General features: G+C 40.2%; 3 protein-coding genes and 3 long non-coding RNA genes across 18 annotated transcripts; 3 read left to right on the plus strand and 3 right to left on the minus strand.

The window, feature by feature from the left end:
• Positions 1–19,206: 19,206 nt before the first annotated feature.
• Positions 19,207–432,470, plus strand: LOC139591619 (uncharacterized). Of its 11 annotated transcripts, XR_011679702.1 has the most exons (9): positions 19,207–19,550; positions 45,727–45,806; positions 118,205–118,272; positions 180,394–180,497; positions 181,758–181,937; positions 196,011–196,167; positions 214,197–214,276; positions 393,463–393,601; positions 417,430–432,470. It is a non-coding gene; the product is annotated as an uncharacterized lncRNA (long non-coding RNA). The 11 variants fall into 11 exon arrangements; XR_011679695.1 differs by lacking the exons at positions 45,727–45,806; positions 180,394–180,497; positions 181,758–181,937; positions 196,011–196,167 and adding exons at positions 165,219–165,342; positions 382,153–382,184; XR_011679698.1 differs by lacking the exons at positions 45,727–45,806; positions 180,394–180,497; positions 181,758–181,937; positions 417,430–432,470 and adding exons at positions 165,219–165,342; positions 395,992–399,851.
• LOC139591616 (uncharacterized) lies at positions 312,264–322,479 on the plus strand. Its single transcript, XR_011679691.1, has 2 exons — positions 312,264–319,941; positions 319,972–322,479. It is a non-coding gene; the product is annotated as an uncharacterized lncRNA (long non-coding RNA).
• PHEX (phosphate regulating endopeptidase X-linked) lies at positions 328,346–423,847 on the minus strand. The gene is made up of 22 exons (XM_071430398.1): positions 423,726–423,847; positions 419,576–419,644; positions 418,245–418,406; positions 402,513–402,599; positions 401,272–401,498; positions 397,987–398,055; positions 397,320–397,436; positions 394,210–394,293; positions 393,758–393,903; positions 387,466–387,559; positions 382,372–382,500; positions 378,788–378,889; positions 362,784–362,861; positions 361,068–361,171; positions 353,039–353,097; positions 341,757–341,811; positions 338,618–338,685; positions 337,106–337,236; positions 334,114–334,179; positions 333,897–334,001; positions 332,121–332,197; positions 328,346–328,918 (listed from the first exon to the last, which is right to left on the minus strand). Exons 1-22 carry the CDS (start codon positions 423,835–423,837, stop codon positions 328,816–328,818), a joined length of 2,244 nt encoding a protein of 747 aa, XP_071286499.1. The 5' UTR covers positions 423,838–423,847; the 3' UTR covers positions 328,346–328,815.
• A 5,831-nt stretch (positions 432,471–438,301) lies between the features above and the next one.
• On the minus strand, positions 438,302–482,194 carry SMS (spermine synthase). The gene is made up of 11 exons (XM_071430396.1): positions 481,843–482,194; positions 468,099–468,219; positions 460,607–460,700; positions 459,817–459,881; positions 457,158–457,333; positions 455,214–455,370; positions 454,198–454,285; positions 453,109–453,223; positions 452,572–452,651; positions 442,351–442,466; positions 438,302–441,037 (listed from the first exon to the last, which is right to left on the minus strand). The coding sequence occupies exons 1-11, from the start codon at positions 482,177–482,179 to the stop codon at positions 440,995–440,997; spliced, it is 1,392 nt and encodes a 463-aa protein (XP_071286497.1). The 5' UTR covers positions 482,180–482,194; the 3' UTR covers positions 438,302–440,994.
• A 21,000-nt stretch (positions 482,195–503,194) lies between these two features.
• Positions 503,195–545,724, minus strand: MBTPS2 (membrane bound transcription factor peptidase, site 2). Of its 3 annotated transcripts, none has more exons than XM_071430400.1 (11): positions 545,284–545,724; positions 539,840–539,988; positions 537,345–537,483; positions 533,439–533,542; positions 530,871–530,998; positions 526,988–527,106; positions 525,984–526,164; positions 523,448–523,542; positions 521,009–521,204; positions 510,397–510,472; positions 503,195–509,091 (listed from the first exon to the last, which is right to left on the minus strand). In XM_071430400.1, exons 3-11 carry the CDS (start codon positions 537,468–537,470, stop codon positions 508,869–508,871), a joined length of 1,248 nt encoding a protein of 415 aa, XP_071286501.1. In that variant the 5' UTR covers positions 537,471–537,483; positions 539,840–539,988; positions 545,284–545,724; the 3' UTR covers positions 503,195–508,868. The 3 variants fall into 3 exon arrangements, with proteins under 3 accessions (XP_071286501.1, XP_071286500.1, XP_071286502.1); XM_071430399.1 differs by lacking the exon at positions 545,284–545,724 and adding an exon at positions 544,946–545,138; XM_071430401.1 differs by lacking the exons at positions 503,195–509,091; positions 510,397–510,472; positions 545,284–545,724 and adding exons at positions 520,118–520,877; positions 544,946–545,138.
• On the plus strand, positions 545,002–546,545 carry LOC139591622 (uncharacterized). The gene is made up of 2 exons (XR_011679704.1): positions 545,002–545,138; positions 546,020–546,545. It is a non-coding gene; the product is annotated as an uncharacterized lncRNA (long non-coding RNA).
• Positions 546,546–556,048: the final 9,503 nt, after the last annotated feature.

Below are 556,048 nucleotides of genomic sequence, written 5' to 3' on the forward strand. Positions count from 1 at the left end.
AGTTCAGCAATTCCCTTTGTGGGCACCAGATTTAGAAGCTTAATGTGAAATATTCCTGGCTACATTTAAACCAATAATTGAGATAGAAGATGGAGGGCTGTTGCACAAAACTCCTCTCGATTGAGGTCTGCTAAAGGTGTTTTGTGCCTCTGTTTCTTGAATCTAAAGCTTTTGAAAGATGCTCGTTAGAAGATTGCTAGAAAATAAGGGGTGCCTTAGGGGTGCTTCCCCTGTGTCACCTGTGCCAGTGCACTGCTTGCAGATGGCACTGCCAGCAGTCCAGAGGGCTGCTCAGAAGAGTCTGATGTGAGAGGGAGTGCACTGGAGTTTGTCTCATCTCAGGGTGGGTTGTGGAAGCCTTACAGGAGTGGAAAAGGGCAATGCCAGGGTGGAAAGGTGGCTTAGGCAACACTGCTGTGGGGTGAGAGAGGGCAGATGTGCTTCCACTGGCTGCACAGCAACAACCTGGCAGAGCAGGATCAAAATCTTTGTTAATACATAGCTCTAAGGCTCTAATAAGGGATTGTTGAATGCATGTATAGGATGAGTAAAGGCATACCAAGAATGGCAGAAACACGAAGTGTGTGTGGGTTAGGAGCCAAAACGAACAAAATATGACATCTTTCCACAAAATGCCATCACTCATGAACAGGGATATGAAGTCATTCAAGAAGCCTCTTCTCAAGGAGAAAGATGTTTAAAATTTATTTCTGCTTGAGGCATCATGTTATGGTTTTCATAGCATTTGTGAATACAAATATCAGATGAAGGACATTTATGGTCATTCTTATCATTCTCACACTCAATACTCTAGAAGGATGGGGGTTGCCTAATTTCATATTTGTATTCTCCATCCATCCATCCATCCATCCATCCATCCATCCATCCATCCATCCATCCATGTTTTGTCCCACCCTCAAGTGGTTTGTTGCTTGCTGTATGTCCAGTCACTTACACTGGTGTTAATAGCAGCCTTTCTCCCAGATGTGTTTCTTTAATCATCAGAGTGTGTTTCTTCCCAGAGCAATGAGTTACCACTTCCTATATTTGCTACTACATGGAATATTAATATGGTAATCGTGCCTGTCTCCTTAGGGGACTTGTATTTTATGGCAGCAATTCAATACTGTTCACTATTCAGAGTTAAAAGAAATACAATAGTTGAAGATGCTAAAGGCCTTTTCTACAAAACAGGCAAAAAGCATACCAGAAATCTCATTTTTAGTTGAAAAAAACCCAACAGCCACAAAAAAACAAAAAGAAAAATATAACTCATGATCACCAAAAACATGAACTATTGTTCATGATCACTCTTGGGTATTTTTTACACAGAGAAGAAAAAGTGTCTTCTAAAAGATTTAAAGTGCTTCTAAAAGATTATGGAGTCCTGAAGAAATGCAGAGCCCCAAAGTGTTTTGAGAAGTGTGCCCAGGGCCAGTGCTGCAGGTGCAGTGGAGCTGCAATATGTGAGCTCAGGGACAGAGCTGTGTGAGAGAGGCTGCAGGAAACCTTCGTGGGGCCAGGATGCCTCCAGGACCTTTAGCTGCATTTCAGCTTCAGCCCTCACCCCTGCTCACTGCCTGAGCTTTCTGCAGCTCTGCCCACTCCTGCCCATACCTTTCACTGATTTTGAACTCCTGATGGCCTTGGAACTGCTCCATTCCCATGTCTGGGGCCACAGTCCCCAGTCCAGCTCCTCTTGCCACCTCTGGGCAGCAGGATGGGGCTGTGGCTCCCTGCTCTGACTTGCCCTCCTGCCCCCTGCCCTGGCAGTGCTGTGGCCAGAGCCTTTCTTCAGCTAAGGCATTGCTACTTTCTTCAGTAGCTAAGGCATTGCTACTGTGAAAAGGGAGCCATGACAGCTGTATAAAAAAACCTCACAACTGATTTTATTCCCTTTTTCACTAATTCTCAGTCAAAACTGAGAGAAAAACCATATTTTTAACCATTAGTTTAGCCTAATGGCAAAGCAGCAGCTCTCTGTGTCTGTGGTACCTTTGAGCCTTGATTCTGTAAATATTTACACATCTGGGTATCATACAAGGGATCTGAATTCATGGATGCAAGAGTATGTGTGTGTGTGTACATACATATATATATATATATATGTTCATGCTTATCTTTGCAGGAACTGGACCCTTTTCCATGGAGAATATATTGCCTGAATGCTCCTAGGCTAATCACTGCCAATATTTTAAGCCCATTTTGCTTGATGGCAGATGGAGACAAAGAGCTTATAACATCAATTTTCTTATTGGATCTCATCTGACAAAACCCCAGTTGCTTTCATCTTGCATGAACCATTATTCTTTTGTAGATATGGGCCTAATAAGCTTAAATTCTGAAAATGAACATTTACACTTACTAATGGCAGGGGAAAGTTAAAATCAAACATGCTGCATGGTCTTCTGGGAAAGTCAGCATTAAAGCACTGCTTTCAATAATCAATAAGTCAACCAAGCAAATCTCTAGACTGTTGTTACAAGGGAATCTGTCATCATGCAAAGGGAAGATTTGTCTGAGAAACTGCTAAGTAAATGTTTCTGCCACTTAGTAGTGGTTAGGCAGTTTGTATTTGCTGCAGATTAGAGTGCAGCCATGCACAGGTTTGTTTTGCATTCCAAACAGAAGTAGTGTCTGGATCAAAGCACCTGTAAGTGGTCCTCACTCACTCAGATCAATTTAAGGATGGGAAGATACCCTCTGTATTCCCTGTACTCTTCCTGTACTGCTTCCTCTCCCTTTTCCTTGTGTCTTCTCCATTTTATATCTCTCAGCATTAAAATACTGGGATAAATTTACCTGACATTTTTACAGACTATCAAACAAATAAATGGTCTTATACCTCACTGATCTGTATCCACCTATGACAATTAATACCCCCCAAAAGAGACTTCACTCCCTAATAAATGTCCAAATTCAAGGCAAGAACTTGAGCTATCTATCACAATTTTCTTACGAAGTGTATCAGAAAATGCTTACCAGAAAATAATAAAAGTCTCAGTATAATATGAAACTGAGCTTCATTTCTACAAATAATGCATTGTGGGCTGCAATTTTTCTAGCTTTTACCACAGTGCTGGCTCCTAACTTTGTTGGAATATGAGCTTGAGGATTGGGACCTAAAATCCATGGTATACAGGTAACTGCCCCAAAGGGTCATGTTCAGAGGCTCAAACATTGCACATTATGGCTCCCTTCAAACCCTCTCCATCGGCATTTATGTTCCTTTCTGCAGCTGCTGAGATTTGCCTCTGTCTCAGAGGGAATATGAATGACTCATTGTTTATAAATCCTTTTCCATTCTGTAAATCATCTCTCTCTATTTGGACATCCTTCCCAGCAAACGTGGCAGGTGCTGCGGTGAGAGAATGGAGATGCAGATAGGATGTCAACCAACATAGGATGTCAAGGGTCCTGCTTCCAGCTCTTGGACACATCTGTAAAATGTAAATGGGAAACAGGGTGCGCCCCAGTGGCAAACACAAACTCTAGCATGAAAATTGTGTTTTATGTGGCCAGGTTGGTCCTGTGAGTAGTAGAAAATGGAGCTTCTTGTAACTGTGACAAGTACTGTACATAGGGCAGTATTAAAAGCACATAGATGCTGTGGATATTGTGGCACAAACCCAACAGACGCAAAGATGTAGGCAGTCTTTCCCCTCTCAGGAGACAGAGAGGATTTGAGTTGGGGCAGCAGAACCCCCATCCACACCAGAGCCCATTGATATGTATCAGTGTAATGTCTCCTGTGATGGCACTGGCCTGAATTTTTTTTTTTTTTCTTCTTGATCTGGGACCCTATCCTTTTCCCCCTCAACATCTAGCCTTGCATGATGGCTTTGTAGGGTTGGCATTTTTCAGTGTCTACTTTTTCTCCCCTTCTGTTCTGCCTCATCTAATCTGTGTACAGGAGAAACAAGTCCTCCTGTCAATGACCTTTGCTTTTCCTTTGTCTTATCCCATTAACACCCAACTACCCTCATCAGAAAAGGATAATTCCTTTAGATAGGCAAGGCCAAAGCTCTGTGAAATCAAAGGTGAAACTCCCACTGACTTCAGCTGGAGCAAAAAGTGGAACAGATAAATCAAACAACTTGAGGAGAAAAGCAAAACAGAAGGCAGAGACAGTAAGTTCAGCCTAAAAGGAGTTCCAAAATGATTAAAAGCTTCCAAAGATCTTACACCTTCCTAGATATTCAGGTGACATTTAAGATGACATATCTATCCTTAGGACTGAAGCCTGATACAGATACCACCCACCTCAATAAATGCTGTTCTTCTAATGACAAGGCTTCCTTCAAAGCTGGAGTGTGTGAGCACTGGTTGTAATACAATTTTATTTCCAGGGACTGGTATCCATTGGTTGCTGTACGAATTTCCTGTTAAAGTTACAATTTCTGAGCCGTGTCCCTTTTCAGGGAGAGGACAAATGCTGGCATTTGGAGGGATGTGGTATTGATCACATCCAGCTCTGCTCTGATGGCTGGCAGCAGCAGCAGAGCAGCGCAGGAGCCAGCCGCGCTCGCTGGACCCCACGGCTTCCCCAGGGTTCCTTCTCATCCTGCAGCACAGTTCTGACTTAGAGTGAATAAAATCACTGAAAAGGTAACACTGCTGAATTATCTATCAAGTGGAATGTTCAAAGCAGAGATAGGGCCAACTGAGAGAAGTTAGAAGCACACTGCCCTGATGGCTGGGCTAATTCTCCACCTGTGAGAGTTTTATTGCCTACTGCTGCACGAGAGGGTTCAGGCACCGAGCAGTTTCCACTGGATGAATGAAAGAGTTTGGGGATCTTTTAGCAGGAAACATCACATTTTACAGTGCCAACATTTTTTTCTTGCTGTGAACGTGGACATTATTTTTTATTTTCTCATAATTCTTTCAAACATGCCATAATATCAGACCCTGATGAGTAATCAAAATAGCCAGTAATCTTCTGGTATATCCCTTCCTGCAAAAACTCTGTGGTAAACTATTTTATGGAGGAAATGAGAGATGACCTTTTATGCCTTAAGACATTTTATATCATGAAAAACATGAACAATTAAACTGCCATCTGCTCAGAACTGCTAAAATGGTCAAGAAGAGAAATAGTTCTGGTGCCTCATACAAGGCCAGTTCTTTCCCATATGAGTCAATTTCTTTCCTTGCCTGACTGTTCTTCATCCAACTTATATATATGACCATATATATGCTCAGGCTGTAGAGGAAATTGCACAAACTAGGTCCTTTTTAGGGAGATGTGTCACCTTCTGCATTGAAATTCTAAATGGTATTTTTAATAAAATAGAAAATAAGTGGACTTTGTCTTTACGAGAGTGAGAGTGATCTCCCATACAAAGATCCTTGAGGTCTGTTTATGAAGAGTGCCACATAAGAAAGTGATCTTGATTCTTATTTATTAAATTTATGTATTTCTGGCAGTTCCATATTTTGTTACCTTTAGATTGAATGACTAGGCCTCTTAATATCATGGAATCATAGAATGGTTTGGAATAAAAGGGACCTTGACAATCATCTAGTTTCAATCTCCCTGCCAGAGACACCTTCCACTAGACCAGGTTGCTCATAGCTCCATCCAACCCAGCCTTAAACATTTCCAGGGATGGGGCATCCACAACTTCTCTGAACAACCTGTTCCAGTGTCTCACCACCCCACCAGTAAAGAATTTCTTGCTAGTATCTAACCTAAACCTACCCTCTCTCATCTTAAAGCCATTCCCACTTGTTCTCTCCCTACACATGCTGGGAAAAGTTCCTCTCCAGCTTTCCTGTAGCCCCTTAGGTACTGGAAAGTGTCGTAGACATCTTTTTGTGAAAATCCTTTCTTAGGATTTTTTTCCCTTCTGAGAAGCTGAGGCCTCAGAAACAAAATGCAAACAATGGTTATCTGCTGCTTTGGAATGCATCAGGTGGATTTTTGATTGGCCCATCTTGGATGTTTATAATTAATGGCCAATCAAGGCCGAGCTATCTCGGACAGAGTCCAAGAGAGCTGCCTTTTGTTATCATTCTTTTCTATTCTTAGCTTAGCTAGCCTTCTGAGACAAAACCTTTCCTTTTATTCTTTTTAGTATAGTTATAATGTAATATATATATAATAAAATAATCCTTCTGAAACATGGAGTCAACAATTTCGTCTCTTCCCTCATCCTGAAAACCCCTGTGACCACTGTCACAGGAAAGCTGCTAGAGGTTCTCTCGAGAGCCTTTTCTTCTCCAGGATGAACAAGCCCAATGCTCTCAGCCTGTCTTTGTAGAAGAGGTGTTCCAGCTCTCTGATCATCTTTGTAGACTCCTCTGGATTCACTCCAGCAGGTCTGCATCCTTCCTGTTCTGGGGAGCCTGGAGATGGATGCAGCACTACAAGTGGTGTTTATTGAGAGCAGAGTAGTGCAGAGGGGCAGAATCCCCTCCCTGGCCCTGCTGCCCACACTACTTTGGAAGCAGGATGTGGTTGGTTTCTGGGCTGCAAGGGCACATTGCCGGGTCATGTCGAGCTTTTCATCAATCAGCATCCCTAAATCCTCCTCCCCAGGGCTGTTCTCAATCCATTCTCTGCCCTGCCTGTGTTTGTGCTTGGGATTGTCCTGACCCAGGTGCAGGACCCTGCACTTGGCCTTGTTGAAGTTCATGAGGTTTGCACAGATCCACCTCTGAAGCCTGTCAGGTCCCTATGGACGACATCTTTTCCCTGAAGCATGTTGACCACAACAGAGCTTGGCATTGTCAGTGAACTTGCTGTCAATGTCCTTGTTACTGACAAAGATGTTAAACAATGCTGATCCCAATACCAGCTTCTGAGGAACACCACTCGTCACTGGCCTCCACTTGGACATTGAAACATTGACAAAGCTCTTTGAGTGTGACCATCCAGTCAATTTTTTATTCATCAAGTGGTCAGTCTGTCAAATCCATTTCTCTCCAGTTTATAGACAAAGATGCCACGTGTGAGTGTCAAGTGCTTTGCATGATATGTTGTGATAGGACTTGTTTTCCAAACATTACTTAATTTTGTTTATGTTTTCTCATTTTTTAAATTTTCTTCCTCTTTTTCTTTATTTTATTTTTAAAGCATGCAGACCTCTGAGATTTAAAAAGGACTTCTGTACAATAATTATCTTGTCTAGAAGGAGATCAACACAAAGTTGAGAATGAAAAAAAATGTGAAGGTGACACAATTCCTACCTCTGAAACTGTGAAACTTTCTTTACCAAACATTTAACTAACTCTTGTTGATGAAGATTTACTTCCCTGTAATTTCCACTTCTGTTGTCTCTAATTAAATAGTATCAGGGGGGCTTGTGGAGGTAAATGCAAATGTTTTAAGCATCATAAACTACACTAAGAAAGGAAGAAGAGAGCAATGTTTCTCAGTGAAAGAGCCCCTATGGTGTGTATGGTGCTGTCCCAGCATAGCCAATAACTTTGTTTGGCTGTTTATCCTTTCTCTGAGGGGGATGAGCTGTGACTGAGGCTGTGGCCATCCATGAAAGTTATGTGACACCCTGGGGAGTCCAGAGCTCTGGCACCTTTGCTGACAGGAGCAGCACCCACACTGGGTGGCAGAAGGGAACCAGCTTTGCACTCTTCTGCTCTTTGTTGCAGCTGGAAACACTCCAAAGTGTGGAGTGAACTAGGGAAGCAAACCAAACTCAGGAGAAAAAGCCCCTTCCAAAACACAGTTTCTAAGTTGTGACAACACTCAGAAATGCTGTGTTGCTCCATGTCATTCATGGATGAAAAAAGAAAGGGGAGGGAAATTTGCTGGTGATATGTATTTATTGAAAATTTTGAAACCAGCAAGACTTCTTTTAACACTCTGAAATGGAAAACCTTTATAAATATTTTATGGATCCAGAGGCCATTACTTGTTTAGAAAACAAACCGGTGAATTCAGCAACTGGGGATACCCATATGAAAATCTGACCACGTTGACTTTTGTGGTGCATACCAGTCAGTAAACAGGTATTATAGTGTCCGTGATTTTCAAGAACAAGTCACCATTCCTTCTTTGAGCAGTGATGCCCATGATTAATTTCAGGATGATCCTGGAGACTTGACTACCAAGCCAAAGTGAGAGTGCCGTGCAAGTACAACAGTTTTCCATTGAAATAGGTCACTTCTCCAACATGATCAGCAGCCTGCTTAATTCCCGGACATTAAGCTAATTGGATTGTCCAGATACAAGATACAACAATCTTTTGTATTCTTAGAAATAACTGTGGAATTACAACTTCCCCATAGGTTTAGCAGTTCTCTCCCCCGTCTCTTTCCATTAAAAGAATTCAATCCTATTTCAGAAGATAACCTTAAGAGAATGAGGAAGGTACAGGCTTTGCCTCTATCTTAATAAAAGTCTGATATGAAGGTTTAATTAAGAGAGAGAAAATACCCAGGAATGAACACAGGATTTAAAGCAAAATAGACCTCAAATAAGTGAAGCAAGAATCACAAATGTAATTCAAAAGGTCCCCCTGCTGAGACAGACCAGAGTTTCTCACTGAAACTTGAGATCTGTCATAGCTGTTTTCCATTTTCCATCAGTTCTTATCCTTGCTTTTTCCTTGCTCTGTCTTGGTTTAAAAGGCTGTTTTTTCCCAGCTTGTTTCTTTTTTTTGAGCTTGGTGCCACTTTTCTTGTGGCATTGTGGTACTAAGGCTTTGCTCTTGGGTATTTTTGTAAGAGTTTTAAACACCTGATATTCCCACTAGTCCATCTCGTAGGCCTTTCATTGCATTAGAATGAGCAAAGGAGAAGCTGCTACATCTGCTGTGTTACCCTTCTGTACTCTATTAGGGACACACAATGTTTGCTGTAAACTGTCCTACCAAAGAAAAAAGTAGAGGGATGCAAAGAATGGAGAAACTTAAGTTGCCAGATCTGATGTCTTCTCTGATGATCTTGGAGTGGGCTTGTTTTGTTATGCATGAATATGTTAACCTCTCCCACCTTGTAATTTTAACTGTACAAATCTCTGAGAAAAAAAAAAAAAGTATATTGCACTCAAGGGTTTTCAGAGCTCGGAAAGTGAAATTCAGCCATCTTGTTTATTCATAGATGCATCCTTCCTTTGAGCTTTTAAGGTTTTGGCAATAGGGCTCAGTGAAGGAGTCCTAGGAAAAATTCTGCCTCACTTCACGTGGCAGGTGTGACACTCAAGACACACTACATTTCATGGAGATGGTCTTGAAGGTGTGCATATAAAATTGTATGCTTAGTCCACAATTAGTCCTTCTTTCCAGAATTTTAGATTTGGTCTTATAAAATCTCATGGTGTTAAAATAAATTTACACTTTCATTTGAGTCTAACAGCATTATAGTCACATCTTTGTCTGTACTGAACTGAAGATAATGAGAAGCATTGCTGGGATTCCTACATGATCCTACTATGATGCAAATGTATTGCTTGAATTCCTAGATGATGCTACAGTAGATATAAATGCTAGGAAACATTTTAAATTTATCTTTGGCTGACAGACTCATTTGAATATGTGGTTGGCCACTAAAGGGGATGTTTTTCCCAAGCTAGATTTATTTGTTCTAAGAAAGAAGTTCTAAAAGCCAGTGAAATATTCCCAGGATAATTCATACACAGCTGACTGAATAATTCATCATGAATAATGTATTTAGATTTTGCCTCTCTCTTCATAAGGAGATTAGGATATTCTCAGATACATTAATTATTCAAACTAATACTGAGTTTTCTCATCCTCCCCCTCCAAGGGTTCGATTCTGTCACCTTTACTCAAGCTGAGTAGCATTTTCTGTTGGGAATTGTGCTGATTTTAGTGGCAGCTCCTGCACAGCATGGTACAGGGGAGATCATCTGGACGCAAGTGGAAAGGTTACAAGCACTTGTGAATATTTGATAGTTGTACTTGGAAGCTCTTCCTGTATAGGATTGCTATGCAAATCCTAAGAGATACTTTTGTTAGCTCTTGTAACTAACCATCACAACCTCAATTTATTAAACATACAATTCAAATTTTGATTGCAGCTGAGAGGTGAGCTAACATCTTGCTTTCCATGAGCAGTGGAGCTTAGCTTTGAACACTTTGCTGTTGACAGAAAGTGGAAAAAAAAAGATCAAAAATGAAGGCTAAAAGAAATGTGCTTTAGTGTGCAGTCACTCAGAATTTCTCTTGTTACCAGTATTGCTTCTGGGAACTGCCCATAGACATTTTTTTTTCAGCATTGAAAAAAATGAATTAATCACCTTTGTGTCTTCCTGTTCCCTGTGACTGCAGTTCTTTCTGGCAAATATTTTTAATATATATCTGGCCTTTGACTGGGCAGATGAGGCTTCCTCCTGCTGGCTCCTTCCAGCAGCAGTGGCTAAAGGAAGAGCTGGAAGTAGCAGCAGATTGAGGTACACCAGCACTGCAGTGCACCCTCACAGATGCTCTGAAGCTGTTAGTGCCACCCCACTTTGCTGAGGAAACTCCACCCTGGTGGCTCTGTGGGATGGTGTTTTCAGCTCCCTGGCTAGCTGAGCTCCCAGGTCACCTGCTGTCCCTCCCACCCATCTAAGGCTTGAAAACCCCTCTCAGCAAACATGTTTTGGTCAACAGTTTTTGTGGTTTATAGTTAACTGTGGTGGGCTGAACTGAATATTCAGTCTTTTTGAAAGAGAAGTATAACTTTTATCTAAAAAATCATACCATCTCTTCCAGTGACTAGGTCAGAAAATCTCTCTTTCAACACTCTGCCAAGATTTCTCCTTCTTCTTGGGTTAAACCCAAAAGTTACCTCAGAGGGGAAGACTTTGGACTAAATATAGACTGAATTCTTACATAAAAATGTAAGATATTTTATGTAAGAAGATTATCCAATATTTTATACACCTACATTTTCTCCATGTGGGGAAAATGAAAAGTTCTGCCAATGTGAAGTATAAAACCTGTAATAAAACCTTTGGAGCAAAGTTCTGAGCCTCCAACATGGGGATTGCAGCCTTCTCTATGATGGAGCAAGGGCACCTTATTAATACATGTATTTGCAACTGATATGCTTGCAGTGTCTGCACCAGAAAATGGTTGCCTGGTTCTACTGAAGTTCAAGCCAGACTGGAGTTGGCAGGTTTAGAGTGCTTTGAACCTGGTCCAACACTAATTTGATGGACAGGGTTGGAATAAGGCAGTTTAGTCTGTGACAGTAAAACAAATACAAATAGTCTCCTGGCTCCCTGATGGTGTTTACAAGAGTATTAAAATGATTTCCCACTAATGATACACAGTTGTAGGGATTGCAGCACTATATCATGAGGGTAATGCTTCTGCTGCTGTGGTGTGGATTTAGAGAGATCCAAAACAAAATGCCAGCACAGGCACTGGACAACACACAATGCCAGAAATTACATTCTAGCAAAATAGAGTCAGTGTTGCTGCTGTACTTTGTAAAAAGAGGAGATAAATGCAGGAAGAGTGCCTTCACACCGGCTTTGCCTGATTCTCCAGTGATGTATTTGTTATTATTTACCTGGTATACACAGACCTGGTTTTAAATTTCTCCTCTTCATGGCTTAAGTACCTTACTCCATATCAGATTCCTTGCATTTTGTGTTAATTCATGGCATGCTTTCTATATAAAAGACCTCTTATAACACACATTTAGGTTCAGGAGGATATTAGAACAGTTGCAGATTTGATAATTTAGGCTTGATAATATAATTTATTTTTAAAGAAAATTTGATGCTTGCTTTTCTGTAACCACCACATTTTTCTCTAAATGAAAGCCAATAAAACAATGTTTAGAAGTATTTACGCATACATAAATTTTGCACAAATGCTGCCTCAGAAAGCAGAGAATTTTATATTTACCTTTTGAGCTTTTTCTCTGCCATAATGAAGGTTCTTCTGTGACAGCAGTGTCCTTATTCCTTGCAACCACCAGCTTTCATCTGGTTCAGGGGGAATGCCCCTGATTTCTTTTTGTTCAGGACAGAAGTTGTGTTAACCTTGCAAATGCAGTGAATGTCAAATCAGTAAACTGCTGACTTGCCTAGCATCTGTCTTTTCAGCCTATTCATGCCATAGCTGTATGTTAAAGAGCACCATAAACCACTTATGATCTGACCCATTCTGTGCAAACAAAGCAAAATCTGCAGATAACACAAACCATAATTCCAGATGTCAGTAGGCTGCAGATTGCTCACTTAGTATTTTTAATGAAAGATGAACAATAAACACTCTTTTATCTCATTAATAATCTGCATATTATTCATGTTAATAGAACTAGGACCTGCAAACTCATAAATATCAGTAGATACTGTGATACTGGCCTTGCTGTGAGTGTTTTATGGGTTATAAATTACTTTAAATTATCATTAGACCCAGGTTTCAGTAGAGCTACACTGAAAAGCCCTCCCTCCCTCCTAGTTTTAAAGGCATCACAAGGCTATAATGATGCTGAAAACTGGCACTGATGGAATAGAAAACTGTAAAATTGGACTTGATGTGTGACTTGGAGGTTCAGATTTTGTGATGTTTCCCTCTTGTGCTTTGTGCAATAATTCTCTGGTTTTCCTGCTTAGATTTTTAATGTGATTTTAGGGGTTTACTTTCCTCTGGAGACTGAATTTTTGAGAATCTTTGCAAAGATTCTCAAAAACATGGTTGCTATGGAGGCTGTGGAGAGGAGGTATGGAGTGGGGGAGACATTTAAATTGCTGTTACTAGAGCTCATTTGTCTACCTGATCCATTCTCTTCCCACACCATCTGATTGGATCACTGATGTCCCTATGATGAACCAGCAAGGAAAGGATTAAACTAGCACATCATTAAAAAGAATTTAAAAGTTAAGGCATTCATAGGGTTTGGAAGATGACAAATGTTTAATTGGACAGGAACAGGAAATTTCAGAATTTAGGATTCCCTTCCTTATCTTTTCTTTCAGTGCTTTTGGGTTTGAGTGTTCTGAATGTAACTTAGGTTCATCACGGGGGGGGGAATACTAAAAGGCATGATTAGTCATACAGCCAGTGGAGTTTCAGCAAATTTGGCAGCTCAGCAAACAGGAAAAAAAGTAAGGTTTGAACTGGATTTTTCTGGGCTAACATAAGGCTTATTTACAGCGACATCAGCCATCAAGAGTCTACTTCCCCCAATGCTTTTCTGTTAGGCACACTGCCCTGTGCCAGCTCTGGTGGCTTCACTGGGCTTCTCATGCTGTTCTAATCACTGTACCCTGTGCACAGGAGGAGGCAGCCAACAGCCCATGACGACACCTGCTTTTCTGGGGCCAGCAGCAGAAACGAGAATTAACTCTGCATCAACTTGTATTTTGTTGTTTCAAAACCCCTACCTGGGATGCATTAATAAAATTTCCACTTGGAGAGAAACAAAAAAAGTCTGCTATTACCCAGAAGTGTTATTTTGGGTCCTGTGCATTCTCATTGCTTGTAATTGTCAGGATTAAGAACAGTTCCCAGATTCCATCTCTATCCAGTTTAGGTTGTTCCCAGGATTTACACTGCACTGGGTTGCTGCAGTTTGTAGTCCCCTTGCTCTGTTCCCTCCCCACACATTAAGCAATCACCAGGATTAATGCATTCCTGAAAGAAAGGTAAGGAGCAGAAGCCTGTCTCCTTGACAGCAGGGGACAAACACATAATAAATACATAAAAATAAACATAAATAGTTAGAGCCAGCAGCAGATTGTGTTGGCAGTAAAGTAGGGTTTGCTTAATGCTTTATGGAAATGAAAGCTCTATCTTCTGCCTTCACTGCCATCATTATGAGAACCCTTTTAATCTGCTCTCTGAACATGATTATCATTTCTATAAACATAAAATATGCTGCTTTAACTCTAAGTTCCCTCCCCCAGATTAATGTCATTGAAAGTAATAGCAATTAAAATAAGAGGCTGTCCAGGCAGGCACTGCAAGTGCAGATTCAGATAACAAAAGAGCAGAAGTTCAGCAGCTGGTATGACATAGGCAGCAATACCATTTCCAACAGCCTTTCTCAACATGAGTTGCTCTTGCCCTGGCACCCGGCTGGTGATGAAAGTTAGATCATGTGTGGCCATCCAGGGTAAAAATCTTACTTTGAATAGGTCTTACAGGCCCTCTAATCCTATGGGACTTGACAGAGGTGAGTGATCTGAAACTGGCAGAAGCTCAGTGCAGCAATATAACATGGTACATGAGTTATTGCAATATGGATTAATTGCTATATACAGATATAAAATGACTGAATGCCTGAAATTGTTGAGCTAGGAATAAAGCAAGTAGAATTCTGTGTGCTAAGTTTCATCTCACTGTCTAAAATTATGCATCCATGTAGTAGAGAAGAAAACCGAACATAATGGTGTTATTGTCCAATGATTTACCAACCTGGGAGTGTGCAAACCTGATCACAGGAACATCCAGCTGTCTTCTATGCTAGATAAAATTATTTTCTGATCCCAGGTAGGCTCCTGAGGGACCAGTGGGAGCTTCTGACTTCTGTGAAGCAGAACATTTGGAAGCTGTGAATGAAAGTTCTATGCTTGTAGACATTGCAGCTATCCTTGCTCTTAGTTTATAAATGTCAGACCCAGTGCTCAGCTTCCCTGTGAGCTCTTCATGCTTCTCTGACAGCAGGGAATGGGGACATTGCTGGTGGAACTGGCTGCTCCCAGGTTTCTGTGCCATGGCAAAGTGGAATCCTGCTGATCTGGGTGGGTCTGCAGGAGCAGTTCTCTATGCCCCCATGAAAGCTAGGGAGTGTCATGGACATGTTGGAGAGGAAGGGGCCTCTCTGGAATAAGCTATCTGTCTATGCCTTTTAGGGCAGCTTCTTAACATGGTAAGAAACTGAACAGCTTCTGGGGCCTGACCACTTCTGGAGTGAAAGCAGCTGAGAGCCAGGAGGCAAAGTGAGGAATTAAATGACCTTTTCTTGACTTTTCCTACACCTTCATTTCCACTGACAACAGCTAACAATTCGCAGCAGTTTTAGTTACACTTTAAGGTTTTTATATGTTTACTTAGCAGCTCTATGGATGGTTTCAGATCAGGTGTTGTTATTTTACACCTGTGGGATAAGATAGAGCTTATGGTAGAGATTATACTGAGTAACTAAACAGCCTTTCCCTTTTGCAGTCTTAGGGGCTTGCTCTGTGAACTGCTCTTTGGAGAAAGATCATTCATTCCAGAAAATAGGCTGCAGAAGTTTCCTCTTTTTTGATGGTCCAATCCAAATAACTCTTGGTTAAGTGGCCAAATAATTTTTACAAAAGCCTTTGTTTATGTAAAGAATAGGTGTTCAGACTACTTTTTCCATAATTCACGTCTGACATTTATCCTAAGTACTCTGTTACTTGAAGGAACTGTGTCATGGTAAACAGTAAAAAATAGGGGTGGCCTGTGAATGTCCTCAGAAGATGTAGGCTAGGACAAAGCCATAGGTGTAAGAGGAGAAGTATATTCTCATCCTACCTTCTCTTTTTCCTGTTTCAGGGTAGCACATTTTTAGTCCTGTTTTGTTGTTGTTGTTTCTCTCCTCCACACTCCAAAATCTGTGGACTTGCAGTAAAGAAACTTTGACACAGTAACACAGGGACAAAAAACTTTGCCTTGTGCCTTTGCTAAAGCCACTGGCAGCATGAACAAGCCAGTGCAGGAACAAACCTCTTGAGGCTGGCTGTAGCAACTTTCTGCAGAGAGCAAGGAAGACTTGGTAACTACCTGGTCCTTTCTTTGCTCCAGGAATAGTGCAACTACATGCTGTCCCTTTCCTTGGGCAGATGGCGATTTGGATGGTAATCTTGCAGTGAGTCCCTCCTGCTCAGCTTGTTCATGCTGTAACTGGAAAGTATTTTCCATGTGCATGCACTGCACTGACTCCCAAATGTGTGGAAAGAAGGGCTGCATCGAGATCAGATTTAATCTAGAAACTTAAAAATAGCACTGGGAAGATAAACCTGGAATAGCTCCCTCCGTCTACTGTGTACTCTGCTTAGCACTTCCTTTCACCCTGCAGCCCAGCCCATCACTCCCATGTGGTGTCACCGTTGCCATAGCATATGTTAGTTACTGGACTGGTGCCATTGGTTTCCAGTGAGGTAGCACATAGTTTTTGCATATAACCCTTCTGATAAATTTCTGCATGTTTTTTTTGCTGTGACTTAGTTAATTGAATCCTTCTTGTACAAGGAAAATGAAAGAATGCATGTGACAAAAGACCAAAATATCTAAATCTTGTGATGTCCTGCTGGTTAAAAATGATTAAAAATACTTAATCATTAATACCCTGATTAAAAATACTTCAGAGTTGGTGCTGTTGTTGTATGATTAAAAATACTTCAGAGTTGGTGCTGTTGTTTTATGCGAGACAAAATGGTGGATAAAAATCTTTATTATTGTTAGATTTCATAAGGTCAGCTGTCATCTGAACACCACTACAAAGAATCAGCATATTAAAAAACTACTATTAGTTCTTTTCATACCCCTTTTAATCTTCAATTTTCTCCTGACCTTATTCATGTCATGAACTGTGAGTTCATGCAAGGTGACAAACTGGGACCTTAAAAACATACCATTTCTCTGGCGTTACACATACACAAGTTTCATTAACTTTACAATAGTCATAGCCAAAAAGCATCAGAAAAAAAATCTCTAAAGTTAGTCTTGTTTTTTGTATTCTTCAGAATTAAGCTATGCCAGGTATTTCTGCAAATGAACAGCATCCATTGGAGTTTCACTGAACTGAGAGAAAACTTTGAGTTTGTTTTTTTTTTTCCCTCTGTGTGCATTTTTTAAAAGTCTGTCAAGAAATAACAAGAGACAGAAGAGAGGCAATCTTATATACAGGAAAGGTTATTGCCACAACAGTAAATAAAGCTCCTCCTTTTAAGCTCAGTAACTTGAATGACCTGAAAAGGATGGGTTGTAACTGCCCCCAGGCTCACTGAAAGGCACTTAATGTTCTTGGGGGTATTTAATAAATTGAAGATTCATCTCTCAATGTACATGTGTGTCTTGGTTTGAAAGACAGGTGTCTGCTAAGGAAGGCAGGACTCTTCCTTGAAATGGAAAATGTAAACCCCCTCCTTCTGAATTATTATAATTTTTAAATTAAGGGGCTCTCAGGCAAAGATACAGGAATAGGAATAGAAGGTCTTTACTAGGAAAATCAAAAATACAAATGCAATAGTAAAAAAAAAAGAAAACAAAGCACTGACAGAGTCAGAATATGACCTGACACACTGTTGGTCAGGGGGTTGGCAGCAGTCCAATTGGAATGGTGGCTGCAGCCCTCCTGCAGGGACAGGTGTGGCTCTGTTGGAGCAGTGATCCTGTAGAAGGGTGGAGTTTTCCTCTGAAGGTCTGGTGGTGGTGTAGATAGGCCGGGTCTTTGTCTGGGAATCCAGTGGAGAAGAAAGCTGCTTCTCTGGGAATCCAATGGGAAAAGGCTGCTCTGAGGATCCAAATCGCAGATTATATCCAGGTAGGAATGCTTGGCCCCTCCCTCTGGGCAGACCTCACAATGGATGATGCAATTTTATCAGTCATGCAGTGAGGCTCAGTGGCACAGTAACAGAAGATATTTCCCAGAGGGAGGATTGGTTTGTGGAAGAGATAAAGAAAACTGCACAATTAACAGATGGCAAATAGAACACACACCCCCAGCTAAATCTTTCAACCTAAGACAGTAAGAAAGGTGAAATAATTATGCATAAAACTGAGGAAGAAGTAATTACTGATCATTTATTAGTGCACATGCTAGACATAGCATGTGTTCTTCTAATCCACAAGAGAGCTTTTAGTCTTGCTCAAACAAGGGAAAAGTAGAGGACCTTGCCTTGTGGGTCAGTGTGCAGGGGGTCTGAAGATCTGATAGGCTCTGAAAACTGCTACCTGTGGCCTATCTTGACACAGAAATTGAAACAAGCACACAGCACAGGTACTGAGTTGCCTCTTGTTCAGCTGATTCCTTTGATGTTTTATGACAGTTTTTAGTGCTGATGTGGCAAAACAACTTCAGAATGTATAAAACCATAGCAACTGCTGCAGGAGGATGTATCTGGAAACAAAATATCCTTCTCTCTCCAATTTGACCGCATTTCTTCCCTTACAAGACAACAGCAGCACTGCCTCCATGAGCAGTTTTTTGTTATGATAGAATTGGTTTGGAGTTTCAGAAGAGACTCTAGCCCAGCCATGTGGGAGAGAGGGCATACATGCTGAAACCAGATGTGACTTTCCTGGGATAAGGGAAAACCAGCCACAGCCTGGTGATTTTTTATGGGATTAAAAGTTCTATGGGGCAGAAACGCCTATTGCCCAGTATCAGGTTCTCCCCAGTACTATTGGCAGAAGAATATGGGATCGTAACACCGACTGCTGGGCGCCCAGTGCCTGTGCAGAGGCTATCCATCTGTCTGTCAGGTCTTGATATATTAAATTGAATAAAATCCTATACATTTCTTGCTTATTAACATATTAAAAATACATACAGTCATGCTTCATTTTTGGTTTTTGAAGCAGAAAATACATAAAACAACTTCAAACTTCTCCTTGGGTAGGAAGAGTTAATTTCAAGTGCTTATAAGAAAATTAATTGTAATGAACATACAATCAGAAATTGCCAAATTAATTTTTACTTTTATTATAAGACAGTATTTTAGTTTATGGGCAGACTACTACAGGATGTTGGAAATAAAGAACAAGGATCCAAATGGAGACACCCTCCCTTTATGTTGCAGAAGAAAGATGCAAAGGGCAAGTTTTCAGTCAGAGAGAGCCAGGAGTGGCACAAAGGGTCAGCCCTAAGGGTGAGTGGGGGCTGGCAAGCCCAGCTAGCTGCAGAGGTACCTTAATACACAGCCTCCCTCAAATTCCTGGAACTGATTAGTTGTCAACTGCAAGGAAGGGAATGGAGGCAATTTTTGAGTGGCATAATTTCTGTGATCTTTTCCTCCAGACTGGCATGCCCTTATGCTACAGATAACTGCTGCTGAACCAGTCAATGACATCGCTCTCCACTGTCAGAAAGCCAAAGGAAATCTGCTCATGATTTGTCCACCTGTTCCACAGAGTCCTGCATAACAAGGCCAGGAGACAGGAGCCTATCTGGGCTCGCAGGGACTGGCAATTCCTGCCCAAATCACAATTACTCTTTCTGAAACAGGCCCTAGCTTAACAGACGAGCGGGTTTACCGTGCCCAAAACTGGGAGAAACCCGCCCAAAGACACGCTCCCAGCAGAAAAAGCTGCTTGTTAAATTTCCGCCGCCTCCCCCGCACCGCAAGCGCCGCCGCCCCCGCGCCCCTCGCCCCCTCCGCTGCGCCGGGGATGGCCGCGGATGAGGAGACACCTGGGTTTCCCTGGCAACAGGTGCCAGGCGGCCGGGGGAGCCGGGAGAGCCCGGGTTTCCCCGCTCGGCTCCGCGCCGCCGCCGGCCCCGGGCGCGCCTCGCCGCTGGGCCGGGCCGGGCCGGGCTAGGCTGGGCTGGGCCGGCCGCCCCTGCCCCGCGGGGTCCCCGGGCCGGCCCCGCCGCCCCTGGCAGGAGCAGCCGGGGGAGCGGGCGAGCAGCGGCCCCGCCCGCAGCGGAAGGTAAGGGGGGGGTGCTGCCCGTGGCGGGGTCGGGGCGATGCAGGGCGCCCGGAGCAGCTCCCGGGGTCAGGCAGTGGGGCTTGTCCCGGGCCGTGCATGGCGCACCTGCCTCGGGGAGGGTGCAGCTCCTCAGCTCAGAGCTGAGCCCTGCTTCCCTGGGGCCGGGGCTCGCAGGCTTCCCCCTCACTGCCCTCCGCCATCCTGCTTGCCCGGCGCATCTCCCTTCCCAGCCTCTGCCACCGCGCTTGGCTTCGCCGACGGCCTCCGCTTGGCTTGGCTTGGTTTGGCTGGGCTGGACGTCTGCACACCCTGTCCCAGACAGCCGCCCCTGCGCGTGCCCTCGGGGCCGCTTGGCTCTAGCCTGGGCCCGGGCCCGGGCCCACACAGGTGCCATCTGCCCTTTCATGCGCTTCAACCAGCCAAGGCTTCCCCGCTTCCCCCTTTATTTCTTCTTGTTTACATTTGCCCTTAGCGAGGGCTGGGCCTCGCTGGTGCCGTGTCCCCTCGGGCCAGCGGGGCAGTGGCGGTGCCGGGCCCGTGCGCTCCGTCCCGGCGCTCTGTGCAGGATCCCGGTACGTCGGGGCTGATCCTGCCGCCTGAGCTCGGCTGCCCGAGCTGGGCACAGACGCACCAGGCTGGGCACGGGTTTCTGTGCCGGTCCCGAGCACAGCTGGCTCTTGCGTGGGCAGTGAGCTCATGTCTGTCTGTCTGTCTGTCTGCACCCGGAGGCAGACAGGCCCGCGGGCCAAGGCTCTGCTCCCTCGGCGGGCTGCGGTCCCCTACCCGAGGGGCATCCCCCGATTTGCGCTGCTGGGTGAGGTCACGCAGCCATGGGATGGACTGTAAGGCTTGCCACGTTGCGGCCAAGTAACTCCCTTCCTACTGCTTTATTTTCTTTCCTTGAAACTCCAACCTAAGGCACAGTGTTCTCTCAAAAGAGAACAGTGAATATCCTGGTACATATTCTTTTAAAAAAATCCCAAACAAGACCTTTACAAATGCAAAAAACATTAAAAATAATCTTTAGTAAAAGTTCTTTAAAAAATTATCCCCAGTTAACATTTGCCTATTTGTTTTGTAATAGTAATGCTTCAGAGGTGCTTGCTACTAAGGTTAGATGTCAAATACTCTTCCCATAAAATTTATCAAGAAAATGGTGCTGATAGGTGATCTCAGGCACTGATACAACAACAGTATCACAAGCAAAGGTACAAATTGACCTTGAATGTGAATTAACAGAAGGCTTTATCCACAATTTTTTATTGCACACATGATTTCTGGGCCCCTGTGTCCCTGTGTTTCCTTTGTGTTGTGTTTGCAGAAAAAGAAAAGAAGCACAAAGCTCTTTTTACTTTACTAAAACCAAAAGTTGTTTATAGTTTTGTGGCCGGTGTGATATTTCCTGATAATGTAAAAATTCAATTGAAAAAGGAAATAATGTGTTGCCTTGCATTGTTCCTTCAAATAACTTAGATGGAGATAACTTGATAAAAACATTTCTATCACACCCTCTGGTTAGTTAAGTGCAGCTATTATGGTTCCGAAAATAGATAGTCCCTGAAAGTGCCTGAAATCTGCAACATGGAGGTAATTTCTGCACAGAGCCTTTTCTGCCACAGCCATTCTGCCTTAAAATTGTCATGGACTTCTCCTCCATTTCTTTAATTCACTCATAGTTTTTCATTGTTCTATAAAATAGATGCATATATGAAATCAAAAAGAGACAAGATTGTAGTCAGAAAGTAGCCAACAATAATTGTTTGATGCAATAAAAATAAAAGCATTTAGTGGTTTAAAATAAGGAAAATTATCACTTTGAAAATGGCTTTTGGCAAAGCTCCATGACTAACTTTCTTTAAGAAATGTATCTACTAAATAGTGAATAGCGAACCAATATCTCTATAAACTATCCACAGAATTGCTTCTTTGTCTTATTTTTCAATGACTTATAATGTTTTGGCTTTCCAGCATTATTGATACTAAATCAGCTGGCTGACTGTGGGTATGTCTGTACAAAGGGAGTTGCCAAGAGTTGCACAAAGGCCAGGAGGAGTGTGCTGGGGTGGGGCTTGGGAGACCAGGGCCATTTCCAGAAGGAGCAGGATGCTTTTCCTTGTGCTTAGCCTCGGGCATGGACATGGCTTACTCCTTCCCTCACTCAAAAAAGGAACTTCAGAGGCTTAAGCACACGCCTGGATGGCTGCTAATGAGACTGTTCTGTCTCTTCATATATTTCAAAATCTACATGCCATATTTCAGTCTCTGGCCTTCTGGGCATTTGTGTCTAATTAGGCTGGAGGGCCTCCAGTTGAAGATTACCTATGCTGCTTGGTGCTCAATTTCTTTATATGACTTTGGCAATAAAGCAGATTACTGTGGGTTTATGTGCAAGCAAATTAGGGACAGATGTAAGCATTCTTGTAAGTCCTATTCCTGTTTTCTTAGCACGAACTGAATTCCACCATCATCTGCTTCTTTCTGCATAAAATTTGTAGAGTGCTGATTGTAGCATATTTATAACTGGGTGTTATGTACTCTGTAAGATGTGAGACTTTTAAATACTTCATTTTCTCTTGCCTTCTTTTTTTTTCCCAAATGAAAAACAATACTGCTTCAAGAAAAGTTTCCCTGTTCCAGATAGAAGTAATGAACAAGGGAAAAAGACTCTGGGCTGAGTAGAGCTATACATAGCACAAATAGCAACAAATGTTTTAAGTTTGTTTATGTTTTCATAACAGCCTAGAGTAGAATGGAGAAAACAAAACACATAGTACCTGAACTGGTGTTTAACAGTATGAAGTAATACTGCATTGTTTAGGACTGCTATTTACTTGTACTTAAAAAAAAAATCCCAAACAAAGTCCATGTGCATTATAGGAGAAATATGCAAAAACCTGCTAAGGCTGTCTCCTTGGTCTCACTGAATAAATCAACCATATTGTAAAGTTTCAGAATCATAGAATGGTTTGGTTTGGAAGGGACCGTAAAGATCATCTCATTTCAAGCCCTTGTCAAGCAGGGAACCTTTCACTAGACTGGGCTGCTCAGAGCCCCATTGAACCTGGCCTTGAACAGTTCCAGGGCTGGGCCATCCAAAGCTTCTCTGGGCAACCTGTGCCCGTGCCTCACCACCCTCACAGTAAAGAATTTTTTCTTAAGAACTGATCTAAATCTGCCCTCTTTAAAAAGTCATTCCTGCTTGTCCTATCACTACAAGCCTGTGTAAAAATTCCCTCTCCAGCTCTGCTGTAGCCCCTTTAGTTACTGGAACTCCAACTCTCTCAGCCTGTCTTCATAGGAGAAATGTTCCAGGCTTCTTTGTGGCCTTCCTCTGGACTTGCTCCAAAAGGTCCCTGTTCTTCCTGTGCTGGATGCAGTGCTCCAGGTGGGTTCACATGAGAGCAAAGTAGAGGGGCAGAAAAGTCCTCTTTCTAGGTGCTGGATCCACTCTTAGGATGCTATCCCTGATTTTGTTAAGTCAAAACCTGGAGTGAAATCCCAATTCCAGTGAGCTAAAAGACACGATTTTCTGAACAATTGTCTCATCTTACATGTTAGGAGAGCTGGGTACATGTTCAAAGGTAGTTGCTACCTTAAAAGAACCTTAAAACATCTAGAAATACATGTTAAAATGAAGTCTAAAACCCATCAGATTCTTTAAAAGTTAAGTTTTGGAGTCAGAAATACTGTGTTTGAAAACAAAATTCTTCATGACCTCATTAGGAGGACTTAAGAATAACTGTCACCTGATACCCTAACTCTTGCCTAATATGAATCTTAGGGATTTTACCTCAATTCCCCTGTGACAGCTCTGCAGAAATGTTTTGGCACTGAGATGGTGAGGAATAGTGCACCATGAAAAGTGAATGGCTTCTGCCTGTCAGGCTCCCAGATTTTTCCTTGTGATTGTGCAGTTTGATAAAGTAAATTTTTATTTCTTTGAAGAAAAAGAATTACAGAAGAAACACTGATACATAATCCTTGGATTAAAATTCTATTGTTGAAGTAGTTCTGCATTTGAGAATGCTCTAAAAAAAATCAACACTTTGTGTTTATAGGACTTGGAGCCTTGGTAAACTCATTATTCCTAATATTGCATATGTTATGAAAAAGAAAAAAGGCTGCCTGAATGTCATATAATGACAGATGTTTTCATCCACCAGAAATACTGAGCAGCCACCCTTTTGTGGTCAACTTTTATAATAAAGGAATTTCTTTCCTTTATGAAGGGTTGAAACAACTGGGACAGGCAATCACATCTGAAATGTCTCTGCTTTCATTTCTGGAATACAGAGGAGTCAGAGGTGAGGAGGCATTGCCTGGTGGCAGGAGCTGAATGCTTGGGAATAGGCGCAGTGGAATCTGCTGTGTTCTGTTGAAGGTCCTGCCCCAAACCATGGTGAGGGACAGCCTTGCAATGCCTTTGGAGTCTGTTTCTGGACCTTGTGCTGGGATCCTCTTCTATTAAGGAATACAACAGCACATTTCTGTTTATCATGGTCATTCATTTTCATAGAGAGCAAGGTGACTGATCAATAGCAGAATGTGCCTTCAGAAGAAGCTGAGCTATTTTTCATGGGCAAACTATCATTTTACAACCCCTCTTTTCATCCTGTAACACTCCAGAGATGAACAAAAATCTGCAAACACTAACCTTGAAAAGGAAACATGTTTGGCCCTGATGGAGGAAATGCAGGCAATCTTGTTAGAGAGCAATTTTAAAAGATATCGGAAACTGCAAACCTAAGTTTAGCTGGTGTTGACCAAAATAGTTTTCTAGTGAAGGGCTTCATAATTATTTTGTATATCAGATATGTGTTTCAAATGTAAAGGAGAAGTTAAATCCCTTAATGACTTAGGAAGGCAATAGCCTCATTTATCAAAAAGATAAGAGAAACCCAGATGACAGAATTATCAATATTCTGCAGGGAAAGAAAGCATATGGTAGAATTAAGAAATGTAATGCAGTTAGTTAGGGGCTTTGCCTTTTGGTGTCAGGACACCAACCTGAACTCTGAAAAAGCATTTGGGGAAAACATATTCTTACAGACCCTGTCTGGACTTTATGTGATGGTGCACATAAAATGTGGGTGGCGTTTTGGGCCTTTTTTTTTTTTTTTTTTTGTATGTGTGTGTGTGTGTGTGTAAATAAAATTTGGGTAGGACTTTGTGTATTGGATCATTTTACTTTTTATTTTTTCAACAATTTCTGAAGTCATTGTAGCTGCAGCTTGGCTATAATGTTCTTCCTTGATTGGAAACTGGCCAAGGGGATGGTTGGCAAGCCTGTTTTTTGGAAGTCTGGACATCTTGCTGCATTGGGCCCTCTGCAGTATTAATAAACCATGAATAAACTTCCTGGCATTTCTTTAACAACATTATGGTTAAAGAGCAATCCGTTTAAGCCTTCAGAGAATAGCTATTGCAGAAGAACAGAAAACACAGTCCATTGACATCTAGCAAATTACTTTTTTCTTTCTAAAGTAAAAAGGCTTTTTTTGATCCTTGCACAGCAGAAAAAATAGTCCTGGGGCATGGTATAAATACTAAACTACCATTAATAAATATAGTCTTTCTACCATAAAGCCTTACACACACTGATTAAGAATCTTTTCCTCACTTGATCTGCATATAATATTCATTGAATTTTGTGTCCTGTTCTTGAATTTGTGTTTTGGTATCTGATCTTGGAAATGCTGTTCAAGTTGCTATCTAGTTTGTATCTCAGCTGGCCAGAGCCAAGTAAATATCCCTAAATCCACTGGAGATGTCCTTAACTTTCCCTGGATGGGGGGCTGCAGGCAGAATTGCTCTGCTGTGTATCAGAGGGACATTATAAAGCCAGTTCTGAGGGAACTTGTGGTTCAGGGTGCTGCAGGGTGAGCCAGGGGCCATCTGGTCTGTGCTGCTGCTGCTCCTCGAGGAGCTGAGTGGTGGGGCCTGTTAGGAGGCCCATCTGGGCCATGAGCCTGTGACCAGCAGCCTCTCTTGGGTGATTTTTTCTGCAGCAGAGAACAGAACTCTGGGGGACTCACACAAGGATTTTCCATGACAGAGAGGTTCTGTACTGAGTGTCATGGTAGCTGTAGTCAGCAGTGCTACAGCTTTTCCTCTCCTACAATGCTTCTCTACATGGCATGCAAATCACTAATGATAGCTAATTAGGCATAAGTGATCATGATTTTATTCAATTTTCCTATAATAAATATATTTAAGTCCCTGTTCTTACTGGTTTATGAAAATGACCAGTTTCATAGTTCTGAAAATAAGTTTCAAGACAAATAAAAATGATAAAACATCTTTTTTTCTGTCTAAGAATGTTAGACTTGATGACCAAAAAGACAAAGGAAACCCAACAAAGAAAAATTTTTGCTATGGAAATCCCCAAGTGAGAAGGTAGGAGTATGAAGGTTCTATAAAATAAAAGTTAAGTACTTTAAGAAATTGATAAAGGCACACAGAAATCTCAATGGTGAATGGAATAATGGATGAAATAACTTTTTCTTGTCTTTTTTTTTTTTTTTTTACTTTAAAGAAGCCTAGTAAGAACAAAAAGAGTCTGAAAAAAGAGTGGGCTGTTGTTGGTTGAAAAATGTCTATTAGAATTAGGGAAAAGTATTCATTGAATCACCTTTTCTTCAGGTGTCAGTAGAGGATAAAGTACTGAGACTGTATCTCAGCTGGTGGTGATGGTAAAGCACAAAACAGCCTCCTCCACCTCTGCTGTGTGAGCTGCTCTTGTGCTACTGTTTGGCTTATTTAAACATCTAGACCTGACAACTAATACCCAGAAGTTTTTACAGAATTCACTATAGAGTTCTTTGGGTTATGAAGCTTGAATTTTTCAGTATGCTTTGAAACATGGAGAAATTACAGTGAACTTGGAAATTTGTCACCAATGCTTTCAAGAGGAATCTTCTGGATAATTGGAAGCCTATCAATTTGGCTCTGGTCCTGGAAAAAATGGAAGAAATTCTCTCACTGGGCTACATTTAAGCTTCCTATCATTCTTTAAGTCTAGTCACCCGTGATTTTTGGAAAATAGATTTTATCAACCTGCCTTTTTATTCCTTTCTTTATTCTCTTTTTTGAGAGATAACAAAAACAGTTTGATCAATGCCATTGCGTTGAAGTAATATATAATATGCTTCTGTGAGGCATGATTTTTTGATCAAGTGACTAGACTGAAATGAAATCAATTTGATGCTTCTTAAATGGACTAAAAGCTGGCAGACAGGCTATGAAACATGACTGTAAATGGGTAATCCTCACTGAGTGTGTAGCTTTCTGTAGGATCCTCTAAGAACTGGTTATTAGCAGTGACTATTTAGCACTTTATTGATGACCTAGATGGTAACAATATCAGTTTTCCACAGTAAATCTAAGAAAGAGGAAAGCTATCTGATGCAAAGGGATCTAATGGTGTTAGTAAAGTGGGTGCAAGCTGTAGTGTACCCTGAGTGAGGTTTTAGTGAGCTGCTGTGGCTCTTAGAGATGTAATGACAGTACTAAGGATAGAGAAGTACTTTGCACATGTACATTGTATTGCTGTTAAGAGGGAGAAAAGGGGTTAGATAATGTCATGACAATAAAGGATTTAAAAAAATGACAGATACTGTCATGACAGTAAAGAATTAAAAAAAATGGACCCCCAAGTTCACTATCTGCTTGATTCACCAAAGAGGGCTGACCCAGTTTTGCTTGCTCTGTTTTAGTACCTGTTCTGGTTCATCATAGGGGAAGGAATTCTTCAGTGTAGCTAATGCCAGCCTGATGAAATGCACTGTCTAGAAGGTGAAACCGAGCAAGCAAGGTTTGTCTTTGTAACAGTGAGGTAAACTCACCACTGGAATATTAGTAACAGTACAAATATTATGTAAAAATAAATTCCAGTTAACAAGGTCTGTGATTTTTGAAGACTTGTATTTTTCAGATCTGAACTCTCAGAGACTCCTGTCATATAAAAAAAACATTACTTCAGTTCAGGGTGGTTTTTTGTGCAATTTATGGCCATTTCCAAGAGGACCTCTATTTGTTGAGAGAACTTGGGAGCTTTATTCAGGCCTCTGAATATTGATAAAACAATGTAGTTTCTTGCTCTACTCAGATATTATATCAAAGAATTGGTTTTATATTCAAGTTTTTACTGGCAGGAATGAAAGGAGGGAAGGTCGTGTGCTTTAGAACTTAAGGGATGTCTGTACTCCCCTCTCCTCTTGCTCTCTTACCATGTTTCTTGAGCCTTCCTAAAGACCCAGGACAAAGAGACCAGGAATTTGACTTATTATTATTTCTGTTCTCTGTTTTTTGGCCTGTAACCAGAGCAGATGAATGTAGTGCCCAGCTGAGGCAAGGTTTCTGAATTGACTAAATGCAGTAAGGGACAAAGATGAAATTTTTATGTTGGGTTAGAAGAGATTCTGCACTGTGCTTGACAGAGGTTGTATGAAAACCTTAGTAGAGAGTTTTCCTGTGACTGTGTTTATATTGCTTACCTGTGAAGGAATTTTGTGGCTCTCTTCAGAGCTGTGAGTGTTTAAGATTATATTGAAATGTCTAAATGTTGAAATGTTTGGTGACAGAAAGAAAAACCAATTTCAGAGTTACAACTTGGATATCATGATGAGCCCAAGGGATCTTAATGAGGTTCTGCTCCCATCCTCAAGAACTAGAAGTTTGATCTTTAGAAAGTCCATTGCATTTAACTACAGCTTTGACTATCTGTTCAGTTTTTCTTAATGCTATTCACTACTGACAGGGCTGAGAGTAATGCATGAAAATGTTTTGCATTTAGAACAGTTAATGTTCACCTGCATGTTTTTCACCTTTTTGCTAAAGCAATGGAAAATGCTCCTTAGTTGAATCCAGGTATTTCATATACAATTAGTACAGTTAGTAATTGTACATGCCATTTCTCTCCTACTTTTGCCCACTGGAACAATTTATCCTTCCATCCTACTAAAATTGAAAATAATGAAGCTGGCTTGCTTTGCAGAGGACTTTGAAATTACATGCCCAGATCACCTAGAAACAGAGCCAGGGGTAGTATCAATGAGTCTCAAGCTGCTCTTTTATCCACTGGACCGTGCTGATGACACCACTAAATACAAAATTTGATAAGTACCCAAGAGCAAATGCATAACCAAATTTCAGATGTTGCTTTCAGTGCGAATATTTTTTAAACTGCGATGATAAATTCTTTTTCAAATAGTTGGGGTTTTTTAATTTATAAAAATCTGAACAAGAAAGTGTGTGCCTCCATGTTTGTCCTCAAGAAAATATTTACACTTTTTTCCCTGTGACATAAAAATACGTCCTTCCCCACCCTATCCCTGTTCCAGTTACTTCATTGAAAGCCTACTCTGTGTTTATATTCAATTCCTGTTCCAGTTTACCAGTGGTAGCAGCCTACAACATGCACAGTGTATATTCTCCAGCAGTTGCAGCAACACTTACACATTGGAACTGTTTGTAACATTGGTAGAACTCTCTCTTCTGTGAAGTCATGCCTTAAAATGATCCTTTCTCCCCAGTTTTTGCCACAAATTGAATTTCTTATGAGAACTGATAATTTGCCATCAGGCTCAAAAAGAAGATCCAGTTGCCTTCTTTGGCTCCCCCCAGTTTGTGCTGAGCTGTGCTCTACTGTTTTACAGCTGGACTGGAGGTGTCTGATGAAGGACTGTGCTGTTCAACTGGAGCTTAGTGTAATGTTCTCTTCGTCTTGTGTCTTGGTCTTTTAGTGTTATCTTTTAGTGTTACAGTCTACAACTTACTATCCTTATCTCTGTCTTACTATCCTTCTGTATCTTGCCAGAAGAATGAACTTGGCTGTGGCTGTCTCATGTGTAGGCAGGACTATCAGTGTCCTTACTGAGAAGACAGGAGTGCTGCTGCTGTATGTGTCTATATTCCAGTGACCTGCCCACCAGCAGGCATTGCACACTTACCTGGGAGAACTTCTGTTCACCTGTCTTGACACCTCTGTTCAGAACATTTTGATTATTAAATCATCTGTATGAAAGATACAAACTTGATGGAAGAGAAATACATACTAATGTCATAGTCATACAGGCCAAGAGCAATACTGATTAGGAGTTTTCTGGTTGCAATCTAGCACCCAGCCTTAGGGGCACAAGTATTTTCTATGAGCAGTAGCTATTTATGGATGATTCCTAAGCACGAGAACTTAATGGATTAGCAAGATGTATGGCATGTGATTCTTTGCTCTTTCCACAGACATCAGGGTCACAGCTAGGAAGAACTGCAATGAGGTCATAAAAATATTATTTTTTTTCCCAAGCTTTAAAGATCAGCACTGTTTGTCATGGAGCAAAATGGCATGGAAGTTGAACTTCTGTTCCCACAATTGTATTTAAGAAGTGCTCATGAATCTTGACAGACTTATGAGTGATTGTAAGCAGCTGACTGAAAACAATAGGCCTGTGCATGCCACGGGACGTGGGTGGGCCCAGGCACCGTCAGTGCATCTGTGCTGGGCAAGTCTTGTGGGTCAGGTACAGAATGCCAGGGCAGAGCCCTGGGAGCTGGGGCACTCTGCAGCATGCTGGAGCTTCAGTCCCAGCTCTTCCTCAGCTGCTCAAACACTCTATTTGAAGAAATGGATCAAATAAAGTGCATTTTGTATGCCTTTTTTTTGAAGAGGCTGAACTGTGTCTTCCCTTATTGCAAATTCACATGTGAAAACACGTTGTCATAGCTTTAACCCCAACCCACTCAGTTTGGAGAGGCACATGTGGCCAGCTGAAGGCTACTTTACAGAGAGTGGGTCCATGTGTGCTCATGTCTTTGTTTATAGCTAAATGTTGTGTTAACATGAACACAATTAACTAAGGAAAAGATAAATTCCTGGAGAGGTTGTCTCGGACTGAAGGTCTTCCATGGGCAAGGGCAGAAAAGCATTACAAAGTCAAAGAATTACAAAGAATTTTCCTGCTGCCAAAACCTTATTTCTTAAAATATGAAGGGAAGGTACAGAGAGGAAGAAGAAGAACATAAAAAAGTGCAATGGTGACATTGTTGATGGTGGTATTTGAGGATAGACCACCTCAGGATAAGGGGAATAATGATATGACAGAAACTTCTCCATCTGTAACTAAAAATCTACTGCTGTTTTGTGGTTCCATGTAACTGAATCAAAATCAGTAAAACATTTTGCTGCTTTTTTTTTTTTTTAATGCAATTGCCTCTGGGTGGAAAATGTTTCCTAATGTCTCCTAAATTCTTTAAGTGGTGTTTCTGTGAGTATATGAAGATGTATTCTGCACCAAGGAATACTGTAGTCTCAAATCTGTTTTGGAATCATGTTCTCTGATAAATATAGGACATAAGAATCTAAATAGTTACTTTGAAAAGGCATTACATTTGAAGGTTATTATGATATTAAATTACATATGGATGATTTTAAGGAAATACTGTGTTGATCTGAAGATAATTAGGAAGATATTGGTTTAGTAAAAAAACGCTTACTGGAAATATATTACTTAGGGCTAAGAAGCTGTTTATATACAAAACCTTTCATATCCCACATATATTAAATGCAGTGTACTCTGTCTATAAAGATCTTCTGTGGTTTACTATTTGATCTGAGCACCATGTAATAAAAAGTTCTGCTGAGATGAAATTCTGTATAATTGAGAGCCCAAATGAAGAAGATGCCTAGTAGGAAAGGAATAAAATGCACAAGCTATAAATAAGTGGACATGCTGAAGTTAGTATGTGAGGTCCTTTTTATTTCTATAACCTGGAATGCTAATTCCAAAGGAAAAACTACAAAAAAAAAGGGAAGGAATTACAACCACTGTCATGCTCAAAGGGTCTGTGTGACAAAAGGCAGATGAAAGAAGAAATGAGATCACAAAAGTGGCATGTTTGCAAGAAAAAAGAGAGGCCTTTACCAGACTACAAATAAAACCAAAATGTGTTGAAGAGTTACGGGCCTTTATAAACCAGGTACTTTAAACAGTGAAGGGAATTCCATAGTTCAGCAGTCCTGCACAGGTGGGAAAGGTTGTATCCTATTTATTGCATTTTAATTTCTGTATCAGTTGAGGTATGTAATTTTCAGAAAAAGCCATTTAATGTGATTATCTGGTAATTCAGAGATCCCATTATGATGTTTAATTTGCAAATGTTCATGACCTAGAACATGTCACTAGGCAGCTGATGGTGTGAGGAAGAGCCAGAGCTGTGGCTGCAGCCTCCTGCTGTGCAGGGAGCGTGTTGGTAGATTCAGCTGCAAAGGAGTAAGGCAGACCTGGAAGTTGGGCTCCTGCTACATCAGATGGAGTGAAATCAATGTGTGGGATTGTCATCGTCCCTGTTCTTCCCGGAGATACACATGGCAAGGATGTGATGAGTGAATTGGTAGCTGTAGCTGCACAGTGCTACCCAGGGACATAATTCTTTGTATCCTCAAGTCTCCAGGGGGAACTACAAGACAGCAGGATTAACTACCAGAGTGGATTTGCTCTGTAGACAGAAACTCTTTTCTACATGATTGGAATAGATAATTGATGGAGGACCAGATCATGCAGACTTCTGAAGCAGATTAGTTTTTCACTTTTCTTTTTCTCATTACAGCCTTTGTCATTAAAATTGATATACTTTATGTCATTTTCTGGTCTCCTTACAGTCATTACACTGGAAATGTTACCACTTTTGGTTTTTTTTTGATTTTTACATTCCTGAGGACCAATATAATTATTTTCTCATAATATATTCTGTTTCTGTGTCCTTACAAAAAAGAAGCAGCATAGGTGGATTTTATAAAAAAATCAAATTCTTTCCTGACACACTAAATATATGATTGTTTAAATAAGTAATTAATTGTCTTAGGATGATATTTTCATTAGGACCTAGATTAAATACCTGGTTAAACATAAGAAAAGGTGGTGATCATGACTTTCATGTCATAGACAGTAAGAAGGAAAAGAGCTGTGTTCCTCTAGTCTGACTTTTAGCATGAAAGAGATCCAGGGATTCTTGCATCTGACTCTGTATTGCTAGAAAGTCATCTAGCTTTGATCTGCCAGGGGCAAATGATGGAGGATCTAATACAAGCTTTTGCAGAGCAATTTTGGAGGACTACTTATTCGAGAGAAAAGCAATGAAATTGAAAATAACTGAAATAACTTTCTATTTGTGACATGAATTGCCTGTCACATACATGCAACCTTAAAAAAAAGTCTTAAAAATTTAAAGTCTTGAGAAAGAGATAGTAGCTTCAAAGAAGAATTAGTACACAGATGTTGTTTGCCTCCTGCTGTATGGGAATTCTCATTTCATAAACTCTCATTGTTCAAAACATTTGCCTTATTTCTAGACTAAAACTATTTAGTTTTAATTTCTGTACTCTTCTTTTTTTACAATAGTTTTGTCTTTTATATTAGTTGCTCAACATCAAAATAATGAGTAAGGATGTCTAATTTTGATGTATGTGTGGCTTATAGGAGGTGCAGATTTTGGTTCACTTATGTCATTCAGCACTTTCAGTTCGTACCCCAGGCAGGGTCAGGGGATCAAAACCCACACAGAATTCTTAATTGTCTGTACTTGCTAAAGAATATTAATAGGATAAACTTGTCCACCAAAGATCAGCAACACTTCCTTCTCTTCTATACCCCAGATTCCTGATGTGAGCAAATGCCCTTGAAACAAAGTGAGACTGAGAAATACAGCAGTAGGTATTGTGTGTTGGTACGTGTGCTCCTGGAGCTTACTGGTATCCTGTTAATCAGATGTTGCTGAGTTATATAGTATCTATATATAATACATCTTCCATTTTTTTTCTAATAATATTTTCTGGACACCTATGGTGATGTTACTTTTTGACATCAGTCATGTAACAAACTGGCTTGTGCTTTCAATTTCATGTCCATTAAAAGTGGCTTAAAATGGGCTGCCCCCTTTTGGGGATAATCAGACTTTGGTTCAGTGATTTCAAAAAGCAATCCCACAGAGAAATACCAATAAACTAGAGAATCCTGAGCAGAGCAAGCCACTGCAGTGCAGAACATAATTCATAGAAAGCATTTGACAATAGCATTTTTGATGATTCATTCTCCTGACTCAGATGGAAGAAAGAACCAGGCATGGAAACAGTGTGCATTTGCAGTAAAAGAATGAAGGATTGCGGGGGCACGCTTGTTGTGATGACCCTGGAAACGATAGCAGGTTATTCTGGTGTCCATTCTGGGCCAGGCTGAGATGGGTCAGGGAGAGAGAGAGAGACAGCACAGTCAGTGAATTTATGAATGCAATATAAATTATTGAAGGATATGGGGAAAATGTCTAGCCAAGTAAAGCTGATGACTTTTCTTATAAGTTTGTCTGGTAAAGATAATTTCACATGCTGTAGGGCATGCAGCATTGTGTGACATCCTAATTTTTTCATAAATTGTTCTGTGAGATGGGGACAGCTCTGCACAAGATTGTTTTTATAGTGTTGTGTCTTGTATTTGCATTACCCTGTGACTAACTAGCAATGAGGTCTGCTTGAAGCTTTACGCACTGCTGAGCTGCAATAAAATCTCTCCACCCCATGAACACTCTAGTATCTGGCATTGTGGTTGTTTTAATGGGATAATTTTTTCTTGTACAGGGACTCCAGTTTGGGCTTCCCTTGTCTGGCTGCATCTGTCATGAATCTTGTTGGATTTGAGTAGGTTGGTGATGCCTCCCCTTTGTTGTATTTAGCAGGGAACAGCCTGCACATTTAAAAGCATGGGAACAAAAGTTTCAGTGTGCAGAAAATCTTGATTTTCAAGGAATTTATCTTAAAATGTAAACCGCAGAATTAGTGTAGCTCTTGGTAACTGGGTTAAAACTAACTACCTTCAGAAGAATTGCTGTGCAATGCAGTCTTCCCAAGGAGGCCCCTAGTTTGAATTTTTTTTATTTGAATTGGGCCGAGAGGGAAAAAAGTGCATTGTGCCTGGGTTTGGAAATCTCACATCATGTGGAGTCCAGTGAAGTGTGCCTGACAGCCCCCTCTAGTGATAAGCAGAGTTGGAGGCTCTAAGTACCCCAGAAAGAGAAGGATGCCTTTTCAGTTCAGTCAGAAGTGTTTTTGCTGTTTTTTGCTTGCTGCTGAGAAGACCTTCAGTAAGAGGGTAACCAGGAGTGGGATGCACAAGTGTCTCAAGGCTTGGGCGCAACACAGGAGGGGCTGTGTGAGACATTTTCCTCTGAGCCCCAGCTTTGCCACACTCCTGGCCCTGCTGAGGATGTGGTTCCAGGTGGTTCCTGTGTGTGCCTCGGCTGCAGGTTGGGGCCACCTGTAGCTTGACTGTGCTGTGGGTGCACACCAGCTCTGGCCAGGTGACCTGGTGACACGATGGCAGGTGTCCAGCCCTGCCCCTGGAAGGAGGTGGGGGTTTGCTTGGCCTGGTACCACCAGCAGCAGTGCTGTGGGCAGACTCTTCAGGTGGAGTGCAAGGTACTGATGCTTTTTTCTGGCTGATGCCTCTTTGCACTGGCCTTCAGAGGATGGTTCAGGTTTATTTTTGACCAATGAAGCAGAGAAACCCAGGGAGAGGGAAGGAAGATGGGCTGATGCAGATGCCTTCCCATTTTCAATTTTGTTGTTTTCACTGCCGCCTCCATGCATTTATGCCTACTAACTTCACAGATGCCTGGCAGTCTGTAAGCTTTACATCGCCTTTCTTTCAAACTTGGCTTAACCTGTCTGGGGAGTCTTCCGCAGGACTATATGAGTCACAAAAAGTAGCAATATGCTAAGTTAAATACAGTAAATGATTTATCTCCTCTCCCCCTGGTTTGTGTTTTGAAATGTACGCTGCGCGGTTTGATAGCTTCCTACCACTGCTGCCAGGCCACCTGTCCTGCACCGTGTCCAAGTCTTTGTCTCCAAAAATACCACTGCAGTCAGACAAACAGCCTGGCAGCCATGCCAGGGAAGACCTTTAAAATGATGAGCTCGTATCGCCACAGTGGGAGAGAAAGGTACATTACACATCTGACCCAACACTCAGAACTGCAGAGCCGTGTCTAAAATGCATGTGGAGAGTTGGCCAGCCTCTGGAAACTGGCATTGTATGGCATCACAATGGTTAGCATAGTGCTGCTGCTGTCTGTGATATAGGCTGATTTTTTGTCTGATTTTTGTTTTGTTTTATTTAATTTGCTCCTTTTTTTTTTTATTAGTGACTCACATGATTAGAATCGGTGAATTCGGCCTGCATCCCTTGCCACAAACCCTGGAGTGAGTCCAGAGGAGGGCAGCAAAGCTGGTGAAAGGGCAGGAGTGCAAGTGCTATGAGGAGCTGCAGGGGTAGCTGGGGTTGTTTGGCCTGGAGAAAAGGAGGCTCAGAGGAGACCTTATTGCTCTCAGAAGGAGGGTATAGGCAGCTGGGGCTTGTTCTCTTCTAGTAACAAGTGACAGGATGAGACAAAGAGGCTTTAAGTTGCTTTAAGGGGTGGTTTAGCTTAGATATTAGGAAAAGTTTGTTCAGAGACAGGATTGTAAAATATTGAAAAAGGCAGCCCAGAGAGGTGGGTGAGTCACCATCCCTGGAAGTGCTCAAATAACATGAAGCTATGTCACATGAGGACATGGTTTAATGGTGAAGATGGTGGTGGTGCTAGATTGATGGTTGGAGTTGATCTTAAAGGTCTTTCCCAACCATTCTATGATTCTGTGCAAGCCAGTGCTTTTTCTGTGTGTACCTTTTATTTTTCCAGTTAGGGAAGATACTGGGAATAGGTAATGCCATGTGGTGGCTGTGGGCAGACACTTGAGTTTTCAAATAAGTGAGTTAAATGTAAACAGATGATGGATGTCCCACTGAGATTTAGGTCTCTCAAAAGCAGTAGGGTTGCCTCTATGCTCATGTTTGGTTTTTGTAGCCTTGACCCATGTGTTTCCATGCCCAGGGTAGCTGGCAGCAGCTGAGAGAATGGCAGCACATGCACAGGAGTCAGTGCTGAGCCCTGGGGTGCCATGATGGCCCATGTGAGCTGACACAGCAGCCCCTGGGTCCATGGACACTCAGCTTGGGCTGGGCATCAAATGAATGGAGTTGCAGCCACTTAGGCTTTATTCACTGTATAGATGGATGTAACTGAACTTTTTCTGCAGATCAGTGGGGTGAAAAACCCAAGTGGGAGGCAGCTCCTGCCAAGCACTTTTGTCCTTGGCAGCAGCATCTTCTGGTGTGCAATGGAGGGACTTCAAGTATGGTTCCTCCTCACTGCTGAGCTCTGCAGCAGGCACTACTTTGCACACCTTCATGATGGGCTGTCCAACATGCTCTGGGTCAAGGCCAGTACTGATTGTGAGAGAGATGTGGTGGAGCTGGTAAGAGCACAGCGTTCAGGGGACACGAGGGAGGCAAAGGACCTCAAGTGTCTGCCTACGTGCAGATAGAACAGGGAAGCACGTCTGTTAAAACAAAAGGTCTGGGTTGCTTGTTTGGTTTTGAGAAACTTTCCATCCTCCCATTGAAAGAAGCCCTTGGGGTGAAAGGAGTGCAGTTGTGAGCTTAATATTGTTGGCATCTGTTTTACCAAGGTTACATAATTGCTGTTTTCCTGGGGAATGAAATCATGGAAGTGAAAAAACTAAATTCACCAGAGCATAAGCAGGCACAACTTTGATTTCAGGCACCTGTCTGTGCCAGTATTTAATTTGGCACAGGAAACGTAGCATCAAAATGAATATGAACAAGTAGCACAGAAATAATGGCACAACTGGCATTCAGACACTGAGATGTGAGAACAAACACATCCCTCCCCAGCATGGGAAACTTTACAGGACATAGTGTGTGTGTGGGATGAGGCCAATGACAGAAGCAGGCAAGGAGACTCCTGTGCAGCAGGAATGGTGAGGAGGTTGGAAAATACACTTACAGAATTCCAATGAACCCCATCTTAAATGAATTGGATGGAGAAAAGGGCACGCTGCAGCCAAAGAAGAGAAGCTGAAAGGCTATAAGGCCTTTCCTCCGTCTCGCCCTAGTAATTATCTCTTGTTTGCAGAGCTTCCATTAATTGGAATGCATTTCCTAATGAAATTAGGCTGGCAGCCAGTATTCAAGTCTTTTTACTGCTAGGGAAAATTTGTTCTTTGAACAACTCAGCCATTGATTTTTATTTGTGTTTTCATTAATCATGAGACTGTTATGTGCCAAAAATTCCACGCTCCATCATATTGCCTTGGACAGTCTGAGTTATGTGATTTATTCCCTTGCTCCTGTGTCTCAAAAGTGGAGTTCTACAACAGTGCCCCATTTGTAGCTACTTTGTTGTATGGTTTCCACACATCCCTCTTTTAATTTTTAAACAGTTTGCCTTCTTGCCTACCTGTCTGTTGGGACAGCAAAGGCATCAAGCATCCTAAATTAAAAAAAAATAAGAAAAGGGCTTAAAAAATTGGTTTCAGTGACTTTTGTATTGTGGCATTTCTGAATTTAAAAGGAATTTCAAACTTTACTTGTTTATGGGTAGCACAGTAACTATATCAGTTCAGAAGAGCATATTTTGACGAGAGACCTTTGACAAAGTGAGACTGGCAACAATTTTGCTGGAAGGAGCGAAAACCCTTTTCAAACCTGGTCTTTGAACTGTACTTTGCTTCTCTCTTTGAAGAAAGGTGGGACTGACAACAAGAATTACAGCATTATTTGGATGCAGTGCCTTCACTCTTGCAGCCAGGTCAGGCCTAGGTATTGCTGCTGTGTGTGAACAGCCTTGTCAGTCTTCCTGGGTAGGATGTGGTTTGATATATGGACAGTATCTGCATAGTGCCTTATTTGTCAGGCTGAATTTCTTCCAAGAATTAATCTTTCTGCTACATCTTCACTACACGATAAATATCTGTACTGATCATCCTCCACAGCAAATATGAATCTTATAAAATGCATGCAGCCATTTTACAACAGGCTTTAAGTAATTGATCTGCTGATCTCTTTTTTCATTCAGCACATGGGAAGAACAGTGAGCAATACTGAAGGTTAGATGGAAAGAAAATGATCTGAGTTACCCAGCTCAGAATGATCAAAAACATGAGACTGGCTTTAAAATTAATTTTTGAAAAGCAATCTGCTTAAGGTTCATCTTAGTTTCTTTGATGTCTGAGACTTAAATGAATGCACGCAATTTACCTTTACAGATTTGTCTCAAGACATGCTAGCATAAATGGTTGTGAATTAAATCATCTCCAGCAGCTGGAAGTAGGGACAAAATTGGTAGTGTAGGACCTATGACTGAAAAAAGGAGAGAAAAGACCCAGTAGAACTCTTCACTTTTTAGGACTTTTTAGGATTGCCATTTATTCAGCAGTGACATTTTTTTCTTTAACTTACTACAGCTTCAAACTGTGTGTGTGTGTGTGTATTAGACTGTATGCATGCAAAAAACCTCACACAATTGGTGTTACTTTAATAAAAAAAAATTCCTTAGGTTTAGTTAAATCTTTCTCCTTGTGATTCAAGTAGTTTTATTTCCTATCCAGACAGTAAATAGTGCAGTAGTAGTAATCTTCAAGAGACTGGCTGTTACTGTGAGAAGTCACACTGAGAAATTATGCTGAGAACACCTTAATATCTTGTGTATTATGGATGGTGTGAACAGTTTAGTGGAGTTACAACACATACCTATGGTGAGAAGGTCAGCCAGAGTCCCTCAGCTGCTGAGCGGAGGCCGTAGGCTCTGTGCAACTATGACAAAGTTGTGCATACAGGGGGATGTTCTTCAAGAAGGACTAATGGACTGGTTTAGTGGGATGTTCAGTTAGAACAGTTCACAGAGAGAGGCAGCCCTAAGATCAAAAGAAAGATGTTTCTGCAAGTATTGGAACAAACAAAAGAGGCTTTAGGTGAAACTTTCACTGGAAAATGATAAGGGAAAAGATGGACTACTATGGTCTTGTAAAGGGAGAGAAATAAAAGCACTTAGATTTGCATCAGGTTGTTGTAACTGTTCTCTGAAGATATGCAATAGAAATTTTCCCTCATTAGCTGTATGGATACCTCCTGGTAATCACTTTGAAACAATGTTATTATCAGATACCATGAGTACAGTATCAGAACTGCACCAGTTATTACAACATCTTGAGTGGGCTTTCTGGTCATTCATTTATACAAACATGGGTGGCATTTTCCACTAGCTCTGGAGCTGATCAAACTCTCCACTGCAATGCTCTTTAACAAATCCTGGCACTTCTGTGAGTTTTTCAAATAAGTGTCTTAGTCAGCCAGTTCTTTAGGTTATTGATTACTGACAGCTAACGGTCCTTAGCACACTTCCTATCTATAATGAAGAAGATATTCTGTGTATTTCTTTGCATTATTAATTTCTTTCTGGTCTTGGGATGTTATAGAAAATCTAGCAGGCTGTAGCTCATAGTTTGAGTCTTTTCCTGCAGGTTATAAAGCAAACAAACTGGCTGCCTCCATTCCTGAAATTGCAGCAACAAGATCTGAGAGTGACACAAGGTTTTCAAGGATTGTGTCCCTCCATCTACGGCTGTTACCTGACTTCTCTCCATTCACAATGAAATGACTACAGAAAACAAGGTGTTACAGATGCAGAAGGAAATAACTGTGGGAAGAACATGTAGTTCCTAGTGATGCTAGAAATATATTGCCACTGGGAAATGTGGTGGTTTGTGGTATTGAAATGATCAACTCTCTCTTTAGGCTCTGAAATTCCATGACTGCTGATGTGTTTGTGAGAGCAGTTTCTGCTCTCTCTTCTGACAGCATTGTACCTATCTTCAATATGTTTTGCATAAATATGGGAGAGAAATACAGATGCACACAGCATGCAGGTGTCTGAAACTGCATTGTGAGATTCAACTAGCATATGAACACAGTACCAGAACGAGATCATATGTAGCTGCTGGAACATTTACTTTTCCCAGCAAAACATTTATTTGCTTTTCACAATTCTTAATAAATGGAGAAAGGATGTAGATTTGTGTTTTGCCAGCCTGTCTTTCCCGTGAGGTGTTTATCTTTTATAAATAAAACAAAATAAACCAAAAGACATTGTTTTGACACAATGCCTGATTGTAAGAACATGAAGTTGCAGCTAAGAGGATTCAAGACCAGGCTGTCCTGGGGAGGAGCAGCTGCCACTTTCTGTTGCAGAGCAGAGTACAAGAAAGCCCCAAGGCATTTTAGGGAATGGTGGGGGTCCTGTGGGATCATCTGCAGCAAAGGATCAGGCACACAGGGCTTGGCATCAAACTCAGCTTTCCTTTCTGGGGACTCTGCTGATGCTGTTATGGAAAGTGCCTCATCTCCTGGTTCTCCCAGCCTGAGAGATGTGCAGTTAATCTTTAAATAGTTGATAGTTCCTGCACCTCTTTCTTCTTGTATGTGGTAAAGCTACTGTCTCTACTTGCATTTCTTTCCCACTGACAGTGGTTAAAGGGGGGTGATGGCAGTGTGTTAGTCTATATTTTGGTAAGAATGTTAGTACAGACCCATCAGGGGAGCAGCAGCCTCATCTGTGCTGGGGGAGAAAGTGTGACAACAGTGCTGGAAGAGTTCTGGGTTGAGCCTTGATGAATGGAAAATGGAGACTTGAGAGCTGCCCCAGGACACCTACAAAGCATTATCTGTTACCTGGCTGGGCTGTTGGTATTGATTGGTGTCACAGGCAGTGGTTGCAAGCTATTTGTCATTCATGTGATCTCTCTAGGCTGACCAAAAATTGTACACTGCACCACGACCATATATTTTCTTCAATTCTTACCATGGTGTCCAGAACTGATGTGACTGGTGCCAAAGAGCTTGGGCATCTTCTAGGAACCAGGAGAAATATTTGAGAAACCAATTTGTCAATAGTTAAGCCTGGTCACACCTATCTTGTAAACCTAAAATATTTCATACTATGGGAATTCTTTTCAAATCCTTCCATGCTAATGATGCTTTAATGGTGTTTCCACTGGAGACAAGACATGAAATGGAAATTCTCTTCCTTGAAGACAGTGGTTGGCTTCAGACTTCTCCAAGTGGTGCTCTCTGGAGAAAACAGCAGCTCTTTAGGTATTACTGAGAACTGTAAGGTCTCTGCTGAACTGTTTCATGCTGCAGCTCTGTGATGCCTGTCCATGTTACTCCTATTCCCTGTGATTGCAGTCTCCCATATTGCATTGTGTTGTCCCACACACATATGTGTGTGTCTGAGCAGCCACTGTGGCTCACAGACAGTGCAGCTTTTTGAAACTTTACTGATCATCAAGCAGCAAAGGTTTTCAATGAAGTAAAGATGAGGTGAGGGCTGAATTTAATTTTGCACTGGAGAGCCCCCTTCCATTCCTGGAACCTTTGCATGCATGGGTTTCAGGCTATCCAGGCAGTTGGTCCCTTTTCATTTTTTTGCTCCAATGTTTCAAGTTGTAATCATTTCAGAAGATGTGTTTTAATGCTTGCTCAGAGAGTGCTTTGCAGGCCTCCAGAGAGTGTGTGTATGGACTCACAGATCTGGGGTAGGCTCAGGAAGAATTCTGAGCAGCACAGAGATGTGGGAAGCCAGAAATGAGTTCAGACACACTTTTATAGTTTGTCTGAGTGTCCCCTGTGGGACAGGAGCCGAGGGTTTTCTAGGCTTATGCAAACATTGTTTTGATGCTACAGCACAGAAGGGCTGAGTCTGCTGCCTGTGCTTGTGTGTGTGACATATACTAGCTGTGCCAGAGCCAATAGACACTGTCTTTTAAACCCTGCCATGAATAAAGAAATACTCTCTGAGGTTTTTCTGCAGTCCTGCAGCAGGGAACTCCTACTCCTGTAACCTTTACTTCTTTTCTTGGAAGGAATTGGGTTAATGTGTGATGCTCTGTCATCAGGATTACATGCTGATACTACCTTGATAGCTTTCTCTTTTTCTTTTCCTGTGTTAGCATATGGAAGCTTTGAGTGGTTGATGTGTCCATCTTGTCCACTCATTTACTGCTTTATATCCTCTCCCCTCACCACTCATTTTCTGCAGTTTAGGAAGGCTAAGCTGTTCCAGGGCAGAGAGGACATGATGAAAGCAGCAGGAAGCAGGTTGTAACTGGATTCTAGATGTTTTCTGCTGGTATTTTTGAAAATGTTTCCTCTGGACTTCATGGAATGCTGGATGATGGGAAAAACCACTGCCAAGGTTTTTCCCAGAGAGGAATGCTAAACTTCATTTCTCCTTCCAGGCCAGGCAGCAAGGATTTAGTACATGTGGAGTAGAACAAGGCTGAGCAGTGTATAATTTTTCCTGTAATTCATTCATATGCAGGCCATTGAGAGGCAGAGTTATGTCTCTCAGGGATGTGGTATGAACAGGCTATGGTAGGAGCTATGCAGTTTCACTGATAATGATCCATGTCAGAAGTGTCCCTGTATTTCCCCTGGCTCAGATAAGTCATGGGGTAATAAAGCTTTTTCCTCTTGACCCTTTTCCCCAGACAGCACACAACCAGGGGCAGTGATTGCTTTGTGTCCTGCGCCTCTCATCCTAAATACTTTATAATTTCACGGATTTAATTGTACCTGAGCCTTTTTCTTCAGTGATCCTCCATGAAATTCAAAGTCCTGCTGGTTTTTCTGGGTGGGAAGGAAAGCACTGCTATTCCACAGACCTACCTGCTCATGGCTTTGACAGGCTGTGTGCAGAGGAACAGGATGGAGCTGCTCTCATTCCCACTTTATCATCCTTTGTCATCTCATGGGAAAAAGCTCTGTGCTCCTACCTGGGAGAATCATGCAGGCACTTGAGCAGGGTCCACAATCCACACTATAGATCTCAGCCTGGCACTGTGTCTGCTGCTGGCAGGAGACCTCCCTGTTCAGTGGTGGGCAGTGGAAATAACATAAATCCATCTGCAGCAATGCATGGCTAAGCACCATGGCACCTCTCTCTGTAGGGAAACTGCTTATTTGTGAATTATGTCAAGGAATGGTGAGCTGGAGCGGTGGTCCTGACACCAAAGTGTATCTTTTTTGGTGTCTGGGTAGTCTGAATGATACAGGGGACTGAATGAGGAAGAGACAAGTGGTTTCCTTCTGGGGAGAGGTGAGCACATTTAAGGAGATCTTGGCAATCTCTCTGCTGGTTCTTCTGAGTTCTCTTTTAATGCCAGCACACCCACTAACCACACTCTCATTGACTCAAGCTTTTCATTAATTTTTTGTTAGACTAAATGTTCTTGGGATCTTATTTTAGAAAATACAGAGTGCTCATGGCCATAACTGCAGTCCATAAAGTTTTTGCTGTCAGCGTAATAGCAGAGAGAATGCTAAGTAGTCTCAAAAAATGAGGTGGGTGGTATCTCAACTGGGATATCCATAATCAAGGAAAACTTTTGACCTTACATGTCCTGTGCTGTGGATGTAAGCTATGATAATCCTATTTTGCCTGAAGTATTTTTACTGCTGCAATGTGCTCTATTGGAAGGGATAAGAACACTATTAATACTGCATTCACTGTAAAAGGATGTGGAAATGGAAAACCAGTGCATACATGAGATGGCACACACTAGATACTGATTTCTGCAGGATCAGGAAAGAAACTGGAAAATGCAGCATATACTTACACAGAAATTGAATTTTCACAGATGTGCTATTATTCCCTGTTATGACCCTAATATGTCTTTTACCTTTACACTTTTATAAAACGTGTGTGAAAGTATGTTTCGGGAAGAATTTTCATGTGGGGAAAAAAGGAAATACTAGAATTTAGTTGGCCATCCCTTTTATGTTGCAGTAGCCTTTGATTCTGACCTTCCCATTGATTAGGGCAAAGAAGAATCTTGTCTTGGAGCTTGTGGTCCCACCTGCCTAGAACACTTCCTAGTTTGGCCTTAGCATGAAAGACTTGAACAGAAAAGGATTGTTTACCTTCAATTATTGCAAGAAACAAACCTGTAGTTGTTAAACTCATTGTGTCTTGGTTTGCTTGGCAGACTTAAAGTGCAAACAATTGTAAATATAAAGATACATTTTCATACAAGCAAGGGCTTTTCCTTGTAATTAGTGTGACCTTAATGGCAGTTGAGATGTGTTGAAGAGCAAACTACTGAATGATTTAGTGTGGCATGAAAATCTCACAGATTTTGCTGGAGTAGGGAAGAGCAAAGGACTTCTCCTCCCCTCATATATGGAGTACAAAATCTGCCTGAGCACTGCTAATGTCCAGTGTGATTTTATGGTGTATTGTCTGCTTTCTCTTCAGGTGTATTGCTCTGATTTAAGCCACCACTTGAGATTGTGCCATTTCCTGCAGCAGGGTTTATTGTTGTCCAGGAGCAGTGTAATGTTTCTGTTCCCCTTGCAGTCACTCATCTCTTGGGTTCACTGGAGGGTGATGGATGTGTTCCTGCTGGACAGGCTGTTGGGGATTTGTGCCTCAGGGCTCTGTCACTGCGTAGGTGCAGACAGGGATGGGATGATTTCAGCCACCATAATGCTGTCCCTCAGTGTGTTGTGCCACTTCCTCTGTGTACTGGGCAGGGAACACCAGCACCCCTTGCTGCTTGGCTCAGAGGGAATCCCCAGGGCCTGGGACAGATCCCCACCTCTCTGATGGGCCTGGGGACCCTTGGCTGGCTCTTGTTGGTAGCACCAACACAGTAGCCAAGCCAGATGATGTCCCATCTCTGTGTGTCAGGCCCCCTTCCCTGGAACAGTTTTGTTTTCTTCCTGAACCCCATAAGCCAACCAGCTCTCACAGACTTCTGTAAAAGACCACAAATCTTGGTCTTTGTTCAAAACTCCATCTAACTCAATAACTGAATGTCTTTGAAAAGTCTTGAAACTGAGAGCAGTATGCATCAGCACTCCTCTTAGGACTTGTTTTATGAGAAACTCCTTTGTTCCTTAAATGCAAGGTAAGGAAATGAAACCCAAAGTTTGATTTACTTATCAGTACACTAATACCTGTATTTTTTGACTGATGCAATTGGCTACTGTATTTTGCACAGTGGCCAAGATAGAAACAAAATCAGCAGCACACCTGATTTCTGTGTATTTTTTCTTGGGTTTACAAAAGGCTATGACATCAAAAAATCAAATGGCTCTCTAATGGCTGCAATCAGTCTTGCTTGAATGTCACATTGACCTTACTGCTGGTGATAATATTGAATCCTGTGAAGTTTTGGTCAGAATTTGGCAAAGACTGTACTGATCAGTCTTTTCTCTTCTACAAATAGGTCTCCACTGTTGTAACTGGAGGAACAGAGAATGTTGTCTTCACTTATAATAATTTGTCTATGGGAGAAGTACTTTTTCTGTAAGTTCAGACTTTTTACTTTATTGGTAATAAAAATGCAATTTTTGCCTACTGATGCTGTGTGTGCAATATATTTTTCCAGTGCTTCGGCCATCCTGGTCTGAATACTCTGGGGAAATTGTGACATACTTGTTCAAAAGCATGTGGGACTTGGAAATTTGTTTTCTGTTTTGTTATGTTTTGCTTGTGTGTTTCCTTTTTTTATGAATATATGCTGAAGGTAGGCTGCAAACCAAATCTCTGTTCTAACCAGCTACAAAGCAGGAAATTCTCTTTTCTAGTCAAAGCCCCCTCATCAAATATGTATCTGAGATTTTTGGTCAACTCTAATCCAGACACCTTTGAAGCAGGGGTTAAAAGCCTGCATTGTGGCATTGTGGTATTACTGTGCCATTTGAAACATTAAAGCATAATTTTCAAGGTAATCTAGATGTATGGAATTTCTTATTTCTTATTGTCCCCTTGGCATTGCAGAACAGCCTTTTCTCTATATCCCCAAGTACATAGTTTATTAGTATTTTCTGTTCTAGTTATGCAGGCATGTATCTAATTTGTCTTAGTTGGGTCCAAATTGTTTGCTTCCTGGGTTGTTTCCCTTTTTTCTTTCCTCCCAGGGGTTCATAGCTGCATTTCCTACAGAAGCAGAAGACTGGAAAACCCTCTAATCCAGAAAAGCTGTGTTCTTTTTTCTTGTTGAAGTAGGCTTCAACACAATGAGCTTTTGGGCCCCTTTCCAACAACATGAAAGGAAATTTCTACTTTCATATAGTCTCCTATTTACCCTTTGGCTACTTTCCCTCACTTCTCCCCTGAAAAGCTGGGTTAAATTGTGTTCCAATGCTTTTGAGTGAATTTCCAAATCACAAAAAGATAAATTCTTGCTGAAATAATCTATTTTTTAAGTTTTAAATCCTTTGCTTGGCATTGCCAGATTACCATATGGAACAAGTTCTAATAACCAGCCAAGCTATAAATAAATTCAGCAAGAACATTAAGAGCAAAAAACAAAGAAATCCCTAATCTTCCAAACAGCCTTTCAGGCACCACTTCCATTCCACTTGGGAAAAGAAGAGTAGCTAGGAAGAACAAATGTAACAAACATCTGCAATTGAAAGGACAGCTTTCAAAGTAACATATGTGAGATGGACATATTTCCCCACCATGTCTCTGAAATCCTTGGGCTGTCCCACTGTTCATAGAAGGGCCCATACTAGAATTTCAGAAGCACTTTGAAAATCCAGATACTTGTTGCTTGGCCTTGCTTGTGTTTTCTGTGCACTGACCATGATTCCTCATTTTCTATATCACTAATTGCAGAGGCTCCAGAAAGCCACATCATATCACACCTCAGCAATGCGTGCATATGGTGACAAATTTTTCCAGTGATGTTCAAGTCTTGGAAATGTGGGGTTCTTTTGCTGATACACACAGGCATTTGCTTATTTTTAACTACCTCTCTGGAGCTCAAGAGTAAATGAGATGATATTCCAGTGACTATATAATATATGTATAATATGCAAGGATTCTTTTCAAAGATAGCAGAATTAGAGCTGGAAATTGATCTTTGATTTAGAATCAAAACTTTTCAGACTTCTGCTACATCTTGACCCAATTCTAGCTGCATTGTTTGAAGGTCTGTGTGAGCTGGCTCTATCTGTGCTGCAGCAGTAACATGCTGAAAGGTTTTTCTTGTGCTCTTTGAGTGGAAAGAGAATCTGTATGTGTGAGATTTCATGGCAGAGTTACGCCATCCTAAACCAGCTCTGAATAATCTGCTAGGATGCAGCTGAAAACCTGTTTGTGAGTAATAGCAATAGATAAGTTGCAGGGTCAGAATTACCTGCTCTCTAGTGAGGCTGCTGCCAGTGATTCTGTGGAAATGGTGAAGGCTGCCAAAAAATAATGCATGAATGAACAGTTCAGAGGCCCAGCAGTTCACAGCAAAGCATCGCTTTCTGTCCAGACGGCAGCAAGTTTAAAATAGCCAGTTCCCTTTTCCGCACATCATGGCACAATTCCAGAGGTTTTCAGGACTCTGTTGCTTCCAACAGGGTTTTTGTTAGAGTAAGTGTTTGTCATTTTCATCATTTTTGGAAAAAATGTCCATATTGCTCGAAAGGAATTTAGCTGAATGCAGGGCCTTGTGCTTTTTTTCCCCCCACTAGGCTAATACAAAGCAGCTGCTGCTGCATCTTCCTCTGAGCAGCCTCAGCACAACACCCTTGGAAATAAGAATGACTCATCTTGATGGGGGTCTTCCTGTTGGGATGTTGGAAATAACCACAGTTACTGCAGGGGACTTAAAGTACAGTAATTTGGATGATGGAACTTGAGGCAATGCTGGGCGAGGAAAGGCTGCAATCAGAAAGCTGTCAGAGGCAGCAGAAAGGCCCTGGGGGAAAAGACAAGCAGAGTAATAAGATATGACCAGAATTTTTTGCTGTTAACTTAAAATATTGTGGAAATAGAATATTGGCTCCCAGTTAAATCATGCAGAGATTTGGAAAAGGGCTTTGAGAAGCACACAGGCATCGTGCAGGATTGCTGCAGTGACTGTGCCAAATACTGCAGCTAAGTGAAGGTTTCGGGCAGCCCTACAGCAGTGAGCACCCTGCAAAGCTCTCTTTGCCTGGTGTGTACAAAAGCCCTGTGCTTTGGGTGTGCTTGAGAGCCAGGTACATAACAGGGCTGCTCTAGACAGTCAGCCTTCACTTCTTGCATTAAACCATCACCTCTTCCCTTCCTTTGCCTTGTCCCTATTGGGACAGAAGTGAATCCTTATGAATTTTTAAAAGGAAATATATTCATATATACCCTGTAGCACATGAGAGGCAGATCTGTGCTCATGTTATGGTCATTGATTTATTGTTTAGGGTATTCATTCAGTCCATTTAAAGCTGCAATTGAGTATTCAGGACTATACATATACATTTTGCTGTTTAGTTTATTTTTGATTGTTTGGTTTAATGTTGTTTTTTGTTTGGTTTTTTTTCCTTACACAGAAAGCTGTTGGTAGCTGGGGGAAGCTATGACTACAAAGAAATATTTTTGAGTAGAGACCATTACATGAGCTCTCTCCTGCTTGTCTTGATGCCTTGTACTACTGGATTGTTATTCTTTCAACTTTTGCAGCAATTCCTGTTCTCCAGTTGCCTCCCTGTCCCTCTTTGTGGACTGTGAGCTGCAGAAATATGCCTGGTGAGAGATGGAGCGTGTGTGACAGCACACAGGGCTGGAGACTATTAGGGAAAACCAGAACAAGCTCTCAAACTTGATCTTGTGGTGAAAATCTTTGCAGAAGATACAAATATTCAACTGTTTGGTAATTTTCCAGGATAGAAACACAAAATTTTCCCAAGGTGGAAACATAAAATCCTGGGTTTTTTTTTTTTTTTGGCTTCTTGGTTGATCCATAAAAGAATCCACACCCTGGGAAAATGTTTTCTGTGTACATTGTAAAAGCACACTCCTGAATCATGGCACCAGGCCTGCTGAATGAATAGAATAGGTGGAATATTGTTGTGTGAAATCAAATTAGACTTCCAAAACAATCGTGGTCTATGATCTCAGTGATGAGCTAGAAGAAACTTGTGTCAGATGTGTGTTGGGGGTGCTGCTGTCTCCCAGCAGGATGCCTCTGTTCTGGCTGTTGTTCTGTCTCCTTGTCAGGCAGTGCTTTGAAGAGTTGACCAGTGTCAAGGGGTGAGGAAATCTGCAAGTGGAGAGAAAATGCTTAAGTTTCAAAGTATATAAAATGAATGTACAAGATTCTGAAACAAACTTGTGCTGTAACACAAGGACCTTGTCTGTCTAGGGGCAAAAGCAGTTTTGCTATGCAGTAAGAGTCACAAAAATAAAGCTGAATTTCCAGTGTGCTGTACACCAGGAACCAAGTGCTGCTTGTGCTGTTAATATATGCACAACATAATGGGTATTACTACTATAATTAGTACTTTTCATTATAATTAATGTAGTTACAGTGTGAGTCTATTGAAAAAAAAAAGAGTTAAATAATGAAAAGGGATGACACAAACAAAGCCCAGTGCAATGTAATTTGTCCTGTCCACAACAGAAATAATCAAGTCAGCCAACAAGTGCATTTACATGCTCAAAAAGTTAAAAACTGCTTTATGCTTGTATACCAATCACAGAATGACTGAGGAAACTCAGACATCACTCCTAAAAAGTTTGACAACTTGGCAAGTAAAAGATGTAAGAGATGCTTCATAGTCAAACAATAGTTACTTTAGATAAGACTTTATGTCATTTTTAACTCATGTAAATACATGAGGATACATGTCTCATTCAAAGAACTATTTGATTTCTGTCTAAAAATGGTGTTATTGCTCTTTAATCTGTAAATGATCCTGCATCATGTTGCTATTAAATAAAAATGGACTCTAGCACACAAGTTAGATGCTTATAATATGGCACTGTTTATGTAATCTTGTTTCTTAAATACTTCAAAGATTCTTCCATTTGAAATCTATCTTGCCATAATTTATCTTTTGGGCATTCAGCATTATCTTGCAGTGTGGAATTCAAATTTAAACTAATCTTAAATTCTGAGGAGAAAACCTTTGTAGCAATGCATTTTCAAATGTCTGTATTGATTGTTGGTCTGAATGCTTTTCATGGAGAAATCTTTGAGAGTTTGTATAACATAAGTTTGCTTTCTCTCTGGCATAATTAATTTCATGGTATGATGTAAAAGGTGCATTTCATTTATTGTACTCAGAAATACTAAACTTTTAAGCTTTTGCATGCTAACCCTTTTCATTGCTGAAACTTGAAAAAGCTGCTGAGAAAGACCAAAAGAACACCTAAACTTCAAGTTTAAATATACCACGAAGTAAATGAAAATTTGACTCATAATATTCTATCCCAGTTCAAAGGCAAAAATTTAATTTAACTTACTTTAGAGCAATATTGAGAATTTCTTGTATTTCCAGTCATCATTTAAAATAGGAACATCTATGGTTTTCTTCAAACAAGGAAAAAGAGAAATAATGCTGTAGTACAGAAAAAGTATTACTTCTTTCAAATATATGTGCTTGATGGGCCAGTAAGAGAAAACTTTGCACATGGAAGATGAAAGCATTGGAATAACCAAGGAGAGGACAACATCATCATTGTATCTGTGAGTCTCTTCCAGCTCATTCACCCAGCACAACTTTTAAGGTCAGTAGCACATTGGGTAATTGATACTGGTAAATGAATGGCATTTCTGTGGCCACATCTTCCTGATTCTCTTCCTGATTCTCTTAAACTATTGAATCTCAGGAGAATAGCATAGCAAAGGGGTTAAAATAACCATTTTTAATATAAAATACTAGTTTTTGCTAGCTAAAGGAAGAAAAAATAAAAATGAGGACTTTTTTCAGCTAAAAATAATTTCTTCTGTTTTTACTGAAGCAATCTGTAGCAGAGGACCTCCTTTAAAATCTCTTGAACTAAATCTTGAAATACTTTATCTCCAGCACCATGGGCTCAACCAGCCCAATCACTTTGTTCTTACAACATAAATCAAAGAAATGAAGAAGGTGCATGGACCCTTTGGAATCTGAAGTTGTGAGCATGACTTAAACACTACTCCCATTTTTGCTCAGTATGAAACTGGATAGTTGTAAGCAGAAAGAAATCTTTTGTTATCTGGATTTGTGTGTTTTTAGTTTTTGGGATTTTTTTCTCAAATCCTAATGAAAATGTGTACTCTAAATATTAATGTCTGCAGAGAAATGAAGGTCAGCAGCAGTAATAATTATTGAGTTCATGCATTATCTAGTATGTAGTTCCTAAGCAACACGTTGCACATAACTATTATTGCTTGCCAAAAGCAAATGAGAAACAGAAAAGTCTCCAAAATAACCAAGCTGCAGTTGGTGCAGTACCCTGATACACATTAGTGTCATAATGCAAACACTGAAGTGTTCACTCACCCTTTTCCAGACCTGTATGAAATCATCCAGAAAAAAGGTAAAAAACTACTATGTTGAAATGAAAAAAGGTTGCTAGTTTTAAACAAGGTGGAAAGTTATATGGAAAAGTGTAGCTTTCTACTAGAGATTCTTTAAATAAAATTAATTTGAAATTCTTAATACATGTAGGTTTGAAGCGAAGCAGTACTAATAGTATCATACAGTACTTGGAAAGATTAATTTTGAATGAAGAAGTTTGACAAAACTCTTTTCAATTTTCCCACAAACACTCCGTGTTTTCATACCAAGCCTGGTGGAAAGGGGAAGAAGAAAAAGGGAAAACCAGGACTTCTGAAATTTTCTAATGTGTTTTTTCAAGTCTATCCTCTCTCCTTGGAGGGGGTGGGATTCAATTTGGCAAACTTTACTACAGCCTGGAGGTGCCTACTTCTGAGCTATTCTAGGTTCCCTGTGTGATCTGTGGAGAAAAGTAGGCTCTTTTAAGGGGTGACTCATGTAATCTATTTCAAACACCTACTCTCAGAGAAGATGTCCATGTAGGAGCCAAGGGTGTCTGGCTCAGATGTGTATGTCTGCACTTGGCCAGATGAATCCTACCCAGTATGCCTATGCTGTAGACTGCCAAGAAACAAGATAAATTTAGCTGTATAGAGCTCCGTGTTGTCACAGTGAAGTTTTTAAAAGCTAGCTCAGGTATTTCTGACTCCACTGTTGCCTAGAATCAAGACAAAAACTTTCCAAACAATATTAAGAGGGGTAAGATAGAAAGCAGTTCTTTAATGGAATCCTTTGGATGTACAAATATGGCTGTGTGCATATAGCCATAGGATTTCTGCAATTTTAAAAAGGTTAATTAATTACTATATCTAGCAGGTACATCCAAGAAGAGATCAGTTGCCCCAGTAACCCACCCTCATGTCTGCTCCTTGGAGTTAGTTGGTCCAGGGGTTTCTTTGCCCTTTATCTTGTTATGTCCCTCAAATTCTGGTGAAAAACAAGATGTCCTTGTCAGAAATTCTCTTCTTGAGAATAAGACTCAACAGAATTTCAAGGATGTGTTAGAAAGGGCTAGCTTAATATTCTAAAATGTGAGAAAGGGCAGGAAAAGTACTAGAGACTATACAACTATATATTAAAAATCTACAAAGCTAAAAATATATGAAAAAGCCAGAAGTTTTTAGGCATCACCACAACATAGTCTTCTGTAAGACAGCATTCACTCAGGTGTTTCAGGCTCTTGTTTTCCACAGCTGCCACCTCTGACTGGTGGTACAAAGCCATTGTGCTGTCAGGGAACTCTGGAGCCACCCCGTGTACAGGGTGGCACTAAGGAAACCAGGGCTACCTGAATATGTCTGGTGAAGAGCAATCCTGTAGGAGTTAAGGTATGATGTCACTTCTGTCCTGGTGAAACTGCTGCTGAGGTCTGAGTCCAGTTGTGGTGCTGATGTTTTAAATGCCTCTGAAATCCTTCCAGCGCAGTCAGAGGTCTGGACATGCTGCCTGTGAGAAGTGAAAAAGCACAATCTTTTTATTTTGACAAAGAGAAGGTTGGCATGCTATTTTATCGTGGTTTAAGAGTTGTGCTACACAGTGACATTTTTTGATACAGGATGACAATTTAATCTAGTGAATGAAAGCATGATGCTACTCAATCTCTAAAACCTGATTATTTCAGGTGACAAAAAAGAAGACTTTTACAGCAAGGCTAAATAACTGCTGGAATAACTTTATCTAGGAGTTTTATAGATTATTCTTTTCCTTGAAAATCCTTTTAAATCTAGATATGATACAGGACAATGAACTCTTACTGCTTTAATGAAGGAATTAAACAGTGAAATGTTGTGGTCTGTGAAGTGAGACTCTAAAGATATCCCTTCTGGCCTAAAAAGCTGTTTAATGGGCCCAGTGCAGCATTGGATCTCAACCTCTCACAGTCCTGCAAAATCTGCATTTCAAAAAGGGCTATGCAGCCTTTCCCATTTCCAATACAATTACTGTCAATCACTTGGTCCTATCTTCCTCACATTATGTTCCTTTAATAAGGTTTTTGATCTGAAAATGTGCTCAGTGAACGCACTTTCTGTGAGCTGGACTCCTTATATAGAAAGGTAGATAAGGGAGTTGGAGAAGCAGAACCTGCTGGAGCTGAAGGTCATGCCTGCAAGGTATGGCACAGAGCTTAACTCTGAGCTATTTTGCTTTTGTTACCAATTCTCTGCTGGATTTTTTTTTTACCATGATTTTTTTTCACCATGATTGTTTTTTTTTTGCACAAACTTTTAGTAAGTCAAATATAAATCTACTTAATTTTGACAGAAGAAAATTAGTACTTCTCTTTAAATCCAGTCAACAAATACAGATGCTTTAGTTAGCAATCTAGTTTGTCTTTGCTTCTCAGACTGGAAGGAATTTGAATTTGTGCTTTGCACCACTCTCTGGAGGATGCTCTCTTGATAGCTAAAATTATAGGATGTGAGTCTTTGCCAAAACTATGGTATTAAATGTCCATCTCTCCCTGATCCTTCCCCCACCTCTGGATCTTCAGTGCCAGTGCTTATGTGAATTTGTCTCTCTTTCATTCTCTTTCTTGGTCAGACTTCATCAAGGCTGAATAAGATCTTTGCCACACTGAATTTCTCGTCCCATCAGTTAAATATGTTTATCCTTTGAAGAACTGTGGCTTAGGCAGAACTACAGTGTTTCTGTTAAAAACCACAGAATTACAATTATATAATGTCTGCTTTGTTTCACAGGTGTTTCCATATCTAAATGCATTTAAAATAAGATTTTATAGAACAGGAAAACCTGTAGTAGTTAAGACTTAAGTTTTTTCACTGGTCCCAGTGATTTCCCTTTGGCAGAATGGCAGTATCAGTCATCCAACACCGATCTGCACAATTGAATGGCTTTGAAAAACACCTTGTCTGGAAATAATTTTCCATGATGACTTTCATGCATCATGTCTTCAGGAAGGGCTGCTTCTACATGGGAGTGAAGGGAGCCCTGTTCATCTTTCCCTCCTGGCCCACTTGCTGGGTGTGCTCCTGGCTGTCCTGCTCTAGTCCAGTCCATCACACCTCCTGGCTGCTTGAGGCCAGGCTTTCAGTTCACTTCCTCACTGCTTCTACTCCGGAGTGAGGAGGCAGATAAATTGCTAACTAAGGTACTTTTCTTACATTTCTGTTCCTGGGGGTCCTCTTTTTGCCTTGCCAAAATGCCTTTTGATCTACCTCTCCCAGCCAAAACATTTGTGAAATGTGATGACCCCTCACAATGCTCTTCTTGCTCCTTGCTGTCAGCTTTGAAACAGACAGTGGTGCTGATAAATTAAATCTGCCATGATGTTGCAGGGATATGAATAACACTAGAACTTAGGCTTTGGAGTGATTTTGTAGTAAAGAAGGGCTTATGTTTCTACCCTTCATGACTGTAATATTGACAAATCATATAAAAGAACATTGTGCAAATTAGGAGATGTCATGTGTTCCTTTTATAATAATGTAAAAGAATTTCGTAGAGGAGACAAATGAAGTAAGAAAATAGAGTTAAGGTGTCCACTGTGGTAAGAAAGCAGTGAAACTTCCCAGAGTCTGCAAACTCTTGAATTAAATATCTACTGTACATTCTACACTGTACTAAAAGAAAGTGTAATGGCTGCACATTAGCTGTGGAGAGTGATGCAAATTGCACCATTAATGCCATCTTTGCATTTAGATTTGTAACTGCTTCTTGTTCTATCAAAATATAACTACATTTTTACTCCTGCTTGCTTTATCAAACCAGCTTGAATTTAGGAGAGGAACTTAGATTGTCTGTTTAGCTTGCATATTATTAGCAAACATTGCTAGGAACATGGGAGTCATCTACACTAAGTGTGATGTCTGAGCCTAAGTCTATCACCCTCCATTTGTAAGCAATGAAGTGAACAGACAACTCCAGAAGGTGATGCCTCTTATGATAAGTCAGCTCAGACCAGGAAGATTAATTGCTCTTTTCAGGTGCTTTTTCCAATTATCAGCTAGGAAAAAAAAATAGCCTAGGCTTAAATCTTTCTTTGTTTTCTTCTCTTTGTTAGGCACCTCAAGTAAAGAAGATAACCCCATATTTTGTCATGGATCAATGGAACAGCTTTTGGGTCATGTTAATTTTTATCAGATAAGGTTAATTTGTATCATTGCAACCATTTGTGGTAATGTGTTTGTTTTGCAAAAGAAGTTCAAAGAAGGGAAAGAATAAGAGAAAAAAATGTTGAAGTAACCTAATGTCATGTTTCCTGATTTGTTTGGGTATCCCTCAGAGGAGCAGTAGCAGCCCTTTTTCATACAGACGAGGGTTCAGTGGGTCAACACTGAGAGACTGAGGGAATCAGTGGAGAACTGGAAGGGCAAGTGTAGCATAGAGGAGTGTACAGCTGTTTAAAGAGCAGGGATACAGATGACAGAGCCAAAGTCTTCCTGGTGGAGTCAAAACATATGGCAAGGGATAAATGGCTGCACTGAAGCTCGCAGGGCTCAGATTAGATGTGAGGAGAAGCCTTACCTCTGGGTGGGTGGTGCCCTCTTTGCCTGTCAGAGTATTCAAGACTGAGCAAGACAAAGCTGTGGCAGAGCTGAGCTGTTGCTGGCAGCACTCCTGCTTTGGGCAGGGGGCTGCTCTGGGTGACCAGTGGAGGCATCTTCCAACCAGCATCCTTGTGACTTTCTTCTCTTCACTCTAGGGAAAGCAATCTCTTCCTATGGAGTTCAATCCTCAAAATCTGGAGCCTGATCCCAGTGTCCTGTTCCCAGCCCTGCTGTGCTTCTCACCCCGGGAACTCCCGAGGCATCTGTGCAATATGTGGATGTGCTCTGGCTGTTCCCAGCTCATGGACCATTTGTAAAATGCTCCTAATAGCACTGTATGATTCCACTTAGGACACTGCCCTGGGACACCTGTGTTCCAGTCCCTGCAGTGATCAATACCAATGAAACTCCTGGAATTGGATTTTCCATATGTAATGTGAATGTGCTTTACAGACTAGCCCATCATTTTTTTCTGGGGGAAAAAAACAGAAACAAAAAGATCTTCTTAGGGTCTCATTTTTCCCTAACTGAGGAGCTAGTTTATAGGATAGGGAAAATTTATGTTTTCTTATCTCTAAATACAAACTGTATTTAGATTGCAGAATCTTAATTTCCTGTTGGAATTCTGAAACTGGGCAGTATCCCAATTATAAAATGCGTGGCAAGTCTGATCACTTTAAAACAGTAACCACTTACAAATGTGGAGAATCTTGGAGAAAAAATAGGGAGAACACAGATACATGGAACTGGAAAGTGCCATTTTAGCATTGATTTTCAGCATGAAAGGCCATCTTAAAATCTTCCATAGCTTGCATTGTCATCTTGATATTCTCTTCTGTGTCATTATTCTCCACCTATTTTAGATTAAATGAACAAATGCACTTTTGTTGAATGCTATCACTTTAATCCCTCTTCACCTTGAGTTCATTGCAGGAAATTATATTTTTTTCTTATTGAAGAAAATGCAAAATTATCACAGTGTTTTGATCGTACAATCAATGTATTTATTTAGTTAGTTATATTAGTGGTGTGGTCTCTTGATTTCCAGGCTAAGAATAGTACAATGTATATTTTTAAATACCAGTTTATTACACCTTGACATATTGAATAACTTTACTGAAAGAACTCTTGAATCTTTTTCTTCAATGGTCCATCAACCTTGTAGACTGTTCTGGCTCTTTGCCTTCAGAGAAGTTATTTTATATTTGGTCAATTTGAAACTGCATTTTGATTTTATTGATCTAGCCAGCGACTATACAACTTATAGACCCCTATCACTGTGCTGTGATACTGAACATTATTCTTTGTTTCCAGAAAATAAAGCCAGTAAAACTTTATGTACCTTTAAGGCAAATAGAAATCTTACATTATCTGTGTGCACTTAAAATACAAGAATAGTGAAAGTTTTCCCATTCAGTTTCTTTTCCTGAGCTTTGTTAGTACAGTCTCATGTAATCTGACTCTGTCACACACAGGTTCTTATTTCACTTTGTAATGATCCCCCTTGTGTGGGGGGATTCAGAAAGAGGCAAAAGAAAACAGAGGTGGGATGTTTTTACCTTTTGAAATGCCTGGAAGAATGTATTGGAGGATGGTAAAGGGAAGCAGTGTCCTCCCTGTATGACACCAGGTTGACAGGCTGGAGGACAGGGCTGCTGTTCAGAAGCATCCTGGCAGTCTGGCCAAAACAACCTACAGCTGAGGCAGGGTAACCCCAAATACCAGTGTGGGCTGGGGCAGCCTTTTGGAAGAGGAGTGTGGGTCCTGCTGGTCAGCAGAGCAGTGTCCCTGGGGCCCATGGGGGCCACCAGGAGCTGGCAGCTGTTAAACAAGGCTCATGAGGCTTCATTGGAGTCCTGTGGGTGCTCAGAATCAGCTGGAGATGTGTTCCATGGCTGTGTAAGCTCTGTGCTCTAACACACCAGCGTGGATGTGAGCAATGCCTGCTGTGTGTGCAGAGTGGCACCTGCTGGGGTGTGCCCCGAGCCACAGGAATCCTCATTCCTGGAGAGTGACGGAGCAAGCGAGACAGCAAGCTAGGAAAGTTGGGTAGAGAGGGGAAGTTCTAGATGTTCTGGTGTCTGAAGCAGATTTTTATGAACAGCCTGATTCCTACAGCTCACAGATGCAAGGGGTGATGCAATCAGGAGACTTCTTTTAAAAGGGAAGGGAATATTGCTAACAGGCTGTTAAAATCTGGATTTCAGATCAGGCTGATTTCCCCCAGAGGTCTTGATTTTTCTCCATAAACTACAGATGGTGTGTAGGACAACAGTTTCTAAATGGGGTGTCAAATCTATGTTTATAAAGCTAGGCAAGATGAATCTGGGTCAGTTCTGGGCTGAGTTTTGTCAGTAATATTGCAATCAAGATTAAAGCTCTGGAGAGTTTACATTCACTTTCCACTCTGTTCTCAATTGCACCCTTTTGGCACAGTCTGACTCACCACTAAACTTTTAAATGTCAGTCCCCAACTTGCTAAATCACATCTCTAACTCTTAAGCAGGGAAACTAATTTATTTTAAATAATTAAGCTTCAAATTTAGTCTTTTCCTCCTCCAAAAACTGGAATGCAGCAGACCGAGAAAGACTCGGTTTGTAACAGTTGATTGTGGCAAGTGCACAGCCTATCTGTGCTGAAGAGGACATCAGTAGCAGTAGTAAAGGTTATTCATCAAATGTGCAAGATGAGGCCCTATTTGCATATGAAAATTAGCTAAAGATGTGAGGACAGCTACCTCAGCTATGAGCTACACCAGAGGTTTAAGATCACTACTTCAGGGGCTGTCTGGCACACTGATGGAGCTGAAGTGAGGTCCTGTCTTGTCTAGCTGCTTTTTACTTTCTTCTGGGGTCATCTGTCCTGTCTGCCCTGACACAAACTGTCCCTTAGTGCCAGCTAGGTGGCACAGGGGGGTGGAAGGTTATCCTGAAGGGCTCAAGCCCACCAACACAGGGCTCCTGCTCTGCCAGCAGATCAGGGGAGATTTGGTGCCTCTTCTAAGTGTGTTTGGTCTGTGGCTGAGCTGACAGCTGTCCTGGATACTGTCTGGGAGATGTTTGGCCCTACAGATCTCACATCTCCTCATGGCTTTTGAAGAACCATATTTTTGGTGCACTAGGAGCTGTATAATCACCACTGCAAGCTGGAGTTTGGCTGCAGACAGAGCTAAACAAAGTCAGACCAGCACCCCAGGTGTGTCCTGACTGGGCTGTGCTGTTCTTCCAGCCTCCATAATGGAGCTGTCCTTTCCTCTCCCATTTCTCTTTTAGTGTCAGCAGGGTCCAGATCTAAAAGAAATAGAGGAGCACCCCAGGGTGCTTGTTTTTAACTGTACCCAGACTTGAGCAGGCTTTGGCTGGACTGCAAATTCTTGTGACCTTCACTGAAGTCTTTCAGAATTATCTGGATCTGTGTTTTTCTACCCCCTGCAGTTCTGGTATGTTTTCAGTGTCTACAAATTCTAGTTTTCATTAGGAAATGCTTAATACCACCGAACTGTGATGAAACTCTAGAAACTATGACCCAGCTACAAACTAATGATAATTCGTGAAAGGTTTCTCTCAATATTTAAAAATAAAATTCAGACAATTCTGCATTGAGCATCTGATACAAGAAACAACTTAAGTGCTGAAACACATGTTGATATTCTCAAAGCAACAAGTCTGTCCAGATCCTCTGCCTTAGAGTATAAAGAATTGTACTGGGCATATGAACCAAGGGCAGGCTCAGCTTTTCTAGCTCTGTTGTGCATGTCAGAGCCAATCCCATAGGAAAACATGGCACAGTGTCTCTGTGACTCCCTGCTTCTCCATGGGGAAGACTTTCACATAACTGGTAGGAGCAGAGTTGACAGGGATGGTGGTAAAACACACATATGCCAGAAAGATTTGGAGCAGAACATCCCCCCATGGAACAGGGGTCTTCAAGGAGTCCAGCCTAGTGAAGGCCAAGAATTGCAGGGGTTGTCCTTGGGGCATACTGGCAAGAATGGATTCTGAATGGATAAGTGTGGAAAGCAAAGCTGTCCTGGTGTGGAGTGGCTTTTCTCCCTCTTTTCCTGCAATATGTTTTTACTGGAAGGCTGTGTACCTGATGAAAATGGACAGGGGATGCTGAGGACTGCCTAGGAAAGACCCTCTGGTCTTACCTGGACACTGGGATAACTGCTGTCTAGCCAGCATTCTGGGCTTGTGCATGGCACACACAGAGAATCTGGGTGAGATCTAAGGGAGGGTGCAGTTGGTGGCTGCATGGTTGGCCCCTGGTGGCCTGTGCTGACTCAGTGCCTGAAGCTGTGCAGGACTTGGATAAGGTGCTCCTGCCTGGGATGCTTTGCAAGGGAAGTCTTTGGGTCATGCACTCCTGGTCAGGGAGCAGCATTGACTGATGCAGGGCTTGGTGTGATGCTGTGGTGGGTTTCAGTATCTTTTGCAAGACCCAGTAAATGGAAGAGTTTTCCACATTGTGGACTTCAGCCTGGAGAACAGAAAACACCTGTCAAACTCCATTTTCTGTTACATATTCATAACTTGTTAGAGCAGGTCCCACTCCATCACAGAAATGACCTTTGTGTGTTATACATCTATTGTTCTTTGCTGCACAAAGTCAGTACTGCCAGCTGCTGCAGTCCCTAATGGAGCTGTAGCTGTAGCAGGTTTTGTTTTAGCCCCAAAAGTAAAGACCTGACTGTTAAGCATAAAATGTGTGTTTATTGCTGGCCTTGCTGTGTAGCCTGAATAGCCATGGAAAAGCACCACAGGATGAGTTCTGCCAGGAAGAGTTGCCACAAAGGTTACATTTTCCCAAGAAGTGGAAGATGGTTGAACTCACTTCTGTTTACTGAGGAAAGCCTTGTGCAAACAGCTGCCACATTCTAGCAAAATTTACAGCCTCTGAAAGATCTGGCTCTCTGGAGCCTCAGAGGCTTACAGTGCTAAACTCATTGAAACAACTGCTAATGAGTTAATTGCAGTGGATTCTTTGGTTAAAATTGCTGCCAGAGACTTGAATGTTTCAGATAACTCTGCTGGCAAGTGGATTACTCTGCTGGGCAGATCTTTGCCTGATTTATGACCCTTCCAAAATCACATGGAACTACTGCCTGATTGTCCCAGAATTCAGTTCTGGTTTTATCTGTTTTAAAAAAAATCATCTTTGGTTCTGAAGGGATTTCCTACGTGCTGCAAGTGCACCCTAAACCATCATCACAAACAGCTGTTCTGTGATTCTTGTCTGAAAGGTGGCTTCCTGCATGGCAGCTCTTCCTGTAGAGAGCTATCCATCACCCATGAAATATGAGGCATTGAGAGGCTTCCAAAAAAAAAAAAAGAAGCTAGTTCATATCCTCTGAGGGTCATTTGGTGCAAAATAACAAGGATTTTGTCCTTTTGCCCAGAAAAAAAAATTGTGGTGTAAATCAATAGTTGAACTCCTTTCTTGTGGGACTACCCACTATCAAGTGTCTTCTTGATACTTAAAATGCATATTTAGAAATTATTTGTCTTGGCTTTTTATAATTACAGAGATTTTAGTCCAGAAATGTGTTGACTCTGGCTTCTTTCTTATAAATAGCAAACATATGACCAAACCTCTTGAAGCTGCAAAAATCAATTCAAAAGCCAGGTTTCAGCCTTTCTTTGGATGTTTTTCCCCAGTAAAAATTGCAGCTGTGGGTGTTGAGCCCTTTGGAGACATTCTCAGACTTCCCAGACTCCTGCAGTAAAGCTCCAAGCTCTTCTGCCAGGTTTGTCTAAATATTTTCAGTTAACTTTTTGATTAAGGTCAATGAATATCTTCTTTCCACCTTGGCTCAGCAAGAATAGCATCTCAATTTCTCTCCTGTCCAGTTAGATGTACCTTTGACCTGATGATTCAATCTTTAGTCAGGGTCTTAGAAGCTTTTTCATTCAAAAAAGGACTTGATACAGAGTCTGCATTTTTTTTCCACTACAAATCTGTTATTTCAAACACCTACAAAATTCCACTTCTTTGAATAGAGTAGGAGTCTTGTTTTGGCCATAGTTCCACAGCCCGTTCCAGGCTGCAGTACTTCTGTAAAAGTTTCTCTCATCTTATATCAATTTTTATGGGCTTTCATTGCCTTTCTCCCATGTGTGTGTGTTCAGGGCACATCTGCAGCCAGCACTATTGAGTTGCTTATAGTGTCCAATCCCTGAGCAAACCTGTCTATCTCATCTTCCTTATGACAGCTTCAGCTGGCTGTGTCTCAGCAGAAGTCTGTTATTCACATGCTGAACTGTTCAAATTCTTCTTGCCTTTGACACTTTGCTGCTGCTTAGAGAAATACCTCAGGTGATTGTGAATCAGGAAGAAGTAAATACTTGTCTACAGAGGACATTGAATTGTCCCAGTCCCAATGAATCACGTCTTCCTTGTGTGTTTAGTTATGCTTTTTCTACAATAGGCCTTCTATTATCATTTCTGTAGCAGGCTTCAGAAAGCCGTGTGATACTTTTTTGAAGTGCATGAAGTGTTTCAATAGAAAAGCTGAACCGAAAAGACTTGTGAAGATAAACTACATAGACTTCTGATATTGTCCTATAAATTTATTGTCTCTTAAACAGGCAAAAAAAAAAGTGTCAACATTTGACAGCTGTAGTCTCTGCACAATGAGAAGTGCTAGAGAATGACTTCCACATGGCTTCCAGCAGAATATTGGAACAGGTTTCCTATGTAAAAGTTTGCTAGTGTTATCTGAAAATGGCAAAAGTTTAGGTAGATTAGGTATAGGAGAAAAAGGAATCCCTCAGCAGAATGTCCCAGAATATTTCACAAAGTTCCCTCCCAACCAGCTTCCTGATGTTGCCTTCACATTTCTAGCTGGTTGGCTGAGTAGTTTGCAACTTCTACAAATGCTTGGACGTTAGGGAAGAAAAACTTTCTTTCCTGCACACGGTGCCGAAGAACAAACGAAAGACAAGTGAATATGACCTCAAGTTGCACTAGGGGAAGTTTAGATTTGACATTAGGAAAGATTTCTTCACAGAAGAGGTTGTCAGACATTGGAATAAGGTTCCCAGGGATGTGGTAGAGTCACCATCCCTGGAGCTATGTACAAGATGTGTAGATGTGACACTTGGGGACTTTTGTGGTGGACTTGGCACTGCAAGATTAACAGTTGGACTCAGTCATCCTACAGGTCATTTCCAATATAAATGTTTCTATGATTCTATGGCAAGTTTTGTATTGTCTTTTGGCACCTCGGACCAGATTGGCTGTGGCCATGTACTGCAGCAGGCAGGGTGTCACCAGACTGAGGGTGGTCATCCTCCCCATCCACTCAGCACTTGTGAGACACATCTGAGTTCTGGCTTCAGTGCTGGGCTGCCCAGCACAAGAGAGACATGAATGTACTGCAGCAAGTCCAGTGAAAGGGCCACAAAGAAGATTAAAGCACAGGAGCATTTGTCATAAAAGGTGGGCCTGAGAGAACTGGGACTCAGCTCTGGAGAAGAGTCAGGGTATCTTACCTGTCACAGACATATTTTGTGAAAGATCTTTTCTCCTGAGAAGCTGAGAAGCTTCAGCTTCTCCATGTTTTGCTGCTTTGGAATGTGATTTGGAGAATTGTTTACCCAGCATGTGAAATTGTTTTTACTTGATGACCAATGACAGCCACCTGTGTCGAGGCTGTGAGCAGTCACAAGATTTTATTATCATTCCTTTCTATTCCTTGCTAGCCTTCAGATGAAATCCTTTCTTCTATTCTTTTAATATAGTTTTAATATATAATTTTCTTTTAATATAATATATATCATAAAATAATAAATAAACCTTTTGAAACATGAAGTCAAGATTCACATCTCTTCCCTCATGGTGGGACCCCTGCAAACACCGCCACATTCGGTGACCCCGAGTGAGGGACACTGCCACACTTACCCACTGGCATAAATACCTGCTTGGGTTGGGATGAGTGAAGTAAAGATGACAGAGCCAGACTCTAATGCCCAGTGACAGGACAAGAGGCAATTGTCACAATTTGAAACACAGGAAGTTCCACTTAAACCTTTTCTTAAAGGCTGATCAAACACTGACACAGGTTACCCAGAGAGGTTGTGAAATCTCTGTCTTGGGAGTAGATGTTCTCCTGTGCTGCCTTCCCACCTCAGCAGGTATAGTAAGCTCTGTTTTGTTTTGTTACTTTTGCAAAAATGACACTGCAACCCTTGTGTCAGTACCAGAGAGGATTCACAAACACCAGTTGGTGTTTCTGACATTTGGTAGTTCAGTCTAGCAGCTGAAATAGCCATGCTCATGTTGAGCTGACAAGATTGAAAGGTATTTGTCTAGTGAAAAGGTCGGTTTTGATATCTTTTCGCTTATGCCATAAAAATAAAGCCAGTCCCTAACTCGGATCTCTTAGCTCCACCTTTGTGTGTTTTCTTCCCATTTTTCTGTCTGTATTTTTCTGTCAAAAGTCAGTTCATGAACTCAAGAGAAAGGTACATCATTGGCTTAGCTGAACTGTTCTAATTAATGATTTTGGAAAAACTGGTGGAGCTGCCTAAAACTGTCTCATTACCAATGTATTACAATATCCTGACAATTATGAAGCAAAATCCTTATTCACATTCTCTAATAGTTCTTCCACAGCCACTGCTGCTACTTGCTTGACAAACCCCAATAAATTAGCAATTTGGCAGCTGCTCTGTCACCTACGTGCAGTTGATCAGTGGTCTCTTATACAATGCTTTGGTGGAAGCAGCAAGGAAGTGGCATATTGTTTATCACAGGAACCACAGTCCCCAATGCTTCATTACTGTAGCTGTGGCTGCCTCTCCACAGTCAGTGATGCACTGTTCATCATCAGCCCAGTGCCTAAGTTGCACTCACTGCTGATTCAACTCCACCATCATCACAAATATTATTTTTTGTGATAATATTATGAGGCAGTGTCTGTAGCAGGGGCTATAAAAGTGTTAAGATGGGAACAAGGAAGCTGATTTATTGCCTTGAGCTCAGGGTTGTACAACAGGACTACAAAGCAAGCCTGTGCTGGTCCAGCTTGGATTCCTGCTAGGGCTGGCTGGCATCTCCCTGTGTCAGGTTTTTAATGTAAGCTCAAGCACTGGGGCTTGTTCCCAGTCTTCCCTTCTCATAAAAAGAAAGATGGAAGTGTGGCAGCCCAAGGTGTCACAGTCTTCTCCAGGACATGTTGCACACCTTCCAGAAAGTGCATAGGTGATACCTGGCTGGTGGCCTCATGTGCCTGAAACCTGCAGCTGAGGCCAGCAGGAGGCAGCTGGCATGGACTCTGGCTCCCATTGCAGGTGCAGCTCCCATTGCAGCTGAAGCTCCCATCACCAGCTACAGCTCCCATTGCAGATGCAGCTCCCATTGCAGATGCAGCTCCCATCACCAGCTGCAGCTCCCATTGCCAGGTGCAGCTGCCATCACCAGGTGCAGCTCCCACTGCAGGTGCAGCTGCCATCACCAGCTGCAGCTCCCATTGCCAGGTGCAGCTGCCATCACCAGCTGCAGCTCCCATTGCCAGGTGCAGCTGCCATCACCAGCTGCAGCTCCCATTGCAGATGCAGCTCCCATTGCAGGTGCAGCTCCCACTGCAGGTGCAGCTGCCATCACCAGCTGCAGCTCCCATTGCAGGTGCAGCTCCCATCACCAGCTGCAGCTCCCATTGCAGATGCAGCTCCCATCACCATGTGCAGCTGCCATCACCAGGTGCAGCTCCCATCACCAGCTGCAGCTCCCACTGCAGGTGCAGCTGCCATCACCAGGTGCAGCTGCCACTGCAGGTGCAGCTCCCACTGCAGGTGCAGCTCCCACTGCAGGTGCAGCTCCCACTGCAGGTGCAGCTCTGCACTTTGTGCCCCAGTGCAGGGAGAGGGTTGAACTTTTGCAATTGGCCCACTTGCATTTGTGTAATACCCCTTCAAATATGCAAGCTTTTAGTCCTAGTGTAATGTTCAGGCATTTCCATCCTGCCCCTGGGAAAGGCTCTGTGCCTGCCTTTTCCTGCAGAACCTATAGGTCCAGAAGGGATACAGCACTTGTGGAAGCTGGAATGTGTGGGAACAGTTGGCCTTGCACTCCCAGCACCCTATTTTAGTATATTGTTCAGTAAATAATCACTGTGAACATAAAAGGCTGCCCCAATGCTATGTGAGGAGATTTTCAAAGGTGAAAGTGCTGCCAATTGAAATAAAGTGAGCTTCAGCTATGTAGAACTGAATCTGCAACAGGGTTTTTCTTACAGAAAATTATTTTTTCCCATCAGTCTGGTAGTTTGAAATGTTCCAGATTTCATTTCAGGGAAACATTCATTAAGCAGTCATAGCTGGGTATCTGTTAGGTTGTTGGTGAAACAAAGTTTATTAACTGATCCATATCCAGAAATTTTATTAAAATCCAAGAATTTTATGTAATACTGTATTTCTAAGATACCAGATAATTCTAAGCCCAAACATTTTAATACAGGGCAAGTCTTCAAAAATCATGGCTATTCTTTTTAAGTGGAAATTTCCGTAAGCATATTCAGCAGCTGCTATTAAAATAATGTGAAAATAGTAATTTGTGATTTTTGGTTAGGAAAAAGAAAGAAAAGTTGATCCAACCTCTATAATTTCAGGAATTAGTTATTTCCCAAAAGTTATTTTTGCCGTTTTCAATCTTCTTATACTGTCTTCCTATGGTACAATGAATTATTAGCTTGAGGATATTAGAGGAAGCTGGTGATAACCTGTGCTGCTGCTACAAATCAAAGGTTCACAAGCAACAGCAAAAATCCCCACTGAAGTGCAGGAGGACAAGGAAACTTGCTGGAATGTTGCTTTGCAGTTTTTGTGACCACCAGCTCCTGTACAAAGCTGAGTACTGAATATTAGCCAACAGTCCTTTGTGAAAGTCACTTAAAAGAAATTGCAGAAAGTGCAGAATAAAGCATCAACATTTAGTATTTTGAAAACTGTTAGTAAAGGGAATAAGAATGGATCTCTCTGCTGGATCAGAGCCTTTGCTTCTAAATGGATCCATTCAGCTGTTTGCATGGATCCAGAAATGGATCTCAGTTCAAGGATTTCTTATGAACCCTTTATTAGATTTAAGAAGGGCTTTGAAAACTTATTTTTAGACAGTAAAGGACAGAAGTGATCAGCAGAATGATGGAGTCTGACCTCCTGCATAATCCTGCATCTCCTCCACAGCAGGACATGAGCTGCTTTTTGTAATGAGATGAAGTGAAGCCAAAATTTGGAGCAGTGGTTGTTGCGTCTGTTTGAATGGCTGTGTTGGGTACGTGCCTCTCTGGATTTGGAAACCGACCCCGAAAAACTTAAGGGTAGCTAGACACATTAAATTTCTCTTCTAGGATTGTGTAACAAACATTTCTAAGCCTGACACACTCTGTGTGACACAGGAAAAACCCCACATTTTGTTTTATTGCAGACATTACTTACTGTGGGTCTCAGAACAGTTGTGGTGGGTGAGGGGGCACCTTTGGTCAGGACTGTACAAACAGAGCAGGCCCTGAGAAGCCTATGGTCTAAAGGCAGGCAGAGGCACAATGTGGAGATCCACAGTCTAACTTCAGAATAGCTGGATCAGGCACTGGAAGGAATAGAAATACTGCTAAAGCACTGAACTGAACTGCTGCTATTTTATATTACTGCTAAATGTGAAAGAGCACTAAAACATTTCAGGAGCTGGTATAGAAACAGAAATATATATATACAGCATGTTGTTAAGTAAAAGGGGAAAGCAGAAAGTAAAATGATTTCCCCTTTTGTCACAACTTAGTCACAAACCTACACTTAAGGAAAGTGACCTTAGTGTGATGTCAGGTTCCAGAAGGACCTGGACTGCAGCCAACAGCCAGAGAGAGATCACAGGAAGATTTGGAAATAGTTCTGGAGGGAGTGACTGGAATTTGCTGAGGAAAGGAAATCAATCCAAACTGGCACTTACAGGGAGATAAACAAAGGTCCTGTATGGGAACATCACTCAGGACCCCAAACCCAAGGGAGAAAGACACAAGAGGCAGATAACTTTCATCTCTAGAAAGGAAGGTAGTTCATAAAAATTGCACATGTGCACATACCTGCTGTGAAACAACAATGACAGGTAAGTGCATTGTGTTGACACCCCACAACCATGGCAATCAACAGAGGTGGATATACATTATGGAGGAATTATACCTTATACCTTTGGATATACCTTATGGAAGAATTCATTGTCTTCCCTCCAGATTTCAGGCTGCTGGAGGCTGGGTTAGTCACTGGCAGTAATATGTCTGGATTCTCCATTCTAGGCCTGGTGGACATTCAGTCACAATCACAGGAAGGGAAGGAGACTGCTGCTCCCTGATGCTGCCACAGAGTACAGGAGTGGGTGTAGCTGCAGCAGTGGAGGCAGAGCCATGCTTGGCAGCTTCTCTCCTGAGGTGTCAGGGAAGAGAGCTTGTGCTTCCAGATATGCTGAGAAAAGGGCAGAGTATACAGATAATTGGTTAAAAGCTTCTGTAGTCTATTTCTCAGTAGGTTAAAAAAATGGACTTCTTGCCTCCATAGATTTTACAAGTTCATTATTTTGTGGCTCATTCATATTCTGTTTTTGTACTGTATGTATTATTATAGTGGAATGAAGAGATCTAATGGGGACTATTTCCTTAATATCATACAGCTGTAGAAAGCAGGGGAAAAAACAAAATATAAAAGTATTACAATGAACCAATTAATGCAAACTTTGGTTTTGCACTAAAACTGAAGCAAGCTCTGTGTCACAGTCTGTTGTTCTATTAAAAACATTCCCAAGGCCTCCTTATGCACCTAAGCTCAAAATTGGCATCTGGCTTCCAATTACATGACAGGGAGGTTTCCTTCAGCACTGTGAGAAAAGAAAGGATCTGCCTGACTCCTCTGCTTTCAGCTGTGACTGTGGTACTGCTTCTCTTCTTCACTCTGTGATTAATTGCTTCTTCAGTGCACCCCTCAGAGAAATCGGTTTTCCTTCTCTCTCCCTTTCCATTCCCTGCTAGTTTTCCAAGAGATGTCCTGGAAGTTTTTCCTCTATCCCTTTGTTTTTCCTTGCACAATGTTACTGAGCTGGTAGCTCAACAGTGATCCTTACCTTGACAACTTGCAGGTGTCTCTATTACTGTCTTGTCTCCTTCTTTCCAGGATAATATTTTCTCCCAGCTCTGATTCTTTCTTTGTCAAGCTCAAGACAGTTCACTTGCTTGTCTGCAAACTTTTCTACTGCTTTCTGAAATGATCAAACACTACCACCATACCATCCACATCAATCAAAGTGAAAAACTGATCCAGAGCCAATTCCAATCCCTCTTAAATTTGTATGCAAGACTGCCAACAAAAAAACCATCATGAAGCTGACCTCCCTATATCAGATCCAGAGTTTGTTAAATCCCTCTCCACTTTCACAGATGGCATCTCAAATTCTTCCAAAGCAACAGACAACTTTGGAAGGACAATAGCTTAAACAGTCAGTATTCTTCCCAGCTCCATTTTCAGGCAGAATGAATTTAAAGCACTGGAGGAGAACCTAGTAAATATTCTCTATCAACTTTATTTTTTAATGATGTCTCCACAGTTTTACACCTTTAATATTAAAGTTGTGCTAGTAATTAAGGAACAGTGATTGTGCAAATCATTTAAGTAATTGAGTTAGTGAACTGAGGTTACTCTGCAGTTAATGAGGTTAAAATTGCTGGCTCCTGTATACAGTATTTAATCCTGTGAGTAGTCATTTTGAGGTCATTATTGCCTGTACCAGTTCCTTAAGGTAGCTTTGATGCACATATTTTGGCTTTAAATTACCTGCCCTTGACTTACAAAGTACTAAGTGATGAGAAGTGCTGAGGTATTTGTGCAACTTTCAGTTAGGTTTTGAATTATTGCAGCACTTGAACAGGGGAATTTTTCATTGGTTAAAATGTCACTGAAAACACACTTGTACCATCAATGGGATACTTAAGAAGACGTTATACTTTTGACCTGATGTCAGCTCTAGAGGGTTGAAGCTTTTCTTTAATAGGAATTTTGAGAGGATGGGATATAAATCCATATTGAAGATGAAATTGGTGGCTCAGCTATGGCCTTCCAACAGTGATTTCCTCTACCTGACCTGCTTTTAAAATCTTGTTATTTCAAATAATCTAAATTGAAATTCACTCAACAGCTTTTTTAAAGAGTAAATAAAGGGCCACATCTGAGAGGAGAGACTTAAGCAAGGAAGTCATGTCAGTCATCCAGCCTGTAAAGCATTTTCCACAGAAGCAACTGCAATGTATTGAGCAATGCAAACAGCAGGGAAAGCCCCCCTTGCATCTGGAATAGCAGTGGCAGAGCCTGGAACATGATTCCACACCCCTCCCATGAGTCTGGCCCTCTGCACTCAAGGCCAGCTCTCTGGTCAGAAAGAGATATTTGAAAAGCCTTTTTTGCATTGGGGCATTTTTTACCAAAAGCTGGAAGAAGGCTTCCCATGGCAGAGGTTCCAACAGCTGCTTGGGAATGGGATTGGTTGCTGCTGGGGACACTCTGCAGTGGGTGTTGCAGCCTGTCACTTGTGCCTGTTCACACACGAGATCCTGGCCCTGACTCGAGGACTGAGTTCTTGACATCAGGCCTGAGGCCTTATTATTTATTTAGGATTGTTCAGCCTGGAGGATACAGGGGGACCTTGTGGCAGCCTTCCAGTACCTGAAGGAAACTTATAAGAAAAGAGGGAGAGACATGTTTTACATGGGCAGGTGTTGATAGGATAAGGGGTAATAGTTTTAAAATGAAGGATGATCAATTTAAATTAAATATAAGGAAGACGTGTTTTGTAATGGGAGTGACAAAACACTGAAAAAGATTGCCCAGAGATTCTCCATCCATGGAAATATTCATGATCAGTTTGCAGGTGGGTTGGACTTGATGATTTTTAAAAGTTCCATTCCAACTCAAAGTACTATATGATTCTATGATTATGGACTTGCCTGCTCTGGGATCCTACCTCACACAGTGTGGTGAGATGGCTCTTGCTGCTGATACCTTGCCTTTGCCGGCTTTGTCACCATGCTTGGCTTGCAGCTTCCTCTTCCTCATGGGACACCTCCCTCTTGCTCCTTCCTGACATAGCAGGACTAGAGAGCATCATAGTACATCCAGATAGGATGCAATTATAGCAGCACTTCCCTCCAAATCCCTGTGAGTGAGGCTGACAGATACCACAATTTGCATCCTCTGAGGGCAACTCATTGAAAATGCTACTTTTAAGTCTGAAAAGTAGAGGAAGAAAATCAGAGACCCTGTCCTTTGAGAAACTTTGCAAAGACCAAAGAAAAAACTACTTGTGGCTTGCTCAGGCATTCCTTGGTTTTTGCTTGCTACCTTCAATTAGTGGATGATCTGTCAGTGACTTTTCAAAACTGAATTTGGAAGTCTTTGTCAGGATGTTCTGTAAACCATAAACCTAAGTGGCTTAAAAAAACTTACAAAAATAAAAGAAATATTCATGGGCCCACCTTAGAAAATCACAGAGTCCCCAGTGTTAGAGGAGGGAAGGATAATTCTGCACTTGTGTGGCTTCTTAAATGCTTTGCCTGCTGAGTCATCAGAAGTTTCTTGCTGCTTTAGGTATGCAGGCAATATGTAAAACTTTGGTACCTTCTTGTCCACAGAATGTTTGGACGACAGTGTGGCCCACTTCACCCTGGTGAGAAACCTGTAACTTGTGGTCACAAGAGCTCTGTGTGTTCAATCTTTCCCTCCATATGGTGAGAAGAGGGACTAGAGAATAGCGGGGATCAGAAATTAAAGGGGGCTGTCTGTGGGAGGATGGGTTGTAGCAGAACAGAGACAGTACTGAAGGCAATCTCACCCCTGAGGGGTTGCAGCTGTACTGATTACCAAAGAGTAGGAACAGCCCTGCCCTTAATAGGCCACAGCTATGTCCAAGAAGGATGGGTGCTATAAAAGAGTGGGTTAGCACCTCAAGAGGAGAGCTGGAGTTTGTTGGATGTTCTCTGAGGAGGAAGGGTCAGGCAATTGTGTAAGGGATGGGAAGGAGTCAGCTGGCTGTGCAGAAGAAAGAGAAAAGGAGTCAGTGTTATGAGGAGCTGCCCCTGGGAACTCACAGGGAGGAGGTATGAAAGTTATACAGTAAGATAATGAACTGGTGATGACAGTCAGTTTCCATCCACTGTAGATTGGTGCCAAGCACCAATGCCAGCAATTGGTGGCCCATAGAGGGATGAGTCCCCACAGCCATGTTTTACACTTCTTTGTATATTTACAACAGAATATGAAGATGTCATGCTGGCAGAACCAGCTAAATTTCAGGCGTGGCCCTGAAGTACCATGAGTGCTAAAAGAAAACTGACAGTCAAGCACTAGTGAAGTGTGTTGTAAGTGGATGTCATGGCTCAGTCATCATGTGTATCATGGGTCATGTACCCCTCATTCATACTCCCCAGTTACTGCAAAAATTACTAGTACCCTCTCTTGCATTTTTAAACTATTTTTTTTGTATTCTAGAAATTGTTCATGGGAGATACTGCCATGGCTCAGTGCCTTAAATAGTAGCCATAAAAAAAGGACATGCAAAGATCGAATCCTTGCTGGGAGATAAAAATCATGATCCATCAAATTAGAAATGTGCTGGCAAAACATCTTGTTTTCTTGGTGTATGTGATAAGGTCATAGGCAGTTGCTTAATAATAACAACATAAGAGCATGAAAACTGTTGAAGATGTACCCTAGTGTTGTTTTGGCTGAGAAATATGACTCCTGCTTTCAAGTGTATCCTTCTCTCATTAGAGATAAATCTTTTTTCACCAGAGAGAGAAATGTACATGCATCTTTGCATGTACTTTCGCATGACATACAGCATCTCTGCTGTAAAAAGTTAGGTTTTCTTTGCAATGTAGTACAACATTTATTGCAGCATGTCCTTTTCTGACATGTTTTTCATTGATTATTGTAAGAGTTTTGTTAAATGGCACATCAAATGGAAGCCATGTTGCCTGTGCTGTCCCTCTCCCTGCAAGCTAATCAACGTAGGTTGGAAAAAGTCAAAGGCCTCAAACAATCAAAATGTAAATAATGGAGGCTGTCCAGAGTAGTTATTGTACATGCTAAGCACCAGGAGCAGGTATTGCTGTTTGAATATCTAAGTTACCTTAGCAGGCATTTAAAGGCCATTAAAGGCACTCCATCAACCCTTGGAATGTTTGTAGGTTGGTTTTATGGTTTGTTTTTTTAAAATTTTTTTGTAATTAATGGTTTTCTATCTTCTTAATATGTATTAGAATTAAAATGTGTGTGTGTATATATATAGCTTAAAAACACAGGTTATTTTACATTATTATCATCTGGTGAATTTTACTGAAGTGAATGTGGCTATGTTCTACCACAGGCAAGAAGCTGGAGAAAGCAGCTTGATCTTGAAAAATCAAATTTTTTTTCCTATGTAAAAATATGAACATTAGAAGATAACATTTCTTTCCAACTTTTGTTAGATGACCTTTCATGTTCAGACTTAATCTATTGGCTGCTATGCTTAAAAGAAATAGTACTAAAATACACATGAAGCTGGTTGCATAAGCCAGTTCTGCTTTCATGCTACAGACTTTAGTCTTTCCTGTGGATTGCTCAATTCTCTTCATGGATTTATAAAGATCTATGGAGATAATTTTTTCACAGTGTGGGGATATTGATGAGTACAGTCAGCTTTATTCTTTAAGTCACAGGGGGCAAGAGTAGCAGTGCAGTACTGATCAGTAGCTCTTAATCTTCATCCACAAATGGCAGTGTTCTGCTCACCAATACATGGTCAGGAATCTTGTTGCCAATAAAAGTTCCCATTAAAAGTACCCTACTTCAGACAGCATGTGGAACCACAGGAAATAAGTTTTTCGCCATGAGGGTGACCAAGCACTGGCACAGATTGCTCAGAAGGTTGTTGAGTCTCTATCCGTGTATCCTTGGGCATAATCTAAAGTCATCTGGATAAATTCCTTGGCAGCCAGCCCTGGGTGGCCCTGCTTGAGCAGAGAAGATTGGACAAGATAACCCCAAGAGGTCCCTTCCTACCTCAGCAATTTTGTGGTTCTATAACACTGAAAAAAAAAAAGGCTTTTAATTTGTTTTTATTTCACTTCAAACTGAAATTTGTTAATGTGTGAGCGTGTGTGTCGAAGTGGAATGTCAGCATCATTGTTTGCTGGGTTTTAGAAAGGAAGGCAGAAAATTTGCTTGGCCATGTATGGTGAGATTTAATTTTCAGATTATGAAGGAAAATATTTAAATTCTGGTTGGCATGGCCAGCATAAAGGCAACAGGGTGGATTGGTAGGCCAGGAGTGCTTCAGGCCTCTGCAGAGTAGAAGCCCAAGGGGCAGTGAGCTGAGTCCCTCTGAAGAGGTCACTGAGTGCAGCAGGAGCAGAGGTCCCTGCCACACCCACAGTCCTGTGATTCAATTGCCGGCTGAGTTCCAAGGAAAGCGTCTCATTAAACCTAGAGGGCATGCAGACTCGAAAATGTATCTACTCAAAGTGGAAGTTGGCTAAAATAGGGAGGGTAATGGGAAGGATCTTCTTGTAAAAATTTATAAATACCCAAAATCTTTGAGTAAGGACTGGTTTTTTTACCTTTTCAGACATCAACTTTTGCAGCAAACTGTAGTCTGTGGACAAAGATGGGCAAAGATTTGATCAAACAGATGGATTTGCTTGCTACTGATGTGAACAACAAATGAAAATGTCTCTTCTTGTGATAAGCTTGCAATCTTTTGTTGTGCATTTTGATAGAAATCCATAATTATTAATGTGTTGGATAACTTGTGTTTATCCAGAATCCTGTACCTCCTGGTTCTGTCTATTTATCAGCCTCACTTCCTTACATGTATCCAGCATGAAAAACGGACATTTGCAAGTATGCAACACAGTTACCTGCAAGCCTTAAAAATTAGGAGAAAATACCTTCCATTCCATATAACTCCAAAGAATTCTACCATATATTAAATACTCAAAATTGAACTCACTAGACCATGGACTTCAGAAATATATATGATGGCCTACTAGTAAATCTGACTTGTGCATGCACAAAATGCGGGGAAAAGACTTCCCTGTAAATTCAGGGAGAGGATTACTTTTGGGATGACTGAAAGTTCAAATTCAGTGCCATGTACTAGACACAGTGTGGTGAATTCTGCATATATTTCTTTTATGTATGTTCTGACTGAGAGGATTGTGGCTTGCACTGCCATTTTTCTATTGGAGCAGGAGTTAGTGAGCAATAAATGTGCATTTCAATATTCATCACCGAACAAGCTACCAGTCTGATGGTTTGCCTTTACAGAAGTGTACAGGTTTTAGGTTTTACTTTTTTGTCTCTTTTTTGGATGGTACTGACTTTGCTTTTAAGAGTTACCTTCAGCTGCATGAGGAATAAACTTCAGTTCTTTAATATTGCAGCAGAAGAGAAAACTGTTAATATTTCCCTCCACAATCAAGGAGGTGATTTCCTCATTAAAACTCTTATCTATTATGCTGTGCTAATTATAAGATCTTGAGTGGTACTCTTTTTTTTTTTGTCTTCCATTGACAAGTAATCTTAGTGCTAAAAGCCCTATCATAATGCCATGTTTCTTCAGTGACAGCATGCTGACATTGAGTGCCAGCAATGCAAACAATTAATGTGAGACTGGGCACCTGAGCTTTAGGATATGTAAAAAAGCTCTTTGTGAGTCATATGTGAAGCTTTTCCATAGACTGACTACAGTTACCCTGTGGAGTAGTCTATGTATGAAGGGAACACATCCTCTGAGTCTGATTTAATATCAGACCCTTGTTGTGAGTGGATATTAGATTGGACCTTACCCATCTAAATGCAGTGTGTGGCATGAAAAGTCTCACTTCTACAGTCCTTGAAGAAGGCAGGTGTGAAATCAAGAACTCAAGCATGGAGAAGTATTTACTTGCAGAGGAGAGGAAGCACATTTGTTGACTGAGATTTACCCTGAAAATGTAAAAGGACTTGAACTTAGAACAAGCTGATTGGCAGCAGGGTGATGGTTCCCTGTTATGAAGATGTAAATATGTGTGGAAGTTACCTCAGTTTCCCATCTGCTTTAAGTGAGGAAAGCAAGATGTGGGATGTATGCATTTGTCTCTCTAGTGAGAGATATGAGCAAATGAACTGTAGGGATCTAAGACAAGACTGAGGAGAGCTCGAGGTCAGATGTTAACTATTATGAGAATTTTACACAGCACCAGAGTAAAGAGCCTTTGCTAGGCTGGTCACCAAATCCCAACTGGTTTGTTGTCTGTTCCAAGCATCTCAGAGAGACAGCTGTCCTCATATGTGCTGTTAGTCTTCTCCAGCTCAGAGATTATTTTTGTGGGGGGTGGCTTAGAAAACAAAACAGTTTAAGTGTATATTCCATCTGGTCAGACAGGCTTCTTGATGACAAAAATCATATGCTTATCAGTAATCTGTGTTGGTAAAAAGGATCTGTGTCACTTAGTCCTTCATTGGGGAAGTGTCTTGCATTCTTGTACTTTTCTTTTGCAAGACTGGGTTGGGGGCAGAAAGGAAGGAAGAAGAGATGGCTCTAGAAAGCACTCAAGGATGATTCCAGGAAATTGGTAGGCTGGACTAGTTGATGCTTGTGAAATAATTTCTGACTCAGGCTTTCAAATGAAAAAAATGAGATATTAGAAAGACGATAGTCTTTTATCTGCTGAGGAAGATGGATTGGTATGACTTAAGATGTCATGTATATGAATGGGTGCTATAAAGGGATCATTCTAATGAGATGCTGTAAAAGACAACTGTCAGGAATAAATTATTCTTCTCTTCTGATGATATTGATGACAATGCACTCAAATTCCCCATGACACATTTCCTCACCTAAAGTTAAAAGCTTTTCCTAAAATGTTTAATGGGCACAAAGGTCTTTGTTGTGCATTTCCAACTCCATGAAAAACATCAGGTAGTGGCTTACATAAGAGCAATTTTGCCTGCAATTAGTACGTTTGCATACAAGTACACAGGCTTTGATTAAGCAGAGGAAAGTACTTGTGCAGATGTAAGTTCCTTTCAGCAGTGGAGCAAAGAAACTGAAATATGAAGAAAGCCTGACTTCTGAAGTAATGGGGCTGATAAGAGGAGCAGTTCTGAGCAGCTGAGCAGATCAGGGCTCCATCAGGGATGGAGATGAGCTGGATGTAGCCACCCCCAGGGACACCTGTGCCAAAGTCACATCCTGCCCATGCAGCCGGAGTCCAGAACCACACTGTACTTGTTTGAGGGGCAGCACTGGGAGCAGAGGGAATGAAAGCCTTGAGATGAGGACCCTCAGGCTGGAGGAAGCTGCTCACCACTGCACTGCTGCCTGCCCCTCCTCCCTGACCTGCCCATGACTCACATGCAGAGCCGTGGGCACCAGTCTGCCTGGAGAAGTCATCAAACCTGCACGCTTGAACATGCTTGGGGAAAGGACACAACAGGGGGACTGTGGCCATGGTTGACTAATGGGACATTGCTGAAGGACTGGGGTTCATGGGCAACCCACATTGGGGAAGGAAAATAAGGAACATAGCAGGAAACCTTAACCATTGAGGGTTAGAACGAGTTGCACTGCTTCAGCCTCTCAAGCAACCATGCCTCACTGGAGGAATTTTGGTGCACTGAGATAAAAAAAAGGCAAAAGTAAGAGTACTTGAGAGCAGGAAGGGGAAGGTCAGGAATTTAAGTAGATTTTTGCACAGTGATTTCTGTTTGGGTTTTTTTTTTTTTCCCCATCAATGTGAACCAGTGATTGTGTATTTGTGTTGGTTGGCAGTAAATTAAGTCAAGTAAAACTCTCTGACTTGATGCAGTTGTAACTTTGACAGACTGGTACAAGAAGTGATGGGCTAAATTACAGTAAAGGAAATGTACCTTGAGCATTTGGAGTTTTCTAATGGTAGAGGAGGCTGATCACAGCCTAGATTGCTGAGGGAGGCTGCAGAGCCACTGGAGGATTTAAGAGCAGATTAAATGAACTTCTGTCAAGAACAATTTAGAAGAAGTTGATCCTGCCTTTGGGGCGAAAGGCGAATTAGGTGACCCTCTTGAGGTGCTGCTGAGCCCTGTTGCATTTGATTTCTATGACATGGACATGGCCTTGTGTACCCCTGGGAGAAAAGAGGATACTGAGCTTAATTATTGGCAGGCAGTTTCAGTCAGCAGGAGGTGTTTCCTGAGGAGAGATGGGTTGAGACAGAAGGCTGAGGATGTTAAAGAGGTGAAGAGTGCAATTAAATGAGATTATATAATGCTGTATTTGTAACTAAATGACAGAAAAGTGAATCCTTTTTCATTTAACCTAGTACTGACCATGTGCCTCAGAACAGTCTTCTTTAATTCAATGTATATTAAAAAATTGGGTCCTCAAGTGCTCTTTAGATCACTTCGTGGACAGGGGAATGCTGGCCTAGATGCTGCTCACAAATTAGGGAACCACCAAGGATGCACTCACAGGCTCCTCAGGCTGCTTTAGCCAAAGTGATTACCAACTCCAGCTTCAGCTTGACTGTACACACTCTGTCTCAAGCACCTTGCAGCACTCCTGGCAAGGACAAGCACGATTTCATCCTTCTGCCTACCACATTAATGCAGATGGCTATTTTGAGGTTAAGGCCATGTTGGCTTTGAACTGCAGCCTGCAACGAACACCTGGATGGAGTTCTGCTTTATTTGCAGGTGACTGAGGTACTATTATTAATTATTAAGCCATTTTTTGTGATATTTAATTTTTTCTCCCCATTTTTTGATGAGCAAGCGGTGCCTTTATTGCCTGTAACCAAATAATCATCCTCATTTATCATACTAATTGTGGCTTAATGAGGAAGGACCTGGGACTGGGGGAGTTGTCTACCCTAAACAACTTTGGAAAGTAGTTTCCTGTGGTAATGAGCACAGGCTGTAATCATTAGGTATGCTAGGTGCTATATTTACCATGAAGCTTAAATGCAAGAAGAATTCATCATCTGGTGGTAGGCTTACAGAACACAATGAATTGTCTTAGTAAACATGGAAATATGAAAATAGAGTATTGATAGATAAAAGATTACTTCCTCTTGTATGGTTTTGCCACCCAAGGAATAATTCCTTTTTGCTCTAGTGTAGATGGGACTGGAAGAAAATCACAGCAAAGATGCTGTTCTGAACTACATATAGCTTTGGGAGGAAGACTGGGTTTTGCTTACTTTTGCTGCCCTCCTGCTTCCCTGCCTGACCCAGCAATATTTCACTGGAAGCCCTTTTGTAGAGCCCTTGGCTATGCACTGTCCCCTTGAATAACCTCTGGGATTTTTCAGGAGGGAGCAGAATACTGGACCTGAGATCTGACCTATGGATTAAAATGAAAAGTATGGTCTGCTAAAAACTGTCTATCTGCAGAAAACTACCTTAGAGTTAAACAGATCATTCCTTTTTCTTTTGCTTTTATGTTTTACCATGAAATTAATTCACCAAGGTTTTAACACAATAATGTCTGTGCAACACAGAAACCCCATCTGAATATTCTGGAGACAATATCTTTAATGCAGTGGATAATTCACTCAATGTTTTGTAGAGTAAGAAAATATACATACAACTGCAAGTTGTTTTTGAAGTCCTCCAATGAGACAATAGGAACTAATAATATCTGCAATCAGAAACAGTGAGAAGTTGGTTTTTTTTTTCTCTAGGAACTATTGTGGAAATCACATAGCATAAAGTGATGTAGTATTAACTATTCAGTATTAATCAGTATTGACAGGAGTATTTATTGGAAAAATAAAGTGTAAACTACTGTAGTTTTTCAAAGCTGTTGTTATGCTCTTGATTGTTTGGAAGATGCAAAGGGAACACTTTGTGAGAAAAACATCCCCACTACTCAGAACAAGCACTAATGATGATAATTGCAGGTTCAAATCTGGTTTAATCTTATGGACACTAGTTGTACACATCTGCAAGTTCATTCAGTCCAGTGTTAAGGTGTTGGGAAGAAAAAGTAGGAAACAAGTGTGTAGCATGAAAACTGTAAGGGTGATATTGAGGAATGTGAGCTAAGACTAGTTTTCTGTTATTCCTCCCTTATAATGGTACCTTCACTGAACTTTGGAAGCTGTCCATCACCTTTTTCATTTGCAGATCAGTCACCCACAAGGTAGAATAACTAACTAGAATCTTGCCTATCCCTCCTTGTCTTGACTGCAGGTTTACAGTTCTGCCTTCTCTGTCACCTTCTTGCAGTTCTGCTGTAGATGTTGGTGTGGGACTGATCCAAAACACACTCACAGACTCTTGAACCACCCCTGCCTTGGTTTTGAAGGCAGAGGTTACATGTGATGTAAAACAGGATGTCATTCCTGGGAACACTGCTCTCCTCAGTGCCAGCTGACCAGGAGGAGAAGGAATTATTTTGGTAAATGCACACCTATCTCCAGTGTGTCAGGTTGCTATTCCATTGTAGTTCTGTTCTGGGCTGCAGGCTGTTCTTTTTCCTTGTAGCAGTTGAAATAAGGCATCATTGTAAAGGAGAACAACAGAAAAAGTGTCAAGACTGATTCTTGTGAAAAGGTGACATCAGTATCTGTACAGAACATGTTTGACTTTGCTTTGTTCAGCTCAGGATTTCATGGCTGATGAGACAAGCCAGGACTCCCCTGGGTGCTCATGCAGGTTGCCATGCAAAATTCTTTTGGAGGCTTGAACTGGGTAAAAAGTGGTGTATTAGTCAGTGTTTTTCTATTTCCAGCAGAGACAATAATTCTTGTTTTGGGATACAAAGACCATTTAGGTGATCCTTAAATCAAGTGAAGCCTGTTTGTTTTCAGGGAACACTGAGAGGAACACTGCTTAGGTGGCAGAATTAGGTTCTTAGCAAAGCAGGAAGACATTTTTTATCTTCAGGTCTCTCTCAATAGATTAATCCCCCAGTGTTCTTGTTCACACCTTCAGCCTCACTGTTCTGTCTTGATGGTGAGAGGCATGTGGGTGAAGCCACACATTGACAATGGTAAAGGTCCTGTTGGGTGCATAACTGACTATGTGTGAAGTTTGGAAACACCAGACTGATTGTGAGGACATGAAGAGAATCACAGAATCATAGAATGGTTTGGGTTGTTAGGGTAATATCTGATTCCAACCTTGGTGCTCTGGACAGGGAGACTTTTTTTCTGGACCAATTTGCTCAGAGCTCCATCCAGTCTGGCCTTGAACACCTCCAGAGGTGGGACATCCACAGCTTCTTTGGACAAGCTGTGCCAGTCCCTTGTGAAAAGTTCCTCTCCATCTTTCTTGTAGGCTCCCTTCAGGTACTGGACGGCTGCAATTAGGTCACACCAAAGCCTTCTCTTCTCCAGGTTGACCAATCCCAATTCTCTCAGCCCTTCTTCATAGGAGAGGTGTTCAATCCCTCCAATCCTCTTGGTGGTCCTTCTTGGCCTCAAGAGGGAGCTCTCTTTCTCTTGTGTTGCCAGAGCAGTCTGGGCCATTATTTGATAGGAGCTGGGACTGGCTCCTCAGCTAAGAACATTTATTTACATTCATTTTCCACATGACTGTGGAAGTGACTCAAAACCCATGGGACACTAGGAACATGTTTGTGCCCCCAGACCTTGGAAGAAGTGGGGTGATCAGTAATAAGTTACCTGAATGTGAGTCTGTAGTGGCATTTAAATATTTTGGGCATGGATAGTTATTTTATTGCTACCTTGAGGTCTGGCAAATGTAGGACTCTGCTTTAATCTGAATAAAGGTCTGATAATATTCTGGATATTGAAGCTGTGTGGTCCTAGCCTTTTCAAGGCAGCAGTCAGATGAAAGCATGTGATACCTGTGATAGGCTGCTGGTTTCTGCTCTGGAACACCTCAGACTTAGCCACAGCCTTCTGGCAAAATGGGCTTTGTGTTTCTGTCTGTACATCGAAAGCTATGGTGATCTCTCTGTCTGTGCACTTTGACATGAATTTTAGAAAATACATGCTTTTAGATCACAGGGATGTAATGGCTGTGTACTATGATTCAGTTTTAGACTTTAGATTTGACCATTATCTCAATATTTTTTGGTTGGAGTATTTTGAAACCTTCTTCTAAAATTTATGTTAGGATTCTCAGGTGTTAGTTATTATTGTCTCTCAATCTGGAGAGATAGTTATCAGTCCAGCTCCTTAAAATGGTGTGCTATAACAGCACACTGAGAACCTAAGTTTCTATTGTTCAGTAAAGATACTCTGGGCATTTATTTGCTTATTTCTTGCTAGACTTTTGGTTTCTTTGACCTTTGCTGGTGAATTTATGTGATGTCCACTCCTCTCATGTCCTTCTTATACTGTAAAATACATGTCTTTAATTGGTGCTGATAGGAACTCCAGTTCTTGGCTGGGTTCCACAATCCCAAGTTTAGAGAAGGCACATTTAATATATTTAGTCTTCAGTGTGATTTTTGTGCTCATAGGAGTAAGTGTGTGCTTGCTGTCATCCTTGGAAAGTTTTTAGACAAGTGTTACATTCCTCTGTGAGGGTGAAATATGGAGCTGTATAGAGCTGCTGGAAAGCACTAACAGAGCAATCAGAAAGGTTTCAGGCTGGCAGCACAGCAAAGGCTTCTGTTTCCCAGAGGATGCCCTGCCTTGCTGTGTGCCTCAGCCCTGGCTGGGAGGTCAGTAGCTGTGATTCAATCACAGGATTTCCCGGGGACTGCCCAGCTGCTCTTTGTTACCGGCCTCTCTCCTCCTGTGCTACTTGCTCTCTCCTCTTCTGTTTGCCCTCTTGGGTTTGGGTTTCTTGCATTTTTGTTGGGTTTGTTTGTTCGTTGTTTGTTTTCTCTTTTCAGAGCTACTCAATACTCCTAGTATTTTCAAGAAAAGAAAGACAATGTTCATTGATTTAAATTTTGGGAGTTGGGTTCCACTGGAAAAATTTGAAATATGTTGTCTTTTATTTTGCTCAGAAGAACAGAAGTGTTGTGCTGCTGTTTCATTCCTTCACCTAGTCAGCAAATGCATACATTCAAATGTCAGTACCCAGAGGGAAGAGCAAGTGCCTGGAAATATGGTGGTGTATGTGAGCAGCATTGCTGGTGAGCAGCCACTGATCCCACTGAACACAGCAGTCTTGCAATGCAGCCAGGAGTGCTGAAAGAACTGGCTGAGGAGTTCCCCAAGCCAGTTCAGCATCTCTGGGAGTGTTACAGAAGATATGGGGGACACAATAAAAACTAATGCTCTGTCTGTATGTTTACAAATTAACTGGCTGTGCTAGGTAGCTTTAAATTGCCCAGCCTTTTATCAGTTCTCAACAAATCATGAAAAGAATGATAATAATCAATGTAAGCTATAATCCCTTAATTCTAATGAGTGTTATTCAACATGGTTTTATAATAAACAGTTCATTTATTTCTTTGGTATTAGTTTTAATTAAACTACAAATCTGTGAGATAAAGGCAACGCTGTTGTCACAGACTCCAGTAAAACAACTGACTTTTTGGCAGAGAAACATTATGATTAGAAAAATCATTACTGCCAAGTGAAACCAATATAGCATGTATTAAATGAACTAAAATGTAATAATTAAGGTGTTTCAATGAGCAAGTTCAGGTGTTCTGTTTGAAATGGCTATGCTTGTCTTTAGCAGGAGTGGGAGATTAAGAAGGTAGGGTGAAAAAGCCCATACCCTTCTCTAAAAGTCTCCAGCTGTGTCAGGGGAAATATAGGTTGGATATTAGGAAGAAGTTTTTCACTGAAAGAGTGATAAAATATTGGAATGGCCTGCCTGGGAGGTGGTGGAGTCACCATCTCTGGATGTGTTCACAAAATGACTGGATGTGGCACTTGGTGCCATGGTTTAGTTAAGGTGTTTAGGACATGGGTTGGACTTGATGATCTTGAAGGTCTCTTCCAACCTAGTCATTCTGTGATTCTGTAAAAATGTTGGGATTTTTAAAGTTTTTGCCAGTGTTGAACAAAATAATTGCTGATGAAGTTTCAGAGAACAAGAGGTTTATGAAGTGTTATGTAAAGGCAGAAGAGTCATTTAGAAATATCAGGGCTATCATGGGAGAAGATGGGCTTTCCAGAATGACACATGAACCACAGCCAGAGAGGGGGGCAGCCTGCAGTGAGCAGCACCTGCTTGCCTGGACTGTCTGGGCAGATGCTGGGCAATGGCTCAGGGCCCAAGGAGGTGCAGTGACTGAACTGGGCTCCCATTACAGCCTGGTGCCAGAAATGATGAGTGAGGTCCTAGCAAATGTCATTGGGCTGCCTATTGAGTGAAAATATAGCCATGAAAATATGGCTATGAAAATATGGCCATGTTTTGGCAATACTGAAAGTAGTGCCAGGTTACTCAGTGCAATAATACTTACATACAAGTATCTTGACTATCTGGGAAGACTTCAGAAGGCAAATACAAGGCTATTTTCTGACACTTCATCGTAGTCTTTCTTGCAAGAGAGGGGAAAAAGAAATCCACTTTACTGCAGAGGACATTTAAAAGTAGACATAGTGTCTGTGTAGCAAGGAGCTGTCTCACTGCAAAAGTCTGATGAATTTAAGTGTGAGCTGCTTTTGGCTGGGACAGAGTTAATTTTCTTCACAGTGTCTGGTGTGGGGCTGTGTATTGGATTAGTGCTGAACACTGGGTTGATCATACAGAGATGTTTTTGTTACTGATGAACAGGGCTTACACAAAGCCAAGGCCTTTTCTGCTTTTCCTACTGCCATGCTGGTGAGGAAACTGGTGTGCATGGGAGGAGACAGTGCTGAGACAGGTGACCCAGGCTGACCAGAGGGATACTCCAGACCATGTGTCATCATCCTCAGTATAAGGGGAAGTAGAAGAAGGGGGAATGTTTGGAGTGATGGTGTTTGTCTTCCCAAGTCACTGTTAGTGCAATGAGGCTCTGCCCTCCTGGAGATGGCTGAACACCTGCCCAACCATGGGATGCAGTGAATTAATTCCTGGTTTTGCTTTGCTTGTGTGCATGGATTTTGCTTTCTCTATTAAACTTTTGTTATATCAACCCATGAGTTTTCTCACTTTCAGCCTTCCAGCTGTCTGCCCAAACCTGCTGGTGGGGGAGTGAGCCAGTGGCTGTGAGGGGCTTGGCTGTTGGCTGGGGTTAAACTGTGGCAAGTGGGTACACTGGGAATGGACAACTGGAAGCTGAATGCTGGGAATTGCAGACTGAAGTGCAAGCTTCTAGCAGTGATGGTTGGAGAAACAACTTAATGAGTCTTTAAAAATATCATGCATTTTAAAGACTTTAGTACTCTAGCTTTAATTATGAAATCCTCCAACAGTTTTTGTCCTAACATTGTTTCTTTCCCCCAAGTTTCTAAGAGGAAAGCCTACAGTTCCTATTTTCCTGCCCATTACCTTGAAATGATGCAAAAAATTCATGCACTCTTCTTGATTAGTGATAAATTCACAAACTTAAGAAAAAAAACAAATTAATTTTTCAAGTATCTTGTACTAGCACATATATCATCTGTCCAAAACCAGAATTAATTTGAAGCTAACACAGTTATGTAATTTCTTTTTCTCTGTTGATTACAAATATAAACTTCTCATTTGTTTTCAATGTAGTGACTCTGTGCAGAAAATTGCAATAATTTTGTTTACCAAAGTGATTTAATTGCCACAGTTTTCACTGTAAATATAATTGACATCACCTTTCTATTTTCAAACCATTCAGATGCACTAAAACTTTCCCATTAGTTCCTTACCATTCTGCTCTGGTTTTCCAACCAGGTGGTGGGCATATTCTTTTAAAAGTAAATAATTGGGAAAAGTTCCTGTATGTGCAACAGCTTCTCCTCTCTACTGATTCAGGGTGTATGTATGTTCAACATGATGGCACTTGTTTATGTATGAACAGGATAGGAGGGAATTCCATGAAGGATTTGTTGGCTGCTGCTGGTGGTGGGAATGGTACTGTACTTGTGCAATTTACAGCTTGGGAGAAGAAGGTCTCACATTCAAGTAGGCAGTGATTCACACCCAAATGAGAACAGATTTCTCAGGGAAGAAAGTGATACCCTCTTCCATTATTTCATGGCAGTTTTGCAGTATTTTTTACCATCTTTAAAGCAGTTCTGGCACAAAGCTCATCTGCCAGGAATTTTCAGTCCCTGACCCTGTTGTTTATCTTTCAGATTTACAGCAAGTTTTCTGTGATTAGTATTCCCAGCCTTTGCCTGCTAATACAGCATCCAGAGTTCAACAAGCTCCAGCTTTAGCATTTTTTATAAAACTGTGTGACTCTGCAATAGACTTGTCCCCCCTGTCTTATCGCAAATATTTATCCCAATTCTCTTCATAAAAATTCTGAGTCATCTTTAGTTCTGTGCTTATAAAAATTCCACCGGAAAAACACATACACACAAATCAACCAAACAAAAATCCCAATCTTCCAAAGGCATATAGAAAAGATGTTTATTCCTAACTAAAAATCAATTCTTTTATGTATAATCAATTCTTTATGTATTTATAATATGGTCGTTTAATAAAATTATTAATAATGGTAATTGTGTACTTGAGAGCAAAAACAACTATATAATGTAGCAATTTTGCAATGATTGCTGTTACTGGGCTTTGCTGGTGTCTCTGTGATTTATTGGAAGGAAGCAATATACTTGTGCCATCTCTGGCTTATGCTAATTACCCTGTTTGTTTTTGTTTTGGTTGGTTAGTTATTTTTGTTTGAATTTTTTTTCTCTCCCAAAAAAATGATCCAGCTTCTTTTTAGTAACTTGGACTTTTTTCTAAATCAGGCATAAAACCAGGCATTTTTCTCTTGCCTTCCTTGATTTGCAACACATGGAAGTCTGCAGTGAGAAGTTGTGTAGATCCTGCTGATTCACTCTGGCAGATTCTAATAGTTAACTGCATCCTGCCTGCAAGAGTGTGGGATGATCTCAGCAGGATACAAACAAAACTGAATTAGGCATCACCTAGACTGTATAAAGTGACTCTTTGCTTCTGTCTTAAACACCAAAACAAGTGCAACAACTATGAGACTTTCTTAAATTGAATATTATAAGGACAGGTTCACTGCAACACACATTTATGGTGCTCTTCATGTTTAAGTTTAAAAAAAATAATTCTGAAAAGATATCCTGATCCCATTGAAGACAAGGCTACTGCATCCATTAAAGCCAGTGTTTGAGCCTTTTGCTCTATAGGGGTACAAATGCAGTGTTATACATATTCTGGTACTGATCACCAGAGAGAACATTATCTGCTAATTCAGTAACTGGGAATATCAGTGCAGTTGGCTGCAACTGCCATGGGATTATTCAAGACTAAATAGGAAAACAGGTCAGAACATCAGATCTCTGTCTTCTTTGCCATTGGAGCTGATGGAGGAGCTTTTAAATATTTATTAATCTTAATAGACACAAAAGTCTGCAGATAAACTAGGTATTGGCCCAGATACCAGATCACTGCAAAGCAGACCCTGCCCAGCTCCTTTGCATCATAGTTCAGTGCTGCACAGGCAGGAATTTTTAAATCTGACATCTGCAATTCAGCATTGAGGCCCTGCCATGCTGCCAATCTATTAAAAATGAAATGGTAAGAAAGCAAAATTTCCTGTGACTTCTTGTGAATTCTGGGGCTTAAATCACTTTACATTTCTGATCATGAACTCTGATGATGAAGTGCTTGACTTATTGATCAGCATGAAAGGAAAAAGATATATGCCCCTCAAAATATCCTTTCCATGCACTGAGTTTAAAATTCAGTGTGTTGTTGCCGAGTGATGATTTCATCTTTATTGCAGGGAAACTAACTGAAGGTGTCTTACTCAGTTTAGCTATGGCCTTTTTTTCCCAGGTGGGTCATGAAAACAAGTCTACAGTGGCAGCCTTTTGAAAATATTCTCTCTTTTCCCTACCCCAGAATGTTACAGAGGATTTACTGGATAGTTTTATTTGCTTCAGAAAATACCTGCTGCACTTAAGTCATAAGACACTGAAGAAATACTGCGGTAGAGTTCTTTTTATATCACCAACAATGTAACTGCATTGTCAATTAGTCCTGAAACTGTGCTGAGGAGTTTATGGGAGGGCTGTGAATTGTACTGGAGTCACTGTTTTGGGACTAATTTCTCTTTTAAATCCCAACAGGGAAAGATATTCATACACTGAAAATGATTAAAGAGTGTTGTGCTCTTTTGTGGTACAAAGAGAGAAGAATTAATTTCCAAAGGGGTTACTGCTTATTTTCTAGAGAATGTCCATGCAAGTGTTGCAAATATATGATGTGAAGCTATATAGCCAACAGTGGACTCTGGAATAGCTTTGATCCTTTAACTGTATCTCTGGGACTGAGATTAGGCTTTACTAGATGATAGCTCTTGTTATTTGAAATAGCCTAAATTTTTGTAATGGTTCAGAATGAATTTTCTTCCCAGCATGGATCAGAAGTGAATTGCCATAAACTCAGTGGCTAGCACATTTGGGAGTGTTTGGAGAGATCTGTGTTCCAGCCCCTGTTCTGAATCATGTCCCTGTGCAGCTGGCTACTGTGAAATCTTTTTCCTTCTTCCTTTAGGTTCACAAGAAAAGAATGTATTATTTGAGGAGAAAACACTTCATTGAATCTGATGTTTCCCTGTTGGAGGTGAGGCTTTCTAAGCAGTTGCTGTTTTTTCATAGAAGAAATTCCAGGAATTTAAGGCTCTGCAAGTCATTTTCATAGAGGCTCATTATTTGCTGACCCTTGAAACCCTGTCTCCTCAATTCATGTGAATATGTACAGAAGGGCAACCTCATTCAGAAACAAAATTCTGTTATAAAGGCATGTGTGGGAGGAAGCAGATAATTTTCACTGATCTTTTTGTTTCTCTTTATTTTGTTTTCACCCTTTCTTTTGCTATAGCAACAGTGCGGAGTGTTGACGCCATAACACGTTGAAGAGATGATCTGGACATTAAATTAAGCTTAATCTGTCCTTATTTCCAATAGAGAATGGATTGTCACCTGTGAATATTTTTGTAACCTACTCTTTGTATATCTCCTTGTATATATATTCCCACCTCCTCAGTATGTCCTTCCCTATATCTCACCCATAGGTGGCATATTTATCATAATATTTTCACCTATGTGCAGCCAGTCTCATTTTCTGTTTTCAAATGCCTCTCAGTAATATTTCAGGTGTAAAATGTCCCTTCAGATTGGAATACATCACACCTGGCTGAGGAAAAGTGATGTTGCATCTTTCATAAAAGTCTATCAGCTATTCTTTTCTGGGATAGCTCACCTAGTCACAAGTGGTGGACTCTGCTGTTTCAATCTGTCATTTCTTTTGTTTCTTTACTAAACAGCCTGTCTTTCCCAAATAAATTGCAACATATCTAAATTTCCATCATGGATAATAGCCCTGATGTGGTTTATGTCACTGAAACCTGGCAGAGTGAAATATTGCCCTCCTCCCAGTTTTGGCTCTATCATCAGGTTTGCATTATATCAGGTCATCTAGGAGCTGCTGCAGTAATTCTTCATTCTTATTCTAGCTGTCCACTAGTGGCCTCTTATGTTTCATCAGGTGAAACATTGAAATAACAAGGTGTGCATATTTATAGCCTCATTGTTGATTAAGTATAGTAGCTAGCTTGTGAAGTAGATGTTGGGAAATAGGATCTTAAATCAGAGCTCATTTTCCCCCTTCAGCTCAGATGACAAAGGAAATGAGATATTCCTAGAAGTGTTGTCCACAACAAGATATAATAAGGAACAGAAGGTACAGCTATTTGACTATATTAATTAACTCTTTTCCAGAGTTACACATCTGTCAACTGAGAACTGCAGCAGCCTCTCAACTTCATTACTTTAAGAAGGTATCTTTAAGTAGCATTTTTTTTGTTGGCTTCATTTTTGTACAGATCTTTTACTTGTAGTGATACATAGCAAAATGACTTCTTACCAGACTATGAAATTGCAATTTACCATTCCCCAAAACAAGCAAATAAGATAAATAACAGAAAACCCCTCAGAGCCTCTGCTACCAGTAAAGATAGAATGTACTGTAAAAGGAGATTTTTACAATGTAGCACTCATCAGACTGGACAAGACATCAGTCTCCTTCATTTGGAGGTATATCTATGTAGCTCACAAATTGTCCTTTGGCCTCTTTTTCTGTGTTCTTTAGCCAAAAGAGCAGGTGAGATGAATGGATGTTGCAGATGCAATGAATCCTTTGACAGGCACTTGAGCTTACAGCTGGCATTGAAGTTCAATGGCATGGAAGTTCCTCATGGCCCAGAGCCTGCCCTGAGCTGTGCCCTTCTGATATTGGGGTGTGTGGTAACTGCAGGGAGGGCTGTCTAGTGACTACCTCCCAGTGTGAGGGTTTGGGGTGAATTGCCCAATACTTTCCCTTTTCTCTGGGAAGCTGGTGGGATGATGGCCCCAGGGTGCTCCTCAAGGGGATTATTGGACCATCTCTTCACCCCTTCTCAAGAAGGTGTGAGTTCAATTTTGTTGTTGTTGCTTGCTGACATTAATTTTACATCTCCTGATTCTGATGAAAATTCAGGTTTCCCAAAAGCTGCTTTTTTTTTTTTATGCCTTCAGACATTTGCACCTTGCTGAGAAAAGTGCCTGACCATGGAAAGCCATTTCACAGCAAAGACTCTGCAGTCTCAGGCCTCAGTAGAGCATTATTTGTTCTTGTTTGTTCTACTCCAAGTAAGCATTTTTTATCACTCTTCCTACTATCATGATGCTCATGGTAATCCTGAGCCTAAGGCAGGAGTGGGTGGCTTTCCACTTTTCATCTCTGAAGAAAAGCTCAGCGTTTTTGGTGGGTGGTCCTACACCCCCTCCAAGGGTCTGTCTTGGTTTAGGTCTCACCTACCTCAAATGACAGTTTTTCTCTCTATATCTCCTCAAGAGATTTTGAGGGAAGACATCTAATGTGGCTTTAGTTCTTTGCATTTTTTTTGTTTGTGACCAGAAATAAGAAATGATCTCATTACAAGAAAATAGGAAATCCTGATTTAATCTGTTTGGCACATATTGTTCATTTAATTATTGTGTGATTGATGTGTGACAGCAGAGCAGGAGTAATATGGCCACACATTGTTTCAGGGGGTGTTTTTTTATGGTCTCCCACAAGCAGATCACCAGTCCATTTCTGCAGCCTGCCTTCCTTCCTGCTCAGAACCTGCCCTGCCCAAAAATGTGTAGCACAACCATGCACTGCAGGTGTAAGAGTGCTTGCTTCAGTTCACAGAGCACTAGTAATAAACAGGCATCCTCTTGAGTTCTCAAGGCTTGAAACTTTTGTTTACTCTCCAGGAAACTTCATTTAATATTCTTGTTAAATAAAAAATAAACCTGAGACTTGCTTGAACCCCTTTTTTGACAGTGTTGTTTCAAGTATTAGTTACCTTGGCTTGCCTAACCTTTTACTACAGTTGAATCACTTCTACTCTCTTACTGTTTTACAACTTGATGTTATGTTATAAATATAGAGGATGTAACACCTCCTGATGTGGCATGAATATTTTTCAAGGCCAGGCTTTTCTGTTGTTGGGAAGTCTTTTTCTGATCAACATATTCTCCTTATTTCAAGTTGAAGCTCATTAACCTGAAGATTCAAAAGGCTGGAATTAAGTTTCTATTTCTGAGACCTGATTAAGAATTATAACAAATGCAAATGAAATTTCTGCCATAAAACATCACTTAAATTACTGTAAATCCTCATTTGATTACTGCTGTGCTACAGGTACATACTTTTCTATGTAAGTCAACCCAAATCTATTAGAAATTTTGCTTTCTCAAATCAGTTGCTTATATGTAATACCTGTTTTTTAATGGAAGTAAAATTAGATTATTATCTCCAGTAATGAATCAGAGAAACCAGGGAAAATGCTGCCATAGTTGTTCCCATGTTCAGTCAGGTTGTGTAAATATTTCATAGGAAAAGAGTAGCCTAGGAGGTTGTAGGAGAAACATGCTGTGAATCAGAAACTCTTAAAGGTATGGCATGAGAAGAACAAAAGGAGCTTAGTGCAATCTGAAGGGACAAAAGAAGGTGAGAAGTTTACATCAGCACTGGACATTGAATTGCAAGTAAATATAAAGGACTGAAGTGAATGCTCACATCAGCAAAAAGTGACAAAATATCAAGTGAAGCTGAAAATGAAGCAATATTCAGTTTGTCTTGGGGTCATGTGTTATTGATGAACTGAGCACAGAATCTTCTTTCTCACAAGTACGACCTGAAAGATGGTGTTTCTTGTCCTCTCTTCCTAAACAGTAATATGCTAATACTGAGTTTCTTGTAGGACATTTTTTTTTACTGTTATCTCTCAGTAATAGCAATTGCTGTCCCTCTGTGTTTTCAGTATACACTGAGACTGAGTCGTGCCAATGTATGTGGCCTTTGACTTCTCTTGCCTTCAGCAGAATAGTCCTGTTCAACCAAGATCAGACAAAAACTGTCTAAGGAAGAGCACAAAAAGTGTAGAGGAGAAAGAAGAAACACCTCTGTGCTAAGAGGATTTTTAAATGGCATCTGAGGAAGCTGCTGACACAGGGACAGAGGTTGTGGTCTCAGCAGGGAGGACAAAATGAATGTGCTGTAGTGAGGTTCCTGATTTTTATTGTCGCATTTGAATCAGTCATAAGCTAACTCACTATGTATAGGGCAAAATCAGAAAGGAAGTAAAGGCCTATCAAGAGTCCAAAACGTGGCACTCAGTTGATAAAATTGTATCTTGTTTTGGAACAACTCCTCTAATTGTCTTCTGTCTCATCATGGTAAAAAAAGATCTCTTGCTTTTTCTTCATTTCAACAAGTTAGTATATATATAGACTTTCTATTAAAATTCACTAACTGTGCTATTGCCATTCCTTTTATCTTCTCAGCCAGGTTAATAAGATTCTGTGTATACTGCAGAACAATAACACTCTTGTCTGGTCAAAAACACATTTTACATCTTCTGGGAGGAAGTAATCCTTACATAAATATGCTGGTTGCTCTGTTCTGTCATTGGGAATTTGCTTGTGTGCTGAAGAAGAAAGGTTTAGCTGATTGTTTAGAATTAATTAAAGCTTCCAGAATTGTTTTTTGTGCTACACCAGTGTAAGAATACTGATATACTGTAGCTGCAATGCTCCCAATTCGGATTCAGTAGCAAAACTATACTGTAAATAAGTATAATAGAGCAAGGATAATTTATGTTGGTAAAATAATTGTCATATATATTCCAGATGTTTCTACTGCTGCAGTATTTGTCAGGTGACACATCTTTTCAGTGCCTGGCTCACAAAGAAATGACAGTTGTATGTCATTTCTATACCTCACAAAAGGCATAGTACTTATCAGCATTTTAGTTCATTAGAAAAATGCCTAATAAAGAACTTTCTGGAGCTCAGCTCTCATTAATCTCATTATCTAAATGTGGAATAGTGAGGCTTGCAAAGTCACTATTGACTTTGTGTCAATAGTGACTTTTGACACAAGAAGTGTCCAAAATGTGGACTAGTGACACTTGCAAAGTTTTCTGATGCAGTACAGAGGAGCTAAAGAAGTGGTAAGAGCTTCCAGTACCCCCTGTTTCAGCTTGAAATGGTCAAGCTAGGAGGATCCTTTATGACCTCTGCAGCCACTAAGGCAGAAAATGTTGACTTATCACTCCTTCAGGCAGGACTTGTGGAACAGTTTGATGGAGCTAACAAAGATCTGCTGGACGTGTGAACTGTAATTAACAGTTCCAGCCATGGCAGCAGGAGTCATGTTGCCATGCACAGGACATTTGTCCTGCTGAACCTGTGTGGCCCGCTATCAAGAAAGAGGCCATGTCCAAGAGAAGGACTGGTGCCCCCTCCTCACTCCACATCTGCATTGGTCCAGCTTAGAAATGCTCGAAGCTTGACTCATGTGATCAGAATGACTTACTTGTTCACTCTGCATATTTAGATAAACTTGAGCTAGAGTAGGAGTTACTGCAACTAAGGAAAAAAACATTTTATATGGAGGTTGGACATTGCTTGGATGGCAAGTCAGAAGAAATGACCTTGACTTGTGTTTCTAACATGGATTTTTGGGATCAACTTAGATAATTAAACTATGCCTCTATTCTCATCTGCTAATGGGAATACACCTTACCTTGTCCTCCTGCTGTTTTTTCTAATCAGATGATAATCTCTGGGGACAAGATTGTTACTTAAAATAGTGTGTTCAAAACCCAGTTTGTAGGTGGAGCCATTAAGCCTTGGGAGCCACAGTCACAAGGATTTATATGCCTTTGCCCACTTATTTCTATGGGAAGTACATTTGTGGGTCTTTGTTGTAGACAATACAGATACACAGCAAATATCAGGAAAAAACTTGCTAGACTATTTAAAAGATTATGTTGGAAAGGAAAATAAGCAGAAAGAAAGACAGCAAAAAAACCAAAAGGCAACCCTGAAAGAACAATGTTTAAAATAAATAAAACAAAAAAATTAACATATGTAAAATTTAAAGTTTTATATGTTAAAAATCAAACAGACTAGGTAGTAACTTGCAAAGCAGGCAGTGCTTGAGCTGCACTGAAGGTTAAGAAGCTAATAGAACTGTTTCATTCATTTCTTTCCTTTGTTTTGTGATGAAGAACACTACATCTATGTTATTCCAGGATAAGAAGATTCAGACCATGGAATATAAGAGTAGCAGTAGTATGAGGAGGCTTTCTGCTGCTGCTGTTCTAGTTTTGAGGTGGAACCTAAGTCCAGATCTTAATCACGTGTAGTGATCAAGATCTTGCTAACAGGTGGATTGATTGTATGGAAAACCTCAAGCTTGAGCATGACATTGAATGTACAGAAGATATTAGAGAATGGAGTCTTTTTCTTTTAAAGGACTCTCTCACTGATGTGACTGAGGCAGCAAATCCCCTCTGATAAAGCAAAATTCTTCATAGCCAGAAAGGATTGGACTGAATTTCCCCCTGTGAATGAGGAAGAAGGGGAGAGTGAACATAATGGCAATACAACATTCTGCTGCTCTCGTGCCCTGCTGAGCTGGAGGAATGACTCAAAGCTATGACAGTACTTATCTCTCGTGTCTTGCTTCCTCTCCAGCTCTCACCTGCCCCCAAATGAATCATGTGGAGGGGGAAACAGAGGCACAGAGTCCCAGGGCATGGCCCTTGTCTGCCCCACGGGTAAAACTCATGACCAGAGAGGAAGGAAGAGAACTGTTGCATGCCTGTGGGTATAGACTCCAGTGGTATAGACTGACATGTGAGGCCTTCTGAATGTGAGGACAGCCATGAATTGCTTGTGGGGTTTGGTCCTTAGTGCATAGGGAGGCAGGCTAGTGAAGTCAGCTGCTGCAGGACTTTGTGTGTGATACAATGACAGAGAATTTAAACTAGAAACCTCAGGAGAGACATACAGTTATTTTGCTGTTGGCCAAGATTCTCCAAATTGATTTCTGGCTCTGTTTGTTTGATTCTCTCTAGCTGGATATTATTTGTTTTTACTTACTGCCACTGACCTCACCTTTTGTTAATGGGTAGGAATTTAAAAGGGTGTTCTGATGGTGAGAAGACATAAATTTAGCACTCTTGTGGGGAAGTAGGAATATAAATCTTCCTGTCTTCCATGAGAATTTTTTGTTTCTATTTGAATCCTAAAAGCCCCTTCTCCTCCCATCTCAGCAAGGTTAGGTCTGAATTTTTGTTTGAATAAAGCTGCCAAACCAGGTGTTCAAAACCTGTGTAAAACCACACAAAGAAGCTGCTATGCTGTGGTAATATTGGAAACAAAAGCCATTCTCTCATTTCATTTTACACTGTGCATCAGCAAAGAGGGAATTAAAGGTATTCTGATTGCTATTTGATTTTGTATCTCCCAAGAAAATTAATTAAATTAGTGTTTTATTTAATAATGCTTAATGAAAAAACCCCAAACTCAAGGGATATTTTTTAATTGTTTAACCATCTAGATCTGGAAATCCTAGTGAATCACCTCTGAAGCCAAAATGAGGTGTTTCAGAGGCAGACTTTATGCAGAATGGAAGAAAGGCTGTTCTTCATTTTCTTGGGTGATAATTCATCATTGAAACATTGCTTTATGCTAAAAATCCAAGTAGTAGATTTGCTATTGTGATCTTTTCAGTATCTCCATCCCTTTCTATGGTGATGGCAGTTACCTCTTTAGGTCTCTTTCTGAGCTGTCTGGTAATTATTGCTGTATTGTACTGCTGTAGTTCAACAAAGCTGTGACTGATGCACGGGGTCCCTTGCTTAGTTATGTTCACATAACACATCATGCTTATGGAAATCTGACACTGCTGAAGAATCTTTATTTCAAAATGGATAGTAAAAAATGTCACATTTGCAGATAAAGAGTGAACATTCCTATCTATGCAGGCAGAGCCGACTTTCTCCCTCCACATAAATATCACGATTCCTTGGGAAACTGTACTTATTGATGGATCCAAAAATAGCATCCCTAAACCTTTCAGTCAGACCTAAATCTTTCAGTCAGAATGGTCTGATGTCAGATCTACAAAAGTTATGTTGCCTAAATTATAAGCTTGGTTTACTTTTTGGATGTAAGAATTCAAATGTGTTCTTTGCAAATCCTAGAAATTTTGGTGTAATCAGAAGAGATTACATGTAATTTCATTGTCACTGAAAAGAACATCCACAGGAGTGCAAAGCACAGACAAGACAGTGTTCTGTTTTGTAGGAATAATAGCCTACCTTCTGAAATAGATGTAAGATTTCTGTGATATATGGGGCTGTCCAGTGGTGCCTCAGGTAACATCAGTTTTATGTGTGTAACCAAGGTTCCAAATCTTCCTTGCTCTGTTTCTTTCTGTTTGTGATTTTTCCTCCCTTAGCTAATCCCTTTCTGGTTATGTTTTTGACTTTGTGGGGAATCCAGTCAAGGATCAGTTCAGATCCTGTCCTTCTAGGAGTTTAAAAAAAGAAAAACAAACTACAGTAGTGATGAAATATGATTAAATATTAAAATATTTTTTTTTAATGATGCAATTTTATAAACTTATTTTGCAGTAATTCCTAGATTATTTTTCTCTCAGTGTAACAGAGCCCAAAGTGCCAAAAAAGGGTGACAGCAGATTTTTCACACAAAATATTGTTGTGACCTATAAAATGCAAGTTTGGGTGTTCTGGTTTACTTAAGCATTCTTATTATTTTCTTGCACAGGAATCTTTGTAAAGTGATTGTTCACCTTTTTATGTGTGTGTAATGGAATGTGCAAAAATGTCTGAAAGCAATGCTGGTAATAAGTATTCCAATGGGATGGTGCTGGAGTTTTTTTCCACTTGAGTGGAAGCATTTCTTTGGTGATGGAGGGATCTGGTTTTGTTGTAATTCTCTCTCAGTGCAAATGAGCTACTAGTTCAAGAATGGAAGATAAAATGACTTCACCTTACCCACAACTCAGGCTTCCTGGTTTCCAGAAATCTTCCCAGACAAATGTGGTAGGGCAGGGATTTCTGTTAATGACTTCAGAGCAAATGCTATTGGATTCCTTTAGAGTATTTATACCCTGGGTCTGGGATTGTGCCTCACTGGATCCCCCACAGGGTGAATGCCATATTAATACCAGTTCAGTGCTTTGCTGCATTTCTGGATGCAGGTGTGCTTTCAGTGCTATTTGGTCCCCACAAATAAAGCCTGAACTTTCCTGTGTCTGTCCTTAGAAATATACACTTGTATGAAATACTGCAGTCCTTATAAATGTGTGGGAAAACTGACATTACTGTCCTTGGAAACACAAATTATTCCGTTTTCTAAGAGTTTCATACTGTCATATCTGTGTATCTTTTGCAAGACTTTTTTAGAGCAAATTCTCAAATGGATACCACACAAGTAAAATCCACTTGAAAAAATCCACTTGATTGTTCTTACTGAAGAAATCACTGTCTGCGGTAGTTATAGTTTCTTACTTCCCTTTAAATGTTTGAAAGATACTATCAACTGAACTCTAATAGTTTTATCTTTATTAAATTTTGTAACAATATGCAAAAAATTGAGTAATTCAAACAATTTCCAATGAGTCTGTAGTTTATGATAAAATCTATAATAATGTAATTTGAGTTTCACCCATCTTCTAAATGCTGTGAGCAAATTCTTTCCCATATTGAAAAACCTGCTGTCAAGATTGAAGAGGCTGCAGTGAAGAATTGTATGAGTGCTTAGGACTGTGAGGATATGAGTTATGAAGACAGATTAGACAGACCTAGCTACAGGCTGTAGTATATTAGACAGCATAGATAAATTGAGGCTAGGAGGGCATCTCGCAGTGGGATGAAATATACTGAAGGAATGCTATAGATTGATACCTCTCCGTGGTTTAAGACTAGTTGCTTCAAAAATGTGAGGTCACATACTATGAAGATGACAAGTGGACTTGGAAACTTGCAGACAAGGCATTGAAGTGAAGCATTTTAGTTCACATAAGGGAATACTGTAGCAAACTGTATGTATTAGCAATAAATAGACATTATTTCAAGAGGAAATTTGATTAAGCAACCTTAAAAAGAGAAATAACATGATTTTAGGTGGAGAAGAATGCAAGTACTGTGAAAAAACAACCAAGATATAAACAGAGCCTCTACTGAAGAAAATACATTTTCCCCCTACTAATTGAGAAATCTACCTTCCACCTTGCCTTGCTGACCTTGCACTGTTTCTGCTCATGTTTCAATGAATTTGGATGTCCTTCTGCTGTTAAAGCTTAGGGCTCCCCCAAGGTATGTAAAGTAGCTCAAAAGGATTGTGGGTTGCAAAAGTTTTTGAAGCACTTTTAGTTTTAATTTGCTACTATGTAGTAGTAGCACATACACATATCTTAGACCCAAATGAAATTGTACCCTTTTGTCTATTTACTAAGGTTAGCACACATGCCTGGAAGTAGAAGGCTTTGTGTTCCCTATTTAGTGCTTTATAGAATTTAAAATAATACTTATTTGTAGAAAAGGCTGCTTATATTGTATCATAGTAGTGATTTTTTTCTGTATCTCACTAACTTTGTAAAACAAGCATTGAATTTTAACTTCTGTTGTATTGACCTCTGTGTGGTTTAAAATAGTTCATCTTATCAGTGGTTCTCATGGTGCAGAAATACAAACTAGCTGTTTCTTGATAATAATGTGGAATTTACTTTCCTTGGAGGTGTCTGGCCATAGGACTGGTTTGTGCTGCTTGTTGTGACCTCGGCCTGCACCAGCAGGATAAGACACACCTGTGGTGTGGTGTGATAGGATGGGAGCTGGGAGGTGACAGCAGGAGGTGTTTGGTTTCTCCACCCAGAGTGTGGTGGGTCCCAATGCCTTGGCCAGCACCTGGATGCCCACCCAGCCACTCCCTCCTTCTCTTGCTCAACAGGACAGGGGTAGGAAATTAGATGAAAAAGCTTCTGGGTGGATATAAAGACAGGAAGATCTCTCCAGTTATCATCACAACCAAAACTGACTTGACTGCAGGGAAATGAATTTGATTTATCGACAATTAAAGCAGATTTGGGTAATGAGAAACAAATACAAAATTAAAACACTTGCTCTCTCCCCAGCATTTTCCAGGCTCGAATTCAGTCCTTCATTCCTGCCTGGAAGCTGCTGTATCTGACAGCCAGGGAAAGGCCTGGATGCTCCTCAGAGACATTGCCCCTGACAGTTCCTGGGCACCTGCACCCCATACCCCGAGATATATTAGTCTTTCTTTTTTTTTTAAGAAAGCGTAAAAAGTATTTTCAACAATTTAGATTTTTCTTCAGAGTATTTGAGGAGACATTCCTTTATTTTCTTTATAACAAACAATAGTTGCAATCTTGAAATAAATTAGCCCAAAAGAAAATACTTTTTTCTGTCAAAACATTCTTTTAAAGCAAAGTGATGCTTAAAGACTTTAGTTTTGAATATGTATTAAGGAAAAGATTGCACTTATTTCACTGGAGAGGTGACCCTAGTTGATCTGGCTTTTTTTTTTTTTTTTTAGATAAATTAGTTGCTTAAGCACTGCCAGATATCTATTAAGTTCCCAATTATTATGAATATTCTATTCTCTGATGTCTTATATTAGTAAATAGTTCTCACAAGGTTATTGTTTCAACCTGGCATATAAAACTTTTCCCTGTTTTTTTAAGGAATAGTAGAAACAATTTGGCATCTTACATTGCCTTCTTGCACTTAGATTTTAAAAAAAATCTATATAAGAAACTTAAATAAAACCATAGTGGTCACACTGTCCTTATGTTCATGTGAAACATATGATCACACTGGAGAATAATCCTGCTGACAATTCATCTATGAAAAACTTTACAGCTGGCCCAAAATCATGCCTAGAAGGGAATCTGTAAGTTTCCCTCCTTCAAGAATACCAACCTAAGAATACAGTAAGAACAAACTAGAAGTTTTCATATTGAACTTATAAAGCCAAAGTTTGTGACTGGTCATATAACACAATCTTCTCACCCTGGTGTGTTCTGTTAAGAGGCTGTACCTGCTTTTTTTCCCAGAAAGAAGCATTTCATTTCTTTTTTTTCAGCTAAGCCTGGAGTGCAAAGCACAGCAGCTGCGGTCCAAAGATAGTAGACTTACAGATGTGTGTTTTGCAAATGTGGAAAATGAAGTTCAGCCAGAGATGTTTCTTTCCATTAGCTCAGAACTTGCTACTCTAGTAACAGGAACAACCTCCAAATTTCTCTTCTCTATTTTTTTCTGTCTTTCCTTCTTTTTTTTTTTTTTCCTTGTTTTAGCTATGTTATGTAAATATTGAACAAAATATAAAGGCTCCCTCCATACATCCATTCCAGGCATTCTCCTGATATAAGATCCTCTAATATAAAAATCAGTTTATTTGTTTATCTCTTGGCAGAATATTAACTTTAACACTTACATTTTCACTTGCATTTTCAACACCTGCATCTCAATGGACAACCAGATCATCAGAGTAGCCTTTATCCTCCCACCAATCTGAATGAAGTAATCTCTGTTTCAAAAAATTAATGTTTTTTTTTCTGTTGTCTTCAAGTGTATTCTAACCTTACTTGTATATAGGATGTAATTAAAAAAAAATAAATGTAAGGAACATAGGGCTAGGAAAAAAACCTTAGAGCATTTGGGCAAATATGGAAGATATAGAGCAGATTTGAAAGATACTAGAAGTTTGTTTAGGAAAAATACTGCTAAGACAGATTTGCAAATTTGTTTTGCGTGACTGTGACAAATTACAGCCTTTTGCTGTAATGCAATATGGAAATTTGCAACTGCGTCAACATCGGATCTAGAAAAATGTACATCCCCTGCCATCCACACATGTCCACTACCCGTCCCTCAGAGTGGTTGATATTTAGAGTTTTATGTGACTCAAACACGTGGCTTATACACGAAGTGAAAATCTCAAATTGTTATTTGTCAAACATGTACATTTAGTATAAAAGTCAGAAGTCAAGGTTTTCCGGCTTGGCTGCCTAACAACATGCTCTGCCTTTCAAAACTGTCTAATCTCAGGCAAGTTTTTTATTGTTTGCCCTGAGACTAAAGCATTGGGATTTCATTCCTGTGCTGCTTTTACACTGCAGTGCTTCTCAAATGAATACACTTTGTGTGAGTGGGGAGAAGAAGAGGTCCTGTAACCCCCTGGGTGGCATTGCCTCCTAAGGGTAGAGACTGAAATCACCAAGGGCTGGATGCCTCTGTGGCACTGGAAGGGAGGCCCTGCTTGGGCAACATTAATGTGAGAGAGGATCTGTGTGAGTCTGTTAACTCAGAAAAATCCTCCTGCTCCCCATCTGGGATGAGAAGGCTCCTTCCTTTCTGTAAAACATCAGCTTTCCCCATAACTGGCATTTATTTACACTCAAGCAAATCTCCCACCTCTAGGCTCTTTGCAAGACTGCCTTGAGAGAAGAGTCATGCAGACCTCCCACATTAGAGTGACAATGAGTGAGTCTTGTCTCTGGCTTGACTTGCATTTTGGGTGCTTGGTGCCCAAGAAGAGAGCTTGTGAGGATGGAGCCCAGGCTAGGGGTACATTCTTTAGTGGAGTAGTCTGTGGACCTAAGTCAAGCTTCTATGAGAAAATCAATGATTTCTTTCCCAAAGTGAGAAGCTTAGGCAGAATACATCTGAGCAATGCCAAGAGCTGAGACTGGTAATGCTGCTCAGCAGCTCAAAGGTCTTCTGTACAACAGGTTCTGTGTTGCATGTATTGTTTCATTTTCTATGAATTATGCAGTTACATGCCTATTGAAGCTCTTCTTGTTTCCTTTTCTGTAATTCAGACTTTTTTTTCCCAGTTAGGAGGCCAAGTCTCCTTTGAGTCAGAATAATGTGTTCATATGGAAAAAACCCCTCCATTTATTTTGAATATGAGCATGATTTTGATTGTACCCTGGAAAATGCTATCATAAAAAAACCCACAAACAAAAACAAATTAAACAGCAAAGCACCTACATGATAATGTCCTTTCCCAGGCCTAAACAGCCCCTGGCTGGAAGGCAGAATTTAGGTTCTTTGTTTATAAATTGCTACAGCTAAGACAATAATACATCATTTTCTGCAATCACGTAGCAGAGACAAATCAGATAATGTAGATAAAATCTCCTTTCTGCAGCTTAAAGTGAGTGAAAAGCAGAGATAAATTGCCATTCCAAAATCAGTGGCAGTAGAAACAAGAGAGGAACCTCCTACTAAGATGAATATAATTGCATCTTGTTTTCTAAGGCTTCTAGATTTGGAAAAATTTTTCCTAGAAAAATTGAACAGGCTTCACCTAAAGCTATTTTTAGCATGTACAGGTATATTTTGGTTATGGTAGGAACTGTTGATATGTCAAAGGTAGTTTTGGATGGCAAGACATTGAAGGAGAACACCAAATTGTATATATTATCACACTTGATGATGAGCAGCTGTAAGCCCAAACTAACATAAATTAAATGTGTATCACATTTTTCTGCACCCTGGGGAAGTGCAGAACAAAGTCATGCAGTGATTACACTTCCACCAGCATGCCATTAACAACTCCAGATGGCAGCACTTTAGCTGCAAACATCTCCAGGTGTAATGGGAAGGCTAAAAATAACTAAACAGCAAGGCATGACCTAGTGACAGCCTAATTTGCAAAAGGAATGAAGAGACAACAGGACTGTTTAACTGAAGACATCTGAAAGAAATGGCTTAAGCCATGAACAGATTCATGTAAATATAAAATTTTATTAAGGAAAGACATATGCACAATCTGTCTTTTCTTTCTGCATAACTCATCATGAAGATGAAAAATGTATGTTCAGTCAAGTGCAAGCTTATATGTATTACTTGGTAGAAAAACACTAAATTCTTCTCAAAAAGAGTTGAACCTTCTTCATTTAAGGCTTACTGTCATCCTGATAGGAAGGCAGAGGAATTCCTATTTGCCTTTCAGCACATTTCTTCTCTGGTTGGTTGCTTGGTTAGTTTATTTGTTTTAAGACAAGATACTGGAATTTAAATATATGCCTTGGGAAGCAATGATATTTTCATTATTTGCTTATTGCCCACAAAGTGCCCTGGGACATCTTAAATAATTACCATCCATTTAAGACTGAATTTTATAGGATAATTTTATTTGCTCTGTCACTTGTGTGCTAACAATCCTTGTATGTTTGGGCATGAAATGGATGGACTGCTGCTGGCTTTAAATAGAAGTAGTGGTTACTGTCAAATACATTTTACATCATTTTCAAAAAAGTTACCAAGCCTAGAACAGAGGTGAGGTTGCTACCAGGGCAGAAGTGAATGACAGGTGCAAAGCTCATTCTGTGAGAAACTGTTATTACTCATATAAATTCAGGTAAATCTATCAAAAGTAACTGCTTCCAGTTGTCCTTTGCCAGTAGATGTGTTTGTATGGTGAAGAGGATGTTCTTTCCTTCTGAGGAAAAAAAAGTATCTTGAAGACAAACCAGTTTTTTTTAATAGTCTGTAAGTTTGCAATCTATTTTAGCACTAACATAACCTTACAGACTTAGATGGACATATTTCTTTTTACTGCTGCTGATAAAACTTGAGTGTCTTTAAATTGTCAGTGGTAATTTTATTAGTGTATTTCAGTTCAGAGCTGTTCATGGTCTGAAGGGATCATACACAATATAACAGAAACAGTCTTGAACGTCTTGGAAACAAACACAGAGGGAAGTTCCTATGATTGCTGGAACACTGAGGGGGATCAGATGAGTCTGGTTTCACAGTCTGAAAGTAGAGCCAGTTCCAGAGCTGTGTCTTGCCTGCTGCCCCCAATGTGCTGTAGCTGCAGTCCTGTCTCTTGTGAATTTTGCATTCGTCATTTTGCCTCCTGCTATTGCCATCATCCATCCCTCTAGCACATGTCCCAAAAGGAGGGTCTTCCTTCTTCCCTCTCTCAGGATCAGAGCTAAAAGTAATCTTTCCCCTCCCCAAACTGAAGGGATTGATTCCTGCAGTGTCTTGCCAACTATCTTTTGAACCCCTCACACTAGATGAAAGCAAGGATGACATACTCACATTAGAATTACCAATATGTCTCATGGTTAACATGCCTGTGCAGGTGCTCAGAAGGAGGAGAAACTTATGTCTGTCAATAGCCTGAGGTGTGTAAGATTAACTTTTTGAGAGAATGGGGAACAGTCATTATATAACACACAAAAATGAGGCTACCAGCTCTTCCTCGTCTATCTTTTGATTGTGGCTTTCAAAATAGGCAAAAGAGATATCATTCATGATACCACCATTCTAAAAATTAAGAAAAGGTTCACTAAAAATGTGATTTTCTGTCCTGAACACTGGCAAGGCAGAAAAGTGACTTCTGCTGATAAAAAACATCTTTTACAAAAAAATCCAAACTTTCAAGACCTGTACATCCCCTACCCGAGGCACAAGAATGCCATGAACTCCCATTTATTTCGGCCTGAGCTAAAAAATCAAGAAAACCTTGCTAAATTAAGTAGAGTTTCAGGCTTATGAGGTTTATGGTTCAGACTCAAGAGATAAATCAGGCAAACATCAACACTTTGTCTGCTTATCCAAATTAACCCTCATAACTTCTGAAATTTGTTCATGGCTCATTTTCCCAGTGCAGGAAGGGAAGTTAATGAGACGCTTGCTTATATTAATCTCACTTCCAGTTTGACATATGTGGATAGCTAATACAATTTTAAAGATGCAATAGTTCAAGCACACTGTTGTGATAGGCAAATATTTATACATAATGATCTTGTTATAGTAAGGAGTTTATTATTCAAATATTTTCTGCCTTTTGGGATATAATAACTTTTCAGCTATCCAGAAGCAAAATCAAATGTGATGACTTTTAAAAGATCTTTCTGTGAATGAATGTTCTGGTACCAGAAAAAATTGTTGTTTGGGATTTATTTGTTGTAAAGGACTTGTGTATTTACTGGATGTTGAATGCTTTCATCTCTGCAGAGGCATTTCTATTTGGAGTTCCATCCATGCCTGCCTTCTCTGCCATACCCACAAGCCTAAATAGAGGAAGATGTTTATCAATTTCCATTTAGAAATTAGTATTCTGGTCCCTCTGCAGTGCATATAAAATGCTCGTTATGCTGGAGTTTCACTGAAGTAGAAGTGATTGTACCAAGGGAAAAATTTCTCTCAATCAGGTTTGAAGTGCAAGCCTCAGGGACGGGGGCATCGTCTTCCTTTCTTACACACAGTCACTCTTCTTATATCAACACCAATTACAAGGTAAGGTTCAAAGCTTGCCTGTGAGTTTGTTCATATTCAAGCCTGCTGAGAACAACCTGTCCCTTCCTCTCAGCAGACTCTCTTCTTACATTAGAATTCCCTTTCCTTTTTGTATCTATATAAAATATACAGAAACTGTCTCTTTCAGCCAAGGACTTTGAAAAACCATGAGTTCTGGTTAGTTCTTTATATTTTGAAGTGTTCTTCTGAAAATAATCTTCTCTGTCTTTTTGATTAGACTGTAGACTTTTTAGCGTTTGTGTTCTACTCTGCAAAATTTTAAAATGGGGAACATTGGCTGTTACTTAATGTGCATAGAAGTTTGGGAAAAAGTTCTTGCATGCAGTAACCTATTTCTCTTTAGGAAAAGTGGGAGCAGATTAAAAATTTGCTCTGAGTATCTGGATGAAAACTAAGGTTGCCAGAACTATTTTAACCTCTAAGCTGTTCTCTCTGATAAAAGCATTCAGGAGGGTGCCTGCATTTGGGGCCTCTTTGGTTCAGGTAATTTTAAGCTGAAAATGATAATGTGCAAAAGGTTACACTGAGGAAAACTAAGGCAGATTGTCAATGCAGTCTTGTGTTTTGTGGCTGAATGATGGGAATCTTATTTCTGCAGGAAACAAAACAAGTTTGTCTCTGTTGCAGCATGAGCAGTCTCAATCATCATATTTCTTTCTTGATATTCTTAAACTCAGTTATTTCTTTGTGCTGTTTTGCTTTCAATTTATCTTGTTAGGAAATTTCTGGTAACTTTCTGTGATAAAAGCAACCGCACATTAATTAACAGATGCCTAATTTTGTGCATAAAGTCATGCACCATTATGGAGCTGTGCCTGGGAATCTTCCTAGAAACCTCAGGAGGAGAGATGTCTCTGAAAACTACCATGGTACACTGCTGTAGTTCAGCAAAAGTATATAAAAATTCGGGTGCTTATCTGCGGAAAACTTTTTTGTCTTTGTAAAATTCATCCAGGTCTGTAGGAATTTGAAAAGGTTCTTTAAATAGCTACTTGCTTATTTTCTATTTCAGTGGCTTTTATATAAAATGACTGTAACAAACCAAACCGAACTGTAAAATGCTGTCCTCCACTTCTGATTTCTGCACTGTTATTGATGTACATTACTCTATAGTTCTGGTGTCTGACAGAACCACAAGGTGACACACCTATCTGACAAAATATGCCCACAGCTTAACACTTTCATTTATTTTAGCAAAAAAACCAACCCTGAGTGCTCTGAAATTCCATCAGGCTTAATAGGAAAGCATGTTATTTAGTATAAAGTTGAGAGGAAGAGTGAATTGAAGTGAGCTCAACTGTTTTTAAAAGTTGGCTAGACTTCTTGAACTTTTAACACCAGAATAAAAATTTAATTGAACAATGGGAGAATATCTTCCCTCTTTAAGCTGCATGTAAATTATCATATGGCACATAAGGAGACACTGCTTTCTTTACTTGGCACCATTACTATATTAAATTTCATGCTTGCAAACATAATTTCAAAAGATGTGAGGATAGAGGATATGTACAAGACCCTTAGGAGTCTTGCTGAAAATGAATGCAAAATTAGCATTAAAGATTCTTGACATATCAGTGTTTCTTTGTTTTTCCTGTATATTTTCTTCTAACTCCTTCTATAAAAGTACAAACTCAGTAGTTTATTCAGAATCTATCCAGTTGGATAGTTTTCTGTCTCATGGTGGTGCCAACTTGTTTCTCTTTGTAGATCCACTGTTGTTGCATCTCGCTTCTTACTAGTGGCCATTTTAATGATCTGTAGGAGAACATAAGTTTGGAGCAATTCCAATAGCTTCACACTTCACCAGGAAGTTGAGTTAATAAGTAAACTTTGCAGTCAAGAACAGACCAACCCAGAGCCAGAACTGAATCCGTGCCAGGCAGCATTACTGCTTACAGGGACGCAGCACTGGTGGTGCTCAAGGCCAGGTTGGATGGGGCTTTGAGCGGCCTCATCTAATGGTACATGTCCCTGGCCATGGTAGGGGAGCTGGACTATAGGATCTTCAAAGATGCCTTCCAACCCAATCCATCTGGTGAATCTTGGATTCTATGATCTTGGTTGGGGAGCAAGGAGGAAAAGCACTAAGAAGCTGGGCTTTGCTTATGTGCTGTCAGGGAAAAGGTATTCCTGGAGGTCTTAGGACTGCTGCTCTTAGGAAGATTTCCTCTGCCTTTGTGCCCACTTTTCCTCAGCAATACCTGCTTTCCTGCATGTATCTTTCTCAGACTCACCAGCCATCCTACAAGCCATGTGTTTTGCTGGCTGGAGCAATCTGCTCCCTCAGATACTCTGGAACAGCAGAAACACTGTTCTCATGCCTAGAGCTGGCTGATCAGTGCAGTCATCAGTGCAGCAGTGAGGAAAGAAGGCTGTGCAAAACAGAAAACATCAAATCAGCCTTACTCAGTAACAGCCCTCTGGAAACGGCCCTAACATTCATCAGCAAATCTAATTTGGACACACTTCTTCCCATCAGTCACCAAACACCCAACTAAGGAGAGACTATGCCTCACTATCTAATCCTTGGCCTAAAGCTACATCAATAATACCCTGTGCTGCCAGGCCCTGAGGACACCCCCAGTCTTGCCTGTGCCAACTCAGCCCCCTCAGGGCTCCCTGTCCCCTGCTGGGCTCCTTGTCCCCAGGCCAGCCCCTGCCCCAGGGCTGTTGCAGCAGGGCCGTCCTTCCTCCAGCTCCCCACAGCCCTGCCCGGCCATGAGCTCTGAGCCGGGCACAGCTGCAGCTGCACGTCCCAGCCCAGCCCCAGCCCATTCCTGTCCCCAGCCCCAGCCCATTCCCGTCCCCAGCCCCAGCCCATTCCCGTCCCCAGCCCCAGCCCATTCCCGTCCCCAGCCCCAGCCCATTCCTGTCCCCAGCCCCAGCCCATTCCCGTCCCCAGCCCCAGCCTATTCCTGTCCCCAGTCCCAGAGAAGTGCCTGTGCTGGGGCTGCCCCGTTATCCTGTGGCTGCCCCGCTCCTGGCTAGGCTGGGCCGGGCTGCAGGCCCTGTCCTGCTGTCCCCAGCATGGGGAGCCCTCCATGGCCCTGGATTTCTGGCAGCCTGTGCTGCTCTGACAGATGCATTGACAGCTCTCCCACGAGTGATTATTGAGATCCTGTGAGTTTTGAATACATTTCTTCACAGAGTGAGAGAACTATTGGGGTTGGCAGGGACCTCTGGAGATAATACTGGCCAAATCTCTGCCAAGGCAGGGTCACCAAGAGCAGGTGACAACAGGAATGTGTCGGGTGGGTTTTGAATAAGTCCAGAGAGGGAAACTCCACAACATCCTTGGGTAGCCTGTTCTAGTGCTCTGCCACCCTCAATGCAAACAAATTCTTCCTCATGTTGAGGTGGAACTTCCTGAGTTTTAGTTTCTGGCCACTGCTCCTCATCCTGTTACTGGGCACTACTGAAAAGAGTCTGGCACCATTCTCTTGGCATCCAGCTTTGAGATATTTATAGGCATTAATGAGATCCCTTCTCAGTCTTCTCCAGATTAAACAAACCCAGCTCCCTCAGTCTCTCCTAGTAAGAGGTATGCCCCAGACTCCTAATCATCTTGGTAATTCTTCTAGATTTTCAAGACTTTGGTGAATTATATTCCCCAGTTCTGCAGCAAGAATCTCATAGGAGAGAGTGTCTCCCCTGACCACATCTAGACCTCAAGGGGACATTCACCAGGGCTGACCAGTGCCAGGCTGCAGGAAGGCTCTACAATTCATCTTAGGAAGAACAGGAACTGAGGAACAGTAACAATGCCAAAAGAGCAGAAATGCCTGCAAAATGCAGATTTGAATACATAAATGTTGAGCTTATCTTTGGCTGCCTAGCTCTATTCTTGTACAATAAAAAATAGCCTAGATGACAAAATCATTTTGAAATCAGAATTTTAAGAGGGGAGGAAAAGAGATGAAGTCTGTATAGGGGAGAAAGAAAAGTGTGGTGTCCACTGGGTAGCCTGAAATATACATTCTAAGTATTTAATTTTTTTTCTTTAATATTTTAAAATAAATAAACAAATACAAAATGTTGCTACTGATTGATATGCTCTTGACACTTTCTTGTTTTACTTTGTAATGACTCCCCTAGTGCTTACATAAACAGCCTGAAGGTTTGCTTTTGGTATTTTACCTTGTGGTCATGTTTAGAAGCTGGTCCATCAAAACAAGATTTTATTATTTTCAGAAGTTTATGAAGCAAAGAATTGTAATAGCTGGAAACAAACAAAACAGTCTAATGCCACTCAGTAGTTCAGTTATAAACCTGAAATATGTAAAGTAATAATAGAACATCGACATTTACCACTTGAAATATCCTATCAGATTTTCTACAGGAGAGAAAAATTTGAAACCAAATAAAATTACCTCCTGGGACCTCCCCAAGCAAAACTCAAACAGCCTCTGAGAACATCATTGTAGGGGAAGGCACTGAACATCAGGCAGTTGGTGATAATCTCTGGCAGTCTTAAAAATGCACCATTTACAGCAAACGATTGATGAAATGTCAGTGTATAACTTTGCAATTTTGTTCCCATATGTGTATAACTATATGTATTGCTTCTGTTTATTTCTTGTTGCTGTTTGAAAGAATTTCTGCAGCCAAACATCAAATTTTTTTGCTGTTAGCATTTAAGAGGCTGCCTAATGTGAACAATTTATGTCCAGCTGAGCTCCATTTTATATTTTCTCAATGATATAAAGATTGATTAATTGGAAATTAATTTAAATAATTCTTAGTATTTCTATTGATCAGAAGGCACCTTCCTTAGAAGCTTCATATGCATAAATATGGAATTCCATATAAATATATATATATGTATTCATATATAGTATTTTAAGTATATAACATTCATAGCTACTTACAGCTGTTTTGTCCTAGTTTGGTAAGATTTGATCTTAAATTTGGCTTTGATTCTGGTGTAATATAACTACATGACAAGATAACTCTTCCCAGTTGATCAAGGGAAGTAGTTGATGTAATCATTTTGGATTTCAGTAAAACTTTCAATACTGTCTCTCCCAGGATCCTTCTGGACAAAATGTCCAGCACACAGCTGGATAAGCACATCATGTGGTGGATGAGCAGCTGGCTCATGGGTCAGGCACAGAGGGTTACAGTGAAGGGTGACATCAGACTGGGGACCTGTCACTAGTGCAGTTCCACAGGGCTTCATCCTCAGCCCTATGCTCTTCAACATCTCCATAAATGACTTGGATACAGGACTGGACGGGATACTGAGCAACTCTACAAAACTGGGAGAAGGTGTTGACTCCTTGGAAGGCAGGGAGGCCCTGCAGAGAGAGCTTGATAAATAGAGGACTGGGCAATCACCAACCATGTTAAATTCAACAAGGAAAAGTGCTGGATTCTGCACATGGGACAGGGCAACCCTGGATGTATGGACAGACTGGGGAATGAGATGTTGGAAAGCAGTGCTGCAGAAAGGGACCTGGGGGTCCTGGTTGATGGAAAGCTGCACATGAGCCAGCAGTGCCCTGGCAGCCATGAGGGCCATGAGGGATCATGAGAGATCATCAGGCCCAGCATCACCAGCCAGGCAATGGAAGGGATTGCCCAGCTATGCTCTTCTCTGTTCTGCTCTGTGGCAGCCTCATCTTGAGTTCTGGGGGCAGTTTTGGGTGCCACAATATAAGAAAGGGATTAATCTCTTAGAGAAAGTCCAAAGGAGGCCATGAGGATGGTGAAGGGCCTTGAGGGGAAGACATAGGAGGAACGGCTGAGGTCACTTGGTCTGTTCAGCCTGGAGAAGAGGAGACTGAGGGGAGACCTCACTGCAGTGACAACTTCCTCATGAGGGAAAGAGGAAGGGCAGACCCTGATTTCTTCTCAGTGACAGGACCCAAAGGAATTGCCTTAAGTTGTGTTAGAGGAGGTTTAGGTTGGGTATTAGAAAAGTTCTTCACCCAGAGAGTGGTTGGGCAGTGGGACAGGTTGCCCAGGGAAATGATCACAGCACCAAGCCTGACAGAGTTCAAGAAGCATTTATACTATGCTCTCAGGCATGTGGTGGGATTCCTGGGGTGGTTCTGTGAGGGATCAGGACTCGATCACCCTTGTGGGTCTGTTCCAACTTGCCATTTTCTGTGATTCTGTGAGGCCTGTGTACAGGACAATGGTGACATCAGCATGGCTTGAGCGCTGATCATGTCAAATTTGCAGTGGGTGAGGGCATGGGATTCTTCTTGCTCATCAAGCCTATTTTAAGGGATAGGCGCCTCACCAGAGTTGAATTTCAGCTTATGATGTGGTGCTGACTGACTTTCCTGGTTAGCCCCCAGGAGATTACAGTGGAGTTAATGAGCTTCCACACCATACAAAGTGTGCAGGTGATGGAATCTTTGCCTCCCCACAACACTTTAGGGTTTCACTATAAGTCCCTTGAACACCTCCACACAAGTGTAGATGGTTTGTCATATGTGATGATTTTGCTGGGAGCCAAACTGAGACTGGCTTTAAGATTTAACAGTTTTGGATGACTCACACTTTCAGAGAAGCAGCTGCAGGGTATTCAGGAATAGGCAAAAATGGCAATCCAGTGATGAATGTCGTGAAGGAGCTGACAGGAATTGCTAAATATGGTGCAGCACCTGACAGGTGAATAGATATGGCGCACTGATAACGTTAAAACACATGGACATGTTCCCACAACTCCTAGTATTGCTAGTAAAAGAAAAAAAAAATCTAACCTTAGGACTTCATAGGCAAATAATTACGCTGTTGTATTTGGAATTAAGTTTAAATATGTATGTTGTTGTCATTACCTAAAGTATTTTAATCTTTAATTCTTGAGCTTTGGGTCCTTGTATCCTTAATATTAAAATATTGTTTAGAGGTAGCACTCTGGACTTAGTAGAGATGTGCCAGCTGCTGGAGTGGCCTGTCAGTACATAAATTGCTGAAAGAAATTTTGCTATTTCTTTAGAATGTGAACTAATGTAGCCAATTTATCTGCCTTCCTGCCACCCTGTCATTTCTGTTACTTCTACTAAGCTGCAGAGGAATGGAACTAAAAACAGGCCCTGAGCTTCTTCAGCCAGATTAAAATAAAATAAAAAGGTAAAATTCAAAAGCCTTGTTTTTCTCATTGTTAAGGTTCTGCCATCCTAAAAGACCTCTTTCTTAGGAGTATCTGTGGTGCAGTGTGAAGATTTCTGGTCTGAATACATGAGAAGACATTAAATCTTCCATTTGGCTGGTGCCACCAGGTTATGCAGGCTCCATTGGAATAAATCTGACTTGTAGCCTGTTTACCATGTTTAGTGAGTAGCCCCAAGGTCCCAGTGGACTGTCTTTTTACAATAATCTCTAGTTTAGTTGTGAAATTTTCTTTCCTTAACAGACCTATGCTACAAAAAGTAAAAATTTTGCAAAGTCATGCCTTCCTGAGAGATAAAGGTCATGTTTTGATATATTGCAATAGAGGCTCCAGCTGGAATCCTGGGCAAAAATTTACACCATCTTGTTTTACACAGACTTTAAATAACATAGATGATGGTGTCCAGGTAAGTACACATAGAGAAGAGTGGAAAAATTTTCTGATATGATCAGAAAGCCTCTGTGATTTGAAGCCCATTGAGACAGAGATTTGATCTCCTTCAGTCCTCTCCTCCTTCTTTCCCTTTCTCCCTTAACTGCTTCTCACACATCTGGAGATAAGGGATACCCCATGAAAGCTGTTTAAACCACACCAAGAATTCATCCAGAAACCAAAGCCTGAGTTTGTCAGTGTGCAAAATAGAACTGGGTTAAAAGCAGGCCAGGGCATTAATGGGAAGAAGATGGCTGGCAGCCTGTTAAGCCCCATATTGTGGCTGTAACCTCCTTGTTGGGAGTTCTCCAAACTCCCAGAAGTGAGGAAGGCATATGAGAACAAAGTATGTTCATATAAGAACAAAGTATGATTGTGTGCCTTCTCTCTCCTTCCACTCCCACCCAATATCTGCTAGTGGCTGTTCTCAGAAAAATGATATTGTTTTGGAAAGTCCTATTGATATGACCTGGTATGTATAAAATTTTTGGCAGTCCTAAGCAGAGGACTAAAGATTGCAGGCAGCACTGAAAGTAAACAGTGTTTTCTCCCTCAGAAACAGTCTCTAAGGTTTGTGGAAAAAATGTTGGGTTTTCTTTGCTATACTATTCCTTTTTTGTGGAGAGTATCCTTCCAGTAGCAGCTCAGCCTCTTTACTAGACACAGATGGAATTTTTCTTTGATTCAGTGCCCACTGCATGACACAAAGGACTGCAGCTAATCTAAGGCAGGTAGCAAAAACATCCATTTAAGATTCCTGTATTTTAGGACTTGGTATTTAAGACACTCGTGTAGACATATGGATTGAGACTTACTTGTAAAGAGAATAATTTAGTCTAAACCTGTTTAGAAAGAAAGATTTAGATTGATATTTTCATCTAATATGAACATAAATCTCAATGATCTACTAAACTATATACCTGAGAGTATTTCTAAAGCTTTCTGAGACTGAACCTTTTACAGACTGTGTGAAATTCTATTACTATAGCTGGGTTGAATCACTGGGTTTTAGACTCTTTCCCTTTCTTCTTTCTAATTGCATAACATCATCTCTTGAAATGGTGTTTTAAACAAAAGGCAGACTTTAAAGCAATGTGGGCTTTTCCCCAACACCTACACTAATATCTAAAAATACTCTTAAAATTATTCAAGAAGGAAACTTTTTAGGGTGAAATTCCTCAGATACATTGTGTTTTGCTTTTCCAGGACTGAGTCAGTTTTTTATTCACTGTAATACATTTGGTTTGTGAATATTTCATTTCTACATTTGCAGAGCAAAGCAAAAAGATGTCTGCTTGTGATTTGATCAATATAATGCCTTTAATCCTATGCTTTGGGGAGGGACTATGTTTGATCATGAGAGCTGGAGAGCATACCCTATTCAATCCATGAAAAGTCAAAAAATATAATAGTTAAGTTCCTGTTAATTAAGAAAGTTGTGACTGACCAAGAATCATCCATGGTTATCTGTGATGGTACCATGAAAAATGCATTGTAATTAGGTAGCACAGTTTGAATATGAATTAGCATTATTCAACAGATGCATGCCTATTTGTTGGTTCCAAGCATCAGTTTTTCATTAAAATGGAAAATCAAGTGATAACAACAACAAAAAAGGAAAGAAATTTAAAAATTGCTCCAACATTTCATTATTAAAGAAATAAATATTTTTATTTTATTTATTATTCACTATTCAAATCTTCTTTTAAGGAAGACCAATATGCTATTTCAGAGAAAATATAAATTTTATATATAATTTATAATTTATATATAATTTATATATAATATAATTTATATATAATTTATAAATAAATAAATTTTAGGAAAGAATGTTTAAAATGAAAAAGGTTTTTCCTTCAAAGCTGCCTGTCTTTTTGTCTCTTTCATATGGGAGAAAATGAAAAAATGAAAATATCTGAATGCATATGAAATGAATTAATCTTCAGCCCACATCCCTCCTGAAACTATAAGCTCTGTCATGATGCTACAGACAACATGACAAGAATTACATGCCTTGTATGCAAGCACTAGTGCTTGCAGTAATGATGAAGAGCATTTCATAGGTACAATATGCTTGTCTAGTCTGTCTGAATGCCCTTGGTTGCTCTAATATTCCCTGTCCCTGTAAAGTTGTACAAAGTGGGTTTATATTAGTAACTTTGCAGATACTCATTTGTTCAAATGTTCGCTTCAGTTAAAGAGACAATTTCCATCTCAGAATTCTTTTTTCCTAACTTCCTGGTTGGGATGTGCACGCTGGCAGTAGTGGTGTATGTAGGGTGCACAGTTGTGTGTCTGTATTCCCAGGGGGTTGATCCTGCACAGGTGAGCAGAGAATGCAGGAGACTCAACATCCACACTAACACCCTCTCAAAGATGCACTTCCACCCTGCTGAATGAATGCCCAAGAGCAATGGAGCCCACTCAGGGCACCCCAGTTTGGTTCCATCCCAAATGAGCTCAGTCTGTGCTCTGAGATTGCCCTGCACTGAAAAGAAAAATGATGTAATGGGGAATGCTCAGGAGAGTCTCTTCAAAAGCACACTCCTGTTCCCAGCTAAAATATCAGTGGAGCTGGGATTTTCAAACTGAGGTAGAGCATTAGTCATCCCAAGGGTTGTACTCAGACACCTGGAAAAAAGTATTTCTCAACAGTGATGGACTGCTGCATCACTCCTTTGCTGAGCTGGAACACAAGGTCTGTATTTTGAATTCTACCAAAGAGTCCAAGGTTTTGGTTAAAATGCTTTTAGGTCTTAATACACCACTGAAGTGTAAGACCCGGGGAAGTTTCATTAAACACAATCTCTTCTGCTTCAGCTTCCAGCTGTATCCTGCCATGTTTAATAGGAAAGCTAACTATCCTACCCTGCAGTAGAGGCTTGAAGCCCTGGAGATAATGTGGCACAGAGCTGCAATAAATATGTTTTCTGCACACTGTTCCAGTCCAGGCATGGCACTGGGAGAGGGCTTGCATTTTTCTTACTTTGTATAGGGCCAGGTGGGTTATGTGCTCTGCCTGCTGGCTTTCACTGGGAGTTAGAACTCCATCTCTCTGATGTTCCTTGAGTTGAAAAGCTCATTTTCATTTCATAACTACAGCTCTCCAGCCTCCTGCTGACTCAGCCTTTCTTCCTGCAGTACAAAATGTCATGTGGACACAGTAATTTTCATATATCCTTGTTCAGACTTCATTATAATTTATTATTAGCTGTATTAAGCCTCTCATACATAAGTCTCGAGCAGCTTACCTATCAGTATGGTGACTGAGAGAAAGTGTGTCAGTAATTTCTTTCTCTCATCTTCTTAATATCAAATATTACAATTATTGCAATTCATTCTTGGCACCCACATTTTTTCATTAGCAACATACTGTTTACACCTCTTTTCTTGCTACCTACTGTAATTAGAGAAATGAGGAGCTAATCACTTATCTGTGCACTGTAGTATAAATGAGTAGAATGATCACAGTTTGGGAACTGCTGTTACACACACATGGAAGTGATGCACAACACAGTTATACTGATAGAAATAAGATATTCCTGGACAAAAATTACTTCTGGTTGCTCTGAATAAACTGTATTTATTGTGTTCCAACTGTGACATAAACCTACTTTTTGTTAAGTAGTTTGTTTTTTCAGCTCTAACTCTGATATAAGTTACACAATTTTAAACACATGCTTGATTTTAAAAAGATTATTAGACTTAGATTCCTTGTAATATTATGGAATTTTTGGCATGGATTTTTATTTGAGTTCAGCAATCATAAAAGCTCATAACGTTCAAAATTCGAACTGAAAAATCATATTAACTTCAGTAGAATTCAGGGGTGTGCCTTATTTATAATAATGGGGTATTATTTTGAACATTATTTTGAGGTTGCACGGTATTCAGAATGTGTTCTTCATTTTGGCTATGTGGAATGGCACATAAGCCATGAAAGGCAGTTTAAAGGGCCTTTGTGTTTTGTCAGCAAGGTTATCTCAGGAAATTTGGAGCAAAGAGCTTCAGGGTCTTGCAGGTGCCCTACGTTTCAGATGATGTGTTTCAGTTCTTTCACCTCTATAGTGCACCTGCTGGCAGAGCCTCTCCTGGTTCAGTGGGTTGCAACCTTAAGGTGTTGGAAACCAGGTCCTGGAAGAAACTTCTTGCCTCCTGGCAATGCTCATTACACACTTCAAGACAACCTTTCTTCAGGACCTGTTGTATTTTTTATCTCTTCACAAATGGACAGTGAAAAGGTAAAACACCTGTATCAATAAAAGCCTGTCATCTAGGTCCTATTTTTATTTTACTCTCTCCTTGCAAGTTCTGGCTAGTTCCAAAATTTCCTCTGCTGTAGAGATCCTTACCCTGAGTTATGTAACATTTTTCATCTTCCTCTCTGATTAGTGATCACTTACCTCTGAATACAGAAGCTCTAAATGGTGGCTTTAAGATGAACTCCAAACACTTAAATAAGCCTGAAATAATAAGCTTGGCATAAAAATTATGTCTGAAACCAGAGAAACAGTTCTTTTTGGGGTGGTTAAACAGACATTTTCACATCAAGGTCCTTTTTTAGTTAATTCCTTAATTTTCTGTTTGGTTTTCAGCAGATCTGAATTGCAATAAGATGCCTCTACCTACGTCTTCCATCACAGCTGGCTGCCAACTCTCTTGAAAGGTAGGCTCTATTTTAATAGTTGCATTTGTTGATGCATCCCAAATGATCTCTTTGGTAGAATTACTGAATATGCTACAGAGCTTCACCTAAAGAAATCTAAGTACACTTGGAGGCTGTCCACAAAAAGGATGAAGATTCTAAGTACAATATAATAACTTAGCTTTTTATGTCACTTGTAATTAATTTTTCTATACCATTTTATGAATAATAAGACTGCAGATACCTGCATTTGTTTTCAAAAAGTAACCTGGAAAGCACACATACTTAGTTTCAGATAGCTCTGCAGAGGAACCTCCTCTGGATCCTGAATTAAAACATTGCTATGGAAAGTGTGGCAGGAGCAGTCGGGTAGGCCCTGGGGGCATGAACACCCAGCACTTACCATCACAGCACATGGTCTGGGCATCTCACTGAGGTCCTTTTGAAAGACTGAACTGTGGAATTAGACTGGGGAAGCTTTACTCAATAAAGCTTTCCCCAGTCTGTAATTTACTTCCCTGCCATGCAGGAGAGGAGACCCAGTGGTCCAGTGTGGCAGCAGGATCAGAGTCCCAGTCACGAGGCAGGCAGTGACATCCCATTGTGCTGGGTCTTGCAGAGGCACTCAGGAAAAAGATGATGGTTTTTCCTCAGTTCTTGACTTACTTGGCAGTAGATGCATTTCTTGCTTTGCTTCTCTCAGGAAAACACTGCATCATGTATTATGGAAACACCAAGGTTACTTTCTTGCCTGTGCTGTTTAGTAAATGACATAGTGCTTCTTGGTAGAATATAGATGTCAACATGACTGTTGAAAATGTCCAAGGATGTCATGAGTCCTTGCATGCAGGCGAGAGATGACATGCTATTAATGATCCTTTCTTCCTCAAGCAAATTCCATTCATGTTATATAAAGTTGGGACAGAAATAAAAATATCCCTTCATTAGATGCAACCTTGTCTGCTGTACCTATGGCATACTAGACTTATTTAAATATCATTGTGAATTCTCGGGGAAAACAGAACCCAGAGATGCAGCTATTATTTCTACTGTGGTGTGGCAAGGATTTTGCTGCTGTGAATAATAACAGCCATGTTGATGGGTAGGTCTAAATTAAAAGTGAAAGAGATTATTCATTCATTGCAAAAATCCATCTTAATGTGAAGATGAAGGTGTTTGGGGAGTTTTTTTCATTTTATTTTTGCTTTTAGGCCTATGTTCTATTCAGGGCCGTGTTAAAGTTGGAAAATTGTTAATGTTATGACAGATCAGCAGAGTTTTAAATGATTTGAGTTCCTTTTTTACTTCTCCTCTACTAGGCAATTACAAACTCAGTGGGGGATTTTCCTTGGTGCAAAGTGCCGTATCTGATGTCTGAAAGAAAGTGATGACCCTATTCTTCATTTTTTTTGCATATATTGGTCAACATTAATCAAAATGCTTCCTAGCTGTAACACTTGAGGTCCTTTCCTTACCTGTTTGGAATTAGGAAACATCCTTGGTATTTGAGAATGTTAATCAGTGACAAGCATCAACTGATACAGGGACTTAGGGGAGTATAAACAGCATATTTGAATGGGCAGGGACTAGTGGTGAATGTGGGTCAGTGGGACAAAGTGCCTGAGCTGTTCTGAGTGCTTTGGATGTTTCATGGCCTAAGGGACTCTGTGCTACCAGTGTACTCCTTGTGGCCCACATATCTTTTACTGATGGAAATTGGAATTCACCCTGCCCCTAGCCACAGGAATGGCCATGCTTAAAAAATGTTTCTCAGTTTGCTACTGTCAGAAGATGTAACAGTCACTGAGCCACTTTATCAAAATGTCGTCCTATGACTGACTGCAGGTGTAAAGAGGGAGGGTGAAAGTAAGAAGAAAAGAAGTTTCTTCCATCTTGAATTATGTATAAAGTAATTTAATGAAGCCAAGTTGCAGAATTGGCTGAGTTGTGTGCTGGAAGATATAAATCCAGGCACAAATAATGGAGAATGGATACTGAAATATCCTTGAAATTAGGATTTATAAAATGGCCTTTTTATTTACTTCTTTTTCTCCTTTGGAAAAAAGTAATTTTTTTCTCTGCTATATGTAAATGGAAAAATGTGTGTTCAGTGGTCCTGATACATTTACTTTGCTTTTGTTGATGTCAGTTTCTGAGGAGGGGAATATGAATTTTGAACCTATTTTGAACTTTGTGTGTTAGTAATTTACTCAAGAAGGTGAACTGTTAAAAAGCTTTCATCTTCCATTATTATGGGCCCTTGAAGCCAGAAGTCTTCACAGCAGCATGCTGAGAATGTCAGAAGGAATCTGTCCTTTAGTCCTTCCCCTGAATAAATAGCTGTGGTGTTCAGGAAAATGCAATCTGAAGACTGGCTAAGGAGATGAAAAAGCAAACAAGCAGGAGCTTTAGTTTTAAGGAGGAATGGTGCTTGGAACACTTAAGATCTGCAACAGGAAAGAGAAATAAGGCTAATAGGAGGTAAGATTATGCATCAGCATTCAATTAAAAACAAAGCTGAAGTTCAATAAATGTAATCCTAATATGTCAAGAAGAACAAATACTTGGGACTTAGCTGTGGCTGGGCTCAGGAGTAGAACTTCAGCTTTGAACTAGAAGGTCAATTATCAATACCAAACACATGTAAATAAAATATTTTTTTCCTAAGAAAAATTACCAGTACCTTATTGCTGTTAGCTACATTATTTAGTCTTCCCACCTGAAGACCAGGCCAGACTAGCTAGAACCAGGCCAGTATTTCTAATGGGCAGAAGCATTTCTTGTCACTAGTGGAGTTTTATCTTCACACTTTTAATTCTCACAGAAGAAAGTAAGTGAAACACAATTTCCCCATATGAGGCAGTGATTCTGAAGGAGGAAAGTGAGAAAACAGTGCAGGAAGCTTCAAGTGACTGTGAGACAGGTAAAACATTTAACATTGTCCGTAAATTCAGGTTAAAGGATTGGTGCATATTGATGTGGACAGAATGGAGTGCGTGCTGCATTGAAAGTCAAAGATGCGGTGAGAACACTGCCAACTTATGTTAACTAGGTACAACATGTATGACTGGACGTGTATTGTCCTTCCTTTCCTTCATCCCAGCCCTGTGTCTGTTAGAAGCCTCTGGTGCCTGAAAGCTTTTGTCCTATGTGCAGAATCCCAGAAGGAAGAAGTAGACTTTAAAGCTGCCCAGTAGGAAAGAGTTTCAGGTCTGTGATGAGAAATGCAGGGCGATGTAATACTTTGGTGAGTTCAGACCTAGTGCAACACCTTTCCTCCTGGGAAACACAGGGACAGTGGTGTTTCCCTGAGTGTGTCAGAGGGGCCCTGTAAGCAAGACAGCAGCAGTAGGAATGTGCTATGGGACACAACTGCAAATGAAAAGAAAATCTCTTTGTAATTCTGCCATTTGGTGTCATTTTGCATGTGTTAGGAATGTCTCTTTCTGTCCTACATCTTTCCCCTCTCTCGTGCACCCAAGCCCAGGATTAGCCAGCTGCCCTGACTGACAGGGTATTTCCTCTACTGAGCCACAGCCATGCTAACAGCAGGTCTGAGATCTGAGCACAAACCTTCGCAACTGCTTGGGAATATGAACAGAAGAAAAGTTTGGGGATTCTTTCCTGGGTCAAATTAATTTCCAAGAAGTTGCTATGAATCCATTTACACCTACCTTATAGATATACACTTCAGCATTTGTTTTTTTGAAACGTTGGCAGTGAAGTTTTGGCCAGGGATCAGCATTTGTAAGGTTTCCATCATCTGTGAACATACTTTGACATTCCATGAATGTGTCATAACTATTATTCTGAAAGAGGCCTGTAGTTAAGCCTGGTAATTGCTCAGATGCTAAAGGCCACAATATCTGGAACACTAAATTTTTGCCATAATTCTGAACTGACTTACTAGAAAAATAATGTGTAACTGTTTCTACTCCAGAATTAGATGTCTTCCAGGTCTACAGAAAGTTTTGTCAAATAGTGCATCAACATTTCTACCATAAATAATCATAAAAATGATGGCAGTGATATGGAAAATATTTTTCTTCTCATAGCCATTCCTGTAATTAAATATTGTTTGCAAATTAAACTGTAGAGTTGTTGTGGAGATTTAACTTACAGGCAACCAGTTACAATAACTTAAAAAAGGCTGGAAGGGATTAAAAAAAAGATTTATAGCTTCCCCTTTAAGTGGCTACATAGAAATCTGTGTTTCTAGAGGTAAAGCTGTTTATTTCTGTGGTGTGTGAGCTTTAGCTGACGTATGTGGGACATGCATGTGAATGCCTGCGCAGCCATCGATTGTGGCACCATTGCAGAGACCAAATAATCCAGTGACTGCTAGGTATCTGGAAACAAGAGTCTCAAAGATGAGGCTTTGATACCAGTGACAGAAGGATGTCAATGGATTCTAAGTAGTCCCACAAGACTTGTCAGATGTGCCACATTAAAATTAAAATTTAGTGAATGAGGATAAAACTTTAATGTAGCTTCAATGGCCTGACCTAGATAAAGTTGTTAATTTTTGATTTATAACTGGGTAGAGAATTTTAATCTGCATGAAAAAGAGAAATTTTTCCATTTCTGTGAAAATAAGCATCTTCTTTAAATACTGAGAATCTTAAACCAAACTCCTGTAAGGTAACAGTGGTACCAAACCTATTACACCTCAACACTGAGTTCAAAATTTGACATATCCTTTTGGACTCTCCCATTCTAAACTTGGTTGTTTGCTCTCTCTCTCTCTCTCTCTCTCTCTTTCTCTGCACAAAACTGATTGTGAATAGATGCTCTTTTGGATGCCTAACAACTGCTGTGATTCTTGGCCTTAAATGGGATTCTTGCTTGCTGATATGAACACTCAATTTTCTCTCAAGGTCTTGCCTCTCTTCTGCTATTTTCTTCTACAATCTCACCTTCCCAGGAGGTCCTGTTTCCTGCAGATATCACCTGATCTAACTAAAGGCCTGCCAATTACACACCAAGCATTCCAGGTTTTGCAAAATCCCACAAGTCTCTGCCTGATGAGATGGATTTTGTTTAAGCAGTGTCCTCCTCTAGACTAAGTGAGGCTCTTCTAATAAAATGGATTCTGTTTAAGCAGTGTCCTCCTCTAGACTAGAGTGAAGCTGTTCTAATGAAATGGATTCTGACTAAGTGAGGCGGTTCTCCTGATGAAATGGGTTCTGTTTAAGCAGTGTCCTCCTCTAGACTAGAGTGAAGCTGTTCTCCTAATGAAATGGGTTCTGTTTAAGCAGTGTTCTCCTCTAGACTAAGTGAGGCTGTTCTCCTAATGAAATGGATTCTGTTTAGGCAGTGTCCTCCTCTAGACTAGAGTGAAGCTGTTCTCCTGATGAAATGGATTCTGTTTAGGCAGTGTCCTCCTCTAGACTAAGTGAGGCTGTTGTGTTTCCTCGCAGGGCAGGGCCGGGGCTGGAAGGCACAGGATGCGCAAAGCCGCAGGCACCGTGTCCGCAGTCACCGTGCCGCGCCCTGCCCCGGCTGCGGGCGGCATCAGGAGCTGCCCGGAGCTCCTGGAGAGCTCAGGCTGGACACTGCGGGTGGCAGGAATGGGACAGCTAAAGTGCTGCATTGCCCTCTAGTGACAGGCTCCTAATTAGCTGGTTTCCACCTCACCTGTCCAAGTTGTGCCAGATGTTGCCTCTGCTGGATTTCTGCACATCCAGGCCAGGGGTAGCACAGCAGTGCAGAGTAAAGACCTGGCTGTGGAAATGGACTCCAGGAGTCCCTAAGATGAGGTTTGGTTGTGTAGAGACACTGAAAAAAAAAACCTCTGGCCCATCTTTAGTTTTGTATTATTGGTTTCCAGACCAACGAATCATTTATTTCCTACTTGCCAACATCACACATTCAGGCTGCCAGGAAGAAGGGGATTTGCCTCATCTGTGCCCATCCTGCCATTAATGCATATTTTCGAAAGGAAAAGTGAGCTTCCAGTTAAAGCTCATCCAACAGCAGCTACATTTCTCCCCTAAAGAATTATGGATAAGAACTGAAAATATTTTCAGATCTTGGTGGTATGGCAAATAACATTATAACATTTATTTTTGCTAATAAAAAGTGAGGCAGCTGGATCAGAAATCACTAGTGATACAAAAACACCTAGCAGCAAGAAGAGATTTATAGCTTCACATATAGAGGAAAAAAGCAATTTAAAGAGGCTATCAAGCCAAGGTTTTTACAAAATCAGTGAAGTTACATTAAAAAAATAGCTTATTTTCTGCTTACTTTCATGATGTCTTTGAATTTGGACATTTCTTGGCAGCTTCTTAAGCTATATGATATAATTCCAGACAATTAGACAGCAGGTCAAAGGAAAGAGATTGATTTTATGATGATTTTTTTGAAGGTTATACATCTATTTTTGTTCCAAACTGGCACAAAATCACAGTGTTATAATTCTGTTAGGTGAAAATGTTTGAATCAAAATGTCAGTTTTCAAACTGAGAAAGGAAGTGTTTTGATTCCTTTTTCTCTTCCTTGTTTTCCTTTTGAAATTGTCATGGATCCTCTTTAAAATGTCATTTAAATAAATGCTTCTCTGCAGAACATTTTAGACTTACCAAAAATAGTCTGGTTGGCTTTAATCTACATGGCTATTTCTCTGTTCAAAAATCCTGTTAAAGAAAATACTCATTTTGTAATTACTGTTTACATTTTCTGCTTTATGGCTAGTTTCTTTCTCTCATTCTTTCCTGATTTGTGCCTAAAGTTTCAAAAATTGAGTCCTCCACACTTTGGGAGAACACGAAAACAATTCAATCATAGTCCCATTACAGTCAATGGCAAATAAATGATTCATTGGATCACAACTTTCAGCCATAATGGTACCCCAAAGGTCATTAAATCTTTGGTCCATTATTTGTATTTGAGTGATATTGTCCTGAACTCATCCTGCAGGTTATTTTCCCTTACCTTCTCTTATGGCACAGCATCTCTAACAGACCTTGTTTCTATCTTAGCAATGAACTACTAGTTCACTAGTGTGCCAAGCTGAACCTTCTTTCAGACAAGCTACCTGGGGGAAGGACCTCTACTGAAGAATAAAATTTTTTGGTTTATCCATCCTTCCAGTATCAAAACTGGAAGAGGAGATTTTTGAGTTACCGTGCTTATGACTCAGATGGAAAGGAGTGAATGTCTCAAACTCAGGATATCAACCAATTCAGATGCACAAAAAAGCAAGAAAAGAGTGATACCCATGTGCCAGCTCTACCTTCCTCCTCTGGCTTTGGCTGTCCTTTCCAATTTTTCTGGTTGCAGAAAGCCCTCCTCAAAGTATGTGGAGGTGATGCCCAATTGTTTCAGGCCAAAGTTATGGGAAAGCAAGTGGTTTTATGTTTTAGTTATAAAGACACAGAATTTTAAAGGTGTTTCTATTGCTTGTGTATGTCTCTTAGTCATTATTTTCCTAAGTTTAAAATAATACATTTATATGGATGAAATAATTATTCAGTCCAGATTTGTGTGTGATATATTTTTTATATGTCTGTGATATGTTAAAGATAAATAGAAAAGTACCTGAGGTTGGGAAAATTCTTCTAGAACAAGGCTATTTTCAGCAGGCTTCAGTTTTTCCTTAGAAGACTATTGGGACACTGAGACATTTAGCCTGTGTTCACATTTAGCCCCATTTGAAGCACTGTTTTAAACAACAGGCATTATCTTTCCAATAATTTCTTCACTCTGTTGCTCTTTACCTGCATACTATGGTTCTCCATTGACAGTACTGAAAAACAGTCAAAAACCTCTTTTTCTAATATCTATCTCAACATACTCAGACAAACTACTGCTTAAATTTCTTTGTGGTTGAATTCTTGTTTTAATGTGCAAGGATTAAGCTTTGTAAAGTCAAAATCAGAAAGAGGAACAGGTTGCCACACGTGTTGGCTGTGGATATTGCCATATCAGTGATGGGTGTGTATATTATATTTGCATCAGACCATCCCCTTCACAACACCCTCAGGAAAGGGGACACTGTGTGAAAGCAAGGGATGCCCATGCAGCAGCAGTGCAGTTCATAATGGCTGAGAGGGTTGGGGCTGATCCATCTAGAGAAAAGAAGGCTCCAGGGACAAGGGGCAATGGTTTTAAACTGAAAGAGGGTTTAGATTAGATATTAGGAAGAAATTCTTTACTGTGAGTGGGCTGAGGCACAGGAATGCATTGCCCATAGAAGTGCCCAATCCCTGGCAGTGTTCAAGGTTAGGTTGGATAGGGTTCTGAGAAACCTGGTCTAGTGGAAGGTGTCCCTGTCCATGGCAGGGAGTTGGAACTAGGTGATGTTTAAGGTGCCTTTCAGCCCAAACCATTCTATGATTCTATGATAAAGCGTGCCCACCTTGCACTGGTGGGTAGTGAACATGTTATGCTGAGGCTGAGTGACTGACTTTTCATTACAAGCAGCAGCAGGTGGTTTAAAGCTAACTCAGACTTGCTCACAGTGCAGTGAAAACCTAGAGACTGCAAAGGAGTCTCCCTAGGGAGACTCTGGTCAGAAAAGTGGAAAAATGTGTGAGCAGCTGCAATCCTAATGCCTACACAATATAGGTTAATAAAATATAGATAACTGCTTATCCTACACAAGTTGTTAGCACTTTACCTGTACTAACTTTTCTGTGTGGAATAAATAGTCAAGTCCTTATTCTGTTTTCATTTGGTCCTTATTGAGGCCTTTAAAGCTTTGTTTAACTCTAGGGGTGGGGTAAGCCAAGTCTCAGCTCTCCCTGTTTCCAACCAAGCACTTCTTTTTTTCCTCCATCAGTGCAAAACCTCAGCTTATTAGGAAGGTCTCTCTTGCAGCAGTGTCTGAATGTACAAATTTGCTCACAATCACACCTGGAGTGGCTTAGAGAGGAGACAGGTCATGCTGGGATCTTTCACTTTGGCACCAATTAAATTCTTCTATGAAAGCAGAGGAGGAAGTATGAGTTTGCGTTTTAAAGTCAATAGAAGCTGCAGAGCACAGAGCAACTTGTCTTTTCCTATGCTGCTCTTTGTAGATAAAATATTGTTAAGAAGTGAAACTCATGCCTAGCCCTAGGGCTTAGTTGCCTATCTATACTGTCAAATCTGTCCAACTAGGACAAAAACATCTGAAAATAAGGCCTAAGAATATCATGAAGAATGTGCTGTCAGGGTAAGCCGTGGCAAGTCTTTGTTATGATTGAACTGGAATATCTTAATGTGCAATGTTTTAAAACAGTAAAACGAGGTGCACTTTGTGGGCTTTTTAAACCTTGCTGCTTAAAGTGATTCAAAGACTATACTGGACCTCAGTGAGCCTTGGCATTATGACCCTTGAAACTTTCAAAAAATGTTAGAACTGCAATAATGCAGAAATACGAATGAGTTGGTGGTGAACTTGCTCAAGAATTTGTTGATTCAGCCCTACACTTACACTTTCTTACAGCTTTCATAGCTTTAATTATAAAACAGCTAATCTGTTAAATTTTTTATTCAGAGTTAATAAATGCTGAAGCCTGATTTGTAATTTCCATTCTTTTTGCTCACAAACACAGGCAAATTTTGCCTGCTTTGGCTGTGGTTGTGCTTTGAATTCTTAGGTTCATTCCAAACCTCAAGAAAAGCTAATAATTAAAAGATAATCTATCATAAATTCAAAACAAGAAGCCCATAAATTCAGATCTAAAATAAAAGCTTAAGTGTTTTTGCATGATGAGAATTTGCAATGTTGTATGAGATCACAATCACCACTTAATTTTCTGCATTGACATGGAAAACTGTAATTTTAAAAATAATCTTGCTACCAAATTAGTGACTAGTTTCAGATCAAGAGAAGGAATCTGACTGTTTATCTGGTTATTTCAAAGAACTTGGCCTAATTTGCTTTGAACAGGTAGAAAATATTGCTTTAAAGGGAAGTACAGACAATGCAATATACATAGTCAAATAGCATTTTGCCTGGATTAGATTTCGATTAGTTCAGACTTTTTCTGCCCCAGAGTATGAATGTGAAGTGTGAGCTCACATGTTCACATGAATATTTACACCACCTGAAGTTAGAATTAGTGGATATTTGCTCTAGAAGTATTTGCTCACAAAGGAGAATTGATGGAACAATATATGACTCATTTGATCAATCATAGCCAATACAACTAAAACGATAAATACTGAGCACTTCGTAGAATAGCTTGTGATGCATCTGGAGATAATTTCCCTCCTAAGTAATTGTCTGGGTAATTGTATTGCATGATTGTTTTGGATAATTATCTGAGTAATGAACATATTTAGAGAAATTGTGGTTTTCTTTTACAATATAATGAACATAAAAGTTACCAATTAATATGATAATCTATTGGTTTTGGTCAGTGGGTAATTTATTTTAAATTACAGTGGAGGAAAAGAATGCTAATTCTCTTTTTGAATTAAACTGCAGTAGCAAATTTGGTGCACAAGCACTCACATTTGAACCGTACTGCCCTGTATTCTGTTGTCTTTACCAGTTAATTCTCCATGGAAGAGTTTAAAGAAAATGGACTATTGTGCTTTATGGTTAAAAGGCAGTACAATCTCTGCAGTCATGTCAGCTTTATAGAGTCATGTGCTCAGCAGAGGTCCAGACTTTGTGTTTTGTCTCTCCTTTGTGTGAGGATTTTGATTTTGCTGTAATTGTTTTGGAATTAGATTGCGCTGTGGAATGAGTCATCTCCACAGACCATAGACCATGGGTGTCTTTGCAGTTTCTTTCTCAAATAATAGCTGCACTGTTTGCTTTTTTAGTTTGTATTGATTATTACTGTGAGGTGACAAGAGGTAAAGTAGCTTGTGGTGCTGCTGCCAGTTATCCTGGAGTAGCAGAGGCGGAGGGAAAGCTGGAAGCCCCTGCTCTCAGACATACCAAGGTCTCCCCAAAGCTCTTCTTAATCAAGTTTACTGGGTTAAAATTGAATTCTGTGGAAGCTCAGCTGGATAAAAATAAACACAGGAAAAAGCCATAGGTCTGACTTCGAAAAAGCCTTCCAAGTTTAGTCTAAAACCTCATATAAAAATGAATGTACAAGAAGCATGAAGGAAAATAGCTGGGAAACTGTCCTGGTTTTGCACAGCTTCAAAAACATGGTGTCTTATCTAATTCTCCAATTTACTGGCAGTGGGGAGACTTCTCTGCTCTGGTTCAGCTGAAGTGGGTTACTCCTCTGGCATTATAAAGGCTGCTGATGCATTGAATGGAAACCCCTGCCCTCCTCTGGGAGCTGCCTGGGCCTGACACCCCTTTACTGCATGTTGCCCTCCATCAGCTCCTGGTGCTGTGACAGCTGATGGCTCCTGGAAATATCTCCCTTGGAGTGCAAATGATCAGGATACATCCTGCCTTGGCTCTGAGGGATGGGAGAAGGGAGCACACCTGCTGCCCTCCCCAGGGCTGCTCACCTGACTGGCTCAGGAGGGACTGATGCTGGGAGAATGTTGCACGCCCTGGATGCTGCCTGTGCACAGAACGTGCCCTGCTTCTGTTTCACGAGCACAATGCTGTGCTTTGCCACCTTGCAGTGTCACTGAAGTCCCCTGTGGCTGCATGGCACAGGGATGTTCCAGATTGCAGTCACAACACGAGTTAGCTGGGTGTATGTGTGCCTGGGGATTTCGCATTTTTGGATGGTAATTGTTTCCTGGCTTAGTTCGATAAATTAGAAAAGGCAATCTTATGGCACTGTGTATGCTGAAGGGATAAATACAACCATTTTTCCAGTCATATGAATAACTAAATTACTATTGCCACATATTTATTTACTGTTCTTTATGCTCCCTGAACAGCTAAAGTTCTCCAGAAGAAAAGGTTTTAACAGAGAAGGCAATCTAAGCTCTGAGAGAAGTAATTATATTCTTCTGCATTACTGCTAAGCCAAGCAGGTTTTAATTGTGTTTGATTCTTTTAAATTTGCAATGAATTGAGAGTATTGATTCCCTCTTTTTTTAAGTATGTATTTGTATCTGGGTATTTTTATATCTCCTGGTAGAAGTTTAGTTTCTACACAAGCTAAAATCAACCTGTGAATTCATGGAAGTTTAATACATTGACAATTTAATTCAGTTAATATGCACTCAGAGTTCCTTGTGCTTTGATCGCTGCTGGCATCCTCTATTTCTAATACTAGGGCAGCTGAGTGAGCTATTGATGAATGATGGGCACAGTGGGACATCTCAGGATTTATATATCAAATCCTTACTCTAGTTTCTGGCTCAGCTCTTAACAGGGTTGTTACACATCTCAGAAACAGAATACAATTTTGAATCAATGGAGGCCTGTTAATGCTTGATCCTCAGAAAAAGTTGTGGAAACACAACTACGAGAATGGAAATCAAAGGAGTAAAGTACCAAAGAGCTTTCTGGTGCATATTTTAGAGAAAAATATGAATATCCAGGGATGTGAAGGAGGAAAGCTGAGAGAAATGTAATGTGTCCACGTAATGCCTATTTACAAATATCTAACATTCACATAATGTTACCAGGGAACTATAACTGAAATACACTACCCTCTGTAATATTGCTTTGGACAATGCTTCAAGGTACTGGGGAAAACATAAATAGTTATTGGATGGAAGGGCTAGGGACCAGTGTTCTGACCTTTCTTCTGAAAGCAGAGCTATCCCTGGGAGCAATCCCACCTGCACACCCAGGTATCTCAGAATCATACACTCATAGTCATAGGGCTTTTAAGAGGGTTTCAGAGCCCAGCTGGAGGAAACCATTTGAGCTTTTTCAGAGCTTCTTTCACCTCAGAGAAGTTTTATGAGGCAGAGAATAAACTAATGTCTTTTGAATTCCAGCACTGTGTTGTGGATAATGAGGATCCTGACTGCTTGATAGCTGTTTCAGAGGGAGCCAGTGTCTCTGGAAATGCTACAGTGACTACTAAAAGCTGGTGGTTACTGAGAGGATTGAGAGGCTTTGACAAAAGTGGCTTTCTTCAAGTTTCAAGGAACTGGTACTGAATTCCCAGAGATGCCAGCTCCCTTCTTCTTTTTCCCCTGAGAAATCATATGCTTGACCCTTTCCCCTTCTTGTAAAAAGTACACAAAAAATAATTGGATTGACAATGTGGTATTCCTTCCTTCCTGTGCTGATAGGATAATACAAAACCCTCAGAAGCATTCTGATAACATTCAGTAAAGCTAATTTAATAGTAATTGAATTCTTGAAAGTTCTCATTAGGATGCTAAAAGCAAGCATCTGTGTAATATAAGCATGGTCAGCATCACAGTGGAGCATGGGGAACAGATGCTGAAGCTGCCTGTTCTTCATACAAGCAAGACTACTTATTTTGCTTCTTCGTGACTTAATGCAAATATATTTGGAAGTGTTGCACTGGGGAAAGAGGAGAGAGAGACAAAATATGTTCAAAAAATGTTGTTTTCTTTGCCAGAAACCTAATGGTGTATGTGCAGCTGTATATATGCTTAGTATATGCTAGGCCTGATCAAAAGGTATTGTACTCCCTCTAGCTTTAATTCAGCTGTTTTATGTTGTGCTGCTGGTATTGTTCCAGTTCATCATATGCTTAGATGACTCATAGTGAATGCATTGAGGTATTTACCATAATGTTTTCCTCTTTGTAAATTAGTCTGCAGTGTATGATGTGAAATACAATTCACAATTAGCATTTCAGCACTATTAAATCCAGCTTGAAGTGTTTTGATGGAAACAGAAATCTGTTTTATTCTTCAAATTTCCCTGAACAAAGCAAGTGTATCAATTGCTAATAGTCTACATTATACAGAATTAACTGGTGCCTTTCAAATAAAATAATATTTAAGGATTATTTTTTCATAAGCCACTAGGAGTCAAAGTACCCAGTCTCACATCTTCCAGCAGTATTTAGTTTTAGCAGGTTTGATATGTATTTGGGTTATCCCCATCACTTCTGTTGGAGATGTTTGCTCATAACCTATAGGAATCTGAAAACAGAAAACTAAGCAGGCTGGCTGATGTGGTGCAGGATTGTTTTGGTAAGTGAGATAGTTGTTGGCATCTCCATGTTGATTGTGAACCCCTTCCATATTTGGCACTTAAACGGCTGATCACTGACAAGGCCTTAAGGGCAGAAATCCCAGCTGCAAAAGCTGAAGAGAATCTCATAGGACATTTTCTTACTCTAAATGGATGCAAACCATGTTGAAACAAAAGGAGACATGGCTCTGAAAAATTGCTAAGTGTAGAAGAAATGGAGGAGATACATGAGACAGAAAAAAACCCTGAAAGATGAAGTGGAGAAAGCGTTCAGGTGAAACAATGAGAAGGAGGAAAAGAGCAATGATCTAATTGGCCATCCCTCAAAAACAACATGGAAGTCAGGTGGGGGAACACTGTGGGTCACGGAATGCAGGCCAGAGGTCAGCAGGACATGGCTGCCCTCATTAGCACCCCCACCTGCAGTGTGTTAATGCAGTGTGAGCAGCAGGGCTGCCAGGGCTGTCTGATGATCACATGTGCCCATCTAACACTGCCTGTGCATACACAGTAGGTGGGATGCCTTGTGCAAGTTTGGGACCAGCCAAGCCTATGTTTATCTTCTTGTGCAATTTGCAAAGTATTAAATCCCAGTATATCTTTTTGTCATCTGCAGAGCAAAAATACAAAGTGTAACAGGCAGACTGCAGGCTATTCAGTTGAGCTGTGTCTGCCATCTGGACTAGGGGTTCTTGCTTCAAGCCAAGAGCCCTCTACCTGTGACATTTCTGACAGTTTCAATCAAGCAGTGCTTAAAACCATGCTGATCGAGTTTTCACAGCTTCCAGAAAAATTTATTCTACTGGTTTAACCAATATAAAAAACTTCTCCAAGTTCTTTGCTACAATCTAGACTTTTCATATTTCTTCTGATTCACAAAGAACATATTTTCTTTTGTGCCTTGCAAGTATTCTTCCCCAGATAAAACAATTCCAAATTTCAAGTTTTTTTTTTTTTTTTCCAGAGATCAAATCTCTTTCACGTTATTCAGCATTCTCCTTTGTGTCCTCTTTTGATTACCTGCATCCTTCTTGAAAGGATACGCAACACCTGACACATCAGATCTGCTGAGACTCCAGGGCTGGTGAAGAAAGTAGGAAAGAGGATTATTTTGTACCACTTAGAGATTAAACTCCTGTTTGTATAAGGAGTATAAGCTCCTAGCATAAGGGGCATTAATTTCCACAGCAGTAGATCAGTGCTGAGTCATTTTCTGTTTGCCTCCTCCAGATCTTTTCCAGCATGGCTGCTGTCATGGTTAGCTGTTTGCCATGTTGTATTTGTGTACACTCATCTAGAGCTAGAATTTACACTTAGTGAATTGCAGTTTTCCAGACCATTTCTCCAGTTTGTCAAGAACACCTTGCATTTAATGTCTCCCAATATTTTCAGTCCTGCACATCACATTATCTAACAAACCATGACCTCTGTTATGCTTGGGTTATCAAGAAAGTGTTAAGTGAACAAGGCTTCATTATTACTGACCACTGAGTAACCCTACTAGAAAACTAATTCACTTCCTCCGAGACCTCTCTGAACCCAAGTGGAGAGAGAAGATTCACTTTTGATCCTAATTAAAGCAATAGTGTAATTGCATGCAAGAAAAACTGTAATAAAGGGAAGGAGAGAAGAAAAAACTGAAAATTATTGCCTAAGTGGTAAGATGCAGTAGTACATGCTTTCCAGTAGTTCTAGCAGCAAAATAGCTTGTGATTATCTTCTATATTTTCTTTTATCATTTGCATTTAATTTTGTCCTTTTGACTTTGACTATCATGTGGTATGTTTCAATTCAGTCAGAAGGAACTGACAGACTTATGGATTCCAAAACCAGCAAAATCTTTCCCAGCTCTAACTTATATTATTAATAATAGACAAGCCCTCAATGGAAACCTCAAATCTTCAAATCATAGAATCACAGATTGGTTCCAACCCCCCTGCCTTGGGCACCTTTGACACAACTCTTTGAGTGTCATCATTCAGCAAATTTCTTATCCACTGAGTGGTCCATTATCATGATGGTTTTTGCAGATTGGGAATGTGAGTTTCTGCAAAGTACTTTTTGATGTTCTGTAACCAGGTAAATTCAGTGACAGAGTTAGTTTTATCAATTTATGAGATTGACTTGGAACCTGAATTCAGTAGAAAGACAACACAATAAATGAATTACCAAAATTAGTAGACAATTAAAACCTTATGATAACTCAAAGTCTCAAAAGCAGATACCACAGCCTTGAAGCACTGAAAACATCAAGTGGCTCAGAAAACAGATGAAAAATTAAAATTAATGTAATTGAAGAACTGGGTATAGTAAATAGTATCTTGACAAAGAATGAATTTTCTTTATCTTCATTGTATGACACAGATCCAAAGAATTTGCCATTTTTGTTTGATAATTGTACAATCTGATAGAAGGAGAGGCATATAAAAACTCAGCTTAAGAAAAATTATTATTAGTAGTAGTAAATACCAAGTTACTAGTAGCATAAATTGAATGAGGTAGTTCTCTAGGTCTCAAAAATAGAAATGTATCAACAAATTGACAAGCAAACAACCAGCAAACTTGTATTACTGTTCCAGTCACCCTGTTATTCCACCCTTACTGTTCTGGTAACGTCCTGTGTAGCTTTTCTTCCTGGTCATTGTCCTGCAGAGTCAGATAGTCTTTAGTGCAGGATCTCTTTAATGTATTCTAAGGCTTCAGAAATCAGGTGCTTTAGTCCATGCTAATGATTTGGCCTCCATTTATGAGTGTGCAGAGAGAGCAGCACCTCTGCAGAGCAATTTTAGGGCACATAAGATGAATGAATTGCTGCCTGGAGTTGTGTGTGGCTTTCCCATCCCCTTTTCCAGGTTAAGGGAGACTGAGTGCATGTCTCTGATCTCCACCTTATCCTGCAAGCTGTTCACCTTTCTCTGTTAAGTAGCACTCAGAATTCATGTCAGTGTCAGCTGATTCTGAGATCCTTTTTGGTTTTAAAGCCTGCTAAATGACTGCAATGGCTTCATGCTGAAGAGTGGGGTGAAAAAAAAAGAAACTATACTCCAGAGTAGTAAACAATATATATAAAGTAAGAGTAAAAAGAACAAAGAATAAAATGTATTCCCTCATCTCTGAGGCAGAATTTCATTTGAGGCATAAATTTTCCAGAATTATCTGAGCTGATACTTACACTGTCATTTGCAAAAGGGCTTTGCTGTTACAGTAATTTCAGTGGAGAGAGGCATTAGTCTGTCTTATAATCTTCATACTCTGTATGTGTGAGCATTACAGAGCACACAGGTGAATAGGGGAGCTATTAAATATTCTTTCTGATATAAATCAAATAAAAATTAAAACCTGAGGTAAGAGTTTTTCTTTGCTTGAGCACTCCAGGTTCCTGGGGCTGAGTGCCTCCAGTTATATTTTCTTCTGCTGGAACTTGGCTTGGGAAAACTTTTCCCCTTAGCATTTTTTGCTTCCTAGAGGAAAGGAGGCATCCTACTACCCAGTAGGCATGAAGCATGTTTTCCATCCATCCTCTAAAGCAGCGAGGTTGTCAGGGTTTGGGTTTGTCCCACAGCTGCTAAAGAAAAATTTGCTTGTAGCAAAGCATTTGAAGTGACCTTCCTTTCCCCCCTCTGCTCCTGCAAAACCCCCAGTTCATTCTCTTTGGCTTCCTCACCTGTGATCACCTTTGTCAGCATGCTAAACAATATACTGTATTTCAGCTATGACTTCTCCAAGCAACATTTTATGACAGTCTGAAGTACAACCATTTCCTTCATTTTACTGGATTGTAATTTTTAATATTGGGTGGTTAAGGGCACATAATTCAGCACATAATAAATATTCTAGTTTTGAGATTAATCAGCTTCATGGCTCATATTTTTTAGACTTCTAAGTGCTTGAATTAATTTTTCACATATGAATAAGGGCTAAGTGCATGGTCTTTGTGTTTTGAGCCATTGCTTGTTTTAATCTGTTGCTGAAAGTGATTTTTTTTCCCTTTTTTTTTGCTGCTTGATACAAAATTGAGCAAAATTAGGGACTCTGCAGAATTTTAGTTCCCCAAACTGATTTCTGAATAAAGACTTGTCTGCAAGATATAAAATACCTTGACTGTTTTTCTTCCTATTTTGCCTGGTTTGTAATGAATACACTTAAAGTCTTGGTGCATACTCCAACTTTTTCCTTCCTATAATGTATTGCAGCAACAGCCTCTAAGAGCATCATTTTTGTTCACATTGTAGCGTACTTCTATGAGTGTTTCTTCAATGCTTCCCGTTCTCAATGTCTTCCTAAGTGCCTTCCTCTTTCTGTGTCTGCTGCCCTGGACATTTATTCATTCTCTAATGTTATCTGCTTACTGCTGTTCAGTGCATGCAGTGTGCAGGTCTCACAGTTTGCACTCAGTTTCTGGCCTGTTTCTAGTATCTCCTCTTTTTACTGTCTGTCAGCTCCAATAAGTTGGTTTTCACCTAAGTGGATTTTGGCTTGATTTGGTTCTGATGAAATTCTCGGCCATTTAAAGGTTGTACTATGGACTGATAACATGGGTGCATTATTTTCTCAGTTGCAAAAGTAAAAAGTGGAGGGGTTTCCAAAATACAAGTTTCCCATTGGAAAAATAATTTTTATTTATAAATAGTAGAATTTTGTGTGAGGCTTCACTTTCAATAAAATGTAATTAAGGATAAATGATGAAAATGTAATTTTCAGTCTTATCCATAATGAAATTCTGTGGTTTCTTATTTCAAAATACTTTTTATTTTTCCAAACTATAGTTTGAACATAATAGTAAATCAAAATCAGAACAAAAATATTCAGTTTGAAGTGGAACATATTAATTTATCCAATTATTTTCCTTACAAATAAAATTCAGCTTTTCCTTTTGTTCCTCTCATAATGAAAACAAATCTGGTGTTTTCCAGTAGAACAGAAAGTCTGTGTTCAGATCAGCATGCACTCATTTTTTTTGCTTAGCATTGTAGGTTAATTTTATCTGTCATGCTATTTCAGGTAGATTCAACATTAAAATGGTCACTATTCTTGGATATATATGTCAGCATTTGGAAAGAGGGAGAGATTCTGCCCAAAGCTGTAATCTTTTCTGGGTTAGTGCCTCTAGACTTTGTGGTTAACCATGTTCTTCAAGTGTATTGGAAGTAACTTTCATGGTTTTTTTCTGCTCATTATGTTCAGTCTTTGGTGTCTTTTATTTATGTTTTCATAGTTTACATAGATGCATGAAAGACTTTATTCAAACTTCTGTTATTTTTCTGTAATGGAAAGCAGTTTATAAGTGATTGCACCAAATTTTCATTTGGATTATTAGTGAACTCCTTAGTGAAAAAGAAATTAACATGGAAGGAGATATGTGATGATAATAAGAGAAAGTAATGTGTAGCTTGACAAAGACCAGTGACTTTTGGAGACATAGTTAAAAACTGCAGTAATTGGAAGGTCTAAAAATGAAATAAAAAGAGGATCCATTTAGTGCAGTCAGATGACTGTGACTTCCATTCATAGTAATTGAAGGTCTGGTCCATTGAAACTACTTTTTACATTTTGTTTCCTGACATTATGGGATACAATGTTTAAAAGATATTATGGGATATATTATGATAGATCAAAAAGAAACTGATGCTCCTAGTGAGGTATTGCCTTATGTTTGTCTTCATAGTTTTCTGCCTTTTTCAGTTTTACATACCCACTTGAAATTTACATCTTCATTTTTATGTAAGTCTTGCTTTTACTGAAAGATTCATAACTTCCAGTGGAAAGCAGGAATCTAGTTCTGACCAAAATAAAGCTTGTAATACTAGGAAGTCAGAAATCAGTCAATGCCATGAATGCAGATGACTATGAATCTAATAAAGGAAAAATTATAAGCCCTTCACTGGAAAGGTGTGAACCTACCTTTGAGAAAGGATTAAAAAAAGTGCCCTTGAAAGAATAGTCCTGTGTAGTAAGCTCTGAACCAGAAGATGCATAATAGCCTTTTTTCCCAGTAAGTTTGTTGTTTGGGTATTTTCCATAGCTAGGCAAATTGAAAACCCTCATTCCATGATTCTAAGGCATTGAATTATCAAAGATTTTCCTAAAGTTCATTCTCACAAAACACTGCCTATAAAGATGAAGTCACTTAATTTTTACAGGCTATTTCCCACTGCTTTTAGCATGAATGTTCTTAGACTGATGCCTGGAAAATGAATGTGTCATGCTGAAACAAGAATATTAATCTTCAGCTTTTGCTTTCTCTCCCTGTTATTTCCTATGCTGGTGCCCTTTTGTGAAGAGATCTGGGGACACATTCTTTTTCCCCTGATTTTTCCTCATTAATACTTTGGGTTATGAACACTAGTAATTTCCAGAGTGCATGGTTTTGAAAAACAGAGTGGCACTAGGACAAGTGGAAGCCATTGGTACTGAAGTATCCAGAGAACTCTGGCCACGCTGCAATTGCATAGCTATGGAAATTGCTGATTGACAGGAAAATAATGCATGCTAAAGGATAGTCTAGTCTTTAAAGAGAATTACGTTTACTCAGATAAACACAATTTTCAGAACCAAGAGCAAGCAAAAACTTTTAATTTTGAACATTTATCATGGAGATATTTTTATGGTTATTATTTCATTATATATATATTCTTAAACAGTTGGTGTCCTTACATTTCTGTCATCCTTTTTTGTTTTCATGCCTAAACATTTAATACAAGCGCTGTATCACAGATTTTTAAAAAATTGCAATTGTTCAACATGAATCATATTTTATGGGATAGAATAGCTATGACTTGACTGGAAAAATGAGGAATAAGACTGTCTTTTGAAAACAGCACTGCCTCTTTGTAACCTGCACTATTAAAACCAATTCCCAGAAAGTAATTTCATGACTTTTTGCTTAGATTCCTTTCACAATGGAGAAGCCCATCATATTCTGTGCAGCCATCTAGCTACTACAGTATTTGTTGACTCAATGGTGCCATTTGCCTATTTTACCAATCAGGAGCATAAGATGGCATTTTTCTTCTGAGGAAGCTATATAGATTTTCTCCCTTGTTTAATATTATCCTTATCCTGATATAATCAGACATTTCTGTAAGGTTCTCAAAATCCTTTTGTCATGTTCTCACTGGTCATGTTGAAATTTTAGCAATCCATAATTTCTCTGAGTCCACTGGTTCATGGCAAATACAAAATCTCAAGTCAGTTCCTGCTTCCTGGCTCAGTGTTTGTCTGCATTCCTAGCCAAATTTGTCCAAGATCAGAGCATAGAAAAGATACACACCTGAAAAAAACTGTTCTTTAACATGTTTTTTTCCCTAATTTTTTGAAATTCAGAATGACAAAAAGAGTTGCAGAAATTCCTTTAAATAGCATTGGTATCTAACAAGGAAACAACCAGCATCCTGTGAAAGGATGAAAGAAATTTATTACATTTATATGGTCATTCACAATATTACCTCAGGAATTTTGAACAATAAAATTGCAAAGAATGTCTAGTTAGAGATGCAGTCCCATAGGCAATATTTCAAAGGGACATGCAAAGCAAATACTAAGTAAAAATTTAAATTACAAGGTTTCTTTTGTTTGTTTCCTTTTTCTTTTTTAAAGAAGTGAGAAAGTCCTTTGAAATCTTATGCTTCATTTTAGACTTCACTAGAGCATTGGCAGAGATGCAACAACTGGAAGGCCAGCCTAAGCCTTTGATTAGAGGAAGGTGTGAGTATTTCTGCTATAACATCACTGTGTATTGTGTAGGAAACTATAGGGTTTGGAGGAAAAAATGAAGAATTTTGGAAGAAAAATCCCTGTTTTTAAACTTGAGCTAGGAATTGTGATGCCTGGTTAACACTCTACTCACACAATCTGCCCTGATGCATCTCCAGTGATGCAGGGCAGTTGGGGGCCATGACTTTGTTTATCCCAGACTCATCGTGGACCTCATGCTGATAAAACAGAGCACCTGTGATGATTACAAAGCTGGCAAGAGTGGAAAATACTTGGGAATGTGGTTTGAGACAAACCACAGACTCTGTAAGGCTGACAAATAGGACACTGCAGATGAGATAAAAATTGCACTGTATAAATGTGTGCCCATTCAAATGCTTTCACAGTCTTTAACAAGGTATTGAATTCAGTTTAATTTAGATTATATTTTGCTAATTATACAGACACACACACCTATCTATATATATACACCTAAGAATTTCTAAACTTTCCTGAAAGCTGAGCCTAATTCTAAGGTGATTTAGCTTGTCTTATTTACAGGAGCTGCACTTCTGGTTCAACTGGGTACAGACTTTTTTTCTGGAACAAAATTGTTTTCTTTGTAATTCTGCAACAATTTTCCATTAGGTAGAGATCCCTTTCTTGACTGTTTTCCCCTCTCATGTGTTGTTATTTATGAGTACTGCAATACATGAATATTTTACATTTTCCTCTTTCTGATTGTATTGTTCTTTCCTTATTGTTAACCAGAATTTACTATTAGGAACTGACAGCAGAGATTTTTGATGCCATTGCTAATATAATATTAAGAGGCTGAAGATCTGCTGATCTCTATCAAAACCTCTTATAAATTCTTTTCTTCTTCAAATTCACTTCCTCTTCTTGGCCAATTTGCAGTCCAGTGAGCCAACTTTTCAGCTATTTCATATTTCTGCACTTTAACCTTTGATGAAGTACTTGGCTTAATGCTTTTTGAAGATGTAAGTACTTCATTCTATTTTTGCTGAATCCTGGAGGATTGAAAATTCTGCAGAGCAAGTCAGGCTGTTTTTAACTTCTTAATAGTTTTTATTTTTATTTATACAGGGTTGCTTTTCTCAACAACAAATAAATTAAAGACTTATGTATATATCACTAACAAAATTTAATTAAATGTCGTGATTAATTCTTGGGCCAATAAAACTTCCTGGAGACAAAAAAGGAAAAAAAAAGCTCAAACTGTGCATATCTTCTGCAGAAAAAGAAGGGCAAGAGCACAGCAGGGTGCAGAGGAGGGCACAGCTGGGATTTGCTGGAGAGGGAATGTGATGGCAGCCAGGGCTGCAGGTTCCTGGTGCCCAGACCTGGGCTCTGGGCTCTGGGCTCTGGCTGCTGCCATGGTCAAAGTGTTCAACAGTGCAGTGGGCATGGGCACAGCCCCTCTGGGAGCAGCCTGCCTCTTGCAGTGCAAGTTCACAGGGTGTTTGCTTCCTGGTGGGTGTGTGGCAGGTTCCAGCAGCTGTGATTCCTAGTGGCAGGTTTCCTAAGTGGCTGGGAGACAGAGTGAGGACTCTTACTGCACAGCTGGTGGATTTGAAAGTAGATTTTCTATGGTAGGCTCTCCTTGTAGCTATGGAAGATTACAGAATGCTTTTGGAGGGCAGATCTGGTTCTGCTGCCTCTTCCTGCCCCATCTGGGGCTAAAACAGCCCAAGGCAATAGCACAGAGCTAAGAAGAGTGGGATGCTGATGGGTTTCAGGGGAAGGTGTGCTTGTCCCGTATCAATGATATTTTTGCCCCTGACAAAGGAAGAATGATGCATCTGACTCCATCTTATCAGAAGGCTAATTAATTACTTTATTATACTATATTATTCTATACTATATGACACTATATTACATTACATCTAAACTGAATCTGCCAAGCATTCACCTCTGCACACAACTGCACAGAATCTCATGACTGTCAGCTGACAGTCCCGACACACACACACGCTTGGCCCTGATAGGCCAAGGAAAAGAAACACCATCACTTTGGGTAAACAATCTCCATATTGCATTCTACTTTTGCAAAACACAGGCACAGCAAATAAGATAAGAATTGTTTTGATCATTCTCTGAGGTTCAGAGAATGTGAAACCCAGAAATATTCTTGGGAAGAATTGTGCCTTGCTTTTCTCTGTGAAGAGAAATGTGGCTACAGTCCCTGAACTCTGTTACAGAGCTCTGGGACATAGAGAGCTCAATGATAGTCACAGCTTTTAAGTTACCTCTCACATACTTAAAATCATGCTAATCCAAAACTGGTATTATTAATAAATGAATATCTTTGATCCTAAAGGTACCTGAGGCCCATCCTGCCTGTTTCCCCAAATGGCAGGTGTCAGTTCCCCAGACTAATGGTCAGGCAGGAGGGAGAGCTGCTGTACTGCAGCTGGGGAGGAGGGTGATGTGACAAGGCTGGGCTATGCTCCCAAAAGTCTAAAGCTGGTAGAAGTGTCCATCACCAGTGCAGGTGCTTCTCTCCAAGCCTCACCATGCAAGAGTTGCACTGGACTAACAAATCACTTTCCATACTTTATGTTAATCCCATCTTCCTGCTGCAGCTGCACAACTTGGCCTAATGGGACTTGTGGGAACTGAACTGCAACCCTCCTCAGCCCTTCCTGAGAACACTGCCTTGGTCTGAGCTTGTATGTTTTAAACCAGGTCCTTGCTCTGGAAACCTGGGTGACTTCAGGATATATGTTCAAGGGTTTTGGGAATGATTTATCATTCTTTCTGGAAGCAAACTATTTTCCACTGAAAACATCCTAATTCAACTCTTCTGGTGAAGGATTATGGACATGGTGCCTATCAAATTTCATGTCAGAAGCTTGTTCACTGTCTTACATCCCAAGAAAGAATTAGAGGGATCCCAGCAGAGGGAGGGCTCCTGGAAGGAATGGGCAGAAGGAGGCAGAGAACAGAAAATTGAGATTGAGTAACATAATTGTATTTTAAGGGGATGGTTTACAGGATTTGAAATTTTGCTGAATCTCATGTAACAAAAGGATTGTAAAAAGAAATTATAAATCACTGTTTTCATTATTTGCTGTTGGTCCCACAGGCTTTTGTTGAAGGTAAATATTCATAGTTAATTTGGGTACCGGCCAAAACAATATCTTACCGCAAAGCATCGTTCCTATTACAAATTTTAGAGTATTTATGAAAATGAATCAATTAGTTGGCTGGAAGAATTGAATTTCAAATGTGAAATGAGCCTTTGTTAGGTATAGCCATACATAGAAATTATGTGCACTCTGCCATAAATTATGCAGGCATTTAGCGCTGAAATGCTGAAATACACTTCATTGCATCTGGAAGATTTCAATGGCTTTTCACAATGGCATGCTTTGAAAGATGGCTAATAACTCAGACCTATTCTGTGGAAAACATGGCTAGAAAGGAATGTATAAATGCCCTAAAATGAAGCTTTTGTCACTATTTTGCTATCGTTAAAAAAGCTCAAAGTTTACTATAAGAAGATCTAGGAAGGTAAATCTTCACCCCCCAAAAAAGTTTCTCTTGTTGGGCAAACAGATCAACCTAATACTTATCAAATTTCATGAACTAATGATGGATTTTAGACATCATTATAATAGAGAGGTCTATTTAATTCTGTTTTCAGTGAAAATATTTTGTAGTCAGTAATCCCTTGCAGTACTGATTCACCAGCAGTGATATTAATTCCCCCATGCATTTGTCCATTTTCCATATTCACCCACCTTCAAAATGAACAGACAATTCAATAAAATAAAAAAAAAAAAGTTTCCTGAAGAAATTTTCATCTCTTCAAAAAAGAAAAAAAGGCTCTTTTTTTCCTCTTGTGTTGATACAGAAGAACATCCCATATCACATAGCTGAAAATTAATGTGCTGATATATGCAGAAGAGGGAGTACATTTTTGACAGGTTGTGTTTCAGTCAAGAGAAGTAGGCAGCAGTATATAGAGCGGAAAGCAGCAGTGTAGGAAACCATGGTGATCTCTTAGGGTGATGTCCCTTTCCGTCCCAGCTATCTCAGCATTTAATCTGTCATGGTTCATAAAGCAACCTTTTAAAACCAGCAAGGTATCTTCCCACCATTGTTCCCACTGACAGCTCTCCTGGAACCTCCCAGCTCAACTGCTGGAAACCTTTTTCTAACTTCAGGCCTGAATACATTAAGGAACATAACATAATGTAAGGAAATAAAAAATGACTGTTCCTGATCAGCCTAGAGCTCTTTCCAAACAAGTGGTGCATTTCTGCCGCAGAGTCAGGTGCCTCTTCTGCAGGAGCACTCAAGCAAAGAAGCAAAACATTTCCTTGGTCTTTTCTCCCCACTCTTTTTCGTTTTGTCCCCAGAGAAAGATATTGGTTTGGGCAGAGACACCCTTCAGATTGAATACAGCCTGTGGTCCATTATTTAGCTAATACAGTCCTGTGTAATTGCTGTGGAAGAAACTTCTCAGACTATACCCTGTAGCCCTTCCTTTCACAGAGGCCAAGTGGTGTTTTTCTTGCTGACACTGAGTTCTTTCTCATTTCTGGGAAGTACCACTGAGACTGCTAGCAAGTCACATAAGAGAATCTTAGACGTGAATTTTGCAATCAAAGTTCAGAATTTATCTCAGTGTATTGTAGCCTCTTGTCTTTCTAAACAGGATCCCACTTTTTATGCCACACTGTGAGGCTAATTATTCTCAATTTATCTGCAGAGCCCTGCATTTGCCATTTATTATTCCTGAAATATAAAATGATCTAAATTCTTTTATATCTGGCTGCACTACCTAATTATTCCTCATTTGTTTTTATTCTCTTCCAATTTAGTATCATCTGCAAAGTTGGAAATCATGTTTTCATATCATAATTAGACCTCTAAGAACCTTAGAAAGCTGCTTGGTGAATAACCATACAAAGGGCTTTTCCCCCCTCTTCTTCTATTTTAATTTTAATGGAGATTTAAAGTGAGACAATAAATTAGAAATGCATGAAATTATGAGCTAAAACATTTCAGTTGTTTGCCTGTGGGACATAATGTTGCAACAAACAGAAGCTATACGAAGAAGTAGTTATGACAAGAAAGTTGGTTAGGAATAACTGATAAGGATGTAGAAGATGAGCTGACGTAGCCCAGCTGCATTAGATGATGTATTTGTTTGGACAGTGTATTGCTGATGCAATGTCAAAAAGAAGTTCCACTTTTGCCCCAGCTACATGTAGCCAATGTGTAGAGAAGTCAGTTAGGAGCTGTGACTTTGATGCAGACAGAATTTTCTACCTTAAGGAAGTAGTTTTCTACCTCCAACATAAAGATTATCTCACCTTTAAAATACGGCTTATAGTATTTCCTGCACCTTAGAGATAACAGAGAAGATATTATCACTAGTATAACAGAAGAGGCCTCCTTTATTTGTGTTGCTTAGCATTATATAGCAGCAATCATCCAGTCAGACATTTTCTAAAGCCAGAAAGGCAGAGCAAGTCAGTAGCCATTGCTTTCAGTCATCTGTGTATCTGGAAGTCTCTATCAGAAACAGAATAAGCACCATGTCGTATTGGTCTGTTTTTGTCTCCCTTTTACTCAAGCTGTAGCAGTTGAATGCATTGTTTCAAGATGTTACAGAGCTGTTGGCACTTCCAACCAACTCTCTTTCAACCCAAACCATTCTGTGATCCTGTTTTTTTTTCAAAGGTGTAGAAAGAGAACAAGAGAATCATTGTCTTACAAACAAGCAAATGAAAAAAAAAAGCAGGTAGAAGATCTCTCTCCACTGCACCTATTTCAGTCTGTGTTCTTCTGAACTAGACTAACATTGCTATCTCCAGCCCTCTCAGAAGAGGAGCAAATCTGATGGACTTAGCAGTACAGGATCAGCCCTGAAGTACAGACCCTGTTCAGACCCTAAATTGCTCTTTGTTTCCTGGTGGAAGAGATGATCTGCACTATAAGCACATAACATCCTCAGCTGATCTCCAGCAGGGAATCACAGAGTGTTTCTGTGCAAGTTCAGTCAGGTGCAGACTTTGTATTTGTGCTGGTAAGTTTATGTTGGCTGTGATACCCTCCTCTTTCCAGTTCAGACAGTGCTTAGAACAGGGAAGCTGTGTTAAATTCCTCCCTCATGTTCCATGCCCTGGCTTCATTGTGAGAAATCATAAAATTAAGGGACAGGCCATGGGATATGAGCCATGGCTTGAAGTTGGATGATTTGTTGCTCTTGAAAAGCCTGGCGTGAAGAGTGAAGCTTATTGTGCAAGGACACTTCCATTGGCAGTGGGTGCAGCAAATGATTCTGTGAATGAGACTGGGAAGGCCATGACACTTGTGGAATCCATCTGGTGGTCCAAACATCTCTGGGCCTGATTCTGACTTCCCCAAGGGTGTCAGTCAAGACTAGTCCCTTCAGAACAATTGCACTAGTGACAATATTGACGTGTGTGACACGAGAGATCAGGGTCATGTCAGATCTGCCAGAAGGGATAGATTTTTTTATTGCTATCTGTGGATTTTTTGGCCCCCACTTTTTAGGCACATTTAATTACAGATGCAACTTAAGTCATTTATATGTCTTCCTGACTGACAGATACATTGGTTTATGTTCTAGCTGCAAAACTATGCCCACAGGTATGTCCAGCTGTTGTTGTGAGCCAGCAGAAGGAATGCATAAGTATGGCACTTCAGCAACTTTATCTCTTCTCTCTACAATGCCAAAAAAGAAGAAACACATTTTAAAAAACTCCAATTGATCCTAATAAGATAATATATTTAAATGCAATTATTAAATATCATATCTACAGGACAAGGTTAAGGACATTTGTGTAATGTAATTTCATATATTTCCCTAAATCTATCAGAAGTTACGCTTAATTGTAGCTTTAGCTATAAATTTACAAGGTTTTGAGTGGCTTAGCTTTGGATGATGACACTCCTGCAAAATCAGTGATGTTCCTGGGTGAGTGAGTAATTTATCTTGAAAAGTAAAAATGTTCATGAAAAGGTTGCAATGAACACTTTAAAGTCTGACTCTGTTTCTGTAGAGATCACACTGAATATGGATTAAATAGTTATTTGACTGAATTATTAGTCTCCTAAATCTAACATAGACTTTCTCTTCATGAGATGACTCAAAGATTTCAAAGGGAGTTAATTAAAAATTACATATTTCAGCAACAATTCTATTAAAAATCAACACACGCCTAATTTAATTGTTTATTTATTTATTTTTTAAATTCTGGAACACTTTCAAGCATATCCATTATTTTCTTAAATATTCAGAATAATTCTCAATGAAACTCAATACATTACAGCAATCTGGATGTTATTCGTATGTCATTAAAATGATAAGGCAAGTTTAAGAATTTTAGAATTGTTGTCCTAGTTTAGGGCAAATTTGGGAGGAGACTTTTGAAGTGGTCTCTTCTGTAAAACAAATTCAAGCACCAAATTCACCCTCTGCCTACTGGTTCAGGAGACATAAATCTCCTCCAAGAAAAGCGGAAAGAAACTATTTATTTAACAGCAAAATATTCGCAAACATAAGAAAATGAATAATATTAAGCAATGGAGCCTCTTGTAGTTCTGAAGAGATGGCAGATTCAGAAAGCCCTCTGTAGTCCAGAGTCCTTTCCGTGGCTGTTTCCTCGGCTTTCTCTCCGTCTCTCCGGGCTCGGCTCCGGTGTCCCGGCCGCAGCGCAGCCTGGGGAGCCCCGGACGATAGTCCTGGTGTTCCCTGATGGAACAACAGCTGAACAGTTCCTAAAATCTTCTGGCCTCAGCTAACTAAAAAAGTCTAACTAAAGACAAAGGAGAGCTCTCTCCTGCTGTCTGTGCTCCAGACAACACACGGAGAGAGAGGTGAAGCTCTTATCTCTATTGGTGAATACAGCCATGAAAAATTCCACCGCTTTTCCTTCTCCCCCACTTGACTCTCAGAACCAGTCTTAGAAGGGCAGAACTTAATATCCAACATAAACAGAACAGAGGTCTGGGGATACAAGCTTCATGAAGTCACCCTAGGACAATTGTGCAAAAGGAAAAAAAAAAGGAAGAGGGACAAACATCTGAAAATACCATCTGAATTATATAATTTCTAAGACTGGAAATAGGAACTTGATTTTTATGATGAAAAACAACATCTGAAAAAATGTTTGTCAGCAGGGTTCTCTGTTTTTATTTCCTCCATTATTCTAGTGCTTTTCCACTTTACCACAGCCTGTACTGTTTGTGAGACAACACTGAAATGTGGATAAGGCAAGAACCAATGTAAGCAATGTAAGCAATGCCATTTTTTAAAAAAATCAGAACACTGTTTTTTCCCTTTTATTGAGCTTGTAGTGGCATCAGTTTTTCCCTAAAGCCCATGGTCCATAAACTTCTTGTAAAAATTGACTTTGAGATGGTAAAAAATGTGACCTCAAGGGGACAATTTAAGAAGAGATCCCTTCTTTAATCCAATGTTCCCTAATGGTCAAATCTTCCAATAGTGACTTGGCCCAACAGAGTCCTGAATGTCTCATTTTTCCTCCATCCCATTGAGCCAAAATTGATGGATGAAATTTGTAGTCCCTGTGAGTGATGTGGCTCCCATGCCATCCCTGAGGGAGTGGCAGTTCTGGTTGTAAACCTTCCAAACCCACAGAGGAGCTGAGCATCTCTGGCTCAGCTGCTGTGCAGTACCTGGGGAAAAGCTAGAACAGAGGTGTTTTCTATAGCAAGAATTTGTCCTAAAATTCCAGTGCTTTCCTCCAGCATTCCCCCAGCCCCCTCTATCCAGCACTATCCAAAATATAAAGAGCTGTAGAAAGTGTCGACTCTCTAACTTTCTATAAAGTTTATGTGCAAATGGTATTCAACATAATTAAGAAGGAATTACACCAAATTTCTACATTACACCTGAATTTAGTGGCGAGGGCTATGAAGCAGTTTTGCAGAAAATGGTCTGTTCTTAGGCTCTTTGTGATGGAAATTCCTTTGGATTTCATGGTTTTGTCATGCTTGAGATCCTGTGTACTGCACTGATCAGCCGTAAAACTGTCCTTTATTTGAAATTAAATGTGGAGAAGTTTAAATTGTTCTGTGTGTATACAGACATAAGTAGCTCATCTTTGGCAGTGCTCAGATTATTTATACTGCAGCTGCAGTAAATTTGAGTTGCACCAAATGTAGCTCTCTAAATGTCAGCTTGATTTTCTCAAGACCTACTTCTACTTTTGACGTGTTATAAATATTACTTGTTACAGATGCTAAAACTCTTCAAAAGAGGAATGTCAGTCTGGGTGCAGAAATATGCATCATAACAGGACATTTATTTATATTCTTCCAAAACATTACCAAAATTACCTTTGTTATGTACATTTAAGGATTTTGGGATTGTCAGAATTCACCTTCTCCATCAGTAGGTACACACAAATTTCCCATAACTTCTGATGACTGCAGTTAGTGCTAATGTAAATGTTTGGTTCATATGTATAACCAACATGGAAATCTTTCCTAAAACTAAATTAATGCAATCAAGTCCAGGAAATGTTAATTTAAAAGCTGAAAAAGAAAAAAAAAAAAGAAAATATGAATATCAATTTTTACTGATTATATTAAATTTTTATTGTCTCCCAAACATGTCTACTTTTTTGTTTTAATAACAAGAAGAATAAAAGCAAGAAGATAATTCACTGTTTATAATTTAAGAACTTCAGTTGCTTCCAGGCAATGGGATGGTCCATAATTCAAAGCTTAAAAGTGCAAAGAGAATCCAGCTTTTTTTTTAGATACTGAGAAAACACTGAGCAGAGTCTCAGTTCGAATTATTTATTCATTGAGACAAATAAAAGGTTCAACACTGTATATGAGGTGGATTAAAATAATATTGATTGCAATTTTCTTGACAAATAACAAAGCAGAAACAAGAATCTGCATTCACATGGAGCAGATCAGTTACATTTGGAAGAAAAATGACCTATCTTAGAAAATATTTTCTAAGTATGCAGGTAACTCTTAAACTTCAAAGAGTGCTCTTTCTCCCATCATGCAATTAAAGCCAAATATTTTTGCTTGGGTCAGGTGAAAAATAATCCGTATTTTTTGCTGTAGAGTTTTTAAGACTGCTGTATTTTTGCTTATTACTGTGGGTGTTAATTCCACAATGGGGCAGCAGCAGTGTGACAGACCTTGCCCTTCTGCAGCTGGGACTGTCACATTACTCTGATCCTATGTACTGTTTGTGTTTTCTTCTCTGACCAGTCACCTCTAATTACCCAAAGGAAATTGAAGCTTCTTTGTAATCAAGAAACTAGGGTTCTAGAGTGAAAAAGGTATTTTTCATTGCATTTTCATTGGTTGCCTTAGATACCTAAACAAGAATGGGATAGTATAATGAAATTAATGTCAGTGTGGGCAAAGCTCCACAGAAATTGCCTAAGTTATTTGTAAGTTTTTCTGCTTCATATATTCCTTGGTGAAATACTTGTGAACCATTTTATGGACTATGTTAAGAGTCTAATTTTTATTGATCTTGCAGATCACTCATTGAAATTTTCACCAGAGTTACATCAGCACATATCAGCTCATTGCCACGGTTTTATTATTATAACTTTAGTTATGCTTCAGTACTAGTCAACCCCAAATCTAGCCATGTTTGTGACTCTTCTTGGCCATCCCCAGACTCCAGAGGAGTCAGTGGTTGGTACCTCCTGGAGGAGTGATGCAGAGTGGTGCTCAGCACCTGAAATCTCACAGGCATGTTCTAGGAGGCAAAGCCTGTTCCACGTAGTCTGGGGTGAATTTGTAGCTACTGGTATAGTCAGCAAAGTGTTCTGTACAAATCAAAGCAGAAATTGTACTGTGCTTTAGGTTCAAACATAGAAAAGAAAGAATTGATTTTGACCTTTAGTAAATATTCTGATTTAATTTATGAGAATTGGAAAAGCTTGTCATGTATTCATCAGTACCAGCCCTTTTACCTGTGCTAAGACACAGAAGACCTGCAAAGAGATGAGAATAATTTCTATATGAGATAGAAAGGCAAGAGAATAAGAAATCAATTCAGCTAGGACATTCCACAACAAATTCATGCTCTACTGAAGGATCAAGTACAAGGACTTTGAATGTTTGGGTTAGCTGGGGGACATAATCTGAATTAGATCCACTTGAAAGGGTGAAAAAGCATCACTGCTCTATCCAGTAGTGCCACAAGTCTTCAGCTTTTGTGGTTGCTGTTATTAATGCAGCATCTTGCTTTCAATAAGCAATGTTTACATTTCAATTGTAGCTTCCAGCTTGAGTTCACAGTTCACATTTTTTGTAGCTGTTAAGTTCCATTGCAGTGAAGCCCGGTTTAATTCTTCCCCTTGAGTCTGCTATGTAATCTTGATTTCTTAAGCATATTTTCTAGCTGTGGTATTCTCTTATTAAGCTCAGGATATGATGACATTTTCAAAATGCTTTCTATTTATAACCTAACATTATAGAATGTCAAGAATAATCAAAAGCATAGAGATATGACAGAGAAAAATCCCATTCATATTATCTTTCCAGGTCACATTTCTTGAGTTTTGCTTAAAATGCCTTCTTCAGGAGCTAAAATTGCCTTTTTAGCAAATGAAGCATTAAAAAAAAGTTAACAGAAAATGGTCATGATCACTCAATAACTTTATTGGCACAGGTTGTCAAAGTTCAGAGGTAGGTGGTTGTGTCACAGTTCAGGATGAGTGTTCAGCCCACACAGTGGGTGACTCAGTGTGTGAGGAAATCACCCCAGCTGGCATTTGCTCTGGTAGGGCCTGGGGATGAAGCTTCTCTGAGGTTTGGAGGGGTACTGGAAGGGGAGAGTTAACATCTCACTCTTGTCTCGCTGGCTATGGAGCTGATTGTGCATCTGACCTGTAAATCATGCTGCAGTTTGGCATGTCAGGAACCTTGAGACCTTGCTCTTCCCTTCACTCCTGAAATACAGACCCTGAACAATGAGTTCTTCCTGCAGAACCTACAGCTTCCAAGCATTCCAGTGCATCTGACACCTCTGCTCTGCTCCTTTCCCTTGCCCCCTGCTGCATCAGTGGGATCACACAGGGAGCAATATTCTGGCTGTGGTCATGGGAGCAGTGGATGAGAAGAGAAATTCAGAGCTGTAGCAAGACCATAAAACCACGAAACAGGTGGAGGCATAGTTTCTGATGTGTCATGCATGGAATGGTAAGGCACAGAAGCAGGCAGGGGAGGCACACATCAATGGTTTCAGCACCTGCCAGATTTGATGTCCATTGGTACAGAAGGATTTAAATACATTACATCAGTAAGTATGTTGCCTGGCAGTGCTGACATTCATATACCTGCATGCATATCCTGCTCTGTTCCAGCTGTGAAACATTTCATGTGTCTGAATGATCAGAGGCATACAGCATTACATGTGTGAAAGTAATTAAATTATTGATAAATTAGAGAGATTTAAGTTTTGGGCAAACAAGGACTTTGATACCATGTGATATTTGGAGACTTGTGGCAGAACCTGTGGCCTTGGGTTGGCATTGTATGTTTCCTATACAAGGGCAAAGAAAGAATGTATATGATCTATAGTGGTATGCACAGCCCTAAGCACTGAGCCATCTGAGGCAGCAAAAGCTAAGCCCTGGGGACTCACTCAAGTTTTAAATCCACACCCTCTTGGAGGCTTATGTGCTTAACTGTGCATTTCTCTGCATGCATTTCTCTCCACACATGATTTACAGCCATGAAAGTAGGAACTTAATCCTCCTCTTCACAGAAAAACACATAGAAGAATCAATCTTTTCTTTTAAAAGGGAACCAGAGCAGAAGTAGGTGGTGATTCCTCTTACCTCCTCCTCAGCCTTTTCAAGAGGACATCTTGTCTCAGCCCCTTTTTCTGCTTTTGCAAGCACAATCTGACCTGGAAAGTTCCTCAGCATATAGACTGTTGGGGAGGATGGGTACTTTCAAACTCTGCCCAGAAGATATGGCAGAATGTATAAAAGATTTAACAATTCAATGAGCTACAGAGTGGGAGTAGGAGTAAGTGTAACCCTGATTTTCCATGGGTTTGGAACACTCTAGTCTATGCTTCAAGGACAATTTAGTTATATCATCTTACTTAGGTAGAGACTGATATATATGACTCTTTGGAAACAGTTTTCCAAGCCAGCTTCCTTACAGAGCCAAGCTTGCTTCTTTATCGCTGTCCCAATGAATGCAAAAATGCTCCAAAATTACCTAAATGAAATAGCTAAGAAAATTGTAATGCAAACTGATACATTATTCATTTCCTCAGGAAAATTTTGGAAACTGATCAAAATAATTTAATTAGTTACTTCATTGTGAAAAAGGTTTTAAGAGCCAATTAGACAAAGCAAATGGGGAGAGCTGCCAGCTTTAAATATAGAATCAGTGAAGTGACATAGTATTCTAAGGAAAAAGGTGGAGATGACAGTACATGAAAAGGAAGTGATCTGCAGATGAAAGGCACAGTAGCAGTAAAAGACACACAGTGAAGGTGATAGCATGAACTGATGGGAGGTGCAAATGGGATCAGTGCAAACTGGCATAGATTCATGGAATAGCACTGCTTGGAATGGAAAATCTTACATTAATTGCAGCTGTCTCAAACAGGGACTTGCTCAGGTAATGCTCTAATTATGCAGAAAGCCATGCAAAGCTTGTTATCTAGCCTATATATATACATATATATATATATATATATATATATATATATATATATATGTACACACATACGTGTGTATGTATTGTAGTTTGGCCAGTCAAATGCTTGTCTTGTATGGTGATGTGACATATAAGATTTCACAATAACAACTTTCTCCTTGTGTGCTTTGATGCTTTCATTGTTGTTGGTAGTGTAGTTAGTTTCTCCAGACCCTGTACATGGCATGAGTACATTTATACACCCAGCTTCTCTCTTTCTGCATATCCACAAAACATTTGTCAGGGAAGATTTAGTGAAATGATATAAAACTAATAACAGATGATCTATCAACAGGCTTAGGTTGTGAAGCACCAGACAGGTGCTTCATACCTGAGCAGTGTGGAAAAAATCTGAATTGGAATATTCAAGTTTTACCATGTGTGTTAAATCATACACATTGGGCCAAGCTCTGTACATGAATGAACAGGCTCATGTGTGTTATGCATCCTCTTATTCCAGTGCTCTCCACTACTAGAAGTGCTGTTAGGCCTGCAAACTTTTGCCTCCCTCTTATAACACCCAACATCAGATGCATAAGTCTGGTGGTGTGAAGTAAATTTAGAATTTCCCTCTTTCTGTATATGTCATTACAGACAGCTACAGATGGTTCTGTTCTGTACAATGGTCTGATACAGAAGGTAGAAGCTCTCAAACTGTAGACTCACATATGTGAAAAGTGTGTGAATGCCAAGTGTAAGCTAGATTGCTTGGACCACATAACCCAGACTTTACCTCACACTCAATGAAATTATTTACAGAGGAAGAGAATGCTTCAAATGAAAAAGGGAGAGTTCTTGTAGCTACAAGGAAGGCGAAGATATTGATAAATTGATGGTAAGCAAAATTTAGCCTTTATTGTTGGTAATAATAATGCTAATTAATTGCATTAATATGATAAAAAGAAATGGTTTTATAGGCATAGAATATGTAGAGTTAGTTGTCAAACCTAGCTTGCCAGGTCATAAAGCAACATGAATAAGAGCTATTGTTACTAAAGAATATATTGCAGCTTACTCAATGTGTTTTCTCTTTCATAGTATAGCATTTCTGACAAAAGCTGAAGGTCACATCTGGAAGATGAAAATGTATTTTCCCACAGAAGGTATTAAAGGGTTTATGATTATGCTAGAGCACACTGTTAAGTATATGGAACCATTACATTTTGACAAGGTAACTGATCTAGATGAATGACATTCACAAATTCCAGAGAATTCATTAAGGTAAAGTAAGAAAAGCCTTTTGAATTTTTTTTTTCACATCTTGTTCACAGCTAGGGAAACATCAAAAGACAGAAAGAGGGTAGTAGTTTTTCCTGTATTTTTTGGAGATAGTTGGAGGGAGAATTAAATGGAATTATCTCAACTGTTGCTATCTCAACTGGTGCTGATAAGGCCAAGGTCATGGGTGGGATCCCTGAATGGCCTGTTAACTTAAGAACTGGACTTGATGATCTTTGTGGGTCCCTTCCAACTCAGAACTTTTTGTGCTTCTGTGGATGTGTAATATGGAAAAACAATTGCTGTTGTTTAAAGTCCAGGCAATCAGGCTTGATAGTGGGCAATATTTCTGTGTGAACAGTCCTGAATAGCCAAAGGAAAGTAAACTAAAGGGCAGATTGTGCTTGGATATATAAGTCTCTTGACACTATGTCATATGTAGACACACACAAATTTTAGATTTGTCTAAAAAGCTAAGCTGAGATAAACACCGAGAACTGATGAAGTGAATTTTAAATTAATTTAGGATAAAAAAGATAAAGCATGTAAGCTAAAGGGGAATACTTTGTGAGAAGAGAGGAAACAAATGATGCAGAACTAGTGGTCAAAGCTGAACACCACTCTGGTATACAAGAGGAGGGTTACTGGAAAGAGAGCAGACTCTCCAGGAAAAAATTAGAATGAATGCAGAAACATGAGTGTGTAAAGAAAAAAATAATGTTTTTAATATTATGCTGGTAGGAAAGAAGTAGTAAAGTTTAAAGTACTAGAGGAATACAATTAAACCCACCCCTAGCAGCAGGACACTGAATGTCAATCAATAAGAGTGGGACATACAGATAATAAAATACCTGCATGATGCTCACCAAGATAAATAATACAGAATCCTTAATTTCCACATATAAACATACTTATTCCAATATGTAATATAGTTACTGTTCTTGCATGTAAAATATGTAATGTAGTTATTCTCTTAAGTGCTAAATCCATACAAGACAGACTGATGGAAAAAGAGGAATGATACTCTGCTGAACACTGAAGCATTTAATGTGCTGTGCCGAGTATCCATCTATCTCTTTTATTTTGCTGAGGATCATTCATAGAATCATAGAATCATAGAATTATAGAATAGTTTGTGTTGGAAGGGACATTTAAAGATCACCTCGACTAACACCCCTGTGACGAGCAGGGGCATTTTCAATACATCCTCCTACCATCTCTATCATGTTCCTGTTCTTTGAGCAAATAATCTCCAGGTAGAATTTCACAGTTCTTTAATATAGTTACAGTTTATTTTTGAGGTTAATCTGTGTCAAGATTGTACTGCTCCCTTGATTTTTGGATGGTAGCTTTAGGTTGTGGGCAGAATCAGAAAAGCATGTTGCACAAATGGTGCATTGAGCATAAGCAATGCAGTTCAGTCCAAGTGAAATAACAATAAAGCCTTTAGAGCATGTCATATTTTCATCTTCATGCCACATATGTCACAGATAAATGATCTTAACAATACAAAATAGAATTTTGCCATTTTAGTATGCAGGTTTTTTTGCTTGTAAAGCCTCATACTTCTGTACAGTAAGATCAGCTGTGCTGAGCAAGTTATCCTTGTGAATAGGAAAAAGAGCTTTATAAAGCTCTCTAAAATTAGGTATAAGATCAGCTTGTCTCTTATAAAAATGTCAGAATTTCAAGTGCCAGTTTCTCACAGATCTACAAGGTCAGAAAAGGATGTAAAGTCATACATGGGAGCTGGAATCAGCTCTTGCAAATATTGTCATGTGGAGCCATACTTGCTCTCCCTGAAGGACTATGCATTATTGAACTTCTCAGCTGTGGTGGTTTTGGGAATAGGAAGGATGCTGCAGAAGGAGAAGTGAAAGCTTCTTACAGCCTTTGTGCAGAAGTAAGTTCAAGGAAAGAAATACATACTTTGGCAGTTGCCATTTTGGTAAGTTTTAAAGTTGCTTAAAGCTGAGTCCCTGGCTTGGACTGTTCAGTGCATCTCAGATAATGAGGAGTGGGCAAAAGAAAAATACTCTCTAATCTGAACTGTAAGTGTGGTTGGCAGTACCCACATGCTGAGCTGATGTATCCACAGGTTTAAATTCTCTTCAACAAACCTATTCCATAGCTCATGCAAGTTTCAAATATAATTTATTAAAACTGCTGTCCAGAAAAAAACTATTTTAAAAATATCCCTTTTTTGTGAAAAGTATATCTCACAATTAAAACTGCTCAGAGTGAGATTGCCCACTGTTTTGTCTTTACATTTTAATGTATTTATTTATAGGAACATGATTTTTAAAAGCACACACAGCAAACATCATTGTGCTCTCCAGGCAAATGCATAAGATGGGCTTGAATCTCCATTTGTCTGTGCTGTGCATGCTCATTTAGATTATGGTAAAGTGGATATAAAACACTACTGGAACACAATGCAAATGATGTATGCCTCTTTGCAATGAGATAAACGATTATATGTGGTATTAGAGCCATAATTTTATGCTTGTTAGTCATCCGGTTTTGATTAAGGGAGCATTTGTTTTAAGAATAAGTCTGCACTGGTGTTCCCATTTTCTCTTTCTGGTGCAAGTTGTATCTTAAAGAGCAGGACAAAAAACAATTTAAGAATAGGACAGCTGGGGCTGGTGTGGTGAATCAGCACAGCACAGGGCTGAACCAGTTGAAGAGGTACCAAATTGAACTGTTGGTTACTGGCTTCTAAGGTAATTTGGGTTTAAAGGTACTAGGGTCCTTGAGGTAAACACTGGTAATTTCAATATTCCTCATAAAATGCTAAAGTTGACACAGAATGTTTGCCTTCCAAACACCAAAACCGTTTCAGATTAATTACACAATTGTACATGTTGTGGGATTTTTGATAGTACCAGAAGATTTCAACTGTTGCATACAAGGCAGATACTCTTGAACCAAGTCAAAATCAAAGGAGGGAAGAGAGAGAGCTTTTAGCCAGGATCATACAAGAAAGAGATTTAAAAATTTACTGCTATCTCCTAAATTTCTCTTGTGCAAGTCTTACAAGTAAAATCAGGAATATTTTCTTTTCCTTTCTAGATAATCAAGTTGATGTAACACAGAGGAATTATTATCCCTTCTGACACATAAAATGGGTAACTCAGAGCCAGAAGGAAGTATTTCTTAGATGAACCATGAGTAGAGGAGGGTGAACATGAGTGCCATATTAATTGCTATTGGGATTCAGGAAAATCCTGCCTGATGAAAAGTACATGGAGGGGCTGTGTCTTCTCTGAGGCCTAGAACTGAGTATGTGTTCACTCCCCTTAAAATGGACTAATTGATTCCTAGTGCTACCCATGCATAAGCTCATACGTGCACCAGAAAAAAAAAAAGTACATCTGAATTTCTGAATTTAAAACTTTGGTTCAAACATGTGGAGAATGAAGGGTTTTGAAATACAAGTTATAAGCTAAGACTTCTTTATATTGTATCTTAAGCAATCCACTTACTCCTGTTATATATAGGCCAGCTAAGTGGGGTGTGAAGTTCTTACCAAAGAACTCACAAAGGAAATAGTCCAACATAATTCAGGTATTTCAAAGGACCTGTCATTTGAAGAATGATGTAACCATTTGCAATGTAGGTGTAAGGGCTTTGAATTCCCAGCTCCTGTGTCAGTCCCAGTGGAAGTGCTGCAGGGGCTCAGCCCATGGCAGGGGGCTGTAAGGATCCCGTGGCTTCCCTGCACTGGAGAGCCTGTCTGGAGAGTGAGCTCAGAGCTGGCTGGGACAGCTTCTGCAAGCAAGACTCAAGCCTTTGACAGCAAGATTCTGTGCTTGGAAGATGTGACTCCTGTTGAAGGGAGCAGGGTCCCCTGACATCGACTTAATGCACACAGGTTGCTGGGAAATTTATGACACCAGCGTTTTCAGTCCTTGCAGAGTGACTTAATATATATTTAAACCTAGAATAGCCAGGACATATTTCATATCCTGGTTTTCTTTTTCCTCTAGATATTGCCAGTGTTTCAGTGAGCCCGCAGGGTACATTTTCCTGAAAGACAGATATGCTTTTTCATGTAACACCCCATTAAGTAAAGCCCTTTAGCAAGGACAAAGAGTCTCTGAAGATCCCTTTCTGGCATAGGATGTTTACCGACTGAGACACAAAGCTGGCTCTTTCTCTGAAAAAGAAAAAATTCCAAAGTTCCTGGTTAATCTGCCGACTGCCCTAAAATATTCTGTTTGTTTTGGTTTGATATTCCCCAAGAAGGCTTCTGATGCTTTTTCTTTAACCTCTTGCTGATGGCTTTGTCCATAGCTCTCAAGCATTTGTTATTGTGCCAATTATTCATACTTCAGATATGGGTAAATGACAAAGGTGTTGGAAAAGAAAAGGGCTGCTATAGATGTGCAAGGCCCTTAGAGCTTTAAAATTAGTGAGCTGCAGGTGTAGAATAGTTATATTGTGATGGATTTCTCCTCCAGCTGTAGAAATAGGGGGAAATATACACACAGTGGAGGGTGCACACAATAGTGTGGCTTGTGAAGTAACTCTTCTCTACAGAGTGGCAATTTGGGGTCAAAAGTAGCACCTTGGTGCAGTGGAGTGATTTCATGAGCCTTGTCTCTCCTCTATTTGCGTATGTGGCTTAGTAAAGAGCAGCAGAAGCAGTGGAAAAAGTGTAAAGTGTGACTGACAGTTTCAATGTATTGCTTGGCTGCAGAGCTATTTGAAACAAATTGTACAATATGGAGCTGGTGGCCACGGGATTGGTGTCTTCCTGATGGACATGTGCCATGTTCTTAGCTTCAGATCAGATTTGAACAGCTTTTTTCAAATGTTTCTCTGCCTGCCAAATTGTTCCTCCTATCAGCAGTTCACAACTTCAGTAGAATTTATTTCTTTCCACCTACCATGCACAGGAAATTTGACTCAGAAAGATGAGATGCAAATGCTATGCAGGGTTGACCTTTTCATTTACAGGGTAACTAATTAGCTTGACAAGTAACACATTTAGTAAAATACGTATGTGTCATTAGATAATCCAGCCTACCTCTTTATGGTGGGTCCCTAAAATACATTTTACTATTGCTGCAATTAACTGCAGGCTTGCTGGAGACTTCAAAAAGAGCAGGGCTACAGACTTAGACCAAATGCAAGTAACTTAATGTGGAGTCTCAGATCTGGCAACCTGATAGTTACTTGTGCTTTGGCACCACAATGTAGCGCTGACTGAGTACCTTTTCCAGTTCTGCTTATTTTTGCTGTAAGACAGGACACATGTGTGGCATTTAATATGAAAGACATTAAAATAGAAATATTTTTAAAGTAAATTTTATAGAAAGGTAGAATTTCTGAGGTAGACTAAACTCAGGTATCAGTCTGGACAGGGTGAACATGGGCAACTGGCTGGACAGATCCTTTAGCTAAACTACAGGATGGTATTTATGCATAGATGCTGTGCTGAGGTCTGTGCAGGAGATGTAATTTATATTGTTACTTCACTGCAACTAAGCAAAGAAAGACATGGTCGTATTCATTTTTGCCATGGGTAACAACCTGGCGCCTTCAAAAGGTCTGAGGAGAGGTTGTTGTGCCCTCCATTGAAGGAAGGGGACAGAATTGGTTATGTAGACCCAAGAGATTGAAACAAATGGCCAAGAATTTGACCCAGGTCTTCCAAGCCAACAGAAAGAAGCTGTTCATGTCAAAAATCTAAAGCCTACTCCTGTTTGCCTTGGGAGTCATTTATTGCCTTGAACAGATGTTCTCCACCACAGTTAACCTTGAATCCTGCATGGTTTGGGTCTGAGGTAGGATGATTAGCATTCCCTAGCTCTGGACTGCAGCGTCTGGTTTTTGGTGCCACCTCACAGTATGGTGTGGCAACAGAGATAAATGGTGCCCTGCTGCAAATGGTATGCAGTGATGCTTTGCAATTCTAATGAACCCATCCTGTGCTCTTCAGTGTCCTTTAAACCCTGGCAATTAGGAAGAGTAAAGAAGGGGAAAAGTCTTACTAGAAGGGAGGCAACAGGGAAGCAGAGCCTGTGAATGCCTGCAGAAAAGAGAGGAATTTAATTTCATACTGACACTTTGAATTGTCATGTTCACTTTTCAGATATATTTTGGAAGATGCTTATGTTTTTATAATAAAATATATCAGTTAACTGCTTCACTGTTTTATAAGCTTTTTAATTTAATCTGGACCTGAGCCTGATGTTGCCATTAAATCATCGGCTTTGTCCTTCTTTATTTATATTCTTCCTTGTCAACTTTTTGCCTCTTTGCCTTTAATGAAGCAGAGGTGGCAGCTTTACAGATGGGGAAACCAAATCACAGAGAAACTACGTGATTTTTTACATGACCTATGCACAGAAAATTAATAATCACTCTTATTCACAGGTGCAGGCACTACATGTAAGTACTGCAAATAGTTTAGCTATTTTGGCTGTGTTGATTTAGGGAAAGTTCAGATTTTATGAGAGAGTGTTTGAGACATTAGTGCAAATTTTGTTATTTTCCTTACAGTTTTGCTCATGGTTCCTCCATTCAATGAAGGCTTTAAATACCTCTGGGTCCTCTCCTGGCTACCATTGGGTTGGATTTCTGTCCTCTGCTAAGGTGCCATTATAATGCTGCACTGGTTTTGGCTTTTGACATGGTCCCCTCATAGAACTACTTCATGGAGCTCACTTTGTCCTCCCTGCTTGCTTTCCTTTTCCTTCATGTTAGCTTTTTTTCATTCCTCATAGGCTTTTCTCATGCTCTTTCTTTCTCCTTTCTTTTTAGCAATGTCTCCTGTTTGAAATTTAGAGCAAGTCTCCCCTCTCTTCTAAAACATTTCACTCCTGTCGGATATTCACTTTGTTTTTTCCCCTCCGAGGAGCAGATGCCAACCTGAGCTGACATCATCCCCCAAAAGATTGCTTTGCTAATTGCCATGACAGAGGAGTTGTTTGTTTGTTTGTTTGTTTTTCATTCTGATTTTGCTTTCTATTTTTTCCTTTCTGCATTGGGCTGATCATTCTCAGTGAGCTCAGCAAGGTCACTGGGGTCATTGGCAGGCTTGTACAGAAGGGTGTTCCAAGTGATCCATTTGAGACATACAACAAAATCTGGGATGTCTATTGACAACTCCCAAGCTTTTGTAAATATCAGCACTTTAGCTGAAGCCTTATTGTTAATTATCAGAACTAGAAGACTGCTTACCATATTTTACTTGTGTAACTGCACCCGGCCTTACATGTATACAGACGTAGTCTGTGGGTAAATTGTAACCTTACTTAGCAGCATAAGGGGTCAGGAACTGGCTAAGACAATTTTAAATCAGGTTGCACCTATGGGTGTCATTGCTGAATTTTTAAAAGCGGGTTGATGATGTCTGAAAGCCTTGTTAGCAGATATCTTTGAGAAGTGAGGAGGATGTTGAGGTGCCATGAGGTGAATGAAAGGCAAATATCTTTCAAGATGCATGAAAAAGGAGAGCAAGGACAATACAGACCTGTCAACTTCTTCAAAAGCCAGATGAATGATAATTGATGCTAGAGGCAAAATCGTATTTTGTTGGGATGTAAAAGGTTTTTGTATCAAGTGTGAGTTAAAAGTAACAGATAAAGTCTGGCTGAGATGCAGTTCTTCCCAGAAATATCTTGTGGCTCTGAAGGATAGAAATATCTTGGAACAGCAAGGGGGGATACAAATGATACAGAACAGACCAGAACCTTCAGCCACAACCTTTTTCTTTTTCCAGAGGAAAAAACCTTCCTTTATTCATATGTTCACTGCAATACCTGGCATTTAGGTGTGCAATTGCAACATTTTTTCCATGTACCAAGGTGTTTAAACTAAAATTTAGCCCAGGTTCTTTGAGGTGAGAATTTAGCAATCAGCAAATGTACCGCTTTGCAGATGTGGCTAATTGTGTGACCCATGACTAAAGCACCATTTTGAGAGTGTGAATTGATTTCATAGATCTTTTCTCATTTTGCCTCATAAAAGGCAGAAATGAAAGAGGCATCCTTGGGCCTATGAGAGCCAGAGAAGAATCTGTGATGTATCACCACCATTGGACAAGTTTGTTCTCAGCCCAGCCTACAAACATTAGTGTCTGATAGGTATCCAAATACTGGAATCTTTCTTTTGTGCTATCCATAGCCAAAAGCCCCCATCAGTGAACTAATCCTACCAGAGCAAACACTCCTGTTAGAATGGAGAAGAGCTAAAGTTTTTGTCTTACACCTCTGCTACAGGTCAAATAAATTGCCCTGAATTTTCGGTACAATGACAGTGACAGCTCAGAAGAGCAATTCATTAAACACAATTGCATTTTACCAAAGAACTGTTGTCCAAAATAAAACAATGGGTTCACTGAAGAAAGAAAGGAATCTAAAATAGTATTGGAATAGATTGTCCTTTCCAGATCAAATTATTTGCTGGTATTATTTGCAGCACTGCTTTTGGGAAGTCTGCAGTGCTCTGGGTAAGCACCAGCACTGCCAGTTACCCATCTCATCCTCTGCAGCACTGAGGGAGAAGATGGTTTAGCAGAAATCACCTTTACCTCCACCTCTTACCCATGGGGCAGATGGAGTGCCTGAGGCCTTGATACTGCCTCTGCAAAGAGAGAAGGAGTTACAGACATATTCAGCCCTACCAGCTTTGAATGTTCACATTTTGCACCATCTGAAGAACAGGAGAAAAGGCAGATTAAGAATCCTTGACTAGGAATCCCAAGGTCATGCAACAATATACTGTGTATTAACCTCTGCAGGTGATAGTGATACAGACTGATTCTTGTGACATATTTATTATATTTGATGAGCTTTTAATAGTGAGAGACAGTAGATTTAGTTATCTAAGATAAATGTATGGAACCATATACAATGCATTATGCATTTAGTTGTTTCTATACCAAGAATTTAACAAAGTTATGGCAGTTGAGAATCTCTGCTCGATTGCAAAATACTTATATGCAGAATTTGGGTACTGGAGGAAATGACACCATACTTAAGTTCCAGAGTTCCTTTACACATTCATATAGCAGCCTGACACACTGTGTACAACACACGACAAATTGTGCACCAATCTCTGCCAAGTAGACTCTGCTCCACAAAATATGCACAATGCCAACACTGAAAAAGGAAGGGTGGCCACTGCATTTTAGGTATAACCATTTCTTCCTTGTTCCTATATGGATCAGAGGGCTGGTCATGGTATAATTAATTTGCTTTTTCTTGCTTCTTGGCTAAAATATCTGCATTCCTTTGGATAGTCATTGGATAAATCTATTAATAACTTTTTCACTGCCTTTCTGAAGTAATTTGGCTAATGTTCAGAGCTGAACTTACAGCCAAGTCTGAAAGGCTTTTTTCCCCATTTAGAAATTGCAACTGTTCCTTATGTGCAGCAATAGTTTTCCCTTTGAAGAGAGTGAGATGGCTCTATTAGAAGAGCTTATGGTTTTTGGATATATCTCTTGGATACTTTTACACAGAAAATGATCACATTGAAGTACTTATGAAAGGGAAACCCTTTTACCTGTTTTGAAGCTGGCATGGTGCACATCAGGTAGGTCTGGATGCCTCTGCTTTGTGTCCCTTTGCAGTGCCCTCCTCAGTAGGACAGGACAGCTTTGAGCACCATTAGAGGCATCCCTGCCTCCTTGTTATGGTTGTACCAACTTTGATCCTCAGCCTGGGAAGGTGAAAAATGAGGCAATGCCAACAACTGCAGTGGCTTTTTGTTAATTGTCAGACTGGATCAAAGAGAGAAGCACTTTGGTTGGGATTGCATCAGGACATTGCCTCTTGCAAGTGGGATGGAGGCAGGCTGGGCATGTGAAGGACAGCTTTGCCCCAGGCTGCTGTGGCTTTCTGTGACAACGTGGTGGCAGAATCAGGTTGTTGGGGTTGGTGTTGGGGATGAGCCAGTGGCATTAAGGCAGCAGGCAAGAGGCTGCATGCAGCATCCTCTTCAAGCTGGCATTTCTGTCTGGTCTGCAAGACAGGCAGCCTTGGTCCTGTCAGGCAGGGTGCATGTACAGCTGCCTGTGTGGGGAAGGGTTGTCTGACAAACAGCAAGGCTGGTGCAGGGGTGATTGGAGTATTTTCCCATAAATATTCTTTAAACGTAAGTGATTGTGATGAAATCATAAAAGTCATTGGCTCTTGTAACTCCTTTTGTGAAAACAAATTAAGCCTAAAAACATGTAGAGACCTCCTTCCTTTCCAGAATATTATTGAAAATTAATAGACCATCTGAGCCTGCAGTATCATAAAGTCTGTATCCTTTTTTTTTTTTCCCAACGTACCTTCAGATTCATCTCCAGCAGCTCTCCATCTGTTTGCAGGCTGTTTTCTAAACCAGTGTGATGCCTCAGGTGCAGAAGAGAGAGACAATAATTAACAATGTGGCCTACAGCATCTTGGGGAACAATTAATTTTAGTGAATGGACAAGGGGAGGAAGTGGGAAGGTAAGCTTTGCTCATTTGTCTGCTTGTGCATTCACAGCTGGGCATATTGGATAGATGAACATACTGATATGTATATTCCTCTCCCAAAAAAAGACTATTTTCAGCGTTCCAACTTTCACTCTTTCGCAGTGGCTGTTGTGCACAGAAGCTACTTGGAAATGACAGTGCCATCTGCACTGAGGAGATTAGGGGGTGTCAAGGAATACTCTTTTTCACTTCTCTCATTCCTGCTTCTCTCCATCCTGTCCCTGGAAAAATCCCAGCTTTTAACCTGTCAAAATAGTTTTAAAGCTGGTCTCTGATGTATAGAAACCTGTGAGACAGAACCATGACAGCTATGTACTGTCAAAGGAGTATGACTGCTCAAAAAAAAAAAGAAAATCCAATACAGCTGAATAAAAGAACAGGCAAATGTAGGAGTCTGCAGTAGCATGTGGAGTAGTTCTTTCATGCATATGAAAGATACATTGATCAGAGAATTCTAAATTTATATATAGGAAGACCATAAAGTCTGGTTTATACTTAGAGAGATTATAATGTGTATGCACAGAACTGAAAATTAAAGATCTGCACATCTACAGAAAGGTTAAAAATGAAAGCCATACGATGAATTAGGATTTTTTTCCTGCAAATGTAGGTCCTGAAATTAGAAAACTGAATCCATTTATAAACTCTTAAATGCAAGTGGCCTCATTTCTGATGTGCCAAGCAGCCGCTGCTCTGCCTGTTCCTGTTATTAACACTGGCTCCATTTCTGGAAAACAGCTGGCAGGAAGGAGATCCTACCTATGGGATCTCCTCTGACATGTCTAGCTGACAAATAACCACATCCAATTGCAGGACCTATGTGCCATGTGAATACAGCTGGAGATATGGGGAAGTGCTGCTGAGCTTTCTGATTGTGTAATCTCCAGGTAGGAATCCAACAGAGATGCTGAGGGAGGAACCCCACCACACTTGACTCATTTCTCCTTTTTCACATCTCTCTGTCCCTTCCTCTTCACACACTGGTGCCCATGCTGAATGCAGAGGCTATTTGAAGCAGCAGAAGAAAGTTGCTGTGTGGTTTTTGAGAGTGAGATATCACAGATGTGACTGCTTGGTTCTGTGTGGAGCATGGAAAAATGAGGTATTTCAAGACTGGTTCATCTCAGAAGTGCATGGTCAGATTTGGAAAATGGCTGTACTAATAATAGGCACCTGAAAGCTTCATCATGAGCCCAAATTAGGTGGTTTCTAAACATTTAACTTTATTCTGGAATTTTGTAATTTCACAAGTGTGTCTGCAGTACAGAGAAAACAATGGAAAACAATGTGCCCCACTGGAAAGCTAGCAGTGCATTCATCCCTTCAGAGAACAAACTCATTTGCCCTTTCCCTTTTATGTCTGCTTATTCAAACAATTAAGTAAACTTAAAAATAAAAGGCATCTCTTCTGAACCACTCTCATATGTTTCTAGGCAGTATCATAAATGAGGATCAGTAATCTAATGCAGAACTGATTTGAGCGTGTTTGCATGTTATGAGAAAGCTGAAAGGTTTATTCATGCCCTTGGCTCTGTATGTATGTAGAAACAGCTGCATGAAGGAGGCTGCTGTTGGCTGACTGCTCCTTGTGCAAAAAGAACCCCCAAACTTGGGCATTTTCCTCTTCCAAATGTGCAGGCTATGACAGCAGGGAAGACTACAGAGTGTCTTTCAGGATGTAAAGGCTGTCATTTGTGCATCCAAGAAAGAGCTGTACTGGAAAGGTAGAAGTGTTTTTAATAAGGAAATTACATGCTGGGAAAGAATGTGAACTCCTCTGGAATGTGAGGAGCAGATTATGTTAATATCTGCACATCAACTTTGCCCTCCTGATTCACTTCATGCTGCATCAATTATACTTTTCAAAGTAACTTTTTAAACTGCTGTCTCTAAGTAGCATTGTTAACTATAGCCAAAGGTTGGGAAAAGATTATCCTTTTAAAATTTGATTGCTTGCTCACCAGGAAAGCAACAAGGAGGGGGAAAAAAGGTATTACCAGATCCTGTAAAAAAATAGAATTCCATCTATTTTCACTTCTAAATAAAATCAAATTAAATCCCCAGAAATTCATATTTTTGACAATATAAAATATTGCAATGAAAAATATAATTTTGGTTGTAAGGTATGCATTATATTGCACAGAAGTATAAATATGTATCATGCAGAGGCTCTTTGCCAAAATGCACTATTTCATTCCCTTAAATGAGCTTACTCAAAACCAATTTTATATGGGGAAAATCATAAAAATCCATAGATTCCCATGAATTTTCTCATACTGCTCAAGCTGCTAACTCTAGTGAAAAATGTTTAAACATTTCCAACTTGTCCTAAGTTCCACAGGCTTATTTTGGTTTAAAATGTAGTTTTGCATGCCTTGGTTTGTATTACTCCTTTTTTGCATTATGAATGGAAATGAGTTTATGACCTGAAAAAGAAAGCAAATGGTAGTGTAGGGAGCTCTTCCATAATGAAAAGAGTTGGGCACAGAGCAGACAAAGCAACTCCCAGTGTGTGAGCTTTGCACAGCTGTAACTTCTGTGATTCAATGATGTTTCTTTCAGTTCTTTCAGTTCTTGGTCAAATGGCTGCTGAACATAAAGGATGAGATGCTCTTAACTCATACTTTTAAGAGACTTGTGAGCAAAGGAAGTGTCTTTCTCTTTCATACTGGGGGTAATTTTACTGCCTAGAAGAATATCAGTCTTCCATGATCCAAGAAAACCTCCCTCAGAGTTTAGTATTCACTTGTATGATTATATGCAGACAAGGTTCTGACCTTCTGATATTAAAAATAACATAAAAACAGCTGTATACATTACCCCAGTGAGTAAAGGGTAAGAAGGAAGAAAAGGTAGTAGGAGTGACACCCTCAAAAGATTTACTAGGGAAAAAATCCTTACTGGGAAAAGCTTGCAATCATTAGTAATGAAAGAAGAAACTAATATAAGGAAAGCAGTACAAAGGTGGCTGTTGAAACATTAGCATTTGGACATAGGGGATAGTTACATGCAAAGAATTGTCCTAGGCACAAATTTCTTAGGCTAGAAGCACAGTTACAGTTTCTGCCCTCCCTGAGTGGCTACAATCTACCTAAACTGATGACAGGACAAGGATTCTCCTTCTGAGAGGTGAGACTTGGGTTAATCTGTTTTCAGATGTCTCTGTGTGTGCCCCAAAGACAGAACAGGAAAAAAACCCCAAGCAAAATCAAAAACAATGACAACAAAAAACAGATGGGAGGAGAAATTCTCATGAAAAATCATAATATCATTTATTATTTCATTGAAATTATATAAGCCCAAGGAATTCCAAGACTGTTTGGTCCTGCAATAACAAGGAATAGAAGAAGGAATAATCTTGTAGCAATACTGGAAATGTTCATAAATTATTTTGAATGTGCCTTGTTGAAATAGTTTTGGTTTCAGAGAGAGCTGGTTCCTTAGTCCTGTGTAATGATGAGCCTGGCCTACAGCAGTAAGAGAGGAGGCAATTAAATGAATTATAAAATGGAATTTAAAGTACACTAATAAAAAAGACAGGGTTTTGTTCAGTGCTTGTGTCCTTCCTGCATCTGGCATTCCATGATGGTATGGTAAAGCTACCATATATGGAGCAAAAATTAAGGAAAAGAATATTAATAAGAAGACAAAGTTTTCCTCCTGCTTATTTACTCTCAATGATTGACCTTTTCATTTAGAGAATGAAAAGGTCATTTCATTTATACCTCTGCCTAATAATGGCTCACAGTTACTGTATTCCCTGTCTCCTGACCTCCAGTGGTTCCTTAGCCATGCTATGTGTATTTTAGCTCATTTAATCTTTCCTTTGAAGTCATTCCCTCCAGCTCTTTGTCATTTGCCTTGCTTTTGTCTGGATCCCTTCCAATTCATCCTGGCATGAAGGTAGACACATGGCAGTGTTTGGGGTGTGCTTTCAAGAATATGCCATCAGGAAGGGCTGCCCAGCCCCTGCCATCTCCCAGGAGGACTTGGTAAACCCATGGGATCCCCACTGGGCCTTGGTGCTTTCCTGCTCCTAAACTCTGTATTACACACTGCACACAGTGGAGCTCCTAATAAAAGTGCAATTTGTGCTGGCTGTTAGTTTGGGCTTATTTTTTTGTTGTTACTGAATACCACAATCCCAGTTCTGACCCTTCCTCCTGTGTATGCTGCTCAGATCTTTTTCAGCCTTGCTACCTTTCTGTTCCCTTTCTCCCATGGAGTGTCTGTCCAGCAGTGTATGATTCATCAGATTTGCTCTTCTACATTTTTACAGTTTGGATCTCCTTCATTGTTTCTAGACAATATCATGAGGCTCTTTAGTGCATTGCCTTAGGTATTTGTGTTTCTCCTCTGTGGCCTCCTCCCATGAACTAAGAAATTGGTTTTTGTCTGGATTTTCCGACATCAAGCCACATAGTGATGCCCACATTACAAACAGCAGATTTTGGCTCAGTGTGCTGCTCTTTTTGAATGTCCCAAGTCTCTCTCCAGAGCCTTAGTCAAGAAGACAGGCTATGTGGATTCTCAACATGTTTCCCGGCTCTGCTTCTCATTTGGAACTCAAATTAACTAACAATTCTTTCCAGTACTTATTGACCTCCAGTGAGGCTTGAAAAGTGGGTTCTGCAGCCTTGAATGTGAGAATATAAATACTGGAGATCTCTTAGGTTGCTTTTTAAATGTCTCCTCAAGACTGGACTTTACCAGAGGGGTCCAGGAGAACTCCCTGGAGCATGTGCTAGGGCTCGTCAGGGATCTCCACAGCAACCAAACAGCATGGTTGGATGCCTGTTTTTAGGCATCTGAATCCCAGGCAGGTGTCCAAATGAACTCTTCCTAAGGAGCTCCTTAGCATTTGCTAACTAAAAATAGGGTTTAGGCATTTGTCTGTGAATGCCTACATGTAAATGTCTTCACATCAAACTGAATTCTTCCTATGATGTCAAATGTGTAACTCAACAGAAATTATCATGACAAGATAGAAAAAGATACAACCACATCCAAAGTCAATCTGTTTAATTTTTAAAATTTTCTTCCTTGTTCAGATACCTGCACTAATTGCCTACAATTAATTAGCTTCATCATTGTTACTTTACAGACTTTGAGCAAGCAAAGATAACTGAGCAGCTCCTTGATATCATCTCTAGTTCTGCACCTGGTATTATGTGCAGCAGTGTCACCAAGAAGCAGAGCTTTTGATAGATCTGTCACGTTGGGAATATGGCAAAGGCTGCTTTTCTGAGGAGCAGGGCACAGAGCTCAGCAGGATGGATAAATACAGGCCTGGCTCTACTGCTGTTAGAGAATCAGCTGCTGCAGTACCCCCTGACCATGCTCTGCTGGAGCCATATTCTGCATAGCTGTAGTCATTCCCTGTGTAGCTAGAGATGAGTTTTGTTATAGCAATGGCAGTGAGGCTGATTAATGTAATGCCAGTCAGAGACCAGTCTATTTCTGGAATGCCCAGATAGCATCTTTTAAAATAAAATGAGCTCCTGCTTCTTCCTGAATGCTGCTAAGCCTCGACAAATACAGAAGAGTTTATGAACCTCAGGATCATCTGTCCTTTCTCCATGTGTTCTTAGCAGTTATTCCCTATCTGCCCCTCAATTTCGCTGCACCTGTGCTCCCTGTCCTTCCCTTCCCTACCTAGCCTGGAGGATGCAGTTGTTATTCACTCTGGACCTGACCTGCCACTTCTATTTGTATAGCAGAGCCAGTATCTTTGTCCTCTTTGGCCAGTCAATTCTTGCATACAGAAGCAGATCTTATAACAACAGTCACCAGGTGTTCATAGGAGATATGCTGGGGCCTGTAATTTTGAAAGGACACCAGTAAAAATGGTTAATGAATACCTGTTACATATAGGAAAGACTATTGCTATCTAGCAGCAAACTCAAAATTTGCTCAGAGGCAGAAGATCAGTGCAATGGGAATGAAACATCTAATTATAGCTTAAGAAACTAAGATAATTTTTGGTGGTTTGCTGGGATAGATTTCAGGAATAAATTTCATCTGGGAACAGCAAGACTGGGCAAGTCTCCTATGGTCAGGGCTAATGGAACATGAGGCAGGGCTAGCTAAAAGTATGGAACAGCACATTTTCTTTGTGGCAAACTAATGTGCTATGGTGTGCAAATTGATGTGTAGCTCTACCTGATCTGCAAATGTGTAGCTTTCAGACAATCTACATCCAATGTCCAGGCAGATGACTGCAGACAGATGGGGTTTGGCTTTCTCTGCATTTCCTCAGACAGGTATACCACTTTCTCATTTATTTTTTTCTTTTTCACATCATGTTTCCAGGAGTTTTTTGAGCAGTGAACTGAATATCTAATTATTAGGCAACTGTTAAACCACTGAAAAGGAAACAGTGAAGGATCTAGTAATAATGTGAATGCAGGCATAGATGCCCCTGTTGGAAAGATGTACTTCAATTTCAGCCTTTGTGAATGACAATTTAATTGCTGTGTCTCTGCATTTGTGCTCCATTCACTACAAAGGAAATAAGTGGGAATTGAAACACGGGAATAGACTCACTGGTCATAACTGAGCTGTACTGAAATGCTGTGTACAAGCTGATGATTTTATAATGGGCCCATCTGCCCACCTCAAAAAACCACTACAGAGATTGACAGGATTTGCAGCATCTAGTTCCATCTTCAGAATGGCAAAAGGTGTTGAATTTTGGAGTTTAGATGCACAGATCTTCATAATTTAGTTTCTTCTTGTGCTCTGTGGATAAGTCTTAAGTAATTTTTTCTTGCCTTTTTTCCTGGTCCCTCACCAGGATGTATTTTTTCCCCCTACTACTGAAAGCTGGTTTTGCATCTGTTACGGTTTCTCTGTGTAAATAAGGCTCTCCTTATACTTTATCCAATACTTTATCCACTTAGCAGAACCAGAAAGTTTAACAGACATTTTCATGAACCTCTCTTTTTTTTTTTTCTAGAAGTTCTAGTGGTTTTGACACTGCATCTTTCAAAAGATGTTAAGTATTCATCATGAAGTCTCTCTGTACAGAATATACCAAGTTCTCTTGCAGTGTGGTCTAAGCTTTCCACTCTTGCTGTAGATAATGTATGTCTTGGGATCTTCTGTTACTGTGTAAACATTTTGCACTTTTGAAATAAGGTAAGTCATTCCTCAGTATGTGAGTCTTTTCTGTAAGATGAGCATGATCAGTTCTCATGGGATGTGATTGTTCATTTGCCCCACAGTGACTTATTTCAGCCTTAACTCCCAACCAGTCCTCATGATCTTTGGCAATTTCACCCACCTCTCATAAGCAACTTCTTCTGTTCCCTGCATCTACACGTCTAGGCTTGAAATAACTCCTGCTTTGCCACCAGCAGGTTCCTTCATTGGAAAACCAAAAGTGCAGGCAGTTTTCCCAGACTGGATTAAACTCTGTACCTGCCTTTCAGCAATAACGCATTCTCTGAAAAGTTTCTCAGTGCCATCACTTCTGTTTCTGTGTAAGCAGATTTCTGATGTCTACATGTTTATATACCTGACTGGCCCATCAGACTCTGTTAAGTTTGGTTTACATAGTGCTGGTTTGTTCATGGCTCTGTAATACCACCTTATCCCTTATCAAGAAAAGGCTTTTTTATTCCAGTTGCTTTCTCTCTTCCTTGGGAACAAGATTTTCTCTGAAAATTTTGTCTTTTTTCCTATCCTCATTTATATTCTCCAAATAAAGAGAAAGCAAGCAAAGCAAATACACACTGAATCTCCAAAGCATTGCAAATTGATCTTGTGTTGTCAGGGAATAGCTATGATTTAAGTTAAATGACAGGCAGGCAGAAGTCCTGTCTCAGCTTTGTTATTCTTAAGAACTCCTGGGAGGACCTTCCGTGTTCAGACATTCCATTTTACCATTTACTTCTCACTTTCCTACAACTTCCTAGGGTCAGTCCTGTGCTGCTGCCTGGTGAAAGATGCCTCTTACAGAGAGGTTCTTGGATTACCAGCTCCCAGGCTGGCCCTGGCATTAAAGTGGAATGCACCCTGCTGCTTTACAGGTACCACAGAGGATTGTGTTGGTGCAGTGGGCTTTGCCAGAGCACCCCAGTGTCATCCTCTTAAAGCTTGCTATGCCACATACATATCAAACCAAAGAGAACTGTGCATTTGCAATGTCAAAATTGAGTAACAGATAAAAATGTATATGCCTTATAAAAATGTAGCTAATGGGAACTCAGGAAACTCAAGACTGGTTCTATCCTTGTATCAAATCCAGAAAAGCCTGTGAAACACGTCTCTTGGCAAGGTATAAAAGTGGATCTACTGTGTGTGGGCAAGGACTTGAATATGGTCTACACAGCATGTCCTCAAAGTCCTGGCTGGTAGAAAACCCCTGGCCCTGATGTGCCAGGGTCTCCATCTGTTTGCATTCAGAATCAAAGGCTTTGCCATCCAGCTCATAAATTTCCTAATCCCTCCCAGCGTATCACTGGCTTCCACCCACTATGAAAATTATGTTGTTCCTCAGCTGAGACAGGGGCAATTATTCCCTGCTTTGATCATAAACAGAATCAGATAATGGCTGCCTTGATGCTTAAATTAGACATCTAAATTTAGTGCCTCTAAAAGCAGGAAATTCTTTTCCACAAGGCTTAGTGGTATTTTTTTCTCTTATGGATGATATAGTTCATGTAAGTGTCATTTGCATAATTACATAACTATGAAATTTGTATGTGCTACATACTACTTTGCACTTGTTTAAGACTGTGTTAACAACTAAACTTCCCTGAGGGGATACAGAGTTAAGGGGTGACATTCCCTTGAACTCTGTCCTTGGGAGCACTAATCATTATCTGGCTGCATGGAAACTGCTGTAACTCCTGTTATTTATTATCCTCTTGCAAAATAAATAAAATCACCAAATTATATAGATAAGTCTAAGGTCATAGAAGCAGAGCTTATACTTGACTTAAAATGTCCTGTACAACTTTTATGGTTTGATTTCAAATTTAAATTTAAAATATTTTAACAAATCTAGGTACTTGACATTGAACTTAACTCCATTATCTGTTGTAGGAGGTTTTGTATTACTGAGACTGACTGTCCTTGAGATGCACTTCAGTAAGCATGCATAACTTAACTCCAGATGGAAATCCCTGATTGCCAAATGTGTGGACAAATACGCTTAGCTTTTGTGAAGAGCATACACAGGGAGGTGAAATTGGTGAATGGATAAACAGCAGCAAGCCCAAGTCATGAACAGAAAGGGGATTTCCACTGCTGTATCACAATGTTGTGGTTCCTAAGCCAGTGGCCTTACAGTCTAAAATAAAGACAAAAGGGAGATATTTCTTTCTGGGGGTTTTCATGCAAGCCAGTGAACATGATGTGACATAAGCCATGTTATTCTAATTACATACACCAGCATGGTTTGAAATGTCTTTGGTGTTTTTGTAGGATAATATTAGGTTAATTTCTGTTTGGGAAAGATCACATTAAATTTCTCTGTAGTTTAGTAGTTAGATAATTTATGATCTCACTTGTACATCAGAGGCTCAAAAGCACTTGCCTGGGAAACCCACTGTCCACTGAGGCTTGGATTTTTTTCCTTATGAGGAATGGAAAGGGATTTTTGGTGCTTACTGTAGGTCTCTGGTGGCTGTACCTACACATGCAAGAAGTTCAGTGCCATAGGAAGAGATCCAGCCAGTGTGGAGGACTCATTGAGAACAATTTTTTCCCATTTCAGGGGAGTTTTACTTCAAACTAGTTCTGCTCTGGTTCAAAGGACAAAATGGTCATAGCAGCTGGAGGACAGTAAATGTGTTCCTCAATCCCATCATCCAGTTTGATTTAATTTGAAAAGAAGCTGGTTAATTGTAAAAGTATCCTCTGAGGCCTTTCCATCATATGAATCAAAGCATTCTAAGTGGCAGCAACTGCACAATCTGCCTTGAAAAGCACGTTCATGATCTGAACTAAAGCACAAACGTAGGCATACTCTGTACTAAAATAAACACAGCTGCACTAAAAGGATTCATTTTATGTCAGTGTCCTATAATTTGGGATTTGGCAATAAAGTCCTTAGTAAGCCTGAAATATGGCAACTTGCCCCATAGGCACTTCAATATAAATGTCTGGATTTGTTATTTTATTGCTTTTAATATTTTGCAGATTGCTGAAAAAATAAACTTAGAACATCCTGATCTAATTTACTAATTGCATGAAAAATCAGCTGTAATAAACTATGTAATTGTACAGGGAAATGGTGATTTCTGTCCAAGCATATTTTGCACCCATAACTCCTTTTTCTGTGATGTTCCCATTCAGATTCTGCTGAGGTTTTATAGCGTGCTGTAGGTTTACTGAACTGCCTGCTTACTGAACACTCAGAATATTTGCACATATGCAACATTTAAGGAAATATAAATTCATTTCTTCTGACTCATTTTCCAAAAGCAAATCTAAGTCAACTCGCTGTTCCACGTCAGTGTGGCAGTTTAATACCTTTTTTGCTTAATGTAACCAGCTTGCTATGAAAAAAAGGAAGTAATTGAACACTAACAGATTTTTTTTCCTAATCTTTCATCACAATTTCTATAAATCAATGTAAAAGTAGGGGGATAAAAATTATAACTGGCTGGAAATTACCTTAATTGAAATGTGAGGCTCACCTAGAGGTGCTGGAGCTAGAGCAGTGAAATGCAGTTCCAATGAAAAGTTACAGATTGGAGATGCAATGGTGTGGGACCACCTGCCTGTTGAATGGTCTTACTTTTGTATACATAGATAAAAAGGTCATTGAGTTCCTTAACTCATAGAGGTAAAAACAGTTAGATTCTGTCTCATCAGGTCTCAAGAGAAAAACAAACACTTTGAAACTACTCTCCTTAGGATATAACATTATAGCTGAGTTTCCTATCACAGGAAAATTTACCCTCTCATTTGCAGATATAGGAAGGAAGGAATAGCTAACCAATTAAGAAACTAATGGTCTTGAGCTAATTACTTACCAAAGTTTGTTGGCATGCAGGAGTCACAAGTTTAAGCTCCCCTTCTTGTCATGAAGAGCAACTGTATGCATGGCAGTTTTCTTGGGGGATTCCACTCTTCTGGCCTGGTTGATTGGTCCATCTCAGTTCAGCAAAAAATTTAAATTCTTATTTTCAAGAAAGGATGTTTGTCTAGTCCCCAGACTCCCCTGAATCTTAGAAACCATGCCTAAAGCTGGTCTGTTTCTAAGAATGGCAGTGTTCGTGGAGCAAGATGTTCCTGTGAGAACACTTTTTGCCAAGCCAACTGTAGTTGGGTTTTTATCTTTCACCTCTGAGATACCTTATTGCAATCTGTCTGATGACTTGCACAGACTTTCCTATATAAGGTCTGATTGCTCAGCAGCAATGGTTTCAGGTCACTTTTCACTTAAATGAACATTCAGTTTCTGAGATACAGCTAGAAACCAGCTTTAATGAAGAATTTACCACTGTGCAGTCAATAAGCAAGCTGAGTACTTTACACCTGGAACACAGTGTTACCTGATGTTTTATCAGAAGAGACACATGTGATAATGTGAGACTTTTCCAAAGCAGCTGATTCTCTCAGCTTGAAACTCTGTGTCAGAAACAAGTGAATAATCCCTCCCCATGAGGTTTTTTCCTTTGTTCCTAGCACTTCACCATGACCCCATGGATTCCCAGACTTGTCTCTGTTTGCATAAGGCCTGTCTGCAACATCACTTGAATGTATTACATCCCTAATGCTGATGTACTCTAAATTTGTCAAAATACTGTGGCTAGACAAGCTTAAAAGCAAAACAGGAAAGCAAAGAGAAAAGCTCTTGATTATGGAGATGGAGCTGCTTCTATGAAAGCATCAAATTAGGCAAACTTGTGTCAAAAACTCATCTCTTCCCCAAGCACTTCAGGAAAAGCTGCCTTGGTAGCTGCAGCTGAGGATTAGCCCAGTGGGCTCTCCCAAGGCAGAGTCCTCTGGAGCAGCATGGACTCCCCTCTTCTGGATTGACTCATATGATCACTAATTGCATCCCTCCCCTGATTACAAATGGATCTTCAAAGCTGGGAAGGTCTGCTTTCCCCTCCTCCAGCTAATCACTTTAGAAAAGCTTACTGTAGCACACTTTGCTGTTTGTGCAAATGCAAATGAAGTCTTGTTGGAGTTTGTCTGAAATAAACAAAGCCCTTCTGATGTGTTGATTTTCCATACCGTGCTCATCCTCTAGTGTCAGAAGTTGTTAAAATTGCAGTTTTCTGTCTCCTCCCTTCCTGGACACAGAGTTTGTGAATCTTTTTGTGGTGGTACAGCAATCTCACAGAATCACAGAATGGGAAAGGCTGGAAGGTCACCTGCTCCCACCTCCCTGCTCAAGCAGAGCCATCCCAGAGCACATGGCACAGGATTCTGTCCAGATGGTTCTTGAACATCTCCAATGAGGGAGACTCCATGACCTCTCTGGGTAATCTGTGCCAGTGCTTGTTCGCTTCACAGAGAAGAAATTCTTCCACGTATTCAGGTGGAACTTCCTGTGCATAAGTCTCTGCCTGTTGCCTCTTGTCCTAAGCTTGGCAATCCTGGGAAGAGCCTGGCTCCTCTTGACACCCTCCCTTCAAATACTTACAGACTCTGATGAGGTCCCCTCTCAGCTGCCTCTTCTCAGGGCTGAACAGGCCCAGCTCCCTCAGTCTCATAAGAGAGGTTCTCCAGCCCCTTAAATGTCTTTGTTGCTCTCTGCTGTACCCACTTGAGGAGCTCCTTGTGTCTCTCTCATGTCTCTCTTGTCCTGAGGTAAGACACAGCCCTCCAGACACGCCTCACTGGGGCTGGGTGGAGGGGCAGGATCACCTCCCTGCCCTGCTGGCACTGCTGTCCCTAATGCACCCCAGGATCCCATTGGCCCTCTTGGCCCCAGGGCCCTGCTGGCTCATGGACAGCTCATTGTCCATGGACCCCCAGGCCCTTCTCTGCAGAGCTGCTTTCCAGCAGGGCACCCCCAGCCTGTGCTGGTGCCTGGGCTGGTCCTTCCCCAGTGCAGGAGCCTGCATTTGCCTTTTCTGAATTCCAGACCATTCCTGTGCCCATCCCTCCAGCCTGTCAGGGCCCTTCTGAAGGGCTGCCCAGCTCTCGGGGGTGTTGGCCACTCCTCCCAGCTCTGGGCCTGCAGTGACATCACTGAGGAGGCCTCTGCCCCAAGTCACTGATGAATGAGTTAAATAACACTGGGCCCAGTATTGAACCTTGGGGACCACCATCAGTGACAGGCCTCCAATTAGACCTTGGGCCACACATCATGATCCTCTGGGATCAGTAATTTAGCCAGTTCTCAACCCACCTCACTGTCCACTCATCCAGTCTGCACTTCCTGAGTTTGTCTATCAGGACATTGTGACAGAGAGTGTTGAAAACCCTGTTTAAGTTGAGCTAACCAATATCCACCACTTTCTTCTCTGCTCCATCACCATTCCAGGGACTGAGCTGAGGCTGACCTGACTGGTTGGTAGCTCCCTGAGTTCTCCTTCTTTCCCTTTTTGAAGACTGGGGTGACTTTTGCTACTTCCAGTTCTCAGACACCTCTCCTGATTCCCATGACCTTTCAAAGATGACAATGAGCAGCAGATTAGGTCTAGTCAGCATACTGGGCCCTCCATTCCTCTCAAAAGGGAGAGAGTTTTCCCTTATATTTTTCAGGGTTTTTTTCAGGTATTTACTACTTTACCTTCTTTTTCTTAATTGAGGAGGTTGTGATGTGGGGCATAGGCATGGCAGAGTGAGGCTCTAGCTCAACCTCTTCCTCAGAGTCTTAATACTTCTCAGTCTTTCTGCTTCCACCACTAGGCCTTCACAGGATTATAGAGGATGTTTGCAATCATCTTGCAGTGCGTGGTAAATTGCTGGGTTTATACCAGTGTTGCACCAAGTGTATTAAGAACACTCATACCAATGTGGAGTTTTGCTCACTGCCCACATTTGCAATTTTCTGAACTCCTGTCAGTCATCATACAGCCTTCTGTTCACCCTTAAAAGCAATGTCTGCATGTAAGAGCAACTATATATTGAATATCACTTTCTTTCTGCCTTTTTATAACCAGCACATCCATACATATCTATATATTCAGGTTTAAATAAAGTGAGGTATTAAGCAGAAAAAACAAAGAGACACACAGAAGATGAACTGGCCTAATACTATTTCTTTTAATTAGTCATAGAAGTTTTGTCTAGGGTATGCTCAGGGGGAATGTACAACAGGAGAATTTCCCCTAAATAGTGGGAAAAAAATCAGACCATGTTAAATAAAGCTTTTGAAAGGTGAGTGGGAATACTATAGTATTATATATCTTGCCCATAAATAGAAGGTTGTGCAATGGTTGTGTCATGGTAGTACCTGTAGATAATTGGATTTTTTTTTTCTGATAGATAGATAGATAATTGATAGATAGTTTGGTAGGTAGATAGATAACAGAGAATGGAAGCTAAAGCAGATTTCCAAGCATTTAAACTCTCTGCTGCTATTTAATAGCACAATCAATAGTTCTGAAAAGGGAAAGACATTTGCAATGCTAATTGCAATTCACAAGTGGGGGCGTACTGAGTGGGTGGAAGAGTTAGTTGTTTGCTTGCTGAGGGACATTTCAGAGCTGCAGAAGTTCTGATACTAATAATTCTTTTTGTAAAGCGATTATCTGGCTGACTAGAGCACTAGAATAATTTCTAAATCAAAGAAATCAATGAGGATGGTACTCCTCAGGTAGAGACTTTGTGGCAGGTTGTTCTGGTTGTCTCAGTGCTCCCACTGAGATGGAGAGCTTCCAGCCATGGAGCTTGTGGCATCAATTGTCTTTGCTACCTCTTAGTTCTATACAAGGCTTGTCTCTTCCTCCCAAATTTTGTCAAATATGTATTATCTTTTCCTATTTTATGGTATCTACTTTTTCATTTCTGAAAAATAATGGGTATTTTTACCTTTGGTGTGACCTAAATCTGCCACCCTTATTTAATCTTATATAACCTGATAAGTGCTCTGCTCTATACATGCAGATTTGTTGGCCTCAGCTGAAGCACTTGGAGAAAAAAGTACACACCAGTGTGACAGAAGATCACAAAACTGAGCTCTTTACTCCTCTTTCCCTCATTAAGCCAGGGTGAGTGTTTTTCTGAACAAATTTGGTATTAGAGCAATTTTTTTTTATTTCCTAAAACAAATACTCCCCCCCTGGAAAAAAGTCCTGAAATTTCTAATTAACTTCTGCTGAATTCAACAAATAATTATCAGAAAAGGGGGAGCCTTGAAAAAGTAATGTTTTTTCTTTTTCCATTTCAATACAGTGTTCTGAAGCTACTTTATCACATTCAACTTTACAAACCAGTAAAAATCCATAAAATACAAGCAATAATTAATCTCAAAGCATTTCAATTATCTTTCTCTTCCTTGAAAAAATCTTATGCCCTCTTTAGTCAAACTAAAATATATATATTACCTTCATCAGTATGTGAACATGATTACTCTGAAGTTCTGAATATATCTGTTACTATAATCTTAAAATGTCTGCATTGCCTTTCACCAATACTCTGCACAGTCCTTCTGTAATATCAGTGTAAAGCTGGAAAAATGTGGCTGATTCTATTGGAGTTAGTTAGAATATGTCCAGGAGTGGCTGCTGGCCCAACCCATCCAAAGGCTGATACCAGAAAACCTGGAGGCTGATGAAGAAGCAAGGAACAGTGACTTAGGTTCACTGTGTGATAGTACAGAGAGGGGTAATGGTGTGAACAGAGTCTTCCTTTGTTTCCCTTTCAGAGCATTTCAAGAGTCTTGCTGCTAATATTTGTGTTGCAATATCATTCAGTCTCCCCCAGGAGGGCTGAGACCTGCTTGTTCTGGCTATGAACTGAGGGTGGCAAGAACAGGTGCCAGGGAAAAGGGAACCACAGGGACAACCTAGCACAGGGGCACTTCAGGATCTGTGTTCCAAATAGCCACTTGCCCTGCAGGTTCTAGGCACAGTGCCGAGATTGCACTTGTGATTTTCTCTTGGAAATATATGGAATGGAGGGATTCTGAAAGCACTGATCCTGCATATTGATCTGCAGGTCATAAATCTTTGGCTATGAGCTCTTGTAAAAAACAGTTTGGGGATCATAGAATCATTGAATGGTCTGGGTTGGAGGGGACCTTAAAGATTATCTACTTCCAACTCCTCTCCTGTGAGCAGGGACACCTTTCACTTGTCCAGGTTGCCTGGTTCAACCACTGCTGTAGGTAACTTGTTCCAGTACCTCACCACCTTCACAATAAAGAATTTCTTCCTAATATCTGACCTAAACCTCTTTCATCTTAAAGCCATTCTCCTGTATCATATCACTGCATGCCCTTGTGAAAAGTTCCTCTCCACCTGTCCTAGGTACTGGAAGACTGTTGCAAGGTCTTCTGGAGCCTTCTTCAGGATGAACAACCCCACCTCTCAGCCTGTGTTCATAGGAGAATTTCTCCAACCCTATCATCTTCATGGCCTCCTCTGGATTCTCTCTAACAGGTCCACATCCGTATGTTGGGGATTCCAGAGCCGGATTCAGTACTCCAGGTGGGCTCTCATGGAAGTGGAGTAAGAGGGAGAGGATTACCTCCCTTGGCTTGCTGGCCATGCTTCCTAGAGATTTCCTAGTTTGGTTTGCAACAAGATAAATGAACTACTTAGTGAACTATCAGTGGATCATTACATCCTGTGTAAATATTGAAAAAGTCAGCAGATAAATACAGTGGACACCAGTTTAAAAAAATCAGCATTGATGAATTGCAACAGGACTGAAGCACAGTAAGATTCCTCTTTGAGGAAATGCTCCAAATGAGCTTTAATAAACTGTGTCTTTCTATAATCCATGGGAATGTGGAAATCCTTTAAAAGGCTCATCTGTTTTCTCAAGTCAGATCCAACTGAAGAGGAGGCAGCTTGGTGTGAGGGAAGCATGCCTGGATTGGGAACACAAGGCTGTGCCACTGGTCTGGGAAGGCTTGCTCAGATCAGAAGGCCAGGTGACTGCTTTCATGTGATACAGAGCTCAGGTTATTGAGCTGAAAAGACTTCTAGTTTGGGCAGGGCACAGATGTGGTACTCCTGCTCCTGGACATGAACTGTCTGGAGTGGAGTGCTTGAACACCAAAGGAACTTTCCAAATGTAGCCTCCGAGGCACAAACTTACATTTTCCATGAAAATGAAAGTTTATTTTCTCTGTAATTTTCCAATCAATTATGCAACTCTCCTGCTAGTTTAAGCTTGTAAAAATGTTTCTATAACTTGCTTCTATAACTTGCCAGCCACCTCAGGTTGAGGTTTGGCATACTTTCCCTATTTGTACTTCATCATGACTTCATTATTTCTAATGTTCCTTAGAAGTTATTGTTCATATGAATTGAAAGACCAGTGGAACTCATTGCAAGATTATAATCTGCACACCTGTACAGGGATTCTTCTTTCTAAAAACTCTGAGTATTTCTTGTGACTTTCACAAATATCCAGCCATTACTGAGGGTGTGACCAATGCTCTTCTTGCCTAACACTACAGGCCAATAATTTCCCTCAACTTTCCTTGGATGTACTTCTAATTTTAAACAAAGCAAACTCATCCTTTCCATAGTCAAACATTCAAATTTTGTTTTAACAAAATTAGGACTGTGATGTAAAATCTAGGTAGTGTTAAAAGAAGACTGATGCTTTCTCCTTTAATCACATGGGTTTGTGTCTTGGCACATGCTTGGAATGTGCATCTTCAAATTAATTGTGGTAGGATTTACAATTTCATGAAATTCAGTGCTTCATCTTTCATCTTTAGCAATTCTCATTAAATCTTCAATCATAGAGCTGCTCACAAAGGTAGCAGTCTTGTGTCAATACCAAAAATAGTGTAACAAACATGGGTACATCAGGTGGAATAACATGGCAAAATGATTTTGAGGAGAATAGCATATGCCAGTCTTCAGTTATGGCCACTTTGTATTAGAAGCTGGGAGTAATCTGACTAGAGAGATTCAAATTTATATATAAATATAAAAAAATAAATGAAAAATATAATAAACTCTTTCAGTGAGATTTGAACCTTGGAGAACTAAAGCATACAGCAATGCTTTTAATATTCAGATATTAGAAAGAGAAATAAAACTGTTCTGTTTTATTTCCTTCAAAAAAATATGTTGGATTTTTACAAGCCAAACCATTACATTAAAACAATAGCAATTTCTACACTAGCTCAGAATCAGCTTGAAAAAACTGGAAGTATCTTGAGGGTGGGAATAAGAAGAGAAATCTGTTTTTTGTAGAGTGACAGCAGCTTCTTTTATGACTTTAAGATGAAGAAACTAAAAATGTGTTGCATTATGTTGCAAAAGAAGAAGTGAACTCAAAGTCCAATGACATGACTTTATTTTGCAGTCCCTGATTAGGAGGCGTAGTTATGATTTTAAAATGAAAAAGACTAAATGTTCTTCATGTTCTTCTTTTTTTAAATATATTGACAAAACAGTTAGCACAATCAAAGATATGTAAGTGATAACAGTATTTTTGGATTTGGAGTGGGGGTTTCACAGTATTTTGGGCAGTGGTTAACATAATAGTGTTGTAATTGGAGGGTTCAAATGTTGCATATAATGCATAGCAGTGGGAACTGGCCCTGGCAACCAGCATTTGAGGCCATGTTCTTTCACCCTATAAAGACCATTTCTCTGGGGAGAAGCTGTCCTCTCCCCAAACAGCAGAACTACAAAGTCTGGCTGGGTGTGCCAGTGATGCTGCATTCAACCTAAGGTCTTGCAGAATGGCTTAAGTCACAAGCCCCTCTGATTGATTTGGTTTGCTCAGAGTGTCTTCCCAAACACTTGTCCCATTGTGCTTCTCCCTTAATGCCTCCTCCAGCATTTTGGCCTCTGTTCTGCACAGATTTCCATGTGGTTGCAGTGCAGTGCAGGGACAGACTCTCTAATGGCTCCAAATGTGCCACACAGAGCTCACGGCACCCTGGGGCACTTTGATCCACTTCTGGCATCTGACATTCGCATACCCAGCTAAAGAACTGGTGATCAGGCTATTGAACCTGCTCAGTTCTGTGTCAGCACGTCTCTATTCCACTTTTTATGACTCACAAATCAAATATTTCATTCTTCAGCACCACGAGAGGCTCCCTAAGCAACTGACACATTTGACAGCCACACTGCACTTCAAAGAACTTCGTGGGGTTGTTAGCAGTAGCAGGGATTTTCACAAAGTTGTATTTTTAGCACAAAGTCTGAAAGAATGACTTGACATATAGTACAGTGATCATAACCTTACTCTAAGCACAATAGGCTGCTTAATTTATAACTTCTTTCGGAAATAAAAATTCAACACTGAATACTCAGCAACGTCAAACCTTCTGTAAAAGAAACACAAAAGTGCAGAAATGCTGTGTGAGCATTTATTAAAAGTAGCTCTGATTGCATTTTTCATTCCATAGTATGACTGATGATCTAGTTTTCCCTATATTGTTTATTTTGTGGATTTTTAGCTGCTAATGTTACTGTCAAAGATACACAGTCATGAGAATACATTAGCAGACTGGTTTAAGCTAAATATTTTCTGTAATATTTGGACCAAAGGAAAAGAATTCTGTTCTGGAATATTCATTATCTGAAATAAATTCCAGAGAACAATGACAATATGTTAAATCTCCCTGTCTGTTGAGTGCCCATGTGTCTTCTTTTTGACTCATCCAGGCATGTGGCCAATGATGAGTATTTCTAAAGGGAAAAATTATCTTTAAAAAATACAACAGAATATCCCAAGGTCAGTGAATTGGCAAAAGTTGTTCCCCTGGTCATCTCTCTTCTCCTTCTTGCTTTCCCATTTTATCCTTTTAATTTGCCTTTTTCTTCCATGTGGTATCATCCATCCCTTCGAGCCACTGAATTCAATGAGGAATGGGAAACTGGAGCAAGTAGGACTTGAGCTTGCCATTATCCTAACATATTTGCTTGTATGGTGTTGTGTACAGGCATCTTATCATCTTTTTGTGTCTTGTTCTTTTTGTGAAGCATTTTCTTGTGTGGATGTGCCTGACCTACTGTGTTGCCCTAAAGATGGGAATTGACTCCATGTGATGAATCTGTCACCTTATTTGGCCTTTTCTAGGCTGGTGTTCACAGCTCTGTTGTGGCTTGTGCAAACTCACTGCAAATTTGCTCAGCTAACACCACCAGAAGTGCTTGTGTAGACACTTGGCAAATGTTTGTGGTGTATATTCAGGCTCATCTGAGTGTGAGCGGTGAGTGTGTGTGTTGTGGGACAAATTTTCCAGGCTACCCTTTCCATGGTGCTTCTTCATAATTCAAAGCCACACCACTGTGAATTGTTGTGGATGCACTGACTCTGCTCTGTGCATGCCCTGGATGCAGGGGCTGCACTGCTGTCTGATCCCTGCTTCCTGCAGCCTGGTGGTGAGGCTTCACCATCACAGATCAGAGTGTGTCTCTGGGGTCTCTAAAACAGGCAGTGAGTTGGTTTTTGATTAAAACAGACTAACATGAAATAAGGGTATTGAAAATTCAAAGGCTGCAGTAGACAATTTAGAGAGAAAAGCATTTTTCTGTGTGGATCTTCCTGGGGTCTTGCTGAATGAGTGTTACAACACTTGGTCTTCTCTTATGTCACATGTGCTTGTCAGCACTACTCCTTACTCTAGAAAGGGGTATGTAAATGACATGTCTCTATCACATTGCCTAAATTTAGTTTTTCTGCACTACTGTGAATGTGAAAACTAATTCCAGGAATACTAATTTGTTCATTTCAGTTCCCACACTTAATGGATTTTGTAAATGTTCTTTTTTCTTTTTTTCCTTTTTTTTTTTTTTTTGTAACATTAATAGGAGGACTGAGTCTTTTATCTTATTTTTCTATTTTATCCTAGACCCATGGAAACACATTTTTAAAAGTTGAATAAAAGTATATCAATACTGCATAGGGTTTTAAATGGATTTATCCACCATATTTTAAGTTAAACTGGGGGATTAATTTGTGTTGCAAATTCTTTCATTATGTGAGGACAGAAAACATAAAAAAAAAAAATTTTCAAGGAAGTATTATGAGGTTTTCTCCTTTCCTTTTGCAAAGGATATGAAACAATGAAAAAGCACAAATACTAAAACCTGTTAATGTGAAGAATTTAGTCTCTCTAAAATCTAGGTAGAAATTTCTTGCATCTAAATCCATATTCTATGAATCTATGATGTGACATAAAATTGTAAATGCTAAGGAGGGGACAGGGACAGGAAGTCACAGAGAGCAGCAGCTGTCTCTTATCTTTCCCCATTTCTATCCTAATGCTTATGGAGGGAAACCTCTTTCAGGAATATTTTATTCTTATTCCTGTTTTTTCTAACTACATTTTGATTGATTAAATCTTTAGGTTAATCATACAACAAAGATTCAAAATTAAACAGACCCTGTAAGTGAGCAGTGGTGCATGTTGCAGGTATGTAGATATCAGAGAGCATTTTCCTTTTCTCACCTGCCTGACCCCAACCCTTCTGCAGCCTCCTCAGCCTCTCCTCGACTCCTTCCCACCAGATGTGTCTCCCTGCCTAAGCCTATGCTGTTCTGTGATGGTTATCTCAGGCTGTGGGCAGTGAAGACCTTATTTTCCAACCCTGCCCCCTTTAAAAAGAACTGGGTTGCCACGGTTACAGATTACACATTGAAAGGATGGTACTTACACAACCACCCAGTGGGAACTCAGATAACTCCTGGATACAGGTTTTCTTTCATCTCTCTCATTCTTACAAGCCTTAAACCTATTTGGTTCTGTTATTTGTGTCACCGGGTTAAAGTGGACATTTTTACCTTAACTTCCTAGTATGCATATTTTTAAAGACCTTTCTTGTTTTTTATATTGATTCAGGAGGCTCAGTGACTCTGCACTGCCCTAACAGAGACCATAGTAAGAAACACAGCATCTCTGTTTGAGTTTGGGGGGACAGTTATGTCAGAAGGGTAAAGATTCCTCTGCTGCTGAATGCTGGTCACTGAAGGCAGGCTGTAAGTCTGTAATGTGGTTGTTGTACCATTGTCCCCAGCCACTGAGGCAGAAGATGAAGCAGTGGCTTTGGCTCATAGATTTGATTTATCAATTAGGCCAGAAGGATTTATTTTCAGTTTGCAAAGTGAATCTACTCTATCAGCACAGAGGGTGGGAGGGAGCATGTTCAGATGGTGAAAACTGATTGATATGGGGTGGTTTTGGTTCCTCAGCGTGCCTGTACTTGAGAGGGCAGTGCAGATGCCAGGATGCAGATACCAGGATGAGATCAGGTAATGTTTGAAACATCTTATTAGCCTGGGCCTTGTACCATCCCATCTTTTCCAAGCTCTCCAAAAGGCCTCTGAAATCAGCAGATCCTTCTTAGTGTGAGACTGTATGCAAACATGCAAAGCCCACCAGACTTGGATCTATGCCATTGGAGCATGGGACCAGCTTAGAGCAGTCTGGTCTGCTGACAGAGCACCTGCAGGTGGAGAAATCCACCCCTGCAGTGATTTTGAATTCATCCTTTATTCGTAATGTGGCACTGCAGCTGAGGGAGGCTGGTTTAAATGTTACTGTTCTTGATGCCAAAAGACCTCTGAGCTGTTGTTGTGCTTGTAGCTGGGAGAAGAAATGAGTTTGAATCTTTTTAAAATTATATACAGGTGTATTTGGTGAGCTGGGATTTGGATTCTGTAGGTGATGAGGAAACCACAGCGAGATTAAAATGAAGTACCTTGCTGCTTCCAGGTGGGCTTGTTTAGCTGCAGCACAGTTCCCTACTAGAGAAGAAATATGGATTATGGGCTTTGATGGAGAAAGAGTTTTGTGCAATCTTTGAGTTTCTGACTCTTAAAATAACATTTTAACTTCAAATCTGTGGTTGAGAAACAACAAAAATTTATTGAGCAAAACAGAGCAAGCAAAGTCCTCCACCTTTAGACTAAATGGCAAGGCCAACTTAAACCAGCTGAGCTAGTAACCTTTCTGTTCTCCAGCTTTCCCCAGGTATTACAAGAAATTAAAAACAATCAAAAAACTCACATAGGTTATCATAATGTAGGAAAACATTCTTTTTCATGATGAGGGTCGTAACTTTGCATCTTGACTGAATAATAATGAATCAAGTAAAGAGTATTAACTAAAAACGAAGTCTAAGTTTTAATTAAATCCACAGCAGTTGCTATTTTTCAATGTACATGGGAAGAGGCAGAGTATGATATATTTCCTTGATTGAAGAATTTTCAAGTTCCAGCTGGACAGCACTTTAATTAACTTCATCTTCTCCCTTTTCTCAGCTGAGGTCTCATTCCATTATGATTCTGAATCAATCTTAAATGTAACATTTTGGAAAAGAAAGCTTTCTCACTGTGTGAATGCTAAACATGTTTTTTCTTCAGTAAGCTGAAAATCTTCAAACTTGGTATTCTTAAGGTTGTGGTGGCAAATGTGGGGATGTGGAAAAGCCAGAGTGAATGTGGGGAAGTGATGCAGGGAAACCAGAGCAAAGATGATGGATGTGGGAAGTGTGTCCTGTAGAAGGCTGGAGTGCAGCACATGCTTTTAATGGAGCTACTCCTGTTTCTGTTTTTTGCCAGCTGTAGTGTGGCACTGGGGATCTGCTCAGTAAAATGATAACACTTGCACAACAAACTGTTTGTGCCTGGCTGGTTGACAAACTGAGAGCAGCAGTATCATTGCTGAACAAGAGCCCAGAGTCTCCTCCGTGTCATCCTCTCACACTGAGCTAATTGCCAGCAGTAAAAAGACAGCATCTATTTCACAGGTTAAAGTTGAAAGAATTTGTGGCAAGTACCCAGAGCCCAGGTTGGGGTTTTCCTCAAGTCTGGTAAAGGATATGGATAAATCTTCATGAGAGCTTGCATAACTCAGGCAAAAGGCTGGAGGAAGGAACTTGTCACTAGTGGCAGCCAGCACCAATCCTTCCTTCCCTGACAGTCACTGGAAATGTATTTTATACACATTTCAGTGGGTAAAATATGACAGGTGCTATGCATGTAGTAACAATAATTTATCTTCTCAAACAGTTTAGATTTCAAGAGAATGATACCAGCCAAATGGGATTGGCCTTTGTAGACTGATCTGTTGGGAAGGCACCATTGGAAAGACAAGTGCAATGCGTGGGTATCCACACCATGGTTTAGAGCTGTGACTTTATCTCTACTTGCAAACAACAGAATTAAGACAGACAGGGTGTCAGCAGACTAATAACATCTAAACCAGGCAGTTGTCTTGAGTTTGGCACATCAGAGAAGTCATGCCACAGCATGTCACATGTAATGTTAGAGAACATGATGTTTCAATTATTAAATCGAGGTTGAAACTTAGACATTGTAATTTTTTCCTCTGGATTTTGGTTTAGTGAATTTCCCTTTTCTTCCCCTTTTCAGTATTTTAGATAGGGTCTCAGTCTCTTGGGTAGCAGTGTTTTCTATGAAAGCTTCTGTTGAGTCTTCCAATTATTGAATTTATTTGGATTATAACAGAGTTACTGCAGAAATCTCAGAGGCAATACTACTGCCAATTTATTTATTTATATTTCTTTTTGTTGGTGCTGCTTGTAGTGTTACATCTAGAACAAAAGATGGGGAAGTTTTGATTGGAGTTGTAGTTGTTTAGCTTGCTCTCTTCCTTGCTGAGACAAAGTATGCAGTGCTGCAGTGCAGTGGTACTGGACCTGGCATTAAAATAATTATTTTGGGCACTGGAAGCATGCTGGCTGCAGCAGAGTGGAGTCAAGTGCATTCTGATTTTCCCTGCCAAAAGGCTTAGCAGCTTGGGCACCAACAAACCAGAGACAATAGACAGCAGTGTCTGCATGGAATTTTATTGGGGTGTTGTGGTTTAACCCCAGCTGGCAACTGAGTCCCACACAGCTGCTCACTTACTCCCCACCCTGCCTCAGGTGGGTTGGGAAGGAGAATCAGGGGGGGGAAAAGTAAAACTTATGTGTTAAAATAAGGACAATTTCATAATTGAAATGAACTAAAATAACAATAATAGTAATAAAAAGAATAGGGAGAGAGAGAGAGATAAAACCTAAAAGACAAATAATACATAGTTACTCACCACCCACTGACTGGTACCCAGCCCATCCCTGAGCTGCAATCAGCCCCTTTCTGGGTGACTCCCCCAGTTCATACAGGGTGCATGATGTTCTGTAGTGTGGAATGTCCCTTTTGTCAGTTTGGGTCAGCTGTCCCATCTCTGTTCCCTTCCAGCTTTTGTGCAGCTCCTCACTGTCAGAGCATAGACATAAAGTCCCTGACTTAAGGTAAACACTACTTAGCAACTAAAACTAGTTGGTGTGCTATCAACATTATTGTCATGCTGAATTTCAAATACAGCACTGTACCAGCTACTTGGAAGAAAATTAACACTGTCCCAGCTGAAGCCAGAACAGGCAGAGTTTGTCATTCTGAATTTTTTCATGTTCCCTACATTGCTTCTCCTCTCTTGCTTCTGTATCCTGGTATCTCTCTTTTCTAACTTCAAAGCTATTTCTCAAACAAAGGGTCCATGCAAGAATTCTCATGGTAGACACTCAGAAAATAGGAGTTGAGTTGAATGAGAAGATAGGACTGATTGTGGTCATCAGGTGCAGAGGTCAAACAGCAGCAGCTCACTCTGCTGTCCCCTTTTGTTCCCCTCCATTCTCCATGCTTGTTCTCTCATTTACCTTGATCACCTCCCTTTCACTCTACTCTCAAATAATCTTGTACCCTGGCTACTTTTTCCTCACAAGTCTCTTTGCTACCTCTGTATCTGAACTTGGTGTTTCTGATAGGGTTTCCTATCCAATCATTTAGTAGTACCTAGAGACCTAGCAAGGGTTTACTCTTCAAAATATCTTTGTTCTCCCCTCCATTATGTGTGAGATTCCATAGAATAATTTAGGTTGGAAATTACCATTGAGTCCAACCTTTATCCTAACACTGCCAAGTCCACTACTAAATCGTGTTCCTAAGTGCCACAACCACACTTTTCAATATTTTAAATACTTCCAGGGTAATACCTTTCCTTGGCCACTTGTTCCAATGCTTAGTAATTCTTCTAGTGAAAAAAGTTTTCCTAATAGCCAATCTCAACCTCCCACTTTGGCCATCTTCACATCTTAACCACCTGTGAAATTTGGTCATCCTTCATGGTATTATTTGTAACACTTGTTATCTTCCTGCTCTGTTTTCTGCCTTGTCCACTAATTTCTCATGGTTAATTCACTGAGCTGAACCTCAGGGCACAGCCATACCTTTTGCCAAGTGTACCTTCACAGCTGGAAGGGAAGACTCACAGCATGGTCACACACATTCAAATGGCCACTGAGGAAACTGGGCAAGAGAGAGGAGAAGACAGGAGGAGTCAGAGACCCTTTTTGAACAAGAAGACAAGGCAGGTTGAGCCGCAGAAAAGTCAATCCACTGGAAGGTCAGTCCATAGGAATGACTACAGGGACAAGGAAGAGTTCAGCTGCTGGAGGAAGACCTGTGGAGTGCATCAGCTGCTCTGAAGTGCAGTGACAATTAGCAGCACTGGGAAATGGGGCAGCAGGGGAGGAGCACTGCCTGGCAGATAGGCACTGCTGGCCTGCACCAGGGGAGGTTCACACTGGACATTAGGGAGCACTTCTTTGCCAAGAGGGTGGTCAAGCACTGGAACAGGCTTCCTGGAGAGGTGGTGGATGTCACCAGTCTATCAGCATTTAAGAAGCATTTAGAGAATACCTTTAACAACATATTTTACCTTTTGGTCAGACCTGAAGTGGTCATCTCAGTTGAATGAGATGTTCTTTGTAGGTCCCCTACAAATGTCGTGTTGAGTTCTAAATATGTTAAGACTGGATACAAAGGATATTTCTAATCAAGAGAGTGTCTTAAGTATGCTCCCCAAAGGTGTTTTGACTAACAAAACCATCAATCCCCAATACTAACTGAAGTTTACAAGGCAGATTAATCAAGTGTAAGTGAATGTGTTTGCAAGTCTGTTTTAAATTTGTAATGACTTGATACCTTATACTGATGCCAAAACAGCCTAAGGATTCAACAATAAAAGCTTTTTGAAGTGACAATATTTTCTTCATAGATTTTTTATAATAGCAAGTATAGACAGAAAATATAATGTATAGTTTCACTCCAAAATGCTGTTTGTTTTCTGTGATTTTCATAACATTTTTTCCTTTTATTATTAGTAATATTATTATTGAGGGTTTGAAGTATAGAAATAAAAATTTTGCTGTAAGTTTGAAGTTTCAACCTAGTTTTACTTTTTACAAATAAAGACCAAACTTTTTAAAAGTGCTGGCAAGAAGGAATATTAAGAGAAAACAACTTTGTCTTTTTCCCCCACTGCTACTTTTATTTCTTCTAATAGCCTGATGTGCTTGCCTAAGGAAGTGGAGACTTTGCCATAAATTTTAATTCCTACAGAAAGGAGGCCTGACCTGAGTTTTCTAGAACTAAACATGTGTCTCAAGCCATTTTCAGGTTTTCACGATTTTGCTTTCTCCAGAAATTGCATTCCTCATCAGAGAAATGTGTTTAGCAAACAGTGTTATTTTAGGCCATGGAATAAGAATTTGTAACTTAATTAAAAATACATTAAAAAATCGGAGACTGTGGACAAAATCATTATTGATAGTATAGCATTTGATACCTAGAAAATTTAAAACTACCCATTTTTAAATGGAGAACATAGACCTGGATGAAGTGAAAGACATTTTAATTTAGTCCCAGCCCAATGTGTGGAGGAGAACAGAGTCCTGAAAAACATAAAGTATTTAAAAAACTTCATTAGTATTAAAAAACCCCTTCTAAACGCATCTGTGTGCTTAATTTTTTCTTTGTTCTTATCATGAAAAATGAGGTGAGAGAAGTATGAAAAATGGAAATGCAGCAATTTAGTACTCATGTTTAACAGCTTGATTAAAAATTTGAAGATAAGATTTAGAATCTTGGCATTTAAATAATCAGCTCCTTCTGGTATCCTTTGCAGAAGGGAGTGCTGGATGTGGGTATAAAATGAGGATAAAATATGATATTAATTTGCACTGAAGTAGCAAATATTCTACAGAAGTCTCAGGTCATTAATCTATCTTCCAGCTAAGGGAACTACATTAATAGCTTATGGGATTTACAGGGCAGGCTTCAATTTAATGGTTGAACCAAAGTTTGGGAAAAATAGGAAAGGGCATGATACTGGAGAATACGTTATATCTTGATGCGTTAAAATCAATGGCAAAACTTTCTTGGCCTAAAATGGCCTCTAGATAGTTTCTAATTTCAGTGCTGCTGCTGAGCGTTAATTGCCTGTCTGCAAAGTGGAAGGAACCATATTTTCCTGACAAGTGTAAAAACTGACTGTAATCCTCATAGCACTGTCTTGAGTAGGAAAAGAATCTGAATTAACATTAAGCTTTAATTGCATTTTTGGAGATGAATGGGATGGGGGTTGGGTTTTTTAGAGTGTGGCCTCAGCCTAGAAAAAGACCATATTTGAAGTGAATTAACAGAAGGTGCCTGCAGGTCAGGAAGTTTCATTTGCAGTATTTTCTAAGCAGTTCTTATCGTCATAATCCTGTCTGTGTTTTGTCACTAATTCCTACGTTCTGCAAACTATATTTCCCTGGACTCTGAAGCCAGGTGAGAAACTCTTTTTTCATTTCTTGCTGTTGGAGATAGGGGCTACCATTGTAAATGGTGAGAGGAGTGCATTATACAATTTGCAGCTGATTCATAAGAAGCCTTGAGAAAAGAACCAGGGAATAATGTTGTAACTTAATAGCTGAAATTCTGTCTTCACAGGGGAGAGTCACTAGTACAGCACCTATAAATCAGTGTTGGGGCAGTGCATCATCAGATATGCAACCTTTTTTACGGTGATAATTCCCATAATTTGGGCATTGACCTTGTTCTATGTTATATAGATTTGTAATCTGTGTTTTTCTGAGTGATCCCCACAGGTGGGACATTTTTAATATGAAGTCACACTGTGAGACACCTCTGAGTGTGCTGGGAAGATGGGATTATAAATATTCATTGCTCTTGCAACCTTGGGCGATGAATGTTTCAAATTTTATAAGCTAAGAAGAACTGGACCCAGCAGAGAGAAAAGAAAATCTCAAAACTTTGGTAATTCCAGGTGATAAATGAAGCAGAATGGGTAAGAAAATGAGAGGTTTTCTGCTAGGCTGATTTTGAGCCAACATGCTAATTTGATTAGGAGAAGTACATAAGCACACTATAAAATCTAATCACTTATGACAAAACCAAGTCAGGCTGGATTTCCCTCCCTTGGAAATACAGTAGCTGCTCTGTGGTCCACTCTCATCACTGAGGAGCCAGACACCATGAGCTATGGATTCATGGCATGGTTTGGCTCCCAGGGCTGAGGAACATGCCTGTGTGCTGTCAGGCTGCCCCGTGCTGTCCCATCCCTTCCCACAGTGGGATCCCAATTACTGCCACGGGAAACACTATTAGAGACATGGACATATCATGAGCCTGGAGAAGAATCTGGCTTGGATCACATATAGTGCTGTTTCTTTCCACCACATCTGGCAAACAAGGGACAAAGGGCAGCAGGATCTAATTTTATTGCTTTCCTGCTAAATTTGCCCAAGTCCAGAAGAAGGACTTGCTAATGCTTGGCTCCCACCTGTGCTCTGCAGTGAGACATGGCAAGGCCCAGTCCTCAAGCCTCCTTCCTGAGATCAGGTACAAATGTGTTTCAGGTTTTCTGTTTCTTAAAAAGTAGCTTTGCAGATAAAATATCCCAAAGAAAACTATAATCTTACATGCCTCTCCTGACCACGGATAGAGTATGCAGGTGTATGTTTCAGGTTCCACCAGGTTCACAGCATTACCCCAATGGAGCCTGAAAATCATCACCCAATGCAGCTCAGAGTGTCATTGTTTCCCCACTGGCTTGATATTCCTGCAGTGTCCCTTCTGGCACAGATGAACTTCCAAATGTCTGCACCACTGGGTGCTGAGGGCCCATCCTCCTCACTCCTCCTCACTCCTTTTCATTGTTTTTTGTTTTCTTTAAACCAGGACAGATCACATATCAGTATGTTCTAATATCAAAATATCATCATATTTTCACAAAATTAAATCACTGTTTCCAGTCAGCTCTGGAGTTCCCCTTTAAGGGACAAAAAGCCTCTCCTTATTTGTGACATGTTAAGTAGCATGAATTCAGTGGAGAAACTGGGTATGGCTGCCTTGAAGGCAACTGGCAGGAGAGAATCCTCAGGATCTGTCACAGTGGAACATGGCAGCATCAAACATAGAAATGGATTCAAAATGTAGATCCACCTCCATGCAAAGTCTTCTGCTAAATCCTTTTTTTCCTCTCCATATGAGACCTTGGTGTTGCTGGGGGAAAACAAGAAAAGAATTTTGAAATTAAATGGATGAGAATTTGATAATCCCAAATGACCTATTTTCTTATAAGATTATGGAATTGTGCAAATCAGTGTGTGTTTTATAATGACTAGAGTATGAGAATGCCTAAATATATACAGCTGGGACAGCCAAGGCAAGAGCTGACTCTGGGACTCCTCCCTCTGTCTCTTTCTTGCTATTTCTTTTAGAGAAACAGGATTTTATTGAAAACTCCTAGAGAGCATCCTTCTGTCACTTTCATTTCAAGTTCCATCGTACTTCAACTTTTGGAAGGTCTTATCCCTCTGCCCAGGGGCAACCAGCCTGAGATGGGATCCTCAGGATTATCTCTGTGAAACATAGCAGGTAGTTGTTCTATTATTGCTGCTACGCCAATTTTCTATCCTTTCCCAGTGTGCCATGTTATGAAACTGAAGTGTAAAATAAATAGTGAAATGCTGGAAATTATAAAAATGATCCTTTTAACAATTTTTATCATTATCATGAACCTTAAAAAAGAGGGGAAAGGGGGAAATGCTTTAAACTCTTCTCCCTGCTGGACAGACAATGATGCTGGACCATCTCCTTTTTTTGATGCCATAGGCCCAAAGAATAATATTTTTGTAAGATACTCTCCTTCTGCTCAGGGCTCTTTAAAAGGGATGAAAAACATCTTCCAAAAAAATATACTGTCTACTCGAACAAAGTACAGAGCAAGTGGGGAGATGGTTAAAGTCACAAAAGTCTTTGCCCCCAGGATCTGGCCTGCAGCTCGTCCCCCTAAGCTTATGGGATGACTCATGTGCATTTACATTCCCTGTGCTTCACACAGCATCTGCTGCTACACATTTGTTGGAGGATTTTGTCTTCGAGCAGCTGGTGACAACCCACTTCCTCTTGCTTTCTTCAGCAAAGATTTTTTCAATTGTTTCTTGTTGTTTTGATGTGAGACCCAGTGTTGGAAAAACAAGCCCATTTACCCTGATTAGAACCAGCCCTTTAAACACTTGCCAATTAACAACCCATTTGTTATTTTTCTAAGGACCAAGATATGCTTTCCCTTTCTCTCCTTTCACTTTATTCAGCTGCAATCCCACATAAGCAGAGCAAAATCAAGCACTTCTTATATAAACTGTTATTAATATTTCCCTTGTTCTCCCCATTCCTTTTGTTCTACAGAGATGGAGAGGAGGGCAACCTTGGCTTTCTTCTGGCCAATCTTAATTAGTTTAATGTCATGATAATCATGCTACCTCCTTACACTGCCACTGGTGCTGAGTGTTATACATATGCCTTGCTGAAAAACAAACAGAACATCACATTAGCAACAATGATACAAAAAATCATCAATTTTTGTTACTCAATGCCAATTCTATTAACAGGCATTAAGAAAAATAACTTAACGTGCATCTGTTTTTAGCAAAATTGGAGATGGGCTGGTTGATGCCAGTCAAAATTTTTACAACATTTGAATCAACATTCAGCAAAATTTTCTTTCAGGGATTTGATCTCAACTATATCTATGAAATCATACACTTTGATTTTATCCTTTTTTAAAAAGTATATACTAAAATTGAGCTGAATGCTGAGCTACTGTTTCTACTTTTTGTCCTCTCCTTCCACACACCCAAATCTCCTTGCCAGGGACCCGTTTTTTGCATAAATATTTTAAGGAAGTACTAAACCTTTAAATGAGATCATCTTGTTTCCATTTTTGAAAATACAATCACTTATCTAGGAGTAGTTACTTGAAAAATTGCATATAATCCCCTCAGCCCTAAAGCCAAGGGCTCTTCTGCTTCTAAATGCTTGCTGTGTTTGTTACTGTTTCAATGACTTTGCCATTCTGCAGGATTTTTCCAAATAGGGGGGTTTTCCCTCTTCATACTTCAAGTTGAAATTGCAATCTATTTTTTAGCCTGTACTGTTTATTCCAATGAATAGTATCTGATCATATCTTCACCTCTGCTTTGCCAATCCCTTTAAGTATAGGAATGGTTGTGGTGTGTGGCTGTTTACATGTTCTGCACCTCTCTGCAGAGGTGGCTTTGGCATCTGCTGCATACTCTGAGCTGAGTTTTCCTTTGCAAATGGCACAAAGCATCTGACTACAGAGGAAGGGGTTTTCTTGGAGAGTCACACTTGCTCCCTACCTTTATTGGATATGTTGCAAATCCTTCTCTAATTAAGAGTTCCTTGGCTCCTGGATTTAAATACTGAAACAGGCACATATATTTACTGAATCATTGCCAAATGTGGAGGTTTTACCTGTTTGTTTCCTTGTGGCAAGGGAGGATTTCAAATCATTTTGGTGCTCAGGGGAAATTGAAAACAGGATCTATTTTTGGTTCTCATTTGACTCCTCAAGATGGATCAGTGGAAACCTGTTATAACACTAATTTACTTAAAGATGTATTATGTGCACTTTGCGAAAATGCTGAGGGGGAAAAGCTTTGCTTTTGCAGTTGTTTGGCCTGAAGCCAGGATTCTCCATGAAGCTGTATGAAAAAGCCAGAACATTATTATCCACATATTTTTATGCATACAGTATAACTCATTGGCTAGACAATCTGTGCCCTTCTTGAAATATATTTAAAAAGACAGGAGGGGGCTACAAATAAGTTGAGTATGCATCCTTTTTTTCAGAGCTGTGCAAATCAAGGACTGATGTGGAGCATTTGGATGTCAAAACAAAATATTGCTTCCTTATAACCAGAGATTCAATATTTCTCATTTCCTGAAATGCAGTGCAACTGCAAAAAGAGGTGCTAAAAGCCTCAGTGGTTGCAGGGGTTTTTTTTGTTTGTTTGTTTGTTTTTTGTTTGTTTGTTTTTGTTTTGTTTTTTGTTTTTTAACAAATCATAAAGATTAGTTGCATATAGCTAGCTATTGGATAATTTTAACTGTATAAACTGTAATTTCCTCTTACACACACCTTCAGCCCATGGTGTTCTACAGCTGAATGCATGACATTTCTTGGTGTATGGGACACTATTGGTAACAATTTAGATTGTGGCAACCTGTGCTATGCCTGCTCTATGAATAGCAGTGTCATTTGTCATGTGTTTGAACAGACTGCCTGTACAACACAGCCAATGACAAATTTTAGGTTGAGATAAATTTGTCCTCCAGTTCACAGACTGGCTCTTTTTTTCCCTTGCATTGTTGTTCATCTCAGGCTAAACCCTTCTGTGCCCTTTCCACTCTCTGAGAGGAGAGAGATCTGCACGTAACTGGATATTCAACACCTGTGTTTCAATTATCATATCATTTGAAGAATCTGGTGCTTTACTTTATGTTCCTCAAGTAGTTATCTTGATTATTTGCTACTGCAGAGCTGCAGTAAACTTGTTTGTTTCTCCTTTTCTCTCTGCCTGAATTTGATTTCAGAAAGCAATCTCAGATGGAGAGACTTCAGAGTCCTAATCACATGCTGCAGTTGTTAACTTTGTTGCTGCAAGTGCAACAAAAAGTATACTTTACCTTATGCTATATTAAATTCTAAGAGCAGAATACATTGTTTTTCATATTATGCCTGGGTTTTTTTGATTTGGGGTTTTTTGTTTCAAAGCAGAATCTGGTATCTACTGAGACACTAAATTCATCCTGGGCTTGTAGAAAGTGCATTTTTTAAGGTCATCTTTTTGTCCTAATGTGACTGCTCTCTTCTACAGAAGGATCCTAATGGCTCATTCAATGTGGTTTAAAGAATTTCTGCATGTCCTTATTCTTGGTCAGTGTGCACTTTTCTTCTGTGTGGGTAATGCTGAATAAGAATTGTTTCATTTGCACCATTTTCAAAACTCATCAGGCCCAGAAGGGGCAAATTTTATCACAGAAGTTTGATAAGATGGGTAGACTCTCATTATAGGAAATAATAAATTTAATGGACTTCTGTGTTTCATTATGTGTTTCATTATTTTTCATTTCATTATGTGTTCTGGAGCTTGCAGAGTACTCATCTATTTTATTCATTTCAATAACATTATGGTGCGCTCTGTGTTCTAGGCAATGTCAGTCATTATGGAATAGACAATTTCTGTTATTTAATAGAGAAATTCTATCCTTTTTCATCTTGGGTTTTGATGTAAAATTGGGCAAAATTTTAAAATGCCAGGATTCCATTAAATTGGAACAAGATGGTTGGACATTTTTAACTGGAAAGGAAATGATTTTAAATTCCTCAAATGGAAGATTTTTCTTTTCAAATTTCTGTAGCCTAAGGAGAGTTCTAGTACTGCCCCTTATTTGATTTCATGGTCCCCAGCTGCTCCTGCAGTTTTAAAACTGAACAGTAAGATTCTCACTCTACACCAATGGGATATCTGCATCCTGAGAAATACAGATCATTACAGCTGGAGTCCTTTGAAGATCTGTGCCCTGCAAAGAGTAATGGCAGGAATGGGGAAAAAAAAAAGGAGAATGTGAATAAATAAATAAAGCATTAGGTGTTCTTTATTGTTTCTCTGTTTATATTCCAGATATAATATGACAAGTCTTGTACACCCAAAAGTTTCATCTGACACATGAAGAAAAAATAATGCTAGGTCTTTTATTGTACTTGATTTTCATTTTTTTCTCTCAAATAATCAGACTACTCTTCAGAAACATGTAAGAGAAGTTATGTAGGCCTCAGTTTCCGTTGGACAAAAATATTTTGAGTCCTTCAAAGGAAATAATACATTTGGACACAATAAACCACAGATGCCTTTTCATTTTCTTCTTCAAACATAAAGGCATGCTGACCTTTTGTGATAGATTGCTTCCTGAGAATACAGTGAATTTATTTCCATTCTTCCTTCTCTCTGGAGATCCGTTTGTCTTCAGTTTATAGAGAGTAAATCATCCGCATCTTATTTCTTTGGATTGAAGAGTCCAACTAGCCCCTCATCTCTTTGACTTTTTCTCTTCCACCATCTGTTCATCATATGCTTTCATGGGCAAATCCACCCATCAAAACCACGGAGTAGACACCTAGCATTATATTGTAAATTGATTTATAGATGCTTGTGAGATGATGGGAAAATCTGCTGAATTGCATTATACCAAGAACAATTCATCGGGTGAAACCAGAACATTCTGGGAATTCAGATACATACAAAGTTGGAATATAGACTTCATGTTTATTGCTAAACATGCAGACCTTTGTCTATTTCTTCATAGCATGTACACAATTTTATTGTAAGCACTGAAAAGTGACGACCTGACCTTTTACTCCCTGTACTGCTATTTGTTCCATGTTGATGCCTGATTCTACCTGGATCAGAGGCTAGACAAGTGTTAAAGGAACAAAGCAGGTATTTATTAAAAGGCTTTCAAAGGATGCACCTTGGGCAGTACAAGAGCCTAGCCAGGGCTTCACCCAAGATGGATGACAGGTCATGAGTTTTCACACTTTTATAAGTTTTGGTCCATTTACCTATTGGGATTAATTGTCCAATTACAGCTTCAGATTATGAAGTCCCATCCTCCCAGACTGCTCTCCTCAATTCTCTGTTGTTTGTACTTTTTGGGCCTGAAGCTGCAACGATGTCCTTGGTTCTTGGCTGGAAAAGGATTGTTTTGTCTAACTACACTGTGAAGAGAACTTGCTAACACTTTATATGAAATTCAGAGTTACACACTAAAGCATACAAAATCTGAAAAATATGAAAGCTAAAACTTAAGGCATTAATGTCAGCAGCCTCATAAGCTACAACTTGTCACAAGCAAGAGACAAATGCTTAGAAAGCTTTCACTCTGTTTGATCCCTGTAATCAACTTTATTTCCTCTACAGAATTCCAATTATCCCATTAAACAATGAGTCAGGATGCTTATATTGATACAGGTGCCTTAATTGGTTAATTTGTACTCATGTCAGCCCCAGCTAAGAATTCATTTCCCTGAGGTCTCCTTAGACAGCCACAGTTCCTCCTAAGCCATAATGGTAATTCCTGGCAGGTGTAGTGCTGGAGCACAGCATTTAGGTGCACCCACAAGTACCACACAGCACACACTTATCCGTGGTTAGCCATACATACACTTGCTGCTGAGCTTTTATTTTCTTCTACCTTGTAATTTCTAACCTATTTAGTTTTAATTATAAGCCTGCGATTATACAGCGCTGACCATATGCTTTTAAAACCCATTTGCAAGAAAAACATCCTAATAATATTGCTTTTTAGTAGCACTCCAAAGCAATTAAACACCTATTAGATGCCAGTGAATTCTGCTTTCAGTCTATCATATGCACATTTATTTGCATATGCTGTCCTGTGAGTGACATAATTTTCATTATTGACTTATGAGGATAGAAATAATAGACAGACTATTTACTAAACTGTCTTTAACTCTGCATCAACAAAATAGCTAATTAAATGTGTAACAATTTTCACTGACATAAACTGTGAGATTTAAAGTCAAGGTGAAGAGAAGGACAAACATTCATCTGTGCTCTCTAAGACTTGTTCTCACCATGGCAAGAAAACAGGTTGTCTAGTCTTGTAAATCATCAGAGAAGCCAGACAGAACTACAGGTATATCTTAAAAAGTAACTTCCTAGGAAATCAGTTTTTCAGGACCAAGCAAACTCGCTAGTGAACTACCAGGATTATTATATTCCAAACTTACATCATGATAAATGTCATGAGCATGAGCTTTTGCTATAGTCCCTAGAAGGCAGTTTCCAAAGGAGCTATAGAGTAATTAGGTGCCCTACTCAAGGGACTGTAATAGTTGTTTCTCAACTCCATTTCTGGTTTAGTTTACTTTATGGATTTAATTTCGTCCTCTCTGCTGATGTAAATGAAGAACTCACCTTCTCCCCTCCTTACTCTGCTATATTAACTGGAAGTTTGCAGGTAGGAACAGCTGTAGGAGGCATCAGAGTCATCCCTAGTCCATAGACGTAATCCTGTACCTGCCAAAGGCAGCAGCTCATAGAGAGCAAGAACTCAACCTGCATCTTTTGAGTTGCAGAGTAACATTCAGAATGGGGGATGACTGCTTTTCTGTTCATGGGAATGTATCTCTGTTTATCTTTTCAGAAGATACATTCAACTCAGATAAAGTAAATTAAACAAGCAGTTTCAGCTAATGATCTTGTGCAATATCTGTTTCAAATTCTCTCTGTTGTGGCTTGTGTGGTGGGTTGATGCTGGCTGGACACCAGGGAGCCACTGAAGCCACTGTCACTCCTCTCCTCAGCTGGACACAGGAGACAAAATGCAGTGAAAGGCTTTTGGGTCGAGATAAGGATGAGGAGAGATCACTCCCCACTTACTGTCATGGGCAAAACAGACTCTGCTTGGGGAAGTTAGTTTAATTAATTACCAATCAAATCAGAGTAGGATAATGAGAAATAAATCCATATCTTAGAAACATCTCTCCCTACTTCTCCCTTCTTTCCAGGCATAATTTCATTCCTGGTTTTCTCTACCTTTCCCTCATCCAGTGGTCCAGGGGATGGGGAATGAAGTCTGTGGTCAGACCTTGTCTCAGCCACTCCTCCCTCAGTGGGATGACTCTTCACTGCTGCTCCAGTGGGGAGTCCCTTCTATGGGAGACAGTTCTCCACAATTGGCTCCAAAGGGAGTCTGCAGAGCTGTTCCTCCCACAGTCTCTCTCCTGTGGTGGGTCTGTCTTGTAGCCAGCTGGAACTGGCTCTGTTGAACTTGGGGAAAGCTTCTGGAAACTGCCCACAGGAGCCACTCCCAGCCATGCAAACCCAGTACAGCTCAATTGTATGACCTGATGCCTCTCTGAAATGTGCTAAAAGCTTGATATGCATATAATTTTAAATAATAAATAAAATTATATAGTTTGACTGGAAAACTCCCCATCAGTCCAAAAAGACAGTGGTATCTGTAGATGATACATTCCAGCAAAGCATCTTTTTATACACACAAGCTGACAGGAGAAATTTGTCAGTGGTTTAGTCACCATTCAGCTGAATCACCACCAATCTCTTTTTAAAAATAGCTTGATTGCAGCAAGGGGATTCATCTCTCCTTTAGTAAATTAGATTAAGTGCAGTATAACAGGTACTCTGCAGAGGTATATTTTGGGATAGAATAGAACTCTGCTTCTTCTTGTGGGTGTTGGCTATTTTATATTGAGTAGTATCTTTTATAGACTGGGGTGCCAATTGCTGCTATGCAGCAGTATGAAATAATGCCATTTCCAAATGTGCCATCTTCAGGGACACTGCTTCTGAAAATGATCACAAAACGAGTGAGGTTTCTACTTCTGGGCATAAGTGAACTGTATAAAACAAGTTCCTTTTCATATAAAACATAATTGTCACAAAAGAATAAAAGCCTCAATTAGGACCCCTGTGTTAGGGAGGGAACCACCTAAGGTGCTAAGTTAGGCTCAGGATAAAGCATTCCTTTCACCTAGGCTCCACAAAACAGCAGCTGGAACACGAGGCTCTTGAGCACAGAGAGCAATTTCTAGAGCATTCTAATATATTTTGGAATTCCTATTCCTAATGCATTCAACCAGTATCCATTCCCTTCTTCCAAAAGATTCACTGAGATACTTGCACACATTTATGCAGTAGTATCTGGTATTTTGATTCCTTACAGTTTCATCTCAAAGTCAAAAGGCAGCAGTTCTGAAAGTCAGTGCTGAGTAAATTCCAGCATGTTCAGCATATTCATCACAAATATCAGAATTTGTGAATTATTGTCTCCTCAGTGATTATATTTGTAAATGTGAACAAAATTGTCAGAAGTTTTTAATATCTCTCATACTTCTAAGTTTCTTCTCTGACTACTCTGGTATCTAAAAAACTATGAATGCAAATGGAATGGTTTTCCTCTCAGGTGGGACACTTTTGGATCTCTCTGTTTTTTTGGGGCCACTGTTTTCATAATAGATGGAGAAATTTTGTTTCTGCCCAACTCTAAGGATGCCTTTTTTCTTTTATATCTTCATTTTCTACTGTCAGGAGCAGCCCTCAATGTATCATGAGCTGGCTTTGTGGCATTGCAGGTTTGAATTGCTGACCTTGCAGTGACAGTGCTTGTGAGATTTCCAGATCAGCTTTATGTCATAAGGGAGCTGATAACTGAAAAAAAATTTCAAACATTTGATTTTCCATTGAAAGCAACTTCAAGCTTTTTTGAAGTTTACTCATTAATTGCTAGGATTTAATTTATAGCATCTACAGCTGGGAAGAAGCACACAAGATATACTGACAATTTGAGTTCATTCAGCTTGCAAAAGCCCCTGAAACAAATGTATACTTCTACGTCAGTGTTATCAATGCATATGTTCTCTAGGAATTGGAATAAGCCCAATGTGGCCATGCACTTTCCAGATAAAAAGGGGATGTCCTTAGAGCAAGGTTACTTACAAGCCACAAAAGATTTTTCGTATTAAAACAAGCTGTTTCCAGACTCTGGGTTTTTGTAAAAGAGTCTATGCTAGAAAATAGTGGGGAGTCTGCAGCAAGAAAGGCCAAGGTTGGAGAAATAATAGTTAGCTGTAAACTAATCCCATCCTTTCTATGTCTTGGGTTTAGACTGGGTCTATCCCAAGGTAACCTTTATAAATTAATAGGGCAGTGAACAGTCATGATATTGGGACACCTGCATGGGCAGTGAGAGTGTGGCTGAGAGAGGCTGGGCTGCAATACAGTGTTTCCTGAACAGCACACAGAGCTTCATTTTCTGGGTCTGAATAGTTTTAAACCCTTCCATTGTGGGGAGCAGTAAACATCTTCCTTGTTATTCAGATATTTTAATGGTTCTACTAGCACTTGCCAAATTTTGTCCATTGTTCATTTCAGATATTTGCATCCCACCCTAATGACTCTCTTACAGCCACTGTAAGACATGCTGGCTGTGTATTGCTGCCAGTGTTCCATTGAAATTAAAGGTGATCACATCTGGGGCATTATTGTGAGTGTGTCATCATCACATGTGCCATAACTTCTGAGCTTTGGATGTGTGCTTTAGCAACAGTAGGATTATTGGCAGAATATGATGTGGAATAATCCAGAATGTTCATGTAGAGGCTGCACATCCTGTGTTCATTAATTGTTTTCAATCTCAAGGACTCCAGCTAATTCCTCATGGATTGGAACTATGCAGAGAAATCCCATGACAATTAATTATTCATTTGTTTTTCATAGGAAAACAATAATCTTCAGGCTTAGTTTGATTTGATGTTTAAAATGGAAAGCTGAGGAAGGCTTTCCTGCTGCTGGAAATGAATAGCAAATGAAAAGCTTCCTGGAAGACTGCACATGATTTCCACATGTTCTCAGCAGTGTGGTTAAGAAAGGTTTGTGGCAGAACTGAGGGACAGCCACCACAGCAGAATTATCGACTCACTGCTCTTCACAGTTGTTGTCCAAAGGTGGCCTCAGTAGAATTGTCAGAAGCAAAACTAAAATAGGTTTGAGAAGGTCTGAATTGATTGACTTGGACCTTCTGGGAAGGTGAAAAGGAATGGGACTGCTGTTGCCAAGCCCATGCAGGAAGGAAGCTTTAGCACTTGTCCAGCCGACCAGCGTGAAGCAGGAATCTCCTCCATTCCCCAGCTTTCCTCCAGTGCAATCACTGAGTTGGAGGGGACAGACACTGTTACCAGATCAGGTCACCCCTACAAGGCACCTCACTGGGGTCTGACCACCACATGTTTCAAGGAGGAGCACACCTAAGCTAGCCTAGCTGTCCTGCCCTTCAGCAGACTGCAGGTTCTGCTTCTCTTTCATCCCAACAACACTCTGGTATCTGGTGGTCTTGTAAAATAAAATACTTGAAATGCCCAGGATTGTGCTCAGAAAATCTTTCAGCAGATGCAAATATGGAGAGCATACAATCTACTGAGGTTTGTAGGTTGAATTGGGAGGGGTCTCTGGAGCATAACAATGTCAACAAAAATGTCACAACAATTCATAGCACCTTTTTTCCTATGCAAATTTATGAAAATAGCAATAGAGCTGGCAATCCCCAGGAGCAAGAAATAGGGCAAGGAATGCTAGAGACTGGCTGGTCAAACTGAAGGAAAAGAAACACAGGCAGTGGAAACAAGGACAGGTGAGCAGGGAAGAGTATGGAGACAGAGTTTGGTTGTGTGGGGATAGGGTGAGGAAGGCCAAGGTGAAGCTGAAACTGAACTTGGCAAGGAAGATTAACAGGAAGTTAACTCTTCCACAAGTGTGTTAACCTGAAAAGGAAGGTCAGAGGAGGTGAATGCCCCTGATAAACAGCACTGGTAAACTGATAACAGTGGATGAAGAAAAGGTTGAGGTTTTTTTCCTCAGTCTTCAATGGCAACCTCTCTTCCCACACCTTGAGTGGATGGAAATCAGGATGGGGACTGGGAGGGCAAAGTGCCTCCCTCTGTAAATAAAGATAAGTTTGTGACCATCTGAGGAACCTGAATGGATGGAAGTCTATGGGAGCTGATAAGCTGCATCCCAGAGTCCTGAGGGAATTGACTGAGGCTGTTGCCAAGCCTCTCTCCATGATATTTGAAAAGTCGTGACAGGTAAAGTCAGGTAAAGTCCCTGGTGACTGGAAAAGAGGAACCATTGTACCCATCTCCAAAAGGGTCAACAGGAGGATCCTGGGAACTGCAGACCTGTCAGTGTCACCTTTGGGAAGATCATGGAGCAGATCCTCCCTGGAGCCATGCTAGGGCACATGGAGAACAGGGAGGAGATTTGGGCTTCACCAAGGCAAGTCCTGCCTGGCCAGCCCAGTGGCCTTCTGTAATGGAGTGACTGCACCAGTGAGCAAGGGAAGGGCTACAGATGTCATTTATCTGGAGTTCTGCAAAGCCCTAGACACAGCCCCCATAACATCCTGGTCCCTAAGTGGGCAAGAGCTGGACTGGGTGAACTGTTTGGAGCAGAACAAAGTGGTTGGACAGTCACATCCAGAGGGTCATAGTCAGCAGCTCAGCGTCCCAATGGACATCAGTGACAAGTGGTGCCCCTCAGGGGTCTGGACTTGGACCAGTGCCATTTAATATCTTCATTATTGACATAGACAAAGGGATCAGGGCACCCTCAGCAAGTTTGCAGATGACATCAAGCTGAGTGATGTGGTTGCCACACCTGAAGTACAGGATGCCTTGGGACCTGGACAGTCTCAAGAACTGGTCCCATAGGAATCTCATGAGGTTTAACACGGTGAAGTGCAAGGGTGCAGCTGGGTCAGGGCACCCTCAGTATCAATCCAGGCTGGGGGATGAGCAAATTGAGAGAAGCCCTGCCTGGCAGGACTTGGGTGTGATGGTGGGTGAGAGGCTGGACATGAGCTGTCCATGTGCATTTGAAACCCCGAAAGCAAACTGGGTCCTGGGCTGCACCAAGAGAAGTGTGGCTAGCAGGTCGAGGGAGGAGATTCTGTCCCTCTTCTCTGGACACATAAGGCTGTCCAGAATGTGCCTGATTTCCATTATTTCTGAGTCTATCTGAATAGTCGTTTCAGAGATTTGTCTGCCAGCTGCCCTACTATGGTGAAACTTTTGATGGTAGCATAAGGTTTGTAGATGTCTGTTGAACACTTTGCATTGAAATAGAGAGGACCAAGCTCACAATTTCACCTGTCTTCTGCAAATTAGAGCATCAGTATTGGTCAAGCAGAGTGTTCTAGAGGCTCCTTCATTTTAGTGATATTTTAGTCAAGACCAGCTTGTTAAGCAGAAATGGTCTATCTCATCTATTTACATGTGCTAATAGGAAGAAAAAAGTTAGGTTTAGCAATTGCTGAAAATTTCTTCAGAAATGAGGATGTTGAACTCATTTGTGCTTTCTGCCCACGGTGAAGTGTGTAGTGATTGCAGTAGGGCCGCCTTTACACTCCTGGGTTCAGAAATCAGTGTCCAGAACTGCAAGTGTTTTCCCAGTGCTAAAACAGACAAGAGAAGAGTTCTCAGTCTTCTCAAAAAGAGACTCCTTTTATCTCTCCCTGCAAGGTGATCAGTGTTATCAGCTGGTTTGAAAGCCCATTTGTGCCAGAGCAGTGCAAAAGAAACAAAGCATGACTGAGAGACACATGGAGTACAGTGCTTTCAGAGCTTATTTTTAGACTGGAAATAATGTTGGTTTTACTCTTCCTTGATGGCTGTTTTCAAAGGCACACAGGATGGACATCGGTATTGCACCTGTCAATGCAACCTTGTTTATAAAATCAAGGAAACATTTAAATGTACCAAGATTGTAGATAGTAGCTTTCTTTCCAGGTTTTTTGTTGTTATTGTTGTTTGGTTTTTTTTTGGTCTCAGCTAAAAAAAATTCCAATAACTAACTGATTTTAATAGAATATGATATTTTCTTTGTTGTACACAGGGGAAGTATTGGGGGTTTTTTTTGTTTTGTTTTGGTTTGGTTTTTTTGGGTTTTTTTTTTGTTTGGGTTTTTTTGTTTGTTTGTTTTTTTTTAAAGATCAGATTTCCTGTGATACCACCTTGTACAGTACTTGTATTCTTTATACAATAAGCTAGTTATGTATTTCTTCAGATTCCCAAAGGAACTGCTATCTCCTTGGGGCTAAAGCAACTGTTGGGAGGTCCTTCTGTTTTCTGCATCATCTTGGTTTCATAAAATCCCCTGAGGAGCTACATGTTGTGGTGGCAGAGCATGCTTTACCACTGATTATCTGAACTTCTAGAGGTCACTGATGAATTGTTTGTCAGCTTCCTTCACTGGCTGGGAATGATTATTCTCATGGTTTCTCTGTTGAGCTGACTTATCTTTGCATGTTTCCCTTCAGTGTTTCAGGAGTGCGTCTGAATCCATGTTTCTATGCCCAAAAGCCAGACATTTTACAATTCCTTGGGGTAGGTGTGATGTGATAATCTGACCCTGACAGCAGTGACAAAACTTTGAGTCCCTGGGAGGTGAGAAGGAAGAGGAGGGTGTGAAGAGTGAGGTGCATACACTTTCAAACCTGGACTATCTGTTTCTTCTGCTTCTCTTTGACTGGTGTGGAGACCACTGTTGGCCAAGGTGCATGACCCTTAGGTCCAAGAGATGACTTAGAAGCAGTTCTAAATGGCCAAGGCATTAGGAGCTGCAATTTCCTCCCTGACATGGCTGGGAGGCTCTGTGCCAGGTGAGGCTGTGGTCACCCAGGAGGGATCCCCTCGATCAGGACATACTGTCAGGTCAGGGCTGCTCTTGTTTGTTTGGCCAGGTCAAACCAGCTGGAAAAGGGGCTGGTTTGAATGTACAGCAGCAGCTACATAAGTAATTGAAGATGGGGTGGCAGTCCCTGGAGAATCAGGGCAGGTTTGGTTGTTGTAATCCCTTGCTAATGAAGCTACCAATGCTGTAAATGGCAAATGGAAAAAGAGGCTCAGGCAGAGCAGCAAGAAACCAGAGGACAAACACGTTTTAAACCTTTTCTTGCTATCTTGGTAGATGGCTTTGATCATTTCACAGAAATCAACAGGGGAAAGAAATGACACCAGAGAGGCAAAAAAATCCATTTTATCCTCCTTTTCCCTCTTTTTCTAATGTTTTCTTCAATACAGATATGGCAAAAGTACAGAACAACAGCAGGAAAAAATAAGAGATAGCAATTTTGAGAAAAAGGGAATGCACTAAATGCTGCCTGCTGTCTACCCCATTTCAGATAAAAAGTAGTGAGTCTCACTGCACATGTTCTAATCTTAAGAATTCAAGTTTTAAGTTGAAATGTTTTTTTCACTGAAATTTTGGGATAAATTTAAGGAAAGGCAGAGAGAGAAGAAAAGCAGGCAGAGACTAATCAAGGACTAATTTGTTTCAAAGTCTGTTATATCCAAATATCACAGAGGAATGCCTTAACATAGATGTTTTATCAAAGGAAAGCCAGTGTGAGATCATAAAACAAAAGTTGAAAAGTGTCCTAATAGAAGATTAATAGAAACATAAATAGTCTCAAATTTACTAGAGGAACAAGGAAAAGAGCCTCAGATGAGACACATAAAGAAAAGAAAATTGTGCCTAGTAATCTTGAAAGAAGGTAACTGCAGTTATGTCATTCAGGACAACTAACTCAAGTTAAAGCTTTTCTATCCCTTCCTTCTCCCTCATTGCTCTAGGGCTGGGATCCTACAGTCATCATCTGCCATTGGTGAAGCAGCCCTGCAGAGGCTTTTCCAGGAGCTGTGATGTGTTGGAACTTCACAAGGGGTGAGGGAGCCATCCACACCACAGAGGAAACACCCCCAAAACTGAGTTTAGACATCCCCTAAAGATCACAGGAATCAGGAACAGCAGTGTGGGGTGTTAAAGAGGAATTGTCATGGTGGAGGAAACCACATGAGTCACACAGCTCAGGGTGGTCAAAAGTCCAGTCATGGTTTATCAGCACCTTCCTCAAGGAGACCAGGAGCTGATTGTGAATCAGGAACATGTTTCTCTAAAGGCTCTGGATGAGTTTTTCTTACATAGGAGTTTTATTTCAAAGTCTTTTGCTCATCTCTACCTGTCTTCAGCCATCTCTGACTTAAACAGGTGGATCTTGTTTTTAGGCTCTTCCACCTTACTGTTGTTGAGCACCCAAGACAGTGATGTGCTTCAGCATTTAGGGCTTTTCTGTGCTTTAGATCCCAATTTTTTAGAGGCTTAAGTAGAAGCAGGTGGTAGTTTTCTGTCATATCAAACTTAATGGACAATGCTTAATATGCCACAGAGCTTTGATGCCTACCTCTGAAAAACAAAAACAACACACCTTTTAATCTGTGGAATCAGTACAGTAGCCAGCTCCTAGGATGGCTCACAGTTTATATATGGCTAGGTTCCAATTCCATGAAGCTTTATTGTGCTCAGATAATAGGCACTAGCACCAAGACCTACTCTAGAGCCCACCTGGAGCCATTAGAAAGACACTCTTGATCATACTGCTTTGAAGAGTTGCACATCCATGTATTTATCTCTCTCAGTCTGAAGGGGTGCATGAGGACTGCAGACAGAGGAGACACAAAGTGGGTCTGACTGAGGCACTGAAAGCACCAGCAGCCCAAGCAGACCTGGAAGAACTCTGTAATGAGAAGCAGGGTTTACTGTTCCAGACAGTGTCACACAGGCAGTGGGCTGCTTTTTCTGACCTCAGCAGATGATTTTACATGGACCTGAGCTGCAGTGGTTGGACTTCAGTTAGAAACTTTGAAGTGTGGGGGTTTTCTGACACCTTTTACTGTGCTTTGAAACAAGTATCTGAAAAATCTATTGTATTTCTTTAAGAAGTCAGTATTTCTTTTCTTACTCAGGTAATTATGTGTGATTATAAGCATGCCTCTATAAAATACCACGAAAAATAAATTTCATTTAAATACTATAAGGACACAAATATGTAATACAAAAATCCCCAGGGTGGATTTCCAACAGGAGTTTTGCTTATTTTTTCCTAGTGAATGCTCTCTGTAGTTCCTCTCAATGGTGGTAACTGGTTACATTCATTTATACATGTCAAAAGCAAAAACATGGGGAGACCTTTTAGTCAGCTGTACAAAAGTACCTACTGCTGTTCTTTATTTGATAATTGAGAAAAAAGAAAAAAAACAAAAACCAACCAGATTACTAGATCTCCACAGGAAGCCAAAGAAGCTGCAAAGTTCATAGTAACAACATGCCATGACTGCAGCAGAAGCTGGACATAATACTAGCAAAAAGGTTAAGAAGAGAGGTGACAATCTGTATTAGGTTGTCATGGTTAGCAGCTACATTTATATTTTGATTTATATTGCCTCAAGACCTAGCTTCTTGCTGATATTGGAAAAATATCTCTTTCTGTCCCCTCTTATCTCTAACCAAAGAGCACTTTTCTCTGACTAAAGTGTGACCACATGCCGAACATCTCACCAAACAAATTCCCACATTCTCCCCTGCTTCCCCTTGCTCCTCCCAGGCACAGCCAGCCAAGCCTGTCTCATTCCCCCATCCCCAGCTGGTACAGCCCAGCACCTCCAGCAGGTCCTGCAGCCCTGCTCTGTTTCACTGCAATCTTTGCAGTTCCTTTTGCTCATCCTGATGGGACTGCAGCAGCATTGCCACTCCTGGGGAGAGGATGTGGCCTCATCGGCCATATTGCTGATGGGGACTGCAATACAAAATGTTTTCTGTTCCTCTCTTTTCTGTTGCTCTTTGGGGGAAACTAATTTAATAAAGTACTCTGCAAAGCCTTCCTGAGCATGGGGCCCCAAAGCAGCACAGGCATTTTTTATGCCAAACCCCCTGTGAAACTCAATGCCACTTGCATATAAGCTGCCCTTGCCTTAGGACTCAAGGCAGGACAGCTTTTCTATCAAGGTGCCAGATCCAGAATCACAACTAACATCCTGCACTTCCCACACCAGTGGTCCCTTGAGGCTTGAGGAGGAAACTGGACTGTGAATAAAAAGGTATCTGAACAGTTGGTGACTCACTGGAAGTCCATGGTCTGAGATACTGACAGTCTGCCAACAATTTTGTCATGGTTGTCAGTGAGAGGAAAGATAAGAACAGAACCACAAAGTGGTGTTGATTTTTAAAGGTCAGCATACCCGTGGTTCAAAGTCACCGTGGGAGCAATCGTCTATATTTTTACAGAGATTCACTGATAAAAGGAAAACTAAAAAATTGTGCATTATCTCCTTTTACATAAATACAAAATACCTATAAATTAGTATTCTGAATACAATGGCCCAACCTTAGCTGCATATTCATCTTTGTGTTTCCAATGTGGAAGTTATCTTGAACTTCTACACATTTCTCATCATAGGAATACCAAGTTTATGGGAATATTTGCTTGTACATTTGATTGTCTCTCATCCCAAAGGTGATGTAAAATAAGTTTGTGCAATGGGATTACCAAGAAGAAACCAATGAGCCCCATTTGCTTGTAGTTCATCATCTGTATTGAGGAGGGTGAGAAAGCCCCCAGAGTTAACAGATGTGTCTGCAAATCATGATTTCTTTTTATTGTAGTCTTACTGATCTTTACCAAGTTGACAAAATGACATTCAACTGGTAAAAAATTGCTAGTAATTGTGTGAATTAATGCAGCTAATATCCCTGGAGTTTTCATTTGACAACAAAACAAATTTAACAAAAAACCAAATCAAATTATCTTCAATATAAATGAGTTATAGTATGTTCACAGTGCTGCAACCCCAGAAAAAATGGAAGATTCTAAACCAGCTAAAAAAAGTCAGAGCCCATGGGAGAGCTGTAGGTCCCTGAACTAGAGATGGTTAGACAGAATAATTTATCCTCCAGGTGAGTCTCCATCTCTGACAGCATCTGTCTCATTTGTTATTTCTCTGCCTCCTACTTTATCTGGCTCACAGATGTTACCCTCCCTGCATTTTTGTGAACTTGTTAACACAGTACTAAGATCTCTTCCCTTTTCATGTCTTGTTCTGTTGAATTACTTAATCAAAACCATATATTAATCAAGCCTAATTTCTTCCTTTTGCTCCACAGATTCAGGCAGTGATTATTGCTTAAGACACCATCTCTTTGAAGAGTATATTGAACAGTAATGCAATAATGCTCAATTTCAGGTAGGTAGTCCAGATAATCTTTTAAATATTTCTATACTGTTCCTAGCTTGATTTTCTTTTCAGATTCAAAGCAAAATCATTAAAAATATCTTTTTGAATGGGGGCAAAAATAAGAACAGATATCAAATATAAGCTGACATAATCCTGTTTCATCCATTCTGAGAAATTCCTCACTTTCTGTAGAAAGTTTTTTAACTTCTTTATGGCACAGCAGAATTAAACTTAAAACTCAATCCTTCCTTGCTGTCATTGCATGGTGCAGAATATCTGCTCACTGCAGTTGTGGAGCTGGCTTCTGTAAAGGTGAAAAAAGCCATTGTTCCTCTTCATACTTCCTTGTATTGAATAAGTCCCTGGCACTGAGACAGAAATACAGAAAAGTAATGTGTGAACTTAAATTGTGCTGGTGAGGGGACCACTCTAATACAGCACTGGGTTTTTTCTTTATGATTCTTTGAGAGCTCTGTGATTTCCTTAGCTCTTCACTGCCTTACATAGACAATATTTTATCAGTGGAGTAACTGATGCAGAGCCCTTCTAGAGTTATCCTGACTTAATTTAGAAAAAAAAATAATGGCTGTAACTTTTGTTAAGGAAAAACTCAGCCTGTCCTGAAATACATTTTTCTATAGCCCTCTAAATTTATGGCAAACCTAATTCAAAGTTACCAGAACATGGCATTCTTACTTGTATTGAGTAGACTTTTTCTTTTTTTTTATGTTAAAAAATTTAGAATTACTATTTTTTTTTCCTTGGGAACTCATAATGCTAGTATTTGAAGTGGGGCACCATTTAGCTAAATGGTGACTGCAAGAATAACATTGTTTATTAGAATAAGCTGGACTGACTTAATGCTTTTACTGCCTTTTTTATCCTCATGAACTTGTAAAACCTTGCTGAAGACGAAAAATGAAACTCTTGGGAAAAGAAAAGTGGTTTTCTGTGTTGTTTTTTTCTTTCAAGGAACACGGGACACTTAAGGAAAATGCACAGGAGTTGAATGTTCTGTAAAATTTCTTAGAAAACTCTATTTATGTGGCTCCAAAAAAAGGACTCTTTGACCTGCATCACTTCCTCATGACTAAGCAACCCTGTGCCACAGAAAGCACATATGAAAGGATCTGTTCTTAGCCAGGTCCTCCTCTGCTTTTCCACTGCTCCCCTTGAAGATCTTCTTGTCTCTAAAAGTGCTAGCAAGGCTAATAAGTTCACACTTCAGCCTAGACAGAGCTCAACAGAAATCTTTGTCCAGAACAAGATGCAAAATAATTGAACCCAGGCTTCCTGGCATCTGACTAGAGAAATGGAGTATTCAGAATGTCTCAGCAAATTTAAAGTTTTTGGTCCTTCACTAACTAAACCCTTTACTTTATATGTGTTAAGTCAAAATGTAAAAAATAAAAAACCTGAACCAATCAATCACCAACAAAAAAACCCCGCCACCAAAAAGAAACTCCAACAAAAAATTCCAAACCTTTTATTTGTAGATGGTAGCATTCATATTTCTTTGAAAAATCTCTTTATAGCATCGGGCAATCCAACTTCTCTAGTTTTTGCGAGAAAAAAAGAATTGAATATTTAATATATTTAAATTTAATATAATAGAAAATTTGCCTTGTCTTGCTTCATTGTTTTTTGGTTGGCTGGTTTTGTCTTGGCCTTTCTGTGTTCATGGTATTTCCCTCCTTAATCCTCCTTAGATTTAGGATTAGAACTCAATCCCCACGCTAGGTTCAGAAGTTTGCTGAATTAATCTGTTGTTGCTTGAATCCCTGAAGTGGGTTCAATTTTATTATGGAATGCTTAGGAATTACTGAAACTTCAGTGGAGACTGTTAATGAGAAGCTGCAAGTCCAATGATTAATTAATATATTGTATTCTCTTTTACTTGGTTTTAATTCTGTACCATTGCCTGGGGGAACATATCTCTTAGGTTGTCTGGCAGCAGCCTCATTATTAACAGAAATGGGCCATAACTTCTTCAAATAAAATATTTTCATTGATCTTAAAAGAGAAATTTTAACTTTGAGCACTTTATTTAGTTTCATAGCTATCTTTTTGTCCTGTTGTTGTAACGCTGGGACCCCAAGGTCCACTCTACAAGGTCACACCACTTTGTGCTGTGCAACATTAGGATGTGCAGGTCAAATACATGTGGGTCAGGAGCTACACAGCTGTGAAACTCAAAAACAACAGCAAATATTGAAGTTTAAGTGGATGGCATTTGTCTCCAGAAGTCACTTAGAGTGAAAGTACCCAGTGCCATTTTGATTCTGGAGGGAGCATCTTTCTGAAACCTTTCATAAAAAAACCCAAACAATTCCAATATTTAACCTACAGTCACTAGAGATTAGGACCACAGACAGTTTCAGATGTGCAGATTTCAAGAAGATCTGCTTACACCCAGATCTTCTTGAAATCAAGAAGAAAAAGGATACTCAAATTAGGTCCAGTGGGTCATTTTCAAAAGGCAATCAAAATGTTCAAAATTATTTGTTGGTGTCTGATCGACAAAAATCACCAAAAGCTACCAGCTTGCGTTTTCTGGCCATGGGAATGGCTGTAGGGATGCTAACTCTACTAGCCCCAGCACCAAGAGCTACCTTCTGTCTAATTAAATCCCATTTTAGTTTCAGGAGCACAAGGATTCACTTTGTATTTTGTGAAACTATCTGGATTTAAAAAATATATAAATTAGTCAGTGTAATATGAATTTGCTTTTTTTTATTTTTAGGAAAATATTGTCTCAAGAATAAAACAATTACTGAAAAATTTGGAATACTGGATGTAACAGTTTTGAGTAATATTGTGTAACATTCAGCTGAAAGATTGTGACAAGATGCAATGATAAGTGAGATGTAAGAAGAATAGGATTTGGTAGGATAGGAAAGGGTAGGATAGAATAAACAGAACAGGTATTTCAGAGTTCCCTGAAAGAACATACTCTTCCTAAGGCTGAAATCTGTATTCACATGGGCTGATGGAATAGCAATATGTATTCTATACAACCACATTAATTCAAAAAACTGCATTTCTGAAGGGTGTGTAAATTGCTGTAGGTTATTCAGAGATTTTGGGTTATTCCCTCTATATTATCAGTTCTTAATTTTCCCCTTACTTATTTCCCCACTAATTTTTGTCTCTGATACTTCAAATTAGGTCTTTGTCTTCACTGCCACTGACATTTGGAATAATTTGTTCCCTGTTGTGTAAACTGTACTTATGGGAAAGCACCATCATTCCTCCTATAATACAGAGAAATCAAATCAAATATACCAGGATATTTTTGTATTGGATATTCTCACTAAGACATTTAAGAAAGAAAGTGAAGGCCAAGTTGAAAGATCTTTAGTGGCTTGACCCAGAAGCTTCTGGCATAGGTGCCCCACAGCACAGTGTGTGTGCCTTTGCTGAATAAACATGGGTCAGCAGTCAGAGGCATCACAGACTGGCTTTGACTCATTCCTCTTTAAACAGTTATTTCTGACTACGTTATTGCAGGTCACTCATCATAATTTGAATTTTGAATTTCTATGATCTAAAAATGATCTACAGACCTGTATGATCTACAGAATCAATGGATATTATAGACATTTTTAATAAAAGAAAAATTATATCAGTACTTGGAAAACTATGAAAATATCTGTATCCTGCACAGATCTAAGATTTATTGTTTCAACTAATGTCTGTATGAAGATAATGCACATATATGTATAATTTCTCCAATAACTTTCAAGCTGTTTTGCCGAATTTCACATGGAGATAGAGTAGATAGATACACAATTTTCTAACAGGTTTGAAGTTGAAAAGTTGACTTGGAAAAAAAAGGGGAGGGACCAGTAAGGGATGGACTAACATGAGCACATCCTCAATTGCACTAGGCAGACCACCTCTGAAATAAGTGTTTTGGCTGTTTCAGCCAAGGGAAAAGGATTGGTCAGAGCTTAGTTTGTTAGCAAATTCAGCTATAACTCATCTCTAATAAATCAGGCTTTGCTTCTTCTACTGGTCTCAGAACAGTTTGTTATATGTTTATTTTAGGGTCCTGTGTCTGTCATAAATCTGGGGCTGTTTATCAAGCAGTGACAGTGATATATTGGTATGACTATGTTGGCTCCCAGAAGTGGGACTCTAGACATGCTGAAGAGAGTTCATACTTCCTTTTTAAAAAAAAAAATAAGAAAAAGGATCACCTATCATTATATTCATCTGTGGTCAGAGTCCATGAGTGGGGTTTACTCTCGACCAGAGGGGCTCTAAAAGAGCTAATTTTTGCTGAGTGAATTTCAATTAGTATGTTTCAGTTTAATTTTTTTTTGCCCTGATGATCAACTTGAATAATATCAAATTTTTCTGAACAACATGGGACTGGACTGGATCTCCTGGGCTGACTCTAAAAGAAGCCTTTTCCTTTTAAGACTTTCTTTGTTTCAGCAGAAGTGGGAGAGCAGTTTCCAATAATAAAAGTAAAGAAATTGAAGCAGGGCAGAGAAGGGTGAGGTACCTGGTCGGCAGAGAAGGGTGAGGTGCCTGGTCAGGAAGGAGAAAATAAAAGACCTAGAAAGTGGTGAGAGAGGGAGTGGCTGAGACCTGAGGATGTTGAACATCCTGCACCCAGAGGACCAGAGGACAAGGGCATACATTTGTTTCTCTGATGCCAGAAAACACTTGCAAAGGCCACTATCCAACCATATTTCTTGGTTCACACAGGATGGAGACACAGGCTTACCTTTTAGCCAGAGTGATTTTATATCAAGGTGGGTCTGTAGGACACTGCTTCAATTCTGTGTGCCCTGATGCTGATTTTTGAAGAAATCCTGAATTTTGGATTTGAATAGCTGACTTTGTACACCTAACCTTATTGTCTTATCATAATATGTGTGAATTCATAGAGATATAAAATTAAAGGAAAAATGCCAAAACCCAAAGCCTAAGTATAAACAATGCAGCTGAAATGAACCCCAGACTAAGAGAGAGACAGGGTTGTTGCTACCTCCTCGTCTCCTTCTTCTCTACCCACAGCCACATAAAATGTGAGCTTTTCCTAAACTGGTACAGAAACTGGTACAGAATTCCTTTGCTGGCAAGGCTAATGGAGAATGGAAACTCAAGGGCAGCTTTTTTTTTTTCCTGCACCTGCTGTGTAAATAGACCAACAGCTTAAATGTGGTCAAAGAAAGGCTTTTCATCCACCATGGTGACTTATTAAACTGTGAAATGTGGGACTGGATAAAAGGAGGAGCAGAAATGGTTATGAATGCTGCTTATATTTTGATAGTGATGCTCTCAAGTAAGGCTGGGACACGGAGGTTTTGAGCTCTATGGTGAGAAAACTTGGACTGAAACAATTTTACATCTCCTTCTCCAGAACCCTTTACATCCTTGTCTGTGATAACACACGCTCTCTGATCTCCGTTTGAGCTATAAACCCACAGATTGCTAAAGCCATCTTTTTTTCCCTTTTGACCTGATTATGACACTTCCAGCTTTGAAACATTATTTATGCTGTCTTCTCCTCTCCATTCTTTTCTTCTCTGTGCCATCTCCTTCAAAGACCCACACAATTCTTTTTCCTTATTTAATCCTTCTGACATGCTTCCAAATGCCCTTAGTCCTTTGCAAGTGCTTCCCAATCTTTTCTGACAGCTTAGATGAGAGTTGGCTCATATAGTTACAATTATTTGCAAAATTTTTCATAGTGTTTGGAGATCAGAACTGGCTGAGCAGAGAAAATGTCTTTCATCGCATAATCTCTTATGGAAGATTTTTCTAAAGCTTCCCATGAACCTCTTTGGTTCACAGCAAGGAAAATATGGAAACGAAATGGGAACATTATTGTGGAAAGGCAGCCTGTTGGAGAGAGATGGAGTCCTGAAATCTACACAAACATTGCCTTTGACTGGAATGTGTCCTTTGAGGTTTGTTTATCATTGGCAAAAAGTCTGTTTTAAACAACCAAATGCCAAAATTACCATCCCACACTTACCTGGATCTCATGCTGACCATCTAGGGGAAAATTTTCTTCTAATGTGAAAACAAAGCATGGTTGATAAAGATGATGCTTGAGAGAAAGAATTTGGTCAGATACCAAGTAAAGCTGGGATAGCTGTTTCTTCCAGAAACTCCTTCCTTTCAAGCCATTAGGTGCACTGTGGATGCAGTAGTGTTATAGCTTCCAATATAATGGAGAATTAAAAAAAATCAAAAAGAGGGAGAAAAGTTTTTTGAACAGGAATTGAAGTTTGTCTGTGCATCACCACAGCCTTTCCTCTTTCTCCTGGCCAAACATGAAATGCAGGGCTTTAAGGGACCAGTTTCAAAGACACATATCTGGTGAGGTAGAAGGTGTGTCTGCACCCCAGCGTTTTCACGCCAGATCACATCACACCTGATTGAGTCCCTTCTTGACTCTGCAGGGAGGACAAATGTTTATGGAATTACAGCAAGCTGAGCTCCCCAGACACACATACCCTCAAAGTGTGCCTGCTTCTATAAAGTAGGAAAGGTTTGATTCATAGGAATAGCACTAGACTTTAAGGCACACTTTATTTCATTGATGAACTTTGAGGTGTCTCCTGCAGTAACAGTTTTGTAAACTGTAATCGTTAACATCGCTTATTCAGGATTTACAGGAGTGACTAACGTTGCCTATTTTTTCAGGCTGCTACAGGGATAAATAACTGATGTTGAAGAAGCAAATCAGGATCTCTGTGGGAAAAAAAATAAAAAAAAAGAATTGTGTGTGGGTTTTGGAACCAGCAAATCATTTTTCTGAGGTGCCTGTAAAAGTACATGGTGTTATGTGACTGTTTTTATAAAAGAGGGAAGGGTGATGTGTGGGCTCCATTACATAATATTATTGCAGAACTTGAATGGTGAAGGGGCACAATTAAAAAGGGCTATCATGGAAATCAATTTGCAAAATTAAAGTGTTTGTTCAAAACCTCCTCCCTAACAGGATTAACAGCCAAGGAAATTAAAATTATGTAAGAGGAATAGCTGAAGAGATAATCCAGGATGATCCAAAGGATTTTGCAGATATCTCTGCAATGTTAACAATCTTGTCATTAAATCTAGCAATTTAATGAGCTACATTCTTCATTGGTACAAGTACAGTTCCATGTACACCCTTAATGCATTTTTTATTTTGACACAGATCTAAGCCCGATACACTTATTTTAGAGTATCATGTTGGGCATCAGTACACGTATATTTAGCAGTGCACTCCTGTTGGAGGCAGTACATCTGTGATGATTAAAAAGCCCAGGATGTGGTTCATGAGCCATTACTTTCAGGGATGTCTGAAACAAGTGCTTGAAATCCTGCTTCGTACCCACAGTCAGTGATGTATAGCCCCAGCTTGTATCTGCAGTTTCATCTGTCTCTTGCTGTTTGGTGCTGTCAGCTGTTTTGACACATTCCACTTTTATTGGCTGAAAAATAATGTAATAGTAAATAAGAATAGAATGAGGCAGTTGCCTTCACCAGAAAAACACTTTAGGAAAGGTGCTGTGATTTCCTTGTGCCTCTTAAATTGTGCCTCTTGGATTTGCATGAATATCCTGGTGAAGCTACATGAATGTTTGCACAAATGCAGTGAAGACAATTTGGGACCATCTGCATCTCACAGGTCACACCAGGAGCAGCATGTGACAAGGGCTGACTCTTGGCTAGTTTCTTATGTGCTCTGTTACTGTGAGTCTGCTGCAGTAGGAAGGTGTTACAAAAGTCAAAGAGTGATTGCTGCCCTTCCCTCTCCTGCCTTTTGCTCTCTTTTGATTCTTTACTGCTCCTGGAGCTTTCTTGAAGCAAATTGAGTGCTGCCCTTAACAACTCTCCTTGAAGTTTGTTGCTCCAATCAATCTCTTCTTCCTGTGAATAATCCCAACTTTCTTTCCTAAATTATTAATTTTTCCTTCACTTTGGGCTTCCCTTGCTTCAGCCAGCTCTCTTTGCAACACAGCACGTCTCTTCCTCTGAATGTGAAGTGTGCAGATCAAGTCAGTGTTTTATAATGTCCTAATTACTGTACTCACAGGTTACTGGGTTATAGCAGTATGCCAGAGGGTCAGTGAACCTTTTAAGTTAAATGAGGAGATGTATCTTCATGGGACCTAATTAGAAGGTGAAGTTATTAAAGACAGAAGGGAAAAAAGCCAGTAAGAAAGTCAGATAACTTCAAAAGCTGTCAAAATAAGTTGTCTCTTGGGCTCCTTTTTAGGACTAGCTGGGCTTTGCCAAGAGCTGCAGTGTGAGGATCTTTGTGAGAGCCTGACGATGAGGGCTGGAAGCTCCCTGGGGAAGCCAAGGATCTGCACCTGCACATCCTTGTGTCACATCCCAACAGGAGAGACAGGAGGAGCCAGAGGAACAGCAAGGAGGAATGGCTGCTTGCATGGTGTTGGGAGGCTCAGCAGAGGATGGGGAGGCAGTAGAAGAAGTTTCCTGATGTTTGCTGCTTTAATGCCACCCCAAAACCATGTGCCAGGGAAGGGGAGTCTACTGGAAGCAGAGACAACTTCCAGGGCAAATAAATCAGGAAAGCTCCCATTGGAGAGCACAGAGACTGTTGGACCATAGATTTTCACTGATGCCGTACAGAATGGGATCCCCACATTTTTATGGAGACATTCTGTTGGATTTTGAAGTATTATTCTGAAGCACTGGGAAAAAATAACTGCTCCAAGACCCAGTATTTCTGAATCATTCAATTAGAGTGTTGCTTTTAAGAATTGTACATGGAATGAAAATAGATGTTGTCTCTCCCCACACAGCCTTGGGCTGGTGAGTTTGGAATGGTGTTTGTTGACACCACTGAATTGTATTTGAAAAAGAAATTGCACTGCACTGATTTCCTTCATTATTAGTGATTCAATATTAAGAACAGTAATCTGGTATTCTTATTATTCTGTGTTCATGTTCCTCCCAGGAGTTTATGTAAGTAAGTCCCCATTTATATATGTAGAAACCTACTGAATTCTGTGTAAACTAAGTATTGAGATGTATTTTTTTTCCACAAATGCAACTTGCTTGAAAGGGCAAGACTCTGGATTTGACTTTCACACATAAATATCATTCCCCACTTTATATGTGTTCATTTTATCCTCAGATTCTTTCACCCTTTCATCAGCAGTGTGAAGTTAGATCCTCTCTGGACCCTAAACAGAGACAAGGTTCTGGTCAGTATGTAAAATATACCTACTTCTCAGTGTTTGGGTGCTTGCTAAGCACAAATACAATCTTTTACATTTATTAAATTATTTGCATAAGAAATTGTTTTCTGTGGTTTTTGTTGTCTGTTTAGATTTGGGCTTTTTTGTAGATAGAATGAGAATTAATAAAACTTCTGTGATTTAATTGTCATCACTCTTTGGCCCAAGAACGTATTCTTTTTGTGACATTAATCTCTGACAGGAATTCTCACCTGTTGTATCTTCATGGGCCAGGCATAATAAAAGGATTCTCCAGGCAGGTTCATGGCACTGTCTGTCAGGCTGGGTAAGCAATATTATTCCTGCTTTCCCAAGTACAAGAGTGTTCTACCTTGATGCTTGGGAAGTGTGGGCTCCTTGCTGAGTTGGGTCACCCGTGGAAAAAAGAGCAACCCAAGGCTGTGAGAATGTCAGATGGACCTCCAGCCTTCAGAACATCACAGAACCATCTGGGCTGGAGGGCACCTTAAAGATCATGTAGCTCCAACCCCCTCTGCCATCTGCAGGGACACTTTCCTCAAGGCCAGGTTGCTCAGAGCTGCCTCCAACCTGTCCTGGAGCACTGCCAGGGATGGGACAGCACTCTGGGTGCTCGAGGACATACAGGAAAGCTTTGCAGTCCATAGGCACTATCACTCCCATAAATTTGGGCATTGCTGCTAGAGGTGGCTCATCCCAAGTGGCCTCCTGGCAGCAGCATTTTGTTGACTCCTGTTGGCAAGCAAGGAGTGCAGAGAGGAGCATGCCAGCTGAATTTCCTTGTTACTTTGGTGTGCCTTAGGGTATTGCTTTGAAAAAGCAATTTCCTACCTGAACTGAGGAGCAGTTTTGAGCTTACAGTGAACAGAAGTCAAATTACAAAGGTCAATATTAAAAGTAAGAGTTTTGCTTATAATGTGGATGAAATATTCAGAATCATGCAAAGAAATATTTGGGCAGCCAAATTTGCCTGATAGATCTGGAGTTATCTTAGGTGAATGACGCTGCCTTAAAGTAGGCGATGACAGGGCTGTGCAAATAGATGCTCAGGCACTGTGGTTTTTCCTTGTGGGTTTGTGTGGTTTGGGTTTTGTTGTTGTTGCTTTGTTTTATTTTGGTTTTTGTCGTGAAGGAGTAGGAGAGATTTCAGCAAGTATTTCATTCCGATGAAATAGAATTCAGATTTCAGATCCTGTGTATGACTGAACTTTTTCTAATGGAGCTGAAGCACTTCAGCTCACCTGCAGAGATGGCATCATCCAGCAGAACAGCAAACAGAGCAGGTGGGAATGACTATTTACAGAAAATTAAGATAAATCTAGATCTATAAGATTTGTCTTTCTGCAAGATGTTTGAGATACCCACATTTTTTGAGAAAGCGTGAGGAAGTGGTAAGGTGAATATGAGGATGACTGAGGAAATTATGCCAGCCTTCCCAGGAAATGGGGGTGGTCCCTGTGGATGTCACATGTGTGCTTCAGTGTCCTTGAAGCAGCCTGTCATCATGGATGCAATCAATTCCTATTCAGGAGATGCAAAAACACTTCTGTAAATCTAAAAGAAAGAAGTTGAACTTATTTTATAATTATAATGGATACATAAATGTTGTAAAAAAGCAATTGCTTTTTGTGTGTGGAAGTGACCTATGGAAGCCAAATAGTCAGCTGAAGAGTAGAGTCAGAAGAAACACAGCATTCCTTCCTAAAACAGTTCTCAGTAGATTTGATTAAATATATTTTTATAATGCTGAAATATAAGTTACAAGCTATATATACTATACTATAAACCTGGCACAGTTGAGATGTCTGTGCTGTTTCACATCTTTTTCCTTTGCTTTTGCTAGACTTTTACCAGTCTTCTGCACAATAAAACTTTTACACAGTTCACAAGGCTATACTTATCACCCATTCTCTGCTAAAGCAAAGGACTTATTCTCACTGGAGTTTTTTTTCAGTTGTTGGTGTAGCTTCACCAAATTTGTTGCTTGTATTAGGTTTGTAAAAAGATTAAGACCTGAACTTCCATTTATTGGAAGTTATTCCATGTGGAATAATGGAATTATTATTCCATTTATGTGTAACAGTTTCTGTATCTTCAGTGAAGTTTAAAAATTCCTTGAAGCACTGAATGTGGCCACTAAGATGAAAAATGTGCTCTTTTTGAAGTTATTTGGTCCATTAATTTCTGTGGACCTTCAGTCACAGCCCAAACACAGACTTGATTCCTTAGAAGCTTGTCCCTTTAAGCTGTCAGTGTTCCTGTTGTCTGTGCCAATATTCTTGGGGCACACAATTCCCCATACATTAATAACCAAATTTTCTTAATAAAGCAGGGCCAGCACAATCATGGTTCTGTGGGCAGAGGAGAGGGAAGACTGCTTAGCAAGCAGTGAATGCCAGGTCACAGCTGCTCTGAGCTCATTGAAAAGCCCCGTTAGGTGAATACTGAATGCTTGGCCCTGGTGAAATGGGGGTGTCTCACTGCAGTGTCTGAGCAGACCCCAGGGCAAGCTGCCTGCATGGGGCAGGGTTACTGCCACAGCTTTTTCAGGAGGAAAGCAAGATAAGAATGGAGTTGTCCTTTAGCACAAATGACTTGTCCTGAGAAAATTTGCAGGCCAGCTGGGAATTTTCAAGGGCCAGTCTGCTGTTTCAGTGGCAAGATCAGGAATATTCCAGTTGTCCAGTCAGAGGAATGAAATGGAGTGTTGGGATCTCTAGCTTGTCAGAGTGACCCCGAGAAGAGTTCGAAAGTCTCTTTTCCCAGTTCAGTGCTTGAAGAAGGAGTCAGGGCTCTTCATTTCTTCGTCTCAAGGTTGTTTCTTGTATCTTATTTATAAATTCTTTCTCCTGTCCTGCTGAGGTCCGCTCAGCAAGACAATCCAGGCACTCTGCCTCCCCTGGGGCGGTGTTATATTTTATACTAAAAACTACGTGTACAATGTTTACAATTACTTTCCAATACCTATCACCTATGTTAGACAGTGAGCTTCTACTCTAAACCAGTCTGTAAGTGCCAACATCACAGCAGAAGATGGAGGCCATGAAGAAGAAGGAGAAAGGCTGGACATGCCCAGATCCCTCCATCTTGCCCCCCTGAATCCCCATTCTAAAAAACCCCAAAATCTACTTTTTCACCTTGTGATAAATTCACTATCATTCTACTTAATTAGTCATGGCTTACAGATCTTCATCTAAGGTTGGTAACTTGTTCCATGGGTCATAATCAAAACCACAGGCATTTTGGGCTCTGGGCCGGGGTCTCTGAGACCTCTGGCAGGGGTCTTGGCTGCTCAGGACAGCCAGAGAGATGTCCTGGATCCTGACAATGGAGGTCCTATCAAACCTTGATAACTAATATAAAACTTCCAGAGTAATTCTAAGCAAAATCTCTTAATTCTGTGCCAAAAGTCCACTTCTCTGAATTGCAGAGAAGTTTCTGTCTTTAAGTCAAATGACCCTAAAAATGTGTGGGCTGATGGTCTGAAATCAAAATCAATTCCACTGGTTAATTATCAGTTAATCACTTAATGTTCTTTTAAAAATGCACTAATGAAGTTGCTCTCCTTAGAAATATAAGGATATTGCAAGACTGGGATTTCCAAAGTGCCAGATCGTTCCATCCCCTTAGTCAAATGAGGAGCTCCTTTAAGTTCCCTTGCTAAGGTTACTGAAGACACTTCACTGAAATGTGCCCTCTGTTCCAAACTAGAGACAAATTAGTGCCAAATGATGTGCTTTCTCTGAGCTTAGCTGATGCATAATATTTTAAAATATCATTTTGAAGAAACTCTAATTGTCAAAACAATTATTTTTTTCATAAACATAATCTTCACATTTCTTGTGGTACTTTATTTTCAGGCAATGCATGCTATTTAAATGCACAAGAGGAAATTAAATGCCTGTGATTTAGTAAAATGTTCACTTAAGGAACCAGTAGTTTTCGTATTAGCATTTTCTAGCAATTAGAATGTTTCTGGGTTTCAATTAAGGCAGTATATGCTTGTTCCATACACCTGGATTTTCTCAATTTTAATGCCCCTTGTTCTCTCTTTTGAGATAAACTCAATACTTGGGTAATTCCAATTTTCTTCTTTCTTTCTTTCTTTCTTTCTTTCTTTCTTTCTTTCTTTCTTTCTTTCTTTCTTTCTTTCTTTCTTTCTTTCTTTCTTTCTTTCTTTCCTTCCTTCCTTCCTTCCTTCCTTCCTTCCTTCCTTCCTTCCTTCCTTCCTTCCTTCCTTCCTTCCTTCCTTCCTTCCTTCCTTCCTTCCTTCCCTCCCTCCCTCCCTCCCTCCCTCCCTCCCTTCCTTCCTTCCTTCCTTCCTTCCTTCCTTCCTTCCTTCCTTCCTTCCTTCCTTCCTTCCTTCCACCACTTCCTTCCACCACTTCCTTCCACCACTTCCTTCCTTCCGCCACTTCCGCCACTTCCGCCACTTCCGCCACTTCCTTCCTTCCGCCACTTCCTTCCTTCCTTCCTTTTGGCATCACTTCCCTAGACTCCAGCCAAGAGGAAATCACTGCTATGCTATAACATGCAGGATTAGGACATTCCTTAGAAAGCCTAGCTTGGCAGGTGTCAGACAAGGAGAAAGGAAATAAATTATAAAAGAGAAAATTAGAAGAAAAAGATTATTTTCTTCTCTTTGGAAATTATATGTTTCTGTGTTCTGTTTTGTTTGGGCAAGAATATCAAACATGACAAATTCTGATGACATTAAAATTATCTGGATTTGGAAAATTTCCTCCTTCTGTCTGCAGTGGAGGTGGTCTCATGAATCCCTTTGTAGCCTCAGCTCCCTGGAGCCCCTGTGTGCACTCAGGCCTCTCCTGGAATCACAGCTCCTCAGGCTGTGTCTGCAGGGGTGTTCACTGCTGGGCAACAGCACCCACGGGAGTCCCGAGGGATTGCTGTTCCCATAAATTGGGTCAAAGCTTTACTAGCAGATTGGCTAATGTCATCTGCTCTGAGTCTGTAGGTTGGACTTTTTCCTGGCAGAAAATTCTGCCTTATCTTTATTGCCTCCAGAAGCAAACAGGAAAACAATATTTTTTTGAGCAATCTTCAAATTTTGTTGTGAATAAGCATAGTTGCCAAAACCAATTTGCTTTATTTATCACTACCAGAGCAAAAGCAAGGCTGAAACACAGAATTAAGTGGCTTGGCCATGATCACATTAAAGCCAAGAGGGCAACAATTGAATCCACATAACTTGAAGGCCTTGCCTACACGAACTCTCAGCTGGGTCTAAAAAGTTGGAGTTCATCTGATGTCACCTCTAGCAAGATGCACGGAAAATGATTTTGTAATTGTACTACTAATTGTTCCTACTTTGTCTTGACAGGGTAAAAAAACCTCAAAAACCAGAAACCTGAATAAAACACAAAACCACTTTATTCTTTCCTCTTTTTCTTCATTTTCCTTGCCTCTTCCTTTTCCTTTAATTTTCCATTTCTTTTGTTCATTTCAGATGCAGGAAGCCTGTGGAGTATTTACAGTCTATTTATTAGCAAAAGTTATCCCCCATCTCACTAATATATTCAGTGAAGGCAAGTTTGCATCATTTCTGCCAAGGGATTTTATATTAGACAGAGGATAATGTTGAACTTTATAGATGTTGGTGATCATTTCCAGTGGGAATTTACTACATTGGCTTGATTTTGTGTTTCTGAGACTTTCATTACAGCTGTGCCAGGCTGTATATGGCAGTTCTGGAAAAGGAAAAGGCTCAGTGGGGATTTCAGTGTTCCCAGACTAATGGTTTTTGTTAACAAAAAATAAAAGCAAAGACAGCAATCAGGGATTTAGTTTGGAGAGCTGCAAGGAGTCTAACAGGGAATACCCACAGTGGGGATGATTTGAGCTGGCTTGTTTCCCCCTCTGGAACTCCTGCTGCTGCCTGTGCTGCCTGGGAACACAGGCGTGGATGGCAATGGGGCAGAGCTGGAGGCAGGCAGGGGGGGAGCAGGAGGGGAAAGCACTGCCAGCAGGGTCTGCACAAGGGTTAGGAACACCAGCCAAGGATAAATCTTAAAAGAGGTGTAAGTAAATCTTCCACCTTTAATTACTGATGTCTTGTGAAGGAGTTCTCCTAAAGGAAATATTCAGGTTGTCAAGTTTAAACAGAGGGACAGCTGGGCACTTTTTGGAGGCCAGTGGAGAAAAATCCTCATTGCCTATATTTTAGGAACCTGAGTCAAATGCTTGTTTTCCCAGATGTATGTACAACACTCTCCTTTTTAAACTTTAAAAAACACTGAATGGAAATTAGGTATGGCTGAAGGGGGCAGAAGTAATAAATTCTTCCCTTTGTAAGGAACTGCTTGGTACAAGTACTAACTGAGGAGAGAGTCCTAGGCCCATTCCCAGGATTATAGCTTCTCTTGTTTGCAGCCCACAGTGACTCTTTGGTGTAAAACAGCCAGCTGAAGGGCCAGATGCCGATTTCTGTCTCTCAGGAATGTGCCCAGTCTTAACCATCCAGATGAACAAATCTATTAAATAAATGAGAAGAGAGGTTTTTTAAACCAGCTTTTTTACCCACAGGCCTCAGGAATTTAAAGCATTTTCCAGAATGAACCACTAAAAGTCAATTTTGTGCATTCCTAACATTTAAATTGTCTTTGTGATAACCATGGTGACCATTACAGCTAAAAACCCCTCAAGTGGGGAAAATGCACACTTGTTTTAAATTAAAAAATGGAAAATAGAATGGGAAAATGTGGTTGAATGAGCCTAAAAATCTCACTGTTACTGCTCATGATCACTTTGGTGTTTAATGCAATCTTCATTCTTTCTTGGCTTTTATATAAGTATATATATAATATAGTCTTTCTTGGCTATATATTTCTGTGCATTCAAGCTAATTTTCTGCTAGTGTGTCAGAATAGCAAAGTAACTTTTGTAGTCTGCTTTCTTTAACTGAAAAAAATCCAGATATAGTTTAATAAAGAGGCTCCAGTTTCTGATCTGATTTGTGTGCAAGAGCCCAGGCTCTCAAGGCTACAGAATGAGATATGTGTAGTTCCACATGGCTTTCAAAGGGTGAGGGGGCAGACAGATGCCTACATACCCTTCAGTCCTAGCACAAAGAAAGTTCAAGTGGTTGTGAGGAGATTTATGCTTTAATGGAGTAGGTTTTAAAGGTATTTAGAGACCTGCCAGTGCAGGTACGCATTGATGAGTGTAAATCAAACCAGCCAACAGGCTAAGTACCTAACTTTTGTAATTTGTATGGAAGTTAGGTGCCTACCATACTGAGCCAAGTTAATAAATCTCCCTAGCTGCTACCTGTGCCTTGAGCTGTCCAACGTGTCTGTGTACTTAGACTTTCAGCCTTACACATTCATATAGCCTAGGAAAACAAGGCTGGATCATGACTGCAAACTCTAGCCATGCTGCACGCTATTCACCATGGAAATGACCAACAAAATTAGGGGCATTGTCACTGAAGTGAAAATATTTTGTATAGCTCTAGATGTAAGCTACCATTTCAGATTATTTTGGCAGCAATGACTCACTAGAAATCCATGCCAGCAGCTATGGATTGGTGAGGGATAAGCTCGGTTGTTCTGGCAAGACCTCATAAATACTGTTCTGCAAGAAGGAGTTTTTCTCCCCAGCAAGTCTTTTGACCACAGCTGGATGGGAAGAAATCAGAGCCAGTGCTTGGAGGAGAGACTACAATTTGTGCATCTCTGAGACCCCCAGGAGAAGCACTGACAAAGGCTGGATGTAGGCAAAAAGAGAGAAGCAGAAGAGCTGAATTTAAATACTTTACCAGCAGGCTATTGTCTTTAAAATATTCATGGTTTTCTTTCATTAAAATTTTCCAACTTCTAATTGGAATTGGATGGGCAAGTTCTGTAAGAATGATTTTGGCATAAAAGCTGTTTCTCCATCAGCATGTTACCACATGGGGGTTGCATAAGTCTCCATTCTCTTGTGTGATGTGGGCTCACCAGGCTCAATAATAAGATCATTTGGCCTCTGAATAAGGCAGAGTACCATGAAGGAGAAGGACAGTTTGGGGCTGAATTGACATTTAACAAGTATCTGAGGAATATTAATAAACCAGAAATAATTTATTCTTTCTTTAAAATTCTCTGAAATCTCTGGAAATTCTTTGTCACCGCAAAACCTTTAAACACTCTTGATCATTTTTTCTCACTCTTTCTGTTCAACAGCAACCAAAGAAACTCTTTTCCCTGCAGTGTTAGAGACAGATTTGAATAACCCCTAGGATGGTAATTCTAATATTTTACAAACTCCTGAATCACTTCACTGAAGAAGACCCCTTCCCCACCCAGACCAAGTACTGAAAGCCTGCCCTGTGCTGGGAGCTCTTCTGGTGCTCTGCAGAGGGAGAGCCCTGAGCAAGTGGCTCAGTGGCCCCAGCTGGGAACAGTCAATTCAGGCTCAACAATAGCATTGCTTTCCCTGCTTTCGCTGCAAATGGAACCTAAGAATTTTGTTACCCAATAGCTGCATGAGGAAAATGTTGTTAACTCTTGTTTGGTTGACTAATCCCATAAAATGTAAAGCCATGAGAAGTGTGCCATAAATCCAGACACTGGGGTGAGAATATATGCCAGCTGAAGAAGCAACCTTTCATTTTTTATGTAGAACTTTAGCTTTTCAAAAATATTTGAATAGAAATCTTCTAGATAAACTTATTATATGATGATATTTTACCTGAAAAGACTAATTGCACATTCAGGATAATTGCATTCAGAGATGCAGAGCAATTTTATAAATGGTTTAAATATTTTTTTCAGGTAATGAAGAGGCTTAAAAAAAAAATCAAAAATTATTTTTATAAATTACAAGCATAAAAGAAGATAAATGTGTATAATATATTCCCTAAAAATTCTTCCATGCTACCCAGCACTATATCTTCCTTTCCATTTGTCAGTGATGATGAAAGTTATTGAATGGAAACCCCTTGCAAAAGCGTTTCACTGGAAATGAGATTAAGGCAAAGTCACCAAATGGAAATTGAAATAGACCCTCCTTTATATCTGTTTCTTTGCAGCACAATTACATTTCAGTAATTTTGTGTAGCATGTTTTTAATATATTGCTCATTTGAGGCCTGCTGAATAATTTCATGGGAAGAACTGTGTTGTTACTGGAAGAAATTTCTTGTCATTGCAAACAGCAGGGAAACACAGTTATTAAAAACTGATAAAATATTGGTATTTTTACTGCAAAATAACTAGTAGCTATTATTGGAACTGCTTGGAATTCATTTAATTTACTTTGTTTTCAATTAGGGTTGTGCATACAGAGAAGTTTGCTTAGGGTTTTGCTGCTAGCTGAACAGAAGCAGAGTGAGAGATACAGCACTTCAATGCAGTATTTATGGGAAAAACACCACACATTCCTGCTGGAGCTAGTAAAACTGCCAGTGGCTAAGGCTGCTTAGTATTTGCCATTAGCTCTATTTTCTTTGCTTTATCACTACACAGAACTGCTCAAGCTGAAATTTGCCATGCTTACCTCTGCCTGGGGTAGGGGTTTTTGAAATATTTCAACTGTAATTCCTCAGCTATTCCCAAGAATGAGTTTAGGAAGAATAAGTAAAATGTAAGTGGTTTCTGCTTCTCTTGGGCAGTGTGCTAAAGACAAGAAGAGGGTTAAAATTCAGAATGTGCTGCCTGCAGGGAAACATTATTCATTACCCTCTGCCAGGAGAGCTCATGGTAACTGATCTGTGTCTCTGGAGACCACATCAGGATCTATAGGGTCTGGTGAGGATAGAGGTGCACCTCAGCAGACAGACAGACAGACAGACAGACAGAGGGTATGGACCCAGCTGCCACTGGAAATTCAGAATTACTTGGATAAAAGGGGCTGGCAGGAGAAGAGGAGGGAGACCAGGGAGACCTTCCCTTCCTCCCCCATATGCAATGACAGAGCAGTGGGGATCTCCATCTGTCCACCTTGTGTCTAGGGAAGTCACCAGTGTGGCTCCCTGGCCAAGGTGCCACATGGTGGCACTGGGTTCCCATGACCACTCAGGAGTGCTGTTAGAAGCAGAAAATTGCTTTAACAAGTCAACCTGAACAAATGGTGTGGGTATCCCCAGCACAGTGATCTCAGCTGCTGCACAAACACAACCCAAGCCTGCAGTGCCCCAGGCAGGCGCTGCTTTCCTGGGGCTGGTGCCACAGCTCTTCACACCAGGGTGCCCATCCTTGGAGTGAGTCACTGGCCCTGGAAGTCATTGGTATTCAGATGTGCTCCTTTGCATCTTTCTTGAAAGCTGCTGCTGAAATTCCTGGCAAGACTCCCTTCAGCAGCAAGAAGTTGGTTCTGCCTGACCTCTGCTCCTGGCACAGGGCCTGTCTGGATGACACAGAGGTTGGAGGTCAGAGCATCCTGGCCTCTGCTCCTACCCATGGACCATTCCTTGGATGAGGTCCCAGGATGATGATGGTGGAGGCATTGTTATTCCTTCTCTGACCTTTTAACATAACCAGTGGTGGTATAAGGTAAATCTATGGAAAAGCATCCTCAGGTCTGGTTTCTCTGACCATCTTAAAGCAAGCACGTTCCTCTGTGTCACCGCTCTTTCCTTATCAATGTTAAGGAAAAGTGAGGTAGTGAAGTGCTCAGGGAGGATCCAGAGAAAGTTCTTCCACTGCTTATTGCTACTGCTGGTCAAAGTGAGAGTTTTATATCTGTCTCCCAAGAAGCTGAGGGCTCCTACTTCTTTGAGAGATGGATAATGGAAGATGCTGCAGAAAGTCAACTCTGACGTGGCTAGGGATATGACCTGTTGCCACAGTTAGCTTGTTAAGCCCACTGCCTTTCAGAATAAATTTGTCAAGGTTGTGTTTGCACTGGAGTTGTTTGTAACCTTTCCAGGATGAAGAAAAAACCCATAAATTCAATCTACTAACAAATAGTTGTGTAAATCACTGGCAAGGCATGATCTGTTTCTCCTGTCTAATATTTTGTCCACTCCACCTGTAATGACCCTGGCCAATTTTCTTGTTGAACCAGGAGTCATCCAAATGAATAAAGTTCTCTTCATGTGACATCCTGGGACTTGGTGTCATTTCAAATCCATAAAAAATGCTTTGTTCCTTTGCAGCACAGCCAAGGAATGTTCTTAGAGAGTCTAAGAACTAATTCACATGTGCCTTTAATCACCTCTTCTTTTGAATTTAACTAATTTGAGCAAAAGATAGATCATACTACTTGTCCTCAGAGTTCAGGCTATTTCTACAATTAAAGATGATATTTCTGCAATTAAAATTGACTTTTAAATCTGGCCTAGTGTGTTTTTCATTTTCTCTTCATAATTTCCTGCTCTAAAGAATTTCCTTGTCTGTGAATGAAAAAAAGACCTGTGTGCAAAACTGAACAGAGGTTTCATCATTACCTTACTTTTACTTTCTTGGAACAAAAACCTCATTTCACATTGTTACCTTTTTTCCTACCCATTTCATTACTAAAACATAATTTCAAACTGATTTGCAAAATCATCCAGCCTTTATATTGCTGTTGTGGTGAATGTCAACCTAATGCAGGAGGTCTGTGCTCAGAAATATCTCAAGCTGGTCTAAGCTGAAGTCAGACAATTTTTCCCCAGCTGCATAGTATGTTACCAACCCACGTCCATTCTGTGACAGAGTCACAAGACTTGTCAGGGATTGTTGTCCTTATTTTAGGGTCTTCAGAGGGACCATGCTTTCTGCATCTCACCTCAGACCATCCTTTGTGACTTTGAGCATGGCAGTAAATGCCACATGAGCTATTCTGGATCTGAGCTTATCTGGCTGAGATTGAGGGCTTCCTTCTCAATGCCTGGCACCAAGAAGCCAAACCCCAGCCAGCACCTTTTTGCATCATCCTAACACCTGGGCAGATATTTGTACCCATGTAGCTGAAATCCAGATGGATTTCTGGCTGATGGGGATGATTGAATGTTGTCCCTATAGCATGGGTATAGATGAAAAAAAAAAATTATTTCTAATATCTTGGATAATAAGGCTAAATCCATTTGCCCATAACTGGTTGCAAAAGAATGGAGAGATTTAGCCATGCCCCCTAGAATCATAGAACCAGCTTCTTGCATTACACAAATAAAATAGTTTGCTAATCATATGCTGATTCAAGTGATTTCTATTTGGTGCAATATTAGCATGATCCAGTAATTGCTAGAATTTCATTTATCTCAGTCTGCATCTGCATGTTCCACAGGTGGTAATCAGAGGTCTTTCTCTTTCTCTGTCCCATGGGAGACAGTGACCTTATCACTTCTTTCCTTGCTAAAATCCTGCTCTGTTCCCCAGGTACCAATTGCATTTCCTTTCAGATTTGTCTAATTGATGGATGGAATTAAACTAAATTCAGAGCAATTGCTCTCAACCTTTAAATAGCAGCTGGGTTGTGGCTTCTATTTCAGACTTGAAGAGGAGCCAGTGCTCCCAAAGGAAGGGCTGTGGTGCCAAAAGCCTGCCTGCCTTGCCCAAGGACTGGTTTTACTTTTTTCCCAGAAGCCTTGCCTTGCACACACACTCAGACAACTGGGGATACAACACTGCCCCTTTAGAGTTTCTACCATTCTAGATAAAATCTCTTTCACATTGATTCATACTAAGGAAAACACTTTCTGAAGACTGCAGTCTCCTGGATGCTCGCCAAAGCTGCCCGTGTCCCATCAGTATGCTGCAGCACAATGTACAAGCTTCAAACAGGACTAATATATAAAGTCAACACAAATTGTTATATTAAGTTCATAGTGTCAGTTTAATTAATAAAAGAATAGCAACAGTTTAATATTAAAACTGTTCTATCAATCGTATGCTTTAAAATCATACAATTTTATTTTATCAGTTGTATGCTTTAAAATCATACAGAAAGTGAGGTAGTATTTCACTCTGTGGTTTTGCAGCAATTTGGTTCAGATTAACCTGATAGCATAATATGTCCTTTAGAAATGTATTTTTTGTACCACAGTAGCTGTACTGAAGATAATAGTGGGATGATACTTAAATAATCAAAATAATGAACTTTTTGAAATCATGCTATTTCACTGTATTGTGTGAAGATGGAGTTCCCATTACAGACCCATGGATACTTCCAGTATCTGAATCATACAGGGAGGTATTGCCTTGAGAATATCAATTATCCATATGCAACAGTTATTATCAAGTTATTATCCAATTATCCAGAAGAAGCTTAAAGTACTTAAGGAAAGGAGAAAAGTATATGGCATTCCAATACTGCTTGTTATGCACAGCGTTCAGATGTTCATCACTCACCCTTTAGTGTTGGGAAAGGAAACCAAGCCTCTCTTGGGCCCTCCTCTAAGTAAAGAGGTGTTTCCTTTTGGAAGATGCCTCCTCCAGGGTCAGGATTAGCTTCTGCCATAGTCCCTCAGTTTCATGATGTGATGAGGTTGTATCTCAGGGATTTTTTGGGGGAGGGGGGAAAGAATAAATATGTATTGTTACAATCAAGCATGGAGAGAACATAATTCCAGGAAGATTATAAAAACTCAGACACCTTAATAAGTCAATGTTGGAAACCTCCTTCAGTCAATACTGGACTTCAGAATTACAATTTAAAAGGCACACAAATTGGCTGCACCATTTAACTTTTTACTGAGGTACATCTGCTTTGAGATGGTAAAGTCAAAAGCAGAGCTGACTGTACTGTGTCTTTCACTTACTTGCCTTAAAAGGTTAAAAGGAACTCAGACTTTCATGTTGTGGGACTGTTTTAGAAGAAGTGTCACCTACACCAATTGAAAGATTCTGTCTATGCCCTTTGAGAGCCCTTCTAATTATAGATACTGAGGTGTCCTTGAGCTTTGAAGCAAATGCTTTTATCCAGTTCAATATATTGTACATTGCAGATTACTGTTTTACTTTTCCATCCAAAAGAACATTTTCAGCTTTTGGTCACAGGTTAACTTTAATTACATTACCCCTTCTAGAGATGAAGGCTCTGCAAGCACCTAAAAAGGCATCATTCATTTACAAGTACACAAGCAAATAATTTTCTCCTTTTAATAGTGACTTTATTTCCAAGAAATGGGTTCTTATTTCCCAGTATTGTGTTCACTTGATCATGGGCTTCACGAGAACTCTTTGATCATGGTGATGGAGTTACTGTTTTGTACTTGCTGAATGGATTTTATCAATGCCTTGCCTTAAGAGGTCTTAGCTACATACTTCGTTGATGTGGTAGTTTAAGCAAACTCCTCATTGTCTTGGTTATTTTCTTTGTGTTTTGGAGTATGCAATTCTGTGATTGTGTAAATTGTCAGGAAGAAACACAAGTCCTAGGAAAATGAGCCAAATTCACACACATATAATAAAGAATTACTTAAACATAACTATAAAACAGGTTAAAAAGGTTTGTAAACCAAAATGATATTGGTCAGGCTTTCCAGCACAAATTATCTCCTTTCAGTCTGATCAGAAGAAGAAATCTTTAGACTAAGTAAGGTAGAGAACATTTGTTTACAGTTTAACTTAATTATGTTGTTCAGTTAAATAGTAACTGCTGAATTCCTGGAGCATATAGGTGGCCTCACAGTCTTGAGGACTGAAAATCTGATTTCACTCTTTGACTTCCACATAAAGCCATTAATCACTGCTCTTTGCTCTTACACCAGCAGCATCCCTCTGGACCCTGAAATGAAAATGAGCAGCAATAAGGCAGCAATTACCAACTCCCATGGGCTGACATAATTACTGACACAGACCAGCCACCAGCCACAAGTCACCAAAAGGCCACCAAAAGGCCACCAAAAGGTCAGGGCTGCAGAGCCAGGCCCCCAGGTGCTGCTGTGAGTGCTCTCTGCACAGCACTTGTGGCCCCACCTCGCTGGTGAAAAGGAACCTCCTTGCAGGGAGGATGTTCCTCTGAGGTGAGAAATTAAAATGCTTTTTCCAAGGGCTGTGGTAGTACCTGTACTGCTCTCTGCACATTCTCCTTGCCTGCATTCTTGGACCATCACAGCCATAATGATGCCATTGCCACTTATTTAACCTGTCAGAGTATTTTACTGAGTTCTTAAACTATCAGCCCAGGATACAGCAGTAAGCTGTGCTGATGGGGTTTATTGTTCATGAAATAAGCCTTCCCAATTCTAATGTGCTTGTCAGTGCAATCTCCAAGAAAAGATACCAAGATTTTAAATTAAGAAACACAGAATTCCTCAGGATGTTTTACCTTATCTATAAGTTCCAGAGGGATGCCATTTTTGCATAGTGTTCCCTTTTGGAATGCAAGTTACTTTTTAACATGATTTTTAGCATTTTTGAAAAATTCCAGACACTGAGCAATAGAACTACACAAAGCCTTATTTGCAGGTCACCTTTTTTAGTTGTTGGGAGATTATATTCAATGAATAAATTGAAACAACTCAAACATTACAGAAGTTATCAGGAACAAGAGTGTGTTGTCCAAGAGCATTTTAGGGATGACATAACAAGATAGGCTCTCTGTTAGCTGCTCTGGCAGATCTCCTAAAGTCATTAAGCACGTACAGTAAAGTGTGGTGCAGAACACCAAAGGCAGGTTATCACACATTCTCTGCTTGATCACAGATTAAATTGAATGTGAAGAAGAAAATTCAGACAAAGAAAGTTCCTTTGTGTTTCCCCAAGAAAGTAACTCATCTGAATTCTGGTGGAACTACCCCTTTCAGGATAAATTAATACCACAGGTTTCAAAATTTCCTAAATTATTGGAGTGATTATATATTCCACATGCAATAATTCTGCAGAGGTACAGGTTTCATCTTCTGTGGCCACCAAACACTCAAGTCTGTTACAAAAGCATAACAACATGCAAACGAGAAATTTCAGTTTCATATCAGATAGCATATACTGGATATGCACAGTGCTTAAAAAATTGCATCATTGCAACATCTGTACCTGGAGCAGTTAATTTTGATTTTGTTACTCATTTATAGGAGAGAATGCCACCATATCACTTACATAGTGCGAAATCAAGTTCCACTTCTCAAATATTTCAGTGGGTTTCCCTGGCTGCCATTGTGTTCTATTGCCCTGGACATTCAGATTGAGTGCCATTACTGTGATTTAAGTTAATAATAATGTGAACTGAAAATCTTTTAGGCTTTTGCCCATCTCTGATCTATGTTTTTCCTAAAATTAGTATTAGGAGCCATATATCTGGAACTAGTTTCTCATAATTTTCTTAAAGAGAAAGCAAGTAAAATATCCCAAAGACTGAAAACCAGAGAAAGGAACAAGCTGATACATAACTTATGCTGCCATTTTTTTAGAGAGAAAATACAGTGTCATATTTTCATGCTCACTTTTCTTTGTTGCTGAATATCACACAAGCCAAGGAATACTTACCCAGGATCTCCTAGCTGATATTGCTGATCACAAAACCATAGAGGTATTTAGGTTGGAAAAGTTTTTTAAGACCATCAAGTCCAACTGTTAACCCAGCACTGCCCAGTCCACCACTAAATGATAAAAAACCAGTCCACTAAACCATATAAATGTGGATCACAAGATCTCAACACAAGACATTAAAAGCCCTTTTGAATTTGAGAACAGACTAAATTGTCTGTAAAATCAAGCAAGAAAACCTGTCATCTAAATTGAACTATGCTAATGTGTTCTCATGGATTTGACAAGAACAAATGCACCATCATGGAAGCGTCAGACACTGCTGTCTCTAGGTTATTGAGATTTCTTTCCATCTAAACAGCCCTAACTTTTTCCTCTCATATACACAAGGAATCCAGCATAAACCTGGAATTTTCTCCATTCTGTGACAGTCTCCCTTGATAATTAAATGGCAGAAATTTGAAATGAAAAGGAAAATTGAAGCTGACAAATATGTTGAAAGAGAGATATGTAATCATCTCAAGATAATATCATGCCACTTTACATCCTGCAACCTTTTAATAGATATTGTTATTCTAGAAATCATACCCATTATTTTTCAAAACCTGCTAAAAATTTTAGGCATCTTATTAAGAAGCAGTAGAAATCATAAAATGGTAGAAGGGCAGAAACTTGTACAAAAATGGAAGTACTTTCTTCAGGATTTCACACAATGGAAATGTCTCTCCAGTTCCAGCAATTTTCCTTGCTATACATTACCATATTGCACATCTGGGGACTTTTTTTCAGCACTCCTTTCATTTTGTTATATTGAGAAATATGTCTGCATGAAGAGGAACGTGGACTAGGGACACCCTTGGAATGATATTTTTAGTAGGGCTGAAGTATGAGGCAGTTTGTGAATGATATCTGTAGATGATGTAGAAAGAATTTAAGTAACAAGACTAGGAATGACATTGTGAGGAGCACTGAAGCAAAGAAATTGCATTTATAAGTATCCTCACTACCTGGATTTCATTTGGCATAGTCCCTTTACGTACAGTATAGATACATCCTACTGGATCTTTTACAGAACAAACTTTGCTGAGTTCTCTGCAGTTCAGACTAGATTTCCATTCTCATTAACTACTTTCACATTTCATTTTGAGATCACAGGTTAAATACTTTCTTGGAATTTCTTAATTAAGAATAAATGTAATTAAGAATAAATGTACTTTCTGAGTATGTTCTGCCAAATTTCCAAAGAGACTGGGGCAATTCTCAGAGGCAAATTGGTACTTTACACACATATTAACTTCACAAACAGGACTGCTAAGAAATTGAGTCCAGTAATTATTGATTCTAGACTTTGACTTAACAACCTGTTGCCAAAATCTGCCTTTCCTGCTGCAGGGGAGGGGCTTCAGCATCCCCAGCCTCTCCAGCACAACCCAGTTTCTGTGTCAGGGAGGAAGTGGCAGGAGCCATGTGGCACCTACAGACGTGAGTGCGCCTGTACCTGTGCTCTGCAAGTAGAGGTGTACTCACATCTTCTCCTCTGTCACTGCACTGGGGCAGGGCAATTATCTGACTTCCACAGCCTGGCATTTTGTGTCCACAAGAATGAAATGCTGGTATACAAGACATCTGGAGTTCTCTGTCTGGCTGCTTGAGATCTCAGTTTGATTCCCACACGGTCAAAGATTGCCCTGTGTTGTGCCAGGCAACAGATGAGCATTCTCTACACATTTGGGGAACTCTTTGCAAATAAAATAACTGAGGAAATATTTAACACAGATTTTCAAGACTGTAAATAATTGGTTAGGTTTCCTCTCTCTTTCTTTTTCCCCCTCCCCCTTCTTCTTTCTCCACTTCTTGTTCTTGTACTCCTTGGACTACCTCTTTGCCTTCTTCTCCTTCTCCTTCTTCTCCTTCTCCTCCTTCTCCTCCTTCTTCTCCTTCTTCTCCTCCTTCTTCTCTTTCTTGTCTTTCTCTTTCTCCTTCTTCTCCTCTTCTCCCTCCCCACCCTCCCTTAATATTTTTCTTTTTCTCTTTATTTTCCACATGGTATATTTTTGGAATAGACTTTTCCACTTTTTATTCTGGTCCATAACAAGACTGATGAGTCACTGAAGCTATCAATGAAATTTTTCCAGCCACCCTCGCTCTGCACACACTGCACTCTTGGAGTAATGGTCTTGATGACCTCTGGAGGCCAAAATGAGAAACTTCTGAAATTTTTACCATGTGTTTCTGGAAGAAAATAGTAGACCCAGTGCTCTCCACTGCCATTAATATCTCATTACAGATGAGTTTCAATATATAGAAACTGAGGATGAAGATGAGGATGGAGAAACTGTTTTATAAAAGACCAAATGTGCCTCATATAGACAAAAAGACAGCATTTGTGGCTCTGCAAAATTGTACATTGAACATGCTGTGGGACATTTTGAAACAGCATGAAATTAAGTATGATTTTTCAGGTTTTCTCATGCTCTTTCAGGCTACAGAGATTCAAGCAAATTCACAAGCTCTCTTTTCCAAGTGTGATCTCTTACCATTATACTCATCTTATTTGGCTTTCAGACAAACCTCTGTTTTAATAATTTCTTTGCTAGAGAGAGGTTCAGAATACTATAAACATGAGATGCAGTCTGGTTCCCCTTTCCTTAAAGACTGTGGAAATAAGTTATAATTGATGACATATGATAAACTGCAGAAGATGAACTGAAATTTTGAAAAAAGAAATTTCACATCCCTAGTTATTCAGATAAAACTTTGATTGAGCTAAATAGATACTTAAATTCTATTGAAACATTGAGAACTTAACCACCCACATAAAATCATAACCATGTTTAAGATCTTTACAAAATCAAAATTATACTGGTATTTACCAAAGATGGAGTAATTACCAGTATCATCTCTATAATTTACATGTTTTAAATGTCCTCTAATACTTTCAGCATTTATCCTTGTGATGCTTGCCTTTTGTCTTGCCAGGTTTTAGTATTTAAGATTAGAGTAGAACCTTTAAACAAGCAGCCTGATGATCTGCATGAAAAAGCTTAATATTGGTCCCATTATCCTTGCCTAGAGACCAATTTCTCCTGGCTAACTGAAGCAGAGCTTCCAGAAAGCCACTTAATCCTGGCTTGTGGTTATCAAATTTATTCCTCTAATGTCTTTCTCCAGTGGTCAAGGCCTGTCATTTTTGAAGTGTGCTTTATTTCTCACCTGGCTGTGGATGACCTCAATATTCAACCACTGCCTCTCCATGTGCTGGTCTTTGCTAAAACTGAATCCTTATGCATCTTTGACCAGCAAGGCAATCAACTCATGTGATTTCCCAGTCCTTTCTTTGACAGGGTAGACTCCTTAGTTTTTCACTGTGAGAAATTTAAATAAATTTTAAATAAATTTAATTTTATTTAATTTCACATAATAATTTTCAATCATTTAAATAACTTTTGTGATCCCAAATAGTTTTAATTTTCTTTAAAATGTAGGTACCAGAATTTTTACCTTCTGTAGTAATACTCAGCTTCTCATTTAAGATACTTACATCTTTTAGAAGTGCTTTGTGCTGAGACAGAAGTTCTTAGTCTCCTTGCATGACCTGCACCCCATGTTCGAACACACACAGAATCTTTTCAGCTCTGTTATAATGATTTGGACTCAACCTGTGGTCTGGACCCAACTTGTGATCTCTTGTGAGCATTCTCTGTTGGTGCTCTGCCCTTGTTGCTGTAGACATCCTTAGATAAATTCCTGCATATTGGCTTAAGCCAAATTGTATTAGGAATGATTTTATATTTATTTCTAGAACACAAATAGAAATGATGAAGAGGATCACTTGGCACTAATTTTGGTGAGAATCATTTAAGAGATGCCCTCATGGATTGCCCTTTGAGATCTTAAAAGAGTTTAGTGTAAGGTCATTGATATCAAAAAGTGCCAGTTCCTCAGCCAGGATGTGTGTGTATGTGTGTGTGATAATAATAAATAAAAATACATCCATTAGATCTATAATGCATATATATAGTACAGCAATCAGACAGGAGGTAAACACTCTGAACAAAGAAATCAGGCTTGTTTTGCCAAGTCTTGTGCGGTCAGATTGTGTTGAGTGGCTTTCATTGAACTGATAATTATTAGTTCATTTTTATATTTGAGGTTGAAGTTAGAATAGCTGTGTTCTTCAGATGCCCACAACAAGCTGCTGATCAGATCTGAACATTTACTGTGTGGAATTTTGTTAAGCACTCTGAGTTAACAGTACCAAAGGAGATGCATCAGTCACACATCTCCCTGCCTGGCTCTTTTATGCTGATGCTTACTCAGGCCAGATAGTTTAAAAATTGCAGGCAGTTGGAAATAGCATCTTATTTTTCAGTGTCTTTTGAATAATAAACATATCTTGTGTCTTCATGAATCTTTTGTTTCGTTCCAAACAAAAACCTTACTATTAGTTATTGAAACTCTGCTATTTTCCTTCATTACTAGCTGTGCTATCATTCTTCTTCATGACTAGTATATTTAGTATACTAAGAATTATTTTTCTCCTAGTACAGTTTGTTTTAATTCTATATCACTATTCACACTGATGCCCAGTTGTAGCTTTTCCAAAGTTCTCACCTGCTGATCTCTGTTCCACTTTTCTGTGCTCCAAAAGCTTACCCTGAGTTTGCACTGACTGCTGTCTATTCCTCCCGTTTCTCTTTGCAATATTTGTTACTCAACTTATCACCTTCATTCTGCTAGTGGACTAAAAGGAGCTTTTAGAAAAATATTACATCTTTTCAACTGTACATCCATGGCTTTTTAGTCATCTCATATAAGTTTCTAAAGAGTGCTCTGAGGAGCCAGGAAAAAAAAGATTGCCAGTCAGAAAAGAATCACTTCTCATAATTTCCCTCATCTTGACAAAACTAACCCTTATTCTCTGTTTTTCCACACTGAATGTAATCAGATTGTGATCGCTGATCTCCAGGCTTTGCCTGCTTCCTCTCCGGTGACTAAATTTTCTTTTTTCTTTTTTAAAGCCAGCACAACAATGCCTGCTACAGAATTGCTTTTTGTTGGATGTATTGTTGCTGTGAGTATGTACCATCTTCTGCTTCAGGACAGTTGTGTTTTACTACAGTCTCTCTGGGTGAGACCCACAAACTCACCAACATTTTTTCCCCATCTTTGCATTGGGAACGAGTGCTCAGATAGGGAGCTGTGCTGCTCTCCTGCTGGGAATCCTGCAGCAGCCACCCCTGCCTGTCTCCCCATCTCCATTTCCCTCCTAAGTTTTGTCTGATGTGCATCAGATGCTGTGATTGCACATTTCCCTCAGCTGTGCATTACCAGAGCGGTTCCAGGGCTGTAACTCTGTGTTGCTGGATGGGTCAGGAGGCACAGAGAAGCAGGCAGGGATGGGATCTCCAGCTTGGCAAGCCAGGGTCCCATGGGCTGGGGGAGAACACAGCTGATATCTGATCTCCCCTCAACATACAGCAGCACAGAACTCTTGCCACTGCTGCAAAGTCCAATTTTGGGCTTACAACAGCTGGATATCCCAGCATTTTCAGAAGTTCTCAGCAGAGTCTGGTTTGAACTATCTCCCATGGGCAGCAAGGTAAGGAAGAAAACCTCTCCTAACCAGACAGTATGATAGTAAATGGCCTCAAGTTGCTCCAGGGGAGATAAAGATTGGATATCAGGAAAAATTTCTTCATCAAAATTTTCAAGCACTGGAACAGGCTGCCCAGGGAAGTGGTAGAATCACCATCCCTGGAGGTATTTAAAAGACATGCAGATGTGGTGTTTAGGGACAGGGCTAAATGGTGCATGTGGCAGTGCTGTATTAACAGTCCTACTTGATGGTCTTTGAGTTCTTTAATACTTCTAAATGTACTTTAATACTTCTAACTTACTTTAATAGAGGAAGTAAACATACAACCACTTCTTGGATATCTAGGGATACGAATATGACTTCTAAATGATTCCATGATTCTATGAAATGGTTCATGTCTTGCTGCCTCCTGTGGGTATACCAGAAAATCTGCACAAGCTTAGTGTCAAACATCCATCACACTTAATGAGTCATTTTGAATTTCAAAACTATTTACACATGGGGAATGAAACCAGAGGAAAAGGGGAGTAGAAAAATGCTGCAAATTTTTGAATAGAAGCACCATAAGGGCATTTCTTCACAGCACTGCAAGAATCTACTCTTACAAACCTTTTTGAAAGCTCTACCACTTCGGTTTGAAACAACATAGTGTGGGATTTTTTCTCTGATGCTCACTCATTTTTAATTACCTTTTGCTGTCTAATAAATTTAGAACACTTAAATTGAAAATAGCTATGATCCACAGCCCCCACTCATTATCAGAAATCTGTATGCAGTTGCACCCAGTGTTTCAGTTTGCATATCTTATTTGTGACGTTATTAAAGCTGCTTGCATAATAAAATTAAATGCAGTTTACATTTAGTGATGTGTCTGTTCACTTGCCTGTAATCAAACTGACAGCTTTTTCTTTAAACAGTCAATCAAGTCTCTGGTTCTTTCTGGCTCTGTTTATTTGATTGGAGTTGAGATGTCATAAAACAGAATGGAATATTTTACAAGTTCTGATTACATGCTTTGACTTTTTTAGGACTGTAATTTCTTTCATTCATAAAAAAGAATCTTTGAATTATTAAAAATAAAAAAGCCCTGATTTTCATTTCACAGTTGATGCTACAGTTACAAAACCACAGTCTGAATTGTAAATGTTTTTTCTCAGTCAAAACTAGCTAAAAAGCCTACACATTAAGATCTTAATTGATTAGATTATAGCAACAATTTCACGGATAAAGCATAGTTTTTCCAGGCTATAACCTCTGAATAGAGTTTTATTTAAAGATAAGGCAAAATGATTCTGTTACAGAACAGAATTTAGGAACTGAATGATACATCTGCAGCTGCAGTAGTAGGTTATTTGAAATAAAAAAATATTGCCTAGAATTTTTTACTACTCAGAAATTAGGTAAATATCCTTAATATGCCTTAGTGAGGCCACATTAGCTGTCACCAATCACCTTCATAATTTTGATGTGCCTTAGCATAGTTTCCAGTCAGATTAGCTCCATGATCTTGCCAGGCACAGAGGTAAGACTGACCAGCCTGTAGTTACCCAGATCTTTCCTTTCTCCCTTTTTAAAAATGGGGTCATGTTTCCCTTTTTCCAGTCAGTGGGAGCTTCACTGAACTGCCATGACTTGTCAAATGTGGTTTACAGTGCCTCAGCAACTTCATCCACCAGCTTCCTCAGGACCCTGTGTGTGCATCTCACCAGGTCCCATGGACTTGTGCACCTTCAGCTTCCTGTGATGGTCTCAAATCTGATCTCCAATGGTGGGTGGCTTTTCATTCTCCCCATCACTGCCTCTGCTTTCTGTCACTCAAGTGGTGTGACTGAAGAGCTTATTGGTGAGGAAAGAGGTAAAGAGGTCATTAAGAACCTCAGTTTTCCCCACAGGAGTGTTTCCCTCTCGAGATCCATTGCTTTATTACTACTGTACTATACTATACTATACTATACTAAGAAAAACCCATCGCCCTTGCCAGACAGTCATGATACACACGTGGATCCAATTGGTCAATGAATCCAAAACCATCACCTGAGCCCAGTTAAGAAACCACCCTTTGGTAAACAATCTCCATAACACATTCCACAACAACCGGTGCAGCAAGTGGAGATAATTGTTTTCTCTGAGTTTTCTCACAGCTTCCTAGGAAAATCCTGGGAGAGAATTATGTCTCTCTCTGTTCAGAAGATATGTGATTACCACAAGGGCCCACATTCCCTATCTTCCTTTTATCACTGATGTACATATAGAAGCTTTTCTTGTTGTCCCTGACATCCCTTGGCAATTTAATTCTATCAGGGCTTTAGCTTTCCTAGCCTGATCCCTGGCTGCTTGGAGAATTTCTCTGTATCCCTCCCATGCTACCTGTCCTTGCTTCCACCCTCTGTAGGCTTCATTTCTGTGTTTGAGTTTGTCCAGGTGTTCCTTGTTCATCCACACAGGCCTTCTGGCATTTTTGCCTGTGTTCCCCTGTAGGGATGCATTGCTCCTGAGCTTGGAAGAGGTGATCTTTGAACATTAGCCAGCTTCCTAGGGCTCCTCTTCCCTTCAGGGTTGGTACTTCACCAAGCAGATCCCCGAGGAGGCCAAAATCTGCTCCCCTGAAGTCCAGGGCACTGAGCTGGCTGTGCACCCTCCTCACTGCCCTAAGGCTCTCCAACTCCACCATTCCCTGGTCACTGAGCCCAGGCTTCCCCTGAGCCTCACGTTCCTCACCAGCCCCTCACTGTGAGAGCAAGGTCCAGCAGAGCACAGCACCTCTCCTCAGTGACCTCTGTCACCTGGAGAAGGAATTTATCATCAGTGCATTCCAGGGACCTTCTGGATTGCCTGTGCCCTGCTGTGTTGTGTTTCCAACAGATATTGGGGTGGTTGAAGTGCCCCTTGGGGACCAGGGCTTGTGAATGGGAGGCTCCCCCTGTCTATTGAGAGCTTCATCTCTTCTCCTATGAGAACAGATGTTCTGATTGGAACAGATGTTCTGCTCCCTTCTCCTGTGTTTTGTTCAGAACCCTGGTATGGCAGCCTGTCACAGATGTCCATTACAGTGTTACCTGTCCCTGTCCCTGCCCTCCCTTCAGTCCTGACCTTGAGCTCTCAGTCAGCTCCTCATCCACCTGCAGGCAGAGCTCCTTGTACTGCAGCTGCTCATTTACACAGATGGAGACACCTCCTCCTGGTCCCCCTGCCTGTGCTTCCTAAAATGCCTGCATCCTTCCATTTGATCACTCCCATCCCAGGATCCATCCCACCACAGCTCTGTGATGCCAGCAGGATCACAGCCTTGCAGAGCTGTGCACAACTCACCTTGTCTTGTTTATCCCCCGTGTTTTGTGCATTTGCACAGAGACATTTAAGACAGAGCTCAACAGGGCAGCAAGGCTGGTGAAGGGTCTGGAGAGTGAGTCATGAGAGGAGTGGCTGAGGGAGCTGGGGGGGTTAAACCTGGAGAAAGGGAAGCTCAGGGGGGACTTTATCACTCTCTAAATCTCTGTGAAAGGACATTGTAGCAAGGCAGGGGGTGTTCTCCCAGGCAGCCTGTTACAGGAGAAGAGGAAATGGCCACAAGCTGCAGCAGAGGATGTTCAGGGAGACATCAGGAAGAATTACCTCCCTGAAAGAGTGGTTAAACATTAGAAAGGGCTGCTCAAGGTAATGGTGGAGCCACTGTCCCTGGAAGTGTTCAAGAGATGACTGGATGTAGCACTTGGTGCAATGGTTTAGTTGATCAGGTGGTGTTTGGTCAAAGGCTGGAACTCAGTGATTTGGGGTCTTTTCCAATGTTAATGATTTTATGCTTCCATGATTCTCACTGAAGGTGACTTGCTGGCTGGAGTGGCTGCAATTCCTCAGTGCTGGTCTTCAGGTGCTCTCCTGATGACCTGTCAATCCTCTCCAGGCTCTGGGCATTGCTTGCTGGCCCTCGTATCAAACTGGTATGACTGGGATGGGCTGAGGCTGCTTCTCCCCGGCTGCTGTGGTTTAAGCCTCTTCCCCAGACCAGCGAGCCTGTGACCAAAGATCTTCCCCTGCTCTGACAGATGGGCCCTATCACTCCTCAGGCTTCTCAAGGAGAGTCCCATTATCCATGCAGCCAAATCCCTGGTTCTGGCACCAGTCCTGTAACCATTTGTTGATTTGCTAGATTTGACTGGCCCTTTCAAACCCCTTCCATCTGACTTTTGGGAGGATAGATGAAAAAGCTATCTGTGTTCCACATGTCCTCACCACTGCTCACAAGGCTCTGTAATCCTTGATGCTCTTCAAACATTTTATTTCAGATCAATCTTCAGTTTCAATTTGTAATATTTGGCAGACTGTGTGAGCATCAGACATGGCAATATTTCTATTCTTTTCATCTTACCCTTTGATCTTTTCATATATTATGCACAGATACTTAATGGTCTTACTGCTACAGGCCTCATGGGATTCTACATTCAAAATACCTCTCTGGAACATGTATTCAAAATAACTATTTGAAATACTTGTGAAAGCACTATGCTTAAATTCACTTTTTGTATATAACCTGATATAACCACAAAAAAACACCTAGGGCAAGTTTTTCAGTTCTGTTTTTCAGGTTTTTTTTGGAGTATCACTATATTGTAGTCTCAGGGGACCCAGTTTCAAGAAGTAATAGATATTTTTAAGATATCATTGTCTGAGGATGAAAAATTTAGATTGCAGAATTACTGAGATATGACTTCTAATGATCCGAACCAATTATATATCATACACATATTGGGAATACATGTAATTTATAAATCTGTTCAAACACACTTTAACTGCATGACACCAACTTTGAAAAAAGTTATAGCATTAGTTTAGGATATCCTTTCTTCATGAACAGTTAAAATGGTACATATTACTAAAAGTGATGATGACCCTACTAGTATGTATTTTCCTATATTTATGGGTATATGATCTGAAAAAGCATTATCTTGAAGCAGTCTTCCACAGGGAAGACAAGATGAGGCAAGCAAATGTAAGAAGTATAAATCAGAATTGCATTCTTTACTTCAAAGTCTAATTGATTGAGTTTTTATGATGGGATTAATTCTCTATTTTGAAGCTTTAGTTTTAGTTTATATTTCCAAATACTTAACATGACTAAAAATTACCAATAATAAAGGGAATATTCTGTTATCTGGAAAAAAAAAAAGAAAGAAAACCTGCTGTAATAATCCCAAGAGATGGAGACTAAAGTCCTTCTTATCTAACTTCAGCTATCTAAAAGGGAGGCACCTGAGCTAAACCAGCTCTGCTCCCTGCTTATCCAGGGAGATGGACATCCCTCAGGCAGTAACCAGCTTCAGGGTCCCCCTGAGCACAGTTTGGTCAGTTTTCTCACAGTTTTCTCTCCTAGCAGATGTGAGGACAGTCAAGGTAACTACACAGAGCTCAGATATGAATTTTGCAGGACTACATTTATATAAGAGAATTCTGACCCAGACATAAAGACTGGTTGATTATTGTACTATTAATTAACTGTAACTACAGTTTTAGCAGCTGCATAATAGTGAAAGTTTTCTGAATATATCATTGAGTATAATTAAACTCTACATTGTGAATATAACTTATTAGGAAGCCAATGTGAAATTTCAAGCCTGAAGGAACTCTTATCCCCGGCCCAAGTGTGGTGAATTCTAATAATTCTTCCACATTTTAGTACACTGAAGAAACTAAAACTAATTTGCTGTCTACTTGCTTTCTGCACTCTGTGAATGCAACTCATAAATGAATTGACAGCAGACATTAAAGGAGTTCTATCTAAATTATTAGAGTCAAATCATTTTGATCTATAGGCAAAAAAAGATTGAAACTTAGAAGGTCAAGAGGAATCCTAACCCTATCAGAAAGGAAAAATAATTGCAAAGAATAGAATAAGCATTTCTGGATGTATCAGCAGTCTTTCAAACTTTTTTTGAGAAATCTTGATAATTATAGAGTTTTTGAATGTGTGGGAAAATTAAATCATATACCAGTCCAGTTCAGTGACTGAAGTACATTTCATTAGCTCTCCAGCCATTTACGAGATTGTTTAGCTGCTACAAACAAAATCTAACAATTTAATTTATGAAGCTCCTGTTTATGGAAATGAAAAACAATAAAAAATTATTTGGTCTAGTTTTTTTTATATCCATCTTCTTGGTGCCACCAGGGAGGGAGACATGGGTGGATGGAGGCTGACCATGCAGAGGCACCAGCTCAGTACAGAGCTTAGCAGGGCAGCTCAGTGCTGCTCACAAGCCTGGAGACCCTCATCCCCTGAGCTTTGCTTTGGGCTCCCCCAAGGCCAGGCAGGTCAGTAGGCAAAGCTGGGGACAGCCACAGTGCTTTGCTTTCCTGGATTTAAGCTGGGTTTTCACCAAACACAAATAATGCTCTTGCCTCTCAGTTATTAGGGCACTGTAAAAGCATTTGGTGTTTCCCCTTGCAGTGCTTGTGCTTTAACTGCAAATAACTGACAGCAGCAATTTTGTTCCTCAGCACAGCTGTAACTTGATAGAGGGTCCCTTGGACTGGTATGTCATTGCTACTGCCTGCACATTGCAGAGAGAGGCCTTTAATGGATGTTTCATGGCAGTTTGATTTTAGCTGAGCTTTTTTCTGGTTCTCTTAGGAAGGCTGCTGAGAGTGGCTGTCTAAAACCCTTAGGAACTTTGCAGCTACTCTGCAGTGGAGCCACAGTTTCAATGCTTTACATGCCAGGGACTTACATAAGCACAGAAGAAAAATGGGAGATCCCCTCCTCTCCAAAACAAGAGTAACCCTGAACACAACCTCTTTGCAACAGGGTTTCCCAAGCCTTGGAAAACAATGTAATTCAAAGCTGCCAGCCAGCTTTTCCCAATCACAAAGTTACCTGCTAATTCTCAGACTTTGAAAGTATTTGCTCCAGCCCTTCACCATGTCCCAACAGGTGGCATACTTGGCATGGGCTCCAGTACACAGGATAAAATTATATCCTCTGACCAGTCATCTTCTGGTTTACAGCCCTGCTCTTCCATCCCCTGTGCTCCCCCTCAGCTGCATTTCCAGCATGCTGAGTAACTGGGCTGCTTTACTTTAGAAAGGGGGTCCCCAAAAAGCAAAACTCTCATCAGCAAGTGCTGAAAATGTTTTGTGTACAGGGATGGCTTCGTTGCAATTGTGGTTTGGATACAACTGCTTGAATCTGCTGACCAACTTCTAGGAAAGGGCTTATCAAATTAAAAGAATTACTGTTTTCTCCCTGTCTAAGATTACTTTCTACTCTACTCCCCAAAGAATGTACATTTCAATGATGTTCTTGGAGTGTACTATTGAGTTGTTGGTGAGCCACAGCTGCTGTTTCAGTGCACCTGTTTCATGCAGAGAGGTGTTATTTGAGAACTGCAGAACAAGTGATTTGTTTGCTTCTGCTGTTGGTGCTGGCTGTTGCACTGGGGTCAGTGTCACTGTGAGTCTCACAAAATGTGTGAGTTCACTTTTGCTTCATGAGCAAAGACTTCCATTCCTGCCAGTGTGAAGCACAGAGAGGCTCTGGGCACCCTGCTGCTCCTGCATCACACCCTGGACAGCTCTGTCCTAGCAGCAAGTCCCCTTGTGCAGGAGCATGGGGCCTGGGATTGTCTTTCCCATCAGATTCAACTACAATTTGTCCAAATAAAAATTGCTTTTGTCCTCACCACAGCTTGGCCTGTTTCTTGGTGGTGCAGAGGAGCATCCTCCAGGAGATACTCTTATCCTGGGGAAGGTTGGAGGTAAGAGCCTGAGTGAGAGATGTGGGACTCCAGGGGCTCTCCAAAATGCAGTTTATTCCATCCAAGAGGTTACAGCAGTCCAGGGTTGTGGGTGACAGAGCCTGTGCCTACATCTGTCAGCTCCAGCTGCAGGCAGCGCTGGAGACCCTCAGTTTAGGTTACATTGCATTAGATACTTTTCTTTGCTGAGCAGCTTAATACAGTAGAACCAATCTATACCTTAACTCTTATCTATAGCCTATCATAACTACTGTAATCACTATATTCATGTTACTATTCTCCAATCACTAAAAGTTAGTACATTGCAGTTTAAGCTAGAAGTTTTTTTTCAGTTTCCTTGCAGTGGAAAATTCTGAGATCTTTTTTCTACTTGCAACATCAGCAGGCTTGTTTGCCTGTGCTCTCTTCCTGCTTGGTAAAAACATCTTCTTGTTTGGGGTGGATTTATCCTTTGCTCTAAGGCATAAAAACCCCTCTAACACACCCTTTGCCTCCTTGGTTATCTAGTAAGACTGGCTCAGCAATTCTTTTCTTCTATATCAAAACTTGCTTTCATTTCTATTGCTTCTTTAGATTCTACATTCAAAAATCTTTCTACTAAGCATACATATCTGTGAGACTTCCTTGTCAAACTTTCATCCCCTAACAGTTGGAGATCAAGGTTCTTTGTTTTCTCAGTTAGTGCTCCAACTTCCCGTGTGTAAAGTGTAGGATTGTTTTGGAATGAAAAGGGCCCTGTTTGCTACATTTGTGCTGGGCTCAATGCTATCACATGCTTCAAAGCTACCCCTCAAGGAATGCACATAGAGCCCACCCACTGCTCTCCTTCAGCTCACAGTGGCCAAAGTTGCAGCAATTTTATAGATAGGATCAGAAAATTGGAAGAGATGGGGCCAGAAATATCTCCAGGCTACATTTCCTGCACTGTTCAGGATAACTTTTTGGTTTGTAGCTGGGGAGGAAAGAATTCCTGCATGTTGTCAGTATGATGCATTATTTACCTCCTTTACAGGACATGACATGAAAATGTCAGGCCAGAAATATTTTGAAAGATGTCAACCAAAAGCACACCTTCCTCAGTGCTATCAAAGCATCCAAGAAATACTTTATCTTGAATGCTTCATGGCAGGAAGAGCTGCAGGAGGCAAAAAATTGAAGATTTTTAAAGTTATTCATGGGTCTATTTATCATAAGTAAGACAAATTTACATGTTCTCAGGGTACCCAGCCTGAGCAGTGTGCAAGACACCATTTAAATAGATCTCTGCTAGTTTTCAAAAAATTTAAACTGCTGTTCCTGAGATGAAAGGTCTTATTTATAAACACAGCTTCCCACATTAAAAATGGAAATGCCAGGCCAATATGTCATATTAAATTTAGCAGCAGTAATGCTCAGACATGGCCAATCCATCTAATTTGAAGCCAATGAAGAATTATTTTAATTCCAAGCTCATTTAGATTTTATCTAAACAGAAATGTTTATTTTTCAAAGGGTATGAAACGCATTACACTAACACTGCCAAACTCATTACTTGGAGGAAGGACTAAAACTTTTAGTCATTAGGCAAAAGTCCACTTCTGTCTGGCATTTTAGCAGTTTTCTGGGTTTGAATTCAAGGCAGAGATCACATTTGCATTTTTGTTGGCAGCAGATAGTCAGGGAAGCTATCCCACATCATTATTGAGTGTTTTTATTACCTTTCATGTGCAGGAGACTTCCCTGGTTTAAAAATCATCTGATGATGCTCAGACTGGGATCGACCTGTTTGATTATTGTTTTAGTAGTAGTGGTAGTAGTAACTGTAGTATTGTAAGAATGAGAAGTGACCTGGTTTCCCCATGTTTAATGTAGGGCACAAACCCTTGCACGCCGGCTCTGTGCTGGTGAGGCACAGATGGGGAATGCCAGGACCACGGCATCCATCAGGGTCAGAGCACAGAGAAATTCAGCACATTCTTGTGAGAGATGAGTAATGCTGGGATTGACTCTCACAATTTACAGACAAATATCATGTATATGGCTTAAGGAAAGTTTTATAGATTTATATTTTATCCCCTTGCATTGTTATCAAGGGACAACTGGGGTTGGGACACTTGGGAGGGCTGGCTTGTCACTGTGGTGACATCTGACCTCCAGCCAGGACCTGAGGAAGAGATCTCCACCACTGGACAGTGAAGAAGGGGTTGATGGACAGAACTTTGGGAGGGGTTAAAGGGTTAAAAAGGGGAGAACCTGCATTGTGGTGGGCTGAGCATATGGTGGGGAAAATATTTTGCTCCTGGCGCTGGAACCTTTTCCCTTTATTCAGTCTTTTGTTATATTTTTGATAAGGTTTAATAAACCTTCCTAAACTATGAAAAGTGAGTAGCTATTTCTCACATTCTTTTTGCCTGTATTCCCCCCAGACAGCTTTGTTCTGGTACTTCCAATGTTTTATAAATGTCTCCTTCCCTGTCCCTGGGGAACATCTGTGTGAGGCACATCTCCCTCCTGATCTCTGGCAAACACTGTGACAAGGGGAATCATCTTGGCATCCAGCAAGTGCCACCTCATTTGTCACCATGCTGCCTGTGCTGCCCCCACAGTTCCTTCTGTCTCACTTTCTCTGACCCTTGTATAAATTCATAAAAAAGAAGATTTTTTTTCTTCACAGATCCTGCAATTCTCTTTATTTTTTAGGTTTATTTTTGAGATTGCGCTCTCTGTTCTATGTACAAGTAAGGGCTTAAGGAGAAAGGCAGCAATGTATGACTTTATAAAATACTTTCTTTAGCTTTTTCAGTTTGTTTGACTGGTGATTCCTGCTCTTTCTGTCTCTCATGATTTACCTTCATTAAATGCTCTGATCCATGCTTAAAAGGCTTCCATACAGGCCTCCTTCCCCTCTAAACATTGCATTTCTCTGCACTAAATGAGGGCAGAAAAGAAAATCTTCCCAAGGTACAGTGTGAGGAAAGTGTGCAAGTGCAAACCCAGACAGAGGAAAGGATTAATTCAAGCCTGAAAGGTCTCTGTAAGCTGGGAAGGTGTGCTGGGAAGGTGTTTAGCACAGATAAGGATAGGAGACCCAGGGAGACAAAGCCTGAAGTTAGGGGCTTTTGGAGGATTTATAAAAAAAATGCCAGACAAAATAGTAAATAGGGATTCAACTGAACAATGTAGTATCTGTTTGGGAGATGTTGTAGGGGAGCCCTGGTGCTGAGATCAGGGAAGCTGCAGAGAAGCTGAGGAGGAATGGAGGCAGTCAGAGCAGAGCCTGCAAAGAGTGGGAGGTGCTGAGACCATGAGAAAAGTTGGGCTGTGAATCCAGGTCCCTGATCTACCAGCAAGGAGTGGAACAAGGATTAATTACATCAAAACTTGAAAAGTCTTGTTGTTTTCTACCCCTTCAAATAGAAACTACTATTTACACTTGAATCCACTGATGGGCAGGACTTTTTCAAAGACAGGAATGAAAAACTGTTTTAAAAATCCAAACTCTGTCTCACAAACATTTCCAAAAAAAGAGAAGACTTTGAAAAGGTAGTCTGAAGAGCTAAAAATCTTGCTTTTTGTACTCAGATTGAAGAAAGTCTCTCTGGAAGCTTCGTTCTCATGCTATTTTTGCATTTTACTTGAAGCCCTTAGGGTCTCAAACAGAAGCTGTAAGAGAAAATGAAAAATGTATCTGAATATATCTGTTATAAAAACAACAGGAATGCAGGAAAAAAGGTACCTCTGGCTAAGAGAATGTGGAAAAAATGAGGAGGAAGGCTACAGGGAGCTCTTTGAAAGGATTGGTACTGGTGTTCTCTGGAGCCCTGGGAGAGGGAGCACTATATTTCTCTGGAATGAAACAAAGAGAATTGCAAATATCATGAAAAGACTTAATTATACTGTCCAGAGAGTTGTACCTCCATTTTAAAGTTTTTAACTGTCCACAAAATATAATTTTAAAAAGAGAGTGAGACAAAGAAATTAAAATCCTTAACTGCACAATAATTAGTTTCAACATGAACTTTAAGTTTTTTCCATTATTTCTCCTAATCTCCACACAGAGGTGTATGTCCCTCCATATTTTGCCTATGTTTTATCTCCTAACATAAAAAAAGAAGGTATAGCAAGTTGCAGTGGTTTTTGTTCCAGTTTAGAACATAATTCAGGACTCAGCATCTTCAAGTTCCCTCCAGTACAGGTCCTTTCCTTACTACAGCAAAATTTCTAGGATGAGATCTAAAATCACTACTGTCACACCAAGCATGACTTAGAGCTAGCACACCCTGCTCCAGCAGCATGATCCAAGGAAGCCCAACTCACCCTTCTTAAGGCACCTAATGGGAGTCTCCTAGTTTTCCATAGCAAGCTCATTTACCTGGAGCTTTAGCACTGACAAATGTCACCATCTTGGATGCATTCAACTAAAAGCCCACCTAAATATTTGACAGGTGCCCCACCAGAGGTTCCTGAAGAGCCTGGCTCACTTGGCATACTCACATGACATCTGCCAGCAGCACTGGCAGCCGTCACTGTCATAATTCCTGAAAAATCCCTTTGCCAGGATTTTTTCTCCTGGGAAGCTGAGAAGCCTCAGAGAAAAAGGAGAACAATATTATCTCATTTGCTTCTCCTGTGTTTTGCTGCTTTGGAATGTGGTTTGGACATTGTTTACCAACTGGTCATTGTTTGATTGGTTTCATGTGAATTGTTTTGACTTAATGACCAATCACAGTCCAGCTGTGTCGGGGCTCTGGAGAGGGTCACGAGTTTTTAATTAGTATCTTGTTAAGCCTTCTGTCTGTATCCTTTCTCTATTCTTTAGCATAGTTTTAGTATAGCATTCTTTAATATAATATAGTAACATAAAATAATAAATTAGCCTTCTAAGAACATGGAGTCAGATTCATCATTTCCTCCCAATAATGGGGGACCCCAAAAATACCACAGTGTTGCAGTGTGATTTCCTGTTTCACCTATCCCAACCTCTCAGGTGTGCCAACCTTTCCCCTCCCCCTTTTGCCCTCCTGCTGAGAGCTGTCCATCAATCTTAACATTCCAGCAAGGGCGTGGTGTGGTTGGCAGAAGTTCAAAAGATGCCCCCAGGTCTGGGCTCATTGGCCTGTCCAAGTGTCTGTATCCCTTGAGCCTTCCCCTCCTCACACCTGGTTGGCCCTCACCTGTCCCTTCCCCTCCCCCTGTCCCCGGGGCTTCAAAGGACACCAGACCATGCGGCCAGAGTGTCTGTCTGTGAGCTGTTACCACATTCAGAGGTCTGCCATGCTGTAATAAAACTTTGGATTAAGACTCTACAATAGAACTCGTTTCTTTTCTCTTCACTGCCGCTTGAACCTTTTCCGCCAAAGGTAAACTGAGTTCCTATTTTGCCTGGATTTGTTCCGAGTGCCCAGCTGCAGCATCCAGCTGGCCAAAGGTATCTCTGGGGTGAAACACCACAGCTGCCACCTTTGGTCCTGCAGCAAGGGCCAGAAGAAGCCAGGCAGGACACACCCGGAAACATTGGGACTAATATTCAATACCACAGCAGCCCTCCATTCACTCAGGGGAAGAGTGGGACTCAGAGGAAATAGATACTTTTATTTTGTGTTAGGTTTGCTACAAATGCACCTTCTTAGAAACCAGGTGATACAAGTTCTTATTTATCCTGGCCCTGGAAAGAATTGAGACCTACATTTGGAGTATCTAACTTGCTACTGGTGTAGATATGCTTCTGTGGTGAAAAAGAAGCTCCACTCCTTTCTCCTCAGGCAAAAAATGTTCAGGATGGAAGCTGTGCTGCAAGGACCAAGAAAACAGAGGGGTCTTCTCTTATGTGCTTAGAACCATGAAAGCATGAAGGAGGCAATTTCCAGCCTTCAGTCCCACGTGTCCGAGGCACCTGGGCCTGGGAGACAGGAGCATGTCCATCTCTCGTGGTGGTGGTCCTGAGCCTATCTGCGCATGCTAGTTGGAGACAGTTCTCAGGACAATGCCCATTTGAAAGTCAGTCTCACAATTTCCAGCAGCAACCTCCTCTTGATTTTCCCTTTAGACTGGTTTAAGCATCTCCTTGCTTGGTAAGATGGGTGTTGTGGATGCCATGGGAGCACCAAGCAGGAAGGAAGCACATCCTCAGCTGAGCTGGCAGAGCATCACTGACTCTGGTCTGGGGTACAGAAGTTGAGGGTTTGCAGCACTGAGTATCACAGCACTGAGACCTTTCCTGCAACTGCTTCAAATCTGTATTTAGCAGCCATTAAATCTTCATGAATACATAGTGAGCATAAACTTACATGCTTTTATTGCCTCAAGTTCTTCAAAAGTATTGTCATGAAACACAGTATGATGGAGTTGCATTTGCCTAGTGGTTTAACAACAATAAAAAAAGATAATCAGGATATCTGCTATGTATCTGCACTGCTATAATTTGCTTAGTGATACATCCCCTTATTGTTTGCTCAGCTTCTATATGAGTTTAATTTCAAATTGACATTTGGTCTTCTGTCTTTTTGTGGCAAAGCAACCAGGATAGTATTTAATTACAAATTTTCTGTTTAATCTATCATTTTAAAAATAGACCAGAGTTGAGTTCTGCAGTACTTTTAAAATAAAATAATGGTTTCACAAAATCATGTTAGCTTGAAGAAAACATTCATATTGTCATGTTAGTGTTTGCTCTGTGACATAATTAGGTTCCCAAAAACTTCTATAATTTATTATCTGTGGCAAGAGAGAAGAAAGATCCCCTCCTATTACATGCCTGATAGAATAATATTGTTAGCATTTCTGTTTCTCTCTCCAGAGGCTTAGGGTCTTTTTTTTGTAGGGGATAGGGAAGAATAAAATATTCATAAAATGGGTGAGGAAATTATTTTACATTTGTAATAATTGTGTCCTTATATTTATAATTTCTTCAAATAAATTTCTTACAAAAAAACCCAAAAGCTTTCTTAGATGCAGATGGTATTTTTCACATTTACTGTTTCTAGGGTCCTGTGTTAATGCTTTTTGGAAGCCTATTGCTTCATTAGTAATAGATTTTCTCACTCTGCCAAGTTATCTGACAGATAGTAGATAGCCAGTGATAAGCTAACATACATATATGCTAGACAGGTGCTTGCATGTGACTGAATTACAATTATCTGCATTTAAACTCTGTTTTAGCATCATAAAAGTACACAAGGAGAAAACAATCAATTCAGGAGTTACAGAACCTGAGATACAAAAGGTTACAATGGGTTCTCAGTCCAAGCATCTTCCTGAGCTGGCAGCTAATTTTGCTTGTCTAGGTTGATAAATATGGGAATTCATCTGCCTGATTTCAGGTGACTCGAAGGTGCCTGTGTCTTCCACACTTTACAGTCCCAGCTGAGTTTCTCACTAGGGAGTGGCTGCTCAGATGACTTGGAGTTATGAGAAAGCATTGTCAATGACAAAAATCTGTTGCTGAAAAATCTTAAAGATTCCCAGAAAAATATTCCTTTGACAATTTCCTTCAGCAGCCCAAGACCCTTAAAGTCATAGGTTTCATGTTTTCTACAGTCCTGGTGATCCTCACCCAGAGCTTTTCCTTACACATTCCTGTCTGCGTCTAGTCCAGCCCACTTCTGGAAAATATTGATCTTACCATGAAAAAAGTCTGTTTCTAGAACATTCTTAGGTCTTGCTATCCCAGAAGGCACTAAAAGTACTTGCTAAAAGTACTGAGACTCCCAGACCAACAAACAAAATGCTTTTTTAAAACACTGATGTGAGAAAGGGCATAATTTGGAACATCAGAGCCTGCCCTGTCAGAGGCATCCTTCTTGTTCTTTACCAGAGGTCCTTGGCTCCCTTCAGCTTTCCCACTGTACATGTCCAAGATCCTCTGTTTTAAAGAAACTTCTGAGGAATCTTTAAGAGTCTTCTCATTTTCTCACCGACAATTGTTGGTCAAGTGCACCAGTTAGTGTGAATTCATCAGAGGCTTTAAGAACACTTGTATGTTTTATGCTTAATTTTTTAACTTCAAATTTGTCTTGCCTTTTGTGCCTTTTTCACCACCACTTTCTCTTCTGTCACTTTCTACTGTGTAAAGCTGTTTCAATCACTCTGTAGTGTATTTATCTGTTGCAGTGATAAAAGGATATGCTCCCATCCTTTCAAACTGTCATCTGCTTAAAAGAAATGTCAACAGTGCCAAAATCCATGATGCTCATCGCATTCACACTTCAGGGGTACAATTAAATGGCTCAATAAATACCCACATGGGTCAATTTTTTCATGCATTACAGCTAAATGAAGTTGAATGTTGCAAATGGAAAATGCCTCTTACCGAGCACTTAACATAATCTCTTTCAGTTACCTTAGACACCCAGAGAGAGCACACATCTTGCATTATCTCACTGAAATACATGCTGGAGGTCCAGGGAAATGTCAGCCACAAGAGCCACATGTGGGTTTTGTGGAAAAAAACTGTCTGGGTTTTCCTACCAGTGCACAGAGGTAACTCTCAGCACAGCTGTTCTGGGGAGGCCTGGGGAAGGATGAAGGTGGATTTCAGAAGCCCAGAGAGAAACCTGGGGCAGGATGGAGGAGGATTTCACAAGTCCAAAGAGAAACACCTCAAGGTGCTGTTCTGAATCCAGAATGGGCCTCCTAAGCCCTGATGCTCTTTCAGCAAGTGGCTCACACAGAGCCCCAGAGGAGGCTGCTGCTTGACAAAATCCATGGTGCCATGTGTCACTTCTGACAGAAGAACAGCCATCTCCATAAGCTTCATTTAAAAATGGCAGGAAATCATTTTGTGGGGATGGCAGGGTGTCCCAGCTGCTGTGGATCAGACAAGTCACCTTCAACACACTTGGTATGCCAACCTGAACAGGCAGTAAAAGCAAAGTGGATGATGAAGCACTGCTAATTTGCAAAACACTTAACCTGTATGCAATTATCATATATAGTGCCTCTAGCAGATCAGCTCTGCCACTCTCTGCTCTTACAAAACAGCAGACCCATGCTGGGGATCACCATAGGACTAGAGCTTTGTGCAACTGGATTAAAAACGTAGGCTGCTGTGTAATTTTCCACAAACCTGCTTATTTAATTGGTGCTGCCAGAAAAGGCAGTACTCCTCATTTCCTGAAAAAGTTAGGGAATCACAAAATAAAAACAAAAGATCATTTCCTTTCTAGGCAAAGGTGATTTGTGCAAATATTAAGGGTGAATGGGTAGCACTGGTTTTTTTTTTCTGTCGTTTTTGTTCACAGCAGGAACCAAAGGTCATTAACTACAGATAGAATATACTTCCTATTGCACAGCCAAGGCTACTAATAGATCAGAAACTGCAAGGGCTCAGAAAGTTGTAATGATTTGACATTTCTATAAATCTGCTCCCTGAAGTGGCTGCTTAAAGGAAGAACAAGTGGACTACATGAACAATAAATAAGTGGGGTTTATTTGTTGTTTGCATTAAAACAAATAATATAGAAATTAGGTAGTAGTTCTTTTTCCGCTTTTACAGGGTGGTTAAAGACTGTACCCTCTGGCATTTCTGTTGTACTTCTGGTTTCTCAAATTTTATGGTTTCCAGCTTAAGTGCTTTCTCTGTATACTAAAAATATGTAAGTGCAAGATCCTTGTTTTAGTCTCTCCAATATGGGATTTTCTAAATTATGAAAGACCTGGAAAAGATCTTCAGGTCTGAACTATGTGTTTACCAGCAGAAAAACTTTATGAGAATTATCTGTTCCTTTTTTATTGCCCATCTGAACTACCTACAGGCCTTTCTTCTTTCCTGCCCATCAACAGCCATTCTGGGAGAGGTAAGTAAATTACAGGTGCAGTTTGGGTTCAGCTGCAGTAGAAAACACCACCTTTGTAAATGCTGAGAAATGCCAGGAGCTGTATCAACTAATTCCTTTGCAGTGGCTCAGTCTCAAACTGAGCAGGTTGGTAGTCCAGGTGATATCCATTTCCATGTTTCCCTGGAGAAAGGGGACATATTTCCAGAGTCAGTTGTTACATAGAACTTGAGGGAACTGCAGCTCTGAGGACTGTTCTGTGAGGCTTCATCCAACTGCAACAAGTCTCACCATCTCCATTAAAATCACACAAACACAAAAAAAAACTTTAAAAATTTGCTTATAAATTTTTATGCCCACAAAGGTCTTGGCCAGGGTCTTTAGGGTCTTTATGAGACAGGTGCATACCTGCCCCACAGCTGAGATCTCCTCATCCCATATGTGGAGGTAATGGGCAGTGCAGGGCCCCCTGAGCAGCAGGTCTGAAGGGCTGGCCTGGTGTAGACAGGTCTGCCACACATCACAGATTAAACCAATTTCCCCAGCTCTTCGTGCAGGGGCTTGGCCTCTATTTTACATTTTTTCTATCTCAAATTCTGTTGCTCCAAGCATTTCTTACAATGTCTTCAGACCTGACACAAGGAAAATAGTTTTCTGCACGATGATAAAGTGATGCCCCTGAGGGAAACATGGTGATATTGCTCCTCCCTCTGTCAAAGAGATTCTGGGCATAAAGTATATCCTTTACACCAAAAATAAAAACTGCCGCAAGTCGAATCACCAGAAATGTCATTTATACCAGGGAGGATAGCCTGCAGCTGTTCAGGGTTCCTGTGTGAATCTTTTACTTATTTGTTCTTGTTCCTCATTGTAGTGATGAGACAGAAATATGTGAGCCTTGCAGGCTGGAGGGCCTGGCTATCATCATTAAACAGACATGGGAAGAAGTGGTACCTGTGCCAGGTAATCACACCCAGGCTGAGCCTGGAAATCCCACCACAACTATTCAGCTACTGAACATACAGAAGAATTTGGCAGCAGATTCTCAGGGTTTCACCAGAGGACTTTTGCTGCTTCAGCCATGTGTAACTACATTTGGCTCTGTGATACAAAAACTTCTATTCTCTCATGTAGGCTTGAATGCTCATGTATTTATTTTCTTTCATAAGCTCCTTTGGCTGGCACGTGGCACTAAGGGAAAGAGGGGAAGTTATTCATTCCCACAGCCCAGGAGGGGAACTGAAAATCACTGAATGGGTGTTTTTGTGAGAAGGTGCACTGAGTTCAAGGTCAGCTCATAAATGTGAATCCCTTATCAGAGAATGGGACCCCCGTCTGCTTCAATGTCATAAGTCTAAAATGTTTTCCTCCTTATTTTTTAAGCACTGCTATGTACCATTTGGTTTTATTTCTGTCATGCAGCTTATGAATTTTGAAGACTTTGAAGACAAGAAAATTGGCTCTTCTGCCAATTTTATATCAGTGCTCTGTGCCTGGCTAGACCATTTCTGTTTGAAATTGAGGATAAGCCCACATGAGCTCCAGAACAGGCCTCTCTGTGGCTTGACTGCAGTTATCTGTCTTGGAGTACTAAACTGGAAAAGGGTCTGTGTCTATAGATTTTCTTTTGTGCTTTCCAAATCACCTCTGGAGCACTAAGTGTAGTGAAAACCTCTTTGCTTGGTAAAAGGACTGATCTCTTGGTGCCTCACATTTTTATGTGAAGAGATGGAAACTGGACATTTAATCCTTAGTCTAGCAGATGAATATCTAGGAAAAAAAAAACCCTGGACTGTAGCAGGTCTCTAGCAGAATACCAGATACTGTTACTGCAAACTCAAAGTCGTGTCAGGCTGGCCATGATTGCTCCGCAGCCTCTCCTGGTCAGGTAGTCAGCTCTGTCCCCTGATGACCACAGTGGTATTTCTTCTGGTGCTGACTTGAGTAGCTACAAGCCCAGCACCACTCTGAAGCTGTTAATTAAGTGCCATCAGAAAGTTCTCATCAGAAGTTCCCATCACAAAGGGACTTGCATGGCAAAAGGGATCAGCCTTGTGAGCCTCCCTCATGACAAAGACCTCACAAATTCAGCTGACATTAAAGGAAGGCCTAAGCACAAGCAGGAGTGAAACAAAGGCATTTGGCAGGAGAAGACATATTGGGCAGGACAAAAGTTAGCAGTAAATCAGGAACAGCTATCACCTGGAATACTGTATCAGAAAAAATTTGAAAAGTCAGAATCAATAGGCAGCAAGGGGTCAATCAGCTGATACCAGTAAAGACCATGTAGGACTGAGAGAGTGATGGCCAGTGAGTATCTCTTCAAGGTTTTATCCAAAGACTCTTTCTTTACTCTTGGCCTACTTTCTGTCACTTTCTTTGCAGTCAAAGATGAAGAAGACAAGACATATTTTTCTTTATTTATCTCTTGTCCATGATTCCAGTAAACCTCCCAACAGCTGTCAGTTTTGATGGGCACAGAGATGAGGAAAGAATTCCAAGGTGTTCTGAACATGCTCTGTTGGAAGTTCCTTGCCCTGAACTCTGGCTTCAGTCTGCCATTACCTACCTGGTGCAGTCTCCCTGCCTGTGTTAACATTCAGATTTTATCACAGTACCACCATATAACAATGCCATAAACATTTACACTAATTTTGAAGTCAAGAAAGGGCAATGGTAATTTGCCACTGCAATAATGTTTGTGAAGCATTCATGAAAAATGACAGGCAGGGAAACAAGAATAATTGGAGCTAATGGAGATAAAAATCCACAGTTATAAAGATATGTGGCACTTTAGAAAATTGATTTGCTTTCCACCTCTAGTGGAAAGCAAAAGGGAGAGCACATGATATCCAGTCATTCACAGTCTACTTATCGTGAGTCTTCCTGATTGAATTGGTATCAGTACAAATCAGCAAAGTAATATAATTGATACCAACAGTGTTCTACTGATACTAAGTCAGTGTCAGATCAGAATCAGTTTGAAGATATGGATTTGAGTTACCTTGCCTCATGATTCTTGGTAACATATAAAATACTACCAAGGAATTATTAAATCTACACATTTTTTTGCTTAAAGCAAGGTCATATGTGCAGCATTTTTCCTGATACTTCTTGTATCAGGACCTTATAAACCAGAAAATTTGCTATAATGTTTTCTGTAAGACTGAGTTATGCTTCCTAGGTTATCAGTTTGTTTTCCTTTCTAAAGTCTTATACTTAGCATTCACAAAGAATCACTTGTGGTTGGTTTTGTTTTTTTTAAGAGGAAACCGCCTGCACTTGATTTCCCAAGGTAAAGCTGGATTTCTTGACATGCAACAGAAACTTTGAAAATATTTCATGTGGACATTGATGTTTAGGTATCTAATTAAGGCATAAATCAGAATATAGTCTGAGAAATTACCTAATACATGTCCAGTTGATATCATATGTTGAACTCATTCTGCTCTCTGCTCTCCAGCCAGATTTTGCTGGTGGGAGCAGAACACATTATGCCATTTTTGTAAAATTTCTATCAATAGATACCTAAATGTAAATGTAGTTTTGTTTCACATACTTGGACATTATGACTATTTACTTTTTAACCAGTCTTTTTTAGTCTGGGGGTTGCTAGATATTACATCATACATAATTTGATATTTAACCTGTGATCATTGACTTCATTTATGTAACATACGGCTAAATTAGACAACTCCTTCCCAAGCAATGCTTCCCATATGGTGCAATGGCCAGGAGGTTGATAATTCAAACATTTTTTCATTACATTGAGGCATTCCCTCTGTCAGAAGAGTTCTGCAGCCTTTTGCTGAAATTCCCTGAGGAGTAAGAAAAGGATTTATTGGCTGATAATAATGGATATCATGATTGGTATCCCTTGGGCATTTAAAATCTGACACACACAACAAATTTCCTCCACTCAGAAAAAGAAAAGTGTTTGCCTAAGCACATTGACTTTGTAACTGTGTGAATTTGTGGTGTGCCCTTGTCATTTTTTGAGCAGGAGCAGAGAATGCTGTTGAGCTTGAAGTTCAACAAGAAATTTTTGCATGTGCACATCACTTCTCCTATTGAATTTTCAAAAGATTGCACTTGCTTTTGGTGATTCACAACAGGATTGTTTGATTTCTTTTTCAAATGTCTCTCAAATGTTTTTCTATGTCCTTTCTGCCAGAGAAATGCATCTTAAATGAAATATGCCTTACAGGGAGATTTGCATCTGTAATGGTTTTTCTTCCACTTTCAGTGAGAGTGAAAACCAATGAAAGGAAATTGGGAAGAAAGCACTGAAAATCCACTAAATTTGCTCTACAGGTTTAGGAGAAAAAAGATTATTCAAAGAAAATGCATCATGCACAACTCACACATTTTAAGGCAAGACTGAGAAATAACTGCTGTTAAAGAGTCAAGCTTTCAAATAAAACAAACTCCAGTGAGTATACTGTTCCTAAGATGCAACCTTTTAATGCTTTCAAAATCTTCAGCTTGACATTATGCCACTTTCTTGAAATTACTGTGTTAACTTCCATGAACAAGCCACATCAGGAAAATATGCAAGAAAATAAAATATAATTGCCTAGAGACAATAACTGCAATGACAACAAAATAGTTTTTTTCAATTTTGGGAGGGTTTTTTTGCTTCTGAGGAATTTTCTTATTTTCACAAAAGTAGAAGCTGAAGTAGTACTTCTACTTTTAACAAAAGTAGAAGTAGTAAAAACATCAGAGTATTCTATTGTCTTGATTCATCCCACTTTAATATACATGTGTCATGCCACACCTTGAACTGAATCACCTGCTCTTCATCCAGCCATGTACACATCCATTTGGATTGTTTATGGTCAGTGGATGGGGGTCTTCAGTTTGGCAAACAGGAACTTCTCTTTAGTGTTTAAAACAACTCTTTCACCAGAAAACTATTCATCATAGTGCTGGAACTGTGGAACAGTGATGACAGAATCACTTAAGTTGGAAAAGACCTCTGAGGTGGTTGAGACCCTCTGCTGTAGAGCATTCCATTGGGCTTGGTGGCCCCAAGTTTGGTCTGGGATCTGCAGGGCACTTGTACGCTGGACTACCTCAGCCTTGGACCTGAAAACCATCATCTTCTCTTCTAGCCTGTGGCACAGCTCTGGGAATGGACAGCATGGTCACAAGCATTACAAAGTAGTGATCTCTTACTCTCAGGAAGAATGTCATCTTTGCCATCAGGCTCTTGATGTGAGCTGTGGGCTCATTAAATATTTGATTTTTCAATACTGCACTCATTCATGGCAGTCCCACAAACACATGCTAAGTTGTGCCCCCAGCTGATGTGCAAGCACACACTAAGCCAGTCTACATGGTCAAAAGAGATAAGCATATCTCAGATGAAAGACAGCCAAGAACAGAGAACTAGTGATTTTCATGACTTCTCTCTTTTAGCTTGCAGCATGAGCCTGCCTAGTAACCTGAAGTTATTGGCCTATCTTTGCCCTTGATTTTTGATTGTCTTTAGAGATGCTCACAGACCTGGCCAGCATCTAGCATAGGGTGTGGGAACATACATTTGTGCAACACATGGATGTACCTGTGAAATTTGTATGCATGCAATATCTATTATATCTATTCTGTATGTTTTTTATTTGGGTATGTATGTATGTATATATATATATATATAATGCATGGATACAGATGCCCCCTGTGCAACTTGAAGACAGTTCTGTCTTGAATCCTGCCCTCTCTGTCCATCTTCATTGAGCCATTCAAATGGGAAAAACAACAGTATTCAAGGAAAATAGTATTTGTATGTCCAGAGCAGACAGGGGTCTGGACAGAGTGGATCGATGGCCTAAGACCAATTGTCTTGGCCTAAGGCCAAGTGCCAGGTCCTGCACTTGGGTTTTGACAGCCCCAGGCAATGCTCCAGGCTTGGGGAAGAGTGGATGGATGGAAAGGTGTCCAATGGAGAAGGAGCTGGGGGTGTTGCCAGCTGACCATGAGCCAGGCTGTGCCCAGGTGGCCAAGCAGGCCAAGAGCATCCTGGCCAGCAGGACCAGGGCAGGGATTGTCCCCCCATATTCAGCACTGGTGATGCTGCTCCTCCAATCCCATGTCCAGTTCCAGGCCACTCATGGCAAGAAGGGCCTTGAGAACCTGGAGTGTGTCCAGAGAAGGACAATGGGGCTGGGGAAGGGTCTGGAGCACAAGCCTTATGAGAAGCAGCTGAGGGAGCTGGGGGTGTTCAGCCTGGAGAAAAGGAGACTAAGGGGAATATTCTCATTTTTTACAGCTACCTGAAGGGAGGTTGTGGTGAGATGGGGGTTGGTTTCTTCTGCCAAAGCACAAGCAATAGGACAAGAGCACACAGCCTCACTTTGTGCTAGGAGAGGTGTAGGTTGAATATTAGGAAAAAATATCTTCATGCAAAGGGTTGCCAACAATCAAAACAGGCTGCACAGGGGAATGGTTGAGTCACCATCCCTGGAGGTATTTAAAAGATATGTGGCACTTAATGACATGATTTCATGGTGGACTTGGAATTGTTAAGTTATTGTTGGACTCGATGATTTTAGAGATATTTTCTATCCCAAATTGTTCTGTCATTCTATTATCAGGATATAGACCTTAGTGGCAGGCAGCTTTTGAAAACTTGCCCCCACTTCAATAGTCTCCCTATCATTAGCTCTCAGTTTTGATAAGAAACTATAGAATATAACACTACAAGTCTGCAAATACCTACTCAGAATCTTTTTAAGCTTCCCTAATAAGATAACCATTTCCCCAGCATTATAATTAGGTGATTTTCCTTCATAGGACATCTGTGCTGATGGAGGACATTGTTCTTTGCGTTAGCACTTTTGAGCAATACCCAAAGAATGTCTTTCCATTAAGACTATACTGCCCCAAATCCAATTTTTCCCAGAAAATTAGAGGACTTTAGAGGAGAAACACAGGTCAGTAGGTGATTTAAAATCCATTTGTGCAACTTAAACTGTATGGAAACTTAAAAATCAATCAATTAATGGCATTCAAAGGTCAATTTTTAAACGGAAATTGGTATTAACCTATTCCTATGGTCATTGTCTGTGCATGCAAGAAAGAATAACAGGTACAATAGCACTTGAAAAATGAAAGTGTTTATCTCTTTATGTAATGCAAATGTAATAACTTACCCAAAATGATTGATTAGCATGATGGAGCCCAGGGTGGGTGTCTAATAGATGATGGATATACAAAATTTGAAACTGAGAACAATTTTCATGTTCATTTAACTCTTTCTTAAAGTGTTTAAAATGACTATTAAAAACTAAATCAGGGGGAATTGTCAGGACTTGGTTGAATGATGCTCACTCAACACAGATTATCTGTCACTGGGCTACAGGTTATTTGTTGAACTAATGATCTAAAACATGAGCTAATCAAAAATAATATAAATCCAAAAGCGATCATAAAAGAAGCTGATAGGAATATGACAGACAAACCACTCTGTGGGAACAAAATAAGCATGACCAATGTGTACTAGGCATAAAGGGGGGTTGGCAGCACAATTTGTCATTGGATTTCTGTTTCTCACAGATATTCATAATTAATGGTAAGCCATTTTCTGCTCCTTGAGTCTCTGGATTGCAAGTAAAAGCTCAGATAAAATCTTCAAATTAAATAAAATTGGATTTAGCCGCTACAAATCAGATTTGAGAGGACATAATCATCATTGCTGTGTTCCTGCTACAGTTGGTGATGCTAGTGGGGCAGCTGCAGTTCCAGTAGGATGTAGCAGGCACACAAACCAATGGAAGAACACAATCCCTTCTCTAAGCTTGCCATTTCATGTGCCATAAACCAGCAGTGTGGTGCTGCTGCTCCCCTTTCCCCAGGTGCCCATCCAAGGAGGCTGTGGGACCACTCTGAAATGTAGGAGTGGTAGGGCTTCCTTTGCCTTGGGAAAGAGGCAGATAAGGACAAGGACTGAGGTCTCAGGAGCAGACAGACAGACACCATTTCCGCAATAGGGTAAAGTCTTCCCCCTCCTTCTCAGGCCCAAGGTCTGGCTCTGCAGTCTTGGGGATCTTAAGACACCCAAAGATGAGGTGCAATCCATGCTGACCTTGAGTCCGACGGTCCCAGACAGGTATTGCTCGAGGCCCACTGCATATATTCATGGCAGAAAAAGTAAACAAATGGCATGTCAGAGTAGCTTAAGAGACTGAAAATTGCTGTTTTCCTTTATCTGAGTCAGTTCTTGATAAACTAGGTGAGCCCTAGCAACCAATAATACTCAGAGGGCACTTGCAAATTACTTTGTTGAATGGGTCTGTTAATGCATAATTGAGTAGATCAATTATCTTTTCTTATTTGACCTTTCGCGGAAAAAAATTGCTGATTTCTTCATGGATACTTTGGGGTTTTTTTCATAAAATTGCTTAAAGCTGATCATAAATCCTGTTTTAGCTGGTTGCAGAAAGAACATAAAATGTCCATTTTTCTGGGAAAACAGCAAAGAAAATTACTTTTAGGGGGTATGGAGAAAAAAATAAATTTCAATAGCTTTTGAACTTCATTTTCACACCATTTACACTATAATTTTTCTTTTGAGTATTTTTTTTCAATCATGCTTATGTCATCACTTTGACAAGAATCTCAATAAAAATTGTAGCTTATTATTTGATTTTTGAAGGCAATACTCAAAAAAATTCTCAGCCAGATGAAGTTCTAAACTGGCAGAAAGGATAGGTAGCAACAGATTTCTAAAAGTATTTGATCTAATACTATTTGCTTAAAATAATAGCCTTACATGAAATAAAATGTAGCCTTTTATAAATGGATAGTTAAACTGATTGAACGATACCTATCAAATTACAGAATTAATAGAAAAAAAAATCTCCTCCCAAAGGGATTGTCAACAGTCAAATCACCCAAAGATCTGGTTTTAGCTTGGTGCTTTTTAATATTCTCACCTATGACAGGGAAGAAAGTATGAATCATTGCTGGTACTGTTTTCAGATGGCACAAACATTAACAGATTGGGAAATAATTACAAGCAGAAGTCAATTCTACAGGATGATTTGTATCTCTTATTATTTTGGGCCCACATAGCATGAAATCTTCCATAAAAATGAGTTGAAGACCTATGGAAACATCTAGTGGGCTTCAAAATTAGGTATCAAAGCCATAGAAAAGCTTTGAGAACTTGAATAAATCTGTCTCCAAAGTAAGACTGTGGTGTGTGCAATAAATATGGTTGGAATATACACTGAACAATAGAGGGAAAACACAATGCTGAATAATTGCCCACAAGTGAACAAACTCTGTTTTAATGCACTGAACGACACAGACATCCTGTGAAGAACTAGTTTGTTCTTTTACCACAATTTTATGGTTTAAACCTACCACATATGGTAAATTATGGAAGAATTAATGTGCATATATCTGCATGAATATGAGAGAGACCTCAGCTCTCTCTGACTAACAAAGCTTAAAATATTGATTAATCACAAATATATGTACCACTCCCCTGGGCTAGTAAGTATGTCTCAATAGTCTACTTTACTAAACAGCAGGTATAGATCCAAATCTGATACCTGAAATTCATTATTCTTTACTGTTGTGCATAAAACATTTTGATCATTTACTCACAAGAAGGAAATCACTGCATTTAACATAGATAAGTGGCCTTGGCATGCTAAGCAAATCAGTTGTGAACATTACATGCACTGAAAATTACTGGCTGAGTTAGTAGGTGGATATTTGCAACAATGGTATTGATTCAAGCAAAGTATGCCTGGTTTCCAACTGATTCATTAGCCAACAGCTGTGATGAAAACATAAACGCTATAAATTAAAATAATATCTAATAGAATAGCATGCCTGCATATTTGCAGATTTCTTTCTGCACCCAGACTCCTGCTTCCTCAGTAGGGAGAAGCAATAAAATATATCATAACCAATTTCTAAATTATAAGGAAGTGAAAACTATGCTGAAGTTTCAAGAAGAGAGAAGGAAAAAAATTACCTAAGCCACTTTTCCCTCCTTTAGGAGGAAAATAAAGGTACTAATGTTGAAAGATTTGATTCACCTTTATTTTTTAGATAAATATTGCATTTAACGTTTTCTTCACAGACTACTATTGTCAGAAAAAAGAAGAGTAAGCTGATCAAGCAGAAGAAGTGACCCTAATTGAATTTGAATGATTTTTAGGTGCAGGTTATAAAGAAACAAATAGAAATATGCCAAGAAGTTAAGTTGATAGACTTAGGTTATCTCTCTGTGTTGTTTTGTATGTCCCAATTATACAAGAGACATGATTGATCCGGAACAATATTTGAAATGTATCATTCATAGCATGACCTGGGCTGCTAATTTTGTATCTTTCTCTGTCACAGTCCTAGAGAAACATCTAAGAGTAAAATTTGCTTGCATTTGTTCAACACCAAAGATGCTTTTATGCTAGGCAGCACAGAGGAAACTAAATAGATGAAACTCCAGAGAGTATGAGGCATGGATTTATAGAAAGCCACATAGAATTCATCAGTTTGCTTTGAAACCTCACATAGTTAAAAAAAATTAGGCAACATGTACCTCTATTACCAATTCACACTTAAAAACTACCATGCTATTCCAAAATGGTTCCTTGTGATACATGGCTTGATACTGCTGATGGGTGTCATACAAAAAAACCCAAAACGTGCTTTACTTCCTCCAGCTCCCAAGGGGAAGGGGATAAGGACAGTATTTTCCTTATGGCTGTCAAGTGCTAAAAATACCCCAAACCAACCTGGCTGAAACCCAAAAAAATAAACAAACCAACCAGACCCAAACCCAAACCCAAACCCACAGCAAACTTCCATGCATAAGTGTAGTTTGTGCCACTGTGTCACAGAATGGGAAATCTCCAAGAGATGTGCAGACAGCATCCCTGAAAAGTTCTCAGGCTATTGGTAAAAGCTCAGTTAAGAAAGTTTGTGCTCATATTTGGTTTGAAATCTGATGTTACATAAATATTTACTGCTCACTGTCAGCTTTGCTAGGTGTTGTTGATGAAGGAGGGCTGAGAAAAATGCCCCTGGCAGGTGCTGCTTGGGGGAAGCCAAGGTGTGTGCTGGAAACAGAAGCACTAGGAATTGAAAAGGCAAATACAAGCAGATCATCATCAAAGGGTTTGACTAAGAGACATCACAGAGCTCCATAAATGCCATTAAAATTTTTTCTCAAAGTGTCTAAACTCCTTTAAAATGGTCCATAGTCACTCAAGATTTAGATTGAGAGATTTTTGTGGCTTTGGAGTGCTGTTACAATCATATCCTGGAAGCAAGCTTAAGTCAACCATCCCAGTAAACAAGGGCTTAGAAAATCTGTATGGAATGAAATCACTCACAGATGGAAACACAAGTACACATGAAGGCAGGAAAGTGCTTCAGTGTCATTGCCATGCAGGTCTGTTCAGCTCCTTAGACAAGCATTGCTGTGTGCATGTTGGCTTCCTCTCCACTGAATGCATCAAAATTGGGTTACAGCATCATGTTTGGACAAACAAGCTCAGCAGAACTGGAAATTCCTGCCCTATGTACAACATTAAATTGCTGACATCAGAGGCTGTACATGCTGTAGTGCCACAGCAAAGCTGCCAGCACCAGGTGGTGGGGATGCTCGTAACCCTTGCAAAGCTAGAGAGAAAAAGCTCAACCCTTTAACAGAAAATGTGACAGGTGCATCATAAGTTAGGTATATTTAAAAAATTTCAGGAGGTGAGGAATAGAGAATTCAAGGAATAGGAAATTCAGATTTTCTATTCTTTGTCCTCTTTGCCCCTTTTTTCAGCATGTTTATCTATGGAATTGGGCAGTAAAATAAATGAGCATTCATTATGCCTGTCAAAGTTAAAACACTCTATAATAAAATGACCTATAAAACTCACCTTATCCCTTTATATTGATCACTGTATTTATTTCTCTCATTGATGAACAACATGTTAATAATCTATTAATTTTCATTATCAAAGTATAAGCATATATAATTTGCTTTTATGTATATATATATATATATATACACATATATATATATATATAAGGCTATTTTGAAATATGGTCTCTGATTAAATATTACCTAGAGTTTAAGATTATATTTATCCTATTTTTTTCCCTTTGGAAATGCCCTGATCCAATTTGGACAAGGGTTTTTTTGTGTGTGTGTACTCACCACCACCCCTCCAAAAAACCCAAAACAATGCAAAAAACCAAAGAAAAAACAACAAAAAAACCTAACAAAACTAAAAAAAAAACAAAAAAACAAAAAAACCCCAAAAAACAAAAACCAAAAAACACAAAAAACCCAACCAAACAAAAGTCCCAAACAAAAATAATAAATATTCCACTCCTTCCCCACAAAAAAACCCAAAAGCAACAAAAAAACACACAAAAAGCCACCAAAAAACCCCCACAAAACAGAAAAATTCTGCAGAAAAACAACATCTGATATGAAATATTGTAACTTTTCTTGAAATGAACCATTACTTAATAAACTAAATTCTCTGCAGAGTAATGGCAAGTACTAAAAAATGCATGAATGCTCCACTGCTTGTATTCAATTTTGCTGGGATGTGAAATATGGGATGTGAAATATCCTTCCACTTCCCCCTGCCACTGCCCATTAGGAAATATGGTTAAAATGCTGTTGCTGACACTCTTGTATTTGAAATATTCAGACATTTAAGAATGCAGAGCTATTTCCTTGAGCTCTGGAAATGCTTCTTTGTATCAGATGATATATTGCTATCACTACAGACTGCAAATTTACTTGTAAATTGTAATTTGATATTTCACTTTAATGGCAAAAAGGAAACCCCAGTCCAGGATCAGGCAAACATCCTGGGGCATTTTCAACCACGAAGGATTTTTCTTAAAATGGAAAAGACATTTGACTGCAAATTCTCAAAAGACATTAAAGTATTCATGACCAGTTCTACCACAGCATTTCCCATAGAGAGTCTTTTACACATGAAAAATATGCATAATGCAAATATATTTTTCCTTATTGCCTGGGCCTTCCCATTTACTAAATTTAGAAGACAAGATTTAAGCTCTTTAGTGCAACAGAAATAATTACTGCAGCTGCTGATGTAAGTGCTGTGGTATTTTCTGACCATAAACTCTTCTGAATTCCTTGGATTTCTCTGCTTGATGCTCAGTTTAATCAAGTTGATAGCTTGGATTGTGGAAGAGAAAACAGTAGAAACAGATCCTGGCTGAAAACTATCCATCAGCTGGGTTCAAATGTGAATGCAAAGGGATAGTTAAGCCTAAAAATTGAAATCAGCCAAATTTTCCAGAAGTATGTTTCTACTACCATTTCAGGGTTTTTTAGTACTATGGTATTTCCCTTGCTGAACAGCAATTTTGAGGAGAAAATGCAGAATGAATATTTCACCTTCTAAGGGGCATCCACACTCAGAATTGTAAATGATCAACATCTACCAAGATAAACCAAAGCAAGCTGCCAAATTATTTGCAAGATAAGAAGAAAAATATGCAACTTAGGCACCTACAGTTCTATTAACCTGAGCTCCTGTTCCTTTGTATGTGATGCCACAGCCACCAAGTTCAGCAATAGCATTTCCATGCCTGTATAAGGAAAAAAGTTGATTGTTTTTTTCAAGCCTTGAAGCTTATAGTTGGAAAAAAAGGAGAGATTTAATGACAGACTAAATTCTGCTCAGAGGTTATGAAGCTAAATACAAGTCCCTTTACTTTTAAAAATGCTTCTTGGCCTGCCTAAAACTTTGAAGACCTGAGGATCACTGATATGCACAGGTCCCAGCACAGCTGTTTGGTGGTGTGTGTGACATACACCATGATATCAGGACATTTACCAGCAGGTGGGAGCTCAGAAATCATGACTGTGGTTTTAGGAAGGGAACTTGCTTTCCTTAAAACCAAGAAATAAACCATGTCCTTCCCTCCTGCCAACACAGAGCCCCAGTGCCTGGACAGCCTCAGGACCATGCAGCACTAGTGTGGGTGTATTTATTGCCTTTTTGCAGCTTGCAGGATTTGTTCTTCCACAGCCTTTGGGAAGGATCTGATCTCTGTGGTGATGAAATGCAATACACAAGACATGTTTTGTCAAATTCATGACAAGTGATAAGAAACCCTTGTACAATGCATCCTCTTCTTTTGTCAATGGTTTTTCAGAGTCAAGATATACAGTGATGGGGAAAAAATAGCATTTTACATACATCATTCATACCAAATGTTTAGATTCTGAAATCCATCCTGGTTACCGCATGGATGCTTCTGCTGAAGCTGAGCTATGGAGGCAACAATCTCTAAAGACTGTCATAGCTGCATGAACACCAAGTTTGTGCACCCCAGCAATTTAAGATGATATAACCTGAGAGTATCCCACTAATCAGTTCCATCCTTCTCTGAAGTTCACCTGGTGGGTGCTGAGATGTTCAGGGATTTCTTTTGGCTTCAGACTGAGCACTGCTTCATTTTGCTGGGTTAGGTCTCAGCTGGATGTTCTCCTGGTCCCAGCCTGTGCAGGGCAAGAGAGAAGGAAGGCACTTCTCAGTGGCAATATTCTGATTTACACTGCTGTGGCCATCCCTCATAGAAGGGAGGAGGCCTTTTCCCAGTTCACCTTTTCATCTGGTTCAAGTGAGATCGCACCAACCAGCAGCCAAAAGAGAAATGCAGAAAACAGAAACTGAGGCACCGTGCTCCACACCATATCCTTAGCTCTTGTCTCAAAAAATTACTAAAATTTTACACCAGCAACTTAGACAAGACAACTGAAGACAATCCAAATCAATATTCATAGCTTCCCAGGACTTTAAATTACTAATTTTGGTGTTGCAATAAAGCAGGTTTTTTTATCACTGGGCAGAAATCACCATGTCTTCATCCCATTTGGGGAATAAGTACAGAGAAATCCCAGCCCTACAGGAGTCTTTGGGTTTATGGCTGATGAAGCTGGGACTGTGACAGGAGACTTTGCTCCATCAGGCTGCTGAAGGAAGTGGTGTAATGGGCCCACATCCTAAATGCTCCCAGGGTTCCTTTTTCATGCTCTAGGCAGGACTTCAGGATTTCTCCCAGTATAGAAAGGCAACTGAGACTAAGCACCATTAACTATGTTTAAGGGTTGCTCTGTTTATTCCTCATCTTCTCACACCAAAAATAATAAACATCAAAGTGGTAGTTTTTCAAAGAATTAAATTAATGAAAAGAAAATAAGTAGATGATCTCTTGAAGGACCATAAATATAATTGGCTTCCAAAGCATTTTAAAGAAATATGTGTACTTACTGTTTTTAAATCAACATAAATAAATCAGCAATGCAGAAAAATGGATTACTTATGACATTCATTTTCCATTGTGTATTTAAGCCCTTAGGAACATCCATTTTTTGTGTTCAGACCTTGTTGGTTCTTTGCAAGTCTTTTTCTAATTTCTTTAAGACCATGTTTCCACAGACATGGAACTATTCTGCACAAATGATAAATTGTCCTGTTAGAGATATTCCAAAACTCTATTCTTCATTTCTATCTATAGCACTGCAGTGCATGCTTTTTGGAAACACTAATGGCTGCATTTAATTTTACTATATAAATATTTAAAGTTTGTAATTTCTCTGCTGCTGACAAAGCCAGTGCCAATGCAATGCCATGTTTCATTATCAGTTCCTAGTATACATATAATCTTGTCAGACTTTGCTTCCAATAAATATAGCATGATATATTTTGAATATTTGAATAGCCAAGTGCATTCATATTGCTTTCAGCCATGACCTGCTTGCAAATTCCCAGCTAAGAAGTACAGCCACATGGAACAATAACCTGCAGGGATTGTGCTGATACATTTTCATTAGTCAGTGACACTTAGCTGCAAAAAAGAAAAATTAAACTGCATCCATGAGAAATAAGTCAGCTTGCCTCTTGGATCCCCACAGTGGGATGAGCCATATTCAGGACCCATATGGGTATTGTTTCAAAGTTGTAGGTGCACAGTTCAAATTTAATCTGCCCATATCCAGTCCTTCTTCAGTGGTTTGACAATCTATCTCTCCACAAGAGTTTTCTTGTGCGTGAATATCCGGGAGGAGTGATGGCTCTCTCAGCTATTCTGGGAAATCTGTCTCAGTTAATGGTCTCAGATTTTGAACAGGCTGTGAATTTTATACTATTCTGCACCTTTCTGAAAGCTTCAAGGTGTTTATCAGAAGTTAAGATAATTTGGAGGAAGTCTCCCCTTTCATGTCAGAGAACAGAAAATGTAATTTTAGTTAATAGGAGCACTCTGTGAGACTTCTGCTGCTGCACAAGCACAGTCAGAGCTCCTGAGTTCCCGTGGAGAAACTCAGCATTATGTGGGATGTATCCAGGCTCTAACATAGACTTTGTCCACATGCATAATTTTTTATATTTTTTTCTGAAGTTTGTGGACACATAGCAGCCCAAGCAGAATTACCCTCTAATAAATCTGACTGGACATCATGGATTCCTTTGTGTCCATCTGCAGTTGAGTCTGACAGTTTCAGAACATTGGTTTTTCTGCTTGGGCTGGATCCAGAGGTGACTCCCTATTGCCCTGCAGCAGATCTGGTCAGCACAGACAATTCATAGAATCATAGAACAGTTTGGGTTGGAGGAGATTTTAAGAACATTTTCTCCCAAATCCCCAGCAATGGGCAGGGAACCTTTCCCTTGATCAGGCTGCTCAGAGCTCCATCCCACCTAGTCTTGAAAACTCCCAGGGTTGGGGATCCCACAAGCTTTCTGTGTCTCCCCATTTCACTGACATAAATCATTTACAGGAGTTCCAGCAATTCAAGAAGCTGTCCATCCCTTCTGTGTCTGAGCTACGCTGTCCAGTCATGCAAGCACAGAAAATAGGATTCACTGGAAATATTAGAGGCCTGTAAAAATGGATATTTGTATATCTGGTCCCTAGATACCAGGTAAAACATCTCAGAACCTGAACTGTCCCTCCAGTGTGGTTCTCCCAAATTTCTGTTTACCTGCTCTGTGTTTTGGTTTCCAGCATTACCTGGGATGTGGCATACCCAGGTCCATATTCCACTAACTTGACTGGAGTTGACTGAATTCTGTAAATTACAAAGAGGAGACAAAAAGTCCATTTTCTTGGGTGAGATCTCTAACTACCTCAGTAGAATTCTCTTTGCTGCTGGGAGAGCTAGCAGCGGGTCTCTGGGAGGAATCCATGGCTCCATATACAAAGAAGGAAATAAACAGCCTCCCCCAGCACTAAAGTCCTTCTAAGGGCAGAGATTTCTAAGCCTAATATTTACATATATAAGGTTCTTAAGTACTTCAATCTCCTTTAGCACTGAAGTCGGAACAGGTCCAAAATGTTAGGTCTGCAGTCAAATTTACAGTACTGAGCAATGTTATATAAAACTACCCCTGCAGTTCTATAAAACACTTTTTTTTAAAACTTCACATTGCAAAACCACATGAAGAACAGCAAAACTATACACTATCTTACAAAAAACAAACTAGAAAGGGAAAGACACATATTTCATACCTCACATCAGTCAACATGCACAGATGCATAAGGAACAACATTTTCCTCACACAGGTCTCTTCCACTGCTTGACATAATTTGGTTTTTGCAGCTTACTATTCAGCTCAGTTCCCTTCTCCTCTGAAACCAACTGGTCTCTTAGAATGATATTAAATGTTCTTTTCTGGTCTTTACTGGGCAGGCTGGTGAATAACCAACCACATAGGGAGTGACAATCTCTTCTATCCAGGATCATTATGGATTCTGCTTAGATACACTAAAAGGGGAAGCCCCTCAAAATTGTATTAAGATGTCTTTAAAGTAAATTTCAGGTTTATCACACATTTTTTTTATTTAAAGTCCAAATAAGCCAGTATTTTCCTCTAAAATGCATCACTCTTTTAAAGGTTGACTTGTATATTTATTCTTTTATTGGAGGAAAAAAATGTGTGCATGTTCCTCGTATCCAAAGAAAGATAAACCTTTCTGTCCCAAGGAGCAGACTGAGGACTTGCCCTCTTGCTGGATGAATGCATATGCAGCCAGTGATGAATTAGGCATGATGTGCAGATGAAGGGAAACACAGCAGAGGAGGTGCTGAAGAATAAAAGATGTGGAAATTTCAAAAAGGTAGTTCAACAAGGGCTAGTGTACAATATAGTGGGGAAGGAAGCTGAGGGCTTAATTTCAGCCTAGACTAGCTTTTTTGTTTTCACTTGTTGGACATTTCTACTGGTTTAAATATTTATTGATCATAGCATTTAATTTTCTCCCCAGTGGCACAAAGAAGAACCAACTTTTAACTGTCCTTCTTTTTTTTTTTTTTTTTTTGGCTGTTTGCCTTGAATTCCTGTGAAGGACCTTAAGGATCTCTACATTATCTTGGATCTTGGAAAGATCCAGAGCAGCACCATTTTAATGGTGTCTATGAATGTATGGGGCTAATTTAATGGGAAAAAAAATAATTCCTATGGCCATGCAAGCTCTCCAGTGCAGTCTGAAAGGGGTAAAGGATGGATTCCTTTTGGCACTCAGCAGACCATTGGCTGTGGTTATTATGAAACCCAAGTCAACCTTGGGGATCACAGCTGCTTGTCTTAACATATCTAATGAAGGCAGATGGGAAAATTTACATGGAAGTCTTAATCAAAACAGAGAAAAAACCATTACATTTCCAGTATTAATGTGCTGATCACACTGATACAGAGCCACTATACAGTCTGGGAATGAGCTTTTCCAGAACAGACTTTATAGCTGCTGGAGTTGATCCAGAAACCTTTGCAGTGAATGGTGCCTTCTGAATTACATGGGATTTCCTTCATTGACTTAAATGGTCTTTGGATCAGGTCCATAATGAATTATTGCTTAATATAGCCCACAATCATGATAAAAAATGTTCAATAAAAATCCCAAGGAAGAAAAGAAGTTGCAAACTTCTGTCCCTTGGTTTCCCTTTACAAAACTCCCTATTTAACAAATAGCACTGATTCAGATTGCAACCAACCACAGTGTGATCAAACCTGCCACTCATAAACCAAGGTCTTCTCACGACACTCTTCAAAACTTGGGTTCCATTTTTTGTGGGGCAGTGATAATGATGTGGTGCAATCCAGACTGTCTGCTGGAATTTATTGTGTTATGGGGCCACTCCCAGTCCTGTATGACCCAGTAATGACCTGTGCTCAGTACACTGCAGTGGGTGAATAAAGCTCTGAATTAAACAGGAGCTCTGTTCAGAGTCTGAAGGATCTCATTAAGCAATGGGTTATATCTGACCTAATTAATAGCATCTCATGTGTGAGGATGAGCTTCTCATTTTAACATTTCCTTCAAGTTAGTAGAAATAACGTAATTATCCATATGATATCTAAACCTATCTGAAAACATGAATATGGGATTCTTCTGTGATTTTAATTCATCTTGTGGAATAGTTAGCAAACAGTAAAAGGTGGAGTCAATACATTTAACAATAACAGAGTTAATAAATAAACAACAGCCTTTTCAGGAACTTTTAAGTCTCTATATTTGACATTTTGCCACTCAAGTAATTCCCCCCTAATCCCAAATTACATAGCAAGTACACAGCTAGTTAAATCTCAAAACCCCTGGGCTGGTCCCTGAGGTGGCCTGGCACTGTATCCACACACACAAAGCTGGCATGCCTGGGGGAGCCTCCCTGTGAGAGGGAAAACCCTCACTGCTCTGAGAAGGCACTAATGGCAGGCAGGCATTGAATTACTGGCAGCAGAGTTATTTTCTCTCTCTTGGCTTCCTCCACTTCCCCCACCCAGGAGGGTTGCTCAGCCAGCAGTGAAACTGAGCAATGAGCAAGCTGTGTATGCTCAGGGTGGCCTCCAGTCACTGCTGGAAAGGACTTCCACCGCCTCAGCCTTTACACAGGAAAACTCCAAGCAGGAAGATATTCCTCCTCCCAGAGGGTAACAGGTACATTCTGCTTGACCTGAGGTGAGTCTAAACCTAGGCCTGAGGGAATGAACATAGGAAACTCTGTTCTTCAGTCCTTTCTTGTGAGCAGGAAAGGCAGATTTCCCCCAGCCTGGAAGCTGCTGTGAGCACGCAGAGCCAGCCAGCCCTCCTGCCTGGTGTGTGTAAGAGCAGACACTGAGGGCAGCAGCTGTGAATTCAACGAGGCTGAAATGTTAAATGTTGCTGCTCTGAATATCACATTACTTCATTTCTCCTTTAGGAATGCATGTCTAAAAGTGAGGAAATTTCACTTCCCATGTAGAAAGCAAGAGGTCATTTTCTCCTCCTCTTCACAGTGACTGAATAGGTGGAGAAAGTGCAATCATGGATCTTTACAGTGACCCTTATATCTCATGAGAGCATTTTGCAGTGAGGTGTGTGCAGATTTTTTGCTTAAAATCAGATAGTGCCTAAGACTAAGCTTTAAAATGGCCTTCTTTCTTTAGAAGTGCTCTGCATTAGTTGAGTCAATTTGCAAATGGAAGTGTTTGTTTTTTCCCCACTGTCACTTCTGTTTAGCTGTTGATCTGAATATTGAGCAGAGTTATTTTGTTCCTTGTGGACCATCAGCAGTAATACTCATCCTCCATTTACAAGTTTGTTAAGAGAACTATTGATGGGTATGAGTCAGCACAGTAGTCAGTTCTTTCCCAATTATCTGATTTGTTCCATGGCTTTTATAGAAAAAAGGGAGGAGAGGAAGCAAAAGGTTAGTGGCAAATTGAAATAATAGGACACAGGCACTAAGCAGCAGGTGCAGCAAGGGAGAAGGAGTTTTACAACCCGGAATACCAAACAAAAAAGCATCAACAAGGGTGATACAGAAGGTTACAAGGCTGGCATGCACTCCACTGTCCCCAAGGCAGGGCTGCCTCTCTGGCAGTGGTGAGTTTATCATCCATGTCAAAACTTTTGGCAGGAAACAGATAAAGCCCTAACTCTCAGTGGGAAGAAAATGGTGTGTGCAGGTATTGCTCCTACCTGAAGAGATGGTCTGTTGTCCACCCTGCTACTGAGGAGACAGTTTCTTGTGTGCATCTAAGTATATTAAATACCTATTTACTTGATGCTAATACATTTTAGACTTGGGACAGTATCCAAATTTAACATAAAGACAACCGTATAAAAAAAAATATATGTTTTTAGCAATTTCCTGAAAATCAGTGGCTGGCTTAGAGAGAGAGAGAGAGATAGAGAAGCCCAAAATGACCCTGTGGATGCACAAAGGACCCTTCAGTATGCACTGCCCACTGCCCAGGTAGCAGAGGGGCCAAGCTAGACAGGTGTGCTTGGAGGGCTCCAGTGCCCCCAAACATTCAAAGGCTCTCAAAGTCTATTCAATAGTGGAATATTTGACTTCAAATGCAAAGCTAAGGAACCCAGATCCCATTGCTGCTGCTGCTGCTTGTGGAAGTAGCTACTAACTTGTGTGGTTGTGAAGGAAATCTTGAGATGCCTGGAGCAAAAGGCTGGAGAGGTGTGACTTTTCTCATTCATCTCCATCAACCATTAATCATGAAATCTAAAAGTGAAAATTTAGTTAGCAATGTTAATGATTTCACTGAGAACAGTTTTAATCAAAACATACAGTGCTTTGCTTTTCTGAAAATCTTTGGCTGCTTTATCCTTCTGCAAATCTTATTTTTGCCAAAACCCCTTTAACTTCTCAAAAATTCTAGTACCTTCACCTTCCATAACCCACAGCCTACTTTAATCAGAAGGCAAAGAATAAAATATATCAAATTTTAAATCAATAGGAAAAGCCTGAAGTGACTGTGGTGGGTCCTGAATTCAGCTTCTTTTTTGTTTGCTACACCAGAGCACAGCAGGACATGGTCCCCTCCATGGAACACAGAAAAGTTTGGCTTCAAGGTTCTTCTCAGGGCTTTCTGTTGAGCTTTTTTTAGCCATCTTGCAGGCAAAGGGCCTAAAACTTCATTTTAATGGACAATAGTCTGACAGTAATTTGCCTTCTTTTTTTTTAATCCAAAATTGCTCTTTCGTACACACGTATAAACACACATGTTCTCCCATGCATGCCTGAAATATTTTGATATATTATTCTCACAATGAAGAATTGTTTACTGGGAAAGATATTTTGGAAAATAAAAATTGCAATAATATCCCCAGGATTCTGTATTGCCAGCTTTGGCTAAAACAGGAATCCATCAAAGAGACAGATGCATCATTACTTTCCCTAAACACTATCAAGTAGGATAATCACATCATTCTTTCCTTTATCATCAGTCAGAAACAAAGATTTACTATAAATCAGACCTTTTCCCATAAAAATTCAGTTATTTTCCCCTGCTAAATTGAGTATGGGAACATTAAAATTGTTAGCATTTTCTTCCCTAAAACTCAATGAATGTGACTTGACTTGAGATAGGACTCAGTGTGTCAGGCAGAAATGTATTTCCTCTCTTTGAGAAGAAACCAGTGAAGTTCAAATGTAAACCAGAGGCTTCTTCAGCATAATTCTGTGATGATGTTAATTTTGGCCTGAATTAAATGCCATTTGTCACCATTAAACAGAAAATAGAAAACACACAAGCTAATTAGAGAGTTCTCTATAAAAATATTGCTATTGAGCATGTAAAGTTAAAATGTTTCATTGTCATAGTAGATCTGTTTAAAATTAATGGGAAATCAATGCTCATGATAGCATTATGATTTTATTTGTAGTTTTTGGAGAATCATCCAAAAAGTCTTGATTTGGAGTATTTCTTCAATATGTTCTTGTTAATCAGAAACAGTTGAGTGTCCTGGTGTTATGGGATGTCAAGGAGTAATAGAGTGATATGCTCCCTTCTATTCAATAAATGGCAGCATTGTCTATTAAAAACAGAATTTTAAAAAGTGACTTCAACACACATTCCTGTGAATAAATTATTTTCACTCTGGTTTGAGACTTTCCCTCACATTCAGGTAAATTCAGATGATCAACTGCCCCATCACTTTCAGTTTTCATATGTCTCAACACCCTCAGTCACAAAGTGCTGGGAATTTCAGAAGCAAGCCAGTCAGGATTTTTACTGCAGAAGAGCAACTTGGATCATTGAGTCTATTCTGAACAAAATCTCCAGCCTCGATTTAAAGCTGCTTCTGTTCCTTTACCATTTAATACTCTTTGCAGGGCTCCACTGAAGCCAATATCCTCCACATCCTAAAGTCAGACCCCATATATAGTTGATGGTAGCACTTCTGACCAAACTGACAGATGCATGGATCTCCTTCCTTGTCAGAAAATAAGTTCTACCTACCAGTCTGCAGGTATACTTTATCAGTATAAATTTATTTTATCTCTTTATACAACCTCAGTCACTAACACTGCTTCTCACATACATGACTGACTCAGGAGAGCTCCACCAGAGCCAGCAGAGCCAGCAGAGCCATGCTGGTTCATGCCAATTGCTAACCCCACTTCTCTCCTTCCTCTTTCCCCCTGTCCTTCACAGACAGACACTCTTCTCATTGCATCTGTTCTTATGCACTAAATCAAACAAAGCTCAGCCCCTCTTCAAGAAATTTTTTCTGCCTGTAATCCACAGTTCCTGTCCCTTGTCTGGTCTTTAGTAGAGGTTTGCCCTTTAGTTGCTAACATGTCCCATGTTTTACTCCAATTTATGATTTTATGTCTATCACAAGTGTGCCCAAAGGCTGGATGCCACCTGTGTCTTCACTGCGAATGTCCTGCACCACGTTCATTTTGGTCTGTGTGCCTTCCTCCAGTCCACCCCTCCTTATTACTGTCTTCTGAATGTTTGCAATTTCTTACTATTTTCCCTAAACCAAGGGTTGGTTGCTGAGAGCTGAGAAAATACCTCATGTAAAATCCTCACAGTTTATTTCTCATGCCATATAATCTTTTCTTTGACACATTCAAAAAGAGCTGAATGGCCTTTTGTTCTTTCCCAGCATGGCCATTCTCACATCACTGAAGTGGGTGTTAGTCTGTAGCCCACACAAGGTCTTTTTGGTCTGTAACAAGGGAAGAGCTCCTTATTCCCTGTTCCAGGGAATTGTGTGTTACTAGACACCTGCATGGAACTCTTTGAGGGATGTTTTTTGAAACCCTTCCCTAGAAAGGGGATTCCCATTGTTGCTACATTTGGATAGGATCTGCTGAAAGTTTAATGACTTTTGCAAGCACAAAGGACTCTCCACTGATGCCCACGACACAGTTAAACTCATTGCCCACATAAATAGAGTCCATTTGTTCCAGGGATATTTTCAGGACTTTTCAGATCATCCAGAAATAAGCATATTCCACCAGGTCTTTATTGCAAAGACTCAGTCTTGAGTGAAAGGGAGTTTCCCCCAAGGGGCCATATCTGCCAATATGGATAACATGAACTATTCATATTGCAGATTCCATTCTGTTTGAGCCTCAACAGGTGCTGATGAATCCCTTCTTCCCACAGTGAGCTCAGGTGCAAGTTATGCCAGGAGGAAGATGGAATCACTTTCAAAAATCCCCTCTAGAGACTTCACCTTCTCAGAGCATCTGCTGCACTCATTGCTAAATCAATCCATGGCCTGAAGATCATCTCTGACTGCCTAACACAGCCAGGACCAAAATGTGAAATTATAATGATGGCAAAAATATTTTTTAAAACAATCCAAGCATCCCCTGAAGTCCAGGAGGTCAAGAATCCTGGGCTAACAGGAGTAATTATAGGACAAGTTCATAACATTGTACTGTCACTTGCATTAATATTCAAGGTGAATGATATGGATTGACAGATGCAATCAGTGACCTTGGCAGAGCACCTTGTTTAGTGCAGAGAAAGCTCTGGCTGGGTTTTGTCTCTGATACCAGTGCTCAGCTCCCAAGGATCATAACCCCAGCACTGCAGCCTTGGGCCAGAACACTTCCACTGATTGCCAGCTGCAATCGAAGATCTTTGCCCTCCTGGAGGGAAGGAACAGGATCAGACTCAGGAGAAAATAGATAAACAAACCCATGTAGCTGGGGGAATAATTCTCCTATTCTATTTGTTGCTGATATCCAGCATACATCAATAAACCTGTGGGATCACTTGGGGGAATCTACTGAGCAATGGATGACGATTCTGTACAAGGGATTTTTTTTTTTCACTAAAAAGAAGGCCGAAAAAATTAGTTGATAATTAGTTGATAATTATTTTTGGCTATGTGTTCAAGATATAGAATCAAAATACAGAGTAGTTTTTCCCCCTCCCTAACAGTGCTGGGAAAAACAGCAATGAGCTTAAACAGCAGCAAGGGAAATTTAAGATAAACATAGAGTAATGTTTCCTGATGAAAAGGACAGCCAGCCCTTCCACCACTGGAGGACTGCAAAGCCTAAATTAGACAAATTCATAATGAAATCCTGCCAGAAGAAAAGACAGAGGGTAGATAGTCTCTTCTGTCTCTATTTTTAAATTTCTAGGTGTTGGGAGGTGAGGTGTTGGGAATCTTTCTGTTGGTCCAAGTCCCTGGCTTTAGCTGCAGGGACTATTTGATATGGCTGCAGAATACAGACATAGTTCTAGAAGTGCTAGAAGATGCCCAGGTCTTTGGGATTTAAAGCAAAGGATTGAACAAAAAAACAGGTCCTGGGATTTAAAAACTTCACTTCTGAACCTCTGTTTTTCTAAAGAGCACCTCAATCTTTCATTCTCTACTGCATGTATGTACAACTAGTACATTCACCAAAACATGAACAAGTGAGGTACTTCTGAGCAGTGAAGGGAAATGGGCTTTATAGAATTATTGTATTTGCACCTACAGGAAATGCAGAGACACTGCAACGATTGCAGTCCTGGATTGAAAAGAGTATTTATTCTGAAATTATAGAAGTCACCTGTCCTTGACCCTGTCTTCCAAGGAAGTCAATACTATACCTGGCATTATGCATGCCACTAGATTTCAGCTAGCTCTGACATCTAGTTATTTTTCAGCTTGTATTGAAGTCCTTCATTCACTAGTTCTAGTTTTCCCTAGGTTTTTGTACAAAATCTTCTTTTTTTCAAGTTTTGTCATATAGAAAATTATTTCCCGGTTCATCTGGTAGGTTTCTGACAGCTTTTGTGAAAGAACAAAAGGTGGCTTATTTCCTCCTCTATTGACAGTATCACCTCAACTTCAACATGGTTCCAAACTGCTGTGCTTTGTTTTCTGTATGCTTTTAATTACAGCTCTTGTACCTTTGGAAGAGTGAGGTTTTTCTTCCCTCCCTCCTGAGAGCTGCCCTGTTCCCCTTAAAGCTTTTATTTTCTTGTCCCTTTGCTATCTTGGTATTGACAGGATCTTCATTACTATCTGATTCTGTCACTTCTCATTCTTTAATGATGCCATCTCTCTGCCTCAGAGCAGTGTTCCAAGGATTATTTCTGTGTCTGTCCAGGTGTTTTGGGCAGTCAGATCCCCTGCCACTGTGCCCCCACCATGGCACAGGCAGATCCATCTCAGTTATACTCCATGTGTCTCATGTGCCTCTAGGGCTGGTCCAAAGACAAAGAGAGGCTTGGAACACCTTAATTTAGCATTTAGTGTACCAGGGAGTGCCAGGAGCATCCCAAGGTCCTTTGGCAACTCCAGCTGTTAGTGACATGCCTCAGCTGCAGGAGAGCAATACAGCATGCAGGGGGGCTTTGTCTGCCTGCACCCCCTCCCTTTTAGGAGCATTTTCTTGACATGCCTCCTCACAGACAAAGTTAATCTGTCTTTACTAACATACAGCTGCCAGAGGCTGATGTTTCCTAGGCAACATTCCTATGGAAAAGCAAAGGACTGACCATTCTCACATTGCTCTTTTGAAGTCAAGCTATAATTTCATTTATTAGCCTTTAAAAAGGCGGTTGCCACTATGCAGGTGAAAAAGAAGACAAAGTAACCACTACTATTTCCCAAGAGCCACAAGCTGGTCTTTACACACTGCTCTTAGCAGCACAGGTGTGAAAGTGCCCTTTAGGCTCATAATAATTCCTAGGAGAGTTAACAATGGCTGGTTTTTTTAAACAACAATAATCTTTGCACATTTTTCATTCACTTGGGGAACACCTATCAGCTAGGTGCTCCAGAGCTGGGTGAACCATAACTAGTCCTCTCATTTAAACCAGCTGTAAGCCTGGGTCAGCAGCCCCAGAGGAGGGGGTGATGGTTTCTGAGCTCTGCTGCAGGAGGCTCCTGCCGATTGCTGAGGTCAAGGTGACACACTCTGACTGCTCACAGCACTGCACAAACACAGACACTGAAGTGCTCCTCGTTTTCCATGTCTGTCTCCAGCACACCATGAAATTTTTATTTTTTGTAAGCTAATCCAACCCTGCCTTCCTGATAAGCATGGCTGTAAACTTAATTGTTTGTTTTTTGAGGAGGAGGAAGGAAGCAGCAAGGAAAGCATCGCATGCTGACGCAATCACGGGAGAGAAAAGCAAAACCTCTCCAGCGACAGGTGGCACCTAAACAAATGCTGAACAAGGCAGTTCATCAATATGCTCACCCTGTGCTTCCTGGGCTGGCTTTCTCTCAGTCTTAACTTGACAGACTGGTGGTTGCCAGGTTTTTCTCAAGAGAGAAAAAACACCTATCTAAAGCCTATCAGAGGAACTTGCCATGTCTATTCTTAGCCTCCAGATCTATTGTGGCAGAAGAGAGGTGGGGTTCTTCAGCTAGCCAAGACAAAAAAGAATCAGCTGTCTGCAAGCTGATAAAAGCAAAGCTGCAATTTCCATTTACTTTTCAGTTTCCTATGTGTGGTGTTGGGCTGCTTCAGCTCCCTGTCACTGCAAGATTTGGTTTATATTAGAAAAGCTCACATTCTGGGGAGCAGCAGTTGCTAACAGGAGAGCTACCACCACTTTCTCTTTTAGAAAAATCACTCCTAAGCAAAAAATAACCCTGTCCTCACAATCAGAGAAATTGTATACCAGAGGCATACAAAATAATAAAATAGGTGGCGTGTTTTAGGTGGCTCAGACATGCACATGACACCAAAAAGAGACTGCTATTTTATACCAGGGACATGTGGATTGCTTATTTTCTACTTTATCCTGAACAAGCTATGGAGAGCATGAGCTGCAGAGGGCAAGGTGGTCCCCTATTAGAGATCCCAGGGGATTTTCTGCTCCAGCTCCCACAGCCCTGAAGCATTTACCATCACTGTAACATTATGCAGCTGGCTCTAGAGCAGAACAGATGCAACTCAAAGGCCCTGGTGCTGTAATTCTCAGTATTTGTGTGAGGGAACCTGTGGGCCTCACACACAGAAGGTGAGACAATATAGCTGTCTTTGCAGGTCCTGCCTATGACCCTGTGCATTCAACAATCAGGAGGAGAAACTCCCTCCCCTGCACGCTCCCCGAGGGCTGGTGCAGGTCACACATGAGTGAAGGCAGCTATTTCACACTTGGCTTGCAGAGGGCACAGCATGCGTGTCTGGGGAGCAGGGAGAGGAGGGAATGGGGGAAGGAGGAGAAGGAAAGAAAGCAAGGCAATGGAACTTGAATCTGTCCTTAAATCATTCACAACACCAGCTGGGTATAAATGAAATTCTCTTAAGAGACTTGGTTTTTTTAATGTTTGTTTGGATTTCTCTTTATAACTTGTCAAACAAAGCTTTTATTATTTTGGGTTTTTTTCAGAGTTCTTAAGTCCTCTTTTATCCTCTCTCTTCAGCTCAGTGTAGTTAGAGACTGCCTAGTTTATCTCCAAGTCCAAGGAAACCCGAGGGGCTGCCCTCCCAAAGCCTTTTAAAGTTTTGAGTTCAGTCACTGGGGACATTGGAAAGGAACAAACCACATTCCTTTAGCCATGACTTCCCAAGGCATACTTGGCAGATCAAACCCAGTCTGGGTTTTGGAGACCTAATTCAGCTCATCCATCCTATCCACGATTCTGCTGTATGGATCTTGATGCCAGTAAAAGCCTGAAATTTATTCCAAGATCATCTCAGATAACATGGAAGCAATGAGTAGAATTGTTCATTCCTCTTGGTAAGCATGATTACAACCCATGAATGACACTTCCTTCCATGAAACCAAAGCCAACTGTGTTAGTAAACACTGCCTGTCAGAGGTGTTCTATTTAGAGACAATTGCAATTCAGGATCTTAAAACATTTCATAAAGAAACAGAAAAAGTATGCAATTTTTGCTGAGGAAACAAGTTTTCAATGAAATAATCTAAAAATATTTCCAATTTTTGGGGCTTTTTTTGTTTTGTTTTTTGGGGTTTTTTTTGTTTGAGAAAACATTTTATTTGGAGAGAGCACAGAATGAATAGCTTGGGGGTGGTAAATTTATTGGCACATATTTGACATGGATGGCACTAGGAAGGCTGACAGGTTTCTTCTTTTCAGGACCCATCCTGCACTCCTTGCAGAGCCAAGTATTCCTGCTTACATCAGGCACACCCTGACTGGGATGTGCCTCTGTCTCTGCAATGCTGCACTTACAGCCTAATGTATCAAAGCCAGTGCACATTAATTTTAATTCCTATGACTATGCCAAGCTGTAAATTGAGGCAGTTCATGAATCATTCATCTGGAGAGGCAGCTTCCAGGAGAGAGGTGAGGCAGATGGCTGTGACAGCTAAACCTCACCAGCTATCCCAGGTTTAACTTCTCCGTCTAGGGCAGTATTCTTATTTACTCTGCCTACGGAAGCCCTGTGAAGACAAAATATCACTTCTCCCCTGCAGCTTATCCAGCTTCCTTCTCCCAGGAGCTACTCAGAGCTGTCACCTCACTCTTATTTGTCCCTAACCAGCTCCAGATGAAATGAGAAAGGAAAGCCACATAGCTTCAGCTGTAGCTTGCTGGTAAGAAAGTCCTTTTTTGGACTGAAAGGGAGGTGAGCTTGTCTCAGCACCTCAGGCAATAATTCAGAGGAATAGGGACATGCAAGGGCAGGGCAGGAGAAGCTGAGCTTTCTCTGGTATCAGCAATAAATTTTCCCAGAAGTCTGGGAGGAAGGTGTTGTGTCTCACTTTCTCAGCCAATGAGCAGTGTACAGAAGAACTAGGATGCTTCTGGAGGCAGGAGAAAATGTGGGCTGAACATGGAATGTTGTGTTATCATCATTTGTGTGGCTCACAAGCTTTGTCTCTGCAAAGGAGCAGTCCTGATCTGCCTTGTAAATATTTTATCATTAAGGAATCTCCCTTGTGAACTCACACACTCATTTCTCTGTCCCCAAAACAAAAGGCTCTCCACGTCCCTCTGTGTCTGGGGGAGGGCAGCTGTGAAGCACAGTGCAGGACAATTCAGGCAGGGCTCTCTGGGAGCTCTCCCATCCCAGGGTAACTCAGCTCTTGCCTATCTTCCACTCCCTGAGATGTTAAGAACAGACACCCACACAGCTCCAGCTCTGGGAATGCTTTCACCATGAGGGATCTGAGAGCTCCTTAGTGGTACCAGGGTCCAGCTCTTGGGCAGTTCACTGAAGCTCAGTAGCCCAGAACTGTCCTTGGGCCCTCCCTGGTCTCCTAAGGCTCAAGCAAAATGTGAGGCATAGATGTGGACCCAAGAAGTGCCCCAAGCCCAGTGCCACAAAAGGATGTGCTACTTCCAAACCAGCTCTGCAGTATAACTGCAGGAGACTTGAAAACCAGGGAGCTGAAAACAAGGGAAGCCTTGGAATTTGCCTAATTTGCATTGTATCAATTCTGTAAACACCTCAGAAGGGATATAGCTTGAAAACTTGTTTCTACCATTAGATAGCACCTGCTTCTAATAGCAATGAACAAAAAGTGAAAGAAAAGGAGAAAACAATGTTCTACAGTTGTATTATGTCTCCTGCAGTTCAATGAAACAGCTCCCTGGTTTGAGCTCATGAACATTTACTCTGTGTTCATTTTATGGGCTTTGAGTAACTCTTCTCAGTTAAAGGACTTTTTTCAGCACATATGGGCTTCCAAATATAGTGAAACCAATTTACTTTGAAAAGCAATATATCTGCTAAAGGGCAGTTTTATTTTCCTTTAGGTAAAGCAGAACTTTTATGCATAGCAGAATCCCAAAATACAAAGCCCACTAATTGGGGACAGGGAGAGACAGTATACTAAGGCTAGTTAAAAACCTGGTGAAATATTTCAAAATCTCAAAGGATCCTGACCTCAAACCCTTTATAGCAGCTTTTCCCAACTACACAAGCTCCCTCCAGCACTTAAGCAGGAATGAGCAATCACTGTTTTACTACCTATGTGTCTATTATACAAGAAAAAATTGTTTATACATTTGAAGGACCATTTGTAGACATTACACTGAGAATACACTCAACAGTGATTAAAGAAAAGCAGGTCTGCCAAGAGACCTGATATGTAAAAGCAATGAAACCTTGTGCACTGCCCCATTCACCCCTGTTCTCCCGCCTCCTCAGGCTCTGCTCTCATGAGGAGTTGAAGCTTGTTCTTTTTCCTCTTGCTGATGTAGCTCCATAAATCTGCAAGCCAAAGCTAAAACCTGGAGTTCAGAGGCTTGTAGGGTCTGGGCGCTATATCTGCCAGCTGGGGACATCAGGAGCAGAAGTCCTTCAGTCTGAGAGGGAAGTCACCAAGGGTTTGCCAGTGACAAACACTGGCAGTGAGACTGTGCTGGCAGGGTGTGACAGCTAAAGCTGAGCGTGGTCTGTGCAGTGTCAAGATGTGAGCAACACACCCAAACCCTGACTGTAAGCAGTGGGAGGCCAGGTTCCAGTTCAGCTCCCCAGCCTCACATCCCGGTGCCACTTCCTCAGGATTTCTGCTGGTCAGAGTGACCCTGAGATGCCTTAGAAAGTCTCTTTTCCCAACCCGGCAGTCGAAGAAGGAGTCAGGATTTTTCTGTTCTCCTTCTCAAGGTTGTTTATTATTTCTTATCTATAACATTCCTTCTCCAACCTGCCGAGGTCTGTCTGGCAGGTCAGGTTGAGGCACTCTGCCCGCCTCAGAGGTGGTGTTGTCTCTTTATACTAAAAACTACGTGTGCATTATTTACCATAAGTTCCCAATTCCTATCACCCATGTTAGACAGTGAGTTTCTACCTAAAACCAATCCAAAAGTGCCACCATCACCCAGAACATGGAGGCTAGGAAGAAGAAAGAAGAAGGACAGGGCATGCCCAAATTCCTCCATCTTGGGACCCCGAGCCCCCATTCTAAAAACCCCAAAAATCTATTTTTCACCCAATGACAAACTATTATTCTGCTTAAACTCTCTTGACTTGTAATTCTTCATATAAAGGTGTTAATTTGCTCCATGGGTCAAAATCAAAGTCACAGGTGTCTTGGGCTCTGTGCCAAAGTCTCTGAGCCCCCTGGCAGGGTCTCGAGCCAGGGATCCAGAACAGCCAGAGGGATGCCCTGAGTTCCAACACCACTTGAGCCACCAAAGGGCAGCCAAAACACCCACACAGGGCTGGCTGAGGTGATGTGGAGCTGAGGGAAGACCTCAGCCTCCTGATGAGAGACAGGACATAGCACCAGAATCATTTAATAATGGTTTGCTGCACTTAAGTACATGAACCTTGACTCCACTCAGTCGAGTCAGCAAGAGGTTTCACCTGTAACAGACACCAGCATTTGTCTGGTCAATGGCTCTCCTGGGCCAGTTACCTATATCAACAGTATGGCTGTATTGAAATTATTAGGAAAAATTTCTACACTGATAGGGTAGACCAGCATTGGAACAGGCTGCCCTACACAGTGGAGGAAAAAAATCAAAAATGTGTAGATGTAGTGTTGGAGACATGGCTTAGGGGTGGACTTGGCAGTGCTGGGTTAATGTCTGGACTCAATGATCTAAAGGTGTTTTCCAACCTAAATGATTGGGTTAATTGCACTCTAAGTGTGGTTGCACACCCAAATTTCTACCTACCTCTGGAGTGTACCTGCCTCCATTCACATGGGAATGGAGCTGTTCATTTGGCAGAGAAGGGGGAACAATTTGTTGTAGGTTGCAAAAATGCAACACATGGCAGTCCCTGTAACGGGGAGTAGCAACCTCTGACTATTCTTCTCCTTGAGTGACTGACTGAGTAAATCACAGGGCTAGAGAGCTCAGCTCCCCCTTACCTGCCCTTACCCTGTGCCTTACCCTCGTTTCATTATGTGGCAGCAGAAAAAGAAGTTTTGGATGTTACTCCTTACCTGGGCTCTCTGAAGCCTGGTCTCAGGTGTTTCACATTGACATTACACAGTGAGGAGGAGAAACTGAGAGCTTTTGCTTCATAAGCATCCCTGTTGGAAGAGACTGCCTGGATAGAGAAGGCATATGTTTGCAGGTGAAGGGATTCCCTGACCAAGCATGAGCAGTGCCCTACAGCACAAGAGGACACGACTGTTGAGATACAGCACAACACACAAACAGGGTCCACAGTGGAATATTACACCAAAATAATACCCTGTGGGGGTATTACAGTTTTTTAATCATTATGTTCTGAGAACCTCTCTGTAGGATCTGGAAAAGCTTCTTCTCCAAACAGAGAGACATTCTGGACCTCAAATGTACATCAAGTGATGACAGAATGGCACCACCCCCTCTGCAATGGCTCAACAGCTTGGGTTTGTACCACCTCCAGTCAGAACAGGTTGGCCTGAATTCCTTCCAGGACATCAAAAAGCTCTTATATTTCAGCAACAGTTCTTGTCTTCCACAGCAGTTCGACCTATTGTCTTAGTGGGAATATTTTTTTTACTATTCAATACCCACCACAATAAATCAGACTCTATATATTAACAGGAAGCTCATAGTAAGTTAAATATCAATGGATTAATTAAATGTGATGGATAATGATTGCCAGCTAACACAGGCATTTGCAATGTTATTGCATGTTTTAATAAACAGTCCTCAAATTAATTTGTGAGGGTGGTGCCTATTCTGAATCCATGCTTTGTGCCTTGCCTCCCCTGCCCCACTTCAAAGAACATTATCTGCTGCTGTTGTGTGGTGGAAAACTCCTCTGCATATGGAAGCAGGTGCTCCCCAGTTATCACAGACTGACATTCAGCACCTTCACTGATGTGTAGATAATGTCAGCCTCGAAAGGTGGCAGGCAGCATCTTGTCCAGCCTTCCCTGTGGTATGGGAAGATAAGCATCTCCAGCTGTCAAAATCCTTCTCCTTTCTTCTGTATGCAAAACTTACATCCCATTTGTGACAGCTGAGGATGAGAGATATGCCCTTGGTTTAACATGCTTTGCAGTTAATCCTCTCCAAAGTGTATTTAAAGCCAACAGCAGTAACTCAGTATATTAAGGGATTTGGTCAGTGACCATATTTTAATGGCCATCACATTGACGGTGCCCCCTTTATATTTTAATTCTCTTGTGGTACTTATGCATGCATTGCATGTACAGGCTAAAGGGGATGAAGGAATTTTATAAATCCTGTGGCCTGAGAGAAATGCAACCCTGGCCAGGAACAAAATGTGTGCCATTTCATCAGGTTTTTGTATCATTACCTATCTCAATTTGCAGAAACAAGCTGCTTATAATTGCAGTAAAGAGGCTGATGCCTGATTGTTAGTCTTCTAAGCACTTTAAATAGCACATGATGATATAAACTGGAACTATTGTGCTTGCTCTAAACAGTGGCCTGTGATGACACATTGTGATGACATGGACTGTTGCAAATCTAGCAAAAACCACCTCTAGCCATAGGTATTGGGCAATACCAATGTAGTATAGGTAACTAGTACTATAGCAGCATAAATAGACTATTTTGATACAAGGAAATATTTTTAATCCTGTTTTCCTAACATTTATGTGATTGCACTATGACTGTATCTGTCTGAAAACTGTTGAGTCAGTAGCAGATTTCAATCAGCTGTGACAGAGCTTCAAAGGGTATTGTACTTTTGCCAGTTCTGTGAACACTGGGTATCTGAATAGAGTTATAAGAGACACATTTAACACCCTGATGAGAGAAGAGGGGGAGAAAACCAAAGATCAAAAAGAGAAAAGGAGACAGAGAAAAGTTATTGTCTTATTAGACATCTGCACGTTTGCTGCCAGATGCAGACCTTGGTGTGTTCCCTGCTTGCCTTGTCCCTGCTCCTGGCATCAGGTAACCCAGCCTGCACACACCAGCTGAAAATCAGCACCTGGACTTTACACCCTGCCAAGCACAGTTACAATCAACAGCAAAGACAACACAAAGACACCTGGGCTGACTGCTCTGGGGTTCCCTGTGCTTCACTCTGGTGCATGGACCTCCACGGGCTGGGGAGAAACAAATGCATGGAAAATCAGGAAGCTGGAAGAAAATGCATTTGACTTGTTCGGGTAGGTAAGGAGCTGATTACTTTTAGCCAACACAGCAGCTTGTCACTGGTCTCTCCTGACCATTTGTGTGCAATTGGGCTTCAACCAGCAGGACTCTGAGCAGCCCTCAGTCATGCCCCATGGCTATAAATTCCTGGGAGCACAGGAAGGAACAAATCCAAGTCTCCCACAGGCTGGTGGAAAGCTTTAACTGGTGATTTATTGCACAGCAGGACAAGCATCTGGCTGCTTTACTGATAGGAAGCTGCACAACTCCAGAGCATGCATTGCATCCCTCTTGGAGGCAGGCATCTGACAGCAGCTGAAAACCAGAGTACCTTTGGTAACTCTGCTCTTGGCACCTCAGGTCCCACAGATCCATTCTGACATACCTTACCTTGTCACTGCATAAAGGATCCACAGGGATCCACTCCAATGGCTCCCAGGGATTCCTCCAGCAGGCAGTGCCTGGCACCCACTGTCCCGTGCTGACACTGCTCTGTTCAACACCTGCAGAGTCACAGAAAGGCTTGGGTTGGAAGGGATCTTAAAGGTCAAGGTAGTGACTCTGCAGCTGAGGAACAGCCTTCCCAGGCCTGCAGACAGGTTGAGGTGGGAGAACACCTCTAGAGATGGTCAAGTTCAACCCCCATCAGTCCAGCTGTGTCTCACCAGGGCTGAGTCACTCTCTTGGACCTGCTGGTGACACTTTTCCTAATGCAGCCCAGGGTGCTGTTGGCCTTTTTTAAAAGTAGGGACATTGCTGGCTCCTGTCAAAGCTAGTGTCCACCAGGACCCCCTCATCCTTCTCTGCAAAGATGCTTGTGAGCCAGATGGCCCCTGGCATGTTCTGGTGCCTGGGGTTTTTCCTCCCCAGAGCAGGACTTTACACTTTCCCTGGTTAAACTTCACAAGGTTCCTGGACAGCCCCTTTCTCCTGCCTGGTGAGGTCCCTCTGGATGTCAGCACGACTCTCTGGTGCACCTGACACTCCTCCCAGTTTTGTACCAGCTCCAAGCCTGATGCTTTCCCACAGCCAGAGCCTGCTGTGGAATGACACCGTGCCTTGGTGAGAGCTAACTACATCAGTGAGATTATTGCTTCAGCAGCTCCAGCCAGGGCTGAGCCTCCTGCTTGTGGTGCTGTGGGCACCAAGAGGTCAGGGCAGGAATCTGGTCTATTTATTATTCTACAAGTAAAATTACAGCTCAAGAAAATTTACAAATGAACATCCAAGGTCTGAAATGCCTTAGATGTGCAAACAGAGAGACCATGCCCTGAGCCTTCTAACTCACCTTAAATTGCTAATATCTGCTTTGCAACTATTGTCTGAAAATGTATTTCATCTGAACTAACTGCTGTGCAGGACTGAACCAGTGTTTTGTTGTGAGACATGCTAGATACAGCAAAAAACACATTTCTACCTCCAACACAAATGCTTGACTCCCCCATCCTTATGTTTGCTCAGGCCCAACAAAAAGTCATATTTCTCATTGCTTTTTCTACTCATAGCCACTAGAAATCAGTATAAAAGAAAAAAGAAGTAGTGGGAAAAACTCAGAATCTGAAAATTTTAGTGCAGTGCTAGTAGAAATATGGGTATATTTTTAAGTCCATTTGATGAGTTTCATGCAATTGAAAAGGAAAGTAAATGAAAATGTAGGGGATTTTTAGTTTTTGTTTTGTATTTTGTTTTACCTTTCCACAAGTAATCACAGGTTCTAAAATGTTGGGTTTTTTTGGGGTTTTGGTTGGGTTTTGTTTGTCTGAACAGAGGAATTTTTACTGCAGGTGAAGTGAACAGAAATAATGGTAAGGTAAACAAAATTGCAACTGTGTCTGGGGGGAAGGTAGGGAAGATGACGAATCTATAATCACACCTCTGTCAGGCTGGCTGCTCTCAGCTCAGATGGCAGGATGGTGCTCTCTAGGTATAATGGAGATCTAAAAATAGCTGCATCATTATATAACCCAGCAGCAGTCTCATTCCCTTTCTAAATATAGGCTGTGCAGCAAAGGACAGTCTGGTGATGTGCTGCTCCCGATACCGATTAATAGCATGACTCACACTGCCCAGCTAATAAAAATGAAATGTGTGCCTTGGAGGCACCACACTGCATAGGGGGAATTTGCAGGAGGAAAAAAAATATATTAGATTTGGTTTTGTGACCAGTGAAGGAGAAACTGAAATCTAAGCAATTTCATCATGCATAAGTCTCTAATCATAATGGCTTCAAAGAAATGTGAAGCTGTCATTAATGAAATGTTTAATGTCCTGTGTTCTGTTCATAAAAAATAGTTTATTGCCTTTGAGTAATACTGCAAACTCATTTGGGGGGGCTATAATAATCTCACATTTCCTAGGTCAACATGGCTGGCATGCTTGGGATGCCATTCAGAGGTGGGCTGTGTTCACTCAGGACACATGTGCAGAGCTCCCACCACCAACCAGGCTGCACATGCCAAAAGGAGAGAAAGTTTTCTGTAAAGAATAAACATTCCTTTTGTAAAGAGTTTTGAGATCAATGCAGCAAATTGCATCTAAGGCACACTTTGACCTTCAAATGTTAATTATCATGAATAGTGAGGCTTGTACACCCTTCTTCAGTCATGCTGCTGCTTTGCTCCCTCACATCCAGTCTGCAATCAATATTGCCATTTCACACACAAGCATTTTGCATCCACCTTTTTGTCTTTAAAGTTAGGGTGCTGTCTCTGCTGAAGCCCTTGCTGATGTCTTTATTTAATTACATGGCCAAGGTGAATGTCTAACTCTACGTTGTGATTTTAACTTTGATGAAAAGTGCTGCAGTGGATTCGCCCTGTAGCTCAGGACATTGCTCTTTGCTCAGGAGGGAAGGAGCCTTCTGCAGTGAATTGCAGCATCATTTTGTACCATCTTCACCAATTTGTCCAGGCTTTCATGTCTTTCATTAGAAACACTTTGGTGTTCTTCCAGGAGCTGCTTATGCACTAAAGCAGTTCTCAGCAGGGCCCTTGGACAAGTGAGGCAGTTCTTGCTCACCACTGAAATGGGTGCTTCTGTGTGAGGCTGAGGTTTCCTGGCTGGGAGGGCACACCCAGGCATTAGATACCACAGTCTGAAAATTCAGCCTCCACTTCCTACTCAGATGCATTCTGTCCACTGCTTCTTCAGACTCCAGCCCTCTGGTTCAACAGTAAATTGACCATTTCCTCACCATAAAATAGTCCTATGGTGTTTTGCTGAGGAAAATCTTAGGTTAACAACCACCAGAGAAGAGGGAATATTATCCACAACTTCTTTTTGTACAATTTCTCTGACTTTTTCCAGCCTCTTGTTTCAAGCAGTTAGATGTTCCGTTTGCACCTCCAGCAGCCTCAGTGTCAGTAATTCTTAATTTAAACGATTTAGCTGAGTTTCCCATCAAAACAATATTTTTTCTTCTTTCCCCTCAGGATGTAGAGCTCTGCTCCTGCTGCTTGCCTTTGACAGATTTGCGGTAATAAAAAATAAAGTAAGAAAACTGTTATTTTGCTTTCAAACACAAATCTTTTGTGACAGATTAGACATGGAGGGATAACCTACCTGGCTGGAGGAGTCAGGTATTTATCAGCAGGACTGCACAGCTATATTCAGCAAAGACATGGTACCAGCAGCTTGATCTTGGTCATGTGGATAACCTTAAAACCTTTTAAAACCCAGAGCAATGCTAAACAGACACAAAGGGAACTTGTACAGGAATGACAATCCTTATCAGTCAGGAAGGTTCCTGCACTGAAAGCCTCAGCTCTGCTGCACAGCTGTAGTGGTCCCCACCAGTTCCAAGGGTCCCCACTCATCTGAGGCTGAGGAACAAGGCACCAGCAGCCAGCCCACAGCTGCCTCATGCCACATGGGATAACACAAATCCTGAAATACAGCTCTTGGGGGCTTCCAAACCTGACAACTATCATGAACCCTAAACCTACTCTATGGTGAGGAAGAGCCATACCCAAAGAGGAGAGCTACCATTTTGATGAAAAGTCACATAAATAAAGATTTGTATGTTCCTGGGTATTTCTATCTGGCTTGAATGGACCTGAAGAGAGGCTGAAGATGGACAGAGAGGCAGAAGATGGCTCCCACAAGAGTCCCCTGTAAGTATTGATCTGTAAGGCATTTTTAGAGCAAATATAAACCTTATGGACACTTCTGTGTGTATGTTAAAGTGCTGCTTGCATTTAAAATGAAAAGAGGCAGAGGAACACATTTTAGATATGATTGTAAGCTTTCCAGGGAAAAGCAGACTGTTTATTTAGAAACATGCAGATCCCATGGGAAGGCTCTGGGACAGGTATTCCCCAATGTATTGGGCATATCAAACCCCATGCAGCAAGGAAATTCAGGGTAACGGGTCTGAAAGCACACACAAAATGTATTCTGATGGTAACACAGTGAAGTCCCCAGGCAAGTACTGGAGAGCAGGGATGCTGTTCTCTGCTCTCTAGCAGAGCCCTGGCAGGTTCTCTGACACTGCACATGTGGTGAGGCCACGCCACTGCCCCAGGCAGGATTTAAAATTCATCTGGCTGGATTTCCCCAGGGGCCAGCTCTGCAGCACCCTGCCAGGGCTGTTCACTCGGTGCCCCTGAAGGCTCCTGGACTCACCTCCCCTGTCTGAAAAGTTTCCAGGCATCAGCATCCAGACCTGCTCAGTGAATATGCTGAGATTAATTTAGAGTTTCCTCCCTGATTGATTAGTTTGGAATGAGAAGCAAATCATTAAACCCCAGGCCTTTTATTGATAATTTGCAAATGGGGAAAATGGTTCAATTCTTGGTATTGATCATTAGTTACATCCACTTTCCCACAATTACACAAAACATGGCTTTTGTTGCTTGAATTGTGCAGGTTAAAGCCACATCTAGGAAGAAAATAAGCCTCCCTGTGGCTCACTGCAAACATCTTGTCTTCTACAAAACAACTGCAGGAGCAGGAAAGAAAAAGAAGCAATGTGCTGCCTTAAAAAATGCTTGTGGTCTTGTGGAGAACAGAAAGGTCTTAACTTATCAGCTGCAAGAAAAAAGGTAAAGGTCCAGAACAGCATGGTGATTCAAGCCTTACAAGCATAGACTGGAATTTGGTGAATCTTCCAAGTTAATGCACAAACAGCCAGACCAAAGTAAAAAGATCTACAAAGCTCAAAAGCATTTCCGGCTTAATAAAAGCTAGTTAATGACGTTGGGAACTGAATATGCATCCTGCCCATCCCTCTGTCTGGAAGAACCACGCAGGCCCTGTCTGTGCCCACATGTGTTTCCAGGGCCCCTGCAGGTGGGAAAGCCTCTCCCATCTCCTCCACTGCTCTTGGCATGATGTACCACGAGTCTGTGTGACCCAAAAACCCCCAGCACCCTCCATGCTTTGCATATCCAAAATTAATGCAGCAGGGACCATATGCTAAAACATCCTAACCAGGCAAGAAACCTTACAAAGGTAAAACTTGAAGACTTTACCCTTCATTAACAAAATGCCATCACAGTTCATTCAAAAGTTGGAATTATTTAAAACCTGATGTATTTTAATCCAAAAGTAATTCTAAATGGATGGTTTGCTTAGCAGCTGTGTTCTGGGATGAAGCCCTTGCTAAATCTAAAATAGCCTTTATTTTATATAATAAACATATATAATAACAACCAAACCAGATGCTTTAGCCTACATTTTGTATTTGAAGGTACTACTGATATAAAAATAATGCCCTGAAGGATGGTCCTACATCGTGCAGTCCATGCCTTGAAGAGACAAGAAAAAAAGGAATATCCTGGCAAAGAATAATCACCTTTATTATGGGTATAGCTGAGGAACAGGGGCACTGAGTGATTGGCTGTCAGGCTCATAATACCACTGGAAGGCCACAGCCAGACCTAATAGGGTCTGGTTGTGCCAGACAATATGTTCTCACTACACTGCCATCTTTCTTCACTGATGGAAATGGCTTGTTTTAAAAGTAGATTTTCATTGGAATCAGCTTGGTTAGAGACACCCAATTTCTTATGGCTGAATCACCCATTAAAGCTGAATAACCCTTATTCTTCTGCTGCAGATGACTGCTGTGGACAGCTGTAGTTATAGGCACTCTAATACTACCAAAAAACCAGCGTATTAATTTTAGTAAAAAAAATCACTGAAGTTTCAGGACCTGAAAGGAACATTAAGAAAAGATCTTATTCTCCTTAACTCTGTATTATACTGTCAGGTGACAGGTATGTGATTCTGTACAATATTGCCAGAAAAAGCCCAAGATTTAAAGCACCTGTAATATCTCTGACACACACTGGAGATGTAATAACCTGGGGCACAATGTTCAAAGTCCATCTGATTCCAGGTGACAGCAGCCAGAAGTGTGCACTGTGTAGAGAGGTTGCTGTATGTTATATCTATTGGTGCTTTCCCTTTGCTGAGGAATTTTTGTTCACTGATGTGGTCATTTCTCTCACTGCATGCTCAATTTAATGGAGCAAAAATCCCCAACAGGGGGATTTACAACAGGGCAAATCTTCCTCTGGGACAGCTGCTTTGTTTACCTAACATGCTAACTTTCCTGGCACTTATGTGTTTTATAAGAATATGTAATTGGAAGTGTAACACTGGGTGCAGGGACTGCAAATAAAGTAATGGTGTATTAATTACTTTCTTTTTGCACCAGGGCTTCTAAATTTTGATGTAACTAAATAGAGAGCAGGACAAGAAAATGTGAATCACTGGAGACTTCTGAGCAGCTGTTAAGGAAAAGAGTGATGACTGGCTCTAAAAATAAAGCAGTGGAAGAGCAGACGTGATGCTCCAGGTGGTCTGTGTTCCCACAAAGCACCATGGAGGGTACAGCAGCCATGTGTCTGCAGTCCCCACTGGAGCTGATCTGGAAATACAGGCAATCAGCCTGATTGTCTGCTGCAGACTGAGTTTTTCTGCCTGGGGAATGGCTCTCCCAGAGATTTCCAGCTCTCTAAAGCCCATCCACACAAGTCCATTAATTATTGTTGCTCTCCTGAGGACTGAGACCCAAACCATCGGTGGCACTAAAGATAGTTTCAAGACTCTGTTGCCTTTCCTTGGCACCAAATTTTCCTCCTATGATTCTGCTTTTGACCTCAATGTGCTTACGAGCTGCAGAAACTGTATTTAGGCTTGATGTCTCCCTCCTTGTCCTGCCTGGCAGCAGGTGGGCACAGTAATGGTCTCCTCTTCTCTTCTCTTCTCTTCTCTTCTCTTCTCTTCTCTTCTCTTCTCTTCTCTTCTCTTCTCTTCTCTTCCCAACCTTTATTTTCTCACATTAGCAAGCTGCTTGCTTTGTGAAATAAAATCAGTGGCCCAAATGCAATCTCTTCCAAGTCTCTCCCAGACAGTGAATTTTGGCAGCATTTAATCTGAGTGTCAGGGGTTCTGCTGACCAGTTTTCAGCTTCTAGTCCTCACCAGGAGGAGCTGAGCCACTGCTGTCACTGTTTCCATATTCACTAGAGAGCCCAGCCAAGCAAACAGGCACTTTATCTCAGAAAGGGCACATCTATGGACTCACCAGAAAGACACAAATGAGAGATAAAGCAAATGTGGAGAGGACAAAGACAAGGGAAGATGACAGAGGAATTCATAATTTCTTCCATTTTCCAAGCAGCTCTGGGAGCTAGCTGTGACCTCTTTGCAGCACTCATCCCACTGCAAACAGTGATGTGTTTTAAAATATTATTCAGGCAAGAAAGGGTGTTCTATTCATGCCCTAACTTTCCCAGCACAATCTACCTTTTGCAGCAGACATCTATGCCTTCATAAAACACTGCCTTGCTTTTCCTCTCCTACTAGTCATAATTGTGCATAAATCTTTATCACAGAAGTTTGCTACTCTAGTGAGACCACTTTCTGCAATTTAAAGAGCTGAGAAACACATTACATTGTTAGTCAAAAGGGCAGGAGATAAAAGGTTTGAGATTTCTAACTTAATTTGAGATATCTGTGCTTGTGTTGTGTGATAATGTTAAAAGTAAAGTGTGGGTGGGCTCTGGTTTTATAGTGTCTGAACTTCTTAGGGTCTCTTCCCAGCAACACTGCAATAATTCACTTACTACACAAACTACCATGCAGAGAATGACATTATGTTCCAAACCTGTGGAAGAAAACCATGACAGAACTAGTAAGGAAATAATTTCTTCTGAGTGTGTCAAGGATTGAAGGCCAATTTATTTTTCAGAGAAGTCAAAATCAATTTGTATCTCCTCAACATCTTGAAATCCAGGTCCAATTATATTTTTTCTTTGTAACTGTGGCAAACAGGTTGCTTTCATGGTTTCCAGAACATTGTTCTCCCATTGCAAGTCAGGTTGCTTCATTATTTCCAGTGGGAAAAAATATTTTGGGGGGAGTCAGGCAACTCGAGAAAGATCAGCGGTCAGAATTTCTTTAAGTAGATACAACATAAAAAACAACAGAAGTGTTCACATTTACTCAGGCTGGGTTTTAGACTAATATCCACATTTGGAAAGGAACACGGTGATCTTGCAGCAGGAGAGTAGTGCAGCTTCTTGTGAGGTAATGAAGCAGAAACAAAAATTTCATCCCAAAGTTTCTCCACTTCAGATTTAATTTGTTTTCTCCGTGGTACTTGAGTGGTTCCTTTTGTGATGCTCCACAATGCTGGAGCCAAAGCTGTGGAGGCTGGATCTCTGCTGGGATAAAGCTAGGGCAGGTTTTCATGCTAGAATTTCCTCCATGGGTGGTTTGCCCTATGCCTTTGCTGCCTGATGCCATTTTAGATCAGACTGAAAGGAGAGAGTGTGTGTGTGAAGTTCAATTGTAGCTAAACCAGGAAATCACCTCCTCACTCCTTCAGTGGCCAAAGGTGCTGGATGAGTGCACTCTGCATTTCAGTGCCTTCTGAAAGGGTGCAAGCTCAAGGTTATACTTTCTGTTATCCACTTCTTCTTTAAATATTTTCCTCTTTTCCAGCTAGGTGGCATGCCAGAGCCCATAAACCTCTTAAAATTCTAGCTTTACCACACAGCTTTTACAAACAAGGTCATAGAGAACAGAAGGAAAACATATAATTAATAATTATCAAGACTTACTGCTGTGTGGGCTGCAAGTCCCTGCTCAGAAATTAGAACCAAATTATTCCAGGCTTTTAAAAAGGTAGTTAAGATATCCAGCATACCTAAATTATCTCCTCTGAGAGACTACACCAGCTCCATTAGCTCCCTGCATGTGCTTTGCTCCATGCTAACACGTACCACGTGCTTTAAATCACAGCAGCCAGTTCCTTCCCACTGCACTTGCCTCGCTCCCCACACTCCCTGAAATGCCTTTCCAGCTCCCCTTGCCTTGTCTCCTTCACCCCAGCCCCCTGTTAATGCCAACTGATCTGGAACAGCCACACAGATTATTTAACAAAGCAGGGGAAAAGGAAAATATTTCAAATATTTTTGAAATAGCTGCAAAAATAAGTAGTGCAATCTTAGTCCCATTAGGAGAGCTCCAGGTTTGTTTCAGTGGGACACAAGAGAGGGAACTACCAAGCAAGGTAAACCCTTATCCATGGTATTTCTAAGCACTCCTTACCAAAATCTGAAAGTTATCCAGGGAATTATTAAGGATGTATAGGTTTTAAGACAAGGAGGCACAAGTATGTTACCTAATCTGACTGCATAATCCTGGATATTGAATTTGTCTCATGCTCCCCCAGGTTATCCAGCAGTTTGTTATTATGTAAAGAATTATTTTCTAGGCAAAAGTATTTATATAAAAATCTAGGACTTCTTCATTTACCAGTGAATTTCCAGAATTTTTCAACTTGAAAAGTTGAGTACACATCCCCATAAGGGACATTTGTAAGAGGTGGGCCAACACTCTCCTGGAAAAGCTCTCCCTGAGAAGTCTGTCCTCTTCTTGGAAAGCAACCCCTCTGTTTCAGATTTTATATATTCCCTCATCAAATGTTGTGCATGTCCTTTGCCCAGGGAGTGGGTCTGTGGTTAGTCAAACAGTACTTAAAAGGCATCTATTTTTCCTTGTAAAATAATAAATTATTGACTCTTAGATTGGGATATAAACATATTCACCTAGAAAATAATTACTTATGTTCTTCTGGCAAATAATAGAAGGAAATCAGATTAAGAGCATTTATTCAATAAATAAAAAGTAAGATTGTATCCAAACATCTGTCACCAAATGAAATGCTTCTGAACCCAAATCCATTTGTTAATTGTCTCCCCTCTGCCTGGAATGCAGCTGTTTAGGTAATTTCTGGAGCAGCATCTATGTCATTGACAGACATCTGTGCAGAATTGGTGATGTGCAGAGAATGCTCTATTTATAGAGAGGCAATCATGCCTTTCTCTTCTCCCCTCCTCCCACCCACAGCTCTGCAGTGATATCAGGGGAGCCCCAATCATGGTATTAATTTATTTCCAGCTGAAATGTACCCATAAAGTTTAATCAAGAACAAATGAGTAAAAGAAAGTGAAGATCATTTTTCTTGTGCTGAAAAATACTGTTAGATACCAACCACAGTGATTTCTTAATATTAGAAAAGGGCAGGATTTGTTGAAATAGAAAGAACATAAAAATAACATTTTACAAATAGTATAGCATCTATTATTTATCATAGCAGTCTTTGGGTAAAGGCCTACAGCAAAATATTTGACTTTGAAGATGAAACAAAAAGAGGTGGCAACTATTAAAAAACCTTTTTTATTTTCTTTATGAAATTTTTTTGCTGAAATGTAGCCTCTACCTAAAGCAATCTTGCTGGAGAAAAAGAAAATAAAAGAGTTTTAGTTCTTTTCAAATGCTCATAGAAGAAAGGAGAAAGTTCTGTACAATGTTTCATTTATGAAGGGACCAGTTCTATTTAATTATTTGTGGCTTTCTATGGAGCACGATGCTCCTATTCCACAGCAATCACCCTGCATCATAAACTTATCACAGTAGTTCTCATGTTCCAGCTCCAGAATAACAGAATTTGATTGAATGCTCCTTAGGAAGAAGAATAGGAAGGTTCTTGAGACACTTTCTAATGAAACACATACTAATTATAGTATTATTTAAAAGTAAAACATTTCAAAATGTACTTTATTTTACAGTGTGAGGGGCTATTCAAATATTAAAGATCATATGTTATTCACCTACAAAGAAAATGAGTTATTACTCTAAAATGGAACATAGCAGGGCAGAAAACTCCAGCATGACATTTTTGTGAATGTGAAGGCATTCTAGCTAGAAATTGTTATTTCCAGGAATCCTGTGCTTGACAGTAGGCTTCAAATGGGCACAGTTTAAGTAAAAAAAAACAAACAAAACTTCTATGAAATGTCTTCAACATCAAAAAAATTACTACACAGGTCCAATGTGAAGGGAATTTACAGATTTTATGCTTACTTTTGTCTTCAGAATTTAATTTTTGCTTAATTTTCTGCATTACATAAAATGAGAAAATTCCATATGGTGGCTTGTGCATCTCTGCTCAGAGTAGAAAAGGATCTTATGATGACTTTGAGGAAGTCAGGGTAACCTGAGGTTCTCATGGCTTTGCTGAGTCTCAGCAAAGGACATTGCAAAAAAATTAGCCAACTGTTTCACTATTCAACAATTTAATTTATGTCAGTGTTGTTATTTGTAAATTTTTCATATTCACAATCTGTGCTAACAGCTCCAACTTTCACAAGCAATACTTCTAAATAAAATGAGGTACTTGCAAAGATCAAGAGATAGAACAGTTATTTGTGAATACCTATTCTGCAAAATATCTTGGTTCAGTTCCTGTCCAGGTTAGAGTTAGCTGCAGGCATTGTGGAGCCTGCTAACTGGAATGAGGATCCTCCACAATCACTGACGGTTCTTCTGCAGCATGGGTGAGGTGATCTGTTGGGTTTTCCTGGCCTAAGAGAGATATCAAAACATTTTAAAATACTCTGCATTGCCATTCAAGCTCTGCTGAAAGGCAGCACTGCAGCTGCCTGCTCTGCAGACTCACTTCATGTCATTCCTGTCAAATGTTTTTGCATCTCATGCAGTCAGGCTGGGTTCTGCTCCTGGCTGGGCCAGGCTGGAGAGGGCCTTGGCCTTACTCTTTAAGGTCCCTTCCAACCCAAACCAATCCATGATTCCATGATCAGCACTGGGCTTGCATTGCTGATTCCACCAAGACCCTGCATAAACCCTCAAAAAGAGAGCAATCCATTTTTTCAGACCTGATAAACCATCCAGCAGGCTGATCTGTTTTCTCCCAAGCTGAACTATCCAAGAGCCCAATGTGACTTTGACAAGATACAATCTATGTACTAAGACAAATTTAGGCACAAATTTTGAAGGTCTGAAGAGAAACCCTGGCAAGTGTTCACAACTACTGGTGCTCATGGGAGAGAAATCCAGAGTCTGACTAGACATCAGCTTATTTAAAAGCCCACATGGCACAGCCCATCACAGCACATCACAGTCCTGAGTCTCAAAGCAGCACTGCCCCAGCAGACAGAATGCCAGGAAAACATTTAGCAGAGAACAGCTTGAGGCTAAACTTTGTGTTAATTTTCTTGCCTACCTCAATCTTTTCCTTTTACTGAAGGCTTTTACAACCACTGCATTTGTCAATGTCAGACATGGATAAAATGCACAGCAGTCAGGACAGAGATTAGTGGAAAACTGGCCAAGGGTTGCTCCCTCCATTCAGTCAATTCCTTGTGTCTTGAAGCATGACAGCTTAAATTTTTTAAAGCAGTTATGTAAAATTGAGACTGCATTTGTGTCCCCTGCAGCAGCAGGTCACTCTGCCCCCTGCCCTGGCCAGGAAGGCTCATCCTCCTGGCAGGGAGCAGAGAGAGCATCATTTAAATTAACTCCTTGGCTGCCCATGAAGAGCTATTCCACAGCAGGCTGGGAAAGTGACACACCACTTCTGAAAGCAAAGCCACCTGCTCCTGAGGAAGGACAAGAAGTCCAGTTTAATGCACTGTCCATGTGTGTGGTGCTCTCTGGGTTCCATGTCTTTCCTCCTAAATGATGAGGCCACAGGTATACTTGAAAGCCAGAGGGCAGATAGATAAATTTGCTGTCATCCTTTTCTTTTTAGTTTGTGTCAATTTTACTTTATTTTGCCAACAACCCCAAGAAGGAGTTTACTTGCTGACCTTTCTTAGATGTGTTGTTACATGTCTGAAAATCAATTTCTAGAGTTATCTGTTGTCTTTTTTTTTTTTTCTTCCTCTCCTGTAGCACTTTGAAATGTGTAGGCTGGGCAGAGATAAGTGATATAGGTTGGCTGGACTGACACAAATGTAACAGGGACACAATTTATGACTCAGCTCATTCATGGTAGATTATATGCTCTTGAGATCCTTGATGATTTATGGCCGATGTAAATTGTGATGCTTACTGTGCCATTAGCAAAGCCATTATCTCTGTCGTGAAAACTTAGAATCAATATATGTCAGCAGAGACAGAAACAGTATTGTGAGCTTGCTGATAGAAACGGGTTTGTGGAGAAGCATTCTAGGATTCCATTTGACACAGCCCTTTCAGAATTCTGAGAACACCAATTTTACTAGTGAAAATCCTGAATTCAGGTAGTTATGTCCTTTGCAATTATTAGGTACGTGGTAATGGCCAGAGTGCATTAGCAGCCTCTCTCAAAAAAGAATTTTGCAAGTCACAACTAGGAAAAACTAGCCTGTAACATGAGGCTGCCAGCCATTCTCTAGATAATAACTAATAATATGTTGAAATATTACTTTTTATAATGAAAATTAATTCTCAGAATTAACTTTTTTATTCTGTAAATGAAGAAAATACATTTTTGGAGAAATGCAGTACTAATTAGAGCCTCTCACTGAAAAAGAGGATCAGCACTATGAATTTGGGACACTGAGAACAGGCTGGGTGTCATGCTGCACATACAAGGCAAACATCTGAGCTAGAGCTAGAGTGAGCAAGCCTCTGACTACAGTCAGTTCACAGTGAATATCACACAAACTCTTTGTTCAAAGTCAGTTTAAAAATCATTGTTCTTCAAGTGACAGCTCTAAAGATTTATTTCACTAAATAAGACATCTTTTAAGATTTTTCCCTTTGTGGTCTTTTTCATAAGCAATTAGTGCAGGAGAACAGCAGAAAGAACCACCTGCCTTTTCTCAAAGGTATTGCTGAGGTCTCAGGTTGAACTGCTTTCAGAGCTCTGGAGCCTTGGATGTGGCACTCTAGTCTAGCTCATTCTGGAAACAGTTATCAGCCATGAAATGCTGATCTCTCTCCCATTTCTCACTTGCAATTTGATATGAACAGCATTTACTATGCAACGAGTCAGGATTTTCCATCAGGCTCTCAATAGCTTCACAATCATTATGTTTGGCCCCTACATCAGTTCCTTCCCCCACCTCTTGCAGGACTGGCTCACCACAATCCCAAAGTGCTCTTCTGTCTGCCCTTGCATCTCAGATGTTCTCAACATCCCCAGACCTAGACTGGCCAACCAAAACATTTGCTTTTATCGTGGTCTCTAATCCACCATCTTCTAATTTCACACAGTGTTGCTATCAGAGGATTAACACTGCCAGAGAATTGCAGAGTATTCCAGGTTGAGTAGAACTCTGGCAGTCTCCAGTCCACTTCCCACTAGAAGCAGGGAAGCTAGAGCAGGTTGCCTAGGATGCCTCCTGTTGGGTTTGAGTGTTTCCTGGGATGGAGACTCCACAGTCTCCATGGGCATTTGTGTCATTGTTTGACCTTCCTTACTCTGAAGATTTTTTTCCTACTATTTTTTCATAGTTTTTCTTATCCTTATTTCTGTCTGTTGCCTCTTCTCACTGCACCCCTATGAGCAGAGTTTGGATCTGTCTTCTTTAGACCCTCCCATTAAATAGTTATGGACAGCAATGAACTCTCCCCTTTGCTTTGTATTCTGCTGAAAAAGCAATCCCCCTGGTCTTTCCTTTATATCAGGTACTCCAGCCCCATGAATCCCAATCTTGGGATTGTAGCTGAACTTGCCCCAGAAGGTCTGTACCTTTCTTGTAGTGGGTAGCCCAAAACTGGATGCAGAACTTTCAGCACAACATCATAAATGCCAAATACTTGGGAACAGTAATTTCCTTGGACCCCCTGGGTATGGTTTTGCTAAAACTGTGCAGGATGTGATTGGCTGCCACAGAGATGCACTGCTGACTGATATTTAACTTCCAGCACCAAACTCATAGCTCCCTTTTTGCAAGGTTGCCTGCTAATCACTTAGTCCCTGGCCCAGATGGTTGCAGGGATTCTCCTTTCCCAGGTGCAGGATTTTGCACTTCCCTTTGCTGAGCTTCATGAGGGTCCAACCAATGCATTGCTCCAGTTTAGCAAGATCTCCCTCTGCACAACTTGGTATCAGCTGTGAATTTTCTGAGTAGTGCACACTGTGTTATCATCCAGGTAATTTAAAGACATCAAGCAGTCCTGTCCCAAATAGGAATCCCTGAAGACTATCACAGTGACCACCAACTAGGTACACATTATACTATTGATTAAAATCTTTTAAGACACATAGTCCAAGCAATTATCCATTCACCTTATTGCTTGTTGTCCACTGAGCCAAACATATCTCACCAATTTGGCTGTCAAGATACTGTGGGAAACCACACCAAAGGCTTTGCTAAAGTCAAAATACACAGCATCCACCCCTCTCTCCTCACTGTGGGTCATCTGTCGGGTCACAGAAGGCAAGCAGTTTCACCAGGCACAATGTGTGCTGCTGCTAACTCCATGCAGGCTGCTCCCAGTCACCCTTCTGACATTCCAGCACCAGGACAGGACCTCCAAAAGCCTCACTCCATAAACTTTGTGATGCCCATCAAAGCTGCCATGGAGCAGCCACATGGTGATGCTGGCCCGCTCCTCTGGTGCTCCCAGAGACAATCCCTTCTGCACCATCGGGCTTCCACGTGCCCAGCTTGCCTGACTGCTCCCTTCCTCTGTCTTCCTCTCCTCGGGGTACTGCTGCAGAGGAGACTGCAGCCAGCCTCAGGAGCAGGAGAGCCTGAGGGCAGTCTTGGACAGCAAAAGAGGCAAAAAGGCACTGACCTCCTCCACCTTTTCCATGTCCTTTGTCCCTCCATCTCTAGATGTTCTTAGCAGCAGGCTCACAATTTCTTCAATTGTCCTTTTCCAATTCTGTTACAGAAGCCCTTCTTCTTGTCCTTCACCTCTCTTGCTAATTTAAACTCCAGCTGCTTTTCTGGTATCTCTCTGGTTTCTTATATTACACTAAATTAGATAAATTCATCCCATTGGTAATAAGAAAAATTCTGAGGAAGAACTGAGTATTCACTGGAGCCATTCACACAAGGGAAATAGCCAAATGCATCTAAATCTTTCAAGACTTGGGAGCAGCAACCAGATGGAAAGGGACAATTTCCAGATGCCAACCCTCCATGGAAGGTTTCAAATCCTCAAAGAAAACAGCTCACAGAACATTTGTCTTATAAGAAACATCAGAGAAAGAAAAACAATTGTTCTATTCTGTTACTGTGCAGCTCAAATCCTTTCCCAAATTCTGACTCTTGCTCTATATTTTAACTCTCAGTGCACACTAATTACCAATTGTATTTTAACATTCTGTCAGCACATTATATCTATTTCCGCTAAGAAAACTTTTGGGTTTTTTTCCCATGGCACATTAAGATAAGCACTTAATTAATTAAGCTGCCCAGAATTGAATGCAGATGTTTGGGAGTGCTACCACTTCTGTCAAGTATGAAACATCATTGTTTGGAAACATGTCAGGCAGCTCAAAAAAAAAAAATCCATGGTTGAGTACATACTCAAGGGACAAATCACTGTGTCCTTCAAATCCTTGCTCTCTCAGGACTTCCTGGGAGGTTCTTGGTGCAAATAAAATTTTGGAAAACAATAGGAGTGTCCTCTTAGTCTTCACAATGAAAGGCTACAGTATTTTCAACATGCAAATATTAAAACCCTAGAAGACGAAATGTGTTTTCGATCTTTTCTTTGAAGATTTTAGTTTACTGCCAGGTATTAATTCTCCTATTTCTTGTGAACCATGCTGTTACTCATAGAGGGTTCAACACATTCACTGTCTTTGCTATGAGAAATTTTTGACATTTTCTCATTAAGTATATCAGGTACTAAAATAGCAGAAAGAGAAAACAGTAACTATCAAAGGAGGACTGGACTCTTGCCTTTTTTTCAAGTAACTTTCCAGACTAAGGTTGTTACTGTAGAGCTATGAGTAGAGTTCATATCAGCTGTCTTGCCAAAATTATCTCCTCTTCCCTTTGATGGTAAATGCTTTATCTCTTTTTCTTTTGAACTTTTGGCCCTGATGCATAAGGAAAGTGTTCCAGTTTCGCTTCATTTTCCACAAAACAAAGCACACACATAGTCACACATCTGCTGCTTGGTATTGTAATGCCCAGAGCCAGCCTGGCTCCTCCTTTAGTCCCTGCCTTCAGGCACATTTCTATTTCCATGGCAGGGATCTGAGGCAACAGGTCTTCAGCTGTGTTAGAGCTTAAAATGGCAAATGGGGCAGCTTTGAAGCTGTCCATTTATACATCCCCTCTTGCACTGCTGTACATTGCTCCTCTGGGATAATGTGACTATTACCTCCTTGATTTCCTACATCATGCATGTTTTTCTAGCTCCTGAAGCCTCTTCCCACATCAGTTTGAGAATCAGCTTTCTCTTTCTCATTTCATGTGGTATTTTGGCTTATGCCCTCTTGCATTTAAACATTTAAGATCTCTATCACAGTTTCACATCTCTGTTTTATCGCACTTGAATCTTACTTCATACATGTTGTCTGGACACAGGGAGCAGGGCTTTTCTAGTTCCTGCACTACATAATTATGGTTAGTTAATTCATGCAAGAATTATCTGGAAATTATTTCTATATTCACATACACCAAAGCCAGCTCTTTTTGGGAGCAAATGTTCCTTCTAAATAATTGTATTTGTTGGTGATATCCACCCTCTGCACCTGCAGAACCAAGCAAATCTTAGGCATTCTTCATGTGTCCTTTGAAATCCTGGGAAATTTAACTTTGATGAGGAAACATTCAGTGTTTTTGTTCTTTCTTTTCCCTCACTGTTCTCTTGACACCAAGGACATTTCACTCAATCACCCCAAGAGAAGGACCTGTCACCTTCAATTCTGCCTGATCTGTCTTTGTTTCCTAAGCTGTCACCTAATATAACATGAGCCCAACAAACTGATCTGGAAATGCCTTGAAATGAAAGTTTTCCACAGCAGGAATCAAACCCACTTCAGCCATTATGGAAACCAATATCTTCACGTGTGAAATCATCTCTCTCCAGCTAAGGCATCCCTTGGGCTCTCCTTTGTCCTGGAATTTGGTCAGGACTTAGGTGCTGCCACATCAGCTGCTGGTGACCTGGACGTGGCACAGGGCTGGGAGAAGAGGAACAGTCTCAGGTTTCTGTGGTTGAGATGACCCCTGAGGTATTAAAAAGTCTTTTTTTCCCAGCCCTGCCATCGAAGAAGAAGTTGAGATTTGTTGGTTCTGCTTTTTAGGGTTGTTTATTTTTTCTTATCTATTACATTCTTTCTCTGACCTGCTGAGATCTGTCCAGCAGGTTGGGTTGTGGCACAGCGTCTGCCCTTGGGATGGTGTTAACTTTTTATACTAAGAACTATCTGTACTTTATTTACAATAATGTCAGACAGTCTGTCTCTAATCCAATCCAGAAGTGTCACCATCACAGCAGAAGATGGAGGACAAGAAGAAGAAGAAGAAGAAGAAGAAGAAGAAGAAGAAGAAGAAGGACAGGACAAGCCCAGATTCCTCCATCTTGCTTCTTGATCCCCCATTCTAAAACCCCAAAAATTCTACTTTTTCACCCTGTGACAAACTATCATTCTACTCAAACTCTTGTGGCTTCTAAATCTCCACACAAAGTTGGTAATTGTTTCCCTGGACTAAAATCAAAGGCACAGCTGTTTTTGACTCTGTGCCAAGGTCTCTGAGCCCCTTGCCAGGGTCTCGAATCACCCAGGACAGCCAGAGGAATGTCCTGGGTCCTGACAGAACAGTGTGCCTGTGGTCTCTGGGCTGATGTAGGTCTTCCCCCAGCCAAGTTAAGCATTTCTCTTTTGGAACTTCTTTGCTTCTGGCAATGTAAACACTTGAATAACTTTGCAAACACCAGTCAACTAAAAGTTAGGCTCTGAAAAGTTTTGACACTGGGGGAGGGTTGGAAAAACTAGTTGGGAAAACATTATTGACAGAAAAGACAAAGCTCAATTTTGACCTAAATTTCTCCATCTATCGCGTAACAGAGCAAAAAGGGTGAGTACAGGGACAACAGGGACAACTCTGGGCTCTGGACAGAAGGCACCAAATACTCTTTCACCTGCAAAAGGACACAGAGAGCAAGGCTGCCAGTGAAGTCCCACATCTTTCAAGGTTTCTGTGGTTGTTTGCTCACAGGGGTGCCCGAAGTCGCTTTGGTGACCATGGAGAAGCCACTCAGTGTCTGCCCTGGGGTGAGAGGCTGGCCTTGGCCTGTGGGAAGTGCTGTGTGAGCTGGGTGAGCACAGGGCAGGGTTAGAGAGCAGCCAAGCCACAGCCATCCAGCTGGGAAATGCAGAATACACTGCTGGGGCAGGGAAAATGTCACCACTGCTTTGCTTAAGGGTCCTGACATGCACAGCCCTGGGGAGAGGCTGTAGGTAGGAGGAGGTGGTTGGAAAACTCTATCCAAAAGCCTTTGGGAGTGACAAGTGGCAAATTCCCACTACACACTTGCAGTTCTCTTTTGTGAGGAATGGTGTAGGGCCACCCTCAGTTTTAGCCAGACACCAATTGCTCCTAGTGACACAGAAAGGAGAGTAACTCCACGCTCCTTCCTTGGCTCTGCCTGTACAGCTCAATTCTAAAGATGGCACTGTAGGGTTGCTCTGCAGCAGTAAGTACAGAAGGAGCAAGAAAAGAACATCAGACCCCGAAATTTAGGGGAAGACTGCAGCAGAGCAGCTAATCCCACTTGAAAGGATGGGCTCATGTCCAATTACACATTTTTTTTTCCAATCCACTGGGAAAGCCATTATACTGATGGCAGTCAGATTGCTGCAGCCGCAGCAATCTTGAAAACGTTTAGGGTATCTTTGATTAAATGATCTAGTGGACAATGACTGAAATTTCTTCTCTAGGAAAACCCTAGCATGGATAGGTTTTTTTAATTAAAATGAGCTAATATGTGATTTTTGCTTGTAAAATCACATGAAAGGGAGAAAACAAAAGTGAGTGATACGAGAAAGGGAAAATGCCCCTTTGTTTTCTCTTCTGACTAGCACCATACTCGTTTTAAAATCCCTTTGCTTCCCTGTGTAATCAGGTTGATTAAAATCCTCTAAAGAAATAAAACAGCTGCAGAGACCTCCAAAATCACATTCTTTTCTACTGCATCGTATTATTTTCAACAGCTTTGTTTCCAAATTATTCTTTTCCCTTCATTGCCTCTGAAAGTCTATTAGTGGATTTATTAAAAGAAAGCTGAATAAGCATGCTGGATACAGCCACAGTGATTGCCTCAACACATGTTGTTCGTGCAAGCAGGTTTGAGCTGCTGGCTGTCACTGAACTGAGGCAGAACAAAGGAAAACCCAGCTGAAAGAATGAAAGTGTTCACTAAAGAAAGGTTCCATAGTTTGCCCTTCTATCATACACTGAAGAGCTAAAATAATTATTAAGCTGAAGTCATACCATGACATTTTACCTCAACCCATGCTAGGAGGAGAAATGGTCCTATCTTGTCTGTAAAATGACCTGACACCTTTGCACTGTCTGAGGTTGTGCTGCCACACGCTGCTGCTACAAGCTGTGCCTCCCAGGGAATTAGCTCATCTGGGGTGGCTTGGGAAGAGGGCACCCTGCTTGCTTCCCACTCCTGCTTGGTGGGGATTTGCCTGGCTGGAGGAGGGAGCAGGAATAAGGAGAGGCTGGTGCACAGAGCACACCTCACACATTAATTCACCGTGTGTACAGCACACACAGGCATTTGCACCCCTGCACAGGAGGAAGGGAGTGCATGAGCCCTGGCAGGAGCCCTGCATGAGTGCATGAGCCCTGCATGAGTGCCTGAGCCCTGGCACTGGGGAGGTGGCACACTGCTGCAGTGTTGTGAGGGTCCCCAGGACGAGGTGAGAGATGAGAATTGACTCCAAGTTCTCAGAAGGCTGATGTATTATTTTATTATATATGTTATGTTATATGTTATTTATGTTAAAAGATGATATACTAAAACTATACTAAAGAAGGAGAAAGGAGACATCAGAAGGCTAGACAAGAATGATAATAAAACCCCATGACTGATCAGAGAGTCAGACACAGCTGGACTGGGATTGGTCATTAATTAAAAACAACTCACATGGAACCAATCAAAGATGCACCTGCTGGTAAGCAACCTCCAGACCACATTCCAAGCAATCAGATAATTATTGTTCACATTTCTTTTCTGAGGCTTCTCAGGAGAAAAATCCTGGCGAAGGGATTTTTCATAAAATGTCATGGTGACAACACACCAGTCCTGCCACCTCTGTTTAAGCACTGGGCCACTGGGTGTGCCAATGCTTAAACAGACCTCTCTGGGCCAAGTCCCTTCCTCCTCCCCATTGCATCAGGTTTTTCACATGTAGGCTTCCCTAAGGAGGCAGGAGGTTTAACTGGGTGGGGTGACACTGTAAAAAGGTGTGTTTTACAGGGGTGTACTGTAAAAAGGTGTGTTTTACAGGGGTGACACTGTAAAGAGATGTGTTTTACAGGGGTGTACTGTAAAAAGGTGTGTTTTACAGGGGTGACACTGTAAAAAGGTGTGTTTTACAGGGGTGTACTGTAAAAAGGTGTGTTTTACAGGGGTGACACTGTAAAAAGGTGTGTTTTACAGGGGTGACACTGTAAAAAAGGTGCATTGTACCCACTGCTGTAGTGGGAACTGGTGGTGGAGCTACTGGTGACTCCCCAGGGAAGGGGTTGAGTCTCCATCACTGGAGGCATTTAAAAGACCTGTGGATGTACCATTTAGGGACAAGGCTTAGTGCTGGGCTTGGCAGTGTAGGTTAACCATCTTTTGCAGCCTGAAGGGTTCTGTGATTCCTCTCTGGGCAGCAGGGTTTCCCTGCTGTTTCCCACAACCTCTCCTGCTGTGCTGCACTCCCCAGAGCAGTGAGTTTTGTTCCTTGCTCAGCCCACCCAGCAATCTGAGTCATCTCCAAACAAAGGGAAGGACGCAGCTGCAGGCAGAGGCAGCTCTGCAGGGCTGTAACATCGCTGGAGTTTGCACAAGCAAGATGCAAAGTGCTTTTATTGCCTCAGTCAGCATGATGTCTTAAGTCTTCCCACCTTTTGGAAAGTTCTTTAATTTCTTGGTCAGGACTACAGATTTGTTTGTTTTTTCAGACAGTACCATTTTAATGCAAGTTACACAGACAAGCACAGAGTTTTTCTTGCTGAGCATCTTTATGTGCCCGTGGTGAATCACCCATCTCCTCCCCAGCCACCCTGCAGCCCAAGAGCACTGACCTTGCCATGGGTACCAACAGCTTCCCCTGTCACTCCAGTCCCACAAAACTTTTCTGCCTCATCATGGAGACCAAAGCATTTAGGAGAGACAAAAAAACATTTATGGATTCAAAAATATTTATGATCTCAGTGTCATAAATAAGCCTACACTTAGTTTGATAGAGCATAGCAAGTTTATTTTAATGATTAATAGAACCATATCTGGAAAGGGCAAGTTGAAAAAGCTACTTTGCAATTCTGAAACAGTGACAAATTCACTCTTGAAATGTTTAAAAATATGAAAATGGACTATCTGCTAAACAAGAGCAAATAGAGTAAGTTCTATGCAAATGACTGGGGACAGGGCAGATTCTGAAAATACCAGAGGCTAGAAATTTTGTTCTGCCTAGAAGAAAATGTGTCCCAAATAGTTTTAAATCAGTAAACTTTATGTGCTATTATCCAGATGGAATAAAATGCTGGCCCCACAGACATTAATCACTCAATGAACTCACTGAGGTCAGAGTTTTACCCTGAGACTCAATTTTTTAAAAAATAATTCATGTTTCTGACACTTTTATATGCACTCACATAGCACAGACTTACAGACTTCCCACACTGTGCCTATATATATATATATGTATATATATATAAATTTATAGCAGTAATTGTACTAATGCTTTTGTACTAATGCAATCTTTTACTGTTTTACAACACTAAAGACTTTCTAATTTCTCTTTGTCATCCTATTCAGACATTACTCCCTATTTTGCTCTCTTCTCTCCAGTGCAAGCCACCCAAGGCCCACTCTAGCAGAATGACATGGAAGCACATGTGTTTTCTGGTGAAGACCAGCCCCATTCCACAAAACACACAGATGTTTTTGAGATGCAGCAGCACTGCATTGTTTTGCTGCACAGACCTACAAAAGCACCTCTTTATTCATTTAAAATGCCATAATATGGAGAGTGGCTGATTTATATGATGTGTTCCTTGGTGAAAAGAACAAAAAATACATATAAACTAGAAATCAGTGGCAGAATTGCAGCCTTTTTGGGTGCTCTAGACACCCAAGAGAAAGCAAATAGCCCCCAAGCCCCAGGGCTGATTGGGGTGAACTCTCAGAAGACAGTGCTGAGCCCCACCAAAGGACAGAGCTCGAACACCAAGTTACAAAGGCAGATAAGTCTCCTGCACTCAGGTTTTCCTCCCAGCAAAAATAATCTGTCAAGTTATAAACCATTCCCCTGACCCAGTCTGGCAACTTCATATCCTACAATAGCTTTCTATTTCTTATTGCATATCATGGCATAAACTCACATATTCGTGTTTCCCTAATTGTTGTATTTGACAATGTAATTTTTCTTTTTTCCTGGTTCTACTCAAATACTGTCTTAGTGTCAAGAAGATGTGACATCATATTTTTTCAGATTTCTATACTTAAATATCTGCTGCTCACATTTCAGAAGAGGACTAAGAGTCCACATAAAACAACCTAAGTCCATACAGCAGCACTGGTATGTTAAATAAACTTGGGGGTAGAAAAAGTTTAACATCCCTTTTGAAGCCTTTCCCCAAGCTTTGTTTACCAGTTTGGACAGTAGATATGGATGTGATAAAATTTTTAGAGACATGTATTATAATGTGCATCTCAGTTCACAACCACAGTTCATATATGCAGCTGTGTACGTTTCTAACCTCATACTTAGAGTGTTCCAGCTTTGGTTGCTTATGGATTATTAAAATTATATCATTATATCTCTTTCTTTGATCACAATTTAGTGTAACACTTCTCAGTAACTTCCAACTTTGATGTTATATTTAATAAAATATAATGCTGTGCTGAAGAATCCCTCGGGTATCTTTAAATTCTTTTCTTTTTTATTAATATATATTACACTGTAAATGGGATTAAATTGTCTGATTAGTGAAGCAGTTTCTCGCTGCAGCAGTTAAACCCTGAATTCCTCAGGGTGTTCTATAGACATTGTTAAAGCATCTTGCCAAGGTGCTGATAACCCAAGAGAATTAAGCCTAACATTTCCCTTGTGCTGAGGCTGGTTTCACGCTCTGACCCCAACCTTTACTTTGTTAATTCATCTTCCTGTAGAGAAAACTTTGCTTTTGTCCTTAGAAATTTTGTAAGGCTGCACTGTAAAGTAGGAGAGAGAACTGATGCAGGTTTTGGAAGACACCCTGCCACCCCAAACCCAGGAGCTGTGTGGAGAGTGGCCTGCAAGGGGCTGCACCACCACAGAGCACCATCCAAAATCTGCAGCAAGACCAACATCACTCATTGTCCCCACCAGTAGAAATTGCTCCTTGATGCTCACAGGCACAGTGCTGCCTTGAAGGGGGCCAGCAGCACTGCTTGTGTGTCAGGAAACTTGGCCAGGGCAGAGCCCAGGGAAGGGAGCACCCAGCCCAGAAAAGCCCAGCTGGTGATGCACGAGGGCCCAGCACAGCCCCTGTGCCCAAACTGCCCTTGACCAGTGCTCAGTCACACTCATGAAGGACATTGTGTGCTGAGCTGGAGTTCAAACCCAGGCACAGAACAAGGACTGTTGTGGGATTCACATTCTCTGAACCTGAGGGAAGCAGTGAGAGAAGCAGAGAAAAGAATGATCAAAACAATTCTTATCTCATTTGCTGCGCCTGTGTTGTGCCAAGGTAGAATGCAAAATGGAGATTGTTTACCCAGAATGATGGTGGCTTTTTTCCTTGGTCTATCAGGGCCAAGAGTGTGTGTCAGGACTGCCAGGTGACAGTCACGAGATTCTGTGCAGTTGAGTTGAGTTGAGTGCTTTGTGCAGATTCAGTTTAGATGTAATGTAATATAGTGTAATATAGTATAGAACAGTATAGCATAATAAAGTAATTAATTAGCCTTCTGATATCAATGGAGTCAGATGCATTCTCCCCCATCGTTGGGGTTGACCTGATTACAATAGACTGTCTTATCAAAAACTCCTCTGGAAAATGCTTTAAAACAGCTGCAAAGCAAAGAGTGGCCTGAGAGAGGCAGGGATTTGGGGAGAAGGAGAAGAGGGAGGCTGATAGGCAGGCAGATATTTTCTCACTCTTTCTTGTGCTCCAGTGGCTTTTGGTTGAGACAGCTCTGCCCTTCTGCAGCTTTTACAGCATCCAGCCCTCTTCCACAATAGCTCATCAGATGTTCATTTTAATTACCTCCAGCAGGGTAATGAGGGCAAGTGGACCCTAAACTCTGGCTGATGATGCCTACACAATTCTCTGACAGAGAGAGGAGGTCCTTAGCCTGTCAAGCAGTAAAAGTAGTCTTGAGAACCTGGGGCCACATCATTATGCTCTTTATTACATCTCATTAAGACTATATATTATAGAAGTAATATTGTAGACTTGGACAGTGCCAAGCCAAGCAGGTTTTACCATACTGCTAGCATAGGAAAATTCTTCATCACTTTAGCTTTATTTGCTAACACAATTGTCTTTAAAACAGTCAACCAATGTACTATGCAAGTAGAAAAATTCAAATGTACAATAGACTGACCAGTAAATAAAAAACAGATTAAAAAGACTTAAAGGCAAAAGACATTTTAAATCACTATAGTTCTGCCTCCTGACTTGTCAGGCTTTTAACATTTCATTGACAGATACATGTGTATATATATATATACATATAACATTGTTATGAGATATACTTCCAAGTCTTTAATTGAATAATACTCAATGAAAATTCATATGCAGACCTACCTGATTATTGTATAAATTATTCAACCAATTAGTGACATGATAATGTTCCTACCTAAATAAGGCATGAGGCAGAGTTTTATAATTCAGCTGAGTTTTTTGGTCCTTTGGTGTCCAGACCCAGCTTGGACATCATTTATGTACCTAAGCAGTTCATACAGATGAATAGCACAGCTGCCTTTTCAGAGAGCTTAGTCTTCCACAATATGATCAGCAGAAATATTCACAGTGTATAAACTGGTGTTTTAGCATTTCAGGCTTAAACAAAAACAAAAATCTAAACTAGATTAACTAGAAGAGAATAGGTTTCCATATTTTTATGACCTGAAGAAGGACACATGGGATAGGAGTAGAGGTTGTTTCTTTATGTCTACACAGTAGAAAAATACCTCCTCAGATTTACAAAGGTAAAAATGTTTCATTCATAGGTGACCCTTTCCCTCCTGGTCACTGAAGAAGAAGTAGACTACTGAGCCAACAGGAAGAAACATTTCTCAATATTACTGACAATTAAACAAAATAACCTTTTTAAAGCTCTGGGAAAAGGATATATGTGGTGAAGGATTTTTTTTGCATAGATGTAATAAGTGAACCTGAGAGCAATGCAGGAAGGCACTGCTGGCACAGACCCAGGAGGCACAATACAAAAACAAAGCACAGCCAGGTGCTCTGATAAAACAGAGACAATGGGCAGAGCCCTCACAAACCATCACTAATGTCTCGGCTGTCTTTGATGACAAAAGTTTTAAGAACTTGTTTAATTACCTTCTGTTTTGCTTTCCAAATGGTACCTAAGCAGCTTATCCAAAGTGAACTGTAAATTGTAAGATCAATTCTTTGGTTTGAGGTTAAAAGCAGCAGGTGAGGCAGGCCAGGGTCCTTGTGTGGACACAGGCAAGACCTAAACCCCAAACATTGAGCACCTGAGTCAACAGCAAGAATTTCCTGAATTAGGATACAACTGATGGATGTACCAGTCAGCAGCAAGGACTTCTGCCTTCCCCCAGCAGTGTGTGGGTACCCTCTCAGCTGTCAAAATCAGCATACAAAATCAGGTCATGATCTCTCTTCCTCTCTCCCAGTGCATTGCCCCCAAAACACCCAGCCCAGACCTGTCCCCTGCCTGCTGCAGGAGATGGCCTAGCAAGGATGAAAGAGTTTGCAGTGGTTCCTGTGCCATTGGGAATACACACACTACCGTGTAGAAATCCCTGTTATTAAACATGAAAGACCTGAGCCTAACAGGGAGCAGGAAGAGTGACATTTAAGGCAAGAAACATCAGACATTTTAGAAAAAAATCCAATCCAGTACAGAGAAACAACTTCATAAATCACAAAATGACAGAATCTGTCCCACTGGAAAATAACCATGAGAGAGGAATTCTTGCAAATACATCTCTGATTTGAGAGATAAAATTAGAAAACACAGAGTTGACTGTTGTGAAACTGTCTTTGCATATTCCAGTAATTTATAAAATTCAGATAAGTGCCTGAGTTGATGTCCTGATTTTTCTGAGGACAACAACCATATTGGTAGTACCTTTAATTGGGCCAGGACATCAACCCTGAACTTTGTGCTGTTGATCCAAAGCAGCCAACATCAAGTCATGTCAGTGCTCGTATGAGCACAGAAATGAAGTCAGTACATACTCAGTTTGCTTGTTTGAGGAAAAGCTCTATGAAAATACTGCCACCATTATTTATGGGAAAAATACCTCTAGGAAAAAATTTAGTAGTGGCAATTCAAATGATAAACTGAAATCCATAGAACTCAGGAATTGAGCTGGAATGAAGGAAGGGAAAATGCTTTCCTCTTAAGAAAAGTTTGAATTTTTCAGGGAAAAAAAAGATAAAAGAATGTTCTGATCCCAAATCACAATATTTTGTTTCTAAAAAGTAGAAACATAGCCTTAAGGACAGGAATGTCTGTTTTCTTCACTCTGGAAGGTAGTTTGAGATCCTGTCCTTTTCCATAAATTATCATTCCATTATGACCCCCTTCTTTCTAAAGACACACAGGAAAATAATCCAATTTGTTTCAGTTAGTTAGCTTCAGTAAACCTTCCTCCACCATGACTGTTGGACAATCACAGATTCACAGAATGATTTGGGTTGTAAGAAACCTTAAAGATCATCTAATTCCAGCCCCCTGCCATGGGCAAGGTCACCTCCTTGCACTTCCACCAGGTTGCTCAGAGCCCTATCCAACATGGCCTTGAACATTTCCAGGGATGAGGCACCCACAACTTCTCTGAGCAGTCTGTTCCAGTGCCTCAGCACCCTCACAGTAAAGAACTTCCTCCTAATCCAAAACTACTCTCAGTTTACAGCCACTGCCCCTTGTCCTGTCACTACATGCCCTTGTGAAAAGTCCCCCTCCACCTTTCTTGTAGCCTCCCTTCATGTACTGAAGGCTGAAATTTAGGTCACACCGAAGCCTTCCCTGACCAATCCCAATTCTCACAACCTTTCCTCATAGGAGGGGTGCTCCATCCCTCTAATCATCTTGGTGGCCTCCTCTCCCTTCCCTTGACCTGCTGCCCTCAGTGCTTTGGATGCAGCCCAGGACACTGTTGGTTTTTTGGGCTGCAAATACCTGTTGCTGGGTCATGTCCAGCCTCTCACTCACCAGCACCCCCAAGTCCTGCTGAGCAGGGCTACTCTTGATCTGTTCACCCCAGCGTTTGTTGGTACCAGGAGTTGCCCAGCCCTGGGTGCAGCCCCTTGCACTTGGTCTTGTTTAACCTCATGAGATTCCCATGAGCCACTTCTCAAGCATGTCCAGATCTGTTTAGATGCCATCCCATCCTTCAGGTGTGGCAACCACTCCACTCAGCTTGGTGTCATCTGCAAACTTGCTGAGGGTGCCCTTGATCCCTTTATCATTAATGAAGATATTAAATGGCACTGGTGCCAGTATGAACCCCTAAGGGGTACCACTTGTCATTGATGTCCCTTGGAATTCTGAGCCACTGACCATCACCCTCTGGACCATCCAACCAAGTCCTTATCCAACAGTATTTGACCAACCCTTGTAAGAAAAAGTTTCTCTTACTAACATTTCTATACTGATAAAATAAAATAAAAGCATATAAAAATTATATTTTGTATATATGTATATACACATGTATATTACTCCATATGGATTTGCAGTAATTAAATCAGTCTAAAGAAACTCCTTATGAGATAATTCCACCATGTAAAAATGAAATAATGCACAAGATATAAATATATACCACTCATATAGGTACCTTTCTGATAGGAAAAAAGAGCTGTGTGTGCATCCTCCCTCACCCCCCATCTCATCCCCCCCCCCAGTAATAGTTATGTGTTAAAGTTTGTCTGCTATAATAAAATATCTTTCCATGATTATTCTTTAAAATCAAATTGAAAACTCAAATGGTCTGTATTTTTACTGTATTTTTAAGTCCTCTACTTGTCAATTGCTCTTTTTATCCAGACAAGTCAAATGATGCTGGTACTCTGTTTTTCTGTCACCTTAAAATCACAAGTCATCCTGCCCCATCCAGAACACGAGGGCAAACACACACAGTACTTAAAAAGCCATGTAAGACCCAGAAACAATAAAATCCATCATTTAAAACTGGTATACTATTTCTGGCTTAAAAAATAAATGTCGATGAAGCTATCTTCACACACAAGGTGCTGAGAAAAAACTGCCTACATTGTAAACCAGAATAAATGCTGCAATATTTATGAGTATCGTGGTGCTGGGAATCCCCTCTGAGAGCCTCTGATTTTCACCATACATTGATTTTTATCATAAGCTGTTCTAAAATTAGAAGAGGCCATGATCTGACAAGTATCCTTTGTGTTTTAGTCCTGCGGATGAATACCATGAGGTACTTTCTCAGCTTGAAACTGTTCCAAAACCAGAGGCACTAATCTGACATCTTAAACTGAACTAATAGAAAGTCTTGTGTCTTTACATCATGCGACATCATTTATGGCATGCTGGGCAGTGACAGCTTAAGTTATGAAAATGCAGTATCACACAGCAGATCAGAGCAGGCTTTATAGCAGGTCTCATGAATTTCTTCATCCAGAAAGAATAAATTTTACTGTGGAAGCCTTCTACATAGAACCCCTGCAGAGCAATAGATTAAAACTGGATTTTAGCATTTTCGTCTTGCTCAACTATAAATCAGGAATTAGAATTGATAATGGCAGTTATCCATCAACAGCAGTGATACTGCAGATGAGCCGGAGTAGTTTTATGGTTAAAAGGAGTTACTTTTTATTATTATACTGAAAGAAAAGCTCTTCTATTTGGAATGTTTCTAGGCTCTAAGTAAGGAATGATCAGATCCATGCAGATCGTCAACATGGGTGAGGAAGTAACACCTCTCCATATTTCAGAGCATCATTCTGAAGCTCTGGCAATGGGTTTGAGCAGCTCAATTGCAGGCTCCTGAGAGAAGGGCTGGCAGGGAGAGCTACCAGAGCCGGCAGGACTGCGCCCCGCGGTTCATCGTCGTGTTCGCCGCGCAGTTGAACGCCTTGCGGAACTCCTCAAAGTTGCTCATGGCTCCGATCACTCTGCAAAGAGAAAAGTGCTTGACACGCAGGTTGCCTTTTGTCAAACACTACAGGTCTGCAAGTGTTCCAGTGTTTTCACTTCAGGCTGAATTTTCAGGCTTTCATATCATTTTCCCCACAAATAAAACCAAAAGGTTCAGGAGAAGGGCTCCCAGTTAAAGTTTATATGAAGCAAATATTGTTTCATGCTTTGAGAAACATCTTGCTTTGCTATAAACTTTAGGAAAAACAAATTCATTTTGTGATACTGTGTCCTTTAGAACAATTTTCTAATGTAACCCTTGCAGCACAGGTGGGAGATCAGCAGTAGCTGTGCAGGGTGGAATTGTTCTTCCAGCCCTGGCAGACAGCTGCAGTGCAGCAGGCAGGAGGATGGAAGCACACACTGGGCTTGTGCTGGCAGTGGTTTCATGAGGCTCCAGATTCTCCTAACAGCATGCTCTGCCCACCCACACACATCCACACCCACACACACTGGGTCCCTGGGACTTTACAGCTCTTGTTGGGCAGCTCAGCCTTGCACCTGTGAGCATCTCGACTCCTCTGATAGTTTGGAAATATATTTTCTGAGCCTTCTGCTCTGAACAGCTCCCAAGCTCCCTTGCTTCCACTACAGGTGGTGTGATACTGAAAGAGCAGCACATCCCTGCCTGGCACAAGCTGGACAATGTGCCTGCATTCCAGACTGTCACCTTTAGGCACAGGGGAAGAGCTTGGTCTTTGCATGCAGTCATCCTTGGCTCCTGCTTCCATGTCTGCGTTATTTGATGCAGTCAGAAACTATTATTTTACCTTTGCTAGATTGAAATTGTGTTGTTTGCTGTTTTTTCCCATGCTTTCAACTATCTTGGGATTTACTAACCTGAAACTTGCAATGATTGTAAAGAGTTTTCGGAGTTAAAAGCAGAAAAATATCTCCTGTGATAGTAATTGTATACCTTGCCTCTGTTATGCAGTGAGGAGGCATTTTTCTATATTGCAGACAATTTGCTTCTCAGTGTAGCTCAGCATGGTAGAAAATATTCTTATTACATTGATCAGACTTTCTGTGAGTAAGAAAATTTGCAGTCATCTGGCACAAAAATGCCTAAAGGTCAGTTTTGTAGCAAAGATTACCAAATTAGGTTAGGCTTCAAATAAGATATGCAGCTTTACTGTAAAAAAAAAATTGCAGATACGTATTCAGGGGCAGGAACAGCAAGAGTTGGTCATGCAGAGCTGCTGCTGATGTTGGTGGGAGTTCTGCCTGCCATGCCAGGGATTTCAATCCGAAATTGGCATTCAAAAATAGCAAAGACACATGCTAATACTGAAAATCTGCCAATTAAAAACAAGTAAACCTGGAATTTATCCAGTGAAAAAATCTTTATGTGTGCATGCACACCACTTTTCTACCCATGGTTTGATTTTGCCACACATTAACTGAAATCAGAGTGGAGTGTCTGGATTTCATCCCACTGAATTATAGTAGAGACACCTTTCCTTGAGCAGGTCACACTGGCCTCCCTTGGTAATCAATAGAAAGATGTACTTGCATAGTCTAAGTAATTTAAATTTATTACCTACTGAAAGATTATTTTTATATATATATATATATATATATAAACTTCTAAAATGACATTTCCTTTTTGACTTTGAAAAGAAACTGGTGTGAGTAGTTCAGATGCATATACCTGTGCTCAAGACATATGTTGTTCATTTCTATAATTTTTATTGTTACCTTTTATGATTACTTTTAAAAGGGCTGTTTGAGCTTTTTGGACAGAAAAAGCTGTCAGTGTTGGAGCTAGCTGTATTGCAGTTATGCTTATAATGGTCTTGGGACATAAATGAAACCAAGCTGGGAGAAATAGATAAGATATTTTTTTAGCCCAGCTGATATGATTTGCAAGGAGACAAGCACCACTGCTTTTCTTCAGTTGTGAAACAGAAGCCAGTTCACAGTATCTCTCACAAAAACTAAGAAAAAGTTTTGTCTATGTTTTCTAGATCTCAAATTAACCTAAACTCTGAAATTTTCTTTCATAGCCTGATGCCTTTCCAAATAAATACTCTAAAGGAGTTTTCCAAATAAATATTCTATCACTAGAGTTCCACGTGTATCACCATCTCATGGGAATGTAGCTATAAAATTATTCAGAATATAAATATACATACAGGTAAATAAACCTGAGGATTTTAAAAGACAACAGATGGATATTTTACCAAAATCTTAACATGGGTAGGAATTATGAAAATAATATCTCTGTAGGCTGAATGTCAGCCTGATGCTCCCATCCTCATTGTCATGATGTATTTTCAATGTTAAAAGGCACACAGATTTGCATACTGCACTACTTTTACCCTCACTAACTGGTATTACACTCTTTCAGTCAACAGAAAGTGGTGAGATTCTCTAGAAGGCAAATAATCCACTGTATTGTGTGAATTTTGTTGTGGATATAACATCCTTTGTCCAAATAAAGAGGTAATGTAGTACTTGACCAAGGGCAAACACAGAATTCTTAGTTAAGTAAATGCAACCAACATGAATCCCAACAAAACCAACATGTTCTTGGTGAAGAAGCAGAAAAATAAACTCAGGCTTCTTAATTCCTATGTAGTCCCTAAAACTTCCCCCCTTCCCATGGCAGGGAGTTCATGAGTGTCTGTGGCCAGAGGAGCCTTTTGGCCAGAACAGGCTCCCTCTGATATGGGTGGACTACCACAGCTCCTTCAAGCAAAGTGTCCCTGGAAGGCCAAGGGAAGAGTCAGGGCTTGAACTGAACTCAGGGCACAGTTTGCTTTGCTTTATCAATGTAATTCAAGGTGAAGACTAAGGAGCTTTTAATGAACTCAGACAGATTAAATCAAGGCCCCTCCTTATATTCACTGTTTTCTAAACTGGAATTGCTTAGGGAAAGAAAGTGATAGATGAGGCATTTTAGGTACTCAGGCCATGATTACAGGACATCACAGGGATCAGAGTGTGTTCTGGTTCAAATGCTTTTGAAGGTAGATGCAAGCTCCTCAATTTTACAGAAGAGCATTTATAATAGTGAGAGATAAGCTAATAAAAGCAGTTCAATTTCCATCTAAACCAAGAGCACAATCCAATTTTGTGCTTGCTCTTAAACCCCTCTTAAAATGCTGTATTTCTGCACTTCTGTTCTGCAGTGATTGATTCTGTGTGTACACTGAGGAAATACCATATTTGCACTACCTGAACTGAGGAGGGCTGTGAGCTCCAGTATATATTTGCTCCCTTGCAGATTCCGGTCTAAAGGAGTTGCATCTTACCTAATAAAATAAAAGAAAAAAAAAAATCAGAAACAGGCACATTATCTGGGATGACTTTTTATGCACAGCAAAATGTAATGTCACTGTTCTTAGGATGTCTATTACTTATAAAATACATAAAATGGAAAGACCATAAATTCCTATTTTGTTTCACCTTTGCCAATCTGCAGTTTTCTCTTGTTTTTCAAATCCCCTAATGGATCCAGTGTCCACCCACTGTTTTTCTCTACACACTCTTTCACATCATCTAATCACAGTCACTTTACTAGTTCTTTTTTTGAAGTTCTCTATAATGGTAGCTTGTCTTTCAGCTTGTTCTGCAGCATCTCACACCTTAATAATTACCAAACATACTTCTTGGTCTCAAAACTATGTACTGTGTATAAAAAGTACACATAATAATGCTTATCATCTCTAGAACTGCTGCTATATTACCTTATATATTTATGCCATGTTGGAATGTCAGTTTCTTTCAAAATTATACATATTCCACATTTCCATCAGTGGTCCCCAGTTCCCTGTACCTGATAAGATACTTAATTCAATCATAACTGACCAAAAAACAGGGTAGATAGAATATTTGCACAACTGAATAACCCCTCTTATGCTGTATCCATTGCATGAAAAGTCTCCTTTAAACTGCCCCTACCTTACCTAAGTCTCTACATTAAATGTTCCTATCAACAAAATCCTTTAAGCCAGATTGCCCATAGGATTTCAGTGAACTTCAGTGCAATTTTTTCTGGCTGAACACAGTCCTGACATTTTATAAAAGCCTGTTGAGTGTCTTGAGCTTTGTGGAAATAGACTGAGCTTGAGGGTACCTTGCATACACTGCTCTCACTGTGCATGTGCCCTCCCTGTGAGGGACCATTGGACATATGATTTCTGCAGTTGTCCTGTAAGAGCCCCAGATGTTCCCTCTAGCTTCAAAATTTTCTTGGAGAAAAACTGACATGAGGTGAAACTCTATTCAGCATAAACAATGAAAATGGAATATTCTCTTTGTTCAATATAGTCAAATTGAAACAGCCATAGGCCCATAGACTGCTACACTGACTCTCAGCAGAGAAATTCTTTTCAGCCAGGACTGGTTGCATTGTTGCATTGGGTCTTGTTTTTTCAGTTTGGGATGATTCATTCCTTCAACTGGAGGCAAAGCTTTATAGCCTTTTACTTCTCATGTAGGGAGTTTGCCCCAATTTTTTTACCCAAATAAATAATTTCTGATCCTCCCTCGCTCTATGTTTTTTCCTAAAAATATCACAGCCCTTATCAAAGTTTTGTCACAGCATATTTAGTGTACAGATGGGAAAAAACAAACTAAGACTTTCTTCACTGCTGCTTAGTTCCCTTGAACAATGTACACAGTAACAAATGGTGTGAGTTAAAATTGAAGGAGGCTGAGGAGTCAATACATGCAGGAAGACCCTTTTAGTGCAGAGAAGTAGAAAAAAGAAAGAAAGTTGCTGTGACAACACTGCAAAACCAAGAATCATTTCAGCAGTTCTGGCACCATGGGTAGTGGAGGACAAAGAGGGAAAGAGAAAGAAATAATAACTGTGGGAGAAGTCTCTCCTTATACTCTCAAAATCTGTGTTTGGGTGATGCAGATTGTTGAAAACAAGCAAGCTCATCTCTGCACTGCACATTGTTCAAGTTAATAGATGGGGATTTGAAATACATTTGTTCTACTCACATGGGCATAACTCAGAAAGAAAAGCTGGTTATGTGTGAACTCAAGGCCTGGCAGTAAAGGCTCTTCTTCTCCTCCTCTCTTTTCTGTAATCCATTTCCTGTATGCCTGATAAGAAAGAGATACTAAGTGCCTTTCAGCAACATGAAGATAACCACAGCTTTTTTTTATTATTATTTTTTAAGTAACATGATGTTTCAGATATTTTCCATCTACTTACCCTGAAAGCTTCTCGCAAACCTCCATTATCTGCAATGTTCTCTGCCAAAGTTCTCTTCCCTTTCACCTTGGCAGAATGAAAGAACATCAATCATTTGACCCATTTCTGAACTTCCTACTTGATCAACTTCAAAAAGAGGGGGCAAAGTAAAACAAGGCAAGAACACCTCAGTCAATTTCAAGCAACTTTGGTTAAGAAAACTGGGTTTCCATGTGAATACTGCCAGTAAAATATTTTCTGTGATGAGTTATCCTGGCTCTGGTAATAGATCTCTCCAGCACAAAATATAGTAGATAGAATGCACTTAAGAATCCAGTCCCTGATCTTTGAGTTGAGTGTCAGTAATTTTCCCCTAAGGACTGTTTATATCTGGTGACATGTGACATCCAGTAGCCTCTTAAACTTTTATCTAAAAGGCTATATTTATTTCTCTACATAACTCTTAATATGCTACTGGGATGCAAAAAATAACTTCTAAGTCATAACATAAATAAGCTTAATTAAAAATAGCTGTCAGAATCAAAATTGGTAGTATATTCAGTGCTCTAAAAATATCTGCAAAGGAGATTCCTGTTGCTTGTCCTGGGTATTGATTCCAAGAGCAGGAGCAATAGCAACAAGAATGTGTTGTGGGAAACTGCACTATATAAACTTTGTGAGGAAACTGCTCTCCTGGCATTACCAAGTTCGATATCATTACAAAGAAATCCTAATTTCTGCTGAAGTGGCATTATCTCTACTCACCCAGCCAACTAAGGTCCTTGTGTTACCAACTGTATTTGTAATTAAGCAGTTTTACTCTCTCCTGTGCCTCGAACAAGCAAGATAATTGAGCATGGTTTGAGCAGGGTTCTGTAGGTCAATGCTGGCTGCAGCATCAGCTCTCCCCTGCCACGGGATGCCACAGTGGGGTTGGCATCAGGACTCATTTCAGGATAGAAAATGAGGGGGAAACTCAAGGGAAGGGCCAGGAACACAGCCCCACACTCAGTGCAGATGAGCACCCAGACTGGACTGGGACACCTTGATGCCTTGGGTACAACACTACAGGAAAAATGGGAGCCAGAGAGGAAAGTGCAACCCTTTCCTGCCAGCTCTCCCCTGCCCTAAGGAGGGTGGAGATGGAGGAGAGAGAGAGAAGCTTTTAGGAGAAAAGGTGCTGAGACACCAGGGAGCAGACAGCACACAGCTGACTTTTCCTCTGGCCTTTTTGCTCACACATTTCACTTGCACTGGGCTTGTGAGACTGACTTAGAGCACAAGATCAGCGTAACCTAACAGGGCCACAGGCCAGCTAAAAAGTGGAAGAATTCTTTCTGCTGGTCTCAGGCAGCTGGGGATCAAGTATTTGAGACTACTCTGCACGGAGAGTTTGTGGCAGGGATCACGGGCCATGATAAGCCCTTTATTTGACAAGAGGACTTTATGTGATTATTGCACTCTGAAGCTATTTCTATATCACTTTTTCTTTCATTAGGTTTCTTTTCTGGAGACATTTGTATTGTATACCAGATGAGAAAGAAGAAGAACAAATAGGTTTCTTAATCCAAGAAAAATATTCACACAAGGGTAAAAAACCTGCAGAGTATTGATGCAAATGACAGGCCAAAGTGATAACAATAAAAGGCCTTTGCTTGCATAGCTCTTCCTACAAAAGCCATAAAATATGTCAGAAAATTGGAAAAATATTCTATCTAAAAAGTGCTTTTGGATATCCTGTGGATATAGAAGGAATGGGATGACAAGGCTGTGGGTAACAGGGTCTCTCTAGTAAGCCCATGGACTCCAAAGGCAGTATCTACACTGGGATGAAATTCAGACCTACCTCATCTCAAGAGACAGTGCAAAAGTTAAAGGGGATGGCCAAGCCAATGGCAGAGCATGGGAAGAGCTCAGCCACATCCTTGGGGAAGGTTTTAAGGATCTTCTTTGAGTGGCATTTTTGTAATGACAGTTTTTTGTCCCACAGATATTCAGGAATGAGCCTGAGAATTTTTATTTGTAAATTAGATTATTATGAAGGATTTCAAGTCTAAGTTTCTGGACTTCAGACTGGACCACAATATGGCTTTGTTATCTCTGAGATCAGCAAAAACAAGCCTGGGAAAAGTGCTAGAATTGTTGATAAGAATTTCATGGGTCCTCACTGTTCTTAAAAGGCAAAGATTTACTAGTATTTGTAAAATGTAGATAGAGGTGATAGAATTGAGTGGGGACTGGAGTATGTGTTTTATCCTGAAAACTAAGATTAAAATTGTGTCCCAGACAACATCACTGGAATTTCAGGTATTCATTTCTGAAGGTCTGGAACATATCCTGTTTATCCTCATTTTGGACACACATATGAATGTACACCTCTTCAGGGAAGCCCATACCTTTGATAGACAACAAAACAGAAACAATTCCCTTGCACTTTCTCAATCCTTTTCTAGGAACTACTGCTGTCATATTCCCTTGATTAAACATACAAATGGGGTCTGTGTGCACACATGGAGGAAATAGCAAGAGTGAATCTGAAATAAAGTAGGGCTTATGCATCCATTTTATAGCTGCAATAAATAACAGGCAGAATTGTAAAAGGAATCTATAAAACATGCTATTATACTCTTTCTAAAAGAGTGACTGCTCAGTTTTCATTACAGACTTCATCTTCAGAAGACATTTAACATGCTCACAATAATTAGACCAGCCCTGCTGAGTGACTTCATCCTCTTCCTCTGATTCCAAAATGATGTGATGGAGAGAAATGGTTTAACCCTGTCACCAGAGTGTGGGTAGTGGTATTTGACTGGACTAATCAAACCTGACAGACAATTTTTGACACAATTATTCACCTCAAAAAATCATTTGTTGTGAAAAATGAAGTTGGTAGTTTAATATTCCAATATGTTGGGATTTATAAAAAGAGAACTTAAAAAAAAATGAAAAAAAAAAGCACAATGACCCAGACTCCTCATGTACCACTGTTTTCAGTCACTGGTGGTTTACATACATGTAAGCCAGCTTGCTTCCAGTAGTAGTTGTTGTATTGATTAATCATGCATTTTGTTTTCTCTTTAAATTTTTCTTCAGAGTCAGTTGTCCACCAAGGGTCTAAATTTCCATTTTTGTCATATTTCCGACCTCAAAAAGGAAAGAAAGAAAACAAATGTTTTTGCAGGAAAAAGCTTTTAAAATTTAGGAATATATCACCTTCATAGAAATGAGAGGGGAATGTTCTCATGTGAGTGTGTGTACAAAATGGATAGGATCAGTGAGCAAAATCTTGGCCCCACTCAAATAAGCAGTGAAAAGCTGGCATTCTATTAATTGTCATAATTTCCATTTGCAGAAAAATATAGTAATAACTAATGAATTCTACAGTACATTTTATAATTACATAGTGTAAGAGGCACTTAGCTTTCTTGCAAGTATAATTGCATTTTTCATCCTCAGACCATATGTCTTTCATTCTGATAATGTGATAATAATTAATTTATTATTAATTCTTGACCTGATCGGGAAGCATATCCATTTCATGAAAACTTCTAAAATTTCCACAAGGTGACAAATTCCCTAGAGATGTATTTATTTCTGTATTTGAAAGGTAAGACCCTGGAAAGGGGGAAATCGAACTTTAGGTTCCTTTCTGAGGGGCAGGAAACAAGGTGGAGATTAGGTGCTCACCAACACAAAGTGGGAGTTTATGAAGAAAAATGTCTCCATTTGCTTGTGCTTGCTGACACAAAGTGTTGTAGAGCAGTGCAAACAGGATTTGTGGCGTTTTTTGGGTTTGTTGTTTGTTTTGTTTTTTTTTTTTTTTAAGGTATTCTATGTTGCACAACATAAGCAAACTCAAAATTACTCCCTAGAGGAGGAGGTTCAAGTTTCTTTCTCCCTGCATCTCCCTCCTCCCCCCTCTCCCCTAACTTTCTCTCAGCAGCCCAATTTTTAAAAGCACTTTGCTGAGACAGCCAAACATGAGTAGTGGCAATGCCCCACTCCATCCAGTTTGTCAGGACAATTACACTGACATTTTCTGACTATTTTTTTCCCCGTCTCTCTTTTTTTTTAAATTTAATTTTAATATTTCGCAACACCTTTTCTGTACCACTCTTGTTACAGTATTGTATTTTAAAACTTTTGCAATTATCTTTTGAAAAATGTCAAATTTGAAATGAAAAGTTTTCTTTGTAATTTTTATCAATCAGAAATTATCCCTTTGTCCTTCCCACTCTCCCCTCCCCCTGTTAGGACTTTCAGAATCTGTTGCTGATTTAGTTTTCATTTGAGACAAAATGAAAGAAGCAAACTTGTGGAATTTCTTACCAAATAAAATCCAATTCAGACAAGCAAGATTCCATGTAAATAAATCTAATAAATACAATTTTATAATTTTTTCACACAACTCAGCACCATTAAAAAACCAAAGCAATAAAAAGGCTACAGCATGTACAAGTCAGCTTTCTAATCTGTCAACTCTGTAAATAAAAAAAAAGTTATCAAAGTGCAGTCAAATACTCACCATTGCTATCAAATCCATGAGTAAACTCATGGCCAACAATCACTCCTATGGCACCATAACTTAATGACCTGTAACAAGAAGAAGCAGTTTCCTCAGAAAGTGTTCACAGTCATGAACATTAAAGGACAAAAGACATCAGGAAAGATCATTATTGATTTAAAAATAAGCTGAGGAGGAAGGGGATATGGGTCTAAAAATCAGACCTACACAATTTTGATTTAAAGATGTTGAGAGTCTTAATGTTAAACTCTTGTTTAAAAGTAACATTTAATCTAAAACTTTGAAAGCATTGTGATGGTTCACTCTTCCAACCAAATCCCTTATCAGCATCATATGAGTTCCACCCTCCTTCAGCTGACTGAATTCTCAATGTTCTGACTGGGAACAGGACAAAGTCACAGCTGTACCTACTCTGAAACAAAGACTCTTTTGTGAAGCATGAACAGATCTCCATTCAGTTCTAAAAAGAAAGGTCATATAATTCCCTTGCACCTGCCCTGGTATAGGATATGATACACAGATCTAAGGCACCTGGGAAACAAAGTAAAAGGAAATACTTTGTATTCCTGACTGACAATTAATTATATCTTCTTTATTATATCCCAAAAAGCATGCTTTTAGGAGAAATAGGGATAAAAAAGGGAAAAGCTCAGGGCTTTTTTACACCAAATGCAGTGGGTATCATGGGTAGGTGATTTACTAAATGTATCTTTTATTTGTGGAGTTACTTTTTGTGATTTTAATTATTTCAGTTATTGAAACGCTATACTTCAAAGTAGCTTATAGTATTTCTAAGACATTGTATTGAAATAGAAGAGAGGCAGAGGGTTTTGAAATAACATTATTGGACCTAATGATCCGTAGTGCACTAATTGCTCATCTCAGTCATGCCCAAAAACTATTATATCATTTCATTCCCTATGCTCCCATGAAAATCCTTCACTTTGTTTTTTTCTTTCCTGAATGGTACTTTGCATGTGTTAAAATCTCCCCTACTGCTTTTTAGCCCAAGTACTGTTACAAACCATCTCCAAAAATGCAGGTTAAAATTATATGTTTCAGCAATGGAAATACCATCCTTTTGTGTGACAAGTTTGTAATCTTGTGTAGCACACAGTGATAATTACCCCTAATAAATGCACTATGTAAGACTTGTTTTCCATATCTAAAGTAAGGGGTTATACAGGATCTTTTGCAGCTGGAGAAGTATAAAAATAATGGCACAAAACATGTAAAGAGATCTAGAAGAAACAAGCCCTATTACTAAATGCATCTTATTTTTCCTCTATGGTTCTTTGTCACCATGAGGGGCAGGGACAAAGAACAGCCTGGTGTTCTGCCAGTCCCTGGAGCTTTCCTAAGTTCCAAAAGATGAGGTTAAGGTTGCAGTGAATTTTGGGCTTTGTATCTGTGAACCCCAATGCAGAATTCTGTCCAGCTCAGCAACATTTTTTCCAGGAATTTTCCCAGTTCTGTTCATGCTTTTCACTTCTGGGCACAGTAGGACAGAGATGGAAAGGTTAGGTGCAGCCCAGCAGACACCATATTAAAAGGGACCCTTCTGGGACTGGGGAGGCTCAGAACTGAAAGGAAACTGTGAGGTCAGGTAGTTTGAAGTCTCTGTTTCAATATATATGGCACTGGAGACTCACAATTGTGAATGGTGGCATTTGAGTGTTATTTTATTTAATGTACTGAGATGTAAAAGTGATAACTAAGCTTTGCTTTCTGCAAATAGATGTAACTGGGTTTTGGTGGTTGTGCTGGAACTGGACACTAAAATGCCACTAAATGTTAAATATTTGCTAAATTAGTTTTTCAGCAGGCACTGGTGACTTTTTGATGGTTTATCTGCTCCACTGCCATGTACTGTTTCTTCTAAGCAGACAGAAAACATCCAGAATATTTCAAGGACAAAAGCAATCTGTTGTCTGATATAAACCAGCTACATTTGTTTACTAAATTACATTTTGATACGTACTCAAGCAAAACCAATTTAAGCTAAGGTAACCTTTAAGGAAGAGAAATGAGCAAAGTATAAGACTTTGAAAGAAACACAGTTTTATCACTATGGCAGAAGGTCAGAATACAGAGAAATCAGAAAGCAAAGCTGGTCTGCAATAACTACAACAGAAAATAAGTTCACCTTAACAAGAAAGGACTTTCTCCTATCCCAAATTACCACTTACAAAGTCACCTGGCCCACAAGAATTCTCTTTGAATACAAATTAATTAATTCATAAATTAAACTTGTCTTTCTACATATATTGCCAAATTTCCTGTTTACAAGGACACGATCCAGACTGGATGACGGCAAACACAAAATGTTCAAAAAGTTTGATTTTTTTAAACAATGATTTATTAAGGATGTATTTCACCAGAAACTGGCTTTATATAACTGCAAAATAACTTTCAGAAACTGCCACCAGAAATTTTTCATGGTCTTATCCTACCCTAAAATAGTAAGCTATTGAACTGCACAAAAGCAGTGATTTTTCAAAATTTAATGTATGTGACCTATAATTACCCTTCCTCAGCCTCACTGGCACATGGGCCTGCTCAGGCAATCACTTATGCACATGAAGATATTCTCATGCACCTCAACAGGCACAGACAAGGGCTCACTGCTAATCTTAGATATTAGCAGAAAATGAACAATACACTGATAATAATTGGCTTCTCAGGGTATTCACTTCTGTTCAGGAAGTGTCAGTATCTGATTTACAATTCCTTTTAATACCTGCCATGTGCACACTGCTGCATCTGCATGCTGTAGCACTGAAACACTTCCACTTGGGTGCACTTAATTAGCAATTCCTGTGAGAAATCAGTCATCAGTTTAAGACAACAGCAACACATACAGCTCCCAAGGGTAAGAAAATACCACACAAAGCAGCACTTCTCAAAGTCAGCCTTTCCAGAGGCAAAAGCAGGATACAGCAGGAGAGAACACACAACCCAAGGACCAAGTCTGCCCTTACAGCAGGACAGCACAGGTTTCCTTGGGGCTGCCTTTCAGTTGTCTTCAGCACCACAGCCTTCCTCTCCTCACCCTCTTCTTTGTGTATTTCTGTTTGCAATACCTTTCCCTGTTATTCCTCAGTTCTAGGTGGATGAGGTTCCCTTGTGCACTACTTACCTAGGATACTCTGTTCCCCAAAAGAAAGGCTTTTGAAGTTCTCCTGCTGGGAATCCTGCAATAACAAAAAGAAAAAAAAAAAAAAAAAAAAGAAAAAAAAAAGAAAAGAAAAATCTGGTGAGGTCAATTGAATACAGCTGAATAGCTGTCACAATGCCCAAGGATTTCGATTTTATGACCTCATTTGTTTGGTTTCAGAAGGTTTTTCAAGGGGAGCTTTCCCCTGGGTGGTAGAATGCAATAGAGAGGATCTCAGAGTGGCAGCAGAGATCCTGCTACAAGCAGGTCTGAGTAAATGCATGTGTTCCTGTGAAAAACACTCCTCAGGCTTCCTATGAAGGGTCCTGGATTATCCTCAGATGTGCTGACTGATCAGTAGATAATACATAGGTAAAGTGCAGTAAGAATTAAAATACTGTTAGCTTAGTGAGGTTTCAGTGAAGCAAGAAATGTGAAAGTGATAAAATGTAAGCCTGATTCTATTTAGTTTATGAAAAACAGAGGTAAATGAACATACTTAGGCACTTTTGTAAGGGAAATCTGTAGATTATTAAGGCTGTAGGTTCAGCCTAGCTACAGATATTACCTGGCTGCTTCTGGTTCTGGCAACTAACCAGTTGCCAAAAAAACAGCAATGGAGACACTCTGATGAGTGATGAGCAACTGATGTTTCACATAGGAAACAAAATTGTTCCTCAAATTTAAAGTCACGGGTTTATTTTTAATTCCAGGGGGACATTTTAGTGCCAGGATACTAAAGACAGTGGAACTGCACGTGGTAAAAGTTTAACAGCCCAAATAATTGCTAAATGAAACATACACCCATGGTCAAAGTTCTTATATGATGGTGAAAAGCGCCATCCTTCCAGGCCCAAATGTGGAATTTACTGTCTTGGGTCACAAACTCTCATCTCTAAAGCACCTGCTTAGAAGATTTACCCACATGGTCATCACCTTGTTGAGGAAGAACATTTCCTCAAGTGATTCACTTGTTTTCCCAGGAACTCTTCTTTACCCTATGGGTCCCTCTTCAAAAAATCACCTGAACACCCAGAACAATACAGAAACCATATTCATTTGATTCTAATACTATTCAGTTTTTTGTTGATAGTTTGGTTATGGATTTCTTTATATCTGAGGTAATTGTCAGGCAAGATCTTTGTCTTTTCCTTACAAGGTCTTTAAAAACTTACTTTCAAATGAAAAAAATCCCCAAAGCAGACCCAGGATGCTGAGTGTAATTCATGCCATGCCAAATGATGTGGCACAAGACATGTCCTCCTGGCCTGCCCAGCTGCTTTTTTCTGCTGCTCCTCCATGGTTGCCATCATCCCTATCAGCAATTAGCTTATAAAAAGTGTGGGCTACAAAATTTTTTGAGTGTTGCCTGGGTTGTTTTTTTTTCTTACTTCTCCAGATGTTGTTTTATTTTTTCAAGCATACAATTTGCTTTTCCAGCAATGCAAACCACAATTTTACCAATGTCAAGGACAAAGTTTTACTGATCTAACTGTTCTTCCCTGTCAGTGCACAGAGATTATTTATCATGCATGTTTTGAACCTTTTAAGCAGCAAGGGTACACACATACAACCTGATGAAAATTGTTTGTTAGGCCTTAAGAGCTGTGTTCAGAGCTGAAAATCTAGTTTGAACTGGTTCCCTCCAAACACTGAAATTCAGAAAAGGTTTTGGAAAGCTTAGGTTCTGCTAACTCTAAATGATCCTATCCCCACAGCAACAGAGGAGAGGAACTGTGGCCAAAATGAACAAATGAGCCCATACCGAAGGCAGTGTGAATCAAGGCAGCACAGTCACCCCACAAATCATATTTAATGATCACAGAATCCTGGGAGCCTGTCACTGCACCAAGAGGCTATTCAGATCTTTTAAGGAACTGCAATTAGTTATTAGTTTTTCTAATTTTAGAAAGCTGCAATTAGTTTTTCTAATTTTAGAAATTTTCTCTTGTTTTAGATATAAACTTGTAGTGAGTTTGCACTTGTCTGCAGTAGAGGTAATATGCATTATTTACAGCAAATTAGGTGAAAATCTTCACTCAGGCTTATCCAGCTACACTAAATGTGTCTTCATAAAGCACTGCTGAAACACATTCAGCTGTGAGTTAAGCCATGACATAGTTTCACTGGACAAGTCAATGTGCATGAATGGTAGGAAGCTCCAGTGCTGAATCTGTACAACAGGTTGGTAATTATTGTACTCAGAGTCAGGATCCTTTTTAGGTTAGATATCACTGAGAAAAGTGCTGGTTGAAGGAGTGGTTTCTGCTTCTGGACATGTGTGAAAACATCTCTATAGTTTGCACTAAAGGAAGCTCAGGAAGTATTTCCAGGCCAAAGCAGAGTCAGAGGCCAGTAGAATGTACTACACATTTCAGAAAACCTCAGGAAACTGGAATACATTATCACCAGTAGGAGTTGTTCTGTTTTGTTTGGAGAGTGCATGTTTTTGTGGTTTTGTTGGTTTTGTTGGTTTGTTTGTTTGTTTGTTTGTTTGTTTGTTGGTAATAAAGAAAATCTAGGTTTGAAAGTTATTCTTGGTGAGCAAGAAAAGCAAATGGATCCCATTCTCCAGAGGTCAGCAGCACTGAGGGACTGAGGGTGCTTGTCCACTATTCCAACACTAGAAGGAACACAATGAGAGCTGACAACACCTTTATGCAACATCTCCTTCAGGCAAGCAACAACTACATCATCCTTGGGAGGATCAAGGATAACAATGTCTTATACCTAGAGTGTCCTTGAAATTGTAACGTGAGATTGATCACCAGACAGTTTCTTATTTTGTGCTGATCTGAATCCCTTGATTTAGGCAATTCCCCCATGAAGCCTGTTTCTTTTTTTTGCTTGGCATATTGCACCTAAAAGGATAATGAAAAAACTCGGAGAGCTCATATTGGGCTGCAGATGCAATAAATACTAATGGGATTACTTCTATGCAACTGGATTTCAAGCAGACAAAGGACAGATCTGGAGTAAGACAGACAGACTTCAGGGAATTTCACATCTTAAGGAATAGATATAGGCAGTAGGAATGTATTTTGAGCTAACACTTGACCGCAAACTTAGCCTGTGTTGTGCATCTTTTAAAGCTTTGTCCCTCTACACAGCCCCAGAAGAGAGATACAGGCTGACAGTCTCTCTCTTTATACAATGGATTACAAATGCAGGCCCAGAGTCTACACCAAAGCCATTACTCACCAAGAGCACACAGGAAGAAAATTGTGTTATCTTATTACAGACCCCACACAAACCCATCTGCCATCAAGACCTGGACTTGCAGAATGTGCTTTGACTACTTTCTTAAAACCTACCCTAAATTTGGAGCAATGCCACTGGTCTGCAGCACCATTCTGAGATGGGCACTGGTGTCACATGTCACAAGAGCACTGCTCTGTGGACAGCTGAGCTCAGGCTGTCACAGAACACCACTGGTACCCTACATCCATGCATCTTACTGGTGGCAAGGTGGGACAGCCAGGCTAGATCATCCTCAAGATGGACTTTGTGCCACTGATCCCACCATGCTAGGAACCAGCTCTTCTGATCACAGCCCTTCAAGTCCAGCAGTTCAAGGAGTTTTCAGTGCACCTGACCATCTGCTCGAGTGGTCAATTCTTCAGCAGTTGGTATTTGAGCATGTTAGGGAAGACAGTGCTGAAATTCTTTCAAAAGAATAAATCATATTTACATGTCTCTCCTCCTCCACTGAGCTAGTAATCTCAATGTAGAAAGCTGGTCAGAGAAACTGTTTCCAGGAATTACTTTATCATGTACTCAGGGACTGTTGCGAGCCTGGCTTGTAATTCCCTAGATCTTCCTTCTTGAAGATAAGAGTGACATTTGCTTTCTTCCAGTCCTCAGGCACTTCCCCCAGTCACCATAGCCTTTCAAAGACTACCAAGAGTGGCCTCATAATGGTGCTGTGAGCTTGTAGGTGCACCCTGTCAGAGCCCATGGGCTTGTGCTTGCCCAGTCTATTTGAACATTCCCTAACCTACTCCTCCTCCATGAAGGGTGAATCTCCTGTTACCAGGTCCCCTGCCCTCATTCAGCACTACATTTTCCCTCCACTTGCTGCTGCTGCTGCAGCTACACTTGCAGAAAAGTTTCTTCACATCCCTTGCCAGCTTCATCTCCAGGGGGGCTTTTGGCTATCCAAACCCCTGTGTCTCTGCACAGTGACGGTTCAACTTTCCCCTTAGTCACCTTACTGCTCTGGAATGCAGGGGCACCTCAAGCAGTGGAGCCAACACCCGGCTTACTTCAAATATTTCACTCTGAATTTAGGCTGATCTTGAAGCTCTGACAGAACTTTGCCTGCACAGGACTACTTTTAATGTAATTAAATGTTTCTATCTTCATTTTATCTGTGATGTTATTTTCAGCATCTCCCTCCAGCAAGGTGCTGTAAAGCTTGTCAGAATGTATTTAAAATTTGAAGGTGTTTTCTTTTTTTTCAATTTTGCCAGGGTTTTACTGTCATTATTAAATCCTAGCTAAAACCTTCTGGTATTATTATACACACTTTGCAGATAAATACCCTTACCTCAGTATGATATTGCTAGTTTACCAAGAAGATGCAAATAACTACATTTGATCTGATAATTCCCTGAAAAAAATGCAGAGCAATAATGGATAAACTAAACCAAAAACACATGAGACGACTCACCAAATCATGAGGAAATTTGGAGTTCAAGACTAAATATGAATTCAAATTGCATAGTTCACTTACATTATTCAGTTATATTGCATGCTGTTTTTAACTGAGCAAGGAAAAGCCTTATTCCAAGTTAGTGCATTTACAGCTTCCAATAATGAGGTTGGTTTGTTTTAAGCAACTTCTGACAGGCTAGTGAATCGTATAGATAAGCAGCAGATATGGAAGACAGCTGTGCTAAACTGGGTGATATACAGGGTACTCTGCCAATTGGTGTGCTGACAGTTCAGATGTGTTCAAAAGCTCTAACTTGCTTTTTTGAAGTCACATTAATTCACTGAATGAATTCAGATGCAGAGTTTTAAAGGGATAAGATATAAGCAGAAGACTAACTGCTGGTCAGTAATCAAAGAATATTGAATTCGTATAAGGAATTAAATGTGAAGACAGCTGGGATGTTGGTTAGTTGTCTAAAAACAGCCCAAAGAGCAGGATACATTTGTTTAAAATGCTTTCACAGACTTCTGTTTGGACTACTGAATCTCATCCCAGTGATGGTTTTGATGTTTGGGGTCTAGCTGTCAGTCTCAATGGCAAGAAGGGTTCCTGCAAGTTTTATGTCAGATAAAACACAAGAGAAAAAACACATTGCTTTCAGATACTTTGAGACACCCAAATGGCTTTGAGCACCCATATGTAGGTGACAGAGACCAAACTGTCTGACATTATAGGGACCTGAATCATACACCTTATTTCAAGTTTTATCCTCTGGACAAAGAGGACAGAAAATATCAATTGTGTAGGGCACAGTAACTCTTCCATGCAATGCATGAACATAAAGCTTAATTTTATTAAGAACTCATAATAATGAATTTATTATGTGAATAAATTCATTAAAGAGATACAGGGAAGTAATGGTCTTTGAAAGCAGAGGACTCTGTAGCCTCTGCTTCAATTCTTGGCTCAGTTTCTCCCTCATCTGACAAGAGGCTGTTTTTCTACTCATGAAAAAGAGAGAACCTGGTGTTTACCAACCTCAGTGGGGCAACATGAGGAGAAACATGACATGGTTTGTAAGGTGCCAAGGAAGACTGTCTGCTAAGGAAGTAGGAAATGTGAAAACATCTGTTTTATGAGAAACTTAAATCTTTATTTTATGAGGAAAAATCCTCAGTGGATTCCCCAGGGTGAGGGAATGGGGGCTAGGGGGAGAAGAACAAAGAACAAATTCTTCTATTTTATACATTCATAGATAGGAATTTTAGGAAGAAAAAATAAAGAATGGAGGTAAGGATCATGCACCATGGTTAAATAAAAGAGAATAGTAGTCTTTAGTAAATCAGGAAAATTGAAAATGAGGGCTCACTTAAGACACTTAAAGCTTACTTAATAACAGGGCTCAGAAAGTGTCCAGTCCAAATCTGTTAAGTTCATTAACCTCCAGGAAACTAATGGCACACTTGAAACTACTTCATCAATAACCTTCCAAACAGTCCAATTCTTAAGGGAAGAGAAAATGCCCTATGCACATTCCTCTCATCCTGCCCTGGCCATGGCACCAGGTGCTGTTTTCCAGCACTTCCCTGGCTCCTGGCAAGATAAGAGTTATCCCTTGCAACTCCCAGCATCAGTGAGCTGCCAGCGTCAATATCTGCGTGATGCTTCCTGCAAAGATGAGACTTATTGGCTAATATGAGCTCTCATCTGTGGTTTTCTCTGTGGATGCTAATTTGAATGCAATTTTTAAATTCTGTTGTAGATCATATCTGCCTCCTGTAACATGTATTGAGGCCTCTCTCTAAAGAGGCCTCTTGACTTTCACTAGAGAACTGCAGTAACAGCACAAATGACTCAGAAGGAGCATGGATATAAACTTACAGAGATAATATCAACATTAATTATCCAGTACATCTATTCAAGCTTACACCTCATGAGTGCATTGCTTATATTTGCCTCAGTTCACTGTAAATCTCCCTTTCATTACTGTTCACAGCCCACAAATGTGACTATTTTTATATATTCTAGAGGCATACATATTTACACTTAAAAAAAAATCCAAAACACACCAAATGTCTGATGAATAGTTTCCTTTTATCCTTAACATATTCAAAGGCTAATATTTTAGTGCTGTAATGAAATAAAACCTTTTCTTGAATAGAAGTATGCTAGCACACTTTGATCATCACTTGTGTCTATTTTCAGCACATATTTTTTGACTGCTTTAGAGTGCATTAAAATAAACAAATCCTTTAGAAATTGTTTTTGGTGTTCCAATTATGAGAATTAAAAAGATAGTATTCATGCTGCTTAGATGATATGAAGTGTACTTAGATACATTTTGAGACTCTAAAGGCAATGACACATACCTGTTGTCCTTGTTAAGTACCTATAATTAAAGGGGAAATTGACGAGCAAATGCACAGAAAATTGAAAAATTATCCAAACTAGGATTAAAAAATAATTAACAACCATTATAAACATGCATAGTGGTTCCTCTAAGACACTTTGAATTATGGAAAAAGAGAAAATAAATAAATAAAACTCACATACAGAGAACATCAGGAATAAACTTGTATAACATTAAGGTAAATTATATGTAACATATTTTTTAACTCTGCTCTTTGAGGTGCATCTTACCTTGATGTAGCTACTTATTTCTCCTTTGGAAATATTAATAGAATCATTGGTCATTCAAACTATCAACAGTTTAGTAATGAAAATCAAGCAAAGCAACACCAAAGACAGAAGTGTTTGCACTAAAAGACAGCAAAATTTGGTACATCTACTGCATTTGCAAGATTTGCTAAATTCTCCCAAATCTAGTAAATCTTTTAATCACCCAGTTTCTATTCTCTATTCATTTTCTCTTTTAGTGAAACAAGACCTTTTTTCCAAGTTACTGAGTAGTCAAGTTAAAAACACTAACAGCCTGCCTGTATATGAAGATCACATGGACCTGCACGGATATTCCAATATTTATGTCAGTGATATAGATTACAGAGAGAGAAGAATTTGTGATCCTTCCATCAGGAGTGTCAGAGACATCCCTGTGCTCTGAACACAGAAAGCAAAAGCAGCTGCCTAAAGCTCAGAAGTGCTCAGGACATCCACATTCACCTTCCCTTGTGCCAGGCACCTGATGGTTGCTCCTTTTCAGAATCCATGGGTCAAGGAACTGATGTTTCTTTTTCTCTAAACTTTTTCAAGAAGCCTCCAGTGACTAATCAAGTTTGGAGTTACTGTAGTTTTGTTGATATACTCACACAGCACATTTCCATTTCCAAGCTAATGGTCCTAATTTTTAGAATCAAATTTTGGAAGTGGGGATTTTCCAGTTCACATAGAAACTACTTTCCATAACCAAATTTTATTACACATTTTAAAATTATTTATCTTATTTCTCAAATTCTTCTTAGTAAACTCACTTACAAAGAGCAAAAATGGATGTGCCTTGAAGACAATAAAGTCCAATTTGCTCACTGAAAGCAGGGGCACTCAAGCAGATAGTGGAGAGGGTATCTGGTCCATTCACTCATTTACAGGAGTGGTCAGCCATAGATGTGAACAGAAAGAGTTTCAGGCAGCTACCTGTGAGGTAATCCTTCTGGAAGCACACATTCCTACCTTCCAGCAGCCAGCAGCAGAGGGAACTGTCCTCCTGGACTGGGTTTATATCCCTCTATTCTTTTGTAAAGAACAGAACACAACACCCTCTTTTCAGTTCATCTGCTAATGCAGTGAGTAGCACAGACCCTCACAACAAACCCCTCCAACTATTTGCCAACAAGTAATTGGTTCCTACCTCCTTTTCTTATTCTAATCAGCCATTAATTTATGAAAGAACCTTCTTTCTTGTCCCATGACAACTCTCAGTTATTAGTATTGGGAAAGAACCTCATCAATAGTGTTCTTTGGAAAAGAAGCATATGATCGTATCAAGCATACTTACTTGCTTTCTGAATTAAAAAAAGCCAAAACTCTAGTAGATTAAGAAAGCATGATTTTTTTTTCTAAAAGGAAAAGCAAAAAACATCTCACATTCTCATGTTCACTCTTCACTGTTATGTCATACGATTATTCATTCTTTCTATTCAATCATGTTGTGGTCACAACCAGATTCCTTCATATAAAGGCTAAAATGGCTTGTTATGCAGATCTCTCTGAACTGTCTTTTGAAAAACAGGATTTGATACTTGTCACACCTATTCTTTCTGTGCTGAGGCCACTATAAGTCATAGGCTACACATCAAAGCTGGTTGTTTGGAAACTTTTTGTCTAAGTTCCTTTGAAATACCTGGGAGAATATTATCTGGTCCTTATATTTGTCACAGTTCCTTGTATGAATTTCTTCTAAAGTCCCTTCTATTGACTTCTATTCTAAATTTTAAACAATTTCTGAGACTGACCTCTCACAAGAAAAAGTTCCAGAATTAGAATTTCCCAAACTCTTTCAATGCAAGGAATAATCTTATTTTTATGCCATAGAGACTCTCCTCTCTCAGGGAATTTGACAAACAGGTTTTAGTATAAGTTCTTATGCTCCTAGAAATTTGGTCCATGAAATTTTTCTGGGCTTGCTATATCACAATTTTACATCTAACTTGCTAGAGTTCAAGCTTAATTCTTATTCTCAAATGATTCTGGTTTCTAGAACTTTTTTTTCTGTTATTTAACTAGGCCTTTAAAATTGCCACAGTTCTGTGGCATGTGAGCAGGCCCCAGAACTTTGTACAGATTACTACTGAAAACACAACTGCAAAGCAGTAAGGTAGCAGAATTAATGGGAAATCAGTAGTGATGTGTCAAATGTTTATCAGCAGCTTCTACCAGAGAATGTCCCTCCCACATCACCCAGGGCTCTTGCCCCATAAAAACAATGCCACTGCCATAAAAACACAGCAGCCAGCAGTGGCAGACAGTACTGTGCCTTTCTCTGAATCCTCCCTTCTCTTGCACATCATTTTTAGGGCATGATTACATTTTTACCTCTCTCTCAAGTACAAGAGGATTTTGTTCAGAAAGAGCCACCTAAACCCTTTTCCTCTTTGAAACAGTCCTAAAAGGACTGAGAGTCAGTGGCACTGTCCAAACTTCCAGGTCACTTGCCAGCAGAACGAGAAGTTCAGCAGTTATGATATAGAAAATACAATCACCTCTACACCCATGACTGATGGGTTACATTTGACAACTGCCTCTTTTTTGCCTCCTGACTCTTTCAGACACAGCAAGTGTGAAATGTTCAGTGGCTCCAGCCTCTCATCACAGTTTTCTCTAATGTGCCGTGGCAGAGAGACTGGGACAGCTGAACACTGCTCAAATTTGAAAGAACCCAATATTAAAGAAGGTATAACAGCAATGGCTCTCATTTTTCTCTGAGCAGGCTTCCTCTCCACTCACACAAAACCTTCCTAGCAGCAGTGGTGGCTGGAGGAAGAGCAGCTGTAATGCTTCAGGGGTACCTCAGAGCTGTGACCACCTCAGCCAATGCTACCTCAGATGATCAACAAAAATGTGACTGCCTAATGATGGCAGCCCTCTAATTAAGGCAGCCCTCTAAATTGAGCACTAATTTTAATCAAAAGAATTTCCTAATTATTATACGTGCTTTACAAATGAGATCACTTAAGACACAAAAAAAATTTAAGTGAGTGCTTTGAAGGCAAAACTGTTTACAGAAATTGGTAGAAGCAAATACCAGCAATTGCCTGTCCTCTGTTGTACCTTCTTCAGTGTGATACATTAACTTTGTGCCTTTCTTTCTGTGACCAAAAGAGATTCAGGAGAAAAAAGGAGAATCACTCAGCAATTTTTGAGGTCCTGACTCTGGGGACTGAGACCACAGAAGTGGTGGCAGCCACTTTTCAGACCCTAACAGCTTAGAATGAGAAGGCTGATTTAACATACAAAGCTAATAAGAGCAAAGAGAATTGCCAGGGTAAAGGTAAAACTGTTGCACAAAGACTGGCATAGAATTTTAAAGCCTGTTAGAAAATTTCAATTCAAACCCCATTAAAGCAAACAGGAATGAACATACAAACTCCTAATACATCATTGAAAAACTCAGCTCTTCCATCTTATTTGTTTCCACACTAGAATATATGCTGCCTAAAACCAGCCAGTAACAAAAAATAGAATCAGACAAATAGTACTGCACATACAGGTAAGAATTTTCAGTTAACTACAGATATCACTCCTTGCCCTTGAATGAATTGAACAAATCCACTGGATATACTCTCTTATGTTTTCTGGTCTATATCACAGTCTTCTCTAGTCACATTTATTGTTACGTATCTGTCAATACTAAAGGACAGAACTGCTATCACTGTGTATTTATGGAGATGTGTGTACATATTTTTGCTACAGAAAACAGAAGATAGAGACATTACGCTTTAATAAAAGTGATTTAAGTTATCATTCACAATGGACAGAGTACAAACACACACACATGCACACACACACTCTTAAGTCTCACAGCTGAATTACCAGGTTTGAACTTTTAATTTTCAGTCATAAGAAACACAACAGGTACAGCTGTTATCTGAAGCTTGATACATACATTCCCAAACAAGCACTTTATAAGGAGGCTCAGAAGGAAGATACTCACTGATTTGGTTGGTAGATGCACTATAAAAAGCATTTACAGTAGTTGGGCTTGTAAACCATCTGTAGTAAGAACAAGAGAAATTGTCTGTCAGTACATTGGCATTCACCTTTATGAATCAAAGGAGCAAAGATAAAAATTGAACTCAGTAGAAGAAAGTAAAACATTAGGAACTTAAGATACATTAAAGTTTAAATATTTCTCCATTTCAGTACATGCTACCTTCACTTTCTAGAACATTGAAATCTATTGTTTAATGACTTTAACTGCATACAGTCAATAAATGCCCAACAGGAGCAATTCTTAGTGTTCCTATCATGTGATCTGTTTAATTTTTAAGTGACCACTGTGCTTGTGAAGCCAGCCATGCTGATGAAACAAAATTCACCCAGAAGAGGCTGCAACACGGACAGCAGCTGTGAAAACTCTCCTGGGTGTCTTTCAAACACGTGTGGAGGAACTCCATGTGGGAATTAGAGGAAAGCATTTTGAAACAAGTAAAGTGGCTTTAGAGGCTTTGCTGAGCAACTACTTGGAAAATTAGGATTATGCCAGCAACATAAACAGATAATTTCTGGGAATGTAAATTCAAAATAAACAGCTTCATGTTCTGTACCCTATGCACTGAGCATGACCATCCTAAACAAACAGACCTCGTGCCAGGCATTTTTTCTCATAGTTTGATTTCTCATATATACTGGAAGAAACCTTAGATTTAAATAGGAGTTGGACTTTGATGATCCTTGTGAGTCCTTTCCCACTCAGGATATTCTATGATTCTATGAATAGCAAATGAATCTCCTTAGCCTAAGCTCTTCTGTATTGACAGTGGCTTCAACCACATGAATGGAAAATCTTGACTGACTTCAGCTGGATCCAAATCCCCTCAGATGAAACCCTGAGTTCAGTGAGCCCAAAATTTCACTTTGTGGTTTTATAAGAGAGAAATTAGGCTAAAGAAATAAAGATGATGATAATTAGTGGTTAGTTCATAATAACTTAGAAGCAACTCCAGTAAATGTTCAAACAGGAACATCCTGATGTCATTAGCAAAATATTACTCAAAATTTTAAAAAACTGTGTGAATGCAATGTAATTGCTTTGGAAAATTTCTTTTAAAGAGAAGAGAAAGGAGCTGCAAAACAATGAGTAAGATCTTTCCAAAGGAAGATCTATCAGAATATGGAAAATGTGTGATATCAATGACAATGTATACACAATTCATGCTTTTAAATAGCCCCCTTAGTAAAAGAATCATCTGCAGATCCTGACTGTTTTTCTGACAACTGATGTCCTCACTTAAACCATGTAACAAAGGGGATAGTTCAAAAATGGCAGCATTTTGTCTTTTATCAATAAATTTAACTGCTTGTATAATTCTCCAAGCTGAGCAGCTTATTGTGCAATACATCAACTAGAAAAACTAATAAATGAAGGCTAAAAGAATGATGTCATGTACATATCCTAACCATCCATTACATTACATGCTCTAATTGTCAGAGATAACTTTCCCTGTCTTGTTTATTAGGAGATTGTGGAGGGGAGGAGTAGGGGGAGGTTGTTTTCTGGTCTATTTTCTGCTTTCTTCATAGTAAGGAGATTAAATGTTAGAGGTAATGTAGTAAGATAATGGAAAATTGAAGAAAGAATGTATATGGTGAGGAGACAAAGAAAAAAATTAGGGGCTTAATTAACTACATTTGAATTTCATGTTTGTTCATAGCAGCAATCAGCTGAACTGTTTTGAAGGATGCAAGCCTGCCATTCATGCCTTGGGACTGGTGCTCCAGGCTTAGCTGTAAATCTGGAGGACTGTCCCTTTTATGAAAAGGAGAAAACCCATCTGAAAGAGTCAAGACTTCAATTTATATTTTACTCTAAGTTTGAGCAAAGACACATAGTGTTGTGACTGGCACCTCACCCTCTTGGCTTGTTCTGCTTACAATGGCCTTTCTGTTCTCAAACAGCAATTTTTAAGCATGAAAAAGGCTTCTGGGACAGAAAATGCTCCCTTTTTGCAAAGTCCTCTTAGCCTTTTATTTCCAGCCAGAGGATCAAGGGCCTGAGACGTATAACAGACACTTCAAAACAGATTAATGTGCTGTGGCTCTTCTCTCCATCCTCTGGGGGGGCTTAGCACAGCTAGCTGCAGAGAAGAACCACCACAAGCAGCAGCAAAGAGCTCTTCACTGACTAGAGACAGCTCTCCAACAGCACAAGTTTGCTCTTGCTCTTCCTGGGTGAGGAGTGGTGATGCAGGAACTTGCTCCCCATAGCAGCACCTCAGTCTGCCCAACAGCAGCAGTGAATGCTGGGGACATTTGGTCCACATTTACTGAGGGAGGACTTCACACCACCCTCTGGCCATACTTTCATACCTATGAACTCATCAATTTGTAGCTGGCAGGTGAAGACAAATCACCACATCCCTGTCCTGAGGTTGCTGCTTTTCTCATGATCTACAAGAGCAGAGCCCATCCTGTTTGCTGAGCTTAGCATGAGAACAAGGCTGAGAACAGCCTTGATTTTCCCAGTGCAAAACTGAACTCAGTTCTTTCCAGGTTGCTCCTTTATAAAAATGCCTTAAGAATGATCCTGTATGGAATTCATTTTGCTTTTAAGCAGTTAGGAAGAGGACATGTAGCAGCCATACTGAGAATTCAGGAAGAATGAGAGTTCTCTGGTAAAAAAGCAGAGTATTTAATATTTGACATTTGGCAAGAAGCATATTTCTAGTCCAGCATTTTGTTGTACCATTCTGAGCCCTCTCAAAAAATTTAGGAAGTATTTTCCACAAAAGAGTAGCAATAACCAAGACTGCTTCCATCCAGACTAGCAGAACAACTTCAATTCTCCTCTGCCATGCACTTTCATTTCCTTGAGTGACGGAACCTTCAGGGACAGTCCTTAACTAATAACACACCAAATTACAACATGAAGGGATGTAATAAATAGCTGCTGTTGCTGTTAAATTTTAAGGTGAAGCAAATTTAGAAATAACTCTCCCATTCCTGCTTGAAGTCAGATTCCCTGAACATTTGCTCTAGGTCTGGTTACAATTTCTGTGTGCTTTATCTACTCACAGAAGGATAGAAAAAAATAAAGGCATCACACATTCCTAGCTCTTATTAACTACAAAGTAAATAAATAAAAATTCTACAACTGTTTACACTGTTTTTATTTGCTATAAGTTTGTGAAAAGGGGACAGCTTTGAATGATGTCCTGTAGCGTTACCTATCTACTTCTGCGGCAGTCAAAACCTAATTCTGCAGAGCTGACACTTGTAAGGTTGAGATTTCTCTTGTAGAAATAAAATGTGAAACAGACACTGAGATAGCAATTGGGGCAGAAACTCTCTTAGTCTGTGTTCTTGAGGCTGAAATGTCCTCTGATATTTTCTTTCTGTATTAAGAGTATAGTGTGCTACATTGCCATTCATGAACAGGGGTGGTTGGGAACAGTTACAACACAGAAAAAAGCTAATTAGTTTATTTAATTCTCTGCAAAGCACAACCTGAATTTGCAAATTGATCCTCAGTTTTTTGAATTGGAAGAAATCATTCGGTCTTCTGTTCAACATTCAAAGTAAGAAATAAAAAATAAATAATCATGTAAACAAAGAAAATGAACTTGTGAATGTACAAAGAATTAAGCTGATTAGAAGTGAAAAGCTGTACAAAGTTTCTGGAAGCTGGAAAAGGTCTTCCAAAGAAAACACTAAGAAAAACTTCTATATGGGAGGCAACCTTCAAGGTGACTTTCAAAATTGTATTTCCTCTTCTTATTGTTAGTCTCTTCTATATTTTCCCATGTAGAAATAGATTATTATCCCAGGCCAGGTTGCCATCTGTCTCCCTTAGGAATGGACAAGCAGCGAGGATGGTAAGGCTGGGCCCAGCCTTCAGTGCCACATCCCTGCTTAAAATGAGGCTCAAAGACCAGGAAAAGGCTCCAGGAGGCTCCTTTCCAGCCTCGCCTCTCCAGGGCAGGTCCCAGCCACACAATTTCCAGCAACATCTCTCCAACAGACAGCAGCCTGCCCAGTGTTTTTGATGGCTGCTTTTCCCTTTTTGCAGAAGGAGCTTTTACACCATCCTTAGAGGTATCCAACCCAGAACCTCTCAGAGCTGCCCTCCCTTGTGGCAAACCAAGAGCCAGGGCTTACACACAATTGTGTGTGGTCAAGAAAAATAAAGATAAATCCTGGAGGAGACCCCAGAGTCCTCTTATAGCATCCTTCTTTTGTATTCTCATATTGGGATACCAGACACCTACATCCCCAGCTCTGAAAGTCTAGTGAAAAACAGAAAGGTTTGGCCAGGTCTAAAAATCTTAGATTATGTGCTGACTTCAAAGGAGAAAGATGGATAATAATGAAGTGGTGGGGCCAAGTAGTCCTCTGATGCTTTGTTATTTGCAAGTATGATATCAGTGTTAAGAAGGACAGATTCTGTCTCTGATTAAAAGGTGCAGGCATGTGCAGGCACACACACAAGGATATTTGTATGTATGAATGTGTGTGACTCCATGGAAGGATAGACAAATGCAACTAAAACTCTGACTTTCCTTAATTGTTCCCTTCCCGTGGCCATCACTTCCCCCTGTACTGCCTTTCACTTTCCTCTGCTCCAGGTGTATCTCCCCTGGTTTATAATGATTGTCCTCACACCTGGTGCCCACCTTCCCACACTGCTCCTTCCAGACTCTCCATTGGGCCCTCTCAACCTAACCTGGGCTGGTTTGTGCACCACATTCCTCAGCTCCTGCACAAATCCCTTTCATTTTTCTCTCTGCTGATACCTGAGCACTTTTCTTCTTGTTGGAGAGAGCCAGCTGTGAAGGTGACAGTCACCTCCCCAGCCAGCTGTGAGAATGGCAGCTGGCATCAGGGCTGGTGTTGAGCACAAATGACACCTCCCAGAGCTGTGGTGTCCCCAGGGGAGCCTGGCCCCAGGACTGGAAGAAGAGGCAGCTCCAGCACCCCAGTGCCTTGTCACAGCTTTAGGGTACCAGTGGGGCTGGGTGTGGAACATCACCCATGCCCTGAGCAATGAGAGCTCATCTGAGTTCCTCCATGCTCCCCTCTCCTGTCAGGCAGATAAATGCCAGGGATGGAGGGAACAGGAGAACAAAGATTTTTATAATTACTCCTGATTTAGGTTTTTTTTCCTTCCTTTTTTTTAATTAAAAACTGTTGAATTTCCAAAACAATATACTTTTCCACTTTGTTATCTCTTAGGATCTTTTGGTCATTGTGACCCAAGAATGTTAAAAGTCTCTTTTCCCAGCCCAAGTGCTTGAAGAATGAGTGAGAGCTCTTCATTTCTCGGTCTCAAGGTTGTTTATTGTGTCTTACCTTTAAAAAATTTTCTCCTGCCCTGCCGAGGTCCATCCAGCAGGACAGTTCCAGGCACTCTGCCTGCCCCCGGGGTGCTCTTATGTCTTTATACTAAAAACTACACATACAATGTTTACAATTACTTTCCAATACCTATCACCTATGTTAGACAGTGAGCTTCTACTCTAAACCAATCTAAAAGTGCCAACATCACAGCAGAAGATGGAGGCCATGAAGAAGAAGAAGAAAGGCTGGACATGCCCAGATCCCTCCATCTTGCCCCCCTGAATCCCCATTCCAGAAACCCCAAAATCTACTTTTTCACCCCATGATAAATTCACTATTATTCTACTTAACTGTTGTGGCCTGCAGATCTTCATCTCAGGTTGGTAGTTTGCTCCATGGGTCATAATCAAACACACAGGTGTTTTGGGCTCTGTGCCAGGGCTTCTGATCCCCCTGGCAGGGGTCTTGGCTGGCCTGGACAGACAGAGGGATGTCCTGGGTTCCCACAGTTATCCATATTCCCCCTTGTTTTATCCAACTGCTTTGTCTTGTGTCTCCCGTCTCTCTCCATCCCCTGATGGTCTTTCCCTGGTGCTTTGATTGAACTATCATTTTAATTTCACATTTAGCTGAGGAAACTGATTCCAGTTTGAAATAATTATTGAGAAACATGGACTGTCTGCTAAAAGAATATAGTGTTTTACCTTTTGGGTGTAATATTATTTTAGCAACTTTTATTTTATTTCCTTAAACACTAATTTTCTTATTTACCTTTTTTGGTCCACAACTTTGATGATCTTATAATATCTATCTTGAAATATAAATGTTATGCTAAAAGCTACTAAACTAGGGAAAAGAAGAAATGAAGCAAATAGAAACAAAACCCCAAGGGTAATTAGCTATTAACATAGCACCAAGCCTCATCAAAAATTCTGTGGAGTTATATGAAATGTAAAAGTTTAAAAAACAAAAACAGAAAAATGGGAAAGAAAAAGAAGGCAAAAGCATCAGAAAGCAGTGGAATATGATGATTTAAAAGTGAAAAGTAGATAAAAAGTGGCTGATATTTTTGAGGCAAGGTTTGACATGACTTAGACTGGTGAGTGGGAGTTATTGGTTTATTTAAATAAATTTTTAAAAAAATTCTGTAGGCAGCAATGACTCTGTGCCTTGGTGTCCCTCAGCAGGCAGAGTGACACCACTTTCAGAGCCCTTTTCTATCACTGAACAGTTGCAGAGACAGAATAATATCCCAGCAGGAGCCCTAATTATCCCTCCCTGCCAGGGCTCAGGTGAGATTACCTCCAGCCCTGCAGAAGGCAGAGCAAATAGCTGTGCTAACAAAGGGAAGGGACCAGAAATCAAACTGGCACCCAGCAGGCCTGAATGTGCTCTGAGGGCTGACAAGAAAAGAGCTACAAAGGTGATGAGGGGCTGGCTATTATGTGGTCCTGGGAATAAGAGGTAAAGACAGGCATGAGAAGGGTTCAATCTTGTAGAGGGCAATTGGATAACACTTTCATTTTTTAAGCATACCCATGTGACAGCTCTCAGAATACAGTCCTGGAGTCAGGGGCTGCCTACCACATGATTTCCTCTCAGGAGAGCTTTCCCAACCTGTGCCAAGTCTACAGGTTCTGCATCAGGGCTGGCTGCCCCAGGGCTGACCACTGCCATAGAGAGGCCAGTGCTGTTCCACTGCTCCCTTGGAACTGCTGCCCTGAAGAGAACACACCACCACGGTCTGGTCCTGCATCCAGGAAAATCCCTAAAATCATACCCCAGGGCTGACCAGTGCAATGTCAGAGAAAGCTGCGATGAGAAGGTAAAATTCACAATTAAATCTAAGTTATAAATAATGCCTTGAACACACAGGGCCAAATTAAAACACTTCAACCATGAGCAACCTTAGTTTGTCCCCCTGCCTCGTGGACAGCACAGAGCCACCCCCAGAAGAAGGCATGGTTCAGTTTGAGTAGGGTTTCTGGAGCCCTAAGGAAATAAAACCACTGGAGCTAAGCACTGCCACTGATTTCAAAGTCTGTGTGTAGAAGAAGTCATTTTTAAGGAGCATGATTAGACTAATTAAGTTCTGCTTAGGTTTTAATTTGCATTTTAAGGATTTGATTACCCACCAGTAAGAAAAGAGAAGGATTCTCTTATGTATTTTATGAAAGTTTGTGACACAATCTGCACTCTCATGTTTACAAATAAATAAAAATAACACACGTAGATTCAATTATGTTCCATTCTGTATCATTGCTATCAACAGCAGGTAACTAAACAATGCTGATTTGTATTTCTAATAATAACATTATCTCTTACTATGATTTCATTCCTACAGAATTCAGTTCATAAATCCCTGCTGTACCATTTCAAACTCTAACTGTGACCAGGAGACATAATCCATTTTTAATTGCAATTCAATTACCCCTTTTTTCATTAAATTAAGTTTAAGCTTCAAGCACATGACTATTCTGCATATGAACAGGGATACCTTCAAAAAGAAAATTCACAGGAGTTTCTGAATAATGGGAGTTTGCCCATAGGCTTTTTGTGGCATATCATATTGCTGTTAACATAATTCTATTAAAACTTAATATATAACAGTATTTAATATAAAAATTAAATAATATAAGTTAAAATATTGTTAGAAGATTATGTAAATTTGCCTTTTGTCTACTCACTCTGTTTTTGGAACTTCTTTTCTAAGCCAGTAGAAATCAGATTGGGCTGCGTATTTGCGAGTTTGCAATACATTGCCAAAATAATCACTTTCTGTAAACTTCATCTGTACCAAGAAAGCACAGACATTTTTAAAGCATGTCCAAAGAAACAAAAGCTCACATAAAACAAGCAGAACTTTTATTTTATATGAGATAATTACCTAATTTTTTTGCGATTATCAAAGCAAGTAAAATTTTCACACTTGGTAGGAAGAATAAATATTTTATGAGCTTAGTTAAAAAAAAAAAAACAACCAGTGGCTGAACAGATATATACAAGGGTCTGGAGCACTGGGAAAACTCTTCATTGTGCAGAGTGCTGCTGAAGGAATCATAAGCACCCAACAGTGCATTGCAGACTGCACATTTCCATGGCTATTATTAAGAGAGCCTCTTTCCCAAGAGGAAGTAGGCTTACTTTTATTTTTAAAAGTGCATTTTAAAACCACTTCCAACAATGTAATGAAGTCCCTTTTTCAGTTTGTTTTACATTTTATAAAAAATATTTCATATTCTGTGCCTTCTGAGAGTTCTACCACATTAAATATTTACAGCCATAGGGCTACATGCTTCCATAAGTTTCCAAATCTAATAGCATTCACACACACAAAACTAAACAGGCAAGGAAAAGGGATGTTAATAGGTTATAAATCCCTTTCATCAGTTTAAAACAATTCTAGGATTTGTGAGGGAGTTGCTCTTCGAATGTAAACTTTGGGTTTGTAAGCATGATTAACAAGTATTTTTCACCAGCCATTGCCACTTATCTGAGCAAATAATGCCACACACTGAGTGATAGACTTGGTTACATGCTCTGTCTCATTGCACTGTTTTCACTGCATCATCTCACCCTACAGCTTCCCTGGACAAGGACTAGGCTGATGGACATGGTTCTCCCAATAAATGATGCCTCCATTTAGTGTCTGTTCATGTGCTCTGGCAAAGATGATGATTGCTCTTGTATTTTACTGCTTCAGGATTGAACTTGTGTTTCTAGTTTGCCTGTGACTTTCAGCAATACAATTCACCAAATGCATGCCACAGTTGGAAAGTAGTAAATTTATTGTTGTTGTTGTTGTTTTTGTTGTTGTTATTAATCATTTGCCTTCCTGCCTTAGTTAGACTGAACAGGTACTGGGGCAGGAAAGAGTCCCCCCACAGTATCTTTGTCCAGCAGGCAGCACAATAGGCCTATACATTGGTTAGGACCTCTTGGCATGATTATAAACATCAATTGTAAATTAAATTCATAGCCTGGAGATATGAGGAGAACTTATATATGGCATCCTAAATTGTGATATTCTGAGGTAAATTGCATTAGGCTTTTTGAAAATCATTATTTTGAGAAAAAATGCTTTTGGTTTGTTCAATTTTTACAACTAAATGCAAAATTATTACAGTGCATGCTTAACCTTTAAAATGCTTAATAGCAGGACAGTTCTTTGCACCCAGGCAGATTTTACTCCCAGCAGGACTCATGATCTCACTTAGATACAACAGCATTGAGTATTTAGATAAAATTTAGAGCTAGCACACTTCAAAAATAAAATAAAAATAACCAAGCAAGCATGAGTCCAGGTGCATGCCAAACAAAAGACTAGCTTGACTTTAGACAGCAGCAAAACAGAGCAAATAATGGCTGCAATAGATGAATAAAGCTGCAAGCCTGGCACTTACTGTTTTGATGTCTTCATTAATATATGTGTCATTCATTATAAACTGAGGGTAACCAACTTTCGCCATAACTGCTTTTGCCTTTGAAAAAGAAAAAGAGAAAAAAAAGTTTTGACAGATAAATCCACTTCTCAGCATACAGCTTTTTCTCTTTCTTGCTAAGTTTCCACTTGGTATTATTATGCTTCCCTGGAGCCATCCTAATGTAACTTCAAAACAACCTGCCTACAAGGTAAACTTGGTGCCACAAATGAGCTTGGCATCACAAGGCAGAGGGTCCAGATTCTGCTGTCAGATTATCACAGTGGGTCTGTCACTGCCTGCAGAGCTCTTGCGTACTTACAGCGACGTGTCTGAGTGCAAAGTCTTAACAGCTGATTTTCCCTACAGGGTTTTGTGTTAATCAGATGGTCAAATGCCTGTTTGTACACTGTTTTCCAAAGGACAACAGGAAATGGCCTGTTTTGCTATGGCACAGTAGCTGGTACAAATCCAACTGCTAAAACAGATTTGATGCACAGATGTGAATCAAGCTTGATCCCAGCAAGCGCAGCCTGGCGTTTCCACTGAGGGCCACTTCCATTTGCACCTGAGGATGGGTCCTTTTCTGTACTTTCTGAAAACCACAGGACTGGTCTGTGTGTAGTTATCCAGTTTCCCTCCCTTTCTTTGCAGTCTTTGCTCTTTTCCTAATGCCACTAGAGGTGTTAAAATAACACACCCCATTTTTCATTAATCCTCTTTCAGCTGTGATTTGGTCCCTGCATTTATGCACAACCTGTGCAAATAGTCCAGTGTGAAGTAGCTGTAGATGAGTATTCCCACTTTGTAAATCATGGTGTGAGTTTATAAACAGCCTTGGTAAAGTCCTCACAAAAACATCAGACACCCAAAATCTCTGTGGAAACAAGTTTCCAGAAGAAAAGCAGAAGTACACTAAAAGATAAGATGACATACCAAGAAGTGAAATGTGACAAGTCCATAGGATAAATTACAGCTATGATGGACTAGGTTAGCACAAAACTTTAATTTTTTATATTTTCATGATGCTGAATATAATTTCTCCATAAGTCTTTGGAATTCCCTTCATTCAAAAAATGCTCCTCTGTGGTCATCAGACTCTGATGTCAAAACGCAAATGAATATTGCAAGATATGAAAAACAATAAATGATTGGCCTTTAAACCAAGTACAACTGTACCAAGCCTGCATTCTGCTCTCTATGAGCAGAGCCTGGGTCTTTTTTAGGGTCCAACAACTTTTATTCCTTTTTGCTTCAGGGACTGACTGCTTAAGGGAAGATTTCCCTTCCTCCACACAGCCTTTCCCCTTCTCCCACTTCAGAGCATCTCAATACAGCAGGGCCTCCTATACAGCAAGACATAAAACCAGCTGTTCCACAACTTTCAGAAGAAAGGTGATGGAGGATTGCTTCCACTTAACCAAAGTCATTCTGTCTCCTCTTTCATTTTTCAAGAAGAAAGGCCTCTTTTCTTCTTCAAACTCCTTCAATTTCTCAATCTCACTTCCAACCCGAAGTCATAATCCTCCATTTGTGACATCACAATTAATTGTGGTTGAGATAATTAAGATGTCACAAACAGAAGATAACAACTTCAGGTAGGAAATTAGCAGCAGGAGCAGACAATCTCTTAAGCAAGAAAGATCCCATTGTCATGCAAATTGCCCTAGTAATAAAAAAAGCATTGGAAGAAAAATGCTGAATGGAAAATATGAAATGAGCCAAATTAACTCTCAACAGAATGTTTCCCCACTTTGCCAGAAGGTTCAGCAGTCTTTCATGATATTTTAAAGGCTGTGATGGGGAGGGAGAACAAAAAGCCAGGAAGGGAACACGATTCATCTGCAAGTTTGTATGTAATCAAGAGTGTCTAAATTTTTCCTGGTGGTGTTGTCGGGTCCAACTGACCGAACTTTGCAAGGAAACAGAAAATTTCCTTTACCATTTCCCATGTTTCAATACTAGTTAAAACTAGCTTTGGAAAAGGATAAAGCAAAACCCAACAGTTTTAATTTCTGCTAAGTCAGCTACTTAAATCAGGTGGATCTCAAATGTTCTGCATGAGTTCATAATTGGCTTTGTGACTTTCACATTTGATGTTGTGAGATTGAGATTTCTAAGCATGAGAATAAAATACTCAGACACTATGGAGATTTTTTATAAAGTCTATATAAAACCCTAGTAAATAACAGAGTGTGTCTTGAGATTTTGAAAAGCAACCTCAAAAGGTAATGCTGCTTGTAGTACTTGGATGCTTTGTATGTCTAAAGCTGTCTGTATTTTGTGAGATATAGATAGATAGATAGATAGATAGATAGATAGATAGATAGATAGATAGATAAGGGGGAAATGTTATATTATTGCATTTGTTAAATAAAAGGCATTACCACAATATGTGTGGTTTAGAGATCTGAGCAAGTAAGACAGACAAAGCTGATGCTGACAGTGAAGGATGTTTGGCTCTTGGTTAGGTAAACTGTTTCCTATAGCCAAAGCAAAACTCATGAGAGACCATAGGAAGCCTTCTGAAGTCCTTGGGAATTCCTCTGACTGGGACTCCTCCTAGAAGCTTTGCATCAAGTGCAAACCTTTTCAGCAGAGCCCAGCACAATTTATTTACACAACCGACAAGTTAGAAAGTATCATAGGTTTCAGAATTTGCATGTTGGAAGTTTTGTTTCTGTGCCTATTTTTCTGTTCACTTGTGTAATATTTAACAGCAGTCAGGAGATTCCTTATTTACGTAGCACAAGGAAGTGGAAAACTCTTCTATAGCTTGCTTACTCTTTGATAATGATGTCATTATTTTCCCCTTGATAGGATTAAAAGTATGTATAAGATACCAGCCTTCCAGGAGGCAAGCACAGGGAGTCAAATGAAATGTGACAAATGTACAGGAAACCAGCCATGTGGTAGTTGCACATGAATCCACCATGCACAACTTTTTATGGTTTAAAGGCTCATTTAACTCTTCTCTCTAATTTGCATATTAAACAGCCATGTGTGCAGGAAGAAAAGAGGCACTGGGGTACTTCCCCCAGGCATCATTAAGCACTCAGCTGAGTTGGGCTGCTGGGTAAATTAAGGAAACTCATTGCTGCAGGGTGCTTTAGGGTAAGTCATGACAACTCTTTCCTATCCCAGCAGCCAGAGAGAGTAGGCTCCGAGGCAGAGGAGCCAGAGTGGGACTATTCCACCACTCCTTGTGCATAGAAGTTTCCCCACTGACTTCAACACAGCCAGGATTTTACCATCAGTGTCTTTCTGTCACAGGGAGAGCATTGCAAGGCAGTTTTACTACACAGACAAGATAATAAAGGAGCTTTCACTCTGCTTAACAACCTGCCAACGTGGGAATGCACACGTGTTTCAGTGCTCCAAAGCAGCCCAGTTCCCAGCCTATTCAAATTCTTACTTGACAACCAAGCATGTGAGCATCCTGAGAGCCTTTTTGCCTCTCAGAGTATGACTTGGATATTTTATACAATACTAAGTACTGACATATTTTACTTACTGTAAAGAGAAAACAAAACAAAACATATATCTCACAACAAAGTTTTATGAGTCCAACAGAGATCTTCTGTATATTAACTTACTCAATAACTTTGTGAAGATCATTTTTAAGCTTCTAAATATATAAAAAATTAATACAATTACAGTTCACTGAAAAATTAGCATGAAATACATTGTGAAAGCTAAAATCATTCATGGCAAAGTAATGTTCCATTTAATTACAAAGATTAATTCAGCCTTTATATATGTGCCCAGTCTTTTCATTTTTCATTGAGAACAGATGATTCAAGAGCCATCTGGTAATACTGCTGCATAAATATCACTGCATCTATCTAGAGTTTACATATGGAAAAAATAGGAAAATAGAGTGGTGGATCTTGGCAAAACACAGGAAAGTTCCATCACAGGGCTAAAGCCCAACCCTACAGATGTCAGTAGGAAAACATTACTGACTTGAGTGAGAGATGGATTGAGCTCACCCTTATGATGCACAGTATTTCCTTTGTGGGAAAGTGAAATATCAGGGATTTTCACATTGTCAACCACAATGGAAAGTGAAGTGGCAACTCAAACATGAACACTTGGCCTGAAATGACAATTTTTAACAGTACTTGATCTGCAGTGAACAGTCTAATGCACACTCAAGAATACAGATTAACATTATTTATTTTTAAAACTTAACTGTCCTCATTTTGTTTTGTCACAGTAATAGAAGCTGTGTAGACTTTTCAAGAACTAGTGTTTCATTTAATAACAATTCACATACCACCACTTCACACTGCACCATAACCATTCCCTCTGTATTACAATAATTGTTTTGAATGCTCTAAAATACTTGCCAAAGTAATGAAGAGAGAAAACACAGATATCATTTCATCTTTGTAATAGCTTGAGGCCAAGGTCAAAGAAAAAGTAAAATAAATAATCAAGTGACTTGTGCAAGTAATGACACCCCATGTATGCATACAATTGCTTTCAGTTAAACACACATTATGGTTCCAAAAGTAGCTGAGTCCATTTAACAAATTTGTGCTGCCAAATGGAAAAAAATTCCTAGTCCTTGTCCTTCTTCCCCACTCCTCTCAGCTCTGTCCATAGTTCTTCTCATGCTGTCCTGCACCCACAGCCTCCAAAGGCTGCCTCAGCTCCTTAACACCCCTTTCTGTGGGGCCACCAAAAACACCCATAACACAGCAGAAATTTAACCAAGCTTTTCCCCAGCCAGATCACTGAGCTCAATCACTCACTCACCACATGGAAACCCAACAAGTTCTGGAACTTTTACAAGCCAAGTGCTGGGGACAGATGATGTGACAAAGTGGAGAAGATTATGTGGTACAGTAGTTACCTCCTCCTCTGAATGAGCTTTTGAAACCAAAGCCTCACTCAGACAAAACTTACTGGCAAGACAATATTATTTAGTACACTTTAAAAGACCATACCATACCATATAATCCTAGGAAACAGAGAGGAAAAGGCGCACAGCAATTCCCAAGACAAGTGTTCATTGAGATTATATGTTCAGTCTTAATATCTACTATTCAGCAAGACAATATTATTATTACACATAAAGTTTAAAGCATCTAAAAGTTTAGTAGGACTACCATGGACAAAAGAATCAGAAAAAGCCACAATGTACATCAGTGCTACTCTTTTCTAAATCCATTCTGGCTCTCTGGAATACAAAGATTCAGTCATTGGTTCAAGCACTGTGACAAAAGTTTCACTGGAATTAACTTTTCCGTTTAAATGAGTCCCACATTAATTTTATTTTTTTTAAGCAATAGAACTGGATGAAGTCAGAGAAAGTGTGAAACTAGATCTTTATTTCAGTCTTACTTAAATAAACATACTAATTGACTGTGATATTTTCATAAGCACAACTCCTCAGTTCAATGCAGCACTGCAACTAATAGATTCAGTCATTTTTTCTCCTTCCACCAGAAACTCATTCTGCTGCCAGCTTTGCTTTAATTTTGCTGAGGAAAAAAATTCTTTCTCCATTTTATTTTCACTCAATTTTCCACTTGCAACCTCTGTATGACAATTAGCATGATCCCATTCCAGAATATTATATGTGAGAGACATATATTCTGTCTTTCACATACAGAACATCATATCTGCAGTATCTTTCTTTGTGGCACACAGAAAATAACTTCATCTTTGAAGATATAAATGCATTTATACTGCAGACCAGCACAACTGAGCTCCTGGCACAGGATGTGCTTAACTGCTAACTATTCCTGTCCAAAGCACCTGGGTGAGTTTTAAGGGTCTTTGGATTCTCAGTGGAGCTGGAATGATGCCCATGGACCAGAAGAAAGGGTGATGCCCAGATATGGAAAATGACTCAGCTGTGGCACCACCAGCAGTGACAGCTCAGCTCCAGTGTGGGATTCTTCTGCACTGGATTCCTCCCTGCACACCTGTGGATCACTTGGGGCATGACTGCCCCAGGGTGCGGGCAGACCTGGGAGCTCTTTCAGCTGCACTTTGAACAAGCCAGAAATGAATGTGCTGTGCTCTGAAGACACAGACTATCATTAGTATGATGCTGATATAGATACAGATATAGACACATGCCCCACAGCATGTGCTGCTAAGCTGCCTTTGATAGGACTCATGCCAAGCTAGGCTTGGAGTCTTACTTAGCACTGTAAAAAACCATACTGCTCCTGCCTTTATTTTCAGGCAACATTCCATGTTTTCCAATATAGTTATCTCTGAAAATCAAACAACCAAACACATTCCCCAACTCCAAATTAAAAAAAAAAAAAGAAAAAAAAGCCACCTTTGGTTGGTCTTTGTCACATTGGTGACAAAGCTGCAAAAATTATTATATTCAGTTTTCTATAGAAACTCCTTTCTGAAAGTGAAGGGACTCCTTCACTGCTCACCCCTCAGAGCACCTCATGAGTTGATTCATACTCCCATTTTCATGCCATCTCTTGCTAGAAACACACTCACCTTGATCAAAAAATCTTTTCTGCTGTTTTGTTTTAGCTCAGGGTAAGCAGCAGGCTTAAGAAAACCCACTGTGCTAGCAAAATGAAAGTTCACAGGGACCCAAAACACCGCTGTGTGCTGAGATTTCTGGCACTGGACACTGAGAGAGGGGCAGGCTCAGAGATCAGGAAAGGGTGAGGAAGCTCTCTCCCCATCCTAACTGTGTGGGATATGATTCACCATAGTGTTTCTTCTCCAGTTTTAAGCAAAACTCTGAATAACCTGTTCCAGAAAGGAACAACTTCTGACCTTAGTCTCTGCTTGCATCAGTTTACATTAATTTAACATTTTCAAGGTTAAGCAAAGGTTGCTGAGCTCTTTTTATTTAAATAAAGGATAGCATGTGAAAAATTCCCTTTTCATTTCTCATTTCACAAGTGAGCTTCAGCCGCAGTCTTGCTGCAACTGAGACCAGACATGGTAGAGACCCTTTATAACACTACTCCAACTGAAATAGTGACTGAGAACTTAAACACCAGGAGTACTCATGACTTGCATGTTTTATCTCTGAGGAGGAATTCCTTTTGCTTGAACAGGGACCTGACCAGCATGCCACTCTCAGTTGTCCATGCCTTGTAATGTGTGGGGGGAAAGCACATGCGTACATAATCAAATACACAGGCTGCAGAACACAGAGGAAAAATATTCAGAAAATGCTCTACTCAAGATCAAATTCCTCTCTATTCCAAACCTTTACATATTCTTAGTTTTAAATAAATTATATCTAGGTATTTTCACATTGATGAAGCTCATCCCATACGCAGAAAACTGAGCACAAGACACTTCACAGCTCCCTCACAAATGAGGGCAGCTGAGGAAGCCTTTATTCTTAGTCCCAGCATCATGGCCTCTAAAAGGCCACTAAAGGAACAAATTCCTGAGTCTGATGAGCTGCTTGTGGTACAGCTCCTTTACAGGTAAACTCCAGCAATACCAGTACCTGAAGCCATTTAAAATCTCACCACTTTGCTTCAGACCCCAGTGACTGGTACAATACCTGAGCAAGCTGAAGTGAGGCTGGTTCACACACCTGGTTGTGAACAGCTCAGTGCCCACACTGAGGGTCCATGGTGGGGTCCCAGCCCACAGCCCTGCCCTGCTGAGCTCCTCACCCACTCCCAGGCAGCAGGCAGCTCTCCTCAGTGGGCATTTACAGCAGGTGGAGATCACCCCAGCCAGGAAATGCACTTTCATTGCAGAGAGCGAGGCAATGCCAAGCAGATCCCTGAGCATGCCCTTGTAGACTCCTCACACAGAGAACAGCCCTCCTGCGCCTCCATATCTGCTACTGCTGAGCAGGGGATGGACTACACTGTCTTTTGTAACTGTACCTCTGCAGGAGACAGGTTTACTTGTTAAAACAACAAAGATAGTGAAAGCTAAAGCTGAAACAAACCCAGACTTCCAAGGGTGGTGGAAGATCTCTTGCTCTTTGGAAGAATTACTCTGTCATTTAGCATAACAATGTTTTCATGTTGCGTTTCTGCCATAAAAACCTTCAGATTCACCCTGGTCCCTGAGCATCTGCAGGTGTCTGTCCATCTGTCTCCCTCCTATTTCAAGCATGAGATTTGTCACAACTGTTTTGATGTTACACACCCATTCTGGCCTTATATAGTTGTGGTTGAGTCTGAAAAATGACAGCGGTGAGATCAGGGTTAAATACAATTTCCTCTCCCTTCACCTGTTTTCCACTATCTTTTTGCACAGTGCTCAGGTTATTAATGGAACTGACATCCCTGCACAACTGAGTGAGCAGTAGCAGCAGCCAGATAACAAGGGAGAAGCTGACAGCAGCAATCTAACCCCAGAGATAAGAGATAAGCAAACATGCCATGGCTATTAGTTTCAACTCTGGCCAATGGAGAAGAACGTCTCCTGTGGTTACTGTTCAGGAAAGCCCAGTCTTCCTGTGAAGGTTAAATTAAATTCAGGATGTGATAGATTATTCTTAGAGTTCAAAAATTAAAGTGTGTGATGAGAAATAAATATTTGATGTAAAATGGATAAGAATGAAAAGGGGATGTTAATCTGATAGAAAGTGAAGACCTATTTTTATTCAGAGAAAAACATGGAACACTTCTACTCTAGAAGAAAAGTACCATTCTGTTTCTTCCGGTGAAAAAATGTTACTCTAAGAATTGGCATTTTCCAAACAGATATCTAAGGAATGGTGTAGGAGTGGCAGCCTCAAAGTCCTGACCAAATTCCAAACTAGGTAAGTAGCACAAATTTTCAAATCCCTTACATCATGTCTGAGAATCATCTTCTTTCCTTACATCTTCCCATTGAGTTGTCTCCTTCTTTTCATATGTCATGGTAGAAGAAGGAATGGGCTGTTCGGCCTGAAAAAGGGATAACTGAGAAGGAACCTCATCAATGTCTCTGAGTATCTGAAGAGAGAGTGTCAGAGGATGGAGCCTTTTGGAGGCTCTTCTCAGTGGTGCCAAGCAACAGGACAAGAGGCAGAAACCGATGCACAGGATGTTCCACCTGAACATGAGGAAGAACTTCTTCATGTGGAAGTGACCAAACACTGGAACAGATTGCCTGGAGAGGCTGTGGAGTCTCCCTCACTGAAGATGTTCACGAACCATCTGGGCACAATCCTGTGCCATGTGCTCTGGGATGACCCTCCTTGAGCAGGGAGATTGGACCAGATGACCCCACTGTGGTCCCTTCCAACCTGAGCCATGCTGTGATCCTATGAAAGATCAGTTAAACCAGGAAGATAAGCCCCTAGTGACATATTTAATGCACAAAGGAAATGCAGACATTGGAAAAGAATTAAAAAGAGTTCACCTTTTCCAAACTTCAACACATTCCAATGTTATGAGGAGATTTGCTCATTGCTCCCTGCGATGCAACTACTACAGTACAACCAGGCCCTCGAATTTTTTGCACCCAGACAGAGACTTCCCTATTTTCAGAACGGTCACTTCCACAAAGGAGAAGCGTGGCTAAGGTTTAATTGGCACTCAACAAAAGTACACTTTCCAATTGAGAAATAGCAAGGTTGTTTCAAGAATATCTGAATCAAACTTTCTAGTAAAACCAGTAAATTAGAAAGTCAGCAGTCTCCCCTATAGGCTTTTGAACAGGAATGAAGTGTCTAACTGCAATTAGAGTCTTTGGAAATTTCTCCTGCTTTTCTTAGCCTTCTGAAGTACGTCTAGCAGTTTCTATAACTGCTCTGAAGCAGTCTTATACTTTGTGAAGTTCTCTGACATCCTTGAAGCAAAGACATAAAGTCATCTTAAAGGAACATGTAAAAGGTGTCTTGCAAGCTTTAGTTTTGAAACTCCATCCCTCTCTTTTACCAAGTATTGTTCTATCTGTTTTGCGTTGGCTTTCATTCTAGAAATAGCCAATGAAATCAGAAGCACTGAGTCTCAAGGCTGGTTCCACTGTCATATTTTTGCATTCATCTTCATAGGATGGATCCACAGACCCCACAAGACTCAAAAGGCATTTCTAATTTTTGCAGGGCACCCAGTAACCACTTTCAAGACTGGATGATTTGTCATCTTTGTGCAAAGTAGCTTGGCATTAAGGAAGATTAATTTCAGCTCCTGAAGCTGTGGTGCCTGGCCTTTTTGTCTGGGCTTGTCTCAGATCTTGATGGAATGTTATATTTCAGAACTGTACCTAGTGCATGCCTTGGACAGGCTATGTGAAGAAAAGCAGGAGGCTCCTTTCTCCCAGTATGTATTGCTGTGCCAAGACTTTAGCACAAGAGTGAGCACAAAAAAGACAACAGGTGTTGATGATTCTCTGGTTTTTGCACTACCACAACACAGGAGAAGGTGACATTTTTCAGTCAAGCAAAAAGACACTCTTTTTACCCACAGAGCACAGTGAGGCAGTGGGACTCATTGCTTTGGGAAGCTGTGGATGAAAATTGTTGTGGGTTCAAAAAGTAATTAGACAAACTCACAGGAGGAAAATATGAGTAGATACAGAGACACCACTTCTGGCTCAGGAAGCAAGTGAGCTGCAGTTTGTCAGAGGCCAGGAAAGGACAGTGGGAATGTGTCCCTTTATGCTCGCCCTGTCCTTGAGTTCATCTCTGAACATCTGCTACTGTTTGGCCACTGTCCGAAGCAGACCCTGGACTCTGCTCTGAGCAGTAAAACTGTCATGGTCAGAGTGAAACCACCCAACTGTGAGGAGACAGAGACCAAGGAGAACCGAGGATGGGGGTTGTGGCTCTGGTAAGTGACTGCAGGGCTGGACAGGGCCAGCAAGTTCCAGCTGGGAAACAAATGGCTTCGGTGGGATAACCCACGGACACCCACCTCCTTTAAAGTACCTATACTTTGTAAAATCAGGGCTTGTACAGATGGCTCTTGATTTCCTAAGGTCCAAATTACACTGTGTTGTCTAGGGAGCTTTGCAGTTCTCTGAAGAAGCAGAACAAGCCCTGTAGGCTAAACAAAGGTACCTAACACTGCCCAAGAGAGCCACCTATAGCTAGGCGCGGTCCTGATATTTTCCTGTGCTCCTCTTGACTCAGTCTTCAGACTCAGAGATGCGGAGAAAACAAATGTTGCATATACAACTTAGAAATAAAGCAAAGCAGCAGGCAAGTTCAGGAGCCAAATGATTGCACAGTGACCTTGGGATTTGTGCTCCATGACTTAAGGAGGTTAATAATGTTACAGAAAAATCTTACTAGAGGAAAAACAAGCTCTTTTTTGGCTTATAATCCATGCTTTAAAAATAGTACTGCAAAGCAAAAGAACTAACTTCCAAATAGGAAGTTATTCCTGTGCCATAGCCTAAGAGGATCTTTTACAAGAGACTTGGAGAATTTAAGAAAAACTTCTTTTTTCAAGCCTCCAGTTAAACCCAAGAAGAAAGGACATTTTAGGAAGGAAAAACAGTGATTAATAAAATAATGGTTCCTGCCCAGGAGTGGGAATAATTTAACATGTCAGTGATGATTTTCCATTGAATTCTCCTTTGAAGAGCAGAAGCAATAAATTACCATTTTAAAGAAGTGAGCCCTCATCACACAAGTTATGTCAATGGAGTTTCAGTTGCGGGTTCCCCCTTTCCCCCATGGCCCACCATGCCAAAACACAGCTGTCAATAGCATTTAGCCACCATAGCTGGCTGCATTCTGCACCTTCATTGTAAGGGAAACTAAAGGGTGTCCCTTCACTCCTGCACCCCTGCAGTCCTGCTCAGAGGCTGTGACGTGGCCATGGGTAATTCACAGAACACGCATTTGAAGAGTGTTGCCAGAGACACCCTTGGAGCTGCACCCAGTTGAATAATTTCTCTGTTCTGCAAATGAGGGCAAAATGTAACGACCCTTACAAAAGGGAGACTAAAAGGGCAAGAACAGAAACTTGTTTGTGGTGTTTGTTTGTTTATCAGAGCATTCCATTGAAAATTCGGGGGATTAACAGACATACTTGAAGCAAATTTGAGATGATACTCAAAGACGGTACAATAAAGAAGGGCTTGAATAGAGCAGAGGTGTAAGGAGAGGAGAGAAAACAGCAGCACAGCACAGAGCTGAGCGCTTCTCCCGGACTCCGAGCTCCTTTGGAAGCAGCGTGAGCTCCATCCAGAGAGCCAGGTGAGAACTGCACGTGAAGGCAGAGCCACCTCGCCCTGTTAGAAACCTTTTCTGTGAGATTGGCTTTTAGATGGTCTGGTTTAAATTCATCTCTCGATCGCAGAAAGAAAGGAATGGAAGGGGGAGAGAGGTAAATTATTAGATGTTATCTCATGATATTGTTTTGTTATAAAAGGAATGTCAAACCTTAACTCTAAAGTATACAACAGCTGAAGAGATTATTCTCAGATATCAAGGCTGCAAGACAATTGTTCCCTGTGTCACATGGAGTAGTATATTTGATCCTTTTAACATCAAATTAGTAGTGTCCCCTCTGAGTAACATAAAACAACAGGACAGACACAAAGAGTCACAGATGGAGTGAATAGATAGAGCTGACAAGCTGCCTAAAGCAAAATTCACGAATAGTTTCTACCAGAGGGTCTTTTGTAAGTCCTTTGGAGGTCGATGGTTCCTTTGATTGCAAAGCATCAGGCTGACAGCAAGGTTTACAAATTTGGCCTCAGCCAAGCACAAAAGAAAGGTGGGCATCAGTCAGAAAACAGGAAGCAAAAAACACACAAAACAGTGAGCATCTGAACCACAGAGAGGATTTGCAATTAATTCTCTTTCAAACCTGCCATGTCCTTTACATTACAATGTTGATCTAAAGATACAATCACCACAAGATTCTCTATGCTCATTGCCCAGACACCCAGATCCTATACTGACTCTCTTCTTCTTTCAGGAAATTTGTAAAAAAATTGTTAATTACCCAAATATGCCTGGAATTAAAGAAAAACTAAAGGAAATTAAATAGATTACATGAAGCAGGCACAGTAAACAAAACCACCATCAGGTTTCTGCAGTTAATTTCTTTTCAGAGCACTTGAACATTTCACAAATGAAGTGTGATTAAAAATACAAAGGATGAGCAAAATATCTGAATCAGTCACTTCCCTGTAGGATACAGTTCTGCCATAGAACTTAGGGCAGAACCTCCAATCTGCACTGCTACAAGGGACAATGGGACAGTTACTGATGAAAACATAAATGACCAAACCATCCTTTACCTAACTAATAGCATCCTTTCTTTACTTAATTGATAGAATAGAATTAGAACATTTTGGTTGGAAGGAAGAACATCTTGTCCAACAGCCAGACTACCTCAGGGTGACCAGAAGTAAAAGCATGATGTTAAGGGCATTGTCAAATGCTTCTTAAACACAGGTTTGGGCCAACAACCACCTCTCCAGGAAGCCTATTCCAGTGGCTGACCACCCACTTGGCAAAGATAAGATTCCTAATGTCCAGTCCAACCTCTCCTGATGAAGTAGCTTTGATCTGCTCCCACACATGCTGTCACTGGATCCCAAGGAGATGAGATCTGCACCTCCCTCTCCACTTCCCCACTTCAGGAAGATGTAGAGGTGGCCCCTCAGCTTCCTCTTTTTTTCCAAACCAGACAGCCCCCAAGTCCCTAGCTGTTGCCCTGCACCTCTTTTTTTCCAGTCCAGACAGCCCCCAAGTCCCTAGCTGTTGCCCTGCACCTCTTTTTTTCCAGTCCAGACAGCCCCTAAGTCCCTAGCTGTTGCCCTGCACCCTCTCTCTCCCAATTTATACTTGGTTCCTGGTGTTTCTCCATCCTGGGTGCAGAGTCCAGCATGTGGGTGACATTTATTGACAAAGAAATGCAACTTTTACAGATCTCTACAATAAAGCAATAGTGGGGTTTTTTTTTAACCAACCAATCTCCCTCATAAAATTCATGCTTGTCTGTGCTGCTTTATTAAAGCCTAAGTATTGAAAAAGTAACAGCAGAAAGTGCTAGGCTCATGAGATTTAATTAGAACAGTGTAACAGATTTTGAAGGTTCTGCTGTATTATAAAACTTAGATTTCCCCTGTGAATTATCTGACCCTACATGTAATGAATCTATTTCTTGAATTAAAAACAAGCTCATCCAAGAGTTCCAGGACAAACAGAAGATCTATCATTAACAATAAGTAATATTTGATAAACATACACACACTCCATGCCTGGAAATCTACCAAATGTCTCTCTAGGCTCTTTCTTTCCAGCCAAGCAGCTATTTCTGTGGATCTGAACTTAAATTTGTAGACGTAAGTCGCATCACGTAATTGTTGCTGCAGTATCTAAGGCATTACATAACACTCATGTCTTACAAGTTTGACTTTGTTCCTATGTCAGCAAACTATGAAATGGTTTTTCAGTTCAGTGAGAATGAATTTGAACCATTGGCTATACATTTCATAGTACTATGGCTTGTAGTATTATTTTTGTTGTACTTATGGAATTTAGTTTGTCATGCATTGTTCAGCCCAGACTCACCCCACTAAATTCAGAACCCTCAATGTCTAAATTGGGAGCAAAGTGCCACGTGCTTCCAAAATCTGTCAACAGAGGGAAACAGCCAACTCTACCTACTGGAGATCTAGCCTACCTTCTGATGAAAATCCTCCTTAAAATGGGAAAGGGAGAGCTTTTTTTAGGAGTACATTGGGTTTTGGCAATGTTTGTATTATTTCCCTTCTGAAAGGCGGGTAGCAAATTTTGAACAGAGTCACTAAGCATGTTGTTATATAGAAATATCTTTATTAAGGAATTCATTAGAAAATCATCCTGCTCTTATTTTGCATCAATTTTAACAAATATCAAAATTACAGATTATTATATTTCTAATGGTATTTCTAGCAAAAGAAAAAAAAGTTTAACAGCCAGGAAGAAGTAATAACTGCAGCCCATTTACCACCAGGTTAGCAGGAAATAAATGTCATTTCACTATTGTTCTCTTGTTATTGAGTTTATTGGTGCATTTATGCAGCTCTATTTCATTTGCACATATATGAAGAGCACTGCTTTATAAAATGTAAATGGACTGCACATGGAATTTGAATCTTTCCAATGATGAAATTCCTCAACAGCCTTTTCATTAGAATTACTAAAAATTTTGAAGTCCATGTTTGCTTTTAAATTAAAACACTGCTATTTTTATTCAAGCACAGAGAGCAGGAACAGTTCAGCACTTGCCTGTCAGTTTATTCAAAGAGGGTGCTTACTAATTCACTGATATCCCATTGCCTCAGTAAATAAGGACACAGACCTACACAACACCCTCCACTTGTCTTTTTATACATCCCTTCCAATTGCTGTTCTGGGGGCAGAGCTCTGCATCTGGACAATCTTCCTTTCCACTCATCACATGCTGTAGATGTGGGAATAGGGTGAAAAGGAGGTTTTGAGTACATCCTCCAGCCTTCATCTTTGCCTCCTGCATTTTATTGTGACTTTATCTGAAAGCAATCAGGACCAGTAATGCCATCCTTGATTATAACACTTCATAACTGGCATTATTCTGTCAGGAAATGGATGGTCAGCTGGGATCGCCACCATGCTCTCAAAAGACAGCTCTCAAGTTAGGCCTCCCTCCACAGCACTGGAAAAACTGTGAAACCTGAATTATTCTCATATCCTCTTCTAGGCTAGATCCTCCCTCTTCACAGCAAATACTCTTGGCTGTCACAGGTGTTACAGGCACTGTTTTCTGTCTGTAGACTGCTGTGTCCCTGGGATCCCAGTCAAGGTGAAGACTTTGTCAAGAAAAGCCAAATTTGAAAGAAGCTCATAGTCTACATCAGCCAGAGCCAGATAGGGAAAGATGGATGCAAGGAAAGAAGAACAAGGTAACAAAAATAACTTCAGCAGAGAAGCAGGAGCTCAGATGGCTCTGCATCCAGAAAAACAAATGTGTCCCTTCACAAAGAAAATGATCAGTAAGTAACTGGAACTGCAAATACAGTCCATGGCATACTGTTAACACTCAAGTGAAATCTTTATCATAGCAGGATTTTATTTATTCAACATTTATATTTATTACCTTCTCATGAGCTTTTCTTTTTGTTTCAGAGTCCATCCAGTCGTTCTCCTTTTCTAACATGTCAATAAAAGCCCAGCGAATTCCTTCAGTCAGTTCCTCCATCTGCAAAATATTTAGTAAATCCCTCCCCAGTAAAATATATCATGGCAGAATCATTGTAAGGAAAGTTTTGGTGTATATAGGAGTGATAGATTTGTTCAGACCACAAATAATTGCAGATCAGATGGTATTTGCTCTCCTTTCTTGAAGGCTATTTTCTGATTTCTCCAGTAGTAACACACTTCTTCTGAAGGCAAGCTTTTTCCCATCTTCTTTCCATTCTGGCATCACACACCCTGTTCATTGCTGATCATTTCATGTCATATTTGTGAGAATACCCATCTTGAAATGATAAAAAACACTGAGAGATTTGCAGTCCTTGGGGGAGATTTCTGTGCCTTAGGTTCTAGATCACTGGCCCATACAGAAGGAGCCAGCTGAAAGGCATTTGCACAAATAAAGCCTTTCCTGCAGAGAGAATGTCTGTGGCTTGGTTTGGTTTGTGTGAGACTGAGACACGCCTTATTAATACTGGCAAAGAACTGAATTTGGGCTGACAGCATCACGATCCAAATACAAAGCAGTATCCAAATATTTAGCCTGTATTTAGCTGCATTTGTGAAGCATTGCTACCCTTTACTTACAGCAGGGAGGGAGGCCCTGGCTCACACCACTGAGCAGCCTTAGCTGCTTCTGTGGTCCTGGACCATAAATGACAGCTTGGATCTGTGAAAAACTGGGAAAGCCCACAACCACTTCACCTCGGCTGTTTCTTCAGACACCTCAGCAAAGCCAAGACCACATCTCAAGCAAGTAAAAAATAAAAAATAATAATAATAGGACTGCTCAGTGAGCATGCACACTAAGAAAACCCTGAAATGACAAAAAACAATAATGGCTAAGAGATGCTTTATATGAGTTTAAAGAGCACTCATTCCTATGGATCTGTCTAGCAGCCCAGAAAAGTGTATGCAACCAGCTGTCTCTATTTATGTTAGCAGATGAACCCCACGACAAATAGTCATGGGAATGCTGTGAGAGTGAGGCAATGAGAGAGATCCAGCCATTGCCTGAGTCCTTTAGCACAAACCAGAGTTGAGACAGCACAAGACATGACAGATACCCATTAGATGAACACTTATTGGAACTTTGTGTTATCAGTTATGTTACATTTAAAAATAATGAAAATGTCAAGCAGCAGAGATTTGTATAATCTTATTCTATAAATCTAGTAGATCTGAAATGTCATTAAAAGCAGGGACTAAACCCTCAAAAGTAACATTTCTTTTAGCTAAATTGTCATTAATGTATCAGACGAACATTTTAATCTGGAACTGTCCTTTATTTGTGGTGAAGTCAGAAAAAATGTACCAAAGTTCGTTGGACTATTAATTTTTTTCCTACCCTTTTCAAAAAACATTTTCTCATCTCAGAGGCAATATGGGTCAACCAGAGCAGGTCTAGCATTAACTATGACTAAAGAGTAAACATTCACAGTAAACTGCATCCCAGGAAATAGGGTAACTTAAAGATATTGATGGCAGAGCACTGACTCAATTAACTCTGCTCACTAATGAGGTGAACTCCCTGTATTTGGAGGTTACAAGTTCAAAGTCAAGCTCTGCAGCTGGGCCCTGGTGTGTACTTGGGCTTTATGCAGCAGATGTAGCTGCAGGGGGCAGGGGCAGAAACCTATTCCTGCTATCAAAGTTATTACTGAAACTGCTCAGGCGTATCTGTAAAAAACACTGCAGGCACTCTGAGTTAGAAGCAGTGCTATATTTAGACACAAATAATGTCTTTCTTGAAAAAAGTATCTAAGGTATGAAACATCAATCACAAAACATGGGGGGGGGGGGAGAATCCATATTATCCGTAAGTCAGGATTTGCTTATCATAGACAGATATATGCCATAAGCCAGAAAAAAAAAAAGAAAGAAAGAAAGAAAAAAACTATACAAATAAGAGTGCTTTACTCACATGCATTCTTACTGCTTAAGAAAGAGAAATAGAACTGAAAACCAGTGAAATGAAAATGGTAACACCACAAATTATTAACTTGAAAAGCACACTTCTAAATGAAATGCAACGAATTTCATCTGTATGTAATTTTATCTCCATGGGTTTTTCATTTTAAGACTGAATGTTGTGACCTACTCTATGAATTTTATAAACATTTCTCACCATGGGTGCTACTGCAAATTCAGACTTGATAATTTTCCAAGCTTTTGTCTAAAAAGAATGTGCATACTAAGAAACATTCTAATTAACTTGCATTTCAAGAGAAACTCTGCTCTATCTGCTTCTCATAATTTTTCCTCACATATGCAAATATAAAAACGTGTCCATCCCCTCCATAAAGTGTACATTTCTTATACTCCTACTCTTCCCACTTATCTCTGCAGGATAACATACTGCATATGCCTGGCATATTTTTGCCACAAAATGGCCAAATAGCACATTACAAGCTGGATCAAGAAAAAGGAGATTGAAAAACTGGATCTCAGGGAGGAAACTCCAGTTGAAGGCAAATATGAAAAGAAATGCAGAACCTGACGGGGAAACAGATGACAAAGATTTGGACAAGTCCAATAAGCATGTGCTTTCTAAAATGGAATCCTTCCCTGTGAAAGCAGTAAAAGGGGATAAAGGGGCAAACTCAGGCTACTGAGCCAGGGCAGTGCAGGGCTTCCACAGGGCTGCTGCTCCCAGCACAGGGTCCCATCTCACGTCTCCTAAATGGTTGTGCCTCTCCTGCATGGAGAGCTAAGTTCAATGACTAAATCAGTCAATTTAAAACTGATTACTGCTGGAAATTCAATGGCTGTAAAAGCAGATATTGGAAAACTTTATAAGAAAAGCATGAAGTGAAAATAAGTCATAAATTATTGTGAAGGGTAATTAATTATTTGAATATTGAAAATTTTAGAACTAGAATGAACATCTCTCTAGACTCAAAGGTATGGAAGAATTTTTCCTTCCACTGTTCAACAGGAAAGATTTGAATCCCAGATATAAATTCTCACTATGTGACTCTCAGCTTCCTTTAATTTGGGCCAGACACCAGTCACATGTTTCTTGCTCAGATTACACAGACTGCTACTGTGCAGCAGTCACAGTTTTCAAAGAGCAATCCTAAAGCAGAGAAATCTAAACCAGTTTTTTGATTAGTCAGTAAAAACTTTACTATAATGAATTATATTAGCAATACCAAGCCATTTCTCATCAATACCCCTCACTCTGTTCCTGCACAGCCTGGCTGTCACTATTTACGTACATTAACAGTGTTCAACCTGTTTTTTAACTGGCTGCTTATTTGTCTGTAGGACTGCAGATGGAAAGAAGGGGCAGTGCCCAGGTGGGTAGAAAGGTAACACTTCTTCAAATTCATTCAATTTTCTCCTAGTGTTTTGGAGGTTTAAAATTCAATGAAAACATTTTCAAAAATCTTAAGTGTTTTTAAACTTTGTTCTAACATCAGAGGCAATTTGTGAGGATGAAACCACTAACTGAAAATTTCCACACAGAGACTGCAGAGGACTTACCATCTCTTTCTTGTCTTCTTTAAAATGGGCTTTCACAAACATCTTACCCACAACGTAGGGGAGGGCATTTTCTACAAGGTCCACACATTTATCCCACTGGGGCAGCAAAGTTGTAGTCCCATGGATCACCTGTTGACAGGGGCAAGTATTAGGCCATAACATCATGCTGTTCAAGAAGAATCCACATGGGGTATAGGCCAAAGCATATTTGTCAAAAAACCACCAAAAGGAAACAATAATGATTCTCTACAGTTATTTCTACTCTACAGTTATTTCTTTTTTCATCCAATGCTATGACAAATATTTTGAACACCACAAAATACCTGTAAGATTTTAAACTTCAGAACAATACAATGGTAGCAGCGACTAAGAGAGCCTAGGCCTTGAGAATTAGTGCTTACTTTGGACTAATCTTGGTATTCTTTCTTTGTGAGAGACAATTTCCGCTAGAAAAACCCTGCTGTGAGATATCTCCTGAAAACATTTGCCTCTCCTCTGACAAGGTGAGAAGCCTAGGAAGATTGTCCTCATGAAAACTGGGTTAGTCCTTATGAAACACCTCCTGCAGAGCCCTCCCTCCATTGCCATGAACTAATGACATCTAACACAGATGGGTACAGGTTCACACCTTCTTGTCATTTACCTGTCCAGCTACTTTTAAGGCAGTTTGTGTAAAATAGTAAAATTGCTTTCAGTTCCTTTCCCAAATGGAGCATGTTCAGGAGAAAAGAGGGTTAAATCATCAAGAACACTGAATATGTTTGTCTCTCCCCCCAAAAAAATTTAAAAATCACTCTATGTTTTAGTAGAAAGACTTTGGTAGAACAACTTGCATGTTTTACTAAAGAAATGGTATTAAATCCATACTTTCAGGCTCTGATAATGTCACTGTAAATGAGCTTCAAAAGAAACAGTTAAGAATGGTCAACACAAGGAACAAGGTAAAACAGAACTCAAGAGCATTTGGTGCCTTGGTTTCTGTTTCTCTCAGGGGCAATGTTATTACTGTTGGTGCTTACCTAGCTAACATTACATTGCTCATCAAGATGCAGTTTGCGTAAATAAATCCTGCACACAAGATAGAAGATGAGCTCATGTGAGCAATAAACAGTGCTGATTTAAGAAACTTTTGCTATTTTCAATGTTCAAAGTATTCCCTTCCCACTTAAGGAACTTAAGCTTTAAGCTTCCAGTCCAGCAGTCAACACCTGACAGCAGTGTAAAGGCAGACTATAGTCAGCATCAGACCAGAGCAGGTGGGATAGAGATTTTGGCCTCTCATAGATTATAAAATCCTCTTAAGCACCAGTTTTGCAGTTTCTGAGCCCTTTCTTTTTTCGCATTATTCTCCTCCTTTGAGCACAAGATTAAATGCCCAGCAAAATTAAGGGTTTGGATTTGTCTTTTTCCAATAGGAAAATATTTCATTGGAAAATTCCAGAGCAGCTTAACCCTCAGCTATTGAAGGTGAGATATTTTGGTAGTTCAAAGATTGATTTTCCCTATCATATTGTCTGTAATTAAGCATAATCAATGACTCACACTTAAATACACCAGTGAATTGCATTTCCAAGTGCTTTCTATTAATACTGTATATGCAGTAATAGATTTTCGATGGCAAAGAGTACATTGCTTCTAAAAAGAACCCCTATTAGTCAAACCAATACACAATAAGGTGATTTTTTTCTAAACAAAGCCAAATTTTACAATCAACTCCTTTTCCAAATTCTTCAACCTTTATACATAACACAACAAAACACTCAAAAAAAAGATAAGAACAAAAGAGAAGAAAATTTCTCTCTGGGGTCAGAGTAAACCTGCAATGGAGCTTTTTCCTGATGCAGGGAAAAGAAGGGGAGTTATGGTATTAGTCATCAGAGCTTGAAATTCCTTCCAAAAGCTGTGAGTATGCATCAGCCATAGAAATAGTCAGGAGACAGAGCTGGCTTTCAGACTGTGGCATACTATTATTACAACATAATAATTATCATTATTTTGAGGGAGGCTTGACTGTAAGGAGAACATAAAGGCAGCACAGGCTGTGAGACCAATAAAAATAGAGCTGAGAGGAATAGATTATATCTCACAGCTGGTTTATTGATATTTATGTCACAACAGCCAACAGGAACTCCCTCAAATGGTCCTCCTAATATTAATGTACCACTCTAAAACACAGTACTTCAGGTAGTAACAGTGGCTATAAATAGCAGGTTTCAAGCCCTTCCAGCCAATTCAGAGCTTCACGACACAATTAACAAACCTCTTCCCCAGGTGCCACTGCACATTTACAAGGTCTCAAAGTGCCACTGCAGAGGAGCTGCTGATAGTTGCTGGTGTGGTACTCAAAGCACTTTCTCTAGAGTCAGCAGGTTTGTTCTATTTCTAAACTTGAAGTTTTTTTAAAGTCTCATCATTCATTTTTCCTTCTCCTTGCAAAGATTTTAAGGCCCTGCTGCCAAGATTTCTACACATAAGGTATAAAAGCTACCAATAGAAAATGAGAAACTGGAGAAAAAAAAATAGCCTGCTTATGATGGTTTAGGCTGACTGAATCAATGAAACAATGAATGTATAAAATACATCCTTTCCTTTAAGGGTCACTGATTTATCTCATGGTCATATCTTTTTAGTAGTAATTCAATGTTTTATTCTCTTACCTGGCAGAGGGGTTGATGGATCCTTTTTATGATCCTAAAGTGCCACTAGTTCTCCATCCTCTGACTAGACAAATCTTATTCAACAATAGACTAGTCCAATGCCTTGGACTCCATTCCTTGTGTCCTTTCTATTGACCTGTGAAATCTACACCCATTTACATGGCCAGAATTGTTTAGTTTACCCATCAATGACTTACAGGAAGGGGCAGAGGCCTCCTCAGTGATGTCACTGCAGGCCCAGAGCTGGGAGGAGTGGGCAACACCCCCGAGAGCTGGGCAGCCCTTCAGAAGGGCCCTGACAGGCTGGAGGGATGGGCACAGGAATGGTCTGGAATTCAGAAAAGGCAAATGCAGGCTCCTGCACTGGGGAAGGACCAGCCCAGGCACCAGCACAGGCTGGGGGTGCCCTGCTGGAAAGCAGCTCTGCAGAGAAGGGCCTGGGGGTCCATGGACAATGAGCTGTCCATGAGCCAGCAGGGCCCTGGGGCCGAGAGGGCCAATGGGATCCTGGGGTGCATTAGGGACAGCAGTGCCAGCAGGGCAGGGAGGTGATCCTGCCCCTCCACCCAGCCCCAGTGAGGCGTGTCTGGAGGGCTGTGTCCAGTTCTGGGCTCCTCTGGACAAGAGAGACAGAGATTTCCTGGAGCAGATCCAGTGAAGGGAAACAAGGATGAAGAGATTGGAACATCTCTCTTATGAGGAAAGTCTGAGGGAGCTGGGCCTGCTCAGCCTTGAGAAGAGACAACTGAGGGAAGCCTATCACTGTTTAAAAGTATCTGCAGGGGAGGTGCCAAGAGGATGGAGCCTTTTGGAGGCTCTTTTCTGTGATGCTGAGCAATAGGAACAGAGGCAGAAATTGATGCACAGGAAGCTCCACCTGAAGATGAGGAAGAACTTCTTCCCTGTGCAGGGAAGGAGCACTGGCACAGATTGCCCAGAGAGGGTGTGGAATCTCCTTCACTGAAGATGTTCAAGAACCACCTGGGCAGAATCCTGTGCCAGGTGCTCTGGGATGACCCTGCTTGAGCAGGGAGGGAGGTTGGACCAGATGACCCCACTGTGGTCCCTTCCAATCTGACCCATTCTGTAATTCTATGACAGCCTTGATGAGATTATTAGTAAGCACTGAATCACTTTGAATTAGATTTCTCTCTAAGCTTCTATGTCCCAGAGATGTGACAGCAGCCAGTTACCAGATTAAAATGGACTGTACCCAAAACTTAATATTTCCTTTCAGGATTTTTTCTGCCATTACATAACTCAATGTAACTCAGTATTATGCTACAGACTGGCTGATAGCCAGCATCAATCTATTTTACCTGACTAGCAAGAAATGTCCCAGGAGGGGACACCTACAAACTTGTCACTGTGGTTCTGACAGCCAATTTCTCATATCTTACATTAAGAAAATAGCACCTTTAACAAGACTATTTTGAATATGATCTCAGAAGTACAAGAGGCTGCCTTTCCTATGTAGTTTCAATCAAGCTATTGGAGTTTATTGTTAGGTATGTGATCAACTCAGAACTATTCCAGTATTACTCAAAGCAAAACAGGACAGATTCTTTAATTAGTCACCTGCATGCCTCACCAGGGAGCACAGAACACCCACACCTCCTGCACCATGCCAGCCTCCTGTTGTCAGCCAATTTTCATAATGGCAAACAAAGTTCACCATCCAAAGAAGCTTAGACACAAGACCAAGTACCATTCAGTTTCAGTTTCATCCTTGGTTTACTTAAGGAGCCTTCACACTTGGTTTACTTAAGGAGCCCACATGATTACCAAGGTGGATTTCTATTCAGGGTTCACTGAATCAAATGTATGTGTTTTATGTAGATGCCCATATTACTGAACAGATAATTAGTTCTGCTCTCACAGCTTGTGGCACTTTTCTGCTTCTTCTGCAACCCCAAGCTGGAAGGCACCTGATCATTTTCTCTGTGGAAATGGCTGGATATCCTTGTGCTAGAGCTCATGTCATGGCATTAGAGCATGGGAGAGCCTTGAGCAAGCTTTAAAAAATTGAAATCCTAGACTGCTGGTTTAGTACAGCTGTATTTACAAATGGGCAAAGAGTAGTTTTCAAAAACTATAGATTTTGGTCAAAAGGGTCTGGCCTGAATGTCACAGCCCACCTAACCTCAAGTTTCTGCAAAAGAAGACCAAGTTTTTTAAAGGGGAGATTTAAAAACCTCTTTAACATCATCTAAAGGACTTTTCTTTTGTTTTAGTGTCATATAAATGCCTTAGTGTCAAACACAAAAATATGTTTATCAATTGTTTTAGAGGGTGTCTTCAAAAATAAAAAAGTTTATTCAAGAAATGTATCAAGCATGGAAAACATTTTGTGTTTTGCAAAGGTATAAGCAACTACAAGGGAAACCAACAGTGTCAACACTAGGACCCTTGTAAATGCTATGAAAGCATAACTTACCCGAGAAAATTCCAGCCACCGATACTGAAAGCGTCTACTGAGGTTAAATAACCTTGAATAAACCATCCTCCATACCAGGTAATTGGCAAGAGTCCTGTTAAATCAGGCATATTTTTATCAGACATGTAAACACATATGATGTACCACAGAAATACAGAAATAGCTCCCCAAACATTTTATCCCAATGGTGAAAACTTCATGAAACTTCACCCTAAAAATTAATGAGTGATGGCCAAATTGATAAATCCCAATTACATGGAAGAATCTGTATGATTGCAGCCATTTAATATATAATTGCCCCATAATAACCATCTGCTAGGGATAATTTATAACAGGTCCATCACCTAGTATGTAATTTTTAGGTAATGTTTTTTTTTCAAAAGGCAGCTTTGATTTTCCTTAGAAGTGGCAAGAACTGTGTTATAATAATGGTTGCATCAAAGTTCTATCCAGAGATTAACTGTTTTTTTCTTTTGTAGATCAAAGTGAATGCTATCTTCCCTCATTATTAGGGCATATAAATGGTAACAGAATAGATAAGAGTCCATCCCATATACACTCTCATTATCTCATATTTGTATCTTTCATTAGAAGTTATCAATGTGCTTTGAAAACTTCTACTATTCACAAAGTTATTAAAGTATTACCATTCCTATTTTGTCAGATGGATAATTGAAATACCAAAAAAAGAGAAGTACCAGTAACAAAAATCTTCTAAGAATTTAGGCTGAGAGATCAAGGAAGAGCTTGTTTAAAATTCCCAGGAGATCTGGCATCCATGCCCCTTTTCTAAAACTTTGGGCACCTGACTGGAGGATTTATCCAGCCTAGATTGAGATCTCTCCATGTTCAGCAGTGGCTGTATCAGCTAAAGGTGCATTCTGAAATACACAATTCAACCTCAAACAGTCTCAAAACATGTCCAACATGACCTACACTTAATATTCTCACCTTCTTTTATACATGACATTTTTCAAGGACAGTCATTGCTTCAAAACCAGGATATGCAAATGTTATTTGTTCCCCACTGGGATATACATAACATTTTTGACAGGCCATAGACTTCTCTGTGAATAGGAAAATGGCTTCTATGCAACCAAGGGTGCTATTATGGGCTGTCTGAACAACTCCCCCATCTCTAAAATCCCATTTCTGCAATCTCCCGTTGCCATAAGTGTGGGGCAATGCAGCTGTTGCTGCAGTGTCACCCCATTAGAGACACATCACTTCACTCAGAGACACATCCCAAGCAGCTCCCTCCTCTGAATCATAACAGCTTGGGAACACACTTTGTGGGCATGCTGCCTTGACAGCAGCATTTGCTTGAGACATAACTTTGGTTTTGCCTCTAACCAAGCTCCAGTCCACCCACACAAAGCCTTCACCTCAAGATGTGTTGCTGCATCTCTCACACTGGGTATATTCCCTCTTTTAGTACACTGATATATTCTATACTGCACCTAAATGCCCACAATAATCATAAAACATATCTGAAAAAGATTTTTTAGCGTGCAACATGTACATTTATAAGATAGCACAAGTCACAAAAGCCAAAATAGATAATCACACCATTTTAGGATAATGTTGAGGATCATTAAAAATTCATTTCAACGCCACAAAGAACGCCACAAAGTTCAGACTTTTCCCTTAAGTTTCTGACAATGTGGAATTTTCTCACTCAATAATGACAAGTGAAGCGCCCTAAAAGCACTCAGTTCTCATTGTTTTGGTAAATTACTCAAACTCCAGAAACCTCACAACAATCTGCCTCAGATATTTCAGCAGAGCTGAAGAATATCCAGCTGTAGCAACTTCTGCAGCATTTATACAAATCTCACAGATGAAAAGGTTAAAGATTTGCTTCCAATCAAAAGCCTTAGGTAAAATCCTTAGCTAAATAAATCACTATCACACGATTATGTATTACAATTTGGTACTTACAAAACCAAAATCAATTCTGTCTTCTGTGTACTTGTTTTCACACAGCAATGTTTTTCCTTACATTTGAGCTGGGGAACCTCTCTCAAAATGGTAATGAATGATAGACTGAAATTTATAAAAGGGATCTCAAAAGGTGTCCTATTGAAAGACAGTAATATCAACAAGAATTCAGAAATGTTTGTGTGAGGTATAAGTAATGAAGGCGGGTAACAGTTGCAGGAAATATAATTAATTGGGGATGTTTTTAATTTGGGAAGGAAAAGGCTGACACATGCTAAAACCAAGCTGTCTGATGAGGCAGTAATAATTCCAGATTGTAACCACAACAGAATCCACAATGCATTAAACAGGGAGGTTCCACTTAACACTTATGAATCAGGGGTGGGAAACAGGTGGAAATGTTGAGGGGGTTTGTTGTCATGTGTTTGAAGTCCAGTGTGCTTTAGTTTGTTTTTCAAAACAAAATAAAATATTAATTTATCTGAATTTGTTTACCTATTTGGGGAATGATTATTTTACATTTCGGGCTAACTGTGCAAAGTTCAAATAATTCTATTCTCTTCAATTGGCTTAAAAACTGACACTTTTTGCTGATAAAGTGCAGATCTATAGTGCAGATCTTGGGGTGATTTTCATCCTAGTTTCACAAATAAGTTCACTGAGGCTCATAGAAGTTCATCTCTACAGATCGAGCAAAATCCAGTACAAAAATAAAACATAAAAATCCTCTCTGCTCTTTCAGTGAGACCAGACTATTTGTTGTTGTAACCTCTCAGAAGAGTACACTCTATTTTAACTTCCTGTTAAATGCCTCTTGCAGAAAGTGTAGGCTCACTTTTAACCAGTATGACCCTTATTATGACACACTCCCAAAGGAAGTGGTAGAGAGCCTGTTTGCTGGGACAGTTAAAATTATACCAGTACTTATGAATATTTACTAAAGCACTTTCTGTCCTGTCTGAGAATAAAGTAGGTTGCTCATGTAAAATTCTGTGAGTTTGTGATATTTTAATCAACAGACATGGTAGCAATTAAAGAGGACAGATTTAATATGAGATAGGTGGAAAAATTAATTGACATTTTAAGAAAAAGATCTCTCACAAATTTTAGATCTGTTTGAAAATTCTGTTCAGAATTGAGTCACGAATCAAATTAAAAGTACTGAAAAACTTTTGCCTCTATTGCTAGAGGCACTAATTCAAGGCAAATTATTGTAACTTCTCTGATTTTTCAGACACAGACTAAGACCAGAAAAGAAATCCAGTGCCTCTCTCCATCTCTGAAGAAAATTCCTCATATGCTATAAGAATTAGAGCTCTTCTCAATTAATAGTGCAAAAATATGGGAAGGTAAGACAAGGGAAAAGGGGCCTGCAAGAAAGCTGGAGAGGGACATTTTACAAGGACCTATAGTGAAAGACAAGGGGAACTGGCTTTAGACTGAGAAAGGACAGATTTATCATCTGTTAGGAGGAAATTCTTTGCTGTGAGGGAGATGAGGCACTGAACAAGTTGTCCAAGTTGAAGCTGTGGATGCCCCATCCCTGGAAGTGCTCAAGGCCAGGCTGCCCTTGCCTTACGAGGGGTCAGCACAATGGGGCTCTGAGCAACCCAGCCCAGTGCCTGTGGCAGGGCTGCTGCAACAAGGGAATCTGTAGGGTCCCTTCCAATCCAAACCATTCCATGATTCTATTAAACTAATTCTGCATTCTGAGATCTATGAGAATGATAAAGCTGCTTCTTTCAACAGCTGCAAAGATCTCCAGAAAGGATGGATTTAGAGTATCCTATTTATGGCTCCCGTAAAGCACCAGCACACCAGTAACAGGGAAGGAATATAAGCTCCTAATTTGTGCCAGCACAGCTCTGTCTCCCCCTTCACATGGCACAGCTGTACTGGAGCTCTGCCATGGCTCATTTACATCACAGCTACATACACACTTCTCTTCTTCCTCTAATAGAGATAAACCCCATAAAAATGAATTAGTACACCAAAAAGCTGAAGGAATCCCTGAAGACCTCTTACAAAGGTGTGACTCCCTTCAGCACCTGACATGACTAAGGCTGGCTATCCCCAAGCTGGTGGAAACTCCTGCAGGCCAGTGCTGAGCTACTTGGGCAGCTCACCATGGAGAGCCCAGCTCCTGGGCTGGAGTCACAGCAGTGCCAGGCCTGGGGACTGCAGACTGACCTCTGGACACTGCTGCACCTATTTCAAGCTCCACATAGAAACTTGATTATATGCAGTTAAGGAAAATTCTGCTAAACTCGTGCCACACCATGTTAATGTGCTCTCTTCTAGTAATATTGCCCTGTGAATGATTTCACAATTCAAGATTGCTCAGCAGGTTCTCTGAGAGAGAAATTTTTAATACAAGCATTGTGAGTCTGTATAACTTTCCACCTCCAACACAAATTGCTTCTGTAGCCTAGCCAGACTTAATTTTCACTTCATTCTTTCCTCCACCTGAAACAAACTACATTAAATACTTCACCAGGTCACTGTGTAAAATACTGGGGCATGAGCCATCTTTTTGTGACACTTTAAATAGTACCCAGGCTAGCAGGGTGCTCATTCAGGAAGAGGACACACAAGGCACTGGAATAAAAGTATAATTTAGGGAGAGCCTTGTAACTGAAAAGAATATGAACTTGGTGAAAAGTACCTGCTTTTTCTAATGACACTCATCTCCTGAAATGATGAGAAGATAATTTCCATTATGAACACTGAAGCAAATCTAAAATTTTGAAATGTTTTTCTAGGAATTTCAGGTCTAGATATTTACAGTAACAAATCAAATTCATGTTGTTTACAATAAATAAGTCTTTAAAATGTCATGTGGAGAATAACAAATGAGATTACCTAAAAGAAAATATCCTTGTTACGCTTTCACAGTTCACCCTAAGGGAAATGCTGAGACCTCATTGTTCGGAGTCCACATTGAGATATTTCCTAATTTTCTCAGGCCAGATAGCAAGGTTACCTCTGGAGCAGACTCTGACATTTTAAGTAATGGACATTATCACCTAATAGATAAACATGATCTTGGTTATCAGGCCTGGGCTGTTTGGATACATTTCACACACAAGAATTTGAAGCCTGCTTGGGTTCAGTTTAGCACTATTTGCCATTTCTAACATTTTATGATGCCAATTTCTTAGGATAAGACTGGGCAGAAAATGCCTAAGCCATTAACACCAATAAAATATGCAGTGTGAATATAATGGAACTGGTTTTGCTCACCCTCTCCCCCTGACCTGTGAGGTCAGGAACCTGGTCTTGAGCTTTGCTAAAGACAGGCATTGCAATTATTTCTGGTCTTACTCCAGCCTCCTTCTGCCACGACACACAGGCTGGCTTAAATTCTCTTGAATACTCAGATTTTCTTTTAATAAGAAACTAATGGAAAAAGTCTCCAAGTATTTACTCTGTAGTTACAAAATATATTTGCATCCAAGTGTATTTTTATGCAGAAAATAACTAATTCCCTGTTATCTTGCCAGATATGCATCCTCTAAATCACACATTTATACCCACGGATGTAACAAACTTTGAGTTAGAAAGCAGAGACAGCCCAAATAATTTTTAAAGATAGATTAATATTGGCAGCAGTAATGCTACTTATCTGAATCTTTTTAAAGAAAGGATTTTGATGATCTGTAGGCAAATCAGTAATTTTTATTTTTCTAATTTTTTTTGTTCTATTTTTACAGGTACTACGAACTAATGTAAGCATTACGTCACTAGTGACAGAGAGAGGCAATATAAGAATAATCTTTGTCCTTTTTTTCCTGAAATACATTTGGTTGTGGCCATACTGTACAATCAGCACAGATTGATATTTGGAGACAACATCTTAACAAAATCTATTTTCAAGTTCAGTAACATGCCTCAGAGACCAAATTATCACTGAAATCCCTTAGATGTCATCAATAAGGATGTTTCAAGTGGGATGTCACTTTTTCATTACTGCCCAAAGCTGTCTTGCTTCCCTGTGCAAAGCACATCTACTGTGTTTAATCTGAGCTACCTGCATTTTACAACTATGTTCTACAGGAGTAAAGGATTTCACAAGATACAAGACCCTATAAAAGTAAGAGATGCTGAATGCTTCTGGAAAGAGCAGCTTTACTGCAACCTGTGTTAGCCATAGAAGAAATGTGTTGAAACTGAAAATTCTCCTGCTGTGCACAAGGTAATATCTAAATCCTCATTCAGACAAAACCAAACAGACTGTTTGCCTGGAGACTTGATTCCAAGAATAGCTGAAACTCACGAAAAAAAAAATAGAAAAAGCCCAGCATTTGATGTCCCCTTACAAGTGTGAGTGAAACCATCATAGGATCCTTACTTTTTCCTTTCATTTTCTAGTATCCTGAATAAATCTTTGAAGTACTGGGGAACACGGACAATCACATTTTCTGAAGGACCTATATCTTTAAGCTCAGGATAGAGTTTGGTGTCAATCACCTTCTTGATATATCCCAGCCAGTCAAACTGCAATGACAAAGAGAAGGCTGGTTAAAGCAGATTATGGAAGAGAAATGATTTTTAAACTAAGTTACAACTTTAAAACTAATGGTTTCAATGCTTTACTTATTAAAAACTTAGAAACTATTGCACTTTGTCATTACATGTTTTCAATCCTCATTAAAGTTGGAACTATATTTAAAAGAACATACTCTGCAAATGAGCACACACATTCCTAATGATACTTCTTTAACATGCTTCTCTGAGCACTAAAGACAGTTTTAATTATACAGGTCAGATATTAAAAAAAAAAATCAGTTCTCCCCAACCAACCTGTGGAATCATGGCACTAAGCTCTGATATGTTCATTTTATTGTACATCACTTCACTTGTTCGGTTTTCATATGGAATCATGATCTGGTGAAGAGAAAAAAATGCACAAAACCATCAAAACAAGGTTTATCTTGCAGGGACTCTTACATCATTACCATCCTTCATAATCCCAGTGCAGAAATATCTCACCACCTGTTTTCCAAGCATTTATGGCATTAACCTCTGTTTCTGAGGATTGCATTTAACTGGAAGAAATGGAACATGGTTCCTTTTATGTTTAACTTATTACTGGGAAATTTAATGAGCTGCATGTCTTCTTTGGACTTTAGCCTGATTTAGCTCTATTATGCTAAGGAAAGACATGCTAATACACAAGAGATAAAAGTACACCTTGAGCATTAATATTTATTCATTCCTTCCTATCCAGTAGAAGCCAACCTCGATTTAACAGGTCAAATCTGAGATATGTGTATCTTCATAACTAGGTGTGCATCTCATGTCTTTGAATGTTTTCTTCCTAGGGATTTACTCCACCTGGGGGAAGAGCCAGATACACACAAGTTTCTCCCCATTTCACCCCATCATCCTGATTTCCATAGCAGGAAACCTGAGTATATAGGCCAGACATGAATAAAGCATTCCCCAACCAGGCCTCTCATCTGTATGACCAGAAGAGATGGATCTCAGGTTCCTCTGCAGCCTCCAAGGATACAGCAAAAGAAATCCTAATATGAAGCAAGTCCTTTTATAACTGACAAGAAGGACATGCAGACTCCGAGACACCCCTGTGGTTCATAATAGTAAAACAAACAAAGTACAAGATATAGCTTAAACTTTTCTCAGTGTTCAAGAGAAACAGAAATTCCTAATGGCAATTCCAGCCTTGCTGTAAGGTAAATCCTATACAACAGGCTGCATGCTGGGCAGTCTAAAGGACAGAGATTGACACCAGACTAACCAGACAGCTGGCACTTCTCCAAACAAAAATCTCCAGTAAGTGTTTATGGTTTTAGTATTGCTCAAGCCATAGGGGAAAAAATTGTTTTCTTTTTCCTTTCTGCAAATTTCACTTATCTGAAAAATCTTTAAACACTTCTTGAAGCCATTTACTCCCTTCCCCTCAAATCCTTCCTTCTAGCTCCAGTGATTCAAACTTAATAAAAAAATCTTCCTTGTACACAAGATCTCTCAAAGCATGCCACTCCTTCCTATATCCAAAGTATTCTTGCTGCCTCCTCCTGAGTACAGAAATTCTCCATTTCATATCTTTACTTGAAAAAATGCAGAGGAACACTGGATACAGTAAAATCTCCAGTGACAAACAGGACTACCTCCATCACAGTAAGATGTTTATATAATAATTATGTTTATTAGGGTTTATGCAACAATTCATGTCCATTGACTCATGCCTAATCTCTGGACAGATGTTAGGAGGATTACTCTTACTAAAAGAACCTGTAAGCAAGCATGGCTTGTTGCATAATGATGTGCATTACTGATGCTGAGGGTTGTTACATGATCCATGTCATCTTACATGCCAGCTTCCCTCACATACTTTGTGGATTAATGCTCTGTAAGACACTTGTTAAGGAAAGCATTAAAGCTACCAGAGCTAAGGATACATCTTCTTATGCCATCACTGATAAACAGGACAAATATGTACTGTTTTTCAAGTATGCTGGGTCACAAGGAAGTATTTGTGCATTAGTCCATCCAAGCTAAGTAACTGAAAATTAATATTGGGCTTGGCTTAGACGTTTAAAAAAATTTCATCTCTTTCAGCAGAGAGATGGAAACACTGATTGGCTGCTATTGTGGGTGGCCCTCACTTCTGTACAAACACAGCATCAAGAAGCATTCTGTAGACTGCAAGAGCAGGATCCAGATAAAAGACATCTGCTGCATCACCTGTCCCATGCAACAGGATTTTCTGCTAAGAGGAGACCAGCATTTCACAGGGATAGCTCCTTTCCTTGCCAATATGAAGGAAACTCAGCTCAGCTGGCAGTTCTGCAAACTAGCATCAAGTCAGTACCCTTACTTTTTGTGGTTTCCCAACCACAAAGGGTTGTGACCACTGAGGCCAACCCTTCTCTCTAGTTTTAGTAGAGGCTGAAATGATAATGAACTTGCCACTCCCATGAGTGGGATTCCTGTAGTGTATTCCTGTAGTAGCCACGCTGAAACAGAGATATGGAGAAGCAAAAACGCTCCTTCAAAACACTCCTTTATCCTGTGGCATAAATTAAATTCCTTGCAAAAATGTCACCAAGTAAATATCAGGACCAGGTACCAGTTTTAAATGCACTTAGCTTTACTAAATTCTGTTGGTCCCCTAAATTAAAACATCCTCTCTCCCAGACTACTTCATGAAAACACTTCAGGAGCTAAGGGTGGTACTGTTGTAAACACCACCTCTCACCACCAAGATCCAATATCCCACCTAAGTCTTGCACTGCTTTTAGACTCTTACACAGAGGATCAGCCCAGTCTGCTTCTTAAACAACAGAGATGTGTATTCTCAACACAGGTGCATGGCAGGAGCTGAGATCCTACACAGCTTCAAAATTATAGAATCATTTAGGTTGGAAAATACATGTAAGGTCTTGAGTTATGTCATATTTTTCCAGCTGCCCAGTGGGTACCAGTGAATTGGGGTAGATGCACTTCAGCTGGGATATTGATCTCATCACCTTTTTGGAAGGAGAAGCCCTAATTCCTATGGTGCCACCCCAGGCACTTCCACAGTTTCTAACACATCAACAGCCCCTGTATCTCTGTTGCCATGTGGATCTCCATCCCCACCTCCACTGAGATGGCAGACCTTGCTAATACACCCTCCCTTAAACATTGCCATGCCACCCCCAGCCTTGCCTCTGGTCAGCCTGGCTGACATTACCATTTAAAACACCAAGGGTATTTGGCTAAGGTTTTCCCCCTGACATAAAATAAAATAAAATTAACAGTTTAGCAATTAACTAAGGGAGAAATATTATTCATCCTTTCTTCATCAGGATCTGTTCCTTTCCTTCTGCTTCTAAAATCCCTTTGCTAATGCTGTTGATACAATGGCTTTTCATTTCAAGAAAGGATTATATTGGATTACCAACCTCTGCTATTTTAACTTCCAGTTTTAGAACTGATTTCATATCAGATTCAGCTCGGGAGGCATTTGCACCCAGCAGCACTGCTGTATCAACCATGAACTTCAAAAAGGCATCTCGGTACTGTAAAGAAGGAGAAAGACTGAGATGACAACAGGATTTGCTCTTGAACAGAGTTGCAGCAGCAGACCAGAAGTGCCCAGCTATAGGAAGGGGTATATCATGTCAAGGTTGTGCTTTCCTTACCTTGAATGCCAAGCAAGGTAAAAAAGAGAAATAACACCGTAAAAATACCGGGCATGACAGAGACAACTGCTGTGGTTCAGAGAGTACAAGTCTCAGGAAATGCAAATGACAGTTCTGGATTAGACTGACAACTTGCAGCTCTTACAAATGGATTAGACAATGTGTAAAAGTGTACACCAGTATTTTAGGCCAACTAATACAGTAACCATCATGGGACAGAAGTACTTGTATACAAGTGCAAGCTTCATTTAGGAAACTTTTGCAAGAGTATTTGATAGAAGTGGAGTTTTCTGCTAGGTACCCTGCAAAACCCAAATCCAAACAAAGCACAAAACCCTTTCTCAGTCTGGAGCTCAACAAAACAAAACGAACAATTAAAGAGATGAGGGGGAAATGGTGGCTCTATTATCCAGCTGACAATACTTACAGAGTTGGCTTCTGTGGTATTTTCTAGGTAATCCTCTCGAGATGACAGAGAGAGGCTTGCTTGATCAAGCTGTTAAAAACAACACAAAGTAACATTTAACAGGTAAATTCATCAGATTCAAAGACAAACTGACAAGCAGCATGGGAAGGGTTCATGTTTTTCTGACAATTACAGTAGTTGTGTGCAAATACCTAACATATAAAACACTGCACCAGTCTGAGTTGGACAAGATTTCAAAACAGGAAAATGCTATGCTGTGCTGACAGGTATTAACTAAATCACATTACTGTGATCTAGGGGGCCTAAGATGACCCCTGCAATAGCTAAGCCACCTAAAGAAAAGAATCACACGTGTGATTTAGGTGTTTAAAACAGCTACATCAATGAGTAGGAAATGCAAAAGGACTGGGTCTACAGGATCAAACCCCTGGTTCTGATGACCATGCATCCATCCTACGTCTATTTTAGGGGTACAAGAGTGAGCTTGGGATCACACCAATCTAGTGTATGCACCAAATGCCCCTGAGTGCTGGAGCATGAGAGCTGCTGTCTATTTGGGAGGCATCATCAGGTTTCTGTGACTGAAACTGAGGTTACATTTTGAGCTTCACCCTAGACCAGCACTGGGGGCTGTATTCAGTCTTTTGAAGAGATGAACTGGAACTGAAGTGCCTACCTGCCAGGATCAGATGCACAGGATATTGTTATGTCCCCAGCACTTTAGCTAAAGGTGTCTTGTAGTCCAGATGGATCTTTGGCCTTCACTTACCTTTTTCATCTACACATGGATCAGATTTCTTGGTCTACATTCGCCCTAATATTGGAATTAGGCCTGAAAGCTTGAGATTTGCATTTAGTGTCTTGAGTGAAACATGTACATGGGAATATTTGCACATTGTTTCATTTGAAAGATAGGAATTTTCCTAACCAGGAAAAACTCACTATGCAGCACATATTTTATAATAAAAACTAGGAACTGAGATTTCCCAGAACTTTTCAATGTGATCAAGTTAGGTTAGGGTATGGAAGCCAAAGCTGAAAACTTCCACTAACCAGCTTTCAAACTCTGAATGAGATACTGATTGGAGCAGAAACAACTTCTTAGATGTTCTAAATATTTTTGGTTTGATGCTGCAATTGTTTTTAAAAGATAAGTCTAGTGACAATAGACTTTATTTATTCATAAAATTCATATAAGTCTTATTTAATCTAAATACTTCAGGTTAAGTGATTTATATTTCACATTTTCTACATGTGGAAAATAAATAAAACTTAGAATTTAAAGTGAATGAATAAATGTAATCTTTTCCTCTACAAAACAAACCATCCTCAGAAAGGAGTAATTGCGATGCTCAGTGCAATCGTCATTCTTTGAAAAACAGCATAACTTTCTTTTCTCAGCACAATGATGCAAAAAGAATATACTCTTGTGCTTTTTGTACATGTGTCTTTGCAATAGTTAACTTCAGATTATTTGGGGAATTTCAATTATGTGACTGTTACATTAAATGCTCATTTAAATTCCCTGATCTTAAGAATTAGATTTGACAGCACATTAAACCAAGACAGCACAAATATGAGAAATAAACAATAAATGTTAACCAACAGCTTCAGCACTCATGAAAAAAAAAAAAAAGATCATGTTGAATGCTGAACAAAGTTTTATTTGGAGTTTCCACTTCTTTTATGACCCATTGATGATTTTGCAATGCCGAACAAAAAGAATTTTGCAATAAAGCCCTTTTTCAAGCAGATTGAAATACTGTGTGGTACATCTACACCCCAGGGAATTTGTTAAAACATGGACAAAGTAGTGCACTGGCTGATGCATTCTGCAGATCAAGGTCCTAATCAAACTAACATCAGAACACCCTACAGAATAATACATCACTCATAGCATGTTGTGCTTCACACAGATATTTAATTCCTGGGTGCCCCTAAGCATAGAGAGTGAAGGTGCTGCTGCTTGTAAATCATTTCCAAGAGACCAGCAGTGAGGGTGTCCCTGCCCAGCCATTTGCTGCCAGGTGACTTGAACTGAAATATTATGACAGGAGACACTCAGATAAACATCTCCCTGATTATACAGCTTCAGTTCTTTTGAGTGAGTCTCCAGCTGAAGAAAAACTGACAGGATCTAAACAGCATCATAGCAGAATGACATCTTTAATACAGCAAACTGTTGATTTGCTGTTGATTATCCTGGAAAATGTCCTAGAGATGAGGGAAAGTTACCCTTTAACTTAATGCCAGTTAAATGCCTCAGTCAAAAGACATAATAAAGAAGTGACTTAGAACTGACATCCACTCCAGTACCACCACAGTCCCTAAATACAATGTATTCTTGGCTACATTCCTACAGCTAGCCAAGATGCCAGCAAAATAAGGATCTTAAAGCCTTTTCTTGCTGTGATGAATGCCATCATAATTTCTTATTTGTTCCTTCTCTCTTGCCTTCAGGAACTATTTTCTTGTAGCAGTGGAGGGAAAGTCTGCTCTGGCTTCTCATCTGAAGCTCTTAAACAACAATGCATTTGGCCCAGGCACTCAGTCTTGTCACAGTTATACAATTTTATCTGGAGCTCAGTCTTGCCACAGTTATACAATTTTATCTGGAGTTTTGTTAGACTACAGGGAGGCAACATTTCTTGAGTCTTTTTCTTACTAAACTGTTATTTAATGCCATGCACTGTTAAGAGTTCAGTAATGTTTTGGTCTAAAAGCAATTTCAGGAAAATTTCAATTTCAGGTCTAAAAGCAATTTCAGGTCTAAAAGCATTTCAGGAAAAATGTGAATTCTCTTATTTCACATTTAAAAGCACTTGGGATAAATCTGTGTTGTAAGGTGCTGTATAAGCACCAGATTAAGTGTTTCCATCTCAAGAAAAACAGCTCAAGTTCAAAATATCTGCTACTGATGGACCATTTTTCATCCTCACAGACAAAAAGCCTTCTTCATGCAGCCGATGAGTCATAAAGCAGCACACAGAATTAGATACTGAGTTCTTATTCTCATGCACATAGACCCTGGCTATTGGTCTACTGGGACATTTTTATGGGGTTTTTTCCATTTGAAAGAAGAAAACCTGTACAGAAATACTTTCCAATAGCAAGTGGTTGCTAGTGGCTTCTAGACTCCCATAAACTGGCACCTGCATACATCTGTAAGCCAGTAGATAATAATAACAACAATCAAATGTAAACCTTTGGTATGTAAATGTGTTTTAAAAAAAAGAGACCATAAAACAGCATGCAAAGTAACCTATCAGAGATGCTGTGCTGTACCTTCAGGATGTAGCGGTGGGAGATTTTGTCATCAGCAGCCACATACAAACGGATGAAGACAGAGCTGCTGTATTGGCCACGCAGAGTTGCCAAGGCTTGGACGAGGCTGAACCTCCTTTCTGACCACAGCCCTTCAGGTCCAATATTGGATTCCAGCACAGGCCAGCGGAAGGGTGAATGCTTCAGGATACTTAACAGGGGTTTCACATCGGCTTTTTCAATTTTATCTGAAATGTCAAAGTGTGACAACAATTACATTCCAGACAATTCAAGTCCAGCAGCAGCCACACGAGACAAAGATTTATTGGCACCAATTGATTTCCAGGCAAGGCAATCACAATAGCTGAAACTCAAAGCCTCTGCTCTGCCTGTGAGCATGGCAGCATAGAAGTCCAATCCTGTTTATCTGTATCAAGAATAAGAGAGGCAAATCAGTGCCTTTCCAAAAAGGCAAAGGCTGGAATTCCTTGCTTAGGAACTAGCATAGATATTTCACTGGTTTTAGGGAAATTGGGGGGGTTATTGCTCATAATCAAAGCTAGAGAGCCAATATCTGGACACCAAAGCTGTAGAGCAGGCTATCTCATTCGCTGTCAGTCAGACAGGCCATACTGGAAGAAAGCTGTGCAGAAAATAAATCCTGAAAGAGTCAGAAGGAGAAAGGGGACTTAGAAGCCTTATTTCACCTCTGCAGCTACCTAAGAGTAGTGATGTGTTCCAAATTAGTGAACATTATCTTACAGCAGCATTTACAAGCTGAGGGAAAGCACTCTGCAAACATGGCTAACTTGCTTGGCATGCAGATACCAAAGCTAAAGAATCCAGGGCTGTCTATACCCAGCCCTGGGGTAGTGTTTTGATTAAACAGATATAGAGAAATGTAGAAGGTGATGAGCACCAGGCTCTTGAAAATATCAATATGAGAATTTCATCAGAGGGTTCTTCTGATTTAATAACCCCAGGCACTAACCCCACAAGCCTGGGGCACAGTTTAACTTCCTTTTGCACAGATAAATATCTCTTCACACTTCTGACAAGCAGGGGTTTCTCTAAAACTGACTTGTGCCTGAGTGTACCTCAGTCTCAAATCACAGCTTTAAATGTGCAAAAGACCCTAAACCCCAGTTGAATCCATATCAGCAAAATCCATGCATCTGCACAGAGCTCTGCAGAGAGACAAAAAGCCTGCCTTTATAAATGCAGGGGATGCATCTATGCCCTCCTCAAATCAATCTACTTACCCTCATTCATGCAAGATGCATAAAGGATCTTGGCCTTCTGTACAGCTTCACTGTCTCGTTTTTTGCTGATGGGTTTCTCTAGCAATGCTGAAAAAACAAGTCATTTTTTTCAATACTTTGGAAGATGTAGACATTGTTTGCCTGTTTCAGCACTGGCTTTAATCATAGGATTTATTTGATTAAGTATGAGGCTCCATGTGTACTTTCTTAAGCAGTAGCACAGACATAATTGCACCTTTTTCAATCCCCAACAGAGAAGAATTTTTTATTGGTTTATTTTAAAGAGAACTGATATAAAGCCAAATGACAGATGCAGCTTGTTACTCATCCTCACAACCAGCTACCCTCAGCAAGCTGAGGTGACAGGCAATTGTGGGGTGGGAACCAACACAAAGAGCAGGGAGTCAGGAATTTTTTCAAGTGGCTCAGCTTCTGGTGCTGGTACATGATGAAATCAGGACCTAATGGGGAAGGTTACAGGATCCCAGGAGCAAGCTGTAAATCAGCCACAATGCAGCTGCAGATACAAAGTACTGTGGGTAAATGTAGAGGTAGCTGAGCTTCAAGGGATCTGTCAGCTCAGGTGCTGCACAGCACAAGCACTCCCATGGCCAGGAGAAGCAGGTAACTCTTGAGCACAGCACAGGAATAGGGCTGGCAAACTCTGTTGGACCCCATCTGGTTTTGCAAGACCCAAGTAGGTCCTGCACAGCCTTACCTTAATGTTACTGGGACCACTGGAAGGAGTGGCTTTGCTAGCATCAAACAGCATTATGTGCTCAGCCAGAGCTAAAAAGCCTTGAAAAATTCAAGACTCCCTTCCAAGCACCAAAGTACCACCCAGAGCTCTGGGTTTCAAATGAGCAGAGGCAGCACAGTGCAAGTGTGCTGAGAAGCATGCCCCACACAAAAGGGGGAACACAGAAAACCAGAGTGCCAGAGGCCTGTGAATGCAGAGAACCACTGAGACTCCATAACACCAGCCATGGTGAGACCAAACAGGTCCCACACAGAGCTGGATCAGGATCAAGGCAATGTTATTCCTCTGCAGAGTACAGAAGAGGTGGTGGCACTGCCATCCAAAAGCAGCACTCTCCTGTAACCAGTGGCAGGTGCTCGCTCTGCAGCCCTGCTCCTTCCACCCCACAATGCCTCCTCTCCAGGGAGGCAGAAGTTGGATGTGACTGCTGGGTTCTTCAGCTGAGAACAGCCTGGGTTTGCACAGCTTCTCTCAGTATTAGGAGCTCACTGCTTGAGGCAGGATCTTAAGGCACTTATTTCCCAAAATTTCCCTAGCCCCCTGAGGAACCAGCCATGCTGCACCTCTTAGATATTCCCCACCTGAGCTCATGTGAGCACTCAGGGGACCATAATGCAGACCTCACAGTGTTTAATACTTTATTACTCAAGGAATACCATAGTGATGAGCAATGCAACTTTTCTCTCCCTCCAACTCCTTTTCTCTTTAAACAAACAAACAAAAAAACCCATTGCCCAATTATTTTGCTTGGACCCTTAAGAGCTTTAATGAGAATATTCTCTCTTAGTTATGAATAAGATTTTTCCATAAAAATAATTCTGGAGAGGATAGCTTTGGTTTAAAATCCTAAAATATTTCTCAATTCGTTAAATGCAATGTAATACCAATCATCTATATATATGTTCAGTGTGTACAATTTGTAGCAGCATAATCAGACCTGTTCACATGTTTAAAATGGCATTTTGAAAGAAACTATAAAGGAATCCTCCATAAAACTAAGGATGAAAAACTACCCTCCCATTAAAGCCATTACAATAATTTCTGTCTTTGCCAGTGAGCTGTACAACCATGAAATTTTGAAGCTAATAAAATCCAGTGGCTAAAGCTCAAGAGAGAAACAGATTATAAGAGCCAATAAAATCAACTTTACAGATAAAACTGCATCAAATTGTGTTAAAATCAACCTGGTGTTTACCCATCAAAACATCTCATTAATGTGACATCTACACTACATCACTACTGCAAAGAGTGAGGTGGGGTAGATGCTGCCAGCTTGCTCAGAATTCTTTTATGAAGACAACTCTCGGTTCTGATAACATAAAATCCAGTGATCAAATATGAAAGACTCAATAAGATGCTTGAATCCTGTGGATACTGAAATAGGGGGTGTTATCCATGGATGGTCTTTAGGCTACAGAGGTTTCCCAGCCTTAATCTCAATTTTTCAGAAAGATTTAGAAGCACAAAACTGGAGCACTGCTCACATCCACATGATTTCTACATTAAGTAGTATAAAATCCAAACACAAGATTTAGAAATTTGCTTCTTATTTAGCTCACAAATATATATAGACTTTACGTGTCCTTGAGTATTTAAATTCTTAAAGATGAATGGCAAGAAAAGGCAAGACCAGCAAGAAAAGGCAAGAAGCACAGCACACTGAACAGAGATATATGTAATCAATTAGTCTGTCTAGAGGTTGCTTATTCATGGAAAGAAAGTCACTACTGTGATTGAAATCAATGTAGGCCCATCAAGCTCTCTTTAAATTAGTGATAATGGGTGCTGCGAGCAGTTGGCCGCAGCTGCAGGCTCTGACAAACCCACCCAACAGAGCAAATCTGTTTGTGTGGGTCGATGCACGCTGCTCTCTACGGGGCAGCAGCTCAGTCTGCTCTCCCAGGGCTCTGCAAGCTGAACAAACCTGCCCCAGGGCCATCCCACACACCCTGAGCAGTGCTTCACCTCCTGACGTGTGACATGGATTTCATCTACAGCAAGGGAAATGCCAGCCAGAGGCACACAGAGAGCAAATTCAGCCCTCTGAAAAAATTCACCTGAACTACACTTGCCTGGGAGAATCGTCTTTCTACTTTAAAAAACTGAAATAGCTTCAGATATTTTCTGTTTTGAGGCCAAAATGTAATCAAAACCTATGTTGTCTGTCAAGGGATAGGAAGTGAAAGACCACCAAAGATCAGTTAATGTTGTTTATCATAAGATACCACAGATTTGCTGTTTAGTTTTTTACTTTGTATTTCCAAGCTCCAACTGATGCCTCACTAAGGAATTGTGTGTATTCATACAAATCCACTGAGAAGTTCAGTCTGATAGGCTTTCCTTAAGCACAGTTTCCTTAAACTTTGACCTAGTTAGGGAGATCAGGACTACCAACATTTTGACTAGAACAGCTCACTTAGCACTGAGAAGGACATTGAGCTTCTTCTTGGAGCTGTTTTTCTTGCTTGCTTTCTGTTTTCTTGTTTCAAATGAAAAGTTTTAATTCCTTAAAGCAATCTTGCATTTTAGGACACCATTTTTTTTTACCTTTAAAGAAGAATTGTTAGGAATAAATAGTTTTGATCAGATTAGGAAATACACATCACCCCAACAAAATCTACAGAGGTTAAAAAGAAACCACAATCTAAGCTGATTTCCAGGCATCTGAAAAATCACAGAATTATTATTAACATCAACAAAAATTTAACAATTTTTTGCTGCTACCGAGTTATACTGCTAGCCTGCCTGCAAAGCAGAATATCATAACCAAAAATCACCAGGACAAAGTGAACCAGCATAGCTTAAGCCAGCTGAATATGCAGTTTGGATCCCATTTCCTTAGCCAAATATCAAGTATATGTTTGAATAGCTTTTTTAGCAAAACAGTTCTTTTTCAGTTATATCTTTCACTTTCTTCAATTCTAAATTATTTCCAAAGTCATTTTCTTTGGCATAAAAAAAAGATCTTTGCCTCTATCACTGACCTCAGCACCTCATTGTTCGTGTTTCCATATGCACAGGATGCCCAAATGCAAGATTTATGTTTCCCTTCACATAAAACTTGGTTATGGCAAGTGTCAACACCTGTTAGCAATTGCACTCCACAGTGCTGTAATAACATAACTCATGTCATTAAGCAGCTACCACTTGCACAGTCAGAATCTGGCTAAAGGTGTTCACAGTATCCTAAACTTCTGAGGTTGCAAATGGCTTCATCATTCACCTTCTTGTATAAAGGAGATGAGGGTGTACAAGTTCCCATTTCAGTCAAGGTTCTTGAACTTCTGTCACCCCAGGTCAGGCAGGTTTGCATCACTGCACTCCCTGACTCATATGAAACACAAAGACTCAGCATCACCAGCAAAAAACCACTCCATAGCTGGGAGTGCTCTTCATTAGTCTGAACTGGAGATGTTCAGATATACAGCCCAGGAAAAAAAGGCACAGCTGTGGGTGGGGAGCTGGGAGGGAGGGAGGGAGGGAGGGAGGAAGGAAGGAAGGAAGGAAGGAAGGAAGGAAGGAAGGAAGGAAGGAAGGAAGGAAGGAAGGAAGGAAGGAAGGAAGGGAGTTTATATTGAGTTGCCTTCTCATAGTTCTTTTCCAGGGCAAGAGGGCTAAAAAAGGCCAGCTTCCTGTGGTTCACTACCCTTGAGTAAATAGCAATCATCTGCTGTTAAAAGTGAGGGCAAGGCACATCACAAAGTAAGCTTTGCATGTGTGTTTATTTAGCTGCATACTATTCTAAAGCTGCTAAGGATAGTCTTGTGGCTAAGTGTTACCTTTAATCTCACTTTCCATTTCCAGCCCTTGTTGATTTTCCAGCCCACTGTCTTACACAGCTTCACTTTGGTTTTCTACCATAATATTTTATTTATGGCACCAAGAAATCCCGTACCTTTCCTTCTTCTGACTGGGACTGCATGAAAAAGGATTGTAAAGCCAGATTTGCAGAGAAAAGAAACATGCACACCATTCATTCAGATTAGAAATATTGATTCAATTTAACAGTGTATAACTGATAAGATTGTATATATACTGTATCCTACCAGACAGTTTTCTATATATATTGTTGAGTTGAAATCCTGTGCTATTGATGAGGTTTATTTCCTATTATAGTGAGAAAAATAAAAGTTTTTAAAAGTTTTCTCTGCACTTTGCAACCCTAAATATAGAGAAATATCTAGTTGATAAAGACAGTAGAATTTTTTTCCATTAGTTTTTGTCCTTATCCTTTTACAAACATTTGCTCTGTGTGGAAAGTGCAAGCTCAAGTGTTAGCACAGTGATATCTGGCAATGATCTGAAATATATTAGAATGCTTTGTATCTTGAAGGAAAAGAACTCCATGTGCAAACATCCCCCAGGGAATATGCGTGGACTGAAAAAAACCCAAAAATTATACAAGAACCCCAAGGGACATCCTATTTCCTGGAAAGTTGTAACCCTGGAAGAGTGAAAAGCTAGAAGCAGACAAATAATGCAGTGTGAACTCCCAGGGCAATGCTAGAACAGACAGGAGTCTTGGATTGCAAAACCAGAGAAGAATCAAAATGGGGAGATGATCTTAGTGTGTACACAGGCTGGTGAGACAGACTGGAACACAGCCTGCCCTTTGGCTGTCTGAATTGTAAAACAATGCTGGACAGTTGGACAGAGGGCAGAAAAATATCAAAACAATTGGGTTTTTTCTTTGGAGGGTGTGGCTTGAGAAATAGAAGGGAGGGACAAAAAAAGCATGCAGTGAGGGAATATGATTTTTCTCACAAGAGATGTGAAAGGGTGATGGGAGCACAATAGCCAAACACCTTTAGAAAATGTTTGGTGCTAGAGAGGTCTTGAGAGGTCTATGACAAAAAGGCGCAAAGAAAGCCAACAGTTGAACATTGTAGGCAAATTCATCAGTGACAGTGATTAACCACTGGAACCAGCAACCAGAGGAGATAGTGGCTTCTCTGCTCCTTAATATCTTCAAGACTTAATGCTTTTTTGGGAGATAAACTTTACCCTAAAGTCAATTATGTTTTATCCCAATGCAAGCTACTGAGCTGCATTATATGGGTAATGTAATTGTCTGTGACACAATAAAGGTCACAGGAAATAATCTAGTGGTTACTCCTGCCATTGCACTCTATCCATTTAGGATACAGATCTCAAAGCACTCTTAGGCATGACAGAGCAAGGAGACACAGCCATTATCCATTGTTGCAGATAAAGAAAGTGAGCCACAGATTGCTCCTTATCTAACTAATGTCAGGCTCCTAGTGATTGAAATAGAGCTCCTTTATGAGCATAAAGCTTGCTGAACTTGATCCACACGCTCAAAGAGCTTGATCCTTTGGAGACAGTGAATGCCCCTCAGCCCTTTTCATTTCAGAGACAGTGGGAGTTGCTTGGCATTGCCCAGATGATTCTCAGTACTAAACTGAAAGCTTGTAATGCATTCTTTTTGGGATCAGACTCAGAAAGCAGCCCAAGGGCCTGCACATTCAGCAGGTTTATTTGTAAATACCCAATAACAGATAATTTCTCTTTCAATACTTGAGCAATTAAGATTCTGCTAGTCACCCTGCCCTCACTGTGCTCTACAGCTATAAGAACTGAGTTTCTTAACTGATGAGAAGAATAATTAAAAGAGCTGTTCCCATCTCTAGCTATCAGTGACAACCTTTGTTTCCTCCATAAGTTAGCACTATTATGTGCTCCCTCTGTGAAAAAACAAAACCCAAGTTATCTTTTGGAAAATTGCAGATGGTCCTCTGATGCCAACAGCAGGTTCTTTTAAGGATGTTCTGTGAGGAATTACCTCTAAAATGTCGAGAAAAACCTTCTCGAACCTTGGTTGGAGTTTAGCAATCAAACCAAACACACAACACATGTGTGCAGAATGTCATTCCTTGAGGTCCCTGAACTATAAGATAATTATGATTAATCTAGCCCTCTAGAAAAATGTCTAACTCTTAATTCCCATATTTTCTTCATGCTTAAGACGCATGGCAAAAGAGTTCCTGAAAATAAACCTCTAAAACCCAAGTAGCCACCAGCACCTGTGCCACTGGGGTTGCTTAGCCCTCCAACTGTAGCATGAAGGCATCACCCCCTCTTCAAACTCTCAGCACTCTGGATTTCAGAAGTCAAGGTCAGGATGGTTCACAGAGCAGAGATTTGGCCAGGATGCCAAAGGGCACACAAAGAACTTTGAAACCACACTGCTATTACAGACATCACAGCTAGACAAATGTACAGTCTGAAGCAACATGAGCTTACACGTTTCAAGAGTGATCATTTCAGAATGGTTTGGGGCCAGCTGAAATTCATTTAGAGTATCTGGTTTCCAGTTCCTCCTTCTCAGAGTCCAAAGTGAAGGAGAGCTGGCAGTGGTGTCATTGTTCCTACGAGGGGCACAATGTTCTACCCCAAAATAAGAGCACTGGCCACAGCATATAAAATTATACACAAGACTGCTGAGATCTTTTGACCAATGGTAAGATTTCTGTCTTGATACATGAAAATTAGAATTTAATTAGACTGCAACATTCCGGGCTACAAAATAGTCAAAGAAGAAAATCTGATACATATATTTATATTCTCATCAGTTTGGAAAAGGGACTTTTAGCTGGAATGGGGTCTTGAGGGGAGAGTGAAGAATATTATATATATATTTATGTATGTATGTATGTTCTAAATGGAAGTGATAGACTTAATTGATATTTCAAGCTGAACATATTTCTTGGGAACAAGACAAGTATCATCAAGCCAAGACTATTCTTAGAGTTAAATCTGTTTCTTCAGAGCACTCTTCTGAAAAAGACATGGACATCTGCTGTAGGACACAACATTTAATGTTTCAGTACAACTTTATCCCTCTTAGCAGGTTAATAGCACAGGTCAAACTCCCACACGATTGCACCTGCCCAGCTTCCATTTCAGAATTGTTTTGCATCTGGAAGCCTTGGAAGAAGAGCAAAGCAAGATCTTGCCTGCCTGGAAAATACCACAGAGACAAATCTCAGTGGAGGTGCAGATGACTGCTCACAGTTCTCGTCTGACACCAGCGCAACCCAACCTCAAATTCATCATTTCAAGGCCTTGTTAAACTCCTCTATGCCTTAAAAACACAAGTTCTGCTGAGAATGTCTCCTGATAGGCAACTTAAGTGTGCAAAATCACTCCTTTCCTCTAGTAGCAATTGATAGCAATATTTGGTTTCTGAGGTTTCCCTAAAATATGAGCTAACCTAAATTTATTTCTTTTTTGTAAACTATTAATTCTGCTAATTGCTCTGCATTGCTTCTTGTTAGTTCATATATTTTATGCACAGTCTGACATGTGAAGTCTGGAGTCCTTTTCCCCACCAGACACTTTATAGGAAGTGAACTGCAAATAATTGTTTTTCAAATAAAAAATTGTTTCCAAAAGTCCAAAATATGAACATACAATCTAAAGATAAAATTTTTAGTCCCTCACAAATAAACAAGCATGAAAAGCAATGAAAAAATTTCTCACCACCATAAATAAATTAAATAATTGCTAAATTGTTACTGACATTAAGCCTCTTCCTTTTCTTTGTGCGTTGGTGGCTGTAAAGAATTCTCAGTTTCAGAGCACAGGAAGGAAAGTATCCAAGCCTAATGCAGTACAAAATATATTTCATTGCATTTTATAAATACCTATTTTGAGTTTCTGATTAATTATAGTCCATATTTCTCTGCTGTTTGCTAAATATATATATGGAAGAACAAGCTAACATCAAAGGTTTGCAAAAAAAAAACTTTCTCCATATGGTTAAAACTATACTTGCTTAATTAAAGCTTTTTGCTTTGAGTGTCTAAAGTAAAATAAGATAGCAAATCAATACAACTTTGTGGTGCTTATAATGCAGTTTTTAAATTTTTCCAAAGCACATCTTATTTCCACTTTCATGTCTTTTGCATTCCCTTCTTAACAAGCCTTCTACTACTTTCTTACCTTTCTTCTCTCAGTTCCCCATTGTTAATAATCAGATCACCAGAATCATTTACTGGAGTACGCAAGGGATTGAAATAACAACTCAAAGCCAATTTCATAATGGCAAACCCCTTTTTCACACAGAAATATGAAAAAATGCAGAGACTAGATGCAGAGCACTAGCCTCCTCTCAGATTGCCCTACACCTGCTGTATTGTATATTCCCACTTCTTTGGAAAGCAGAACCACCCAGGATGTCAATGACCATTAGTCACTTTTGGAAGGCCTTGTGTTGGCTTACATAGCCTCAGATGTGCCTTAGATATTAAACATAAAAGTTTCCCTATTTTCAAACCAGTAACTATTTTGTTGATTTTTTTTTTCTTTAATAGAACTGCCAGTGTTTTCTGCAGCTCCATAAGTTCATTCCTAAGAATAGCCCCTGTGGAGGTGATGCCTTAATCTAGGTCTGCCTTGCTTTGATAAACTGTGCCTCCCTCCTCTCCTTGTTTTATTTTGTGAGCTGAGGGGAGAGGATGGGTTGGTGGTTGGTTGGTGTGGGGGAATTTAGTTTGTTTGCTCTTTTTTTCATTGTTTTGGTTTTTAGGGGGTTGGTTGGGGTTTTTTGTTTGTTTTGGGGTTTTGTGTTGTTGGTTTTTCTTAAAGGTATTTAATCATGATCAAGACACCAGTTATCAATTCAGGAAACTATCTTTTTTATTTGATGCAATTAATGTCCATCAGCCAATGCCTTGATGGCAGCATTCATCTCATCATGGATGGAGCAGTGACTCTTGAAAATAACAGCCCCTCATTATTAATTTTTCTGATATTCCAATGGAACATTTAAATCATTATGAATTAATTTTGCACTCATGAGGATGTAATTGATATGAATATGTATTTCATGACAATCTTTTAATTAATCAATTCATATAGGTTCTAGTTCTCAAGGAACATAAACCAAGTAGAACAAAAAAATATTCCCAAATACGAATTTCATTAAAGGATTCTCTATTTAGACAAATAAATCCAACTAATATACTGACATTCTAGGGTTCCCCCTCACCCCTTGAAAAGAAATTCCCCACAAATTCTTTGCTTGAATATGCATTTTAGCAATATGGAAGTTTTCATGGAAATAGCATTCACACAGCTGTGCTTACATAAATGCTTCCTAATGCTGCTCCGTGCCCTAACACACAGCACATTTCCCAAACGGAAATGTTGTTTGTTTACAGTTTCAGCATTTGGTAAATTCTCTGAGTTTGTATATCAAGAGATAAGCCCATCATGTGAGTTCCTCCAAAAGTCAGCATAACTGTACACAAACTGTGACCAACTAAAAAAATTTTTTATAAGGAGGTGAGAGCCTCTGTTCATAAATTAAATTTCAATAATAAATCCTGCTCTTTTGAGTAGAATTGCCCTCTTTCCTGCCCTGCCCTTCTGGCCTCCTAGTATTATGCTTTAGGGGATAACACATGTTATTATAATGTTAAACAAAAGATTTTACACCACATTTACACCAGAAGACTGCAAATTTCCCAATCATTACAATATAGGTGGAGCTCCATACTAAATGGCAGCATTACATTTACTTCATTACAATAATACTTTCAACATGTACTTGTGGAAAATTTTTTTGTCAAAAAGGGGAATCATATGTCATGGATTGCTGTGCCTTCCAAGGCATCAATCCTGATTCTGTAAAATTACCCACCCAAACACAGCCATCAAAAATTTTGAAATTCAGTATCTGCAAGTATGAGTGACACATATCATACAAACCCCAGGTTCACTGTAAATTTAAGGGAAATATGTGCCACATGTGGAATGGGAGGGAGCAGGATAGGATGTCCTGCTCTGGTTCTAGCTGAGGGATCAGAGGAGGATGCCATTCCTGTCTCCAAACCAGGCAGCTGCTGTGGGAATCCTGTGGCTCAGTTACTGTGCTGCCTTTAAACCTCATTTAGGAACCAAAATTGTCTCCTCTCTGTACTCATGGTTTCCCAAAAATCACCCATGACAAACACAATTTTCATTTGGAGCAGCCACAAAGCCTGGAAAAAGTCCTGGCTTCTCCACTTTTGACTTAGGTACTTACCAAAAAGCTACTCACTTCTTGCCTGGAGAGATTTACCTGATTACCTTGTGAATGTTTTTTCTTACATTCAGATAAATAAGCCACTATAGGAAAGATTTGGACCACTGAAAAAGCATCTGTACAGCTCTCAAAAAGCTCAAATTACTTTGAAGGAAACAAATCACAAGAGACAGGTCAGCTAATAGGGAAACCTGGGGAGGAGTGTCAGCAGCTGCATTACAGATTTTATGGGACACATCCAAACTATCCCAGTGGTCCCAGCTGAGCACCAGTCAAATGGTGGGAGAGAAAACCCAGCCCTAAAATATCCCTGTAGCACAGGGTCCTATGTGCAGGACAGCAACCACTCAACAGCAACAACAACTGCTCAACACCAGCTCCTGGGATCAGTCTGAAAGGATATCCTATAGTCAAACAGCATAAATTTCCAAAGAGATATTTTTACTTATTGGTTTTACTTATAAACAATTTCTTTTCCAAAGGAAATCATTGCAGTTTATCTTGGGAAAAGCTGCCTACGCTGCCAAGATATTTTGTTTGTTGTCTGTCTCATGTTCTTCAGAAACTCACACACCATATCCTCCTAAAAGGCCTCCATTTCTTTCTGTTTACCACATTGGAAATTCCTCATTTTAAACTGACTGACATTCAGAAAACAGCCACACTACAAAACTTAGAACAGCAAATCAGCCTGAAGTAGGTGTCTCATTGGACCAGGAACAGTATGGAGACTTAATTTCTAAACTGGTTTCCACAGTCATAAATTAAATTTAAAAGATCTGGAAGACATATTCACAAATTATTCACATAATTTAAATCAGCTCCTTTGCAGCGCTGAGATTTAGGAATGTTTGTGAAGTTTTGTTTTGTTGTTTTTATTTTAATTTATTGCTTCCTGCATGATCACTCCCAAAAAGAAAAAAATAAGCCAGCTGTATACCATTGTACTTCACAGAAAGGAAAGGAAGCTTCTGGGTTCACCACCGACATTCACCACAGGTAATAAGCACTGAATTATGTCCCTCAGACCTCCAGCTCTGAACTGTTCACAAAAAGCCACTTGCTTTTCAGTGACAAAGTGAAAAGCAAGTGGCTTTTCAGCACTCCTAAAACCTTAATGGAGGTCATCAAATCAAAATGGAAAAACTCATCAGGAACACAAATAGCTTTGCAGGAAATACTATGGTAAGTGGAAATCCATCCTAGAGTTACTTGACCTGACACGAGGCTGAAGCTGTTGCAGTTTGAGATCGCTTCTGTTCATACAACACAGGCCACAGCCAAATGATTCTTTCCATTTTGAAGAACTCCAAGAACATCCTAATCAGAGGTCTCTTGGGCACCAGGAGTGTTTGCTCTTTAGTGAGGTACTTTTTAACATGCCTGTGGTGTAGCTGAAAAGAAAAGGCTTGCTTCAGGTTGGGGACAATCTGGTCCAGCCCGGAATGGTTAAGGGGAAGTAGTCATATATCAGTCCTCTCCAGGAAAGTTCTATAAGGAACAATTCTATAAGCAGTTTTAACCTAAATATTACATGTCCCTTACCTAGGTTTGGATCATAACCCAAACCACAGGCCTCTGCTTTTGAGGTATTTTTGGCTCTACAATTATCTCCTTTACATTCCTCCGCGACGCCTGAAATCCTGCTGAAGGTCACATCCAAGGAAAGACCTACCACTACTTTCTCCAGGCTGGAACTTTATTTATTTTGTATAGTCAGGAGATCAAAGCAAGTTACACATGTGGTTTGTGGATTCCTCAGAGCACAGAAAAATAAACCCAAGTACCCTCAAACAACGTATGGAAAAGAAATTAAAGGGGAAATGATTATATGATTTTAGCTTGAATGCATCTTAAGACAGCTAGAGAAACCCATGAGAGCATCATATATATATATTCCTACCCCATTATAAACCCAAATCTTTAAAAAAAAGTATTTTTAACTATCACATTATGATTTGGATATCTAGAAGAACCCCAAAATTAATGTTTCTAATCCTGATCCTTTAATCAACCAGAGATATGCAGACAAAAAATCTACCACCCAGTAGTTCTTAGCTATTTTGGATTGACCTACTACCATTTCCTCTCTTTGTAATTCCCTATTAAGGCACCAAAAACCTTCACTGATACAGAAAATGTTCTACCCTTTTTTGAAGCTGACACCTGGAAAACTGTTTGCTCTTGTGAGTCTCAAAAAAACTCCAAAAACATAGCAAAAAAAAACACAAAAAGAGAAAACTAAACAAAACCCAAAATTGCACACACACGCTAAAAGAAACAAAAAATAAACAAAACAAAACAAACCCACCAAACAAAGAAACCACAAACAAACAAAAACACCCAAAAAAAAAAATAGAGAAAAAATGCTTTGTTCTCAAACCCACTAACACCTAATGCAGGGCTCAGTACATTACATTACACAGCCACAACTACCTTTTTTTGGTCAGACAAAACTAATTATTACACCTGCTATGCATTATCTACTGGAAGATCTTCTTCTGTAGCAATTGCTCCTGAACAAAAAAAAAAAAATTTCCAGAATATTGAAGATACATTTGTGCAACCTGTGTAACAGGTCTTTGCCCAAAATCCCTTTCTCCAGAAAAGGAGTAGGCTCAGGAACATTCAGAGGCCAGAAAACAGATTAGAAGTCCAAATAGTTTATTTTAAGTAACATAATTTTTAATAAATAGCCTGAATAAATGTTTCTATCTCTATCATACCATCAAAGAAAATCAAATATGAAAAAATGTGTCTTTCTGGCCAAGCCATGTTATCATTTTAAGATTAATAGTTTTCTTTAATGTGATAAGTATTTCAGAGCATAGAACCTGCATAACGACCAGGTCTTTAAAGACTGAGGTTTTTTTAATCTACAGAATGTCAAACAGGGATATTTACCATGTGGTACAAAGTTCTACTAAGAATTATTGAGAAAGGAGAGATTCAATTTGCTTCCAAGGTCTATTCAGCCCTATAACTGTTTCTCTGTGCAGGAGTTCTTCCTCTTTTTAAAACTGCTAGCAAGGTTGTGGTCCTACACAAATTAATAACTCAGTGTTGAGCTAATATATTGAGATAACTCAAGAGAAAACACAAATATACCTAGAGGTTGAAGTTATGCTTATTATTTCAGCTACCAATGCTTTCCATTTTCCTTTTTTTTTAATTACAAAGATTATATTTTGGAAAGTTCATGAAGTAAAAAGTTAAGGAAGAGATGGGAAGTGTTATTTTAAAAACACTCCTGTAACCAACCAGCATTTCACATCTTTTTGTCCCTATCTGTGCCAAGGACCTCTTATAAAACAAATTTGTATAAACTCCCTTTATCTGGTATAGTATTTTCATTAAGCAAATACTTCCCACTTGGATGTTTCTTGCTTTGTCTTGCATTTTTTTCTAGCTATGTACTATCAACTTCTATAGGAACTGCAGAAAGAAAACCAAATGAAAATCTGTCTTAGCATGATGTCCTTGATTAGGACCTGTAAAAAGAGGAAATTAAGGATGACAGTGACAGCTTGCTACTTTATATTCAATTAAGACTGGCCTCTTTGTGGCTATGGTTCATGCAGGACATGCACTTATCTAATACAGCCCAATTCTGGAGGCAGAACAATTAGAATGCAAAGCATAACTTAAAACAGGCTCTGGCAATATTATTTTTCCTTTCCTTGTGACATCTTCAGCAGACTTTAAACAGAAGTCTTGAGATCATGTACTGTGCTGAAAACCAAAACTCATATTCTGAACCCAAATGCAGCTTTTAAAATACTTAATGATGTGAAAATTGGTACAATAAGACTAAAGAAAGCAATTGGAGAAGGGCTTTGGTGCCTACACAAAATCCAAAGAAAAACAAGTGCTGTATTTAAGCATTAAATTCTAAAACTGACCTCTGTTCTGTGGTGAGCTCAAGCCGGGCTCTTATGTCAATTATGTACTCGAGGTGGGCAAAGCTCAAGCACAGCACCAACAATATTAAATCTTGCATGTCTCCCTTTTTGTGAATGACTCACTTCTAGTGGAGACTAAAAGAATCTGGTAAGATTTTCCTACCTAACAATAATCATCACCCTTTCTCCCCAGCTGGCCTGCAGGGCTTCCTGGCTGCAGAGTATAGCCCAAAGGCAAGTCACTGGTGGAATGATCGTGAGCAGGACGAGGAGCAGGCTTGGTCTCATGGCATCTCGAGACTACATACCAACAGTGGGATCCAAACTGCTACAAGGAACATACCTTTCTTCCTACACATTTCCACCCTGGGGCTATTTTTTCCTCCAGAAACACATTCTTAAGCAACTTTCTGTTTCACTGATGATAGCTCAGGTACTTCAGTGGCAGCCTTGAATGGCAGTGGGAAGGAAACCCAATGCCCAAACAACCTCCATCTCCGGAAGCCTGAGAATTGCCTCTGCCAAGGGCTAGGTGAGTGTACTGGAAAATATCATCCTGGTTTGCTTCTGTTATATTCTTTCCTGCTGTTGGCCACTGTTAGAGACAGCCTGCTGCCCTGGACTGATGATTGATTTTGGGACATTCTTAACTGTGTGTGCTGAGCTCCCGCACTCTGGTCTAACCATTTACTTCGAGGGGGAAAGAGTTAAATCCCCTTGTCTTTGCCTTTTGCTATAATCAGTATAATTTCATCCATCCATTCTTAACTGGTAGAATTACCAGAATTCCCAGCAGTTCTATTCTTCCTCCCAAATTCTGTTTATGTTCAATTCATTATCTCTCAATGTAATTTTCAATTTTAAACAAAGAAAAATATACTTAAAAGAGAACATCAAGTCAGGCTGTTGGATGTTATCCAGTGATGAGAACTGTGGAGATTTTTGGTAATCTCAAACCCAGCCATTTAACAAGTTACAGTGACAAGCCAACCAAGTACTTTTAGAAATTATGTATTTACCCTTTAGTTTGAGGTCCACTTTGTGTCGCAGCCAGGGATAAACACCATAGTTGGACATATCTTCAGGAATAGGGTTATTATCTATCCAGCCATCACATGCAAATCGATAGAAGTTCTCACATGGATCTACAGATTGATTTATCTTGCTCAGGATGCTAGCAGCTGTAAAAAAGACACCACATAGATTTTGTGGAACACTTTTTCATAAATAGAGAATTAGACAGGGCTACAGTCCAGAAATTATGATTAATGAGAAACAAACAAACAAACAAAAAAGACAAAATATCTGCAATAAATCTTCTTGAGAGACATACAGCAGTGATGACTGAACTTAGCGCTACATGAACATGAGCTGCTGGAGCCAGACACTTAAAGACAGGCTCTCCATTGTTGCCATGATAGAATTAATTGCCTGAGGAATTTAGTAGTGATACATATTAAGTAGATTGTGATTAGCATTTCAGTAACTATGCAGTATTTACCTCTAGTTGAATACTGCACAAGAAAACAAATCAAATTCTGATCTACCATTAATTGGAAAAGATTTTCAGCATTTTCAGCTCCATTTTGTGACTGCTTCCTTACCAGTTACTATTGTCAGTGCAAGAGAGGTGTTAAGAGAGAGATCAATTTGACAAGCCCAAGACTCAGTAGCTTTTCAGTACATAATCATAAAACCATAAAATAGTTTGGCTCGGAAGGAACCCTTAAGGGTCACCTAGTCCAACCTTCTGCAAAAAGCAGGGACATCATCAACTGGACCAAGTTGCTCAGAGTCCCATCCAACCTGACCTTGAACACCTCCAGAATGGGGCACCCACAACTTCTCCGAGTGACTTTTGCCGGTGTGTCACCACCCTCACCATAAAAATTTTCTTCCATATAACTAGTCTGAATCTACCCTCTTTTAATATAAAATCATATATAGTGTGTGCCAGATCTGGTACAAAAGCACCTCTGTGCTTAACAATACACTTGCTAGTTTTCTGATAACTGGAAAGGAAGCAACAAAATCTTCCTGAAGGTCTAGTCACTCAACATTTTGTTTCCTATTAAAAAAAAAAAGAAAATAACCCTTATGGGAAACTTTGAGTCAACCTAGTTAGACTAGTATTAGACCAAATTAAAACATGAATTTTAATTGTACAAAATAAACAAAACAGAAGCAATTTGAGCAGTGACTTTCTAAAAAGTTTAGGATTGTCATTCTTTCTCCCTCATTAAATGAGCTTTCTGAGTAAAATGTATAATGGGAAAAAATTAAATGGTACAAATATCTCATTAACATACTATAATCATGATATGATTGAGAAGATAAAATTGCTGCTTACCAGCTTCAATGCATTCTGCAGTCAAACAGTACTGTTGCTTCGGATGAAACTTTATAAGACCTTGGCTAACTGCAAAATGGAAAACCATAATGAGATCATTTGCAATGAATTTTGACAGCTGCAGCCAAATGTTGTGTACTCAATCATTCCAATATCAGTGCAGCCCCTGGTCCCAGTGCCTCTCTTACTGCACTGATTTAGAGCACTTAGAATGTATATTAAGTAAATATTTAGAATATATATTATGTAAATACTGCAGCTTGTACAAATAACTTCCCCCTCCTAGTCCTGCTTTCTCCTTCCCCCTCTTTGCTCACAGGCAGCACAGAGCAAGGGCTGTCTCTGCACAGTGCCTGGAGCAGCATCACTTCAGCCCTACTCACTGAGCACCACCACATACAAACAATTCACATTGTTATCATGCTCCAGAGCTTGGAAACACAGGAGAACAGCATGGCTAGGCTTAGAAGGGACCTTAAAGATCCTCTAATTCCAATGCTCTGCCATGGACAGGCAGGAGTCATGGGGACATTCCACAGGACCAGCCTGCACTTTCCATGGTTGGAAATGCACCATGGAGCGGTCTCCTCACCCTCTGCAGGGTTTCCAGAGCTCCTCTGAGCTATGCTGCCCACACTGCCCTGCAGCAGCTCTGCACTGCCCAGCACAACCCAGCACCAACAGGACCTTCCCAGGGTCTCCTCATTCCAGCCTGGGACACAGCAGATTGCAATGGGCACAAGGATAGCTGTGCTTTAAAAGGCACAACCCAGGTTCCGTCTGAATTGTCTCCCAAAAGTTTTGTAATTGCATTTGCTTCCAAAAGCCTTGCTGAGAAGAACTATGAAATTGTCAGTTAATTTTGCTCATCTTTTAAAAACATGTATTACAACTGCCACTGAAATTTAAGCACAGGAATTGCTAATTTCAGATACTGCTCTCAGGCAGCAAATATGCAGATAATTAATACTTGGGTTTAGGAAGGGAGAATCCCAAGGGATAGGTGAAATAGTTCTCACTAGATGTGCTCAGTAGGCATTAAGAAATGTCTCATTATACCCATTATCTTAATAACAGTCCATGGCAAAAACAAAAAAAGCAAATAACACTGAACGAAAAAACCCAACAATGGAATATATTATGGCACCACAGCTTTAACAGTGCTGATAGTTCTAAAGCAATTTCTGCTGTAATTATATGTTGTTTTAAAGTGATAGAAAAATTTGAAATTTCATTTCAGCCCAGGAAAATTTTTTTGCAAAACCTCCTAAAGCTAGAATTGAATATAAAGCTGTTTCCTGTCTTCCAGTCTCACAGTTTTAATGGCAATTAGTAGCAGAAATAGCTGGATTTCAATCCAAGCTTCTCAAAAAATGGGAATGTAAAACTATTTCTGGACAGCTTTTCCAAAGCTTTCATTGGTTTAGTGAAACACAACACCTCAAACACTGTCAATTAGCCAAGAAATACACAAGATTTTAAAGCATACAAAGGTTGTAATTGGAATATTGAAAACCAGGAGAAAATAGAGAAGTGGAGATCTCCAGAATATGATTTTGAGCCACTACAAAGATGAACTACAAATAATAGATACTGTCCCTTTTAATTAAGTGTTGCACTCCTCCCAGCTCACCTTTTTCCCTATTAGAATTTAGTCCTTTAGAATCCATCCAGGTCTTGAATGCTTGCTGGACTTTTTTCTTAACAAAGCAGAGAAAGGAGGGAAAAGCCCAGACATAATTTCATGCTTAAACTGAGGCAGCCCTTGTGTTTTTGATATTTCTAAACAAACACAAAATACCATTTCAACTGGAAAACCTATAATTTTATCATTAGAATAAATTTTTGGTAGTAACATTTCCATTTTAAATAACAGCTAACTTTGACAGGAAAAACTTTGCACAGTTTTTTTCTCTTGCCTTTTTTATTGTTAAGATAACTAATCACAACATTATTACTTAGAGTCATGGTTATAACCCTCAGCATTCCTCCTTGATAAGCCTGTTTCCAGATTCTTAAGCAAATACACTCCACAACTGAGTTTAAAAAAATAAATCTATAAGGGAAAAGGAAAACAATGCAAATGTACAGATGCAAATAATGTTCCTGTGATCTGAGCAGCCTAAAGGACTACCAAGTCTGGAGAAGAGGCTCTCAAATTGAGATTCAAAGCTGCCTGACTTCTCACCCAAGGGCACTGGAGAGCAATCTGCTTCCCCCAAGGAGGGGGTGGCTCCTGTCCTGTCACAGGCAGGACCCCAGCAATGCTCCCCACTGGGGTCACAGAGAGATCACAGCCAGCACAAGCAATGAACAGGAATTTACAATATCTGTTTCTCCCACATCCTCCTCAGACTTGTAGGAACTATGAGAAGAAGAGAGCAGGAGAAAGCTACATTTCACTCCTCATGGAAAATTAATTTCAGGTGTACCAGAAACAACAAGTTTTGCAGACTAAATGAAAACTGAAGAAAAAAGAACATCTTGAGGTGCCTGAAATGTTTCATATGGACAGAAAAAATTTTGTCCATTTCTACAGTTAAATAAAACTTTAAAAAAAATTAGCTCAAACTTACAAATGAAACCATATCACAATGAAGTGTGGAAACATCTAATTGAAAAAATGTTAAACCAAAATAATTTAACTTTTTTTCCTTGGTTCTTTAGGTTGAAAATTTCAGACCATTTCCAAAGAAATCCTAAAAGCATTTTGGCTGACCCAAGGCCAGCATTTTTATTTTCTTAGCAGTTATGCCAATAAAAATTTTGATATTGAATTGCTGCCTACAGAACATGCCACAGGCCACTTGGAAAACTGTCTGCAAGAATTAATATATTTGCTTGAATTTTCACACCTGGGCTATGGATAAAGCAGTTCTATCTCTGAGAATCTGTGGTGGTAAAAGTCAATTCCTTTTATTGCTCTAAGCAACAAACAAACAAATAAATCTAGTGAAGGCAAAAAGAAATAAGGTCTCTCCATTATTACTCCCTGGTGTACTGCATTTTTTAAGGGAAAAACTTTTCCTTTTATCTAGAAATTTAAAGATTCAAACTCACTCATGGTTATAAAAAGTTTACTTGAATGGGATCACTGACACAGAAGTTATTTTCCTGAAAATGTTGCAGAAATTGCTCTAGAGCAGAAAAGCTCTAACCAAGAGTGAGCCTGTTGCTTTAAATATTCTATAGAAAACCTGACATTGTTTTGTGGCTGTAAACAAAGCAGACCTTTCAAACAAGATCATAAAGGATTGGATGAAAGAAAAAGATACACTCAGAGGCAAGGTTTCCACCAATCTAGGGAAATCTGTGTTGGTCTAAAGAAACAAAAGGTTGGGCAGAATTGTTCCAAAAGAGGACCCAACTCTGCAAAGTTCTTACAGGATAAAACACAGGTTCCACTTTGCTTGGAGTTTCTGGGCATATTTATACTTCTACACATAATTTCAGAAGTGTAGGCATATGCTTTCAAGTTATGCTAACAAAACCAATCTACAGGTAATTCCAAATCTGGGAGAGGAAAAGCTATTTCCTTCTTTGTTGCATCTAGTTACAGCTTATATATCTAACAAAAATATTTCAATTTCATCCTAGATGCACTCTTTATTACTTTTGTAAAGGCAGCTTTGCAATTCATCGTAGAAGAACAGAAAGATCTGAAAAATGTGCACGCATATGCACTATTGAAGTTTTCTACAGGGGTTTTAGTCAAGCCCTAAATGAAAACCAAATGAAGGAAACCCAAAAAGATTCCATAAAATGCACGCACTACACTGATTCATTTCCAGGAAACAGAGAATATTATTCCACATCAGTCACAACCACTGAATCCGTAATCAGCATAATCTCACCTGCTTCTCTCTGTCCTGTGGAAGAACCCAAGTCTGGTCAGAACACATTCAACTGAGTATCAAAATTTAAATTCAGCATTCAAAACATTACATGGGTTCCCATTGCATCCCCCAGCTCTAGCATCCCCACAACAAGAACTCCTTTACTGACACATATCCCCTTCAGGATGAATATAAAATGGGAGGAAAGCAAAAGAGATTTAGATTTTCACCAAAGACGTTGTGAGACACAAACACCAGCACCCAGCAGGCAGGCTGGAGGTTGTGCTCAGGTTAGTGTCAAGGCTTTCACTTACCCAAGAAAAGAGCGGTGCCAAGCACAACAGTGCCACTCACAAAGACACCGAGGGCGATCCGAGTGGCTTTGCTGCCTGCTCCCCTGGCCTCGGGGACTGTCTCTCCTTCCATCAGGATAGCTTGGGAGGTGCTTGCTCTCTCAGAAGTCTGGTTTTCCCCTGCTGCTGTTGTGTCAGTGTTTCAACTGTTCACAAACTGTGCCCATGTGCTCTCCTCCTCCTCCTCTTCTCTCCTATTTAAAACTCCAGGTTTCTGTCATGAACCATTTCCTAGGCACTTCCTGCTCTCTCCTTCTCAAAGCAAAATCACATGTAAAATAGCAGCTGTCTCCTACGTTTTGCTCTGCCCAGGAGGAGGAAAGGCAAGCAGTGGCCACAGTTTGTGCAGCCCTTGCTGCCTGTAGAGCCTGTAAGAGCCAAGTGCTCAGCAGTCCCCCTTATCAGGGGTTCCGAACACGAGCATTTCACAACGTCGCTGAACAGATGTTTTAACTATTCAAAGGGCTGCACACCCTCTCCAATCAAAGCAGAATTGCTGACAACTTCTACAAACACAAGTCTGATGGAAGGTTTTATTTTTTATTCCTTGCACTTATTTAAAAAGACTAATTATCTGCTGACTAAAGTTTTCTCCTTTTAAACCATTGCTGCTGCATCATTTGGCTTCAGAAGAGGTACCCACTCAGCAGACAAATCCCTTTTTAAAGCTTCCTAAGAACTCTTAGAATATCATGTAGCATTTTATTTCGGGAATTTGGTATGTGACACTGTGTGCCAAAAATCACAGTCAAGCAGCACAAAGCAATAATCAGCCAACCTACAGAAAAGTCCTGCTCTAAAAGCTAGAACTGTTTTTTTCTAGGCAAGATATTTCAGTCCTTGCTGGTACACAACACATTTTAAGAGATGATCCTATGCTTCCAAGCCAAGTACTACTATGAGCTTAGTGGAAAAGTATCTATTTGGCACTTTAAGATGATGGGGCTTAAAAAGAAAAACAACTTATTTATATAGATTTCTATAGCGGTGTAGACATGATAGTCCCCTCCATGTAGCAAACATTCTCCATTCATCAAGTAAAAAAATAGCCATTTCAGGGTGAATTCTCTGAGCTGAGTGTGACATTCAGCCCTCTGAGGAGCTCTTGCTTTCTCGAGAGCGGAACTCTCATACAAAACATAAGGATGCAGGGAGAGCAGAACCACTGCTCATGCTCTCAACAACAGTTTATGTTACTGAGTTACTTACTTTCATGGGGACTTAAAAGTCCTTATCTCAGCCCCCAACCACCCTGATAAAAAGTTGCACAAGTAGAGAGAGAAGAAAGACATACATGTGTCACAAAATGGATGTAATGGCAGTTATCAGCTTGGAGACTGAAACCTTTTTCCATGTGAGCACCTGCACACAAGTTGTCCTGGATGTCACATGGACATAAAGCCCACTCTAGCTAGAAGAAGACTTAGAGTTTGAAGGTCCTGAAATCCTCACTTCTTATCCCCTTCTACTGCCTTGTTGTTGTCCTGCAAATAAAATGCCCTCAGTTCCTATTCCTGTCCCTCTTCACCAGGAAGCTCCAAGAGGACATTCCCATCTCTGCTTGATGCAGAACAGGAAAAAAAACATTTGCTTCATTTCACTTGCCTATTGTCCCACATATAACCCATGATTCTGATATCCATCAGCTGAGGCAGGAGAGGGAAATGATGCTGCAGAACCAGGAGGACCACATGCCTCCCACTATAAAAATTCCCACTCATGTCTGAATGATTCCATGGGTGTGAGCAGATACCTGGTTATAAGAAATACTCAGCACAAGACTGTTATCAGCACAGGTTTGGGAAGGTATTCGTGTGATGTTGGTGTAATTTAGTCCTCATATCAGAAATCACTATGATCTCAAAGGGGCTGCCAAAAGGGCAGAGTATTGACAGAAAATGTATGGACACCATGTGATCTCAACACTTAATCCACTGTATCCATGACCTGAACACTGAGTAAACCTCAGAAGGACCTTTTGACAAATATTTGCTGTCAGTTACCTGATGGTTTTTCTACTGAACCCCAACACTACAAGTGCTGAGCTATTAGACCTATTCATACTGTCAGCTTTATGTCCCTCCAACCAACACTGAATTATCATATGCTTACTCAATTCCCCCAGAATTTCTACATTTCAGACTCTTCCCCCTTGAGAAGTACTTGTATGTACTGAACATCATGCTCTATCAGTGTTTCACTAGCAGGATTTCACTTTCATCAGTTGTTGCACATAGGTAAAGCCTTATAAAATAAGGGCCTTGTTACCCTTGTAAAATCATGGCTCAGGCCTGCTACTTAGGCTAAGTAGAAGGGAACTATGGGAGAGTGACTCAGCTGGAATAGGGGTAGAGAGATGTGAGAGATGTGCTGTGTGACGGCTGCATGTCCACATCGAGCTGGACAGTGGTTGGCTGACTTGGGCTTGTTGTGCCTTAAAACCAGGTAAATTGATAAATGGCTAACTGCTTAAAAAGCCTGGTTTTTGCAATAAAGCAGCTCTCCTTTGCACTGCCTGGGGACTCTGCATCGTCACAATCGAGCTCTTTCTAGGACAACATCAGGCCAGAAACTAAGAACAGCCTTCAACAGACAAAGCAGCAACCCTTTTATTTCTCTTTGGAAATCAGTGTCAGGGGAAGAGGGAAAGGAAAGATAGGGAAAGAGCAGGGAGAAGCTGATCAATTCATTCCCCTCTCCCAAACACAAGAAGGTGAGGACTATGGGAATATGGAGGTACCCCAACAAAATCCAGCAAGCTCCAACTACACGAGTCCTCTGGCGAGTCAGCTCCAAGCAGCACCTAATCCTTGTGGCAAGAAAAATCACAAATCAGCTGTCAGCAACAGAATGACTTTTCCATGTTTGGGTTTGTGGGCTTATTTACACTGTGGCATAGTATAAAGAGTCCTTTCCTCTGGCTGTAGAGCCTGCCTGTAGTCAATAAACCATCTTGGTTTCTCCAGCATGTACAGAACTATGAAATTACAGCTAAACCATAAACAGCTGCAGGCAGCAGCTGCAGAGGTCCATTTCTGGCAGTGTTTGAAAAGGTGCACAGAGCACATGTGAGTAAGTTCCTGATGCTGATGATCTGTGACAGAAGCTTGTGGAATTTAATTCATGTTTTTGATGAGCATTCTAGGATTTGGTTGCCTTGCTCTTCCCAAGTCCAGCAGCTCTTTGGCAGGTACAGGATACATGGCCACACCTCCTGCTGGAACTGCTAACAGCACTCCTGGCCATTGCAGCCCAATAAGGCACTTAATGAGGCTGTGCAAAGACTCTGCTAAACATTCATAAAACATTGAACAGACATAAGGGGCAAAAAAGGAAAAACTAAATGCTGCATGCTCCAAACCACGCTTCATTCACTCAGAATTCCATCTGACCAAGATCCCACTCAAACAATGGGATCACTCTGGCACTTATAACAAAGCCAGGACAATGCACAAGCAATTCTATCCATGGTCATACGCCAGAGCTGGCCAACACTCTGGAACATGCTCTGGGCTGAACAACAGCAAGTGTCCCAGCCTCTAGAAAAGGTCTGTCTGTGAATATAAGTCTGTGTATGCACATGAATGTACACTCACAAACACACACAAGTGTGTGTTATCCTGCTCTTCCACAAGCAGACACAATACTCACTTCCAGCCATTATATCAGAGTCAGACAAGAGCATTATCAGAACTAAAATCAATAGCACCATGTCAGCTTCACCTCATATAGCTTGGCCCAAGAAAGTGAGGTTTGATTATTCAATTTATCAACAAAATCACACATATTGCCCAGTTTTCACTGGAATAGTCCAAACCAGTTGCATAAGTGTTGGTGAATGTCTGGAACAGCAAAACAGCCTGAGGACAGCACACGGTCAGCCCAAGCTTGCTTAAAGAACCTGCGTGCAATGAGCCTCAGTACTGTAAAATATTTCATCTTTCTGGCATTTAGATAACTTTAAAACATATTAAAACAATCACTGATACTTTTTATACAAAGAGAAAAAAATCCCAATTCAGTTCTAGATGTAAACCCCAATGTAACACAGGTAAAATATATTAGGTTACATCAACACGAGTTACAGACAGGACTGTCCTCATGGGGCACATTAAAGACTTGCCCTACCTGGGAGGTGCCAAATGCACATTAGTGAAAGTACAGCTTATCAGAAGCAGTCCACAATCACAGCATCACAGCTTTGCTGATGTACTATTGAGCATTTTTAGCCCATGGTAAGAGGAAAACACAGTCACCATCACACTGATGGAAGAAGAGACACCAGATAGAGCTTGAGTGGCTTCCTCATAGAAACAGAGGTATATGCTGGCTTCATTGAAAGAGATTAATTAGTGTGGGTCAGAGTAAAGGCTGTGTTCCATCCCATTTCACCCTGGGCCTCGAACTGGTTTTTTTTGGACTATGCAACTGTTGTAGCCAGAGCTGGGCTTTATGCAAAGCAAACTCGAGAAAAGCCCAACATGTTGCATTTGAAGCTTGACCAGTTGTCATCAGATCTCTGAATTTTATAAATTACACTCCCTTGGCTACAAAAGCTGCCAAATTTCTGTACAGCAGCCAACAGAAACCACACACTGGCACTAATTCCTGTCCTTTATTCATGGGACAAATACAGCTGGAAATAAATGACTATTGTTTTCCACTGGTCCAGCCACATCACAGAAGGCCTCAGTGCATCTGTGGGAATGTGGATCATTAATTAGGAGTCAATACTGAGCCAACAGGATTTGCAGAGCTCCAAACACTGCTGGTGGCAAGCTTCTCCACTAACTATAACTGCAATTGTAAGGAGAAAACTTTGTTCCCCAGCATTTAATACCCAAATCAATTTTTTCTTTTTCAATTCCAAGTAGACTAAGCTATTCTCATTACTCCAAGAAAAATTTTTCCCTTCTGCAGGAAACATTACATTCTCTGACCAAAAGGTGCTTATATCTAACCCAAACAGCAACTGACTATGAAACCCAACATCTGGGATGATTAAAGTTACGCCACTCAAGTTTGCAAGCTTTTTATTTGCTTCTTTTGAAAAAGCACTTTAATGAAGCAATGCATATGTTCTCAAGCAGAAGGAACTGCTTTAGGTCTTCCGGCAATTTTTTGTCAAGAAGCACATTAAATTCTGGCTAAACCAAACACTACTTCTCCTAAAGACCACATTCTCACTACAGCCAGAGAGTGTTTACACTCAGCCATCACATGGGCATCCTTCCCATCTGTCATCCTGCTGCAGAGATTAAACAAGGGTGCATGCTGACATGGGCTGTAGAAAGGCATTTCACTTGGGGATTAAGAAATATACAAGATACCCTGGCATAACTCAGAGCAAATTTTTGCTTTTTTCATATAATCTAACTACGTACATAGGCTGTAAAGACACTGAAAAAGACATTGCTGGGAAATATCACTTTTCCAGTGACCACAGCGGTAGGTGCAGGGAAACAGAACACAAATAAATATCTGTTGTTTCCTTGAAATATTGCATCATTCCACCAGGGCTTTACCCACTTATTTTGCTTTGTCCAGATGTTTGCTGGCATCTGTCAAAGTCTCTTTATATGAGTGGAAACAAAAAGCTTGGTTACCAAGGAGTTTGTGTCCCGTGGATGAATTTTCAGGTGTGCAATGAGACACACATTCACCAGCATTTTAAATTAAAAGAGGAGTACAGCCACCAGCCCTGTATGTGACTGCTTTCAGCATCTGCCAAAGAGATCCCTCCACTGTGACCTCCTGTCTCTCAGAGAAGCACGACTGCCTCTGCAGAAGCAATGGTTTCTGCCTGCTCTCCCACTTGGATCTCCAGCAGCACAAATCTGTCTTTGGCAGCACCAGAGCTCAGAGACAGCTGCAGCCAGGAGCAGAGCAAATGCTCCACAGAGGTGCCACTGAACAGGTAACAGGCTCTCTGTCACTGCTATCTACTCAGAGCCTGCTTGTGATTACTTTTGTAAGAAACAAAAAAATGTGAAGCAGAAACTCCTCCAAGTGCTTTAACCCCGAGGCAGTAGAGCTCAGCAGTCCCATCAGGCACAAGCTCTGGTGAAAGCTCTTCTCACACAGGGGCTGTTGGGTCACATCCCTCTGTATAACAAATGCACCTAACCATGGGCTGGTAGCAGAAATAAGAGATCTTCTCATCCAGGCAAAGACTTGTCAGAATTAATGGCTTTGAACCCAAATCCCTTCTGTCAAATTTGACTGAAGTTGGCTGACAAGATCTAGCATTACTTAGCAAGGCTGGGTGGGAGAGAGGGGATACAGAGATAGGAAAGCACAACTGCATAATCTGTTTTCAGAAGAAATCAGCCTGGCAAAAAAACCCCAAAAAACAAGAAAACCAACAACAAAAAAACCCCACCCACAAACTTGAAAAACCAAATCCTGCTCTTCCAGGGCATTGCTACAACCAGCTCAGGGTCTTACTGAAGTTCATTTTATTCCAAAAGCATTTTATTCCACTGAGTTCTTTTCCTTCATCTCAAAATGAGATTAAAATTCACTTTGCACACAGCTAAAAGCCAGAAAAATCTCACATTAAATATGATGTCCTAAATAAAACGCCCCTTGACAATGTGAGATTTTGTGTATTAATTCAGTGGAGGTATTTCTAGATATTTCTCATCTTGTCCTCATCTTGGTGCAACTCCAGTGACTGTGTATGTATCTAACAATGCTAAGCAGCAGCCCCTCAGCAGAGTTTAAATGTGTTTAGTCAGCGAGTTCTCTGCAAAGGGGAGACCAGAGTCGGATCAGGTTGAAACCACAGCATGAGGCCCCATGGGACAGGATCACTGAGACCAAACATTTGCTTTCCTGAAGCTGCAGAAATCCTCAAAAATCAGTTAGGCACCAACTATAATTATCTTTACAAGTCAAATTGCTATGTCTCTGACAGCCCTTCCCTTAAGTTTCCAACATCTCTATTTCAAATAAAGCTTTGTTGTCTTCTTTACTATTAACACAAGGTTTTAGAACAGAGTAAGGATTTCTGTACTATCAAACATATCCAAACTACTTGTTATAGATCAAAAGCTGGATCATTACATGGTATTTCTCCCCATAAATTTTCACTAACCTAAGAACAAGTAGCTGGATTAGGGAAACTGATGAAAGGGCCTCAGTATGGCTCTAACTAGCTACTCTTAGACATTTAAATAACCATGCAAAGGAATTAGCAATACTGTTAGCAAAGTTAATGACAAAAATAGTCATGATCAAGCTTGCTTAAAGGGAAGGAAAATTATGCTGATCAATGCCAAATCCTTTTCTACAACTTGCAGAAAAAATCATGCTCTTCTGAAAAAGTTTCCTTAACTTCTTCAATATGCACTTCCCAAGAAAATGACAGAATCTTAGTCCACTAAAAGATGCTAATAAATTCATAGGTTTTTAATAATTTAATGCTGTTTCTGTTGCTAGTTCTTTGAAATTGCTGCAAACACAATCAGCCTCTTCCTTGGTTGAACTGGGTGACTGAAATGGGATATTCATTACCCAACTTTAAAACAGTATTCAAGTGTAATTTCCATGACAATTGTGCTTTTAATAAAAAAGTGAAAGATGTGATAAGTGTTTTGCAATTTGGACTACCAAGAGAATTCAGATTGGCCAGAACATACTCACAGCATCTGCTTTACCTAAGCAAAAGTCTGCAGACTGGCAGTAAGTTTTTAAAAACAACCTAGGAGTATCATGGCTTTTAAAGCAGCAATTAATGAGAGAAAATAAGAGCCCAGAGAGGCATAGTCCATCTCCCCAAAGCAGAGTGAAAGCACTCACAGCCAGAACTACATCTGGACTAAGACACACAAAAGAATTTCCTACTGGCTTCCCAAACCTGACTTAACCCCTCATCTGCATGTTCAGGGCAGCTTGGGACAGAAGAACACTGGGAAGACCTTGATAAGAATTCCTGTGTGCCAGGGGCATCAGAGAGATCAGGATCCCAGGCTGTGCTGTAGCCAGCCAGAATGTGGTCCCATAGCCCATCAACTGTGTTAAGTGTAAGCCCTCCACTTCCTCACAGGACTTTCTTGCACTTCTTAGAGGCTAAGACCTGCTCCACTCACACAGGCCTTTCCTAACTTTCTCTGATTCCAAGTCTTTCCCTGAAAAAGCAGTCTGAAAAAATGCAGTGCCATGTTCCTGCTTTTCAGCAAGGTGCTGACTGTTGCTGAAATGAATTCATTCCCCTTGCCATCACTACTCCCACTTTTCAGAGCACCAGAACACATTACCAGGAATGATGCAAATGCAGCTCACTTCACTCTGAGTCAATCAGATAAACTCACACTCCTGTCTAGGCTTTCATGGTGTGATGCCATGACTACTTTTTCTTGGGACATTGAAGCCTTTGCCTTTCGAAAACACGGTCTCAAGAGGTATGGAATGCTTTCAACCTCATTTCATAAAAATATTTATGGCTTGTTACTTTTATTTTAACTACATTTTTTTCTTCCCTATATCTGGGCATAAAAGCAACCATAAAACATAATTTTAAGCTAAATAAAATACTGAATGAAACTCATCCATTGTTGCATGAATCTGGATGCACTATAAAATGTTTAAAGCTATTCGAATGTATTTTGATCAGCATGACATAAAATGCATTTTAGTGTGTTTGAAGTTCAGATGTATTTGAGTATCATTTGTTCACAATTAAATGCTTAAAAATGGCCACAATTCTGTTCATGGGAAAACAATTTACTCACTGGCACCAGACAGCCAAGCAGGTGCTGGAAAGCCAGATCACACGCACAATCCAAACCTAGACCATGTTGTTCTGCTCTCCCAAATAATGCATGCTCAGTACAGAAAAACACTTCTACTGGATGAAGGAACTCACCATGGCCCCCACAGGCACCCTGCCACTGTAACTCACTGAGAAATGGCTTGCCTTTGTGATGGCATGTAACAGCACTCCTTGTGCAAAGGTATCTAAAACCACCTTGCTGATTTTGCTTGTAGTAAAAATGAAATTAAATAATGGGCCTCACATTTCTTTCTTTTTAAAGAACAGAGCAAAGAAGGTCAAGAGCAAGGAAGCCCACACTGCACAAAATGGGTGCTGTCCCCATATTCTTTAAAACAAATTCCTTGTGAGAAAATGTATCTGAAACTTTAGTATTATCATATTTTTAATATAATTCTCAGAAGAACAGAAAAAAATCAGTCCATGTAACCAAAATCAACTAAGATGGCCAAATTGCTGACATAAAATTTTATTTAAAAGTTTTGAAGGTATGAATGGCAACAATAAAACAAAAAAAAAACCACATCCCCCTACAAAGCTACACCACCATCAGAGTACTAACACAGATAAAGCTTTTAATTCCCACTAGATCAAAGTTACTAGCTCACCTTTTATGTGCTGTCAAAAGTTCAAATGATTTGAAACTTCTGGATGACTGAAATCAAAATACCATAGAATCTCTTTAGTTGGAAGGAACCCATAAGTAATTCAGTAGATGGGGTCAGAGAAAAGAAAAAAACAAGAGGTAGCCCCCTTAATAACTCCTCTCCCTATTTCTAAAGCAAGTATAAACCATGGTGCTCTGCAGCCTTACTTTAAGCATTTTTCATATTCTACACCTGGCATGGCTTGCTTCTCAACCCCACCACCACTTCCCATTCCTGCTCACCACTGAGGTCTGCCAGCACATGAGGAGCCAGACAGGTCTATGTGAAGCACAGACAGCTTTTTTTGTCCATTCATTTCAGCAGTGTAGCTGACCAACATCAGTTTCCCATTTACCTTTAACATCTCTGCTTGTTTGTTTTTAACCCATTTGGTTTGTCACATGGCCATGGGACAGCTCCCTGGAACTCTCATGGCAGAGGGGACAACACAGGGTGAAGCCAAAGCAATGAGAGGGCAGAGATAGCTGGGACCATTCACATGGCACAGTTAGTGGAATAAATGACTCCACAGCAACCCTCTCCCATAAGCTGTAGCACTGGGGGTTAAACAGACCTTAGAAAACACTCCAGTAAGCTGTAGCACTGGGGGTTAAACAGACCTTAGAAAACACTCCAGTCAAGAAAGTCTGAAATATTTATCTTTGAGAAGTTACAGCTAATTAAATTTCCATACATCTCATAATCATTTGCAGCATTTCTAGAAACAGAAGTTTGGAGGGACAGGGGACAAGAGGGACTCTACCCTCTAGCTTCTGCAAACCTAAGGGTTAGGTCTGTATTGGGAGCAAGCCCTTAAAATAGTTCTAGCACAGCCCCTAGGCTGAAAACACACTGCAATAGAGAAGTTCAGCAGTAGTTTGGCTCTTTAGATTTAGCTCAAGAGAACAACCTCTTTCATTGTTCCAGAAGTTCCAAAAGTTGTTAGTATTTTCATGCCTCCAGGCTAAGCAGTCAGCAACTTGAAAATGGCTTGGACTCCTCAGTTTTAATGAGGCTGTCTCTTGCCCTACTTACCCAGAAGAGCACTAAATTCCTCTCTTGTTTTCCCAGTCATAACTAATTATCACCTGTTTTTTTAAAGCTTGAAGGTGTTCCAGGGAGACCTAAGAAAAATGTCCATCCTACAGGCCTCCAAGAGAGGTGGTGAATGCCTCAAGCCTGTCAGCATTTAAGAGGCATTTGGGTAATGCCCTTTAACAGCATGCTCTAATTTTTGGTCACTCTGAAGTGGTCAGGAAGTTGGACTAGATACTTCTTTTTGCTCTAGATGTTCTTTCCAGCTGAGCTTCTGTTCCACTCATCATTTTACCAGTTACCAAACTGGTTCAATATGTTGCCAGTTAAAAATGCAGGGAAGTGAGCAACAAAGATTAAACACCTCTCACACCTCATCTTTTTTCTTGGGTTCAAATTCACTCCTGCCCCTTCCTTGCCCTGCTCCCCTGAGAGGTGCAAGGCACCGAGCTGGGCTCTGTCACTACCACCAACTCTACCCTGCTGCTCCATTTTCCACACACTGTTCCCTTGCTCCAGAGTGGGATCCCACCCAAGGGCCACAGTCCTTCAGAATAAACCTGTTGCCAGAGGGGCTGTAGTTTCTTCAGGAAATAGCCACGTGCCCCAGTGCAAGTCCTGTGGAGAGCATGTGGATCCCTGCTCTGGCCTAGCTCCCTCCAAGGGCTGCAGGGGAGCCCATGCTCCACTGGAGCGCTGCCCAGGGCCCCAGGGGAATCTCTCCTCCGATGCCTGCAGTACTTTCTCCCCTTCTCCTCTCACCCAGCTGCTCACAGGGCTGTTCCCAACCCCACTGTGCAGCATTTTGTCACTTCTCAGCCCAGCCACTGCAGCTTCGCTGCTCACAGGGCCAGAAACCCGGGCCAAAGACACCCATTTACCTGCACCATGAGCGACCCTTGCAGCTGCCCAGGAGACACAGGCAATGCTTCTGCTTTGGAGCAGTGCAGAAAGAAAAGCAAAAAACAGAAGTCTCTGTACACAAGGCCATCTCTCAGAAGCCATCAAACTGCATCCAGAGGTGGGTGAGGCCTCAGCAGTGGGTGAAGGTCTGACAGTCAGGAACAGAAAACTCAGGGCCCTCTACAGGCCTTTGGGGGTTCACTTTGAGGGACCCAGGAGCAAAAACCTTAGGAGGGGCAGCTGAGGCAAGATGGTTTCTCCAGCCTTGGAAAAAGACTGGGAGACGTTACTGCTCTCTATAACCACCTGAAAGGAGGTTGTAGAGAGGTGGGGGTCACTCTTTTCCCCCCAGTAATAAACAGCAGGACAAGAGCCAGTGGCCTCACTTAGTGCCACAGGCAGTTTACACTGGCTCTTCAGAACAATTTTCTTCACTGAAAGCCTTGTGAAGCACTGGAACAGGCTGTCCAGGGAAGCAGATGAGTCACCAGCCATGGAGCAGATATGGCATTCAGGGACATGCTTTAGTGTTGGCAGTATTAGGTTAATTGTTGATTATCTTCATGCTTCTATTAAGTGCATCTAGACTACAACTTAAGGCACATGGCTGTCTGCAAATCAGCTCCAGAAAATGCCAGCACATAACTTTCCTTTCCTTAGTATTTAACTGTTATATATACTGTAAGAATTTTACAATTCTAGTATAAACATTTTAATTCAAGACACAAGTGAAAATTTCTAACGGTATTTGGTCCTTTCTAAAAAGAAAAGTCATGGCATGTTCCTATAAGTATTCTGTCAGTCTTCATTGTGATTTTAAACAATGAGCTGTCAAAAATTTGTTTCCTGAAAAAAACCTGTCATCCTTCCACCCTAATTAACTAACCAGTGGTTATAAAACATCATTGAAAACACTTAAGTGTTACAAGACATGCCAATCACTAGGAAGTAATTCACAGAATGTCCAGTGAGGAGCTTAAGAGCAGAATCAGGACAAAGCATGGCATAAAATAATTTTAAAAATCAAAGCCACCAGGTTTGATAATTAGGTTAAACAGGGAAGTGTTAGATAACACTAGCAGCTACCAGAATAAGCAAAGGCTTCATAGAGCTGTACACATTCATCTTTGTTATTCCCATCTACTAAAACCATTGTTTAATTCCACTGGTGCATTTCTGTGTCTATACAAAGAACAGTTGCATTAAAATGTTTCCATTATACACCAATAACATACTTTTGTGTTTGGGTGCTGAACAGGCACACTGTACTGTGCATTCATCACTGAAAATGAGAATTTTCTCTCAAGTAACTCACAAAGTTATCATGGCATGTTGAAGTCAGATGGCTGTAGCAGTGCTTTTTAGTTGTTATCATACATTTGCCAGTTCTGATCAGCATTTCCAGTTCCATGAGCTGAAGACAGCAGAGAAGCCCCGGGTATCTTCCTGCCTTCCTCCCTTGCCATGCTCAGTGACAATCCACAACAGTTAAATCCCACAGCTGCCCTGCCTTTGGACTTCATGAAGTTCATATTTATTTGCTTCAGTAATCAGTCTACCCTTAAACACTCCTTAATCTGAAGTTTCCTTTTAGTCTTCATTTAATTTCCAGCAGTTAAACTCTTTTCCTTCTAAAATACTTAGAAGACATCTTGCACTCATTACTCAGTTAGAAAAAAACCAACAACAAAACAAACCCAAATGTTTCCAATTTCTCTTTCTTCTGCATCCAATACCATCAGAGGACAGGCTGGGCAGTGTGACTGGCACTTTTTTGTATGTCCAGATGTGTTCTTCAAATCCCCACACCACATCTGTTGTGCTATCCTGTTTCTTGGTTCCTTCTCCTGGCTCATTTCCTCAGTTCCTTTTCAACGTAATGCATCTTGCCCCTGCATACTCTCCACTCTTGACACTGCACAGGAATATTTCTCATCACACTTCCAATTATGAAGTTAATTTCACATTTTACTTTTCCTTCTTTCTACCTTCTCAACTTCTACCTCTGAAGCTCAAGTTCCCTGCCATGTATGACCACAGTATGAACTTTTGATATCCTCCCAGTTCCCATTCCACATTCCTTGCTTCCTACAGCATTCCACATTTCAAAAAGGCACTTCTGAGCTGCTCAGTGCTATTATTAATCACTGCAGCACTTGCTTACTTTGCTACTTCTCTCACTCGCTCCCTTGGCATCTCTAATGACTCCAGCTACTCTTCTCTCTGTGGGCAAAGTTTGTCAGCTTTCTCCTATTACCCACAGGCAACGTCATCTGCAGTCTCCTATTCCTCAATTAAAATAAGAAATTGAGTTCTCTTCCTCTCACCCATCCCCTCAACCTTGTTCCCTCCAGCAAGCTGTCAACACCTCAGACTCTCAAACAGCAAAAATAAAAACCCAAGATACCTATCTTGCATGCAGGCACTCCAAAATTACTCCTTATTGTACCCTCAGTCTATGTGTGAGACTTTTTTCCCCTCAAAGTTAAGCCTTTCCCCTTTCTTTTTCCCTACTAGCCAGCTTTCTGCTATCACTGTACTTAATGCAGATGTGAATATTTCTTTTTTCCAGTTGGCTGAAATTCATGTAAATCTCTCTACATTTTCTGGGAGTAATGTCTTTCTTTCATTGTATGACATTATTCTGGGGTGTGATTTGGTAAGACTAATAACTTCTTTGATGTGCCCATCCTGTTTGTGCCCTTCTCCGTGTTTTTTAAACTTCTGTGCCAGTTTCCATCACTCTCAATGTCACACTGACTTCTCCTAAGCCTGTCTTTTCTCTGTGCCACACAATGAGTCACTGTCCCCTAAAGCAAACTCACTGCTTTAGCAGAAAAATTCAAACTTCCATTTAGAGGCCTTTAGAGAATTCACATCTAAAATGCTGTACAGATAATTAACTCTTTCTAGGCAAATATCACTGAAGCATCAAGTGATTCCCACCCCATTACAAATATCAGTGCACTGTTCCATATACAGAGTATCTTATCTGAGCATTTATTATATGGAAAATAACAATTTATTAATCTGAGACAGAAAAGATACTCAATAAAAGGACCAGAAGTACCTTTATGCAACAAGGAAAAAGGAGGTACAATGGCAAGCATCATACCCATAGATTCTGTCATTTGAACATGGAATCCACAATGGCTTTAACAATTCAAACACACAAGTAATGACAGCGTACCTTTATTGTAACACGTGCAATGCACCGATGCAGTAGATACAATGCCAGCAGTCTTCTCCTTGCACAAACTACTATCAATCAGTAACTTCTAGGTGGAAGCAGCATTTAGTGCAAAGAATAATTAAGAAACCTCTAATGTTAACCATGTCTTGGGAACTGTTTGCATACATAGTGCAGCACTCACAGCCATTTCCCAATGGGCCTTAAACATGGAAAACTGATCAGCTATAGCAGTTTGCATTTGAAAATTCTAACACAGATACTTGTTTTTCTTTTTAAAAAAATCTATACTACAGCAACAAATAAATAAAGACTAACAATGTGTATATATATTTGCTTAGAATCAATTCAGCAACTTAAAAAAATATAATGTTCAGTGTTTGCTGAATTGCTTTATACTGCATCTATCACTGTGAAACACTACATTAAAAAAGTTAAAGACAAAAAAATTCTTCCAACTCTCTTCATACCCTATTAGTTGAAAAGTTTGCAAGCACTGCTGCCTCTCAGCTACTAATATGCAATTCAGGTCCCCTGGTCATTCTGGGAATCTTTCCAGAACATCCCTGCACACCCAGCAGCTCCCTGTGCAGCGATACCAAAGGGAAGCACAAGCCCTGGTACAACGAGCAGATTTAAGTCATCTTCTAGCTCACAAAATTCCTTGCTAAAAACCAAACTACCCCCACCTGCTGTGACTGATTTCTACATCTGCCAAGCTCACCCAGGAACACAGATGCTCTGAACTCTGTCCCTGTGGGCTTCGTTTCATCTACATGAGTAATCACACCAAGAACCAATGGAAATATTCATGCTTGCAAAATTATGGACACACCTGCTTACAGGGTATCTGCATTCATCTGCAGCTAGACAAACTGATTGCAGTCCTGGATCATAAAGGAAGAGTCTCTATTAGATTACAGGTAATAATATCAAAGTATTTTCTGGGATGCCTACAACAGACATAGAACACTCAGGGAAATATAGGAAACTGTTCAATTTAGAGGGAAGCTCTGTTCTTTGGGAGTATTCAGTGATTCACAAGCTGTAGGCCATGGAAGAACTGTGCCCTGTGTATATTAGAGAATTAACTGAGATAATTTAAAATAGTAAGACTGAAAAATGCTTCTAATTGGCTATCCAAACTGAAAACATTTAGACCAATTATAGGCCAAAGAAAAAGCAAATTTTGCCACATTTTTGAGTATCACTTTGGAATTCTGCATAGGCTACTCAGAGTCTATGAAAAGTTTATATATTGTGGGATGCAATAAAATTTTTCTTTATGTATGGTTTAGAAACAGAAAGGACAGCTTTTGTATGGTTTGTTTTCATTAACAGTATATTGGTGGGGCAAATCAACTCTCTCCAATAAAACTAAGAAAATGTTGATATGGGTGTTGAATGAAAGATCATTGCTCAGGATTAGAGTGTTTAGGGAAATAGTGCACTACTTATTCTACCTTGGAAAAGTAAAAAATGCACATATTGGTCATATCCTTCCTACTTCCTTTCAAGTGGGATTTTTAATCACAAATATTTTAGTTGCTACATAGCAAACTCTTACAAAAATATAACTTCTGACAGCATGAGAAACTGCTGAAGAAAAATGCATTTTCTTCCAGAACAGAACTACAAGGCACCCCAGCTTCTACTGATTTTTACACTGCAAGTGAACCTAACTGAGCAAGAGCCTCAGAAAATATGGGCCATCTGTGGCAATACAGCCATCATTGACCCTACTGAAGCACACACACCTCAAAACATTCAGTACAGGTGCACATAAAGATAGATCATATCACACCCATATTTCTTCATCCTCTAAGCCAACTTTTGCTTCAAAAATCTAGTGCTTCCCATAAGGCTGGGGAGAGGATATGCCCACATGCACCTCATTACACTCAATTTCTTGCACCATGGTGGAATAAAAACGCAGCCTTGATCTTCATGCTTCAGTAGAAAGCTACTGTCAAATCCATATCAGAATCCAAATAATCAATATGGCAGCAACTAAAAAAATCCAGGAGGTAAAAGGCCAAAGATTCTTCTGCAGCAGAGATTACAGCAATGATGAATTGCTAGGGTAAGTAAAAATTTAAGACTGGCTTTCTTCCCTTTGCAACAAAGGACTTGGGGTATTCTCCCACAAGATTTTTTTTCTTTTTTAGTTATGCCCTTCTCTATATGGAAGCACTGCAGTGTTCATTTAAAAAAACCAAAACCACACAAAACCCTCTCCCATTTTTAAAAAGCACCATAAATGAAAAATCTGTTGGAAAAACATAAACAACAAAAACTCCATGGACCACCCTTCAGGGATGAAATGCTAAAGATGTCTTTTTTAATCAACCAGTTTGTGAAGATCTACAAAAAAATAAAAAGGATCACATTCTAAAGGTTCAGTGCAGTCAGCAGCTATATAGTTTTGCTGCTTATTCATCTAAGTTGACTTTCAAAAATAACACCCTAGCTCGTCAAAATATACATTTTCCATTTGCTTTTAAATTAAAATAATAATAAAAAAACATTTAAAGAATTCACAATCAATAGCATGACTAAGTTTCAGGATCATCTACAGCATATAATTTAAAGGTTCAAGATGCCAATGTGCAGCATGTGGCAGGCCTATATGCTCCATGCAGCATGTACATTTAGGATCATCTCAAATAATCTTGATGTTCAGATGTCAGTCTGTTTCTTCCAAATCGTGTAGAATACCCATCTGGAGAAAATAAGCAGTTAAGGAAAAAAGGCAACACTTGTACACAGTTAAAATGCAGTTCTTTTTACTTATATTTAAATTCTGAAAACTTCTGGTAGCTCATAAAGGGTAGGGAAAACACTCAAAAGTGATATCTACCTGGATTCTCTTCTTGACTCAGCAGATCAAAGATGCCTACTCTTCAAAACACATACATGTTCCATTAAGGCCTGGCAGTCATAAAGGGAAAAATAACCACTTTCTCTGAAACTGTAAGCTTTAAGGGCAAGTATCCTGATATCCTTCACATTCTTTTGTCTTGAAAATGCAAGGTCCAATCTGCATTTCCCAAAGAGTTGACAATAATGAGAAGCAGGAGGAGCTGGCTGCAGTCAGTCTGGGGTCAATATGGGGTCGGTATGGGGGCTGCAGCAGTGAGCACTACTGGGCTTAGGGACACGGGAGGGAGGCAAATGAACACACACAACACAAGAAAGGCTGTGGCAGTATCATGTGCTTAATGTATTATGAATACAAAGATTGTGAAAAGATGTTTCCTGTCAAGAGAGACAGCCACAGCAGGCTTCACTCTGCAGAAATATTTCCAGGGAGATCCCACAAAAGCAGCAAACACTCAAGGCAAGTGCAGATGGCAGAACCACCTTACAGCAGATCAAAATGCCCCTCTCACACTAAGGGCTTGAAGTTTAAACTTCTAGGCTCCTTACATAACTTCCTTACCACCCACAAATTGAAGAAATTATGAAGGATTATTTTTAGGAATGGGAGGTTGCTGAGAATAGGCATAACCCTCTACTTGGAATATTTTTTCCAGTAACACTAACTAGTAATTATTGTTGGGAATTACTCTTCCCCATTCCCCAGCCTTAAAAGTAAAGTCTGAACTGTATGTTCAAGAATAGCTCTATCAGATAATATCTAAAGATCTGGATCATGTAATCTGTATGAAGTTAGTTTCTTATTTTAGTAAAAGAAGAAAAGAAAATAAGATACAGCCTTGTCAGAACTCCCAGGCAGCATTATCTTTATCACACAGTTTATCCTACATCACATACACCACTCAAAACATTAACAAAAATACAGCTTATTCATGAAAGGTGCTGATCATTTTACCAGCTGTGAATTTATAGCACTTTTAGAAAATAATTCCTTCAATTATCCTCAAAACTGCCATACTTCATTTACTATGAAAAAAACCATTAAGTATTTAAATCAGAACTGCCTTTTTGCTTGAGTTCATTACCTCCAAACAATCTATGCTTGCTTGATTTATTAATACACACTCTCCAGTCTTCTTCAGTCTTTAAGGATACAATTCCATGTAGGAGGGAACACACACAGTTTCTTTTGAAAACTCCACAGGACAATAAAGCCTGCTAAGCTGTTCTTCATACAGAGTCAAGGCATCAGTCAGATTGATACAGTTTCCCTGAAGAAAAAAAAAAATCCCAGTCACAATCAAGCAAATAAGCAAAATTTCAGATGAACATATACATTTTGACATTACTGCCAGGCTCCCACATATTTCAGAACCAGATACATGCTGTTCTTAATATTTAATATTTACAATGCAAACACTGAACAGCTTGTCTTCATTCTGCCTACAGCAAACAACAATTTGTATCCTTTCAAGAAAGGGTAAGTATGGGGGGGGATGATCTATATTCTCATTAGCAAAAGCAATCATTATATGAGGGCTTCCAGTTAAAACAGACCACCATGTGTTGTTTACCTATAACATCTACTCCATAACCATTTTCTTTATAATTGCTTAAACTTATTAGTAAACAGTATTACAACATCCAGATTTTTCTCAGTTATTTAACATTGCCTAGATCTTACAGTGTTTAAATGCACTTTTTAAAAAACTATAGCCTATTAATTTTAAACAGATTCTTCCACAAAGCAATGTGACAAAATATATCAAATTATATAGAAGTTCTCTGGCTGCAGGCTACATTGTCTTGAGTTTCCACATGTCATGCTTCTGAAAAAGAAGATATTCCTACAATACTTTTTTGTCTTAGGGGTGAAACAACATCTCATTCTTGGAATACAAATACATCAAGGATTGAGTGAGGAATGAAAAAAAAAGCAAACCCCAAGAAACAAACACTCAACCCCCCAAAAACCCCAAACCCATCCCCCCCCAAAAAAAAATTAAAACAAAAACCCCACCCAACTCTCTCCCAAGCAACTCCTATTTGCAAGCACTACCTTGTCCCCAGCTAAATATTAGTAAGAAGCAGAAGTTACTGCAATGTATACCTGGGGTCCCCATATGGAGAAAGCTCTAATTAGAAGTCTGAATTCTCCATACCCATAACACATTTGAAGATTTAGTGGTTACAGTGAGCTCACCAGAACACCAGGCTGAACAAACACCAACAATCCAAAGCAATAAAAATCAATTGTGTAAGTTCAATCAAAAAAACTTTGTCAAGTTTCTTGACTACCTAACCAAGTAGACAAGCAAACACTTTACAACCTTAAATTCAATGGTCTTAGGAAGAGTGTGCAAATCCAAGTTACTTGGATACTAATTTGAAACTAAGTGAAGTTGAATACAGTCACCACTGCGTGGTCTACAAATCACTCAGGTTGTTTTTTTCCAGGTAGGAGGCACTGAATGAAGACTCACCAAAAAGAAGTGGACTGCTGCTGTGGCACAGCACAGAGAAAATATATTCTGTGACTGTGGTCAAGGTGGAGATATTGTTAAAGGCCCTTGGGCACACTGACAGCCAAATGAATTGAATTGTGGTCTTCTACTTCCACCACTTTCCTGAGGAATCTTCAGCTCAACCTATAGGCCCTAAACATGATAAACCAAGCATGCTGAAACACTGCACATCAACAGCAGGTTACATGATGACTGTGAATCTCTCCTGCCCACACAGTATGTGCCAGTCTGGCCATCTGTGGGGTAGGATGAGATCTTCAGATGAGTGTCCCCATCCTCCCCTAGTGGTTGGGTTTTACTAGCATATAGTATAAATGGCTTTTACTGTGATCTAGCACAAACCCTGTTTTCCTCTTCTGATTTCTGATCAGTAGATACAGAAGCATTAACTAGCATTTTCTAGAGCTATTCTCAATATAAAAATCCTCAGCTTTCCCACACATTTTACTACTTCTAGTGAAGGAATGTTTGCCAAAGAAGATAAAAAGGAGAACAAAAAGGAAATTTTTTACACACAGGTCCCAAAGATCCAGCACAAGAGCCAAAGCCCCACAAAATGATAGCAAGAAATGCAAGGCACAGAAACTGTGTTAGAAAGTCTAAAGCAAGATCCTCTATCTCCAGAATGACAGGATCTTCCAGCTGCTCTGAAGGACTTTAGGAAGTGTTTGTGTGTACACTCAAGTACACATAATTTTGTTGGTTTTTTTTTAACTGACTATTGAATGCAGCATCTCATTTGTTCCTGCCATTCAATAACATGTGCAACCTGCTCCTGACTGTGAAAGAATGCACATGACTCAATTAGAAAACACTAGATCTAAACAAAAATCAGCTCCCTTACATTCACATCTTATTCAGTATTTTAGGACCCCTAACTTGAAATGAGGACCCCAGGCACCAAGGACTTACTCAATGCTTCCAGTGTCTGACTGCCTATGTTTCACACATTGTGTTGCTCTGCTAAGACACTGCAAAGCTTTTAAATCCTGGAGCAGAGGCTTTATGAAAGACTTGTTTTACTGTGCAGCTTATTTTTGGTGCTCCACAATTTTTTTAAATGCCCTTTAAGTTATTACATGCACACAGATGCAACTGAAAATTCATTTTCAAAAAGCAAGGAACTAAGATGCACTTGAACAAGTACTATCTGTGCTCTATAAAGCATACAACAGGCAGAGGCTAAAACAAGCAGAGGTGACATTTGAAATCAGTATTTCTAAACAGCTCCATTTACATTGATTTTTCCATGTAACAACATCACATGATAACTAGAATCAAACTGTGAAATGTACATTCTGACTTTGGGATTTATACTATTTTTCCTACTTTTTATTGGTAGGATTTTTTCCACAGTGTGTTTAAAACATTTCTATTTCCAGAGGAAGTGAAAAGAGAATTCATTCCACTCATCTTCTTCTGAATTTTTTGCATCCTGCTCAATTTTTTTTTGGACTGTGCTCAAGTCTTCACAAGTAGAAAAGAAAACCTCAACTTAAAAAAAATCTTAACACAGGATCTTGACAATGGTCTCAGGCACATGATGTGATTCTTGGGGTTCTCCTGTACAGGGCCAGGAGTTGGACTTGGATGATTGTTGTGGGCCCTACCACACCACGAAATCCTATGACTCCACTCTATTCTATCACTCTCTAATCTTTTAAAAATCGTATTTGGGAAAGCACTCCTTCAAAAGAACTTGCATAAAACATGTTTGATTATAATTTTGGTCATATTGCACAAACAAACCAGTACATGTTTATTTGGTAAAGGAAAATGACTTGCTGTATATAGAAATTTTCTAATAAAAATTTGGGTTTCTAAACCCAAATGTTTGGGTATCAGAAAAGAAATGAGACTTGTCAAAAGTAGAAGACTAACACAAACTGAGCACAATGAACAGACTGCTGCAGCACTTGTTTAGTAACCTGTTATTATCCAGGGGATTGTGGTGGGTTTTTTTGGTTCAGCTGCCCTTCACCAAACATATCATTTTGTTTCAACATCAGACTGAATGCAAAAGAAAACTAAAAACAATTTGTGTGTGCAATTTGAGTCACAAATAGGAGCACTGCTAGGTAATTTACAGAGCACACCACTATTACGTAGGAAGTTGAACAGGATACACAATGATAGAAGAGTATACAGTTTCCCAGACTGTCCTTCAGTGTTTCATCATTTCTCCCTTCTCCAGCAAGAGACAAATCACTGCAGACACCATGGAAAACAAATCACAGGAACAATGAACACGCCAAGAAATAATTTTTACTTTTCAAACCCACAACTCTCCAATCTCCAAATCAAGATCTTGCCTAAAGCTTCAGACAACTCACCTGGCTCTTTTATCAACATTTTTCTTCTGGACAAACATTACAGGATTTTATAGTTCTGCATAGTTATGTTTTTTAACTACCTGTCTTTACTCAACACAAAGTTAAGCACTCCAAAAATCAAATCTATGACACTTAAGGCTTATTTCAATAAACTTGTTGAAAAAAATCAGTATTATTAAGACCTTTCTTTAAAACATGACCAGCTTTATTAACCAAGACTACAGTGTTAGTAACAATGTCAATCACACTTAGATATTCCAGTATCACCAAAATGCCACAGGGAACCAAGCTCAGAATGCAACAGTGTTCACTTTAACTCCCACTGCCTAATGAAGAGCTATGTGGTAGAGCCATGCATTGTTTGTTCTGAACAGACACCATATAACTCAAACAATAGCTAATACTGAATGCTGTTTAACAAGGTTTAAAGCAGATGACTCACCAATTACATGTTTTCAAAAGCAAAATCACTTCCTTTTATTTTCCCCACAGGGTTCAGCCAATTTTTCAATATATACAAAAGACTTTACCAAACTCCTCTCCCCAGCCTCTCTCACTTAATCTCTGTTCCATGTCAAACAATTTGGTAAGAACTAGGAAGGTAAGAATTATGAATTTTTTTTTTTTTACCCTTAAGACATATCTTTCTGACACAAAAGTACTTGAGGTAGTTTTAACTTTGAGATTAACAAATCTTAATCTCTAAGACCTTCCTTAAGACAGCCTTTGCATCCTGAGTCTGCTCAGTGCTTGCACTCACTTCAACAGCTCATGCCCATCTCCCAGTATGCATTTTCTGGGCTCTCACAAGGCAGAAATTGTGTAGTTCCATGGGTTTCATTTTTAGGTTTCTACAGAACAATGCACAACAAATTTAAATAAGAAACACAGTTCTGGACAGACCAAAAACATTCCTTAAAGTAAGTAGCAAAAAAAATTGTTTCAATTAATCCTGTAAGTTCCATTTAACTCTGCCCATCTATAAAGTGGATGTGTCCATCAAGTGGTTACTTAGGCCACTATGCTTCCTCCAACCCTCAGAAAGTAAACTAGTGAGTTGAAAGCAGGTGAGAGAATCCCTTTTCCATACTTGCCCATTTCTTACATGTCTTACCCCATATGTCATTGTCATGGGCCACCTTTGTCTGTGACTGTATGCCAGAGAAGTTTAATTTTTATGTTTAGCATGGGTTTCTATTTTTATTTTAAAATGATGTGCCAGAATTGGGCATGGCCATGGTTGGATTTTATCCTTCCTCCCTTCAGAGTGACTAATAAGCAGTAAGACTTATTAGAGCATGGAACACCTAGATCAAAGCTAGGCTTAGGTTTTGGGGCACAGGGAGGGCTGTTAAGGAAATAATGGAGGCAAACCCAACTGTAAGTACCTCCACTGGCTAAACTCTCAGCAACATAAGGAAATGAAAATGTCTGTTCCTTAAAGTCTCTCAAACTACCAAGAAATCACAGAGGCTCCCATAGGGACATACAGCCATTCTTCCAGCCTCCTTTCATGGTTCAGTCATGGAGAGTCTTGTTCCCTCAATGGAAATGCTAATTAGAAAGCCCACACAGCAGCCAAAAAAAGGAGTCTAACTATGGAGCAACATGATGATTGTCTGGACATTTAGAGGGCTGTATGAGAGAGAGGCCAGGAAGAGACAGCTCAGTGAAGGGCCACATGCTGGTGCAGGAGACACATGATCCCTTCAGTGGGTCAGTGCTGTTTACTGGAACCCATGAGTGGTCTGAGGTTCTATCCTGCCTGGGCTGAGTGACCCCAACCAGGAAGTCACAAATTCCTGTTCAGAGGTATTTTTAAAGGTTCTACTACATAAACAGGCTGAAAATTATAGCCTTCTCGACCTCAAAAGATTAGATCAACAGAACAAAAACTTAGCACAGAAAAAGGCATTTTCTTAGCTACAAATAATCCACTGACACTCAAAGACAACCTTGCAACCAGTCTCTGCATCTGACAGAGCATGGCTTGACATCTCTTGGGACAATGCTCACATGGTACTGTGAATGCACAAGAGTGATGGCTCAGAAAAAGAAAAGCCACATATCATACTGATATCTACAAGTATATATACTCACTTGAAAGTAATCACTTGGGCCATATAAAAATCATACTTTTATAAAGTCCAATACTATAAAAACACTTAAGAGTGTCTGAAAACAAGTTGCCAGGAAGGTATATTAGAGATGAAAGTGGACCTCAGGATACACCAAGGTCTTACAACCTTATCAATTCCCATTTCTCTCCACTGTGATAGCTGGGAGCCTGGACCTCTCTCTCTCCTTGAAGAACATAACACCAAGCACCCCACAGACATGGCCTCCTATCATATCATATCATTAAACATTTCAAAGCTTCAGCTTCAGAAGAAGAATGGAAATAAGAGCATACCATATGACCATTGAACCTCAGAGTGGTGGGATTATGTTTAACAGTAAGTTTTTACAAACAAGCTTCAAGTCTTAAACCTACAGACAGGTTTGCAAGTTCTGCAGGCTAAGAGCCCTAAAGTCTCTCTGTGCAGATCCTGTGTAGGCTGCAACACTCAATATGGATGATACAGCTAGAAAAGCAAGGGTGTGTAAAGCACAGCTGCTACTCATACAGGTTTTTTTTCTAAGCTGTGATTACTATTTGCACAGAGAAAATAGAGGCATTTTTCCCCAAACACACTCAGACACAAACTTAAAGCAGCAGAGAATGACATCCATTAACTGCCCTTTTATATCTTTTCAGAGATGAAAAAAAGGAAGAAGTCCCTCCTGCATCTTAAAATTGGCCACATAAGTTCTTGTATCCCCTAGGAATACAAATAAATAGTCTGAAAAACCTTCCACAGGCAGAATCTCTATAAATGTTCATCAACTGCCAGGCAATACTGGTTACCTGCCTCCACCTAGTGGTGACGGGACATCCTGCAGCAGCCTTTGGAGACTGCTCCGAGGATCACCACGGAAGGAATCCCGAGGGAACCACCAGGTGTGTTAAGAGCAGCATTTCAGAAATAATTCTTTTTCTAATCTCAGATAAATTATATCCATCTGGAGTTAGACAGCACTAGATCCTGCTTGCTGACAATTCACGTGCAGATCAGAACATTTTCTAAAATTTGTGCAGAGCTCAATGAAGAGGTGATGAGCATTTCCCTTTATTTTTCCCAGCAGTGGCATTTAGACAGACAGCAATACATTATGGGAAAGGATGGCATTCTGTAAACACAACTCCACTTTTAGGTAAAGCATTTCTTTGGCATTCATATAAATGAAAACCTAATTAGATGCACATGATTCTGTTCAGGGTGCAAGGGGACAGACTACAAACTGCAAAGAACAGAAATTTTCAATCTTAGTATAACATGTCAAGGCAGAAGAGACAACTGTAATTGCTGGCTAGTGGTCACCAGGACAACGATCCTTTTGCTGCATTTTTCCTATGAGACATTTCCTCACCATAGCAAAGACGATCTCTGACAAGTAAGTGGACATTCCCTCAGTCCCTTTCCTTGATGAAATTTAATGTTTTTTTTGTTTTAGAGAACCAAAATGCAAAGAAGGGGCTGGGGGGCACACAGAGTCCTGCATTTTAAAAACACAGCTGCCTTAAAAGGCACATGATTTCTTCAGCAAGGCTTGAAATAGCTGGAGCAAAAGTAACTTAAATTCACAATTCCAGAGAGATAAAACCACTGGCATTTAATAGCAAACACAACAGAACATTCAAATTCATAAATGAGTTCCCAGTGTGTGACTAAGCTGCCAAAGTTGGTAGTATTGACCTTCTGTCTATAGTTAAACCAATCCTCCAAGTAGCCAGATTCAGTTAGTTCAACTGAATTTAAATTTAAGTAATTTAAACAAAGTTATAGACAGCTAATTTTATTTGAAGTACCCCAAAAGTCTGTTCATCCTATGGCCAGACTGTTGAGTTGTCTGAGGGTGTGGAGGGTTGACCCTGTCTGGGTGCCAGGTGCCCACAACAAACACCCTGGCATTTCCCTGCTCAGCTGGACAGAGGAGAGAAAATACAGCAAAAGGCTCAAGGGCTGAGATAAGGCTGGGGAGAGAACACTCACCAGTTACTGTCAGAGGCAAAGAGACTCAGCTTGGGTAATAAACTCAATTTCCTCATCAAATCAGAGTGGGATAATATGAAATAAACCCAAATTTTAGCAGTACCTTCTCCTACCTCTCATTTCTCCCCAGGGTGAACTTTATTCACAAATTCTCTACTTCTTCCCCCTGCACTGATGGAGGATGGGGAATGGGGATTCTGGTCAGTTCATCCCATGTTATTTCTGCTGCCCCTTCTCCCTCACACTCTGCTCTGCTCCAGTGTGGGGTCTCCCTCTATGGGAGATCTCCATGAGCTCCTCCAACATGAGTCCCTCCATGGGCTGCAGTTTTTCATTAATTGTTCCAGCATGGGTCCCCTGCAGGGTCACAAGTTCTTCCAGGAAGCCTGGTCTAGTGTGGGCTTCCCAGAGGGTCACAGCCTCCCTCAGGTATCCACAAGCTCCACCATGGGGCCCTCCAGGGGCTGCAGCTGCATCTCTGCTCCCCTGTGGAGCCTCATGGGCTACTGGAGCACAGCCTGCTCCACCATGGTCTTCATCATGGGCTGCAGGGGAATCTCTGCCCCTCCTCCAGTGACCTTGGAGTCTGCAGAGCTGTTTCTCTCCCATGTCCTCACTTCTCTCTCTGGCTATTGTGCAGCAACTTTTGGCCCTTCAAAAATCTTATCCCAGAGGCACTACCACAGTCACTGATGGGCTCAGCCCTGGTCAGGAGCAGGTCCACCCTGGAGCCAGCTGGCATTGCCTCTGTTGGACATGGGGAGCCCTTCCCACTCCCCCTCACTACCAAAACCTGGCCATATAAACCCAATAGAGAGGATTATTCCATTTTTACAGAGGACTATTTTGTTTTTTTCAGGCCCAACTGGGAAGTGGCTACAAAGACCATCAAATGGGCTGAGTAGTCTATCAATAGATGTATCAAAACTCTGATAGCTGTCTGCCCCAGTATTAGCTGCCCTTTCTTCAACATCTTCAGGAAGACTAAATTGCTAGAGAACACTGCTTCTATACTCCAGCCCTTGCACTGGCCACCCATTAGCCCTAAGTTCAATTTTAAGCCACATCAATTTTAATATTGTTTCTTTCCCAACCTGCCACGTACCACCTTGTTGCTTTGGGACCACAAAATATAACATTGCATAGTTTCACAACAGCTAAAACCCACCAGGGCTGGCTCAGGATTGCTGTCCTTTCCTTCTTTCTGTGCAATCACTTGCTGGAGAGCTGACTTATCTCCTCCCATGAGGACAAAGCAAGAAGCAGGGGCTGCACCAGTCCCCACCTCAGTTGGCTCCAGCTGACACAGAACAACCCCCCTGACCTCTGCCTGCAGCACAGCCATCATTTCAGCTTTCAGCACAAGCTTCTTCTCAAGAGTCCTTTTGCAAAGTCCAACAAAACCTGTTCCCAGATATACATTTACCTACATTCCAACAAGGTGAGCTAGTATCACTGTGTATGCTACAAGGACAGCAACTGCAACATGACTTGCTCTGTTTCCAAAACATTTAGTGTCCTTTTGATAGCAAAATCTGCCACAAATAATTCCACAATTAACAGAACAGCAAAGCCATTAAAATTCAAAGTGTGGTAAAACCACATTAATCATATCTGATATTTCAACTACAAGATAATTTCTCTTGCCCATACAACCATAGCATTTTAAAATAGAGCAGCATATTAGAATTGACAGAAACCTCATCCCACAAGTTTTGTTTTTCTTTATAAACCTGCAAAATTTTACAGTAAACCAATTTCTATATATTTCAGAGCTTAAGGGTATTATTCTAAACTACAGTACTTAGATTCTCCACACATCAGAAGACTAGTTTATGAGCATGACAAAAGAAATATAACTTCAGAAACTGAGACTTCACTGAACCATCCCCTGGCTCCTGTCACATTCTTGTACAATAGCACACAACTCTGTGGCATTTCAAATTCAGGATTACTTGAAGTATTATCTGTTGAAAGCTATACCACAATTCTATTACCTATGAGGTGACTATACCAATTTTCTCATCCCACTGCACCTATGTCACTCTCACACTTTAATGAATGACAAATTTCTATGTTTTACACTCTACAATTAGAGACATTAGCTTAAAAGCCATGTATCTCTTAATGAAGTACATCTGTTCTGCTTTTCTAAGAATTGTTTAGCTGCAATATTCTGCAGTGTGCTTTGTCTTAAAACTATGCTTTTGAACTCCAGACAAAAGCACTATATATTCAGCTGAAATAATGAAAAAAGACAAGCCAGTTAGCAAATCCTAACTTTCAGGAAAAATGCCTGATAGGTCATTAAAGAGAGAAAATCAGCTTGAAGTAGGTTTTTAGTTAGTTTTGTATTTTTTAACTGAAACTATGCAAATTGCAATAGAAATAAAGCAGTACTTTTATTACAGCCAAGTATCATACCTGTGTGAAGTATTTTCCATCTTGTTTCAGGACTTTCATTGAGAGGTCAAGAATCAACCGTAGAAATTCCCATGTGGAATCTGCATATGGGCAATGATTGAAAAACAGCACATTATTGGCTTCTTTACTTATTACATTATTCAAGACTTGCAAAGTTAAAAAAAAAAATAAAGCCTGGATTAAAAAAAAACAAATGCAAACCATACACAATGGCAATGATGGCAGGAGTATTTTTTTTCTTCACAGGAATTTTCCTGAAGTTTTCAATAAATTATGCAGTGAGGAAAATTTACTGGAGTATGAACTCCAAATACTTCTCAAGAGCTACATGAGTTCATATTATTCTGGAATAAGAGATTGAAAAGAGTGCTAGGCACTTGCTAGTCTTTTCTAATATTAAAAAAAAAAAAAGCTGTCTTTTTTCTCAGATCTGCTTTTTAAATTGAAAAAAATAAAAGCATTTATGCTGCAGACTATTATGCAGCAGAAGGACAGAAATGTGAAAATTCTCAGAAACAAATAAATTAGAAGACTTACCTTCCTCTGGAGATGTGGAGATTGGAACAGCTGTCAGATCATTAATTACATAATCAAACATTCTTCCTTCTTTGGCATACCTCTTCAGTACAGGAATACAGTCTTCAATTAGAACCTGTAAGAATGAAATATTGTTGCTAATCCTAAAAATACCCTAAAATGACCAGGTAAAAGGAACAAATGTGGATTCACAGAAATTAGGAAGAAAAAATTACAAAATTAAATACATGTTTAATTCTAGGCTCCACTTTCAACTTTTTACATCATATAGAAAGGAGGAACTTTGTAGTAATTATGACAATGAAAACACAGGCATTCCAGGACTGAAGTTCCTAGATCTGTGACCACTGCTCTTTCTACCAAATGCTGATGACAGTTAGCAGTTCCAACATGTGAGTTAAATAAGGTATTTGTATGAAGGCCCACTGATTTCCATGGAATAGCATGTAACTTCTGTTATTTCTTTAGTGTGTTTTTATTAGCTAACTCCTGTAAGTTAATAGCTGTGACAACATCTAAGGGCCAGTAATGAAAACAAAAACATGTCAGATTACACCTGAGCTCATTTGTAAGTGCTGTCAGATGACGCACAAAGAACTCAACTGCAGGGATGCATGACATCTGTTGGGGTTTTTATTTTAATGTAATAGCAGTGTAATACTAAGGGATTTTGCCTGCAAATTAAAAATAATTCTTAAATGTGTATTACAAATTCAGCTATTTTCAACAGTATAGAACAGCTAAGAAACACATTTCTTCTCTCTTTTTAACAGTTTAAGCAATGATGTTAAACACAACGTTCTTACTGCTATCTCTTCTTTATTTCTAAGTTATAGCAAACATTCTCCTATTTAACATACCTTAAAAGCTACATATGCAATTCCTTTTAGAAGTCTAAAGATGGAGAGTTAAAATACTTCCAACATAAACTCCAGTTAGTAAAATATGCAAGTGTCATACAAAAGGAAAAAAGCTTCCCAAACTTAATTCAGAAGACTTGGCCCCAAAATTTTGCCACAGCAGTCCTTCCAGACTAGGTCTATGTGTATTTGAAATATGACTTGCAGTGAAAGAAGAACAAAACATTACCTGGTAGCAGTCTCCTTTCAGATTGTCTAAGACATCTCCGCACGTTTTCCGCATGTGTTTTTTACACCCGTCAATCACCATTTGGTCAATGTTTGAAGTTTGTCAAGGCATCATAAATTCCAGAAATAGAGGTAAGAGTTTCTACCTCTTCAGAAACAAGTTCACAAAGGGGCATTGCAAAGAAGTAATTAGATGTGTCTGCTGGTATATATACTGCAATAATCAACCTTATGTACCAGTACATAGATTTTGTACTGGTACATAGATAGATCTGTACTCCAGATTCAATTAGATGATCACAAAGTGCTTCTTTTTAGTTTTAACCAATATTTTTGATAGCTTAGGCTATCATTACTATGAAAGCCTGAAATGTGAATTGTAAGACTACTGATAACTCCATAAAGTTAAACTAGGTTAAGATTTTAACCTACATTTTTATAACAATTATTTTTAGTCTTAGCAAATATATCTCAAAACCTAGGATGATCAACATCCCATATGGCTAACAATGGTTTATGTTACAAACTATACCAATTACAGAATGTTGAAAACTTGATTTGTATTGGTGTTTTTAGAACAGAGTTGGTCAATTCATCAATACAGTTCATCAAGTCCTGACATTTCTATTGATTAAGTTTTTTTGCTTCTAGGCATTATTTTTTTATAGCTTTCTTTAGGAAAACAGACAAACTCAAGAAGGCAGAAGTGAGCCCAAACTTGACAGACCTGTCTTCTGTTATTAGAGAAAGCATCAGTCTGATGACAAAGGCATTCCTTTCCAGCCTTATGCAAACTGCTACTGAGAGTTATGGTATGGATTGAGAACCTGAAAGCAGGTGTTGCATAATGATGCACAAATGTTTAGTCACTGGCTCTCTCTAAGTTGACAAAAAGATTTCACTTTAGACCCCATCTCCTCATGCAAATCAGGTAACCTGACAGGTAACTATGCTCAGTGCTAGGGTATCAGCAGAAAGCTCAGGTTGATATGAATGATGGGCCATTTGTCAAAGGATATCTCTACCATAGTAACCATCTTTGGCTTCAGTTTGACTATCTCATAGAGTATACCTCCATCACCACCTCCTAGGATTAGCACTTCTTTCCCAGTGTAATCTTCCTTCCCGCTGCCCATTATGGCTTGAGTATATGCCAGGTCACTTTCTGCCAGATCTGAATGGAAGGAAGAAAGAATTGGACAGCAATATTAAATCTTTAGTAGTTCTCATTATTCGAGTATTAATCGAGAGGTGATACAATACAGACCAAAGCAAGAGCACCTACAGAAACAACCTGGCTCTCAGAGACAGTCCAAGTAATGAGATTCCTCTCAGAATCCCACACAGGATTTCTCCAGTTCTCCACATGAGCCCAACAATGGCCACCTCAGCATTGAGAAGTACTGTGTGCCAGGAGAAAAAGTAGCAGAGCAAAACCATCAGTCTTTGTAACTTGATGCCCTCACTTCATACTTCAGTGGGTTTTTATCTCAGACTTATCCTGCAAGAGATAGATCTGGAAATTTCTGAAAATGCATTGTGGACCCCAGCTAAAAAGAGCAACCTAGATGCACACCAGTGGATCCCTGCACAGAAACAAACATGACCATCAACACCCAAGTGCCGAAGGGCCCTGCAGCTTGCCTGCTGCCAGCATTAGCTTCAAAGCAGGCAGTAACACTCCCAAGCTACAACAACAAGGACCAAGATCCACACACTAGCAGGGCCAAGCTTTGTGCAGCAGCACATTGTGGCATATCCTGTCACTCTGCCTGGCAATCACCACCTCACTTATGAGTGCACAATAACAAAATGAGAAAACGTGTTATTTCAAAATCCCATGGAAGGGAAATAAGTAATGGCATACTTCCCTTCCTACAAGGCACATTGTCATAATGTTCAAGCAAAACCTCATCCCTATATTAAACTCTGATAAAAATTTCTGGCTAGAATAATTGAATATCCAATTTGATTATTTGTAATACAACTCTATCTGGATTACAAAATACCTTGCTAATGAATTCAATAACAGTGCTTTTCAGCTGCCATCTGCACAGAAGCCCTCCTGACAGTTGCAGAAAGCTAATTGAATTGTTAGAGGTACTTCCAATGATTTCAAAAAGCTGTATTTCAATTTCTTAATTACTCTGCCATTAGAGTGAAAGTCGGTATTCTATACCTGGACAGCAACGTCCTTCATTTACCAGAGTCAGTCCTTTTCAACATCAGAACTAAGAGATTTTACAAAGCATAGTCCTTTTGTTGCCTAGATTTTCCAGCAGTCTCCAGCTTTAATGAACAGCAGTCCACCTTTCCTAAGTCCACTTTCAAAAATACAAAGGTCAGCAGGCATGAAGTACCACATATAAAAACCCCCACATAAAGGTTGGGTCACTGTTTTGATTAACTTATGAGTTCAAGTTCTATTATTTGTTCACCAATAAAACAGCTAAATGATTTGAGATACAGCTGTCCTATACCTCACCAAGCAGGAAATTACCTAAGAGAATCAAGGGAGCAGCAGGATTATACACATACATGCTAGGTATCACTTCATATTTCTTTAGAACACCACTGTACTTTGAAGACTGATAAAGTAGCTTGTTTGTGAAAGAGAAGCTCTTAGAGGGTTGGACTGGCAAACAGAAAAGTTCATATAAAATAATGGAGGAGAGCAAGCTCTACTATAGAACACCATCTTCTAATCTCCCAGGCCACTTTCTGCAGCAAAGATACTAACTCTGGAAAATTTTTTTTTTTTTTTTTTTAACTCTAGATTTTACTCTGGTCAGCCTGATTAACATTCTGAATATACAGGAACAGATTTATGTGTACACGCACAAACAGTTTCCAGCATCTGAACCATTACCCTTAGACATCTATTAAAACTGCCATAGCAGGATAGAAAACAACACTTTTGACATTTTCATACCAGAGATCCTTAAATGAGATGATACTTACTAACATCCCCACTGAGAATAAGAATATTCCCAAACTGTTTTGAATGCAGAATTTTAATATTCTGAAAAGGTGAATCTTCATCATAAACAACTTCATCTATGTCATACTCCACCAGGCGCCCATCAGCTGTGGGCCAGTATCTATCAATAACACCTCCTCTCAAAATGGCTGGCAACCTGAAAAAAATAATATGAAAGAAGATTACAAAAATTTGGAATGTAGATTTTAAAAAAATCCACTTCAAACACACTGTGGATTCACCACAATAAATAATATTCGTGAGAGGCTTCCAAGAAAATTTGCCACATTTAATGCTTAACATGTATAGGAAACTTACCAGTCATACATTTTATATATTGAACTTGCTAAAGGACAGGTAGCATACATGGTTCTTCTTTATGTACAACTTCTACAATGTACTTGTAAATTTCTTTCTATTCTAAGAGATGGAATTTACATAATGAATGAGCCTCTGTAGAAGAATCAGCTCATGACTAGAAATTAATACAATATAAAAACAGAATGCAGGCAAAAAAACATGACAAAACCTCTTCCCATCTTCAGTTAAGAATGACATTTCTCTGAGATTAAGTGGATCTCATTCTGACACTATACTGAGATACATTTTAACACAGAGAAACAAAAAAAGAACTATTACAGCATTTCAAACTGAGCTGGGTCAGTTTGATGCAGTACATAACCACAATCCTTGATATCACTCAATAGTCTGCATTAGTTTTTAAAAGTGGTTCAAGTGTCTGCTAAGACTGTTTTGGGTATGTTGTTTGTGGGTATTAGGATTTTTTTAAATTCCATAGAGATGTACCTTGGTTCAAACCAGCATTTCACCTGTAAAGACAAACTATCTTTGAAATGACAGCAAACAACCAAAGAGATTGCATTTAGGCAAAACATGCAGGCACAGAGTTCATCAGATCTCCCACATGTACCTCAAAGAATTAAAGGGTTTTTTCCAGGAGACTGCAGCAGAAGACCAGATCCAACAGGCTTCCTCTAAATTCCCTAGTGATTGCCAATCAACGTTCCAGCAACGCTTCCTACCCGCAGCGAGCCGCCAGATGGCGGCACACGGCGGGAGCAAGAGCAGCCCTGCCTTACAACAACAAGATGTGAGAAACTTCTCCAGCTACTTTCATCCTACTGCACCTGCATGTGTGCAGCTGGCACCAAAACAAAACAATGCAAAACGCAAAACAAATTAAAAAGAACCCAAAAAACCCCATAAAAACACCACAAATCAAAAACAAGCAAAAAAAAAAAAAAAAGACATTGATGAGCATGTGGCAAGATCCATGCCAGATGCACTGTTCTAGGAGGTTCACTTCCCCATGCTAAGGTAAGCAGAAGATCTAGATCACTCCAGGCAGACATTGTCCTGACCTGTTTTTTAAGAAATACCTATCACAGGGATTCAACAAACTCCCTTTATCATTTCAGCATCAAAACAGCCTCAGAAAGCTTCTCCTCCATAACCACAGATACAAGATAATCTATGTTCATACACTGTGCACCTTTTGTGAGGCTTTTACCAGGTTGAAGTAACAAGATAATTACTGTTTTACATACAGCTGAGAAACAGAAATAACAATACACAAGTATAATACCACTTTTCAAATTGCTACCATTTTGCTTGTACTCTCTTCATAACCTTCAGATCTACTTTCTGCCATAGTACTGCTTAACTGTTTTCCTATTTTGTAGTTTGCTCCTTGGCTTTACTGAGCCTTGTTGATTTCACACTTGCTTTTTACTTCTCTTGACCCATTTTCACTTTTATGTTCCTTCAAGCACCTGCTGCACTTTCTACCACGTGCATGCCTAGAGTAAATGCTCCGTGGCTTCAAGGTAAGCTGCCAAACAGCCACCACGAAGATAACAACAAGCCACATCCAGTATGAAAGTTATTTCAGTACCAGGCCATGAGCTGCAATTTGAGTCCTTAAATTTTAACACACAGCCTTGAATTTAAATAATCCAAACTGACAAAGGGCTTGCAAAGTCTCCATCCTTGAGTTTAATTATAAAAATTTGCTACAAAACATAGCTACCTTCTTGGCAGGTCCCTAAACCACACATACCCACAGTGAGCACCATAAGGCACAGCAGAGGCAGAGATGTGAGAAAGGACTGCAGGAAACCTTATCAGGGCAAAGCCTCTGTGGGCTTGAGCTCCATTTTAGCTCTAATGCTCACCCCTGGTCCCTGTGCCAGAGCTGCACTGCAGCTCTATCCCCTCTATCCCCACCTGCCCAAGTCTTTTGCTGATCCTTGACACCCAGCTTGTGCTCAGAGTTGCCTCAGTACTACAGCCCAGCCTGGCAGCCACAGGGCTGGGTCTGATCCTGGTGACCATCATCAGCTCAGCTTCTCCATGAGCTCTGGCATGTGGCCCACAGGGTACAGTTTATGCCCTTGCCTATTCCTCTGCCCCCCTGGCTCTTTCAGAGCAGTCTGCTCCTGCTTCCATGCTTCATTTTCTCTCGCTAGTTCATGCAATCCTCAAAAGAAACTAAAAAAAAACCCCATCCATACCTTCATACTCCAGGCTACTCACTGCATTACAGCAAAGCCTAACTTGCTTATTATCTTTAGTAACTATGCAGACAAGCCACATACAGAAGTAGAGGTACAAACTTACCGTTTCACCCTTTTTATGTTACCATGAATCAACTCTTTCATTCTTTCTTCTACTTTGTTTAGAAGCTGCAAAAAATAGCAAACAAGAGGTAGAATTTGTAGATCAGCACTTAATGCAAAATATCTGTCAAATTAGCCTACCTGGAAGTCAATAATGCAGCACCTGCTACAAAAAGGCTTTGAAATGTAACACTAGAAGCCCATGAGCAACTAGCTGGTCTCCTCAGCCTTGTTACCAGCAAGAATGTGCACATTTCAGCAGCTGTCATCACTGCATTTAGCTGTTCTCCAGGACAACACATCCAAAGAGGGAACATGAGAACTCTTCAAAGTTCCATTCCTGCTACAGCAGTGGGCTCTTCCCCTGCAAGATTCAATGTCTAGAGCCTTCATGCCAGAAAAGAGGAAGCTGTTTTTCTCCATGGGGCAAAAGATTGAGTATGGAGGCTTCCCATCTCCCAGCACAGAGTACAAAGAAGTCTCACACTAATAAGCCAGGCTGCAGGCTGAGCATCTCAAGTCCTCCCACACTGCCCTGGGTAGCTGAAGAGACCCAAGCCCTAACCAAAGCTGCTGTATTTTCACAACTCTGACAAAAAACACAAGGCCAGTACTTGCAGAGGAGCGTGTGCATTCATGCACTCAAACGTGTGCACAACTTCAACAGTGAGCATCCAGGTTTGAACTGACTTCAACATTTTGAATCTTTTACCATGATAGACTTTGACAGACCTGACTAAAAAGGGGTTCCCCATACAGTTAGGTAATCCTAAGATAAGCAACACTCATACCTGATCAACTTCTTCTCTTCCTTTCATGTCATCATTGTAGCTCTGCAGATCCACCAACACCAGTCCATGAGGGTGAATTCTCAAATTGGCAAAACTACAACAGAGACAGTGATGACAAATTTATTATCAAAAATCAGAGTATGGAAAGAAAATCTAAAGCAAGTTATATTAAAGTTCAGAATTAGTATATTTTTCCCCATCATCTGTAACTGTTGGCAGTACCAGCTCAAGTCTTCCTCTTCAAGTCACAATGAGCAAACAAAGTTGCAAGAACTTGCTCATCACTACACAACTAATAAAACCAAGTAGGAAGCAAGGCAGTGAAACAGGGTGCTTAAGCCACAGCAACGATGGTACAATGAGAATACGCTGCTTGCTAGTCTACAAGGCCTGCTGGAACAGCTGTGTTGGTTTAGGCTTTTTAATTGAAAACAATCCTTAAGAAAACATCTGGACACTTTCCTTCCTCTATATTTTCCTCTTCACTTCTGAGGGTGTGTCTCTGTTTTGTTTTGCAGACAGGGTGGTTGGGACTGGTAGTTTGATTTTTTTGTTGGTTGTTTTCTAAATTTTTTTTATAGTAACAATTCAGAGACACTGATCACATTCAAAGCTGAATAAAAATCTGTAAGTGAAAAACAATAAGCATAGTGGAGCAAACCACAGCTCTGACTGGCAAAGAAATTGCAGCAGCAAACTCTCATTGATGAATACACATGCAAGGTCAACAAAACTCCTACTGTATATTTACTACAGAAACATTTAAAGACCAAAGAGCAAGGCCTCACCATTGAACTAACAGTGAATCTCCAAGAACTTGCAACGAAGAAAACAAGAACTAAGGGCAGTGGGGAAGGACACAATGAAACAGTGTAGCAGAGTCAATATCCTTCCTATTCTAGGGAGGAGAGAAGACAAAAAGAAACAGAAAGGCTACAAAGGAAGCGGAGGAGAAAAACATACCCCGGAAACAAAAGCAGAAGAGGGGATGAGAACAGGAATGGCTGAACAAAGAAAGGGTATTCAGGGATCGAAATGCACTAGTACAACACAGAAACCTCAGATAAAGCTGTATCATTCTCTGAATGCTCCATTCTCTGCCTGTCTCCTCTTATCACCCTACTCAGTCCCAAAGGAACACAAACGAACTCTTGTTATGACAAAGTTTACATGATCTTTCATCTCCCCACCACTCCCACCTTTTTTGTCTCTTCCAGAGTCCCTTTTGCAAACTGTGAGCCTCTATAGGAACACCACCTCCCCCATGGTGCTGGGACCTTCAGCCCTCAGCTGCAGTCAGAGACAAACCCCTGAATATTGTGTGTTATCTGAAGATAACTTCTGGTAACTGTAAAACAATCAAATTATGAAACTGACTGAAGCAACTCAAGAAAAAAAACAGCAGTGGCTTTGGAACAGCAGTGATCTGCAGCTCTAATGTGTTACTACTGTCACCAAGTTATCTTCAGAGGATGGGTCTGGGCAGTCTGAGTCTTTCCTCAAGACTCTGCAGACAGGTCCTGTACCCAGAAGAAAAGGCATTTATTTCCATTTACTACACACATGCAGACCCAGAGCACACAGACTGTCACCACCTTGGAGCAGCCCTCCCCCCCTCCATCCCAGAGCTTCCCCACTAGGTGTCCTCCGACACAGGGTTTTGGTGAGGAATCACAAAAGCCTACCAGGATTCTGTCTGCATGAGGGTTTGGGGTTTTTTAAAGGAAAGAAGGACAAAAGAGCAGAACTTTGAAGATGGAAGTATTGGTCACTCCAGCAGGCTTTGGACATGACCATTCACAGTGAAGAGGATGAAGTCCATAGGCCCTCAGAGCTATGGCAATACAGACAGAAAAATGTGTATGCAGCTCATAAGACAGCTCTGATTCCCTGAAAACTGGCATGGTGTCAAATATTTTTGCTGTTAGAAAAACTTTTTATCAGTTTATTTCCATATTCTGGAATTTGCTGTTGGCACAAATGAGCAACAGATTGACTGTCCCATGACTCAAGTTCTCTTTTAAATTAATTTCCTAGAAGAATCACACAGCTGTCATAAGATTTGACAGCTGACATCTTCACTTGCCCTGTGACTCCATGAGAGCCTCAGCAGGGGATATTCCTGCCCCTGCTTTGAGGTGGGAGGTGAGAGGGGCAGAGTTGCTCTGAAAGTACAGCCACACAACTTCAGATTTGTAAGTGGTATGATGGCATTAGAATACAGAGACAACAGCCTGCAGAACCATCCATTTCATCCAATTGTCACCTCTAGCAGAACAGAAGGGTCCTGACACCTGGGGCAAGGGGGAAGACATGAAAGGCAGGCAGCAGGCTGTGTAATGGGACTAAACTTCAAGTTCCAACAGTTTCCAAGTTTCTGGCTGATATTCTCAACTAGTTTATGATTAAAAAAAAAACCTTGAATGAAATTCAAAATTATCAACAATAATACAAGTTATACCTTGGCTATAAGTTATCTGGATGAAAAGAGACACATAAAATAAGCTAAAATGCCTGTAAAGATCTAAGTACACAGCCAAGTGTACTCAAAAATGAACAGTCAGTATTAAGTAGTATTAATGCAGTAGTGGTAGGCCAAAGCCGAACCCACAAAAAGTTACCAGCTTTAGTCAGCAGACAGCAAAGGCTGTGCTGGCTTTTGCCACTTTACATTTTTCTGCTTGGCAGAACATATATCAATGCAAGTTTTTATCAGCAGTTGCTCTTTTAATATGTGGGAGAGGGGTCTTTAAAACAATGAAAATAGTTTCCATTTTCAATCTATGAATATACAGGAAAGATTACTTTAGAATCCAATAGGGGAAAAATAAAGTTTGCTTCAAAATTAGCCCCTACTGTCTCATCTTCCTGAAAAATACAATACCTGTTTAAAAAGAAAAAGCCACCTGCCTCACTTCTTGTTTGTGCTTGCATGTAATTTCATAAAAGTAACAAGAGGAAAAAAAAGCTCGGTGAGGAGGTATCCTCTTCCTTTCCATCTGGCAAGGAAATCTGCACCTGAAAAGCAGCCCCCACTGTAAGAACACTCCACTTGCTGCTGCACCTGCATATCTGTCACATCCTCCAAGGCAGTGCTCAAGCTTTTTGTGCTTGTATGCACAGGTGTCAGCTATAGACACAATTCTACTGAGTGCTGCATCTTAGCACCTGAACATCAGAAAACATCAGATGTCAACAAATAATTCCAAACTGAGCAAATCAAAAAGTAACTGCTTGAAACAGAACTAGGAAGCAAAGATCAAAATATTCTAACCCAAAATGCAACATCCTACCTTAGTTACTTGTACTGCTGAGTACAATGAAACAGTACAATCACACATACCCAAGAAAGGATTTCCCAAACCCTCACACCCAGAGAATAAAGCTGCATAGAAAGACAGGTACCTACAAACTCCTCCTTACCCATCAAAGCTTTTATCTGCTGACTAACTTTGAATCACTATAAAAGAGAATAATTCAAGTATTTAAAAAACAACTTGCCACTAAAAGTATCACCTGCCAAACTACTCAATGAGAGAGGAAATAAAAATTTGCTTATACTAGGGAAACGTACAATTTTTGAAAATGGCATGACACTTTAACTAAAACATTCTGTTTTAAAGTTCTTCACATTAATTACAAAGTACTTGAGGGACCTTAAGGAGCTAGGCAATCACATTTCTTCATTATACCATTAGTCCACTTCTGTTTTTACAGAATAAGAAAATTAAATCAATAAAAGGTATCATGGCAGCTGCTGCTGATTCCTACCAACTGCTTCCTATTCTTCAGCCCATTTTTACACTCTGGGTCACTCTATAGGCAACTACAACATTTTAGCCTGAAATAAAGAGCTGAGGAATGTTCATCCTGCTCCTTTAAAATATGCTGTCTAGCATACAGAGTGGTTAGCAAAAGACTAACAAAGAAAAGGAAAAAGTAAACACACTCCCCTCCCCCTTCACAGTGTTAACATATTCATCAGCATCTCTGTGACACAGAAACCAAATTCAACTGGGTAAAGCTTGCACTGCTGTGAACAGTGAAGTCAAGTGCAGTAGGATTATACTTCTCTAAACAAGAAGTCAGACACCAAAGTTAAAAATGGATGTGTGCTATAAAGGAGGTCAAAGCTTTTCTAAAAGACACTCTTCTACTGCAGAAACCATGACTCAAGTTTCAGGTTTTGGGGGTTAATGAAGAACTTCAAGATGGAACATGATAAAAGAAGGAGCACAGATTTACATGGGAAAAAAACTCTGATAGCTCTGTACAGTATAATAAAAGGCTACTTGCTCACAAGCAGTAATGAGATTAAAACTAAGCATTAGTTGAGAAGATAGCAGTTTCTAAAGATTAGCTGCACTGATTTTTCTCCTTAACTTAGATGTAACAACACTTTTCCATCTGTTGAAATATACTGGGCAGTATGACTGTACAAAGTCACATATACACTAAATAAGATAAAAATTTCACGTTTTAAACCTAACTTTTAACTGTTTAGTCCAAGATAGTGACATTTCAGTAAAAGCATGCTGCTTAATGTGACCCTACAAACCACTTTAGAAGGAATCTAAAAACACACAGCTCAGAAAAACAAGACTGCTTGAGACTCAAAACTCAAGAGCCACAGCTCCACTCTGGCACATGCTACAGCTCCCCAAGCAGAGTTTGGGCAAGGGGGCTGGCAAAGCACAGAGGAATGCATCTATCCCCACCACTTCAGAGAACTTGAGTGGCTCAAGTGAGCCATTCCCTGCCCCCCTCCAGAGCCTTGTGTTGACAACCCCATTAGTAAATATTTTCAGCTGAACCTCCCTCAATTAGGTTTTTTGTCAGAACAAATCACAAAGTAGATGGACCAGGTAGAGTTGCCACATATGACTTTTGCTTGCTTAGCTTTGGACAAAAGAGAACAGGGATCTGTTGCTTTGGTAATGACAACAGGAAAGCAGGTCTTAATCCCCAAATCAGCTCCAATTCATCCAGCAGTGCAGCCCTCCATGGAGCTGTTCACTTGGTGGCTTTGTCAGAGACAGCTTTGTCAACAACAGGGCCCACAACTCCACAGACTGCAGCACAGGGCACCCTGCAGGCTATGGGGGTTATCTCAGCAAACTTTGGAGTACACACACTGGTTAGCAACACATTACTATCTCATCTCAGATATTTTTCCCAGGGATTAGTACCCAACTTGTTATATCAACTGCACATCTGTCTTGCAATGGCTCAGTCACCTTTGGCTGGCTAAAAACATGTTTGTGTGCACATGCTCACAAAACCCTTACTCACAGCACCCCCTCCATCTCTCCTTCTAGGGAGCTTGTAACAAGTTGTAGCCAGCCATCCTTACAAGAGCTGCTGTGACATACCTACATCACAATTCTTTTTTCCAAGTTTTACTACAAGCTGCTGCTGGAAATGAAGCCAGGGCATGCAGGCTTTTCCTCTTCTTGCCTTCCAAAACAGTGAGTGTTTTGCAAGGCAAGAAGAGGAAAAGCCTACATGCCCTGGCTACTTTCTTCCTAGTTGTGTCAGGTAATATTTTTATGCTGATTAAAATGCATGATATTTTAAGGCACTAAGATAAGTGCAGACAAACTTGCTGGTATTAAAACAGAACTAGGAAGGTCTGTTTTAATTATTTAGTCAGTTGAAATCCATACGCTCATCAGTTCATTCTTACAATTTGTGAAACGTGTTTGTTTTGCAAGGTTATTTGACTGTCCAGTCTGTTGAGTTTTATGAGTTTACAACCTCATTTGTTTACGTTGACTGAAACTACATCAAACAAATACAAACTACACTAGCAGAAATATATTGTTTAGGGCTACCTTAAAAAAAGTATTCAGGCTTGTTGTATAACCAGAGGAAACAAAATTGCTGAGGTCCCAAAACTCACAGAAAGTTCCCCTATGCATGTGTTCAGCTGATAGTGTAACAAGAGCAATCAAGTCAAATATTTTAAAATTTAGGTTTTTATAAGAGCCTTTCTCAGAGATGCTTCCAGGTGCCAGTTCACTTATCTCCTGGAAAAGTTATGCAACAAAACACTGTTTTCTAGGAAGTTCCTGGAACACATCAAAAGACAGGCAATTTAACTCTGAAACTGCTCCTTTAGAAGATGCTATCATCTTCAGGAGAATGATCAGATGAATTTGCAACAAGAAAACCCAATCTGAGAATTCACAGCTCATATACCTCTAACACTCAAGGAAATGCAGAAAAGCAACATGAGGCCATGTAATCAAATAAAACCAACCTTTTAATCTTCTAACTTCTTTTTACTTTTAGGTATTATCTTTTAATTCTTCAGAGTTGGTAGAACCTTGATATTATTTTTTTAGAATTACATGAAGGCTTAACTCAATAGAGAGGAAGGATATTTACCAACTGTTACAGAGGAAGAAAATTACCAACTTTTCTATATTTTCACCAACTCAGAGTCAAAAGGTTACCAGAACTGCAATGTTGATCAAATTATTCAGGAAGAATATAAAAGCACATATAATTAAAGACAAAATAAAGAAGACTGTACAAAAGCAAGATACAACTAACAGGTTTTTCTAGATGCATCAAGCATAAAAAACAAGTAATTTTGAGCAGAAAAAGCCAGCACCACATTTGAAAAGCTAACTGAAATATAATAAAAACTTCATAGAGCATAACTGAGAATGATAAACATAGAACTACTCATATCCACTTACTTGTTACCTTAGTTTGGGTCCCAAAAACCCTCCCACAAAAAAATCCCAATTAAACAAACAAACAGAACAAACAACTAAACAAAACAAATCCAACCAGCAAAAAACAGAAAACAGGCAACCACAAAGCAGCAGCTGCCACAATTATAACAAGAACAGGTAACTGAATAACAATAAAGAAATTTAGTGCAATAAAACCAAGGTAGTTACTTATAAATAGACCAGATTAATGTACACCATAATCAACTAACTGTGAAGCAGCATCTGGAAATAAAGTGAATGTAGTTTTGCTTATCACTTTGTCCCAGCAGACTCAGCTTTTGTGTCACTAATGACACCAACGACCCTTATCATGCTGTTAATTACCTCAGAAGCTGCTTGAGAATTTGAAGCATAGAACAGCATGTAAATACAGACAGACACAAAGCTGTCATTGTTCACATGCCAAGGTTAGACTCCAACATGTTTAGACATATTTAATGGTCAGAAAATTACAAATACATTCAACTGACTTGAGCTTTCCTGCATCTGGAAGGACACTAGTGCTGAGACCAAGGCACCATTCCATGGTACAGATTAGACTGACCAGTTCAACCTTCTGATATCCAAACTGCAAGATGACATAGTCCAGATGAGAAACAATATTCTGCTTTATCATAGCTACTTCATCCACAAGGCTGATAAAAGGATGGCCTGCCCTGTCAACACTACAGGAGGTTCAATAGAGGGAGAAAAAAATACTTTCAGGACGGACAGCAGTGACATAATCAAAAGAAAAATCCACTCACCTGCCATTTTTTTTGATGTAGGTTACTAAATAACCATGGTCTTCCCAGTTATGAACTGTTTCTGTCATTCCCTGCTCCTGAAAAATGGGCTGTAGAGCTTTAAGAACGGCATTACAATCAGCTGCAAGATTAAGAGAGAAAAACATAAATCAGTGAGGATTTTTCACTCAAATTATTTCTGCCTTTTTTTAGAGGCTGGAAAGTTTTTCCTGGAAGCCTGGATTAATTTTTCTTTAAGTACCATTTGAACACTCTTTCATGCATTTTCTCTTCTGCCCATCCTCATCTACCCAGAGATATTTCACAGTGGATGGGTATCTAAACAACTTTAAATCAGTTTTCTCACCTGAGCAAAAATGGTTACCTACTATGGATATAATCAGAGTATTTTTATTACAGCTACTATTGATCATATACTATATCACAATCCAAACAAGTCTTTACTCACATAATTTCTTTTAAAATGACTTACTACACAAACAGCAATCCCCAAAAAACCCCACAGCACTGACAAGAAACCTCAAAAAAAGTTAAGCTGTAATACTGGATAACTACAAAGGCATCAAAGACCAACCTATCCACCCTAACCCTACACAAACATCCTTTCTTCTAACACCCAGGCCAGAGCAAGACCCCAGTTGAAATCTTCAGGATATTATGGATAAGAACTCAGAAGAGCACACAAAAACTCACTTGGAAATAACTGACATTACTCTGGTACAACTACCTTCAAAAGCAAGCTGATAATTTGTCCATAAAGGTATTTATTCAGTCAGAATATGTTAAATTCAGAAGTTTCAAGTTTGCTGTACAGTTTTGTGGGGGTTTTGTTACCCACAACATAGCTTTAATGAACAATTTTAGTTTCTTCAAATAAGTGTCTCAAAAACAAGTTGCAAGCTTTGCCCATTTATTTTGGAGTTGACAAGGTGAATTAGTGGAAGATGCTCCTAAAGTTGCACTTAGCAGAACAGGAACAAAACTGGAAAGACTTAGCCCACCAGTGTCAGTGAGGAGACCTAACAAAACATTAATTTACTGGCTGTCCCTGGAAGGCAAGCAGCATCACTTCCACTTCACAAAACACAGAACTAAGCCACCATGGTCATGCCATATGGCAACAATATAACCAGGAGTTAGTACCTCCACCAGAGACATCACCTGACACAGATTTAGTATGGAGACAGTTTACAACCAAATGCTCCAGCACAGACAATCTTCCCCAGTGTGACTTTCTTAAAGAGTTATTCCCAAGGTACTTATTTTGTTTTACCCCTGCTCCCAGAATGCATATACACTGGAAGTCAGTAAAGGTAGCCAGAGGACATAACCAGCAATAGTTCCCAGGATAAGATGGAGTTGTACAAGGCACAAAGAACTGAAAACAGATGCATACCAAATAAATCAAAGTTTCTCAATCAATCATCTTTATCCAATTCCACAGTAGACTAAGGTAAAAATCTGATTGCTTGAAACATGCTTGCCCATCCATAAACCCCAGACTTGAATTGCTCTGAATGCTTCAACCAGACAGACTGAAGCAACTGACAGAGTATTTACCTTTCCTCAAGTAAAACCAAGAGCGAGCCAATTCCCCAGTAGCCAAGGATATTTAATAGAAGTTGGAAGGCTGTGCTTATTGCTCATTCTATCTGATCTCAATGTATATTCTGAGATAGATTTATTTTTCATTTTCTAAATCTCACTCAACTCCACGTTGCAAGCTAAAGGCAAATAGAACCAACAAAACTAAATTTTGTTAGACCACAGTGAATTATTTAACTGCTCGTTCCTTCTTAGTCAGAAGCACCACTGATGAAACACCCCAGCACACTGCCACCATGAAACTTCTTCCTTCCCCTAACTTTCTGTAAAAATATGCATCATCTGTACCAGTAAGATTTTAGACTTCCTATCCAGTGTCAGGTTCTACGAGGGCACAGGCAATAAGGCTCAGAGTACACAGCTTGTCTGCCCAGTAACCATGGTTACAGCAGTTACAAGTGGGCCAGCAATCAAACCAACATGTTTTTCAGACATCAAAAGAATAGATAAATGGGGCCATAACTATGAGCCACAGCTCTTAAACAGGTTTTAATCTCTGCCTTGCTCTAGCAAGGGACCTTTGCAAGGCTCACTTTGAACTTGCAGCTTCTGGCAGGCATCAGCCGTTTCTGGAGAAGGTAAGAGCAGCTGCTCCAATGCCAGTACATGCACAAAGAATTTTTGTCACTTCAGACATGCAGTCCCCACTTCCTCAGCAGCATTTGCTTCCTTCCCAACTCCTTTAACTTCTCCATCTTTTTCACAACAAATGCCTACTTTCACCACTTACTTCTTAAGCCACCACCACAAAAACATTAAAAACCCTGTTTACTAATGCATGCCATACCCTCCAAGGGCCAAGAGTAAAATGACATGAGACTCAAACTGAACCAGTGTTCAACCAACCCCCAAACCACCTCACTTCTGCAGCTTCTGGAAGACTCAGCAGCAAGATGGCAAACAGACTGAAAGAACTGAAGTCCTCATAACACATTTAGCCTGTTTTCAACAGCTTTAAGGAATCCTGCTAGGTGCATCTTGGCAGACACTGCAGGACAACTCATCACCGGTATTTTTCTGCTCCATGAACAGATCAACCCCTCACATACAGCTCATCACTCAGCCACAAAGTTCTTTGCTAAGAACCCAGGTACAAGCTTGATTAAGCTCTCCCTATTATGCTATTAACTTTAGGAAATTAAAACAACAACATGCTTTTTTCACCAGGTATCCTTTTAGTTATACCACACAAGATTTGCCTTGGAGGGCTAATTAATTCTTTTAAGTTGGAGATTCCGTTATAAAATGTTTGAGGCCTTAAGTGGTTGCTTGAAGGCATCAGGAAGTTTCAGTGAGCTCAGGATATCTCACCCAAATCCACTTGTCACCACCTCACTCCAAGCTCAGATATGCTCTTATCAAGCATTGATAAGCAAATAGGACAATGGTGATTAAAACAACAGGAACACCTTTGAATCTACATCTAAATGATTATTCGAGTATCATTACATTTTTTGTTATTCGGGAACAAAAGAAACAAACTCTGGATACAAAGTATGAAATATAGATTTAGGCATTTGATAATTATCTCCCAGAAATAATGAAAAATGAGTTTCAACTTCAGAGAACAGGAACAAAATGTACAGGATTTGAAATATGTGTTTTTCAAAAGAGTTAATGCCCAGTTTAGCCAGAAGATTTTTGAACCCTGCCACATCTGAAGAGAAGACTTGCAGCAGTTGCAGATGCTCCTCTGAATTTAAGCAGCAAAGCAGTCAGTAATTGACAGTAATCTGTGAACATGAGGGCAAAGTCCAGAGTCACTGTAAGCACCAAGTCTGGCCTCATGCACAACACTGGCTAGTTCTACCCTCATACTTGAGCTCAGTGTTGGAATCATCTGCTATTGAGCCAGACTACCTCTAAAAATATTCTGGATTAAGACATCTTCATGCCCTACAATTAACAAAACTTCAGTAAGCTATGGGAACAGATTAATTCTCATTGAAAATACTCACCCCACTTCTAACTTCAAATTTTTCTTACCCTGATTTTCAATCATTTCTTCTAGCAAGTGAGAATATAGCATAACCAAAACAATAAAACACATCAAAGCACTTATATATGATTCAGCAACTGATGAATTTTCCCTTGGCAGCTAAATATTCAGTAGAGAAAGGTGAAGAAAATAAATCAAACTAAGTGTTTCATTAAGAATACATGAAAGAGTTAGCATACATTAGGAATCAAGATGCAGAATATGCTAAGAGTAAATAGCAACCTGAAGTGCTGGCATATTGTTTCAGTTCAGAGCTGTTTAGGTTGTTTCAACATAATAAATCCTTGTGTTTTGCAAGTCTTGCACACAGGCACCCTACCTATCAACTCCCATTCTTCAAAAACCTTAAAGGAAAAGGAAATACAGAGACAGAGCGGGAGGGCACCACATGCAAGTGATGAAAGGAACACACCTGACAGAAGAGATTCATTTCTAGGCAGCTGAGGTCCAGGGGCAGTTCAGGAGGAGCAGCAGGAGAGGGTGCCTCCAACCTGCTGCAGATGCACACCTGACTGCTCTGGCACTGAGCTCACCACAGTGAAACTGGCAGCCCCTTCCACCACCATCTCTTACTGGAAACAGTGTCCTCAGGCTCGCAGGTGTACAGGGAATCTCACCCACAGACTGATCCAAGGCATTTTTCCAATGCCAATATTGTATCTCAATCTCAACCATGAAAAAACTGCAGAATTAAGAAGTTTGCAGCAGAAATGTTTGGTGAGCAAATTGTTCATAAGCTTTAAAAATCCAGAGCCAAGGAGGAGCTTCAGGCTCCCATGTATTTTGCATGTCCTAGATTCTTTTAGCACTTGAGAAAACAGAAATAAAAACCAAAAAAAAAAAAGCTAAAAGTCACTACAGTTTATGGAAAATCAACAGCTGCCTCCTCCTCCCAGGTCCTTCTCTCCATTGTATGTGACCAGGTAGAGCAGTACATGATAATTTGCAGATAATTTGTTATCACTTAGTCATCAACTCCTGCATGGCAATCTTTTTCTTAGAACTAGAAAACTTAAGAATTGTAATTATTTTGTGCTAGTTAAAAGGATCTACCTGCATGGAAAATGAGTGAGGAGGGCACACTGGTGTTTGAAACAGACTATCTGGAGTTTTCACAGCAATATTGCAGGCTCAACTAAAGTCAGAATGCCAACAGTTGCCTAAGCTGAGCCTTGTCCTCCAACAACAAGATAACCCCACGCCTCACAAGAATGAGAGTACAGCCTCCAAGCACACCCCAAGACCCCTGCTTTCATAACTGCCCAGAACAAAGCAGGTAGATTTTTCCTGATGTGTTAACAGATGCAAATTAATAACTGGCTTTAGCAACATACACCTTCTGAGTATTAAGTTTCAAAGTCTCCCATCAGAACACACATACAGGAAAAATCCTTTGTTTTGTCCTTGCCAGCTCTGCAAAAGAAGAAAACAGCAGGAAGCAGAAAATTATACTAAAATTACTCCTTTCAATCAATTTGCACCCATGAGGACCATCCTCATTATGTTGACTTAGACACAGAAGTCAATAATCATGTGTGGCATGAGGCTTAAGAGGGCAGCAGGTGGAAATAGTCATCTACTACTCAATTCATCCAAGAGAACACAGATCATCAAGTTTCCTGGTGCACTCACTTTATTGCATTATGTATTACACAAGGTTAGGAGCAGAAGGCTGCTTTTTCCAAAGGTTTCCACAGAACACCTCCCCCACTCCTATTTTTAAGGATTTCCAGCTACATAGTGAATAAGCCCTCCCGCTCTGTCTCTGTATTTCCTTTTCCTTTAAGGTTTTTGAAGAATGGGAGTTGATAGGTAGGGTGCCTGTGTGCAAGAATATCAGACTTGCAAAACACAAGGATTTATTATGTTGAAACAACCTAAATGCTATACTGTGTAACTATAGCTATACTGTGTCACATCACCAAGTGCATGAACTTAGTGGCACTTCCACGAGATCACCAGAGCTAACAGGAGTCTCTCTGTGCATCCAAGGGTCCTTTAGGAAGGAAATTGTGGTTAAAACAACCATGATCAGAACAAGCTCTCAAAGCATTAACAATACCCAGCTACAAAAAGGAGAATTCAACACTCTCTCCTCCCCTGCACTACCATCACCTTTGCATTAGCTCCCTAATCACTTTCAAGGGAGAATTCCACAGAAGATTTCAAGTTTTCAGCAAATACAGGCCTATGAGATCCATCCACTTCCATAATGGAATAAAAACACTAAAAATAAGTTATTCCTTCACTCTTCCTCATCTTGATTTGCTGTATCAGGGCTATCAAAAAATCTAATTTACTGTGCAAATATAGGGTGCCTCTGCTTGTGGATTCATCAATATCTGAAGGCTCACTCCTGATGATTCCTGCAGAACAATATATTATGGAAAACTAAAAAGAATCCACCACAGAGACCTGCGAGAGGGGTTTTCCCTTGTTCATTTTTGGCAAAATTTTAGAAGACCATCATGTCTGGAAGCACATTAGGGACCATATTTTCAACCACTAGTAGAGCCTCCCCATTCACTCTGACATTTACAAATTATTTCTTTCTCTATTTTTAATTAAATATATGCTTTAAAAGTATTCTCCTATATCTCGCATCTAATTGCAGTTAGTAATGGTTGGCATCCTACTACAGTTAACTTTTTAAATGCCCATCTTCTGGAAATGTGCACAACAGATCACAAAGCAGTTCTCTGGTAACTACAAAAAAATCCCAAAACAACACAGGTCTCCACTTGAGCCTTAGTATCACCAAATGTAGTTTCAATGCCTTAAACTTCATTTGTCACCCAGTAACACACAACTGAAGTCCACCAACTGGCATACAAAGACTGTTCACATTTTAAACCTTAGCATCTGTTGAAATACCTGTAGACCTTCCGCACAAAAAAGCTGTAGAGAAGAAAACACACTTGGTAACAGAACTTCAGCATGTCCAAATAATATCAGCTCTTCTGGTTACTTACATCTTTCAAGCCACTTTAATCACCTATGACCTGACCATCTTCTAGAACAATATTAAGCATAGTACTTGTCCTATATACTTTCCTCTCCTTTCAAGGACTTTTCTATTTAAGAGGCATGGTCAGAGAAATGTATCTGAAATGGCAATCCTAATGTGTCAAAAGCAGTCCTAATTTCCAGAAATAATTTGCTCTACAGCCCCAAACCATGAGCCTCACAACAAACATCTCCCACACCGTTAGCCTTCACCTTTGCAGGTGACAGTTCCTTCATGTCTGAGCAAGCAGCCATTGAGAACTTGACATCATGCTGGAGAATCAGATAATTATATTTTCAGAGTTCCAGTCATAAAGCATTTTAATCTTCAAAACTAGAAACCAACAAAAGCAGGCAATGAGTTCATAGCAGTCGTTACTGCTAAAAATGGAAAGCTATTAATACCTGTGTTAACACCTCCTGACAAGCCCCATTTGTGCTCTGACACTCAGCAGGCCAGCTCCTGGTCCAGGCCTGCCAGGACTAGACCATGGAGACCTGCAGGGCTCAGCTCACAACAGCCCAGACAAAGGCACAGGCTGAGCCCACACCACTCATGGAGGCTGCTAAGGAAACAACCAAAACAGACCCATTCCTCACCTGCAGTTGCAAACACACCTTTAGCAAAGGTTGATAACACAGTTGCAAGCTCCAGAGACATCTGAGTCTTGTCTAAGCCTTATTTACACGGTCTTCACATACAGATCATAGCTAAGGAGTCAGCAAATTTTGTTCACATACCATAAATCAATAAGGCAGGGAGATAAGCCTGTCATCTGCATGTTATCACTGCAATCAGATGTTTCAGCACTTCAGACAATCCAATGCTTGACAGAACCAGTCAAATTTAGCCATAAGGATCAGAGATACCATTGCCTCACAAGAAGTTCAAATATACTTGTTTTTACAGCTAACTGCAGCCAGCTCCAGCCACAAAAACAAAATCTGTCTCACAGGAAAAAAACAAAGCCTTAGCACCTCTAATACATCCAGCAACAAAAGCATTCACCAGAGAACATCAAATTAAAAGTAACTCTCTATACAGCTAAGTGCTCAAATCTTTTATTGATGAGCTTTATTTATAATCTTAGGCTTGGACTAATACTGAACTTGACATCTTCTTACTCCTTCATACACAAGATTGACTTACTTGAGAAAGAAACCACAAGTTTTCAAGAAAAATATCAAGTTTTCAATGCCAGTCATCTCTTCCTGCATTCTCCACACTAATATGCTATTTCCACACTTAGTATGGGATGAACAACGATTCAACATCTAGAACTGTTATCTGCTAAATAAAGCAAACCAGCACCAGTTCCAAATTGTCTTTAATATGGCAAGAAGACACAGTTCAAAACAGAAGCAACTGAACTCATGGAGTGTTTTCCCAGGTAGAAGTTAGGGCAGAGATTTCAGAGACAGTAGCAAGAAAGAGCCAATGCAGCACCCCCCAACCCCCCCTCCCCACAGTATTTAGTTCTCCTAAACACTCCTCTTCCCAGGAGATTACCCTTTCAGAAAACTATTTTCTTAATTCTTTCTTAGAGTAAGGAAACTCAACAGAAAAGCTTTTAGAAGGTGTAAAACTCAAAACCTTGTCAAGTCTTCCCCCCCTTCAAAAGTTTAGATCAACACAGCCAAAAATAAGCACATAAAACTTTAGTACTGCTGTATGAAGAACATTAAGACTTCCAATCCAAACAAAGACAAGAATGAAAATATTATTTTAACTGCATTCAGTTCAAATATTTAACAATTTGATAGCCTAAGTAAAAACTTCAACACTGAAAGAATATTTAGGAGGGTAACTCAGAACACCTGATAGTTAAGATTTTTCCCCCCCCTGCAGTGTCAGAATCGAGCAGTGGACCCAAGCCTGCAGACAGGAAGCAAGCTACTGACAGAGGATGCTCAGCCTACAAAAGGTCATTCCCTTCTTTCTATCTCCTTAAAAAACATTAATCTGAGGAAAATCAGATCATGTGCACACACACATTCACATCAATTCTTTAATTTAAGCATTGCCCTACCTGCACTCTCTCCAACCCCAGCATTCCCAGAGTGTGTAATTCACCCAAGAGCTTCCTTTCCTAGGCATTGGTTTTAGTACCTGTGCCAGCTCAGGTAATCACTGCTCTCCAACAGCAGCTCACTCATCTGTGCTCTGGCCCTCAGTATTACAGGCACAACTGCTTGTGCCATACACTATTTATAATCTCCCCAGCAATAATCCCAAACAGCAAACATGGAGACAATTCCAACTGATTTCCAACTAATCTGCCTTTCTGAAGCAAAGAACCCAAATCTCACAAGTCTTCATATTATCTCTCCTCCCACCCCCTTAAAGAAACCTGAAGAACATCCATCAGTTCAATACACAGCAACCAAGAAAACTAAGCTTTGTTGACAAATTCATGCATGGATGGAAAAACTCCCATATCCAAGCAGATTTACAACATATAGTAAATCTAAAATCAACTCTCTACAGGTATAAGGCATCAAATATGAAAATACTTCCATAATAAAGCCCTCAAAGTAAGTAACTTAAGGAGTCTCAAATTCATCTCTTCTGACTAACAAAAAGACCACAACTAAAGCTTTCTATGCCCCAATTAAAGGCCAGTGAGCTGTATCCATTTTTATAAATGTTAAAATAATCTTCTTGTATTTTAGGATAGGGAACACTATGCTGTTTGCCTGCTAAAGCTGCCTGTTTATCTCCAGGGTCACAGATAAGTAAAATACTTCTGTTCAAAGGGCTGAGCTCTAGAGTTGCTAATATAACCAGCTCTTGAAAAGAACATTACTGAAACTCAGGCTGTGCTAACCAGCTATCAAAAGATTCACCCCTGCTTATATTTTTAACTGACTATTCCTAAAAACTAATGAGGTGCCTAATTAGAGGAAATAGTTACAAGGACAGGCGAAAGGACCTTTTTTTAATAGTATATAGATTTTTGTAGTACACAAAAAAAGACAAGGACAGCACACAGACAGGAAAAGTTTTTGGTTTTTTTTTTTAATAGCATACAGATTTTTGTAGTACACAAAAAATTTATTGTAAAGTTTTTTTCAAACTGGCAGGTTTTAGCACAAGTACATGGCTTTAATCATCTCATACAACCCCATTCCCAAGGCAATACTGTGTTTCCCCATCTCAAACCAACACAAGAGGACCTGTTTTCTCTAACTCCCCAGACCCACATTTTTATTGACACTGCTGGCATTTCCAACAACCTTATGTAAGTGATGACTGCAAACACTAAGAAAGGGCTATATAAGAGTTATCAGTCTCACAATTCTTGCTGAGTCCATTTGAGTCCTGAAGAATATACATGACAAGATCCACTGTGAAATACTGCAAGACAACTGGACTGCCTGAAGAAATCAGGGCTGTTGTTGAAAGGGTTTGTGACATGCCAAGTAAGTCAGCCAGTGAGAATAACCCACCAGGATCCACACCATTCTGCAGCACAAGCAGTTGCTACCAGCTGCACAAGTATTAGCACATGACAAAATCCCATCTTCAGATCTTTTCCCTGCAGCAACAAAGAGCCTCCATCCTTCGCTCACAGAGAGCCTCAGAAGAGGATAAAGACAAGAGACACATACCAGAGAAGAAAGTGATAAACAGATCCCAGAGAACTATTAACATCTCAGCCTTTATAATCATCTTCAGTCTTGATGGTAGACAATTACAATGATGCCATTGGATAGCTGCTATGTTAAAAGTGAACTGTGAGAAACATATACAGATTATTTCAACTATGTACAATGGCTCTCAGACCAAGCAGATTCTTAAAGAAAAACCCATTAAAAAACCATTACCATGTACAGTTATTGGAAGATGCATTGCAACGAAACAAACTATTGTACAACCTTTCTACAAAGTACAGCTGCCATTCACAGCTGGACTTCTGTAAAGCCTTTGACACAATCCCCCACAACATCCCTTTCTCTAAATTGGTGAGAGCTGCACTCAGTGGGTGAACTGTTGGTGCATAAGTAAATCGTTGGACAGTGACCCCAGAGGGTTGTGGTCAGTGGCTCAGAGTTCCAGTGGACATCAGTAACAACAAGTGCCCCTAAGGGCTCCATGCTGGGACCAGTTACTTAGTATCTTCATTAATGACACAGACAAAGAGATCAGTTACAGATGGCACCAAGCAGAGTGGTATGGTTGACATACCTGAAGGATGGGATGGCATCTAAACAGATCTAGACAAGCTTGAGAAGTGGCTCATGGGAATCTCATGAGGTTTTAAACAAGACCAAGTGCAAGGGGCTGCACCCAGGGCTGGGCAACTCCTTGTATCAACAAACTCTGGGGATGAACAGATCAAGAGTAGCCCTGCCTAGAAAGACTTGGGGCTGCTGGTGGGTGAGAGGCTGGGCATGACCCAGCAACAGGTATTTGCAGCCCAAAAAACCAACAGTGTCCTGGGCTGCATCCAAAGCACTGAGGGCAGCAGGGTGAGGAAGGGAATTCTGCCCCTCTGCTCTGGTGAGACCCCATCTGCAATGCTGCCTCCAGCTCTGGAGTCCCAGCACAGGAGGGACATGGACCTCTTCAAGTCCAGAGATGACCAAGTTCAAGATGTTCAGAGAGCTGGAGAATCTCCCCTACAATGAAAGGCTGAGAGAATTGGGATTGTTCAGTATGGAAGAGAGAAGGCTTTGAGGTGACCTAGTCACAGCTTTCCAGTACCTGAAGGGAACTTAAAGCTGAAGAGAAACTTTTGAAAAAGAGCCTGAAGTGACAAGGGGGAATGGCTTCAAACTGAAAGAGAAAAAGGTTTGGTTAGATGTTAGGAAAAAATTCTTTGCTGTGAGGGGTGAAGCATTGGGATAGACTGCCCAGAGAAGCAGTGGATACCACATCCCTGAAAGTGTTCAACACCAGGCTGGATGTGGTTCAGTGTAAATTGACCTAACCCAAGGTGTGGCTGCCCATGGCAGGGAACTTGGAAGTAGGTAACATTTCAAGTCCCTTTTAACCCATCCATGATAAGCTGGCAACTTTTGTTATATTAATACCTATACAAAAATACACATTTGTCAAAAACAAGGACACAGCTGATGTTTTGAGGTAAAAGTACTGTTCATTTACCAAGTTTACAGATTCTGCCTTCTCCATAAGGAAAGATGCAACAGCTTTAGCTGAGACCTAGAAAAAACACGTTATCCTCACAAGATCTGAAGGTCCAAAACCACACATTTAATTTTATTAAATGCTATTTTCATGGCATTCCAGACCATTCAGAAGTCTAACTGACCACCTAATTTGGAGGAAAAAAAAACTCAATTAGTTAAGAATCTGTGATTAAGCTATAAGGTTTAACTCCTGTGATACAATCTACACATGCACACTCACCATTTTTTTCTATTTAGATGACTCCTTTGTGCTTTGCACCATAAATACTAGATGAGAGGGAAAACTCCACATGAGAAGTACAAACCAAGTACTGAGCTGTCACTGCTGAAAGTTTTTATGTCTCACTGAAGATGCCTGTTTTGCTGAGACAAATGTAAGAAGAGAAAAATGCTTCTTCCTTCCTTCGACCTACACAGCAACACTTCCACAGTGGGCCCATCAACCCAACCCCACTTAGGTACATCCATCCATCATGGTCAGACGGTGCAAACATTGCCCTCAAAAGCAAAGGCAAGTGGAAAAGCCTACCTAAAATCAAAGCAATTGTTAAGGTCCTTACCACATTCTCTAACTAACAGCATTGCTTTTTATATAATAGAGGATATAATATACCTATGACTTATTTTCAATAAATAAGCCATAGGTAAAGCATCTACTTTATCCCTGGCAATTTCAACCCTTCTGCAGAAGCCAGTCATTGTTGTAACTACTGAAACCATGGTAGTTCAGAGAACTACAGCGTTAAAGAAGCCATTGTGGGGGCTGGTTGGTTTCTCTGAAACTAGTTTTTACACTAGTCTAGCTTACCAATTCTGCTCATACTAGGTTAGTCAAGCACAAGGTGCAAGGAAAATAGCAGCACTATCTTATTTGCCATTAGGTCACCATTAGAGTGGCTAACCCGCCCTGAAAAAAACTCAGTATAAAAGGGAAACCGAAAGGTTTTCACTGTGAAAACCACAGTACGCTACCCAAAAGCACACCCTGAGAACAACTGCAGTATCACCTTCCCCTTCCTGCTCCCGGCTCTCCGAAGTGCACATGCAGCAATGCCACAAAGAGCACAGCTCGCAGCAAAGCCCCTGTGGTCAGGAATCTCTTTCTCAAACGAAGCTTTTATAAGACTTTGTCTTTGCAAGGATGCAGGGAACTGCCTTCACACCAAACTGGGGAGGAGAAAGGGGTTCGACACAGGGCCAGGCTCGCTCCGGGGCGGGTGCCGGAGGCCACACGGAGCCCGCGGCCTGGCTCGGCACTCAGCGAGGCGCTTTGGCGCCCAGGCTGCTCCCCCCTTCCCCCACCAAACCTTCCCACCCGGCTCGGCCGCCGGGAAACGTGGCTGTGGCCGCAGCTCCCGGCCCGAACGTGCCCCCTGCAGATACCCGCGGGGTCAGGCCCTGCCACAGCCCGGCGCTCCAGCGCTAAGAGCGTTCTCCAGCAGGTTCGAGCAGCACCGCAGTGACACCGCACTCCCGCCTCGCTCGGCGGCAGCCGCCAGCCCGGCTCCTCGCACCCGCCTCAAGCGCGGGGCAGCCGCAGCGCCAGAGCGGCCTCGGGGGTGCCCGGGCCCGGCCGCTCGCCAAGAGCCAGGCTCTGCTTCCCTCCCCCCGGCCCTGCGGTTCGGCGCCTGCCGCCCGCTGCCCCCGCGGGGAAAGCGCGCCCTGGGGCGCCCGGAGTCGCCGCGGGGGAACCCGCACATCCGCCTCGGCCCGGCCCGGCCCAGCTCCGCTGGTTCCCCCGGGCGGTGCAGCCCCCGCGGCGGCGGGCTCTGGGCAGGAGGCCGCAGCGGGCCGCCCGCCTGCACAGGGACAGAGGCTGGTACCGGGGACAAACACGGCCCGGCAGGAACGCCGGGGAAAGGGCCGGAGGGGGAGGCGGCGCCCGCGCGGGCCTCATGCTCGGCGGCCCCGGCGAGACACCCAGCGGGGCGGGTGGGGTGGGGAAGGTGCGCGCCCCCCGCCGCCTTCCAGCCCGGTTACCTGTGGCGCCGAGCAGGAAGTCCAGGGTGCTGTGCCGCGCTGCTGCTGCCATAGTAAGGTAGAGCCCTGTGCCATGCCTGGAGCGGCGGCGGCGGCGCGGCCCGTGCGGCGGAGCGGCCCTATATGCGCGGGGCTGCGGCGGCGCCGGGCGGGGGAGCGCGGCGGGGCGGGGCCGGGGCGGGCCCGGGGCGGGCCCGGGGAAGCGGCGGGCCCGGAGACCCCGCTCGGCGTGGCCGGGGAGCCTTTGGGGGTGCGACTGACCTGCAGCCACCCCCTGAAATCCGGTAATGGTGTCCTGGCGCTGAGGCCGCGGAGCGGGTCCAGCAGCAGCGGCCATGGGCAGGGGCCGTGTGTCACCTGCTGCCCGCTGTGGGCATGGAGGGGCCCCACTGTGCCTCCCTGCAGAAGGACCAGACCAGGGAGTCTTTAAAGCCTTTTGTTTAAAGTCTTTTTTATTTATAACGGATAACTGTAAAACAGCGTGCTGAAACCACAAATTTCATTAATCACGTGCAATTACAAGCCCAGAAAAATAGTGTTCAGCAGTAGTTAGCTACAGGACTGATCACAGCATCACAACATCACAGAATCAATTAGGTTGGTAAAGACGTCTGAGATATCGAATCCAACCTGTGACTGACCACCACCGTGTCAACGAGACCATGGCACTGAGTGCCACGTCCAGTCTTTCCTTAAAAACATCCAGGGATGGTAACTCCACCACCCCTCTGGACAGCCCATTCCATTAACCTTTCTGTGAAGAAATTCCGCCTAATCTCCAACCCAAATCTCCCCAGATGCAGATAAAGACTGTGTCCTCTTGTCCTTTCGCAGGCTGCCTGCCAGAAGAGACCGGGCCCCATCTCTCTACAGTCTCCTTTCAGGGAATTGTAGAGAGCATAAGGTCATCTCTTGTCTCCTTTTCTCCAGGCCTAACAACCCCAGCTTCCTCTGCTGTTCCTCGTCAGACTTGTGCTCCAGACCTTTCCCCAGCTCCGCTGTCCTTCTCTGGGCATGCTCCAGCCCCTCAACATCCTTCCTGAATTGAGGAGCCCCGAACTGGGCACAGGAGTCCAGGTGTGGCCTCACCAGTGCTCAGAACAGGGGTAGATGTTTGGCTGTGTCAGTCACTAGGAGCTTTGCCAGCTGGCAAATTGCTTTAATTTTATTGCATGAATGAGAGTGGATTTGCACAATGCAGTGGCATCAATGGTTTCATATGATTCCACAATTAAATTAAGATATTTACAAGTAACTGCTAGTGTGTAATCTAATGTGCTACCATGATTATTTCCATAACTTTCAATAAAGTATTTTTCAGGGCAAACTTACAGTATCCCTGTTTTGAACAGTTATAGTTCCACACAGGCACCCTGAGCAAAGCAGAAACATTCAGGGGAAATGTGCAGCAGAAGACACACAGACATCTTCAGGTCTGTACTAACTATACTTTTTTCAGATGGTCTTCATTTGACACAGCTCATGCATGAAAGGCTGGGGGATTTTATGATTAATTACCTAAAATATACAGCTTTGCATGTTCCCATTCAATGTCTTTGATCCAGTCCTGGATCTTGTAGGGGGTTGCATGGTTCTTTTTGGGTGGCTTGTGTATCCTTGTTGCCATTACATAAAGAATTCTGATTTTTCTTAATGCCTTCTCTTTTTTTTTTTTAATTTAACCAAAATCAGTGCTTCCTTGCTGCCAACTTCAATCTCTCTACATTTTTTTTTCCAGACATGCAACTGCCACAAGACAGCCAGTGAAATCCCTGCTCTTTAAAATCTCTTACATCTCTCACCTTTGCTTGTGGCTGCAGTGGTTTCAGTTACCTCATTCCATAAAGGAGCTTACTGGATTGATTTTACTCTCTTCAGTGGGAGCAACGCCCTGTGTTCTGTTCAATCTGTTACATTGTCTATCCATTGTGGAATATTTGGAAGAAGGTAATAGTGATGTTGCCACCTAAGTACCTTCAAATGTATTTGTCCATACGTGTTAAGTGCCTCGCTAAATGATGCCCTTACATACACATGAACAACTTTCCTGGGTTTACAGGGAAAGAAAAAAAAAGGGAACATCAATATGTCATCCAGATCTTTTCCTGGCATTAGTTTTGCAATTGAGGGCCAACCATTTCAGACTGGCACTTAGAGAAAGTTGAAACATCATCTTTTTAATTAAATTTGCCATGGAAAAAAGAACAGTGGTTTTACTGTGTCCTTTTTTACATGATGAGAATTTTATGATTTTGCAATGGGCTGAAGAGCTGAAAATGCTAATGAATTATTACAAAGAACAGTATGAAGTCTTTCTTTCTTAAACTTTGACTTAAAGGACAGTTCTTATGCATAAATGGCTTTTGCAGCTGCTCATTGGGTTAGGTGGAACTGGAAAAGCTGGCAAAACAACATGAACAAATTCAATAAAGAGTGGAAAAGAAGAAAAAGAAGAGGTTCATCTTGGAAAATTTGGTAGAGCTGTAGGAAAACATCCAACAAGAGAAAGAAACCTGCAATATCAGTATGTAGGAGTGAAAGCAAACAGTAAATTACATAGGGTTTTACAGAAAAGCTAAAAACAAAGCCCACAGAATTTAAGCCTCCTTGTGAAGGATACCATTGCTGAGGAAGGAACTAACACCATTCTCTGCCACTTCTTTGGTGTGACTACTGTGTGCATACTACTTAACTAGGTCATGCCTGGGATATTTTTGGGAATCTTCCTGTTAGAAAATTACACTGAAGGGAATTTAAAAAAGAGCAATTAAAATAATTAAAGAGATGAAGGGATTGATTTATGAGAAAAGATCCGGAATATTAAAACATGTTTCACAAATGCTGTGGAGTTTGGATGACATCACGTTGTTAAGATTAGCACAGACTGTTTGGAAAGAGTTTATTCAGTGTGAGGTTACCTGTGTATTTTGAAACTAGCAGAAACTGCAAAAGTGGGGAAAAAAGGTTGAGGCACCAGTGTTTGAAAAGCTTTGTGATGAAAATCAAGGGCAGAGACCATACCCTCTACAGGTAGATTGGACAGATTAGATAAAAGACACCAGCTGATGGGAACAACCTGCACTAGATGTGTGGTTTAGCCTGCATAACCTCTGTTCTTCATCAGGACCACAGCAGACTGAAATACCAAGTGTTTCAAGTCTCAAGTGTTTTTAAGCAGGGTGTAATTTTTAACCACAGGTTCCCTGTTCATCCTCTCTGACTACATCCATCTCTGTTCATTGTTCTGAAGATATTTCACCTACAACAACCCTAAATTCACCTCAGGAATGAAAGATAAACCAAACTTCTTCTCATACACAGCTAAGAAACATCCTTTAAGAAAAAGATTTGTTTTCCTCATGCTTATAACCTGTTCAGAAATTCATTAACTTCTGGTCCTTCTGAGTCCAGCCTAGGGCTCACTAGGATTGTTTAACAATAGTAGACTTTTTCTCCTGAAAGGCTGAAAAGTTTCTAAAGTGATGACACATTTAAGACAGGAGTTCACAAAGGTTGTGTTTACCCTTGTTTGGAAACACTTGTATATCTCATGGCTTTATCACTTGGACATAATGTGGCCATCTCACAATGCTAATTGAAACCTTGAAATTAAATGTATCTATCTAAAATATACATACACGAGTTCTCTCTCCATGCCTGGTTCTGCATATTCAAAGTATTGTTAAACATTAATGCAATACAATACAATTAAATAAGCAGAATAACATGTTCAAACATATTACCCCAAGCTGAAGTGCCTGCTAGAAGATATTACTAAAATGGGAAAAGCAGGGGCTGCAAACAGAAGAGGAGTAGAACTTGGTACAAATCCCTGAAAGTGCTTTCATCTTCTTCAATGTTTGTGCATCTGGATCAGTTTTTCCCTAGGAATTTTCTTTTTTTGCACACAACTCTAGTTCTTAAGTATTTGCTTATCATTGACAGAAGTCATGGTAAAGTTTGAGAGGTAGGAGAGGGAAAATAATACTTCATTTTAGAAAAATATTGGTGGGGTGGAATGGGAAAGGATCCTGTAAGTTAATGTTTGTTTTAGAAATTATTTGAGGTGACAATGTGGTATCAAAATTGTGACCAAACATGAAATTAACCACTTTGCAAAACAGCATTATCTTATTATATAAGATGAAATTCATTTTCTAGAGGTGAACGACTGTTTAATACAGCTAAGGAAATGGGAACTGATTATTGTAATGAATTTACTTCTTTAATTCTTATTTCTACTTTTGTGCCTGAGCATGTTACTGTTTACTAAAACAAATACAGTTTATCCCCCTCTCTTGGATGCTTTGTATCAAATATGTAGGCTTGCTGGGGCAGAGCTCTAGAGGCTTAAAAAAAAGAGAGCAAACTGTCCATTTCAAACTAAATTTAGGCAGTTTGGAGTCTACATCTTACTGGAAATTATGAGAAAAATCTCTTAACTTTAAAAACAAGCATATTGAATTCAACAGGAAACTTACTCAGGTAGATTTCAAGATGAATAAAGACTTTTTTTTTCTTTTTTTTTTTTAATTCTGCAAAGAAAGACCCTGGAGAGTCAAATTATATCATAGGATGTAAGACTTCTCACAGAACAAGAGAACAATTTCAGGAAGTTAGCAAACTCAGATAAGAGTTAATTACTTAAATAAGTGCTACCATAAATTATAGCAGCTGTTATACTCCCTGCTTTTTGAGAACCCTCTGCTGGATTTTAGCCAGAGTGCTGTGTGTGAACCCTTGGGATTTCCTTTGGTCCAGATAGACTCTGCTCTGTTTCCTTTGGGCAGAGGTTTTTTACCATGGAGGTGAGACCTCAAATTCAGTCATCCCAGGATCCTGGTCATCCTGCACATCTTCTTCAAGGAGAGCTTACTTGCATTAAAACACTCACTAATCAGGTTTCAGTCTTGACAGAAACTAACAAATTGTTTTGATAACACTGAGAAGTTGCCACAGAAACCACTTCCAGACCCTTCCTTACCTTTGCCTTCCCTTAGCATCCTCTAAGCTTAGCCCATGTTGTAACTCTAACCTGCACATATTGCAAGGTTTGGGGTTGGGGTTTTTTCTTGACTGCCAAAATGCCACAGACCTGACAGAGTTTCTTACTGTGTTTCTCTGTAGATGTTTGACCATTTGATAGAATTCCCCAGAATCCTAATGAGTATTTCCTCACCCCCAAACCAAATACAAGGCTAGATGAACACTGCTTTTCCATCCCAACCACAATCTTGCCTGTGAACTTACCACATGATGCAGCAAAATTTGATCAAGCTTTTCTTTAACATTTGTGTAATCTCTCAAAACAATTACAGCCTATAAGAAGTCACTCTTGGTGTTTGAAAATAGCCTTTGAGGAACCTTTTTTATAACTCCTATCAGATAATCTCCCTATTCCTCTTGGTCCCCAGTCACCATCTGATCCCATGGGCAGCCCATCAGATGATTCCCAGTAACACATCAGATTATCATCCTCTTGGATAGCAACCAAAGGACTTGTCTGGCTTGTCCACCTTCTGTCATGCCAGTCACATTGTCTGGAGGCACCTCCCAGGCATTGATGGGGCCTGCCAGTATGAGTCTTCTTTTATGACCTAAGCTCTAGAAGTTACATCCGAGGGCTGCATCAGCTTGTTATAATATCTAAACCACTCCCAAGTGGTGACTTACAGAGTACAGGACAGGACCTGTGGTTCACAGTCAAAAAGAACATAACAGAAAAAATTGGATTCTGATGCTCCATTTCCCCTCACAAAAAGCAGAATGATGGCAAGCTCAGGTGAGATCAGATAACCAGTGCTAGGGGTGGCTGTATGTGACATGGTTGGAACTTCAGGGTAGCCCTTGTTTCCAGCAGCAATACAACAGAATCATTTGTCTATTACATTAAGCTGGTTTTGGTTGTTTTCTTGGGTTTTTGGGGTTTTTTTTGGTTTTTTTTCTGTTCTCCTTCTGTTTTGTTTATATGTCCTAATAATTACTGTCACAAAAGCAGTAATGCAGGTTTTCCCAATCCCTTCAAGTTACAGCATCCTGTCTATTGATTATAATTTCCCATGGTATGCAGGTGACTTCAGGAAGAGGTTACCCCTAGATATTAGAAAACACACTGAATAGGTAAATCCCCTCTTTTTCATCACAGCACTCCATTCTCCTTTCTACAGCTACAGTTGAAACAATGTAAATATTATAGAAAACCTGATTGGGGTGAAATAATTTATTTTATACCTTGTAAAACTCTTTATATTAGGGAAAAATATACATGGGAGGATAATTTGTAATCCTAGCCTCTCATAACATGAAGAAAATAATATTATTTCTGATCAAAGTTTTTTTTTAGGGAGGGAGGGAATCCCTGCACAGAGAAGAATGGATGGTAAATTGATTAAAATTAGAGTAATGAATTCATCCAGACAGCATGGAGGCAGTAGAACAAATGAGCAAAAGAGGGGGAGTGTAAAAAAAATACAGTAGAAAAGATGTTTTACCTTAAATAGACATCAGTAATATATACTTTATATGCATGTTTTACAATATTATTTCTCATGAAGTTGTTTTAGTTACCTTTTCCAATACTCTTTTGAGTGATGATGCCTCAGCATGCACTCTGTGAGAAATGCTGATAAATTATTGTGTGAATTTTATTCTCACATCTGTATTGTACACTGGATTCAGGGCTTCTTACATGAAATTCTGTTGCCACTGAAGTCAAAGACAGACTTAATGCTACCTTCAGGGGAGCCAGAATGTCAGTATTTGTCTGGTGCACTGCAGACAAGGTTAGAACAATGTTCTTTGTTACCTGGTCATTGACTTTTCAGGCAGAATTGTATATAACAGCATTCAAAATATAAAACCAAGGAGAATGAACAAAATGCTTAAATACATGCCAATAACTCATACCAGCTACAATTAAGTAGCTAAACTCAACTCCTCAGAACTCTGTAAGGGGTATTACTGTATTGATGAGTTCAGCTTTCTTACTGTGAGCTAAGGTATTATTTTATGCCTGTCACACGTGAACCTTTTGATTGCAAGTGCAATACAAATTCCAAGTCAGAAAATGGTCTCTTCTGTAAAGGGATTTCCAGATTAAAGAAAGGTTAGGCCAACATGCCAGTGCAGAACAACTGTTGCACATCAGGCTCTCCTGTGCAGCCTGCTCATGAAACTTATCTCCTCTAACTCAGATGTCTACAATCCAGAAGCCAGTATTTGATCTGGCTGTCTTGACTGCATTCAGAAAAAGCAGAGAGCCAGTTTTAAGATGTAGTTCATCTCATCTGCAGTTTAAACCAGATCAGATAAAATGTGTTCTGCTCCTATCTGTTGCCTATGAACAGTTCAGGTGAATTCCACATTCTTGGAGTGCTCTGAACAGATTGAATTAATTTCCTTCTATTCAGTGATACTGTCAACATGAAATAAGAATTGCCATGTGGGGAGGAGAGCCATGATTACTTTTTCCCAAGTTTTCTCCTTAGCAGAAACTTTTGTACCAACTTCTCCATTTTCTATTGTAAATAAGAAACAGCATGTGCTTAGGAAAGGGAGATGAGTTTCCTAGGGGAAAAACCAATACAGTAAGATAATACTGATCAACTCAGCTGGCCATGATCTCATTTTATTTGCTGTCAGACCATCTTTGAGTTCATTAAATAACATCACAGAGAAAAAGTTGAAAGGACTTTGTGAAAGACTGTGGTTTTTCAAGGTCAGTTCCTCTAAGAAGTTGTCAGGTAACATCTAATCATAAATTTGTATGTTTTTTAAATGCAATGTAAATCAAAATGTAGAGTCAAGAATATAATCCAAAGTTATTGATCTTATAGCTCATCTAAGTACTTTCACAATTAAAGCTAAAATGGATAAACCAAATTTGGAGAAAAAGACAAAAGTCTAGTAGTTAATCCTCCAAAACCTATGGAAAAATACAGACTCCATTAACAAGGTAATAAAATAATAATGTATTGCAATCTGTTACTAAAATTTCACCAGAACTTAATAAAGTAGTAATTGGCAGTAATTACTGAAAAGTGCCTTTTGGAAATAACATAAAAATTTTCAGTCTGAAACAGCCTGTTGTAAACATCAGAAAATTTAGGTATCCTTGCAACTCAGAAGTTTGTCAGGTAAGATATACTGATTGCAGAAGTTATTCCACACTGGCACCAGCTCAGTCTTTACTAAAATGTCTCAGCTAATACTTTGAGAGAAACTAGAGCAGTAGGTTGGGAGTCAGGAGATCAGTTTGAATTCTTAAGCTGCTAATGATTATTCTACCCAAAAAGTGGTGGTAACAGTACTTTCTGTTAGTTTGTACACCCATGAGGATGAAAACTGTTTCAGCTGTGACATTTTAAAAAATACAAATTCAACAGGTAGCTCTAAATTCCTCTTGTGAATAATGTATACGGTATTCTACACAAATTTTCCATAATGGTTCTTTATTACTTGCCTTATATTATTACTTGCCTTATATTATCTGAATGATGCCTTACACAGTCTTTAATATATTCTCCAGTTATTTAACAGGTTAGTCTAGATTTCTTATTTAGGTTTTCTTCTTTACTCTGTTGATTTTAAACTGAAAGAAGTTCTGCAGAACATAGAATGGCATGTAAAGATATTGTCAATGTGTGTGAGTGGTTGTTCAAAAGATAACATGTAGTTTACTTAGAGCTTTTGTTTGCAACACTTATATAATGGCTATTATTGCCAGCAACATTAACCTCAAATACAAGAAAATCAGAAAAGTTATCAGATAGGAATGCTTACCATATGCAAAGTTCAAATGTAGGTGGGTTTTTTTTTTCTTCCCAGCATCAGAATTCTGGAAGGTTTTCTTCAAAGAGATGAGAGGTGAAAATCTTGAGAGGGAAGATTTTCAAATTTTTAAGGGGATTTCCAATAGAACCTGCAGCTACTGGTAACACCTGAGGATAATTTTCAAAGGCAGGTCTCTTGAGTACTGTATCTATTTTGACTTTTGGGTTGAAAATGGTGAAAGAAATGCAGACTTGGAAAAAGAGAGCAAAAGAATTTGTTATACAGAATTCAAATCACCATTCATTTCTTCTGTCTGGACAAAATAGGAAGCAAAAAACTCCCTTGATGAGAGTTATGTCAAAGCCTAGGCACTGAAGATGCCAGCTGCTTCAATAGACAAAGATTGTTCAGCTACACAAAGGAAGGCTATTCATACAGGGTTCTGTAATTTAAGAACTTCAAGTATCTTGTGGAATAACATGCAATTGTATTTTCTTTGTTTTAAAGTTTATCAATTCAGGGTCTTACTCTTGTGAGTGCATGAATCCTGAAAAAAAAAGCAAGTAGCTGGTTTTTTTTCCTGTCATTTCCCAATCCCAACTAGACCAGCATGACATGCAAAATTGAAAACATAAGTGAATAGGTAATGTCATTAGAATTTCTGGTGTGGAAACATTTTAATTTTTCAATTAAAACTTGACAAAAAGGTTGCTTTTATGACCTAAAGCAAATCATGGGTAATTTAGTTTGGTCTGGCTCCTATGCTTTCAGTGTTTTGGGATTGCTACTATGCAGGGGTTAAGCTGTCAGAAGAAAAGAATGTATTGTTGTACCTGCAGGGTACTAGAAATCCTGGTTAGGTTTCTCTTCTGATCTAGGCAGTGATATGGTGGCCTTGTTTTCGTACTCTGATGAATTCAAGCTGCTGTATTCTGAGTGCTCACTACTTCCTGACCTTTTTTCTATTTTGCCTTCTTTTCAAGGGCTTCATCTGTCATAATCAATGATACTGTGTTTTATTGTGCCAGTAGAGCTCAAGCTGGTGTCTTGTCAATGCCAAAAGACACTGATTCAAAAAGATATTTGAGAATGCTGAAGAGAAACTCTTGGATTATATTTTCTTCCTGATTCCTGTTTTAAATTGTGCACTATTGTATTTCTCTTCATCACATACTCAAACTGATGGAGCCCCATGTAACAATAAACAATACAGAACTGCCAGCCTTTAACTTTTACTGTTTGCTTAGGAAGTGTGCAGGAACTAATGACAAAGTGTATGAATTCATTTTTTGACCAACGAATGCTGAATAACAGATTTTGCAACAAAAATGGCTCAGGAAAAGACAAGATAGATTTTCAGTGTGACAGCCACTTCTGGGTATGTCAAACAAAGCTGTAAAACTTAACCAATATGTCATGCAGACATCTTGGAACAAATTATGCAGCTGCCTGACTCCATTCTTCCAGAAAACTTTTCCACAGATTTTATTGCACTCTGACATGGTCACACTGTGGCACTGAGAGCACTGACACAAGGAGGCTCTCCTGGTCGATGGGGCCAGTTTTCCTTTGTATTATGGGCAGCATTAGTGCAGCCAGACATAGTGTGGAGCCTTTGCTGGCTGCAGCACTGCAGGAGTACAGAAGCAGCACCCAGCTCTGCTTTCCCACTCACTGTCCTGCACTGAAACTCTGTAGATGGACTAAAAGACTTGGCCCTAGAGGATAACAGCTTATCCTGTCATAAACCAGGCTTGAGGACTGAGGCTGGGGTCCCTCTGATCCCCAAGCATGGTACTTGCTGTAGTGCTTCCTAGAGGTATGGAAACAAATCCCATGGGATCACTTGGGAGGGGCTGCAATAGACCTGCAGGAGGAAGCCAAGATGGTCAGAAGAAATACTAGTAAGCACCTTACTCTTTAAGCATTCCTCTTCCCTTCTTGTCAGCATTTCTACTGTTGGATCCCTTCTAGTTATGGGACCACATGATCGTAGTTTTGCAGGGTAAACCCAAGGGTCTCTGAAAAATTTCTTTGATTCTGAACAAGAGAACAAGTCCATTATAACTGTGCATATAGGACTGTTTAGACTACTGACCACTTGGCAACAAATTTGTTTTACTTTCAATTAGATTTATTTGAGGTGCTGGAGCACGTCCAGAGAAGGGAAATAGAGCTGGTGAAGGGTCTCTGGAGCACAGGTTTTATGGTGAGCATCTGAGAGTGTTGGGGTTTTCTAGCCTGGAGAAAAAGAGTCTCTGGGGAGACATTATCCCTCTCTTGAACTACTTGAAAAGAGGTTGTAGCCAGGTGGGAGTTGGTCTCTTCCCCCAAGTAGCAATTGACAGAACAAGATGAAATGGTTTATGGTTTAGATTGGATGTTACGAAAAATTTTTTCACTGAAAGCATTATAAGGCATGGAAACAGGCTAGCCAGGGAAGTGTTGGAGTCACCATCCCTGGAAGTGTTCAAAAAAACATGTGAGTAGGGTACTGGAGAGCATGGTTTAATGTTGAACATGGTGGTGGGACTGGGTTGATGGTGGGACTTGAGGATCTCAAAGGCCTTTTCCAGCCTTAACCATTCTATTGTTTTTCTTTCTCATTCATTAATAATAAGATAAAAACACATGAAATTTGTTTTCCTGTGTTTTGTTCAAAATATAAATGGTCCTTTTTGATGGGAAAGAGACCATAGTTCTCTGCTTATAGGTAATTCTGGTCATACTGTATCTTGTGAGTAGCATTAGCTTTAGGCTTAGTTAATAAGCCTCACTTATAACTTGATAATAATTAATGGAGCTCAACTTTAAGGGATAGTGCATGTGTTATTGCCAGAGTAATCCTATCCATATGACATCCATCAGGCATGGCATATTCCATTGCTTGGATCATGTGCACTCTGTCTGAATGGTAGCCTCCAGGAACACATTTACAGTATATCCTTCTGCTGAAAACAACACAGAGCTCTATTTATAAACTCTTTAGGAGTTAAATGTCTTGTAAGTGTTCCAGCCCTTAAAAGCAAGCATTTCCACTTCCAGTGTATTAGTGAAATGACCACCTTTATTCACAAATCATTCTCTGGGCTGGTTTTATCAATTCTAAACCACAGCTGAATCAATGACATTTTCTCCCTTCATCTGGCTTTCAGTCAAGCCCACAATCACTTTCCCTGTGTGCCTTGAATGTTTAATTGGTAAACACTGCAGGATAATATTTAACTACAAATAAAAATCTATCGTTACTGCCATGTTATAAACACATAGGGAAATTCCAGTTTAATTTTCTGAAATTGCTTGCTTGCAGCACTAAATATGTAGGATTAAACTGACTTTGAGCGAATGCTGAGAAGCAATAAGATGCTTTTGGCCTGGTGCTGTTTCTGAAGGCTTTGCAAAGATGCTATCATGCAGCATTTCAGTCATGGCAGGAATGAACTGGAAATTTCCTGAGAAGAGGGGGTGGATAGGTAAAAGGTTGCTATAAAACCTTAAAACTCCCCTAAGGTCATATTGCACGCTGCTTGAAATAACGAATCTTAAAAATGTGTAGTGCAACTCTGGTGTAAATACAAAAAGTGCTGCCTGAGTAAGTATACAAGGAAATAATAAAAAACCACAAAATACCTCAGAATGAGGGAGAAGCAGTGACATCTATATGGCCTCTCTTTAATCCTTACACTCTTTCTGCAGTTTCAAGTCCCAGTCACCTCTCCCATTCCCCCTTTCAACTTCCTGTCCCTCAGTTCCATTCTCTCTTCTTTCTTTCCTGGGATCATCACTTTAAATCTTCACTGACTGGAGGCCTCATTCTTCAATACTCTCCCAACTATTTCCCCTCCAGTAACTTGATTTTTCATTTGCTGCATGCTACTCCAGCCCTGCTTCTGTCTATAGCTCTTTGATACTTAATTTACCTTAATATTTTTCATTTATATCAGCATCTTGATCTGTTATTTCGAAATCAGCAGAGCTTTCTCCATGTTCCCTTTCAAACCACTTTTGCCCAACCTGTTCTGAATGTAGCACTGTTTGTTCTCTGTGCTTCTTCCTTTCTTCTCCTAAACCATCTTTTATTCTGTTTGATACCATCATTTGCATTCTCTCCTGCTGAGTCCTTTGTAGGATGTTCATTCCCTCAGTTTCTGATTTCCCTGCTGTTTACAACTGCCTTTTCTTGCTCTGCCTGCACTGTTGCTGACTTCTTGACTGAATTAATTTTCAAAATGTATGCTGCTGTTGGGGTTTGGACTGTGTGACTGGGATCATGTTTAAGACCTAGTATATCTTTTCTAAAAATCAATTTTTCCAGTGCACACTACTTTCAAACCACCTTTGTATCAGTACTTGGAGCCCCTCTCTCCAGACAGAGTTATATCCTCACATCATTGCACTCAGAAAAGGGAGTTTCTACACTGAGAATTTATGATCCAAATACTGAAAATAAAAGGGATCAGCAGCACACCGAAACGTTATTGCTCCTCTTTGACATGGGCTGAGCTGAAAGTTTAATTCAGGTCTTGTAAAACTTAGTCCAGTTTGTTAATGGTGGAAATATTCTGTTACTCAAACCATCATCTCCCTGGTTCTCCAAGAAGTAAAGCCAAGCCTGGGCAGATGTGGAGATTTTCTCAGCACCTGCCATAGTTACTCAGCATCACATTTAAGGTGCTGTCAATTTTGATGACAGATGTATTGCAGGCTTTACTGTGAAGTGCAGTCATCCAGTAGAAACTGGTCCAAGGCACTAAACCAGGCTGCTATTATTTCAGCTGTCCAGGAAACTAGTGTGATTGTATGTGATAATATGGTTAGTGCCCTTACTAGCACCTGTCTTCAGTTTTTCCAACCATTTTATTTTTTCTTTCAGTGGGAAGTAAATGAGAGTCACATACACAAACACACATGTTAGTGTGTGGAGAGCAATGGTCCTCGTGTGCAAGCTGGCTCTTCTAAGAAGACTTCATTTTCTGTTCTCTTGCATTGGTAAAATAAATCCTTTAGACTGAGAATTCTAGAAATTTACCCAGGTTCAGTCGTTGCTTTCCAGAATCTTGGCTGGATCTTTGCATGATGTATGTAATGCTTATTCACTGTAAAAACATCTTTCTTCCTAAAGCAAATCATCCTTCAGTGTGAATCCACGTTTTTACCTAATATTGCTAATGACTTCAAGGGAGATAAGACATTAAGCAATAGATTGTATGAAAGTATGTAACCTGGGATATATAAGCTAATAATCTCTGGCCAGAAGTGCAGCCTTTCAAATAGTTGCCACAGCTGGCAAACTGCACATAATTACATAGGGAGTCATCATTCTCTAAGCAGTCCTTGTCAATCATATCAGCACAGTCATTTCTTTTAAAGACATGTAAAAACCAGAAAGTCTGACAAATACATTTGCTAATTAAGTCGCCAGCTAAATCAAGAGTAAAATACAGATGCCATGCTCCTCCTTTGCTTCCTCCTGGCTTGTTGAGAAATTATCACTTTTTCATTTAAAAATCATGTATTACTGACAAAACAAAGGCAGGCAGATACTAATAACTCTGCAATGTGGTTCTGGATTTGTCAGTGAGAAGCTGAAGTCAAAGTGAGGAGGTGGGGGAGGTCCTGGGAAAGGCAGGAGGCAGAAGAAATACAGGTTGTGAATTCAGTGTCAAACTGGTAATCACAGAATCACAGAATGGTTTGGATTGGAAGGGACCTTAAAAATCATCTCATCCCAACCCCCGTGCCATAGAGAGGAACCCCTCCCACTAGACCAGGCTGCTCAAAGCCCCATCCAATCTGGGCTGGAGCCCTTCCAGAGACATCCCCAACCTGGACAACCTGTTCCAGTGCCTCACCATCTTCACAATTCTTCACAGAGAATTCCTTCCTAACACAACCTAAATGTGCCATTTGCAACTTAAGCCCTTTCCCCCTTGTCCTGTCACTGTGCACCCTTGTGAAAAGTCCCTTTCCACTGAATGAATGGGCAGTCAGCTGTGACAGGGAAGTTGTATCTCTAATTGGCTTTCCAGCCTTCAAACTTGATCTTGGCAGAAAGACAGAGAAAAGGCTGCTGAGCAGTTCTGAAGGCAAAAAGTGATTATTTACAACTACAGCAGATATGTTTGGTGTGGGAGGTGGACAGGGATGATGTGAGGCCACACATGTAATTGAGAATGCCTGTCTTCAGGCATACATTTTTCTTATTTCTAAGCCTGTTCTAGACAGGTTGATTTCTAAATCACTATCTTCATCATTAGTACTTTTAAGCATTATTGTTTGCTTCTAAAATGTTTTATTGTAATTGTTACTTTAAAAAATAAGAAGAGATTGTTAGCTCCAGATACCTAGCAATTAGAAATTATTTGTCATCATATCAGTGATCTTGAAGACACACACATATATAAGAAGAGCTATTGTGTTACTAGACTAAAATATTTTAAAATTGTGAATGATTAAGACCAATACTTACAAGATTTAGAACATGTTCTAAAACATTCTCTGGAAGAATGTGGTGCACATGAATAAAGACCTTTTGAGCACAGTAATCAGCCACAAAACAGTGTTTATTCACACAAAACTATTCATGAATCTGCCAAAGAAAGAAAGAGGAAATCAGGCAGTGTAGGAACCAACACTCATTATTCTATTTGACTCTATGCTGCCTGTGTAGGTGCTCTGAGCAATCCTATCCATTAATGTAGTCCTTCTGCAACATGGCTGGAGCAGGCTGTGCCCTGGCTGCTCACCCAGGCTGGGTCTGCAGTATGTTGGGTGAGAAGCAGCCCCAGAGCCTGGTGCTCCTCACATGGCTTATCTGTGGTGGTATGTCTGTCTTTGTTAACTCTAGAGAGAGGCCAGGGTGACTTTCCAAATGCCTAAAGCAAGTGACTCAAGCTAGGTGGGGTTCAGTCCCTGAATTCCTCCCCTCACAGCAGCAGCGTGTTTAATCAACAAGCAGCCTTGAAAGCTTATTACAGCCCAAAGCAAAAAAACCTTCCAAATTCCATTTGATTGCTACATCCTTATGCTTCAATACAAAATAACTTTACAAGATGTGCTTGAAGAATGGGGCTATGTCTTACACTACAGAAGTGAAGAGCTTTGCACAATGCATTAACTACAAGAGAAGCCCCTTGCTTCATTCTGTACATTGAAGCAACTGTTCTCCTCCTTCAGTAGTCCAGTTCTGACCCTGTTCTTTAGGCCATGCCACCTTATGCTGCTATCACTTTAACTCTCCATACTCCCCTCCATATAGGGCCAGGATGTTTCCCACTAAGGTCAGTGTAGCCAGACTATGTCTGTGGTGAACGAGGATGGAAGGAAGGATTCCTTCACGTTTCCGTATTGATAAGAGTTTTAGTGCTCATGCACAATATAGCTCTGTTTTCACATGCATATCATATTCAGGGTCTACTTCAAGAACTCAGTTTAATTTGGACCTACAATTTCCTGGTATCAGGTCGAATTGTCTGGCTGCAGTGTTAGATTTCATGGGACAGCATTCCAAAGCCTGGGATGCACAAGCAAAAATTTCTAGTTTCAGATGCCTAACTGACTAATAAGTTAAGCTGTTCTATCTTAAGAACTTCCCTTACAGCTACACAACAGCAAGTTTTTTGTGCTGATACAAGGTCAAATATTTGGAGCAGTTGAAGAGGAGACAGCCCATTTCAAATCTCATTTGTTCATAAGCTTCCATGCTGCACACTCCCTAGACTTGGAAGAAAGTTTAAATATTTTTTTAATCGTTGAAAAGGTATTTCAGCAAATTCTGTAGAAAAGCAGAAGAGCTTTTCAAATATCAAAGCAAATTTATTCTTTAAAATAAAAGCTTTTTGCCCAAAGCCTAAAATTGGCAGCATCTCTTTAACACTCCTATCCAGCAAGAAAACACCTCACTCTTACATTGTTTGTATGCATCTGCAGATACAGCAAAGATTAAAAAAAAACCCAACAACCAAAACACAATTTAAAACACTCCTGGAAACTTTGTGGCTCTGTCCCAGAGATTTTAAGTAGGTCCTGGCCACTCAGGATACTGAACTCACCTACAGTATTACATAAACTGTTCTGTTCAGTGGTTCACTAAACAGACACTGGATTGTACCAGGCTGTGTCCCATCTGCTGTTTCCTGCTCCTACCCCTGCACACAGCATTTACAAAGACAGAACTAACCCCTGCTGCTTTTTGTGGGATACTGGATTATAAAATTTCACACTGAGACTGAGTGCTACGCTGAGCCTCAAGCAATAGGAGCAGCATATGTCGTAGCCAGATCCCAGCCTGGAGGTTGTATGTGAGCTCTTCTCCTGCCAGGGCTGGCCATGTGCAGAAGAGCTTGGGGCTATTTTGGGTAAAAATCTGAGCTAGTTCTGGAGGGTTGTTGACCTCAGGGCAAGAAAGGTCTTAATGGTAGAGCTTAGTGAGATCCACTGGCCTCAGTCCCTGCTAAGGACTCAGGTGCCTTTCTGGGGCTGGCCCTGGTGGGGGCTGTGGGTCACACAGGGGAGCACAGCGGGATGGATTCCTGTCCTGCAGGGCGGCCTCACATCCCAGGCCCAGACAGAGCTGCTCAACCACTTTTCTTCAGTGCAAGTTGTGTTTTATGGATCTGACAGTGCCCCTTCACTGCAGCACAGCCTGTATGGTTCACAGCCTTCCTAGGTCACCAACAATCGTTACCTTTATCTCCACTGGTGCTAGTGCAGGCCAGCAGAAGTTAACCAAGTGCTTATCAAATTCACAGCTCTGTGATGCACAAACCCATGGCAGAAGACAAGAGGTTCATTTTGCCTTTTAACTCCCTTTTGATCTAGAAGAGTGCCTTCATCTAAGGGGCTTTTCCCCTCAATTTATTTACTTACATGTGATTAATAATAAAAATAATTATCTTTTAAACTTGCATGACCATTGATTTTCGGGGTTATTTTTGCTATTTTACATCAAAACATGACAGGTTTGGTTTCCTGACCACATATATGAGAACAGAGTGATTTATACATTTAGTGTCATATTTAGCATCACTTTGTTAAATGATGCACTTTTTTTTACCACCATCATTTGCACATGTTAAAGAGAACCCCTCTAAATTAACCCTGCAAGTGAAAACTAAAATATTCTCTACAGAATGGCTTTTGGTATTTTCAATCAAAATAAAAAAAAAGAAAAGGAGGTTAAAAAAATTGTGCAGTTCGAGTTAGTTAAAATCTCAACTGAACAATAGATTTCTGCATTTTGATGAAAAATTACCATTCGATAATATGCTGAAGTTTTCACAACAATGACAGTAATATTTTAACTTCTGGTCTAACTTCTGGTTAAGCTCCATTTAATTGCAGAGGTCAGTGGTACACAGAGGCCAATTAGGTTAACTACTGAAGTGCTCTCCTTAGGAGTACCTTTGAATATAAATGGTGGAAAAATAACCAGAGCTTTTATCTATGATAAAATAATCTTATCTGTGTTGGTTCACTAAACAAAACAGTGAATTTTATTGTAAAAAGCACACTATGCAAGTTTGGGTTTCTCATTTTTTCCTTCCTTCAGCACTGCAGCATGTTTAGCACTGCAAGTGCCAGAACATTTCCAAGGTATAAATTCAGGCATCTAATAAAGAGCAGTAAACAGTCAAAGTGAAGGAAAAAAAAATGTTGGTATAACCAGTGGCAAGTACCCAGGAACTTGTGGTTTATAATGCACATTCATAATCTTTGTTGATTTTGCAGCAGTGGTAGAGATACAGGTGGTTTGGCCAAGTATCTGCTAGTTATTCAAATAGCTACAGGAATGAAAACAGAGCCAAGGGGCAAAACATTTAAAAAAATTATTTTCTTAATAATTGCATTTGTAAGGTTAACTCATGCTGAAGGGGGACTGTGGAAACAGGAGGAGAAAAGTTCTGACTTTGCATCTAGACTAACTGAAAGTCAGATTGGTCCTGATCCTCAGTCAGGGAGAGGGACAAAACTCTGAAGTCTTAACACCCTGAACTGCTGTCTGGAAGGACAGGCTTTTATTGCCTCTCTGATCTTGCTACCAATGTGTTTCTACCAATGACTGAAGTTAGTTCTAGTTGCAGGTCAGCTCTATGTATGCTTCAATGAAAAAAACCAAACAGTAAAAATGCTTACTGTGGAGTTATTAATGATTCTGTAAATGAACAAACCACCTCTCTCTACCACTGCCTTCCCTCACTTTATCCCATTTTTAACTGTAAGTCTCATCTCTTTTCTCCTGCAAGTTAAATCCAGTCAAATGCACAGTTGTGGCACTTGGCAGAGATGATCACAGCCCCCTCACATGCCTTGTCTCTACCTGGTGCCTCCACAGCCTGAGACTGATGGGATTTTCCTCAGAACATCAGCTTTCCTTTTTCTTGCTGTAGGTAAGGCAGCAACACTAATTTCTGCTGCTTCCAGGCCTCAGGTCAGTGCAGGAGGAGAATGAATGTATTCTGCTAGCCCGACTTTTGTAACAGTCTGGATCACACTATTCTGCATAAACAGAAAAGCTTAGATGAATTTTATGTCAGATATACTTACTCAAGAAGCCTCACAGTCTACTGTAATTCATGAGCCAAAATGAAAAAAATGCAAGGAAGGAAAGGAATCTGTTTGGCTTGATTTGTTGCCCACGTGCAAGCATCTGGTGTGATACAAAATGCCCTCAGGTACCTTTCCAAGTATCCAGCAGCTGGTCCAGAATGTCTTTGATCTCCAGTAGGGTCTCACCCACATCTGGAAGCCCCATGTGTAGGTCTCAGAAACCCTGGGACTCATCCACCAGGAGACAAAAGGAGACAAGTGGGGGATGAGTTTCAAAATGTTCTTTCAAGTCAGATTTTTAACCTAAGAACACCTTAGGATATCTCAGACCACAACAGATGCCTGCGTGGGCAACTGAATCAAATTCACTTGGTTTGGGGAAATTAAAAAAAAAATCTGGTAATATTCTAATAGATGTCCTCAAAGAGCCATGAAAGGTGAAAGGACAGGAACTTTTGTAATGCAATAGCAAGTTAAAAGGATGGCATTAAAAAGAAAAAAAGGAAAAAAGTATTTATTTTCAGTTTGGAAGATTCCTTTGAGGGGGAAATAAAACGGATGTAGGACCATGTGTTTTCAAGACAGGCAGAAGTGGCAGTGATATAGTATGCAGCCACTAATATACTTGCAAAGAACTAAAAAGAGGTAGAACTGATCATAAATGTAAATAATATGATACATAATTGGTAATAATATCCAACTATATTTCAACAACAGCAGAGCCTTAAAAGTATGAAAGCAAACACCAGACCCACATCTCTCTGAGGCAAAAAAAGGGGAAAATTTTAGTCCAGCTACATTTATCAGCTTAGTCCTCATAAATGTTGTGAATTATCTGTTTACCACCGTAAGATTAGAATCAAACCTTAAATTTTATTTTGTTGTGTAGGTCATATCAGAAGATCATAAAAATACTTTAAAATATTTAAGTGAGTTCAGTGCATACAGATCTACTGCAGGTATTTAGGAATGCTTCTGTGCTTGGTGGTTCAAGCTGGTATGATCACAGGAAGAATTATATTCAGCTTTCTTTATAAAGTTACTAGCAATTAGACTCATAGATACAGGGTTTCTTTTTAAATTTTAGCCTGAAATTACATTAGTAAATAAGGCAATATTCCTTAGGATATAATTGATTGTTTTTCCAGATTACAAGAGGAACATACCTCATCACAATAAAGGATAAGCTTTTCAAAACCAACTGAAAAACCTCAGAACTCTCCTAAAAGCTTACATGCTTCAGAAAAAAAAAATGCTATTGTATCTAGCTTTAACATGAGTAAGAGGAAAGGGATCTCATCTCCTCATGCCAGAAAAATGCAATTCAGAAAATTGCAAAAACTGCATAGCAACCTATCTGGGAAATCCTACCAATGTGTCCAATCTGTGCTTTGTGTCCATTTCTCATGGCAATCTTTTATCTGGGAACAAAGCCACAATTGCTGAAAGAGCTCTGCTTGTATAAAGTAACAGCGTGTCCAATAGGCAACAAAGGCTGGCTCAGTTCTCAGAACAAATAACCTGGCTGGCTCCAGATGAGCTTGCTCAAGGAACAGCAACAACACTTCCCTCCCACACAGAGCTGGGTGCCAGCACAGCCCAGACACCACCTGGATACCCAAGGAAACCTGTCCAGAACCAGGGGATGTGCCCAGCTCTGGGCTGGCCTGGATAAACAAATCAGAGGTTGTCATATGGGAGTTCACCTTTGAAGAGCTGACGTTCTAAGTTCTTCACACAGGACTGGCCAAGAGCAGTGGTTTTGCTTACCTTGATGATGACATCCAGCATCCAATATTTCAACTACTACTTACTGTGATAAGATGATAAATAAGGGACAGTAAAGTTATAGTTATTATTATTTTTAGGTGGTCAGACACTGAAAAGGATGGTGTATCTTGTTGATACCCAGAGAGAATATATGCATCACACATGAAGAGAACAGAATATATGACAGAATATTAGTGGCAATTGCCACTAATAAGGAATTATGTCACTCTACCTTATTTTTAAAAACAGACTTAAGCACATCAACAATCAGACAATGAATTTATTTGCAGGATACATTTATCATACATAGAAAACAATACTTATTGTTTGGTTAATTAAATAGAGAAAAAAGCAAAACAAAACCACAATACATTATTCAGTGTTCCATATATTTGTTAGCTGACATTTTCAAAATGAAGCTTTCTTTTTTTCCTGTCTTTTAAAAAACCCATGATCATGAACAATGCATAGTGGGAACAAAGGGTCTAGAAATCTAACATTCCACAGCTGTGAGTCAGTGTGAAAAATAAGGCCATGTAGAAGGAAAAAAAATCCCACAGTGAATTTCTAAACAATACATATTCCATTGACAGGCTTCAGATAAGATCAACTGAGTATATGAAATCTAAAAACAAAGCAATGTTAAGGAAAAGATGAATTTAAAATATTAACAAACAACTTGGAAATAGATTTTCCAAATAGGCTTGGAAATAGCCTCCAAACCTTCAACCAGTATCAATGAAGATCAATTATACTATGATGCTACGAAAACCATCCCAGGATGAACATCCAGAGGTGAGAAATACCCAAGTCCATTTTACAAAATATGCTTCAACTACTCATGCTACTTATCAGCACATATTTATTAAAGGAATGACAAAGTGTTAAGAAAAAAAGTTTGACCACCAGTCACTGAATGATTCAGTGAAGGGCTGGAAAACCTATCTTCCTGCTCTGAAATGTTAATTACAAGTTCTTTTCAGGTTTCATGACAATGTAAACGGAATGAAAGGAATTGCAGCGTCATATCCTGCTCTTTGTTCCTGTCCTTTCACACCAGGTCAGCAGTGTGAAAGTTTCATACAGCTGCCATGAACTCAAGTCCTTCACTGCCCTTAAGCGCTGCCATCTGCTCTTCACATGATGGAGTGGATGAGCCCAAGGACCAGAAGTCACAGAGCTGCTGTTTTGTGGCAGTCCCCAGTGCAAAGTTCCCAAATGCTGCATTGTGCAGGGTGTGTATCCCAGGTAACTCAGTCACATTAAATAACTAATTAGTAGAACATGTCACATGAAGTTCAGGATCAAGAGGGTATAAAATATTTGCCAATATTGGGTCTTACCTGTGTTAAGTTTCAAGATTCCTTATTCACAAAATTACAAGAACAAAGCTGAGGCAAGACTGCTTGTGGAAATTGGTCTGAATGCAGGTGTACAGAAAGCATATTTTACAAGTAACTTCTAATATCTAGAGTTTAACTCACATATTTTAAAAACAGTTAAATACAGACAAGGCTATATAAACCTTTATAAGCCTTCTTCATCTGTCATTAGTGATATCCAGATCTGTATGAAAGCTCTGAATTTGTAAGACAAACGTAATTTATTTAAAAAATATTCCTACAGGTCACCCTTTGACATCATGTAAAATGTATGGGAAGCTATGGGAATGCTGGGATTGCTCATGTGCTAAACTGAACAAAACATATCCTTATTAAAAGAAAGCTGAAACATCCTGACTGCCATGGAGAGTTCTGTCCTGAAAACTTTATTTCTTCACTATGCTCTGCAGAGCCTTGTTCATCCCAGTTCTCCAGAACAGCACAAACAGCAGCAGTAAAGAGTGAAGGCTGACCTTTTTTAGTTGCCCTGAAAAAGCTGTGTTTACCATGCTTGTAGCTGAGGCTTCACAGAAATAAAAAACATGCTTTAAACATCAGCTGAACAAAACTCATGCAGCTGTGGTTACATCATGACCCCACCACTTGTCTTCTGTTAATAAAGAAGTTAAGAATTGCTTTTGGGAAAAAAACACAAGTTTCTCTTTTTAAATCCAGAGAAAACCATAGAGAGAATTCACAGAGAGGTGGAAAAAGAAAAACAAAAGCCTACATTGCAAGATATGGAGGATTGCTGTAAACTATCCCTAAAAAAGCACTAATCCATCCTATGGCTATGTATGTATCTCTTATACAAATGTATGTGTACACACATATCCACAAATGTAGAATTATCACATTAACTATTAACATGGTTGTCACAAAAATTAATAACATGATCGTTTCATTCTAAATAAAAAGGATGAGTTAACACATTTTCCACTGTGGCTCATAATTTGGGATGACTAATCTGCAAGTTTGCCTATACTTTTTCTACTGAAGCCTCTTTTATTTAATTTGTACAGAAGCAAGCTGCTTTTAAATTCCCAAGTTAGCAAAGAGCATGTAACATCCCCCATGCTAAGGAGTTTTCCATTTTCATGTCATATCATGCACTATCAGAAAATGCTATGTAAATATTTGCTGATATAAAAAACAACTTCATTAAAAAAAAGTAGAACAATGATTATAATTATGGAATTCTTCTGGAAATTTTCAAACAAAAGCTAAGTATAACATTTCTGAATATTAGACATTACTTTTTCCATCTGATACAGATTTAAAATGCATAGTATATACATAAATAATAGCAGCCATCCAATCTTTAAGAGTGCTGTGTTTTATAGTCCAGTCAATATGCCCTAAAATTATATTGCTGGATTCTGTATTAAAGATTCTGAGGGGCTAATCAGAATAAAATGTAGAAGGATTTAATTTAAAGACTTCCTATTTTTACAAAAACAAAACACACATCAGAAATGCTGATGTAAAAATCCAACACACAAAAATCACTCTGTACTTTTGTGTTTTCTCTTGCTAAATAAATGGCCAAAACCCAAGGAAAAATTGTCCCAGTAAGTGTACATATGGCACATGCTTATCAGAATGTAATCCATATGTCAGGATTATAGAGAATGAAATGGACCCACTGAACAACTTCTTAAGAGAGTAGTCCAACCTGACTATTACCTTTGTCTACAATAATCTAAGATGTGCTGGGTCACCATTCATACTCAAGTTTGCCTGAAGTCTTGATCTAAAGAACCTGTACATGCCTCATTCAACCCTTACTCAGTCAAATTTTAGCATGTGGAGAAATGGACTCATGAATTATTTTTAAGCACTTCTAGTCCTCTCTCTTCCATACATGGTATCTAGGGTCTTTACAGTGCACTAGTGGGTCTGTTTTGCTAAAGCCATGTCTTCTCCACCCTCTTCTTCCTTATGAGGTCAGACACAGACTTAAGTTCTACTCAGTAGAACTGTGGCTTTCACTGACTGTGTAAAGTACACTGGCTTTAGCTTCATTTGATAAAACTTCATGTTTAGCTTCATTTGATAAAACTTCATACTAAACTTCATTTAGTAGCACACTAAATAACCAGGAACAGCCAGCCAGCCTCACTATAGCAGATGAAATTTGTGCATGTCAATTCAGAAGCTTTGGGTTTTCCCAAATCTGTTGCCTGCATTTCCATGAGAGGCACTATACTAAAAGATTGTTCCAAGCCATTGTAGTCAACATGAATAAATAAATATCAAACTTGACATGTTTTGAAAGTAAATATCCTGTCTTACTAAACTACCTTAAAACTTCTAAGTCCAAATTAATTTTTTGCACTGTAGATTGGATGATACAGAGGAAAGTGTTAAAGAGCCACTGAAAGGAAGAGCTCAGATCAAACAGCCACTGAGGTGAGAGGACAGTCTGGAACAGTCTCAGAGCCAGGCCTTGTGCAAGGACCAGGCTGCTCCTGTCCTCCTGCCCACTGAGGGATGGCAGAGTGGCCCATCTGCTACTCTGAAACCTCTCTGTGTTTCCAGGAGTGATGACTTACAGGGTGTAGTTTGCTTTTCCTTTCTTGTACTTTGTTTTACTTTTAATGGTCCCCAAAGGGGTCAGCTCACACTGGACTGAAGGATTCACCCTCTCCTACCAGGACCTGTCCCAGTTTGCCTGGGTTGAAATGACTGAAAAGGAGAGGCACAGGCCAGCCACCCCACAGAGGTGAACTTCAAGGGTCCACCCAGCCTGTGGCAGCACTGGAAGGGGATGTAAACTAGCCAACAACAAATAAATAAACATGGTTTCTCATTACTGTTTGCATCATTGTAGGAAAGGAGTGCATCTGAAGTGTGAAAGCTACTGTGCAAAAGTACACATCAGTGGGCAAATGCAAACATAACAGAGCTATGAATTTGTGCAGCAACACCAGGAACTGGGCTCAGCCCCCCTTTGAAATTACCCAGGCTTTCACCTCAAGTGCCAGAAGAATCTATTTTACCTGGTCCTGGATGTTTCAGTGCTCCCTGCAAGCCAGGATCTGTGAGCTTAGGTTCCACTTCAGTTCCTGGTAGAAAGGCCATTTCTGTAAAGCCTGTAAAGGAACTCTGAGCTGCAGCAGCTCCTATGGGGAACACTGTATGTATGAGGCAGAACTTGCAGGGTATTTTTCTAAAATTTTCTATTTCAAATATTTAGGCTCCCAAACCAGAGCATTTTTGTTTAGATCAGCCTATATTGAGGCAAGGCTCTGACTGAACCTGGTTTAGATAAACTAGGCAATATATCACAGGAGGAAAAGACATGAAATATATAATCCTTTTGGGTACAAAACATTGTAAACCTAAAGAACTTCAAAGCACATCAGACATACTTCAGTCAGTAAAACACTGACTGTCCTTCCACTTTGATTTAAGAACAAGGATATGGTCTGTATTCATCTCAGAAAGCAAAGCCAAATGTTTAAATAGTTCAAGTCACAATCATATTCTTCCTCTAAATAATTCATATCTAAGACAAGCTAAATATCATTGTTAGCTATCTTTGAACAGAATGAATCCTAGCAAAGGAAATTACACTTTGAAATATAGAAAACCATCAGTGAGTTACTGTACATATTGCATGCATAGCATTAGAAGATAGACACCATAAAAACAATAGGTTTCACTTTCAACTGTTAACAGGTAGAATACAGTATTATTTTCTGAGTAAAACACCACAAACATTACATATCACTTAGGAAAACTCTGCACAGCATACTTCAGCACTCAGGAACTAAATTTCAGTTATCTTGTAGCTATTGCTGACAAATATTGCCTTTAAAAAAACTTCAGCTGTGTCTGATAACATACAACTGAAAGTGTAAGCAACACAAACATGTGGGCTTTGTTATCCTCCCACATGCTTCATTTTTAGCAGACATTGGCACTCCTCATCTACATCCTGAGGACAACATTCCTCCAGTCATTTTGGCCAGGTGGAAAGGAAAGCCATTAACCCAAATGGCTGCTCTCTCCCCATTAATACATGGTAAGCATTTACCTAGCTTTTCCCCATTTTGAGACCAGACTTTAGGGCTTCTTAAAATCCAGTTTGGTAGAATACTAGACTAAAAAAAACCAAAACAAGTCACTGAAGACTATGCTGATTGAGAAATTATCAGAGCCCACACAGACAATTATTTAAATTATAAAATAAAACTGGTTTTTTATCCCACTTTACAAATGTTTCAGGCAAAATAATTCCCTTATTTTGAAATCTGAATTAATGAAGTCTGATTTTTTCCTATGAAATCTTAAATGAAATTTCTCCAGAATGAATACGGTGCTTAAAGAGTAAATAAAAAGGCCCCTAATTTTTCCTACTACATTTCCCATGACCACAGGCATGGTGCTATAAAGTTTTAAATTAAAACAGCAACCACCAGTTGAAAGTTGTTCTTTCAGTGTCATATTAAGGGAATTATTTCAATCTCAGTACTGGACACATTTTTAAATGTAATGTATTCATTATTTCTGTGTACTTTGAGAACTGATGGAAAAATATCCGATGTTCTATCGCGCCGTCACCATCCAAAGTCCCAGTGCAACATTGGCAGCCAAAAGAGCACTCCCAGCAAGCAAAATCAAAAAGCCAACAAGCTCTCTGTTTTGTTTTTCTACAATTAGGGAGCTCAGTGTGGCTTCCAGGAAGGAATTTAATATCCACTGACCATCCAAAGCGAAGCAGGGTACAGCGTTGATAACTGCCAGTGCTCCTGATAGTGAGATGAGGTACCTGGTTGAATGTAGTTAAGGTTCATTGCAAGTATCTGAGAAAATGTTAAAAAAAAGTAATAGAAAATAAAGATATATGTATTGTATTTCTAGTATGCAGAGAGAGACATACAAAGATTATTTTTCTAGCTACCATTCTGTTTCACAGAAATCATGTGAGTAAAATCAGCTTTATGCCATAACATACCCACTCAGGGAACTGCCTTTACAGATTTTTATTTTTTAAGAGCTAAGTTTGGATACTTAAACCTGCACTCACAATTTGAGTGAAAGCAGGAGACAGCAAAACCACCATCTTCTTTGCTTGCTTTGTGTGGTTTTGGAGGAAGGTTATAGCTCTGACACCATGTCTGAACTAAGAAGGTATTCTAGACCCAAGTATGAAATCATGATTAGGAATATTTTCCAAAACACACCCTAGTAAATGACTAGAATATCATCAGAAATCTGACCTATCTCTCCTACTTACCTGTTAGCCAGAAAAGCTGAGTGGATTTATGTACATGTGTATGCATGTGGGACTGAGGCACGGGCAGGTAAATTTGACTGCTGGTTAAAGGCTTGCTAACTGCAGTACCTACCTCCATCCTGAATGGCCTGGCAAGAACACACAGTCAGAGAGCAGCTGGGGCAGAGTGAACCTTGATGTGCTCTCAGAAAACAGGAGCTTATGTGGTACCTTTCCTCTGCTTCTATGGACTTGTTATTAAACTGAACTACACAGTTTAGTTATTCTATGGCCACGCATAAACATTTCAGCTCCTATGGCCAAGGTTACCCACATTCAAGTCTACTATCTATAAGTATGTGTATATATATAATCTTGTTCATTAATAAGCAAGAGCTAATTGAATTATCCTGTTTTTTGAACAGCTATTCTATTTTCTTTTGAAGAAAAAAAAAAAAAACAAAAACAAAACTGCCATATCCTCTTATTTAGTTCAGTATAATGACACAAAAAATAATAAAACTCTGATATTACAAAGCTAGCAAGCACACAGCTTTTTTCCTGACTTAAATTCAGGCTTACTTTGGCTTTCTTGTCACATCTGTTAAGGCTCACCCTCAAGAGTTAAAAAAAGCACTGACCAAAAATATGCTCTTAATCACAAGAAAGTGAGAGATTTCATTTTTAGCTTGGCACATGGACAATAATCAATGCAGAGATGGGATAAAGATGTCAAATCTCTACAGAAATATTTTAGGGCATCCTGTCTAAAATGACATCCAACTGAAGTTTTGTAGGTCACTAAATTCTGAACAGTTCCCTTCTTACCTTAAAAGAACAAACATACTTAAAGGATACTTGCAAAATGTCTCTATCACCACAGGCAGATCGATACTTAGAAAGTTTTGTCGTGGTACAAAACTGCTGAGACTTACTGAAATGATAATACACAAAGCATGAAAAGACATTCCAGGGTTATAACATTATGAATTTTAGATTATAATTTAGCAGAAAAATCACATGTGAAATGACCCTCTTCCAGGACAAATAATCAATCTCAATAAGGGTTTGATTGGGTTTTTTTGTTTTTACAGGAGTGCAGCTATTATATTTTTCTTAAACATGGCCACTGTCACAGTAAAGTCACTACACAAAGCACTATTAGCATTTCAGTAAAACTAGATCTAAAATAAATATTTTCAGAGGCATCTTTAGTCATAAAGACTCCACTGTATGATTCCAGTATTTTTCAAAGAAAAGAGATTATAGTTAGCAGACTTTTTCAACATATGCAGTCCACATGCATACAATGGGTGCACACAGTGGGTGTATTTTTTGGCCAGAAAAAAATTTCTCTGGCAGTACCTGCAGAAGATCCCCCTAACCTGAAGCTGATGTCATGGTGTACAGGAGAGGGGGAGATGGGGAGCAGAATTCTGGAGTCCCTCTGAGAAAGCAAAGGCTACGAGAGGATTCACAGCTGCATCACAGTGTGCCAGTTAGCTGATGCCTCAGGTTTTAGCTTTTTTATTTTTCAGATTCTGTACTGTTTCAGTGTGTAGTTCTGAGCTTCACATTTGGGGATGGTAAGCTCTCTTCACAGAGCAGGCAGACAAAACAATTCCTTCTCTGGCTGGGGACTAAGGACATCAGACCCAAATCTCAGGCCCAAGAGCATAAACGGTGGAATGAAGAGAGAAAATCAAGCAGTATAGGACTTCATAATCTAAAGCTATAATTGGACAATTAACTCCAATATGCCAATGGACCAGAACTTACAAAAGTGGGAGACCTTGTGACCAGTCATCCATTTTGTGACCATTTTAGGTTCATCTTGGGTGTAGCCCTGGCTGGCCTCTTGTACTGCCCAAGGTGTATCCATTGAGGCCTTTTAATAAATCCCTACTTTATTCTTTAACTCTGTCTAGCCTCTGTTCTAGATCAGCCTTCAAAGGGCATCATAGCCAGTACATAAATAGCTTCTCTTCTGTGTTCAGATGATAAGTGACTTCAAGATATAGCTTGGTGCAACTCAAAAACCTGGAGGTGGGACTTGGCATCCTTAAAAATAGTGACTGGAAAATTGCAGTGTGAAGGACCACATGATCTTGAATACTTTATTACGGTACAAACTGTTCTTTGAAGGTGTACATGAACCTTCGGTAGACTGCATGTCCAGTGTTTCTGAGAGATTCTTCAAGGCAAGTGCAGTAGTTTGAGACCTGCCAGAAGGCACTATGTTAGTACAGGGATGTTCCACCCATTCTGGGTCTGCCAGCACCAGGGACCATTTGAGAACCATTCTGTGATAGCTGCAAGAAAAATGCCTTTCCTACTAAAAGGAAGGCACAGCAGGCTCTTATCCCCAGAAGGAAGAGGCTAGAGTAAATTAGTGCAGAATTAGAAAACCACCTTGAGAATAAACTTGCAGAGAATCACCAATACTCTCTGTCTTTAAAGAATGACTTTAGATGTGAGTTGCTAGCCACAATGGCCTGAATTTTCCCTACCTATGTGGAGAATAGTTATAACCATAAGAAATACATACCTCACAGAGATATTGAAAGGCAAGAGTTCAAATCCCACTCAGTACAAACACCCCTTGGGAAAGGAACTTCCAAGGGCAGTTTAACCCACCCTTGGAGAAATTTTAACCATAGGCTAAGAGAACACTGGGAACATAACATACCAAAAGTAGTGCTAAGTATGTCTTAAGAGTGAGATCAGATTTCTTCAGGTTCACTAAAGAATTCAAGGACACAGTAACAAAGACAGGGGAAAGCAGTTCTAAAGTCACATAAGGCAGAGAATTATTGTCCATTCAGCCATATAAAGACATTTTCTTCTGTTAATAGATGCTCTTCTGAGAAGTCCAGCCAACAAACACACCATGGGTTGGAAAGATATGGACAGCAAGGAGACCCAAAAAAAGAATGGGCTTGGTGTGGCAGCAAGCAGAGCTATTCAGTATCCAAACTGCCAGTGTGCTTGGAAGTCATGTTTTTGCTTAAAGTTTAAGACTGACCTTTGACTTAGGGGAACTGAGACAAAATAAGTCTGTTGGATGACAGAGTGAAGACCACAACAGGCAGAAATCCTGGACACCACCCAGCTCAGAAAGTCAAGTCAATCACAGAATCATAGAATGGTTAGGGTAGGAAGGGACCTTAAACATCATTCTGTTCCAACCTCCCTGGCACCAGCAGGAACATCTACTAGACCAGGTTGCTCAAAACCCCATCCAGCCTTGCCTTGAACACTACCAGGGATGGGGCAGCCACCATTTCTATAGGCAACATGTTTCAGTGCCTCACCATGTTTAGCGAAGAATTTCTTCGTTGTATCTAATCTCTTTCTAGAGGAAAGCCTGTATGATAAGCCACTGATTATCAGAGATACAACTGGGAAGTTCTTCGAAACATTCTATGTGTTTTTCAAGCAGTTTTTAGTATCAAGGCATTACAGTAAAAAAATAGTTGAACCACAAAAAAGCCCCAAAGATACAATTTTTTTTCTCTTATACCTATTCTACATACAGAATTACTCAACTAAATGCAATATTTTATTAAAATACTCTTTTAGTCTTATTTTAAAAATTACATTGCTTAACTAAGCAGACACTACAGCATTCTGCAGCTTGATACAGGGGATTGCCCCAGTGCAGGTGCAGGACCTTGAACTTGGTCTTATTGAACCCCATAAGGGTTCAAGTTTGTTCAGGTCCCATTGGATGGCTTCCCATCCTTCAGGTGTGCCAACTGCACTGCACCACTTAGCTTGGCATTGTCTGCAGACTTGTAGAAAGTATACTTGATCCTGCAGCGGGGAGGCCGTGTCCCAGCCCTTGGGTGGGGCTGCCCTATGGGATGTGCTCCCCTGCTTGGGAGGGCAGCTTCCCAGGAGCACCCTGAGTGCCATCCCCACACATGCCCACCCTGGCTGCCTGCTCATTCCAGGGCCATGAGGTCACACAGCCTCATGGTGCTCCACCAGCTCTCCATGAGCACCCTGAGTGCCATCCCCACACATGCCCACCCTGGCTGCCTGCTCATTCCAGGGCCATGAGGTCACACAGCCTCATGGTGCTCCACCAGCTCTCCATGAGCACCCTGAGTGCCATCCCCACACGGCCCTGCCCTGGTTGCACGAGACCATGAGGTCACAGAACTCCATGGCACTGCACTGGCCATAAGAACCAACTGCTCAGCCCCCATCCCCAACTGCAGCAGCAGCAGTGTGGTGGAAGAGGGATCATGGCCTTTGTCCAGCGTCTTTTCCTCTCCCTTCTTGTTCTCTTGATGGTCCTGCATTCTCTGGCTGCCAACTATGCTCCACAGAAATCACAGGAAGCAGGTAAGCTGCCAGCACTGGTCTAGCCTTTCATGGGCTAGGGGGGTCTTCTCGCCAGTGCTTTAGTGAAGGTTTCCTCTGTGTGAGCACTCTCCTGTTGAGAGAGTCCCAAGGGTTCATCTCTCCTCCAGGGGTGTTGCACATTGTGCTTGAAGAGTGTTGAACTGCCAGCTCAGAGGTCCCCAGGTCCTCTGCAGCTCTGGCAATCCACTGACATGTGGCTCCCACGTTGTTACCTGACCCCCATCCAGTGCTTCTGTACACAAGAGCAGAAGATCCCAACACACAATGGAAACACTTCTCTGTGCTTGCTTCTAGCTGATTCTCTAGCAGATTCTCTGGCAGCTTGGAAGAAAGATGGTTTGGAGCCCTTGGGCGAGCTTGGAGCATGTAAGTTCTCAATGTCCCTTCCTTTGAAAGAATAATTATCACTAATGTGTCAATAGCTTACTAATGAGCAATTTTCTTTAAGATGTTGAGGCTGATGGCTCACAGAAATCTCCAGCCACCAAGCATATGCATAGCCCCACAGGTAAGTTACCTAGAAGAAAGTACATTTACCTTTTAATCTTCCTTCTATGTCAAATGCAACTCGTTCATCCCAAGGCCGATGCCAGCCTCTGGCATGGCCAGGTAGTTGCTGTCCTATGGTCAGCACAGGATGGCTGTGTGGCAGCAGGCTCTTTCCCCAGTGCCTACTCTTGGATGTAGACATCAGAAACTAAGGACATCAGAAACTAAGCTGAGACTGTGTTAGGTTCAAGAAATCTGGATCCCATTGCAGAGAAAATGCAAAACAGGACTCTTGCACAAACATAGCTTCCCCTGCAGCTCCATCCCAGAGCTTGCCCCGAGTACCTAGATGACCAAAGCTACCAAAGTAGCCCCAGACAGGATCCCCCTTATGAGCTGAGGTCCACATTAGTGTTCTGATTCATATATTGGGCAAGGAAGCTAGAGGGAATCTCCCCATCCTCCTACATCCTCCATGTCTGTGCCATGCTGAGGCTTTACCTGTATCTGCTTTTTGGTAGTACTACCAAAGTCTGGAGAAAAAAAAGAGAATGTGAAAGCTGGTGAATCTCCTCAAGCAGACCAAAAGCATTCAGGTACTGAGCAGTCCTGCTGGGGTCTCTTATGGGGAAACACATCCTGAAACCTGGGAGTGGCTGCAAGGGGTGCACATGCTGGGGAAAAGGCAGACAGGGAGAGCAAAGCTCAAGTGTCTCCTGTGAAGGCCTGACTCCATCCCCTTGGGGCGTGGGAGCTGGCCCAGAGAGGGAGAATTGCATGTGGAACTTCCTTATGAGTTTTTGTCAAAGAAGTGACTGGCCAAGCAGCAGTGCTCCCCACTCCTGATCATTTGAGCTCTGTTCAGAGGGACAACCATCCCCAAAGGGTGGGAGTATGCCTCCAGGACCAGCACTGGGGGGAAAAGAGAACATTCTGGTGATATCAAACATGCTGCAAGTTCACGAGTGGTAAACAGGCAGCAGACAGGCTAACACTTTGAATTGCTCTGCAGAAAAGGCTGGAGAAACAACCAAACAAGCTCCTAATGCCCACGAGCACATGGAAAGCATTTTCTGTCGTGGAATAGGCTGTATAGTAGGCATAGTGATAGTCGTGCTTGCTGTGACAGCTGGGGTACTGATGTGCTCTCTCGCACTCTGCTGGTGTGGGAGAAAACGGTGAGTCATCAATCCCCTCACAGCTCCTGCTTCCCTCAAAGGCAGCTCACAGCCACAAAGTGCTTCTAGTCAGGCTGCTGTGCAGGAGCAAGTTAGTGGTTGGTTGAAAAACTCTGCTGAGGCTTTTGCAGCTGTCAGCAGCTTTAACTGGCCTCTTATTTTCTGGTCTTCTCTTGGGGAGCCTACTTGGACTGGAGCCAGTGTTTGCTCAAATTGAGCCTGACTGGATAAGAGCAGCTCGCATGAGCGACAGGCAGAGGCAAAACAAAGTCAGGATGAGAAAGAGTGGGGGTAATATTGCTCTAGAAAGCAAGAGATGCATTGGCACCTCCTGCTAACCAGTGAACCTGCCTGGAGGAGCCCTCTGCTTGGTGATGCCTCTGCCAAGGTGTGCCAGCAGCTTCACTCACAGCAGTGAGCCCTGCTAGGTCTGGGCCCTGCTGTGGAGGAGAGTCCCTGTGTCTCACCCACAGCTTAGCCACCTCCTCTCTCCACAGGCAACTCTCTGCTGGAGATCAGCAGGAACGCGCCCACCTGATCACACACTCAGACAGCCAGACCAGTTCACCTGAACCTGCCCTGCCAATGCAGTAGCCCTAAGAAACTCACACATCTAATCCCGGAGCTGTCCCAGTTCCCCTGGCCTCCTTGGCTGCCCTCAAGCAGCTGTGGGAACTGCCCAGCGCTAGCCACAACAGAAACAGCCCCCTCCACCCCCAAACCTGCTGGCCCAGCCCTCTGGACAAAGCTGAAGGTGGGCCTGCCAGGGTAGGGGTTGGGCTGACAGAAACACAACCAACAGCTTCAGGGATTGGCTTTTTGTCTCAATAAAAGGGACAGTCTTCACACAAGTATTTGTATAGTATCAGAATATCCAGAGTTGGAAGGGACTCACAGAGATCATCAAGTCTAACTCCTGGCCCTGCACAAGACATCCCCAGGAGACACACCATGTGCCTGAGAGCATTGTCCAAATGCTGCTTGAACTCTGTCAAGCTTGGTGTTTTGACAGTCTCTGTCAAGACTGCTTCCCTGGGGAGCCTGTTCCACTGCCTGACCACCTTCTGGGTGAAGAACCTTTTCCTGATATCTGACCTAAACCTCCCCTGGCACAGTTTCAGGCCATTTCTTGGGGTCCTGTCACTGGTCACCAAGAGAAGAGATCAATGCCTGCCTCTCCACTTCCCCTCATGAATTGGTAGACCATGATGAAGTTTCCTCCAGGCTGAGGAAGTGATCTCAGCTGCTCCTCAAATAGTTTCCGTTCTAGACTCTTCCCCCTTTTCGTAGCCCTCCTCTGGATGCACTCTAATGCCTTTATATCTTTCTTACATTGTGGCGCCCAAAACTGCCCCCAGCACCTGAGGTGAGGCTGCCGCAGTGCAGAGCAGTGGGACAATCCCCTCCCTTGCCCAGCTGGCGATGCTGTCCCTGATGGCCCCAGGACACAGGTGGCCCTTCTGGCTGCCAGGACACTGCTGGCTCATGTTCAGCTTGCCACTCACCAAGACACCCAGATGTCTTCCCGCAGGGCTGCTCTCCAGCCTTGCATTACCCAGTTTGTCTGTATGCACAGGTCAAGTGATACCCAAAGCAAACAACTTGACAAGTTGAAGGCTGGTATCAGAACATCTGATCAAAACTCCTGTTCATGAGCCAAAATAGCAAAATGGCTGAGACAGCCAGTGTATTCAAAGGTTTCAAAAGACACACACTACAAAACACTGTAGTTTTAAAGCCTGACTGCCTCCTGACAAACACCTAATGACCACTACCATCCTGAACCTGAAATTATGCCTACATTGAGAATGGATCATTGCTCTATTTCCCTCTCTGTTACAATAAAGTGTTGTCACTGACAGCCACTAGAAATGGATCTAAGTTCCAAATCTTGCTGCTGAAGCAAGCTCCAAACACAGAGAAACTCTTCAGGAAGTTGCTGGACTGACCGTTAGAGACTGTAATATTAAGCAATGAATTTTGTGGCTGTAATGGATCAAACCTAATGATAGTGGGCAAATCTGTCCTCTGAAGAGTAACAAAAGAATTACAGAAATTATGTTCTACAGGCTTGTCTTCAAAGACACTGCTGAGAAGAGGTGAACAGTGTGAATGAGCCTGGGTGAGAGAAAACAGTCAATGTTTTCCCACTCTAATTAAACAATTCTTTGACCTGGAAATAACATTTCTTTTGTTGGCTCATGCTAGATGGTGTTGGCAAATATTGAGAAGGATTCACAACAGACACAATTTTAATTGGAAGTGACTTGGAGACTAGGTTGACCAAAGAGCTTTTCAAAACTTCTTCATTGGGGAAAGGGCATGTATGCCATGTAGGAGACAGACAGCATGGCGTGAGATACTTCCGTGTGGTCTCCTGAAGAACTGTATCTGTAATCCTTTAAACCTGGGTTAAAAGCAATGAAGGACCATCCTCAGATAGAAGGGTAAACAAGCATGGAAATACTGAGAGAGCAGGCTGTACCAGAAAGACCTTCACCATGGATTGTTGTTGCTCATAAACATGTCCAAAGCCAGGAAGCGCCTTTTTTATTTTAAAAGACTTGGATACAACAGAAGTAGGAGACTGGCCAAGCTTGAGGAAATGATCTCTAGGTAAGTTCCTTCTTCTTGTGAAGAAAATCTTACAGTTTTGGTCTGTGATGGATAAGAGTAACATTCAGGGATATAATGTTTCCTCACATAGTGTGAAATCCTAGTATAAATCTTAGTCACCAGATTCTTCCCAACCAACAAGGGCCAGAGAAGGAAGCAAAAATGTTGCACTATTAGAAATTACATGAGGGAATAAAACCCCTCATACATAATAAAGAAGAAACACTGCAAATTTGCATGGCAGTACTGACAGGGCTCTCCATTTCAACCTTACACAGCAACAGTCCAACAGAGGAAGGGACTTTAGAACATAACTGCCCTGCAATAGGAAGAGTTTAAAAGACTTAATACCATGTGTATTGAACTGGCAGTATGAATTTATATTGGATAACATTAGATACTTTTTACAGAAAGAATGCTAATTAAAAGCATTAATGTGTCTGTCCCAAACAACATGCACTCCTAATCATCCTTCTGTTTTAGTTTTGGCCAAATCTCCATCCCTGTAAGTTCATTTAGGATTATAATTCTTTAAAATTTTGCTATTTTTAAATACTGGAAACAAGTGGTATCTATTGCCTCTATAACAACAAAAATATTTTTGCTAGGATATTTAAATTTGAGGCAACAGAAAGATTTAATAGAAATAAACTTAAGACTATTTCTTCTAAGTAGCTAATACAGATATACTTTTTAAAAAAATCTATGTCATCTGGAAGTTACCTTCAAATGAAAATATGAAATAATTACTGCTTTTCCATAAATCAGGACTACCATGACATCAATACAAGCCTAATCAGAAAATAATGCCTGCATAATTTTAGAATGTTATTCAAACATTGCTTCAGTGACATTTCTAGAGAAAGTATAGTCATAGTACACACTAGTACTACAACTCCCATATTATGTTGTGTGTTAAATATAGCACCACTCTAAAAAGTAATGTTTCATGCAGGCAGAAAGATCACACTACAGAATAAGGCATTTCATTAAAACATATACCTATTTCAAAGCTCACACAGTACAGGAAGAAATTATTTTCTTTTTTTTTTAACTGTAAAAAACAGTTACCACATTTTGATCAGTCACATTTGGGGAAAAAAAATCAAAAACCCACACCAAACCTGTTGGCCCCAGCCATCCCTGCACAGTGCAATGCTAAGCCTGAAATATTTAGAAGTTGTTTCCCTGGAATGAAACTCTGCAATGGCACAGCAGACTGCTTGTTACCCAAGCCAGCATCCTATCATTTTGGTCTAGTGTTTTTCAAAAGGGAACATAAGAGCATAGATTACATTTGCAGCAAAGCTGGTAATAAAATTAAACTTCTAGCTTTCAAATTAATACATTAAGTACACAATTCCAAGGGTAAATCACTTTAAAATTCTACTCCTACATGTGTATGCAAACAGCATTTTTGCAAATAACTTCTTAAAGAAGAACTACCCCTTTAAATGCAATAACATTCTTTTCTGACTTCTGAAAGCCTGGCAGGTTGAATTCTTATGCAGAATTACTACAGTGGAAACACCAATGAAAACTCCATTGCTCCAATGTATTGAAAAGGGAACAACATCAATTGATCTTCAGTACCAATAGTTTGTATTGTTAAAGACCAAGAAAAGGAATTCTGAATAATTATAAAACTCTATTCTTAAAATATGTTGCTGCATTTGAAATAAATATCATCAGATACAGTAGTGTGTGTTGGTAACACACAAGTGAAAAATTGTGTGTTTTTCTTCCTTTTCCTCTTAAATGGCATAAGGACAGAAGTAACAAATGAAGAGATTATATTTTGGGCTTAAATTATAAAAAAAAGTTGAAATAAGTAACTCCTCACAGAGTAACAAATTACCAGTATGGAAAAATAAAGACTGATAGATTAATTAAAAATATGGTATTCAAGAATGTTATTGGATTTACCCCAGCAGATTTCATCACTGTTTCTAAAACTCTTTTGTACCTAATTCCATTGCTTATTCAGAAAAGTACAATGCCTTCCTAAGGAGATATTCCAAGGTAGTACTTCTAAACTCACCTCAAGAGTTTCAGCTGTCTGTGAGGAACAGATACCTTCCTCACAGGAAGGGACAGTAATTTAACACTTCAAATTTCTTAAAGCCCATCTGCAGCTAATTTTCACCATGCCACTCAAGCTATCAAGTCGGATGTTGATGAATTTGTTCATTCTTTCCATACTCACTTCAGGAGCAGAATAACTTTTTATTTATATAAGATGCTCAAAGGAGAGTCACAGTGAACTTCAAAGAAAGGAACTAAAATTTTATATGTTACTTAATTTAGGGCAGTCAAATGACAAAATAAATCAGGAAAAAACTATGTTGTGATAACACTTGTGGCTCAGTAGTCATGGGAATCTGTCACAGATACTTGGATATTAGGTGTGATTTAAGCAGTCATGCTAATATTCCAGGCAAGGTGTTGGAGCAAGGTGCCCTAGAGATTTTACAATAGCATTTTGAGACATTTATGTGCTAGGAAAATGAATGCACCTGGTTCCTATGACTAACCTGAATAAGATCTGTTCCAGAAATAGCCCTTTCATAGTTTTCTGAAAAAACAACCATCTCATATCACATATGGTTTCTATTACCTTCATAACTCATTGCACTGTGAACATTTTATTTTAGGTCTGAGTAGTCCATGTCTCTCCATTGGCTGTAACAAGAAATGGATTCTGCTTTAAACAAATTAACTGAGAAGCACTCTTAAGACCTTGTTTAAGCAGGCAGGCAAAGGAAACTATATTAGAGATTGCTTTTGCTAAACTTCCAATAAATGATACCAACCTGTGTACTGAAGATGCAAGGGGTGTCCTACATAGAGCATGTCAATATGGGGTGGATGCTTTACCCTGATGAGCCTTGTTTGGTTCTCCAGAGAAGGAGTCACACAAACGCTTGGGACAAAGTCCTTATGGCAGTCCATGTTGGTTCGACAAACTTTGCTGGCTTCAATAACTTTTCGTGCTGGCAGACAGGCATACTGCAAAGAGCATTCAAAATCATCATGAAAGGTAAAGGTAAACTACTTTCCAGCACATCAAATTAAAAGGAACAAAAGATTCCTTTTTAAGCAAAGAAATGCCTCACTGATATAAGCCCCACTGATATAAGCCCACGAAGAGCTAAAATCTGATTTTTCCCCCTAGTTTTTTGTTGTGAAATCCCGACAAATCTCTACCTGATGCATATTCAACCTGTAATTCCATATTTTGTAGTGTGGAAGACAGGGTATGTACATATGCCAAAATAAAAGCAAACTTTTTCTAGCGAAGTACACATATGCACAACAAAACATCACAGCATCTAAACATAGGTCAGTGATTTCTAATGGACAGAGCCTGTACCAACATCCTAGTGACTTACCTGTTCAAGATGAAGTTTTAGCAAATAAACCAACAAACCTATCTGGTGTGTGGTAGCTAAGAAATCATTCTCAACTAAGATGAACACAGGACTCAATGCACTGCTGTGCCCGAACCCCTGCCTGTAACACTCTTTCACTCTCTGACAGACCAGATCTTTCTTGCTCCCCATGGGCCAAAGACAGTACAGCAGAAGGGAACAGGAAATTAGTTTTCCCCTTCATGTCTCTTGGAAAAATCTCAGTGACACTTTTCCTTTTGTTCTAAAAATAGAAGCAAGGAATCATAATCTACTTTTTGCCTTAGGAGGAAAAGCAAAAGTAATTTCTACCTTCTCAGCCTGATCACTGCACTCCCCATAACACATGAGTGTCAGACCCTCACCATTAACCTTGATACAAATTCCTTCTACTCTAATGAGGGAGAAGACACACTTTCAAAAACTGCTGCATAGCACTGCAAAGACCATTAAAAAAATGTTCAAAAATCAAAGTCACTCTAAAGACACCTGAAAGTCACAAGGTCTCAAGCTTCCTGATGCTTTTATTTCTTCCTTGTTCATAAGTAGCAACTCCAAGCTTAAAAATGCCCAGGCTCAATGGGATAGTGATTTATCAAATCTTGCTGACAATGCCATATTTCAAATGAACCACTGGAATGTGTTCAGCTCTTAGTGGTTAAATACCCTGGAGTGGGAAATTTACCACTGCAGAAACTGTAAACACAGCAGATTTGGAAAAAATTTATTTTCATTTCTTCAGGTATTTATCACTAGAGTCAGAACAATAACAAACTGGTATGTGTAGAAAAGTTTACACAGTTGATTCGTGTGTTCTTCTGCTTGTAAAGAACCAACTGAAATATTCCATCACTGTCAGTATGGAAAACATATTTTAAAAAACATTGATGTATTTTCATAGAATCATAGAATGGCTTGGCTTGGAGGGGACCTTAAAGATATCCCATTCCAACCCCAGTCATGGGCAGGGACCTTCCCCTGGACCAGGTTACTCAGAGCTCCATCCAACCTGGCCCTGAACATTTCCAGGGATGGGGCATCCTCAGCTCCTCTGGGCAACCTGTGCCAGTGGCTCAGCACCCTCACAGTAAAGAATTTCTTCCTAATGTCTAATCTAAACCTGCCCTCTTTCAGTTTAAAGCCATTCCCCCTTGTCTATCACTATATGCCCCTGTGAAAAATCTCTCCTCAGCTTTGTTGTAGGCACAACATTTTTAGGCACTGGAATGCTGCTAAACCCTTTTATAAGGGAGTAAGGCAAAATCCTACTGAGAAACTTTGTTTCTATGTGACAAGAAAATCAACATAGTAAAAAAAAATTAAAGTATGGGCCCTTATTTTGAGAAACTGGGCAATCTCTAGGACCTTCTCCTGCATGTTTTTATTTAAATTTAGGGAGCAGCACTGCTGGCTTCAGACAAAATAACTGAACAGACAGTCCAGGGCTTTGCTTTCCCTGTAGTGCTGAATACTTTTAAAAGACTGAAACACCAAAATAAGCAATTTTGACTTCTTCTCAAAAGTTGTTTTTTCTCACCAGTATGGTGCATCCAGAATACTGAAAATGACTGAGGTGTCTTTCTGCCTCAAGGAATGAGGTGTCTAAGATTTTTTATGATTCTTCCAGAGACTTCCTGTTTGATTATGGGAAAAATTGTAACTAGCATTTTGTAGTTTTTTGAGCTGTAATTGGGAAAATTGTATACATGCACACCTTTATTACAAACTGTAGATATTCTTAAACACTTGAGTATGCTGTATAGGTGTGGGCAAATATTACTAAGTTAATATAAAAAAAAAAATTAGATTTACCAAAGAGAATCAGCATTTTAAGTAACTTACCAGCTGGCTGTCCAACTTATTGCTGTATGAAAAGCAAATGTCTGTGAGGCTGTTGTTACTACAACATTCTACTGTGCCATCAAGTCTTCTGTAAACTAAAGAACAGAGGCATAGAGCAAATAATCAATATTATTTGCTGAAAAAATTAGTCTCTGAATGAAGTAAAACTATTATTCCTATTATTAATTGTCCTGCAGCCTTCAAGAATTACACTAATTCACAGTCTAGCTGAGGCTCAATCACAACTACAAATAAAGCTTCACCACCAACATGTGAATGTCCCATGATTTCAGTCACGTGACATAACTGATTTTTTCACCTTTATAAATCTCCTTGAGATACTGGAGATCTACCACTGCATTATTTTGAGTATTACAAGTTGCAAAACACTTCCATATCCATTGCCCCTAACTTGCACCAATATTTGGCTTAGAAATTTGTTAGCTACTACTGTACTGATTTCACTGGCTGGCTATGGAAATGGCCAAGACTCAAAACATACTTTTTACATCACAAAAGCCTTCCAAGCCTTGAAGGCTGCAACAGTGAACAAATGATGTTTTAAACCTTGATTTAACTAGTCTGGTAAAAACCTTTGTATATATGCTCTTGAAATGAATTAGCCTAACTTGCTGTCCAACTTAAAAACACACACAGATGCAGAAGAATGGTCAGGGTAAGGATCTGTATCACAGCAAGTGCAGTCCCTTCCCAGGCAGATCGAGCCTGTGATACTGGCTGCTGATTTATCACTGCACAACCTGCAATCCACTGACATGGAGCTTTTTGCCTGGGGCTTACAGGTGCAAGCACTGTACTGTACAAACCTTTTTTCAAGTACCCTGAGGCTAAGAAACCACATATATTTTTGAATAGCAAATGACCATGAAATTAGTATTCTTATAAACTACATTGAAACCACGTTTTTTTTAATTTCAAAAAGTTCCTTAGGGCATTGCTTTCTCTCTAGCTTCAATACTCAGATAGTTCACTCTCCATTTGTTTTATAGTCAACTCGATGGAGTCCATTTGCTATATACATTTTTATCAATACTCTGTATTTATGTCAAGTTGTGAACTGTCAAGTTTTTGATAAATGACAGCTGCTCAAGACCAAACAGAGTTCATTTAATTTCAGAGGAATATTTCTCACTGCTGGAGGCTTATGACTCTGAAAATGCAGACAGACTGGTCTGATTAGAAGGCAGAATGGGGACAATGGGCTGCTAACACAATACAGCAACCAGGCTTGGAAGCAATATTGAATCTCCAGCACTAAGCCTCTAGTGTTCCAATCTAAATAGGACCAGTTCATCTGCAAAATATGCAGTTTTATTACCCATGACTCCAAAATTGCACTTCAGAGAACAGCACAATCTGAGGATATATATACCTACAACATCTGAAAATTGGTTCTTGCCATTCCTGCCCAGCTGAAAGCATGGGCCAAAGTTGCACTCCTCTTCAGAGGCATAATCCAAAGTGTCAGACCTCTAAAAGCAGGTTCTTACCCATACTCCACTAGTTTCCAGTTTAAATATTTATCTCAGTATCAGCTATATGATCACTTTCTTTGTATAATTAAAAAAAAAAAACCCAACTTTTTCAGTGTCACAGAAATTCTGTAGTGCATCAAGACCACAAGACCATGGACAGTCGAGTTGCCTGACCTCCTGTTTATTTCCAGAATGATGGAAAAATGCAGTGACAATTTTAAAGCTCTGACTAACATCCCACCGGCTTTGCTCAGCAGCAGCCCCTTACCTCTGGAATTCAGTTTCCATGAGTGCTTGCATGAAAGAAACTTTAGAGGGCTTCAGGGCATGTCACAAGATGCTCAGCTAATTTAACTTGACTGTTCTTTTTTGTTGTACTGAATTTTTGTTTATTGTTCTAGTTCAGTTCTTTTTTCCTTTTTTTTTCAGTTTCTTGGGAATAAGCCCTTAGAGTAACAAGCACTCTAAAGTATAAAAGGAAACAGAAGGAAGTAGACTGACTTCCAGAAGCAGTATGTGCAATCCAGACAAAACTGAGTTTCTGGGCAATGACACAAAACCCTATAGGGAGACACATCTGAAGAAATGGCCATAATAAAGCACATCATTGGGTTAAATCATATAATTTGCAATGTCATGCTGATCAAAGCTGTGAGGTAACGTGAAATTTACATCTGCAAAAGATCACTGAGTTGATCCATTTTACAGAACTTAAAATAGAGGAGATAATTGTACTACTGCTAAGAACCAAGTTCTGTAATATCCTGAAGAAGCAAATATTATTATTCAGATCATACAGGATATTTGTACAAGATGACTGAAAGAGAAGAGAAATTCCTATGTGTAGCCCTCTCTCACTTTCAGATTTCACAAAACAGCATGGCACATTGGTAATTGCTTAAGACATGACAGCAGATATGACTTACAAGAAATCTGACCCCAACAACAAATTCCAAATCCAAAAATCTTTAAGACATGATTAAATTAAAATATAAATTAATTAACATACAAAATAATGAGGAGAGCACCTTAAGTCATACCTCTAGCTGGAAAGCTTAATTGCTGTAGGGTGGCTGCACTTACACAGTAGCCGACCTGTGACTTCTCTGAAATGTCTCCCAGACAGGAATTCCAGTCTTCCACATTATAGACTGGGCAGTCTTGTAGGTTAGTGACAAGGTCTCCCACAAAAAGACCTCTTGGTCCATTGGCAGGAGAATCCTGAGAACAGTGAAGTCAGTCATTTTACAATAGGAGGATAAACAAGGATTAGTTTACAGTTCACTGAACACTATGAAATCTTTAGGTTAAGACACTAAAAAAGGGGAGGGGAAGGAAAGGGAAGTCTTTAGGCGTCCTGGACACATCTTAAAATTTGAGTAATTATTTTCATGTAGGTCAAAATGGTAAGAAAACTCACAACATATTAAGTTCAAGTAACTTAATACCCTAAACTTTTCAAGAAAGCAGGTGTACCTATATTTTCAAAGGTAATAAAGCATTATAAATGTCACTTTCTCCTGAGTTTTATCAATTGACTTTTAGGTCCAAGAAAGATTGAATCCTTTCAGCTCTGCTGTTCAACTGTGCTGTATTTGATTAAATCAGAAAAAAATCATTCCTTTCCAGAATCCCAGAAATCTATCTCTACTTTGCTTCCAGCTGACCAAACAAGGAAATCAGCTCAAAATAATCTTTAACATTGAAAAAAGATAGCAGTAACTGAGTGATAACACAATTTCCAGTAGATTTGCTTTGTGCCAACACAGAAAAACAGTTAAAACCAGAAATAAACCTGCAAACTCATCTCAAATGTCTCAGCAGTTTTATAGTATGCTAATTAGTCTATTATTATTCACACCATGTTCCTTTATTTACTAATACTAAGATACATGAGACTGAAAGGAAAACTTTAAGCAAGAAGTTCACTATATTAGATTCTGCAAAGAGCTACACTGACCAATACTGATTGTGATAATCAGAGATACAGGTACATTTCAGATCACAAAGCATACAATATGGGAACAGCAAATATCCTTCTTACCTCTGCTACCTCAGTGACAAGTGCCCCAACACCCGTGTAATAGAAAGGGAAAAGAATGGCTGGCAGCAGAAACAACACCATGAAACTGGCAACACCAAGAACAAAATTATGCCATACCCCTAAAAAGAAGGCAAAAAAAGTTTCTAAATAAACACTAATAACAAAAAGCTGGTTTCTAAATGATCCTACAGCTGCCTTATAATTAACTGTCCAGAAATTATTACTTCAAGAATAAATGAAAAGTTAATTTGTGAACATAGGCATAAAAGAAGAGTACATAGATTACAAACCTTAGCTTCTATAAATGCCCCTTTGTAAGGGAGTTTTAGAGAAAACTCTTAAGCCCCTGAGAATTATACTATCAAAAAAGACAGGAGAGCAGTAAATCCATTTCTAAGGTGTCATTCCACCAGATTAAGATTTCATGTGCCACTACTTTTTTAAGTATGAGAGGGTACTGTACCCAGAAGAGAAACTGGGCTTCTGAATCAATTATTAAAATACAGTTTCTATCTACAGAGTTGTCTTAAATCATAAATATTAAAAAGAAAGTGGAACGAAATACATTACGTGTTACTTTCTACCACAATAAACTGTTGAAATTAAGGATTTCAATAAATAGGCTTATTTTTGAATAAATACTGTTTGTCCTAGAGAGCAAGATGTCTGAAATTTACTTGCAATTCAGTATTTATGATGGTAACCTACATTATTTCAATTAAAATTATTACATGTATATGTGCCAAATGAATTTAGGAAATTATTTGAAAAAAATAGCTTCTTCTACAAGAAAATATGGACCTAAAATCCCATCAAGAAACCAAATAGCAGCACTTCCTGACACGTTGTTTTGGGGAACATATTTGCAATTGCCATCTTTATAGTATGTGGTTCTCCATAAGAAGCAATAAGCCACTATTATAAGACACAGCTGGTGTTCATCATCAAAGCTTTGTGGCTTTCCACATTCAGTGCTACACAAATTTTCTCATTAGTTTGTGTTCTCAGACAAACAGTTTTGTATGAACAATGCAGGAAAGCTTTTCAGTGTTGAAGAGTCTTTATTTCCTTCTTCCCTCATCCTCTTGTGAGGAGTTTGATTCAATTCTGTACTCACAGTGCAGTTACAGCACAGAAATTCCATTCAATATATTCACAAATGTATTAAACCTATCTTTCCTGCAGTGTATATTACACAGAAATCATAGCATATGGCAGACTTATGTTCCCTGTCTATCTCCACATCTCACCTCACCTTCTTTCACACTTACATTGCAGCAGAAATGAGAAACATTTTTGGAGTCCTTGAACTAAGGTGCCATTTCCACTGGTACATGCTTCTTAATTTTTTCTATCATTTTAATTGTATCTCATGGAAAGGCACTCAGATAGAGGAAATATTTTTGTAATCCATTCTCCTTATCTCACATACACACATTTATTTGCAACAAATCCAGAAGTAGTGAGCAAATATTTTAACTTTATTGTTTTAACCTTTTTATCTTAAAAATATTTTTTCAGCTTAACAGCTTGACAAAAGACAAAAAATGTAAAATGGAAACAAAATTCTTTTCAACAGTGTGGTACCTACAAAGAGTAAACTGAAAATATCCCAACCCTTAAAATAATAATAAGAGCTGATGGAACTGCTAGAGAGTGACAAGGAATATTTTCAAACAGTTAGGAAAAAAGGGCCTTGCTACCAAAATTGACACCATTTGCTGTGTGCAATACAGAAAGGTTTATAAACTCATCCCAGATGATCCACAGAAAAATAAACATGCTCTAAATCAGAATACCTGAAGAGGCACACTGCTCAGTCTACCTTCAACTTCATCTTGCTAAAACAGCCTCATCCTTGGACACCTAATTCCTTAAATCTGAGAGGAGACACTTTACACAACCCTAAAACACCTTAAAATAATTTATTAACTATTATTTAATTAAAAAAAGAAAACCAAAAACATTTAAGTCCTGTTAAAGACAAGATGAAATTTATTAAAAATTATCTCAGAAAGTAATACAAATATTTGAACTAATTACAAGAAGGTGCTGCGCAGAATCCCTTTTCATCTATCTAGTAGGCATGGAATTATGCTATAAATATCACAAGTCTTACAAGAACACTCATTTCCTATTCTTGAACATATGATGCCATCTGCTGTACAAAAAATATATCTTTAATCTCCAGACTATAGCTGGACTACAAAAAGAATATTTGGTATTGGCCTCTAGTCTAGCTCTGTTACTTAGCTGCTATACAAAAATATCAGCATATCTCCCTAAATTCAAATTTCTGAACACCAGGAATAGGTTCATTCAACTGTTCTGACAAATAAAAGAAATTGGTTGTTTACTGAATATTGTGTTTTATCATTATCAAACATCCTAGTTCTGAAGCATATCTACCATGGACTGTGAAAAAATGCATTTTTTTCTTATACCTAACTGAAAGCAAGCCATTCATGCTGACCAGTCTTGCAACATATTTGCTCCTGCCTTGTATTCCCCTATTTCAAGTTTCCTGAGAAACATGAGAAATTATTACAGGTGTTTACTTGTCATCAAAACATGCAAACAATTATTTTCTATTACAGCTTAGAATTCTATTTTTCTAGCTAATGTTTCAGGAATCCATGTAGGCAAACCATTTTGAAATTCAGTATGCCTTTTTTTTCAGTTCTGTTCCCAGCAGATGGAAATGGAAACAGATTAATTTGAGAAACAGGGCTTCCTAAAAGTTAGCCTATTGTACATGAATGATTTTTGTTCATTCAGGTATTTGGAATACAGATATATTTACTAACCCAATATTTGTATTTATTTCCTTGATTCATGAAAGCCTGAAAACATGCATGCTAAAGGCTTCTGTATGTCCGCCCTCTATATGATGTTTTAGATACAATATCAAGAAACAACGTTAATAACTAAACATTACAACAGGCTGGCTGCTAGCCTGCAACAGAAAAGACAGCAGTATCAAGAACTGAACTGAGATGATAACTTTTCTATCTCTATTTCAGTTCTTTGGGAGCCACCTTGTCTCTAGAAATAATCACACAAGTGGTTCAGGCAGAATGACACAGTCTCAGTTTGACTTTTCACAGCAATGAGGCTCTACTTCCCAGTAGCCAAAGACTTCAGAAAACATCAATTCAAAAACATCTGGAGGTTATCTGGAGCCATAAGCTACGACCCTCTTTGGATGTTTGCGTTTTAACCTTTATTTCCTCCTGATTACAACATCAAAACACAGTGACCTGTACACAACTCACAGGTCAGTGAAAATTACAATACCTTTGAAAAATGGATTGTTCCTACTGCAGAAAACTGTAGTGAATTGTTCAAGGATGTTGACCTGTGTTGACAGGAAGTCATTTTTCTCATAGCACCATTCTGGCTCAGTATTTCCCAGCTTGTGTGCTCCAAAGTTTTGCTACTTAGGCCATACAATGTGCAGAAACATCCCAAACAAGAAACAAACAAAAAAGACAGAGGAAATTCTGCACCTAGTGCAAGAGCTCTTTCTAATGAGAGGAACATCAGAAACCACAGTTTTCCCCTAACCACACAACTGGAATTTCTTATGCACAACTATTCTGAATTGCATCTAGAATATAATTAAGTTCTTCAAGATGGGAATTTTGCACTCATTTAAGATCCTAGAAACTGACATCTCTAGCCCAGAAAGTAGCTCAATAAGGACAATGATCAAATGATTCTCTGAGATGCCAACACAGGTCCAGAACAGAAGGATCACTGTTAGGTAGAGAGAAGCTTTGGTACTTATTCATTCTAGACCTCAAATACTCAATCAAAGATTCACAATGAGGCCTTGGAATGGTGCTAAGCAAAGATTTAATAAAAAACCACAAACTATTACCTGCACAAAATATCCTTAACTGCTGAACAGGAGATATCAACTGCAAGTGAGTTGTGAAGAGGTCAACAAATGCTCCAGGATAGACAATGAAGATAAAAATTCCAAATCCATTAAATCGTACTTGTTCTCTTAAAAAGAAGAAAAGAAAAGTGAAGTGGTGTAACTGCAAACAAACAAATGAAAAACGGAGATTCTACAAAGCACACAGTTTTTGACATCAAGAATGACAAAATTTTAATTATAAAACTAATGTATTTTTTATACTATCAGTAATTCAAAGATAATTAAACTAAAGGGTCTTTTCTGCAGTAGTTGCCATTTCTAAGCAGTATACATTTTTAAGTTTGGTAAAAACATAAAGGGCAAATTCAACTTCTTTTCTGTCTCCTGTTAACAGTAACACATAAAATACTTTCTAAAAACCTGCCTAACTTCCATGTTAACATATATTTCAACATTTGGGTTAATTGTTCTGTTAAGTAAAAAATGGCAGCCCATAGGAAGCAGTTTCAAACCTATCTACAGAAAAATATTTGCAAGAATCAATTGCTTTACTTTTAAAGACATACTTCCACAGTTCTGGAATTTTTAATTTTGTTTCTCCTAAACGGACCTTAGAGTACATTGTAAACCAACAAAATGAGTGAAATGTCATCTGAAAAAATGAAAACAAGACAAGAGGTTAAAAGGACAAATGCTAATGCCCTTCCAAACCTTAACACTCCATGATTCCATTTAAATATATTAGTAGATGACACTATTATACAGATAATATTTTTTCCCAAGGGTTTTGCAATTACTTTTAAATGGAATTTTTGGAACAAACACATTAAGGTTTTTTGAAGTTAGAAATTGTACAAGACACTTAAGAGAGGCATGGCAAAATCATGTTCCAAGACAAACCAGGCACAGATCAGCTAATCCCATATCTTTACTTAGACAATATACCGGGTCTAATCTTTTCCTTATTTTCATTTATCTATCTAATGTCTATATACACAAAAAGAAGACAATTATACAAAACTATTCAGAATTAAGTCTCAGACTAATACTGTGGAGTTAACTCATGCCATGCTACCAATTAATAATAGGCAGTTTAATGCTTGTTCAGAATTTCATGACTTGGGTAGAAGACACACAGGAAGGAAGAAAAAGACTTGTCTGGTACGAGCCTTGACTAAGCTAAGGCTCAAATATTTAAGCTCTTATAGTTCACAGCTAATGTCTTCTAGAACTGAAAAAAGTTCTAGAAAGCATTACATGAACTAAAAGGTGCTACACTGGCAAAAGTGTATTAGATTTCAGGAAGGCTAAGTGACTTGCCAGAATAGTAAAATTTGCCCACAGCGCAGCTTTTTAGTGAAGTTGAAACCCTGAGAATTTACAATAACAGCACTATAGACCCAACCTGTGCCAGAAGGAAAATGAAAAAGTCAAGCAGAAAACAGCAGTAGCAACATTGATTGCCAATGTACATTGGACCAACTAATTTCTCCTCTGGAGATAGCTGGAAAAAAATTTTTTGATGAAAATATAACACAAAATTGAATATTCAAAGCCTTTGCTCTAGATCTTGAATAAAGATATCACACCATTAAGATACAAGAATTATTCTTCCTTTCTGCTTGAAAAGATTCTGTGGTAACTCCTAGCTTCTCTGCAGTCTGCCAGCAACATGCACTAGAAAGAAAATTTTGTTGCTTCTTGCTGTGATGGGATAAGCAAAAGGTTCAACCTCCACAGAAAATTCCCTTTGAATATTTGAGGGAAGAAAGCTGAAAGACAAGCAGAGCGTATGAAACAGAGGTTCTCAAACCACCCCTTTCAGTGAGAACCTTTAGGGTTATAAAAAAGGTAATATATGGATTAAAATGCAGTCATGACTCCCTACACTCAGGAAAATCAGAGAAACAACATAGGGCTTTATGCTCAAAGAAGAGATAATGCTGCTGCCCAGGAGAAATGTGGAGGACACCTGATCATCAGCCCAGTAATCACTGCTTAACCTTCTTATGCTAAAGTGGCATTTAACAGTAATAACTAACCAGTCAAATAATTTTTGTGAAGTAATCATCATAGTTAAGGACATTAAAAATATAATTTTTGATCAAAGCTAATGAATCATTGAGGTTAACAGGGACAAATCACATTTGATCAAGTTATTGCTTCAACCTGTTCATATCATATTTCATGAGTTATGTTTAAACAAATCAATTAAAAATCTATTTTGAAGTATCACTGTGCAATAGCATGAGTTCAAGTGCCACAAGCACAGAAATTAAATTGCTGTGTAAAAAACAGGGCCACTTAAAAAAAAAAACTGTTTTAAACCTGATGCTATATTTGCACAGCAGAAGTCCCTTCTCATGATCTGTATAATAGACACTGTATTAAAACTCTATCCCTAATTTGTACACCCGAACTTCAAATCTAAGGAAGCTCTGAATTACAGACTAAACAGACTCTCTAGATAAAACAAAGCAGAGCTAACAACATTCACAGCTAGGTAACTGCTCTGCAATATTTGGCTTTGTTGTCAGAGTAGCAGAAAAGCAAAACAGAAATTACCGAATAGCTGCCACCCCATGGCCGACTTCATGTATCACACCGCTGATGAGGATTGCAGAGAAGAAATAGGTCAGCTGGCTGATGGGCAAATTGACACCAGGCACCTGTTGATGTGGGCATGACAACAAAACAAAACACAGGAGGAAAACAAGAGGTACAAAACCAAATTCATTCTGCTCCTAAATTTGCTGCTCTCACTCACTTCTTCACATCCATGGCAGACCAGGGGCTGTCCTCAATACAGAATGATCAGTTTGCACCTCTTTTACCAGCTTATTCAGTGTATTTTAAAGTATATTAAATATATATTATTTTGTAGAACATTAAAAAGCTCTCCAGGCACAAAAGCCCTCTCCCTGCCCTATATATTCCCCACAGCTCTGACCAAACAAATCCTACTCTATATTAAGCTCGAGAAGTTTATAAAAATGTACAGAGACTTCCATTCAAATGAAACAGGCTTGGCACTGTGTGCATTAGTTTACAATTTACTGCCACCACTCACATAGCTATAGAAAAGATCCACCTTTCAAAAGGAAATAATAAAAATTGTAAGGCACTCCAAAAAGTATGAACATGAAAAATCCAAAAATGAGTTGACAACTGAACAGTCAGTCTCTTCCTTTTCTCTTCCTACAAAAATCACAAAATTATTTCAGTTTACAGCATCAAAAAAAAAAAAAAAAGTAATTTTCATCTATTCTTCAGGTTTTGGTAGTCTACATGGCAATTTAACCTTAAAAAAACCCCACCTTGAAATGAGTATACTATTTTAATTTACCTAAGACATAATATGCAGGCCCCTCATATTCTTCCCATTGCTGTGGATTCCCATCACTCCCAGGTCCTTCACTGTGCTTGCCATGATATACCAGTTGTTTCCAGACAAGCTTCAAAGTGGTCACTAGTCAAAGCATGAGGAACCATCCCCTCCTTCCTCCTGATGGATCTTCATCCTGCTCAGTTCCATCACCCTCAGCTGCTGGGCTGCAGTGGGATTGCTCTGGGACATTTCTCCTGTCAGATCTACAGCTTTTTCTACTTAAGACAGGCTGCACTCCAGTATGCTCACTAACAACTGATGTGAACACAACATGAATTGCAATCCAGCCTCACAAAAGAGATGCTGTGGGCAAAAACTTCTGGCCTGTCTACAGAACTCTGTAAAACCCAGCATCACGGAAAACAAAATGCTGCACATCCAACTAGGTAGGTTGGATTCTACCTTTGTTCAGTCCTGCACTTGCTTCACTTATATGCATTTACCTACTCGTGTAGCAGAATTCTACAAGAGTTGGTTGAGACAATCTAGCTGAATTAAATCCTTCAAAAGGATTCATTAATGTTAATCACCTCACAAATTCTGTTCAGTGTGATGGTGACCAAGGAATTTACCTTAACTGGCTCAGCTGTGGTACTCACAGTATGAAAGATAGCCACACTTCATTTCTGAAACATCATTGCTTGCATTACAGCATCAGCTGGTGGCACTAATGCATCACTTCAGTGGTGTTGCCTTTGCAGTGGGAGGACAGATGGCAGCAGCAAGAGCTGCCATCTCAATTCCACCATGACTACAGCCTGCTAGAACACAGCACCAGATGCTTTCAGACTTTACGTCAAAGGAGCTATTTTAAGATTCACCTAAAACAGAAGTTACCTCTCATGAAGGGCTCTGCAATCAATAGCAGTATTTTGTTAAAAAGCATGCTGTCTTGTATTTTATGACCTTCTTGAAATGCTTTTAGTATAAGAAGATCTTTTGCTAGTAACTAATCTGCCTCTTTCCTACTTTTGTCAGTAGGTAACCAACACAGGAGGGGGCAGCTGAAGAGAAACAGCCCAGTTATCTATAGACAGGTATTTTAAATCAAGTACAAGACTGAACAAAACAGGAAATGTAAAAAAATCTTAATAAAATATAAGTAGAACTGTTTCTCCCTCTCTCCACACCCAGAGGGTAAAGGCTAAACAGCTTTAAGCCACAGGGTAAAATTAAGTTTACAAAGAAAAAGTGGGATTTTGTTGGGTTTTTTAAAACTAATTTGCTCTCTTCCAGGCAGCAAAATCCAAGTAAACGATTTTAATGGGAAGGTCCTCCTAAGTCATTCTTCACCTCTTTGCAACCACATAAAGCTCATTTTGGTGTCAATTTACACTAGCACATTCTCCTTAAAAAGAATACTGAAACTTGCTAAAGGCAGAATTATACAACCATGACCATCCAAAAATGAAAGAATGAGGTACAAAAGGAAGAGAAGAACTCAACTTAGGAGAAGTAACCTTATCCCCACATATGACATTACTTTATCCCTATCTATTAAACTGTTTTCAGAGCCAGTCAATCCTTGGTATGAATGCAATGATATTGCCAGGATGCAGTCACTGAGGAAACAAGTCCACATTGAAATTGTGAACATTATCCTACATTTCTACTTTCACTGTTCCAGTTCACACCAGATCAATTCCAAAGGCTCATCTTTACTTTGGTTGTGTCTGTGTTATTTTCTCCAAAGAGCAATATATTGTTAATGATCACTTTACTCTGGTGTCACAAAGGTGGACAGATCCATACAATGACCTCAGAAAATGAAGATGTAAAGGAACTCCAGAAATGTTAGGACAGATCCTGTTGGAATGTAAATTACAAAATTTTCTGTCTCATGTTCAGCTCATGCCCTCCCAGATGCACAGACTGCCCACTCCTGTCTGCCCCTGAAGGTAATTCAGGAGCAGGCTCTGGACAGGGGACAGCAGTGGCAGTGACAGTGGTTCCCCCTCAGGTCTCACTGCCTGCTTTTTCCAGCACACTGAACTCTGTATATTCACTCTGCCTGTGGGAAACAGACCCAGCATCCAAAGGCACTGTGTTTATGGCACATGCTAAATCAGGCTTCCTGCACTCATGCCAGCCTAGCTGCATGCAGTCAGTTTAGTGCTTACAGGAAGGTCTGTTGTGTCTGCACACAATTCTCAACATGTGTCACTTGAAGAGCTGAGTACTTCAATAGAGTAACATGGCTGGGCACCTCTGCTCTAAGCCATGTAGCAGAAGGCAGAGCAACCCCATAACACTTTCTGAATTTCTAGAAAATGACCATACATTTTGGCCACATTGCACTCCTGGTATAAAAAAGGTGACTAGGAATCCTTCCAGGTTAAAGCTGTTGCAAGGCAATGTCAGTTCTTCCATTACTACCTTGTGAAGAGATTAAAAAGACAGTATTTGCAATCTCCCCTAGCCTGTGAAATACATTCCATTCTAAAACCATACAATATATTGTCCAGCACCACAAATGCATAGAACAATTAAATATATCATTGGACTTTGATACTGCCAGAAACAGCCCTTGAAATGTCACATAGTAAATTAAGTCATAAGTCCTTGAAGAATCAAAAAATACCTCCTTGCTAACAATTTTTTGCTTCTACTATCACACCAAGTTTTTTGCCCTTCTTTCCTTTTCCACTGCTGTTTTCTATTGTATTAAAAGAAACAGAACTTGTCTCCTCTTGTCAATTATGTATGAGCTCTGCAAACTGTAAGGCCACCAGAGCCTACTGCACAGCTTACAGGAAACGAGTTCTTAACTCAGTTTTATATGCTTAGTACTATAATTTTATTCTTAGTACTATAATTTAGGGCTTTTCAAAATGATTATCCAATTCCCACTCCTAAGGTTTTTTAACATAAACTCTTCCACATGTTGGCCTTCATTTTCCCTTTTTCTATACCCACTCTCCCATTTTTAAGGCTGGTAAAAAACCAGCACATTTTCATGCAGATGAACATCAGGAGTTGGGTTATTCTTGCATAGGAATATTTTAGCATCCCATACCCCATTAAGAAGCTGCTTTAGATCTGTACACAGTTCTCAAACAAAGACCTGAGGAGGGAACACTCACCACAACTTGCAGCATTCGATCATTCTGGGCTTTTGGAGCCTCGGTGAGCATCTGGGTCAGTGTTTGCAGCAGGGTCTTTCCAAGCAGAATAACAGAGCCAAACATGGCAACTATTCCAAACACCATTCCTACACTGAACCTACACAGAGAAGCAAAGAGTTCAGCAGTGCACAGCCAAGAGAAAAAGGGTGTCATCTCTGGCTGTGTAAATCTCTGCTTTACAGCACAAGTTACTGCACAAAACACAGGGCAAAACTTACCTGATGCTACCACAATTCATCAACAATCCAGTACGAAAATGCTAAAGGAAACTAACAACGATAATATACACTAATAACACTTATAACTTATATTCTCCTTGTTTAATAAATGTTTTACATCCAAACTATATCCTGATCAATTTTCAAATACTTTTATTCAGTTACCCAATACAGGCAACTTGCCTGCAGCTATGAATATATAAGTTTGTAAGAATATAGAAACTTAACTAACAATGCATAATTGGCCATGTTGCACAACAGCATCACATATTTAGAGACCTGGATCAAATTATGGGGCAGCTTATGTACTTATATATATATAAGCTTCTGCAGTATATTTTGCATCATTCTAACAAACAATAAAACAGGCTAAAGAACAATAAATGAGACTGAACCTTTTTTAAAGAACAATAAATGAGACTGGACCTTTATTAAAGAGCAACTAAAAAGTACAACCGCAAGACCACATTAACATCAGTTTCTTAAGCTACATTGTTCTTCTCACCAATTTTTCATTAAAATCAATGTTGAAAATAATTTCAATTCATGTCACTCCACCTAGTGACAAATTTTTATTCAGCATTATTATTCTTATTTTACACTGTCCTATAGCTGAAGGATGTGATAACTCTTTTTTCTAACAAAAAACCACTTCCATGATGCAAATCCAGCACATACACCTCACTACCAATCCTTCCTCCTCTCATAACAGCTCAACTGTTCTCTTATCAGCCTTAATGAAGCTCACTGGGAATTAGTAGACTTATTTTAAGCAACATGTACTTGTAATGTTAATTAAAGAGACTAGTGGAAACATTATACTGTAATAAATTATACACATTAAAAATTGTAATTGATATAGAGCTATTTCAGACTGATTATTACAAAATCATTACATACTAGAGAAACCAATCTGAAGCAGACCTCTCTTCTATTACTATCTCACTGAGGGTAGCAATACAGGAAATGAAAAGAAATTCAAACCTTACTTATTTTATATTTTCAGAGCAGATACAAAGTAATGCTAGGAACTGCAACTGAAAATAGTTTTCTGAACCAATCCAAGAGCACCCATATTAGACCACCCTACTTATCTACCCATTTCCAGCACTCTGCAACCTTTGCATGGAAAGGTGTAGGCAGCTAAAAGACAGAACGTAAGTAAGGTGCTCCTGAGCAGGTATCATTGCAGAATGTCTGAGCAATGATTAACTACAGGTACAGAGCTGGCTCTGAATACTTTGTAAACTGTAGTGATTGGGAGAGCTAAGTCTACAGCATTGGGAATGATCTAGGATCTGAGCAACTGCTTTCAGACCTACTTCTGTAGTGCAGTATTGCATGTAATAGCTGTACTCTTCAGAACTATGCATACTTCAAACCACACATAAAAATAGTTTAAGTGTTGTGGTGTGTTTTATGCTTGATCAGTTTTCCCCCCATTGTTCTCTCAGAAGGTCCTGCCTTGTTACCAGTTTGTGTCAATCCCCAAACCCCTCCCCAGTTGTCTTGGTTATCTTTCTTGTTCCCCACCCCTGGCGGCCTGCCTGTCACTCGACACCCCTGCCTCTTTTTCTAGAGAGTTCGGGCCAGGGTGTCGAGTGATTGGGTTAGGGGCCAGGGTCCCTCCCGCAACTGTGTTTGATGGGTTCTCCGATCATGCCAATCCTTAATGTATCCCTCTCTGATTTGCTATCTTTCACCCCTCCCACCCTCTGTAAAACCGAGGCTTTCCCTGCCTCGGGGCCCTCAGCTCCTTCTACCTGAACCTGCACGTTTCCCTACCAATAAAACCGCCCTCCCTGAAGAAACTGAGGGTCGCCTCTTCATTTAATCCTGCGACTTCGGAGCTCTCTACTGCGGCCACACGTCCGCAAGGCCTGACATCGCCTTGGGCACAAGGCCCTGACTTCGGGTCGGGGAAGTGCCTGACTGGCTGGAGGTTGGCTGGACACTTATCTAGCCTGGGCGTTTCACTTTCCACTGGCCACCGCTCCATTTAAGGATTTCTAGTTTTATAGAATCTCAATATGCAACCTGTATTACATTTATGTGTATTTTAGCAGAGGATAAATACTTATACTGGCACAGTACAATTAGAGCAACCACTCCAATTGGTTTAATCATTAGCCTATTAAAATATCCATGTCCACCCACTGCCCTTCTAATGCTGAAAGGCACCAACATGGTTCAATTGTTGACTCTGACAGAAGAAAAAGGAGGCTGAATTGGTACCATAAGTAGAGAAATTTGGGTTTCCATCTCCCCCAGTTGTAGAACTGGCGGTTGAAGAGCGCAGTTTGCCAGCGCAGGTGGAAGGGAGAGACGCTCAGGCCGTACGTCAGCAGCCAGTCCTCGTAGGACGCCTTCAGAGAGTTGGAGGACTGCAAAACAACAGAAAACCAGTTTGACCAAAACATTCTAGGAAGATTTTGTAACGTGACCAAGCAGTAAATGTGATCTGTTTATATAAAAGCAGATACACAATTTCAAGTAGATGTCCTACATCTTATTTACATTTTGACATATAGGTAGGTGTGACATATAATGTGAAACAGTTATGTCACATGTAATATCATAAAAGTTATGTCACTGTTTTGATGTTATTTCCAACAACTGTAGGTTTGTGAGAGAGGCTGGCTGGGTATCCAAAGTTATCTGACAAACAAGGTCTTGCATCATCACCTTTCCTAGTCTTAAATCCCTTTCAGTAGTTCTACTTTCTGGTTAGAAGGATAGAGACTGTTGATGGTATTCTTTCGACAACCAATTATATTCCGATAAACATTTTAGAAACTACAATAATGAAAAATGCTTCTTTTGTCTCCAGCTGAAAAAAACTTTCTAAAACAGATGAGATATGGCTTGGTATTGCAGATACCTGCTAGTAAGGATAAAAGTAAGGTCTGTTTTTCAAAGTCAAATACTATGCCTAAAGAGGGTCTGGAATATCTGATCAGGCTAACAAAAAACCACAAGGAATTTAAAATTATCAACCTGTATTGCAATAGCAGTTTCACTATGGTAACTTCCCACCATTTCAAGATACTTCTAATAGTTCCAAAGATTTCTCTTGATGAGAGATGTAACCTATAAATATGACCTATGAATACTTATCTGCAGCATTATCTTGAATTATAGACCAACAGACATGGTTTTTGCAATTGCTAACCTTACTTTATCGTGACTGCATTCTCAATAGGCTTTAGTCACCTGCTTCATGGAAGCTTGTGTCAGAAACCCAGATGAAGGAAAGATTTCCTTGGAGGAACTCAGAGCTCAGGAAAAGCACAGGTGAGCTTTGAGCATTCTGACATTGGGCAACTCCCAAGGCAGGAGTGTCTGACACAACCCAGACAAGGCTTTGGAGCTGTCTGAACTGGAGCACTGTTCCCAAGGATCCCCACAAGCAGCAGCACCTACTGAAGACATCCAAGTGTGTAGCTCACAATAGGCTTCCTTCTCTTCCCTGACAAGGAACTCCACAAGTTTCTGGCTCTTGTCCATGGTCCTTTGAACAAATTTAGAACTTGTCAATTCCTTGCATTCCTCCTGCCCTGCACCACAGTGGTGCTGGGGGTTGAGGATCTCATACTGCACAATTGTATTAACAGCTTTTCTCATTTTGTCAAAGTAATTAAATCTTGACCACTAAATGTTTATTTCAAATAACAAATTTCCTCAGCTGTGAGACCCATTTACTTGAGCCATTGTTCACATATCACCTATTACACCATTTATCCTTTCTGCCTATATATTTCTGAGTCATTTCATTCTTCTTCACCCTACTGATTTCAGACACATTTTTTGTTCTGTCAGCTGAGGACACCAACAGAAATTTTCACTGTAATGCACTCCCATCAACACCACTCACTCCTTATGGCACCATTAAGTTTAGTGTCCACAATCATATCAGCTTTTGCTAATTTTAACAGAAGAGATCACAAAGATGATTAGACTTGTACACAATTAGTGATACATAAGCCAAAGAAAGAAAGCAAAAGACCTCCTCACATAATCTACCAGATAATTAAGAACAAAAATACATACATCATTAAGAACCCCTGATATGAGAAACTGTCTTTTGTGAAATACAAAACAACGTCCTATTCATTCACACAGTCAAAAAAAACTCAGAACGACCCAAATACATTTTTCTAATAAAGTTAATCAGATACATTGATTTGACACTTGAAAATGTGTTCTTTCTATCTCATGCAAACTCCACTTTTTTCCCCAGAATTGCCACAAATTCATCCCTTAGAATTCATTCCAACAACATCACAGCTCCACTGTCCTAGCAAGACATACATAAGTATGAAGTTTTCCATGAGGAATATGGAATCACTGACCATACAGATGTGAAATGTGGAAAAGAAAGGTACCAAAAATTTTTCCTTTTGTATTTTCCTCATACGTTGTGTAAAGGTTATTCATGATCACTAAATGGCTGCAAACTTTTGCAAAATATGTTAAAAATCTCTTTGCAAAGTTTTGCTCCTTCTGTCCTGATCTCAGTGGGATCACCACATTAAACACACACCCTCATGCCCTGGCATGCTTCATTTCAAGCTGCTTCCATACAGGCCTTGGCCCTGCTTCTTTGAGATCTAAGAGATCTTTGTTAGATTAGTTTTACTATAAAAGCAGCACTTATTTATTTATGCAGCCTTTAAAATGCTGGACACCTGCTAAACACTCCAGGAGCTCCACAGCAAGCAGCAGTCCTTAACATTCTTCTCTGCTGGCAAAATCTGTTCAAGAGCTCTGAATCATTTTAGCTTCCTGACCTTAAAAGCTGAGAGCCAACCTCGACTGAACGTGTCTAATGCATCCTTTATTTCCCACAGCAGAACGAGGGACAACTTCCTGCACTTCACTCGTTCCTGATCCTCAGGCAAAATGGAATGTGATGACTTAGGATGCTGGGGAGAAGGAATTCAGGGGTCTGAGTGATTCCCTCTTACAGAAGCCAGGCTTCAATGAAAACGTTGGTGGCAGTGGTACAATGTGGAGGAACAAGGGGGACTTAACATTCAAAATTCCAGCTTGATTTGGCATAGCTTTAAGTTTCCTGACACAAATGTACCTTTTAGTTCTAGCAATATTATAAAATGTGGATTTAGCCGTGCAAAAATACATTTATACACAGTTACACTTTCTATATTGTAGTCTAGGAGTGAAACAGCCAAAATAAAATATTTAAAATCTGAACAAAACCAGTAATGGAACAAACTGAGCAAAAAATATTGCACATTGAACAGGTTTACAGAATAAACATTAACTGCAAGTTACAGCACACATCCTTCTCTTGCCAAAAATATCAACAGGATCACACATGGAAAAGTGCTCCCACATTGTTTTTCACTCATGCTCTGTACATCTTCTTGGTGTAATTACACTGAAAGCAATTTGAGATTTAAACAGTACAATTAATTAAACAGTACAATGTTGCTGTGATTGCTAGCAGCCTTGGGTTGTGACTGTGGTGGAGATTTACAGTACAAGCAGAAAAACAAGCAACCTGAGCTTCCTAATGATATAAATCTGGTTATTTAATCCAAATTCTATTTCAACTGTGGTACTCACAGTGAAACCTACAACAGAGATGTACAACAGGAAATCTACCAGTAAGTTCACTGAAACTCAATAGCTCCCACATAATTCCTGAGGATTAGTAACCTTGGTCAACTTTTAGTTAAAAGATCAGAATTAAAATTTAACTCCTGGATTCTCAGGAGTTCTTGCTATAGAATTCTAGGCATCCCCCCCTTCTTTTTCAACATAAATCAGGCTTCAATATGCTTCAGTGCAGAGTTTCTTTTTTTCCTTCCCTTACTGCAGCAAGAAATGCAGTGGCTCTCTTTATTTACAGAAGTAATTTTATTGATTTTATGGTCTAATAAATGAATTTATGGTCTAATGCAGAAAGAGATCTTTAGAATCTCAGATGCAAATGGTCTCAACACCATGGCACACCAGGTCTAGTACCTGAGGTCAGTTCTTGCTTCACAGCCCAGGAGCCTTCATCAGATACAAAGCTGCTGCCAAAAGAGAAGCAGCAGCCTCCTGGCTGACCTTCAGTCAGACCACGTTCTTCTGTACCTGGCTAACCTCATGTGTTTCAAAACAATGCTGGGTTTTTGGTTTTTTTTTTTGGTTTTTTTTTTTTGGTTTTTTTTTTTTTTGTTTTGTTTTGTTTTGTTTTTAATACTTAACATAGACTTGCTGCAAGAAAATTTGAGAAGTCTTCAGGTAAATGACTGCATTTATTATTGTCATTATGTACAGACTATATTTTGCAATTACCAGCTTTCATCACTAACAGAGCTACATTTGCTCTCCAATTAGCTGCAGGGGGAGACACTTCTCCAAGTTTTCTAAGCACCTGAATTTTCTTGTATTTCTTCCTATATTTTACAGCAGTGACAAAATGCACATTTTGTACTTTTGTATCACTAAGCTTTATCTGCCTTGGCAGAACCAGATGCAGCTCCTGGACTGTAAAATTAAGAATTACAGATCAAACCTCTCATTTCATTTTCCCTCATATTTAACGAGCACACAGCCTACTTTGTATGCATTCTTTGCAATTTCGGTCATGTCTTAGAAATCATCTGAATCTGTCAAAAAAAATAACCCAAAACAATGCCACGCCACTTAATGAAACTTGAGCCATGCACAGATGCATCCCAGATTTAAGAAATGATGTCTTGGTGTATTTTCTTCTTAAAACTTCCCCTCAAAATCAGAAGGAAAAGGATGAGTCTCCTAATACTCTCCAAGGAGCAAACTTTATTTCTTTAAAAAAGTATTTGTATAGAGTTCTGCCTCAAATTTCTCCAGTAAAACTAAAGACATTCAAAAGAAATAAATATGCATTGCTTTTTACATTTTTTAGGAAAATCATCATTATAAGGCACATAATCTACACCGCAAACTTACAAGGTTGTATGTGAGGTTTAGTTAATAATAAACTCCAGACACCACGTTAAACTGCCACGGAGCCGCTTAAGCAGTCTATTAAAAGCTGTTCTCCCTAACTTTTCGCGGTCCCGGTCCTTTAGCACAGACCGGAGCCCGTGCACTCTCCCGGGCGGCAGCCCCGGGAGGAACGCAGCCCCGGAGGAACGGAGCTGGGGCTGCGCGGCCCGCGGGGCGGGAGGGGCTCCGGGGGCCGGGATCGCCTCAGAGCCCGCGGGGCGCAGGGGGCCCGGCCCGGGCGCGGCCGCTCCGCCAGCCCGGGCTCGGCAGCGGGGCCCCGGGCGGCCCGGCGCGGGGGGAACGGGGCTGCCGCTGCCTCCTCCCGGCCCCGTCCGGCTCTGTGCCCTCGGCCCTCACCTTGAGCAGCGTGTCCGCCAGGTACACGGCGCACCAGCCGCCCAGCACGGTCACCACCACCGGCACCGGGATCATCGCGGGCCGCGCCGCGCCTCAGCGCGGCAGCCCCGGAACCCAACCGGCCCGGAACCTTTCTCCCACCGGCTCTGCTGTCCGGGAGGACACTTCCGGGAGGCGCGTAGAGCGAGGGCAGGTGGCGGCATGACGTCACGGGCCGGGGCGCGGGGCAGCGCTCGGGGCGTTAGGGCGGGGCGCGTGCGCAGTGGGGCGGGGCGGGGCTGAGGAGGGCGCCGCGGGGCTGAGGGCGGTTCCCCCTCCTCTGGCTGAATTTCCCTCACCTGCTTCTTCCAGTGGGTTCTTTGGGGGGGCTTCACTGGCAGCGGTCAGGGGGTTGCGCGGAAGAATAAGAGTCGTTTGTGGTGGCAAGATGAAAGCTCATTGTAGAAGCGCTTCAGTAACGAGAGAGTAACGGCGTTCGCTTTAAGCGCTGACGTTCAGTCAGAAATTAGCACAGGCCTGGTTGCACAACAGAATCGTTCTGGGCGGCTGCCTGGGAGCACGGCTTTTAAGCAGATGCTTCCTGGGCCCCGAGTTTCCTTCCCAGGCCGCGGTCAGCGCTAATTCTCGGGCCGTGTGCCTGTGTTGGGTCAGGCTGACACGGAGCTCGTTTTCCCTCACGGCTTTGCATCGGTGCCTGCGGAGGTGTTGGTGCCACTCTTGGGTGTGCACGGCATCAGCGCTGTCCCTGAGACATTCTCTCTGTCAGGGCAAGGTCCTGGGAGAGGATACTACTGGGACAGCTGACCCAAATTAACCAAAGGGATATTCCATACTGTGTGGCATTAGATAAAAATACTAAGCAAAGGAGGAGAATGAGGAGGCATTTGTTATTTACAGTGTTTGACTTCCACAGCAAGTGAGAGAAAACAGCCCTGGGCAGCCTCTCAGCATTGGCATTTGTGGGCACAGAGCAGGAGTTGATGCCAGTAGTGCATGCTGGCTTTCACTTGTTCTGTTTGCTCAATTCCTTTGTCTTTCATCTCAGCTCAGGGCTTATCTGCCTCTTACATTTAGATTTTCCATCATTCTAACAACCCCACTTTCTGATGGAAGCCATCCATGTTGACTGATGCCTTTTGAGAAGGTTGGAAAGAACTTCATTTGGACGTAAAAGCTGAAGAATTACTGGAAGTGTATCCAGCCCTGCATGCAACCGAATTTGAGTTTATGCACTGTCATCGATGACTTTGGGATGTCCCCAGCATCTAAAAGGACTTACAAACAGTAACAGCATATTGAGATCTGATAATGATTTTCTTCTGCAGTGGTTCTCAGTCTAACAAATTTTATCAAATCATTGATAAATTATGCAAATATGGTTTATTCTGCACCTTATTGGTTGAAAACTCAAGTTGTTCCATAGACCAACATGAATTTAATGTAAATATACGGACTATAAACCAGTGGTGGTCTTCAGAAGCAATGGAGTGGAATTGTATTCAAACAGTTGTGAACACAAGTACTTTTCCCTAGTGTCATATCCTCACTGAAATAAAGCAAACTAAAAGGACACGTTTAAATAAACCAGTTGGTGACCAGGTTTTTGTAACATCATTGTATTTTTGCTTCTACATTCAGTTAGCATACCATAAAAATACAGACTTGAATTTTATTAAGTTTTCATAGAAATTGGAAGTGCAACTAAAAAATGAATGAAAATAAGATACACAGTCTATATTTTACTGTGGAAAAGTTTGTCTCAAGAAAACAAACAAAAATAAGAATTTTCTAAAATGCAGAAGATGGATGAACAGTTCCATCAGTTCTGAGTGAACTGCCAGCCCCAGTTCTGACTTGGGTAACTTGAGCAGGTGTTTTGCCCAAGGCAGAGAGGCAAAGTTTATCCTTGTTCCCATGGAGTTAAATTGTTGTAGACTGTGATGTGTTACACGGAGTGGTTGCATTTCAAAGCATAGGTATTCAGGATTAAAGATTTCCACTTTAGAATGGTTCAGGAGGTAGCACAGATCCTGATACACATTCTCCCCCTGCTTGGTGTTGCTTAGAGCTGGTATTCAGCTGAAGCAGTGGCCAGAGCAGAGTGCCCTGCAGTCACCATGCGAGTGCACGGTGTCCCCACGCTGTTCCAGAGCACTTCAGCTGTCACAGTGTCAGGAGTCACAGCTGAGGAGTGCTCGGGGGAGGGCATGGCTGCACCTCAACAGGGCAAGTATCAAACAATGTTAGAAAAGGTTAAACATCAGTCATCATACAAGACTATCTAAGTTCATGCAAAAAGCTTAGACAGGAAAAAAATTTCTCTCATAAACAATACTACTGATTAAGTATAATTTATCAAATAAATACAAAATAGAATCTGTTAATAATACAGTAATTAAGATATTCAAGTTCAATTAGTGATTTAATATCATAGGCATCTTTTTCTGACATGGTAAATACATTTATCTTGAGATTAATTAACAATATGTCTAATAATTAATATCTTCAACTTTGATCTGTTATTGAAGTAGATATGTGATTATTCAGATATTACCATAGAAGACATATTGCATAATAAAAAGTAAAACTAGCTTGAACAGCACTATCAAAAACTCTTAAGTTAGAGGGGTTTGCAGGGCTTCAGGGAAATTATACCCAATTGCAGTTCATCACAAGCTCAGACCTAAAATCAGCTAAAATGTTGATTTTGTCAAGGAGAGGTTGTGAATTTTACCAGTTTGAAGATCCTACAATCAGAACATGAATTGATTGGATAAGTGTTTGAGCCTCAGGGAAAAGAAAAAGGAGTTTTAGATATATTCTGAATAGTCTTCATCTCTAGATTGTTGTGCATAGAGATGAGCTAAGGACAGGAAAGGACTGCTGGGATGAAATGTGGTTCTGCAAGTGTTTATGTGCCACTGTAACTTAAAGGGAAGGGGTGCTTTCACAGAGTACAGGAATGTTTCCAGGATGAGCCTCCAAACCTACCTGAGAATTTGAAATACAGACTAGAATGCATGAAAGAAGAAATCTGAGGGAAAAGATGAAATAGATGGTCCATTTAGCACTTCTGCAGGTTAGGAGATTGCTTCTGGAGGAAATAAAGAGATCAGAATAAAGAAGAAATCTGAGACACAGGAGGGAGACATACAGAGACTGGCACATTACAGACACGTGTAGCCTTGGTTGTGAAAGTACGAAGGAAAAATATGTTTTCATTACCTTACTAATAATATTGTATTAAAAAATCTCAAGATGGGGAGAAACTCAGATAGTGGGAATTATGGAGATAGGTTATATATGTGATATTTTAAACTGAAATCCAAACAAGAAAATAAAAAATACCCTTTCATCTTTGCTCTGTTTAAATCAGATAATATCAGAATGTTACACTATTTTATTGGTTTGGGTGTTTTTTATGTTCCAATTACAGTATAAAACAGTCTTGCTTTATTTAAATAGAAATGAGGTCAAAATACTCTGTTAAAGGTTCAGGATTTGTTTGCAGTATTTAACCTGGTTACCAAAAATACTTGCTGGAAAGGTGGGATTTTGATTCTTAAAACAAATGAAATTTATTCTTAAATCACTATTCACATAAAACGTAGGTAAAGCAGAAGTGTTCCTAGAAATATGCCTTTACTAGATTATTTTTTGCATAATAATCTGGATAGTTGCACATGCTTTTTCACCAGTTGTCTCACAGTGTTGATCTATGGCAAAACAAATTATAGGTTTTTCTTACTTGCTGTCAGTTTGCAGCATTTACCCCTCTGTGTTAACTCTGTTAGGTAAATCTCAGCTCGAGTTCCAGATAAGAGAGGGTCCCCCAAAGCTGTTGCATTCCAAGGACAAATAAGCATCAATGAAAAGCAAAAGAAATGGAGGAACTTGAGAGATGTGGCTTGAATATTATTCTAGAATACAGTTCCATAAAAAAATTAGCTTCAGGCTTATGCTACCATTTTTAGATTATAGTCATGCTTGCATCCTCTTTAAAAATTTAGAAGTTATACATGAGGAAAATCTACTGGAGAGCAGCTATTCAGCATTAGCTCTTATGTTGGGAGCCCTTTACAACTTTAAAAATCTACCCATGAAAGTGAGTTTACCTAAGTGATAGGAAATCAAGGGCTTAGTTGGTGAAGGAGGAGACCATAAAAGAGCATAATAGAAAAAAATTATTTCAAGGTTTGAGAGATTTTTTTTTGCTTTAAATTACCTGCAAAGTCCCAATGGACACAATCCCCTATTTACTGCAGAATGTAAAATAAATTGAATCGTTTCAGTCTAACAGGTATTGTTTCATGCCTACTGTAACCTGGAATAAATGCACATGATAGCATTAGACCTATCAACTTTGAACTTCAAAACCTGCAGGGAAGCCTTAAACCTAAGGAAGGGAAAAGGAAAGAAGTGCCCTTAGCATAAGGAAGTCAAAGTGAGGTAACAGTTTGAGAGAAAGTAGTCTGTAGTTCATAATTTCATAGACTGTTAAAGCCTGAAACATTTCTCTTTATAGAAGCATAGATTGGGTTGGGCTGGGTTGGGAGGGGTCTTAAAACCATCTAGTTCCAGTCCACCACCATGGGCAGGCACACCTCCCCCTACACCAGGTTGCTCAGGGCCCCATTCAGTCTGGATTCATCTGTGCATATGTGATACTTGGCTGTTCTGAACAATAGGAATGTCTAGCACAGGGTGAACCAGTGAGGATATCCCCAGAACTGTTCGCTTGGACTCACAGATGGCTGAAGCAGCTCCTGAATTGCTTCATCATGCAGCACAGCACTCAGTTAAACCAGCACTGGCTTTGTTCTGCCTCAAGGGGAGGGAGCAGCTTTGTGATTGCATAGCACTGCACACAGTGGATAAACTAATTTTAACTGGTGTCCCAGTACTACAAATCCACTCTGCCCCTTGTCAGCCAGAGCACCTGTGAACCTATCCATGACAAAACTGTGTGTTTGCCTTACACAGACCACTTTGTGTTAGGAGCCTAAGCTAAGAGCATTTCCTTTCTTACTAATAAAAACAAATAGTTTGAGAGTTGGCTGCAATAAAACAGGGAACATCTTCATGGACAGTCTAGTCAGAGTATAGTCAGTACCTCATCAGTAGCTGGTGGGCACAGGAAACACAGAGCAGCCTGTGGTTCTCAAAAGTAATTTCCAAGACAAATGATTTTCAAGCATCACATTTAGCTCCAGATCTTGAGAACTGAGCTGTACTTTAAAGAGCTTGTGTTAGGCAGCCAGAGGAGATGGAGTGCAACAGCTTAACATTGTTTTTTTCCAGGCTTTTTTTAATCCTTGTATAGAAGATACTTCCTGTCCACAACTCTAATTCACATGGGTGTAAAGATGTGAAGATTTAAAAAACTACTTTGTGTAATTTCCTAAGAGAAACACTTTTTGATCCTAGAGGTCTAATACTGTATTTGAAAACATCATTGCCCAGTGGAGCAGCTGGAGGACTTGTCTTTCTGTGCCAACACTGAATTCTTTTGGCAATTCCTCTCTGAACATTGCAATATTTGTATGGCAGGAGGCCACAGATAATTGAAAAATGTTTCTGTAGTAAATTTGAGTCAATAAAAATAAGGTTAAATACAGATCATGTTTGACTACTTCATAGATAGGTATGACTAGTAGATTTATTAATATCTTCCCCATGGAAAGCAATCATTCTTAATGGCTCTAGTTTTTCAGAACCCTGGAGGTGTGACAAGGTAAGGATTTTTTCCTTATGACTCTTGAGAACTAAGCTTAGTGTCCTGATATTGATTCAAACTTTAAAAAATCTTCACACCCACGATTTAACTATTTTCATCTTTTATTTTCTGTCCAACAGGTACAAACCAAAGATAGCAACTGATAAATCACATATAATTCAGCAGGTTGGTGCAGTTGTACTTGAGTTTGGTAACTTTTTATCTAAAGGCATTAATTTATTTATACTGTCCTTGAAATTCTGTTTCCTCCAGCCCATTTCCTCATCTTGTTCTGGGTGCATCTTTCTACCAGACAGATTTTTAATGTCTCAAACATGTATTTCTTTCCTCTCAATATACCATTCAGATGAGAAATCAGAATTTAATCATTGTTCTCTTTGTTAGACTTCAGATGATTGCGCTCACAGAGGGACCATAGCCGCAATTTTTTGTCATGCTTTATCACAACAGATAAATAAGGTACTTTCTGTGGTGCAGAGTTCCCAAGTCCTCTGGTACATCTGTACCTAGTTCTCATATATATCTCTGTACTGAGCAAAATTCCCTGCTGCAGTCAGGTAAGGTCTTAATCTGACAAGATCTAATAGTGCACAACTGATATGATCAGCTGATGGGGATGGGCATCATCAAATACTTGTGTGATGGCATTGAAAAAGATAGTACATGCTTACTTGAATTATCCTGATTTGTGAAAACAATTAGTAGTCTCTCTGTTGAAAGTTTCAACAGTGATTTAGTCAGTTCCTGTTTTGTCCAAATCGCTTGCTGAGAACAGTATCTGATGGTTCAGTGTCATGTTTTTTGTTTCTTTTCCAAATAATTCTGAATCATTACAGTAGACAGGATGTTTACAAAAATCAGCATGTAATTTAAATTTCATATTCAAAATCTGACATTACCCATGCTCTTTCTTATGCTACCAACTTTGCCAGATATACTGGTTAAAATTTAACCAGGAGAAAAGTGGAAAAAAAAATTGTTGCTTGTACATCATCATCATCATCATCATCATCTTTTGGTTACTGAAAACATTTGGATAACTAGAAATTTTACACAGTACCAAGCAACAGAGAATATGGCTTTTGAGTAATAGTGGTCAAAGCTACAATGTTCTAGAATTTGTATGGGTTGTATTCATAAGTCAGTTTTCAGAACTTAATACAAATTGGTAGATGATGCTAACAACACTATTAATGATGCTGTAACTCTGGAATTCAGAGCAAGGTCACTGCGAGCCTTTAATGAGACCATCTCCTTAATACAAGACTAATTATTTCTCTACAGAACAGTCTGTGATAATAATCATCATGCTTTTCTATGGAAAAGAAAGAGAGTATGCAGGAGTTGAATTAATATTTAGTTGCCCAGAAATGCCACAGAAACAAAATCAGCTAATTTAGGTATGTTTTGTATTGAATTCTTGCCTACTAGATAACAGCAAACATTTTTGCATGCTATTTTATGTCATTCATTATTTAAATAAATTGCTGTTATTGTTGTTGGCATAACTATACAAGTAGAAACTCAAGAGCAAGTGCTTGATTTTTTTTTCTTGATATTAAGAAATAGAGATTGGGCAAAATAGGAAGACATATACAACCAGTAGATGATACTTCCTCAAACAATATTTTTTCTGAGAAAATCACTGAGGTTTGATACTTTTTCTGCAATCAAGGATTCAAAGTTGCTTTCTGTTAAAATCAAGCATAGGAATTGTTTGTGATGCCTGGTAAAATTGATAGCTCCACATATTTTAAATTTCTGTCGTTCTGTCTGACTGCGTGTGACTGGGTACCATTGCTAAAAGTCTCTGCCTTCCATCAAGTCTATGTGCCAAGTCCTTATTACATGGATGCATCTTTACTAAGGAGAAAGAGCCCAAAAATACAAATAAAACCTGAGTGACTTACAAAAATGGATGGTGAATCTGGGTGTTTTTTTCAGGATCCTCTGCATAAGTCCTCTGATAAATCTGCCTCATAGCAGGTTTCTTATTTTTACCTCTTGACCAGTAATTTTGGTGTGTTGACTGAGGAGAATAGTTATACTAGTTACACTGCAACTTTAGTTTGTGTATTCTTCATAAAAAATTCAAATGAAGATAAAGATGGGAATTAATTAGCCAAATACATAATATCATGGGCCCACTATTCTTCCCTGATAATAAACTGTAATTTATGGAGCTAAAATTAAGACAGAGAAGCAAAGTTTTGCATTTCTAAAGATCTGTAATATTTTGTTACTATATGGTAAAACTCCCATAAGCAAAACTCCAGAAATGTATTTTTTAACTTTTTACTTTGAGGAAGTCTTATTTCAAGTGAGCTGAGGTTGGGACTTCTTATGTATGGACTTGCATTTTCAACTGTATTACACTGTTTGCATTACACTAAGACATTGTGGACTACAATAGAAAAATAAGTTCTTTTGGCATGCTCAGGAAGTTTATCTATGCTCATGAGGTTTCTCAAAAAGCAAAACATTTACGTAAATGTATTAAGTAGTGACAGCTTTAAAAAACAGTTCTGACATTATGCAGTGAAATATCTCAGTGGAGAAGTAAGACACATACACATTTCTGTTAACCATCAACTTCACTTTCAAAACTAGTAAGTTGTGCCAGGAAGCATATTAATTAGACAAGCTTCTAGCAATGCCACAAAAGTCTATTTTTAACTATATTGGGATTTTACACTTCAAATAAATGCATTTCTACTATATGTTTTGGATTTCTCTACACAAGACATAATAATTTTATGCCATGTGTGTCAATGTACAGGGCCCTAACTTGCCAGACACTGAATCCATCATGTGAAATGCACATATGCCTCCTTATTTACTTGCTAATTCATCTGCTGCATACATTTACCAGATGAATCTGCAAGTCACGGGGTCGTGCATCCCAGAGGGTATTCAAAGACAATGATATGCTGCAAAATAATGCTGACTATTTTTCCCTTCAAAATCTACTCAGATCTGCATTTCCTGATATTTAGTGATAAGATTTAAGTTTACTCCTTTTATCATCACAATTTAATACAGTTCAGGTGTAGTGATAGTTACTGGGTGTTGGGTAGGTGACAGACTCTTTTCTTGTTTACACGTCACTAAAACTACTGAATTACTTGTCACCGCTATGAAAATTTGTTGAAGGGAACAGTGTTGAGCTGATATTTCTTAGGCATATTTGCAAGATGAAAAGAGATTATAAAATTTAAACAATGGCCTTCCTTTGCTTAATTAATGACACATGGAAGAAAGAACCATGTCTGCAAGACCTAGTTTGTAATATTACTATTGTAATATAAATTGAAATAAGTTAATGTACAGGACCATGTTACAAAAATACATTGCCTCTTCCATTGCCTTCTGGTACTTTTGTTGTAAATATGAACCTTCAGAAGGAGGTATGTAAAGTCACTTAGCTGAGTCCGGCTTTGTTTTAATGTGGTCTCAACCACCTGGAAGGCAGGGCCTTCGACTGACTGCAGACTGCTCTGTTCTAGCCAAGGAACAGCTTTGTGAGCCCTCTTGGGAACTCCCCCATGTTTCAAGTGCAGTAGTCCTCTCCTGCCTCAAAATCTTTGGCAACAGGCATAATCAGCCAATCTGAGGAATGTAGGTGTCCTTGGAACGAGCTGATGGCTGTGTGTACATCCATCAGTCCTGACCTACACAAATGCATGTCCTGGTTGTGTGCCTGTTTCTGTGTCATCCATCTTCTCATGGCTGCTTGGGAAGGGGGTCGCTGTAGGTAGTCAGCAAGCTCCCAGAGCAAGTCATCAGCTTTATCAGCTTCCAGATGACAACATTTTTGGGAAAGAGGCAGTGGAGAGTGAGTCACAGGCTTAATGAAGCAGCCTGCTTGGTCACTTTCCTATTTCAGATACTTGAAATTAAAAGGGTCATTGGTCAAGTGAGTTAAACTCAAGGGAGATCCTTGACAGTTATTGCCCATAATGACACTGCTCTTGTCACCATTACTGTTGTGGGTCCAGTGGAGATCAGGTACAGCAGAGGAGTGAGGAAGAGGGAAATTCATTCTTGTGAAGATGCACAAATGACCAGGAATTTGCACTTCTGCAAGTGGAAACCTGAGGATATGCCCCACACATGACTTGTTGTGAGACCTCCATCAGTAGCCCTCACTAAGACAATACTCCAGCCAGCATGAGCATAGTTATGAAATGTTTTACTTCCTTCATGAGCTATAACAACTCTCTCTTTCTCTCTCTCTCTCTCACACACACTCCTCCTTTGGCTTTTCTTCATCCCCATGCCTGCAGGCTCAGCAGCTGGTCACTATGGCCTCGCAGGCTCAGGAGCCCTCCCTGGTGAGCAGGGCTGTCCTGCACGGGGGGAAGGCTCTGCTGACACCCCAGGGCAGCTGCTGGATGAGTTTGCCCCCAAAGCAGCAGCAATATGGTCACGTTGGTGTGTCATTCATTCACCTCCCCTAGATAGCTCCTCTGAGGTGATTTCTTCATAATTACGTCTCCAGAATTATTTCCTTCTGTGTTGTGGCATAGGGAGGCACACACTGCCCCAAATGCCATGGGAGGAGTTCTGTGTTACCTGCTACCACTGTGTGCCTGGCACTTGGGAAAAGCCAGGAATGACAGGGAGAGGGAGGGCAGAAAAAGGACCTAAAGGTGTGTTCCTTCAACACCTCCTGCTTGACAGTTGAGCCCTGCTTTTACCGTGGTCAAGTGTCACAGGGGACCAAGTTACAGGGTGAATCAAACTCTATATTTAGGAAGAACAACTGGAAGCTATGACAGGAATTCCCTTTTACACTTCGCTTCTCTGCTGAGTCCCACTCCAGCCTGGAGCAGCACTCAGTGCCGTCCAGGCTGAAAGCATCGGAGCTATTTCAGACACATTTAAAGGGTCACATTCAATACCTCAGCTGGTAGAAGAAGGTACCTCTTTCAGCATCAAAAGGAGGTGTGCCTACTCCCTTGACGGTTTGGAACTTTTTTTATATAAGTAAATAAGTTAGCTACTCTTGAAGGGGTCAATTAAAATCTTGAAAGACCCTCATGAAAACTCTTTAGGAATTGCTGTGAGTTTACTACAATAGTTGTGGTTTTCTGCCTATTTTAATGTCTCATGCAGTGTATCAGAGTATTCAGAGCAGATCGCTATTACTTCATAGTCTGTGGGATCTAAAAATTTAAAATAAAAGTCACTTCAATACCTCATGACTCATAAGAAGTGTGTATAAATTTGAATATTGTAGTACATAGGCAGAAGGCTATTGTTTTCTGTATGTTTATTATAGTTAGTAAAATATTACATTATGGTTTTGATGTAAGAGAGGTTTCTTTCACTAAGTTTAACAGGCAGCTGTAATGAAGATTATT

The sequence above is a fragment of the Agelaius tricolor genome, unplaced genomic scaffold (assembly GCF_023055355.1).
Source record: "Agelaius tricolor isolate 1412-34295 unplaced genomic scaffold, bAgeTri1.0.p SCAF_7, whole genome shotgun sequence".
In the NCBI taxonomy this organism is placed as follows: domain Eukaryota; kingdom Metazoa; phylum Chordata; class Aves; order Passeriformes; family Icteridae; genus Agelaius; species Agelaius tricolor.

Bases quoted from the DNA above. Each gene is read 5' to 3' on its own strand.
- PHEX (XM_071430398.1), bottom strand. From the start codon at position 423,837: ATGGAAGGAGAGACAGTCCCCGAGGCCAGGGGAGCAGGCAGCAAAGCC. The intron at 402,600-418,244 runs GTAAATACATAA...TTGTTTTTTCAG, and splicing joins AGTGGACCTCAAACTAAAGG to CATTGCTAGAGAAACCCATC. The intron at 332,198-333,896 runs GTGAGTAGAACA...TTATTTTATTAG, and splicing joins TCTTTCTGAGTTATGCCCAT to GTAAGATGCAACTCCTTTAG.
- SMS (XM_071430396.1), bottom strand. From the start codon at position 482,179: ATGGCCGCTGCTGCTGGACCCGCTCCGCGGCCTCAGCGCCAGGACACC. The intron at 452,652-453,108 runs GTAAGTCTTCTA...GCCCATATGCAG, and splicing joins CTCCACATCTCCAGAGGAAG to ATTCCACATGGGAATTTCTA. The intron at 441,038-442,350 runs GTATCCTTAAAG...TATTTTCTCCAG, and splicing joins GTTCCCTCCTACATGGAATT to ATGGGTATTCTACACGATTT.
- MBTPS2 (XM_071430399.1), bottom strand. From the start codon at position 545,020: ATGATCCCGGTGCCGGTGGTGGTGACCGTGCTGGGCGGCTGGTGCGCC. The intron at 533,543-537,344 runs GTGAGTGTTCCC...CCACATCAACAG, and splicing joins ATCGAATGCTGCAAGTTGTG to GTGCCTGGTGTCAATTTGCC. The intron at 510,473-521,008 runs GTTGGTATCATT...TTATCATTTCAG, and splicing joins CTTGCATCTTCAGTACACAG to TAAGTCTCAGCAGTTTTGTA.